This window comes from Ochotona curzoniae, unplaced genomic scaffold, assembly GCF_017591425.1.
Source record: "Ochotona curzoniae isolate NIBS_2020 unplaced genomic scaffold, NIBS_Ocur_1.0 contig_1014, whole genome shotgun sequence".
NCBI classification, from domain to species: domain Eukaryota; kingdom Metazoa; phylum Chordata; class Mammalia; order Lagomorpha; family Ochotonidae; genus Ochotona; species Ochotona curzoniae.
In genome coordinates, this window is record NW_024464920.1 from 680046 (window position 1) to 1240818 (window position 560773).

At 51.5% G+C, this 560773-nt stretch overlaps 16 protein-coding genes across 35 annotated transcripts in view; 9 read left to right on the top strand and 7 right to left on the bottom strand.

Moving 5' to 3' along the window:
- Nucleotides 1-19625: 19625 nt before the first annotated feature.
- LOC121155358 (tubulin alpha-1B chain) lies at nucleotides 19626-22814 on the bottom strand. Its single transcript, XM_040978663.1, has 4 exons — nucleotides 22706-22814; nucleotides 21356-21578; nucleotides 21092-21240; nucleotides 19626-20785 (listed from the first exon to the last, which is right to left on the bottom strand). The coding sequence occupies exons 1-4, from the start codon at nucleotides 22706-22708 to the stop codon at nucleotides 19805-19807; spliced, it is 1356 nt and encodes a 451-aa protein (XP_040834597.1). The 5' UTR covers nucleotides 22709-22814; the 3' UTR covers nucleotides 19626-19804.
- Nucleotides 22815-41945: 19131 nt separating this feature from the next.
- LOC121155336 (tubulin alpha-1A chain) lies at nucleotides 41946-46120 on the bottom strand. Of its 3 annotated transcripts, none has more exons than XM_040978645.1 (4): nucleotides 46104-46120; nucleotides 43704-43926; nucleotides 43440-43588; nucleotides 41946-43131 (listed from the first exon to the last, which is right to left on the bottom strand). In XM_040978645.1, the coding sequence occupies exons 2-4, from the start codon at nucleotides 43822-43824 to the stop codon at nucleotides 42151-42153; spliced, it is 1251 nt and encodes a 416-aa protein (XP_040834579.1). In that variant the 5' UTR covers nucleotides 43825-43926; nucleotides 46104-46120; the 3' UTR covers nucleotides 41946-42150. The 3 variants fall into 3 exon arrangements, with proteins under 3 accessions (XP_040834579.1, XP_040834573.1, XP_040834584.1); XM_040978639.1 differs by lacking the exon at nucleotides 46104-46120 and adding an exon at nucleotides 45520-45602; XM_040978650.1 differs by lacking the exon at nucleotides 46104-46120 and adding an exon at nucleotides 45206-45214.
- On the top strand, nucleotides 45647-66536 carry LOC121155376 (small nuclear ribonucleoprotein G-like). Of its 4 annotated transcripts, none has more exons than XR_005883648.1 (3): nucleotides 45647-45766; nucleotides 46778-46883; nucleotides 65992-66536. XR_005883648.1 is itself a non-coding variant. In XM_040978686.1 (3 exons), the coding sequence occupies exon 3, from the start codon at nucleotides 49851-49853 to the stop codon at nucleotides 50028-50030; it is 180 nt and encodes a 59-aa protein (XP_040834620.1). In that variant the 5' UTR covers nucleotides 45647-45766; nucleotides 46778-46883; nucleotides 49717-49850; the 3' UTR covers nucleotides 50031-50143. The 4 variants fall into 4 exon arrangements, 1 of the variants encoding a protein (XP_040834620.1); XR_005883645.1 differs by lacking the exon at nucleotides 65992-66536 and adding an exon at nucleotides 58379-58394; XR_005883652.1 differs by lacking the exon at nucleotides 65992-66536 and adding an exon at nucleotides 49483-49515.
- Nucleotides 66537-94654: 28118 nt separating this feature from the next.
- LOC121155366 (tubulin alpha-1C chain) lies at nucleotides 94655-101395 on the bottom strand. The gene is made up of 4 exons (XM_040978675.1): nucleotides 101301-101395; nucleotides 97697-97919; nucleotides 97433-97581; nucleotides 94655-95726 (listed from the first exon to the last, which is right to left on the bottom strand). Exons 1-4 carry the CDS (start codon nucleotides 101301-101303, stop codon nucleotides 94752-94754), a joined length of 1350 nt encoding a protein of 449 aa, XP_040834609.1. The 5' UTR covers nucleotides 101304-101395; the 3' UTR covers nucleotides 94655-94751.
- A 32907-nt stretch (nucleotides 101396-134302) lies between these two features.
- On the top strand, nucleotides 134303-141079 carry LOC121155396 (tubulin alpha-1C chain-like). Its single transcript, XM_040978697.1, has 4 exons — nucleotides 134303-134388; nucleotides 137827-138049; nucleotides 138165-138313; nucleotides 140012-141079. Exons 1-4 carry the CDS (start codon nucleotides 134386-134388, stop codon nucleotides 140984-140986), a joined length of 1350 nt encoding a protein of 449 aa, XP_040834631.1. The 5' UTR covers nucleotides 134303-134385; the 3' UTR covers nucleotides 140987-141079.
- Nucleotides 141080-156796: 15717 nt separating this feature from the next.
- On the top strand, nucleotides 156797-159491 carry PRPH (peripherin). Its single transcript, XM_040988549.1, has 9 exons — nucleotides 156797-157344; nucleotides 157613-157673; nucleotides 157840-157935; nucleotides 158165-158335; nucleotides 158424-158549; nucleotides 158654-158874; nucleotides 158949-158998; nucleotides 159131-159210; nucleotides 159423-159491. Exons 1-9 carry the CDS (start codon nucleotides 156800-156802, stop codon nucleotides 159489-159491), a joined length of 1419 nt encoding a protein of 472 aa, XP_040844483.1. The 5' UTR covers nucleotides 156797-156799.
- Nucleotides 159492-166523: 7032 nt separating this feature from the next.
- Nucleotides 166524-173013, top strand: LOC121154663 (trophinin associated protein). The gene is made up of 14 exons (XM_040977699.1): nucleotides 166524-166677; nucleotides 166782-166974; nucleotides 167451-167608; nucleotides 167695-167832; nucleotides 167958-168043; nucleotides 168497-168549; nucleotides 169392-169513; nucleotides 170322-170456; nucleotides 170550-170633; nucleotides 170783-170842; nucleotides 171057-171188; nucleotides 171288-172275; nucleotides 172512-172705; nucleotides 172851-173013. Exons 1-14 carry the CDS (start codon nucleotides 166534-166536, stop codon nucleotides 172896-172898), a joined length of 2535 nt encoding a protein of 844 aa, XP_040833633.1. The 5' UTR covers nucleotides 166524-166533; the 3' UTR covers nucleotides 172899-173013.
- A 950-nt stretch (nucleotides 173014-173963) lies between these two features.
- Nucleotides 173964-176757, bottom strand: C1QL4 (complement C1q like 4). Its single transcript, XM_040988565.1, has 2 exons — nucleotides 176144-176757; nucleotides 173964-174152 (listed from the first exon to the last, which is right to left on the bottom strand). Exons 1-2 carry the CDS (start codon nucleotides 176672-176674, stop codon nucleotides 173973-173975), a joined length of 711 nt encoding a protein of 236 aa, XP_040844499.1. The 5' UTR covers nucleotides 176675-176757; the 3' UTR covers nucleotides 173964-173972.
- Nucleotides 176758-187707: 10950 nt separating this feature from the next.
- On the top strand, nucleotides 187708-227520 carry DNAJC22 (DnaJ heat shock protein family (Hsp40) member C22). The gene is made up of 4 exons (XM_040977706.1): nucleotides 187708-188547; nucleotides 191187-191368; nucleotides 226580-226695; nucleotides 226787-227520. Exons 1-4 carry the CDS (start codon nucleotides 187708-187710, stop codon nucleotides 227518-227520), a joined length of 1872 nt encoding a protein of 623 aa, XP_040833640.1.
- Nucleotides 227146-367829, top strand: SPATS2 (spermatogenesis associated serine rich 2). The gene is made up of 13 exons (XM_040978705.1): nucleotides 227146-227232; nucleotides 274230-274491; nucleotides 306994-307073; nucleotides 321891-321999; nucleotides 323395-323444; nucleotides 325119-325356; nucleotides 328256-328435; nucleotides 335428-335563; nucleotides 354201-354259; nucleotides 359285-359394; nucleotides 363654-363756; nucleotides 365588-365793; nucleotides 366691-367829. The coding sequence occupies exons 2-13, from the start codon at nucleotides 274467-274469 to the stop codon at nucleotides 366985-366987; spliced, it is 1593 nt and encodes a 530-aa protein (XP_040834639.1). The 5' UTR covers nucleotides 227146-227232; nucleotides 274230-274466; the 3' UTR covers nucleotides 366988-367829.
- Nucleotides 367830-382051: 14222 nt separating this feature from the next.
- On the top strand, nucleotides 382052-395015 carry KCNH3 (potassium voltage-gated channel subfamily H member 3). Its single transcript, XM_040988575.1, has 15 exons — nucleotides 382052-382179; nucleotides 383162-383395; nucleotides 383702-383836; nucleotides 385220-385353; nucleotides 385722-385965; nucleotides 386236-386393; nucleotides 386496-386703; nucleotides 388856-389137; nucleotides 389284-389483; nucleotides 389691-389940; nucleotides 392136-392353; nucleotides 392892-393223; nucleotides 393471-393580; nucleotides 394067-394143; nucleotides 394234-395015. Exons 1-15 carry the CDS (start codon nucleotides 382104-382106, stop codon nucleotides 394801-394803), a joined length of 3228 nt encoding a protein of 1075 aa, XP_040844509.1. The 5' UTR covers nucleotides 382052-382103; the 3' UTR covers nucleotides 394804-395015.
- Nucleotides 395016-395133: 118 nt separating this feature from the next.
- On the bottom strand, nucleotides 395134-401764 carry MCRS1 (microspherule protein 1). 3 transcript variants are annotated; one of them, XM_040978717.1, is made up of 15 exons: nucleotides 401674-401764; nucleotides 400735-400854; nucleotides 400245-400383; nucleotides 399847-399985; nucleotides 399174-399332; nucleotides 398977-399086; nucleotides 398292-398400; nucleotides 397913-398051; nucleotides 396495-396570; nucleotides 396344-396372; nucleotides 396177-396269; nucleotides 396000-396082; nucleotides 395812-395899; nucleotides 395591-395718; nucleotides 395134-395498 (listed from the first exon to the last, which is right to left on the bottom strand). In XM_040978717.1, the coding sequence occupies exons 2-15, from the start codon at nucleotides 400742-400744 to the stop codon at nucleotides 395412-395414; spliced, it is 1389 nt and encodes a 462-aa protein (XP_040834651.1). In that variant the 5' UTR covers nucleotides 400745-400854; nucleotides 401674-401764; the 3' UTR covers nucleotides 395134-395411. The 3 variants fall into 3 exon arrangements, with proteins under 3 accessions (XP_040834651.1, XP_040834660.1, XP_040834670.1); XM_040978726.1 differs by lacking the exon at nucleotides 400735-400854; XM_040978736.1 differs by lacking the exons at nucleotides 400735-400854; nucleotides 401674-401764 and adding an exon at nucleotides 400524-400533.
- A 21859-nt stretch (nucleotides 401765-423623) lies between these two features.
- Nucleotides 423624-447847, bottom strand: FAM186B (family with sequence similarity 186 member B). The gene is made up of 9 exons (XM_040977708.1): nucleotides 447752-447847; nucleotides 445402-445612; nucleotides 442864-443046; nucleotides 439477-440753; nucleotides 439082-439434; nucleotides 437663-437831; nucleotides 426249-426424; nucleotides 425194-425379; nucleotides 423624-423777 (listed from the first exon to the last, which is right to left on the bottom strand). Exons 1-9 carry the CDS (start codon nucleotides 447845-447847, stop codon nucleotides 423624-423626), a joined length of 2805 nt encoding a protein of 934 aa, XP_040833642.1.
- Nucleotides 447848-462253: 14406 nt separating this feature from the next.
- On the top strand, nucleotides 462254-479089 carry PRPF40B (pre-mRNA processing factor 40 homolog B). Of its 9 annotated transcripts, XM_040978749.1 has the most exons (26): nucleotides 462254-462289; nucleotides 467852-467932; nucleotides 468604-468747; nucleotides 469037-469102; nucleotides 469770-469797; nucleotides 470035-470060; nucleotides 470163-470273; nucleotides 470542-470662; nucleotides 470762-470786; nucleotides 470937-471146; nucleotides 471293-471422; nucleotides 471507-471571; nucleotides 471927-472091; nucleotides 472172-472280; nucleotides 472562-472712; nucleotides 473250-473383; nucleotides 473853-473967; nucleotides 474115-474206; nucleotides 477132-477248; nucleotides 477431-477568; nucleotides 477673-477768; nucleotides 477909-477998; nucleotides 478189-478363; nucleotides 478590-478651; nucleotides 478768-478911; nucleotides 478997-479089. In XM_040978749.1, exons 1-26 carry the CDS (start codon nucleotides 462287-462289, stop codon nucleotides 479087-479089), a joined length of 2691 nt encoding a protein of 896 aa, XP_040834683.1. In that variant the 5' UTR covers nucleotides 462254-462286. The 9 variants fall into 9 exon arrangements, with proteins under 9 accessions (XP_040834683.1, XP_040834700.1, XP_040834709.1 ...); XM_040978766.1 differs by lacking the exon at nucleotides 462254-462289 and having other exon boundaries at nucleotides 467900-467932; nucleotides 477909-478002; nucleotides 478148-478363; XM_040978775.1 differs by lacking the exon at nucleotides 462254-462289 and having other exon boundaries at nucleotides 467900-467932; nucleotides 477912-478002; nucleotides 478148-478363.
- Nucleotides 479090-479800: 711 nt separating this feature from the next.
- FMNL3 (formin like 3) lies at nucleotides 479801-533595 on the bottom strand. 5 transcript variants are annotated; one of them, XM_040978835.1, is made up of 27 exons: nucleotides 533373-533595; nucleotides 499174-499257; nucleotides 497698-497778; nucleotides 497396-497472; nucleotides 493633-493716; nucleotides 491141-491353; nucleotides 490063-490171; nucleotides 489882-489958; nucleotides 489481-489574; nucleotides 488447-488521; nucleotides 487552-487662; nucleotides 487166-487315; nucleotides 486708-486809; nucleotides 485510-485789; nucleotides 485075-485143; nucleotides 484861-484985; nucleotides 484508-484710; nucleotides 483403-483637; nucleotides 483209-483277; nucleotides 483025-483105; nucleotides 482802-482931; nucleotides 482141-482301; nucleotides 481900-482001; nucleotides 481523-481615; nucleotides 481201-481324; nucleotides 480988-481102; nucleotides 480399-480474 (listed from the first exon to the last, which is right to left on the bottom strand). In XM_040978835.1, the coding sequence occupies exons 1-26, from the start codon at nucleotides 533496-533498 to the stop codon at nucleotides 481011-481013; spliced, it is 3147 nt and encodes a 1048-aa protein (XP_040834769.1). In that variant the 5' UTR covers nucleotides 533499-533595; the 3' UTR covers nucleotides 480399-480474; nucleotides 480988-481010. The 5 variants fall into 5 exon arrangements, with proteins under 5 accessions (XP_040834787.1, XP_040834807.1, XP_040834769.1 ...); XM_040978853.1 differs by lacking the exon at nucleotides 480988-481102 and having other exon boundaries at nucleotides 479801-480474; nucleotides 491201-491353; XM_040978844.1 differs by lacking the exon at nucleotides 480399-480474 and having other exon boundaries at nucleotides 480606-481102; nucleotides 491201-491353.
- A 26169-nt stretch (nucleotides 533596-559764) lies between these two features.
- The window catches only part of TMBIM6 (transmembrane BAX inhibitor motif containing 6), a 15185-nt gene continuing 14176 nt past the window's right edge, over nucleotides 559765-560773 (top strand). The window contains exon 1 of the mRNA XM_040978881.1: nucleotides 559765-559859. The gene's annotated coding sequence lies outside the window, so the exon portion shown is untranslated. The remainder of the gene's footprint in view (nucleotides 559860-560773) is intronic.

The following is a 560773-nucleotide window of genomic DNA, read 5'->3' on the forward strand; positions in this document are numbered from 1 at the left end:
TGGACGTGAGCTGGTGCCCACATGTGAACCTGAAGGGAGAGGGTTAGCCAATGGAGCCATTGTGCTAACCCCAGGACAAGTGATTTTTAGCCAAATGCTTTGTAATTTCTCCCAGTGAGTTTTACTAATGCCTTGGGAAAAAAAACAAAAACCAAACAAAAAAACCTCGTGTTTCTCGTATATACAAAGTTCTTGTGAATCCAGCCCCACACACAGCACACACACATTATTTATATTTATTATTATTATTTTATTTTTATTGGAAAGTCACATATACAGAGAAGAGAGATAGAGAGGGAGATCTGTTCATTCACTCCCCAAGCAGCCACAATGGCTGGAACTGTGTCAATCCAAATCCAGGAGCCCGGAGCCTCTTCAAGGTCTCCCATGCAGGTGCAAGGTCCCAAGGCCTTGCCAGGCCACAAGCAGAACCAGTGCCCCTATGGGATCCCGGCACGTGCAAGGCGAAGACGTTAGCTACTGGGCTACCGTGCCAGGCCAAGCAATTTCCTCTTAACAGCTCCACTGCTGTGCTTGGGGAGAACAGAGATCTTTGCTGTGACAATGAGGACAGGTAGTGAGTGACTGGGTCCTGGCTCTGCTGCCAGCATAAGGGGGGAGAGGAAGCCTCACACCTATTGGATGCCTTCCAGGAACAAAAGGCCAGGGCCTGTCCTGGAGGAGTTTACACCTTGTCAACAAGAAGAGGCTTTGGGCCCAGCACGATGGCATAGTGGTTAAGGTCCTCGCCTTAAACATGCCAGAATCCCATATGGGTGCCTGTTCTAACCCCAGCAGCCCCACTTCCCATCCAGCTCCCTGCTTGTGGCCTGGGAAAGCAATTGAAGATGGCCCAAAGCCTTGGGACCCTGTACCCGCGTGGGAGACCTAGAAGAGACTCTGGGTTCCTGCTTCAGATCGGCACAGTTTCGGCCATTGAAGCCGCTTGGGGAATGAATCGATGGAAGGAAGATCTTTCTCTCTGTCTCTCTCTTATCTGTATATCTGCCTTTCCAAAAAAAAAAAAAAGACTTTGAATTTTATTTAAAAAAATAATCTTTTTTTATAAATCTGTTTGAAAAATGCACCTAGCTCAACCTGCCTTGGGGTGCAGTGGGATAAGCTGCCATCTGGATGTCAGCAGCATCCCATACTAGAGGGCCAGTATCCTGTCCCAGCTGCCTCACGCCCAGGGCAGCGTTATGCTAATGCACCTAGGGGTCAGCAGAGAGTGGATGACTGCATGGAGTTCCTGGCTCCTGGTTTTGGCTGGCTGAGATGTAGTTAGTGTGGCTGTTTGGGGAGTAACTCAGTAGAGGCAGACCTGTCTCTCCCTCTGCTTGTTACTCTGTTTTTTTGGTTTTTGTAAAGATTTATTTATTTATTGGAAAGTCAGATATACAGAGAGGAAGGAGAGACAGAGAGAAAGATCTTCCGTCTGATGATTTACTCCCCAAGTGAGCGCAAAGGCCGATGCTATGCTGATCCAATGCCAGGATCCAGGAACTTCCTCCGGGTCTCCCACATGCGTGCAGGGTCCCAAAGCTTTGGACCCTCCTCGACTGCTTTACCAGGCCGCAGGCAGGGAGCTGGATGGGAAGTGGAATAGCTGGGATTAAAACCAGCGCCCATATGGAAACCGAGGGCGTTCAAGGCGAGGACTTTAGCTGCTAGGCCACGCTGCCGGGCCCTACTCTGCTTTCTAAATAAATGTTTTAAGAAGTAGGTAACAGACTGGGTACTATGGCTCAGTGACCGAATCCTCATCTTGCAAGCTCCAGGATCCCTTATACAGTACTGCTTCATGTGCCAGCTGCTCCACTTTCCTTTCAACTCCCTGCTTGTGGCCTGGGAAAGTAGTCGAGGAAGGCCCAAAGCCTTGGGATCCTGAGGCCATGTGGGAGATGCAGAAGAAGCTCCTGGCTTTGGATTGACTCAGCTCTGGCTGTCCTGGCCAGAGTGAACCAGTGGATCCCATGTTGGTGGCAGCGACCCAAGAACTCAACGCCCCATCTGGTCCCTCCAAGGGTGTACATTAGCAGGAAACTTGGTAAGGAAACAGTAAGTTGCACATCGGGGTACAGGTATAACTGCTCCCACAGAAGGTGCAAATTTACTTTAAGATTCATTTGTTTGTTTCAAAGATAAAGTGACAGTGTGAAAGAGACAGAAATCTTCTATCCCCTGATTCACTCTCCAGATGGCTAGCACAGTCTGTCTAGCCAGTCCAAAGCCAAGAATCAGGAGCTTGGTCCCGGCGCGGTGGCGCAAGTGGTTAAGGTCCTCGCCTTGCACGCCCGGGATCCCATATGGGCGCCGGTTCTAATCCCGGCAGCCCCGCTTCCCTTCCAGCTCCCTGCCTGTGACCTGGGAAAGCAGTCGAGGACAGCCCAAAGCTTTGGGACCCTGCACCCGTGTGGGAGACCCAGAAGAGGCTCCTGGCTTTGGATCGGCATAGTATCGGCCCGTTGCGCTCACTTGGGGAGTGAATCATTGGACGGAAGATCTTCCTCTCTGTCTCTCCTCTCTGTATATCCGCCTTTCCAATTAAAAAAATAATAAAAATAAAATTAAAAAAAAAAATCAGGAGCTTGTTCCAGGTCTCCAGCATGGGTACATTTAGGCTGTCTTTGCTGGATCCCAAGTAAAGCATCTGTGTCTTAAGCAGGTGCCCATATGGGATGCCAGCCTTGCAGGTGGTGGCTTTACCTGTTAAGTCACAACACCAACCCCACGTTTCTATATTTCAAAAGAAGCTGGGGCCAGAGCCTTGGGGTAGCTGTCTCAGCTGCTTCACCTCTTACCCAGTTCCATCCTAATGGCCTGGGAAAGCAGTGGAAGACGGCTAACCCAATTCCTTGGACACCTGCATCCTAGTGGAAGACCTGGAAGAAGCTCTTAGCTTCTGGCTTTGATCTGGCCTAGCTCCAGCTACTGTAGTCATCTGGGGAGTAAAGCAGAAGATGGAAGATTTCTGTTTCTTTCTGTAATTCTGCCTTTCAAATAAATAATTTTATTATGAAAGTTTGAAATTGCACCCAGTACAGTGGCCTAGCAGTTGAAGTCCTTGTCTTGAACACACTGGGATCCTATATGGGTGCTGGTTCTAATCCCAGCAGCCCCACTTCCCATTCAGCTCCCCTGCTTGTAGCCTGGGAAAGCAGTCCAGGATGGCTCAATGCCTTGGGACCTTGCGCTCAAATGGGAGACCCAGAAGAAGTTCCTGGCTCCTGGCTTCGGATTGGCTCAGCTTCAGGCATTGCAGCCACTTGGGGAGTGAACCATCAAATGCAGCATCTTCCTCTCTGTCTCTCCTCCTCTCTGTATATCTGATTTCCAATTCATTTAAGGGGATGTATAGTAACTGTGTGATGAAGGCTATCATATCCAGATGTGAGGATACAATGCAATATGCATCTCTACTTCCAGACAAAGATGGACTCCCAATGAAACTGTTTATCTTGACAGTAGGATGCTGAACTCTGCCATTGTCCATGTCCTCAATGATGGCCATATGACTTTGTATGAAGAACTATACTATAGTAATGATATAAGGGAACTTAGTGATGGGAGAGGGAATTAGGGAGAGAATAAGGGAAATCCCAGGGCCTATGGAACTGTATCATAAAATGGTAACAAAAAGAAGTAAAAAAACAATTAAAAAAAAGAAATGTATATATGTATTTGTGTGTATATATATATATATATATAAAGAAAATTTTGTATATTTGATCTACCCAGGAGTTTATTATTTTTTTTAAGATTAATTTATTTTTATTACAAAGTCAGCTATACAGAGAGGAGGAGAAACAAAGAGAAAGGTCTTTTGTCCGATGATTCACTCCCCAAGTGAGCACAATGGCTGATGCTATGCTGATCTGAAGCCAGGAGCCTTCTTCCACATCTCCCACGCCGGTGCAGGGTCCCAAAGTCTTAGGCCGTCCTCCACTGCTTTCCAAGACCACAGGCGGGGAGCTGGATGGGAAGTGGAGCTGCCGGGATTAGAACCAGCGCCCACATGGGATCCCAGCACGTTCAACGTGAGGACTTTAGCTGCTAGGCCATGCCGCTGGGCCCTATCCAGGAGTTTAGATACCAGTTATTAGTGAAGAGGGGGCCGCCTCGGCCTTGCAAATTTCAAGATCTTCAAGAGGCGGAAGGAAAGGATTTATCCAGACTGAGCCTCCAGGAAGTGTTAAAAATTAAAAAGTACCTCATATACAAAAGTTCATTCTCACCAATACTCTATTTAATGGGCTTTTTCTCCTTAGTAAATGAGGACTTTGTTTAAAAGAGAACACAAAGAGAGGGAAAGACTCCTTTCTCCTTAAACGCCCAGGATCCCATATGGTTGCCAGTTCTAATCCCAGCAGCCCCGCTTCCCATCCAGCTCCCTGCCTGTGGCCTGGGAAAGCAGGACGGCCCAAAGCCTTGGGACCCTGCACCTGTGTTGGAGACCTGGAGGAAGTTCCTGGCTCCTGGCTTTGGATTGGTGCAGCTCTGGCCAGCCCTTGCTGTCACTCAGGGATGATTTCCCTTTCTGTCTGTCCTCGTCTCTGTATATCTGACTTTGCAATAAAAAAATATTTAAAAATAAATAAGTAAATAAATAAATAAAGCACCACAGGCTTTTTTGCCTTTCCATGCCTTTTGGTGGGGGTTGACTTTTAGAGACCACTGGCTTGCAATTTGGAAACTGCTCCTTTGTCTAGGATGCCAGGGAAGCCTGATCAAAAGCCCGTTTCATCTGCTGTATTACAATGGAAGTTCTGGGTCCAGCGCAAAAGCCTAGTGGCTAAAGTCCTTGGCTAGCACAAGCCAGAACACAGATGTGTGCCGGTTCGAATCCCAGCTATTCCATTTCCCATCCTGCTCCTTGCTTGTCGCTTGGAAAAGCAGTGGAGTGGAGAAAGGCTTTGTAGGGACTTCCTGTTTCACAAGCTATGCTGCTGCATCTACAGGTAAATGAGGTAACTGGGACCCGGTGGTTTGGAGAGGGGAAATCAGAGGTCACATCTGGACTGTACCGGCCAGCTTGGCCGGTAGCGTGGACACGGCGAGGGTCAGGGAATCAGACACCGACAGGAGACCAGTAGTGGTGGAAGAGGTCTCTCCCAGCCTCCCTTTATTCAGCCATATATACCTTTCCCCCAAGCCTCTAGCAGAACAATTGGATGCTAATGAGTCCGACAGACAAGGTGCCACTAGCCTCCAAGCCCATTTCCTGCAGGAGCCAAGCTTAACAAATGCTAATCAACTCCTCAGCCCACAACAGATCCCCCTTCTTTGTTTTAAAGCAGACTTGTCTGCGCCTGTCTTAGGTTGTGGACTCTAGGTTACCAGCCTTACCCGTCATTGGGAATCTCCGTAGCATGACGGAGCCCCTGTCTTAGGTTGGTCAGTGCCCGGTCCATCTTACCCGTCACTGGCTGCCATCCAACGCGTTGTCTGCTGCAGCTGCACAAACCATACTTGGGGAGGTTGGTTACCCTGTTCCATGGCTAGGAGTGATTTACCTCAGTAGCAACAAGCAGGCAGCAATTCTTGGGCTTGGGAAAACAAAGCACTACACAGGTGAAACATACATAGAGGCATAATGGGAGACAAGAGGCCCTGACCATAGAAACATCTTAGTTCGGTAGCAATGCACAGACAACAATTCCCGGGCCTAGAGAAACATTTTGCACTACAGTGGTTACACACAAAGAGGCATATGATGGAATACAGGAGGTCAAACCAAATCTCACAGCATCTGCTGTTCTATGCCAACAAATCAACCCACAATTACAGCATAAGCGTGCCCACCCCTCATGTTCATAGTAAAGTCCTGTTGTTCCAGAACACTGGCAGTCAGATCTACGACCTCGATCACTGTCACCACGATAGCTGCTGGTGGCGGCTGCTGATGTACTGGCTACGATGGTCGCCGTTATGCCAAAGTCTCTTTTGAGCTTATCAGGCCAACAGAGGCCTCTCCGTCAGTCCCAACAGGCACAGGCAGGATTCAGGGCGGCTGCAGGATAACAGCAGAATCACAATTGGCATTGTAGCATGCTGTCAGGGTGCACTGGAACTCGGTGTCATTCACTTTAGAGGCCTTTTCTGTATGTAAGAGAGAAACATAGGGATAATACAGGCAGACACAAGTTCAAAATTCAAGGAGTTGAGGTACATCCACGTGAGCGAGTCCTCAAGTCCAGAGGAGTGATGGAACTGATAAATTCCATAGGAATAATTGCATTCCTAAAGAAGGGAAAACGGGGTGCATGCCAGTGCATGTCCATACCCCAACAAGCTGCCACATAGAAAAGGTGGGTATTTTCCCCGTGGTAATAACAGGGGAATAATAAGAAAAAGCACAGGCAGAAATTGAGCTATTATAAAGGTTGGGCCAGACCCCTAACAACTGGGGTCTCACACCAGAAGGTCTGAAGTCTGGTTAAAGGAGAAACTGGCAGGAAATCCATAAACAAAGAAAATTCCTGCTTTCCATGGCACTTTGCCTTGGGACAAAAGGCCACAAAGGTGCCAGACATAGGACATTCCAGGCCTAGGGCAGATGTGTATTACTTCTTCCTGCCCTCCTTTCAATGATAAAGAGATCAGCCTGAGGCCCTCCCACAATGGCCAGAGGTAGTGGCCAATACTTCAGGTGGGGAATTGATATGCTAATAGCATCCTTGTCCCTTGGAAGAGATGTGCTCTGGTGAATCTAAGACACGATGGGGAATTTTATTTTTGAGAAAATGACTTGGGTACCCAATCTAACTCCTCTCTCAATAAGACAAAGAAAAGATAAAGAGAGGGGTGCTTATCAAATACTAATATACTTATATAAAGGTCTAATATACTTGCTTGTCCCGTCGATCTTCGATCTTCCGATTCAAATGCCATCATCTTGGCTAGTACCCGAGCTTTCACAAGACTCAGCAGCAGGAGCTTGCCGGACAAGCCTCTCAGGAATCCACCTTGGAGCATTTTCGTTTTCTGGGAAAACACAAACTGAACCTCGCCCCCATATGAGGACGGGATCTGGGCCTTGCCACTGCCCAGTCAAGGGATCCTTCCACATCACATAACCCTTCTCTTTATGAGATGGATTCCAATGACGATCTGCAGCAGACCGTCCTTCAGCATCCAATGTTAGGAAATTTAAGATAAATAATACAAGGTTCAAATGATCTCGGGGAGTGCTATACTCCCCCTTTTTAGTTTTAAAAAGATAATCCTAAATAGTACGGTTGGCACTTTGCACAATACCTTGTCCTTGAGGATATTAAGCAAGGAAGGCTTAGATTTGAGCTACCAGGATGCTTACTCTAATGGGGACAGTATAGAGTGAAAACTGTCAAATAATAATCTTATTCAAAGTAAATGAGTTTGTAGCAAAGTTTTAAAATCATTTAGATACTTTTATAGTCCTATCAGAAAGCTCTGGGAGTGTCTGCAGAATTCAGAGCTCAAGGCAACCTGCTTTTGATATTGATATGTAAATTATGTGTCCTGGGTTTGCAGCTAAGGATCCAGATAGCTGATGAGACAGATGTGTAAATTTACCTGCTTTTTAAAATGTTTTCTACAGGAAGTTTAAGCTTAATTCACAAAAAGCTAGAACATTTTCTGACTAATAAGGAGACAGTAACACATTATTACAATTTTAAACAACTTATACAGAAGACAAACTTAAGACACACATGTGCGCGCGCACACACACACACACACAGACACTTTTGGAGACTTAAAAAAAAATTGTTCTCAATTAAACTTAGTAGTAGTAGTGTTCACTAGAAACCAGTAGCTGAAAAACCATGAAGTAAATAGCTTTGAACCACAACTTTGAGAGAAAAAAGTCACATTTAAGAAATTCTTTTATCATAATAAGAATGCGAATTTTAGTCTTTTCAGTAAAATAGCTATGCTAAGAATACATAGTGAATAACCAGATACAACTGCAGAGCTAAACCATTAAAAGTGTGTAAACTAAAATTTAAACCTTCACAATTCCATAGGTGTGTACATTATGACACTTAGCAATAGTCTTAATCCAATCAGCCTGATTAACTGTCTCCACAAAACGGGAGATAAATCCGTTGGCATTTCTGAGGCTTTATATGAGTACCAAGGGAAACCCTAGAATTGGAAACTTGAATTCTTGGATGCCTCTTTAAGGATGGCTAAAAATGTCTAAAAGAAGGTTTTTGTTGTTGTTAGTATAACGCATTATAGATTAGACTCCGTTATTGACATGAATCATCACTCAAATACCTTTAAAATAAATACAAAACCTTTACCAATTTAAAGCAGTGAGAAATTTGATAACCAGCCAAAAACACAAGACTTATTTAAAACTATAAAAATGCTTTGTATACAATACCACATTCATCTAACTTATACCTTGAAATAATTTAGTACTGCGTTAGAGTTTACTTCTAAAACAAATATTTGAGATAAAATTTCACATTTTTGAAAGTATCACAAATGAAACTTAAGAGATCTGCCTTGTATTACTTGTATTTCTTAGAATTCTAAAACCCTAAAAGTTGCCATGGGCCATGGATATGCAGATGAAGCTAGCTTGCCAAACATTTATCACAACAAAAGACCTACCAAAGTACAATTTGCAAGCCTACAGGACAAGTTCTGTAAAATCTTTTTTCTTGACTTTACCTTTTTTCCTGATCATATTATAAAAATATTTAACAGGTGGACAACCAGGCAACAGAAAACTTATGGTATTGGAGGTCTGGATGAATCAAAAAGCAGACAGCAAAAGCATTCAGCCAAACTTCCAATGGGCGGGGGATCCTTGGAAGACTCACTTCCATCCTCTACCCCTTCCTCGTCCTCAGAAGAGGACTCTGAATCTACTTCGCACAATTGCTCTAGACTTTGTCTGTTCTGCGGTTTCCTTTCGTTATTTGCCCTGGTTTGGAATTCCTTCTGTCTACTTATTCTGGTTCGATGTTCCTTCTGTCTTGTATTTCTGGCTTGCAGCTCCTTCTTTGTTACCCTGGTTTGGAGTTCCTTCTGTCTACTTACTCTGGTTTGCAGCTCCCTTCCCCTTCTTACAGATAATTTTTGAAGGAAGGGATGCACCACTGCTTGATGGGATGACAAAGCAATATTTGCCAAGTGCCAGAAGAAAAAGGTGGCTACAAGGAGAGCAAACCATGGGGATACGTCACAGATAGTTTCAACGAACTTCTGCGAGGCCTTAAGCTTACTGTCGGTGCCTTGTGAGTGGAGCAGATCTCAGACTCCCTTAATTACCTGCATTTTAGCGAATTATTGCTCCCTGATAAATTTACTTATGTCCCTGCGAAAATTTTTAAACCTGTCTCTACATTTCCGGGGTCCCTCAGATTGTCCCTCGTGCCCCTAAATGGGGAGAAGGTCTGGGGATTAAATCAATTATGCCCCTCCAAAGTTCCAGGGGTCCCTCAGATTGTCCCTCGTGCCCTAGCGCAGGGAGAGGGTCTGGGGATTAAACCAATAATGCCCCTCCAAAGTTCCAGGGGTCCCTCAGATTGTCCCTCGTGCCCTAGCGCAGGGAGAGGGTCTGGGGATTAAACCAATAATGCCCCTCCAAAATTCCAGGGGTCCCTCAGATTGTCCCTCGTGCCCTAGCGCAGGGAGAGGGTCTGGGGATTAAATCAATAATGCCCCTGCAAAATTCTTAAATTCTAAACTTACCTTCGCAGGTCCAGGGGTGCCTCAGATGTTCATGCCGTGCTGTGCTGTGCCGTGCCGTGCCCCACGTTAGGCGCCACCTGTACTGGCCAGCTTGGCCGGTAGCGTGGACACGGCGAGGGTCAGGGAATCAGACACCGACAGGAGACCAGTAGTGGTGGAAGAGGTCTCTCCCAGCCTCCCTTTATTCAGCCATATATACCTTTCCCCCAAGCCTCTAGCAGAACAATTGGATGCTAATGAGTCCGACAGACAAGGTGCCACTAGCCTCCAAGCCATTTCCTGCAGGAGCCAAGCTTAACAAATGCTAATCAACTCCTCAGCCCACAACACTGGACCAGACATGCACCCGCCCATGTGGGAGACCTGTGCTGGGCTAAGTAGAATTGCCTGCATGCATGAAAGCTAGGGGGCCTGCCTGCTGGGGCTAGGCCACAGAACCCACCAGTAAGTATGAGGGCAGGGGATGGGCCACACAAGGCTGGGCCATGACACCAGTCTGCATACAAGTGAGCCAGATCTAAGGGCAAATTCTGTAGGGGATATGTATGTTTACCCCATGGTTCTGTGGTACCCACTGGTTTGCATGAGCACTGTGGAGGGATGATGAGCCAAGCTAGGTGTGACCGCAGAACTCACGGACACAGGAATTGGGGTTGGGAGCAGGCTGGCTGGCCCAGGCTACAATACCGATGGGTACACCCAAGAATCAGGTCTGGGGCCGGTGTTACGGTTTGGTGAATAATGCCACCACCTTCACTATTGGCATCCCGTACGGATGCCAGTTCAAGTCCTAGCTGCTTTACTTCTGATCCAGCTTCCTGCTAATGTTCCTTAGGAAAGTAGCAGAAGATGACCTAAATGCTTGGGCTCCTGCATCCACATATGAGATCTGGAAGCATCTCCTGGCTTCAGTCCAGCTCTGGCTGTTGTGGCAGTTTGGGCAGTGCACCAAGAGATGAAGATCTGTCTGTCTCTCTTTTTGTGACTCTGCCTTTCAAATACATATTTAAAAGTTATTTTTATTTGCAAAACAGAGACAAAAATGGAGAGCAAGATTGTATTTGCTGGTTAAGTCTCCAAACGTTCACAATGGCTGGGAACATGGAGCTTTATTTGGCTCTCTGTGTCTAAGTCCTTTGACCATCACCTGCTGGCTCCCAAAGTCTACATTAACATGAAACAAGCTAGAACTTGAATCCTGACACTTCTGAATGGGATATGGACAACCCGCTAGGCAGCTTAACCACTCCACCAAACTGTTCTGCAGAGTTGGCATCTGAATTTGCATGTCTGAACGAACGAAGAGTTCCCTAGACAAAGGTACTATAGTCACTTATGACTAAAGAAATTACAGTCAAAGGGAAGAGTGTGTGTGACAGTCCCAGGCAGGGCCGGGGTTCAGAGCTTGGTTCGGTGGCAGTTGGATGCAGGGACATCCTATAGGCTGTCAACCGGTTCCTAGTTGGGAATGGCTAGGGTAGGACATTTGTGTTGGTTAATAAACCCCAGGTGTCAGGGCCCAGCGGCGTGGCCTAGCCGCTAAAGTCCTTGCCTTGAACACACCATGATCCCATATGGGCGCCGGTTCTAATCCCGGCAGCTCCACTTCCCATCCAGCTCAAAGCTTTGACGGCCTAAAGCTTTGGGACCCTGCACCCATGTGGGATACCCGGAAGAAGTTCCTGCATCCTGGCTTTGGATCGGCCGTTGTGCTCACTTGGGGAGTGAATCATCGGACAGAAGATCTTCCTCTCTGTCTCTCCTCTTCTCTGTATATCTGACTTTCCAATAAATAAATAAATCTTAAAAATAAATAAATAAATAAACCAGGTGGCAGAGAGGCAGAAGTTGGTTTGGGGTACATAATGACATCCGGTGATTATTGATTTTGTGTCAATATTGTTTCGATCCATGTGGCAGCATACTCGTCCTTACTACATGTCAATCCCAAATTCATGCTTTCTACCCATCTCCCCCAGGGAGGGGGCACGCCTTACAGGCAGAAGCTAAGGTCCAGAAACTCCTTGGTGTTGTGGGATAGTGGGCATTGGGGACAATTATGGTGTGGCAGGCTAATTAGCTGCTTGGTACACCTACCTACATTTCATATTCAAGCACCAGGTTAAGTCCCCAGCTTCTCCACTTTTGATCCTGTTTCCTGCTAATTCATCTTGGAGTCAGTAAATGATAGATCTCTCTTCCTCTCTGTTGCTCTGCCTCAGATAAATACATATTTTAAATAACAGACTTCTGGGATATGGGGCCTAGCAGTAATTGACAGACTAAAAAAAGAAAAAAAAAAGACAAGCATAGTGCTAGGGACGCCAGGTCAGTCACTTCCTGTTTGTTCATCCTTTGAGTGTCAGGTCCAAGGGCAGAGTTCACCAGTCTGAGCTCAGCGCTCTTGGACAGAGAACTCCTTGTCAGTGGTGCCATCTGCAGGGCATGAAGGAATTTGCCAGGATGTCGATGGGATTGAGAGGGGAAAATGGCATCTATGCGTGGAAGGCTTAGCCTCCTCCCTGGATGAGCTTCTTAAATTGAGCATCCCCCTAAACCAACAGCCTGGACCTTAGAGGGGCAGGAAAACCCTTGTTCCCTCTGCATTTAGGGCTCGCGTTGCTCCTCAGGCAAGGCATAGGACCGTGGTAACACTTCCCTCCTGTGTTGCCAACAGTGGAAGGAGGAAGTGGGCCCCTCCCATTTTCACAGTGACCTCAGCAAGGTGAAGAATGCTGAGCTAAGACATTTCCGCATTCCGGTGTTTAAAAAAAAAGAAAGAAAGAAAACAGTGGGTGCATGTGGATTGAGGGTGTGGCTACAGTTGAGGTTAATGATTATTATTATTGCTTCATCTTCCCTGTCATCACTAGGTAACCTCTCCTTGGGCATTTTCTTACTTCTGTGTCTTTTATACAGCTCCCAGGTCCTTGGTAAAGGCTCTGCGGTTAGAACTGAGCAACACTGACAAAGCCCTGGGGGTTGGGGGGAAGGGGAGGTGCCCTACCCTTTGAGTCCCTGGCTTGCACTCAGCTCTCAAAGCTCACAGGTCCTTCTAGATTACACCACCCTCCTTGCTAGCCCACTGAGAAGTGCACAGAGGAAACTGGTAGTGCAAAATGCAGAGTAGGCCCAGAAGGTTGGGGCAGGCGAGGGCTGGAGAGTGGCTGAACAATGACAGAACAATCAGCTAAATGTCTCTTCATTCCCTGGGTTCTCCCGTGAGACATCACTTCTCTGGAAGAGTGAGGGGGGCCTGTGTCTAGAGAAAGTTTGTTTAGATTTAAAAATATATATTTATTTACTTTTATTGCAAAGGCAGATTTGCAGAGAGAAGGACAGAGATAGATCTTTCATCCACTGGTTCACACTCCCCAAATGGCTGCAATGGCTGGAGCTGAGCTGATTCAAAGCCAGGAGCCTGGAGCCTCCTCCAGGTCTCCCACATGGTTGCAGGGTCCCATGGTTGCTTTGGGCCATCCTCTCCTGTTGTCCCAGGAAGTAGCAGGGAGCTGGATGGAAAGTGAAGCAGCTGGGCTCCAAACTGATGCCCATATGGAATCTCAGTGCTTGCAAAGTGTGGATTTAGCCATTAAGCCATTGTGTGGAGTCCAAGAGAGTGTTATAAAACGTTAGCATTTGGGCCCAGCACAATGGCGCAAGTGGTTAAGGTTCTCGCCTTGCACGCCCGGGATCCCATATGGGCGCCGGTTCTAATCCTGGCCCTGCTTCCCATCCAGCTCCTTGCCTGTGGCCCGGGAAAGCAGTCTAGGACGGCCCAAGGCTTTGGGACCCTGCACCCACGTGGGACACCCGGAAAAGGCTTCTGGCTTTGGATCGGCATAGCATCAGCCGTTGCACTCATTTGGGGAGTGAATCATTGGACGGAAGATCTTCCTCTCTGTCTATCTGCCTTTCCAATAAAAATTTAAAATAAATCTTAAAAAGGAAAACATTAGCATGCAAAGTTTACGTTGACTATAGTAGTAAAAAAGATGGCTTCAGCAGGAAACACTTATTTGCTCTAGGAGCATTCTACAGAACAAAGCATGGCCAGGCACTCAGATCTCATGTCTCCAGTGTTGCAAATCTGTTAGGCATTATTTTGATGTAAAAGGCATTGTTTCGAAATAGAGGGAATGAGGGAACTACCAAGTAAGTGCAGAAAGTGTGATCAATAACCAAAGCGGCTTTAAGGTGTATAGAAGATGTGGAGATGTCTGTTCTTCTTTAAAAAAGAAAAGAAAAATAATTGTGGTCTTGGGCAGGGTCATGAGCTTGGAAGTCACTCCTCCTCTTACTTATGTGGTCCCTTCTGCCCATCAGTCAAGCTCACCTACCATCACCTGGAAACCTGAGAGGGGACAGTATTGCATGGTTGTGTCACCATTCCCCTCAGAAGCCCCCATAAAGACCATGACAGGGAGGGGCTCACTGTCTTGGTCACGTGCTTCTGTAGCCCTGGGATCGCGACTCTTGGTTCCCCAGTACCAGCTTGCTCTCTGGCTTCCCGTAGGACCGGTAGTCCCCTGAGCATGGCCCCTGTGTGTCTGTATTCCTCACCCTCTGTTCACTGCATGGGCAAGTCAGAAATGCAAATGCTCAGATACTTTGAATTTCTGATTTGTGTAGTTTCAAGAGTTCCAGGGGAGGAGAGGCTTAGCAATATGGACAGAAAAGCCACGAAAGGTGAATGTTTACAGTTTTGTAAGTGTGTCCAGGCGGTTCATTGCACGTCTCTTAGGACAATTTCATTGCTGGGGAAGCTGGGACATAGGTCTTTGGCTTAATGGATGAGTTTCACAGTAATGGTCATTTGTTCCACTCAGGTTTCCATTCAGCTGGGATTGCCATGGTGACCACCTTTGCTAAATTCTAGTGAGCACTGCCATCACTGAGCTTGGTTAATAAAGGCTGCTTAATACATCCTAGACTTGACTGGCATGATTTCTCACACCCCATAATAGTGATTAATTGATTTTCAATTTTCTTTTTCTTTAGAAGCCAGAGATACAGAGGGAGAAGAGGGGACAAAATGTGATTCTTCATCTGTTGTTTTACTCTCCACACACCTGCCATGGCCAGAGCTGAGCCAGTCTGAAGCTGACAGCCAGCAGCTTCTTCTGGGTCTCTCATGTGAATGTAGGGGCCCAAGGACTTGGGCCGTCCTCCACTGCTTTCCCAGGCCACAAGCAGGGAGCTGGATGGGAAGTGGAGCAGCTGGGACTCCAACAGGCACCCTTAGGGAATTCTGGTGCTGCAGGTGGAGGCTCAGATGTCTTTACCAATGTGCCTGTCCCCTGCTATTTACTCGGAAGGTAAAGCTATATTGACTATGTCCCATCCCCCGGTTTTGTCTTCATATGCCCTCAAGTGCCAAGACATGGTTGGCTGAAGCTAGGATCCAGAAACTCGGTCCCCGTCTCCCACCAGGGTGGCAGGGAGGGACCTGAGCGCTTGGTGCCTCACCTGCTGTTTCACAGGGTATGCATTAGCAGGAAGATGGAGTCTGGAGTCCAATCAGGATTTGAACCCAGGCAGTCCAGTGTGGAATATGAGCTTTCTGCATTGCATAAAATGCCTGCTCCAAGATGTCTATTCTAAAGGATAGCTTAAAAGGCAACCAGACCTTCCGCCATCGCCTTTCTCTTCAGCTAGGCTGTTCAGCGAGTTGGTGGCAGCAGCCGAGCAGTCCCTCAGACACCAAAATGTGGATCTTCATGAAGACCCTCAGGGGCAAGCACAGCACTCTTAAGATAGAACCCAGCAGGGCCCAGTGACGTGGCCTAGCGGCTAAAGTCCTCGCCTTGAATGCCCCGGGATCCCATATGGGCGCCGGTTCTAATCCTGGCGGCCCTGTTTCCCATCCAGCTCCCTGCTAGTAGCCTGGGAAAGCAGTCAAGGATGGCCCAAAGCCTTGGGACCCTGCATCCATGTGGGAGACCCGAAGAGGTTCCTGGTTCCCAGCTTTGGATCAGCACAGCGCCAACCGTTACGGCTCACTTGGAGAGTGAATCATCGGACGGAAAATCTTCCTCTCTGTCTCTCCTCCTCATCTCTGTATGTCTGACTTTGTAACAAAAATGAATAAATCTTAAAAAAAAAAAAAAAGATAGAACCTAGCAGCACCATTGAGAATGTCAAGGCCAGAATCCAACACAAGGAGGCCATCTGCCTGAGCAGCAGCGTCTGATGTTTGCCAGCAGACAGCTGGAGGACAGTCATACTCTGTGTCAGGACTACAAAATCTAGAAATAGTCTACCCTGTAACTGGGGCTCCGCCTGTGAGGGGGCATCATGAGCCTTCCCTGTGCCAGCTCGCCCAGAAGTACAGCTGCAACAAGATGATCTGCCACAAGTGCTACACCTGTCCGTACCCACACACCACTAGCTACCACTAACCTGTGCCCCAAGAAGAAGGTCAGATAAAGGCCTGCCCCATCCCAGGGATGGCTGATCCACCTGCAAGCTCCAAGGCCTCAATAGAGTTTCCCTTGACCTGAGCAGTATACATATATAAAGTAACCAGGAAGTCACCACTATGCCTCAACTGGTTAACTCTCTACCTTCAGATGCTGACATCCCACATAGGTACCAGTTTGTGTCCCAGATGCTTTACCTCTGACCCAACTCCCTGCTTATGGCCTGGGAAAGCAGCAGAGGAAAGTCCAAGTCCTTGGGACCCTTCATCCACTTGGGATATCCGGAGGAGGCCTCTGGCTCCTGTCTTCTGGCCATAGTGGCCATTTGGGAAGTGAACTAGGGGATGGAAGATCTTTTTCTCTGTAAACCCACCTTTCCAATAAAAATAAATAAATCTTTAAGGCAACCAGAAATACTGAAAGTTGGGTCTCAACAGTGGAAAATGGAAAACCTCTAAAGGGCAGGTTTTTGGGACTCCTGCCATCACATTGGAATGCCCGGGGCTGAATCCTATCCCCGCTTCTGATCCAGCTTCCTGCTAACGCACCCATGTGACCTGGCTTCTCTGGTTGCATGATCCGTTAAAAGGCAAGATTGGAAGCCGCAACAAAGTTACTTCTGCAATATCTTATTCTTTATACATGTCAGTCAGTATTATTCAGGATAGTAGGAGACTGCACAATGACAAGACACAAGAGGAATTGGAAATTACATACAAAACTCACAGGGTCCATGTTTACAAGTAAAATGCTTTCCCTCCCCCATGCCTGAAACACTTCAATTAATTTGAAAGGCATAGTCATGGGGAGGGAAAAGAAAGAGACAGCGAGGTCGGTCTGCCATCCTGTGATTCACCGCACAAAGCTTTCAGGGCAAAGCCAGGAGTCAGGGGTTGGGACTTGAACCAGTACCCTGACAGCGGATGTGTGTCCCAACTGGTGATTTTTCTTCCTTTTATAAGATTCATTATTATTATTTTATTGGAAAGGCAGATTTACAGAGAGAAGGAGGTACAAAGAGATCTTCCATCTGCCGATTCATGCCCTAAGTGGCCAGAGCTGAACTGATTCGAAGTCAGGAGCCAGGAACTTCTTCCTGGTCTCCCATGTGAGGGCAGGCTTCCTAGGCTTTGCTTCATTCTCTACTGCTTTCCCAAGCCCCAAACATGGAGCAGTAGGGGAAGTGGAGTAGCTGGGATACGAACTGGTACCCATATGTGATTCCAGTGGATGCAAGGCAGGGATGTAGCTACCAGGCTACTGTGCCTGGTCCATGCTTTTTCTTTGAAAGAACCTTTATGGGGCCCGGCACGACAGCCTAACAGCTAAAGCCCTCGCCTTGAACTCGCCACTCTCCGGGATCCCATATGGGCACTGGTTCTAATCTGAGCAGCTACTCCACTTCCCATCCAGCTCCCTGCTTGTGGCCTGGGAAAGCAGTGGAGGACAGCCCAAAGCCTTTGGATTCTGCACCCATATGGGAGACTCAGAAGAAGCTCCTGGCTCTTGGCTTCAGATTCGCTTAGCTCCAGCCATTGCAGCAACTTGGGGAGTGAGCCATCAGATGGAAGATCTTCCTCTCTGTCTCTAATCCTCTGTATATCTACCTTTCCATAAAAAATAAACAAATCTTTTTTAAAAATCCTTTATGTGTTTATGTATTTGAAAGGTGAAGTGATGGTGGAGGGAGAGTATCTTTTGGTTTACTTCCTAAGTGGCCAACAGTATGGGCTTGGCTGGAGCCAGGAGCCAGGAAATGGCAACTCCGTCTGGGTTTCTCGCATAGGTGTGTGGGGCCTAAGCAACTGGGCTAGCATCCACTACTTTCCCATGCAATTAACAGGGAGCTGGGTCAGAAAAGGAGCAGCTGGGACTCAAATTGGGACTCTGACATGGGATGCTGGCACCGCAAGTAAAGAGGCTTTAATACAGGGCCCAGCACAGTAGACTAGTGGCTAAAGTCCACACCTTGCATGCCCTGGAATCTCATATGGGCGCTGGATTTTATCCCAGCTGCTCCACTTTCCATCCAGCTCCCTACTTGTGTTCTGGGAAAGCAGTAGAGGAGCATCCAAAGCCTGGGGACCCTACACCCTTGTGGCAGACCTTGAAGCAACTCCTGGCTCCTGTGTTCAAATCAGGTCAGCTCTAACCATTGCGGCCACTTGGGGAGTGAATCAGTGGATGGAAGATCTTCCTGTGTCTCCCCCTCTCTATATATCTGACCTTACAATAAAAATAAATATGCCTTTAAAAAAAGGCTGAACATATTGTGACAAAAGCCCAATGGCGGCTTAGCGTGCTGCATCCCCACAGCATGGAACAACTTGGAGGTGGCATGGATGAGCCTCAACGTTTTCACCAGAGCTTCCCGTTTGGTTTTCAGCAGTGAGGACTTGTGCATGATGAGAGCTCACTTTTACTTCTCAATGAAACAAGCGCAGTCGAGACATGTGAAAATCTGGCTGTTCAGTCCTGCCTGCCTCCTGAATCCTGAAAAAGCACCCTGACACATAGGCTGGCCTAGATGCACTCCTAGGCCACCTGGGAACCTTTCTGGAAAGCAAGCTGCTTGGCGTGGTTGCTGATTCCCAGGCGAATTTAACACCTTTCCATCTGTTTTTCAGTAAAGCGAGGATGTCGTATCATTCAAGGCAGTCTTCCTTGATCAGTTCAGCACTGAGAAACGAATCCCCTCTGCGCCATAAGCCACTCTGCCTTCTGCTTGCCCTGTCTCAGTGTCCTGGACCTATAGAGCCACGCACTGAAGCTTTTTCTAAAATGTCTGCCAAACCAGTTTTCTGTACTTCTGTAGGATATATGAGCTAAGAAATTGTGAAAATTGCATAGCCTCCTTTACTGTTATTTAATGCAAAACCTATTTCCTTTTTTAGAAATCTCCATTCAGTGCCAAAGACCATGTAGCTGGGGCGGAGTTCAGTGGAAGCCAACAGTCCACAACTCAATACTGGATGGCACGCAGCTACTACTCCATGCCTCCCAGGGTGACACCAGCAGGAAGCCAAGGGTAGCTCCAATCCTATCCAAGCTATTGGCATGCATGGCCTGGGCTGTGCTCTCGGGAACCATCCCCCTAACCCAAATTCTGGTTTTCTATAGATCCCCTAACAGTTCTTCAGATGTAGTTGAACACATTTGAAGCATGCGAACTGCTTCAAACTGTAGATGTACCAAGCCTTATTTATGTTGCCACTTCGATAGTGTAATCCCACCAGATAGGAGACCACCCAATGGCTTGGGCAATGGGTCTCAGCCTTTCAACTAACACTGCCAGTATACTAAAAGCCACTAGCATTGACCCAATTACTCTTTAAACATAACCAACCACTTCATTTGGAGTAGGCTATTGTTAGAAGCATTGTGGGTCTTTTGCCTTCCCAGCTTAATGCACACTTTCCCTGTGAAGTACAGATGGCAGAGGGGTACACAGGTGTCACATCATCCAATACACCCCAGGTATGTACAACTTAATCTTCACAAAGCACAGGAGACATTTTTAAAGCCTTTACTTTCAGACATGATGAGTATTACAGGTACACGTGTAAAAGACAGACATGATCACAGCTGAGTGAAGACAATGTCATCAGGAAAGTCTAATGGCTCTCAGCTCATGTTGAAGCTGAAGTTCAGTGAGTATGACAAGCTGTGGGGCTACAAGGAATAGAAAACTAGTATTCCTCTCCTTCCTCCTCACCCTCTCCTTCCACAGAATCCACACCCACCTCCTCATAATCCTTCTCCAGGGCAGCCATGTCCTCACGAGCCTCAGAAAACTCGCCCTCCTCCATGCCCTCACCCACGTACCAGTGAACAAAGGCACGCTTGGCATACATCAGGTCAAACTTGTGGTCCAGGCGAGCCCACGCCTCGGCAATGGCCGTGGTGTTGCTCAGCATACACACAGCTCGCTGGACCTTGGCCAGGTCTCCACCAGGCACCACAGTGGGAGGCTGGTAGTTAATGCCAACCTTAAAGCCAGTGGGGCACCAATCTACAAACTGAATGCTACGCTTGGTCTTGATGGTGGCAATGGCAGCATTAACATCTTTGGGGACCACGTCACCACGGTACAGCAGGCAGCAAGCCATGTACTTCCCGTGGCGAGGGTCACATTTCACCATCTGGTTGGCCGGCTCAAAGCACGCATTGGTGATCTCTGCTACAGAAAGCTGTTCATGGTAGGCTTTCTCAGCAGAGATGACAGGGGCGTAAGTGGCCAGAGGGAAGTGGATGCGGGGATAGGGCACCAGGTTGGTCTGGAACTCTGTCAGGTCAACATTCAGGGCTCCGTCAAACCGCAGCGAGGCTGTGATGGAGGACACGATCTGGCTGATCAGGCGGTTCAGGTTCGTGTAGGTGGGGCGCTCGATGTCAAGGTTTCTACGACAGATGTCATAGATGGCCTCGTTGTCCACCATGAAGGCACAGTCCGAGTGCTCCAGGGTGGTGTGGGTGGTGAGGATGGAGTTGTAGGGCTCCACCACAGCTGTGGAGACCTGGGGGGCCGGGTAGATGGAGAACTCCAGCTTGGACTTCTTGCCATAGTCGACAGAGAGGCGCTCCATCAGCAGGGAGGTGAACCCAGAGCCGGTCCCCCCACCAAAGCTGTGGAAAACCAGGAAGCCCTGCAGCCCCGTGCACTGGTCAGCCTGTTAGGAGACAGGAATGAAGCAAACATGAAGCTTTCGTTTGTTGTTTGTGATACCATCATAGTAAGCAGTTTCTTCCTACATCTCAAGGATTCAGATTTATCTTAAAAATGCCTTTTAGAAAGGGTATATCTTGGAATTACTCAACACTTCTTAATTTAAACATCCTCAATTTTCATAAGATGGTACCAGACAATTCACATTTTAACTGAATTTTTAAAGAATCTTAAAAGTCATCTAACTCTTTACTTCAGTTCAAATGTTTGTTAACCCATCAATGTGCTTTCTTATGGGGAGTAATCATACCAGCTTGCGGATGCGGTCCAGGACCAGGTCGATGATCTCCTTGCCGATGGTGTAGTGCCCGCGGGCATAGTTATTGGCGGCATCTTCCTTGCCCGTGATGAGCTGCTCGGGGTGGAAGAGCTGGCGGTAGGTGCCAGTGCGAACTTCATCTGCAGAGGGGAAGCAGATGGGCCACCTGTCACGGACCCCGCCCCTCCCTGCGGCACCAGGGGCTCCCCCAGCACACACCTCCTGGCCAACCCCCCACACCCACTGGCAGCTCACCAATGACCGTGGGCTCCAGGTCTACAAACACGGCCCTGGGCACGTGCTTGCCAGCGCCTGTCTCGCTGAAGAAGGTGTTGAAGGAGTCGTCTCCTCCCCCAATGGTCTTGTCACTTGGCATCTGGCCATCGGGCTGGATGCCGTGTTCCAGGCAGTAGAGCTCCCAGCAGGCATTGCCGATCTGCACACCAGCCTGGCCCACGTGGATGGAGATGCACTCACGCTGTGAGAGTGGAAAAACGGAGGAAAATTTGGAATTTGAAACAAATCCGTAGGTAGCTGTGTAAAAAGTGTTTTTTTTTTTAAACTTTGGGAGGTTTATTCTTGCCGGGCCGGAACGGGGTGGATATGGTGGAAGATGAGAGAGAAAATAATATAATCTTAAATTACCTCGTCTAAAAGCCCCTGAAGCATAACGGCTACCCGTCTCAGAATGAGTTTCCCTTCTCACCCACAATTGGGTGGCTTTACAGGAGCTCATGCTTGGGCAGGGGAGTCTTGGGGAGGGCGGCCAGGGCTCCGTGCACCTCATGTCCCCCCATGTGGGGAGTCCCAAGGTGAAGGGCTGACCGCAGGCCCAGGGCGTGGCGCTGCGGCAGAAGGGTGTGCGTGCCCGGGCAGCTCCCCGCGTCCCTCCCCTGCCCGGAGGCGCCGGGCTCAGCCCAGCATGCACGGGATTATCAGCGACCCACATCTGTGAAGATCCGATTTCTCCCCGTTTACCATCTCTAAGCGCCAACACCTGCCGCCACACAAAATGCTGACGCAGCCCGGCGGGGCAGAGGGCCTTCACAGGCTGCGGGGCTTAGCTGCGCTAAGACACAGCTGCACATCCGGGAGGAGGCCCCCCCACCCCATCCTCCATTTTCAGTCAGCTTAACTGCAAAGTCTCGGGGCCACGCCCTGCGGCCAGACCGCAGCGCCGCAGCGCGCATGCGCCGCAGTTTCCCGCCGAGCAGCGGCGGGAAGGTAACGGTCGCGCATGCGCGCCAAGCTCTCGCTGCCTTCCCGCCCCCGCCTTTCGCGCCCAAGAGGAAGTGATGGCCGGCGTGTGGGGGGGGAGTGCGCGTGTCCGGCAGGCCGAGGCACGCGGGTAGGGGGAGGGGACCCCGCCACAGGCCTCGTGCGCCCAGGCTCAGTGGTCCATGGCGGCTCCCCACCCGCCGCTCGCGCGCGCCCCAGGCCGCGGTACCCTCCCCTCGCAGGGGCTTCGCCATCCCGCACAAGCCCGGGTCTCGCCCGCGCCTCCCCCGACCCCCTCCGTGAGCACCCGCTGGCCGTCGGGCGCCCCTAATCCTCGCCTGCCCCAGGGCTCCGTCCCCCCGTGCAGAGCAGGGTCATCCCACTCACCATGGTGGCTACGGGATTAGCAGGCAAAGGCGAGGCGACGGGAACTGGCGGCGGGTCCCGGTTACCGTCCCCGACAAGCTAAGAGTCGAGGTAAGTAACGCAGTGAGGCGGAGTCGGGCTCCCGAGCCTCTTTAAGTAGTGGCCGGGGCGGGGCGGGCGGACTCCGCCCTCGGGCCCGCACGCCATTCGGTGGCGGCCCGGCCGCATCCGCAGAGGCGGGCTCCGAGCCGGGCGCCTGGACTTTCCGCGCGCGCCTGGCTGGGCGGAGCCCCGTGCGCCCGCGCGCGCCTCTGCGCCAACGGCTGCGGCACCGACTGCAGGGAGCGCGCGGGGCCGGGGGCGCCGGGCAGGGGTATCCGGGGTCTGGGGCGCCGGGCCGGGGGCGCCGGGGCCTGGGGCGCCGGGCAGGCGTCGGGGGGGCCTGAGCGCATGGCCGGGCAGAACCTTGTGCGCCTCTGCGGCACCGGCTGCAGGGAGCGCGCGGGGCTGGGGTCGGTGGGCCCTGGTGCGGCTGGCCGGGGTCGGCGGGGCCTGGGACGCCGGGCCGGGGACCTGAGCGCATGGCAGGGCAGAACCCCGTGCGCCCGCGTGCGCCTCTGCGGCACAGGCTGCAGGGAGCGCGCGGTGCTGTGGTCGGTGGGGCCTGGGGCCGCCGGGCCCAGCCGTGCTAGCCCCTCGTTTTTTCTCGTGGAGATCTGTTTCTCATTGAGTTGTGCGGTGTTCTCAGCTCCTCGATCCGGCTGTGCGCTCCGCGCTCGTGGGCGTGGAGGACGCGGGCCGTGGGAAGCCGCATACGGACGTGTTGGTTCGTTGGGAAGGCTTGGTGCTGAAGCTAAAGGCACCTACTGCCGGGCAACACGCAGGATCGATGCCGGGGGAAGCGGGACCCAAGCGTGGAACATGGAGGCCGAGTAGGCCCTGTTTTCTTTCTTTTCTTTTTGTAAGCCCTAAGCCAGTAACTTCACGGACAGCCCCTGGGGATTTTTGTTGTTGTTGTTTTTTAACGTGGGGGGAGATGGAAAAACACCTGTCGAATTCAGTAGCCGAACTGAAAAAGTGAAGAGAAACTTGGGGGATGCTGAGGGGACAGAACTGTTTGATCCTGTGGGGTTTCATCGGGAGGAATGGATTCCTTGTGGAAAAAAAAGGGTGCTTGGCTTCGTACCGAGATAACATCAGTTGGTTATAGTTTAGTGCCGGGAGGCCCTGGCTAGAGTGGACAGACCCGTTCCCCCACCCCCAGGCCAGGAAAATCTGTAAAGGACGGTGCTAATCCTTAAGAAGGTTAGGGCTAAAGCATGGCTTTAAAATCATCCTTTCCGAACCCCCGTGCTGCTGGCGAGTCATCCAAAATGTCCTCCCATTCATTACCCAGTTCAGGTTTGGTAATAAATATCAAGTTTGTATTGCCAGTATTCCTCTCTGTGTGTGTTTTTTAAGGATATATGCCTCTGAAAATTCTGGTTGGTTTTTTAATAATAATAATTAAAAAAAAGTTTTAGTTCTGCTAAAAGGTCTTAGACTCAAAACCCCAATTTACACACATTTTCCAAGCTTGGCTAGGTGCGGTAGTAATTTATTCGAGTGTTGTGGTCACTTCTTTCTTATTCTTGAAAGGGCGCTGAGAAATAGTACTTGCTCTCTGTAACTGGGGGAATGCATGCTAGGAAGGCTGACTGCAGAACTCCATTTTGCTGACTGCCCTGGAGGAAAGCCATTTTGGGGCGGGCACCTCCCTCCTCCTGCCTGGCTGAGGGACCGCAGCCTCAGACTGCAGAGGCTCTCGCGGGCCTGCAAGGACTCCCCTCCAAAGGCATAGCTGTGTCGGCCATGTTATCTGTGGATTCCCCTGCTGTGAATGAGGAAGTGTTTGGGGTTCCTTTTAGTTCCCTGGTGATATTTCAGAGTTTGTGGAGTAATGGAACTAGAAGACTCGTTTTTTTTTTTGTTTTTTTTTTTAATCATATTTTTGACAATCCTTACATAGAAGGCTTTGACCTATAATCTGGCTTGGCATTTCCATGCCAGAAAAGCTGAAACTTTGGTGTAGTTTGTTACTTCTTTAGTACCTGAAAAGGCAGGTTGACATTTTTTGATCATCCATGCTGAAACTTACATGGGTCTCACTATATCACATATGCATGCATTTTCTTTGTATTTAACAATTAGGTAATCGTTATTTGTTTCTGTAACATACAGGTTTTTCTTTTGTTGGACTCCTTCAAGGGATAACTATTTGAGTCTTTTCTGTGGTGGGAAACTTGCGATTTGAGCCACTCCCATCTTCACTGTCCCATGCCATTCTAAGCCGTCAGTGGCTGTTGCCATGGTTACATATTGTGATTTAGACACAAAAATTCACCAAGTATCTAGATGTTCATCTCCCAGCTCCACAAGAAAATAATAAAACAAACAAATAAGTAGAACACATTTTCTGTGGATCAACTGCTAGTGTACGTGTTCATTACTGGTATTTATTCCGGTGTCTAAGTTTGCTTGTGCCATTTTGCATTCTGCTTGACTGGGGTTGATGTCCGCTAGGACTGGATTCTGTTCTAACATTGTTAGTTCATGGTGCTTTGGCCTGAATGATCTTTTGATTTAATGATCTTTCTTGAGCCTCATTTGTGAGTGGAAGTCAATATTCAGTTACAATCATCGGTTTTTTTTTTTAAAGATTTATTTTTATTATTTTTTCATTGGAAAGGCAGATATACAGAGAGGAGAGACAGAGAGGAAGATCTTCCGTCCGATGATTCATTCCCCAAGTGAGCGCAACAGGCCGATACTATGCCTATCCGAAGCCAGGAGCCTCTTCTGGGTCTCTCACGCGGGTGCAGGTTCCCAAAGCCTTGGGCCGTCCTCCACTGCTTTCCCAGGCCACAGGCAGGGAGCTGGAAGGGAAGCGGGGCTGCCGGGACTAGAACCGGCGCCCATATGGGATCCCGGGTGTGCAAGGCGAGGACCTTTAACCACTTGCGCCACCGTGCTGGGCCCAATCATCGTTTTTTTTAAATAAAGATTTATTTATTTATTGGAAAGTCAGATATACAGAGAGGAGGAGAGACAGAGAGGAAGATCTTCCATCCGATGATTCACTCCCCAAGAGAACACAATGGCTGGTGCTATGCCGATCCAGAGCCAGGATCCAGCAACTTCTTCTGGGTCTCCCACATGGGTGCAGGGGCACAAAGCTTTGGATGGTCCTCAACTGCTTTCCCGGGCCACAAGCAGGGAGCTGGATGGGAAGTGGAGCTGCCAGGATTAGAACCGGTGCCCATATAGGATCCTGGTGGTTACAAGGCAGGACTTTAGCCAATAGGCTACTGTATAGGGCTCCAACATAAAGATTTATATATTTTTATATGAAAGGCAGATTTACAGAGAAAAGGAAGACAGAGAAGGATCTTCCATCTGCTGGCTCATTCACTAGATAACAACAATAGCTGAAGCTGAGTGGATTCAAACCCAGAAGCTTCTTTTGGGTCTTCCACATGGGTGCAAGGAGCCCAAGCACTCAGACTATACTTTGCTGCTTTACCTGGCCATAAGCACAAGGCTGGGTCAGAATTGGAGCAGCCAGGACCCAAACCAGCGCCCATATGGGATGCCTACATGTGGAGGTGGAGGATTAGTCTGTTGAGCCATGGAGCCAGTACCCTGGTGTGAGTTTGGTAGGCTGTAGGTCTGAGGTTGGGGTGACACCATGTGTTAGGTATTTTTTATAGGTTCCCTTGGTTGTGTCACAACATGCAGATGGCATCAGCAGGGGTACATGAGAGAGGGTAGAGCATATGGCAGGACAAGAAGCCAGAGACTGGAAAGTGGCCAGTCTTGCTGTTAAATAATGACCCATTCTCATGGGACCTAAGTCATTTTTGACACTAGTGTTAATCCCTTCTGGGGGCAGTGCCCACAGTGACCTCATTGCCTCATTTGACACCCCACTTCTTCCAGGTTCTTTAACTTCTTGATGTTGGCCACACAGAGATCCAAGTTTTAACTCGTGAACCAAGAGGGACACTTTTTTTTAAAAAAAAAGATTTATTTATTTATTGCAAAGTCAGATACACAGAGAGAAGGAGAGACAGATCTTCCGTCCGATGATTCACTCCCCAAGAGAGCGCAACGGCTGATGCTATGCCAGGATCCAGGAACTTCTTCCGGGTATCCCACATGGTGCAGGGTCCCAAAGCATTGGGCCATCCTCAACTGCTTTCCTAGGCCACAAACAGGGAGCTGGATGGGAAGTAGAGCTGCTGAGATTAGAACTGGCGCCCATATGGGATCCTGGCATGTTCGAGGTGAGGACTTTAGTTGCTAAGCCATGCCGCAGGACCCAAGAAGGACACTTTTAAACCAGAGCCACCAAATCTGTCCTCCTAAGAGCTGGAAAGGAAGGGCTGTCAGAGAACAGGCCATGTGGAGACTGGAGCAGATTTGGGAGTGATAGTTGTGCAAGCCCAGGCGTGCCGAGTACTGCCAACACCTACTGTCAGCTTGTAGAGACACACAGTCTTCAGAAAGAAAACCCGGTAGGATTTCTGTCTTGCAGTTCTATGAGTGAACAAATTTCTGTTGTTTTAAGCTACTAGGGATGGTCATTTGTTTTGACAGGACTTAAGAAACTAATATAATCATAATTTTCATTTTTTTATTGCTACCTTTAAAAAAAAGATTTCTTCCATTTATTTTGTTTGAAAGGTAAAGGTACAGAGAGAAGGACAGACAGTGACAGGTGTCACATTGGCTTTTCCACAGTACCAGAAGGGGAGCACCTGTGTCAAACCCAGTGCCATGTAGGATGACCCGGTAGCCTTATAGGTGCGACAGGTGCCTACTGCTGCATGGGGAGCACAGCTCCAGTCATTGGAGCTACCTGGGGAATGAGTCAGCTGATGGAGGATCTTTCTCTGTCTCTCCTCCTCGCTGTGAATCTGCCTTTGCAATAAACATATGTACATCCTTTAAAGGTGAGTTGGAAGCCTCCGATTTCTGAAAGCAGCCAGTGATCCTAAAGAGAAAACAAACAGAACCAGGCCTTCTGGCTCTGCATGCCTTGATTTTTTTTTAAAGATTTATTTATTTTTATTGGTGGTATACATGCAAAACTACAAAGACCACCAAAACTATGGAAACCATCATGAAATTCTTTTAAATTTCGTTTTATTTTTATTGCAAAGTTAGACATACAGAAATATATTTTTATTTATTTTTTTATTGCAAAGTCAGATATATAGAAAGGAAATTTTTCCATCCGTTGATTCACTCCCCAAGTGACCACAATTACTGGAGCTGTGCTGAGCTGAAGGTAGGAGCTAGGAACTTCTTCCAGGGCTCGCATGCCGGTGCAGGATCCAAAGGCCTTAGGCCATCCTTTACTGCTTTCCCGGGCCACAGGCAGGGAGCTGGGTAGGAAGTGGAGCAGCCAGGACACAAACCGGCACAGGCAAAGCAGGGATTTAACCACTGAGCCACAGTGCCCAGCCCTCCCACTCATGTGGAGATGGTTCTGCAATAAAACCTTGTGGTGCAATAGTCTAGTGGCTAAAGTCCCTCACCTTGAATGCGCCAGGATCTCATATGGACGCTGGTTATCCCGGCTGCTCCAATTCCCATCCAGCTCCCTGCCTATGTGGCCTGCAAAAGCAGTAGAGGATGGCCTAAGGTCTTGGGACCCTGCACCCGCGTGGCAAACCCAGAAGAAGCTCCTGGCTCCGAATTGGCATAGCTCAGCTGTGGCCGTTGCGGCCACTTGGGGAGTGAACCAGTGGACACAGGGTCTTTTTTTCTGTCTCTCCTTTCTATGAGTCTACCTTTCCAATAAATAATACCTAAGTAAATCTTTTTTTTTTTTTTTTTTTTTTTTTTACTCTGCATTGGTAAAGGCTTTCTAAGGAGCCATTCCGGACGGCAAGCAGCTTGGGAAATGGAGCTGGTGTTTTGGAATAGCAGATAAAGCTGCCACCTGCAATTGTGGTATCCTATGTATCCATTTCCGGTTCAGCTCCTTGGCACCCACGGGGACTGCATGAAGCGGCTGGCCCAGCCCTGGCCATTGCAGTCATTTGGGAAAGTGATCCAGCAGATAGAAGTTGTTGCTCCCTCTCTCTGCCTACCAAACCCGCACCCGGAGAGCCATTTTCAGTGCTGCAGATTAAACAGGTGAGAATCTTGGTTGTTATCTCAGGACGAACAATAAATACATAGTCTTTATATTATTATTATTTTTTAGGACTTATTTTTTATTTGAAAGGCAGATAGATTTTCCAGAGAGAAGGAGAGCCAGAGAAGCCTTCATTTGTTGGTTCATTTCCCAAATGGCTGCAGTGGCTGGGAGCTGAGCTGGTCTGAAGCCAGGACTCAGGAGCCTTTTCCTAGCTGCCCCTGTGGGTGCAGGAACCTAAGGACTTGGATGACCCTTCGCTGCTTTCTCAGACCATAAGCAGGAAGCTAAACTGAAAGGGAAGCAATTGGGACACAAATCAGCACCCAGATAAGATACTGTTGCTTGCAGGTAGAGGATTAATCCGCTACATCACTGTGCTGGGTCACCTTGTTTTTTCTTTTTTTTAATTTTATTTTTGATGTTGTTTATGTAGTTGCCAAGTATGCAGGCCTGGGTCTGGCACGGTGGCCTAGCAGCTAAAGTCCTCGCCTTGAATGTACCAGGATCCTATATGGACACCGGTTCTAATCTCCGCAGTGCTACTTCCCATCCAGCTCCCTGCTGTGACCTGGGAAAGCAGTCGAGGATGGCCCAAAACCTTGGGACCCTGTACCTGTGTGGGAGACCTGGAAGAAGTTCCTGGATCCTGGCTTCAGATCAGCACAGCACCGGCCATTGCAGTCTCTTGGGGAGTGAATCATTGGATGCAAGATCTTTCTCTTTGTCTCTCCTCCTCACTGTATATCTGACTTTGCAATGAAAATAAATAAATCTTAAAAAAAAATGCATGCCCATGAGGACCACGGATTAGGGTGGTGATGGTCAAGGTATGGGAGAAGGTGGGTGAGACAAATGTTTACAACTCCCCCCCCCCTTTTTTTTTCTAAATGAGCTGGTGTAGCCATTTTTTTTAAGATTTATTTATTTTTATTACAAAGTCAGCCTGATTCTGCCCAGCACACACTCAGCCTTCACATAAACCAGTGAGAGCTGCAGCCTAGTCAGAGTGACCACAATAACCCCCACCAGGCGCGCCCCTGCCCTGGTTCCCGTGCTGCCAGTATATAAAGCAGACTTGTCCAGTCTGTCTTACATCCCATTCAGCTCTTATACATGTCCATGGGCATTAAAGCCTAGTTCAACCCAACCAAGCCCACTATCCAGCCCAAACACTTGCTGGTGGGTGCCATTCATGCCCCTGTCCTGGTTTTTGTACTCTCCAATGGGAGTGATAACCCAAGAGGGAGGGGCCCACTATTTCCCTTCTGGGCTCCTCCCACTCCCAGATTATTGGTTTAGCCTGGTCTGCCACCAACCTGTGCCAAATGTATGCCAGTCGGTATCTTTCCATGGCCTAGTCTGGGCTGTTCCCTACTGTGCTTCTTGCACTTCTTGTGCTCCTGGTGGTTCTGGAGTCCAACTTGACAGATTCAGCCCCCAGTGCCAGCCTCGGGCAGTTGATGCTGTGGCAAAGGCCAACCAACCCTCACCCACTCTGATTATTGCTTGCACCAATAGGAACAGTCAGCCCAGCCTGGCTTTCCCCTGATCCAGCTCACATGAGGCCCACAGCTGTTGTAGCCCTGCCTGGTCTGGTCTGCCCCCATCCCAACTCACGCTCTCTAGTGGGAGTGGTGGTCCAGCAGGGACAGAGGATCTTCCTTTATCCTCTCTATCTCTTCTCCTCTCTGTATATCTGATTTTGCAGTAAAAATAAATAAATCTTAAGAAAAAAGAAAAGCAAAAAACAAGATTTGATCAGGAGAGTTGCCCAGTTTATTCTGCCACCCATGGTGCTAGACATCATCTCTAGGCCTCAATGATCTATCGTGTCCCACACGTGCATCTGGGCATGCTGTCCACTGCACAGGCTTCAGCAACTGAGGAAGGCTCACTTCCTTTTTTCCTTAAAATATTATTATTATTATTTTTTTTAAGATTTATTTTTATTATTTTTTATTGGAAAGGCAGATATACAGAGAGGAGAGACAGAGAGGAAGATCTTCCATCCGATGATTCACTCCCCAAGTGAGCGCAAAGGCCGATACTATGCCAGTCTGAAACCAGGAGCTACAAACTTCCTGGTCTCCCACACGGGTGCAGGGTACCAAGGCCTTGGGCCGTCCTTGACTGCTTTCTCAGGCCACAGGCAGGGAGCAGGAAGGAAAGCGGGGCTCCCGGGATTAGAACCGGTGCCCATATGGGATCCCGGGCGTGCAAGGCGAGGACCTTAACCACTTGCGCCACCGCGCCAGGCCCCAAAATATTATTTTTTTAATAATTATTTTATTTTTGTTGATGTCTACATAGTTGAGAAGGATGCACGCCCACATGGACCACCGATCAGGGTGAGAAGGGTTGGGGAATGGAAGAAAATGGATTAGACAATTGTTCCTGACCTTTTTTTGCTTCCTATATCTTGGGGAGGAAGGGAGGAAAGGGATGAGGGCTGCTGATAGCAGCCAAACCGCATTAGTACCTGGGGATGTGGGATGGTCACTTGATATCATCACAGAGTCCCCAGCCTGGAGCATGTTCTGAGGGTGCTGGTTTTTTTTTTTTTTTTAAGATTTATGTATTTTTATTACAAAGTCAGATATACAGAGAGGAGGAGAGACAGAGAGGAAGATCTTCTGTCCGATGATTCACTCTCCAAGTGAACACAACAGCCGGTGCTGTGTCGATCTGGAGCCAGAAACCAGGAACTTCTTTCGGGTATCCCACACAGGTGCAGGGTCCCAAAACTTTGGGCCATCCTCGACTGCTTTCCCAGGGCACAAGCAGGGAGCTGGATGGGAAGTGGAGTTGCTGGGATTAGAACCAGCACCCATATAGGATCCCGGCATGTTCAAGGCAAGGACTTTAGCCGCTAGGCCACGCTGCCGGGCACTAAAAATTATTTAATTATTTGAAAAGTAAAGCAATAAGGAGCCAAGCAGAGATCTTTCATCTGTTGGTTCACTCCCAAATGGCTGAAACAGCCAGGGATGGCCAGACCAAAGCCAGGAGCCTGGAACTCCACACTGAACTCCCACATGGGCGTCAGGGGCCCAAGTTCCTGGGCTGACCTTGGCGACCTACCCAGCAGCCAAGGGCTACTTGGAATGGAGCTGGGTTGGAGGCAGAGTGGGTGGATTTGAACAGGTGCTCTGAAATGGACTGCTGGTGTCAGACAGAGGCATACCCCTCCGGATGACAACACCAACCTCTGGATGCTTCCTTTTATATGAAATGAACAGAATAGGAAAATATGAAGAGGAAAAAATATTGTTATTAGTGGTTGCTTGAATTCAGAGTTTCTTTTTAGGGTGATGAAAATGCACTAAAATTAATTGTGGTGACGGTCGATAAGTGTACTGGAAACTATTGACGTGTATGCTTTAAATGGATAAATTGCATGACATGTGAATTATATTTTTCTTTAAAATACTTATTTGAAAGGCAAAGTAATAGAGACATACAAAAAGAGAACTCTTCCATCCACTGTTTAACTTCCCACATGGCCATGAGAGCCAGGGCTGTGTCAGGCCAGAGCCGGAGTTAGGAACAGCATTCTGGTCTCCCAAGTGGGTGTCCATTTTCTCCTGCTGTCTCAGGTGTATGAGCAGGAAGCCGAATCAAAAGCAGAGCAGCGAGGACTTGAACCAGTACCCTGATGTAAGATGCCAGTGCCATGGCATAGTAGGCTAAGCATCCACCTATGGTGCCAACATCCCAAATGGGTGCCATTTGGAATCGTAAAGCAGCAGGAGATGGCCCAAGCTCATGGGTTACTGCAACTATGTGGGAGTCCCGAATGAAGCTCTGGCTCTGCTTCGAACTCCAACTGTTGTGGATATTTGGAGAATAGTAGCTGATTCGTTAAGATGAAATTTTTTCCTAGTTCCATTTCAAAGTTGATATTTTGGGCAGCTATTTTAAGTCAGTGACTCACACTTTATCACTCTTTTTAAAGGCCAAGAGCCGGAAGTTTCCTCTGTGTCTACCAAGTGGTGAATTCCCAGGCCACAGGCAGAGACTTGGAAAGAAGGTAGGGTAGTCAGGACAGGAAACAGTGCCTAAATGGGATGCCGGCACTTGCAGGTGGAGGATTAACCAGTTAAGCCATTGTGCCAGGCCCAGGAATCAGGTACTATCTTTTTGTAGCTATTGGTGGACTGTTGGTTGAAAATAAAAGCTTTGGATACAGTATACGAAAAGGAAATGCTAGGGAGGTGAGAAGTAGAAGAAAATTTAATCTGAACCAGAAAATTCCAGAATATTCCCATAGTTCATGCAGTTATTAAACACCGTGAGGCCTGAATGACACAGTTCTTTGACAACAGCAAACTTTTTGTTATTTACAAAGAGAATGAGAGTTTCTCAAGCTCAAGCTTTTGGGGAAGATGTTTGCTCTTTGAAGGAAATCACTTGTTGACTCATTGCGACAAAGTGGTTAATAAAACAATGGTTTGGGAGGTTCTTAATTGTAGCTGCCAATTAAGACTTTGTAGCATCAGCTGCAAGGAAGCTTATAAAACTTATAAAACATGGTAGCATGCACATCAGTAGGAACTTGTGGGATTTCTTTCTTTCTTTCTTTTAGATTTATTTTATTTATATTGGAAAGGCAGATATACAGAGAGAAGGAGAGACAGAGACAAAGATCTTCAGTCCATTGGTTCACTCCTCAGTGGCTTCAACGGCCAGTGCTGAGCCAATCCACAGCCAGGAGCCAGGAGCCTCTTCTGGGTCTCCCATGTGTGTGCAGGGTCCCAAGGCTTTGGGCCATCCTCAACTTCTTTCCCAGGCCACAGGCAGGGAGCTGGGCGAGAAGTGGAACAGTCAGGGCACAAACTGATGCCGATATAGGATCCTGGTGTGTGCAAGGCAAGGACTTTAGCCTTTGGGCTACTGCACCGGGCCCACGAATGGGATTTCAAAATCATTTTTAAGATTATTGCTTTATTTGAAAGAGTTAGAGAGAAAGGGAGTGACAGAAAGATTTTCTAACAGCTGGTTTACTCCCCAGGGCTGGGTCAGGCCAAAGCCGGGAACCAGAGCAACTCTCGGTTCTCCTATGTGCATGGCAGGGTCCGAGCATTTGGGCCTCAGTCTCTTTTCTCAGGTCATTGTCTGGGAGCTACATTGAAAGCCAGCAAGCAGAACATGATCTGGCACTGAGGGGCATGCCGGCTTCTCAGGCAGTGGCTGCACCCTCTGTGCCACAACTTGGACCCCCCCCCCCAAATCCAGGATTTTTGATACCCAACCTATGTATTAAGTATAAAGAAAACTTTAAGTTCAAACCAGAATAATTCCTTATTTTTTAAAATGCCTTGCTTCTTTGAAAGGTAGAGTGCCAGTAGTCTTCCACCTGTTGGTTCATTCCGTGAGTAACCACAGGAACCACAGCTGCCGCTTGCAGAAGTTGAGAGCCAGGAGCCCCTTGCTCATCTCCTGCGAGGGTGCGAGGGGACTGTGTGTCTGGGACATCACAGGCTGCCTTCCCAGTGTGTTAGCAGGAAGCTGGATTGGAGACAGAGGGGACTCGGCCGTCTGATACGGGCTGATTGCCTGTGAGTGACGGTCCACTGTCCCTGAATACTGACTGCAAGAGGCTTACTTTCATGACTGTTTAATTCCCTAAATTGTATTACAAAGGTTGTACAATTAATCCAAATCTGAAAGTTAACAGGTATTAGAGGATGGTCAAGATAAACTCCAGAGTGAAATAGTTAGAGAAAAAAAAAATTTTTTTTTAAAGATTTATTTATTTTTATTGGAAACCGAGATTTACGGACAGAAAGATCTTCCATCATGTGGTTCACTCCCCAAAGGCTGGGCCTGAGCCAATCCAAAGCCAGGAGCCATGAGCTTTGTCCAGGTCTCCTCTATGGGTCCCTACGTGGGTGCAGGGTCCCAAGGCTTTGGGTCATCCTCGACTGCTTTCCCAGGCCACAAGCAGGGAGCTGGATGGGAAGCCGGTCTGCCACGACATGAACCAGCACCTAATATAGGATCCCAGCACCTGCAGGGTGAGGATTTAGCCACTAGGCTATCCAGCAGGGCCCCAAAATTCTTATTTCTTTACACCATCCATCAAGAAAAATGTTACAGAAAGAATCTGGAGTTTATCATAGAGAACATATAATTGCCAAATTTAGGGCCCAGCACGGTGGCGCAGTGGTTAAGGTCCTCTCCTTGCACTCCCAGGATCCTATATGGGTGCCAGTTCTAACCCCTGCAACCCCGCTTCCCTTCCAGCTCCCTGCTTGTGGCCTGGGAAAGCAGTCAAGGAAGGCCCAAAGCCCTGGGACCCTGCACCCGCGAGAGAGACCGGGAAGAGGCTCCTGGCTTCGGATCGGCAGAGTACTGGCCGTTGCGCTCACTTGGAGAGTGAATCATTGGATGGAAGATCTTCCTCTCTGTCTCTCCTCTCTGTATATCCGCCTTTCCAATAAGAAAATAATAAAAATAAATCTTAAATAATAATAATAATAATTTTGGTCTTGCTCTCAGATGCTACCTAACCTTGCTCAGAGTAGAGCAGGAGTGACCCTGCAAATAATCTCATTCTTCATCTTATGTTGTCATTCCTATTACATTACTACAACGTATGATCTTGGATTTAATAGCCAAATGCAGAAGCTCCACTCTTCTTACATGAAAGGAAAGACTGTGCTCTTCAACATATTGCTTACACACCTGGTAAAATAATGGCTGTGAGGAATTTCCTAAAGGACTTTGAGTGTTTCATGGCCCTAGGTTAGTGGCGGTGGTTACTCTGGAGAATGTGATGGAAACCATGTATTTTCTCTCCAAATGAGTGTCTCAGCCAGCTATTTCTGTCTAGTTACTCCTTAGTGTTCATTGTTCTGTGTGTTCCCTGGCTTCCTGATACAGTTACATCTCCCCGAGAGCCCAGCTAGGGAAGGGGTGGCCCAGCCCGTCTGGCTCAGTGTCTGGGGCCCGTGTGTCTGTCATCAGTCTAGTTCAGGCTCCTTCTCATGGTGGCTTGCTTGTAAAACAATCACATCAAAGCTGCCAGGCTTCTTGAGGGCTTGACCTTAATGCGGGGCAGCCTTACTTCTGCCGTGTTCTTGGTAAAAGTTGTCAAAAAGCCAGCTTTTTATTTGAAAGGCAGAGCTCCGGGAAGAGGGAAGGGGAAGGGGAGAGCGAGCTGGCTTTTCTCTTGTGGTTCACACCCAGATAACTGCAGAGGCTAGAACTAGAGCAAGCCCAAGGTCAGAGCCAGGAATTTCTCTTTTTTAAAAAAAATTTTTTTATATATTATTTTTCTTATTGATTCCATTGCATTATGTGACACTGTCTCTTAGGCTCGGGAATTTCCCCAACCCCTCCTCGTGCCCTTCCCCCATGGTAGATTCCTCCACCTTGTTGCAGTATTACAGTTCAAATTCAGTCTTGTTTCTTTCATTTCAAGCATAGAGTCCAGCATCTTATTGTCCAGATAAATTCAACAGTTTCTTGGGGAGACCATCTCTGGTCTGAAAGCAGAGCTGGCAGAATATCATCCTGATCAATTAAAAGCCTCAACATAACATCAGCATCAATTTGCAACATTATGGAATTAATTGACATGGTATTGAGTAACAAATATGTTAAAAAAAAAATACAGGTTCTTAACCACATCCTGTGACTACTTCATTGACATTTCAATTTTAATTTATACACAGAACCGGCTGCTATACACCTTAAAATGGCTATAGGATACTATTCAGCTATCTCATGTCTATTTTCATTTTAGCATTCAGCAGTTTATAGTGTTGAAGCATAATTTTGCTGAACTTGGCAGATTTGGGGATAGTCTAAACTGAGAGCCAGGAATTTCATCCAGGTCTCCCACATGTGTGCAGAGAGCCAAGCACCTGGGCCGTTTCCCACTGCTCTCCAAGGCAGATTAACAGGGAACCGGATAGAAAGTGAAGCAGCTCATAATGGTGTAGTTTAAACTACTACTCCATAATACCAGCCGCCACTCCAGATTTTTTTCTGTAAGATCTATTTATTTGATTGGGCCCAGTGTGGTAGCCTAGTGGCTAAAGTCCTCACTTCACATGCCATAGATCTCATACCGGCATCAGTTTGTGCCCTGGCTGTTCCACTTCCCTTCCTGTGGCCTGGGAAAGCAGTCAAGGACAGCCCAGAGCTTTGGAACCCTGCATCTGCATGGGAGACCTGGGAGAAGCTTATGGCTCCTAGCTTCAGATCAGCTCAGCACCGGCCGTTGCGCTCACTTGGGGAGTGAGGCAGCAGACGGAGGATGTCTCTCCTCATCTCTGTAAGTCTACCGTACTGCACCCTCCCCCACCACCGCAAGAAAAGAAAGTCTAAAAAAATAGTGTGTGGGACAGGCCACGTTGCAGCATCCACCAGCACACACAAAGACTGAGACTGGGTTGCAGGTAGACTGTGCCAGGTAGGAGTTTAGCACCCACTGGCACAAGTGAGAGCCAGAGTGAGTGTGGGTTATACTGCGCTAGGGCTGGGAGTGGACCTGGTGGGGAGCTTGGGGAACTCTTCTACAGGCTGTAACTCCTGCCCGTGAGCATGGGAGTTGGAGCTGGGTATGGTCCAGGCCAGGCACTTGCTAGCAGGTGTGTGGGCTGGCTTGCGGAGCAGACTGTGCCGGACCAGGCCAGGCTGTGTCACACATTGGAATGCCTGGGAGTCAGCATGGGCTAGAGGCATACCCGGCTAGACTACCACAGCCACTGTGTCGCATGAGCCGGGGATGCGGGCAGGCTGGGCAGGGCTAGGCTGCAGCACCCACTGGTGAGAGCTGGGACTGGGGGCAGGCTGTGCCAGGCCAGAGTACAGCATCTGATGGCAAAGGCAAGACAGGGCACAGGCCATGCCAAGCTGCGTCATAGCAACCAACAAATGTACAAGATCTTTCACTGGGAGCAAGACTAATTGGGGAACAAAGGGACTCCCCTGCTGTGCTTGGATTCCACTAGTGAGAGTGAGAGCTGGGCTAACTGTCTTGAACGTGGCTGTGGCATCCCTCAGCCTATATGTGGGTTGGGTCTAGGGATGTGGCAGATTGGGCTAGGCCACAGCACCTGCTGGTGCTCATGAGCGCCTGAGTGGGTGAGGAATGGGCTGGGCTAGGTTGTGGTACCTGCTGATCCACATGAGAGCTGGATATGATGGTGGGCCAGGAGGGCTGAGCCGTAGCACCCACCAGTGAGAGTGGAATGGGTGTAGGTCTGGCAAGGCTGCAGTACTTGCTGCCGAGTGCTGGGACTGGAGGAAGACCAAGTCAGGCCAGATCAACTACTCACCAGTATGTGTTTGATCCTTGACTAGGGGCTGGGCTGATAGGGAAGCTTGGGGAACTCCACTGTTAGTACTGCTGGTAAGTACAAGAGCTGAGGCTGGGGGCAACATGGTCAGGCCAGGCTACAGTACATATATGTGGGTCAGATCTGTGGGTAGGCTGGGTTGGGTCAGTCCATAGCACCTGCTGGCAGATGTGGGAGTCAAGACCAGGTGTAGTCCAGGCTGGGTTGGGCAGCAAAACCCGACAATTCACGTTAGGGCCAGCACTGGGGGCTGACCAGGTTTAGCTAGGCTGCAGCACCCCCAGCATGAGCTGGGACTGGGGGCAAACCAAATGGAGCCAGGCTTCAGCACCTACAGGCAAATACTGATGCAAGGTGGCCTATGACAGACTGGGCAACAGCACACACAGGCACACATAGACTCTTGCCTGGGGACTAGCCTGGTAGGGGGCTGTGTGGGCTCCCCTACAGGCACATTGTGTTGTTGTTGCTTTGATTTCATACCTGTTGTTGACTTTGTTCCATAGCTTCTCATTGAAGGGAATGTATAGTGATGGAGTAAGAGACTATCATATCAGGATGTGAAGCAATAATGCAGTATGCATCCCTACTTCCATGTCAAAGATGGACTCCTAATGAAACTGTCGGACATGTCTAGACAGTGGGATGCTGGACTGTCTGACATTGTCTGTACCAGCAATGTCAAGGTATATTTAAATAACAGAATGACTCCTTATGAAAGACCATATTGTTGTAATAATATGGTGAAAATCTGTTTTGGGGGTGGGGGAAATCCCAGACCCTATGGAATTATATAATAAAATTCAAAATTAAAAAAAAATATATATACAAAAAACACACAGATGAATGTGATTTATATGTATATATACACACATACATACAGACTATGAAATACTACTCAGCCATAAGAAACAATCAAATCATCTTGTGCAACTAAATGGTTTCAATTGGAAACAATCATGCTTAATAAAATAAGCCAGTTCCCACAAAATAGATATCATACCGTGCTCCAGATTTGTGATAATTAATACACAAAATGCAAAAAATTCAAGAGAGATTATCAATTGGGATTCACTACACTCATTGTCTATACTCTTGAAAAATAGGGCCTGGTGTGATAGTATAGTGGTTAAAGTCCTCACCTTGCATGTGCCAGTTCTAATCCCAGCGGCTCTACTTCCCATCCAGCAGTCGAGGACAGTCGAGGACAGCCCAAAGCCTTGGGACTCTGCACCCGTGTGGGAGATCCCGAAGAGCTCCTGGCTTCTGGCTTCAGATTGGCTCAGCTCTGGCCATTGCGTTCACTTGGGGAGTGAACCATCAGATGGAAGATCTTTCTCTCTGTCTCTCCTGCTCTCTGAATATCCGCCTTTCCAATAAAAAAATAAAATAATCTAAAAAAAAAAAGGATTTGACATAAACTGAACTTGTAGCAGGATTTTCAACAGAAATTAATACTACTGAGTTCATAAGGATTTATTAATAATGCCATACTTGGAGCTCCTTTCCCTCTGAATTACTCTAAATCACACCATTTAAAAAGATCTTCCTTTCTGTCTTTCCTCCTCTCTATATATCAGATTTTGCAATGAAAATAAATTAATCTTTATAAAAAGGATTTTATTTACGTATTTTTTAAGATGTATTTATATTTATTTTTATTTCAAAGTCCGACACATAGAGAGGAGGGGGAGATCTTCTGTCTGCTGCTTCACTCCCCAAGCAGCCGCAATGACTGGAGCTGAGCTGATCTAAAACCAGGAGCCAGGAGCTCTTCCGGGTCTTCCATGCAGGTGCAAGATCCCAAGGTTCTGGGCCATTCCCGACTTCTTTCCCAGGACACAGGCAGGGAACTGGATGGGAAGCAGGGCCACTGGGATTAGAACTGTCACCCATATGGAATCCCGGTACATTCAAGGTGAGGACTTTAGCTACTAGACTACCATGCCAGGTCCTACTTTTTATATTAAGCAACAACAACACCACCAACACCACATTTATTTTTATTTGAAAGGCAGAGTTACAGAATGAGAAGTTGAGATTCCATTTACTGATCTACTCCCCACATGGCTGTAAAGGGTAGAGGTTAGCCAATCTAAAGCTAGGAGACAGGAGCTTTTTTGGGGTCTCTCACATGGAAGCATGGGTCCACAGGCTTGGGCCACCCTCCATTGCATTTCCAAGCCATTAGCAGGAAACTGGATAGGAAGTGCAGTCTACTGGAACTCAAAGCTGCGCTGATGTGGGATGCCTGTGTCAAAAGCAGAAGCTTAGCTGGCTCTGCCACAGCAATAGCCTCCACTGTCTTTTGAAGTGGCATTCAAGGTCCTCCACCGGTTCCCAGGAGCCGGCTCTTATTCATGTGCACCTGGGCATGACCCTCTCCTTGCACAGGAGTCAGGATGCACTGTGTGCCCTGATGCTAGAACACACACCCTGGGGCTCTGGTCCCTGAAACTGCATCCCCTGTCATGTCTGAGACTAAGTTAACATGAAAGTCTGAGCTTCTTAGTGATGCCAAAGGCCATCATCAGTGGGCATTAGCAAGAAGCTGCTTTGAACGTGCAGCTAAGACATGACCATATGGGATGCCAGTATTTGAGGTGACTCTACCTGCTGGATCACAGGACCCACGCCTCCATTAAGGTTGTTTTGCTTTTTTATTTTTCAAGATTTATTTATTTTTATTGGATAGTCAAATATAGAGACAAGACAGAAAGATCTTCCGTCTGCTGAGTCACTCCCCAAGCAGCTGCAACAGCCGGAGCTGAGCCGATCCAGAGTCAGGAGCCAGGATCTTCTTCCTGTTCGTCTCCATCCCCGACAGGTGCAGGGTCCCAAGGCTTTGGGCTGTCCTGGACCGCTTTCCCAGGCCACAGGCAGGGAGCTGAATGGGAAGTGGAGCTGCTGGGATTAGAACTGGTGCCCATAAGGGATCCCGGTGTCTTCAGAGTGAGGACTTTAGCCACTTGGCTACCGTGCTGGCCCTCCGGGAAGTTTTTGTGCATTAGATTTATTGTGTTGGTTTCTATTTGAAACTGCTGAATCATATTGGGCTGACTTATTTATTTATGTATTTACTTAAAAGGTAGCATCAGAGAAACATAGATACAGAGTTCAGTCACCCACTCCCCAAATGACCACTGTCCATGGCTGGGTTAGGCCAGACTAAAGCCAAAGCCAGGAGCTCCGTCTTGGTCTCCTATAGGAGTGTAGGACACAAGTACTAGGGCCATTTTCTGCTTTATTCTCAGGCCTGAAGGCAGGCTGAGAAGTAAACCAACTGGGACTCAAACCAGTGCCAAATGCATGCTGGAATTGCAGATGGAAGAATGAACTACTACTCCACAGTATGGGCTTGGTAAATGAAAGATTGGATGGTTGGGAAGCAAGTGAGCGACAGAGATATGGAAAGAGAAAGCCACCCAGTGATGCACAAAGGCCAGGAACAAAGAACTTCATTCAGACCTCCCTCCCGGTGGCGGGGGTGGGGTGAGCACTTCCTTCCCAGGTGCATTAGCTGGGTGGGAGGTGAACCAGCATTCCACTCGGGAATGACAGATTGCAAGCTGCAGCTTAACCCAGCTGGACCTCACATTTTATACTTTTAAAAGATGTCTGTTTGACAATACTAGGATAACTTAATGCTATCTGATAATCTGTGTGTAAACCACAGGCAAGTTATTTTTTCTCAATGTACTGAACACATAAAACTTTTCAGACACTCAGATTAAAAGAAAAAAAACCAACAACACTGAACTCATTAAGACAGGGAATACTTTATTCAGAATCCATCAGAGAAATTCACTGCTCAGGTCTGTGGTGATTCATTCATGTTTTAAAGCAAAAGTCAGTAATTATATGAGCATACACTGCTACAGACAGATTAACTGATCAGACCCCTCATTTTCAATGTTTAAGACAGAAAAAGCTTCCCTGTAAAAGCAGCACCTTTGTGACATTTTTTAGTATTCCTCTCCTTCCTCCTCACCCTCTCCTTCCACAGAATCCACACCCACCTCCTCATAATCCTTCTCCAGGGCAGCCATGTCCTCACGAGCCTCTGAAAACTCTCCCTCCTCCATGCCCTCACCCACGTACCAGTGAACAAAGGCACGCTTGGCATACATCAGGTCAAACTTGTGGTCCAGGCGAGCCCACGCCTCGGCAATGGCCGTGGTGTTGCTCAGCATACACACGGCTCGCTGGACCTTGGCCAGGTCTCCACCAGGCACCACAGTGGGAGGCTGGTAGTTAATGCCAACCTTAAAGCCAGTGGGGCACCAATCCACAAACTGGATGGTACGCTTGGTCTTGATGGTGGCAATGGCAGCATTAACATCTTTGGGGACCACGTCACCACGGTACAGCAGGCAGCAAGCCATGTACTTCCCGTGGCGAGGGTCACATTTCACCATCTGGTTGGCCGGCTCAAAGCACGCATTGGTGATCTCTGCTACAGAAAGCTGTTCATGGTAGGCTTTCTCAGCAGAGATGACAGGGGCGTAAGTGGCCAGAGGGAAGTGGATGCGGGGATAGGGCACCAGGTTGGTCTGGAACTCTGTCAGGTCAACATTCAGGGCTCCGTCAAACCGCAGGGAGGCTGTGATGGAGGACACAATTTGACCTATCAACCTATTCAGGTTAGTGTAGGTGGGGCGCTCGATGTCAAGGTTTCTACGACAGATGTCATAGATGGCCTCGTTGTCCACCATGAAGGCACAGTCCGAGTGCTCCAGGGTGGTGTGGGTGGTGAGGATGGAGTTGTAGGGCTCCACCACAGCTGTGGAGACCTGGGGGGCCGGGTAGATGGAGAACTCCAGCTTGGACTTCTTGCCATAGTCGACAGAGAGGCGCTCCATCAGCAGGGAGGTGAACCCAGAGCCGGTCCCCCCACCAAAGCTGTGGAAAACCAGGAAGCCCTGCAGCCCCGTGCACTGGTCAGCCTGTTAGGAGACAGGAATGAAGAAAACACGAAGCTTTCGTTTGTTGTTTGTGATACCATCATAGTAAGCAGTTTCTTCCTACATCTCAAGGATTCAGATTTATTTTAAAAATGCTTTTTAGAAAGGGTATATCTTGGAATTACTCAACACTTCTTAATTTAAACATCCTCAATTTTCATAAGATGGTACCAGACAATTCACATTTTAACTGAATTTTTAAAGAATCTTAAAAGTCATCTAACTCTTTACTTCAGTTCAAATGTTTCTGTTAACCCCTCAATGTGCTTTCTTATGGGGAGTAATCATACCAGCTTGCGGATGCGGTCCAGGACCAGGTCGATGATCTCCTTGCCAATGGTGTAGTGCCCGCGGGCATAGTTATTGGCGGCATCTTCCTTGCCCGTGATGAGCTGCTCGGGGTGGAAGAGCTGGCGGTAGGTGCCAGTGCGAACTTCATCTGCAGAGGGGAAGCAGATGGGCCACCTGTCACGGACCCCGCCCCTCCCTGTGGCACCAGGGGCTCCCCCAGCACACACCTCCTGGCCAACCCCCCACACCCACTGGCAGCTCACCAATGACCGTGGGCTCCAGGTCTACAAACACGGCCCTGGGCACGTGCTTGCCAGCGCCTGTCTCGCTGAAGAAGGTGTTGAAGGAGTCGTCTCCTCCCCCAATGGTCTTGTCACTTGGCATCTGGCCATCGGGCTGGATGCCGTGTTCCAGGCAGTAGAGCTCCCAGCAGGCATTGCCGATCTGCACACCAGCCTGGCCCACGTGGATGGAGATGCACTCACGCTGTGGGAGGGAGAGAGAAAAAAATTATACAAAATTGCCTCATTAGGATTTTAAATTTTCTTCAAATTTCTAAAAAATATTTCCAATCGTAATACTGTGTTATTCAAATTTGTTTGAAGCCAGAATCTTAACATAGCAGAAATGATTAAGAAAAAGTATGCTACAAATACTGCGGATGGGTGTGGTCTGCGGAACAATGTCCTTTGCACGTGGTATCAGCCCATTGTTCACAGAACCATGCTTTCCTGGAAGGTTTCCCGTGCATTTAGAGCAAGCACAGCTTTTGTAAAAATGCAGTAAAACAAATCCAGTCGTTAATTGGGTATTTTACTGCTTTCCCCCACACATTCCCTTAATTGGAGAAGTGAGTTTCCTCTTAACTAGGGATCAGTCGGCCTCAAGGACTTTCGCACTGCAGCTGTGCTGGCGGCCACACCCTTCCGCAGTGTGTCTGCGGGGGTCCATCAATACCAGAAGCTATTAGGGCTCCCTGAATTGCTGCACTGCTGTGCCGGCGGTGCCAGGCGCTCGCCTCTTCTCTCTGCTACATTATTTAACAGAGCAAGCTCTATTTCCAGCGACTGCCTATATGATCTCATTGTGCTGTTTTGCCCGCACTTCCCCTGACTCTGCCTGGGACCCTGTTCTCAATTAAAAGGAATTAATGAAGGCGCACTAGAACAAAGACAGCTGGGTGCACAATGTCTTGCTGCTCTGTCGGCTGCAAATTCGTTAACTTTAAGCTTTTGCAGAATCGTCTGTAGAAAACAAAACCTGAAAAATTATTAGTATCTTCTAGAACAACCGTTGACAAGAAAGAAATGTCACTTGAGTAGCTACAAAGAATAAAAACCCAAAGAACGGGATAATGAAATGTGTTATTTAAGACAACAAAGCAGTGTTTTCATTCTGGTATTCTCTACCCACCGCAAAAAAAAATTCCTACTCCTCCTCATCCAATACAGAATTTCACTGGAGGGCTGCTCCCAGGGCGGGGTGGGGCGCGGAAGGGCGTTCCCGCCCCGCGGGGCGCCCAGGGCGCACAATGCGGGCTCCCCCTAGCAGGGCGCCGCGCTGCAGCCCTCGGGGCGTGGCGTCTCGGAACCAGGCTTTTAAAGGGCTCTGGAATCCTGACTTTACTCCTCAAGGGAAAAAAAAAGGCATTTCGTCTAGTTCCGCAATGACGAAAGGCTTTCATTAAACACTTCCCCAGATGGCGGAGACCAAGGGGGTGGGGAGGAGGCTCGAGGCCCGGCCGGCGTTCCTCCTCCCGAGAGGCGAGGCGCCCTCTGCGCCGCCAGCTGCAGGGTTAATACAGGGTCTCCCTCTGCCTCGCCACGGAACCCCACGGGCGACGCCCCCCATGGCCTCTCCCTGCTGCTGACCCTCCCACCCCGACCGAGGGGTCGCTCGCCAACAAAAACTCCCCGGAGCCGCCCCGTGCGTCCCCGGCGCGCCGCCCCGCGCCCTGGAGGCGGTTTCGGCCCGGCTTGTGGCCGCGCCCTTCGGCTGAGGCTGCGGGCCGACACAAAAGGAGAGGCGCCTGGACACAAAAGGAGAGGAGCCTCGGCTTCCCGAGGAGCCGCCGCTTACCATGGTTGCTGCTACACGCGGTGTGTCTGCGGGCGGAGGAGCGGAGGGAGGCAGCTGCTTCTTACAGCGCGACTCTAAGGCGGTCGATGTAAGAGAACCTGCGGTGCGGGCGGCGGCAGCTGCCTATATACAGCCCAGTCGCCATGGGGATGGGCCGGGGCCTGTTCCGGTTGGTCCAGACCCCTCCATCTGCCCCCGGGGAACCATGAAGCGAGGGCGCCGATTGGTGCAGGCGACATGGGATGAGGTTAATGGGTCCCGCCCCGCCCCCGCCCGCCCAGTATCCATAGACTTTATGCATCCTTCAAACAAAGAGAGCGAGCCGAAGCCGGCAGCCCCAGCATCCATTATGGGGTGGGGCTCGGGAGGGGCGGGCCGGGAAGAAAAAGGACCGGGTTAGATGCTTTGGGTTTTGCTTAATCCTCAACCGGTGCCCGGTTTGCGTCGCAGAATTTGGGTGGAGATGAGCTCTAAGTGAAAAATCGTCCCCTCACAGGCTTTCCCGCACATTACCCTAACACTGCATTCCGTTAGAACGCTATATGTCGAATTGTTCTAAAATTAGAGAACCTTGGTAGTGATGCTCAGAGGGGTTTGAGTAACCGGATCGCTCCCTCTTTTTATATGTAAATAATTTTAAAGGGGTTCAGTAATATAATCATTCATTTAAGAAGTCTTTTTTCGGCTTCAAGAAATTTATTTTCACATGCCCAAATAGCTTAAGATCAGCAACAGAAACAGATAATGGGAAGAATAGCCATCCGGCATAAAAAGAATACGAGTAGCGTAATCTCCTAGTCCGGATCCGCTAAGGACCGGTAGCAGTTTAGGCTTGGGATGGTCTTTTACCAGAAGTCCACGTCATGTGCTCTGTGAGCTGTAGAAAGGAACCATCTTTCCCACTACAGAATTGGGACAATACTGGGAGAAAGGGTTGAGTTCAGAAGCTGATACTGCTCGTGCGTGCAGTGTTGTTTCTGCAAGTATCCACCTTTCTGGAAAGTCACGAGAGGAAAAAACAACCACGGCGTTCAGCTGAGAAGGTGGCTGGGAGCTTCTGGAGGCAAAGACCCATTCTGTAATGTAGATTCCTCAGCTGCCTTTCAGTTGGATGTAGTTCCCCTGTGAATCCGGTAAATGTATTCTCTGTAGTGGGGCTTCTGACTGTGGGAACCGTGGCTGGTCCCACATTGCTGCTATTCAGTCAGAGATTCAGATGCCCCTGGGGACAAAACAAGGCTTTGCTTTTCCCCACTAGGAACTGGGATTGCTGCTGGAAAAGACTCCATCACCGCCAAGCATGGGCTGGGCAGAGCAGGTCTCTGGGCTGGGCACGTCCTGACATTGTGGATGAAATTTCAGAGGTAAAGAGATTTTGTTCGACTATCAAAAGCAGAAACTTGTATTTTAACTGCACATTTTTTCCTTGCAGTTTTCAGCAGCTGGCTTCCAGCATCCGCAGTGTGCCGCAGTACCCTGCAGAGCCCATCCATCGTGTTCCCTGAGGATGGGCAGGCAGAGCAGGGCGTGGGCTGCAGGGCGTGGGCTGCAGGGCCTGCAGTAACAATGGCGGACGGACACTCGCTTCTCTTAGGCAGATTTGCCGCAGCAATCTCTAGAAGAAATGAAATGCCACACACAAGCCACTGTGTCCACGCTTTGCATGTTTCACGGGGAACTGGCCAACATCACCTCAGCCCACAGCAGTGTATTTCAGTAAAGACAGGAGTACTGAGGATGATTTGAGCACTTGTTTCTGAACCCACAAGTACATTTAACAGATAAAAAGCGAGTGGCCCAGGGAGAAACGTGTCTTAGTGTCGGTGATAAAGAAAGTCAGACACTGCAGGACTGAACGCAGGAATAAGGAATTGTCCTGAATTACCTTCACAATGCAAAAGGTGAATTAAGCAAGTTTTTACTGTCCCAGTCGTCTAAATGTTTTTTGCATTTTGCAAAGAGAATTCAGTAAAGGAGAGAAGGACTGGTGGTATTGAATCGTTGTAGCTCTGTCTTAAAGCTATTCTGTTCTTTATCTACATGAAGGTTCTTCCTCTTCCCATTAGGCAAAAGTAACAGTAAGATCTGGGTCAGCAATAGCCTATCCGAGCAACGATAATCTGAGATATATAAATGGGAGATTGGAGGGGATGACCACTGTGTTCTTTTTGTTTCTTCATTATCTAATAGCATTCAAACTATGAAAACCAAAAACAAACAAAAAATACTTTCTTACTAATTCATTCCTGTTGTTACTGCCAATTTTTTCTTTAAGATTTATTTCTTTGGACCTGGCAAAGTAACCTAGTGGCAAAAGTCCTCGCCTTGCACACACCAGGATCCCGTATGGACTCCGGTTATTATCTTGGCAGCCCTGCTTCCATCCAGCTCCCTGCTTGTGGCCTGGGAAAGCAGTCAAGGACTGTCCGAAGCTTTGGGACCCTGCACCCACGTGGGAAACCCAGAGGAGGCTCCAGACTCCTGGCTTCGGACGGGCTTAGCTCCGGCCATCGCAGCCACTTGGGTACTGAGTCAATGGACAGATGATCTTCCTCTCTGTCTCTCCCCCTGTATGTATATCTGACTTTCCAATAAAAAAATAAATCTAAAACAAAAATGTATTTCTTTGAAAGGCAGAGTTACAAATAGAGAGCAAACTGTAATCCACTTGCTGGTCCCCAAATGGCCACAATGGGCAGAGCTCAGCCGGGAGCGAGGAACCAGGGACTTCATCTAGAGTTCCGTAAGGGGGCAGAGGCCGGAGTGCTTGGGTCTTTGCGGCTTCCCCAGGCCTGTCATTTCAATAGCAAGTAATCCAAATCGACAGGCGTCTCGATAGTCAGTAGAGCAGTGGGGCTCGACTCCCCACCCATACAGGATGCTGTATCACAGGCAACGGCCTAACCAGCTGAGCCACATACTGGCCTGCCAGTTTTCCTAACATCAGCATACATGTGTAAATATTTGGCTAACAGCCATTCTTGTAGAATAACAGCATAAAACGTTTCTCTTTTATACTGTTTGTGGAATTTTGATGATTCATTTACATGATTTCCCCTAAAATGTGAGTTGGGTCCTAGATGCTGCTAAAATGCCTGGCACCCTGTGGGTATTATAAACACATTTGTGGGATTCAATGAACAGCTCTCTCTCTCTGTGTTTTCCTTAACTATCACCATGGTTAGTAATCTGAAAGTATTTACAAAATATCTTACCATTTGTATTTCCATTCTGTGTGTGTATTTGAGCCCTGGACTGTCCTGGGTGGTGAGAAATCCAGTTTTCTCCAAAATCTTCCATGCCTGTTTGTTTAGGTTTGAGGTGTGTGTGTGTGTGGAGAGGACTTCGGTTGAGTCTAAACCCACTTCAATCCAAGTTCTGCTCTGACCACTCCTTGAAACTCAATCCCCTCCTATTCGTTGTTAAATCCCTTGGGCAGAATCCACCCCCCCACGGAGATTTGATTTGATTTATTTATTTATTTATTTATTTATTTATTTATTTATTTATGGGTTTGAGAGGCAAGGAGGCAGAGACCTTGGCTAATCCACTCCCCAGTGCCTGCAGCAGAGGGTGGGAGGAAGGCCTAGCCAGGAATTGGGCCTGGGTCTCCTCTCTCATGGGAGTGGCAGGGACCCAACACAGTGTGTGCTTTAGTGAGAGTGTGGGGACAGGAATGGAGCTGGGGTGGTACCTCTGCTGAGAGCTATGGGCTTCCCAGCCCGGTCTCCCAACTGGAGGCCAAATACTCAGCTCCTTCAACACTTCCAAATGCTTGCTGACCCATGATAAGATTGTAAAACATGACTATTAAGTCTTTGTTCTTCTTCTCCTTTATTTTTAAAGATTTATTTATATTGGGGGCCTGGTGCAATAGATTACTGGCTTAAGTCCTCCAGTTGCATGTGCCAGAATCCCATATGAGTGCTAGTTCATATACCAGCTGCTCCACTTCCCTTCCAGCTCCCTGCTTGCAGCCTGGGAGAGCAGTCAAGGATGGTCCAAAGCCTTGGGACTCTGCACCTGCATGGGAGACTTGGAGGAAACTCCTGGCTCCTGGCTTCAGATCAACTCAGTTCCAGCTGTTGCAGTCACTTGGGGAGTGAACCAATGGGTAGAACATCTTTCTGTCTCTCCTTCTCTCTGTAAATCTGACTTTCCAGTAAAAACAACAACAACAAAAATCCTTTAAAAAAGAAAAACGGAGATGGCGAGCCCCAGGCCTGCAGCGGGAGCGTGGGGAGGGTGCCGATTGTGTTTCCAGGAGTCTGTGAGCACCCCTGCTGCTGCCATGAGCAGAGCTCACCCTCCTGAGTTGGAAAAAAAAAATTATGGACAAGAAGCTGTCATTAAAATTAAATGGTGGCAGACATGTCCAGGAAATACTGCGAGAATTTGATTGCTTCATGAATCTGGTGGAAATGACAAATAGTGGACAGCAGAACAACATTGGAATGGCAGTAAAACGAGGAAATAGTATCATCATGTTAGAAGCCTTGGAACAAGTATAATGAGTGTTTGGCAGAGAAATCCTTATCTCCTCTCCAAAAGGACCTGCTTTACTGTGGTGAGATATCAAAGTTGGGACATGTGCATTTTCGTGGCTTTTGATGTGTGTGTGTGTCTGTGTTCATGGGGTCACTTGCTCTGAGGTTGCCTCCTCTTCTCGTGGGGACAAAGGCAGGCTGTGCTCACACACGCACACCTAGGAGCGGCACGCCCTGGCTCTGGCAGCAGATGGGGAAGAATTCCATTGAGTGTCTCAGGCTCAGTGGTTAAATCCTTGCCTTGCAAGTACCAGGATTTCATATGGATGCTGGTTTGTATCCTGGCTGCTCCACTTTCCCATCCAGTCTCTGACTGCCTCCCCAGGCCACAAAAGGGAGCTGGATGGAAAATGGAACTGCGGGGATATGGACTGGTGCTCACATGGAATCCTGGTGCTTTCAAGACGAGGACTTACGCCACCAGGTCAATGCACTTGGTCTGAGTTCCCAGTTTGCTTGGACATATGTTTGAAAAAAAAAAAAAAGGAGTCAAAACTACTCTCAGATCGCTAGCCTGGATGACTCAGGGCCTGCAATGGTGTTGTTGCTGTTTATAGAATAGGGAAATTGAAAAGAGAAGCAGGTCTGAGCAGGAAATGTGTTTGTTTCTGTAGGGAGGAAGGCATTAAAGTTTAGTTGAGGTGGGCCCAGCGATGTGGTCTAGCGGCTAAAGTCCTCGTCTTGAACATGCCAGGATCCCATATGGACGCCGGTTCTAATCCCGGCAGCTCCACTTCCCATCCAGCTCCCTGCTTGTGGCCTGGGAAAGCAGTCGAGGATGGCCCAAAGCCTTGGGACCCTGTACCCGCGTGCAAGACCCTGAAGAAGTTGCTGGATCCTGGCTTCAGATTGGCATAGCATCGGCCGTTGTGCTCACTTGGGGAGTGAACTATCGGATGGAAGATCTTCCTCTCTGTCTCTCCTCTCTGTATATCCGCCTTTCCAATAAAAATAAAATAAATCTTTAAAAAAAAGTGAAGTTAAGAAACTTCAAAGGGCAGTTTTGCTGAAAGCTTCTCCTGCAGCAGCAGCTGCTAAGGTTCCAGCAAAGGTGAGGATTCCATGCACGAAGACCAGAAGGCGGCAGCTCCTGCCAAGGCTCAGAAAGGGCCAGAAAACTCCAGCCAGAGAGCGTCTGCTCCAAGGGCATCCGGCAAGACAGCGTGAGAGGCTGTTAGGAAAGTAATAAAGGTTCGATCTGACATGTTGGGGGGGAAAAAAAGCCTGAAGCAAGCTTGTTGGATTTACTGCAGGGAAGTCAGTGTACAGCAAGTACAGGCAGTGAGCCCTGCTGTCCCAACTCTAACACAGGGTACTGAGGCCTGGGAGACAGCGGTCAGTGCAGGAGCTGCCAGACACCAAGACCAAGCTGGCCATGTGCCCCTCAAGGTGCTGGCACGTCCTGCTTCCGACTTTGCTCTGCTCAGCGTCCTGACTCATGTCCTCTGTGACCTGACCACGACCCCACGTCACACTGCCTGTTGGGTGCGTGTCTGCAAATGGCGGCACGAAAAGCGACTAGGTTTCCCTTAAGTTCTCCAACAAAATGGATCTCAGTGTCTGGATTTAACAAGGATGTGGTCTGGTGATGGCGACACGTTGAATTTATGCTGCTCATTGTAGGGCCCAGTTATGATCAATATGTTGGATAAATTAGCTCTCATATGGGTGACCTTGAAGTCACCTGGGTGAAATTCCAGTGCTAATTATCAGTGAAATTCCAGATTTCGGTCTGAATAGGACCATCTCTCTAAAATGCAGAATTGTATTTTAAAAGTCACATGCTTTCTCTCACGCGCTGATCAACACAATACAGTATTACTGAATATTAGGGATGTTTTTCTGGATAATTGTGATGAGAGTTTTCTGTGGTCACTCTGGTAATCGAGTTCCATCTGTTTGGAAAGGACTTTTAGTGTGTAGCAGAGATAAATATTGAATTTCTATTCCAGAAGTGAAACAAACAATAGCATAGGAGCTGTCTGAATTCTGTAATACTGAAAATGTCTCTGATGTTGAAACAGAATGATGTTTTCTTTTTTTTTTAATTTTTTATTATTTTTTTTACATTCTTAATAAGATTTTATTTTGACATTCTTTACATAGTTAATTAGGGTAAGAAGGTTCAAGGGCTACAGGAAAGTGGATAAGACTAGTATGTTTTCCATATTGTTACCTTCATGTTTAAAGGGGGGCATTAAGGGAGAAGGCCCACCCAGTTTCCCACCCTCCTCAGGTCCCGGATATAGGGTATGCTCTGAGGTTCTTGCTCAAGTGGTTTTGATATTACAACTTTTTTTTTAAAATTTTAAAGATTTATTTATTTATGGGAAAGTCAGATACACAGAGAGAAAGATCTTCTGTCTGATGATTCACTCTCCAAGTGAGCGCAATGGCCGGTGCTGTGCCAATCCAAAGCCAGGATCCAGGAACTTCTTCCGGGTATCCCACACGGGTGCAGGGTCCCAAGGCTTTGGGCCGTCCTTGACTGCTTTCCCAGGCCACAAGCAGGGAGCTGGATGGGAAGTGGAGCTGCGGAGATTAGAACATGCGCCCACATGCGATCCCAGAGCCTTCAAGGTGAGCATGCATTAGCAGGGAGCTGGATTAGAAACAGAGTAGCAGGTACTCAAACCAGTGCCTGTACTGGATGCTGGTGCTACATTCAGGTGGCAACTTATCTTGTTATGCCACAATACCATCCCAAAAATGCCATTTTTAACAAAACATTTATGACCTGAGATACACATTTCAAGTTGCAGTTTTTACTGGTGCATTAGGATGGTGGTTTATTGAAACCTTTCAGTGAAATCTGATACTTGGAAAAGGGGCCAAAACCTGTAGAAGCTGAAAAGCATCCGCACAAAAGGCGCACTGGAAGCAGAGAAGACAGAGATAACCTGTGTCCACGAAGCGCGGCGTATAAGTTGGTTGCATTTCACTGACCCAAATTACACACAGGCGCAGGAATGCACGGCGAGGGACACCTCCGCCCTCCCCTGCCCTCCCTCAGCGGGTGGAAATGAGGTGGCAGACCGGGAAGGTTGCCATGGCGCACTGGCCACAGGGGCTTAATAGTGATGGAGAGGAGCTCCAGGACCCCATCCCCCAACCACCGAATGCGGGCTTTTCTCCATCCTCTAATTCTTCGTCTTAATTAATTCCGTGCTGCACATAAAGCAGGGTGTGAGTGAGGTACTAGAGAACAAAGAAGGATTTCATGCATCCGAAAGTCTTTACAGTTGCATTTACACCCTACGTTATACACCGAGGGGCTAGAACTGATGTTATGTTAGCTAACCATATACAAAATCCAGATTTATTTATTTTTAAAAAAATTTATTTTTATTGCAAAGTCAGATACATATATATATATAGAGAGAGGAGGAGAGACAGAGAGAGGAAGATCTCCCGTCCATTGACTCAATTCCCAAGTGACCACAACAGCTGGAGCTGAGTCGATCCAAAGCCAGGAGCCAGGTCTCCCATGCAGGTGCAGGGTCCCAAGGCCTTGGGTCTTCCTGGACTGCTTTCCCAGGCCACAAGCAGGAGGCTGGATGGGAAGCAGGTGTGCTGGGATTAGAACCGGCGTCCATATGGGATCCCAGCTTGTTCAAGGCGAGGACTTTAGCCACTAGGTCACAGCATGAGGACCCCAAATTTATTTTTAGCATGTCTTAGACAAAATGCTGTCATCTTTGAGACATAGGCCATACCCTGGCTGCTTGCAAACATCTGACATTAATTTTTATACATGGAATTATTTTCTGTTACTCTCTCAATATTTTATATGCTCAATATTCTCAATCATTGCAAATTCTCAATTTCAGTTCATTGTGACCATCTTCTTAGGCAACTAAGCCAGATTCAAATAATAACTTCATCTAACAGTATGTCTCAGACATTCTTCCTGGTACTTGATATACGCTAATGCATTTAACTTCATCCCAACTCATACTAAATCCTGTCAAATTTATTTCAAACTTATCTTAATAAGTATTGGCAGAATGAACAATGACTGAGCTTCCAAATCTTTTTTTTTTTTAATAGTTTGCCTTTTTTTTAAGATTTATTTTTATTATTATCTTTTTTTATTGGAAAGGCGGATATACAGAGAGGAGGGACAGAGAGGAAGATCTTCTGTCCGATGATTCACCCCCCCAAGTGAGCGCAACGGCCGATGCTATGCCGATCCAAAGCCAGGAGCCTCTTCTGGGTCTCCCATGCAGGTGCAGGGTCCCAAGGCTTTGGGCCGTCCTCCACTGCTTTCCCAGGCCACAGGCAGGGAGCTGGATGGGAAGCGGGGCTGCCGGGATTAGAACTGGTGCCCATATGGGATCCTGGGGCGTGCAAGGTGAGGACCTCAACCACTGCACCACCGCGCCGGGCCCAGCTTCCAAATCTTGACCAATTTTACCTTTGGAAGGGCCTGGCTTTATCGGGGGAGGTGGCAGAATATTTAGGTCTTACTCTTCTCGGCGTCCTCCCTGAGGGTCATGCGAATAACTTTATGACTGAAATAAGAAATACCCACTCTAACACATTGGAATAATTCCTGAACGTGCTAAAGCAACCAGAACACTAGTTAAAATATGAATTCCCAGTTCTATAAGCCAGGCAGTCTAATTAAGAAGAATAACAAAAATAACAAAAATAACAAAAATCCCAGAATTATCAATTTAGCTTTGTGGGACCAACCAGTTTTAGTGTGTTTGCTGTGGTTCAGTTGTTTCTAAATTCTGCTAAGCCCTGGCTAAGGCTGGCTGAGAGGGACTGACTGCGTGGTATAACCCCGAGAGGCAACGCCTAGGAAGCCTGGAGGGTCTCCAGCTTCCCTGGCTCGCAGCGTGCAGAGGAGGGGGAGTTGGAGAAGGTGCAGTGTTTCTTCATCCCCCTTTAGATTTAGACATGGAGCGCACGTATGCAGAGGAGAAAGGGTTAGGAAAAGCTGCCATTTCTTTTCCTTTGGCTGAACAGCAATCTGCTCTTTCAATATACAGATTGTAAGAAATATAAAGATCTATCCATATAACATAGCTGCGTTCCCTCGGCAGTAAAATTGTCTTTGGATTTAGCATATTTTAATCAGTAAGCCCACTATCAATCTTTCTGAAGGATTTCATTATTTTTAGATATGGAAGAGCGACTTCAGGCTCACCTCCTCTGTTGCTAAGCAACGTACCATGCAGTTGCTAGGAAACAGACTGGCAAAGTGGGGGGTATTTCAGATTTCCATGATCCCCAGCTCATCACATGACTATACCCAGGAGAGTTTTACAAACCTTGGAGAAAAGAGAAAAAAAGAATTAATGGCATTGAAAAAGGATGGAAAGAGCGACAGGTTAGGGTATAAGAGAATAGAATAAGGAGAATAGCAAGATATTTGAGAAAACTCTAAGCTTGGCAGGAAAGGATTATTATGCAATTTCCTTGAATGAGTCATGGAAAAACCTTGAATTTCCAGTGCTGTATTTCATATTTTGCATATATTTTGTGAAAACAAATTTGGGAATAAACGTGGAGAAAATCTTTCTGAGAATATGCCTGAATATCTTCAGAAGTGTGTGCATCCACAGTAAGTCCCCCAGATCATAAGCAATCACACACAAGTGAAAAAAGTCACGCAGCGTTTAAAATTCCCAAGTCAGATATACAGCACAGCTTCCTCCCATCTCTCCCTGGAAATAGAAATAAATAAATAAGCAACAGCACTGAGCATCGAGATGGAGACTAGCACGTAAGTGCACTAGGACACACTTAGAAGCCAAATGGGCACTACGTGTTTGTATGAAATCTTCCCGATCTCCAGTGAAGGAACAGAGAAGCTCTTGTGTGGGAAATTAGAGACCCGCTGTAGGCTTCGCTGAGTGCCTGGGAAAGGTTGCCTCTTTGTGTCTCTGTGGTATTTACTGTTCCTAGCAACCAGGAAGCTCCCCGGCGATTGTTGCTACGTCCTCTGTGCCTCTGTTTGCCTGCAACCTTAGCCAGTGCCAGACACAGGAGATAAAAATCCTGGGGGTGCTTGGTGGAGGGAAGTCCAGCACCCGTTTATCCTCAGCCCTTTGATAGCAAACAGGCAGTGTAAGATGGAGGCTGTGCACCGAGTTCGTCCCCGGTTCCTTTTCACCAGCACCGGTTCTGTTCTCTCAGAGCGCTGCGGAAGGGGCTGGTTTAAGAAAGATTTATGGTCTGCAGTCACCAGCCCCAATGGAGAGAATCAGAAAGAATATGGGACAAGGAACGCAGGGCCTGGAAGCCACCCAAACCTCAGGAACTTGAGCCCTTGTCGGCTGCTCCGTAGTGTCCACCGAAGCCTGGGGCCAATGGCAGTACCAGATGCGACCAGTGTAGAAGACCCGATGAAGGAGCCTGAAAGAGCCGTGTCAGCGTTATTGCCTCAAACACTGACCTCAGCTCTCCAATGCAACCTCTCGGCTGGGAGGAACCCTGCAGATGCACGCAATCCTGCAGCATTGCTCATCTTCCACTTTGTTTCCACAGTGCCCCACCCAGAGCCACATGGTTACAGCTTTGAACTTGGAAACAATGGCAAGCTTGGCTCAGGTTTAGAAACAAGGTTTTGGTTTTGGTTTTTTAACATGTTTTGTTTGTATGAGAGAGGGGTGCACTCCCTAAATGAACTCCCCCCTGGGATGCAATCCAGCCCCCCCCCCAGGGGTGGCAGGAGGCTGGAATCAGGGGTCCACAGGCGCCTCTCCCACACTGGAATGCCAGCTTCTCTTCCTAGCTGGTATCCTGTCAGGCTCCCCACTCCCCAATTAATGTGTACAAAACATAAATATGCACTAGACTCCAGAAGAGGATCTGAAGTTCTGTTTTTTGTGCTTATTGTTGATTGCCAAATGAGACCTAAGCACTTTATTGTCTTATCTGCCTGTTGTCTAGGTCAATCTTAAAAGTCATTTTAGTGGCAAAGCTGGCATTGTGGACTAATGGGTTAAACCGCCGCTTGAGATGCCGGCATACTGGAGTGCTGCTTTGTATCCAGACTGCTCTGGTTCTGACTAGCTCCCTGTTTGTCGATGCACCTGGGAAAGCAATGCCATGACCTGGGGAGACCTAGAGGCAGGCTGGCCCAGCCTTAGCCACTGCAGGCGTTGGGGCAGTAAACAGATCTCTCTCTCCCTCCGTGTGTGTGTGTGTCCGTCCCTCTCTCTTTCTCACTTTGCTTTTGAATAAATGAATGAATAAATATTAAAAATAACAATGCGAAGTAGATAGATCCAATTGTACTCACTGTTTGATCAGCAGAGGAAACACAGAGTGAGAGGAGATGAATAAATACACCCCAAGTCCCTGGCTGCTGATCAGACAAAAAAATGGAAATCCTCCCTTGGCTCTCTTTGGCTTCCTTGTTGAGCCCTCCGGCCTCACTCTCTGTGTTTTGATTCATGGAGAGTGCTGCCCGAGTGCGAACCAATGCTGCAGTGCAGTGTTTTGTCAGGGTGGGGCCCAGGCTCCGCAGTCTGCTGCCACCGGGAGGCTAGCCGCCAGGTGTCTGCTCACCTGGGGGAGCCTTGCCTCACTGCCCTGATCCTGCAGCAGCTCCCTCTCCTGGGATCCCACCTGAGCTGTTCCCTGTGGAATTGACAGCCCCCGGAGTTGGGCGTCTCCCGGTTCCTCCTGCTCTGCAGTCACAGCCTGCTCAGGGAGCAGGGATTCCTCCCCCCATGCCCTACCCCAAAAGGCCTCCTGCAACCAGCTCTTCTCCTCTCCGCCTTTCCTTAACTCCCAAGAACCAGAAGTCGTTTTTTTTAGGAGCTGTATGGTTTGAATTCTAATTTAGGAGAGAAGGCTCTTCTCAAAGAATAGTCTGGAAGACCGCAGCCTTTTGCGTGATCCAGTCACACCTGGAAAATCTTGGTTGCAGAAAAGAAACCTTTGCTTCCCCTTTGCACAATCTCAAAAATTCATTGAACTGTATCCTCTGAGCACAACTAAATGTGGTGATGTTTTTCATTTGGAAGATTTCCTGGGGTGGGCATTGTGGCACAGTGAGCTCAGCTGCTCCCTGCGGTGAAGTATTCCAGGTTGGGCGCCTGTCCAAGTCCCAGCTGCTCTGCTTCTGATCCATGCCTGATAATATACCTGGGAAAGCATCAGAGACCGGCCCCATCGCTAGGGCCTTAGCACGTTTGTGGGAGTCCTGGATGGAGCTCCAGGCTTATGGCCAGGCCCAACCCAGGCTGAGGGTAGTCATTCAGAGAATAAACTAGTGGGAGACACCTCTTTGTCTTTGTCACTACCTCTCAAATGTATAAATAGATATTTTAAAAATTCTGTATTCTTAGACCCAGCGCAATAGCCTAGTGGCTAAAGCCCTCGCTTTGCATGTGCTGGGATTCCATATGGGTGCCAGTTCATATTCCGGCAGTCCCACTTCCCATCCAGCTCCCTACTTGTGCCTGGGAAAGAAGTTGAGGATGGCCCAAAGCCTTGGGACCCTGCACTCGTGTGGGAGACCCCAAAGAGCTACTGGTTCCTGGTTTCGGATCAGCCCAGCACCGGCTGTTGCAGTTTACTGGGAGTGAACCAGCAGAAGGAAGATCTTCCTCTCTGTCTCTCCTCTTCTCTGTATATCTCACTTTCCAATAAAAATAAATAAATATATAGTTTTAAGATTTATTTATTTATTGGAAAGTCAGATATACAGAGAGGAAGAGACAGAAAGGAAGGTCTTCCATCTGATGATTCACTCCCCGAGTACAACGGCTGATGCTATGCCGATCCGAAGCCAGAATCCTGGAACTTCTTCCGGGTATCCCACACGGGTACAGGGTCCCAAAGCTTTGGGCTGTCCTCGACACTTTCCCAGGCCACAAGCAGGGAGCTGGATGGGAAGTGGAGCTGCCGGGATTAGAACTGCCGCCCATATGGGATCCTGGAGCGTTCAAGGCGAGGACTTGAGCTGCTAAGCCACGCCAGGCCCAATAAATATTTTTTAAAAATTAAAAAAAATCTGTATTCTGAGGTTGGCATCATGACACAGCATGTTAACACTCTGCCTGTGAGACCAGCATCCCATTGGGTTTGAGTCCCAGCTGTTCTGCTTCCAGTCCAGTTCCCTGCTAATGACCACGGAAGGCAACAGTGAACGATCCAAGTCCTTGGGTCCCTGAAACCACGGGAGAAACTCAAAAGAAGCTCCTGGCTCCTGGCTTCGGACTGATGTAGCTCCAGCCATTTTGGCCCTGTGAGAAATGAACCAATGGAAGGAAGACTCCCTGTTTCTCCTTTCCCCTGTAACTCACCCTTTCAAATAAAATAAAACAAACAACCTGGATTCTGTTGCTAAGTGATTTGGGAAGATCTGTGATAATAACTAACATTTCTGAAATCATTGCTAGTATGCTAGACTCTGTTCTAGGCATTGTGGTGATATTAACTCATTCTCGCCAATAATCAGAGAAAGATACTGTAATTATTCTCCTTTTGCAGGAGATAAAGCTGAGATGCAAGAGGTTCACGTTGAAGCAAGTCACCAAGTAAGCACAATAGAACCTAAACCTTGCTGAATTATGATTTTTGTTTCTTTGTTTAGAAATGTAGTAATTTATTCAAAAAAGAAATGCATTCATTCTTCTGAAACCAAGAGATGCCAAGAAAGAGGGAGAGGATAAAAAAGAGATTTCACCTGATGTCTCATTTCTGAGTCAGCCGTAACAGCCAGGGCTGGGAGAGGTGGGAGCCGGGAACTTCTTCCAGGGCTCTGGGCTGGATACAGGGGCCCAAGCACTGCCTTATCCGCCACTGCCTGCTCAGGCACATTTGCAGGGAACTGCCTCAGATGTGGGGCAGCTGGGGACGTGGAGAAACGCTCACGCTGCATGCTGGCGTGGCAGACAACAGCTGCTCTTGCTGTACCACAGTGCCGGCCCTGAAAAGACCACAGTAGCAGGAAGGTTCTGTAATCTTTAAAAAAAAAAAAAAAAAAGATTTATTTTCTTTTATATTGCAAAGTCAGGTATACAGAGAGGAAAATCTTCCATATGATGATTCACTCCCCAAGTGAGCACAATGGTTGGTGCTGTCCGGATCTGAAGCCAGGAACCCAGAGCTTCTTCCAGGTCTCGCACACAGGTGCAGGGTCCCAAGGCTTTGGGCCATCTTCGATTGCTTTCCCAGGCCACAAGTAGGGAGCTGGGTGGGAAGTGGAGCTGCCGGGATTAGAACCAGAGCCCAACTGGGATCCCAGTGCGTTCAAGGAGAGGGCTTTAGCCGCCAGGCCACTGTGCCGAGCCCAAGAAGGTTCTATAATTAAAACCAAGTGTGTGATGCCACTTCCCATGCAGCACTGTTCTCAAGCACACAGTAGTAACCCGTGTTGGGGTGTGAGAAGCTGGATTCTTGTACACTACCATGGGTGTGCAAAGCCGAACAGGAGCTTTGGAAAAGTCCGATAGGTCCTGGAAACATTAGACACAGTCACCAGGGAGTCCAGCAGTCCCACTTCAAGGAAGAGAAGCTTATGATGACACAAATGTCTATCCCAGAGTCCGGCATGGTAGCCTAGTGGCTAAAGAACTTACTTTGCGTGCACCAGGATACCATATAGGTGCCAGTTCTAGTCCCAGCAGCTCCACTTCCCATCCAGCTCCCTGCTTGTGGCCTGGGAAAGCAGTTGAGGACAGCCCAAAGCCTTGGGATCCTGTACCTACGTAGCAGACCTGGAGGAAGTTCCTGGCTCCTGGCTTTGGATCGGCCCAGCACCGGCTGTTGCGGCCACCTGGGGAGTGATTCATTGGATAGAAGATCTTCTCTGTATCTCCTTCTCTCTATAAATCTGACTTTGTAGTAAAAATAAATATAATCTTACAAAAAAATCTATGCCAGCATTTCATAGCTTCGTTGTTCCTGATTGTCAAAAACTGAAAACAGTGGCCAGTGCAGTGGCACAGCTGGTTAAACTTCTGCCTACACGGCCAGGCAAGCAATATGGGTACTGGTTCCAGTCCTGGCTGCTCCGCTTCTGATCCAGCTGTCTACTCACATGCCTGGGAAAGCAGGGGAAATTGTCCAGGTGGTTATATCCTTGCACCCACATGGGAGGCCCATAAGAAGCTCCTGGCTTCAGAATGGCCCAGCCCTGGCCATCGTGGCTCCCTGGTACAAGATTGCCCTCTGCCATCCCTCCTTCTCTCTTTGTAACTGTGATTTTCAAGCAAGTAAGTATATAAATCTTTTTCAAAGGAGTTATGTATTTAAAAAGCAGAAGGCGCAAGAATGGGAATGTCTCAGCTGCTGGTTCACTCTTTCAGTGCCGCAGGGTTGGGCAGGGATGCCACCGAAGACCCCCAAGCGGACGGCTGGGACCGAGGAGTTTGGTTCATTTGCTGCCTCCCCCAGTGCCTTGGCGGGAAGCAGGGTTGGCAGTGTGGAGTAGCCTGGATGTTATGGGAGGGTATCTGAAGCAGTGGTTGCACACACTCGGGCACGACCTCTGCCCCACTAGCAGCTGTTGTTGTTAGATCATTGAGGGAAGGTTGACAGACTTTTCACAAGGTTATCACAGCTTACCTTCTCTGTGTGAGTGCCAGGACCCATCACCTGTGAGGTGATGGCTGGTGCCTCCCTGGGTACACCTGAACAGGAAGCTGGAGCAAGTGGAGTAGCCGGGATTTGAAGGAACCCAGGGCTTCAGGCATAGGAGGTGGGTGTCCTCCCCTCTGAGACCCTCTTTTCATAGCACTCAAAGCCAGTGCTGCCAACCCTGTGATGCCCTGCCCTTGTGCCCTTTCCTGAGGGGCTGCTGGAATGCTCAGGACAGATCTGCTATACCATCAGTCCTTCCCAGACTGCCCCACAGCACACAGCCTTCTTTGCAGGGTAGTGCGTGGGTCTGCTCTGCTCTGCTGGGAAAGCCCCCTGGTGAGTCGCTGGGCCTGCATCCCAGCTCAGCTTCCCCTCGGCATGGTCCTGCTTCCTGCTACAGTCCCCAGGTGCCAATTCCCAAGGCAGGCTTCGTAGTCATCTCATCTCAGAGTCTGCACACTCCGAGAACTCTCTCTCTCTCTCTTTTTTTTTGTCAGACCCAAGGCTGACATTTCGTTGTAGGTTCATTCTTGTATCCTGAGGCCCTAATGTGGGTACAGTGAGGATTAGGTCTTCCTTGTTTATGGGCAGTACTGATAACAGTGATAAAGGGGACACTGACTATCTCAGGTGATGAGCAAATGTTTCCTCTTAAAACAAACGACAACAATACAGACAAAAGCAATCTTTTTTGGCAGAGCACAGTTCGAGAGACCTGGAGGTCTGTCAACAGATTTCACTTGAAGACCTCGTCCTTCTCTGGCGTGGTTGAAGCTCATGGAGCGAGCTTTTGGTGACCTTCATCTCGGGCACCCTGGGGCTCTGCCCGGGAAGAAGACACGGACTGTCACTCTCTTGCTTTCCTTGGTAGCTTTGCCACAGACACAGCCTGCTTGTTTCTAGCTGGGTGTGCTGGCGGTGCTGCTCGGCTAGGGCTACTGTAACAGCATGCTGCCACTGGGGTGCCTGGCACAGGTACTAAGTGTCTCATGGTTCTGTGGGTTGGAAGCCCCGGATCGGGGTGCCAGCTGAGCTGGAGGTTCCCTCTAAGGGCGGTGAGGGAGAGCCATGCTCCATGCCTCTCCCTGGCTTGTGGAGAGCCATGTGGTCACAAGAGAGTTCTCGGGGCCCGGCGGCATGGCCTAGCAGCTAAAGTCCTTACCTTGAACACACCGGGATCCCATATGGGCTCTGTTCTAATCCCGGAAGCTGCACTTCCCATCCAGCTCCCTGCTTGTGGCCTGGGAAAGCAGTTGAGGACTGCCCAAAGCCTTGGGACCCTGCACCTGTGTGGGATACCCGGAAGAAGTTCCTGGCTCCTGGCTTCGGACCGGCATAGCATCAGCCGTGTTCACTTGGGGAATGAATCATTGGACGGAAGATCTTCCTCTCTATCTCTCCTCCTTTCTGCATATCTGACTTTCCAATAAATAAATAAATGTTTTTTAAAAAGTCAGCCTCTTATATGCCTGGGAGACACTCCAGTGGAAGCCTGATGGACTTGGGAACATTCAAGATGGATGCATTTTATGAACCTAGAGGGAAGAACAGAGTGGAGGTGAGGGAATTAGGGGGAGAGGGGAGCCCTCTGCCAACTGAACTGTCTCAAAAAGCAATTAAAAAAGAAAGGAAGGAAGGAAGGAAGGAAGGAAGGAAGGAAGGAAGAAAGAAAGAAAGATTGATTGATTGATTTGCTGGTGTGGCCAAATGGTGCATGAGCCTTGTATCTCTGGTCCCTCTGTGGTGCAGGTCCCTGGCAATGCATTCCTTCTCTGGTTGTCATGGTGGTCCCTGAGGGCGACAGGTGATGAGATTGGAGCAAGCCAGCTTCTGCAAAAGAAGTTGAAATAAGGAACAAGGCCACCTGATTTTTAGGACGTGAGCCAGGTGGGAGCCACCAGCCCAGCCCTGAAGTGTCATTTTGTCAGTCTTGCATACAGTGCATCAATGATTTGTGTGTGTGTGTGTGATTTTATTTTATTATAAAAATTTATTATTTATTTATTCTTATTGGAAAGTCAGATCTAGAGAGAGAAGGAGAGACAGAGAGAAAGAGCTTCCATGTGATGATTCACTCTCCAAGCAGCCGCAACGTCTGGTGCTGCACCAATCTAAAGCCAAGAGCCAGGAGCCTCCTCCAGGTCTCCCACACCGGTGCAGGGTCCCAAGGCTTTGGGCCATCCTCGACTGTTTTCCCAGGCCACAAGCAGGGAGCTGGATGGGAATTGGGGCCACCGGGATTAGAACCAGTGACACTATGGAATCGTGATGTCTGCAAGGCAAGGACTTTTAGCCACTAGGCTACCGTGCCAGGCACGTTTTTGTGATTTTATTCTTGGCTACTGTTGATTCATGGGCATTGGGTTTGTAACTGTGTTTTAACATTTTTAGGATGTGATTTATATCTCTGTGTTGCTTTAAAGCCTGTCATGATTTTTAAAAAAAGAAACAGATTTATTTTTATTCGAAAGGGAGATTTATGGAGAGAAATACAGAGTGACCTTGCATTTGCTGATTTATTACCCAAATGGCTGCTATGACCAGAACTGTGACAATCAGAAGCTGAGATCCAGGAGTTTCTTCTTGGTCTCCAACATGGGTGGAGTGGCTTGAGGATTAGAGCCATCTTCTACTGCTTTCCCAGGCCACAGGCAGGGAGCTAGATGGGAAGTAGAGCTGCTGGGATTAAAACCGGCGCCCATGTGGGATCCCGGTGTGTTCAGGGAAAGGATTTTAGCCACTAGGCCACGCCGCCGGGCCCTAACTCATGATTTTTTAAGAATATATAATGTGGGCCCGGCGCGGTGGTGCAGTGGTTAAGGTCCTCGCCTTGCACACCCAGGATCCCATATGGGCACCAGTTCTAATCCCGGCAGCTCCACTTCCCATCCAGCTCCCTGCCTGTGGCCCGGGAAAGCAGTCGAGGACCGTCCAAAGCCTTGGGACCCTGCACCCTATGGGAGACCTGGAAGAGGCTCCTGGCTTCGGACCGGCATAGCATCGGCCGTTGCACTCACTTGTGGAGTGAATCATCGGACGGAAGATCTTCCTCTCTGTCTCTCCTCTCTGTATATCCGCCTTTCCAATAAAAATAAAGAAATCTTAAAAAAAAAAAAGAAAGGAATATAAAATGCTTTCTTGGGCCTGGCGCAGTAGCCTAGCATCTGGGGTTCTTGGCTTGTGTGCACCAGTGTCCCATATGGGTGCCACTTCCCATCCAGCTCCTTGCCTGTGGCCTGGGAGAGCAATCGAGGACGGCCCAAAGCCTTGGGACCCTGTACCCACATGGGAGACCCAAAAGAGGCTCCTGGCTTTGGATTGCCTAGCTCTGGTCACAGCCACCTGGAAGTGAATCATCGAATGGAAGGTCTTCCCCTCTGTCTCTCCTTCTTTCTGTCTATCTGACTTTCAATAAAAATTAAATAAATCTTTTAAAATATTAATAAAAATAAAATGCTCCCCTGAATTACAGGTGCATGTGCCAGTTTCACACTGCTGGGCGGGGAGGGAAGGGCAAAAAGAGGATTCTGTGCCCTTTACAGGAACCACAGTCCAGGCATGAATCGTTCTTTGATGAATTGCATTTCTGCTCCTCCAGGGCTGCTTTTCTCAGCCACTGGAATGCGAGAGGGATGAATTCCTGCTTTAAGTTTTAGGGCCCCAGGAAACGTGTCACTCAGGCGCTCAGGGATGAATCAGCTGAGATGAATCACGAATGTGGTTCTGGGAAGGGATTTGCAGGTTTCTTTCATGCCGACCTTGACTGCAGTGGGGAGCCATGTGCCTGACCTCCTTCTCCAGCTGGAGGAAAGCAGGATTGGGGTTCACCTTGAAACAGTGGAACGAGGCCCGGTGTTTCAGGGGAGGCTCTGGACGAGAGGTGTTTAAGGAATCCAGCCTCTTTGGACCGCAGCTAAGGTTAGCTGTTTTCTTGTTCAGCTTAACATGAAGAGTGTGTTTTGCTCTTTGTGTAGTCACTGGCTTGGTGCCCAGTGTTGCCGCGGAGCCTGGCAGCCCTGGCCAGCTCACCTTTGGGGGCAGTGGTTCAAGTCCCTAAAGCTACAGTCCGGGCCCTTGTGTCATGTGCCGCCCTGGTGAGGGTGGGCCTTCCCTGCTGCTCCGAAAACGAGCCCCTCCTTCCGCAGCTAATACCTCCTGCGCACAAGTAATCCTTTAGGGCTGGGCAGCTTCAAAAAGCAATTAACACAAAAGGAGGAGGAAAGCCATGCTGTCTTTCAACCTGGCAACAAAAGGGGCCCTGCAACTCGCATTACGAGTCTGAATCTTGGGAGGAAGGGCTGCTGGAGGGGAGCCACTGCTCAGTGGACATTTTAAAACCATTTTTCCTAGCAGCCATGTGTCTCTTTTTCAGCTCAAGGCTGAGGACACAGCTGACCCTCTTCTCAGAAAACAGGTGGGGTCGAGCTGGATTTGGTGACTTACTGGAAGCACTGTGACCGTTGATGGCCAAGCTGGGCAGACGCCAGAAGGCGCACCCCGGAGTGCTGGGCAGCTGACTTGTCCTTGCACGCCTGCCAACTGTTCGCACAGAAATCATCTGAGAGGGCCGCACCTAGAGACCCTGTGAGACTTCAGTGTCTTTGTCAGTCTGTGCAGACTCATTTTGTCGCACACACCCGCCCACAGGGAACTGCCTTGAGGCAGCGCCACCACAGCCGGACAAATGGTGCCATCCTCCTCCTGGCCCCTTGAAACAGCACATTTACATTCGAGCTTTGGGCAGGTGCCTCACCCTCCCCTCCCTGTCCCCACCTCCCTGGGGAAATGCCCAGATCAAACCAATGCAACCAATTTATGCTGTGTCATCTCGCTGTGGGGGTGGAAGGACAGAAATCGGCGGAGAAGGGGTGAGTTTGAGGAAAGCTAGGAATCTACAAGCAGATTAATGCGCTTATCTTGACCGAATCATAGAATCACTTGGGAAAGCTTTTGATGATTCCCCTGTCCCTTATTGGTCTTTGTAGACCGGAAGAGGGGAGTGATGTGTCTGAAGAGGCAGCGCTGTATACAGGGTCGTTAATCCTCCCACCTGCCCAGCACCTCTGTTCTCTTCCCCCATCCCTTTGAGCAAGATAAGATGAAGAGAGCTGCAAAGCAGGTGGGGCTGACTCAGTGCCGCTTCCTTCTGGCCTCCACATCTCGTGTTTTGAAGTAACTCTGCTTTTGAAAAGAATGTCTCATCCGGAAAATGTGGTATTCCATGTAACAGAAGAGAAGTAGTCGCTGCTGTCTTTCACGGGGGTGCAGATCTCGGCCCCGCCCCCCAAGGTACCTGCTTGTGACACCTGTGTCCTCTATCACAGACTTTCCTGGGGTGCAGTCCAGGGACCCCACAGCTCAAAGCTGTGACCTTGTGGTTTGTAGGGGGGAGGGGCATGCACAATAACTGGTGTAACATAAAATCTAATAGCAATGTGTATGTGTAAGCTTGGTGCCGGCTCTTTAATTACCATCTCCCTACCTTTATCATTGTCTTCCCCTACTAGACATACTGTCGCCACAGGTACCAGCGGGCCGGGTAATTCATGTTTGCTGCTTTAAGGTCCATGCACTCACAAACAGAACCACGCCCACAGAATTCTGCTGCGTGGGTTGCTAGAGGATTACTAGCACCTGGTGCCCAGAACACTCAGGTCCCCTCAGTTTTGTCTCATCCTGTAGCGACTGCATGAGACAAGAGAACCATCTTGACTGCTTCCCCAAGCCCCGATGAGAACGTGGGGCAATAGAGCCGCTATTGACAGCTTGGGAAGTGAACTTACTCTAGTGATTGTGATCAGGGGGCATGTGACTGGCAGAACAATTATGTTGCCCCTTGGGACACCCACATTAAGCATCAGAAGGCCTGGTTTGAGTTTTGGCTACTCTGCTATATAGCCAGCTGCCTGCTACCACATGCTCTCCATGGCTCAAGTACTTGGATCTTACCACCCAAGTAGAAATACGAAGTTGGAGTTCTAGGCTCCTAGCCTGAGCCTGACCCAGCTGTGGCTGTTGTAGGGTGTTTGCGAGGGGTAAGTAGCTGAAAGGACAGCTCTGGCTCTCTCCCTGCATTTTTGTTTTGTTTTTTTAAGATTTTTATTTCATTATTATTGGAAAGGCAGAGGTACAGAGAGGAAGAGAGACAGAGAGAAAGTTCTTTCGTCTGATGGTTCACTCCCCAAGTGGCCACAGAGGGTGGAGCTGAGCCAGTCCAAAGCCAGGAGGCCAGATCCTCTTCCGGATCTCCCACGTGGGTGCAGGGTTCCAAGGCATTAGGCCATCCTCGACTGCTTTCCCAGGCCACAGGCAGGGAGCTGGATGGGAAGCAGATCTTCGGAACATGAGCCAGCATCCACATGGGATCTTGGCATGTGCAAGGCAAGGACTTTGGCCACTAAGCTGCTGCGCCGGGCCCAAATAAATAAAGAACTTTAAGGCTGCAGTGCATTGCTTGGGTGCACATGGGGAACTTGACAGATCATTGAGACCTGCGGAAGATCTAATGCCATGGAAGGCAGATCAAATTGGACAAATCTCTGTCCGGAGAACAAAGCTTTCCAAGCTTCGAGAGCAGGTATCTGGGTGAGTTCAGACTCTGGGGTGGATATGTCAGCCAGTGGCCCTTGGAAGGATTTCCTCCAAATCAACAGCATCTCAGAACCATCAAAATCACTTAAGCGGTACCCTCAGACTGGACAGAGGTTAGGTTGTCACATCCCACGTCTGAGTGCCGGGTTTGAATCCGGCTTCTCTGCTTCCTGCTAATGCGTAGCCTACTGGGCAGCAGAATGGCTCAAACTCGTGGGGCTCTGCCACCCCTGGCGGAGACCCCGAGTGGGTGCTGGGGTTCGAGCCTAGAGCTGGCCCAGGCCTGGCTGTCACCGGCATTCGTGGAGTGAAGCAGGGGATGGGAACTCTCCCCCCGCCTTTTAAATCAAGTGAAGTAAGGAAGAACACCAAGCGTTAGATCTTCAGTTCTGCTTCCAGATCTGGCAACCTGGAAGGTGAATCTCTTGAACACTGTGTTTTGCCCAGGGTCACGCCTGTGGTTTTGATCAGATCCCTCCCTCTGTGTGGTCGGGAATGATATCAAACGAGGGGATTTTGCGATGATGCCTGAATATAGCCATGGCTGGTGGCGATGTGCCCAGGCCGACTTAACTCTCTGTGAATCAGAGTAACAACTTAAAAACACTTTGCTTTCTATGGCTCTTCCCACTTCACGGAAGCTAAAAATAACAGCAAAGAAACAAGCCGTGTGAGTCAGTGGCATGCACGTGAACAGTGCCGTGTGTGTGTGTGTGTGTGTGTGTGTGTGTGTGTGTGTGTGTGTGTGTGTGTGTCTCGCACGCGGTGGAGGGAGGGAGAGGGGAAGAGAAGAATGGGAAGACGGAATGCTTGACGTTGTCCCGCCTCCTTCCCCATGAACAGCTGGTCGGATTCCTAACTCGTGAGACTGCCTGGGCTTTGTATAATAACAGAGCATGGCTTCTGCAGCGCCTCCAATAGGGTGGGAAGAGACACGAAACCTTCGCCAGGAGGGTCTTGAGTTCCCTGGATTTTACATCCGCAGAAAATGCAGGCATCTCGACCCTTCTTGAGCATTGCCAATCCGCTGTCCCTACGCCTTCTGTCTTCCTGTAGCTGCCCACTACTTTTTTTTTTTTTTCCTTAAGTGGGGCAGAGATATAAATTGCAAACTTAGTTTCCACTCAAAATAGAGGAAGCTCTCAGGAGCAAGTGGGTTAACACTCACTGTTACCAAATACACAGTTCCGAATTAACAGAAAGACTTATTACTCCTTTTACTTACGAAGTCCATTTTCCATGTGTACTTGAGGCTGTCTTGCATACCTCCTCATCATTAGGCAGCAAAAAGTTTTAGGGGCCTGCTTTGTGGTGCAGTGGGTTGAGCTGCCACTTGCACCGCCAGTGTATAGACACGGGTTCAATGTCCAGCTGATCTGTTTCCGATCCAGATTCCTGTCTCTGTGCCTGGAAAAGCAGCAGAAGCTGGCCCAAGTGCTTGGGCCCCTGTCACCACTGGGAGACCTCAGATGGAGTTCCAGACTGCTGGCTTAAGCCACTTTAGTCCCAACTCTTGTGGCCGTTGGGTCATGAACCCATGCACGGGAAAATCCCTCTATCTCTTTCTCATTTCACTCTACCTTTCAAATAAATAAAAGAATTCTTAAAAGCGTGGCCTGGGCCCGGCGCGGTGGCGCAAGTGGTTAAAGGTCCTCACCTTGCACGCCCGGGATCCCATATGGGCGCCGGTTCTAATTCCCTTCCAGCTCCCTGCCTGTGGCCCGGGAAAGCAGTTGAGGACAGCCCAAAGCTTTGGGAACCTGCACCCGCGTGGGAGACCCAGAAGAGGCTCCTGGCTTCGGATGGCATAGTATCGACCCGTTGCGCTCTCTTGGGGAGTGAATCATCAGACGGAAGATCTTCCTCTCTGTCTCTCCTCTCTGTATATCTGCCTTTCCAATGAAAAAATAATAAAAATAAATCTTTAAAAAAAAAAAAAGCGTGGCCTGAATCTGCCATGTGCTAGGCCTCAAAGCTTCCGTCAGCTCCCAAGGCTGTATTTAGTGAGTTAGTTTTGCAAAGCCCTTCTGTAACCTGACTCCAGCGTGCCTCTGTCAGCTGGCCCGCTTTGGTTTTGTTTGCTTGCTTCTTTGTTCAGTGGGTTTCCTTTTGTTTCCCTCTCCGTGAACTTTCCTCCCAGATGAGGTTGTTCACAGCTCTCTGAACGTGTTAATTGCCTGCCATGCCTCAGGTGACACCGACCCGGCACACAGCAGCGCTCACAGATGTTCGCTTCGGATAATGAACCATTATAATCCTCTTCTACTTCATGAGGCTCTTCTGTCGCTCAAGTCTCTTTCCACTCTCCCAATGTCAGGCAACCCGATGGAGTTCAGGGAGCAGCTGTTTTGGGGATCCCATTCCCGAGTCCTCAGTCCTCAGCCTGGGCTCTGGGTGCCCCTGCTGGGCTCCTGCCCCACCCATGCTCGCCGGACGCGTAAACCATTGCAGCTGCTTCTCTTCCTAGAGTAATTCGTTTCCCCACGAGCAAGATTGGGTTTTCTCAGGAAGCTTTTTTGTTTTATTTTGATTGATTCATGCATTCATTTATTTGATATGCAGATTTAGATAGGGAAATAGAAAGGTGGAGAGAAATGTTCCATTCACACTTCACTTCTCAGATGGCCACAACCACCATGACTGGGTCAGACTGAAGCCAAAAACCTTGGAGTTGCATCTGGTTTGCAGGCGGATTCAGGGCCCTGATTATTTATTAGTAGGGAGCTGATTTAGAAGTGGAACAGCCTGGCCCAGCGCCATGGCCTAGCGGCTCAAGTCCTCATCCTGAAGATGCCAGGATCCCATATGGACACTAGTTCTAATCCCGGTAGCCCCATTTCCCATTCAGCTCCCTGCTTGAGGCCTGAGAAAGCAGTCGAGGACGGCCCAAAGCCTTGGGACCCTGCACCCACATAGCAGACCTGGAGGAAGTTCCTGGCTTTGGATCGGAACAGCACCAACCATTGTGGTCACTTGGAGAGTGACTCATCGGACGGAAGATCTTTCTCTCTGTCCTCCTCTCTATATATATTTGACTTTACAATAATAGTAATAAAAAAAAAATCTTTAAAAAAAAAAAAGTGGAACTACCAGGACTTGAACAAGTGCTCATACATGGGGTGCTGATGGCACAGAAGTGGTTTAATCTACACTACAATGCTAGTTCCTTCTATAGTAGGTAATGCGTCATGGTGAGTTATAATCATGCCTGTGGACCACTAGAGAACATTTCTTGCGAATTATATATGTATGTATGTATGTATATATTTAAAGAAGCAGAGCCAGAGAGAGGTGGAGAGAATTTCCATCTGCCAGTTCAGACCCCCAATGCCTTACACAGCCACAGCTGAGCCTGGGAGCCAGAACCTCATTTCTGGCTTCCCCCCGTGGGTGGCTGCCTTGAGTCATCCTTGGGACCTGCATCACTAGGAAGCTGGGGTCAGCAGCAGAACTAGTGATCAAACCCTGAAACCGGGGCAGGTGAAGCTGCCCCACTGGGATGCTGGCATCCCGTATCCCAAGCGCTGGCTGCTCTGCCTCCAGTGCAGCATTCTCATCAATGCTTCCAGAAAAGCAATGGAAGATGGCTACCCCGACTCCCCTCCCAGCCCCCAACCAAGCATTCAGGGAGACAGCTGTAACTTGGGTGCTAAGGAGTGAGTGTCACTGCGCATTAACTGTCTCCTTTAAGATGTATTTGTTTTTAATGGAAGGTTAGATATACTGAGAGATGGGCCCAGCGCAATAGTGTAATGGTTAAGATCCTCGCCTTGAACACGCTGGGATCCCATATGGGCACTGGTTCTAATCCTGACAGCCCCACTTCCCATCCAGCTCCCTGCTTGTGGCCTGAGAAAGAAGTCGAGGACGGCCCAAGGCCTTGGGACCCTGCACCCCTGTGGGAGACCTAGAAGAGATTCCTGGCTTCTGGCTTTGGATCGGCGCAGCACCGGCTGATGTGGCCACTTGGGGAGTGAATCATCGGACAGAAGATCTTCCTCTCTGTCTCTCCTCCTCTCTGTGCATCTGCCTTTCCAATAAAATAAATAAATCTTTATTTAAAAAAAAAAAAAAGATATACAGAGAGAAGGGGAGACAGAATGGAAGATTCTCTGGTTCACTCTGCAAGAGCCAGGAGTTTTTCTGGGTCTCCCACATGGGTGCAGGGTCCCAAGGCTTTGGGCTGTCCTCGACTGCTTTCCCAGGCCACAAGCAAGGAGCTGGAAGAGAAGCAGAGCAGCTGGGATTAGAACTAGTGCGCATATGGGATCCCGGGTGTGCAAGGCGAGGACTTGAGCACAGGGCTGCTGCACCGGGCCATCACCTGCTGTTTATCATTGACTGAGTCTGCCTTCTCTGTCCAGGAGCCGTGTACTGTAGCCACACTGAAGCCATTTTGAATATAGAACTGTGGGCCAGTGGAAAACCCCCGGCTGGCTAGATGCTTGGGAAAGAAGTTATGAAACTAAACACACGCTTAGCTTCAATTGTTTGTAGCAACTGTTTCAGAATGTGATTTATGCTGTACCTGCCGACATCCTGTTATTGATTACCCATGCTATTGTTAATATGGTGGTTACTATGGTTGATATGGTGGCTGCTCAAGAACAATCGGTCTTGAGACCATGGCTTGCATTCCAGTTTCTCCTTTCCTCCCTGAGCCTTAGTTATTGAAGAATATAAAAACCCTCAATGAAAATCAATAAACTGACAGCTTGATCAGACATCCTGTCTTGCTGTCCATTCTTCGTGTCTCTTGTGCCCCAATCTCTCCGAGGTGGTTGCGACCCCCGTTGACTGTCCTGTTGGATGGGACACTTCTCCTGTCCTCCTCTCCTCGGGCCATGCTTCTCAGTCTCATGTCTCTGCCTATTTTCATTGTAATTTCTCTAATTCAGGATCTAATCAGCCTTTGCCAAAAGCATTAAGTTTACCTTCTGTATATGTAGAGTGTAACAAACCCTACATATTCATGGTCTGAATTAATAACTTTGCACAATTACTTTGATGTGGGGGTTGATAAAGGATTTTGGAACAAATCCAGACATCAACCATCGTTTCTAGTAATTCGAGTTCTTTCCCATCCACCACCCACTGGCTCCCCAAATGCCCACGACGGCCAGGTTAAACCCAGTCCTCCAACGGCTCCTTGAGCCACCCGCACTGCCTCTCGGGGTCTGTGGAGGCAGGAAGCTGGAACCATGAGCCGAAGGTGGGCAGGGCACCTAGGCACTCCAGTGTGGGATGCAGCCGGGCTAGCCAGGGCGTCCATAGCTGGGCCGAACAGCCACCCCACCCCTCCCCCACGCGTCTTTCCTCGTGCTACGCAACAGTGTGGTCTTGCCTAATAAGGCTAACACCGAGCTGTCAAATCATCCAGTACTGTTTGTTCCCAGTATTTCTCACATTTAGTCTGTTTGCATGTGGTTGGAGCTCCTTAGAAACTAAAACAGCACTGCTGCCCCACAGCAGCCTCCATTTATCCTTCTGGCTGACTGGCTCAGCTACCCTGCTATTTTTATTGGAAAGTCAGATATACAGAGAGGAAGATCTTCCATCTGTTGATTCACACCCAAGTGGCCGCAGCAGCCAGAGCTGAGCCGATCTGAAGCCAGGAGCCAGGAGCTTCTTCTGAGTCACCCACACAGGTGCAGGGTCCCAATGCATTGGGCCATCCTCAACTGCTTTCCCAGGTTATAAACAGGGAGCTGGATAAAAAGGGAAGTTGGGTCATTGGGACATGAACCAGTGCCTACATGGGATCTTGGCACATGCAAGGGCACCGGGCCCAGTGGTCTCCCTCCTTTGCCTTGAGTCTTGCTGCTCCCTCACCAGTCCCCAAACCACCTTTCACTGGTCCCCATGAGCTGCTAAGATAAGACCCACAGTTCTTCCCTTTCAAGCCATGCGCCCGTTAATCTCTCATCTCACCTCTGGTGCTTGCTGTCTTAGAGCTTAGAGTACGCAGGCTAGAAGCCTTCCTTTCCCACCCACGTGAGGCAGGTGCTGGCAGCCTTTCTGTCCAGAGCTCCGCTCAGCATCACTTCCTTGTGGAAGGTTTTCTGATTTCTTGAACCGAGCACTGGTGTTCCTACCTGCTCCTCCCATCACGGCTGCCCCGTTGCTCCAGGGCCCAGAGTCCCTCAGTGCATTGCTTCTGCGGTGCCTTGAGGCTGAGCCCTACTCACTTTAGTCTAGCCAACCCACAGTTTCTCAGCAAATAATGATCTTTTTTTTTTTTAAGATTTATTTTTGTTATTTTTGTATTGGAAAGGCAGATATACAGAGAGGAGAGACAGAGGGAGATCTTTCGTCCGATGAGTCACTCCCCAAGTGAGCGCAACGGGCCGAAGCTATGCGGATCTGAAGCCAGGACTCTCTTCCAGGTCTCCCACACGGGTGCAGGGTCCCAAAGCTTTGGGCTGTCCTCGACTGCTTTCCCGGGCCACAGGCAGGGAGCTGGAAGGGAAGCAGGGCTGCCAGGATAGAACCGGCGCCCATATGGGATCCCGGGTGTGCAAGGTAAGGACCTTAACCACTTGCGCCACTGCGCCGGGCCTCATATAATGATGTTTTAGTAAAATCTTAGGGGTAGGTGAACAAACCGCAAATAAATGGGTTTATAATTCAGTAAATACTAAATATTTTTCCCAGAACCTTCTCCTTGGTAAGATCCTTTTTTTTTTTTTTTAAGATTTATTTATTTATTGGAAAGTCAGATATACAGAGAGGAGGAGAGACAGAGTGGAAGATCTTCCATCCGATGACTCACTCCCCAAGTGACCACAATGGCCGGTGCTATGCTGATCCGAAGCCAGGATCCAGGAACCTCCTCTAGGTCTCCCACACAGGTGCAGGGTCCCAAGGCTTTGGGCCATCCTTGACTGCTTTCCCAGGTCACAAGCAGGGAGCTGGATGGGAAGTGGAGCTGCCAGGATTAGAACCGGCGCCCATTTGGGATGCCAGCGTTCTTAAGGCAAGGACTTTAGCCGCTAGGCCACGCCGCCGGGCCCATGGAACACATGATCTTTAAGATTAACTTCCCGTGTTGTCATTTTAGTATTTCATTCATTTTGTTAAAGATTTACTTTTTTTTTTTTTTTTTAATTGGGAAGGCAGGTTTACAAAGGGAAGGAGAGACAGAGAGATCTTGTACCCGCCAGTTCACTCCCCGAATGGCCTGAACAACCATGGCTGAGCTGATCTGAAGTCACAAGATTCTTCCAGGTCTCCCACATGAACTGGCACCTATGGGATGCTGGCACTTGTGAGGTAAGGATTTAGCCATTAACCATTTTGCTGGGTGCTTAATAGTTCATTGTTTTGGCCCAGTGCGGTAGTCTAGTGGCTAAAATCCTCATCTTGGCACACACCAGGATCCCATGTGGGCACCAGTTTGTATCTCAGCTGCTATACTTCCCTCCAGCTCCCTGCCTGCGGCCTGGGAAAGCAGTCGAGGACGGCCCAAACTTTGGGACCCTGCACCCCTGTGGGAGACCCAGAAGAGCTCCTGGCTCCGGGCTTTGGATTGGCTCTCTTAGGGAGTAAGCCATCAGTTGAAGATCATCCTCTCTGTCTCCTCCTCTTTACATATTTCACTTTCCAATAAAAAATATTTAAAATATAGTGAATTCTTTTAAAAACAAGATTTATGGGCCTGGCACAATAGCCCAGTGGCTAAATCCTCACCTTTCATGTACCAGGATCCCATATGGGTGCCGATTTATGTCCTGGCTGTTCTGCTTCCCATCCAGCTCCCTGCCTGTGGCCTGGGAAAGCAGTAGAGAATGGCCCAAAGCCTTGGGACCCTGCACCTACATGAGAGATTTGAAAGAAGCTCCTGACTCCTGGCTTTGGATCAGCTCAGCTCCACCCTCTGTGGCCTCTTGGGGAGTGAATCAGCAGGTGGAAGAGCTTTCTCTCTGTAGATCTACTTTTCCAATAAAAATAAATTTTGGGGAAAAAAAATACTAAAGCACTACCTATTTAATTCTCACTGTCAACATGTGCATTAAATCCTGCAGTATTGAAAGTCACAAGAGGGCCTGGCTTGTTAGCATAATGGTTAAGGTCCTTGCCTTGAATGTACCAGGATCCCATATGAGCGCCCGTTCTAATTCTGGCAGCTCCACTTTCCATCCAGCTCCCTGCCTGTGGCCTGGGAAAGCAGTCGAGGACGGCCCAAAGCCTTGGGACCCTGCACCCGTGTGGGAGACTCAGTTCCTGGCTTTGGAGTGGCTCAGCACTAGCCATTGCAGCCACTTAGGGAGTAAATCATCAGAGGGAGGTTCTTCCTATCTGTCTCTCCTCCTTTCTGTACATCTGCCCTTCCAATAAAATAAATAAATCTTAAAAGAAAGAAAGTAACAAGACTGCATGCATGCTACTGAGAATGCTGGAGGCCAAGGGTGAAGATGAGGGCGGCCTAGGCTGCTGGGGCCGAGCCTCAGTGTACTATGGCCCGGATTGAGGGGGCGCAGGTCCCAAGGGCATCGCGGTGAGGTCAGCCTCATCTCGCAGCTCTGCTCTTGGCAACAGCCAGACCTGCCAGAAGAACAATCTGTCAAATCTAATTAGAGTGGAGGGGAGTGAACAATGGGCCCCGAGAGCGAGCCTGCACTGACGGGGATGCAGTGGGGGAGGTCTGGGGGAGGAGTGAGCTTTGTGTGCTCCGAGTCACTGCCTGCCAGTGAATCCTGGCTGAACCCACTCCGCACACCTCCCCACCTGGAGTCCTTGCATTGCACCAGAACCCTGGGCTGCTGCGCTTGTGGGGCGCACGCACGTGGGGCCAGCGAGAGCTGAGGAGCACCCACCCCCGGCCGTGACTCAGAGGTGAGACTGTGAACCCCAGCAGCCACATCATGCGCGACTCGGAAGCGGTGCTGGGCGCCTGGAGCTCGGGTTTGTGAAAGTGTTCCTGGTTCTTTCTCTGTGTGTGTGTGTTGAATTATATTGAAGGCACTACTGTTCTCTTAATGTTTCTACAATCCTTTTGTATTTGCAAGGCTTGAAATTTAATTCTTAACGTCTTAGGGGAGCCTCTCATTTCATGAGGGCCACAGTACACATATTTTAAGATGCACAGAGCAATGTACTTGTGGTTTTTGGCTTATCCTTTAAATGGTCTGATTTGGGTATTTTTTTTTAAAAAGATTTATTTTTATTATTTTTGTATTGGAAAGGCGAATATACAGAGAGGAGAGACAGAGAGGAAGATCTTCCATCCGATGATTCACTCCCCAAGTGAGCCTCAACGGCCGATGCTGTGCCGGTCTGAAGCCAGGAGCCTCTTCCAGGTCTCCCACGCGGGTGCAGGGTCCCAAGGCTTTGGGCTGTCCTCGACTGCTTTCCCGGGCCACAGGCAGGGAGCTGGATGGGAAGCGGGGCTGCCGGGATAGAACCGGCGCCCATATGGGATCCCGGGCGTGCAAGGCGAGACCTTAACCACTTGCGCCACCACGCCGGGCCCCTGATTTGGGTATTTTAGTTCTTGCATCACAAGTGTATTTCCCAGGGAAAGGGTATTACTTTATAAAATGAATCAAGTAAGCATATATATATATATATATATATATATATAAAAGATTTGCTTATTTTTATTGGAAAGGCAGGTCCACAAAGAATAGGGACAGAGAGAAAGGTCCTCCATCTGCTAGTTTGCTCTCCAAGTGGCCACAATGGTCAGAGCTGAGCCAATTTGAAGCCATGAACCAGAAGCTTCCTCCAGGTCTCCCACGTGGGTGCAGGGTCCCGCTTTAGGCCGTCCTCCACTGCTTTCCCAGGCCACAAGGCAGGGAGCTGGGTGGGAAGTGGGGCTGCTGGAACATGAACTGGTATCCATATGGGATCCCCGTCCTGGCAAGTTGAGGATTTTAGCCATTCAACCATCGCACTGAACTGCAAGCATATTTCTTAAAGACAAAGAGTACAAGTTATTGAAGTTGAAAGACCATGCCCCTGCATGAGTCTTAGGCAACACAGGCCTGCCTGTTACTAGCAGGTATGAAAGACTGCCTGGCAGCTTGCTAAATTGCTGCTACAATGTGGGATATTCAGGACAGATGATTGTGTGGAGTGGAAGGGAGGAGACGGGAAGAAGGTGGCTGCCTCAGCCTGCATTTCCACCTGTCCTCCGGCGGGGGAGGAAGTGTCCTTGCCCTGCCCCCAATTCCTGAGAAATTACCCTAAGGTTACAGGGAAATGCAGTAACATCTTGAATTCAGGTCATCGGTCCCCAGTCTAGGGATCTTCTCAGGACCTTCTGTTAAAGCAGGAGGCATTCAAAATTGGAAGCTAGATTAACGGGCCTGCCCATCGAGGACTCCCTCTAACCTGCTGGCGGTGGGTTTTGCTCGGGTACTGGCGCTGCTTGCTTGTTGCACCTTGCTACCCTTCTGTTTTCTAAGGATGTCACTGTCCTTTTTCTGCCCTTCACTTGCATCCTTGTGTGTGAACAGGCAGTCCTGGAAAAAAGACAAAGAAAAAGTCTGCTGCCGACACGGTTCCCAGTTTACAGCATACTCTGCTGTTTTCCCCTGGATTTGTGTTTTAAGTATCTTCACAACATAAACGATGCCGTACTTTGTGTTCTCAATGTGTTGCTTCTAAGATTTACTTATTTACTTTTATTGGATAGACAGATTTAGAGAGAGGAGAGACAGAGATCGTCCATCTGCTGGTTTACTCCCCAAATAGCCACAATGGCTGGAGCTGAGCTGATCCGAAGCCAGGATCCCGGAGCTTCTTCCGGGTCTCCCACCTGGGTGCACAGTCCCAAGGCTTTAGGCCATCCCTACTGCTTTCCCACGCCACAGGCAGGAAGCTGGACGGGAAGTGGGTCAGCTGGGACATGAACTGGCACCCACATGGGATCCCGGCACATGCAGAGAAGTAACCAACTGAGTCATCATGCCAGCCCCTCAACATGATGTTATTTATTTATTTATTTTTAAAGATTTATTTTTATTAGAAAGGGCAGACCTAGAGAGAAGGAGAGACAGAGAGGATGATCTTCCATCCATTGATTCACTCCCCAAGTGACCGCAACAGCCATCTGAGACCAGGAGCTTCTTCCAGGTCTCCCCCATGGGTGCAGGTCCCAAGGCTTTGGGCCGTCCTGGACTGCTTTCCCAGGCCACAAGCAGGGAGCTGGATGGAAAGTGGGGCAGCCAAGATTAGAACCGGCGACCATATGGGATCCCAGTGTGTGCAAGGCAAGGATTTTAGCCACTAGGCTGTCATGCTGGGCACTATTTTTTTTTTTTTAACTGTGCCCTGGCTTTGGAAGTAGCTTGTTTGGCACAGCAAGCCTGCATTCAACCATCTTTGTTTCTGGGGCCGGATTCAGGCCCAGCATATGGCTGACTGGGGCACACTGGGCACATCTGAGGGAGGAGGGAGAGGCTGAAGTGCCTGCCCTAGCACCGTGCAGGGAGATTAGGGGAAGGGACAGCAGAGCTCTTGGCAGCCTGGTCAGCTCTGCTCCTCTGACGACGGTAGCATTACATGGATTCAGAATATGGAAAGCTAATAGTGACAAACCTCCCCAGCTTTTGGGGGGGGGGGGGCGTGTCCGTCATGGAGCCCACCAAGCGCCAGCATCCTGTGTCAGTTCTGAATGACGCTTGGGCACTTGGAGCCAGCTGTGGCCCGGTTGGCTGCCCGGGCACAGGGCTGTGCCACCAGCTGCCCCAGTCCTGACGAGGCTGCTGGCCTGACAATGAAGCAAATTGCATTTCCAGATCACAGCACGGCCATTTTTTGTGCCTTTAGTTCCTGTGTGTGTGTGTGTTAAAGCAAGTATTTCAAAAGCCCCACCGCAGGCCTGACCACCCTGCAGTGTGTGGGGGACACAAGGAAGATGTCTATATTTTGAATCAAGTGCCCTGCCCACAGGGCCAACAGCAGAGAGCCCAGCCTGGGGTCTGGAGGCAGTGCTAAACACCAGAGCAACAGGACAAGGCTACTGTCGCGCTCGCTACAGGCTGTCTCTCCCTACAGTGCCAGTTCGGCCGGGGCCCTGCCCACAGACCAGCAGTCCTTGATGCGTTGCTGGCTTCCTAGTGCAAGCTCACACTGCCTCCCCAGAGCCACCACAAAGAATAGGGGAGATCAATTTTTAATTTTAAAACACACATACACAGCATGAGGGCCAAGCTGGTGGAACAGGAGACAGCAGAACCCAGGGTGGGAAAGATCTGAGAATTTCCGGAAGCCAAACCAGGGGCATTTCCAAAATGTCTGCTCCCAGCCCCTTTGTGTGTGTGTGTGTGAGAGAGAGAGAGAGAGAGAGAGAGAGAGAGAGATCGCTCCGCTGGCCCAAATGAGATTCCAGCAGGCCATAAAAAGCCTCTTCAGCTGTCCAGCCAGAAGCCACGTGTGCACTGGGTTAGTTAAGACGCAATTTGGGCAGCAGGCTGGCTGACCACTGCGGACAGTGGCTGCCTAGTCCTGCTACAGGCGCCAGGCACCCTTTGTCTTAATTCCAGGCTTAAATCAGGGATAAGCAATTGTGGGTGGCTTTTTTTTCTTTTAAAGGCGCACAAGGTTAGATGATTCCTAGGAGATACAAAAGAGGCGACATTTCTCAGGATCCCACCCTTTTACTTTGATTAAAAAAAAGGGGGGGGGGCGTGATGATCATCGCCTGGAAACCCAGCATCAAAACTTGGAATTCTGAACCAGTCTGGGCCCGGCTCTCCGCGTCGGGGTCCAGGGCCCCTAACGGGCTGGCCGAAGCTTTGCAGGCGCTGCAATGCCGGGGACTCCCGCAAGTGCCACGGCAGCTGCGGAGGCGTGAGCCCATTTTTCAAAGAACAAAGGGTGAGCCGGCGGCGGACCTCCCCTCGGGGGCGGCAGTGCCTCCTCGGAGCCGGACGCCCAGCCGGCACGGGTCGGGGTCGGGGCCTGGCCGGGGTCACCCTCAGCAGCCCAGGGGCCGCCCTGTCCTCGCACCCTGAAGGACACGGCGCTGACGCTGGGCGGACCCCCTTCCACGGCCCCCCGCATCTCTCTCCCTTTCTCTCTCTTCCTGGCACTCGGGGGGCTCGGGGCGCCCGTCACGGACGGGGATGATGAGAGACACGAGGTCAGCATGACTGACCGGAAGGGCAGGGTGCAGGAGCTGCCGCGCGCGGAGGGACCAGGGCTCAGGCCTCGGCCAAGGGCGGGGCGCGGGGCTGGGAGGCGCCAACTCGGTGTCGCGCGGCGCGACGTCATGTCGCGCGACGGGCCTCGGGCGCCAGGCTGGCTCCGGGCGGCTCCCTGCTGCCCCGCCTCCTGCTGCTGCTCTCCTCCCTCCTCCTCCTGCTCTCCTTCCTCCTCCTCCTGCTCTCCTTCCTCCTGCTCTCCTTCCTGCTGCTGCTGCTCTCCCTCTTCCCAGCTGCAGACTCGGGGTGGAGGGTGGCGGGAGCGGGGAGAGGTTGCACCACAGTCGTCCCCCAGTGGACGGTTGTGACGCTAAGCCGACCATGGCAGAGGCCCTTGTCAAATGCGTGAGGAGGAAAAGGAAGTGGGAGAGGAGGAGGGACTGGAGGCCCCGCAGCCGCCCGGGATGGAGATGAGGAGGGCCTCGGCTCACCCAGAACGGGAGGGGGCGCGCCTCGGAAGTCATTAACCACCGACACGCACACACCCCACACACACGCCACCCAAGACCCCACACACACGCGCACACACACACACACCCGCCCGAGGCCCCCGACACGCGCACATACACACACACACACACACGCCCGAGGCTCACGACATGCACACACACACAACCGCACACACACACACACACCCGCCCGAGGCCCCCCGACACACACACACACACACACACACACACACACACCCGCCCGAGGCCCCCCGACACACACACACACACCCGCCCGAGGCCCCCGGCACGCACGCACACACACACACACACACACACACACACTCCCAGGTGCCTCTTCGGGGCTCCCAGGCGGATGCAGGGTTCCAAGGCCTTGGCCACAAGCAGGGAGCTGGACACAAACCGGCGCCTCTCTGGGACCCCGGCATGTGTTAGAGGGGTTGCGGGAGGAATTGGCAGTTGAGCCGGCGCCAGCCCCGAGGCTACTTACTTTAAAAAAGAAACAACACAGAAACAAAAACCCACTCCCAGGGTTTTTTCCGGGCTCTTCTGGGTTGGGGCACAGCTCGCGAAAATTCAGCTGCGGCGCCATCTGCTGGGCGCGGCGCGCCGGTGCAGCCGCTGCGGGCGGAAGGGCTGGGGGGCCCCCGCCGTGACAGGGACCACCTCCCAGGCGGCCTGGGGGCGCTGGCCAGATGGGAGGAGAACTGGCTTTTTTTGCAGGGGGTAACAAATGAAACGAGGGCCCCGTATGGTAGGCTTTGCATTCTCCAGGATCCCATATGGGCACCGGTTCTAATCCTGGCAGCTCCACTTCCCACCCTGCTCATGGCCTGGGAAAGCAGTTGAGGACGGCCCAAAGCCTTGGGACCCTGCACCCGCGTGGGAGACCCGGAAGAAGCTCCTGGCTCCTGGCTTTGGATCAGCACAGATCCAGCTGTGGCGCTCACTTGGGGAGTGAATCATTAGATGGAAGATCTTCCTCTCTGTCTCGTCTCTGTATATCTGCCTTTCCAGTAAAAATAAATAAAAATAGGGTTTTTTTAAAAAAAGATTTATTTTTATTATTTTTTTATTGGAAAGGCGGATATACAGAGAGGAGAGACAGAGAGGAAGATCTTCCGTCCGATGATTCACTCCCCAAGTGAGCACAACGGCCGATGCTATGCCGGTCCGATGCCAGGAGCCTCTTCCAGGTCTCCCACGCGGGTACAGGGTCCCAAGGCTTTGGGCCATCCTCAACTGCTTTCCCAGGCCACAAGCAGGGAGCTGGAAGGGAAGCGGGGCTGCCGGGATTATTACCGGCGCCCATATGGGATCCCGGGCATGCAAGGCGAGGACCTTAACCACTTGAGCCACCGCGCCGGGCCCTAAAAATAGTTTTTTAATAAACTACAAAAAGAAGAAATGAAATGAAATGCATACAATAGTGGGGGGTCAGTGCTGCCTCCCAGGTTTGAGTCTCAGATCTCAGGGCAGTGCCACCATTATCTTGCCAAATTCTCGAGTCAGATCTGACTGGAATGGTTTCCTGTCGAGGAGGCCTCCTGCTCTGCCCACCCGAGGGCCTACTTCTGTGGGGACAGGAAGCTGGGTGTGCACCTGCTCCAATCAGAGCCTGCTGTTTGAGAAATGAGGGTTAGCTTGCCCACTCAGGGCCAAGGCGGTGTCCCTGACAAACGCCAGTCGTGGTAGCGGTGGCACGTTGTCACTCTCAGAGTCACCGCATTTTGGGGTCGGGATTTTCCCAAAGGGGGCAGAGGACCCTCACCGGGCATGGCCTGGAGTACTGCATGGTCCTTGAGGCTGGGTAGGGAACTCTCACTCTTGGAGTTGGTCTGTTCTGGGGCCGGCCTTGTGCTTCCATTCCCAAGCCCTCCTGGGTGTGACCTGCAGAAGCAGGGCCCAGGGACCTCCCCAGGAGGACCAACCAGCCCTCAGGGCAGTCACAGCAACAGGAGACAGGCGACAACTCTGTAGCGATGGTGGGTTAGAGGATGCTGGAGAGCCACAAGAGGGGTGTTCTGTTGTCAGTGGACAAGGATACAGGGGACCATGTAGTGACCAGGAAGGGAGATAGTTGATGGCTGATGTTGCACCTGTGCTGTGCCACTTCCATTGTATTTGTAGAAGAGAATCTTCTTCCTTTTTTTTTTTTTTTAAAGATTTATTTAGTTCAAAAGATTTACAGGGCAGAGACAGAGAAAAATCTTCCACCTACTTACTGGCTCACTCCCCAAACGGCCCCAATAGCCACAGTTGAGCCGATCCGAAGCCAGGAGCCGAGAGCCTCTTCTGGGTCTCCCGTGCAGGTGCAGGGTCCCCAGGCTTTGGCCTATCCTCCACTGCCTTCCCAACTCATAAGCAGGGAGCTGAAAGGGAAGTAGAGCAGCCAGGACATGGACTGGTGCCCATGTGGGATATGGGGACCACAGTGTGGAAGATTGGCCTGTTGAGCTATGGCGTTAGCTCCAGAAAGGAGCCTTTTAGTAAAAGAAAGTAGCTCAAAGACGACTCTGACCATAGGGGGCAGAGGCAGCCCGGGCACCCTGAGCCCTGCCTGCTGCCCGGCACACAGCATGGGGCAGGATTTGAACTTGAATGTTCTCTTTAATCACTTACTTGTTTCAGGCTAGGGCTGTGCACACAGACCATGTGGCGTGTCCCTCACAGGGTCCCCAGAGTGCTCCCTGGCCCTGTTTCTGATGAACCCAGTCTAAGAGGGCAGAACACGTGTGATCGCAAGGCTCACATACTTGAGCTTGGCAATGAGCAAGGGAAAATTCTAGAGATATCCTCTGATTTGATTTTCCACATGTTCTATCCTTGAGCCATGAGAACAAATGCCCGTTCTTTGAAAACCATGAAGCAGATTGCATTTGGTTGATTTGTCTAAAGTGGTCCTCCTCATTGAATTCCTTGAGTCCATGGAGCAATTATCTTAGCCATGTCGATGCTTGCTTTCTTTTCTTTCTTTCTTTCTTTCTTTCTTTCTTTCTTTCTTTCTTTCTTTCTTTCTTTCTTTCTTTCTTTCTTTCTTTCTTTCTTCTTATTGGAAAGTCAGATATACAGAGAGGAGGAGAGACAGAGAGGAAGATCTTCCGTCCGATGATTCACTCCCCAAGTGAGCGCAATGGCCGATGCTATGCCAATCCAAAGCCAAGATCCAGGAACTTCTTCCAGGTCTCCCACGCAGATGCAGGGTCCCAAGGCTTTGGGCCATCCTCTACTGCTTTCCCATGCCACAAGCAGGGAGCTGGATGGGAAGGGAGCTGCCGGGATTAGAACTGCCGCCCATATGGTATCCTGGTGTGTTCAAGGCGAGGACTTTTTTTTGTTTTGTTTTGACAATCTTTACATAGCTAATTATGGTAAAAAGGTTCAAGGGCTACAGGAAAGTGGATAAGACTAGTATTTTTTCCATATTGTTTCCTTCATGTTTAAAGGGGGTATTAAGGGAGAAGGCCCACCCAATTTCCCACCCTCCCCAGGTCCCAGATGTAGGGCATGCTCTGAGGTTCTTGTTCAAGTGTTTTTTTTTTTTTTTTTTTTTAATTATTTTTTCATTGGAAAGGCGGATATACAGAGAGGAGAGACAGAGAGGAAGATCTTCCGTCCGATGATTCACTCCCCAAGTGAGCGCAACGGGCCGATACTATGCCGGTCCGAAGCCAGGAGCCTCTTCCGGGTCTCCCACGTGGGTGCAGGGTCCCAAAGCTTTGGGCCGTCCTCAACTGCTTTCCCAGGCCACAAGCAGGGAGCTGGAAGGGAAGCGGGGCTGCCGGGATTAGAACCGGCGCCCATATGGGATCCTGGGCGTGCAAGGCGAGGACCTTTAACCACTTGAGCCACCGCGCCGGGCCCTCAAGTGTTTTTGATATTTCAACAGTTATGAATCGCTGCCAATCTTGCCACTCCAAGCACAATGAGGTCTTCGAAAAATCCACTGATTGACATAGTCCATCATAGCTGAGATGGTTGGTTGACCTGTTCTGTCTTCTCTCTTTTCTTGGTTAGGGTTCTGAGTCCAGCATTTAGATTAGGAAGATCTCCAAAGAAACTTTGTCTGAGGTGTTCTCAAACCAGATTTTCATATGTGCTAACAAGCACAGGGCCTGGCACCATCCATCGCTCCAATCAGCCGGTGGTTGTAATGGCTGGGTTGGTTCTGTTTTCACTCCCGACTTCCACTGGAAGCAATGGGTGTTGCAGTCCAGCCTGGTTCTGCCCAGCACACACTTGGCATCACTTAAACCAGTGGGAACTGCAACCTAGTTGGAGCGACCCACAATAACCCCCACCAGACCCTCCTCCTACCCTGTTTTGCCAGTAAGTGTAGCAGTAATCCAGTCTGTCCCACACCCCATTCCAACCCAGCCTCTGTCTTAGTTTTATGTCCTCCCATGGAAGTGGTAACCCAAGAGGGAGGAGCCAACTATTTCCCTCCCAGGCCTCTCCCGCTCCCAGATTATGCACTCTCCAGATAGTACTGTGGTTTGACTTGACAGAACTAGCCCCCAGTGCCAGCTTCTTCCAGCTGATGCTGTGGCTAAGCCCAAACAACCCTCGCCCACTCTAATTTTGTTTGCACCAGTAGGAACAATCAGCCGAGCCTGGCTTTTCCCTGATCTAGTCCACATGAGACGTACAGGTGCTGTCTAGTCTGGTCTGTCCCCATCTCTGCCTATGCTCTCCTGCGGAAGTAGTTGTCCAGCAAGGGAACCACCCCTTATTCCACTGCCGGCTCTGCCCCCTCCCTTCCTTGTTCTCACGCTGGTTGGGCGCTGCGGTCCCTTCCGGTACAGGCAACCTCACCTTGGCATTCAGTATTGTGCACTAGTCTTTGTTGTGACTGAACCTGGCTCGGCCCACACTGGTGCTTGGATTTGCCAGTGGATGACGTGGACAGGTTCAGCCTGGTCTTGGCCCCACGTCTGCCAATTGTATGCCAGTGGGTAGCTTTCCATGGCCTCTTCTGGGCTGTTTCCTATCATGGTTCTTGCGCTTACCTGCCGGGTCTGTGTCCTGCCAGAGGATTTGCCCAGGCTCCTCCATCAGAACCTCTCTCAATGCCAGGTTTCACGCTTACCAGTGGGTCCATGAGCCAGCCCTACTCAGTTCACTTCCTGTCATAGCAGGAACTGTGGCTTTTCCTGACTGGCCTTCAGCCCAATCTGGTTCTTGCTGCTGGATGTTTCAGCCCAGCCATGGTTTGTCCATACCCACATACGGCTCACACATGGCTCAGTAGGGGGTTGAGACCTTAAAGCGAGGACTTTAGCCACTAGGCCACTGTGCCGGGCCCCTTCCTAAAACTTTTGGTGTCTCCCCTCTCTCCTTTCAAGAGGCACTGGCCTTCCTCCTAGCTCTGTACTGGCAGTCGCGTCCTCCTTTTCTTCTTTGCATGATCACTTGGTCACCATGCAAATAAAACTTCTCTGCAACCAGAGAAAATGAAGCCACAGCGAGAGGCTGGACAGGATCACAAAGTGTTGACTGCTGGCTCCTGGTGTGACGGGTTCAGACCCTGGGAGAACAGCCGGAAAGAGGGCCAGGACTGGGCCCGGCGCCATGGCCTAGCGGCTAAAGTCCTCACCCCCGAACACCTGGGATCTCATGTGGAGCCGGTTCTAATCCCAGCAGCCCCACTTCCCATCCAGCTCCCTGCCTGTGGCCTGGGAAAGCAGTTGAGGACGGCCCAAAGCCTTGGGACCCTGCACCCACGTGAGAGACCTGGAGGAGGTACCTGGCCCCTGGCTTCAGATCAGCGCAGCACTGGCCGTAGTGGTCACTTGGGGAGTGAATCAATGGACGGAAGATCTTCCTCTCTGTCCTTCCTCCTCTCTGTGTATCTGACTTTGTAATAAAAAATAAATAAATCTTTAAAGAAAAGAAGGCCAGAGTCCTGGACACCGCATGGGCGAGGTCCTTCCAGGGACACAGCCGTCGTGGTCAGCAGTGTCCAGTGGGGCTGACGGGGTGAACTGGGGCAGGCTCAGAGCTGGCCAGGCACTTGGTCTGGGACGTCAGGTACAGACCTGCCCGGAGTGGATTTGGAGAATGGTGACCGTCCTGAGTCCAGTGGGTTTCAGGAATGCAGGCAGAAACCCTGCAAGCAGCGATTCTAGAAAAGCTCTCACGGAATTTGCTGTGGAGATAAGGAGGGCAGTGGCCTGTGGCCTTAGGCAGATGTGAGAGAGATGGAAGCCACTTTTTTTTTAAAATGTAACTTCCTTTTCTTTTTTTTAATGATTTATCCATTTTTATTGTAAATGCAGATTCACAAAAAGAAGGATATATATAAAGATATACAGAGAGAAAGCAGGGAGGTGGATGGGAGGTGGAGCAGCTGGGATTCGAACCGGAGTCCATATGGGATCCCAGTGCATGCAGGATGAGGATTTAGCTGCTAAGCCGCCATGCTGGGACCCATGCTTGAGCCTTGGGCACCTGCTTCCGCTGTGTGAAATGAGACTAGTGATTTCAACCTTGGTATCATTGCATTTTTGGGAGGAAGACACAGAGAGAGTGATGGGAGTCCTTGGCTGCTCTTCTGAGCGCTGCTATTGTCCCTTGCCTGTGACCCAGGAAAGCAGCAAAGGACGCACGGCCCGAGTCCTCGGGTTCCTGCACCCGTGTGGGAGACCTGGAAGAAGCCTCCTGGCTCCTGGTGTCTGACAAGCCCAGCTCCAGCCATCGCAGGCATTTGGAAAATGAACCACAGGATGGAAGATTTTTGTATCTCTCCTTCTTTCTGTAAATCAGACTTTCCAATGAAAATAAGTAAATGCTTATATATGGGGGAATAAAAGAAAAAAGAAAGGGATAAAGGGCAGAAGTTCTGCCCAGGTCCCAGTTTAAGTAGGTGACGTCCAAGATGGCCACCAGTTGGCCTCCAGCCAAGCTCAGCCTCAGTGGAATCTCGCCCCTCAATGGGCCTCCCACCCACACCAGGACAGTCAGCAGAGAAGCCCCCAGGGGACACAGGGGAGGTGGCTCTGGGCTCCTCAGAGTGCCCCCTCCCACCTCTTAGCAGATCCCTGCCCCTGCTTCCCGCTGGCCCGGGGCTGGCCCAGCAGGCTAAGGAGGTGGTTTGTGTCCCAGATCGCGGCTGCCCCAGCGTTTGGCCACTGAAGGAGGCTGGTGCCCTGGTACTCCTTCTTAGCTACACGACACGGAAGGGACAGAGGACCTGATTAGGAGGTCAACAAAAGAAAGGGAAGTGACAGGCTGACCTGATAGCCTAATAGCTAAATCCCCACCTCTCGTCCATTGGAATCTTTTTTTCTTTTTTTAAAGATTTATTTATTTTTATTTGTGAAGCAGATATAGAGAGGAGGAGATAGATCTTCTGCCTGATGATTCACTCCCCAAGTGACTGCAAAGGCCGGTACTGCGACTATCCAAAGCTAGGAGCCAGGAGGTTCTTTCATATAAGATTTATGTTGAAAACAGTGATTCCATTTTTTTTTTCAAAGAGGTTTATTTGAATTAAAAAGTCAGATTTTATAGGAAAGAGTGTGGATGACAGATTGGACGCTCAGGCCCCGGAGTGGACAGGGTTGGTATTAATGATGGGATGGAGGCAGGATTAGACGATGCAAGAGGAAAATGAGGAAGGAGAGAGAGGCTGTTTCCATGAGCACAGGATCCAGGTTGTCCCAGGGCAAGCTAGATCCCCTGCCCTGCCCTTACTTAGGGTCTGGGCTATCTGCTCTCAGGCACTCTCTTTAAAAGAAAATTTTCTTGGAAATGCAGATTTTTTTCAAAAAATTTATTATTATTATTATTTTGGGAAAGGCGTCCAACACAGGCAGCATTGCATAAATATTCAGTGTATTTGTAAAATAAATAAATAACGCATAAAAAGTATTCGCTCCCCAAAAACAAAATCTCCAATAGCCCGCATAAACACAGCTAAAGTGAAAACCTTGTTTATGTTTCCACATTCTGCTTTACAAAAGTTACCTGCTGACTAACTAATCTAAGCCACCATCTACTCCACAAACAATGCTTGCTTAAGAATTCCAGTCGGGGCGGCCGTTGCAGCATGGCCGGTTAAGTCGCTTTGGGACACCTGCGTCCTTTTGTCCAGCGCCTGGGATCCTGTGCTTCCCATCCCGCTTCCAGTAAGTGCACACCCTGGGAAGCAGAAGGGGACGGCTCAAGTCCTTAGGCACCTGCCACCCCCGTGGGAAACCCGGATGGAGTTTCTGGCTCCTGGTTTAAGGCTGGCCCAGCCCTGGCTGTTGTGGGCATGCAGGAAATGAATCATAGAATGGAAGATCCCCACTTCCTCCCATTTGGTGCTCTGCCTTTCAGATGAATGCAGGATTGAATGAAAATACCAGGGATGAGCTGCAGGGAAGTGGCTAGAATTGCCGGACATCACATGAGAAGGGAATTCAAAAACAAAAATCTTCCATATGCTTGCTCATTCCCCAAATGCCCGTGATAGAGCTGGCCAGGCCACAGCCCAAAGCCAGGAAGTCTCCCTGGGTCTCCCGCAGGGGTGGCAGGGGCCACCGTACTTGCCAGCCATCATCTGCTGCCTCCTAGGCACATGGCAGAAACGCTGGGCTGGCAGCACGGAGCAGCTTGGACGCTGGCACTGTGACGTGGCATGCAGGAGTCCCATGCTGTGGCTCAGCCCATTGCACGGGCCGGACCAGCCCGTTCTTACGCAAACCCGAGGAAAGGCAACTTATTGGTGCATGACAGAATCCTTCTGAGGTCCAGACAGGAGGTGAGGGGACCCCACAAGACAGGGAGGGTTGAAGATTCCAGTATCAGAGAGCAGGGAGGCTGTGTGTGCCTCAGCAGCTAAGCCCCAGCCTGGGACAGCTGCTTCCCTGATCAGGGCAGGAGTGCCTCATTCTAGTCTCAGCTCGACTCTTGCTAATGCGCACCCTGGGAGTAGCAGCTCAAGTACCTGGGACCCTGCCACCCACTGAGGGGACCCACATGCGGCTCCTGGTCTCCTGGCTTCAGCTTGGCCCTTGTCCTGGTTATTGATGGCATCTAAGGAGAGAGCCAGCCTTTCAAATGAAAATAAGTGAAAGGATTGTGTTGACTCCTCAGTTGCCACTGTGTTAGAGCCACGATGGCTTCTGCTGTGACCAGAGTGACTGCTGGCAAGCAAAGCCCGCAACTGCATTCCACTAACCGTGAGAGCACCTGCTCTCCTTGGACTGGGATCTGGAATACCTGGATTCCAGCTCTAGCTTGCCAAAACTCGGCACATCTCTTATGCATTAAAATATGGCTCATTCTCTACGGTACCCTGAGAAACGTGCAATGGAATCACTCTTTGAATACTATGCGGGGCTCGGCGCCGTGGCCTAGCAGCTGAAGTCCTTACCTTGAAAGGGCCAGGATCCCATATGGGCACTGGTTCTAATCCCGGTAGCTCCACTTCCCATCCAGCTCCCTGCCTGTGGCCTGGGAAAGCAGTGGAGGACGGCCCAAAGCTTTGGGACCCTGCACCCACGTGGGATACCTGGAAGAATTTCCTAGATCCTGGCTTCGGATCGGAACAGCATCGGCTGTTGTGCTCACTTGGAGAGTAAATCATCGGACGGAAGATCTTCCTCTCTCTCTCCTCCTCTCTGTATATCTGATTTTGTAATAAAAATAAAATAAATCTTAAAAAAAAAAGAATACCTCTGTGGCTGCATGTGCTGGGCACTGTGCCAACTGGGCAGACCCCGTGGCATATGGGGCTATGGTGAGGGTGGGATAGACAGGCCTGGCTAAGTGTGAGGCTGGAGCTTTGAGGTGACTAAGAAGACCCCTGATGGGCTTAATTGTGGGGGAGGGTAGTTAGGACTGTGGGGGACAGCAGGGAGGCGGAGGGTGGGGAGGAGGCCCGTGGGGGACAGCGGGGAGGGGAGGGGTGAGGTGGCCCGTGGGGGGCAGCGGGAAGGGGAGGGTGGGGAGGAAGCCCGTGGGGGACAGCAGGGAGTGGGAGAGGACCATGGGGACAGCGGGGAGGGGGAGGGTAGAGGCGGCCCGTGGGGGGCAGCGGGGAGGGGAGGGTGGACTGACAGGAGTCTTGGATAACTGTGCTTCAGTTCCCAGACAGACTTGGGGCCACAGTCAGTTCACAGGTTGCTACATGGGGACCTGCATCCCATATTGGAGTGCCTGTTCCAGTCCTGGCTTCCGAGTCTCTGATTCAGCTCCTTGGGAATGGCTGTCCCGAGAGGCAGCAGGAGATGGCTGCAACCCACATGGGAGACCCGGATAGAATTCCTGGCTCCAGCCTGGCTCAGTTGTGGTCATTTCCGGACTAAACCATTGAATAGAACATCTCTTTTCTGTCACCCTGCTTTTTAAACAAATAAATAAATCTTTTGAAAAACTAATTCCTGGGGCCTAATGGTAGACTAATGGCCAAAGTCCTCACCTTGCATGCGCCAGGATCCCATATGGGCACCAATTCTAATCCCAGCAGCCCCACTTCCCATCCAGCTCCCTACTTGTGGCCTGGGAAAGCAGTCAAGGATGGCCTAAAGCCTTGGGACCCTGCACCCGTGTGGGAGATCCGGAAGAAGTTCCTGGTTCCTGGCTTCAGATCGGTGCAGCACCGACCGTTGTGGCCACTTGGGGAGTGAATCATCGGACAGAAGATCTTCCTGTCTCTCCTCCTCTCTGTATATCTGACTTTGTAATATAAATAAATCTTTAAAAAAATTACTGGAGTCGAGGCGGGTTATGGTAAGCCCCAATTTGTCCCCACGTTGAACAGAGCGTTTGTGACTGGTGTCTGAGGTGGAGGCAGTCTGTGCCTTGAGCCCTCCACCCCTGTGAAGTCTGTGCTAACTGTGGGTCATTTCGGGTCAGAATCAAGCCAAGTTCTACAATACCCAGCCATGTCTGCAGAGAATTGTACAACTGCTTGAATGAAGGCAAAGCCACCGGTCTGAGGTCGGAAAAACCATCTTCCTTTGTGCTGTGCTTGGGGTGGAACACAGCCAGCCGGCTCATGGCCTAACTGCAAGGGCTCAGCCTTCTGGAAGGTTCTACAGTGAACCTCACACACAGCAGGGAGCTGCTGAGACTCACAGGTGCCCCACTGGGCAAGCCCAAGGAGGAACATTAAGTTTTTTTCCCCAGAACCTGGCAGATTATCGTGTTGGGGAAATACTTGGGAGGAGGGGCTGGCTTCTGCTACTTCTTTCCTCTGTGGCTGTTCTGGTCTTGCCCGCTGCGTTCGGAACACGTGTGGGGGCAGTTCTGGCGGCAGTGTTGTAACTGGTATCGCGCATGTGCTATAGCAGATGCCCGCCAAACTTCTGCGTGCTCCTGTCCTCTGTGCATTCCACGCACGATGCAGGACTGGAGTTAACAGGCATCAGGAGCTCACGTTCCTCCGACTCAGGAGGGCAGGTGTGAGCCACTCCCATCCTCCCCAGCCCTGTCCTAACTCCAAAACCAACAGCCACTCCCCTTCTCTTCATCCTTCAGGCTTCTCCCCTGCAGACAGCTGATCCCGAGCAAGGGTCAGGGATCTAGCCTGCCTTGGACCAACTCTCATCCTTCGTCATTGATGCACCTCTTCCATCACCTTATCTCACCTTATCAATTCCCTGACCGGGACACTAGTCCTCTTTGCATCCGGGATTTGAAGCCTCCTGTTATCCAGCTACCACTCCCCACTTGTCTGGCTGCATACCCCAGGCCCACGAGCTGCAGCCAAAGCAGGGACAGCCACTCTGTCCTCATGGTTCTCCTGTAACTCCCTCAGACCCGGTTAGATTAAACCCTGCCTGCCCAGGCCTGTGCAATCTCCTGTAGCACTATGGCATAGCGATTTTCCTTCATGTCTCTGTTCCGCCTCTCCTGGAAGCTTTGAAAAGTTCCTCAATGCCCTTAACCCTCCCAAACCTTCCTAGTCTCTCTCCTCTCGTCAAGGCCTTCAATTCCTTATACATGGAGAATGCCAAGGCCCTCACTGCGATCTGTGTCTTCCTCACCAAATTGCAGGTAAAGCAGGTATCCAAGAATTCATGGGTTCCAGCGCAATGGCCTGGTGGCTAAATCCTCACCCTGCAAGCACCAGCTTCCCATCTGGTGGTGGCCAGCTAGTGCCCTGGATACTCCACTTCCCATTTAGCTTCTGCTTGTGCCCTGGCAAAGGACTCAAGGATGGGGTTAGCCGTGGGACCCTGCACCCTGTGGAAGAATCGCAAGAGGCCCCTGGCTTTGGGTCACTCAGCTCTGGCCTTTGTGGCCACCTGGGAAATAAGCCATACAAGATCATGTTGTCTCTCCATCACTCACTAAGTCTTCTTACCAATAAAAATAAATATTAAAACAAACTGAAGCCCAGGTCAAACCTATATATTCAAAATGGTTTCCTACCCATTTATAAAAGCTTTATCTCAAAGGCAGGGCAACAGCAATCATTAGCCCATTGCGCCAAGTCTCCAAATGGTCCCAGGAAAGCAGTAGAGCCAGGCTCAAGTCCCAACCCTGGAATTCCATGCACATCTCCCACGTGGGTGGCAGGGACCAAAGGACTTGGGCCACAACCTGCTGGGGGGCTTGCCATCTGCATCAGTAGGAAGCTAGATGACAAGTGGAGCCAGGAGTGCCCACAGGTGACTCTGCCTGCTGTGACACCACTGACTCACACCGACTTTAGTTCCAGCAGCCCTGGCCCTGCACCTGCTGACTCACTCACTGCCTGTCAGTATCCTACTTCCAGCACATCCACCCAGCCTGCTCCTGATTGCTACTCATCAACTCCACTTGGCATGCCGCATGGCACAGCTGCCAGCTGCATACACGCACACAGGCCTGCACAAGCCGATATCGTCAGTCACACACAGAAGCCAGCTTGACGTTGACTATGGAAACATCACTATTGCCTTTATTGGCACTTTGGGGCCACAGCAGCCAGCCACACAGGACAGTCTCGGCACAGTGAGCAGTGGCTAATACTCCTCCCCTTCCTCCTCTCCGTCAGCACTGTCGGCCCCCACCTCCTCATAGTCCTTCTCCAGGGCAGCCATGTCCTCACGAGCCTCAGAAAACTCGCCCTCCTCCATGCCCTCACCCACGTACCAGTGAACAAAGGCACGCTTGGCATACATCAGGTCAAACTTGTGGTCCAGGCGAGCCCACGCCTCGGCCACGGCTGTCGTGTTGCTCAGCATGCACACGGCTCGCTGGACCTTGGCCAGGTCTCCACCAGGCACCACAGTGGGAGGCTGGTAATTAATGCCAACCTTAAAGCCAGTGGGGCACCAATCCACAAACTGGATGGTACGCTTGGTCTTGATGGTGGCAATGGCAGCATTAACATCTTTGGGGACCACGTCACCACGGTACAGCAGGCAGCAAGCCATGTACTTCCCGTGGCGAGGGTCACATTTCACCATCTGGTTGGCCGGCTCAAAGCACGCATTGGTGATCTCTGCTACAGAAAGCTGTTCATGGTAGGCTTTCTCAGCAGAGATGACAGGGGCGTAAGTGGCCAGAGGGAAGTGGATGCGGGGATAGGGCACCAGGTTGGTCTGGAACTCTGTCAGGTCAACATTCAGGGCTCCGTCAAACCGCAGGGAGGCTGTGATGGAGGACACGATCTGGCTGATCAGGCGGTTCAGGTTCGTGTAGGTGGGGCGCTCGATGTCGAGGTTTCTACGACAGATGTCATAGATGGCCTCGTTGTCCACCATGAAGGCACAGTCCGAGTGCTCCAGGGTGGTGTGGGTGGTGAGGATGGAGTTGTAGGGCTCCACCACAGCTGTGGAGACCTGGGGGGCCGGGTAGATGGAGAACTCCAGCTTGGACTTCTTGCCATAGTCGACAGAGAGGCGCTCCATCAGCAGGGAGGTGAACCCAGAGCCGGTCCCCCCACCAAAGCTGTGGAAAACCAGGAAGCCCTGCAGCCCCGTGCACTGGTCAGCCTGCAAAAGACAGTTCACAAATTTGAGTGTGCACACCCCCTGCTGAGAGCCACCCCCAAAACACACAGATTGTAACTTCAAATTTGGCTGAACATTTCCCAAGAACAGCCATTAAAGAGCTTCCAGGTGGCCTGATGTGGACAAAGGTCAGCCAGCTCCCGGGAAGGGAGTGGGCAGAGGGCCTGCTCCAAAGCCTGTCTCAAAATGAACTCTTCCTTTCCTCAGCGGACCAATCACAGGCCTGCAACAGGCCTGAGAGCGGCCTCTGCTGCCCCTGCTGTGGCCACAGACCAAGGGCACCTGCTTCTCAGCCACCAGAGCCACTGGAGGACAGGCCTGGGAGTCTTGGCCTTTGCTTTCCTTCCGGTCTGGTGGACGGAGGTGCCAGGCCCTGGGCACTGGTGCACTCCCTTGCAGTGCGGCTCTGACCACACTCACTCTGCACCTCAGTGCGCTCAGGGAGAGCTGCAATCTCCCCCCTCGGGTGACTGAGAAAGTCAGGGAGGCCAGAGCAGAGCGCATCCGTCCCGGAAGCCGAAGGTGAGCAGCCTCCAGTCCCTGACAGCACAGGAGAGACTGCTATGCTGTGACAGCATCAAACCTCACAGGCCACTGTTCCTGGGTTGGTGCTCCCAGCCAGGGACACTCGCTCACAGCTGGCTGAGCCCTACCAACGTGCGGACAAGGTGTGGGGCACAGCCTAGCGTCACCCGCTTATGGAAGCACTGCCACCACCGAGGGTTTCCACGGGCATCGTAGTGAATGAACTTCGCCCCAGAGCCTCACTAGTTTTGTTAAGGCTGTCTGGCCCCCAGGCAGGTGCTGGCTTCCAAGTCGCTCTTGGCGCTGAAGCTTGATTCCCAAGCCTAGGAACCACCAGCCCACCTTGCCCAAAGTGGCAGAGAAACATCTGCGAGGAACATGAGGCTGGAACCTGGGTCCGTCCCGTGGTTTGTGGGAACTGACTGGCTGCAGTACGGCCTGGTGTAACAGCTGCCCTGGCCCGGCTGCACACCGGGCTTGGCTTGGCTGCTTCAAGCTGCTCGCATACCCCAAGGAGCATGGACTCATGGCAAAGATCTTGATGAGCATGCTCCTAACAGCGTGTTCACACAAACGAGGCTGCCCTCAAGAGTCGGCCACAAGCAGGCCACGCTGCCTGGAGCTCCAGGGGAGGAGCCAAGGCCAGCTTTGCAGAGGAGGTCACACCCTTGCTACTGTCCTGAGGAGGGGCCAGTCGCCACTCTCAGCTACTCAGTGCTAATCAAAGTTCAGGCCCTGGCTGGTTCTCATCGGGGCTGTGCCAGCTTCCTGGGCTCGGGACTTCCTGTTGCACACCAAGCACCAGCCCAGCTGCTTTACATGAGCTTGGTCAACAAGTGTAGGAGTCAGCCACCCACGCACAAGGCGCAACAAAGATGCCCCATAAAGGAGCGTCGCATGGCTGCGCTTGTCAGCATCCTGGCAAGGCTCGGGCATCTCGCCTTGACTCCAAGAACACTGAGCTCGCTGCACACGGGGGGGGGGGCCGAGTCGGCCCGAGGAGACACAGGCAAGCAGGCAGAGCAGCACTTCCTTCTGCCCATCCCCGAGGAAGGGGACCCAGCAGCCCGAGTCTCCTTCAGGGACAGGAATCAGAGGAGAGGTGGTTCCTCTGAGAGCCCCAGACAAGCACCCACCCGCCTCACTCAAGCAGCTGCACTCACCAGCTTGCGGATGCGGTCCAGGACCAGGTCGATGATCTCCTTGCCGATGGTGTAGTGCCCGCGGGCATAGTTATTGGCGGCATCTTCCTTGCCCGTGATGAGCTGCTCGGGGTGGAAGAGCTGGCGGTAGGTGCCAGTGCGAACTTCATCTGCAGAGGGGAAGCAGATGGGCCACCTGTCACGGACCCCGCCCCTCCCTGCGGCACCACGGGCTCCCCCAGCACACACCTCCTGGCCAACCCCCCACACCCACTGGCAGCTCACCAATGACCGTGGGCTCCAGGTCTACAAACACGGCCCTGGGCACGTGCTTGCCAGCGCCCGTCTCGCTGAAGAAGGTGTTGAAGGAGTCGTCTCCTCCCCCAATGGTCTTGTCACTTGGCATCTGGCCATCGGGCTGGATGCCGTGTTCCAGGCAGTAGAGCTCCCAGCAGGCATTGCCGATCTGCACACCAGCCTGGCCCACGTGGATGGAGATGCACTCACGCTGTGGCAGGGAGAGAGCAAGGAGAAAATGACACCCTGGGTGAGACACTGCTCAGTGACTCACGCCCAAGTCACTCAGCAACCTTCCAGGCTGATGACCACCTTGCTGCAGACTGCCCCGCCCAAGTCACTGTTTCACAAGCCTTCCTGCAGACCTCATAATGAGAAGCTGCTCTGGGAGACCAGCGCTCTGTTAATGAGCTGTCAGGCAGCCAGGCCCCTGCTTTGTAGTCACTGTAGGCCTTCAAGGTAGGATCTCCACAATCTTGGGAGACCACAAGCTCTTCTGCCATCAGGAGTTCCCTTAGTGCCTAAGGCAAAATCCCCCTCTGGCCAGAGGATTCTCTCCCATTCAATCCCCAGCCCTCTCCAAGACAGCAGCTTCTCCTGCCCCTTCAAAGGCAGCCTGAACCAGCACACACTGACTCAGGGAGAAAATGCCCCAACACAGCAGTTCGCACTGGCTGAAACACCCCATCAGAGGCAGCCTTGCACCCCGCGGGAGGACTCGGCTCTTCAGGGAGGAGAGTAACCATGATGCCCAGGGTGAGGGAGGGAGGGGAGACTGAGGTGTGAGCCAGGAACCCCTTACACAACAGGGGAGGGGGCACTGGGGGCAGCATAGAACCCTGTTTTCCTTTACTTGCTGCCGAGCAGTCTTGGGGAAGTTGCCTAATCACCCCCTGCTTAGTCACCACGGACAGGACTGTGACCACGGACAGGACAGCCACCACGGACAGGGGGCTCAACAGGGAAAGCGGAAGGCACCTTCTCACTGCATCATGGATCAGGTGGGCGACACGGGACCCCTGCTGAAGACCTCTGAACACCAGCACCAACAAAGGGCCCGTTACATTCCCAAGTAATGGGATTTGGAATTTGTAAAAGCTGCTCAATGAGAAACACGCTTAAAAAGGGACCCACAGTGCTGTGGGGTGGAACCCAGAAGGGAGCCCGTTCTGGGATACTGCACTGCTATCTAGAACTCTAGACAATTGTTGGGCCTAGCCCTGTAACCTGGTGACTTAAGTCCTTGTCCTTGTATCCTGGCTGCTGCACTTCCCATCCAGCTCCCTGCTTCTGGCCTGGGAAGGCAGTGGAGGACAGCCCAAAGTGTTCAGACCCTGCACACACATGGGAGACCTGGAAGAAGCTCCTGGCTTTAGACCTGATCAACTCTGCCGATGGCAGCCATTTGGGGAGTGAATCGGCGGATGGAAGATCTTCTTTCTGTCCCTTGCTGTGCAAATCTGACTTTCCAATAAAGAATGAATCTTAAAGAAAAAAAGAACTTGCTAAAGAAGTGCTAAGAATAAAATGCAGCAGTAAGCATGTTTCTGAAGCCTTAAGTGCCTGTTCATGACCTGAGATAAGGACACCTCCTTCCTGCAAACCTTTGCCTTAGGATCAGCTGCTGCCCACTTCCACCCCCCATAAAACAATCAAGGCCTCCCAGGCCCAAGGCAAGCACAGGATTCCCTGGGGCTGCTGACCCGGGCACAGTGCAGGAAGAGCTGGCATCTATGGTGACCTGGATTGGATCCTGGAACAATTCCACAGCTCCCCTGATCAGGCAGGCCCAAGTCCACAAAGGGCTTCCTCTCCTGCAACCCAGTCGAAACTCATCTGCCAGGATTGACTTGACTACCTCTCTGCCACATGCGAGAACTGGCAGCACCGGGTGCTGGGTAAGCCATTTCCATAACCAGTGCTGGCTGTGACAATGGGCAGCGCTGTAGCAAGGTGAGGTAAGCCTCTGACTGAGGTGGCTGGGTACAGCACACTGGCCCAGGGGCTCCGTCGGCCTTGCATCTGCTGGTTCACATCCCAGCTGCTGCACTTCCCACCCAGCTAGCTCCTCACCAGTGGCCTGCGAAAGTACGAGAGGATGGAATAGCCTTGGGACCCTGCACCCATCAAGCGGGAGACCTAGAAGCTTCCGCCTCTTGGCTGGCTCGGCTCCAGCTTGTGTGGCCACTTAGGGAGTGAACCAGCAGACACAAGATCTCTCCATCTCTCCTTTCTGTAAATCTGCCTTTGTAATTAAACAGAAATAAATGAAAACAGCAGAGAAAGGCTCAAGTCTTTGGACCCCTGCCCCCACGTGGGAGTCCCGGAGCAAGTTTTGGCTTTGGATGGCGTCAACTGCAAACACTGTGGCAACTCAGGGAGTGAACCAGCGCAAGGGAAATCTGCCTCCCTCCAGGTCTCTCTCTAGCTACATAGAGCTTTGGGAAAAATAAAGCTGAGGGAGGAACAGGGCAGAGAGGGAGAGCGCTTACTCCCACTGGCTGCTACACTCCCCGAATGACAACATCCTGGGCTGGGCTAGCCCCGTGTGGATTCCCCGTGTGAGTGGCAGAAGCTCAACCCCTTGAGACAACACCCGCGGCTTCCCAAGGCTGCCCAGGTAGGAAGCTGGCACTCTGGGAGGAGGCAGGACTGGAACCCAGGCCCTGAGACCGGATGTGGGCCTCTGATCAGGGACATTTTCATTTTATTTTTATTGCAAAGGCAGATATACAGAGAGGAAGAGACAGAGAGCAAGATCTTCCATCCTTTGATTCACTCCCCAAGTGGGCTAAAGATCAGACAGGAGCCAATGAGAATCAGGAGCCTGGAGCTTCTTCCAGGTCCCCGACGCGGGTGCAGGGCCCCAAGGCTTTGGGCCGTCCCATGCTTTCCCATGATGTGGGCCTCCGGACAGGGAGTCTTAACGCTGCCCAACACCCCCTGACTCCGGAATCGGTTGAGCCAGCAAAATGTCCTCTGCCAATTTGTTACTGTGATCTGACTCTCCTTCCGCGAAGATACCACTTGGCACATCCCGCCGGAACACTCGCTAAGACTTCCCACGGGTGCTCTCCCAGGCAATTGTTTCCACCATGCCCGAGAGACCCACAGCGATGCATACCTGGCCTACACGCCCATGCTGCTCACCCTTTTATGGACTTGTTCTTTGAAACCTGCCTCAAGTAGGAAGCTTCGGCTAGAAACACCCCCACGAAATGAACAGGAGAAATGCAGGCTCGAACACGTGACGGCTAATGACTCCCTTGGGCGAGCTCCGAGCGCACAACCCCGCCCAGCCCCGCCCGGGCAGGTGACTCAGCAGCCAGTCCCCGGGCGCGGGAGGGCCGGCGCACAGGTCAGCCAGGTAGGGGGCAAGGTGAAGCCACTGGCGACTTAGGGGCACGGGAACCTCGCTTTCTCCAAGGGCTCGGGGCCCGCAGTGAAGGCGCCCTGACCCTCCCGGGACCACCCCACCCTCCCCGGGGGTGCAGGCAGGATCCGGGCCGCGCGGGGGCCAACCCGCACCGCAGTCAGCCGCGGGAGCCGCTCCCCCCCGCGCGCGGCCCCAAGGCGTCGGAGCCCCACTCACCATGGCGGGAACGGAGCGGACGCGACGGGTCACAGGAAGAAAGCCGACAGAGACTCGAGAGCTCCCAGTGCCAGACCTCCAAAGAGTCCGCGGGGAGAACGCAATCCGCACCCCGCCCGCACCCAGCGGCCTTTATAGCGCGCTGCCCCCGCCCCCGGCCACGCGTCGCCAGGGCAGGTCGGGACCCCGCCCCGGGCCCGCGCACAGGCGGGGCGCGCAGCGGGGATTGGCGGCCAAGAAAGTTCAAACCAAACTTTGGGCAGGTCCCGGGTTCGCGCCCCGCCCCGCAGCGGGAAGGGAGGAGCCGGCGAGGCCGGGCCGGGCGGGCGTGGGAGTGCAGAGCGTCGGGCCGGCCTTGGGGCTGCGTGCGCCCCAGGTGGGCAACACGCCCCCCAGATGGGCTAGACTCGCTCCGGGTGCTGCGTCCCCTCCCAGGACCCCGAGGCGCGGCGTTGGTCCTCGCGGTGCGCCCTAAGCAGCCATGCCTTTGCTCCTGTCTTTCCTGGCCTGTTCTCTTGCTGCTTCTGGAAGCGCCCATCTCTGCCCGTGCTTGCCAAAGCTCGCCTTTGCTCCGGGTGCAGAGGGCCTAGCCTCCCACTGGCTCGGGGCTCCAGGCCCTGCTGGCCTGTATTTTTCAGGCTCCCTCGAGCCCGGTCGGCTCAAGGTCACCCAGGACGCCGGTCCCTGCAAGACACCAAGGGACTAGTTGGGCACTGCAGGCAGGTAACCCTGCTCAGCCTCGCCACCTGCTGAGTTGGGCACAAAGACACTGGTTCTGCAGACAGGAAAGGGTCGAAAGAAGCAGAGACTCCAGGCTCGCTGTGGCCTCAGACCCTGGAAGGTTCTCTGCTGCGAACTGCTGAGTGCCCCCCCTCCACAGCCTCACCTCCCTTCTGACCCCCTGTCCACCCTGTGGGTTTGGGCCTGAGGCTTTCTTGCCTCCAAGGGCTTACTTCTCAGAGCCATCTCCCTGGCTTATAATCAGCTGTGTTTGCCTTCTGGGCAGCTCCCTCCTGTTATCTTGGCTCTCCAGCCCTTTAGCCAAGTCTGTGAGATGAGATCCTAGGGAGACAGACCCAGAGAGGAAAAGGGCTTGTCCCTGGGAGGGGGAAGCTGAGGGCTTTGGCCTGGAGTGGGGGCGGGCATCAGGTTCCCACGGGGAGCAGGCAGCAGGGGAGCCTGCTCTAGGGTCCCTTCCTGAGCACTCTTGGGGGCAAGGGGTTCTGAATTTGGGATGCATAACAGTTTCCAAACTGCAGTCTTCCTTAGCATGAGTGGTCAACTATTGCCCTCATCCTGCGGGTGTCTTTTCCCTAGTAAGTTGAGTAAGGCTGGAGTTCATGTTCAGATCCAGAGATGGACACAGAATATAAAGTGCAGCTTAAAACACGCTTTGCTGGATGTGCTCTGGGGAGAGGCTCACTGGACCAGTACAGACAGCAGTCAGGGAGGTGTCAGCTGGGGAAGATGAGGTTTCATTTTCTTAAAAAAAAGATTTATTTATTTTTATTGGAAAGTCAGATATGCAAAGAGGAGGCGAGAGAGAGGAAGATCTTCCATCAGATGATTCACTCCCCAGGTGACCACAATGGGTGGCGCTGAGCCAATCTGATGGCAGGATCAGGAGGTTTTCCAGGTTTCTCAGGCACGTGCAGGTTCCCAAGGCTTAGGGCCCTACTTGACTGCTTTCCCACATTAGAATCAGGGAGCTAGTTGAGAAATGGTATGGCCAGCATTAGAACTGGTTTTGCCACCAGCAAGTGTGTGCTCTTTAATAGGGGGCTGTAAAGCTGTGGTTTGGGAAACCAAGGTATGTGCCTATCTGTTGGCTAGGTTTCTTTCGGCCTTGGGGAGTCCATTGGTCGCCGCTGGACTGAGATTCGGTCTGCATTCTGCAGGTGTGGCTGAAGGAGCCGAGTGTATCTGTGGACTAGAGACTAAACCAGCCAAGGACACCTGGTATGTTGGAGCAGCCAAGTCCTGATGAGGTTTCTCCTTGTTGTCTCCCCTGGGTGTAAATCTTGTTAGAAGTCCCCCACCCCAAGGAGGTCTCCTCCTCTTTGCTCAGGATGAATATATTGGCTTTCCTCAATAATTAACATAGGAAAACCAACCCTAGGGACTCTTAGTTGCTCCCTAGATAGTGATTAGCAAAAGCTTGCACGTCCTGCCCTTTGTAACAAGAGCTTTGTCATCCTGGCTTCTGGGAATATTAAAGTCTGGCTGTTCTTATTCAAAGTGGGTCATCCTGAAAGCCTGGATGATGGCTGCAGTGCAGTTTCCTAAAATCATTTCTCCGGTAAACATTTTACGTTTGTCTGTTGGACCCATTCTGACTATGGCCTTATCAGGCACCTTTCCCAGCCTCCTCCTGGGCTGCCCCGCACCCACCCTAGCTGGGCCTGACATTCCAACCCTTTTCTAGGAACAGGGTGTGACTTTGATCTCTTGAAGGGGAAGGGTGGCTGGCTGGCTGGGATGGGGGATGTGAGGAATGAATTGAACACCCTCCCTTGGACCCATCCCGGTTTCCTGCTTCTCCCTCCTCATCCCCCACCCCCAGCCCCCCAGCTCTAGAAATTCGTGCCTTCCGGGTTATCCACCAATCAGATGTACCCTGACGCTTCACCTGAGAATCCCAGTTCCCCAATCTCTGGCCCCTCCCTCCAGTCTACACCCACCTACCTGTGGCTAGGATAATCTCAGACCCTGGAGCCCGAGCACACACCGCCCACACAGCCCCTCCCTTCCCCCCCCCCCTCTCGTCCCTTCCCTTCTTACCTAGTTCTTCCCTGTCCCCTCCACCTTGTCCCCTCCCTGCCCTGGCAGCCCCCATCCTGCCACCATGGCAGGAGATGGTCCCTTCCAGTTTTCTCCCTGTCCACCTCTGCTTCCGTTCCTACCCTGCTGGAATGAAGGAGTTACTAAGCTCTTTGCTGTGTCTGGGATTTTGGTTTGCAGTAAACTAATTGTGAAAAAAGTCTTGGCTGTGGTAACAATGTAAGAACTTTGAGAACTTGAAGTTGTTAGATGATGGCCATCGGCGGCCCCCCGCTGGTGGAATAATATTGGCAAGTTGTTCAGAGTTGAGATGGAAGTTTTAATGGAAAACCCGCTCCTGGGCCCCCTTCGCGCAGAGGAAGGAAGAGGGAAGCGAAAAGGGCGTCTGAGATACGTGTGGAGGAGTTTTATACCCATCTAGACACGTGGGAAGGCAAAGGGGCTGTCTGTGCCCCAACTATGCAAGGAATGTCCATTCAGGTGTGCCATTGGTCACCTGGAATCCCCGCCAGGTAGGTGACATAACTGGCTCCTGTGGCCCCTCCTCTAATTCCAGGCTGGAGCCTAGGAGATGTGGGGCCGTGGCAGACCAGACCCTAGTCTCCAGTGCCCTGGGCAGCCATCAGAAGTGTGTTAAAAACCTAACGGGGGGGGGGGGGGCGGGGGTGCAGCCAGTGCAGTGGCCTTGCGGCTAAAGTCCTCGCCTTGAACGCTCTGGAATCCCATATGGGTGCCGGTTCTAGTCCTGGCAGCTCCACTTCCCACCCAGCTCCCTGCTTGTGGCCTGGGAAAGCAGTTGAGGACGGTCCAAAGTCTTGGGACCCTGCACCTGCGTGGGAGACCTGGAGGAAGTTTGTAGCTCCTGGCTTTGGATTGGCCCAGCACCAGCTGTTTTGAAGAACCTAGGCGTTTTCTGCCTTTTGTGATTCTGTCTTAATGGCTTGGCTGGGGGCTGTGTGAACTCCAGGCCTGATAGTCTACGTGACACCCCGCAGGACACCTGGCAGGTCACTTAGGCAGACCACTCCTCAGGAAGGAGGTGCCTGGTGTTTGATAAGATTCACAGCCCAATAGCTCATTGATTTATACTTTTTGAAAGTTGCTTGTTTCAAACCACCAATAGAAGCCCGCTAAATTATGACTGTATAATTAATAGCCTGAAATGTATAAGAACTGGGGGGCTTGGGCACTTGCTCTTTCTTCTGGCTTGTGCTTCTTTTTGTCCACCCTGCGGATTCTAGCAGCCTTGGCTGTGGCTGCCCCTCCCCCGCCCAGCCATGCTAGGCTGGGGGAAGTGGCTGGGATACCTAGGTTAAGCTGAATAAACCACCTTTATGCCTTAGCACCGACTTCAGACTTGATGATTATCTGGGGATTTCAAAAATCCGGCACAACAGTTTTGGTCACTTGGGGAGTGAATCATCGGATGGAAGATCTTCCTCTCTCTCTCTCCTCTCTGTATAGCCTCCTTTCCAATACAATCAAATAAATCTTTAAAATAATAATAATAAATTACATGCTGTGAATAATAATGGTTAAGGCCAGTTATGGGCTTATGTGGTCACTTCCTTTTCTTTTGTTGACCTCCAAATCAGGTCCTCTGTCCCTTCCGTGTCGTGTAGCCAAGAAGGAGTACCAGGGCACCAGCCTCCTTCAGTGGCCAAACGCTGGGGCAGCCGCGATCTGGGACACAAACCACCTCCTTAGCCTGCTGGGCCAGCCCCGGGCCAGCGGGAAGCAGGGGCAGGGATCTGCTAAGAGGTGGGAGGGGGCACTCTGAGGAGCCCAGAGCCACCTCCCCTGTGTCCCCTGGGGGCTTCTCTGCTGACTGTCCTGGTGTGGGTGGGAGGCCCATTGAGGGGCGAGATTCCACTGAGGCTGAGCTTGGCTGGAGGCAAACTGGTGGCCATCTTGGTTGTCACCTACTTAAACTGGGACCTGGGCAGAACTTCTGTCCTTTATCCCTTTCTTTTTTCTTTTTTTTTTTTTTTTTGCCCATATATAAACATTTATTCATTTTCTTTTTTTTAAAAAGGTTTATTTATTTTTTGTTACAAAGTCAGATATACAGAGAGGGAGGAGAATCAAGATGGCAGAATAGGGTAAGGACACGTTTAATCAGAGAAACATTTAATCAGGATGAAGCAGAGAACATATTCAAGGAAATAGGAAGGACAGAACAACAGCAGAGGGGTTCCTGGAGACTGACAGACACAGGAAAGCAGCGGGCACAGTGGTGTGGTGTTGCAGTGACTGATAGTCCAGCACGGCGATCTGAACTCCACCAGCAGCCGGAACTCCACCAGCAACCAGGTGGGAAGGGACTTTCACTGGGAGCTTGGAAGGTGAACCCACACAAAGTACTGTCCGTCCTGCTGGTCCCTTTGATTTGACCAGGAGCAGAGACAGAGCAGCAAATCTCAGACAGTGCGAGAACAGAGTGAATTTCATAGCCCAGTCAGCCCCCTAGAGCTGAATTGGACGCCATTTTGCGTAAGGAGAAAAGGACAAGGGAAAGGACTGACTATGCTCTGAGCGGGGAATGAGCTGATATCTGACTCAGTGAACTGCAATGACGTGGCATTCTATGGGTTCCATCAGGGGCAGATCTGAGTAACCCTCAGATCCGATGGCCAGCAGATCAAGAACTGTTGTGGTAGCATTGGGGCGCCATTTTGCACACTGTGGCAATAGCTTTGGGACTGCAGGGGACAACAGTGAACTGCGCATGTGCTGAGCTCGCGAGAGCTCACTGAGGTTCCGCAGGTAAATAATACCAACTGTGGCATCGTACCGGTCAAAACAGGTCCATGTGGCACCCAGACCTAGCGTCCAACAGGTTCCGACAAGATCTGCGCCACCAACAACCTAACTAGATAGGACACCTGGTGTCTCTCTAATCCTGGAACCCACTCCAACCGGAAGTGGGAGAATGGTTGTATAGACAATGGTGCAGCCTCAGCACGGTATCACAGGAGGTGGAGAGTGGTGAGCCAAGAGCTGGGGCTGTGGAGACCACAGTTGATATCTGACATAAGAACCCAGACCTGGAACTGGCTGGAGGTTGTGTCACAAGTGGCTGTAAGCAAAAAGTTGTGTGCCAACTGCAATAAGTAAAATCGCATTGTAGACCTGTCGGTGACACAGCTTAGAAACCTGCCCCAAGAAGAAGACTCTGCTAACCAGAAGTACGATGATCAAGAGCAAAAGAAGAGACAAAGGCACAATGAATATTACTGAGCACTCCCCTGCAAAGGAGCAAAACCCTATGCCAACCTCAGAGTTAACTGAGGAAGACATCGAGAAAATGGGGGACACAGAATCCATAAGACTCATGTTAAAGATTCTGGTAAAAAATGAGAAGCTCATGCAAGAGTTCAAAGCATTTAAGGAAGCAGTAAAGCAAATCAAGGTTGGGATATCAGAAATTAAGAACACAGTAGAGCAAATTAAAAGTACAGTGGAGAGTCTTCAAAATACAATGGAGCAAGCAGAAGAAAAAAATCTCAGAATTGGCAGATATCTCCTGTCACCAGGGGGAAGCAAACAAAAAGCTGGAAGCAGAGCTGGATCAGGCCAAAAAAAGTATTCAAGAATTGAAAGACACTATTAAGAGGCCAAATATAAGAATTAAAGGAGTCCCGGAAGGTGCAGAAAGAGAAGCTGAGTTTGCAAATGTATTTAATGAAATAATCAAGGAAAATTTCCCTAATCTGGAGAAAGAATTGGGAAGCAAGATCCAGGAAGGGCACAGAACTCCCAACAGGCTTGATCAAAAGCGATCTTCACCGAGACATATAATTATCAAACTCTCTTCAATTGAACATAAGGAAAAGATCCTTAAATGTGCACGTGAAAAACATCAATTGACATATGAAAGAATGCCAATTAAGCTCACAGAGATCTCTCACAGGAAACACTACAGGCAAGAAGAGAATGGAGTGACATATTCCAGATTCTAAAAGGAAAAAATTGTCCGCCTAGGATAACATACCCAGCAAAGCTTTCTTTTGTCTTCAAAAATGAAATAAAATTCTTCCAGAGTAAAGAAAAGCTAAAAGAATTTGCCTGTTTCAAACCTGCCCTACAAATGATACTTCAAGATGTTCTCTTGACAGAGAAGAAGAGTAGCACCTACCAAAACCAAAGGCAAACGGGAAGAACATCCCAGTCGAATGACAACAGAAGACTAAATCAATGAACCATCCATTCCTAAAATGACAGGACCAAAGTACCACCCATGTATATTTAACTCTGAATGTAAATGGATTAAGCTCAATCAAACATAGATTAGTAGACTGGATTAAAAACAAAACCCATCTGTTTATTGTCTGGAGGAGACACACTCCAACAAAGATCAGCAGAAACTATCACATGGGTTTTGTTGTTTTCTGTTGGTTTCATCTCTTCAAAACACTTTCTTTCTGATTAAATCATTCAATGACTCATAGATCATGCAGTGGCATCATTTTCTTCAAGAAGGTTCTTGATTTTCACTTCTTCAGCTTCACGTTAGACATTTAATAGCATGTTGTTTAACTTCTTGGTGTTGTTAATTTCTTTTTTCTCTTGGATGTTGATTTTGTTTTGTGGCTCTACATTTAAGGGAAGGTATAGTAGTTGTGTAATGGAAATTGTCATATCTACTAACATGTCATTTAACTTCATGGCATTGTAAATTTCTATTTTTCTTTCTATTGTTGATTCTGTATCATGACTTTTCATTTAAGGGAATGTACAGTAGTTATGTAATGGAGACTAACAACCAGATGTGAGGATGCAGTGTGGTCGGCATCTCTGTTTCCAGACAAAGATGGATTTACAGTGAAACTGTTTATATTATATTTTGACAATAGGATCTGGACTCAGTACCATTGTCCATGCCTGCAATGATGAACATATGACTGAGCATGAAGAACTATACTTTAGTAATGATATAGAGGAACTGGGGGGAGGAGGGGGAGAGAATTGGGTAGGGGATAAGGGAATATAGAAGTGTATCAAAAAATGATAGCAATAATAATAAAATGGAAAAAAAAAAAAGAACTTCAGTGTAATCACCATTTGTTCTTCTTGGGGTTTGGATGGACTGGAATACCATGTGATTGGCTATTTCTAGAGTGTTCTATTATCACCAAGCTTGCTTAATAAAGACTCCTTAATAAACCTTAAAAATAAATAAGTAAAAACAAAGTCAGACATACAGAGAGGAACAGAGATAGAGAGGAAGATCTTCTGTCTGATGATTCACTCCCCAAGTGAGCTCAATGGCCGGTGCTGTGCCGATCCAGAGCCAGGAGCCAGGAACTTCCTCCAGGTCTCCCACGCGGGTGCAGGGTCCCAAAGGATTTGGGCCGTCCTTGACTGCTTTCCCAGGCCACAAGCAGGGAGCTGGATGGGAAGTGAAGCTATTGGGATTAGAACTGGCACCCATATGGGATCCTGGTATGTTCAAGATGAGGCCTATCGCCGCTAGGCCACACCGCCTGCCCCCAACATTTATTTATTTTCATTTGAAAGTCACATTTACACAGAAGGAGAGACAGAAAAATCTTCCATCCACTGACTCACTCCCCAAGTTACTGCAATGGCCGGAGCTGAGTCCATCTGAAGCCAGGAGAATTTTCTAGGTCTCCCACATGGGTGCAGGGTCCCAAGAGCTTGGGCTGTCCTTGACTACGTGAAGAGATAACAACAGGGAGCTGGAAAGAAAGTGGAGCAACTAGGACATGAACCCACATCCAATTTGTGTTCTGGCACATGCAAGGCGAGGACTTTAGCCTCTAGGCTACCATGCTGGGCCCCCTCCTGTACTTCGTAAGATTTTTATTTTTTAAGGAATATTAAGATAACAACAGACAGATCTGCCAATCACTGGATCACTTTGAAATGCCTGCAATGCCTGGAGTTAGGAGGGCTGAAGCCAGGAGATTTTCAGGGTCACCCACAAGGGTTTAGGAGCCCAAGGACTTAAGCCTTAAGTAAGAAGCTAGATTAGAGCAGAGCAGGTGAAAATTCCTATAGGTTGAGCCCAAAGAGGATGCAGCCATTCAACATACCATTCAATAGGGCCGCTTCCCTGCCCTTCCATTCCCGTCCGTCTTCCTTCCCTTGGCTACCTTCTCGTCCCTTCACTTCCCATTCCTTCGCTTCCCATCACTTCCCTTTCGTTCACTTCCCTTCCCGTCTGTCGTCCCTTCTTGTTCGCCTTCGCTTCCGTTCTCCTCCCTCTTCCCTTCCTGTCCGCCTTCCCTTCCTGCGCGCCTTCCCTTCCTGTCGGCCTTCCCATCCCTTACCTTCCCTTCCTGTCCACCTTCCCTTCCCTTCCCTTCCCTTCCCTTCCCTTCCTGTCCGCCTTCCCTTCCCTTCCCTTCCATTCCCTTCCCTTCCTGTCCGGCTTCCCTTCCCTTCCTGTCCACCTTCCCTTCCCTTCCTGTCCGCCTTCCCTTCCCTTCCCTTCCTGTCCGCCTTCCCTTCCTTTCCCTTCCTGTCCGCCTTTCCTTCTGTTCCCTTCCTGTCCGCCTTCCCTTCCGTTCCCGTCCACCTTATCTTCCCTTCCCTTCCCTTCCTGTCCGGCTTCCCTTCCCTTCCTGTCCGCCTTTCCTTCCCTTCCCTTCCCTTCCCTTCCTGTCCGCCCTCCCTTCCCTTCCGTTCCTGTCCGGCTTCCCTTCCCTTCCTGTCCGCCTTTCCTTCCCTTCCCTTCCCTTACTTCCTGTCCACCATCCCTTCCCTTCCCTTCCTGTCTACCATCCCTTCCCTTCCCTTCCTGTCCGCCTTCCCTTCCCTTTCTGTCTGCCGTCCCTTCCTGTCCGCTTTTCCTTCCCTTCCCTTCCTGTCCGCCTTCCCTTCCCTGCCTGTCCACCTTCCCTTCCCTTCCCTTCCTGTCCTTCCCTTCCGTTCCCTTCCCTTCCCTTCCTGTCCGCCTTCCCTTCATTTCCCTTCCTGTCCGCCTTCCCTTCCCTTCCGCTCCTGTCCCCCTTCCCTTCCCTTCCCTTCCGTTCCTGTCCGCCTTCCCTTCCCTTCCTGTTCTCCTTCCCTTCCCTTCCTGTCCGCCTTCCCTTCCCTTCCATTCCGGTCCTCCTTCCCTTCCCTTCCTGTCCGCCTTCCCTTCCCTTCCCTTCCCTTCCTGTCCACCATCCCTTCCCTTCCTGTCCACCATCCCTTCCCTTCCCTTCCTGTCCTCCTTCCCTTCCCTTCCCTTCGTGTCCGCCTTCCCTTCCCTTCCTGTCCACCATCCCTTCCCTTCCTGTCCACCATCCCTTCCCTTCCTGTCCACCATCCCTTCCCTTCCCTTCCTGTCCTCCTTCCCTTCCCTTCCCTTCCTGTCTGCCATCCCTTCCCTTCCCTTCCTGTCCGCCATCCATTCCCTTCCGTTCCTGTCCGCCTTCCCTTCCCTTCCCTTCCCTTCCTGTCCAGCTTCCCTTCCCTTCCCTTCCTGTCCGCCATCCCTTCCCTTCCGTTCCTGTCCGCCATCCCTTCCCTTCCCTTCCAATACGCCTTCCCTTCCCTTCCCTTCCTGTCCGCCTTAACTTACTGTCCTCCTTCCCTTCCCTTCCCTTCCTGTTCTCCTTCCCTCAGGTTTCCTTCCTGCTCGCCTTCCCTTCCGTTCCTATCCACCTTCACTTCCCTTCCTGTCTGCCTTCCCTTCCTGTCCGCCTTTCCTTCCGTTCCTGTCCGCCTTCCCTTACCTTCCCTTCCTGTCCGCCTTCCCTTCCCTTCCCTTACTTCCTGTCCACCATCCCTTCCCTTCCCTTCCTGTCTACCATCCCTTCCCTTCCCTTCCTGTCCGCCTTCCCTTCCCTTCCCTTCCTGTCCGCCTTCCCTTCCCTTTCTGTCCGCCATCCCTTCCCTGCCCTTCCTGTCCGCCTTCCCTTCCCTTCCCTTCCTGTCCGGCTTCCCTTCCCTTCCCTTCCTGTCCGGCTTCCCTTCCCTTCCTGTCCGCCTTTCCTTCCCTTCCCTTCCCATCCCTTCCTGTCCGCCCTCCCTTCCCTTCCCTTCCTGTCCGGCTTCCCTTCCCTTCCTGTCCGCCTTTCCTTCCCTTACTTCCTGTCCACCATCCCTTCCCTTCCCTTCCTGTCTACCATCCCTTCCCTTCCCTTCCTGTCCGCCTTCCCTTCCCTTTCTGTCTGCCGTCCCTTCCTGTCCGCTTTTCCTTCCCTTCCCTTCCTGTCCACCTTCCCTTCCCTGCCTGTCCACCTTCCCTTCCCTTCCCTTCCTGTCCTTCCCTTCCGTTCCCTTCCCTTCCTGTCCGCCTTCCCTTCCTTCCCTTCCTGTCCGCCTTCCCTTCTTTTCCCTTCCTGTCCGCCTTCCCTTCCCTTCCGTTCCTGTCCCCCTTCCCTTCCCTTCCCTTCCCTTCCTGTCCGCCTTCCCTTCCGTTCCTGTCCGCCTTCCCTTCCGTTCCTGTCCACCTTCACTTCCCTTCTGTTCCGGTCCTCCTTCCCTTCCCTTCCTGTCCGCCTTCCCTTCCCTTCCCTTCCCTTCCTGTCCGCCTTCCCATCCTTTCCCTTCCTTTCCTGTCCACCATCCCTTCCCTTCCTGTCCTCCTTCCCTTCCCTTCCCTTCCTGTCCGCCTTCCCTTCCCTTCCCTTGCCTTCCTGTCCACCATCCCTTCCCTTCCCTTCCTGTCCGCCTTCCCTTCCCTACCCTTCCTGTCCGCCATCCCTTCCCTTCCCTTCCAATCCGCCTTCCCTTCCCTTCCCTTCCTGTCCGCCTTACCTCACGTTTCCTTCCTGCTCGCCTTCCCTTCCCTTCCTGTCCGCCTTCACTTCCCTTCCTGTCTGCCTTCCCTTCCTGTCCGCCTTTCCTTCCCTTCCTGTCCGGCTTCCCTTCCCTTCCCTTCCTGTCCGCCTTCCCTTCCCTTCCTGTCCACCTTCCCTTCCCTTCGCTTCCTGTCCGGCATCCCTTCCCTTCCCTTCCTGTCCGCCATCCCTTCCTTTCCCTTCCTGTCTGCCTTCCCTTCCCTTCCCTTCCTGTCCGCCTTTCCTTCCCTTCCGTTCCTGTCCTCCTTCCCTCACCTTTACTTCCTTTTTGCCTTCCCTTCCCTTCCTGTCCCCTTTCCCTTCCCTTCCTGTCTGCCTTCCCTTCCCTTCGCTTCCTGTCCGGCATCCCTTCCCTTCCCTTCCTGTCCGCCTTCCCTTCCCTTCCTGTCCGCCTTCCCTTCCCTTCCCTTCCGCCTTCCCTTCCCTTTCTGTACGACATCCCTTCCCTTCCCTTCCTGTCTGCCTTCCCTTCCCTTCCCTTCCCTTCCTGTTCTCCTTCCCTTCCTGTCCGCCTTACCTTACTGTCCGCCTTCCCTTCCCTTCCCTTCCTGTCCGCCTTCCCTTCCCTTCCCTTCCTGTCCGCCTTTCCTTCCCTTCCTGTCTGCCTTCCCTTTCTTGCTTCCTGTCCGCCTTCCCTTCCCTTCCCTTCCTGTCCGCCTTCCCTTCCCTTCCTGTCCGCCTTCCCTTCCCTTCCCTTCCTGTCCGCCTTCCCTTCCCTTCCTGTCCACCTTCCCTTCCCTTCCTGTCCTTCCCTTCCCTTCCTGTCCGCCTTCCCTTCCGTTTCTGTTCGCCTTCCCTTCCCTTCCTGTCCGCCTTCCCTTCCCTTCCCTTCCTGTCTGCCTTTCCTTCCCTTCCTTTCCGCCTTCCCTTCCCCTCCCTTGTTGTCCGCCTTCCCTTCCCTTTCTGTCCGCCATCCCTTCCCTTCCCTTCCTGTCCGCCATCCCTTCCCTTCCCTTCCAATCCGCCTTCCCTTCCCTTCCTGTCCGCCTTCCCTTCCCTTCCCTTCCTGTCCGCCATCCCTTCCCTTCCCTTCCCTTCCTGTCCGCCTTCCCTTCCCTTCCCTTCCTGTCCACCTTCCCTTCCCTTCCGTTCCCTTCCTGTCCGCCTTCCCTTCCCTTCCTGTCCGCCTTCCCTTCCCTTCCCTTCCTGTCCGCCTTTCCTTCCCTTCCTGTCCGCCTTCCCTTCCCCTCCCTTGCTGTCCGCCTTCCCTTCCCTTTCTGTCTGCCATCCCTTCCCTTACCTTACTGTCCGCCTTCCCTTCCCTTCCCTTCCTGTCCGCCTTCCCTTCCCTTCCCTTCCTGTCCGCCTTTCCTTCCTGTCTGCCTTCCCTTTCCTTGCTTCCTGTCCGCCTTCCCTTCCCTTCCTGTCCGCCTTCCCTTCCCTTCCCTTCCTGTCCGCCTTCCCTTCCCTTCCTGTCCGCCTTCCCTTCCCTTCCCTTCCTGTCCGCCTTCCCTTCCCTTCCGTTCCTGTCCGCCTTCCCTTCCCTTCCTGTCCACCTTCCCTTCCCTTCCGTTCCTGTCCGCCTTCCCTTCCCTTTCGTTCCTGTCCTCCTTCCCTCACCTTTCCTTCCTGTCTGCCTTCGCTTCCCTTCCTGTCCGTCTTCCCTTCCCTTCCCTTCCTGTCCGCCTTCCCTTCCCTTCCCTTCCTGTCCGCCTTCCCTTCCCTTCCGTTCCTGTCCTCCTTCCCTCACCTTCCTGTCCTTCCCTTCCCTTCCGTTCCCTTCCCTTCCTGTCCGCCTTCCCTTCCCTTCCCTGCCTGTCCACCTTCCCTTCCCTTCCTTTCCTTCCCTTCCCTTCCCTTCCCTTCCCTTTCTGTCCGCCTTCCCTTCCCTTCCTGTCCGGCTTCCCTTCCTGTCCGCCTTTCCTTCCCTTCCCTTCCCTTCCCTTCCTGTCCGCCCTCCCTTCCCTTCCCTTCCTGTCCGGCTTCCCTTCCCTTCCTGTCCGCCTTTCCTTCCCTTCCCTTCCCTTACTTCCTGTCCACCATCCCTTCCCTTCCCTTCCTGTCTACCATCCTTTCCCTTCCCTTCCTGTCCGCCTTCCCTTCCCTTTCTGTCTGCCGTCCCTTCCTGTCCGCTTTTCCTTCCCTTCCCTTCCTGTCCGCCTTCCCTTCCCTGCCTGTTCACCTTCCCTTCCCTTCCCTTCCTGTCCTTCCCTTCCGTTCCCTTCCCTTCCCTTCCTGTCCGCCTTCCCTTCTTTTCCCTTCTTGTCCGCCTTCCCTTCCCTTCCGCTCCTGTCCCCCTTCCCTTCCCTTCCCTTCCGTTCCTGTCCGCCTTCCCTTCCCTTCCTGTCCGCCTTCCCTTCCCTTCCTGTCCGCCTTCCCTTCCCTTCCATTCCGGTCCTCCTTCCCTTCCCTTCCTGTCCGCCATCCCTTCCCTTCCCTTCCCTTCCTGTCCACCATCCCTTCCCTTCCCTTCCTGTCCTCCTTCCCTTCCCTTCCCTTCCTGTTCTCCTTCCCTCAGTTTTCCTTCCTGCTCGCCTTCCCTTCCGTTCCTGTCCACCTTCACTTCCCTTCCTGTCTGCCTTCCTTTCCTGTCCGCCTTTCCTTCCGTTCCTGTCCGCCTTCCGTTACCTTCCCTTCCTGTCCGCCTTCCCTTCCCTTCCCTTACTTCCTGTCCACCATCCCTTCCCTTCCCTTCCTGTCTACCATCCCTTCCCTTCCCTTCCTGTCCGCCTTCCCTTCCCTTCCCTTCCTGTACTCCTTCCCGCACGTTTCCTTCCTGCTCGCCTTCCCTTCCCTTCCTGTCCGCCTTCCCTTCCCTTTCTGTCTGCCGTCCCTTCCTGTCCGCCTTTCCTTCCCTTCCTGTCGGCCTTCCCTTCCCTTCCTGTCTGCCTTCCCTTCCTGTCCGCCTTTCCTTCCCTTCCTGTCCGCCTTCCCTTCCCTTCCCTTCCAGTCCGCCTTCCCTTCCCTTTCTGTCCGCCATCCCTTCCCTGCCCTTCCTGTCCGCCTTCCCTTCCCTTCCCTTCCTGTCCGGCTTCCCTTCCCTTCCCTTCCTGTCCGGCTTCCCTTCCCTTCCTGTCCGCCTTTCCTTCCCTTCCCTTCCCATCCCTTCCTGTCCGCCCTCCCTTCCCTTCCCTTCCTGTCCGCCTTCCCTTCCCTTCCTGTCCGCCTTTCATTCCCTTACTTCCTGTCCACCATCCCTTCCCTTCCCTTCCTGTCTACCATCCCTTCCCTTCCCTTCCTGTCCGCCTTCCCTTCCCTTTCTGTCTGCCGTCCCTTCCTGTCCGCTTTTCCTTCCCTTCCCTTCCTGTCCACCTTCCCTTCCCTGCCTGTCCACCTTCCCTTCCCTTCCCTTCCTGTCCTTCCCTTCCGTTCCCTTCCCTTCCTGTCCGCCTTCCCTTCCTTCCCTTCCTGTCCGCCTTCCCTTCTTTTCCCTTCCTGTCCGCCTTCCCTTCCCTTCCGTTCCTGTCCCCCTTCCCTTCCCTTCCCTTCCATTCCTGTCCGCCTTCCCTTCCGTTCCTGTCCGCCTTCCCTTCCCTTCTGTTCCGGTCCTCCTTCCCTTCCCTTCCTGTCCGCCTTCCCTTCCCTTCCCTTCCCTTCCTGTCCGCCTTCCCATCTTTCCCTTCCTTTCCTGTCCACCATCCCTTCCCTTCCTGTCCTCCTTCCCTTCCCTTCCCTTCCTTTCCGCCTTCCCTTCCCTTCCCTTGCCTTCCTGTCCACCATCCCTTCCCTTCCCTTCCTGTCCGCCTTTCCTTCCCTTCCTGTCCGCCTTCCCTTCCCCTCCGTTCCGGTCCTCCTTCCCTTCCCTTCCCTTCCTGTCCACCATTCCTTCCCTTCCCTTCCTGTCCGCCATCCCTTCCCTTCCGTTCCTGTCTGTCTTCCCTTCCCTTCCCTTCCTGTCCGCCTTACCTCACGTTTCCTTCCTGCTCGCCTTCCCTTCCCTTCCTGTCCGCCTTCACTTCCCTTCCTCTCTGCCTTCCCTTCCTGTCCGCCTTTCCTTCCCTTCCCTTCCTGTCCGGCTTCCCTTCCCTTCCTGTCTGCCTTCCCTTCCTGTCCGCCCTCCCTTCCCTTCCCTTCCTGTCCGGCTTCCCTTCCCTTCCTGTCCGCCTTTCCTTCCCTTCCCTTCCCTTACTTCCTGTCCACCATCCCTTCCCTTCCCTTCCTGTCTACCATCCATTCCCTTCCGTTCCTGTCCGCCTTCCCTTCCCTTCCCTTCCCTTCCTGTCCAGCTTCCCTTCCCTTCCCTTCCTGTCCGCCATCCCTTCCCTTCCGTTCCTGTCCGCCTTCTCTTCCCTTCCCGTCCGCCTTCCCTTCCCTTCCCTTCCTGTCCGTCTTCCCTTCCCTTCCCTTCCCTTCCCTTCCGCCTTCCCTTCCTGTCCGCCTTACCTTACTGTCGCCTTCCCTTCCCTTCCCTTCCTGTCCGCCTTCCCTTCCCTTCCCTTCCTGTCTCCTTCCCTCACCTTTCCTTCCTGTCCCTTCCCTTCCCTTCCTGTCCGCCTTCCCTTCCCTTCCCTTCCCTTCCTGTCCGCCTTCCCTTCCCTGCCTGTCCACCTTCCCTTCCCTTCCCTTCCTGTCCTTCCCTTCCGTTCCCTTCCCTTCCCTTCCTGTCCACCTTCCGTTCCCTTCCCTTCCCTTCCTGTCCGCTTTCCCTTCTTTTCCCTTCCTGTCCGCCTTCCCTTCCCTTCCGTTCCTGTCTGCCTTCCCTTCCCTTCCCTTCCCTTCCCTTCCTGTCCTCCTTCCCTTCTCTTCCCTACCGGTCCAAAGCCAGGAGACTCTTCCGGGTATCCCAGGCGGGTGTAGGGTCCCAAAGCCTTGGGCCGTCCTCAACTGCTTTCCTGGGCCACAGGCAGAGTTCTGGAAGGGAAGCAGGGCTGCCAGGATAGAACCGGTGCCCATATGGGATCCCAGGCGTGCAAGGCAAGGACCTTAACCACTTGCGCCACCGCGCCGGGCCCAATCACCACAATGTTAAAGTCTTTTGGAATGGCGGAAGGCAGTGGCAATCCTGGCTGCTGTGATCCCATTATCTCCATGGTAGCATTCACTGCTCTGAGATCCTGTAAAAGTCTCCACTTCCCTGATTTCTTTTTAATCACGAAAATAGGTGTATTCCATGGTGACGTGGCAGGGACAATATGTCCAGCAGTTAGCTTTTCTTGAACTATTTGCTTAGCAGTGGCTATTTTTTCTGTAGAAAGGGGCCATTGCTCAATCCAAACAGGTTGAGAACTTTTCCATGTAATCTTCTGTTGAGTAACCTCAGCCACCATCACAATGGCCCCTAGGGAAAATGCCCTAGCTCCCCTTCTACCCTTCTTAGGTTCCATGGAGATTGGTTGAGTCATTCCTTGCAGCTTTCTCCCTATACCTTTTCCAGGAATGTAGCCGTACCTCTCCATCTGCTGCATAGCTAATTCCTGACCAGATACTAATAAAACTGCCTCCATCTGTTGCAAAATATCCCTCCCCCATAGATTAACTGGTAGGCCTGGTACTACACAGGGACATGGCCACCATTTCCTTCCGTATCCCTCCAGGCCAGTGGTCCGGAGCTCACTAGGGGACTTTGGGTCATTCCCAATCCTTGCAGGGTGGTCATGGTGGGTGTAACAGGCCAACCTGGGGGCCAATATTTCTGTGAAATAAGAGTGGTGTCGGCACCAGTGTCTAAGACCAGTAAATTTCTTTTTTTCTATACTCAACTCCAAAGTAGGGCGGCCTGCCATATCAGAAACCCAATAAACAGAGACATCACCAGTGGAACCAAACCCTGTTTTCTTTTGTCCAGCCCTACAAGCATTATCTGACTTCACCATGGGGAGCAGCACTAACCATGCTATTCGTGCCCCCTGGGGCAAAACTGCAACTCCCACGAACACTGGCTAAAACTTTAATTTCCCCTGTATAGTCTGCATCAATCACTCCTGGGGTAATGTGAACTCCTTCCAAGGCCTTGCTTCTTCGTCCAAGCAGCAGCCCTACAGTGTCAGGGGGTAGTGGCCCATAAATTCCTGTGGGAATAGCCTGTACCCCCATTTGGGGTGTCAATACGATGTAGGAGGTGGTATGGAGGTTCCATCCTCCGCTGCCTGGGCTCCCTCGGACAAGGTCATGAATGGCCTTTGTCCCTGAGGGACAAACTGAATCGCTGCCCTGTACATTGGTGCTTGTGGGGCCCGGGGCTGGCCCCTGCTCCCGTTTCCCGGCACAGATGGCTGCCTGGAGATGTCTGTCTTGGACCTGCATTCATTTGCCCAATGTTTCCCACGTTGGCATCGGGGGCACACTCCTGGGGTCTGCCTGTCCCTTTTAACAGGAGCCTGTGCACGACCCTGGAACGGGCAGTTCCGATGGATATGCTCTAGCCGGCCACATTTGAAACATCCCTGTTTCATGTGGGCCCCCGAGCCTATGGTGGTGCCACCATGCAATGCCTCTGCAATGACTGCACCCATTATCTGTCCTTCCCCGATGTCCTTACAAAGTTTAAGATACACGTTAAGGGGCTTATGCTTCCAAGGTCTAATTGCCTCCTGGCACCATTTGTTGGCATTTTCATGTGCTAGTTGCTTTATGAAAGGCATGGCTTGATCTGCATCACCGAATACCCTACCTGCAGTTACCAGTAGGCGATCTACCTGGTAAGGCTCATCCGGGCCTTGGACAATTTTGGAGAGATGCGCATGGAGCGAGCCCTTTGGTGATAAAGACTTCCAGGCCCTTGCTGCAGCAGCAGCGGTCTGAGCATAAACACCTGGGTCATAATTAAGCTGATTCTGTACATTAGCAAAATTCCTCTCTCCTGTCAACATATCATGATTTCTCTCGGGAAAGCCTGCCTGGGCATTTTGCCGTGCTGTGTCAAGGCAAAGCTCATAGAACTCGGATTTCCACATTAGAAGATCGCCCCCCATCCAGAGTGGCCCTACAGAGCTGTTTCCAATCGGCCGGGGTCAAATTGGTAGGTGCCAAGGCTTCCATCATGGAAACGGTGAAGGGGGCCGATGGGCCATACGTGGCAACAGCATCCCTCAGACTCTTTATGTCCTTAAAGGACAGTGCCAGGTGCTGCCTGATTCTCTGCCCCTGCTGATCTTCTACCTCAACTACCAGGAAGGCAAAGCGCCTAGCAATGACAGCTGCCTCGGGGTCTCCCTGCTCCTGTGCTTGCTGAACCTCACATTCCACAGCTGAAAGAGAAGTTGAAAGCAGGGGTCCAGTGCAAGCCCCAACAGTGCATCCACTCTGTTCCTGCCTCAACTGAAGGGACAGGCGCTGTAGCTGCTCCTGTAAATCTTTTACAACTGCGCCTAGATGTGATGTCGCCAATGGCTCAGGCGGCGCAGAGGGTTCTGTGCCTGTCCAAGAGAGATTTTTGCTTGGCACACACTCTACAGGTGGAGGATCCTCGACAAACTCACTTCCATCCTTTTCCTCTTCATCCTCCTCAGAAGAGGACCGTGAATTTTCTTTGTGCACTTTCTCCAGACTTTGTCTGGTTTGGGGTTCCTTCTCATTTTTTACCCTGAGTTTGCAGCTCTCTCCTCCTTCTAATGGATAATTTTTTACGGCAGGGTCGCACCACTGCTTGAGAGGATGGCAAAGTATTTTTTGCCAAGCGCCAGAGAAGGAAGGTGACTACAATGAGAGCAAACCATGGGAATACGTCGCAGACAGTTTCAAAGAAACTCTGCGAGGCCTTAAGCTTAGTGTCGGTGCCTTGTGAGTGGAGCAGATCTCTGATTCCTTTAATCACCTGCATTTTAGCAAGTTCTTGCCCCATGATAAATTTTACTTATGCCCCTGCAAAATTTTTTTAAACTTGCCTCTAGATTTCCGGGGTCCCTCAGATTGTCCCTCGTGCCTCAAGTTGGGGAGAGGGTCTGGGGATGAAATCAGTTATGCACCTGCAAAATTTTTAAATTCTAAACTTATCTTCGCAGGTCCAGGGGTCCCTCAGAAGTCCTTCATGCCGTGCCCCACGTTAGGCGCCATTTGTTACGGCCAGCAGACCCAGTAGCATGGGATACGGCGAGGGTCTGAGGGATTGAGGCACCGACTTGAGACTGGAGATGGTGGAAGTCTCTCTCCCAAGCCTCGCTGAGGTTTCCTTTTATTGCCTCCTCTCTTGACCTTTCACCTACTTCTTGTTTACACTTTACCCCACACCCTCATTAGCGCAGATTGGCTACAGCCGAGACCAGGTGCTTCTAGCCCCAAGCCCACCGCCTGTAGTGCTCGGCTTAAGGAGTGCTAGTCAACCCCTTAGCCCACAACACCTTGCTTCCGTTTTCCCTTGCATTTTTCCTTCCGTTTTCCCTTCTCTTCCATTTTCCTTTCCTTCCTTTCCTGAGCTCCATCCCAGTCTTGTAACCAGACGTGGTGAACAGAATGCAGGCTTCACAGCCGAACTTCCACACTGTGCCAAAGGATGGACCTGGCTAGCCTGTCTTCAGAGCACGCAACGTTTGGGTGAAGGCACTGTCCTCCTTAACAGTATTGTCATTTATTGTTGACAGTTTCTACTCCAGTCAATGCCTTCCTAAAGTTTTCAAAAATGAAATTGTTGGCCCTGGCGCGATAGCATAGTGGATAAAGTCCTCACCTTGCACACTCCGGGATCCCATATGGTCACTGGTTCTAATCCTGGTGGCCCCGCTTCCCATCCAGCTCCCTGCCTGTGGCCTGGGAAAGCAGTTGAGGATGGCCCAAAGCCTTGGGACCCTGCACCTGTATGGGAGACCGGAAGGAGCCCCTGGCTTCGGATTGGCTCAGTTCCAGCCATTGCAGTCACTTGCGGCATGTACCATTGGACAGAAGATCTTCCTCGCTGTCTCACCTCCTCTCTGTATATTTGACTTTTTAATAAAAATAAATAAATCTTGATAAAAAAATAATTTTTAGGGTTCTAGCATTGTGGCATAGTGAGTATAGCTGCCTCCTGTAGCGCTGCCAGCCCGTGTGGACTCCAGTTCGAATCCTGGCTGCTCCACTTTGTGGTCCAGCAGCAGAGGACAGTCCTTGGGCTCCTGAAAGTAGATGGAGACTTGAAAAAAGCTCCTGACTCCTGGTTTTAGATCATCCCAGTTCTGGCTATGGCAGGCAAGGCAATATTGCAGGGAGTGAACCAGCTGGTGGAAGGTCTCTCACTTTCTCTGCCTCTTTCTGTAATATGACTTTTAAAGAAAAGAAATAAAGCTATTAAGAATTCAGGTTTGTTGAGCCCAGCACAGGAGCTTTGTAGCTTTGCCTTACACACGCCTGGATCAAATCTGGGTGCTGGTTCACATCTTTGCTGTTCCACTTCTTTCCAGCTCCCTGCTGTGATCTGGGAAAACAGTTGAGCCTTGGGTCCCTGCGCCAATGTGGAGAACCAGAAGAAGTTCCTGGCTCCTGCTTCAGATTGGCTCAGCTCAGGCCATCGAAGCCAGTTGGGGAGTGAACCAGCGGATGGAAGATCTTTCTGTCTCTCCTCCTCCTACCTGAAAAATCTGACTTTGCAATAAAAAAAATAAGTTTTGTTTAAAAGATGTCTACTTAGGGGCAACATTATTGTGCAAAGCACTGCCTGCAATGCGTCTTGTTCCCGTGTCGGAGCGTAAGATCTAGCCCACTTGCTGTTTCTGATCCAGCTTCCTGCTAAGTTCCTGGGAGGCAGTGGAGAGGGGGCCCAAGTACTTGGTTTCTCACACCCACGTGGGAGACCCAAATGCAGGTCCAGGCTCTGGCATTGCTTGGACCAGCCCTGGATATTCCAGCCATTTGGGGGGAATAAGACAGCAGGTGGAAGATTTCTATTTCTCCCTTTTTCATTCTGCCTTTGAAATAGGAAAATCTTTAATTACAGTTGGGGCTAGCACTGAGGAGTAGCGGGTAAAGCATCCACCTGCGCCACAGGCAGGAAGCTGGTTTCGAAGTGGAACAGTTGAGACTCAAGCCAGCTCCTCTACAGGATGCCGGTATTACAGCTGTACTTGCCCCACCATTATTCTGATCCCTACCTTATTTTTTTATTTTTATTTTTTCTAAATATATTTATTTATTGGAAAGGCAGATGTGCAAAGAGAAGGAGATAGAGATAAATGATCTGTCTGCTGGTTCACTTCCCAAGTGGCCGTAACGTTTATTTATTTGAAAGGCGAAGTAGCAGAAAGGATGAAGACAAAGAAAAAGAGCTGTCTTCCACCTGCTGCTTCGCTCCCCAGATGCCAGCAACAGCACAAGCCGGCTCAGACTGAAGCCAGGAACCAGGAGCTCATCCAGGTCTCCCACAGAGGTGGCAGAAACCATAGTACCTGGACCGTCACCTGTGGCTGTGCAGGGAGCTCAGACATGGAGCAGCCAGGAAGCAAGCACAGCACGGACGTGGACGCGGGCACAGCCAGTGGCAGATGAGTCCTCTGCACCACAGTGGCTGCCCCTGAGCCTTCAACAAAGGTATTCCTACTTATTACCAAACTGTGGGAAACCAACCCCTGGGATGTGAACCAGTTTGTGCCCAAACACAAGAGGAAGAACTCAGTGTAAATGCCTAGGTGATGGTGGCCTCCTTTTGATTCTTTTCTTTTGTTTTTAAATATTTATTTCTTTTTCTTGGAGAGGCGGATTTATAAAGAAGGAGAGACAGAGATATTTCATCTGCTGGTTCACTCCCCAAAAAGTAGTTGAAGCTGAGCTGATCTGAAGCCAGAAGCTTCTGGGTCTCCCACATGGGTGAGGGTCCCAAGGCCTTGGGCCATCCTCCACTGTTTTCCCAGGCCACAAGCAGGGAGCTGAATGCGAAGCGGGGCTGCCAGGATTAGAACCTGCGACCATAAGGTATCCAGATGCAATCAAGGGTGGAACTTTAGCCGCTAGGCCACTGCACCGGGTGCCCCTCTTTATGCTTCTAAGGCTCTTCTTGGGTCTGTTACTCTGTAGCTCACAAGAAAAAGAATCCGCTGACAATCTTTTGTATTTGCTGTTGTGAGGCAGGGCTGCTTCTAATAAGATCGGGAGGGGGACTGCGTGCTATTTTCAAGGCCCTTACAGGGCAGCGGGGGCGCCGTGCAGTGAGGTGCAATAGCCCGCCTCCCAGTGGCCATTCTTGGATGCATCCTCAGGCAGTCCGCTCTTTCTCCCCTTTCTCCTTTGTAAATACAGTGTAGCAGCAGGCTGTTATTTTCTTCCCTGGGAGAAATAAGGCTTGGCCAATTTAGCTTCCACAGGCTGCTCATTTATCCTGTTGTAAGCAGCTAGTTCAGGGTCAGGAGCCTGGAAGACACTCCCCTACCACCTAAGTGTTCCCTCCTGCCCACCTGTGACGCTCCCCTAGGATCACCTGGAGCCTGAGAGGGGCGGTACTGCATTGTGTGTAACCTCTGTCCTCATAAGCCTCATAAGACTCTGAGCACAGGGATCCCCCGAGCACGGCCCCTGTGTGTCTGTCTGTATTCCTCAGCCACAGTTCCCTGCTTGGGCGGGACAGTAAAGATAGCAATGATAAGATGCCTTGTATTTCTAACATGTGTACTACCAGGTGTTCCAGCAGAGGTGAGGCCTGGCAGTCGTGGAATGTGGGCAGAGAACCAGGGCAAGGTGGATGTCTGCAGCTTTGGGAGTGTGTCCAGGTTATTCACTGTATGTCTCTTAGGATAACTTACATTGTTGGGGAAGCTGGGACATAGGTCTTCAGCTTAACGGATGGACTTCAGGGTGATGACCATTTGTTCCTCTTGGAGTTACGGTTGACTGGATTGCCATATGGACTTGTGATTTGCTACTTGTAGTGGGTCGTGTTATCACCAAGCTTGGTTCATCAAGACTCCTTAATACACCCTGGACTTGTGCGGCGTGATCTCGCTCCACCCCTCAAAGAGTCCCAGTTGTTTGCAACATTAGTCAAACTTTCTTACACATTCTCCCAAGTCCTCCTCCCTCCCACAGAAGGTGCCTTGGGCAACTCCTCCCTTGCAGGGACATCAAAGGGTGAGGATTGGCCTTCACCGGCACCTGGCTCCCATCTGCTTTCTGTTCCCTGAGAGCAGGGTGCTGCAGGTCAGTGAATCCCCGGGGTGGTGAGAAGGCTGCTGGCCCTGGCTTTCGGCCCTGGGGTCCCCGCAGGCCTTCTGCCGCAAGCTCCTCCTCGCCTCTGCTATAATCTGGATTCTTCTCTCTCTCTCTCCCGCCCAGCCCCGACCCATTTAGGACACAGGCAAAACTACCTTGCAGAAACTGGAAAACTCAACCACACCTTTCAGTCATCTTCATTATTACTCCAAGAAGCAGACTGTGTCAGGAGTCTGGACATCTTTTTCTTTTCCTTTCTTTTTTTTTTTTTTAAGATTTATTTATTTATTGGAAAGTCAGATATACAGAGAGGAGGAGAGATGGAGAGGAAGATCTTCCGTCCAATGATTTACTCCCCAAGTGACTGCAATGACCGGTGCTGTGCTGATCTGAAGCCAGGAACCAGGAACTTCTTCCAGGTCTCCCATGTGGATGCAGGGTCCCAAAGCTTTGGGCCTCCTCTGCTGCTTTCCCAGGCCACAAGCAGGGATCTGGATGGGAAGTGGAGCTGCCGGGATTAGAACCCGGGGCTCATATGGGATCCCCAGCATGTTCAAGGAGAGGACTTTAGCTGCTAGGCCATGGCGCAGGGCACCATCTTTTTCCTTTAGAATAAGGTTTATTCAATAATTCTATTCACACATGGACCTCAAGGGCACTCAGGCAGACCCTGGCAGAATGCCCTAAGGTTTCCTTCCCAATACCAGCACCTGGCACAGTAGCTTGGGTCTAAGCCTGTGGTGCCAGCGTCCCATATGGGTGCCAGTCTGGAGTCCTGGCTGCTCCATGTCCAGTGCAGTTCCCTGCTAATGACCGGGGAGTTCAGCAGAGACCAGTCCAAGTCCTTCAACCCTGCACCCACCAGGGGGATCCAAAAGGAGCCCCTGGCTCCTGTCTTCAGATCAGCCCAGCTCTGGCAGTTGCAGCCATTTGGGGAGTGAACCAGCAGATGGAAGATATTCCCGTCTTGTTTGAAATTCCCTTCTCTAATTATTTCAAATAAAAAAGATAATTTTTTAAGAGTTTTCCTGAGGACTATAACTTCTTGCCACCAGCCTAGTTGGATAGAAGATCTTTCAAAAAAAAAAAAAAAAAATTCTAGACTCTCCACAGTAGCCTAGCAGCTAAAGTCCTCGCCTTGAACCGGCGCCCATACAGGGTCCCAGGCCTTCAAGGCGAGGACTCTAGCCGCTAGGCTGCCACACTGGATCCTAACATTAATTAATTTAAAATTAATTTACATTGTTAAAAGGCAGAGTGTCTGGGATGTGTCCTTCATTTGCTGGTAAACTCCCACGACATGGCCAAGAATGGGTCAGGCCAGGAATTCATCTTGGTCTCCCCTGTGAGTGGCAGCAATGCACATACATAAAGTTCAAAGCAGGAGAGGAGGCCAGTTAAAACAGATGATTTTATGGGGCCTGGTGGCGTGGCCTAGCAGCTAAAGTCCTCGCCTTGAACACACCCGGGATCCCATATGGGAGCCTATTCTAATCCCCGCAGCTCCACTTCCCATCCAGCTCCCTGCTTGTGGCCTGGAAAAGCAGCCGAGGACAGCCTAACGCCTTGGACCCTGCTCCCGCGTGAGAGCCCCGGAAGAAGCTCCTGGCTTCTGGTTTCAGATCGGGACATCACTGGCTGTTGAGGTCACTTGGGGAGTGAATCATCGGACAGAAGATCTTCCTCTCTGTCTCTCCTCCTCTCTGTATATCTGACTTTCCAATAAATAAATAAATCTTCAAAATAAAAAAAGAGGAAGATTTTATTTTAGGGAGGACCACGTTGGGGGAGGGCCTGAGCCTGCCTGTGTTTTGAGCTGTGAAGCTGCCCGTTGGGGCAGGGGCAGCATGCCATATGGGCACTGCTAAGGTGGCTCCTTGGTGACCTGCCGTCTTAGCAGTTTGCAGAGTCCCAGGTGCTGAGCGTTCCACCAGCCTTTGGACTAGTTATCCAGTGTCATCAGGTTTGTGGTGGCGCGGGGGGGAGGGGTGGTCTTAGGTCTTAGTGACCTAATGGGTTCTGACAAACCTCTGCTTTTCAGGGACAATGGCAGGAAGCCTGAGCAAAAGCAGATCGGCCAGGACCCTGGCACTCTGATCGGGATGTGGGCGCCCCCCACTGGTGGCTTTATGGGCTGCATGCTAACACGCTGGGGCAGGGGAAGATCTTGGGAACCAGGAGCCCCAGAATAACCCCTCCCCTTTCCTCTGCATATTTCTGCACCTGCCCCTGCTGTCAGGACAATGACACCTTAATGTTATCAGTGCATAAATTATACACGGTCAAGAAGCTTAGAGGGCAGTGGTCTCCTGTTATTGAGATGAGCTCGGCTTTCAGCCTGTCAGAGCCTGTCTCTCCCTGCTGGAAAACACTGGGCTTCTCTCTGATCCGAGTCCCCTGGGATCCTTCTGTCCTGGTGGCCCCACTTCCCCCTTGCCCTCTGCTGTGCTGCAGGCTGCTGCTAGGTTTGCTGGAAACCCATGGGCTTGGCTGGACAGGATGCTGGTAGCCTAAAGTCAGCCACGGAGGGTGTCTTCACACCCTGGAAATTGGGCTGCTCTCCTCCTAACATCCAGCTGGTATTTCGACATTGAAAACCAGGGAAATTGAAAGATCCCACCCCAAATATTTGGCATACTTCTATTTGGTCACTGAAAGAAAATGCCAACTGCAGACTCTGAGTGCTCTGAAAGACTGGCCCTGGTTGGGACAGGGGGCGGCAGGTGCACGCTGACGTGTGCCTAACTCTTGCCTCCTTCCTGCCAGGGAAGGACTCATCTTGCTGTTGCAGGGTTTTTGACCCCGAATACCGCAGCAACCTCAATTCTTGTCTCACAGGAAAGAAGAATTTTCGCGCGGACACAGTTTAGTTTTAAAGCAAGATTTATTAGAAAAGCTGTGGAGACTCCCATCCTAGCGACGGGAGGGGGTTTTGAGATGGAAAGGACCCTTACCCCCTGCCATAGTGGCAGGAGGAAAAGAAGCCTAGTGCTCTGCCATAGTGGCAGGAAGAGAAAAACCCATATTAATGGTGGGGAATGCACCTCTTAAAGATTTCCCTCAAAGATGTTTCTCCATGAGCAAAGAAAATTCCTGGTTTCCATGGTACCTGGCCTTGGGACAAAAGGCCACAGAGGTGCCAGATTTGGGACATTCCAGGCCTTGGGCAGATGTATATCATTTCTTCCTGCTGGCTGGAGGTGATGGCCAATACTTCAGGTGGGGAATTGATATGCTAATAGCACCCTTGTCCCTTGGAAGAGACGTGCTCTGGTGAATCTGACATGGTGGGGGATTTTATATTTGAGAAAATGACTTGGGGACCCAGAATACCCCAACTGACTCCTGCCCAGTCTAACTCCTCTCTCATTGCCACAGCAAGAAGAGACTGGGATGTCTGACACCTGCCCAGGCACGTGGCCTCACAGTGGCTGCCACCCCTCAAAGGCTCTTATGCGTCACGGGACAGCCCTGGCTCGCCACCCTGCCACCCAGCAGCCCAGCTCTCTGTCCCTTAGCTTTGCTCCTTTTGAAGTCTCATACTTTGCATCAGGCGTCTAAGTGCCGGAATCCAGCTCCAGCGAGTTCGGAACTCGCGAAGGGTGCGTGGATGAGGCACAAAGAGGAAAGGAAGACGGACCACTAGGATTTCATGATCATAATGGACGATGCACAAAAGCTGTCCGCTTTATTTAAACAAAATCAGTCAAACTCTCTACATCATGGTCAAGTGGGTGTTTCTAAAGGTAACTGCCATTTGTTTCACCTTAGGCCAGGATGTTATTCATCCTGGCCCCGTGTTAGGAAAAAGTTCTCAATAGATGGTGCATATCAATCAGTAACACATTCCTACCACAATCCTCAATCTACAGCTTGGTCTTGAGTTAATCAAGGAAGGAAAGACTTCACAGAAGGAGGGACCTAAAGATCAAAGAAAGAGGGAAAGAATAGATTCCCACTTACACCTGGGGACAGAACACCCTTGATTAGCATATGGTCAATGGGGGAGGGAAACCCTAAGCATTGGTTCCCACTACGCCTGGGGACAGCAATAATAAAAGGCCCTTTGGCTAAAACAGTATCAGCAACATCAACTTCCAAGCTCACATCGGTAGTAAACATTAACTCCACAGAGGCAGACAATGCCTAAATAGATTATAGAATTCTCAGCGGGGTTGTCCGGGTCCATGCAAAGGGAGGCAGAGCTGCATTCAGGTGGGCCCTGCCAAACAGCGAGAAGTTCCTTGCGGCCCTGCCTGCAATGGAACAACACTCTTCACACCTTCCTGTCTTCCACACCCATCACACAGACCCCAGCCAGCATCTATGCTTATGCATGCCCCTAATACTTAATAGAGAAAAGCTTAGGGAGTCCTACCATGGCACAGCTGACTGAGCTGCCTCCTGCAGTGCTGTCATCCTACATGGGCACTGGTTGGAAAGTGGTGGTAGATGGCCCAAGGCATTGGGTCCCTGCACCAAGGTGGTGTTGCAGAGTGTGAGAGAGGTCACAACAGATAAGATGAGGGTGTGGCCAGGAATCTGGATTAACCAAGCTTGCTGATAACTGTGACAACAGCCCAGACAATAGAAAATGGCAACAGTAGGCTAGAGCGCCTGGAACACCCTTGGGACGCGTCCATCACCTGACCTTTGCCATAGCCTTGGCTTCTGGAATGTTCTGAAAGAGAAGTGAGAGCGCTTATCTCATTCCAGGATGAGATCTTTCCTTTTACAGCTCAGGCAGGAAGCAGAAAGCTGACTGGATATAGCGCTTTCTGGAAGCAGAACTGGCAGGATGTGGCTGCTTGGTCCCGCTGCTCCTGCTAGGTGGGATGCAGCTCTTACGAATTAAACAGTTCAGGGTGCAGGATGCTTCAAGTGATTGGGTACCGTGTCCTCCCCTGTAGGCAACTGAATGCTTCTCTTAGTTGATTGGCCGATTGTCCCTTAAACAGCCCTGAACATGGCTGGTTGGGGCTGCTCTGTTCTTCCACGTGTGGCTGCATGGGACAGTCCAGCAGTTAGTGCTGGTGGTGAATAAAAGACTCCCCAGAGCGCCTAACCACTTGCCTTCCATCCCTTCCTGGTGATAATTTGCTCAACTCACAACACAGAATCCCCTCCGAATGCTCAGTGGTGCTACAAGCAATACGGAAAGACCAGGTCTTTTTGCATCACAAAACACCTGAGCTCTGGAGGTCAGGGCCATATGTCACCTGCTGTTACCAGTTGTGTTGGCACCCAGGGCTGTGGGTCTGGCCCACAACATATCTTGTTTTTTGGGCCAGTACCCGTGATGGCCTGGAAGATCCTTCTATTTCTTTTCTCTCTCTCTCTCTCTCTCTTTTTTTTTTTTTAAGATTTATTTGTTTTATTACAAAGTGAGATATACAGAGAGGAGAAGAGACAGAGAGGAAGACCTTCTGTCCAATGATTCACTCCCCAAGTGACCTCAACGGCCAGTGATGTCCCGATCTAAAGCCAGAATCCAGGAGCTTCTTCCAGGTCTCCCTCGCGGGTACAGGGTCCAAGGCTTTGGGCCATCCTTGACTGCTTTCCCAGGCCACAAGCAGGGAGCTGGATGGGAAGTGGAGCTGCCGGGATTAGAACCAGCGAGAGCATTCAAGGCGAGGACTTTAGCCGCTAGGCCACGCTGCCAGGCCCAGATCCTTCTATTTCACAGCTTCCTGTCAGTATTTAGGTTGAGGATGCATCTGCGTTGTTTCTGGGTCATTGGAGTATGGTCGCAGCCAACAGATCATCAGCGGGGAGAGGCAGCTGACAGCCGCACTTCAGCCTGCTGGGCCCTGCACCCTCAGCCCACTGGGCCCTGAACCCTTAACCTGTTCAGCCCTGCAGCCTCAGCCCGCTGGACCCTGAACCCTCAACCCACTGGGCCCTGAACCCTTAGCCCGCTCGGCCCTGCAGCCTCAGCCCGCTCGGCCCTGCAGCCTCAGCCCACTGGGCCCTGCACCCTCAGCCCACTGGGCCCTGAACCCTCAGCCTACTCAGCCCTGCGCCCGCTGGCACAGGAGCACAGCTCCCTGAGTGCTATCTGCAGGCCTGGCTTCAGCCCTGGCTTCAGGCTAAGGTTACCTGCTCCCAGGCACCCGAAACCCAAGGGGCAGCCTGGGAAAGATGCCCTTCTCAGCCCTCCAATCCCCGCCCACAGTTCCTTTCTGGCCCTTTATCACTCAGCTTCTGAAGCAGCCATCATATTTTTATTATCAGTTTTTAGAAACTTTTTTTAAAAAAGATTTAGTTATTTTTATTGCAAAGTCAGATATACAGAGAGGAGGACAGAGAGGAAGATCTTCTATCCGATGATTCACTCCCTAAGTGACTGCAATGGCCAGAGCTGAGCTGATGTGAAGCTAGGAACCAGGAGCCTGTTCCAGGTCTCCCACACAGGTGCAGGGTCCCAAGGCCTTGTGCCACCCTCGACTGCTTTCCCGGATCCACAGGCAGGGAGCTGGATGGGAAGTGAAGCAGCCATGTCATAAATTGGTGCCCGTTTGGGTCCTGGCATGTGCAAGGCAAGGATTTAAGCACAGAGCCATCACTCCAGACCCAAGAAGCACTGTTTTTTTTTTTTAATTTTATTCTTTAAAGATTGATTTATTTTTATTGCAAAATCAGACATACAGAGAGGAGGACAGACAGAAAGATTTTCCATCCGTTGATTCACTCCCCAAGCAGCCACAATGGCCAGTGCTGCGCTGATCTGAAGTCAGGAGCCAAGAGCCTCTGCCGGGGTTCCAACGTGGGTGCAGGGTCCCAAAGTTTTGGGCTGTCCTTCACTGCTTTTCCAGGCCACAAGCGGGGAGCACATGCAGGTGCTGCAGCCTCGACTTTTCGACTTGTGCCCAGCCCCAGTACCGGTGAGCATCGGTGAGTTCCATGGTCACACCCAGCTCAGCCCATCACCAATCCAACTCCTGAGCTAACCAGTGGGAATTGTACTTCCACAGGGTTGGACCCACATAACCACCACACAACCCACTCCCAGACCTGGTTCTCTTGGTGTCATGGTCCAATCTAATGTTACCCATCCCCCGATTCAACACTCACTGTCAGGTACCGGGATGTAGCCCTGCCACACATGCTCAAAGCCATAGCTTGCGTGTGGTGGCCAGTGATGCCCTGCGCTAACAAGCCCATGCTAGGACTCCCATGTGGGTTGGTGCATCAGTCTGACCCATAAAGATCTCCAGGTCTCTTCCCTCCAAACCACCAGGTCTCATTCCCCCCACTCACCTGCAGTACAGTGGCCCTGTCGTTGCATGTCCCTCAGGATTCATTCCTCACCTACACATACCACGGCTTTATCCATGGATGTTCCTAAGCATGATTCAATACACCCAAGATCCCAGAATTTGCCACCGGTCGGCCAGCGCGCACAGCCTGGCACTGGTTGGCACACTGGCCAAGCCAGGGAAAAGGACCCTCCCCCTGCCTCGTGGATGGGGAGCTAGGTCACCAGCAGGAAGCCAGCCTGGCCGGGAATGGGTTCCATTACCCCCAGGCACACAGCTGGGGGATCCAGACACCAGCCCGCTGCTCCGACATACCTGGATTCCCAAGAATGCTGTTTCTATACTAATAAATCTAGCCTAGTGAGGAGAAGAGCCACATCCTCCGAAGACTCCTGGAGAAGCTCATATATAAATATATAATGCTGGAACTTTTTCCTGCATCTTGGTTGGCCCCAGCATTGGGACCTTTATAGGTTTCCTAACCATGTTCACGCCTTGCTTCCTCTGGCTCACATTTTCACATATCCAAGAGGTCTCCCCTTTGGCCATCAATCAAAGGCTGCTACACCCAAATACACAACCACCCATCTGCTCCCCTGACTCCCACAGCCCTCCCCCAGCCCAGCCAGCCAGGGTTGGAATGTCAGGCCCAGCCAGGGTAGGTGTGGGCAGTCCAGGAGGAGGCTTAGAAAGGTGCCTGATAAGGCCACACCTGCCCTCCCAGGGGGCAGTGGTGCACACACCAAGGTCAAAAGGAACCTAAGGCAACACAGAAGGTGCATTCCTTTGTCCCCCAAACCTCACCTTTACAGCCCTGGGAGACACCTCCCTGGCTGCTGTCTGTACTGATCCTGTGAGCCTCTCCCCAGAGCACATCCAGCAAAGCTTGTTTTAAGCTGAACTTTATATTCTGCGTCCATCTCTGGATCTGAACATGAACTCCAGCCTTACTCAACTTACTAGGGAAAAGACACCCGCAGGATGAGGGCAATAGTTGACCACTCATGCTAAGGAAGACTGCAGTTTGGAAACTGTTTTGCATCCCAAGTTCAGAACCCCTTGCCCCCAAGAGTGCTCAGGAAGGGACCCTAGAGCAGGCTCCCCTGCTGCCTGCTCCCCCTGGGAACCTGCTGCCCGCCCCCACTCCAGGCCAAAGCCCTCAGCTTCCCCCTCCCAGGGACAAGCCCTTTTCCTCTCTGGGTCTGTCTCCCTAGGATCTCATCTCACAGACTTGGCTAAAGAGCTGGAGAGCCAAGATAACAGGAGGGAGCTGCCCAGAAGGCAAACACAGCTGATTATAAGCCAGGCAGATGGCTCTGAGAAGTGAGCCCTTGGAGGCAAGGAAGCCTCAGGCCCAAACCCACAGGGCGGACAGGGGGTCAGGAGCGGGGTGAGGCTGGGGGGGGGGAGGGAGGGCACTCAGCAGTTCGCAGCAGAGAACCTTCCAGGGCCTGAGGCCACAGCGAGCCTGGAGTGTCTGCTTCTTTCGACCCTTTCCTGTCTGCAGAACCAGTGTCTTGGTGCCCAACACACCAGGGCACTGAAACGTCGGGGTGGCGAGGCTGAGCAGGGTTACCTGCCTGCAGTGCCCAACTAGTCCCTTCGTGTCTTGCAGGGACCGGCGTCCTGGGTGACCTTGAGCCGATTGGGCTCGAGGGAGCCTGAAAAATACAGGCCAGCAGGGCCTGGAGCCTCGAGCCAGTGGGAGGGTGGGCGCTCTGCACCCGGAGCAAAGGCGAGCTTTGGCAAGCGCGGGCAGAGATGGGCGCTTCCAGAAGCAGCAAGAGAACAGGCCAGGAAAGACAGGAGCAAAGGCATGGCTGCTTAGGGCGCACCGCGAGGACCCACGCCGCGCCTCGGGGCCCTGGGCGGGGGACGCAGCACCCGGGGCGAGTCTAGCCCATCTGGGGGGCGTGTTGCCCACCTGGGGCGCACGCAGCCCCAAGGCCGGCCCGACGCTCTGCCCTCCCACGCCGGCCCGGCCCGGCCCGGCCCCGCCGGCTCCTCCCTTCCCGCTGCGGGGCGGGGCGCGAACCCGGGCCTGCCCAAAGTTTGGTTTGAACTTTCTTGGCCGCCAATCCCCGCTGCGCGCCCCGCCTGTGCGCGGGCCCGGGGCGGGGTCCCGACCTGCCTTGGCGGCGCGTGGCCGGGGGCGGGGGCAGCGCGCTATAAAGTCCGCTGGTTGCGGGCGGGGTGCGGATTGCGTTCTCCCCGCGGACTCTTTGGAGGTCTGGCACTGGGAGCTCTCGAGTCTCTGTCGGCTTTCTTCCTGTGACCCGTCGCGTCCGCTCCGTTCCCGCCATGGTGAGTGGGGCTCCGACGCCTTGGGGCCGCGCGGGGGGGAGCGGTTCCCGCGGCTGACTGCGGTGCGGGTTGGCCCCCGCGCGGCCCGGGTCCTGCCTGCACCCCCGGGGAGGGTGGGGTGGTCCCGGGAGGGTCAGGGCGCCTTCACTGCGGGCCCCGAGCCCTTGGAGAAAGCGAGGTCCTCGTGCCCCTAAGTCGCCAGTGGCTTCACCTTGCCCCCTACCTGGCTGACCTGTGCGCCGGCCCTCCCGCGCCCGGGGACTGGCTGCTGAGTCACCTGCCCGGGCGGGGCTGGGCGGGGAGGAGCGCCCTGAGCTCGCCCAAGGGAGTCATTAGCCGTCACGTGTTCGAGCCTGCATTTCTCCTGTTCATTTCGTGGGGGTGTTTCTAGCCGAAACTTCCTACTTGAGGCAGGTTTCAAAGAACAAGTCCATAAAAGGGTGTTTAAAGGGTCAGAGTGAGCAGCATGGGCGTGTAGGCCAGGTATGCATCGCTGTGGGTCTCTCGGGCATGGTGGAAACAATTGCCTGGGAGAGCACCCGTGGGAAGTCTTAGCGAGTGTTCCGGTGGGATGTGTCAAGTGGTATCTTCGCGGAAGGAAAGTCAGATCACAGTAACAAATTGGCAGAGGACATTTTGCTGGCTCAACCGATTCCCGAGTCAGGGAGTGTTGGGCAGCGTTAAGACTCCCTGTCCGGAGGCCCACATCATGGGAAAGCATGGGACGGCCCAAAGCCTTGGGGCCCTGCACCCGCGTCGGGGACCTGGAAGAAGCTCCAGGCTCCTGATTCTCATTGGCTCCTGTCTGATCTTTAGCCCACTTGGGGAGTGAATCAAAGGATGGAAGATCTTGCTCTCTGTCTCTTCCTCCTCTCTGTATATCTGCCTTTGCAATAAAAATAAAATGAAAATGTCCCTGATCAGAGGCCCACATCCGGTCTCAGGGCCTGGGTTCCAGTCCTGCCTCCTCTCGGAGTGCCAGCTTCCTACCTGGGCAGCCTTGGGAAGCCGCGGGTGTTGTCTCAAGGGGTTGAGCTTCTGCCACTCACACGGGGAATCCACACGGGGCTAGCCCAGCCCAGGATGTTGTCATTCGGGGAGTGTAGCAGCCAGTGGGAGTGAGCGCTCTCCCTCTCTGCCCTGTTCCTCCCTCAGCTTTATTTTTCCCAAAGCTCTATGTAGCTAGAGAGAGACCTGGAGGGAGGCAGATTTCCCTTGCGCTGGTTCACTCCCTGAGTTGCCACAGTGTTTGCAGTTGACGCCATCCAAAGCCAAAACTTGCTCCGGGACTCCCACGTGGGGGCAGGGGTCCAAAGACTTGAGCCTTTCTCTGCTGTTTTCATTTATTTCTGTTTAATTACAAAGGCAGATTTACAGAAAGGAGAGATGGAGAGATCTTGTGTCTGCTGGTTCACTCCCTAAGTGGCCACACAAGCTGGAGCCGAGCCAGCCAAGAGGCGGAAGCTTCTAGGTCTCCCGCTTGATGGGTGCAGGGTCCCAAGGCTATCCCATCCTCTCGTGCTTTCGCAGGCCACTGGTGAGGAGCTAGCTGGGTGGGAAGTGCAGCAGCTGGGATGTGAACCAGCAGATGCAAGGCCGACGGAGTCCCTGTGCCAGTGTGCTGTACCCAGCCACCTCAGTCAGAGGCTTACCTCACCGTGCTACAGCGCTGGCCCATTGTCACAGCCAGCACTGGTTATGGAAATGGCTTACCCAGCACCCGGTGCTGCCAGTTCTCGCATGTGGCAGAGAGGTAGTCAAGTCAGTCCTGGCAGATGAGTTTCGACTGGGTTGCAGGAGAGGAAGCCCTTTGTGGACTTGGGCCTGCCTGATCAGGGGAGCTGTGGAATTGTTCCAGGATCCAATCCAGGTCACCATAGATGCCAGCTCTTCCTGCACTGTGCCCGGGTCAGCAGCCCCAGGGAATCCTGTGCTTGCCTTGGGCCTGGGAGGCCTTGATTGTTTTATGGGGGGTGGAAGTGGGCAGCAGCTGATCCTAAGGCAAAGGTTTGCAGGAAAGAGGTGTCCTTATCTCAGGTCATGAACAGGCACTTAAGGCTTCAGAAACATGCTTACTGCTGCATTTTATTCTTAGCACTTCTTTAGCAAGTTCTTTTTTTCTTTAAGATTCATTCTTTATTGGAAAGTCAGATTTACACAGTAAGGGACAGAAAGAAGATCTTCCATCCGCCGATTCACTCCCCAAATGGCTGCCATCGGCAGAGTTGATCACGTCTAAAGCCAGGAGCTTCTTCCAGGTCTCCCATGTGTGTGCAGGGTCTGAACACTTTGGGCTGTCCTCCACTGCCTTCCCAGGCCAGAAGCAGGGAGCTGGATGGGAAGTGCAGCAGCCAGGATACAAGGACAAGGACTTAAGTCACCAGGTTACAGGGCTAGGCCCAACAATTGTCTAGAGTTCTAGATAGCAGTGCAGTATCCCAGAACGGGCTCCCTTCTGGGTTCCACCTCACAGCACTGTGGGTCCCTTTTTAAGCGTGTTTCTCATTGAGCAGCTTTTACAAATTCCAAATCCCATTACTTGGGAATGTAACGGGCCCTTTGTTGGTGCTGGCGTTCAGAGGTCTTCAGCAGGGGTCCCGTGTCGCCCACCTGATCCATGATGCAGTGAGAGAAGGTGCCTTGCGCTTTCCCTGTTGAGCCCCCTGTTCGTGGTGACTGTTGTTCGTAGTGACTGTCCTGTCCGTGGTGACTGTCTTGTGCGTGTAAGCGGGGGGTGGGGGGGGGCGATTAGGCAACTTCCCCAAGACTGCTCGGCAGCAAGTAAAGGAAAACAGGGTTCTATGCTGCCCCCAGTGCCCCCTCCCCTGTTGTGTAAGGGGTTCCTGGCTCACACCTCAGTCTCCCCTCCCTCCCTCACCCTGGGCATCATGGTTACTCTCCTCCCTGAAGAGCCGAGTCCTCCCGCGGGGTGCAAGGCTGCCTCTCATGGGGTGTTTCAGCCAGGGCGAACTGCTGTGTTGGGGCATTTTCTCCCTGAGTCAGTGTGTGCTGGCTTAGGCTGCCTTTGAAGGGGCAGGAGAAGCTGCTGTCTTTGAGAGAACTGGAGGACAGAGGGCTGGGGATTGAATGGGAGAGAATCCTCTGGCCAGAGGGGGATTTTGCCTTAGGCACTAAGGGAACTCCTGATGGCAGAAGAGCTTGTGGTCTCCCAAGATTGTGGAGATCCTACCTTGAAGGCCTACAGTGACTACAAAGCAGGGGCCTGGCTGCCTGACAGCTCATTAACAGAGCGCTGGTCTCCCAGAGCAGCTTCTCATTATGAGGTCTGCAGGAAGGCTTGTGAAACAGTGACCTGGGCAGGGCAGTCTGCAGCAAGGTGGTCATCAGCCTGGAAGGTTGCTGAGTGACTTGGGCGTGAGTCACTGAGCAGTGTCTCACCCAGGGTGTCATTTTCTCCTTGCTCTCTCCCTGCCACAGCGTGAGTGCATCTCCATCCACGTGGGCCAGGCTGGTGTGCAGATCGGCAATGCGTGCTGGGAGCTCTACTGCCTGGAACACGGCATCCAGCCCGATGGCCAGATGCCAAGTGACAAGACCATTGGGGGAGGAGACGACTCCTTCAACACCTTCTTCAGCGAGACGGGCGCTGGCAAGCACGTGCCCAGGGCCGTGTTTGTAGACCTGGAGCCCACGGTCATTGGTAAGCTGCCAGTGGGTGTGGGGGGTTGGCCAGGAGGTGTGTGCTGGGGGAGCCCCTGGTGCCGCAGGGAGGGGCGGGGTCCGTGACAGGTGGCCCATCTGCTTCCCCTCTGCAGATGAAGTTCGCACTGGCACCTACCGCCAGCTCTTCCACCCCGAGCAGCTCATCACGGGCAAGGAAGATGCCGCCAATAACTATGCCCGCGGGCATTACACCATCGGCAAGGAGATCATCGACCTGGTCCTGGACCGCATCCGCAAGCTGGTGAGTGCAGCTGCTTGAGTGAGGCGGGTGGGTGCTTGTCTGGGGCTCTCAGAGGAACCACCTCTCCTCTGATTCCTGTCCTTGAAGGAGACTCGGGCTGCTGGGTCCCCTTCCTCGGGGATGGGCAGAAGGAAGTGCTGCTCTGCCTGCTTGCCTGTGTCTCCTCGGGCCGACTCGGCCCCCCCGTGTGCAGCGAGCTCAGTGTTCTTGGAGTCAAGGCGAGATGCCCGAGCCTTGCCAGGATGCTGACAAGCGCAGCCATGCGACGCTCCTTTATGGGGCATCTTTGTTGCGCCTTGTGCGTGGGTGGCTGACTCCTACACTTGTTGACCAAGCTCATGTAAAGCAGCTGGGCTGGTGCTTGGTGTGCAACAGGAAGTCCCGAGCCCAGGAAGCTGGCACAGCCCCGATGAGAACCAGCCAGGGCCTGAACTTTGATTAGCACTGAGTAGCTGAGAGTGGCGACTGGCCCCTCCTCAGGACAGTAGCAAGGGTGTGACCTCCTCTGCAAAGCTGGCCTTGGCTCCTCCCCTGGAGCTCCAGGCAGCGTGGCCTGCTTGTGGCAGCCTCTTGAGGGCAGCCTCGTTTGTGTGAACACGCTGTTAGGAGCATGCTCATCAAGATCTTTGCCATGAGTCCATGCTCCTTGGGGTATGCGAGCAGCTTGAAGCAGCCAAGCCAAGCCCGGTGTGCAGCCGGGCCGGGGCAGCTGTTACACCAGGCCCTACTGCAGCCAGTCAGTTCCCACAAACCACGGGACGGACCCAGGTTCCAGCCTCCTGTTCCTCACAGATGTTTCTCTGCCGCTTTGGGCAAGGTGGGCTGGTGGTTCCTAGGCTTGGGAATCAAGCTTCAGCGCCAAGAGCGACTTGGAAGCCAGCACCTGCCTGGGGGCCGGACAGCCTTAACAAAACTAGTGAGGCTCTGGGGCGAAGTTCATTCACTACGATGTCCGTGGAAACCCTCGGTGATGGCAGTGCTTCCATAAGCGGGTGACACCAGGCTCTGCCCCGCACCTTGTCCGCACGTTGGTAGGGCTCAGCCAGCTGTGAGCGAGTGTCCCCAGGTGTGAGCACTAACCCAGGAATAGTGGCCTGTGAGGTTTGATGCTCTCAGCATAGCAATCTCTCCTGTGCTGTCAGGGACTGGATGCTGCTCACCTTCGGCTTCTGGGACGGATGCGCCCTGCTCGGGCCTCCCTGACTTTCTCAGTCACCCGAGGGGGGAGATTGCAGCTCTCCCTGAGCGCACCGAGGTGCAGAGTGAGTGTGGTCAGAGCCGCACTGCAAGGGAGTGCACCAGTGCCCAGGGCCTGGCACCTCCGTCCACCAGACGGAAGGAAAGCAAAGGCCAAGGGCTCCCAGGCCTGTCCTCCAGTGGCTCTGGTGGCTGAGAAGCAGGTGCCCTTGGTCTGTGGCCACAGCAGGGGCAGCAGAGGCCTCTCTCGGGCCTGTTGCAGGCCTGTGATTGGTCTGCTGAGGAAAGGAAGAGTTCATTTTGAGACAGGCTTTGGAGCAGGCCCTCTGCCCACTCCCTTCCCGGGAGCTGGCTGACCTTTGTCCACATCAGGACACCTAGAAACTCTTTGATGGCTGTTCTTGGGAAATGTTCAGCCAAATTTGAAGTCACAATCTGTGTGTTGGGGGTGGCTCTCAGCAGGGGATGTGCACACTCAAATGTGTGAACTGTCTTTTGCAGGCTGACCAGTGCACGGGGCTGCAGGGCTTCCTGGTTTTCCACAGCTTTGGTGGGGGGACCGGCTCTGGGTTCACCTCCCTGCTGATGGAGCGCCTCTCTGTCGACTATGGCAAGAAGTCCAAGCTGGAGTTCTCCATCTACCCAGCCCCCCAGGTCTCCACAGCTGTGGTGGAGCCCTACAACTCCATCCTCACCACCCACACCACCCTGGAGCACTCGGACTGTGCCTTCATGGTGGACAACGAGGCCATCTATGACATCTGTCGTAGAAACCTCGACATTGAGCGCCCCACCTACACGAACCTGAACCGCCTGATCAGCCAGATCGTGTCCTCCATCACAGCCTCCCTGCGGTTTGACGGAGCCCTGAATGTTGACCTGACAGAGTTCCAGACCAACCTGGTGCCCTATCCCCGCATCCACTTCCCTCTGGCCACTTACGCCCCTGTCATCTCTGCTGAGAAAGCCTACCATGAACAGCTTTCTGTAGCAGAGATCACCAATGCGTGCTTTGAGCCGGCCAACCAGATGGTGAAATGTGACCCTCGCCACGGGAAGTACATGGCTTGCTGCCTGCTGTACCGTGGTGACGTGGTCCCCAAAGATGTTAATGCTGCCATTGCCACCATCAAGACCAAGCGTAGCATCCAGTTTGTGGATTGGTGTCCCACTGGCTTTAAGGTTGGCATTAATTACCAGCCTCCCACTGTGGTGCCTGGTGGAGACCTGGCCAAGGTCCAGCGAGCCGTGTGCATGCTGAGCAACACGACAGCCGTGGCCGAGGCGTGGGCTCGCCTGGACCACAAGTTTGACCTGATGTATGCCAAGCGTGCCTTTGTTCACTGGTACGTGGGTGAGGGCATGGAGGAGGGCGAGTTTTCTGAGGCTCGTGAGGACATGGCTGCCCTGGAGAAGGACTATGAGGAGGTGGGGGCCGACAGTGCTGACGGAGAGGAGGAAGGGGAGGAGTATTAGCCACTGCTCACTGTGCCGAGACTGTCCTGTGTGGCTGGCCGCTGTGGCCCCAAAGTGCCAATAAAGGCAATAGTGATGTTTCCATAGTCAACGTCAAGCTGGCTTCTGTGTGTGACTGACGACATCGGCTTGTGCAGGCCTGTGTGCGTGTATGCGGCTGGCAGCTGTGCCATGCGGCATGCCAAGTGGAGTTGATGAGTGGTGATCAGGAGCTGAGTTGGCAGGCTGGGTGGATGTGCTGGAAGTAGGATACTGACAGGCAGTGAGTGAGTCAGCAGGTGCAGGGCCAGGGCTGCTGAAAGTAAAGTGGGTGTGTCAGTGGTGTCACAGCAGGCAGAGTCTCCTGTGGGCACTCCTGGCTCCACTTGTCATCTAGCTTCCTACTGATGCAGATGGCAAGCCCCCCAGCAGGTGGTGGCCCAAGTCCTTTGGTCCCTGCCACCCACGTGGGAGATGAGCATGGAGTTCCAGGCTTGCTTTCCTGGGACCATTTGGAGACTTGGCGCAATGGGCTAATGATCGCTGTTGCCCTGCCTTTTATAAAAGGTGGTGTAGGCTACAGGTCCTAGCATTCAAAGATTGTAATCCTTAGGTTTCCGTTGGCTTTCACATTCTATTTCTTTTAAGCATGTATGTTACATCAAAGTGTCAGGAGAGACAGTTCTTCCATGCGCTTGTTGATTCTCTTTAAGTGACTGCAATGGCTGGGACTGAGCAACTGGGACCTTCTTTCAGGTCTCCCAGGGCAGGTGCAGGGTCCCAAGGCTGTTCCCTCAACTGCTTTCCTAGGCCTTAAGCAGGGAGCTGGAAGGAAAGTGGTTGGACCAGGACATGACACAGCTATATGGGATCCCAGCATGTGCAAGGTGAGGAAGTAAGCCACTGGGGCACCACATGGGGTCCCAGATACCTCATTTTGCATAACCTCCCCAGTGTTGCTGGTCGGCCCTGCTCATTAGCTAGGCGTCACCGTACAGTACTTAAGGGCTGCAGAGTTGTGCCTTTCACTGGAAATGTTGGAGCTGGGGAAGATGGAGAGTGAAACAGTGAGCTCTCAGGAGGCAGAGGGGAGGGGCGAATGCAAATGCTGCCTTAGGGCTGCACTCCATCCAGGTTGCCAAGGAGGAGGCTTTCAGCGGGGAGCTGGGGATGAGCTGTGCTCACTGCCCCAACCGTCTCCCACTGCTGCCCTGTGCCTGCACTGTCTTGGGATTGGTGTATGAGCCCAGCATTGCAGGAGTTTAAGTCCTGGGCAAGACCAGACCTGGGCTGGCTCTGTCTTCAATTGCAAATTCAGCTTTGGCTCAGATGGACCAAGTTCTTCCCACAGCCCCAGCATGGTGAGTAGGAGGCCTGGGGCGAAAGTGACCGTGGGAGATTTGGGTCTTCAATAGCACGGCTGAGAAGGGGCGTGTGAAAACAGCCCCACCCGGCCTCACGACCCCCACAGTCCTTCCAAGCAGTGTCCCTGTGGGAATGAGACCATCTAACCTGCGGTCATACCTTAAAGTGGCAAAAGATTTGCCCAGCCAATTCCTTATTGAGAGCCCCACCCCCCTATGGGAACATCTCCCCTGCAGGTTCCTGCCAGGACAAGACCCTGTTTGAAACTTGGGGTTCTCCACTCTCCTTTCAAGAGGTACCTCACCTCCTCGCTGCCCTGGGAGGTTCTTTTCCCCTCCTGCTTTTCACTTTCACCTGGTCACTTTGCAAATAAAAACTTCTCTGACTGCTTTTCATTTGTGTACTAAGCTGAGGGAGGAGCCCAGAGAACTTAACTAGCAACAGGGAGCTGGGAGCCCCAGGCCCCTCCTGCAACCTGGCAGCCATCTCCGTGGTCCTGCGGGCTGGCCAGCTCCAGGCAGCCACGGCGCTGCGGGGTGACTGCGGGTGAAGGGAGAGGCTAGGGAATTAGCCAAGTGCCAGCGGCTGGGGATGGGACTGGCCTTGGAGTGGTAACTTCCTGCTGCCCTGGTGGGAGGGGAGTGAATTGAATTTGGCCTGCAGCAAGGACAAAGAGACGCCAAGGTTGAGGTCAGCCTTTGTGGCTGACACTCATCTGCTGTGCCCTTGAGCCTGCTCCCCCGCGGCCCCAGGCTGGGCTTGCTGGAACCAGGGACCCAGAGGAGCCTTACCTGCGCTGAGCAGGTTGTTAGCATGGAAGAGCTGGCAGATGCCTGTGCAGACATTGGCCTGTGGGTCAGACAGGTGACTGCCCAGGGGAGGGACTGTGTGATGTAGGCTCCAGACTTCCTCCCTTGCAACATTCAGAAGTATTTAGACCAGCCCTCCCCGCCTCCCACACACCCTCCCTGTGGCTGCAGAGCTGGGTGGAAGTCTATTCCCATCCTGCCCTGGGGAATGGTGTCCCCTTGGGGCTCACACACACACACACACACACACCAGTGAGGGAGGGGCATCTATCCCTCACCTGCCAGAACCCCTGTGACCCTCAGGGTCTGGTGAGGTGAGTGTCCCTGCGGATCCCAGCCAGCCAGGGGTCTTCTGTGCTTGACAGCCCCGGCCAGGGTAGGGGGAGGCAGGGCAGCAGGGCGGAGGGCAAAGGGCGCTTGCATGCAGGGCAGGGCGGTCCTTCAGCTGCCTTCTCATTCCTGGGTCACCACTGGCCCGCACTCTGCCCAGGGCTGGCGCTGGTCTGCAGCACGAAAGGAGGACCCAGACGCAGTGGGTCTCGGGGGACTGGGCCATGTCTGCTGCTGTGCAGGCCCTAAGACCTTCCACCCCAGGCCTCTTGCTTTCACTGTTTCATTTTATTTTCTCCTAATAATTATTTACAAAACTTGATATACTTTTGTTGTGCCCAGATTTTGAGACTCTGAGAAATCACCAGGAGTCTGAAGTCGGTCCAAGTGCACAAAGATGGTTTATCCAAGCTCGGTGTGTCTGAGTGCTGGGGTCCCTGCAGTGGGTGTGGATGACACGAAGGTGTGAAGAGAATGGCTCCTCTGTCTGGCAGGGCCCGGAGGATTTCTCTCTGACCACTTTGACGCTGTTTCACTCCCTGGTTGCATGGATATTCAAGCACCCCATTAAGAAATCTGTAATCTATTAAGGCATTGTTGTTTGCCCCCAGTGAAATGGGTTTTTGCAACCAATGAGAACTTGAGAGTTAATGTCGCTGATAATGTCTTGGTGAGTGGGACAGTTTACACACAGGAGCACAATTAAGCCCATGCATTTCTGGACACCTTATTGCATGCTAACCATTGCCTCAGAATCTGGCCCAGACATGTAGCATGTCTTCTGGGAAAGGGCTTGATGAATATCCTAAATATATATTTTTTTAAGATTTATTTATTGGAAAGTCAGATACACAGAGAGGAGGAGAGACAGAGAGGAAGATCTTCCGTCCGAAGATTCACTCCCCAAGTGAGTGCAACGGCCGATGCTATGCCGATCCAAAGCCAGGAGACTCTCCTGGATCTCCCCCACATGGGTGCAGGGTCCCAAGGCTTTGGGCCGTCCTCCACTGCTTTCCCGGGCCACAGGCAGGGAGCTGGATGGGAAGTGGAGCTGCCGGGATTAGAACTGGCGCCCATCTGGGATCCCAGAGCGTTCAAGGCGAGGACTTTAGCTGCTAAGCCACGGTGCTGGGCCCGAATATCCTAAATATTAAGGCAAGTGATGGGAGTGAGAGCTGAAACTGCTATGGCAATAAATATAGTTACTGTTATCTCAAAGGTTAGCCTGGCTTTGCGATTTCTTTGGAGCATAGAAAATGTAACTGTTTTAGCCACTTTTATAATTTTTAACTAGAGGAATTAAGGATGCTTTTATTAAAGAAACATGCTTTTAATTATTGCTTTGTTGTTTATGGGATTGTAGAGCCTGTGGTTGTAGGGGGGTTTAACATTTGAAACTTTTATCTTGGATTTTTATGTTTTTTCCCTTGTAACCTATTTTTCCATTAAATAATGGGTAAATTATAGAAATAGAAATGTGGTAGGAATGTACTACTGATTAGCAGGTAATCGCATGTGCCTTGGCCTTGGCGTCCTGGCTGTCACTCCATGGCTGCTGTTGAAGAATGAATAATGGCTTGCTTTGAAGAATATGAATGCAGTATTTTGCAGAATTATCTTTAGGGGCACCTGCTTAGCCCTGAAGTGCAGACAGAGTGACTGAGTGTCTGTACATGCCCCCTTAGTCTTGAAGTGAAAATAGAACAATTAGTTGTTTGTGTAGAAGCCTGTGAGGTGTCTGAGAAATAAAAAAAAACAGCTTCTTGAGCCGCTGCAAGAGCGCACGGAGTGACCGTGTCTGTGTATTTTATCACCGACTCCAAGCACCCTCCCCGAGCTTGGCTGGAGCTGGACTCCAGCATCTGAGCTTGGGTTCTTGGCTGAGAGTAGGCAGCCAGCAGACTGACTGCCTGGCCACCTGGCTGGCACCAAAACCCCTTCCTGGAGTCCGGCCCCCAAACAGAACATTTATAGGGTTTTTATAGGGGCAGTTCACAATAGCTTGAAAAGGGACAATTCACAATAGCCTGCAAGGTGAGGGGAGGAATACCACACATCCCCTACCTATCTCGGCTGGATAACCCATACCTGGCTCTTCTCTGGTCCAGCAATTAAGGTAATCACCCTCTCAATTACCTGGAGCCACCTGTGAGGTAACCAGACTCGGGTGGGCCTTGATTCATGAGAAGCGGAGTCCATCAGTGCTAAAGGTCACATGGCCATTGGCCTGCAAACTCACAGTTTCTTAGTAGCAATGACCAAATGGCTGGGATTTTGATCCTAAGGTTCCTCGCCTTTATTGGAAAGACAGATCTGCAGAGAGAAGGAGAGGAAGATCTTCCATGCACTGGTTCACTTCCCAAGGGGCTGCAATGGCTGGAGCTGAGTTGATCCAATCTGAAGCCAGGAGCCAAGAGTTTCCTCTGGGTCTCCTACAGGGGTGCAGGGTCCTAAAGCTTTGTGCCGTCCTCGACTGTTTTCCCAGGCCACAAGCAGGGAGCTGGGTGGGAAGTGGAGCAGCCAGGACACCACAGGAACCCATATGAGATCCCGTGCTTGGAAGTGGAAGATTCAGCCATTGAACCATCACTCCAGACCCAGCTTCATTTTATTTGAAAAGCAGAGAGGGGGCCCAGCGCTGTGGCCTAGCGGCTAAAGTCCTGGCCTTGAACGCGCTGGGATCCCATATGGATGCCGGTTCTAATCCCAGCAGCTCCACTTCCCATCCAGCTCCCTGCTCGTGGCCTGGGAAAGCAGTGGAGGACGGCCCAAAGCCTTGGGACCCTGCACCCTCATGGGAGACCCGGAAGAGCTTCTGGCTCCTGGCTTCAGATTGGCTCAGCTTCGGGTGTTGCGGCTGCTTGGGGAGTGAATCATCAGACAGAAGATCTTCTTCTCTGTCTCTCCTCCTCTCTGTAATCTGACTTTGCAATAAAAACAAATAAATCTTTTCTTTTTTTTTTTTTTTTTTAATTCGAAAGGTGAATATACAGAGAGGAGAGACAGAGAGGAAGATCTTCCGTCTGATGATTCACTCCCCAGGCGGCCACAGCGGCTGGAGCTGAGCCAACCCAAAGCCAGGAACCTCTTCCTGGTCTCCCATGCGGGTGCAGGGTACCAAAGTTTTGGGCTGTCCTCCACTGCTTTCCCAGGCCACGAGCAGGGAGCTGGAAGGGAAGTGGAGCAGCTGGGATTAGAACCGGCGCCCACATGGGATCCCAGGCGTGCAAGGTGAGGACCTTAACCACTGCGCCATTGCGCCGGGCCCAATAAATCTTTTGAAAAGAAAAGAAAAGCAGAGAGGAATGAGAAATTTTCCATCCAGTGCTTCATACTCCAAATGCGACTGCAGTGCCCATCCAGCACACGTGAGAAACAGGAAGGGAGGGGACAGAGCCAGCGGGGGAATAAGGGGTGGTTCCCCTACTGGACAGCTACTCCCACTGGAGAGCATGAACTGGGATGGGGGCAGACCAGACTAAGCAGGGCTACAACACCTGTGTGCCTCATGTGGACTAGACCAGGGAAAAGCCAGGATGGGTGGATTGTTCCTATGGGTGCAACCTACAATTAGAATGGGAGAGGGCTGTTTGGCATAGCCGTAGCATCAGCTGGCAGAAACTGGCGCTGGGGCTAATCCTGTCAAGTTAAACTGCAGAACCACCTGGAAAGTGCACAATCCGGGAGTGAGAGACCTGGGAGGGAAATTGTGGGTTCCCCACTCTTGGGTTACCACTCCCACGGGACGGCACGAGAACTAGGACGGGGTTGGGGTAGCTAGACAGAGAGGCACTCAACCACACCCGGGAAGGCTTGACTGTTGAGCTGGTTAGATGGATCCAAGCTTCAATGCCATTTGCCATGTATGAGAGCCAGGGGGGATGTGGGACAGATTGGACTGGTCTGCCACACATATTGGCAAACCAGGGTAGGGGGTGGGCCTGGTGGGGGTTATTGTGGGCCTCTCTCATCAGGATGCAGCTCCCACTGGTTTCGGTGAAGACCGAGTATGTGCTGTGCAGAACCAGGCTGGACTGCAGCACCCATTGGTTCCAGTAGAAGGCGGGGCTGAAAACAGAACCAACCCAGCAATTGCAACTACCAGCTGACCGGGTGACGGACTGTGTTGGGCCCTGTGCTTGCTGGTGCATACAAGTATCTGGCCTGGGAACACCTCAGACGAAGTTTCTTTGGTGATCTCCCCAATTGAAATGCCAGACTCAGAACCCTAACCATGAAGGGACAGAAGATGGAACAAGTTAATCAACCACCTCAGCTATAGGTTGGCAACAAAATACCGGGCAAATAGAGACGCTATGATGGACAATGTCAATTAATGGATTTTTCAACAACCTCATCATGTTTGGAGAGGCAAGATTGGCAGCAATTTCAAAACTGGTGACCTATTGAAACCACTTCAACGAGCATCTCGGAGCATGCCCCACATGCGGGACTGGGGGGGGGGGTGGGAAACCGGGTGGGGCTTCTCCCTCAATATCCCCCTTTACCTCAGATACATGAAGGAAACAATATGGAAAGAATAGTCTGACCCACTTTCCTGTAGCCCTTGACCCTTTTTGCCCAAATTAACTATGTAAAGATTGACAAAATAAAAACAATTATTATTTAAAAAAAAAAAAAAAGAATCAGAGGAACCAGGCCACAGACCAAGCATTCCAATATGGGATTTGGCAACGTACTATTTTACACATCACATAACGATGGTCTGGCCGGGAACTTGAACTTGCAGCCTGGGGTTCACCTCCCAGCTCTGGCTCTCAACTCCAGCTTCGTGGCAGCGTAGACCCTGGGGACACCAAGGATGGGTCCCTGCCACGCTTGCGAGACGCGGGGTCGGAGTCCCACGCAGCCCAGGCGCTCCAGGCTCTTGTGGAGCGGAACCAGCGGACAGAAGGCACAGGCTCCACTTTTCAGCAGCTCCCCAGCTCTGCTCTGAGCAAAGGCTCTCGTTTGGCTCGGGGAGCTGAGACAGCAAGCCAGCGCCGAAACCCTGGCGAGGGGCTGTAACTCCACCATTTCCTCTTGATAATCTTTGGTGCACCTGTTTGGTACAAGTCACAAGTTACTATGCAGGCCATTCCAGGGGACATGGTTAGCTTTTTTTTTTTTTTTTTTTTTTTTAATGCAGCAGCCTCTTCTGCAGGCACTGATTCAGGCGTGTATCTGCAAGGCGCGGGTGGCAGCCCCGGTGTGGCAGCCCCAGGCAGCTCCCAGCTCACTGTGACCCACCAAGACCTGAGCTGGCTGCGGGGCCTCTCCACCGCCACTAGGGGGCGTCTGCGCCCAAGCCCGGCGTGGAAATGAAGCTGCTACAACTTGAGAGAGAGGAAGGTTTTCTGACTGTGAAGAACTTGTCCTAAAAAGAACAGAGACTGGCGTTGTGGCATTTAAAGTCTCCACCTGCAATACCAGTATCCACTCTGGGCGCACGTTCGTATCCTGGCTGCTCCATTTCTGATCCAGCTCCCTTCTGGCCGGGGAAAAGCAATGCTGATCCAAGTGTCAGGTGGGGTCCCTGCCAACCGCATGGGAGACCAGGAAGAAGCTCCCGGTTCCTGGCTTCAGATCAGCAGGTGCAGGGTCCCAAGGCTTTGGGCAGTCCTCTGCTGTTTTCCCAGATGCACCAGCGGTGAACTGCATCAGGCGTGGACTTGAACCTGCCCCCATATGGGATCTCAGTGCCTTAGATGACCGTCTAACCCACCAGTCTCTCTCACCGCCAGTAACACTGGCCTCAGCTGGCTGTCTCCTGGACAGAATGCCTCCTCTGGCATGTCTGAGGCTCCTGCCCCATACCTGGGTTTTGGATTTACCGACTGAGAGCTGTGAGTGGATAAATTGCCGTTGCTCCAAGCCATGAGGTTTCAGGTCATTTGTTCTGACGGCCCCCAGGAAACTCATATAACTGCCTTCTTTTAAAAAACGACATCGGCTCTGAAGTTTAGTCACGGCTGTCATATCAAGTGCCCCAATTCTGCAACTGTCATCCGATTGATGGTTTTTGATCAGACATCAGGGCAAGACATTTCCTGCTTCAAGCCCTCCAATGGCTTTCCATGGCATTCACATGTGTTTGTTGAAGAGACAGACTTCCCATCCATTGCTGCCTGCCGAGGCTGGAGCTGGGCCAGGCAGAAGCCAAGAGCCGGGAACGGTCCTCCTCGGCAGCCATCACTGCCGCCTTCCAGGGTCTGCATCGCAGGAAGTGGAGCTGAGTCAGACTCCGCTTCACGCCGCTGAGCATTCCACCCGGGCAACCCGCCCACCCCGTGAGTTACATCACAAATCAGGCTGTCTTTTGATTCAGCAAGCCTTGTGAGGTCTCCCTCCTTCGCACACCCCTGGCCTGCCCTCCCCTTCCTCCGGCAGCTTCCTGGTCCTGTCTCCAGTTGCTCACTGCACCCAGCCCAGCCCTACATCACAGTGACAATGAAGTCCAGCTCACGGGCTGCGGAGACCGTGCCCCTGGGGAAGGCTGGGAGATGTGACCGTGCCATGCGTGAGACGATGTCCGTTACATCTCCGCCCTGCAGCTGGAACGGGCTGACAGTGCCAGGTTCGTGTAGGAGGGAGCGAGCCGGGAGCTTCTTCTGGGTCTCCCACGGGTGCAGGGTCCCAAGGCTTTGGGCCGTCTTCGACTGCTTTCCCGGGCCACAGGCAGGGAGCTGGATGGGAAGTAGAGGCTGGGACATGAACTGGCACCCATGTGGGATCCCAGCGCTTGCAGCTGGAGGATTGATCAGTTGAGACATCGTGCCAGTCCTGAGAAATCTAGCTGCTGATTCACCCACCAAATGCCTTCCACCATCTGGCTGGACCAGAACAAAGCCAGGAGACAGAAGCTGAACTGGATCTGCCACACGGGAGGCAGGAAACCTGGTTCTTGAGCCATCAAGTGCTGGCATTAACTGGAATCTGGAGCTGAAATGGGGCTGAGACTCAAACCAAGCATCAGGCACATGAATATGGAGCGCCAATGTCCAAGGCGCCATAGTAACCACTGTGCCACATCAGCCCCTCTCCCTCCTTCCTTTCCCACTCTCCCTCGCTCCCTCTGTTTCTCTTTCTTTTAAAAGATTTATTTTTATTACAAAGTGAGATATACACAGAGGAGGAGAGACAGAGAAGAAGTTTCCATCCAATGATTCACTCTCCAAGTGACTGCAACGGCTGAAGCTGAGCCGAATGAAGCCAGGAGCTCTTCCTGGTACCCACACGGGTGCAGGTCCCAAGGCTTTGGGCCATCCTTGACTGCATTCCCAGGCCACAAGCAGGGAGCTGGATGGGAAGTGGAGCTGCTGGGATTAGAACCGACGCCCATATGGGATCCCAGCTGTTCAAGGCGAAGACTTTAGTCGCTAGGCTACCGTGCCGGGTCCCCCTCTTATTTCTCTTAATTTTTCCTTTCTTTACACACACACACATCTCATCTGGTTTCATGTCTCAAATGCCCACAGCAGCTGGCTGTATATGAGATCAAGCTTGAACTGGAGACTCCACTCAAGCTCCCCAAGTGGGACGCAGGAGCCTGGGGAACTTGAGGCCCTCTGGGGCTCCCCGCGAACAGGTAGCTGGAGTCTGGCGGAGGTGAACCCTGAGCTGGGACCCTGCACTGTGCCTTCCCACCAGCAGGCTAAGCTCTGCTGGGGTCTGCTGAGGGCGGCTCCACATCCCGCTGTGCAGGGTCCTGCGGAGCACGCCCACCCTCGTCGGAAGCTGAAGAGGAGCCCCTGGGAAAGGCCAGGCAGACCAGAACCGGTGCAGCCTGGCCGTGGGCAGTGGGCAGCACACAGCAGGTGTTGGCACTCCGCCCGCCCGCTTTCAGCTTCTGGGGAAATAGGAAACTCTTATAGCCCTGAGAACCGACTCAGTATTCTGCACTCCTGGTACAAGTGCAGTCGGGATACCTCCCGGATCAATCTCATTTGCAAACAGTGTGTCACAATAAGTAATTCCGACGCTCCCCCTAAGTTCCCTGGTTCTCACACCCTTGAGTCAGCACTACCCACGCTAGCATATTTGGGGACTGCAGACATGTTATTTGGCTGAGTGGCCACTAGGTGGCAGCATGCGATTCCTTTAGTTCCTGGTCCAACCCAGAGAGGTTTTTCTCGTGAGCCTCCTATTTCGTAGCCAGACCCGGAGGACACCACCAAGAGTGAATCTTGTTTGCTGCCTTGCAAGCAAGCCAGACTTAAGTGGATTGCTAGCTGTGTAACCTTGGCAAGTTACCTAACCCCTCCGTGGTGGGTGGGGACCCTGCAGTCAGGCAGGCTGGAATGGGTGGGAAGGCCTGGGAGGATGGAGAGAGTTGTCGGGGCCTTCCTAGTCAGCACAGGCTCCACCTGCAGCCCCTGTGCATCGTTGGAGAAGAGCCCGCATCTCGGAGCCACAGATGCTGGGGAAGGGAGGCCATAGGAACCATGGCAGGGGGCTAAGGCCCGCACGGGAGTCCCTAGGTAGCTAAGCGCAGGGTCAGCCAGTTCCGGGCTAGTGGGTACTTGCAGCAATCCACCTGCGGGGGTGGGTGTTGGGGTCCGTGCAGTGGATGTGGGGGGACGCAAAGGTGTGAAGAGTATTGTTCCATTGCAGGCAGGGCCGCAAGGAACTTCCCGCTGTATGGCCGGGCCCCGCGGATGTCTCTACAACCACCTGAATGCAGCTCCACCTCCTTTTGCATGGATACTGGACCACCCTGCGGAACTCTAATCCATTCAGGCATTGTTTGCTGCTGTGGAGTTGGCTTTTTGACTCAACGTGAGCTTGGAGGTTAATGTCAATAATAACATCTTGCAAAAGGGCCTTCTATTATTCCTACTGTCTTGGCTGTCCCCATTGACCTTATGCTAATTAAGGGACCTGTATTTAGGCTTTCATTCTTTCCTTGATCTTTACGTTTTCCTTTTCTTTGTGATACAAGATTAAGTTGTAGAATAAGAATTGTAGTAGGAACTTCTATTGTTTTTAGGTAAAACAAATGACAGAATTATCCTTAGAAACACCCACTTGACCATGATGTAAAAAGCCTGAGCCAGAGTTTGACTGTTTCTGTAGAAATAAAGCGGACAGCTTTTGTGCATTGTCCATTATGATCATGAAATCCTGGTGGTCCGTTTCTTTCCTCTTTGTGCCTCATCCACACACCCTTCTCGGGTTCCGAACTCAGCAGGAGCTGGACTCGGGCAGGTGGGGAGGGACCTGGGAAGTGGTCTTGAGGGGACACTGGTCTTTCTCCAGGGTGTGGAGTGAAAGCAGGAAGATCTCCCAACATTTAGTTAAAAACAAGGGGACCAGCATGAGCAGGAACTGGGGGTAGGCTGGGCAGGGCCAGGCTATAGCACTCGCCAACAAATGCTGAACTGAGGCGGGCCATGCCGGACTGGGCCACAGCATATACTGGCACACGTGGGACCTGAGGGGCAATGGATGAGCCCGGTAGGGGAGCTACCGGGGGGCTCCCTTGCAGGGCCACTGGTCTCACTGATAAGCATGGGATCGGAGGCAGATCAGTCTGGGCAGGGCTTCAGCACCTGTCGGTCTGCACGTGAACTGGGTTGTAGGGAGAGCCAAGCTAGCCTAACTTGCCCACTGGCGCATGCATGAGGCAGAACAAGTACAGACTGGTTGGGCTTTGCTGCAGCATCAGCTGGCAAGTGCTGGGACTGAGGGCAAATCCTGTCAAGCTAGACTGCAGAACTGCCTGGAGAGTGCAAGAGCCGGGACTGGGAGTGGGACCAGGAGGGAATGTGGGCACCTCTTGGATGAGCTGCAACTCCCACTGGTGAGCATGAAAATCAGGGCTGAGGGTGGGCCTGGCAAGACAGGTGGTGGCATCTGCTGGCAAGAATGGATAGTGGGGTTGGTCGGGTTAAGCTAGGCTTCAAGGCCCATTGATGTATACAAGAACTGAATGAGATGCAGGACAGGTGGGGCCAGTCTGTTGCGCATACTGGCACACACAGGAACCAGGTCCAGAAGAAGAAAAAAAAAACATGGAAGCAATGGTCTCACCCACTTTCTCCTAACCCTTGACCCTTCCCATCCTAATCAACTATGTGAACATCATCAAAAATAAAGAAAAGTAATTAGTGGGACTTGGTGCAATAGTTTAATGGCTTAAATCCCCTTGCAAGCACTAGAATCTCACAGGCACTGGTTCATGCCCTGGCTGCTCACTTCCCATCCAGCTCTCTGCTTGTGGCCTGGGAAAGCAATAGAAGATGGCCCAAAGCCTTGGGACCCTGTACCCACGTGAGAGACCTGGAGGAGGTTCCTGGCTCCTGGCTTCAGTTCAGCTCAGCTCCGGCCATGCGGCCACTTGGGGAGTGAACTAGAGGACAGAAGATCTTTCTGTTTCTCCTTTCTGTGAATCTCTTTCCCGATAAAAACAAATGAGAGTTATAAACAAATAAGAAAAGATGTATTTTGCTCTGCTGGTTCAATGGCTGCAATGGCTGAGGTTGGGCCAGGCTGAAGGCAAGAGCCTGAGCTCCATTCAGGTCTCCTGTACGAGTGATGGGTCCAAGCACACGGGCCATCTTCCAGTGCTTGCCAAGGAGCATTGCCAGGCAGCTGAATGGGAAACGGAGCAGCTGGGACAGCAACTGGTGCACCAACACGGACTGAAGATCAGAGAGGACAAGGACATTTTTCCAGGGTCACAGAGCAGGGGATCTGGCTCCTCTCCTCACTCCCTTGCATCCTCTGAGCTTGCTCACCTCCTCAGAAGCACTTCAGGAGGCACCTGCTCTCTGAACACACCCACCTCCCACCCCGTGGATTCTCCATTCTTTTGCACTCTGCTCTTCGGCCTTGCCTGTGAGTCCAGCTCCTGCCCTCCTCACTCTCCCCGTCTCTCCACATCCCGCCTCGCTGAGCCATCATCCTTGCACTAAGCCTTTGGATGCACACTTGTTCCTCTCCCAGGCCTGGGCAGGGCGAGTAGAGGAGGGGGTCAGTGACGGAGGGTGGAGCCTGAGCCAAGTACTAAGTGCTTCAGACTGCAGCCCAGCTCATCCTCCCAAAGCCATGAGGCACTGCTTTGATCCCCCGCACACCACTTGGGCACAAAGACAATGCGGCAAACAGAGGCGAGACCCATATCACACAGCTAATGAAACTGAGGGCTGTGTCCTCCATCCTGGCATTCAGAGGCAGGCCCAGGCCACTTCCCTGGCCAGCATGCTCGGGGAGGGGGTCCCTGGGTGGAGACAGCCCACAGGATCCCCTAACCTGCACTGTCCCCCAGATGGGTGGGCTCACGGCCTCTCTCAGGAGCTTCTCAGGGACCCTCTACATGGCCCTCTCGGAACACACAGCAGGACATGCAGCCCAGCTGGGAGTGTGGGGGGCTTAGGTGGGAGGTGTGTTGCTGGAGACCAGAGTTTCACCTCATTCCATGCCTCCCAGAGCCCTGCCCTGGAGGGTGAGCCTGGGGCTTGAGCACAGGGGCGGGGATAGGAACCCCATCTGGAGCTCCCTACATAGATGGGGTGATGTGAGCTGACCCTCCTGGGGAGGTGGGGCTCAGAGCACAGGTCTCTGAGAAAGCATCTAAGGTTTCCCCAGACACCCCAGTCCAGGTGGGACCACACCCCACATCAAGGGCTTGGGCAGCCAGGCCCTGGTTTGAGCATCCTGCCCATTGCTACCCTCCCCCTTCCCATTGCCCTGGCAACCAAACCACACCCATCAAAGGAGGACCAGGCCGCTGTGCAGGGAGACTAATGGGCGGAAGGAAGGAGGGGCCTGGCCTTGGCAGCTGCCTCCTTGGGGATGTGCGCAGGCAGGCAGGCGTTGGTCCTGGACCATCTCAGAGCACACACACACAGCAGTTTCCTCTTCCCTGCAGTGGACAGGAGCCTGCCAGCAGGGGAGCCACCCTCCTCACCCCAAACCCGCTCCCCCAGAGGCCCAACTGTGCCTGCCGGGGGTCCCAGAATCCAGGGCAGCAGCTGCTGTTGGAAGCTTCCCTTCCCCAAACCCCAACCCCAGGCCTAGGCACCTAGCTTCTGCAGAACGTCCAAGCAGCTTCTATCCACCCGGGCAGCAGGTGCGGGCACTCCGGAAACTGCTGATGTGCCCAGGCCAAACATCAGCCTGGTAGTGTCCCTGGGGGAGGAGGGCGAGGAGCGCCTGTGGCTGTATCCTCTGTGTGTGTGTGTGTGTGTGTGTGTGTGTGTGTGTGTGTGTGTGTGTGTGTGTTCGCGCGCCTGCGTGGTGTCAGCTCCTGCATCCCTCCCCCAGTCACTGGACCCTTTGCTCCTCTAATAGACCCTGGGATGGGCAGCATCCCTCTGCCCTCCCCCTACCAGCCCAGCCCAGTTTAGTACCTGCAGCTCCTGGAACTGGTCCCTACCAGCCTGCCAGTCTCTGGTCCTGGCTGCCCCTCAGCCCCCTCCCCTTGCACTTCGGGAATCCGCTCTAGTTCTGGGAAGGCCCGTGACTGCGCAGCAGCTGGAGGGGGGAGGGAGAAGCCAGCAAGCCCCTCAACTGGCCCTGCGCAGGCAGGCTTCCTCGGGCCGGCCCCACCCCACCCTAACCCTCCTGGGATGCCTCTTCCCACAATCCCACCCTCATGCTGGGGCCTGGTGCAGGTCCAGCTTTGAGGCCTGTGTCTTTAAGGCTGAAACCCCAGCAGGCAATTTCTGCGGGGCCAAGTGTATGTGTGGGGGAGGGGGCCAAAGCCGGCCAGTCCATTAGCTCCTGAGCGCTGGCTGCCAGCCTTCCCCCAGGGCCCAGGGGAGTTGGGGGGGGGGGGGAGCGCAAAGCCTTTGCCCCTCCGCTGTCCTGGGGTGACCGGAGGAGTGGGGGACGGCCCGCGGGAATAGAGCAGGGCTGTCTGCGGGCGCGCAGGTTCTGGGGCGCAGCTGGGTCACTGTACCTCACTTGGCCCGGCCCCACTCTTGTACTCCAAAAGCTGCCCTTTGGTCTCAGGCCCTGTGAATCCGATGTTCGAATGACTCCTAGCTTAGCTCAGGCCCTTCTGCCCTGCGCCCCAGCCTTGGACGCCAGCTGTCAGGCGCCGCCCCGCACCCCTGTTTGGTTCCAGGTTGGCGACAGGGGTCTCGGCGCTCCAAGCGCCCGCAGCGCGCAGGGAGGGTGCGGCGCTCTCCGCAGGGTGGGTGGGGCACCCCGCACCCCCTCCCCACGCCGCCCCACTCTCAGGCCAGGGGGAGGAGCTGCCCGTGCCACCACAGCCACCACGCCCCGGGCCGCACCGCTATAAAGGCGCCTCGCGGCCGCTCACGGCTTTTCCTGCAGCCCCCCGGCTTCTCCAAGCGCACCGCGACCCCCGTGCGCAGCTGCCATGAGCCACCACCCGTCGGGCCTGCGGGCCGGCCTCAGCTCCACCTCGTACCGCCGCACCTTCGGGCCACCGCCCTCCCTGTCCCCCGGGGCCTTCTCCTACAGCAGCTCCCGCTTCTCCGGCGGCCGCCTGCTGGGCTCGGCATCCGCGAGCTCCTCGTCGGTGCGCCTAGGCAGCTTCCGCGGGCCCCGGGCGGGCGCGGGCGCCCTACTGCGCCTGCCCTCGGAGCGCCTCGACTTCTCCATGGCTGAGGCCCTCAACCAGGAGTTCCTGGCCACGCGCAGCAACGAGAAGCAGGAGCTGCAGGAGCTCAACGATCGCTTCGCCAACTTCATCGAGAAGGTGCGCTTCCTGGAGCAGCAGAACGCCGCCCTGCGCGGGGAGCTGAGCCAGGCCCGCGGCCAGGAGCCGGCGCGCGCCGACCAGCTGTGCCAGCAGGAGCTGCGGGAGCTGCGGCGGGAGCTGGAGCTGCTGGGCCGCGAGCGCGACCGGGTGCAGGTGGAGCGCGACGCGCTGGCCGAGGACCTGGCGGCGCTCAAGCAGAGGTCAGGGGCCGTCGAGGCGGCTGCTCCCCGTGTCCCTCGCTTCTGTCCCTCCCCAATGGCCGCCCAAGGGTGTGGTCCCCTCCAGGCCGGGTATGTGCTCTGTGTTGGGGACCGGCTGTCTGCCTCCTCGGGGCCCTCTGCTCAGCTTATAGCTCTTTAGACGGAAATGGGGGGGGGGTCTAGTTGGAGGCCTGGAGCCCTCTCCTGACAGGATCGTGGGGGCCCCGTCGGGGATCAGAGCTCAGGCAGTGTCCCTTCTCCTCCACAGGTTAGAGGAAGAGACGCGAAAGCGGGAGGACGCCGAGCACAACCTAGTGCTCTTCCGCAAGGTATGAGCGCCGGGCTCCCAAGCCCGACGCTGGGTCAGGCTCAAGCGGGCGGCGCATGCAGGGTGGGGTGGGGCACCCAGCGCCTCCCGCGGCAGCCAGGCCCTTTGGGCCCTCATGAGCCCTTCCCTTCTCTTGTCTCCCCACCCCCTCATCCCCACCCGCGAAGGACGTGGACGACGCCACCCTGTCCCGCCTGGAGTTGGAGCGCAAGATTGAGTCTTTGATGGACGAGATAGAATTCCTCAAGAAGTTGCACGAGGAGGTGGGTCCGTGCGGTGCTGGGGCGCGTAGCCCGAGCCTACAGGTGGATGGGCTCACACCCCTGCGCCCTCTGGTGGCGCTGCGCCCCTTGGCACCCCCTTCTGTGGACCCCAGTGTGTGTGCTGAGGGTCCTTCTGGGCCGCCTTACCCCCTCTCCCCCTCCCACCCCGCACACCTCACCGCGTCTTCCTTCTGCACTGTGAGCGCATTCGGTCTGCCCTGGGCCGCAGGAGCTGCGGGACCTGCAGGTGAGCGTGGAGAGCCAGCAGGTGCAGCAGCAGGTGGAAATGGAGGCGACGGTGAAGCCGGAGCTGACGGCAGCGCTGAGGGACATCCGCGCACAATACGAGACCATCGCGGCCAAGAACCTGCAGGAGGCGGAGGAGTGGTACAAGTCCAAGGTGTGTGTGTGGGGAGGGGATGGCGGGGAAGAGGGGTGGTCCGCGTGCCAGCCCCCCGGAGCCGGTGTCACCGCTGCCCTCCCTGCAGTATGCGGACTTATCTGACGCCGCCAACCGGAACCACGAGGCTCTGCGCCAGGCCAAGCAGGAGATGAACGAATCCCGACGGCAGATCCAGAGTCTGACGTGCGAGGTGGACGGGCTGCGTGGCACGGTGAGTCCCGGGTAGTGCGCGCTCCAGGGGGACCCGCGGAAGAGGCGACCTGGTGCCACCCCGATCGAGACCCAGCCACCCGGGTTGTCCTTGGTTCTCTGCAGAACGAGGCGCTGCTCCGACAGCTCCGGGAGCTGGAGGAGCAGTTCGCCCTGGAGGCGGGCGGCTACCAGGCCGGCGCCGCGCGCCTGGAGGAGGAGCTGCGGCAGCTCAAGGAGGAGATGGCGCGGCACCTGCGCGAGTACCAGGAGCTCCTCAACGTCAAGATGGCCCTGGACATCGAGATCGCCACCTACCGGAAGCTGCTGGAGGGCGAGGAGAGCCGGTGGGCGCCGGGGCCACTTGGGGGCGGGCGGGAGGCTGGCCTGGGCGCTGACCCTACGCTGTGCCCATCCTTAGGATCTCCGTGCCCGTCCATTCCTTCGCTTCCTTGAACATTAAGACCACGGGTGAGTCCCGTGCACGTGACTAGCAGCCTCGTCCCTGTCCTGGGTGGTAGTGGAGCAGGGGGGTTTAGGAAGTCGGGGGGAGGGAACCAGCCCAAGCATGGCCCCTCTGCCCCTGGTGTCGCCTCTCCCCAGTGCCAGAAGCCGAGCCTGCCCAGGACAGCCTCAGCCGCAAGATGGTTCTGATCCGGACCATTGAAACGCGGGATGGGGAGGTGAGGAGGCTTCCCCAGCAGCGCCAGCTGCAGCCCACCCTGGTGGGGCGGAGAGGGGGGCGTTGGAAGGGATTGCCAGTGCATGATTCCCTGAGGAGAAGGAGGGGTGAACTGGAGCTTCAGCTGGTTTCGCCCCAAAGTGTGTAAGATGGAGAAGGGGTGGTGCTGAAGAGTCCAACACCCTCCCCTGCCTGCCCCTGCTTTGCCTGCAGCACGTTGTCACCGAGTCGCAGAAGGAGCAACACAGTGAGCTGGACAAGACTTCCAATCACACCTACTGAATCCCCACAGCCAGCAGCAACTCCTGTCCCCAGCCCCGGTCCCACTCGGGCCCACTCCCCACAGCAGCCCCTGCCCCCAGCCCCGGTCCCACTCCAGCCCACTCCCCACAGCAGCTCCTGCCCCCAGCCCCGGTCCCACTCCGGCCCACTCCCCACAGCAGCTCCTGCCCCCAGCCCCGGTCCCACTCCGGCCCACTCCCCACAGCAGCCCCTGCCCCCAGCCCTGGTCCCACTCCAGCCCACTCCCCACAGCAGCCCCTGCCCCCAGCCCCGGTCCCACTCGGGCCCACTCCCCACAGCAGCTCCTGCCCCCAGCCCCGGTCCCACTCCAGCCCACTCCCCACAGCAGCCCCTGCCCCCAGCCCCGGTCCCACTCCAGTCCACTCCCTAAGGCCAACTCTGAATGAGCCCCACCCCAGTCTCTTGTGCATGTGTCTCTGGGGAGCCATCAAACACCATTCCGCTTCCAGCAGCAGCCGGGCCTCTCCCATGTACCCCACGTACCTCACCCTTCCCTGTCCTACTAAAGAAGAGGCTGATGTGCCTGCCTCCCCAAAGCCTGCTCCAGCCAGGATCCTGGACAGCTGGGATGGGCCAGAATCTGGATTTCAATTCTGAGTTAAATAAAACTGCTGCGTGTCCAGGGTGTGTGTGTGTCTGTGGGGCTGGGCTGGGGCAGGCCAGCCTGCAGGGGGAGCCTCTGGCAGCAGTGTCACCCCTTGTCTCTAGCCACAGCCTCCTCTGGATGCTCTTCTCCCTCTGCCTGACTGCCCAGCCACCTGCTGTGTGTCCTCTCTACTCGCGACCCCCTTGACCCAAGCTGGCTCAGCTCCAGCTGTTGCAGCCATCAGGGGAGTAAACCAGCAGATGAAGGTCTTTGTCTAACCCTCTGTCTGTAACTGTTCCTTTCAAATAAATAAGTCTTTAGGGCCTAATACGATAGCCTAGTGGCTAAAGTCCTCGCCTTGAACACCCAGGATCCCTTATGGGTGTCAGTTCTAAACCCAGACACCTCATTTCTCATCCAGCTCCCTGCTTGTGGACTGGGAAAGCAGTTGAGGATGGCTCAAACCCTTAGGGGCCTGTGGGAGACGCAGAGAAAGCTCCTGGCTCCTAGCTTTGGGTTAGTTCAGCTCACCTTTGCTTGGAGAGTGAATCAACATGGAAAATCTTCTCTGTCTCTCCTCTCTGACTTTAGAATAAAAATAAATTGGGCCCGGCTGAGTGGCCTAGCAGCTAAAGTCCTCACCTTCAACACACTGGGATCCCATATGGGTGCTGCTTGGTTCTAATCCCAGCTGCTCCACTTCCCTTCCAGCTCCCTGCTTGTGTCCTGGGAAAGCCCTCGAGGACGGCCCAAAGCTTTGGGACCCTGCACCTGCGTGGGAGACCTGGAGGAGGTTCCTAGCTCCTGGCTCCGGATCGACGCTGCACTGGCTGTTGCACTCACTTGGGGAGTGAATCATCAGACGGAAGATCTCCCTCTCTGTCTCTCCTCCTCTCTGTATGTCTGACTTTGCAATAAACATAAAATAAATCTTAAAAACAAATAAATCTTTAAAAAAAAAAGTCATTAGTTGACCCAGCATAATGGCGTAGTGGCTAAAGTCCTTGCCTTGGGCATGGGATCCCATATGAATCGTGGTTCTAGTCCCAGCAGCTCCACTTCCCATCCAGCTCCCTTCTGGTGACCTGGGAAAACAGTTGCGGGCGGCCCAGGGCTTTGGGACCCTGCACCCACATGGGAGAACCAGAGGAGGCTCCTGGCTTCGGATTGGCTTGGCTCTGGCCGTTGTGGCCCTTGGGGAGTGAATCATCGGACGGAGGATCTTCCTCTCTGTCTTTCCTCCTCTCTGTATATCTGCCTTTTCAAAAAAAAAAATAAATATTTTTAAAAAGTCATTATCTTATATATTGAAAACTCTACAGCAGACTCTACCAAAAAAACTAATAAAGTCAGTAAAGTTATAAGATATATACCCAGCACACAGCAGTTAGTAGTGGGATAAGATGTTTAGGATGGCTGAATCCCATCGTGGAAGTTCTGACTACACTGCTTCTGATCCGGCTCCCTGCTAACGTGCCTGGGAAGGCAGTGTAAGATGGCAAGGGTGCTTGTGTCTGTTCTACCCATGGACAGCAGGGACAAGTTCCTAGCTCCTTGCTTCAGCCTGGCTCAGCCCTAGCTGGAGTGTTTTAGAAGTAAACTGTTTTGTTGTTCTTGTTGTTGTTGTTCAAGTAAGTAAATATCATTCATCTATCTATCTATCTATCTATCTATCTATCTATCTATCTATCTATTTATTTATTTACTTATTGGAAAGGCAGATATACAGAGAGGAGGGGAGACAGAGAGGAAGAGCTTCCGTCCGATGATTCACTCCCCAAGCAGCCACAACGTCTGGGGCCAAGTTGATCCAAAGCCAAAAGCCTGGAGCCTCTTCCAAGTCTCCCACGCAGATACAGGGTCCTAAAGCTTTGGGCCGTCCTCGACTGCTTTCCCAGGCCGCAAGCGGGGAGCTGGATGGAAAGTGAGGCCGCTGGGATATGAACTGGCCCCCCATCTGGGATTTTGGCATGGGTAAGGCAAGGACTTTAGCCGCTAGGTTACCATACTGTGTTCTTAAATATTTATTTATTTTAAAAGATTTATTTATTTTTATTACAAAAATATATACAGAGATACAGAGAGGATATATATGCAGATATACAGAGAGGAGGAGAGACAGAGAGGAAGATTTTCCATCCGATGGTTCACTCCCTAAGCGGCTGCATTGGCTGGAGCTGAGCCAATCTGAAGCCAGGAACCAGACCTGAAGCCAGCCAATCTGAAGCCAGCCTCTTCCGTGTCTCCCCCAAGGGTGCAGGGTCCCAAGGCTTTTGGCCATCCTTGGCTGCTTTCCCAGGGCACAAGCAGGGAGCTGGATGGGAAGTGGAGCCACTGGGATTAGAACCGGTGCCCATATGGGATCCCAGCACATTCAATGTGAGGACTTTAGCTGTATCGGGCCTAAATATTTATTTATTTTAAAGATTTATTTTTATTATTTTTTTTTATTGGAAAGGCAGATATACAGAGAGGAGAGAGAGAGGAAGATCTTCCATCCGATGATTCACCCCCCAAGTGAGCGCAATGGCCGATGCTATGCCGATCCGAAGCCAGGAGTCTCTTCCAGGTCTCCCATGCGGGTGCAGGTTCCCAAAGCTTTGGGCTGTCCTCAACTGCTTTCCCGGGCCACAGGCAGGGAGCTGGAAGGGAAGCGGGGCTGCCGGGATAGAACCGGCGCCCATATGGGATCCTGGGCGTGCAAGGTGAGGACCTTAACCACTGCGCCACAGTGCCGGGCCCTAAATATTTATCTTTAAACTAGCTATTTAAGAGACAGACTGAGAGATAAGGAGACACACACACATGCCAACCTTTCATTGGCTCACTTTTCCTATGATCTCAGTGGCAGTGGTGGTGGTGGTGAGGATTTGGCACATTGTCAATAGTGGAATGAGGTGATCAATTAAGACCATCTCTCTGGTTTTGTTTTAGATGTATTTTTTTTTTTTTGACAGTCAGCATTGGAGAGAGATTTTCAATCCATTAGTTTATTCTCCAGATGGCCAGAAAAGCCAGGAGTTTTCTGGATATCCCATGTGGGCAGCAGTGCCCAGGCACTTGGGCCGCTTTCTGCTGCTTTTCCCAGGCCACTAGCTAGGAGCGGAGATGGAAGCAGAGCAGCCGGAACACCAACCAGCACCCATATGGGATGTCAGCATCAAAGGATTGGCTTTACCTGGCATGCCGAACACCAGCCCCAAACTTTCTGATTTTATTTCCTATGTCCCATCTACCCATAAGGACTCATTACTCTCTCAACACACCAGGTCTGCCACGTTTCCTTGTCTTTGAAAGTACTTAATTAGTGATCAGGTAGGAACTTTTCACTTTCAACTTGAGATCCTATCCCGTTGTACTCCCCAAAGGCCTCCAACAGGTGAGCCAGGCTGACGTCCAGGGACAAGGACTCCCTCTGGGGCTCCCCTGTGGGGGACAGAGACACAGGTGCTCGGGCCATCCCCTGGCATCCCAGGGTGTGTGCTGCCAGGAAGCTAGGTCAGAGCTGTAGTCAAGCCAGGTACTTGGAGATGTGGGCACCTCAACAGATACCACATGGTGGCACCATTTTCTGTTTTACAGAGATTTATGCATTTAAAAAGCGAAATTACAGCGCGAGGAAGAGAGCTAGCTCTTTGGTCTGCTGCTTTATTATTCCTCAATGGCCACAGATGGGGGCCAGGCGTGGCAGCAGCGTCTTCAGCCCTGGCGTCACAGTGCTGCTCCCTGTTTTTCGAAGAGGAAGTTCAAATGGAACTGCTCTTCTCTTTCCTCATTCTTGTATTTATCCATCCACCCATCCATTCACAAAGTTTGATTACGTTTACAAGCACAACATCAGGCATTGCAAGTACGACAGCAGGCCAAAGGCAGAGGGTCACCTTCACCATGCCCTCGGAGGGTCAGCAGGGGAGACTTTACTAAGCCCTGGTGGAGGCCAGTGCTGTCATGGCAGGTAAAGCTGTTGCCTGTGATGCCAGCCGCCACGCAGGTGTCGGCTGGAATCTCAGCTGATCCACTTGGTTAGGCCCTCTCAGAAAGGATTGTCTTCTTGAACAAGTCTCAGTTGGTATTGTATGCATCAATATGCAACTGATTTTGTTGTTGTTGCTATTGTGAAGGACTTTTTGGTTTGAAAGTCAGAGTTACAGGGGCTGGTCCTGGAGTGTAGTAGGTTAAGCCTCTGCCTGTAGCACTGGCATCCCATAACGGCACTGTTTTTTAAGTTCTGGCTGCTCCACATCTGATGCAGCTCCCTGCTAATGGCCTGGGAAAAGCAGTGGGGGATGGCTTAAGTCTGTGGGCCCCTGCACCCTCATGGGAGACCTGGAAGAAGCCTGTCTTAGCCCTGGTTTTGGCCTGGCTCAGCTCTGGTTTTTGCAGCTATTGGGTACTATATCAGCTCTCCCTCATGAGCACTAACTACGTTTTTTAAAAAAAAGCTTTAAAAATTTGGGGCCCAACACGGTAGTCTAGTGGTCGAACTCCTCAGACCCCACATGGGCACCACACCAGTTCATGTCCTGGATGCTCCACTTCCCTTCCAGCTCCCTGCTTATGGATTGGCAGGCAGTGGAGGATGAGTCAAAGCCTTGGGACCCTGCACCCACTTGGGAGACCCGGAAGAAGCTCCTGGCTCCTGGCTTTGGATCAGCTCAGCTCTGGCCATTGCAGACACTTGGGGAGTGACCCAGCAGATGGAAGATGTTTCTGTCTCTCCTCCTCTCTGTAAATCTGACTTTCAAAAATAACAATAATAATAATTAATAAATCTAAAAAAAAGATTAAAGAATTTTTAAAGGCAGGTTTGCAGAGAGAAAAAGAAACAGAGAAAGATCTTTCCTCTGCTGGGTCACTCCCTAAAATGCCACAGCAGCCAAAGCTGAGCAGATTCAAAGCTAGAAGTTTCTTCTAGGTCTCCCATGAAGGTGCAGAGGCCCAAGCACTTGAGCTGTCCTCCACTGCTTTGCCAGGCCACAAGCAGGTAGATGGGTGGGAACTGGAACAGCCGGGACTCAAACCGCCACCTAAATGGGATGTTGGTGCCATAAGCAGAGGCTTAACCTACTATGCCACGGTACCAGCCCCTGTAAGTCAATCCCTAATAACATGTTAATATTGATGAATACATGCCTGCCTGGGACATGCTCTGGAAAAAAACAAAAAAAAATGAAACACAATTCAACTTGTTGAGAGGACAGAACCAAGGAAGCTGTGGGGAGAGAGGTTAACATCCATTGTTAGAACGTTACATTGTTATGACTATTATATAAACATATTATCCATGCTGTATCGGGATACTGATACACATTGTTATGGAACCTGAATTAGCCTCATTAACAGGCCAAATCGGAAGTAAAACAAGGACAATCTAGATAGAGGGACAGGACGGCGAGACACGTCGAGGAGCTCAAGTGTTTGGGTGCCGCCCGACACCCAGAGCCGGCTTCGGGTGGTCAGCCCGGCTCGGGTGGTCTGCCCAGCTCGGGTAGTCAGCCCGGCTCGGTGGTCAGCATGCCGGCCTCGGGTGGTCAGCCCGGCTCGGGTGGTCAGCCCGGCTCGGGTGGTCAGCATGCCGGCCTCGGGTGGTCAGCTCGGCTCGGTGGTCAGCCCGGCTCGGGTGGTCAGCATGCCGGCCTCGGGTGGTCAGCTCGGCTCGGTGGTGAGCATGCAGGCCTCGGGTGGTCTGCCCGGCTCGGGTGGTCTGCCCGGCTCAGGTGGTCAGCCCGGCTGAGGTGGTCAGCTCGGCTCGGGTGGTCTGCCCGGCTGAGGTGGTCAGCCCGGCTCGGGTGGTCGGTCACGTCGGCTGGGGCACCGCTAGCCGCCGCCGGAAGCATCCTTCCGGCCCACCGGCCTGCACTGCTCCGCCCGGTCCCCAGACCTCGCGAGAGCTACCACTAGTCCCGTAGCTTACCGGGCCACTAGTCCACCGGCCCCGCCTCCTTCTGGCCCCGCCCCCACCGCGCTCCGCCCTCGGATTGGCTGACGGAACAGGCTCTGGTTTTTTTTCCTGTCCAGGAAGCGGCTCCAAGGAGAGTCCTTCTTGTGGCCCCGCCCCCCCGGCCCGCGGATTGGTCGGCGGACGCCGATGTCACGAGCCTCCGACCGAGCCAATCAGGAGCTTGGCGTATTTTACAAACGGAGAAAGTGGCCGCCGCCGAAGCTGAGGAGAGTCCGTGCAAGCGGCGCGCCAGGCGGTCCTGGGAAGGTGCGGGCCCGGGCTCCCTGGGGGGAATGGGGGCTGTGGGGGTTCACAGCGGGGAGAGCGGTTCCAGGTGCTGGGACGACACGGTGGATCCAGCACGTCGGAGGTGGCACCCAGAAAAGCGGCCTTGCAGAGGCCCGGGGAGGCTTCCGGGCGCCCGGCTTTGCAGGCGTCCGGCCCGAGCCTGGTTGATCTTTGATCCCCTCCTTCCAGGCTCCACTGTAGCCATCATGACCACCCTCCACGCCTCCAAGGACCCCCTCCCCCGGGGTGTGTCTCCCACCCCTAGCAAGATTCCCGTGCGCTGTCAGAGGCGCCCACCTTTCCCCACAGTCAGAGCATGCGCCCCGGACCAGGAGAACCAAGATCCGAGGGTAAGAGGGGCCCCGGGGGTGAACTTAGTAGTTACAAGGAATCGGTCACTCCAGCAATGCATCCCAAGACGTTTTGTCCCCTTCTCTCCTGCCCCTTCCCTCAGGGAGTGATGCAGAAGCCACTGCTCGCCCTTCAGCGCCCTCTCGGCGAATCCCCAGGCCCCCGGTTGAAAGCCAAGCAGCAGACCAAGAGAGCACAGGGCTCGGAGGGCATCACTCCGGCCCGGACCACTCTGGAGGAGCTGAGGCCTGACACTGGGAGACAAAATGTGGGACCTGGTCTACCTCCCCAGACAGGTACCTGTTGGGGGAGGGTCTGGGAGCACAGCCTGGTCATCTGAATGATGGGAAGAGCTTGGTGGGTTTTGGGGCCTTGCAGTCCCCCTAGATTCCAGCTCACTGTTGGGAGGGACAGGGCCTGGTGCCTGATCCTGGGCAGCTCCGTGCTGTTCAACGCTGTCCCTCCTCCTTGCAGCACATCTCATCCCTTCTGAAGTTATTTCCAGTCACCCCCAACCCGTCTTCCTAATATGATACACAAGGTCTGCATTCCAGCTTGAACCTGTTATTTCCATAGTTTGAGGATAAGGGTTTTGTCTTAATTTGTTTGGGGGCTTGGAGGAACATTTTTCATGAAGTCCAGTGCTCATCGGGTGAGCTGTGTTGAGTTGAACGGGTCTCTTGTGCCCATTCCCACAGCCCCGGGGGACTGTCCAGCGTCTCCTCCTTCCCCATTCCTCCCCAGTCTCACCTTCCCTTCTCTTCCCTTGCAGAGGCTCCAGCAGCCGTAGAGTTTGTAGCTGATCCTGCAGCCCTGGCCACCATCCTGTCAGGTGAGGGGGTGAAGAATGATTTTCCGGGGCGCCACTCCAGTCTCGCTAGAAGAGTCCTGATTCAAGGGAGCAAAGGCAGCACCACCCAGAGGGCCCAGGTAATGAGACAGGTCGTGGGGTGGTCGGGTCTGATGGGCAGAGGAGGCTCCCGAGCCTGTGCTGACAGCCTCTCTTGGGGTTCCAGGGTGCTCGGGCCTCTGCATATCTGGCTCCCAGAACCCCCATCCACCCACTGGATCCCGTCAGGGCTTCCTGCTTCTCAAGGCTGGAGGGCCCGGGACCCCGAGGCCGAATGGTGTATCCCCAGAGGCTGGAGGCTGTGGTGAGCTCCTGCGCTCAGAAGCCCCTCCTGGGGACAGAAGAGGGCGCTGTGGGCAGAGTAGGAGCGGGCCTTAAATCCTGGGCCCACCTCTGACACTGCATTCCTCTCTGGCTCTTGTGCAGCAGGTTCAGCTGTCAGGACCCTCCTTGCCCTTCTCCACCACCCGTCCCAACTTCCAGGAATTAAGAAGATTGGCAGGTGGCAACAGCCGGTGAGAAGGAAAGATTGGGGCAGGATGTTTGGGGCAAGGATGGGTCCTGTGGAGCCAGGGCCTTCCTGTAGCTTTCAAACTCCCCACCACCCAAGGAGGGGATCCGGGGGACAACTGTGGCTGCCTTAGAGGCCAGGCCTGCGCGGCCAAGACTTGGTATGACGTGTCCTTGGGTTCTAGTGGGGAGAAGGGGGCAGGCATGTGAGGCACTGACTGGCTTAGTGGCCATTGTGGACGGTGACCACAAGTGGGATCTGGGTTGACTTCTTGATTCCTACTCACTGGCTGTACAAGCTGGCCTTGGGTTTCCTTCTCTGTGGAGTGAGGACAGTGTTTGTTGTGATGCCGGAATTCGTTGTGACCAGAGAACACAGTGATGTTTGTGAAGCACTTAGCACATGGCCAGGTCACACTTGCTACTCAGGGCCTCCTAGCTGTCCTTCTTGTCATCAGGAGTGCGGCGAGCCAGGCTTCTGAACTGCTTCTAGAGACCCCGGCCCAGCCTGGTGAGTTGTGTGGCAGTGGGGGAGAGATTAGAAGTGGGTGGGCTGCCTGCATTGGGAACCTGAGAGAATGCTCAGTAGGCTGTGTGCGGGTAATGGGGGCCACGGCAGGGGGCGGGTGGGGCCGCTGATGGACCAGCAGTCAGCCCACTTGCCCTTTGGGACAAAGGAGATGGTCTTGGCTTCTTCACTTTCTCTTCCACCTTCTGCAAGGAGTGCCTTCATGCAGCCCCCAAGAGCCACCACCATGTCCTCAGCCCGCTCAGGGTGTTCAGAGGATTTTCCCAAGTCAGTGCTGGCCCCTGCGTGGGCCCTTGTCCTATCCATGCAGGCTTACGCTCAGGGCAGGTGTTGGGTACCCACTTAGGGACTCATATGGGATGCTTACAGTGGAGTCCCTGGGTTCAAGTCCCGGTTCTATTTCTTTCTTTCCTTTCTTTTTTTTTCTTTTTTCTTTTTCTTTTTTAAGCCATCACCAATTGCCTTCCCAGATCATTAGCAGCAAGCTGGATCAGAAGCCTGGAGCAGCCAGGACTCAAGCCATTGCTCCAGTCTGGTCCAGCTTCCTGCCAAGGGCCATCCTGGGAGGCAGTAGATGATGGCTCAAGGGCCCGAGTCCCTGCCATGTGTGGGATCCCTGGACTGTGTCCCCAGCTCCAGCTACTATGGGCATTTGGGGGAGTGAATCAGAGGGAAGATCTTTCTTTGCCCATCTCTGTGCCTTTCAAATAAATAAAAATGTGAAAAACCAACTAGTTCACCCCCTTCAGAGGTTACCACATGCCATGCTAGGCTTTGGGGGATGTTCTAGGTTGTACAGTAAATTTCCCGTCTTTTCCTCCTATCTTCCTCTCTCCCTGAAGGAGAGCACGCCGTTGCCCCTCACTCCGATGGAGGAGGAGGGGCTCCCCTTGGCCTGGCCCAGCGAGTGCCCTTGAGGGAAATCCCAGCGATGCCACACAGCAGGGTGAGATGGGACCCTCCTGGGATGGTGGGTAGGGGAGACAAGACAGGCCTGCGGAGCCTGCCAAGCTGGGCCTTGGGGTGTTACTGGGGTAGGGTGTGCTGCACATGGACCCAAGCCCTCGCTGGAACAGGATTGGCCCCTCTTTCCCAGGGGTCTGGGGTAAGAGGTTACAGATGGGAGTGTGTTTGAATCACTGTGCTGAGGACGAGACAGCTGACACACCTGTCGGCCACACTCACTGATCCCTTCAGCTCACAGTGGCTTCCTACCGGTGCCAAACCTTCACCTCCCTGGGCCTTAGACATACAACAGCAAACAGGCTCATAGTCTAGAAGGGGGAAGCATAGTTTTCAAGATAGTGCTAAGTGCTCTGTAGAAAAAAAATGATACATAAGTTGCTGATGGGAAGTGGGGGGGGGGGGAGGTGAGTTACAGTTCACAATAAATCAGCGAAGCCCAGGAGTGCAGGGAGTGACCTGGACAGATGTTGGGAGGGTGATGGGAGTGGGGCTGGAAGAATATTTCACACCTAGAGAACTGTGGATGCCAGGGCCCTGGAGGGGAATATGCCGTGTGTGTGTGTGTGAGAGAGACAGACAGAGAATGAAGCAGAGTGAGAACTCTCAGGCGGTGAGGCTACCATGATGGAAGCAGGAGGGATGAGGACCTGTGAGGTGGTGTCCTTTGGGTGTGATGGGTGGAAAGCTATGGAGAGAAGGGAAGAACACAGGGGTGATGGGCTCCAGTCCACGGAAAGGGAGCCTCACACAGGCAGGGATCATTCCGTCTACGTTGTCTCCCCACATAGGATGGCCAAGGCTCTCACCTGATGCCCTCCCCTGCGACCCAGCCCATGCCCGGCCGTGTGGTACCTCCTTCTATCCCCCACCCGTCGCCTTTTGGGCGAGCTCAGCGTGTCCCCTCCCCTGGTGTCCCCGCAGCAGCGGTTTGTACCCGTAGCAATAGGGAGGGCTTGGGCAAGGGCAGGGTAGCTCGGCTGGCAATCGCTACTCAACCACTCTCATCCCTTCCGCAGGCATCCTATTCAGTATTGCGGCATTTCACCATGCGACCCAAGACCCGGTTCACACCCATCTCATCAAACCCCAGGGTTCAGCAGGTAGGATAGGGCCCAAGGGAGGCAGCTGCATAGGCCAAGACAAGGGAGAAGACAGGTGGGGAGGGGCATGGGTGGCTAAAGCAGAGGCAAGGAGAGAGTGGGTCCCAGGCACGGGTGTGGCCTTTGCTGACGTCTCACTCCCTTCCCAGGCCCGGTGGCTGCGGGGCCTCTCCCCTCAGTCCTGCCGTGAGGACCCGGCCCTACCCTGGGTAAGTGTGGGAGACACCCGTGTGTAGTCCTGGTGGCTGTAGGTCCAGCAGTTAGGAGCAGCTGTGCTTCCCTTCCTCTCGGCTGCCCCTTCCAGTCCAAGTCCAGGGCCTCTCATTTTGGGGCTTTGCCTCCCCTCCTCCTGACAGTTGGTCTCAGGCTGCTCTTCCCAGCCAAGCTTGGCTTCCTCACATACCCCTTCCACCTTCGATGCAGGGACAGATTGCAGTGCGATTGTTTGACCAGGAGACTCACGGTGAAGTGCAGGATGGTCCTGGGGAACCATCATCGGCCCCTCTTGGTCTCCACCCCAACACAGCCTCTAGCCTTCAGGAGCTGAAGCTGCAGGTGAGTCAGTGGGGCGTGTATGTGTGGGGAGAATGGGAAGAGGTTGTGGAGGGCTTGATGTCACATCAGGATACTCTCTCCCCCCATCCCACCCCATAGCGCATCAGCATCCTACAGCAGCTGCTACGGCAGGAGGTAGAGGGGCTGGCATGGGACAAGTGTGCCTCCCTCAGTGGTGCCCCATCTCTGGACATGGCTGAGCTTCAGCCCCTGCTGGCTGAGATGTCTAGAACTGTGAAAGCCGCAGAGCCTGATCCTGGGACTGCCTGCCTTCACGGACTGTCACAACCTGCTGGGCGGCTGGAGTCTTGCCTTCCAGACAAGGGTGGGGAGGCGCAGCCCTGCCTTACGGCTAAGTTGGCTCCCACAGAGTCCTGTGGCAATGAGGTGCCGGAGCCATCTCCCCAAGAACAGCATGGGGTGCCAGAGCCCTGCCCTGTAACAGAGCCTGAAGCCCAGCAGCCCTGCCCTGCAGCAGAGCCTGAAGTCCAGCAGCCCAGCTTCAGGTTGCAGGCCAGGCTCCTGGAGCCCTGCCCTGCAGCAGAGCCTGAAGTCCAGCAGCCCAGCTTCAGGTTGCAGGCCAGGCGCCTGGAGCCCTGCCCTGTAGCAGAGCCTGAAGCCCAGCAGCCCAGCTTCAGGTTGCAGGCCAGGCACCTGGAGCCCTGCCCTGTAGCAGAGCCTGAAGCCCAGCAGCCCAGCTTCAGGTTGCAGGCCAGGCACCTGGAGCCCTGCCCTGTAGCAGAGCCTGAAGCCCAGCAGCCCAGCTTCAGGTTGCAGGCCAGGCACCTACAGCCCTGCCCTGTAGCAGAGCCCGAAGTCCAGCAGCCCTGCCCTGCAGCAGAGTCTGAAGCCCAGCAGCCCAGCTTCAGGTTGCAGGCCAGGCACCTACAGCCCTGCCCTGGGGTGGAGCAGGAGGCCTCCAAGGTCTGCTCCTTGCAACACAGCAACCCAGGGTCAAGCACGCAGCCCTACTGCAATCTAGGTACCCCTGGGACCACCAGCCTGACATTCTCTTCCCAGCAGCCACTCTGTGCCAACCCCCTTATCTACTCGCTGCATTCTCCAAGGTCCCCCATTGGCCAGGCAGGTAAGAGAGGGGTGGGAAGGCCGTGAATCAAGGAGGTCCTGGTGTTACCCTGGGAGCTGGGCCCTGCCCTGGGCCAGGCAGGGCTGTGCCGGCTTCTCCCAGTCCTCTCCCGAAGCAGGGAGGAGCTGCCACCAGCCCGGGTCTTGGTGGCTATTGGGAGGAGAGTCCCTGGGGGACAGGGCTGGGGAGGGTACAGGCAGGACTTCAGAGTCCTCTCTACTCTCTGCGGCCCTCAGGCCCCAGCAGTCTGGCGCCAAGAGCCCTGGCCCTGAGGCAGCGCCTCAAAGCCTGTCTGTCAGCCATCCACGGCTTCCACGAGGCCCGTTTGGATGACGAGTGTGCCTTCTACACCAGCCGGGCCCCGCCCTCCGGCACCAGCCGGGTGTGCACCAATCCTGTGGCCACAGTCCTCGAGTGGCAGGATGCCCTGGTGAGCCACTGGCCCCATTCCAGCCTTCAGGGGGAAGTGGGGTGGGACAGGGAGCCAGCCTCAGCTGCCTGACAGCTAGGGAGGGCGGTGGATCTAGCTGCTGTCAATCTGTGCCAGACTGTAACCAGGTCTGCTCTCTCTACAGAGTTTCGTTCCAGTTGGTTCTGCTGCCCCCCAGGACTCTCCACCCTGAGTCACCCACTCCACCTACACTCACCTTGCATGCTCCTTCCCATTTAGCCCTTATTTATTGCCTGTCCGTCTTTGGGACTGGGACCCGTCTGTCCTTTAATAAAGTTTCTAAAGTCTCCAGATGTCTGGCTGGGGGGGGGGGGGGGCGGGGTTGGACTAGGCCAGTTCTGCTGTTGCTCCCCAACTGCCCACATGGTGGCAGTGCACCCCGGCCTGAGAGGCCAGCCTGGTCCCCCCCATCTGGACACTGCCATGAAGGGAGCTGTGTCCTTCCACGCCTGCCTGCCCCACCCTTCGGTTGAGCTGTTGTTTTTTGGTGACCATGTAGCACCTGCTCCTCTCCCAGGGACCAGCTGCCACTCCCTCATCCCCTGGGCACCAGGTTCACTCCCTTGTGAGAGAGCCACTCTGATGGGGTCTCCCTCGGCCTGCAGGTGGGAGGAGGCTGCAAATCTCCCTCTTGCCTCCCTCCTTCCTCCCCACTCCCCCAGGGGCAGGCCTTGCCATCAACGGTTTCCCCCTGCCCCCCACCATGCACCAACCCAAGCAGCCACGCACAGCCCCCCAACCCCACTTTATTGGATGAGGCAACAACAGCTGTAGCCCCAGGGCCTGGCCCAGACTAGGGGTGGGATGGGACTGTACAGAATGAGTTTTCAGTGCCAGTGAAGAAACGGACATTCCCGCAGCTCACAGGAAGGCCACCGTGGCTGGGGCCTGGAGATGCCGATGACGGAAGGAGGTAATGGGAGGGAAGTCGCGACAGAGGACCGGCACCTACCCCGTCCTAAGTCTCCTGTCGCCTCGGACGGGCTCCTTCTGTTTCTGTTCTTTTCCTTCTGCTTAGTGAGGCTGCTGTCGGTGTGGGTGGTCCGCCTGCGGGCAGTCGGCTCCTCCCCCAGCCCAGCCTCGTCCGGTCCCCAGGCTCACCCCTTCAGGCTGCCGTTCAAGGGCAGGAGGGCCTGCCCCACTGCCGGGCTCTCATAGGACGGGTGGCGCCGTGTGGCTGGCGCAGGTGGGAGTGGGGAGGGGGGGACTCGAGCGAGGGACGGGGAGGGGGGGCGGGGGCGCCGGGTCAGTCCGGGTAGATAATGAAGCCAGAGAAGGTGCTGTACTTGTTGGTGTTGCCGCCGTGCACCTTGCCACCGTCCAGCTTGATGAAGACCTCATCACCCACGTCCAGGTGCAAGATGACGCTGTTGCTGGCGTAGTCGTAGTTCTGGTCGGCGTCCTGCGCTATGGCGCTGGCCCGGACCTAGTGCGGAAGCAGAGCAGAAGCAACACGCCCTGTGCCGCACTGGGGGGACCACAGGTGGAGTGCCCCAGGGCGGCTGACTGGGGGTGCCAGCCACCGGTGGTCGGGACCAGGGGGGACTGGGAGAGGCTGGAACCTGCGTAGCACCCCAGGCTCTGCCATTCGCCAACTGGGTGACTCCAGCAAGTCTCACTTATGGCCTAGAACTCCATTTGAACTACACAGTGACAGCAAGAATGGAGCGTACCTCCTAAAATGATTAGGATGAAAGGAGTTAGGTGGGCGTGGTGTGTTCGCAACTGCGGTTTTCCTACAGAAGATATCATGTGGGCTTTGCTGTTAGTATTCTCCTTTTGAAAATAAAATCACCCCCTAGGATAATTGCTTAGGTTCGATGCCTACAGGGCACTCCTGTTAGTGCCAAGCTTGGGTTTCACTTCCCCCAGTGTGGGGCTGGGAGGGAGGGGCACTGTGGTGCTCTGGCCTCTGGGGTGCACATTTCCATCCTGGGGGTATGTGTTGGTGCTGGGGGTCATCTTCCACCCAAATAAGGAGCCCTCCTCTTCTCCATTCTGGTGGTGTGGGACCCCACAGGCCACCAGCCCCCTCTTCTGGTCCCACAGGGGCTGGTTATTAACTCATTAATTATTCATCATTATTCTAATCATTATTTACCGTCCCCAGGGCCGCAGTGCCCGTGCAGAGGAATACAGAGTGGGAGCTGTGCAGCCCCCGCCTCTCTGAAGCCTGCATAGGCAGCTACATGTAAGTCCTGCAGCCTCTCCCCTATGTCCTGCACAAGCAGAGCGCCCTTACCAGGTGCCACAGGCACACGTCACCATGTGACTCCTCTCCACCCTAGGCACCACACACACGTACATCTTGCACAGGCACACTTGATTACACATACACAGACTGCACCCCCATACACACATGCACACACACCCCGGGTCTCCAGGGCAGCCCTACCGTGAGAAGAACCCAAAGCTGGCCTACAGATGGGGGAGAGGGCAGGGGGACACCACGGCTGAACCAGGGCCTTGGGCAGAGAATAGAGGGGCAGGTCCAGCAGGCCCTTGCTAGCCTCCCCTCCATCATTCAGGACATGCAGAGGTCACCTCTCAATCCCCACCTGCAGAGGCCCAGGAGGCCCTGGCACCTCCTCTTCCTCCAAGCCTGTGCCAGCTGTCTCCCTCTGTGCACACCCTCCCCCACCCCCCAAGCAAAGTGCTTGCGGCTGTTTCTTCAGTCCTTGGTGACAGTGGCTCTGGCTTTGCCCACGGGGCTGGAGAGCAGGCACAGCCGCAGACCAAGGTTGCTAAGGCCAGGCTGCGGGTCTACCTGCCCCCTTGCATCTCTGCTGTCAGTTCTCTGCCTGGCTCCCAATTGCCAGGCCACTTCCCACCTCCCACCTCCGCCTCTGTCTCTGGGCAAGGGCTCTGGTAGGCTTGGTCACTGGCCCTGGGGCGAGGCATAGGTTTGCTGCCTGGGGAGTGAAGCTGCCTTTTCTTTTTTGCCTTTTCTTCCAGAATGAATGCTGAACACCTCCTGTTCCTGCCTCCCGCCCCCCTCCCCTCATGGCTGACCACTCTCCAGTGCCTGGGACGCGTATTCCATTCCAATCCGCAGCAGCCAAGACTCTGAGCAGCTCACCCAAGGCAGGAGAGGCGCCCAGAGGCCACTGGGCTGCTAGAAAACGCTGGGCAGCCAAGCAGGATTACAAGAGGAGAGCTTTGTATCCCAAGTTCTAATTTTCATACCATTTCTCACACATCTGGAGACCCCAGCAAATTCCCCTAGCCCCACAGCTGGCCTCCAATTGTTCTTTGGCCCAATGACACGATTTATATGTTGTTGTTTAAAGCAGCCTTTTCCAGGTTTGGCAAGGATGTTGCGGGAAGGAGTTCAGGATGAGGACTGATTGAGGGGGGAGAATCAGAAAGCTTGGGGCAGCGGCCCTGGGGCGGGGCGGGGACTGGGGGACACCTCACCTGTCCATTCTTCATCAGGTCGGCCCACATGCTGGTGCCGTCGCCCCCGCGCATGAGCACGTGGTAAGCGAAGAAGTAGACGCCCGGCATGGGGCAGGTGAATTTGCCGCTGGCGGCCTCATATGCATTGCCCACGTTGGTCACCACGTCGTCGAAGCGCAGCACCTCGTAGCCCTCATGAGGCCGCCGCAGGCCGGCGTAGAAGGCAATACGGGGCACGTAGCCGGCTGGAGGCGCCACGCCGCCGGGGCCCGGCCCCGGGGGTCCTGGAGGGCCAGGCCTGCCTGGCTCTCCCGGCGGTCCTCTAGGTCCTGGAGGCCCCGGAGGTCCTCGGAGGCCCGCCTTTCCGCGGCGACCCACCTCTCCCTTGGCTCCCGCCGGGAAGGGGGCCGCGGATGCGGGCGTGCCGTCGGGGCCACGGGGCCCGTGCGGGTCGCACACCATGCGGCAGCGACCCAGCATCTCGTAGTGCGCCGGCCCGCGGGAGCTGTGCACCAGCAACGGAATGGCCACTAGCAACAACAGCACCATGGCCACCCCGACGGCTGCGCCCGCCACCCGCTTGCGGCGGCTCAGCCGCGACGCGGCCAGGGCCAGCAAATCCTCCTCACTCTTGGGCGCAATGGCGGCGGAGGCCCGGGGCTCTCCGCAGGCCCTGGAGAAGGAGGCGGCGGGACTTCTGCCCGGGTCTGGCCACCCCCGACGGCTGCGCCTGGGCTCCCCCGCCCCCCGCGGGCTCTCTCCGCAGCTGCTGTGCCGTCCCCCCAAACCGTCCGTCCGTGCGGAAGGCTCCCCGGGTTCGGCCAAGGGCAGCTCCAAACGGCTTGGAGCCCGTGGCCCTAGGTTACCCTCCGGTGCAGTCTGAGCGGTCCCGGGCGCAGGAGCAGCTTCGCGGCTTCTTCTGGGACGGGCTGGCTCTCCGACAGGTCAGTCTAGGGAACCTGCTCTCCAGGCAGCTGCTGTCTCCCCGTTGGCAGAGCCAACCGGCGGGGCCACCCGGACAGATTGCTGCCAGCCGGCTTGGGGTGACGTTGGGGGTTATTCCTCCCCTGCGCTCCGGACGTCCCAGGCTTGGAGCTGCGGGTGGCGCGACCTTCTAGGAGGTGTTGCGCTCCGGCTCCCGGAGACCACCGTACGCCTTGCCACCCCAGCCACGGCTCCCGCCTGCCTCTTCAAGCCCCTGCCGGGGCCCTGGCCCGCGCGCGCTCCAGCTCCCGGCGACCCTAACCTTCCTCGCCTCCCTCCCGGGGCGGCGGTGCGGGTGGTGTGCGAGTCTCCGCGCGGCGGGAATCACTATAAGCGGCCGTCCGCGGAGCGACCCCTGGTGTCGGCAGCGGGCAGCGCGGGGGCGGGGCGCACCGCGGCCCCCAGCTCTGGCCAGGTCCGGGCGGGCTCTGCGGGGAGGCGCGCCCTGCCCACCCCGGCTTCACTCTCCCCGCTTCCACCCGGAGTTTGGCCTTCCCGGCGCCTAGAAGAAGGCGGTGGGCAATAAGGCAGGACCAGAAACGCAAGCACACAGAGAAAAAACAGGTGGATCCCTGGAGCGGAGAAGATGCGGGGTGGGAGCCTCAAAAAAAACAAACAAGAAAATGAGAAGGAAGAGAAGAGGTGTTGTCACCTCTCTCCCTCCCTGTAGCTAGCCCCCCATCACGTACTGGCAGCAAGGGCTGAGTCAAATGAGTGCACCCTGGCCTGGTCCATCCCGGGTTGGGGGCTGCAGAGCAAATGCAAGTGTAGGGGGGAGGAAGGCGGGAGGGGAGGAGGAGCGAGGGCGCAGCAGAGGTAGGCCAGTCCCTGGGAGCCAGCAGGAAACGGACAGGAGAACAGAGGGGCAGCGACAGAGGAAATCAGAGAGACGGAAAGCCGGCAAGAAGCGCAAGGACAGAGACAAAGCTACTCTAAGAGACTACCTGACGGCATTTCCCCCCACCGGGCGGCGGGGGGTGGGGGAGAGAGACGGGAGCCCTGACAGGCTGACGGATCGAGAGGGAGAAATGTAAATGGCGCTGCGGAGACACCCGGGTCCGTGTTCGGACTCCAATGTGACATATCAAGTGTGGGGCCGGCGCGGGGGCGGGGCCCTCCTGCAGGCAGGGTGGCCGCTGTGGGCCTGTGCCTTGTGACAGGGTGTGGGAGAGGGTGCAGGTGGCCGCAGGATCCTGGCCTGGAGGGTTGGCCCCCTGGGTGAGTGGGCTTGTGCCTTTGTTTCTATGTGTGTGAGGGCTGAGCCAAAGGGACAATGCCTGGATGGAGCACCCCCATCAATGCCATTTCTTCTGCCTCCGGATTTAAAAGTAGGGAGTCTCCTCTGGGCAGTGGGGTGGAGAAGGCCACTCTAGTTCCACTGGCCCTGCCCAGCCCAGCCATCCTTACCTGTGCCAGGCTTGTCTGCCCCCATCCTCTTGGCTCTTAGGGGAAACCCGGCAACACACATAAGGGGTGTTTTTACTGGAGAGGGGTGGGAAAGGAGGGAAGTTAGTTATGCAAATTTAAGTAATTAAAATGCAGATTAAGTGCTGGGCACCCTCTTGGAAAAGGCAACCTTGACTACTTTCAGAGTGACCCGGAGGGGCGCAAGCTTTGACAGGTGAGGGTCCAGAGCTAAAGTGATCCTGTGTCCTTCTGCAGGCCCAGCCCCTCCTTGGGGAATCACAGGGACCATAGGGCCAGAGGTCCAGCTCCCAGGATAGGTGGAAATGGGGCTGTCTGGAGATGGACAGCTGCAACACGTGTGTACAATACAGAGCACAGGGCACATCAGGGCATGATTCCTGGGTGATGTTCTCATCTCCCCTGCATCTGCCGCTCCAATCCCATCACCATCATACGGTGGTGCAGGCCAAAAGAGGTTGTGGGGCCCGGCCAGTCCCCAGGAGCCTGTAAGGATTGGCAGGCAGTGGGGGAGGGGGCTTCTGCAACCATAAATACAAATTTTATTCAAGGTCTTTGTCGCCATTTGTCTTCCTCGGGGGGCTAAGGGCCGTGTCGGCCCCTTGAATGTCTAATTCCAGATCTGCTCCCCCAGGCTGGATGATGGATGGATCAGAGAGGAGAGAGCGAGGCTGAGCTCACCCGAGCCTCCCTGCCCGATCCTCAGGGCCAGCCCAGGGCCAGCCGCCCCTTTCTTTTTCCCTGTCCCTCCCCAGAGGCCCTCTCTGGCCCAGCCACTCCCGGGACCCCCTTTCGGAGCCCTGCACCTCACCCGCTTCAGGTCAAATTCTGGCCTCCCTCTGGAGCATCCCTTTTCCTGCCAGCCCCAGCCAAGGCATTGAGCTGCAGTGGCCAGCGGGGCTGCACGCAGCAGCCTGTGTGTGTGGTGGGGGAAGTAGGCTTGGCTCACGGAGCTGAGGGGCCAGCCGCATGCATTTATTCATGTTCTGTTGCTCTTTCCCCACACTCCGGAATGAGGCTGCCAGCTCACCGGGTCCTTATTGCTTCCCTGCAGCTGTCACATTTGGCCGAAGAGGGATCTGGGGAGGACCAAGGCCAGCCTGTGCCCCTGGGACTGGAAGCCACAGGAAGGAGAGTGTGGGGACCCTTTGCCCAGAGCTGCTCTAGCAGCCAGTCCTGGGAGGCTCCTGGGAGGTGGGGACAAGGTTGGCATTGGGGAAGAAGTGATGGGGCAGGTGGGGACAGGGTTGGTGAGGGAGGCGAGAGGAAGATGGTCTCAGATGTGCCCAGTCTGGAGTCTGCACTAACCCTGATGCTAACTCCAAATGACACTCTGGACTCTTCTTCAATCCTAGGCCAGTTCTTAACCCCATTGCCTAACCCCACCTGGAACACACACCTGCCCAGGAACCCCAGGTCTCCCCAGAATTCCCCCCCTGGGGCTACAGTCAGGTGTGTGCCAGAGTTCTGAGAACCAGGCTTTGGATTAGCGTGCGATTAGCATATGATTTGCATGTGCTATGTGCCTTCCACTCTGCGCAAGTTTTCATGTTAAAATTTTATGAAGTCTAGCGGAAAGGTCCCGGCTCCTTGAAGGCTCTCTGTTCTCCTTCCTTCGCTCACCCCTCTTGTCACTGACCCAGACCTCTCCCCAAGGGAAGAAGAGGTGTGAGGAGGTGACAGCAGCAGTCCCGTGGGTGACAAGATTGTGGCAGTGTAGTCTGCCTCCACCGCTGGCACAAGAACCAGCGTCCTTGGGTGTGAGGGGAGAGGAGCCAGCTGGCTGGTGTTCCCCTGTAGACCTAAGGGAGCGTGATCCCCTCCCGTTTCCTCCTTCCCCCTCTTCAGTGGCTTCCCTGCCACACACACGGAGCACACTGGCTTGCAGTGCCCAGGTGGAGCTGTTCGTTCCAGACCCCTGGTGTGACAACAGGGGGTTTCTGTCCACAGGAGAGGCAGTAATACCAAAAGGAAAAATGTAACTGAGTGCATTCTAGCTCAGGCTTTTAAAAGTCATTATTCTTTATTTTTCATTAAAATCTGCTAGATGTTGTTTAGATAGGCAGATTCCAACTCCTGGTCTACTCACCAAATATCTACAGCAGCCAGGGCTAGGTCCAGACTGGAGCTGGGCGCTGGCCAGGCAATCCTGGTCTCTCACAAGGGTAGCAGAGACCCAGCTCCTTGAGTCATCCCTACCGACTGTCCTAAGGCTGTTCGCTGCTCTGCAGCCTATTCCCCCTACACCCTCAAAAGCCTCTCCCCCTCCCACTGCCAGGTAGACACATTGTCTCTATTTCCCAGATGAGGCAACTGCAGCTTGTCAGTGTCACCTTGTAAAGGACAGTGCTAGAGTTAGATGTGTGATCTGGCTTCCTTCTCACTACCCTGCAGGCAAGACTTCCGGCACCCGAGCCGATGCAAGAGTGAGAAAAGCAGGACGGAGAATGGGCAACAGGACCCGTACAGCCTTCACTCGCCGGTGATTTGCCATGTGTGAGACCAGCAAAGCAATCCCTCCCCCGAGGCAGCCCAGCCTGACATCGTCGGGTGCCCACCTCTTGGCTCATGTTTGGCCAGAATTAAGTGTGGACCGTTGCTGTACTGGAGGAAGAGGGCATGGAAACACAAGACAGCCACAGGGGCAAAAGGGGATGGAGGGAGGCTGAAGCTGGCTCCATGCTGGTCCCAGCACCTGCACATACCTGCCTGCCCCGTTTAAAAACTATCGAGGAGGAGCCGGAACTGTGGGGGCAGCCCACCAGCGTGTACCCGGGCCAGTAGCCCAGGCCCGGCAGTCCAGCGCAGCCTCGGGTTCTGCAGGGCGCGCAGGACCTATAACAGGTTCCCAGCAGCTCTGAGTATCCGGCAGGCCAAAATGCACTGAGGACTCACTGCAGAAGCCCCGGACTCGCGGCCCGGGGCGGTTTCTAGTCTTGGAGGTCTTCTTCACCCACCCCGGTCTTGGTGCCTGGCTCATCCCCACCGCTCATCCCCTTCAGCCTTAGGTTAATGAAACAAAGCGACTGGCTGCACAGACACCTGTCAGGCCCCTCATTTCTCCGCCGGGACGTGGGCTGCGGCGCTGGGGGAGACCGACAGGTGGGAGGAGGCGGCGCGAGAAGCCCTGGAAGAGGCAGGCGCCTGCCGCGCGCGCCAAGCCTTAAGGTCCTCGAGGCGTGGTAGGCCCTGGGATGCTCTTTGTGCCTGGAACCCCGAGCTCTATCTCCATGTCTGCGAAGCAAGCGACTGAACGAGCCCCCCTCCTTCTCCCCTCGCCCCCAACTCCGGGTCTGCTCCGGTTCCGGCTGCCGCGCGCCTGTGGCAGGTGCGGCTGCGGCGCGCGCTGCGCGCACCGCCTGAGTCGGCGGCAGCTGCTGGGCGCTTCCTCCCACCTCCTCGCATCGCTTTCCTCCGGCTCCCCCCTCCCAGCCGCACTCCCTCTCCGGCGGCCGCGGCCTTTATTAGGGATTCCGCGGCTGTCGGTCCCGCCATCCATCCTGTCCGCCGGCAATTAGGCGGCCAGACAAAGAGCAGCTTCGGATGGATGAGGGTCCCGGCGGATCGGAAATGTGAAGGGTCAGCGCTGCCGCCCGCGGCGCACCCCGCTCCCCCTTCCGCATAATCACCGGCCGCCCGTCACTCAGCTGGCCTCCCGGGGAGCTCAGGGGCCCGGCCCGGCAGAGGGCGGGGCTGTGACTGCAGCCTAGGCGCAGAGGGCCGCGACAGGTCGAGCCCGCAGCAGGTGCGCCTCCCGCGGGAGGGCTGAGCCGCGTGGCCCCAGGCACCTGCAGACGGAAGAGGACGTGGTGACGGCCCGGCCGTTCCCTTCAGGGGTCTGGGGGCTGGCGGCCCCGGGGGGGACTCGAGCATAGCCCGGAGCGCCCCCTTCTGACAGTGAGAAAGGCCTCTGGCTCATCAGTCAGTACAGGTGGAACTGCGCCCAGGGAGAGCTCCTCTCAGGAAAACTGAGGCTCTCCAGTCCCGGACGCCTCCTATCGGAAAAGAAGGACTCAGCGCGGCCCAGTGTGGAATCCAAATCCACTCCCACCCACTAAGAAAAGTCCCAAGGCAAAACCCAGGGGGAGTCAAAGGAGCGAATTCAAGCAGTGCGGGTCTTACTGCGCATTCCGTGGCGCTGGCTCCTGGCTGACAAATCAACATCTCAATCTGACAATTAGTGGTCGGGGTGGGGTGGGCAGAGGGGCTTTCGCAGCCCAGCCGCTTAGCCTTCCCAGCGGGAGGCAGAGAGGTGGGCGGTGCTGGCAGTGATGAACGACTCCGGGGAGGGGGGACCCGCGGCCCCGAGCGCGCATTCATTACTTGGCTGACAGGCGGGCGGGCAGACGTGCGGGCAGAAGGCCCGCAGCCGGAGGGAGAGGGTCCGGGAGGGGGGCACAGCACAGTCCCATTGCCCGGTGGGTGCTGGAGGTTCTAGGGCTGTGTTCCCCCCACCCCCCGAAGTCGTAGTAGGCCCCAGGGTTGATCTTTGAGAAGGCTCTCGCTTCGGGTTCAGTGATCTGAGGTCGGACGGGGTTGTAGGAGCCGGCGCTGGGGCGCGACCCCAGCAACAGTGCGCAAAGCGCGCTCCGAGGCGGTGACAGGGATGGATGGTCTGGTTGGAGTGCGCAGGGGGACAAGTGCCTGGATGTGTCAGGGCTGGGCCTGATTTTGTCAGCGGAGGTTTGAGCCTCGCCCGGCGGAGGATGGGCCCTCCTCGTCCGCCCCCCGCCGCTGGCTGTCAGTTCTGTCTCCAGTTTTGGAGGCAATGGTGGCGCGCCGATGACAGCTGAGGTGTGTGCCTGTGTGACACACGTTAACTGTAAGAGCGCTGCTTCTGGGGACCACCGCTCCCTTCCCAGCTGCAGTGACAACAGCGGGTGCTGTCCACAAAAGTCTGCAGAGCTGGCTGCTGAGTCCTGGGCACGCAATTCCCAGCAGGGCACCCGGTGCACACCTCCCCATGCATACACTCTCCATCCAACATATGCCCGCGCCCAGCTTGCTGAGCAAGCCATGGGGCAGACCCTGTCTCTTTCAAGTGCCCATCTTGGGGCCCCCACCTGCAGCCTCTGGGAACCTATCTTTGGATTTAAGAGACTCCCTGGGTGGATAAGGAACATTCTGAATATTCTTAGGAACCTCCTTTCCTCGCCTGCCTTTATCTCGCCCGTTTTGCCTCCATTCACCAAATCACGAAGAAGTGCAGCAGTCCCTTGCCCTCTGTGCAAGGTCCACACAGCAGGGCCATGAGTGACCCTTGCTTTCCAGCCACCTGCTTTTCTGTAGGGCACCCTCTCTTTGCCCTGCCCTTCCTTAAGTCTATCGTCTTCCCCTTGCAAGTCCAACCCCCTCTTTGTGTAGGCCTGTTGCTCTAGTAGGGATCTCTTGCCAATTCGGGGAGGATTTTGGCTGCTCTAGGGGCTCCTCCCTCTGGGAATACCCTCACAGGGCAGGGAGACCCCCTGGGTACTGTGGGGATGAGGGGAAGGGAGAGTGGTGGTGGGCAAGGCTTTCTCCCTGGGCTGCAATCCGGAGGTGACTGCGCAGGCGAGCACGGTCACAGAGTGTCAGGGTCAGGGGCAGGCTTGGGTCGCTTCTCATTCCGGGCACAGGCGGCTGGTCGATGCCCCGCTGTCCTCCCCTGGTCCGAACCCCCCCCCTCCCGGCCCCCGCTCCCTCCGCCCTCCTGGAAAAGGCAAATTTGACATTTTTAAATCCCGAGCCTTAGAGGGATCGATGCGGCCCGGGGGCCCCGCCCGGGGTCGATATTCCTGATTGGGAAGCGGCCGCTGAGCGGAGCCCGCGTGTAAATCACCGGGCTGGGGGAGGGGGCGCCGAGAGCCCAGGCCGGCCCCGGGTGCACCGAACCCGGCGGGGGTCGCGGCGAAATGAGAGCTACGCCCTGCCTTGAGGACGTCCTCCCCTCCTTCTCCAGAACCCTGCCAACTCCCTTGGACCGCTCCGGTCTCGCTTCAGCGGCCGCCACCCTCCGCTGCCCCTGGAGCCGCCGGGGAGGCCGGTGTCGGAGCCAGCCATGCGGCGGCTCCTCTCCGGCCGCTCCCGCGGGGCCCAGGCTTTGGCTGCGGCTGTCACGGAGCCGACAGGCCGCGAGGGCGGGGGCGGCGGGCGGGCTGCGCGGGGAGGGCTGGTGGGGTGGCTGGTGCGGCTCGCGCTCAGTGCGCGCGCAACAGATGTCTGCGGGCCTGAGGCCGGGCCTGGTGGCCAGGGATGCGGAGGGCACTGGCGGGGTCTGAGCTGGTGCTGAGCGAGACAGACCGACCCTAGCCTACCAGGGAGCCTTGAGTATAGAGAAGAGGGAGCCGGGTGGGCACGCAAGTTTGGGCTGCCCTTGGCCTTCAATCATCCTTGTCGCGATGTGCCGGGAGGGGGTGGAGGAAGACGGTCAGCCGGGGCTGGGCAGAGCCAGGGAGGGCCAGAGCGGGGTCAGCGACCAGGATTCCCGCATAGGTCGACCTCTGGATCCGCCGTGTCACTTGAATCAGTGTCCACCCGGGTGCAAGCGTCGCCTTGCCTCCGTCGCGACTTGGCGCAGCCTCTTTGCTCCAGCGCGCCAGGTGCTCCCACCTCCCAACCCCGCGCCAGTTTATAGAACAACAGTTTAGGGAAAAACAATCCTGGCCGAGTGACGGCCCCGTAATTGTGACAAAGTGAGTGCGCGCGGCTGCAGGGAGCACAGGGGCGGGCGCGCGGCGGGGCGAGGCGTGCACCAGCCACCCCCCCCCCCGCCCGCACCGCTGTTCCCGCGTTCTCACTCCGCTCACCCGCGTGCCTCTCCTCCCGGCCCCCACGCTTGCTCCTCCATCGCTCTTTCCTTTCCTCTCGGTAACAGCTCTCCTCCTCTCCCCACCCCCCCGGGGGAGGGGGCGCCCTTTCCTCGCTCGTGTCTCTCTCCTGTGCGTTCCACTGAGTCTCCATCTTTTCCTCGCGCTAACATCGCCCTCGGGCCCCTCGCTCCCTCTGCTCTACCTACACAGTTTCCTCCACAGGCTCTGTAAACGTGGAGCCCTGCCACCTCCTCCTCTTCGTGACCCCCCACTCAGCATTGCGGACGACGGCCTCTGGGCTCCCACTGCCTCCGCCCGCACCCGACTCCCGCTCCCAGAGCGAGTTTGTTTGTCCTGCGGCCGCCGGCGCCGTCGTCCGCGCTGTTTGCCTAGCTTAGCGCGCTGCGGCGCAGTGCGGGCCCAATTAAGTCTCATTCATTATTCAGCGCCCCGTCGGTCCCCGCCCCCAGCCGCAGGCTAGGGCGTCTCCTGGCCGCCGGCGGGACCCCAAGGGGCCTTGTAAAGGAGCGCATTTCCTACCCCTCTGACCCGCTGGGGTGGGGATGGCCAGACAGGGGCTCGGAGGGAAACAGAGCCCTTTTGCCTGCTGTAAGGGTCAGCGGCCGGGAGACCCGGGAGCTCCAAGTCCCTTCGTTACAGGCGGGGAACTGGAGGCCCAGCCTGCATGCGGCGAGACTTGGCCAAGGTCACCTAACAGAACCCAGGACCGGAACCGGGGGCAAAGGCCTGGAGGCCTCTGGCATCCTGGCCGCACGTTAGTGCCGAGTCCTCCAGCCCGGGCCCGGGCTCGCCTGGAGCGGCATTCCACCTTCCTTGCCTCGGCTGTCAAGTTTTCAGCCTCTCGCCCAGGGCACGGGGCGGAGCCGCCTCGGGGCTCCTCTGCCTTGGGGCTCCGATCTAGACAAAGAAGACCCTAGTAGGAGGCCTGGCTACTAGGCAGCCAGGCACACTTGCGGGAGGAGTCAGACGTGGAGCCGTCCAGCGTGGTCTCGGTGCAGTGTGCAGCCTACGCGGAGGGCGTAGACGCCCTTTCGTTTGTAGTACGAAGGGCGATGCAGGCCGTGGAAGCTGGCTTCCTTTTTGTTTGTTTTAGCGGACCACCGCCTCTTGACTCTCGCCTGGCAGCCCCTGCGTGGGAGACAGCCCCGGGCCGTGGCAGGGCCCGTAATCACGCCAAGGTGAGTCTGGGGACGCGCGCTGCCGCAAGCGGGAATGCCAGCTGGGGCGCCGCGGTGCTCTGGGGGCAGCGCTTGGCCCAGGGGTGGCGTGGGCGCGGCGAAGCCCAAGTCAGGGCAGCCAGAAGACGGAATTTGCTCGAGAGCGCAGGCCGGGATCTCCCTGGAGGAGGGCCTCGGGGAGGGGCCTGGCTTGCTGTGACCCGGCAGACACTGCAAAGACAAAGTCCATTCGGATGTAAGCGGGAGGGGAGTGACGGGGCCATTTTGGTTCCGTGGCGCGTCGGGGCTGCCCGCGGTGTGCCCAGGTATGGCTGCTCCACTCGGGCTGCGGTTACTGCCCGGCGGGCACTTAGGGGGCGTGAATCACAGCCGGGCTTTCTGTAAGCTAGGCTAGGCGTGGTGCAGCCTCGGAAGGAGGTGGTCGAATTTGCGTGGGTGTTAAGGTCCAGGTCAAAATGTAGTTTCCAGAACGTTTCAGTGCAAGGGCAAGGAGCTGAATCCTGGGCCAGGGGTGTCTGAGGCAGCCGTGATGGGAACTAAAGGGGCGCAGGAGGACTTGGGAAGCCTTCCCTGCCTGCCTCCCAGGCCCTCTGAGACTAAGAGAAGCTGTGAGCTTTTAGTTTGTGTTGTTTCCTTTACAGGGCCCGGTTTCTCAAATCAAAGCTTGGAAAGCATTCTTCATCCCTAAGTTTGGAGGCTGTGAAGGGCAGAGCTGGATTGGCACAGGCCCTTAGTCTCTATAGAAGCTTTCTAAACTGGAGTGGTTCAGACACTTCCATCCCCCGTCAACAGGCCTGCATTGTGTACCAGGCTTCCGTCTTCTGATGTAGACCTGGGAGGTGATGGCTCAGGTAGCCGGTTGGTTCCTGCCACCCAGGAGACCTGTGTGGTGTTCAGCCTGGCCCAGCTCCAGCCATCACGGGCATTTGGGGAGTGAACCAGCTATTTGTTCTCTTTGAATAAAACGTGCTGGAACAAGGGGTAAGGGTTAGCATTGCAGGGGCACAGAGGAGATGGTTCCTGAGCGTAATCATACTATTTTGTGTTTTATTTTTTTCTCTCTTAGGGGATAAGGCTAACCCTGGGCCCACGAGAGCCAGGAATCTGGCAGAGTGTCCCGATGTGATCTCTGCACTCCGAGCAATGACAGGTCCCAGCCGACTGGGCTGAGACCTCAGCCTGGACAATGGCCAAGGGACTCCTGGTGACCTATGCCCTCTGGGCTCTAGGGGGCCCTGCTGGGCTCCACCATCTGTACCTGGGAAGGGACAGCCACGCCCTCCTCTGGATGCTCACCCTGGGTGGCGCTGGGCTGGGCTGGCTCTGGGAGTTCTGGAAGCTCCCAAGTTTTGTAGCTCAGGCCAACAGAGCCCAGGGCCAGAGGCCGAACCCAGCAGTGGGGATACCCCCTCTGAGTCCCATTCGTTTTGTTGCCCAAATCCTAGTGGGTATCTATTTTGGCCTCGTGGCTCTGGTCTCTCTTTCTTCAATGGCCAACTTCTACATTGTGGCTCTGCCCCTGGCAGTGGGCCTAGGGGTCTTGCTGGTGGCTGCTGTCGGCAGCCAGACCTCAGATTTTAAGAACACGCTCGGGGCAGCATTTCTCACCTCTCCCATTTTCTACGGTCGCCCTGTGGCCATCCTGCCCATCAGCCTGGCTGCCAGCCTCGCAGCCCAGAAGCACCGGCGCTACAAATCTCCCGTAAGGTCTGAGACACTGAGCGTGCGGCTGTACCGCCTGGGCCTGGCCTACCTTGCTTTCACGGGCCCGTTGGCATACAGCACCCTTTGCAACACGGCTGCTACCCTCCGCTATGTGGCAGAAACCCTGGGCTACTTCCTGAGTTGGTTCAGCTTTTTCCCACTGCTCAGTCGTCTCGTGGAGGGTCTCCTCCTCCTGCCTTGCCGTGCCTGGTGGCTGCTGCTGGGGAACCCTGGCTTCAGCAGCAGCTCCTTCCAGGAGTGGGAGAAGCTCTATGAGTTTGTGGACAGTTTTCAGGATGAGAAGCGGAGGCTGGCATCCCAGGTAGGCTCCCCTTCTCTCACTCCTGCCTGGGGGGCTATGGAAGTTTAGCAAAGCCTTGTTAATTAACTGGCCAGGCCCTAGGGAGGGATCCCTAACTCCCTAGGGCTTTTGTGTGCTACTAGGCAAGGTAAGAGTGGGACAGGCCCATGTATACATTGCTGACTTTGTATTGAGATGTAGCATTAGAAAATGCTCTGGTTTGGGGTACACAACAGTCAGACCGAAGTATAGGACGCTTTACGTCCAGCACAGTTGGTACTCCCACCTGTGGAGGAGGCCTCTGTTGTGAATTCTGCCACCATAGATGAGTGGCCTTCATTCCTGACCTTTAGGTGAATGGAGTTATCGAGCATGTGTTCCGTGCTGGAGTCTCCATTGAGTCACACGCACTTGTGTTGCTTTACGTGATTGGACGATCATTTGTTTATTTGTGTCATTGCTAATGAGTGTCTGGGTCATTTCTTCTGTGATACTGGTTTCTACTGAAGAAAGCTACTGTAAACATGCTTATGCACATCGGTTTTTGTTGTGGGGAGATTCTCATCAGGGAGGTCAAGTTGTGAAGGGCACCTGCTGATGGCTGGCTTTGTGGTACAGAGGGTTAAGCCGCCACTTGTGACACCAGCAGCCCTTATTGGAGAGGTTGGTTGGAGTATTTTCAGCTCTACCTTCTGACCCAGCTCCTTACTCTTGTGCTTGGGAAAGCATGGGGTGAGGGCCTGAGCACCCCGGGGTTCCTGCCACTAGTACGGGATAGCAGATGGAGTTCCAGGCTGCTGGCTTCAATCTTACCCAGACCTGGCTGTGGGGAGTGAACCTGCAATGGCAAGTTTTCTCTATCATTCTGCTTTTCAAATAAATTACTTGAAAGGCAGAGTTACAGAGGCAGGAGGAGAAACACAGATCTATCCATCGGTGTATTCCCCAAGTGGCCACAACAACCAGAGCTGGGCCGGTCAAAAGCCAGGATCCAGGAGCTTCTTCTGGGACTCTCAGTGTGGGTCCAGGGGCCTTGGTACGTGGCTGTCTTCTGCTACTTTCCCAGGCCATTAGCAAGGAACTGGATTGGAAGTAGAGAGGCTAGAACTTATCTGGTGCCCATATGGAATGCCAGTGTTGCAGGTAGAGGCTTAACTTGCTACTCCTTGGCCCTAAATATTTTCCTTTATTGGAACATGTAGCTGTTGCTGTGAGGCACACAGCTCGTCCAGAGGCTGGCATTATTTTTTTAATTTTATTTTTAATATTGATTAAATAGTTGAGAGGGATGGGCGCACATGTTGGCCTCTAGTTAGGGTGGGGAGGATCGAGGTATGGAGGAAAGTGGGTGGGACAAATGTTGCAGTTATTTAATTATTTTCTTCTCCTGGGAAAGAGAGGGGACTGCTCCTTGCTATCACCCACACCTGAGCATAGGGGACAGTCACTTGATGACATCTCTTTTTTTTTTTGAAAATTTTTTTTTATTACATTGCATCATGAAACACAGTTTTACAGGCACTGGGATTCCCCCCTCCCCTCCCCAAAACCCGCTCCCCCCCCACTTGATGACATCTTGGGGGAAGAATGTTCCAACGGTGTTCCTTAAATGATTTTGTTAGTTCTGGGACATCAGCTTCATTGAAACAGGGTTGAAAAAATTTTTCTAAGGTTTGTTGGCTGACCAGGTCCACCTCAGGGTGCATCCATAGACCCAGATACTCCCTGTAAAATTTGGCCAGAGTGGTCCAATCTGTTCTGCTTTTCATCCTCTGATGAGGCACTCGGTGTCCTCCGCTGGCCTGGGTGAGCTTGCTGTCATGTTCCCCCTCTGCATCTGGACATGCTGTCCACTGCCCAGGCATCAGCATCTGAGGAGGCCCAGTCCTGATACTCGCTCTCCAAGGCTGGACCACATAGGCGGTGATTCTCCCTGTGGCTGGGATTTGAGTGCCAGCATCTAATTGGGAGATCCCCAAGAAGCCTTGCCTGGGGTGACCTCAGACAACTCTTGCGTGTGTCAGGTAGAGCAGTGTCCGGTTTTAGTTCATTGCCTGCACCAGAGGATGCACACTCCAGTGGATGCAGCTGCCAGGTCAGTTCTGATCGAGCTGCGTGTGTCATGCTTTGTGTGAACTGATGGGTGATGTGACCTAGCCAAGCCCATGCAGCACACCATAGGTCTGGTCTTCACACACACCAGCAGGTACTGCAGTCTAGTTGAGGTGGTCCACAGTAATCCCCAGCAGGCCTTCCCCAAGTCCTAGTTTTTGCCAGCATGTGCTGTGGCCTAGCTGGGTCCATCCTTCATCCCGTCTGGCTCTTGTGTACACCAATGGATGCTGAAGCTTAGTTCAGCCCAACCTGCATCCAAACTCGGCCTACATGTATGCTGACAGGTGCTGTTGCCTTGACTAGCCTGGGCCATCCCCAGCCCTGGCTGTCATGCTCACTAGCGGGATCTGCAGCCAAACAGGGACGTGTCCACAATTCCCCGACCAGGCCTGTTCCCAGCTCCGGATTGTGCCTGCCAGGGAGTACTGCAGTAAGCTGAGACCTTTTCTATGAGTCAGTAGAAATTAGTTCAGCCTGACTTAGCATCATAGCAGGGAGGGGGCCAGGTTCACAGCCTGTGAAATGATGAATTCTGTTTCCATCAGGTTTTGGACCTTTCAGAAGGGGCGACAAATGAAGAAATACAGCAGCGCTACCGGGAGCTGGTGAAAGTCTGGCACCCGGACCACAACCGGGAACAGTCAGAGGAGGCCGAGAGGCGATTCCTGGAAATCCAGGCTGCGTATGAAGTCCTGAGTCAGCCCAGGAGAGCCAGGGCAACCGGGAGGTGAGAGCCAGCCTTCCTCACCGTGCATGCTGACCAGCAGTGCTGGCGTCTTGCTTGCTGACCCAAAGCATCCCAACAGCGTTGAAGAAATAAGCTTGTAGGCGAGATGAGCAAACCTTAAAGGGGTGGAAGGGTTATGGTGAAAGCCTGTGTGTGTCCCCCCAATCTGAATTTTTTGTTGCTTTATTTCTGACCATTTTTCTTAAAGGCAGAGAACATAAGGTGTGTTATAAAAATAATAAAGCATCTTTTTGAAGGATACAAAAAGCCTCTGGTCCAACCTGTTGTACATCAATATGTCATGAAGAAATCTTATTTAGCATTTAAAAAATATGGAAAGCCTTAGGTTAGGGGGTGGCAGAACAAATGGGAAGTTTCTAGTGTGTAATAAAACTGCCTGTAACAGGAGAGCTTTGGCCTCTTCTGTAGATTAACAAAGGCTGAAACTTGGGTTAGAATTTTGAAATTCTGGGGCCAGTTGCTGTGCTGTGTGTATGTGGCAGGGGATGGGGCAGTGCCTTGGCTTAGGGGAGAACCGCATGGCGGACTGGAAGGTCCGAGACCTGAGGTCTGCTCTGATCACACACCCTACTCCCTTAGGAGGGAATGGCACAGGGACACAGCCTTGCTGTTTCCAGCCAAGAGCCGAGGGGAGTGTTACTGGGACATTGGAGAAGGGGCAGCTGACCTTGTTGAGGGAGCTTCATGGAGAACATGTGTCGTTTTGATGACTTGGGGGGGACCGTAAGGAACCAGCAGCTCAGGCACCCCAGGGGACCTTATTTAATTCTGGGTGACCAGTCAAGTGTCGAGAGCCAGGAAGTCTGTCTGCAGAGGAAGACTGGAGACAGGACTACGGTAGTAAAAATTTGAACCTTTGCTGCAGTTTTCCTGCTTGTGAGTGTGTGTGTGTGTGTGTGTGTGTGTGTGTGTGTGTGTTCTTGGTGAAAGGATGCAGAAAACTTTATTCCAAATTACTGCATGCTGGTATACTGATGATTTGGAGAGCAGTGAATGCTGCATCAGGCTTTGCTTTGATGCTCTGTCATCTGCCCAAAGACTGGATCCGCCCAAGAAGAAAACAGTTACTTTACTTCCCAGCTGGAATTTGCGCCAGCCAGTTCATACCTGCAGGATTGAAGGTTAAGGAAGAGAACCACCATTGGACAGATTTTAACACAAGCTATTATCTCTACTCTTGGTTAATTCAATCCTCAAAGAGAATAGTTTGCTGGGTGTTATGTGAACACAGGATCCATTCCTTCACAGGATATCATTTGCTGCCTGTGGGGTAGCTTCATTCTTCATGGGACCCTCCGTGTAAAGAGGGGCCTGTGGATGTCGTGTCTCACGGGTGGCTTGGATAACAATGTGCAGTTCTCATCCTCACACTGGTTTTTTGTTTTGTTTTACATTTTATTTTTGAAGTTTACATAGTTGATTAGGATGGACAGCATAGAGGTTTACTAGAAAGCGAGTGAGACCATTGTTTCCACACTTTCTTTTTCTTCTTCCTGTGTCTGGGGGAAGGAGGCAGATGAGGGAGAAGCAACACCCAGTCTCCCAACTGCCTCAGTAGCTGGGGATGGGAAATGGCCAACCAATGTCACCCCAGGGACCCCAGTGGGTTCTGCTCAAGCCGTTTCAAGAGCTCTGAAATGCTGTCCATCTTGCCACTCCAAGGATGAGGTAATCCTTCTAAGGCCCATTGGCTGACATAGTCTCATTCCCTCAGAAATATTTGTTGTCAATGCTTGGCTGGGGTAGGTGATCAATTTGTTCTGCCCTTCCTCCTTCTGCTATGGTAGCAGGTGTCCTCCACAGGCTCCAATAGACTGCCATATTCTCCATGTGCATCTGGGCATGCCATTCATTGCTCTGTTCTAAGTTGCTGAGGAGACCCAGTTCTGACACATGTGCTCCATGGTCAGACCACAGATCCCGCAATTCTCCCCATGGTTGGAGTTCTGAGTCCAGCGGTTCAGTGTGAGGGGATTGTCAAAGAAACCTCATCTGAAGTGATCCCACACCTGACTCTTGTGTGTGATTGCCAAAATGGGGTCTAGCTCAGTCTGTCACCCACATCAGCCAATGCACACACCGGGAGTTGTAATTACTGGGTCAGTTCTGTCTCCAGTCCTATCTCTTATGCAAACCAATGGATGTTGGGGTCAAGTCAAATCTACCCGCCCATATTCAACCCTCATGTACACTAACGGGCGCTGCAGCCTAGTTGGAGTGACCCCCAATAACCTACAGTAGGCCCACCCCCAGCCCTGGTTCCTATGCTTGCCAATATGCGCAGTAGACTGGTCCCATCTGTCTACATCTCATTCAGGTCTCACACATGTCAATGGGAGTTGAAGCCTAGTTCAACCCAACTAACCCCACTATCCAGTCCACACTCGTGCAGGGGGCATCTCACTGCCTGTCTAGCCATGGTTGTCTCCAGGCCTGGTTCTCATGCTCACCAGTGGGAGCTGCAGCCCATCGGAGTGGTGCCCACAGTTTACCTGCTGGCTCCACTCACAGTCCTGGATCTTAAACTCTCGAGGCGGTTTTGCAGTCTAGCTTGACAGGACTTGTCCCCAGTCCCAGCACTTGCCAAAGCCCAACCAGCCTGCATCTACTCTGGCTTATGTATGCACCAGTGGGTACAGCTGGTCAGCCCAGTCTGACTCTCCCCCTAACCCAGTTTATATGCAGATTAACAGGTGCTGAAGCCCTGCCTGGTCTGGTCTGCCTCTGATCCCAGTTCTCATGCTCACCAGTGGGATCAGTGTCCCTGCAGGGGAGCCCCTGGTACCCCCTCCCTGCCACTGGGCTCGCACTCCTGCCCCTGGGTCTCATGTGTGCTGGTGGGTACTGCTGTCCAGTCTGGCATGGCCTGCCTCACCTTGGCAATTTTTGGAGGGTGCTATAGTCTGACCCTGCCTGGACTACCCGCAGTTCTAGTTCATGCTGGTAGATGTTACAGCCTAGCTCAGCTAGCCCCAGTTCCAGCTCCAGAATGAACTGGCTTGATGCAGCCTGACCCGGCCTGTCCTGCACCCTATCCTGGGTCTCAGATCTGCCAGAGGGTGTTATTAATTGGCTCCGTTTGGCCCATCCCCAGACCTGAGCCACACATATGCCAGCTTGTACTGTAACCTGGTCTGGTTTGGGCTGCTGCCAGCCTTGGTTCTTGCACTCACCTGCAGGGATACGTCCTTACCATAAAGTTGCCCAAACTCTTCTATCAAGTCTCTTCCTAGTGACAAATCTTGCTCCCACGGGTCCTTGGGCCAGATTGACTTAGTGCACCTCCTGTCCTGGCAGGAACAGTGGCCTTACTCAACCAGCCCGCACCCATTCTGGTTCTTACTGTTGGGTACTATAGCCCAGTCACACCTGGACCACACCCTGACACAGCTCTCGCGTGGCTCATTGGGAGCCGAGACCTAGCCTAGCCTATTCTACACCTACCCTGGGTCTAATGAGCACCAGTGGGTGCTGCAGTCTGGGACCCCCACCCCACACACACACACTCAGTCTACATCCATGTTAAGGGACATTGTAGTCATGTCCAGCCCAGATCGCCACCCCCACTCTGGCTCTTGTGTTCACCAGTGGAAACTGATTCAGTGGGGCATCCCCTGAGCTCCCAAAGTAGACCTGTTTTCAGCCACAGCTTTTGCATTGCCAGTGGTTGCTCTGACCCAGCTTGGCATAACCCATCCCCCATCTTGGCCTTTGCCATTGGATGCTATAGCCTGACCTGAACTGACCCGCCCCAGTTCCAACTCTCACTGGTGGATGCTGCAGCTAGCCCTGCGCCATCTACTCCTATCCCTGGTTCATGCAAACCCGTAGATGTGGTAGACTAGCTAGCCATACCCGCCCTCAGCCTGACTTCTGCACTTGCCAATGAGCAAAGGTTGTCCTGGCCCTGCCTAGTTGTCCCCCTTCCAGAACCAACCTGCACAATGCAGAAAAGGTGGAGCTACTTCGCCCAGCCTGACCAACACCCAGGACTGAATTACATGCTCACGAGCGGGAGCTACAGCCCACCAGGAGAGTTCCACAATTTCCCCACCAGGTTCACTTCCAGACTCAGATCTCACATGTGCCAGTTGCTGCTAGACCCCCGCCTGGTATAGTTTGCCCCCTTTGACCTGGCGTTTGTATGAGTTGGTGGATGTAGTGGCCAAGCCCACCCCACACCCTCTTCTTGGATATGCCTGTGGGTGCTACAGCCTGGACCTCCCTGGTCTGTCCCCAACCCCAGCACCCAGTGGAAATTGCAGTTCCATACAGGGGTGAGCTCACAGATCCCCCACAGAATCTGCCCCCCAGTCCTGGTTCTTTCTTGTGTTGGTTGGTATCATGGCCCAGCCTAACATTACCTGTCCCCTGTTCCAACTCTTGCCCCTGCCAAGTAGGCTCCCAGTCCTAGGTTTAGTGTGGGCCTGTGAGGGGTGGTCCGCTGTAATCCATGCTAATTAGCCCAACTCGGATCTCCCATGTGGTTTGGGGCACCTGCCTGACTCACAAAAGTCCTGCAGCTTCCCCCCTGCAAACCGCTCTCAGACCCCTTGCTTCCCTGCAAGTACTGTGGCCTTGTGGGTGGGAGTCCCTCAACAATCCTTCCTCCCCCACATTCCCTTACCCCTTTCCCTGACCAATCCATAGTCACTGGGTTTTCCACCCTGGTCCACCAGCACCCCACACCAGCATGTGAATCCAGGACTCCACTCCGCGCCCCCTCCTGGGTCAAGCATGTGGGGAAATCCCCAATCTCACCCCACCTGCTTGGATGAGAGCCCCCAGGTCCCTGCAAGCCCCCGCTGGAGCCAGCCCATGCCTCCCTCCCTGCAAGCCCACACCCCCAGTGTCCTACAAGCCCAGGCGTGGCTGAAGCCTACGCCATGCACTATCAAATGTCAAGGTGATGGGTGAAGAATAATATCAAATGAATTTAATGTGCATTTCCTTGACTCCCAGGGGAGTTTAGCATTTCAAATGCTATTGGACATTTGCATTTTCTTTTCGGTATGTGTCTAACTTATGATTATTTTAAATATTTATATATATTTATTTCATTAAAAAGGCTGATATACAGAGGAAAGAAGATATAGAAAGAAAGATCTTCCATTGGCTATTTCGTTCCTGAAGCGGCTGCAACAACTGGAGCTGAGCCAATCTGAAGCCAGGAGTCTGAGGAAGTAGAGCAGCTGGGACACAAAGTAATAATAATAATAATAGAGAAATATTATTTTCCATCTGCTGGTTCACTCCCCATATCGGTGTGACAGCCAGTGTTTTAGGCTGAAGTTAGGAGCCTGTAATTCCACCTGGATCTCCCATGTAGGTTACTGGACCCCAAGTACTTATCTGCGACTTTTCTAAGAACCTTAGTAGCAGGAGGCTGGATAGGAAGTGGAATAGCCAGGATTCAAACTGGTATTTTGCTGTAGGATACTGGGATTGCAAGCAGCAGTTTAAGCCACTGTGCTACAGTGCCTGTCGCTATTATTACTTTTTCAAAAAGAGATTACTTATTTGAGTGAAGAGAAATGAGGGGGGGGCGGGTAGATCTTGCATCTGTTGACTCACTTTTGAATGAACCGTGGTTGGGCCAGGAGCCCCATCTGGGTCTCCCACATGGGTGGCAGGAACTTGAACATCCGAGTCAGCACCCACTGCCCCCGAGTCTATTGGAGGCAGTTCTCAGTCCAGGCACTTTGATGGGCGTGTAGGCACTGCAGCAGTGACAGCCTGCTGTGCCGCATTGCCTGTCCATTCTGTTCTCTGGCTGTGTGCGTTCTTGGTAGAATCTGCATGTAGATGAAATCATGGAAGACTCACCTTTCGGGGCCTGACTTATTTGTCTTCCAGCTCTGTGTGTTCACAAGCAGCAGGCTCTCCTTGAGGGCTCGCTAGCTGATGGTTTCTGTGTATAACTGAGTGTTTGTCCACTGTTCTGTCAACAGGCGCTTGGGGTGACTACAGCAAAAACAGATGATCTCTGAGATGCATGGGGTTGCTAAACCTTACAATAGCTTCATTTTTACTTTTGTTTCTTTCTTTGTTTTTGAGGAATATTCATCATGTTTTCCACAATGGCTTTATTCGTTTTGCATCCCCTGCCACTCTTTTGGCAAGCTGTGATCAACACCCTCACTCATGGCCTCAACAGTTCTGGCTGGGGGAGTAAAGCTGTAGATGGGATATCTTTGTCTCTCTACCTTTCAAATAAAATAGCTAATTTAAAAACATCTCTCTCTCTCTTTTTTAATTTATTATTTTTATTGGAAAAGCGGATATACAGAGAGGAGAGACAGAGAGGAAGATCTTCCGTCCGATGATTCACTCCCCAAGTGAGTGCAATGGCCGATGCTATGCCAGTCTGAAGCCAGGAGCCTCTTCCGGGTCTCCCACAAGGGTGCCGTCCTCAACTGCTTTCCCAGGCCACAAGCAGGGAGCTGGATGGGAAGTGGAGCTGCTGGGATTAGATCTGGCGCCCCTATGGGATCCTGGGTGTGCAAGGCAAGGACCTTAACCACTGTGCCACTGCGCCACCGCGCCGGGCCCTAAAAACATCTCTCTTTGTTTCCTGTAAACTACTGTATGAATGCCCACTCAGTGATCATGAGGAAGTAAACGGGAGTGATGGGTTCCTGGGGCGCACCCAGTGAGCCCTCCCCATTTCTTACGCGGAATGCCCATTTCCCAGAGGGTCTGGGAGGCCTGGGCCTGCTCCTGCTACTGCAGATTCTGCAAGGCAGCAGGCCATGATAGCTCAAGTTAGCCTGGAACCTGAGAAAACTGGTTTGAGTTCTGGGCTTCAGTTTTAGCCTGCTAGCCGGCTTCTCCCTTCATCTCCCACCCCAATTAAAGTTTTGGTTTTTAGTTTGTTTGTTTTTTTAAAGATTTATTTTTATTATTTTTTTACTGGAAAGGCGGATATACAGAGAGAGAAGAGACAGAGAGGAAGATCTTCCGTCCGATGATTCACTCCCCAAGTGAACGCAACGGGCCGATACTATATAATCGATTATATAGTATCCGAAGCCAGGAGCCTCTTCCGGGTCTCCGTCCTCAACTGCTTTCCCGGGCCACAGGCAGGGAGCTGGAAGGGAAGCGGGGCTGCCAGGATTAGAACCGGCGCCCATATGGGATCCTGGGCGTGCAAGGCGAGGACCTTTAACCACTTGCGCCACCGCGCCGGGCCCTGTTTGTTTGTTTTTAAGGAAAGACCAGTCTTAGGCCAGGTACAATGCGATTGGCTAATCCTCCCTTTTCAAGCACCAGGCTCCCATATGGGCGCTGGTTCGTGTCTTCTCTTCCCATCCAGCTCCCTGCTTGTGGCCTGGGAAAGCAGTCAAGGACGGTCCAAAGCCTTGGGACCCTGCACCTGTGTGGGAGACCCAGAACAAAGTCCTGGCTCCAGGCTTTTGACCAGCTCAGCTCTAACTGTTGTGGTCACTTAGGGAGACTGAACCAGTGAATGAAAGATTTGTCTCTCCTCTCTTTAGATCTACTTTTCCAATAAAAATAAATAAATGTTTTTTTAAAAAACACCAACCTAACCTCCTTCAGCTCCAGCTTCAGTGAAGTGACTTGGGTTCCACTACCTAGGGGCTACATTTTATTTATTTGCTGGTTTACTTAAAAAAAAATTTTTTAGACTTTTTTTTCTCTTTATTTTTCACAATCTTTACATAGTTAATTAGGGCAGAAACATTCAAGGAAAGTGGGTAAGACTATTATTTCCACTTTTTTTCTGTATCTGGGGTCAAGGGGGAAATAAAGCGAGAAGCCCCACCCAGCCTCCCACCATCCCATGGTCCCCGATGTGGGACATGCTCCGAGGGTCTTGCTCAAGTGTTTTTGATATTTCAACAGTTATGAATCGCTGCCAATCTTGCCACTCCAAGCACAATTTCATCGCTGCAGAATCCACTGATTGACATAGTCCACCTTAGAGTCTCTATTTGCCCAGTTTTTCACTGCCAACATGTGGCTGGGGTATTGATTTGTTCTGTCCTCTGTTGTGGTGCCAGGTGTCCTCTGCAGGTTCTGATGGACTGCCATATCCTCCATGTGCACCTGGATATGCCGTCCACTGCTCCGTCTGAGCCTCTTAGGAGGCTCAGCTCTGACACTCACACTCCTTGGCAGACAATGGAACCTGCACTCTTTTCTTTTTTCTTTCTTTCTTTTTTTTCTGTACCTTAGGAAGTTTATTCCAGCAGGGAGGGAATGGACTGGAGGCAGTGGAGATCAGCGGGAAAAGGGGAGATGGATGCAACTGGAGCCCCTTACGTTCAGGTAGACCTGCAAGGTGTGGGGAGTGGGATTGGGAGGGATTGAGGGCAGGCCCCATCTGGCAGTTCGCCCCATAAGCTGGTGGTTACAATTGCTTGGTCAGTTCTGTTTCCAGCCCTGTCTTCCACACGAACCGTTGGGTGTTGCAGTCCAACCCTATTCTGCCCAGTACACACTCGGCCCTCACATGAACCAGTGGGATCTGCAGCCTAGTCAGAGCAACCCACAATAACCCCCAGCAGTTCCGTCCCCTGCCCTGGGTCCTGTGCTTACCAGTTTGTACAGTCCAGTCTGTCCCACATCCCATTCAGCTCTCTTACATGTCAATGGACATTGAAGCCTAGTTTAACCCAACCAGCCCCACTATCCAGCCCCAACACATGCTGACAGATGCTGTTCTGTCTAGCCACTCCTGCCCCAGTCCTAGTTTTCATGCTTTCCAGTGGCAGTGGTAACCCAAGAGGAAGGTGGATTTATTTATTTTTTATTGGAAAGGCAGATATACAGAGAAGAGGAGAGACAGAGAGGAAAATCTTCTGTCCAATGGTTCACTTCCCCAAGTGGCTGTAATGGCTGGAGCTGAGCTGATCTGAAGCCACAAGCAGGAGCTTCCTCTGGGTCTCCCACAAGGGTGCAGGGTCCCAAGGCTTTGGGCTGTCCTCCACTGCTTTCCCAGGCCACAAGCAAGGAGCTGGATGGGAAGTGGGGCCACTGGGATTAGAACCAGTGTCCATATGGGATCCTGGCGTGTTCAAGACGAGGACTTTAACCACTATGCTAATACTCCAGGCCCTTGTTATTTATTTTCAACATTGCTCACATAGTTGAGAGGGATGGGTGCACATGTGGGCCTCCAATTAGAGTCGGAAAGGTGGAGGCATGGAGGAAGGTAGCTGGGACAAATGTTGCAGTTTTCTTTTTTCTTTTTTTTTTTTTTTCTCTTGTGTTCCCAAGAGGTGGAGAAGGGGACTGCTCCTTGCTGTCAAACTACATCAGCATCTGGGCACAGCGGACAGTCATTTGATGATCCTTTAGAGACCCCTGCATGGGAAAGAGTGTTCTGAGGGTGTCGCTTGAGTAGTTTTGATAATTCTGAGACATTGTCAGCTTCATTGCACCAGGATGAAGAAAATCTTTCCAAGGTCTATTGGCTGATCCAGCCCACCTTGATGCATTCCCAGGCCCAGGAACATGTTGCATAGCGTGGCCAGGAGAGTGGTCCAATCTGTTCTGCTTTCCATCCTCTGATGAGGCACTCGGTGTCCTCTGCTGGCCTAGGTGAGCTTGCTGTCATGTTCCCCCTCTGCATCTGGACATGCCGTCCACTGCCCAGGCATCAGCATCTGCGTCTGAGGAGGCCCAGTCCTGATACTCGCTCTCCAAGGCTGGACCACATAGGTGGTAATTCTCCCTGTGGCTGGGATTTGAGTGCCAGCATCTAATTGGGAGTTCCCCAAGAAGCCTTGCCTGGGGTGACCTCAGACGACTCTTGCATGTGTCAGGTAGTGCAGTGTCAGGTTTTAGTTCATTGCCTGCACCAGAGGATGCACACTCCAGTGGATGCAGCTGCCAGGTCAGTTCTGATCATGCTTCGTGTGAACTGATGGGTGATGTGACCCAGCCAAGCCCATGCAGCACACCATAGACCTACTAGTGGGTATCACGGCCTTGTTGGGATGACCCCCAGTAACCTCCACCAGGCCCACCCCCAGCCTCGGGATTTTTTTCCCCAGCCCTGTTTTTTGTGTGCTGGCATATGCTGCAGCCTAGTCTGGTCTGCTCCACATTCCATCTGGCTTTTGTGCACACCCATGCATGCTGCATGCTGCAGCTTGCTTGGCTCATTGCAATCTGCCCCCAAACCCAGCCATTCCATGAGCATGCTGATGGGTGCTGCTATCTTGCCCAGCCTGGTCTGCCTCAGCCCTGGCTGTCATGCTCAACAGCCTAGCAAGAATACCCAGAGTTTCCCTACCAGGCCTGTTTCCCTTTCCTAATCTTGTACCTGCAGCGGACATTATGATCTAGCCTGACACCATTTGTACCCAGTCCTGGCACTTGCCTAGCTTAGCTGGCCTGCACCCATTCTGGCTATCATGTATGCCAGTGGGTATGGCAGCCTAGCCCAGTCTGGCCCACCCCTCTCATACTCACCAGTGGAAGCAACAGCCCAGCAAGGGATTCACCAAATTTCCCATATCAGGCCTGCTCCCAGCCCCAGATCTTGTGCATGCCGGTGAGTGCTGTGGTCCATCTGAGATGGAGCACTCCCAGCCTAGGCATTCGCCAGCAGGTGCTACAGTTTGGCCCATCTCCAGTCTCTACTCTTACTGGTGGATGCAGCAGCCTAGCATATCCTGGCCACTCCCAGCCCTCATGTGAACTAGCACGTGCGTGCTGCAGTGTAACCCGGCTTGGCCTGTGCTCCATCTTGGCTCTTGATTGAAACAATGTGTGCTATGGACTGACCCAGCCCAGCCCTCCTTCATATCTGACTCACATATATGCTGACAGGCCTGGCCTGCTCCCAGCCCCAGCTCTTACGCTCACCAGCAGGAGCTGCAACCTAGCAGTAGGGGTTTCCCAAGTTCGGCTACCAGGCTCAGGAGCTTACATGTGCCAGCTGACGCCATAGCCCAGCCAGGCATGGCCAGTCCTTAGTCTTGGCACTCACAGGTGGGTACTGGAGCCTAGCCCCATTGGCATTCACTCATTCAGGCTCTTTTTGGTATGTGCTACCCCAGCCTGGCTCACCTCTAGACCTGGCTCTCATGTGAAACAGTGGATGCCACAGTGGCCTAACCCAGCCTGCCCCATACCATTCTGGCTCTTGGAAGCACCAGCAGGTATTAGAGCCCAGCCCAGTTTGGCCTGTTCCATAACCCAGCTCACACGCATGCTGACCGATACTATAGTCCTCACTTAGCCTGGTCTGCCCCCAGACCAGCTCTTGCACTCCTCAGTGCAAGACAGCCTTGCAGGGGAGTCCCCAGAGTTCTCCTACCGGGTCTGTTCCCAGCCCTGAACCTTGCGTGTCCTAGCAGCTACTTCAACCCAACCTGGCACGGCCCACACACAGTTTCAGTTCTTGCTGGTGGGTGTTGCAACCTGGCCTGGCCCGGCCTCCTCCCAGCCCTGGCTGTTATGTCAGGTAAGAATGTAGGTTCCTATCAGATGAATTTCATGGTTTAGCCTGGCTCAACTTGTCACCACCCTCAGATCTCTGCGTGCAAATTGGCAGGTGCTCCAGTCCCACGGAGGCAAGTCCACAAATCCCGTATAGAACCTGCCCCCAGATCCGGTTTCTCTTATGTTCTGGTTGGTGGTACCCACCTGACATGGCACACCCCTTGTTCCAATACTTGCAGAGTGCTCCCAGCCAGGCATGTCCTCCAACCCCAGCTTTTGCATGTGACATTGAGTAGTAACTAATGCTACTTAGCCAGCCCAGGCCTCCCTCATGGGTAGGTGCCTTGGCCTGATCTGGACATTTCCTCTGATTTTCCCCCCTAAATCACTCTGTCTCAGTCCCCTTGCCTACCTGTGAGTGCCATGGCCTTGTCCATGGAAGTCCTCAGAAGCCATTCCTCCTCGGTCAAATATGCCCTCAGTTCTCCCACTCCAGCATGTTCCTGGACCCCCTTCCCTGGGCAATCTGCAGTGCCCCCACCTGGGAGCTACAGTGCAGTGTTCCAGTCCGCCATTCCCCACCTTCCCCACATATCTTTGAAAAAAGAAAAATAGAATAGCATAGGCAACTATGCTGGCACACTGGTATAGTTCACAGAAATTTGGCATTAATCAGGCCCAGAATGTCTGGCAGCCTTGGCTGCTTGTCTCCCAGCAGTGTAACGCTTGCCTAAGCAGTTGCCTACGGCTGAGGAGGGGCTATAGTTTTGAGACAGGGTAGAGATCTTGGGGTCCATCTATAATAGCAGAGGCCCTCAAAACGAGAGAACCTGCAGTGTTATCTGAACAGAGGAGATACTGCCCATGATAGTAAGATGCTCGTCCGTAGGGAGGCTGTTCTCTGAAGTCTGGAGCGCCAGCCTCCCCAAGCAGGACAGTCCGTGCATACGCTTCCCAGCTGCTGCCACTCGGCTGCCTTGCCACTGACTCTGCAGCCACTGGCCACCTTGGTGGGGATTGCTGTGGGTGTGGGCTGTGGCATTAGGAAAAAGAGATGAGAGGTATTGTGACTAATGTGCTTGGATTTCCTCTTTCTTCTTGTCCTGGCTGAGGAGCAGGAGCTGACCTTGAGCCCCTCCTGGGGCTGGGCTATCCAGACACCCAGAGAAGGTGTCATCTGCAGACTGACTACCAGTGGGTGGCATGTTTTTGAGGAAGTGGCACAGAGGCACATGAATTTGGAACTTTAAAAAAAAAAAGATTTGTTTATTGATTTTGAAAGAGTTACAGAGAGAGAGACAGAGAGACAGAGAGAGAGACACACAGAGAAAGATATCTTCTACCCTCTGGTTTATTCCCTAGATGGACACAATGACCCAAACTGAGCCAGACCCACAGCCAGGAGCCAGGAGTTTCCTCTGAAACTCCCTCTAAGGTGACGGGTGCCTGGATACTTGAGCCACCCTCCACTAACTTCTCAGACTATTAGCAAGAAGCTGCGTTGGAAGTGGAGCAGCCAGGACATGAATCAGTGTCTGTGTGGGATTCTGGTGTCATGAGCTGTGTTTTTACCTTTTATACCACAATGCTGGTTGCAAATATTGAACTTGTGGAGAATTTAATGTCAACCAACTGAAAGCAGAAAGTTGGTAAAACAATTTAAGTCTAAGACATTAACAAACGAGCCTCTCTGATTTCCCACCTCTATTGCTTTGCTGGATAACAGTAGTCTCATTTAGGGCCCGGCGCGATGGTGCAGTAGTTAAGGTCCTCGCCTTGCACGCCCGGGATCCCATATGGGCGCCGGTTCTAGTCCCGGCAGCCCCGCTTCCCTTCCAGCTCCCTGCCTGTGGCCTGTAAAGCAGTCCAGGACGGCCCAAAGCTTTGGGACCCTGCACCCGCATGGGAGACCCAGAAGAGGCTCCTGGCTTCGGATCGGCATAGCATCGGCCCGTTGCGCTCACTTGGGGAGTGAATCATCGGACGAAAGATCTTCCTCTCTGTCTCTCCTCTCTGTATATCCGCCTTTCCAATAAAACAAAAAAATAATAAAAACAAATATTTTAAAAAAACCACAGTAGTCTCATTTCTCTCAGAATCGCGAATAAACAGGAGTCTTCTTGCCCCAGCACCCAATCAGGCAGAAGCCTGGGCATCACTTACGTCTCTGAGATGATGGCTTAGGCTTTTGCTTGAATTAGTAATCCCTATCTTTTAGACTTCCCTTATTGTTAAAAAATTATTTGTGTGCCAGAAGTTTTTCTAGATCTGTCCTTTCTTGTGATGAACAGAAACTTCAGCCCTCTGCTAGTGGGAAAGTACGCTCCGTTGCGAATCCTTTGCAGGCCTCCTTTGCCATTTCAGACACTGCCTTGGTAAGGAGGCTCCACGGCTTGGCAGCAGGAGGGACAGTCAAGGGAAGGCGTGGGAGTCCACTGTCTCTGGTGATCAGCAACCTGGTGATTTCAGCTGAGCTATTTCCCACCCTCCCTGGGGTCTCAGTTCCTTCCTGATTGGGGGGGGGGGGGGAAGTTAGACTCAAGATGACGTTTAAAATCAATGGGGAGGGCCCGGCGTGATAGCGTAGCCCTGAAAGTCCTCGCCTTGGAAGCGCCGGTGTCGCTGTCCCGCAGCGATGGACTTGGTGCACGGAGCCGATGATAACATGCGTGGGCTAAAATAAACAAACAAACAAACAAATAAAATCAATGGGAGGACCTTTGGCACAGGGGTCAAGATGCTGTGTTAGGGGGCCAATGTTGTGGCTCAGTGAGCTAAACTTCTCTTTTAACACCGGCAGCCCATACTGGAGCCCTGGGTCAAGTCCTGGATGCTCAGCTTCCTGTCCAGCTCCCTGCTAATGCGCATGGGAAGGCAGGGAAGATGGGTCAAGGGCTTGGGACCCTAAGGTGCAGATGTGGAGTTCCGGGCTCCTGGCTTCAGTATGGCCAAGCCGAGCCACCACTGCCCTCTGGGGAGTAAACCTCTACGTGTGTGGGGGTGGATACACAAGTGTGTGTTTTACTTGAAGTTTCAAATAAATAAGTAAATCTGAAAAAAAAAAGATGCAGCTTGTGATGTTCACGTTATTTTTTAGAGTTCCTGGATTCAAATTCTGGCTCCAACTTCTCTCCCAACTTGCTGCGAATGCATACCTTGGGAGCAGTCCTTGCCAGTTCTGGAGTGAGTCCTGGGCCTGTTGGCCTGATTCAGCCCTGGCTCTGGTGGACCTCTGGGGCCGTGAACCAGCGGATGGAAGACCTCTGTCTCTAGTTCTCTTTCTCTCTGCCCTTCAACTTAAATTTATTTATTTATTTTTTATTTTTTAATAGAATTTATTTATTTTGACATTCTTTACATAGTTAATTAGGGTAAGAAGGTTCAAGGGCTACAGGAAAGTGGATAAGACTAGTATGTTTTCCATATTGTTTCCTTCATGTTTAAAGGGGGGGGTATTAAAGGAGAAGGCCCACCCAATTTCCCACCCTCCCCAGGTCCCGGATGTGGGGCATGCTCTGAGGTTCTTGCTCAAGTGGTTTTGATATTTCAACAGTTATGAATCGCTGCCAATCTTGCCACTCCAAGCACTATGAGGTCTTTGAAAAATCCACTGATTGACATAGTCCATCATAGCTTAGATGGTTGGTTGCCCTGTTCTGTCTTCTCTCTTTTCTTCGTTAGGGTTCTGAGTCCAGCATTTAGATTAGGAAGATCTCCAAAGAAACTTCTTGTATGTGCTAACAAGTACAGGGCCTGGCACCGTCCATCGCTCCAATCAGCTGGTGGTTGCAATGGCTGGGTTGGTTCTGTTTTCACTCCCGACTTCCACTGGAACCAATGGGTGTTACAGTCCAGCCTGGTTCTGCCCAGCACATACTTGGCATCACTTAAACCAGTGGGAGCTGGTTAAAAAAAAATAATAATGAATAAATAAAGTTGCTTTCAGCACTGGATTCTGTGGCTCTTACACCTTCAGCTGGGGTTTGTGTTGGAAAGATTGTCATGTCGTTTGCTCTCTACCCTCTTGTTGGATGCTGCTTTGGGAAAACAAATTTAATTGCTAGAGGAACAATGTCACGATCCGCCCCCCCCTTGCCAAGAACAACTCAGTTGCATAGCATTCTTCATTTTTAGTCGTTATGTTGTCTTCTAGTCCTCATACACGAACATGTTTTATTCTGCACGGCTGAAATATATCAAGAACTCATTTTTTCATCTTCCCTGATGATAATGATGATTTTAAAAAGATAATTCAGGACACTTACGCAACAATAAGCACTCTTGAATATTATTGTAAGATTCTTTTATATATTTTTCGAAATATGATTCACATGCCATAAGGTTCACCCTTTTAAAACAGTTCAGCGGGCTTTTTTTTTTTTTTTGGATACATATTCACAAGGTTGTACAATTGTTTTCATTCTTTAATTCCACAATGTTTCCACAGCTCCAAAAAGAAACCCCAAAGCTATTAGCATTCACTCTCCCATCCCTCCTCCAGCAGCCCTGGCAGCCACTCATCTACTTTCTGTCTCTGTAGATTTGCCTGTTTGGAACATTTCCTATAAATGGAATCACACAGAATGTTGCCCTTTGTGTGTGTCTGGCTTCCTTCATTTAGCATAATTTCTTCAAACTTCATGCTATATTTCTTAATAATACATCATTTAATTTTAGTGCTGAACACAATTCTGTCTTTGAGATTTTATGTAACACACACACACATGTTGTTATAAAGAACACTGCATCTATATCTTCAAACCTCTAATTCATCTATTTTCTTGAAATATTTCCTTCGAGCAAATTCCCACGGGTGGGATTACTGGGTCAAAGGGTAGGAACATTTTTATAGCTCTTGTCAATATTGCTCTTAAATTGTGGTGCCCAGAACTAAATGCAATTCTCAGATGTGTTTGGACAGAACGGGGTACTGTGGGGCTATTAAGTTCTCAAGGTCTGCACATACATCACGTTGTAAATCAAGCAGCCTAGGAATTTATTAGCTGTTTGGGCTGCTTTGTGAGCGTGGCTCCCAAGTCAGCCTAGATCCCTACACCGTTTCTGGATGCTTGAGCCTTGTCTGGATCTGCTTGAGGGCCTGGGAGCCTTTTGAGGGCTCCCTGTCTTGAATTTGGTGTGTTGTAGTTTTCCTTTCTGGGACAGAGTGAGGGTGGGAAGTCTGCCTGTAGTCCTGGCTCGGAGCTGCAGGTGGCGCTCTAAGGCTGTCACAGGAAAGCACGCCCCTCCCTGGGGCTCTCCACGCGCTCTCAGTCGGGTACTGCCATCTCCCGGGCAGGCTCATTTCCTGAGTTCTGTTCCCCCCCCTTTGTGAAGAAGCCTGGGTTTGGGGTGTCACTGCAAGCCAGCTCCGATGCAAGCCTGATTTCCAGGTGTCGCTGGAGCTTCTTGGGGCGTCTCGGGCAGTTCCTGTTGTGTGGGACACACCTCTGGTGCTAGGGCTGTGTGAAGAAGCTGGCTTTATTTACTGTTTTGCTTCACGTTCACAGTTGGTCTTCTTTCTCTTCCAATTGCCACAAAGGATAGAAACTTGCTCAGCTATCTGTTTCGCTCATCGGTTGGCTGGTTCTGTTTGTTTCGTGTGAAGGGGAGTGTATAAATTCAGGGGGCTTCAAGCTGAAAGAGATAGCATTCCAACAATGCATTGGTCTCTTACTTCTTCCGAATCGTCTGTTTTTCTCCCTGTCTCTCATTCATGTTTTCTGTTATTTTTCTGACTATTTGCAAATTGTGTTTTTAAAATATTTTATTACATTAATCAATTATTTTATTATTTTTATATAAAGATTTATTATTTTTATTGGAAAGTCAGATATACAGATAGGAGGAGAGACAGAGAGGAAGATCCTCTGTCCGATGATTCACTCCCCAAGTGAGCGTAACGGCCGATGCTATGCCCATCCGAAGCCAGGATCCAGGAACTTCTTCCAGGTCTCCCACACCGGTGCAGGTTCCCAAAGCCTTGGGCCGTCCTCAACTGCTTTCCCAGGCCACAAGCAGGGAGCTAGATGGAAAGCAGGACCGCCAGGATTAGAATCGGTGCCCATATGGGATCCTGGGGTGAGCGTGTTCAAGGCAAGGACTTTAGCCACTAGGCCATGCTGCCTGGCCCCCTTATAAATATACATATATACATATATATGGATTAATCAATTATTTAAAGATTTATTTTTTTATTATTTTTTCATTGGAAAGGCGGATATACAGAGAGGAGAGACAGAGAGGAAGATCTTCCGTCCGATGATTCACTCCCCAAGTGAGCGCAACGGGCCGATACTATGCCGATCCGAAGCCAGGAGCCTCTTCCGGGTCTCCCACGCGGGTGCAGGGTCCCAAAGCTTTGGGCCGTCCTCGACTGCCTTCCCAGGCCACAGGCAGGGAGCTGGAAGGGATGCGGGGCTGCCGGGATTAGAACCGGCGCCCATATGGGATCCCGGGCGTGCAAGGCGAGGACCTTTAACCACTTGCGCCACCGCGCCGGGCCCCAATCAATTATTTTAAAACGATTTTATTGGAAGGCAGATTTGTAGAGAGCAGAGACAGAGAGGCAAGATCTTCCATCCACTGATTCATTCCCAGGGTGGCCACAACAGCTGCAGTGGAGCCAATCTCAAGTCAGGAACTTCCTCTAGGTCTCCCACAGGCCTAGGCTTCCAAGGTTTTGGGGTGTCCTCTACTGTTTTCCCAGGCCACCAGCAGAGAGGAGTTTGGGAAGCAGGGTATTGGAACATGAACTGGTGCCCATATTCAACCCCAGCACATGCAAGGAGAAGACTTTAGCTACTAGGCTACTGTACTGGGTCATTTTTTTTTTTGAAAATATTCATTTATTTATTTTATTTGGAAGGCCAATTTTACAGAAAGAGGTGGTAGGCAGAAGGTCTTCCATCCACTGGTTTACTCCCCAAATGACCACAACTGCTGGAGCTGAGCTGATATGAAGTCAGGAGCTAAGAGCTTCTTCTGGATGTCCCAAATGGGTGCAGGGTCCCACGGCTCTGGGACGTCCTGGACTGCTGTCCCAGGCCACAGGCAGGGAACTGGATGGGAAGTGGAGCAGCTGGACTCGAACTGACACCCATATGAGATGCATACATGCATACATAGTTGATATGAATCGGAAAGGTTGAGGTTTAGTAGAAAGCGATTGAGACCATTGTTTCCACACTTTCTTTTTCTTCTTCCTGTGTCTGGGGGAAGGAGGCAGATGAGGGAGAAGCAACACCCAGTCTCCCAACTGCCTCAGTAGCTGGGGATGGGAAATGGCCAACCAATGTCACCCCAGGGACCCCAGGGGGTTCTGCTCAAGCCGTTTCAAGAGCTCTGAAATGCTGTCCATCTTGCCACTCCAAGGATGAGGTAATCCTTCCAAGGCCCATTGGCTGACATAGTCTCATTCCCTCAGAAATATTTGTTGTCAATGCTTGGCTGGGGTAGGTGATCAATTTGTTCTGCCCTTCCTCCTTCTGCTATGGTAGCAGGTGTCCTCCACAGGCTCCAATAGACTGCCATATTCTCCATGTGCGTCTGGGCATGCCGTTCACTGCTCTGTTCTAAGTTGCTGAGGAGACCCAGTTCTGACACATGTGCTCCATGGTCAGACCACAGATCCCGCAATTCTCCCCATGGTTGGAGTTCTGAGTCCAGCGGTTCAGTGTGAGGGGATTGTCAAAGAAACCTCATCTGATGTGATCCCACACCTGACTCTTGTGTGTGATTGCCAATATGGGGTCTAGCTCAGTCTGTCACCCACATCAGCCAATGCACACACCGGTAGTTGTAATTACTGGGTCAGTTCTGTCTCCAGTCCTATCTCTTATGCAACCCTGCTCGCCTTTGACCCTCATGTACACTAATGGGCGCTGCAGCCTAGTTGGAGTGACCCCCAATAACCTACAGTAGGCCCACCCCCAGCCCTGGTTCCTATGCTTGCCAATATGCGCAGTAGACTGGTCCCATCTGTCTACATCTCATTCAGGTCTCACACATGTCAATGGGAGTTGAAGCCTAGTTCAACCCAACTAACCCCACTATCCAGTCCACACTCGTGCAGGGGGCATCTCACTGCCTGTCTAGCCATGCCTGCCCCAGCCCTGGTTCTCATGCTCACCAGTGGGAGCTGCAGCCCATCGGAGTGGTGCCCACAGTTTCCCTGCTGGCTCCACTCACAGTCCTGGATCTTAAACTCTCGAGGTGGTTTTGCAGTCTAGCTTGACAGGACTTGTCCCCAGTCCCAGCACTTGCCAAAGCCCAACCAGCCTGCATCTACTCTGGCTTATGTATTCACCAGTGGGTACAGCTGGTCAGCCCAGTCTGACTCTCCCCCTAACCCAGTTTATATGCAGATTAACAGGTGCTGAAGCCCTGCCTGGTCTGGTCTGCCTCTGATCCCAGTTCTCATGCTCACCAGTGGGATCAGTGTCCCTGCAGGGGAGCCCCTGGTACCCTCTCTCCCCCACTGGGCTCGCACTCCTGCCCCTGGGTCTCATGTGTGCTGGTGGGTACTGCTGTCCAGTCTAGCATGGCCTGCCTTACCTTGGCATTTGCTAGTGAGTGTTGTATCCTATCCTAGTCTGGTCTGCTCTCTGTTCCAGCTCACGCTGTCTAGCACTATAGTCTAGCCCAACCCATCCTGGCTGAGATTAGCCTGCTGAGCCCCTGTACCAGCTCCGCAGGCAGTATTTTAACTGCTACACTGAATGTACTTCTCTCGTGCAATCCCAACCACCTCAACTTCTCTCAATTTTTGCTTGTTTTTCTCCCCCTTGGTTGTGTAGGAGGGAGCATAATTTTTCTGCTTTTCTGTGTAATTGGGTTGGAAAGTAACTAACAGCTCAGATTAGGCAAGTGACGCCTGATTATTTTATATTGAGCGACAGGGAACTCACTGCCTCATAGCGGGTGACTGTTCTTGCACAGCTAATGGGGTTGATCACTTCAGACCTATCTTCCTCTAAGCTCTAATTCTTCTTGGTCAATGAGCTTCTAATGGCGATGTTTTTGCCGATGTCACTCTTTTTTTCCTGGAATTCTTTCTGCTCTTTGTTAATCCAGATCTTTACTCTTGTTATGGCAGCTTAAGCTTTATCCGTAAATGATGACTTCACTGATTAATTCCACCTCAGGTAAACTTTCCCTTGAATATCTTCCGTTTTTGTGTCCAGTTGGTATTTTCCCAGCATTTTCTTAGGCATTGAGATATAATTGCTCTCCACTTTATATTTTCAAGTTGTCCCTACTGAACTATACCAGGTCTCCATGACGGTAGAGATTATGTTCTAATGAAAACAATAGGAAATCGATTTAATTTTTTTAAAATAGAAATTCTTTCTTTTAAAGATTGATTTATTTTTATTACAAAGTTAGATATGCAGAGAGGAGGAGAGACAGAGAAGATCTGTCTCTGATGATTCACTCCCCAAGTGACCGCAATGGACGGTGCTGTGCCGATCCAAAGCCAGGAGCCAGGAACCTCCTCCAGGTCTCCCACATGGGTGCAGGGTCCCAAGGCTTTGGGCCGTCCTTGACTGCCTTCCCAGGCCACAGGCAGGGAGCTGGATGGAAAGTGGAGCTGCTGGGATTAGAACCGGTGCCCACATGGGATCCCGGAGCGTTCATGGCGAGGACTTCAGCTGCTACGTCACCGCGTCCGGCCCTGATTTAATTTTTAGAACACTTTTTTAGAACAATTTTAAAGTATACGATCTTGGGCAAATTAACAATATGGAACTTCAGATTTTTTAATTTGTTACATTGGAATAATGTGTGGAAATAATCAATGAGAATATGTTGAGAGAGAGCTTACAAACTGCAAAGCATGTTACACAAGTAGGGTAGTAGTTCTTTCAGAAGTAGCAAATGTAGAAATGATGAAGTGTGTTAAGTGACCTTGCAGTATAAGTTATTTCTTCCATTCAGAATAAATTCACTAAAGGCAAAATTAAGTTTTTGTTGAATATGCCAGGCACTCATACAGAACCAAATATTTCAGATCTGATTTTTGGTTGTGACAATTCTAGTAGTTTTCTTTACTTTTTTTTTTTTTTTGCCTCCTACCATGGTGATGTCATGTGTCATTTTTTAAATTATTATTATTTTTTAATAATCTTACATAGTTGATTACAAAGGGTCAAGGGCTACAGGGTGAAAGTGGGTAATACCATTGTTTCCACACTAATATTATCTTTTTTTTTTTTGTATCTGGGGTCAAGGGAAAAACAAAGGGAAAAGCCCCAGCCAGCCTCCCACCCAACCTAGATCCCCAATGGGAGGTGTGCTCTGAGGGTCCTGCTCAAGCAGTTATGATAGTTCAACAGTTCTTAACTGCTGCCAATCGCGATGAAATCTATTCAGAATCCACTGGCTGACATAGTCTCTTCATGGTTGGGGTTCTGAGATCAGCAGTTCAGTTGGAGGGATCTCCAAAGAAACTTCATCTGAGACGATCCCAGACCTGATTCTTGCATGAGTTTGCTAGTACAGGGTCCAACACCGTCTGTCCTGCCAATCAGCTTATGCACATGCTGGTCGTTGCAATTGCTGGGTCAGTTCTGTTTTCAGCCCTGTCTTCCTCCTGAACCAATGGGTGTTGTAGTCCACCTTGATCCTACCTACTTCATACTCGGCTCTCAGGCAAACTAGTGGGAGCTGCAGCCTAGTTGGGGGTAACGCCCCTGCTGACCTTGCCTCCTCCCCCGGGTTTTCACATGTGCTGTTTGGGCACTGCAACCACATCCGGTACAGCTCATCTCACCTTGGCATTTTTAATGTGCACTGGTATGTGTAGCAACTGAACCTGCCTGGACCCACACTGTTCTGGTGCTCGGATTCACCAGTGGGTGATGTGAACTGATTCAGCCTGGTCTGCCCCCGATCCATGCCATGTGTATGCCAGTGGATACCTTTCCATGGCCTTGTCTGGGCTGTTCCTCACTGTGCTTCTTGCACTTACCTGCAGGGACTGTGTCCTGCCAGAGGAGTTGCCCAGGCTCCTCCATCAGAACCTCTCCCAATGCCAGATTTTGTGCATACCAGTGGGTCCATGAGCCAGCCCTACTCAGTTCACCTGCTGTCCTAGCAGGGACAGTGGTTTTTCCTGACTGGTCTTCAACCCAAACTGGTTCTTGCTGTTGGATGTTTCAGCCCAGCCATGGCTCATCCATACCCACATACAGCTCACACATGGCTCAGAAGGTGTTGAGACCTTGCCTAGTCCATCAGACATCTATTTATCATGGTCCTCCTGAGCACAAGATGGTACTAGAGTCTGGCCTGGCCTGTCCATCCAGTCCCCGTCCACACATGTGCCAAGGGTATCCTGATCAGAACGCAGCCCCCATACCAGCCCATGCGCTCCTTGATGGGAAACTCAACCCAGCTAGGGTGTCCCCTTAGCTCCTCAACCGGGCCTGTTCCTAGCCTTAGATCACGTGCAGGCCAGTGCTTGCTCTGACTCAGATTGGTAGAGCCCCTCACCTGTCCTGGTCCCTACCTTTGATGCTGTAGCTTAGTATCCCTGGCTCACACAGATCAGTAGGTGCACGGGCCTACTTGGCATGACCTGTGCTCCAGCCTGATTTCTGTTGTTTCTTGTGGGCTAAGGTTTGCTTGGCCCTGCCCATCCTGTCCCCTTCCAGTGGCAGCCTGGCCCACCCCACATCCTGTTTTAGGATGCACATTCGGGTGCTGCTGCCTTGACCTGCCCTGACTATTATGGGTTCCTTTACCTGTGAGTGATGGCAGTGATCATACCTAGCTTAGTCCATTGCAACCCCAGCTTGCAAGCTAACCAGGGGGACTTGTATTTCCACAGGGTTGGGCCCATACAACCCCACAGAGTCTACCCCCAGACTAAATTCTTTCACGTGCTGGATAGTGTCTTGACCCTGCCAGATGTGACCACTCCACCACCCCACCACCCAGTTGGGTAATGGTACCTAACACTACCAAACAGGCCCCCATCCATAGCTTTGGTGTGGACTGCTGTGTGGCTGTCAGTGATGCTCTATGCTAACAGCCTATCTCTGGATTCCTAATTTGGCTGGTGAATCAGTCTAACCCAAATTATCTTATGGATACTTCCCTCCAAACCATCTGGTCTCAGTCCCCATGCATGCCTGAAACTTTCATGATCCTGTCACTGGGAATCACCCAAAATTCACCTCTCACCTACACTAAAACTGGCCTTATTCATGGGTGTCTCCCGACAGCAACTACATATCTTAAAAACCCCAGTGTTCGCTGCTGGCAGCCAGCAGGCAAACCCTGGCACCATTTGGTACACTGGCTGCCCAAGGCCAAGGACTCGTTCACTGCCATTCAGCATTGTCTTTGGCTTGAGTCCCCAGCATTGGGTCCGACCTGGCAGGGGCACCCCCCACAGCTGCCACACTGCAGGGAGCTGCATTTGCCCCCAACCCCAAGGCCCGAACCCCTCCCCTATTTACTTTTTTTTTTTAAGATTGATTTTTTTTTTGAAAGGTGGACTTACAGAGAGAAGGGGAGATAGACAGAGAGAGAGAGATCTACCATTCACTGGTTCATTCCCTAAATGGCTGCAGTGGCTGAAGCTGAGCTGACCTGAACCCAAGAGCCAGGAGTTTCTTTCGTATCTCCCACGTGGGTGCAGGATCTCAAGGCTTTGGGCCGTCTTCTGCTGCCATCCCAGCCACAAACAGGAAGCTGGATGGGAACTGGAGCAACCAGGACACAAATCAGTGCCCGTTTGGGATGCTGGCACTTGCAGTTGGAGGATTAGGCAATTGACCCAATGCATTGGCCCCAACAATGCCAGTGGTTTTTTTTTTTTACATATCAACCTTTGGTAGGCCAAGGCTTGTATCAGCTCTAAGATTTTGATAACATGTGAAAAATCTGTGTGTTTGTCGTGTCTTTGGACCTCAGTTGTTATCTGTGAAATGATTTAATTGAACCTCTTTAATAGGACTTAATAGCACGAATGTACAAAGAAACATTAATCCACAGAAAAGCATCTTGGTGACAAAAAGCTCCTGGGGGAAAGCTGTGTGCCTGTTCCCTCCTGCCCAACACACCTTCGTATACATGCTCTGGAAGGAAGGAAACAAGCTTAACTTGACTTAAACCAGTGTTTCTAAAAGCTTACTTGGATGCAGTTTGGTTTACCTAGATAACACTTATTTGGCATCCTGTGAAATGAGTTTTCTGATATACCCAGTTTGGACTCCAACATAAATCCTCTTGGGCATTTGGGGTGGCATGGGTAAAGGCGAAAGTACCTAGTAAGGTGTTTTCTGTTGTGTGTTTGCTGGCTGCAATTTGTAGCCTCAGCCAACAGTCTTAAAAATGATTAATTATAGTCATTGATTATCAAGCCTCTAAGACAATGAATTGTCTCTTTATTTATCATTGAATCAAGATTTTTAAATAGAATGCTGAATTTTAAAAGATTTTTTTTTTAAATTGGAAAGTCAGATATATAGAGAGGAAGATCTTCTACCCATTGATTCACTCCCCAACTGACCACAACAGCCAGAGCCGAGCTGAGCTGAAGCCAGGAGCCAGGAGCTTTTTCTGGGTCTCCCATGCAGCTGCAGGGTCTCAAGCCTTTGGGCTGTCCTCTACTGCTTTCCCAGGCCACAAGCAAGGAGCTGGGTGGGAAGTGGAGCTGCCGGGATTAGAACCTGCGTCCATATGGGATCCTGGTTGTTGCAAGGCGAGGACTTTTAGCTGCTAGGCTATGGCAACTTAGAAGAGTGCCAGGCAGAAGGAAAGGACTGGGATCTTCCATCGAATGGATGGATTCACTGCACTTTGACTTGAGCCAGTTCAAAGCTAGGAGCCAGGAAGTCGAGCAGGGTCTCCCGTGCACATGGCAGGGACCGAGACACTGGAACCATCATCTGCTGCTGCCCAGGGTCAGCCTTGGCAGAAGGTGGATCTCGTTAAAAAACCCAGGCAATGTGGGTGTGGACTCAAAACAGGCAAATGCCTACCCGCCCCTCCACCGATGAACAGCTTCCCAACACTGGGCTTGGGCTTGCTGGCTAATGTACCTGCCCTCTGAGTGGGCTCTCCACATGTTTAGATGTTTCTTCTATTAGAACAGGATTCTTTCAGAAGAGACATTATGTCTTTCCCAAATGACTCTAAGGTATTCTGCAATGGGGTCTTTACTGTCCATCCAGAGGAAGGGAGGAGCTCCCTGAGTGATTTTGGGGGAATGGAGTCGGATTTCAGGGTAGAGGACTCCAGGCTCAGGGGCTCAGGGTCCCATGTTCTGTTCTTGCTCTACCTGTGAAGCAAGGCTAATTGGGAAAGAATGAGTCACTCTTGCGTGCATGTGTGTGTTCCTGCCTCACTGAGAATGTTTCTGCTTGAAGCATTTATTACATTACTAAATTATTTAATAGCAGTTCTCATCCCTCGTAACTGGAAATTCTCCTTGGGGGTGAAAATCCTGTTTTATTCTCCACTGTAAGTGGCCCAATGCCTAGAACAATACCTATCACTGTTGCCAGCCATATCTGTATGTACTGGCTACATGCCGTACCCAAAATGGCGCCGGCCAGAGAGGCTAGATCTTGGTGCCTGGTGGAAAGTCACGTAGCTTTCACAGTACTGCGCACGCGCCTAGCGCATGCTCAGTGAGCTGCGGCGCGGCAGGCACGTAAACACTGGGACTGACGAATCCAGTCACCCAGGACCCTGCGTAATCATGACGCCGACCTATCATCGGCGGAGGCGGGGCCAGACAGCACATAAGAGTAGAAGCCTGCCGGGGTTCGGCGCTTCCTTCCTCATGTTAGTGTGCACAATAAATTTTACCGCAGGAGACTTCACACGCGTCTGCGTCTTATTGCTGGACGGTAAGACACGTGGGCGCGACAACTGGTGCCGAATACCCGGGACCTGGAGGGAGCCTCCCGTTCAAAACGGGACGGAGTCAGAACTGCGGCCATAAGACAGGTAAGGAGCTCTGAGAGGGAGAACTTTCGGGTGACTAGGAGCATAAATCGGAGGTATATGAGCCGCCGCTTCTGGTTATAGACATGGGCGCACAGGTCTCTCTGGTGAAATTTTTGCAGATGGTTTATGCCCCGCATAAGGGAGCGGTCAGAGAGAGTGACGAAGCCCTTCAGTCTGCCCAGGATAGTCTCTCAGAAACAGAGCGGGAGAGGAGAACCGGTTTGAAGCAAAAAATAAAGGTGAAACTTAAAGCAGTATCTTCCTCATCAAGTTCGGAGACTTCCGACGCTGAGGAAGGGTATAAGTGGGATAGGCGCTTAGAACGTAAACCTGCAGGAAATAGACAAGGATTAGAAAAGGAGAAGAAAGATAATGGCGGTGCTACTGCGCCGGCCACGCGTGGCCCATGGCCTCAGGACTCTGGAGCCATTTCATCAATGGTTCCTCCTCCTCCTGTGACGCCATCTGCCCCGCCCATGAGTTATGGTGCCGGCTCTTCCTTCATCGATGCAGCCGCGCGCCGGGAACTTCAAGATATGTTCCCAGTCTTAGAAGAAGAAAGGGAAAGAGTTCACAGACAGGTAGATGCAGCATTAGTGCGAGAATTGGCCATGTCTGTAAAGCAATACGGTCTTCACGCCAATTACACTTTGTCCCTGTTAGAACGTATGGGAGGAATGAATATGACTCCCTCTGATTGGCAATTTGTGGTGAAGGCTGTTCTCCCTAACATCGGATCATATCTAAATTGGAAGAGCCTATGGCAAGAGCTTTTGGCTGAGACCGCCCGGGCAAATCAACAGCGTGGCGGTGATGCTTTGACCTGGACTTATAATATGCTTTCCGGACAAGGTCAATACTCTGATGATCAAAATAGATATCCATGGCCAGTGTATACCCAGATCTCTGCTGCAGCTATAAAGGCTTGGAAGGCCCTTTCACTTAAAGGGCAAGAGAAACTGGGCATTACACAGGTTAAGCAGGAGCCAGATGAGCCCTTTGCTGATTTTGTGGCACGCGTAATGCAGGCCGTGGAAAGGACCTTTGGAGAGGGAGATCAGAACACTAAAATGGAAGAGCAGATAATTTGGGAGCAGTGTAATGCAGAATGTAGAGCCCTACTCAAGGATCGTAAGTCCAAGGGAATTTCAGATTGGCTAAAGGTTTGTAGGGATACAGGAGGCCCCTTAACAGCTCATGGGCTAGCAGCCGCCATTTTGAGGTCTAATCATAGGGAGAGAACATCACCTGTGTGCTTTCAGTGTGGTAAACCAGGACATATGAAAAGGGAATGCCGTGCAGGGCCTAGCAATAAGCCTCCTGGGATGTGCCCACGGTGCCGCAAAGGTAGACATTGGGCCAATGAGTGCAAGTCAGTGAAGGACATAGGAGGACGCCCTCTCTCGAGCCAGGAGTCAAAAAACGGGAGATGGGGACCGAAGGCCCAGGTCCCCTCGACCGATTGGGCACTCTTCCGTCAGGCACGAGGGAACCCTGCCAGGAGCGACACCCTGCAAGCCTGGACCTCTGTGCTGCCACCGGAGTCCTCTTAAAACCAGAGGACGGCATTACGCCGGTACCGGTCATCTTAACAGACACGGTACCACCCGGTGCGGTCGGGCTTGTGATAGGCCGAGCAGCCTTGAGCTCTCAAGGTTTTATTGTAACACCTGGAATTTTACATCCGGAAGCTAGCTCTTTTTCAGTGCTGTGCTCAGTTGCACGAGGTGTTTTTGCTGTTGCGCCAGGTGATCCTATAGCCCAACTCATATTTTTACCAGCTTTAATTAGTGCAGACAAGACTGTCCAGACCCAAGTAGAGGTTCCTTATATAAATTTAATGATGGATATGGTCGATAGACCCATGCTTGAGTTGCAAATAGAGAATAGACCGTTTATGGGGCTTTTAGACACAGGAGCTGATAAGAGCATCATAACCTCCAAGTATTGGCCGCGTGATTGGCCTTTGATTCAAACTTCTCACAGCCTACGCGGTCTGGGGTTTGAACAAGCTCCATCCCAAAGTGCCAGAGCCCTACAGTGGAAGGATAAGGAAGGCAATTGCGGGACAGTCACACCCTATGTCCTGAACCTACCGGTTTGCCTTTGGGGAAGAGATATTCTTAAACAGATGGGGATACGATTAGTCTCCAATGCCTCCGGTTATTCTGAAGTCTCTCAAAAGTTGATGGATAAAATGGGCTATATTCAAGGAAAGGGTTTAGGTAAACAGAGTCAAGGTATTGTTCAGCCAATTGAGCCCCGGGGAAATCCAGGCCGTAAAGGTCTGGGTTTTTAGTAGCGGCCATTGGCACGCAGCTGCCCATACCTTGGAAAACAGCAGAGCCGGTTTGGGTTCCCCAATGGCCGCTTTCTCTTGAAAAATGCCAAGCTGCTCAACAATTAGTTCAGGAACAGCTACATTTGGGACATCTGGAGCCCTCTGTTTCTCCCTGGAATACTCCTATCTTTGTTATCAGAAAGAAATCAGGAAAGTGGCGTCTCCTACATGATTTAAGAGCTGTAAATGCACAGATGCAGCGCTTTGGTCCCGTTCAACGTGGCCTTCCAGTTTGTCATCCCTCCCTAAGCAATGGCCGTTATTAGTGGTTGATTTGAAGGATTGCTTTTTTTCTATACCATTAGCATCGAAGGATAGGGAGAGGTTTGCTTTTACTATTCCCTCCATTAATCATGAAGAGCCAGATAAGCGATATCAATGGAAAAGTTTGCCCCAGGGGATGGCTAACAGTCCTACTATGTGTCAACTCTATGTTGCCCAAGTGTTACAACCATTGCGAGATCGTTTTCCAGCGGCCCGCGTCGTCCATTATATGGACGATATTTTAATTTGTGCTCAAGAGCAAGATCAGTTATTACAGATTTACGTTGATCTGAAGCGGGCTCTACAGGATTATGGCCTTATGATTTCATCCGAGAAGGTTCAAATGCAGCAGGTGAAAGCCTTCTTAGGGTCTTTAATTACAGAAACATATATTAAGCCTCAAAAGATAAGCCTCAAGACTTCTCATTTGCGAACTTTGAATGATTTTCAGAAATTAGTGGGGGATATTAATTGGTTGCGACCCTTCCTTAAGATCTCTTCTCAAGAGTTACGGCCTTTGTTTGCTCTGCTTGAAGGCGATTCTGATCTCGCTTCCAGGCGAACCCTCACCCATGAGGCACAGCAGGTCATAATAAAAGTCCAGGAAGCTATTGAAAAGGCTCAATTAGTACGCCTAGATCAAAATCAGCCTTTTGAGCTATGTGTATTGCCTACAGAAGTTTTCCCCACTGCTGTATTATGGCAACAGGGCCCGTTACTTTGGATTCATTCTCAGGTTTCTCAGATTAAGTCTATTCAATGGTATCCATCTGCGATCGCGTCAATAGTGTTTAAAGGATTAAAATTAGCCTTAATTCATTTTGGGCGTCATCCGGACCGCATAATAGTCCCTTATACTGTTCAGCAATTACAAGTGCTGAGTGGGTGTAGCAATGAGTGGTCCATCTTAATGTTTATCTATCAGGGAATTTTTGATAATCATTTTCCAAGGCATCCATTACTACAATTTTTACAGCGACATCCTGTGGTTTTTCCGATAAGAACCAGTGCCTGTCCTCTCCCTGGTGCTCTTACAATTTTTACTGATGGTTCCTCGACAGGAGCCGGAGCCTTAGTTGCCGGAGATACTGTGATAAAAAAGACCTTTGCGACGGTTTCTCCTCAGAGGGTAGAATGCCATATGGTGCTTTTTGCCTTACAAACCTTTCTAGAACCTTTGAATGTTGTTTCTGATTCTCAATATGTAGTTAATGCAGTGAATGGTTTGGAGGCCGCTGGCTCTATTTCAGGGTCCGGCCCGGTGGCGGATCTCTTTAAACAAATTCAACAGGCCATCTGGCATAGAAGCCACCCCTTTTATATAACCCATATCCGAGCTCATTCAGGTTTACCAGGGCCATTAGCTCGAGGGAATGCTCTTGCCGATGCCGCCACCAGAACCCAAATCATGATTATGATGGTGTCTCCACCATCCTCAGGGGAGAAAGCCCGCCAGTTTCATTCATAATTTCATGTTTCAGCCCAGACCCTCAGACTCCGATTTGGGATCACTAGAAAGGAAGCGCGCCAGATAGTTCTTGATTGCCCTGCCTGCTGCGAATTTAGACCTGCTTCACATGAGGGGGTCAATCCTAGGGGATTGAGACCCAATCAATTGTGGCAGATGGATGTGACGCACGTCCCATCCTTTGGGAGGAACCAATTTGTTCATGTATCTGTGGACTCCTTTTCTGGTGTGCTCTTTGCATCAGTTCTAACTGGGGAGAAGGCCATCCATGTAATCCAACATTGCTTAGAAGCATGGGCCGCATGGGGTAAACCTGAGTGTATTAAGACTGATAATGGCCCCGCCTATACTTCAGCCAAATTTCGTGATTTTTGCATAAAGATGGGCGTTAAATTAGTGACTGGCATCCCTTATAATCCACAAGGTCAGGGGATAATCGAACGTGCTCATCGCTCTATTAAGGAATTGTTGCAAAAGCAAAAAACCACCTGGGAATCACTTGGCCTCGCCAGTCAGAGCCCTCGGGCCACTCTAGCCCTGGCTCTCTTCACCATCAATTTTTTACAGCTGGATGAGAAAGGCCTCAGTGCTGCAGATCGTCATTCCCTCAAGACGGCGCAAGAGCAATCTTGGGTCAAGTGGAAGGATGTTCTGGAGTCCAAATGGAAGGGCCCAGACCCAGTTATTAGGCAGGCTCGAGGAGCCATTTGTGTGTTTCCACAGGACGCCCCAGTTCCAGTTTGGGTTCCAGCTCGATTGACTCGTTCCTGTCCATCACCGCCTTCTGACGTTTCTGCAACTGCTGGAACGCTTGCACGAGGATCTGACTTGGGGAAGATTCATGCAGACCCGCAATCAGAAACTCCTCCTACAATCCCACAGGACAATGGTGCCCCGCCCAGTGCAAACACGGCTGATGGTGCAACTAATGGTCTGTATGGCGCTTGTGAGGATCGTGATTGCTGAGCCACGATGAGGAGTTTTGAGTGTTCCACGACCCTTACCGGTCGCCCACTCAACCCGAGTGTTTCCTTGATTTTTTCTTCTTTGGATTTGCCTTTTCTCCCTTATGATGATATTAAGGAGAAAGTGAGTAAATTTTTTATTCCCCCTACAGGACACGCTTTGTTTTCAAACGTCTCCTGAGAATTTTAGTGTCAAGGTTTATGTGTTATTCCTTTTCAAAATGTTTCAACGGCTGCTAATCTTTCTTGCCAGCTTTCTTCTTATCTTTTAGGAAATTGGACGAGAGAATTTGATACTTTACAGTCGGAGTTGAGAATTGCCATTGTCCAGATTAATTTTACACGGGTGGATCCTGTTGTTGCTGAAACCCTGGCCACTTGGATTTGGAACATCACTTCCCATATTAAGGAATGGGTGGGAGTGGTTGTGCTGATTCTGCTCTTGTGTGCAGGCTGTGCCTTATGCCTTTTTTGCCTGTGTCGTCTGAGACACCGCGCTCAGCGAGATCGTGTGGCAATACATCAAGCCCTACTAGCCATGCAGTATGGTGACTCTCCCATGGTATGGTTGAGCATGCTTCAACAGGCTTAGTTAAGAGCATGGACATCATGGCTCCTGCACCTCAGGTCATTATGGCATTGCACTGAGTTCGAGCATGATGCATAATGCACCTGACTAGCCCTTGCACCTCGCAGGACTTATCCATTGCACGCGAGAGGGTAGTCAATCTTATAACTAACTTGTCGAGACATTGCTCTTTACAACCACCGCGGTTGTAGCCCATGACGGGTAAGATAGACCCAGACAATTATCGGTCTAAGACAGGGACTACGTCAAGCCACGCAGCCTCCCTATGACGGATCGTGCGCCTTGAGTCTACAACCTAAGACAGGCCCATACCAGCTTATTTTTCTATTGTATAAGAAAGAGGGAGATGTTGCCAGCCATATCTGTATGTACTGGCTACATGCCGTACCCAAAATGGCGCCGGCCAGAGAGGCTAGATCTTGGTGCCTGGTGGAAAGTCACGTAGCTTTCACAGTACTGCGCACGCGCCTAGCGCATGCTCAGTGAGCTGCGGCGCGGCAGGCACGTAAACACTGGGACTGACGAATCCAGTCACCCAGGACCCTGCGTAATCATGACGCCGACCTATCATCGGCGGAGGCGGGGCCAGACAGCACATAAGAGTAGAAGCCTGCCGGGGTTCGGCGCTTCCTTCCTCATGTTAGTGTGCACAATAAATTTTACCGCAGGAGACTTCACACGCGTCTGCGTCTTATTGCTGGACGGTAAGACACGTGGGCGCGACATATCACTCCATAGATACTCAGCTCAACTTAATGAAGAGACATTTCAATGGTATGGTCTAAGTCTTTGAGTCAATAGTGACACAAGGTCCGGTGCCTGAATTAGCTTGATGACCTAGTCCTCTGCTTATTTAGATGTTTAAATTATATTGCTGGAGGGCCTGGTGCGATGGCTCAGTGGCTAAATCCCCTTGTAGCAAGCACCGGGATTCCGTATTGGGTGCTGCTTCGTGTCCCAGCTGCTCTACTTCCTTTCTAGCTCCATGCTTGTGGTGTGGGAAAGCAGTCAAGGACGGTCCAGAGCCTGGGGATCCTGCACCCACGTGGGAGACCTGCAAGAAGCTCCTGGCTTCAGATTGGCTCAGCTCTGGCTGTTATGGCCACTTGGAGAGTGAACTAGTGGATGAAAAATCTCTGTTAATCTTTTAAACAACAGTAACAAAATACATTAAAAAAATATTCATTTAAAATTTTGAATTTTATGATACAATTCTGAAGAGTCTGAGATTCCGCCCCCTTTCTCACTCTTAGACTGATTTTCCCAATGTTAACAACAAAATCTTAAAGGCAAAACAAGAAAATTATATCACTGGAATAGATAAGATCAGGCATTGTGTTAACGGGGAAGGGAGTCTTATGGGCTCAGTTTTTTTTAAAAAAAACTTTTTTTTTTTTAAAGATTTATTTATTTTTATTGGAAAGGCAGATATACAGAGAGGAGGAGAGACAGAGGAAGATCTTCCATCCGATGATTCACTCCCCAAGTGAGCGCAACGGCCAATGCTATGCCGATCCGAAGCCAGGAAACCAGGAACCTCTTCCAGGTCTCCCACCCAGGTGCAGGGTCCCAAGGCTTTGGGCCGTCCTCAACTGCTTTCCCAGGCCATAGGCAGGGAGCTGGATGGGAAGTGGAGCTGCTGGGATTAGAACCGGTGCCCACATGGGATCCTGGCAGGTTCAAGGTGAGGACTTTAGCCTCTAGGACACTGTGCCGGGACCCAGTTTTATTTTTTTATTTAAGATTTATTTATTTGTATTGCAAAGTCAGATATATAGAAGAAGAAGAGACAGAGAGGAAGATCTTCTGTCCGATGATTCATTCCCCAAGCGGCCACAATGGCCGGACCCACGCTGATCCAAAGCCAGGAGCCCAGATCTTTTTCCAGGTCTCCCACATGGGTGCAGGGTCCCAAGGTTTTGGGCCGTCCTGGACTGCTTTCCCAGGCCACAAGCAGGGAGCTGGATGGAAGCAGGACAGTTGGGATTAGAACTGGCGCCCATATGGGATCCTGGTGCTTCCAGGAAGAGGACTTTAGCTGCTAGGCCACTGTGCTGCCCCCTCCCCCCCTTTTTTTGAAGATTTACTTATTTATTGAAAGGCAGCTACCAGTATCCTCAGAACATGCTCTACATCGGGGACCCTGGAATTGGGTAGCTGTCCCCCACTTCTGGGTATGGATGAGGCTAGGCTACTGGGAGCAGCCCTCTTTCCTTCTCTTTCCCCAGATACAGAAAGAAAAAACAAAACAAAACAAAACATTGCAGGCAGTCGTCTCATCCACTTCTCCCTTATTCCTTGACCTACCCTTATCAGTGGTCCACATGGACATGCCTCCTTCTCAATTACATAAACATCAAAAATAGGAAGTTATTATTTAAAAAGACGCCAGGTACAGGGATTTTCCATCTGCTGGTTTACCCCCAAAGAACAGAAGGTTCAGGCTGGAGCTAGAGGTCAGGTGCCTCCTCTGGGCCTCTCATGTGGGTGGCAGGGGCCCAGTTCCAGGGCCACTCTTGGACACCCCGCCTCCCCCAAGCAAAGCTTTAAGCCACAGGATCAGATGAGTTAACCTTTTTCTATACTATTCAATACATGCAGTGGCTGCAGCAGTAAGTGCGTGGAAACCCCACGTGTGCTTGCGGTGTGTAAGCCACACATTCTACCCTCAACTCTTGGCCTCAGGGGCTAAAAAACGTGGGGACGGATCCTGAGGAATCCCTGCTAGGCTGACTCACACCCCAGCTTCTAACTCCTCCTAAGGGGCCTTCCTATCCCTCACACCTGCAGAAAACACACAGGCACTGGAGAGGGCTCTGGCCGGGAAGATTCAAAGATTCCGCCATAGGCTCGTGGCCAGCGGGAAAATCAGAAACCCAACCCTGAACCGACTTGAGCAGGGACCCTTCAATTCGCTCTCGAGGTTACCCGGAGCCAGTCCCTAAACCCACGCCCCTGCGGCCTCCAAGGACTCCCCCGGTCCAGGTGCTGGCCGGCGGGACGCTCTCAAACGGCCTTTGGGGACAAAAGCCAGGTCGAGAAGGAGATGGAGGGGACGGTGCTGGCGAGTCCTCGGGGTGGGGTGGCCAGCGCTGCAGAGGCCGGCGAGAGAGCGCTCCGCGGCCTGGACTAGAGGACCCACCGCGCGCAGGCTCCCCTCCCGCCACCCGCCTTCGGCCAGCTCCGGGCAGTTTCGGCTGTTTCCGCCAGTTCCCGCTCGGGCCCTTCGCTCCCGGCGCGCGCGCTTTCCCCCGTCCCCTCCTCCATCCCCCGCGCCGGCCCGCATCTCCGGGCCCGGTCCGTTCGTCTCCCAGCGTTCCCCGATTCACCCACTCCCCCTTGTCCCTTCTGCCCCTTGGTCCCTTCCGACCTCCGACCACACCCGCAGCCTCGGCGCGTGAGGCGGCGGCCCCCGACACACCGGCCGGCTCCCAGGTGTCCGGCGCGCCGGCCTGCTCCGCGCGCCCGTTGGCGGCGGCCACGGCCTCGAGCACGCGCCCCGTGCGCCGGGTGGCCGCGCGCGCGCACTCGCGCGGGCTCCGGGGCGGGGCGGGCGGCTCGAGCCCCGGTGAGGGAGCCGGTGCGGATCCGCGGGGCGCTCGGGGGGCCCCCCAGCCGCGCCTGCGATTCGCCGCCGCCCGCCGCCCGGCCCGGCCCGGCGGCGACGCGGGGAAGGTGGCGGTGGAGGCGGGGCGCGCCGGGGAGGAGCGCGGCGGCCGCGGCGGAGCGGGCGGCGGAGGCTCGGCTCTCCTCTCCCTCAGACGCGGGAGCGTCCGGGACGCAGAGCCCGGAACTGGGAGGACGCGGCGGCGGCGGGGTCCGGCCGGGCTCTCGGTGAGGCTGCGAGGGGGCGCCGAGTGCAGGGAGGGCAAGGGGGAAGGGACAGTTGTGGGGGGTGGGGTGCGGAGAGGAGAGCGTGGGGAGGTCTCCCGGGGGTCCGTGGGGACGGACGACCTCCCCGGCTCCGAGTTGGGGGCGAGTTTCCAGAAGGATGGGGTCGCGGAACAATGGCGTGAGGGGGACTCTCGTGTGAGGGTGTGCGAGCGGGGTCCTGGGTTTGAAGAAGCGAGGAGCGAGAGCGAAAAGAATGAAAGAATGGATCGTGGGGGGGGGGCGGTGTGAAGTACAATGAACTGGCCGTGCCGTGGGGCCGCGTGTAAGGTCATCTGCGTGGGCGTCCGAGGTCCTTAGGGATGGGGGGACGTTAGTAGGGTTTGAGAACGCAGGACGGAGAAGGGTTTGCGTGGAGGAGGGAGATGGAAAGCAACAGAAGGAGAGCGAGAAAGCAGGGGCGGCTTGCGCTCGGATTAAAGCAGAATCGGGGCGTGCGAGCGAGCGAGCGAGCGCAGAGTTCAGTCCGCTCCCCTGATGGAGCCAGGACGGGCGGATTCTTAGAGAAAGTGCATCTGCCTGCCCTCGGGTTTTTTCCCTCTGCAGAGGAGCACAGGCCAGATTTCTCTCTCTCTCTCTCTTTCTTCTTCTCTCTTTTTTTTTTTTTTTTTTTGTTTTTAGAGTTTAAGAATTTAGCTTACCATTGATGAAGCCTTACCTGTAATATTTATTTCCTCTCTCTTTAGCAGGTTGTTGGACATAGTTTTCCTGGGGTTCCTGAAGTGGGAGAGGACGGGTCACCAAATATGTGTTGCTTTGATTCAGGGGTGTTTGAGGGAGAACCCGAAACTCGTTTCTTTTCGGTTGGACCGGAAGGCGGTGGATAGCCTTGACAAAAATCTGAGTTGTCTGTACTTTGTGAGAATTGCAGGTTGTCCCCGAGAAATGTGCTCGTGCCATCTGCTCCGAGTTTGTTCCTTGAGGCTGGCTTCAAATGACCAGGCTTGTCTTCCCTTGCAGTGTGAGTTAAGGTGATTGGAGAGCGTGGGTGGGAAAGTGTTTGTGGGGTTAGGAGTTTTGCCTTTCTTCAACACTTGGGTGTCCAGGCCAGATTTGGAACGGCACTAAATAGAAAACTGCTGATTTTGAAAATCTAGTTATGTATTCATAAATAGCCCATGTTAAGCTTTTCGTTTGTTAGGCATGGAGTTTCGCTGACTCATCTGAGTTTTCTGGGTACTCATCAGTTTGTGTTTCTCAGCTCAAGCTCAGATGGAAGTGTTAGGTTTTAGTTCAGAAAGGCCCCCAAGTTATTAATCCAACAGTGCAAAACTGAACCAAGCCGGCAGTGAGCGCAGAGTCCTGGTTGGGATCCTGTTGACTTCCTGTGGACTACTCCAGGTGCTAAGTTTGACAAGATCTGGTCACCATGTTCTCTTCTGTCACTTAAGAGATTCAATAATTTAGCAGGTTCACTGAGCTGGTGAATAAAGCTGAATTCAGACCCGGTTCTGTGGAATGTCTTCAGAGCTTTACCGTCGATTGTCTTGTTTCTTCCACCACTGTCTTGGTCGTTAGCAAAGCAGCATGAACTGGTTGATGGTCTGATAGGATATTAGTGATGGACAGGAAGGTTGGGGAGAGTTAGGGGCAGCTTATTGTTCCGTGATTTAACAAAGCTGGGGTCTTGACAGTGGAGCCAGGGGTGTCTTCTTGCTGAGGGTCTGTCCTGGGAGCACATGTAATTTTCAGCGAAAAGCTTTGCATAGGTGGCTCGCCTGCAGAAGTCAGAACTTTCAGTCGTGAAGCCAAAATCAATTCACCCTGGCCAACAATCGAAGACTGCTCAGGGCTCCCTTGCTGCTCCGTTGGTGCTACTGTTACCTTTAAATATGAACAGCTTCTAGAAAGCAGGAGTTGAACAGAACGGAAACAGCTGGGGCTGGAGGGAGGTGCCAGCAGTGATTGCCCAAAAATAACAGCATAGCCCCTGGGGCTGAGGGGCTCATAGATACTGGCGAATGACAAGAGAGGGTGACGTTTTCATTTTTTCTGCATCTACAGGACTCAGCTGGAGGTGCTTTGCGTAGTAAACTGGGTTATCCCTGTTTCTCAGCAGAGGCTTCAGTAATTTGCACGGAGTTGGTTAGTAACGGCCACGATGAAAGTTCAGTTTGTATATACTCTTCAATTGCCGCTTGCAGTTTTCCACTGTAGACCCACCATATTAAAACTGGGAACTGGACGTGGCTCTTTGACATCCACCTTGCTTGTCTAAGTCAAGCTGCCGATTTCAGGTTTGCTGTTTTCACCGGGGACTGGAAGGAAGAGCCTGTGACGTTAGCAGTTCTGTTGCGGCCAACTGATGTTGCATAATGGGTTGAATTGCTGCTTGGGATCCCGGCATCCAGTACTGGGGTGATTGGTGTGTGATTCCTATCCCTGCTATGCTCCTTCTAGTGGAGTTTGTGGCTTTGGCCTGGCCCAGCCCTGGCTACTGGCTTTGGGTGAATGAACCAGTTGGTGGAAGCGCTCTCTGTTACTCTGTCTCTCCTGTTTCTCTGTCTTTCTTTAAAATAAACAAATGTTTTTAAAAATCATATTAGGAGCGAGCGTTGTGGTGTGGTGCATCCAGCCACCGGTGACATCCCGTATAGATACCAGTTTGAGCTAGCTCTTCCAGTTCCCATCCAGCTCCTCCTGCTGTGCCTGGGAAAGCAGTGGAGGATGGCCAAGTGCTTGGACCCTGCGTCTACACGGGAGACCTGGGTGAAGCTCCTGGCCCCTGGCCCTGGCCTGGGCTGGCCCTGGATGTTCCAGGCATTTGGGGAGTGAACCAGCCGATGCAAGATCTGTGTCTCTTCCTCTGCAATTCTAACAAGTACTTTTTTTTTTTTTTATATAAATTTACTTCGATGTAAAAATTTTTAGAAATTCACAGTTTATTTTTATAATATGCATTTTCTTTGTATGGCTTTAAATTTTTTCAGCAAAATTTCGTTTAATTCTGTTTTTCATATCTATATTTAGCAGCAGCATACAAACGGCACATCCCCTTCTGAGCTTTTTGTTTGTTTCTTTTAATTTGTGTGCTAGAGAGAGCAGAGAGAGAGAGAGAGAGAGAGGTCACGTCGGCTCTTTTACCCCCCAGATGTCTTCGTGGATTTGGGAGCTGGTTTCCCACATGTGTGCCAAGGACTCAGTTTCTTACCTGCTACGCCCCAGCTTTACATTAACAGGAAGCCAGAAATTTTAGTGGACCTGGGATCTGAACCCAGGCATTTCATTGTGGTATATAGGTGTCGCAGTTGAGCGGGGGACCTTAACTCCGACCAGACTCTGACCTCTAGTCTGAGATCTTGGTGTTAAAGGTAAGGCATTTGCTTCAGACCAGAGATGGTGTGCCCAAGAAACTGTTGAACTTATCTGGACAATAAGATGCTGGACTCTATGCAAAGTATATGCTTGCAATGAAAGAATGAGGATTGGATTTGAACTGTTATACTGCAACTAGGTAGAGAAATCCACCATGGGGGGAGGGTATTGGGAGGGGTTGGGGGAATGCCAGAGCCTATGAAACTGTTATAAAATCAAATGTAATTTAAAAAATAAAAAGGTAAGGCATTTGGGCCTGGCACAGTGGCTTAGTGGTTAAAGTCCTCGTCTTGAATATGTCAGGATTTCATATGGGCACCGGTTCTAATCCCGGCAGCTCCACTTCCCATCCAGCTCCCTGCCTGTGGCCTGGGAAAGCAGTTGAGGACGGCCCAAAGCCTTGGGACCCTGCGCCCATGTGGGAGACTTGGAGGAAGAGACTCCTGGCTCCTGGCTTTGGATTGGCTCAGCTCCAACCGTTGCGGTCACTTGGGGAGTGAGTCATCAGACAGAAGATCTTCCTCTCTCTATCTCTCCTCCTCTCTGTATATCTTGACTTTCCAATAAAAATAAATAAATCTCTGAGAAAAAAGGTAAGTTATTTAAACTTGATGATGACAGCGAAGTGTGAGTGTTCCAAGCTCTATGTTTATTTATTTTTTAAAATTATTTTTATTTTGTCAGAGAGAAGGAGATCTTCTGTTTATTGGTTCATCACACACATACTGGCAACGTTCAGGGCTGGGTGAGGTGGAATTGAGTGTGGATCTTTTTTTTTTTTTTAAAGATTTATTTATTTTTATTGCAAAGTCAGATATACAGAGAGGAGGAGAGAGAGAGAGGAAGATCTTCCGTCCGATGATTCACTCCCTAAGTGACCGCAACACCGGCATGGCGCCAGTCTGAAGCCAGGAGCCAGGAACCTCCTCTGGGTCTCCCATGTAGGTGCAGGGTCCCAAGACTTTGGGCCGTCCTCAACTGCTTTCCCAGGCCATAGGCAGGGAGCTGGGTGGGAAGTGGAGCTGCTGGGATTAGAACCGGCGCCCACATGGGATCTTGGCGCATTCAAGGGGAGCACTTTAGCTGCTAGGCCACTTTGCTGGGCCGAGTGTGGAATTTAACTTGGCTCTCCCATGTGGGTGACGGCAACCCAGGTGCTCGAGCTGTTACTTGCTGCATGCAGTGGTGCATAGAGCTAGAATTGGGAGCAGAGCCAAAACTCAACCCAGGCATCCGAAAAAGGATATGGACATCCTGAGGAGTGCCTTACTGCTGTGCCAACTCCCTAGCCCTTCTCCTCACACTTTTAAAGATTTATTTGTTTTTATTCAAAGGGCAAATTTAGGACCTGGCACAGTAGCCTAGTGGCTAAAGTCCTCACTTTGCATGCATTAGTATCCTATACTGGCGCCGGTTCTAATCCCGGCAGCCCCACTTCCCATCCAGCTCCCTGCTTATGGCCTGGGAAAGCAGTTGAGGGCGGCCCAAAGCCTTGGGACCCTGTGCTTGTGTGGGAGACCCAGAAGAGGCTCCTGGCTCTTGGCTGCTTTCTTCAGATCAGCTTAGCTCTGGCCATTGTAGTCACTTGGGGAGTGAATGGGTGGTAGAAGATCTTCCTCTCTGTGTGTCCTTCTATCTAAATCTGACTTTGCAATAAAAATAAATAAAGCTTAAAAAAAGGGGGCAGATTTATAGAAAGAAGGAGTGGAAGAAGGAGAGAGAGACAGAGACATATCTTTCATCTGCTGGTTCACTTTCAAATGGCTGCACCGGCAGAGCTGGGCTGGGCCGAGCTGGGCTGGGCTGAGCTGGGCTGGGCTGGGCTGAGCTAAGCTGAGCCGAGCTGAGCAGAGTCGAGCTGGATTGAGCTGGGTTGAGCTGGGCTGAGCTGGGCTGGGCTGGGCTGGGCTGCACTGAGCTGGGCCGAGCTGGGCTGGGCTGGGCCGAGCTGGGCTGCACTGAGCTGGGCTGGGTTGGGCCGAGCTGAGCTGAGCTGAGCTGAGCTGAGCTGAGCTGGGCTGAGCTACAGCTGGGAGCTTCCTCCAGGTCTCCTATGTGAGTGCAGAAGCCCAGGAACTTGAGCCATCTTTAGCTTTCCTAATCCACTAGCGGGGAGCTGGAAGGGAAGTAGAACAGCTGGGATACGATCTGATGCCCATATTGATGTGGTGCTGCGATGGAGGATTAGTGTGCTACACCTCGGCACCAGCCCCAGTTTCTTGTGTATTATAAAATGTACATAACAAGATGTGTTTACTTTTATTATTGTAACCACTTTTATGTGCATGACTCAATGGCCCATAGCATTCCTTACATTCCTATTCCCTTCAGGCATTATTGCCATCCTCCTGAGAACCTTAGCCCTGTACTGCATATGCAGTAACTTCTTCTTCTCTCCCCGCTCACACCCTGACAACCACCTTTCTGCTTCCTGTCTTCTTTTTTTAGATTTATTTATTTTTACTGCAGAAGCATCTTCTGTTGCAGGACACTTGGAGTGGAAATGATTGAGAAAGAGTTTTCCCCAGTGTTCGTGTACCCAGTGTGGAAGGAGCTGTTTGACACACATCATCTTAGTCACCCATGCAGTGTGACTGACGGGCTTAAGAATATTGTGTGTGTCTGAAAACTTGGTCAGTAGTGTATTTTCAGGATTCTCTACCTTCTGTTGAAACTCAGCGTACTTTTTTTCATGTAAAAGTATTTCACAGGTAGTATGAGGTGCTGGTCACATCGAACTTCTGTATCCTTTCTTCATTGAGAGAAGCTTGCCTGCTATTTGCTTTAAATGCGAGCGTATCAAGCAGGTGCCAGCTGCCAGTCAGTTGAATTAATACTGAAACATCACTCAAGATTTGAGGTTGTAGACACCTTTTATAAAAAAAAGTAATTTTTTTATGTGTTTGAAAGGCAGAGACGCTGAAAGAGGTCTTCCATCTGCTGGTTCTTTCCGCAAATGGCCGTAGTGGCTGCGACTGGACCAGGTCGAAGTCAGGAGCTGCTTCCATGTGGGTGTGAGGGCCCAAGCACATGGGCCATCTTCTGCTTTCCTAGGCACATTCACATGGAGTGGATTGGAAGTGGAGCGGCTGGGACCCAAACTGGTGTCTGTGTGGGATTCCAGCCTTGCAGACACAGCTTCACCTGCTATCCCACAGTGCCAGCCTCCAATCCTTTATCTTTAGGTTGTTGAATGTTAAGGCTTGGTCCAAAGCCAGCACTTACTCTTCACGTACACAGCTCCCACGGTGGTTTGTAGACATCGCTGCTTGCATGGATCCACACAGGTTTTGGCAGCACTCTGCTAGGTCTGAGGATTTAGGCTTTTCCAGTTACCCTTCAGTTATCCTGCTGTGACCAATTCATGGTTAGGCACACGTCGGAGGGTGAGGGGGATTTCCAGGGCTCACATAGGGATTTGTACTGGTCCAAACCTTAAATAACTACCTTGAGGTGCTGATAATCGGGAGCAATGTAACATCAGTGAGATTGTGGGATGTGTGCTTACCAGCTGTGGGGTGTCTGTGTGCTTAGAGTGGGTGGGTTCAGGATATTGGGATTGAGAAGGAGGTTTGTGATGGCCGTCATGTGAAAGAGGTTCAAAATGTCAGGGAAGTGTACAGAATGAAAAAAAAAATATCCATGGCTTTCAAAATGTTTTACGTGCAGACTTTTTTTTTGAAAGATTTATTTATTTTATTGGAAAGGTATTGGATTTATGGAGAGAAGGCGAGATAGAAAGATCTTCCATCTGCTGGTTCACTCCCCAAACTGGAGCTGAGGCAATCCAAAGCCAGGAGCCTAGATCTGTGGGTCTCCCACCTGGGTGCAGGGTCCCAAGGCTTTGGCCGTCCTCCACTGCTTTCACAGGCCACAAGCACGGAGCTGGATGGGAAGTGAAGCAGCCAGGAAACAAACTGGCACCCATATGGGATCCCAGTGCTTGCAAGATGAGGATTTAGCTATTGAGCCATCATACTGGCTCTACAAGTAAACTTTTTATGTTTTACATACTTTAAAAAAAATATTTATTTTATTTGAAAAGCAGAGTTACTGAAAGCGAGGGAGAGCGCGAGTGATGTTTCCATTGTTGGTTCACTCCCCAAATGGCTGCAGCTGCCATGACCAAAGCCAGTAGCTTCTGGGTCTCCCACGGGGCATGAGGACCTAAGCACTGGGCCGTCCTCCCCTGCTTTCCCTGATGCGTTAGCTGTGACTTGAAACTGCTCCCATATGGCTACTGGCATTGAAGGCCTGGACTCCCGCTGCATCACGAGACTGGCCCAGGTTGGCCACAGTTTGAAATATCTCTGTAAGCTTGTGGCTGAGTGAGGAGAGGTGAGTGAGTGTGTCTTCTGTACCTGAAGGTGCTGCAATGCTACTTTTCATTGAGCTGGACAGGCCTGTAAGGACAGCTGGTAAAAGTGGCAGTCCTTCCTGTCTTGAGTACATATGGTCTGTGTGGTTGCCGTCTTAAGGCTGCCTTCATTAGTAGAGCAGTGCTTTCCCTTAAATGATGCACGTGGACTCTGGTTAGGGCTCGTCAGCGCGGTGTGCCCCCTGCTTGTTCCCTTGGCCTGCTCTTAGCTGATCAGAATGGGCCTGGTGTGTGGGCGGGGTGACTCTTCTGCTCCCTGGTTCGTTGTCGCACGACTTGATAGGACGTTGCCTTCGTGGCCTGCCTGCCCATTCTGTACCAGCGTCTCATCCAGGAAGGCTTCATCAGCTTTGGCAAAAACGGCAGGATTCGTCTGTGATGTGGCATGCAGGAAGTTGAAGGATTGTTCCTGAGTGCTTTGTGGACAGTCGCCACAGAACAGTGAGGCCAAGTTGTGATATTTTGTTCTAACTAGTCGGCACACAGTAGGTTTTTGGAAATTGTCATCTAAGTGGTTGATAGGGCTTTAAAAAGCACTTAGTTGCTTTCATCTCTGTCACTTCTGAAAAGTTGCATTTTATGTAGGAGCCTTTTTCTTTTTTCAGGTTTTATTTGAAAGGCAGAATGGTAGAGAGGGAGGGAGGAAGAGGTAGATACAGAGGGAGAGAGAGAGAGCGAGAGTGAGTGATTTTCCATGAATTGTTCACTTTGCGAATGGCCAGAGGCCAACCTGGTGGAGGCAAAGCTGAGGTGCGGATTGCATCTGGTCTCCCACTGGTGGATACAGGGCTGCTGTAGCTTGCCCCAGCTGCGCTAGCAGAGAGCTGGATTGGACGTTGCAAGTGGTGACTTAACTTGCTGTGCCACAATGCAAACCTAACAGGTAGGAACTTTAGAAGTTGCTATTTGTTTGTTTGTTATTTGTTATTATTTGTTTACTGTTACAGTGATCCTGGGATCCTATGAACTTGACTATGGGCTGTACAATACAACAAGGAACAATACAGCAGTGATTACTGAAAGTATGTTTGGTAAACCAGCCTGAATGAAGTAGGAGAAGTGCCTTATAAAGCAGGGCTCTTTGTACCTTCATCCTGATCACTTGTTGCCTGACATTCTAACACCTTCGCGAGATTAAATAGATTTACAGCCAGTTTTTATGTGAGTACATTTTTGCTTGGGTTAGTAGAGCTGAGAACACAAACTTCTTTCACACTCTACTGGCTAATCATTTCCAGTGTGTGATAGCCCAAGTGTATCATTAACTGGCTTGGTCACTGAGGTTTTGATGCCTGTGTGGTGTTACTTGTGATCAAGTAGGTACTGCTAGTCTAGTCAAGATGACTATGCGTAATATTGCCAGTATTTTCCTTTAATTTTTCATTAAAATAGGGAAGTTGTATAACGTGTTAGTTAACAGTACAGGCATTAGGTAAACATTAAGGCTTTGGATCTCTATTCTCCTCTCTACTCCTCTGGTTTTCATCATTTAATTTCTCTGTGCCAGTTTTCTTCTTTTTTTTAAAAAATTTCAGATTTATTATTTTTATTGGAAAGGCAGATATACAGAGAGGAAAGACAGAAAGGAAGATCTGTCTGATGATTCACTCCCTGAGGGGACGCAACGGCCGGAGCTGAACCGATCCAAAGCCAGGAGCCAGGAACCCATCCAGGTCTCCCACATGGGTACAGGGTTCCGAGGCTTTGGGCCGTCCTGGACTGCTTTCCCAGGCCACAAGCAAGGAGCTGGATGGGAAGTGAAGGAACTGCCAACACGAGCCAGCACCGTATAGGGTTTCAGTGCTCAGAGGTGGAAGAATAGCGCCAGTCCCTCTTTCATCTTTAATAAAGGTTATTTAGACCTATAGTCTCTTGCGTACATAGGAGTGAATTCAGGGTAATTTGTTTTTTAAAGTTTTATTTATGGTAAAGGCAGTTACGGTGATTGAGAAAGTGCACTATTTTCTTTACTCCCCAAATGGTCATAACAGCGGGGGCTGGGCCAAGCTGAAGGTCGTAGCCAGAAGCCTGTCAGATCTTTGACATGGATACAGGGTCACAATGACTCGCGTCTTGTTGTGCTGCTCTCCTGGGTGTGTAAACAGGGAGCCGGGTTGGAAGCAGAGCAGCTGGGACTCCATCTGGTGCCTCTATGGGATGCCGACCCTGTAGGTGGTGGCCCCAGGCTAAAACTTCTAGCCTGGTTCAGTCCTGTAGTAGGGAAGCAAATACTAAGTGAGAGTAAATATGTAATATTTGATAATGATAACTATTATTGTCAAATAACAACAAAAAATTCAGAATAGGAAAATGGAAAAGGAGACCTTGAAAATGTAACTGTGTGAGGGGGAGAGAAAGAGGCAGATAGAAACATAAGGAGAGGCCTGCTTGAGGGTGAATTCTGAGCAAAGATCTAAAAGTCATTCGACTCCTTTCTCTTACACCCTATGTTAACTGGGCCTCCAATTCCTGTTCATTTAATCTTCAAAATATATGTCAAAAACACCCATCAAGTAGGTGTTTTGATTTGGCAGTGGGAGTTGGTAAAACTTTTTCTCTGATTGTTTTCAAGTCCATCGAGAATTAGGAAGTGAAGTGGCCACCTGAGAGTGAAAATGGGAAGGAAGCGATGAGGTTTGTGGAGAGAGAAGATGGGAAATTGTTATCTGGGAGACTGGTTGCCCTAGAGAAATAATGTATGTTTTTACCAGTGGTGTTAAGGGCCCCCTGAGGTTTGTGGGGATGAAATTAGAGTGAGATCAACCAGTATGTTTTTTCTCTCTATCACTTCAGCTGCAGGATTGTGCGAGGGAGTGATCTAACCATGGACAGGTTTTGCCAAGGTGGTTGAAGAAGGGCAGGGGGAAGGAGCTATATGTGAGGGAGTGATTGCAAAATAGTGTGCAGTTTGAATCAGATAGGAGAGGTGGGAAGACAGGAAGTGGCTAATAGGAGGCGGCGAGGCAGGAGAGTCTTGGTGGGATCAAAGGCTGTTGAGTTAGGGTACGGAGACTGAGCGCATGTCATTGGCAGGCAGGAATTGGTCTTGTGTGGGTAGACAAGCTCATTGGAGGTGAGAAATTTAACAACCATGTGGGAATTCAGGGAAGCAGGGTGTTGGGAGGGTTAGCTGTGAAAGCACTGAGACCTAAGATGACTTAGAATTATAAGCTTGGTCAAAGTTCTGACTTTTTTTGAAGATTTATTTATGTATTTGAAAGAGAGCAAGACAATGAGAGACCAGGAGAGAGAAAGAGAAAGAGACACCTCCCATTGTTTGCCTCATCCCTGGGTGCTGCACTCACCAGGGCCGGGCCAGACTGAAGCCAGGAACTTCTGTGTGGGCAGCAGGGGCCCAAGTACTTGAGTCAACTTGCACTGCGATTCCTAGGTCCTTAGTAGGGAGCTGGATCAGAAGTGGAGCAGCAGGATATAAGACAGAGCCCAGATGGCATGCAGACGTTGCAAGTGGCAGCTTTACCTGCCCTGCCACGACTCTGGCCCAGTTGGAGCTCTTGTAGCATCTTCAAGGCAGAGTTGGTTTGTTTTAGAGAAGACGGAGGACGATTGATTTGGGAGTTCTGTGAGAAACAAGCACACTTGCCCCTTCCCAGGCACTGTGGTGTGAGGGGGAGGGAAGGTAACTCCTACTGCTTCAGAACCGGGAGGGGAATATAGTCTGTCTTATCCTATTCTGCCTGCCCGCCCTTCCTTCCTTCCTCCCTTCCTTCCTTCCTTCCATTTCTCCCTCTCTCCCCCCTCTCTCTCTCCTCCCCTCCCTCTCTCTCTTCCTCTTTCTCTCCCTCCACTTCCCTTCCTCCTTCCCTGCCTCCCTCCCTTCTTTTCTTCCTTTCTAAAAATTTATTTACTTTATTGGAAAGTCAGAATTACAGAGAGAGAGAAAGTATTTTCCATCCACTGGTTCACTTGCCAAGTAGGTGCAATGCCTGGAACTGAGCCAGTTTGAAGCTAACAGCCTGGAGCTTCTTCCAGGTCTCCCATGTGAGTGCAGGGTCCCAAGGCTTTGGCCATCCACCACTGCTTCCATGGCCACAAACAGGGAGCCAGAAGGGAAATAGAGTACCCGGGATATGAACTGGTGCCCATATAGGATCCTGGCGTGTTCAAGGTGAGGTTTATTTATTTATTTATTTATTTTTTTAGAGATTTATTTTATTTTTATTACAAAGTCAGATATACAGAGAGGAGGAGAGACAGAGGAAGATCTTCCGTCCGAAAAATCACTCCCCGAGTGAGTATGACGGCTGGTGCTGTGCCGATCCAAAGCCAGGAGCCAGGGGTCTCTTCCAGGTCTCCCACACGGGTGCAAAGTCCCAAGGCTTTGGCCCATCCTCAACTGCCTTCCCAGGCCACAAGCAGGGAGCTGGATGGGAAGTGGAGCTGCCGGGGTTAGAACTGGTGCCCATATGGGATCCCGGCATGTTCAAGGCGAGGACCTTAGCCTCTAGGCCAAGGCGCCTGGCCCAGAACCTACTATTTAATTAATTAATTAATTTTGTTATATCCTTGACAATCTTTACATAGTTAATTAGGGTAAAAAGGTTGAAGGGCTATAGGAAAGTGGGTCAGACTATTATTTCCATATTGTTTCAATCATGTATCTGAGGTAAAGGGGGATATTGAGGGAGAAGCCCCATACAGTTTCCCACCCACTCCAGGTTCCACATGTGGGGCATGCTATGAGATACTTGCTCAAGACGTTTTGATAGTTCACCAGTTAAGAATCACTGCGAGTCTTGCCACTCCGAGCACGATGAGGTCTTTGAAGAATCCACTGATTGACATAGTCCATCTTAGAGTCTCCATTTGCCCAGTATTTCGCTGCCTACATACAGCTGGCTGAGGTGGTTGATTGACTTGTTCGGTCTTCTGTCTTTTCTTGGTTAGGGTTCTGTGTCTGGCCTTTGGATTAGGGAAATCCCCAAAGAAACTTCGTCTGAGGTGTTCCCAGACCAGGTTCTTGTGTGTTTTATTTTTTTTTAAAGATTTATTTTTATTATTATTATTTTATTTTTATTGGAAAGGCGAATATACAGAGAGGAGAGACAGAGAGGAAGACCTTCCGTCCGATGATTCACTCCCCAAGTGAGTGCAACGGCCGATGCTATGCCGATCCGAAGCCAGGAGCCTCTTCCGGGTCTCCCACGTGGGTGCAGGGTCCCAAAGCTTTGGGCCGTCCTCGACTGCTTTCCCAGGCCACAAGCAGGGAGCTGGAAGGGAAGCGGGGCTGCCGGGATAGAACCGGCGCCCATATGGGATCCCGGGCGTGCAAGGTGAGGACCTTAACCACTGCGCCACCGTGCCGGGCCCTTGTGTGTTTTAGCAAACACAGGGCCCGGCACGGTCCATCTCCCCGGCGATCAGCTGGTAGTTGCAATTGCTGGGTTGGTTCTGTTTTCATTCCCAACTTCCACTGGAACCAATGGGTGTTGCAGTCCAGCTTGGTTCTGCCCAGCACATACTTGGCCCTCACATAAACCAGTGGGAGCTGCTGCCTAGTTGGAGCGACCCACAATAACCCCCACCAGGCCCGTCCCCTACTCTGGTTTGCCAGGATGTGTATCAGTAGTCCAGTCTGTCCCACATCCCATTCAGCTCTCGTATATGTCAATGGGTATTGAAGCTTAGTTCCATCTAACCAGCTCAACTATCGAGCTCTCACAGATGTTGTTGGGTGTCTCTCTGTCTAGCCAACCCAGCCCCTGTCCTAATTTTCTAGCCCTCCTGTGGGAGTGGTAACCCAAGAGGGAGGAGCCCACTATTTCCCTCCCAGGTCTCTCTCACTCCTGAATTATGCACTCTTCAGGTGGTTCTGTGGTTTGACTTGACAGAATTAGCCCCCAGTGCCAGCTTCTGCCAGCTGATGCTGCGGCTAAGCCCCAACAACCCTCACCCACTCTAATTTATGCTTGCAGCAGTAGGAATAATCAGCCGAGCCTGGCTTTTCCCTGATCTAGTCCATATGAGGCCCACAGGTGTTGTAGCCCTGCTTAGTCTGGTCTGCCCCAATCCCAGCTTGTGCTCTCCAGTGGGAGAAGCTGTCTGGCAAGGGAACCCCCCCTTATTCCCCTGCCGGCTCTGTCCCCCACCCTTCCTGGTTCTCACATGTGCTGGTTGCACGCTGCAGTCACATCCAGTACAGGCAACCTCACCTTGGCATTCCTTATTGTGCACTGGTTTTTGTTGCAACCGAACCTGGCTCAAAACACACTCTATTATGGTGCTTGGGTTTGCCAGTGGATGACGTGAACTGATTCAGCCTGGACTGCCCCCAATCCCTGCCATGTGTATTGCAGTGGGTAACTTTCCGTGGCCTTGTCTGGGCTGTTTCCTATCATGCTTCTTGCGCTTACCTGCAGGGACTGTGTCCTGCCAGAGAAGCTGCCCAGACTCCTCCATCAGAACCTCTCCCAATGCCAGATTTTGTGCATACCCTGGGGACCATGAGCCAGCCCTACTCAGTTCACCCTCCTGTCCTAGCAGGGACAGTGACTTTTCCCGACTGGCCTTCAACCCAAACTGGTTCTTGCTGTTGGATGTTTCAGCCCAGCCATGGCTCATCCATACCCACATACAGCTCACATATGGCTCAGAAGGGGCTGAGACCTAGCCTAGTCTGTCACACATCTATCTTGGTTCTCTAGGACACCAGGTGGTGTTGGAGTCTGGCCCAGCTTGGTGCATCCAGTCCCAGTCCACACTTGTGCCAAGGGAGACTACAACTGTATCCTGATCAGAACCCAGTCCCCATTCCAGCCCATGCGCTCTTGGTGGGAACCTCAACCCAGCTAGGGTGTCCCCTTAGCTCCCCAGCCGGGCCTGTTCCCAGCCATAGATCATGTGCATGGCAGTGGTTGCTCTGACTCAGCTTAGATCATCCCCTCACCTGTCCCGGCCTGAGCCTTAGATGCTGTAGCTTAGCGTTTCTGATTCTCACAGAACAGTAGGTGCAAGAGCCTAGCTTGGTATGACTTGTGCTCCATCCTGGTTTCTAGTTTTGCTTGTGGGCTAAGGTTTGCCCAGTACACCCTGTTCCATTACCAATTTACACATTAGCCAACTAATGTTGGAGCTCCTTTACCCAGCTTGTCAGACCCCCAGGTCTGGACTACATGTTCACCAGCAGGAGTTATGCCTCGCCAAGGGAGTTTCCCAAGTTCCTCCACTTGACCCACTCTGAGACCCAGCTCTCATACATGCCATTGGGTTTTAGGCCAGTGTCCGGGAAAGTCTAGCCTTCCATTTGGCTTTGTGTGAGCTTGTTAATGTTGCAGCCTGCCCACCCCACACCCTATTCAGGATGTACATTTGGGTGCTGCTGCCTTGGCCAGTCCAGACTGTTGGTTGTTCCTTTACCTGTGATTGATGGCAGGCTCCTTGGTCACACCTAGCTTAGTCCATCACCACCCCAACTCTGGAGATAACCAGTGGGGCTAGAATTCCCACAGGGTTTGGCCCACACATCCCCCACAGAATCTACCCCTGGATATGGTTCTCGAGTGCTAGTTAATGTCATGTCCCTGCCTAATGTGACCCGTCTCCTGATCCATCATCATGTGAGGTAATAGGATATGATCCTGCTGGACAGGCCCTGACCCTTAGCTTTTGCATGAACTGGTCTTGGTGGTCAGCATTGATTACAAGTTCTTCAAAGGAAGAGTTGCTGTCATCGGGAATCTTAGGATTGATTCACATCCTAGAAGCACAGTGGGTTCAACCTGGAGCTAAGCAGTGATTCAAAGAACCAAAACCCCAGAGCTCCCTGGCTGTAGTCGAGATCCAAGCAAGATGCCCCATGCTGAGGCCCACCATCAGCGGAGGCTGCTGGAAGTTTAAACCCCCAGGCCCAAGGTCTGTCCCTTCCCAATCCCATTCACCACCCATTGAGGGCAGTGGGTGACGGAGACTTCCCCCCTAGGTGTATTCACCTATAAGGGAGCAGCCCCCGAGCCCAGGCAGCCCCGGGGACAGCTTACCACGTGCACGTGAATGTGCACGTGGTGGCTGGCGTCTGGGATCTGAGCAAGATGTCCTGTTCTGAGCCCACCGGCAGCCGAGAGGCTGCTGGAATTTTTTAGAACCTACTATTTTTTAAGGCAGAATGTTGAAGGTGTTGAATGCCTCAGACACAATGGAAGGATTTTAGCATTTGGAGAAAAGTGAGTGACATGTGGAGAGAGAGCTGGCATTCCACACAGCTGCGTGGAGCCCCTTGCTCCTGGCTTTGGATCGATTCTACTCTGGCCGTTGCGACCACTTGGGGAGTGAACCAGTGGATGGAAGATCTTCCTCTGTTTCTCCTTCTCTCTAAATCTGCCTTTCCAATAAAAATAAATCTTAAAAAAAATATCTTCTGATTTATAGTATCTGGGCCTGGGCCAGTCAAAGCTAGAAACCAGGCACTCCCTCAGGTCTTGCACAGCGCTGGCAAGGACCCAGCTACCTAAGCCATCACCCCAGGTGTGCATTAGCAGGAGGCTGAAATCCAAGCAGAGATGGGTTTTGCCCTTAGGCCCTTCCATTTGGGATGCTGGTGTCCCAAGCAACGTCTAACCCTGTGCCAAATTCCCACGACTGAGGCTTTGCATGGACAGCATAAACAGCTCAGCAACAGGAGAAGTTGTGACCGGTGGAGGGTAAGTAGATGCAAGGGATGATGGGGTGACTGTTGAGAGGGGAGCAGAGACACTCCAAATCCCTGGGCGCCCTCCTAGGTGTCTGTCCATGCTGGACAGTGTCCCCTCCGGGTGGTGAAGGCTGCAGGCCTCCGGATAGCCGCACACATTGCGTTCATTTCAAAGCGAGAGTGACAGAGAGGTCAAAGGAGAGAGATCTTTGTTTCTCTAGTTCACTCCCCAGATGGCTGCAATAGGAGACAGGAACTTTATCCCTGTTCTGTTGGTAGCTTACACTGTTACAACACCCACCCCTAAAGTTAGAACAAGTAAATAGATATTTAGAATTATTTGAAACCCACAGTAACAGAATGGGAGACAGAGCTCTTTCTTGCTGGTTCATTCCCCAAGTGCTCACAATGGCCAGCCCTGGGCCAGGAGCCAGAAACTCCTTCTGTGTCTCATGGGGGTGACAGTGGCTCTGGTGTGTCATTAGGTCAGAGCAGAGCTGGATCAGAAGCAGAGCTACCGTGTGGGTTGGTGGGATGGCCAACAGCAGCTTAGCCTGTTGTGCCACAGCCCTAGCTCCTAATGAATATTGTTACTTTCTTTTGTGTTACGAGTTAATATTTGTGTCATGTACTTTTCCTTGAACCATTTTTACTTTTCAAGTGGCCTGGCTCATTTTGCTTTTTTTATTTAACATGTATTTACTTATTTTTTTGATCTGCAGAGTTAAAAAGTTGGGTGGTGGGAAGGAAGGGAAGGGAAAACAAAGATTTTCCCATTTGTTGGTTCTGTCCCCAAATAGCTGCAATAGCCACAGCTGGGCCGGTCTGAAGCCAGGAGCCAGGTCTCCCACATGAGCACAGGCCAGGCACTTATGCCCATGTTTGCTTTTACGTGCTGCTGCTGCTGGTTTTTTTTTTTTTTTTTAACATTTATTTATTTTTTATTGGAAAATCAGATATACAGAGAGGAGGAGAGACAGAGATCTTCATCCACTGATTCACTCCCCAAGTGTCCGCAACGGCCAGAGCTGAGCCAATCTGAAGCCAGGAGCCCGGAGCTCTTCCAGGTCTCCCGCACAGGTGCAGGGTCCCAAGGCTTTGGGCCTTCCTGGACTGCTTTCCCAGGCCACAAGCAGGGTGCTGGATGGGAAGTGGGGCTGCCGTGACATGCATGAACTGACTCATATGGGATCCTGGTGTGTGCAAAGTGAGAACTTTAGCTGCTAAGCTGTGCGGGGTCCAGTGTTTCTTCTTTGTATATTGTTGGATTTAAAAAATTAATCTGCAAGTCTGTCTTTGGATATGCATTTAATATGATTACTGGTACATATGAACTTAATCTGTCATTTTAGTTGATACCTTAAAAAAATAGTGATTTGGGGCCCAGCGCGGTGGCGCAGTGGTTAAGGTCCTCACCTTGCACGCCCCAGGATCCCATATGGGCGCCGGTTCTATCCTGGCAGCCCCACTTCCCTTCCAGCTCCCTGCCTGTGGCCTGGGAAAGCAGTCGATGACGGCCCAAGGCTTTGGGACCCTGCACCCACGTGGGAGACCTGGAAGAGGCTCCTGGCTTCGGATCGGCATAGCATTGGCCGTTGCACTCACTTTGGGGGTGAATCATCGGACGGAAGGTCTTCCTCTCTGTCTCTCCTCTCTGTATATCCGCCTTTCCAATAAAAATAAAATAATAAAAATAAATTAAAAAAATATTGATTTGAAAGGCACACTAGCTCTTCCACCTGCTGACTCAGTCCCCTAGTTGCCGCAGTGGAGCTGCTGTGTCCCCCTTGGGGTGCTTGGCCTGTGTTCCCTGCCTTCCCGGTGTGTGAGCAGCACAGAGGAGCAGCCAGGGTGAGAGTCAGTGCTGTGTGGAATGGCAGATTACACAGGGCAGTTTAGCCCATCGCACCAATGCTGTTCCCCAGTTTGTACTTTTTTTTTTAATGAAATTATGCTCTTTGTTTTTTGTTGTGTGTATGAAGTTCTTCTTTCTTCCACTGATATTTGAATAGTTTATTTCTTTTTTGTAGCTAGCTATTATTATGTTTTTTAAGAAGTTGTTCATTTGATGGGCCCGGTGGCATGGCCTAGCGGCTAAAGTCCTTACCTTGAACGCTCCGGGACCCCATATGGGCGCCAGTTCTAATTCCAGCAGCTCCACTTCCCATCCAGCCTGTGGCCCGGGAAAGCAGTCAAAGACGGCCCAAAGCTTTGGGACCCTGCACCCATGTGGCAGACCCGGAAGAGGTTCCTGGATCCTGGCTTCGGATCGGCATAGTATCGGCCGTTGCGCTCACTTGGGGAATGAATCATCGGACAGAGGATCTTCCTCTCTGTCTCTCCTCCTCTCTGTATATCTGACTTTCCAATAAATAAATAAATATTAAAAAAAAAAAGAAGTTATTCATTTGAGTGGTAAAGTGACAGAGGGGGACAGAGGTCTTCCACCCACTGGCTCGCTCTCCACATGGCCGCAGTTGTGGGCGCTGGGCCAGGAGCCAGGAGCTCCTTGTGTAGACTTACTGAAACTTGAGATCAATACAAAAACCTTGGAACAATGTAAATCACATTGCTTCTCTATTCCACAATATCCTTTTGATTCTGTTTTACTGCTGCCTTAAATCTTAGTTATTGTGAAACATTTCAAGTATGTAGGGTAAAAATAGAGAATAATATGGAAATGTCTGTGTACTTACCACAATGCTTTGTTTTGTTTTAATTATTCAACTTACTGTATGTCTTCTTTTATTGATATTTTTATGTAGAAATTTTTAGCATTTCGCAGAAGTGTGTGTATTGATGGGTCCTTGGCCCAGCCTAATTTGACCCATCTCCTGTGCTGCCAGGTACAGCAGCCAAGGCCCACACCCAATCTGGCTCTTACTGTTGGGTGCTAGAGCTTAGCCCTGTCTGGTCCAATCCCAGACCTAGTTCTCGTATGGTTCAGTGGATGCAGAGACTCAGCCCAGCCTGTTTCACACCTACCCTGACTCTTGCAAGTGCCAGCAGATGCTGGAGTGTAGCCCAGCTTGGCACCCACTGGACCCAATCAGTACCCATGTTGAGGGATACTGTAGCCATGTCCAGCCCAGTTCACTGCCCCCATTCTGGCTGTCAGGTTCACCAGTGGGAATTGCAACTCAGTGGGGGCATCCCCTTAGCTTCCCGGCCAGGCTTGCTTCAAACACAGATCTTCGTGCCAGTGGTTGTCTTGACCCAGCCCAGAATAACCCATTGCCTACCTGTCTTGGCTTTTGTCATCCAGTGCTGCAGTCTGGCCTGGCCCAGTCTGCCTTCCATCCCAACTCTTGCTGGTGGGTGCTGCAGTGTAGTTCTGCCCAGCCTGTTCCCATCCTTGGCTTTCATGCAAACTGGTAGGTGTGATCGTCTAGCCTAGCCCAGTATGGCTTGCACCCCCCGCACCCCTGGCTCCGGTTCCTTACCCCCACCTAGGCCAACCCACAGCTCTTCTGACAAGTAAAGAAAGCATCCCTGCCTAGCCTGGCCAATACCCAGCCCTGACTTACATGCTCCCCATTTGGCGTGACAGCTACCAGGTGAATTCCCCAGGCCCGCTCCCAGACCAGATCTCACATGTGCCAGCAGGTGCTAGACCCTTACTGTACAATCTGCCCTTCCCCTCCTCCCCCACCCCCAACGCCACTCTGCGCCTCAGTCTTTGTGTGTGCTGGTGGATGTTGCAGTCTGGCCCACTGCACACCAACTCTTGAGTGTGCCTTTGGATGCTACAGCCTGGACCAGCCTGGCCTGTTCCCAACCCCAGTACCCATGAGTGCTGGTGAGTTCCGTGCCTAGCTCAGCCCATTATTACTCCCTTGCCCTCAAGCAGACTGGTATGTTAGTCCCACACAGGTGAACCCATGATTTTTTTTTTAAAGATTTATTTTTATTATTTTTTTCATTGGAAAGGCAGATATACAGAGAGGAGAGACAGAGAGGAAGATCTTCCGTCCGATGATTCACTCCCCAAGTGAGCGCAACGGGCCGATACTATACCGATCCGAAGCCAGGAGCCTCTTCAGGGTCTCCCACGCGGGTGCAGGGTCCCAAAGCTTTGGGCCGTCCTCCACTGCTTTCCCAGGCCACAGGAAGGGAGCTGGAAGGGAAGCGGGGCTGCCGGGATTAGAACCGGCGCCCATATGGGATCCCGGGCGTGCAAAGCGAGGACCTTTTAACCACTTGCACCACCGTGCCGGGCCCAACCCATGATTTCTTACAGAATCTGCTCCCAGACCAGTTCTGTCATGAGCTGGCCAGTGCCATAGCCCAGCCTAACATGGTCCACATGCTCCCCTGACACTCACTGGTGGGTACTGTGGTTCAGCCATGGCTTTTGTGTCTGCCAGTAGGTGATGGTTGATGCGAGCTAGACCAGCTCAGGTCTTCCATGTGAGCGGGTGTATTGGTTTGGCCTCAAAAGGCCCTGTGGTTTCCTTTCTCCATACCACGCAGTCAGCCCCCTTATTTACCTGCAAGTGTAGTAGCCTGGTTGGTGCCAAGTCCCCCAGAAGTCACTCCTCCCCTGTCATGTTCTCCCTTAGCAGTTCTCCTTCCCATCCGCCCCCTGTTTCTCTGAGCATTCCACAGTCCCCGTGCCTGTGAGTGCTCAGATCCCCAAACCCAGTCCTCCAGCAGTGTGCCGTTTCAGCCGGGGGCCCATCTTCCTACCCAGGACCCATACATACTTGCACGGGGGTCCCCATCCCAGTCTGCTGGTGTGCTGGCATCTGCTCCTCAGGTATCTTAAAAAAATAAAAATAGGCAGCTATGCTGGCACACTGGTACAGTTAACACAGATTTGGCCTTAACCAGGCCCAGAGTGCCCACCAGCTGTTAGCTGCTTTTCTCGCAGCAGTGTAATACTTGCCTAGGTACAGTACAACCTAGGCAGTTGCCGACAGCCAGGGTAGGAACAGTGGTCTAAGTAGACTTCTACGATTTAGTCTTGTGTAACTGCAACTTTATACTTAATGAATGGCAACTCTTTGATTTTTTTTTTCCTCCCTGTGTCTGCTGGCAACCACCATTCTGTTTTTTGCTTATGGGTTTGACCATTTTTATATATATCTCATGTAAGTGGTATTATGCATTTTTTGTTCTGGGACTGACTTCTTTCACTTAGCATTTTGTATTCTAAAGATTTATTTATGTTTTACTTGAAAGAGTTCCAGAAACATAGACACACACACACACATCTATCTTTCATCTGCTGGTTCGCTCTCCAAGTGACCACAGGGGCCAGAGCTGGGTAGATCTGGAGCTGGGATCCAGGAGCTTCTGGGTCTCCCACGTGGGTGCAGAGACCCAGGGCCTTGGGTCATCTTTTGTTGCTTTTCTAGGCCATTAGCCGGGAGCTGGATTGGACGTGGATCAGCCAGGAATTGAACTGGCACCTATATGGGTTGCTGGCATCAAAGGCAGAAGGTAATCAGCTCCTCACTTAGTATGTTTTTGAAGTTTATCCATGTCATTATATGTGGCAATTTTTTCTTTGTCATTTTTTATTTATTTGAACAGTAACCTTAGCGGTTGCGAGGGGTAGAGGAGAGATTGATTTTCCGTTTTCTGCTTTACTGCCAGATGACCACATTGGCTGGGCCTAGTCCAGGAGCCGGGAACTTCCTCTGGGTCTCCTCCATGGGCCACAGGGACTCCAGTATGTAGGGCCATTCTAGCTGCGTTCCCAGGGGGCTAGACAGGAAATGGAGAGACTGTACCAAATGTGGGATGCCAGCATTGCAGATGACAGCTTAGCCTACTGTACTGCAATGCCAGCCCTAGAATATCTAATTTTTTTTAAAGGGCAAATAATCCAAATAATTGAAGGTACATACTGCCTTTTTTTTTTTTAACATGAAAGAATAATGTGTTTATTTCATCTAAAGACTTAAAAGTACTGTTTCAGAATTTTGGAATTTGTCATATAAAATGTTCTTGTGTTAAGAAAAAAAAAAAAAACAACAACAACATGTGGGCCCAGTGCGATAGCATAATGATTAAAGTCTTCACCTTGCAAGTGCCAGGGTCCCATATGGTCACCGGTTCTAATCCCGGTGGCCCTGCTTCCCATCCAGCTCCCTGCCTGTGGCCTGGGAAAGCAGTCAAGGACGGCCCAAAACCTTGGGATCCCGCACCCCCATGGGAGACCCGGAAGAGCTCCTGGCTCCTGGCTTTGGATTGTCTCCGCTCTAGCTGTTGCGATCACTTGGGGAATGAACCATCAGTTGGAAGATCTTCCTCTCTGTCTCTCCTCCTCTCTGTATATCTGCCTTTACAATAAAAATAAATAAATCTTAAAAAAAACATGCAAAAATAGCCCAAAATGTTATGATTTTATTTATAAGCCTTTTGTTGTACAGAAAGTAAAATGCTATTTGAGTACTGGTGTAATGGCTGACTCACCAGTCACAGCTACTCATGCTATAACAACTTTACACAAAACCTGACACCTAACAATATTTACAGTTCTGTTGGAGGTGAGTGCCCCAGCTTGGTGGTAGGTTCCCGAGGAGGGTGGAATGTCACAGGAACCATTCTCTGGACCTTTGGCAGTTTGTGTCACAGCTGCCACATCCATGAGTAGTCCAGCCAGTTCTGAACCATTTTTCGTCATCTGTTTCTCTAACCCTTCACCTTTTCTGCCTTTTTTCTTTTTAAAAAGATTTATTTACTTTTATTTGAAAGGTAGATTTACAGAGAGAAGGAGAAACAGAATCTCCTTCTGCTTGTTCACTCAAACTGTAACGGTGGGAGCTGAGCTGAGCCGATTCTAAGCCAGGAGCCAGGAACCTCCTCCAGGGCTCACATGTGGGTGCAGGATCCCCAGGCTTTGGGCCATTCTCTGCTGCTTTCCCAGGCCACAAGCAGGGAGCTGGATGGGAAGTGGAGCAGCTGGCGCTAGAACTGGCTCCCATGTGGGATGCGGGTCCCGGCAGGAGGAGAATTAGCCTGTTCAGCTACCGTGCTTGCCTCTTTGTTTCCTGCTTTCTTTCTCCTCTTCATCCTCATCCTCTTCAGTTTTAGTAACTTCTCCATCACGTCGAGATTCTTCTTCCTTTCCTCCTTCCCGTCTTTTTTCCTTCTTCATCTTTGTCATCCTCCCCACCATCCTTACCCTTTCTTTCTCTTTATCCACACCTTGCATTGCACTTCAGCATCCCAGTTTGGGGCTTTCCAGTCCCCTTGGTGGTAGCCATCTGGGAAGGTCAGCTGGGGCAGGAGCAGGAAGACACACTGTCTCGGCAGGCTTTTGGGTTAGCTGCCTCGTGATTAAACAGATCATCCAGCTCTTTCAAGGGCTCCAAGGAGCTGATGTCTCTCAGCTTATTTCTACTCAAGTTTAGGTGTGTACAGTTTGGAAGTGTTTCTGCTACGGTTGTCACTCAGCTCAAGCTTTTTCAATTTAGTTGACTTGGGAATATTTGAAACTGAAATCAAACCTATATTAAACTTGGGAAATCTAAATTCACAAATTTAATGGTTAAACCCTTAATTTTCCATCATTTGGTTTGTGGTCATGTAGGAAAGCTTCCTCCACAGCTGCTGGGTGCAGTTCCCCACTTCGAGCCTCCATATATCCCCCTCTTCCCTGCTGTTCAAACATTTTGTAGTGGGAGGGGCAGGGGTGTAGGCAACAAAGGCCATTGAAAGGAGTCTGCTGTCAGCCAGCAGGGTTTGGGGTATGCCCAGCCCAGCCGGCTGCTGGACACCCCTATGCCAGCCAGGCTGTTCATGGGAGCTGGCAAGGCAGAGATGGACCCCAGCACTAGCCTCTCTACCACCACCCCCGACCATGGCCTTGTGTTCCACGTTTTTTTTTAACCATTCATCTGTTGATGGGCATTTGTGGTTTCTGCATTGTGGCTATTAAAAGGATCTTGTGATCCTAATTTCAGTTGCTTTGAATGGAAACCCAGACGTGGGCTTGCTGAAGCCTGTTGTATAGCTATCTTTAGTTTTCAGAGCAACCTCTGCTGTTTCCCATAGTAGCTGGATTATTTTACATTTATGCCATCAGTGTTTTAAGAATTCCATTAGCTGACCCTGGCACAGTGGCCTAGTGACTACAGTCCTCACCTTGCATGCACCAGGATCTGGTTGGTGTTCTAGCTGCTCCATTTCCTGTCCAGCTCTCTGCTTGTGGCCTGGGAAAGCAGTCGAGGATGGCCCAAGGCCTTGGGACCCTGCACCCATGTGGGAGACCTGGAAGAAGCTCCTGGCTCTTTGCTTTGGATTGGCTCAGCTCCGGCCATTGTAGTCGCTTGGGAGTGAATCATTGGACAGAGGATCTTCCTATCTGTCTCTCCTCCTCTCTGTATATCTGACTTTCCAATAATTAATAAATTAATATTTAAAAAAAAGAAAGAATTCTATTAGTTGGGCCTGGAAGGATGACTCAATTTTTATTTTAAAGATTTATTTTATTTTTATTGGAAAGGCGGATATACAGAGAGGAGAGACAGAGAGGAAGATCTTCCGTCCGATGATTCACTCCCCAGGTGAGCGCAATGGTCGATGCTATGCCGATCCGAAGCCAGGAGCCTCTTCTGGGTCTCCCACGTGGGTGCAGGGTCCCAAAGCTTTGGGCCGTCCTCGACTGATTTCCCAGGCCACAAGCGGGGAGCTGGATGGGAAGAGGGGTCGCTGGGATTAGAACCGGTGCCTATATGGGATCCTGGGTGTGCAAGGCGAGGACCTTAACTACTGCACCACCGCACTGGGCCCGACTCAATTGTTAAATCCTTACCTTGCAAGCACTGAGATCCCATATGGGTCCCATTCCATGTCCCGGCTGCACCATTTCCCATCCAACTCCCTGCTTGTGGCCTGGGAAAGCAAAGCCTTGGAATCCTGTACCCATGTGGGAGACCTGGAGAAGGCTACTGGTGTCTAACTTCAAATCAGCTCAGCTGGGGCCATTGCAGTCACTTGAGGAGTAAAGCAGAGGATGGAAGATCTTAGTCTCTCCTTCTCTCTGTAAATCTAATCTGTCTTTGCAATAAAAATAAACCAATCTTAAAAAAAAAAAAGAAAGAAAGCAATTGCCTTTTGTAGCTCCACAGCCTCGCTGCATGTTGCATGTTCTCACGTTGCTGATCTCCTCTGGGACGCTTTGTTTCTCTCTGTGTTTGTTTTGTCTTTAATCTCTGAAGTTAAGTTCTAGATTTCTCAGGTTGTTGAAGATCCTTATGCACAGTTTCTCATTTGCTTTTGCAGTTTCATTCCTTAGTTCAGAAACTTACTTATAACAGAGTGCCAGTGCGTTGAATTTGGACTGCATGCCTGGGAGTCGGTGTCTTCTGGTTGGTGTTTTCTATCTGGAGGCCATGGTACAAAATTGTGCTTCTCTGGCTTTCTCCTTCCACTTCTTCTTGTATTCCTTTTTTTTTTCTTACAAAAAAGTTTTATTTTATTATTTTTAAAGATTTATTTTTTTATTTTTATTGGAAAGGCGGATATACAGAGAGGAGAGACAGAGAGGAAGATCTTCCGTCCGATGATTCACTTCCCAAGTGAGCGCAATGGCCGATGCTATGCCGAGCTGAAGCCAGGACTCTCTTCCGGGTCTCCCATGCGGGTGCAGGGTCCCAAAGCCTTGGGCCGTCCTCGACTGCTTTCCCGGGCCACAGGCAGGGAGCTGGATGGGAAGTGGAGCTGCTGGGATTAGAACCGGCGCCCATATGGGATCCTGGGTGTGCAAGGCGAGGACCTTAACTACTGCGCCATCGCGCCGGGCCCAGTTTTATTTATTGTAACTAGAGGGAGAGCAGGAGAGATGCAGAATCTACTGTCTGCTGATTGACTGCCCAGATGGCTGCAACGTCACAGCCGAGCCAGTCTGAATCCAGGAACCAGGGCCTTCTTCCAGGTCTGCCGTGTGGGTGCAGGGGCCCAAGGAACTGGATCACCCTCTGCTGCCTTCCAGTGGAGGTGGAACAGCAGGGATTTGAACTGGTGCCCATTTGGGATGCTGACTACACAGGTGAGGGCCAGCGTGCTATGTCCCAGTTAATGTACGTTTATACTCAGCTCCACTTGGTTCTGGACTGGGTGCGGGGTGTGGGGCTGTGACCTTAATTTCTTTGTTCTTCCTGACATGGAGCATCTTCTGGTTTAGATACTCTGGGGGTGCGTATCATCTGGTGTCAGCTCTGGGCTGCTGTAATAACCTTTTAAATGGGCTCCCAGATTTTCTGTGTTGGGCGTGTACCCCTCGTAGCACAGCATGGTGATCATCTTTTTGATTTACGTTTAGTGCCTGTGTTGCCAGTTTGAGCTGGCACCATCCTTCCTCTGTAGTTGTTTTGGTCTTTTATTTCCCACATGCCTGTGCTGGCACTCTCCTTAGCACTTACTGTTCTTTCTGCTTCCTGTTACAACTTACTCATCTGTGGAATTTTGCCTCCAGTGTCGCTTCCTGAGTTTTTGTTCTCACTTTGTTTCAAACTTCTCTGTTCCTGTGCGTTTTACAGTGTTTTGAAGTTTCATGTCATTGCAGTTTATCACTAATTGATTTGTGAACTGTTTGGGATGGATGGTGATTTTGTGAAAGTTTATATAAATAACTGCTATAGAGAAATATTTGGAGGCCAGTGTGGTGGCTGAACAGGCTAGTCCTTCACGTGAAAGTGGTGGCATCTCATGGTTGCTGGTTCATGCCCTAGCCGTTCCACCTCCAACCTAGCACCCTACTTGTGGCTTGGGAAAGCAGTAGAGGATGGCTTAGGTTCTTGGGACCCTGAATCCATGCGGGAGACCTGGAAGAAGCCGCTGGCCCCTGACTTCAGACCAGCTCAGCTCTCACATTGCAGTAATCTGATTCCTGGATCCTTGCTTCAGATGAGCTAGCTGAGGTCATTGTGACTGTTTGGGGAGCGAACTGGTAGCTAGAAGATATTTCTGCCTTTCATCCTTTCTATAAATCTTTCTTTTAAATATAAAGTAAATAAATATTAAAAAAGAAGTGTTTGTTGCTGGGTGGACATTTGACACAGCAGTTAGGATACCATTTACACACCTGTGTCTCATTGGAGTACCTGAGTTTGAGGCTTGGCTCCACTTCGGCTGCACTTTGATTCTAGTCTGTTGCTAACATGTACCCTGGGACATGATGGAGGATGGCTCCGATCCTTGCCACACGTGGGAAGTCTGGTTTGAATTCTGAGCTCCTGGCTTTGGCCTTTTCCAGTACCAGCTGTTGGAGCATTTGGGGAATGAACCAACCAGTAGATGGGAGATCTCTGTCTCTCTTTGTATCTCTGCTTTTCAAACAAAAAAATAAAAAAATGATTTTGTTGTGGTAGTGTTGTTGGATGTACATGTTTGGTCCATCAGGATGCTTGCATCCCATATTGGAGTGCCTGGGTTCAGCTCCTGGCACCCTCCTGCCGATGCAGACCCTGGAAAGCATGGGTGATGGCTCAGGGAACAGAGGTTGGAACTTCTGCCTCCCGAGTTTGACCCCTGCCTTCAAGGGCACTTAGGGAATCAAATAGTGGATGTGAGCTCTGTCTCTTAAATAATAAATTGATTAAAATTAAACAAAATTTAAAAAATTAGTGAATGCATGTATTGAACAGGTTTGCTCATTTGGCCCTAAACAATGAGAGCAAAGGACATCTCTGTTGTGCTTCCTAGGGTGTATGTCCAGGTGCCTGGCTCACGTCTAACACATTAGAGGCATTTCACAAATATGTGCTGGTTGCCTGGCCGGCTAATAATGAGGCTGGTAGTTTTCTTGATTTATTTTAAACAGCTTATTTATTTACACATACTTGAAAAGCTGAGAGAGAAAGGGAGAAGGAGATTATCTATTCACTGGCCTGTTTCCTACATGCCTGCAGCAGCTAGGGCTGAGCGAGGCCGTGCTGGGAGCCCCCCACTCCACCTGCGTCTCCCACATGGGCAGCAGGGCTCAGCACTTGACGTAGCGACTATTGCCTCCCGTGCGTGTTAGCAGGGAGCTGGGTCAGAAGTGGAGCAGCCGCGTCTGGAGCCAGCGTGCTGATACAGGCTGCGTGGTTTGCCGTAGTGCCTGCCCTGAGATGAGTAGTTTTAAATGAGGGTGGAGGCCAGATAAAGGTGAGCTCATAGAGAAATCTTACAGTGCTGAGGAGCTTGCTGAAATATTGGAGGTTTTAAGTTGGAGAGTGACATGCACACTTTGGTAATGATGTAGAGCTGGTGGGAATATTACAGAGCCATTGCTGTAATCCAAGGGGGAAAAAAGTCCTAGTATAAGATAGTTGGAATACAAAAGACAAATTCATGAGAATTTAGAAATAGATTAGAAGAGATTGGTTGGAGAAGGGGTAGGAGAGTACTAGTACAACACCTATAGGGTTTCCTGTTGGGAAAATTAAGGGTTGCCTCCATAGCAATAGGCTATAGGAAGCGGACCAGACTTGGCAACAGATGGGATATGTTAACTTTTTAAACATGGGAGAACTGGATGATTTTTTTTAAATGTCTTTTTTTTTTTTTTTTTGCAGGGGGTGTGGAGTTCAGGCTTAGATGAATACATTTTTGTTCGTTTTATGACAGTGTCATAGGCTCTGGGATTCCCCCAGCCCCTTCCCATGCTCTCCCCCCATGGTGGATTCCTCCACATTGTTGCAGTAGTACTGTTCAAATCTAGACATGATTCCTTCATTGTGGGCATGTACCATGCATAGAGTCCAGCATCTTAGTGTCCAGATAAATTCAACAGTTTCTTTGGGAGACCATACCTGGTCTGAAAGTAGAGCTGGCAGAATAGCATCCTCTCCAATGAAAAGCCACAACATAACATCAACAACAATTTACAACATCATGGAGTTAATTAACATGGTATTGAGTGACAAATATGTTAGAAAATGCAAGTTCTTAATCACATCCTATGACTACTTCATTGACATTTCAATTTTAGTTTATATACAACTGGCTGTTATACACCTTAAAATGGTTATAGGGTACTATTCAGCTGTCTTGTGTCTATTTTCATTTTTATATTTAGCAGCTTTTATAGTGTTCAAGTGTGATTTGTACTGAACTTGGCAAATTTTAGGATAGTCCAAACAGGCTTATAACTCTAACAAGGCTTATGTTAACACTTGAGGCGCAGAACAGTTTTAGAAGGGGTGTGCAGAGAAATCTTCAATACCTTAGTGAGGAGTAGCTAATCTTAGTATCCTGCCTGCAGTGCCATGGGGGCACTGGTTTGTGTTGCAGCTGTTCTACTTCCTGTCCAGCTGTCTGCTAATGGCCTGGGTAAAGCAGTGAAAGATGGTTTAAGTGCTTGGGTTCCTGCCACCCCTGGAGGAGATCTGGAGGAAGCACCAAAAAAAGTAGAGAGAGGAACAAAGAAATCTTAGATCTGCTGATTCACTCTTGAAATACCTACAGCTGGCTGGGCCAGGTCAAAGGCAGAAGTCAGGAAACTAGTTTGGAAGCAGAGCTAGACTTGAACCAGGTATTCTGAAAGGGGACATATATTTCTCAAGTGGCAACTTAACTTCTGCGCCGGAAGCCTGCCCCTTGGATTACTCTTGTGTCAGTAGTCATAGCTGCTTTTTTTCTCTGTTTTATATTTGCTGCTGCTTTTGTTCATTTAGAAAATACAAATATAACCTATTCAAAAGTGTATAAAGAGGTAGTGGTGGGAATACACCTGGATAGAATGTGGTGGTCTTGTTCTGAAGGATTACATAACCTAGTTGGAGACAGCAAACAATATACTGGAGAAGTCATAACTTTAAAGGACATTAACTCTGGGCCCGGCTGAATAGCATAGCAGTTAAAGTCCTCGCCTTTAACATGTCAAGATCCCATATGAGCCTCTTTGGCAGTGTTAGGTACCATTACCCAACTGGGTGGTGGGGTGGTGGAGTGGTTACATTTGGCAGGGTCAAGACACTATTCAGCACGTGAAAGAATTTAGTCTGGGGGTAGACTCTGTGGGGTTGTGTGGGCCCAACCCTGTGGAAATACAAGTCCCCCTGGTTAGCTTGCAAGCTGGGGTTGCAATGGACTAAGCTAGGTGTGATCATGGCACCTGCCATCACTCACAGGTAAAGGAACCCACAATAGTCAGGGCAGGTCAAGGCAGCAGCACGCGAATGTGCATCCTAAAACAGGATGTGGGGTGGGCCAGGCTGCCACTGGAAGGGGACAGGATGGGCAGGGCCAAGCAAACCTTAACTCACAAGAAACAACAGAAATCAGGCTGGAGCACAGGTCATGCCGAGTAAGCCCTTGCACCTACTGATCTGTGTGAGCCAGGGATACTAAGCTACAGCATCAAAGGTAGGGACCAGGACAGGTGAGGGGCTCTGCCAAGCTGAGTCAGAGCAACCACTGGCATGTGTGTGATCTATGGCTGGGAACAGGCCTGGTTGGGGAGCTAAGGGGACACCCTAGCTGGGTTGAGTTTCCCACCAAGGAGCGCATGGGCTGGAATGGGGGCTGCATTCTGATCAGGATATGGTTGTAATCTCACATAGCACAAGTGTGGACGGGGACTGGATACACCAGGCCAGGCCAGACTCCAACACCATCTTGTGCTCAGGAGGACCAGGGGATGGACTAGGCTAGGTCTCAGCCTTTGCCACACAGTATAAAATGGTGCTTGATGTGCCACTTGTGAAGTTCTGGATCTGCTGGCTGTTTTGGGTGGAACCTGTAGGATGCCACGTTGGTGCAATGCACTGAGTCAGAAATGAGTTCTCACCAAGCTTAGTGCATGAGCAGTCTTCCATAGCTTTTGCCTCCCCACACAAAATGGTACCCAATGTGGCTCTGGTGGGAAGGTCTGGGCTGTGAAATCCACCTGTTCACGCACTGCCTCTTTGGAGTCTACTGCTCTATCTTTGCTGATGGTTGAATCAAACAAATCCGCAGGATGGTCAGTTCTTTACCTAGGTTCTCCTGCTGAGCTCCTGATGAATTCCCTTTCCCACCTGGCTGCTGGTGGAGCTCTGTCTGCTGGAGTTCAGATGGCTGCTGACTGCCACTGGGGCATCTGGTCATTGCAATACTACACTGTTGTCTCTGCTGCGTTCCTGTGTCCATCAGTCTCCAGATGCCCCTGTGCTGTTGACTTGTCCTCTCCTGTTTTCTGGAATGTGCCTTCTCTGCCTCACCCTGGCTAATGATTCTCCATCTGTTCAAACATGTCCTTACTCCATTCGGCCATCTTGATTCTCTTAAGTTTCTTTTCAAGGAAGATTACTATATTTGATTTTTTTCCTCTTAGTATTTGCTAAAAAAAAAAACCCCTCTTTGTATTAGCTATTCTAGGAAAAGTGAAATAAGGTTAATTAAACTGATGCTAAATAATTTAGGATGTTTTAGTTATTTGGTGATTTGGCTGACAAAGGCTTCATTTTCCTCAGAGTGTTGGAGGTGCTCCTGCAATGGAGAAAGTAATTAGTCCTTCAGCTAAAGTTACCTTGACCTCAGGCCTTCCAGAGTATGCTCTGCCAGTTCTGCTGGGGCCAATTAGTTTTTGGCTCAGGTGTTCTAGTTTCTCTAAAGAAGTTGAACTGAGCTGTTTATAATCTGTGAAAATCAAATTTGTTTTTTCTTTGAACAGCTTTAGAGCATTACATTCTTTCTGAGTGATCTCAGGTATATTGACTTACATATCATCAAGCTCTAAGACACCTGAACTTAGAACCTTGACAAAAGGGGAACTATGACGCAGTATTGTGTGTTAATTATAATTATTTTAGTTCTGTAATCATCCATTCTTTAAAAAATTTTTTTTGCTTTTATTGATGGAATTACAGAGAAGAGAGACAGAGAGGTCTTCCATTTGCTGATTCACTCCCCAAATAAGCACAACAGCTGTAGCTGAGCCAATTTGAAGCCAGGAGCCAGGAGCCTTCTCTGTCTCTCTCACACAGCTACATGGTCCCATGTAGCTTTCTCTCTTCCTCTCCTCCACCCCCCAAGATCTAGTTATCTTTCAAAGGCTGATTTTACAGAGATACGTCTTCCATTTGCTCATTCACTCCCAAAATGGTTGCAACAACCAGAGCTGAAGCTGGGAGCCAGAGGCTTCTTCGAGGTTCCGGTGTAAGTTCAGGGTCCTAAGGACATGGATTGTTTCCACTGCTGTCTCAGTCCGTAAGTAGGGAGCTGGATCAGAAGTGGAGCAGTGGGACACAAATTGGTGTCCATAGGGGATGCTGGCACCATAGGGAGGATTAGCCTGCTGCGTCTGTGTACTGGTCCCACATATCCACGCTTTAACACTACAGGCAATTTTTGAAAAAGATTTATTTATTTTATTTTTATTGCAAAGTCAGGTATACAAAGAGGAGGGGAAACAGAGATGAAGATCTCCCCACTCATTTGCTCCCCAAATGACTGCAATGGTCAGAGCTGAGCCAGTCCAAAGCCAGGAGCCAGGAGCTCATCCGGGTCTCCCACACAGGTGCAGAGTCCCAAGGCTTTGGGCCGTCCTCAGCTGCTTTCCCAGGCCACAAGCAGGGAGCTGGATGGGAAGCAGGGCCACCAGGATTAAAACCAGTGCCCATACGGGATCCCGGCGTGTGCAAGGTGAGGACATTAGCCTCTAGGCTACCGTGCCAGGCTCAAGGTTTATTTATTTTTATTGGAAAGACAGATTTACAGAGAGAAGGAGATAGAGAGTTAAAGATCCTCCCTGCTGATTCAATCCCCAAGTGGCTGGACTGAGCGAGTGCAGGAAGCCTGGAACTCCACCTGAATCTCCCATGTGAATGACAGGGGCTCACGCAACGAAGTCCTCTTCCTCAGGAGCCAGATCCAATGGGGTGGCAGTTTACCATGCTGCACCCCAGTGCTGGCCCTCCTAAATAGCTCTCAAGTGTGCAGTAGGTGTAGGCTGACTGACCTCTCTGCTAAGATTTGTTTTTATGTTTTTAAAGGATTGAGAGAAAGAATTTGTCACAGACAGTATATATGGCTTCCGAATCTAAAATACCAATCAGGTAATATTTATCTGGTCCTTTGCATAAAATGTCAACTTTTGGTCTAAATAACTATTGAATCCTTTAGGCTGTGTTTTAGTGACACTGCTTTGGATTTGATCTTTGCCCAGAGGAAAACATGGTTTTCAGTTTTTCTGAGGCCTTTTTTTTTTTTTTTTTAAATTTATCTCTAAGATTATCAGAGAGCTGACTGGCTCACTCCCCAGATGCCTGAGGCAAGCCAAAGCCAGGAGCCAGGAGCCAGGAGCCAGGAGCTTCATCCTGGTCTCCCACAGGGGTGTTCGGGACCAAGCATGTCAGCTTCTTCTGCTGCTTTCCTGTGATTTGGTGGGGAGCTGTATCAGGAACAGGACAGCTGGATTGCTGATGTGGGTGCCAGCATCTTAAGCACTGTGCCACAATGAGGGTGGGCCTGCCTGCCAACCTGCCAGCCTTGATAAGATTTAGCTTGACCATTTCATATGTAGGTTTTCTTGTTTGTATGGTATGATTTTATTTAGTTTTTTTTTAAAAAAAGATTTATTTATTTTTTTATTGGAAAGTCAGATATACAGAGAGGAGGAAAGACAGAGAGGAAGATCTTCCATCCGATGATTTACTCCCCAAGTGAGCACAATGGCCGATGCTATGCCGATCCGAAGCCAGGATCCAGGAACTTCTTCCGGGTCTCCCACCCAGTTGCAATGTCCCCAAGCTTTGGGCCATCCTCAACTGCTTTCCCAGGCCACAAGCAGGGAGCTGGATGGGAAGTGGAGCTGCCGGGATTAGAACCGGTGCCCATATGGATCCCGGCAGGCATGTTCAAGGCGAGGACTTTAGCTGCTAGGCCACTGTGCTGGGCCCTATTTAGTTATTTTTTAACGCTTAATTTATTTGGGCCCGATATGATGGCTCAGTGGCTAAATCCTCACCTTGCAAGCACTGGGATCCCATATGGGCACCAGTTTGTATCTTGACTGCTTGACTTCTCTTCCAGCTCCCTGTTATGGCTGGGGAAAGCAATGGAAGATGGCTCAGAGCCTTGGGACCCTGCACCCATGTGGGAGACCAAAGGAAACTCCTGGTTTTGGGTTGACTCAGCTCTAGCCATTGTTGTCATTTTGGGAGTAAACTAGCAGATGGAGGCTTTTCTGTCTCTCCATAAATTTACCTGACTCTCCAATAAAAACAAATGAGTCCTTTTTTTTTTAAAAGGTTTATTTATTTGAAAGCAGAGTTACAGTGACTGGAGAGACAGAGAGCTCTTGCATTCACTGATTCACTGCGTAAACATCCACAGTGCCTGGGAATGGGCCAGACTGAAGCTGGGTTTCCTCTCGGCCTCCTGTGTGGGTAGCCGGTGTCTGGGGACTTGGGCATCTTCCCCTGTTTTCCCAGGTGTGTTAACAGGGAGCTAGATTAGAAGTGGAGCAGCCAGGACATGAACCAGTGCCTGTAAGGAATGCCAGTGCTGTGGCTAGAGGCTTTACCCAGTGCTTCACAATGCCAGCCCTGGCCATTTCTTAATTTGGTAAGTATTTGCCGTATGGGAAGACTGAGAATAAGAACGTTTGTCGGGACTTCTTTGATAAATTACCAAAAACACAGGCAGTCAAAGCCAAAATAAACAAATAGGACTACATTGAAATAAGAAGCGTTTGTGCAGCAAAAGAAATGATCAACAAAGTAAAGAAGCAGCTAACAGAATGGGTGGGAGAAAATCTTTGCACACTACACAGCTGATGGGTGGCCAATATCCAGAATTTACAAAGAGCTTCAGAAAGTCAACAACCGCAAAACAAAAAAAACCCTGTGAAGAAATAGGCAAAGTAAGTGAACATTTTTCAAAAAAACAAAATCAGATGATCCGTAGACATGAAAAAATGCTCAGGCTCCCTAGCTATCTATCAGGGCAATACAAATGAAAACCATATTGAGATCCACCTAACTCTAGTGCGATTGGCTTACACTCAGAACTCAACTACCAACACCTGCTGGTGTGGATGTGGGGAGAAAGGCACCCTCCACTGCTGGTGGGAGAGCAGGCCAGTACAGCCACTGTGGAAGTCGGTATGGAGAGTGTTCAGAGAACTGAAAATTGACCTGCCATCTGTCCTAGCTCTCCTGATTCTGGGAATATATATAAAGGAAGTGAAATCTGCAGTTGAGAAGGTGAACTGCAATACTGTTTTTACAGCAGCACAATCTACAATAGTGAAGACATGGAAACAACCCAGATGCCCTTTGAAAGAAGTATTACTCAGCCATTAGAAAGAATGGGATTCTCCCAGTCTATACGAAATTGTAACACATAATTCAAAAATTCAAAGTAAAAAATATATATATAAAAAAAGAAAGAATGAGATTCTACCATTTGTAACGAAATGGTTCCAGCTAGAGACCATTATGCTCAGTGAAATAAGCCAATCCAAAAGGACAAAAATCAGATATTCTCTCTGATGTAAAGAAACCTTCATGCAAAACACAAGATTGCTAGATATGCAGATAAATATGTATATACGTAAATTCATGTAGAGGAACTGTATAAGGGAGACTGACACACAGAAATGAAGTTAGAGTGCAGTATGCATCTCTACTCTTGAATAACAGATGAACTCCCAAAAAACTGTTAAGTACATCTTGACAATAGGATGCTGCACTTTCTACCAATGTCTATACCTACAATGTCATATATTCTTAAATAGCGGGATGATGGACTTGAAACTGTTGCTGAAGGATTATAGTATTGTAATAATATAGTGTTTGGGGGGAAGTGGGGAATAGAGAGGATGGATGGTCCCAGAGCCTGTGGAACTGTATCATGAAAAATAAAACAAAAAAAATTTGGACTTGGAGCAATGGCCTAGTGGCTAAATCCTTGTCTTGCAAGTGCTGAGATCCCATATGGGGACTGGTTGATGTTCCCATTCAGCTCCCTCCTTGTGGCCTGGGAAAGCAGTAGAGGACGGTGCAAAGCCTTGGGAGCCTACACCCTCTTCGGAGACCCAGAGGAAGTTCCTGACTCCTGGCTTCAGATCGGCTCAGTAGTGCTCGTTGCAGCCACTTGGGGAGTGAACTAGCGGAAGGAAGATGTTTCTCTCTGTCTCTCCTCGCTGTGAAAGTACCTTTCAAATAAAAATAAATAAATCTTAAAAAAAATGTTCTTTGATCCTACTAATTCCTGGCCTCTTTATTTACCCATAATTCTATTTTACAATTTTTTTTTTTTTTTGGTAAGAGTTAAAACGGAGGGACATAGAGTGAGAGGTCTTCATTCTTCCAGTTCTCTCCAGCTCCCTGCTCGTGGCCTGGGAAAGCAGTCGAGCACGAGGATGGCCCAGTGCCTTGGGACCCTGCACCCACGTGAGAGACCTGGAAAAAGCTCCTGGCTCCTGGCTTCGGATCAGCTTAGCTCTCGCTATTGCGGCTACTTGGGGGAGTGAACCATTGGATGGAAGATCTTCCTCTCAGTTTCTCCTCCTCTCTATATATTTTACTTTGCAATAAAAATAAATTAGATCTTAATAAGAGGAAAAGCAGCTCATAATACCATTTCAAAACATTGTGTGTGAGTTGTAGCTTTTTTTCAGGAAAGATCTATTTCATAAATGAGACTTCTTCCTTTAGTTCTGACAGTTCACTAGTGGGAAGAAACCTATGTTTTGTCTGTCCTTCCTTAAGTGTGTAGATGGAAAAAAAAATAAAGTATTTTTACTAGGGAAAAAAATGTGCAGATGGGTTGAGAGGAGTGTTTCTTGGGCTGATATGTGGGTTAAGCTGCCACTTGGAGCACTGGCATCCCATATTGTGGTAAAGCCCTGGCTGCTCTGCTTCCAGTCCAGCTCCCTGATAAAGGTCCTGGGGAGGCAGCAGATGTCCTGGAGCCCCTGCCGTCCTGGCTCTCAGCCATGACTTGACCCCCACCTGGTTATTGCAGTCATTGGGGGGGAGGTGAACCAGTAGATGGAAGGTCTTTTTGTCACTTTGCCTTTCAAATAAATAAGTAAATATGGGGGAGATTCTTTTTTTTTTAAAGATTTATTTTTATTATTTTTTTATTGGAAAGGCGGATATACAGAGAGGAGAGACAGAGAGGAAGATCTTCCGTCCGATGATTCACTCCCCAAGTGAGCGCAACGGGCCGAAACTTTGCCGATCTGAAGCTAGGAGCCTCTTCCGGGTTTCCCACGAGGGTGCAGGTTCCCAAAGCTTTGGGCTGTCCTCGACTGCTTTCCCGGGCCACAGGCAGGGAGCTGGAAGGGAAGCGGGGCTGCCGGGATTAGAACCGGCGCCCATATGGGATCCTGGGCGTGCAAGGCAAGGACCTTTAACCACTTGCGCCACCGTGCCGGGCCCGGGGGAGATTCTTGAAGTTAGTTTATAAATTGATACAGAACTGGCTTTTTTTTTTTTAAAGGAAAAAAAGAATTCCTACTATCAGACACAATTTATATTCATATGTGTGGCTATGAATCCTTTGCGTTGCCACCAATTACCTGCCCCTTTGAGAGTTTAAAAAAATAGCTCAAAGACCTTGAAGAATACAAATCCCATAGAATCGGATACGTAGGAAATGTGGGCGTTACTCAATGCTTACTGTCCATTGAAGATCCCTATGATCTTTCTGGTATACTGAAGTCGTTCACAGTTTTTCTCTGCATTGATTGATAAGGAAAATATAGGGGCAGGTGTGTGACATAGTAAGGAGACTTGCATCACATATTGGAATGCTTAATTCACGTTCTGGGTCCGCTTCTTATCCGGCTTCCTGCTGATGCACTTCCTGGGAAGCTGATGCGATGGCTTCCATCCTATGGAAGTTCTGGATAGAGTTCTGGGTTCTTGGCTTTAGTCGGCTGCAGCCCTGGCTGTTGTGTTTGAGTAGCGAAGCAGCAGGTGGGAGCTCTTTCTCTCCTCCCTTTCTGTCTGCCTCCCTCTCCCTGTTTCCCCATCTCCCTGCCTTTCAAATGAAAAATGAACATGAGTAAAATTTAAGCATAAGTGATTTTTACAAGAGGTGAAATTGTTGGGTATGTATTTTAATTTTTGGCGGTATTCCAGGATCTTTCAGTTTCAAGGCCTCTTTCTTTTTGTAGGTGAAATGTGTTTGGCAAAACTGAAGAAAATTGAATTGCTCTTTAAGTGATTATTTTCTGACATTTCAATCAACATTAGCTGTATTTTCAGATTAGTGTTGAATTTTGGACTTAAATTCTAGTTTCAAGAGATTGGATTGCATGTGTTTTATGTAATGTTTTGTACATGTTAATTGGTAAAAACAGTGTTAGTAATTTAAATGGAGGCAAAACTCTTTGACCATTTATTAGTTCTTATGGATATATTTTTAATTTGTTACAACTTTAATCGACTGAATATACCACTGATTTGTCTTTGATTAGTTTTTACCTTTCACCATTCCTTTTTTTCTTTTAAGATTTATTTGACTTTTATTGGAAAGTCAAAGATACAGAGAGAAGGAGAGCCAGTGGCAGATCATCTGTCCGGTGATTAACTCCCCAAGTGGCTGCAATGGCCAGAGCTGACCTGATCCAAAGGCAGGAGCCAGGAGCCTCTTCCGGGTCTCCCATGTGGATGCAGGATCCCAAGGCTTGTGGGCCACCCTACACTGCTTTCCCAGGACACAAGGTGGAAGCTGGATGGGAAGTGGGGCCTCTGGGATTAGAACATGTGCCCATATGGGATCCTGGCATATGCAAGCTGAAAACTAGCTGCTAGGCTACTGCACTAGGTCCTGTTTTTTGTGTTTTTTACCAGGTTTCTCTGTGTGTTGGGGAACCTGCAGCTTGGCCTTCCTGGGCACTCTGTTGAATACCTTATTTCTTTGATCCCACTGTTGTCCGCTATCAACAGGCTCAGGAATATGGTTTGCAGTGTTTCACCACCTGTTCTTGTAATAACCCCGTGCTTCCTGAAACTGAGCGCGCCTTGCTGCTCAGGCTCCCAGAGGCTCGGAGTGTTAGCATTCAGTTTATATCAGTTGAGCCAATGAAACGAGAAACTGAAGAACTACAGCTGAGAGCCCTCTAATATTTTTGATGGATGGGTTTAAGAAAACTTCATAAGAAACTGTCACATTCAACTTCAATCTAAATGAATGTTTGGGTACAACCTGTGTTTTATTGTTTTGTTTTGTTTTTTGTGCAACTTGTGACTAATATCAGATTCTGAAGAAGTTTTAAACCCTTTTAGAGGAAGCTTGACTCTGAAGGCATATTTATTAACAAAAGCATCTTGGGGCCAACACCATGGTGTGGCATGCTGATCCTCTGCCTACACTGTCTGCATCCCATATGGACATAGGTTTTTGTCCTTCCTGGCTGCCCCACTTCCCATCCAGCTCCCTGTCTGTGGCCTGCGGAGGCAGTCAAGGATGGCCCAAAGCCTTGGAACCCTGCACCCACGTGGCTTCAGATCAGCTCAGCTCTTGGCCATTGCAGCCATCTGGGGAGTGAACCAATGACTAGAAGACCTCTCTTTCTGTTTCTCTCTCTGTTTCTGTGTTGTTTCTTCTTTCTATAACCATCTTTCAAATTAAAAAAAAAAATTCTTTCTTTAAAAATGCATGTTTTCTGTCAAGGCAAAGTGGACAGTTGTTTTTCATGCTTTTGTTCCGGAGCCCCGTAGAGCGTGCTCAGCCAGCCATCTTCTGTGATTGCTGTTGTGCTGGCCTGGGGTAGCGGTGTGGCTTCGGGTTAAGGAGAAGCGCAGGGCCCAGAGCCTTTGGGGTCAACGCTCCTGCTTTGCTCAGTTTGTCTCTCCCTTCTCTCCTCTCCCCTCCCCTCCTTTTCTTTATAAAGTGTCCTTACAATATTTGTTATAGTTGATGTCTTTACTGATTCTATCTAGTAGACACTATCAATTTGCCAAAAATTATTAGAACAAATTTTCTTTGATTATGGAAGTTCTCTTATCATCCTTTACTGTCAGATCTTATATAATGCACTGTTGTTAAAGCAGGAAGTGAAAAATGATGCATACCCAGCAGCATTTTGTTTTAAAGCCACATTTACTCACCATTTTAAAAAAAGATTTATTTGTATTTATTGCAAAGTCAGATACACAGAGAGGAGGAAAGGCAGTGAGGAAGATCTTCCGTCCGATGATTCCCTCCTTAAGTGACTGCAACCGCCACCGCGCTGGGCCCTGCTCAACTATTTTTTTTTAATATATTCAGTTTGAGTCTGTGATTAGAGTTCTTTATTTTTTTGGCATCAGTTATATCAGAGACTGAGAGGGAACGAAAGAGTGAGAGAGATCTGCTTGTTCACTCTCTGAGTGCTCATGATGACTGATACCAGGTTGAGATCAGAAGCCTGGAACTCAGGCTGAGTCTCTGCCGTGGGTGGCAGGGACCCAGTCACTTGAGCTGTCACTCGGCATCCCAGGGAGTGTGTTAACAGGAACCTGGCAGCTGCAGCGGGGCAGGACTAGAACCCAGGCACTCCAGAAGGAGATGTGTGTCCCAAGCTGTATCTCATTTTTTATTTTGCTTTTTTTTCAGATTATTTATTAATTTTACTTGAAAGGCAGATTTTGCAGAGAGAGAGAGAAAGAGATGGAGAGACAGAGGTCTTTCACCCATTGATTCACTCCCCAAATGGCTGTAACAGCCAGAGCTGAACTGATCTGAAGCCAGGAGTTAGAAACCTCCTCTGGGTCTCCCACGTGGGAGGGTCCCAAGGCCTTGGGCAGTCTCCTGTCTTCCCAGACCACGTACTCTGATCTGACATTGGGCATCCCAAGGGTCATCTCAGCTGTGACACCCAGTACCCTCCCCACTTTCTTGTTCCAACTGTAGGTATAGTGCCATTTCAGCTCTCTCTCTATGTTGTGTTTTCATTTTCTTTCAGTTCATATTATTTTCTAATCTATTTCCTTTGTGATTTTTCTTTGGCCTCTGATTTACTTAGAAGTATTTGTTCAATTTCAGATATTTAGAGGATTCCCATACTTCTTTTTGTTCTTGACTTTTGCTTAATTCTGTTGTATTGAAGAGCTTGTTTTCTGTTATGTTAATCCTTTTGGATTTATTATGGTGTATCATATTTCTTGACATGTTTTCTGTAATATTGGCAAAATGTTAGGATTATCAGACAAACATTCTCTCTTACAGTTTCTGGTATCTGATATAGCACAAAAGCAGCCACCGAGAGTATACAGACCAGTTGGTCTGCCTGTGTGAGAATAAAATTTTATTCTTAAAACAGACAGTAAGACTTAAAATCCAGCAGCGGAGAAGCTCGGTGGGACTTGAAACAGTGCGATCTGGTTCCTCCAGGTGCAGGCATGTCTGTGGGCAGCCGGGCGGCTTAACCCTGGCAGTGGGGAAGCTTGGCAGGACTCGGAATGGCATGATCTGGGGACTTGGGGGTGTTGGCTTACATTCAGTCTGGGGGATGGCACTGGTTTGGGTGAGCAGGGACCTGAGAGTTCTTGTCCAGGTACGGAACTTCTGAGGGTGTGCATGGACAAGGGCACTGTGCTTGCGGAGGTAACCACTGAACCCACCGGTGAGAGTTGGACCAGGGAACGAGTAATGTGAGGCTGGTCCATGACACTCACCAGCATGTGGGTAAATCAGGTCTGGGGACAGAATCTGTGGGGAGTGTGAGGGCTCATTCACGTGGAACAGCAGTTTTTGGCACGCGCAAAATCTGTGGCTCTGAACAGGCCTGGGTGGGAGGCGCCAGACTGAGCTAGACTCCAGCACCCACTGGTACTCATGAGAGCCATCGTGGGTGTTGGAGCAGGCTGGACTAGGTCTCGGCTTCCACTAACCACATGAGAGCTGTGTAGGGGGGTGGACCAGGTGTGGATGGGTTGCAACACCCAGCAGTAAGAACCAGATCGGGTATGGGCTGGTTGGGCAAGGACAGAGTTTCTGCCAGAACAAGAAGTGGTCAGCCTGGGCCAAGGACCCACCAGCATGTGTATAAGATCTGCCACTGGGAGGTGACCTGATAGAGGGGCTTGAGGAACTCCTTTGTCAGGACACAGTCCCTGCAGGTGAACACAACAACCAAGGCAAGGAACAGCTGAAATCAGGCCAGGCTATAATACCTGCCAGCCTACATGTGGGTCAGGTCTGGGGATGGGCCAGGCTGGGCCAGTTCATAACATTCACTGGCAGATCTGAGAACCAGGACAGGGTACAGGACAGACTGGGTCGGGCCGCAACACCAGCCAGTTCACACTGCGGCTGGGACACGGGGCTGGCTGGGCCAGGTTGGACTAAGCCAGGCTGAAATACCCTGTGGTTGATGCTGAGGTGAGGCAAGCCATGTGGGTCTTGGGCAGTGGGTGCTAGGTCCATGAGCCACAGGAGCAGAGGGATCTGATGGGCCAGGTTGCCTGGCCTGGGTCCTTTGACTCGCCTGTGTGTTGGAGGCCAGGGACAGGGCATCTGGCGGGGCCTGGGTTACTTGACCCTGGTCCTTGGGTGTGCCTGTGCAGTGGGTGCTGGGTCCATGAGCCCTGGGAGTGGGATGTCTGGTGGGGCCAGGTTGCCTGGCCTGGGTTCTTAGTCCCACCTGCCCAGTGAGTGTGGGTCTGTGAGCCCTGGGGGTGGGAGGGGGTTGTCTGGCTGGGCTGGGTCACCTGGCTCGGGACCTTAGGCCTGCCAGCACAGTGTGTGCCAGGTCCAAGAGCCCCAGGGGTGGGGGGTCTGGCGGGACCCGGGTCACCTGCCCTGGGCCCTTGGGCCTGCCTGCAAGAACTGGTCCTCCTCAGTAGAAAATATGGAGTAGTGGATGGCTGGCCCAGATCCACATAGAGGATATGGCAACCCGTTGGGTCCTGCAGAGGACATCTGGTGCCATAGTAGAGGAGAGAGAACAGAACAAATTGGACAACCACCCCAACCAACCAATCACAGCAGATATCTGGACGAATGGAGACTCTTAAGGTTGACTAGGTCAGCCAATGGGCATTGAAAGTGTTCCCTCATTCTTGGATCGATGAGCTCGACAACTTTTCAAACTATTGATACCTCTTGGGCAGAATCCTTGGAGCTTGCCCCACGTTGGTACCCTGGGTGGATATTGGGTGGCCATTCTCATCCCCAGGTACTAGGGCTGTTGGGAGTCTTGTTGTGGCTTCTCTCCTTATCTCCCATCTCCACCCAGATACAGGAAGAAATAGAAAATTTGGATATAGTGATCACACCCACTTTTCCTAACTCAATCCTCCCCACCCTGATCTATGTAAACATCATCTAAAATAAAACTTTTTAAAAAAGCAGACAGTAGTTGGGCCTTAAGTTGCTAATTGAAATTCCCAAGGTCTCATGCCAGTGTAGACTCTACGAGTGATGGTTTATGTCACCCACATGGGATAACTGGGTTGAGTTCTTTGAATCCTGGCCCTGGCTGAGCCCCAGGCATTGCAGTTATTTGGGGAATGAACCAGCAAATGGGAGCTTGCTTGCTCTGCTTCTCATATTTTTTTTTCAAAACTTTATTTATTATTTAAAAGTGGATCATTTGGGATTCCAGCGTTGCAGGTAGCAGCTTAAGCCACAGTGCTACAATGCCAGCCCCAACTGCTTCTCAAAGGAAAAAAAAAGAAAAAGACTATGAGCTGAGTTTGACTCTTGGATCAAAATCTGATGCTTAGTCCAGTACATGATCTGTCTTGGGGAATGTTCCATGTGTGCTTGAAAAGAACGTGTAGTAATAGTTTTATATATATATAAAAATGCATACATATGTACTCTTTATTAGTGTGCTCGTGCTGGTTTCCTGTGGATTTTTGATCAGTTACTGAGGATGGGATATTAAAGACTTGCTGCTTCTGTTGAACTCTTCTTTCAATTCTGACAGTTTCTGCTTTCATATATTTTAGGTCTGTTAGGTGGATATACATTTATAATTACTGTATATTTTTAACATTTAAAAATATTTTCTTTTTTTCAAGATTTATTGATTGTTACTTAAAAGTCAGAATTAGAGGGAGAGACAGACAGAAATAGAGGTCTTCCATCGTCTGGTTCTCTCCCCGAGTGGCTACTGTGACCAGAGCTGGGTCAGTCTGAGGCTGGGAGCCAGGAGCTTCTGGTTGAACCATAAAGGTGTGTGAGCTCAGGGACTGGGACCTCCTCTGCTGCTTTCCCTGGCCTATCAGCGTGGAGCAAGACACAAAGCACAGCAAGTGAAGGATTAGTTTGCTATGCCACCAAGCCAGCCCCTGGGTATTTTAGATGCGGTAATCTTTCATCACAGTGACATATCTTTATGGTAGTATTTTTGCCCTAAACTCTTTTTTTGGGGGGCGGGGGGGAAAGGGTCTGATCGTAAGCTCTTACTGTTACCTCTTGGTATGTCTTTTTTTTTTTAACCCTTCTTCCAATCCCTTTGTGTTTGAATCTGTAATTGGGTCTTGTGCTATCTAATCTAACAGTTTTTAAAAAGATTTATATATTTATTTATTTATTTGATCTGTAGGTTTGCAGAGAGGAGAGGTGAAGGAGAGGAGCAGGGAGAAAGAAATTTCCATACTCTGGTTTACTCCCCAAGTGGCCGCAACAACCAGAGCTTAGCTGATCTGAAACCAGGAGCCAGAAGCTTCTTCGGGGTCTCCCATGTGGGTACAGGGTCCCAAGGCTTTGGGCCTTTGGGTCTGCTTTCTCAGACCTTAAGCAGGGAGTTGGATGGGAAGCAGGGCTGCTAGAGTTAGAACCAGTGGCCATATGGGATCCCGGTGCGTGCAAGGCGAGGACTTTAGCTAGTCCCCTTGGGATTTGGGCATCTTAACCAGTATCTTAATTTACTAGGCAAAACACCTGTACTTAAAAAAAAAAAACCCTTTTATTTTTAAATGTTGTTTACATAGATGAAAGGAACACATTTCAATTAGAGTGGTAAAGGTAGAGACATGGAGAAAGTTCTTGTTTTCCCCCATGTCTGCTGGCAGGGGAAGGGAAGGGCTGCTCCCTGCTGTTAGTTGTATCTGTATTCGTTTTTATTTATTTATTTTAGTACTGTATTTGAAAGGCAGATTTTCAGAGAGACAGTTCTTTCATGTGCTGGTTCACCCCCCAAATGGTCACAGTGGCCAGAGCTGAGCTGAGCTGAGGGCAGGAGCCAGAAGCTTCCTCTTAAGACCCCCCACGTGGATGCAAGGTGCCAAGGACTTGAACCAGCCTCTGCTCTCCCGGGTATAGACAGTGAACTGGATGGGAAGTGGAACAGCCGGGACATGAAGAAGAGCAACAGACAGAGGATTAATGTGCTGCACCACTGCACCAATGCCTACATCTGTATTTATTAGAAACACTTGAGTACTGTATTATATTGTCTTTGAGGTAATATAAATTCCTTCTTTTAGGAGGAAATTTGAAAATACGTATTTATCCACTTACTTACTTTTCTGGTGCTGTAATTTCGTTGTGTGGGTTCAGGTTACCATCTGGCCTTGTTCTCCTCCTTTGGTAGAATTCTCCCCCTAGCCTGGGGGTGAGGGGCCTGTGGTGGCAGCAGCCTCGGTCGCCAGTGCGGTGGACTCAGGACTGCCACGGTTCTCAAGGCTCGGTAGTTCTTGTGAAAGAGCATAAAGAATGTCAAGTTTGAAGGGGCCCTGCAAGGGTGAGGGTGGGGAAGTGCAGGCCTGACACAAGAACTCCTTACAGACTCCAAGGGGACGATTTACCTGAATCATCAGGAAATAAATATTAGTAAGGACACGTGGCCCTTGTGGGGTACCTGAGGTGAAAAGTGGTAGGATTCAGGTTTTTTCCTTTGTTTTGTAGATCTCAATCATCTCTTTGTTCCAAAATCATCAAATGTTCTGTTTGACCCCCTCTGCCTAAGGGGGTATTTCCAGTGTTTCCGTGGCCGTGGCAGGCTGTGGGCAGGCCATGGAAGGTGAGAGGTCCGCGCGTTCTTCCGCCTTCCCTAGGTTCCACAGCGGTGTGGAGGGGCTCTCACACTTCATGGAATTTGACTTTCCTGGGAATTTGCCTCCTCGTCTGTCATTGTATTTCCACACCGGAAAATTTTTCACTGAAGGCAACTTTGCTTTCTTTCCTGCACTGCATTTTATAGAAATATTTTGACTGCTGTCTAGACGTGAGAGTGTGAGATCCTTCTTTCCCCAACAATCTTAGTTATGTGTCTTTAAAGCATTTAGGAGTACAGGGGGGAGCGTTTGTGTCTTTACAAGTTAGAGAAGCTTTCTGAAACGAATCCTATTTTGATATTTTGAGTTTCCTTATTAAAATTTCTCTGGATTTCCCCCATTCTCACCGCTCCCCCAGGTTTATTTATAGCTGCATTTGAGCTGAGAAACCTGAGGAGTTTAACTCTAGAGGAAGGGAAAAGACCTTTGATTTGGACTGGAAGGTGTGGGGGTAAGGAGGACCTTATGGAATGATTCGATGGAGGAATTTCATTGTGGAGCAGAGGTGGGGATGAGGTGTTAGAGATGAAAAAAGTAAGACAAGACACCCTTTCCAAGCTAGAAAGGTGAGCGAAGATTAAAGGGAAAAAGCACTGCGTTCCGCAACAATTACCTTCTTTCCAGAGCACTGAAGCAACACTAATTTTACCCAAATGAAACCTGTGTCTCAGGTTTCATGCACACGGTTATTACTGTATAGTGAAAAATGTGTTTGTATTCTTGTCTCCAGAATCTCCCCGGAAGAAGAGACATGAGTCTCTGCAATGCTGTTTCCTGACAAGAAGTTGGTTCCAGAGAAGGAAAGGAGATTAGCAGCGAGTGAGCCGGATTTCCAGCAACCAGGATTTTGTATTTATTGCTTTCAACTGCAGACTTCTGTTGCACACTTTTAAACCAGAGGTGTCGGAACCCACACAAGCCAAAAGGATTTCTTTCTCCTGTGTTTTTTGAGATCAACGAAACTGCAATGTCTAGGAAACAAAGCCAGAAGGGTAAGATTGCTGTGGGCGTTAACTGTTAAAGCATAGCTGTGTACCGCTCATCCCCGTTTCCGGCCATATATCCAAAACTGTTCTTTTGATTATGGGTTTTGGATAGTTTTATAAATATTTGTGGGTTTAACAGTATGTCTGTGTATTACTCTTATGATTGTTAATCCATCTAATAATTGGTTTATATTCATGCAAACTTGCCTCGTTATAACATACTTGCCCGGAAGCTAAACGCTTCAGGATGATGTGCATTTGCGATTCATGGTAGGAAATCACGTGGTGCAGGATGTTCTGTGTTCTGTGAGCTGACGTTTCACTGGGGAGAGGAAACGGAGCAGGAGTAGATGCTCGCTGTGTTGGCTTCCTGCTGAAGGCTTCTTTCTGCGAGACTTAGCCCGAGCTCCTGGTCTGAGGGCAAACGGAAAGGGCAGAGACTGTACAACCCAGAGGAGCTGCAATGAGGGGAGGGATAACACAGAGCTGGAGAGACCTCCTCTTCAGCTTTTCTAGAAGAGCTGCAGAAATTTAAATTTAATAAATTTTCAAAAAAGATTTATTTATTTTTATTGGAAAGGCGGATATACACAGAGGAGGAGAGGCAGAGAGGAAGATTTTCCGTCTGATGGTTCACTACCAAAGTGAGTGTGACGGCAGATGCTGCACCAATCTGAAGACAGGAGCCAGAGGCTCTTCTGGGTCTCTCATGGGGGTGCACGGTCTCAAGGCTTTGGGCCGTCCTCGACTGCTTTCCCAGGCCACAGGCAGGGAGCTGGAAGGGAAGCGGGGCTGCCGGGATTAGTTTTTTTTTCTTCTTATATTTTTGACAATCTTTACATAGTTAATTAGGGTAAAAAGGTTCAAGGGCTATAGGAAAGTGGGTCAGACTATTATTTCCATATTGTTTCCTTCGTGTATCTGAAGTAAAGGGAGATATTGAGGGAGAACCCCCACCCAGTTTCCCACCTACCCCGAGTCCTGGATATGGGGCATGCTCTGAGATACTTGCTCAAGAGGTTTTGATGGTTTACCAGCTATGAATTGCTGCCAGTCTTGCAACTCCGAACACGATGAGGTCTTTGAAGAACCCCCTGATTGACATAGTCCATCTTAGAGTCTCCATTTGCCCAGTATTTCACTGCCTACATATAGCTGAGGTGGTTGATTGACTTGTTCGGTCTTCTGTCTTTTCTTGGTTAGGGTTTTGTGTCTGGCATTTGGATTGGGGAGATCCCCGAAGAAAACTTTGTCTGAGGTGATCCCAGAACAGATTCTTTTTTTTTTTTTTTAAAGATTTATTTTTATTATTTTGTTCCTTGGAAAGGCGGATATACAGAGAGGAGAGACAGAGAGGAAGATCTTTTGTCCGATGATTCACTCCCCAGGTGAGCGCAACGGGTCAATACCATGCCGATCCGAAGCCAGGAGCCTCTTCCGGGTCTCCCACGCGGGTGCAGGTTCCCAAAGCTTTGGGCTGTCCTCGACTGCTTTCCCAGGCCACAGGCAGGGAGCTGGAAGGGAAGCGGGGCTACCGGGATTAGAACCGGCGCCCATATGGGATTCCGGGCGTGCAAGGCGAGGACCTTTAACCACTTGCGCCACCGCGCCAGGCCCACCAGAACAGATTCTTGTGTGTTTTAGCAAACACAGGGCCTGGCACAGTCCATCTCCCCGGTGATCAGCTGGTGGTTGCAATTGCTGGGTTGGTTCTGTTTTCATTCCCAACTTCCACTGGAACCAATGGGTGTTGCAGTCCAGCTTGGTTCTGCCCAGCACATACTTGGCCCTCACATAAACCAGTGGGAGCTGCAGCTTAGTCAGAGCGCCCCACAATAATCCCCACCAGGCCTGCCCCTTACTCTGGTTTGCCAGGATGTGTATCAGTAGTCCAGTCTGTCCCACATCCCATTCAGCTCTCATATATGTCAATGGGTATTGAAGCTTAGTTCCATCTAACCAGCTCAACTATCCAGCACTCACGGATGTTGAGTGCCTCGCTGTCTAGCCACCCCAGCCTCTGTCCTAGTTTTCTAGCCCTCCCGTGAGGGGTGGTAACCCAAGAGGGAGGAGCCCACTATTTCCCTCCCAGGTCTCTCTCACTCCCAGATTATGCACTCTCCAGGTGGTTCTGTGGTTTGACTTGACAGAATTGGCCCCAGTGCCAGCTTCTGCCAGCTGATGCTGTGGCTAAGCCCAAACAACCCTCACCCACTCTAAATTTATGCTTGCACTAGTAGGAATAATCAGCCGAGCCTGGCTTTTCCCTGATCTAGTCCACATGAGGCCCACAGCTGTTGTAGCCTTGCTTAGTCTGGTCTTCCCCATCCCAGCTTGTGCTCTCCAGTGGGAGTAGCTGTCCAGCAAAGGGAACCACCCCCATATTCTCCCTGCCGACTCTGCCCCTCCCTTCCTGGTTCTCACGCATGCTGGTTGCTCGCTGCAACCACATCCAGTACAGGCAATCTCACCTTAGCATTCCTTATTGTGCACGGTTTTTGTCATGACCGAACCTGGCTCGACCCACACTCTGTTCCAGTGCTCGGGTTTGCCAGTGGATGATGTGAACTGGTTCAGCCTGGTCTGCCACCAACCTATGCCAAATGTATGTCGGTGGGTAACTTTTCCTGGCCTACTCTGGGCTGTTCCTCATCTTGCTTCTTGTGCTTACCTGCCAGGTCTGTGTCCTGTCAGAGGAGTTGCCCAGGCTCCTCCATCAGAACCGTTCTCAGTGCCAAATTTTATGTATACCAGTGGGTCCATGAGCCAGCCCTACTCAGTTCACCTCTTGTCCTAGCAGGAACAGTGGCTTTTCCCGACTGGCCTTCAGCTCAATCTGGTTCTTGCTGTTGGATGTTTCAGCCCAGCCATGGCTCATCCATACCCACATACAGCTCACACATGGCTCAGTAGGGGGCTGAGACCTAGCCAACCCACATCTACCCTGGTCCAGATGGTGTTGGAGTCTGGCCCAATTTGGTGCATCCAGTCCCAGTCCACACTTGTGCCAAGGGATACTACAACCGTTTCCTGATTAAAACACAGCCCCCATTCCAGCACGTGTCCCTTGGTGGGAACCTCAGCCCAGCTAAGGTGTCCCCTTAGCTCCCCAACTGTATCCTGATCAGAACACAGTCCCCATTCCAGCCCATGTGCTCTTGGCGGGAACCTCAACCCAGTTAGGGTGTCCACTTAGCTCCCCAGCCGGGCCTGTTCCCAGCCATAGATCACATACATGCCAGTAGTTGCTCTGACTCAGCTTAGATCATCCCCTCACCTGTCCCGGCCTGAGCCTTAGATGCTGTAGCTTAGCGTTCCTGATTCTCACAGAACAGTAGGTGCAAGGGCCTAGCTCGGCATGACTTGTGCTCCATCCTGGTTTCTAGTTTTGCTTGTGGGCTAAGGTTTGCTCAGTCCTGCCCAGTACATCCTGTTTACATTACCAATTTACACATCAGCCAACTAATGTTGGAGCTCACTTGCCCAGCTTGTCAGACCCCCAGGTCTGGACCACATGTTCACCAGTGGGAGCTATGACTCGCCAGGGGAATTTCCCAAGTTCCTCCGCTTGACCCACTCTGAGACCCAGTTCTCATACATGCCATTGGGTTTTAGGCCAGTGTCCAGTGCAGTCTAGTCTTCCATTTGGCCTTGTATTAGCTGGTGAATGTTGCAGCCCGGCCTACCCCACACCCTATTCAGGATGCACATTCGGGTGCTGCTGCCTTGACCAGTCCAGACTGTTGGGGGTTCCTTTACCTATGATTGATGGCAGGCTCCTTGGTCACACCTAGCTTAGTCCATCACCATCCCAACTCTGGAGATAACCAGTGGAACTAGAATTTCCACAGGGTTTGGCCCACACATCCCCCACAGAATCTACCCCCGGATATGGTTCTCGAGTGCTAGTTAATGTCATGTCCCTGCCTAATGTGACCCGTCTCCTGATCCATCATCATGTCAGGTAATAGGATATGATCCTGCTGGACAAGCCCCGAGCCTTAGCTTTTGCATGAACTGGTGTTTGGTGGTCAGCATTGTTCAGTGATTACAAGTTCTTCAAAGGAAGAGTTACTGTGATTGGTAATCTTAGGATTGATTCACATTCCAGAAACATAGTGGGTTCAACCTGGAGCTACCTTAGCAGCGATTCAAAGAACCAAAACCCCAGAGCTTGCGTCCGGGTGGCCATCAGCGGAGCTTGGCGCCAAATGGCGCTGGCCACCTGGGGCACAGCTCACGACGTGCATGTGGTGGCTGGAGTCGGGATCCGAGCCTGTCGCCCCATCCTGAGGCCCACCAGCAGCCAGGATTAGAACTGGCAACCATATGGGATCCCAGAGCATGGGAGGCGACGACTTTAACCACTATGCTATCTACTGGGCCCTAAATTTAACAAAATTTAACAACAGCGTATATGCAACTGGAATATATTAATTTTAAAATGGCCATGGTGTAAGAATTCTCCCTCTTTACCTCATTCAATTTCATTTTCAATTTAAATTAATGCACTGTAATTCAAAACAAAGCTCCATCAATCCAGGTCGCACATTTTAAATATGAAGGGAATGCTCTTGAACTTAATGTTGAATTGGTAATTCAAAAACCTCATTATAAGATAATCGTATACCAGAGCTGCTTGTGGTTTTGAAAGCTGTGGTTTCATTGGATAATAAATCCAATGAAAATCTGAGTTCTGAGAAATAACTTTTTTACCACAGAGTCTGAACTTAACTGTGGGATGAAATTTATAAACTGCAAAGCTTTTTATAGCCCAAATTTGTTTCTTCTTAGTCATCATAATTCAGTGTAGTTTTTCCCATTTATGCTTGAACTTTGAACATCTTTTCCTATTGAAAATGAGAAATCTTGAACACTTGGTAATTTATCAAAAAATTTAGTATATAACTTTTGCTAAAATTAACTGAAGCAAATTGCTTTCATTTTTATAAAACAAGGTGGTTTTTATTTCATCTTTTTATTTTGCTTGAGCTTTAAAAAAATCAGTTCTTTTTTTTGTATTCGTTCTAATTACTGTAATAAATTTAACTTTTAGATCACAGTGTAGGCATTAAGTGGTTATAAATTTTGGTTGAAGTTACCCTAGGCTTACACTTAGTTGGATCAAAGTAAACTTACGTGTTTTTAGGATTTTGCTGGAAAAAAATCTGTGCAGATAAACTATTTAGCTATCTGATGCTCCAACTAAAATATAAGATATTATGTTTTTACCTTATTATTTATAAATTTTAATCTTCTTGCTGTATGTCTTATGAGTCCAAATGGTTTATAATTCTTCTGACTTTATGGTTTAGTTGTAAGGTCCTGTGGTAGAGAGAGGTGCTGTGATGCTTTTTGGCCTCTCATGGCAGCTTATTTACAAACTGTAGTTTTATAATGAATTACATTTTTATTCCTCAAAAGAGGATGTTTCTATACATTTCTTTCACCAGTAATACCTATAAATTCCTTATTTAGTGAAATATTTAGTAGAGTCAAACTTGAATGGCTTAAATTAAATCAAATCAATTTCAATTAAAAATTTTTGAAGATTTATTTATTTTTATTACAAAGGCAGATATACAGGGAGGAGGAGAGATAGAGAGGAGGATCTTCCGTCCGATGATTCACTCCCCAAGTGACTGCAGTGGTGCTGAGCTGATCCGGAGCTAGGAGTCTGATGATTCCTCCAGGTCTCCCACGAGGGTACAGGATCCCAAGGCTTTGGGCCGTCCTCGACTGCTTTGCCAGGCCACAGTCAGGGAGCTGGATGGGAAGTGGAGCTGCTGGAATAGGAACTGGTGTCCAAATGGGATTCCGGCGTGTTCAAGGTGAGGACTTCAGCTGCTAGGCTATGCCACTGGGCCAATTTCAATTAAAATTATTGATTGCTGCAAGCATTTTAGTCAACACCTAGCAGGAGTCAGTTAACTCAGTGTCCTGACAGTAAAATGGAGAAATATGTGGAAATGGAGAGCATTTAGAATTTCTTTCTTAATGATTTGTCCAGTACTGCAACATCTGAAAGTCCTTTTCTTAAGTTTTATGAAAGTTTAATTTTAATGTCATAAAGTGCACCCACTTTAAGTGTGAAATTTGATTATTTTTTGTAAGTTTGTGCAGTTGTGCAAAATTACATCAATTTTCTTTGAAAAGGCTTTCCCTTACCACTTGATTGTTTTTATTGTGATCAATTCTCGGTCTCTACCCACCTTAGACAAACACCTGTCTTTTTAGTTGACTCAGTTTTACCTTTTCTAGAATTTCACACAAATTAGTGCTTTTTTAAAATGTCTAACTTTCACTCAGTGTAATGTTTCAGGTTTCTTCATTTTTAATGTGTCAGTAGTATATTCTTTTTTGTTCCTCGTTAGTATTTTTTTATTTCTGCCTTCACCAGTTATTGTTTTAGATTATCTCAAGTTTGGGTGTTTTTGTTTTGTTTTGTTTATTTATTTTTATAAATCAGATTTTTAAATAGATTATTTATTTGAAAGTCAGAGTTGCAGAGAGATCATCCACCCTCTGGATCATTCCCTAGCAGGCTACAAGGGCCAGTGTTGGGCAAGACCGAAGCCAAAGCTAGCGCCTCATCTGGTCTCCCACTCGGGTGGCAGGGCTATAGACACTTGGGCCGTTAGCAGGGAGCTGGACTGGGGCTTGAACCAGTGCTCATATGCCAGTGCATGAACCATGCTAGTCCCTAGGCTGTTTTGAATAATTAAAAATTATGTACATTTGCATACTAGTCTCTGGAAATATATTTACATTTCTCTTGGGGAAATACTTAGGAGTAGAATTATCTTCATTTTACCCCACTGACTTGCCAGTGAATTTGCTGACAAATCAGTTGAGGTGCAGGCATTTGGCCTAGCAGTTAAGCCACTGGCTGGGAAACCTATTCCCCATCAAAAGGCCTGGGTTCAAATGCTGGCTCTGCTGCTGATTCCAGCTTCCTGTTATTGTGTGTTAGGAAAAACCTCAGCAAACCCAAGCCCCAGATACAGCCAGTCATACTGGAGCTCTTTATTTCACAGAGAGGGATGGGAAGCAAAGAAGGGACATGCTTTTGTAACCTAGGGGTGGTTACTGGGAGCACTGCATCGCCAGGACTGGTAGATGCCGCAGTAGGCAGGGCCAGGGATGCTGGGCTGCGCGGGATAGGTGGAGAGAGCTGTTGGTACAAAATTGGGCGTGGAACTAAAGAGCCCAAAACTGAAACCAAAACATAAGGAACTGAGAGTGTGTGGGAAACTGAAACTGAAAAGTAATGGAGCTGAAGCCTAAAGGTAAGAGCTATTTAAAGGGTTGCTCTAAAATGGTGGGGGCCTCTTCAGTCTTCAGCCATTCCTTACAATAATGACTCAGCTAGTTGGGTCCCTGCAAATGCTCCGCCTTTTGACTAAGATGAAGTGTAGTTGGGTCCCTGCCACTCACAGACACCTGGATTGAGTTCCCGGCTTCTGGCCTCAGCCTGGCCCAGCCAAGGCAGTGACACAGTAGATGGGCACTCATCTATTGCTTTCAAATAAATAAGTAAGTAAATACATACAATTTAAAAATTCATAAATGTCAGTTCACTTTAGTAGTGTTCATTCTTTTACATTGATGTATGTATCTACCTTTATGGTGCTCTACTGAATTTTTCTTTTTCCTTCTTTTTCTTTTTATTTTTTTTAAAAGATTTATTTTTATTATTTTTTTATTGGAAAGGTGGATATACAGACAGGAGAGACAGATCTTCCGTCCGATGATTCACTCCCCAAGTGAGCGCAACGGCCGATGCTAAGCCGATCCGAAGCCAGGAGCCTCTTCCAGGTCTCCCACGCAGGTGCAGGGTCCCAAAGCTTTGGGCCGTCCTCGACTGCTTTCCTGGGCCACAGGCAGGGAGCTGGAAGGGAAGCAGGGCTGCCGGGATAGAACTGGCGCCCATATGGGATCCCGGGCATGCAAGGCGAGGACCTTAACCACTTGTGCCACCGCGCCGGGCCCTCTTTTTCCTTCTTAAGGAAAGAAATCTATTTATTTGAAAATTAGAGGAGAGGCACAGAGATGAGACCGACCTTCCCATTCACTGATGGATTCCTCAGATGGCCACCAGCTGGAGCCAGGAGCTAGAAGCTTCATACAGGACTCCCACTTGGATGGCAGGAACCAAACACTTGGACCGTTGTCACTGTTTAGGTTACTAGTAAGAAACAGGATCGGGGGTGGAGCAAGTAGAACAGGGATCAGTGGCCAGGTAGGATGTTGGCATTGTAGGGGCAGCCTTACCTGTTGCACTGCAGTGCTGGCTCCAGGGTTCGTTGTCTATTGTGCTGTAGCTGTGTAGTAAGTACAATCTGCCTTGTGCGTCTGTGTCTTCCACATTCTTGGAGTCAACCAACTGCAGAGTGAAAATATGCAAGGAAAACACCACAGCTGTACACAACTTGTACAGACTTTTGTTCTTGTCATTGTTCCGTAAACAATACAGTGGAATGCCTCTTTACCTGTTTACCTGCTTGCTGTGTTAGATATTACAAACAACCTAGAGCTTACTTAGAATGTGTGGGAGGGGCCGGAACTGTGGTATGGCATTTGAAACTGCTGCCTGTGATACCAGCATCCCACATGGGCACCAGTTTGAGTCCTAGCTGCCCCACTTCCAGTTTAGTTTCCTGATTATAGCTTGGGAAAACCCTGGCAGGTGGTCCAAGTGCTAGGATCCCTGCACCTACGTGGGAGACCTGGAAGAAGCTGTTGGCTCCTGGCTTTGGACTGGACCAGCTGTGGCAGTTGCAGCTACTTGATGAGCGAACCAGCAGCTAGATCTCCCTTCTCTCTTCCTGTAACTCTTTCAAATAGCATAAATAAATCTTAAAAAAGAAAGACAAAGAAGCATGGGGGAGGTTGTGGATAGGGTTTATGCAAATACTCTCTCATTTTATAGAGAAGGGTTGAGCCTCCTCAGTTTTGTATCGGTGGGAAGCGCGGGAACTGGTGGCCCTCAGATACAGGTGGGTAACTGTAGTCTGTGCTACAAAAGGTAGGGACTTTCATCTACCTTTTCCTTCAAAAACTACTTGGTCTGATCTGGTTCTGTATTCCCAAATAGTATTTACAATCAGACTGTCAGTGGATTGCACTGAATTTTTGGAGAATTGTTACTTTAACAATTGGATCTTTCAATTCGTTAGTATATTTAATTTATTTGGATTGCTTTCTCTTAGCAGTTTTATACTGCTTTTGTCAAATTTATTTCTAAGTAATTTGTTTCTTTTTTTTTTTTTAAAAATTCATTTATTGGGCCTGGCATGGTAGCCTAGCAGTTAAGTCCTGACCTTGCACATGCTGGGATCCCATATGGGTGCTTGTTCTAATCCCAGCAGCCACACTTCCCATCCAGCTCCCTGCTTGTGGCCTGGGAAAGCAGTCCAGGACAGCCCGAAGTCTTGGGATGTTGCACCCGTGTGGGAGACCCAGAAGAAACTCCCGGCTCCTGGCTTGGGATTGGCTTAGCCTTGGTTGTGGTCACCTGGGGAGTGAATCATTGGACAGAAGATCTTCCTCTCTGTATCTCCTCCTGTTTGTATATATGACTTTCCAACAACAACAAAAAAAATGAATCTTTGAAAAAAAAGATTGTTCATTTTACCTGAAAGCTAGAGTTACAGAGGAAGTGGAAGAGAGAGGGAGAGATTTTCCCCTGACTGGTTCATTCCCCAAATAGCTGCATGGTCACAGCTAGGCCTGTCTGAAGCTGGGAGCCAGGAGCTCTTTCTTGTTCTCACAGGGGCACAGGGGCACAGGGCCCATGAACTCTTTGGAAATGGAACAACTGAATTTTGAACCAGCACCTTAGGTGCTGGTGCTGTAGGGTGAGAAGTAGCTGACTATGCCACTATGCCAACCCTAATTTGTTGTTTTTGATGCTATTGTGAATGGAACATAGGTACATTTAAAAAAATTGTTTTATCTTTGGGCAAGGTGTGATGTCTCGGTGGCTAAATCCTTGCTTTCCACGAGCCAGGATCCCATATGGGTGCTAGTTCATGTCCTGGCTGTCCCACTTTCCATCTATCTCCCTGTCTGTGGCCTGGGAAAGCAGTGGAAATGGCTCAGAACCTTGGGACTCTGTGCCCGTGCAGGGGACCTGGAAGAGGCTTCTGGCTCCTGGCTTTGGATCAGCTCAGCCCTGGCTGTTGTGGCTACTTGGGGAGTGAACCAGCAAATGGGAGATCTTTCTCTTTATATCTATTTCTCTCTGTAATCTGTCTTTCCAATAAAAACAAGTAAATCATAATTTAAAATTTTTTATCTTTGATATTTATGTAGTTGAGAAGGATGCATACCCATGTGGACCACTGATCAGGATGGGAAGGGTAGAGAAATAGGGCAAATTAGGTGAGTCACTTGTTTCCAATTTTCTTTTTCTTCTTCCTGTATCTCGGGGAAGGAGGGAGAGAAGGGAAGACAGCCACACCCAGTAGCCTAACTGCATTAATAGAATGTAGAAACATTTCCAATTTCTTGTTAAGTGTACTTATTAAATCTATCAGTTTTTGGTGGGTAAGTTCATAAAATACAAGATTGGTTTTGTGAATAAGATAGGTCTTCCTTTTTCTACTTCGATTTACTGTAACTTCTACAGGGTTGTTTTGGTTTGTTTTTAATTGCATTGCCTTGAACCTCTGGTACATTTTTGCACAGAAGTATTGAGAGTAGGCCTGCTTGCCTTGTCCGCAGTGCTTGGGGAAGATCGTTCAGTCTTTTTCCACTAAGTAAGTGTGTTACAAGGTATAGGTTTTTCATAGATTGCTTTTATCATCTGAAAGAAATCATTTCTGTTCCTAGTGTGCTAAGTTTTTACTCAGAGATTCTAAAATGAGACAGACTTTTACCTCTCAGGGGATATTTGGCAGTGTCTGGGGACATTTTTGATGGTCATATATTGGGGAAAGAGTGCTATTTGTATTCAGTGAGTAAAGAACTTGAGGATGCAATGAATACCCTGCAGTACACAGCATAGCTGTCCATGGCAATGAGTTGCTCAGTCTAAAATGTCAGCACTTATCAAGGACTGGTCTGCTGATATGATCAGTTTTGTGCTTTGTTACCATAGAGTATTAACCTTAATTTATTTTTAGGTGTTGCACTAATCCTGCATACCCAGAGCTGGCCTTGGACAGACCAGCTGGGACGCCTGCATCCCGTGTCAGGGTGGTTTGGGGTTTTGGTGTAGATCCAGGCATGAACTTCTGATGAGCTTCCTGCTCATCTCCCTGGGAGGGAGCAGGTGATGGCTTGAGTGGTTGGGTCCCTGGATTGAGTTCCAGGATCCTGGCTTCACGTGGCCTAGCCCTGGCTGTTACAGGCATTCAGGGAGTGAGCTGGTGAACAGAGCTCTTTGCCTTCTTGTGGGTTTTTTTTTTTTTTTTTTGTCTTTGCCTTTCAAGTAAAATGAATGAAAAGGGCCAGTGCTGGGGTGCATCAGGTTAAGCTGCTGGCTGCAGTACTGGCATCTCACGTGGGTGCCAGTTTGAGTCTTGTCTGTTCCACTTCTGATCCAGCCTTCTACTACACTTGTGGGAGACCCAGAGAAAATTCCTGGTTCAGCCTGGTCTCACTGTGGCTGTGATGGCTATCTGGGAAGTGGACCAAAAGATAGGTCAGTCTCTGATTCTTCCAGATGGATAGATTAAAAACACTTTTCATTTTATTTAAAAAAATTATTTTTATTGAGAAGTCAGATTTACAGAAAGGAGAGACAGAAAGATCTTCCATCTGCTGATTCATTCCCCAAGTGGCAGCAACAACTGGAGCTGAGCTGATCTGAAGCTAGGAACCAGAAACTTCTTCCGGGTCTCCCATGCGGGTGCAGGGTCTTAATGCTTTGGACCGTCCTCAACTGCTTTCCCAGGCCACAAGCAGGGAGCTGGATAGGAAGCAGAGCAGCTGGGACACGAATTGGTGCCAATATGGGATTTCAGCACATGCAAGGTGAGGACTTTAGCCACTAGGCTACCACGCTGGCCGTGAAAGAACTCTTGAAAAATTAAGAGGAAGCAGTGTAGTCCGTCCTGCGCTGCATCCCATCCAGATCTAGTATATGCCGGTGGGTATTTGGCTTAGCTCAGCACTACTCACCACCACACCTAGCACACAATATGCTCGTGATTACTATTCCCTCATGCGTGCCAGCAGGAGCAGCACTGCAGCAGAGTTCCTCTACTAGGTGCATTCCAGCCCCAGGCTTGTGCTTGCAGGAAGTACTGCAGTCTAGCCTGAGCTGACCTGCACCTAGTCATGTCACTTGCCAGTAGATGCTGTGGCAGAGTCCAGCCAGCCTACACTTATTCTGACTCTTGCTTGTGCCAATAGATTTGGTGGATTAGCCTAGCTTAGCCCTCTACCAAACCCAACTCACATGCAGACATACAGGTTCTGTAGCCCTTCTTAGCCTGGTCCACCCCTAGTCCTAGCTCATACTCACCAGTGGGAGCAGTGTGGCCCATTAGGGCAATTCCCAGAACTTCCCTACCAGGTTTGCCCCCATCCTGGGTCTTGCACGAGCTGGGGGTCCTCAGCCCAGTCTGGCATTGTTTGCTTTTCCTGGCTTTTGCGGACGGGTCTTGCTGCCTGGTTCTGCCTGGCCTGTCCTCAGTCTCAGTTTATGCTGGTGGGTGCTGCAGCCTTGCTCTTGTACTCCCATTCTTGGGTCTCATGTGAACTGGCTTGTGAATTAGCCTAGGCTGCCATGGCCCACACCTCATCCTGGTTCCTTTGTATGCCAGATGGTGCTGAGGCTTGGTCCATCCCAGCCTGACCTGCACCCTGAGCCAACCCACACACATTGCTGAAGAGTGATGCAGCCTTGTCTGGCTTGGCCCACCCCTAGCAATTGAGCTCACCAGTGGGAGCTGCTGCCTAGGAGGGTAGTTCCCCAAGCTCCCCTACCAGGTCCACTTCCAGACCTGGGTCTCATGTATGCCAGTGGATGTTAAGCCCCTGTCCAGATTAGTCTGTCCTCAGTCTTTGCCTTTGCATGTGCTGGCAGGTGTTGCAGAATAGGCCAGCTCAGCCTGCTCCCAACCCCAGTTTCTGTGTTAGTTCATGATCATGCATAGCTCTGTCTGTCTCCAGCTCCAGCTTTCACGCAAATTACTGAATACTAAAGACCCACAGGGGTGAGCCCACATATCCTACAAAATCTATTCTCAGACATGGTGCTCTCATGTGCCTGTTGGTGTCATAGCCCAACCTTGTGTGGCCCACCAGGAGCCCTGACACTCACTGGTGGGTACTATGGCCTAGCCCTTCCTAGAAGATCACCCAGCCCTAGCTTTCATGTGCACTGGCAGGTAGCAGCAGATGATGCCAATTAACTTAGCCCAGGTCTCCCACATGGGCAGATGCATTGGTCTGACCCAGACATACCCTCTGGTTTCCCCTCTAAACCATCGGGTCCCAGATCCCTTGTTTACCTGTGAGTGCAGTGGCATGGTCCGTGGAAGCCCCCGGAAGTCATTCGACACCTATAAAGCACTCCCTTGACAGTCCCCCTATATCCCTCAACCCCCTTCCCTGGGCAAATCCACAGGCACCCTCTCTGGTGTGAGCCCCAGGGCCATCTTCCACCAGAACCCACTGCCCCCCCTCACATATATCTTTTTAAAAAAAACTGGTATAGTGAATAATATAAATTTAGCATTAACTAGGCCCAGCATGTCCACTAGCTATTGGCTGCTTTTCTTCCACAAGGTAAAATTTTGCCTAGATACAAGACAGCACCAATAGCTGGAGTTGTTACATATTTTCATAGAAGTAATTATGAGATAGGTTTTTAAAAGATGTATTTTTTCATTGGAAAGGCAGATATACAATGAGAAGGAGAGATAAAGATCCTTTGTCTGCTGGTTCACTCCCCAAGTGGCTGCAATAGCCAGAGCTGATCCGATCTGAAGCCAGGGGCCAGGAGCTTCTTCCAGGTCTCCCACACATGAGAATAGGGTCCCAAGGCTTTGGGCCATTCTCTACTGCTTTCCCAGGCCACAAGCAGAGAGCTGGATGGGAAGTGGAGCTGCCAGGATATGAACTAGTGCCCATAAGAGATCCCAGAGCATGCAAGGCAAGGATTGAGCCACTAGGCCATTGCCCTGGACCCTGTAATTTACTGTTTTTCTGGCGTCTTTGCCTGGCATATGATCTTTTCTAGAGAATGTGCCATGTCTGCTTATAAGAACATACATTGACCTATTGTTGGGTAGTGTTTCTGCCAAATCAAGTTGGGTGATCATGATGCTCGCATCAACTTTCTTTTTACTGATTTTCTCTCTGGTTGTTCTGTCACTTAGTAAGAGAAAAATATTGAAATATGTATTTTTAAAGGATTTATTTATTTTCATTGGAAAGGCAGATTTACAGGGAAAAGGAGGCAGAAAGATCTGCCATGTGCTGGTTCAACTCCCCAAATGGTTGCAGTAACCAGAGCTGAGCTTATCCAAAGCCGGGGCCTAGAGCTTATTCTAAGTCTCTCACGTGGTGCAGTGTCCCACGGCTTTGGACTGTCCTCCATTACATTCCAAGGCCAACTGCAAAGGGGTAGGTGGGAAGTGGAGCAGCTGGCACACATTCCAGTGCTCATATGGGATGTTATTAGCATTTAGCCATTATGGCCAGCGTAAGTATTGAAATCTTTAGCATAAGGGTTGAATTGGATAGTTTCCCCTTCAAATTAAACCGTCCGTCGCTATCACTGCTTTCCCTTGCACACTGATAATTACAATAATTCTCAGTGGACTATTAAATGAAAAGATTGAGTTCTCAATTTGGATGAAAAAGCAAGATCCAGTTACCTGGTGCCTACAATAGACAGATCTCTGGTCCAGCTCTGGCTGTTGTAGCCATTTGAAGAGTAAACCAGTGGATTTATTGTCTCTTCCTCTCTGTCTTTAGAATAAATAAATGTATGGTTAAAAAAATAAAGGGAGTAGAGCTGGGCTGGAACCAGGTGCTCCAGTAGGGAAGTGGACATCTTAACACAAGGCACTGAACTTTTGGGTGCACACCTGATTTTGGTGTGCTCATAACGCCTCTCTGAACTTGGTTGCTGTCTGCTCTCACTCGCCTTCACCTTGAAGGATCTGCTTTAGTCTTTCTCAAGGGAAAGCAGTGATAGCGACGGACGCTTTCAGCCCTTGTCTACTGACATGTCCCGATTTCACCTTCATTTTCAGAAGATAGTTTTGAAAAAAAATGTGTGGAAGTGATAGTCTTACCCACTTTCCTGTAGCTCTTGACCCTTTGTGCCCTAATTAACTATGTAAAGATTGTAAAAAATGCAATTTTAAAAAAAGGAAAAAAAAGATGGTTTTGCTGGATATAGAATTCTTCATTGGTCATTTTTTAAGTTTCTACATCTAGATTATCCCATTTCAGTGACTACATCATATTGATGGTCCTATGTTTGTAGTGAATCATTTTTCTCTTGTCTCAACAATTCCTTCTTTTGTGTAGCAATTTGACTGTACTACATCTTGGTATGAATCTCTTGGGAATTTCATTAAATATTGGCTATTATTTCTTTAAATAAAACTTACTTCCTCTTACTTTTTTCTCTCCTTCTTGATGTCCTGTTACATGGTGTTTATAAGCTTGGCATTTCTTTACAAGTGACTGAAGCATCTTCATTTTTCTTCAGTTTTTCCCCCAAGTTTCTTCCATTTTTTTTTTTAAAAAAAAGATTTATTTAATTTTTATTGCAAGTCAGATATACAGAGAGGAGAGACAGAGAGGAAGATCTTCCGTCCATTGATTCACTCCCCAAGTGATCACAGTGGCCGGTGCTGTGCCATCCGAGCCGGCAACCTCCTCCAGGTCTCCCACGCGGTTGCAGGGTCCCAAGGCTTTGGGTCATCCTCGACTGCTTTCCCAGGCCACAAGCAGGGAGTTGGATGGGAAGTGGAGCTGCCAGGATTAGAAACGGCGCACATATGGGATCCTGGTGAGTGCAAGGGGAGGTCTTTAACCACTACTCCATCACGCCAGGCCCCCAATTTTTTTAAAGCAAGGATTTTGAAGAGATTTTACTTACTTGAAAAGGCTACAAAGAAGGGTAGAGAACACAGAGGGGCTTAATCCAATGGCTCATTCCACAAATGGCCCCAATGACTGGAGGCGGGCCAGGTAAAAGCCAGCAGCTTTTTATGGGTCTTGCATGTGGTGTCAGGGGCTCTAGCTCTTGAGCAATCCTCTGTTGCTGTGCCAGCCAGTGCAGGGTCAGGTTTGGTTTGTCAGCTGCACCATCTAGTACATAAACCAGTAGATGCAGCTGCTTGGTCAGTTCTGCCCCAGCTCCATCTCTTAACATAAACCAACAGTGATGTAGGCCAGCCCAGCCAGTCCTTCTAGGCCTCATCTTCATGCACACCTGTGTGTACCGTGGCCTAGACAAAGCAATTCCCAGTAAATCCCACCAGGCCCATCCACATGCCTGCATGTGCAGTGGTGTAGCCCATCCCACCTGCATCCCATCTGGCTCTTGTGCAAACCCACAGATGTTGCCAGCCGCATCTGTATGTACTGGCCACATGCCGTACCCAAAATGGCGCCGGCCGGAAAAGCCACACCTTGGTTCCTGATGGAGAGTTACGTAGCTTTCGCGGTACTGCGCAGGCGCCTAGCTCATGTGCAGTGAGCTGAGGCGTGGCCGGCGCATGAACACTGGGACTGACGAATCCAGTCGCCCAGGACCCTGCGTAATCATGACGCCGACCTATCATCGGCGGAGGCGGGGCCAGTCAGCACATAAGAGCAGACAGCCTGCCAGGGTCGGAGCCTTTCCCTCCTCATCTTGGTGCGCGCAATAAAGATTACCGCAGAAGACTTCACTCGCGTCTGCCTCTTATCGCCGGACGATAAGAAACGTGGGCGCGACACACAGACGCTGTGGCTTAGCTCAATCTGACCTGCCCCCAGACCCAGTCCACATGTATGCTGATGGGTGCTGCAGCTTTGTCCAGCCTGTTCTACGCGCAGCCCTTAACCTTGTATTGACTAGCGGGAGGTGCAGCCTAGCAGTAGAGTGTGTACAGTTGCCCTGCCAGGCCTGCTCCCAGCCCTGGATCTTATACTTGCCAGGGGGCACTGTAATTGAGCCTGACATGACTTGTACTCAGTCCCAGCACTTGCCAGTGGGTGTTGTGGCCTAGCCCAGCCAGCCTGTACTTACTCTGGTTCTCCAGCTTAATCCAGCCTGGCCTGCCCAAGTCCCAGCTCTCATGCTCACCAGTGTAGGCAGTGGCTTAGCTGGGGAATTCCTGAAGTTTCCCTGCCAGCCCTGCTCCCAGTCCCAAGTTTTGCTGGTGGCTGCTGTGGCTCAGTTTGGCATGACCTGTCCCCAGTCTTGGCATTCCTTTGCTTATTTTTATTGGAAAGACAGATTAGATTTATAGAGAGGAAGAGAGACAGAGTGAAAGGTCTTCCATCCATCCATCCATCCACTGGTTCACTTCCCAAGTGACTGCAATGTCTAGAGCCTAGCCAATATAGATCCAGAAGCTTCCTCCAAGTCTCCCATGCCAGTGCAGGTTTCCAAGGCTTTGGGCCGTCCTCTGTTGCTTTCCCAGGCCATAAGCAAGGAGCTGGAAGGGAAGTGGAGCAGCCAGGACACAAACCGACCGCCTTATGGGATCCTGGCTTTTGCAAGGGGAAAATTAGCCAATTGAGTCATCTTGCCAGACCCAACAATAAAGCCTGTGAAAAATAATTTGGAAGTTTCTTTTTAAGATTTCAGAGTAAGGTGGATTTTTTTTATTACCTTATTTTCTAGTAACAATAACATTTTTACTCTTGGTGCCAGTGTTGTGGTCTAGAGGGTTAGGCTGCCACCTGAGGTGCCAGAATCTTATATAGTGTGAGATCTGCTGTTTCGTTTCCAAACCAGCTCCCCGCTAAGCAGTAGAAGGTAGCCCACGTGTTTGCGCCCCTACACACAGATAGCAGACCCAAAAGAAGTTCCAGGCTCCTGGTTTTAACCTGGCTTGTCCCCAGCCATGTGACCATTTGGGCAGTAAACCTACGGATGAAAGATTTTTCTCTCTGTTTCAAAGAAATAAAACAAATCTTTTAAAAAATTTGTTGAAGAATTTAAGCATATAAAAAGAGATGAGGATAGTGGATTTGCGTGTCTCTGTAATTCAGCTTCAGTAATTATATAAGTATATGGCTAACCCTTTTTGTCAGTGCTTTTACTCACTTTATTTTGAAATAAATTCATGACATTGTTTTAGGCAAAGACTTTCTGAATAGGACATAAAAATGGTAAACATAAAGAAAAATAATTAATGTTCGCATATTATTGTATTAAAATGAAGAACATATCTTCACCAAAAGGCACAAAGGCATGTCACAGAATGGAGAGAATAGGTTTCCATTGTGTTTAACTGATACAGAACTACTATAGATAGTAAAAAAAAAAAAGATATATTTCCCCTCCCAAAACTGAGAAATAAGCATGTCAGGAAAGAATTATCTAAACATTTATAAAGGTGTTCAGTCAATTAGAAATGAATGAAATGCAAATTGAAAGCATGAATTACTATACTCTAGTCTCAAAATGACTAAAATTTAAAAAGACACCAAAAGTGTATGATGAGCAATACAGACTTTCCAACACTGTTGGAATCTAAATTGGGACAGTTGCTTTGACAAGCTCACATTATGCACTAGAGCTGATGTGCGTACCGTCAACTAAGTCTATTTCTGTGTCCGTGTGTGTAGTCAATGGAAACAGACACACTCCCAGAGACTCAAGGATGCTTGTAAAATCATATGAATCTTAGAAACAAGTTATTGGGGCCCAGCATGGTAGCCAAGTGGCTAAATCCTAGCCTAACAACTGCTGGGATCCCATATGGGCACTGGTTCATGTCCCAGCTGTTCTCTTCCCATCCAGCTCCCTGCTTGTGGCCTGGGAAAGCCTTGGGACCCTGCACCTGTGTGGGAGATGCAGGGGAGGCTCCTGGCTCCCAGCTTCAGATTGACTCAGCCCAGCCCCAGATTTTTTTCTCTCCTCTCAGTAAATCTTACTTTCCAATAAAAATAAGTGTATCTTTAAAAAACACATGTTTTTGAGCAAAACAATACCAAAAATAAAATGCGTACAGAATAAAGCTATGCCATATTGTGTTAGGGATGTATGCTTAGGCAGTACTAACATAGAGAAAGAAATCCAGGAAGTGAAAGTCTGGTTCCCTTTGAGTGACCTTTGTGATAAAGTATCAAGCTCTCTCACTTTCTTAGTGTACACTGGACATGGATTGTAAAAAGTGTGAGGCCAGGAAGGGCTGAAACAAGTACGTTCCTTAAGTAGTGTCTTCTCAGGAGTAATAAACAAAGCTACTTTGTGATAACTGTAATGAGTATTTGGAGAAATATTTATAAGTAGATTATTTGTAAGTCAGTTTAAGAAAGAAGCTGGCAGATCTAGTTCTGATTTGTGTGAAGGTTCATGAATAGAGGGTGACAGATTTCTCTGTGGGAGTTTAATAAGGAAGCTGTTTTATTGAAGTCAGAAGCAAGTGCTTTGGATTGGTCTACTCGTTTCTGTTGTTTGAAGCACAGGTTGTGGGGTGGTGGAGAGAGCAAGCATTCACTACTTGGCAGTGCGGAAGAAACATGCCAAGTCTTTAATAACCACAATTAACTCAAGCCTAAACTCGAGACAGTTGAGAAAGCACTGCTTAGGGCCAGGCATGTGGCACCGTGGGTAACTTCTGCCTTGGACACCACACTCCGTGTCTGGGCCTGGCTCCAGGGCTGCCTGCACTCCCAGCTCCAGCTTCCTGCTAATGCACATCTGGAAAAGCAGCAGCTGATGGCTTCAGTCCCTGACACATGCGTAGGACTTAGTTTCTTCTAGAGTCACTAGAAAGGAGTGCAGTCTCCTGACACCTTGATTTTAGTTGAGGGAGAGTCATAAAACATTATGTAGAGCAAGGGCCAACAGTTTGGCACAGTGGACTAATTACTCCCTGTGATGCCCATAACCGATAATAGAATGTAGCTCCTTTACCAGCTGCTCTGCTTCCAATCCAGCATCCTGCTAAGACTCCTGGGAAGCAGCAAATTACAGCAGAACGGCGTGAACTGCTGCCACCCATGTCAGGGGCCTGAGTGGAGAACTGGCTCCAGGCCTCAGCATGACTCAACCCTGTCTTGGAGATCAGCCTCTCTCTGTCTCTCTCCCCTCACCCTTCAGCCTCCTCCTCCTCTTCTTGTCACTCTGCCTTTCTGATAAATCTTAATAAAGAACATAGAATAAGTTTGTTACAGGAATTTATATCATAAATATATCAATGTTAAATTCATTGAATTGGGCCCGGCGCGGTGGCGCAAGTGGTTAAGTCCTCGCCTTGCACGCCCGGGATTCCATATGGGCGCCGGTTCTAATCCCGGCAGCCCCGCTTCCCTTCCAGCTCCCTGCCTGTGGCCTGGGAAAGCAGCCGAGGACGGCCCAAAGCTTTGGGACCCTGCACCCGCGTGGGAGACCCGGAAGAGGCTCCTGGCTTCGGATCGGCATAGTATCGACCCGTTGCGGCTCACTTGGGGAGTGAATCATCGGACGGAAGATCTTCCTCTCTGTCTCTCCTCTCTGTATATCCACCTTTCCAATAAAAAAAATAATAAAAATAAATCTTTAAAAAAAAAATTCATTGAATTATAATCTCTTGTAGCTGCTTATTAATATTGAAGCCTATAAAACATTTAAATTTATAAAATGTATTTAGAATATAAAAATATCAACCAAATTATTTACTTTGAAAAATATCAGATTAATGCAGCTTAGACCACTTTAATCCAAGTGCCATAAATTAGTTATCTGTATATAAATATTCATCATACTTAACAAACTTTATAGTATCCAAATAACAAAAATGAATTAAAGAAATCTTTAAAAATTTTGACAGCATAGTTCTTTTTTTTTTTTTTTTTTAAGATTTATTTTTATTATTTTTTTCATTGGAAAGGCGGATATACAGAGAGGAGAGACAGAGAGGAAGGTCTTCCGTCCGATGATTCACTCCCCAAGTGTCCGCAACGGGCCGATACTATGCCGATCCGAAGCCAGGAGCCTCTTCCGGGTCTCCCACGCGGGTGCAGGTTCCCAAAGCTCTGGGCCGTCCTCGACTGCCTTCCCAGGCCACAGGCAGGGAGCTGGAAGGGAAGCGGGGCTGCCGGGATTAGAACCGGCGCCCATACGGGATCCCGGGCGTGCAAGGCGAGGACCTTTAACCACTTGCGCCACCGCGCCGGGCCCGACAGCATAGTTCTTAAATGCTTTAGTTTTTGACTGAGAGAATTGGATTTCTTTCCTGGCGTAGCTGGCAGGGTTCGTGAGCATCTGGAGACAGCGAGGAGTAGGAATGAACTGCCTTAAAGCACTGTGCATGCATTTCATACATTGGAGAATGAATTGCAGACTAACGAGATGTGGCATTGAGATAGAGGTGGTTGGGTGTCAAAATCAATACCATTGCCTCTTGGCTCTTCTTTCGAGGATGTTACTAAGAAAGTTGGTAAAAGGTGAACTGCCCTTCCGATCTAATTCTCAGTCTTGAAAGAATTGACAGAATTATTATTCGAACCAGCCAACTTTTTAAATTATGAGATCCTCAAGTGTTCTTGTAACAAAAAAAAATAAATAAATAAAAGCTTATTTGTTGCCCTTGTTTAAATCTTGGGAAAATCTGTTAGGAAGAGTGAGATAGGACTTAATTGCTTATCTGTCTCTTTAATCAAACCCTGACCTTTTCCCACCAAAAAAATTAGAACTCATTCTGTAAGTTGAAAACTTCCCTCTGTAAGTGCTTTGTCATATAAAGAGAAGCACAGCATCCTTCAGAATGTGGAAAAAATGTTAATCCACTGTTAAGAGCGAAGACAAATGAAAGCAGACATGACAGGAAGACAAATGGTGGCCGTCTTCTCTGTGAAGACACCTTTAAGAAACTGGTAGTGAGAGAAAGATGAATTTTTTTTTCTGAACATGTGAAAACTCTTGGAATGGCTAAAAAGGCTAGTCAGTGACGTGATGGGGCGTGTGTCAGAGCCCATTGCGATGACGCACCGAGTCTGGCTGCACATCGTTTACACCTTCCTTTTTCCATAAATATTTCTTACCCATACTATCATATTTCTTCCAAATTTAAGTAGTAACCTGGCAAAAGAGAAAAAAAGAGCCACCTAGGAAGTCAAAGTTGTTAGCACCTTTAGTATTGAAATTTCATGTACACTCCAGGCCTCAGCTAGTAGTTCCTGTGGCTCTTTTTTTTTTTAAGATATTTATTTATTTATAATTTCTTATTTCCCCTGCCCCCACCAAATCCCCCTATATTATTACTATAGCATAGCTCTTCATAAACAGTCACATGTTCATCATTGCAGGCATGGACAATGGCAGAGTCCAGCCTCCCATTGTCAAGATACAGCTAATAGTTTCATTAGTATTCCATCTTTGATCTGGAAGTAGAGATGTACACCGCACTACATCCTCACATTTGGACATGTTAGCCTCTTAAATGAAAAGCCACAGTACAAAATCAACAGCAGGAAAAAAAATAGAAATTTACAACACCATGAATTTCTCCAGAGGTTTTGATAGTTCAACAGTCCTGAATTGCTGGCGATCCCACCACTCCAATCATGATGAAATCTCCCGAATCCACTGGCTGCTTTAGTCTACCTTAGTGTCTCCGACTGCCAGATATTCACTGCCAATGATTGGCTGAGGTAGTTGATCATTTGTTCTGTCCTCCGTCCTCTGCCATGGTACCAGGTGTCCTCTGGAGGCTCCAGTGTACTGCCTTTTCCTCCATGTTCATTTGGATATGCTGTCCACTGCTCTGAGTCACTGAGGAGGCTCAGCTCTGACACATCCACTCCCACACTCAGCTCATGGGACCTGCAATTCTCTCCCTGGTTAGGGTTCTGAGTCCAGCAATTCACTTGGCAGGGAATCACCCAAGAAACCTCACCTGAGGCCATCCCAGACCTGATTCTTGTGTGTATTTGCCAATATAAGGTCCAGCACAGTCTGTCACCCAGATTAGCCTATGCACATTGGTAGCTGCAATTGCTGGGTCAGTTCTGTCTCTAGCCCGTGTTTTATGAAACCGGTGGGTGTTGGAGTGCGGCTCTTTTATTTTCCTTCTCCTTACATTTGTACAATGTAGTCCCGATCTTCACATTTGCCATTGATGCATATGAGGATAACAAATTCTACTGGTGATTTTATTGGTCAGTCCTGTGGGTTATTCTCCAAGGTGCCATGACCACTTTCTTTTATGACCATGAAAGTGCCACCACCAGCACAGCATGAACCAGGGTTTGAAGAGGGGGTGATACATTAGGAGAAAAGAAGCATGTGCAGTAATGTTTTTCGAAAATGGGCAGGCTTTCAAAAGGCTGCCCTTTGGAAGAGAGAGAACAGCTCAGTGCCTGTCTTAGCGCTTTTTGTTCATTTTGGGAACCACATTTCATATCAGCTTAGTTCACCTGACTAATCATTGTTCTAGACAGGTTCTCAGGAGGATCGTTGTGTGCCAGGAGAGGGGAGGAGAGCAGAACACGTGGCCAGTTACCTTAGGAGTATGTGCTGCGTGGGGCTCTGGCCCTGCGTTCTCAGAGACCTGGTACTGGTCTGGCTGTGTCCTCCAGCTGCTGGTGTCTTTGCCTAAGAGCCCATGGTATCTGAACTCATCACTAAGCACCTCTGTCTGACTGCTGCCCTGCGTACAGACCACACGAGCAGAGTCTGTGCTTAGTTTCTAACTGGTGGTCCAGTGTTGGTTGTGTTCAGTCTGAAGAACTTGAGGTTGCTTGTTTGCTCATGAGATGTCACTTTTGTAAAAGTGAGCACGTGTGTAGGCTCTGCTCTTGAGTTTACTTTTTCGTTCTTTAAAAAATTGAGGGGGCCTGCGTTGTGTTGCACCATAACGTTAAGCCCCTCCTCGTGGTAGCATCCCATATGGGCATCAGTCTGTGTCCTGGCTGCTCCACTTGTGATCCAGCACCTGCTCTAGCCCCCCATGTGGGAGACCCAGCTGGAGTTGCAGACTCTCAAGACGTGGCTCTTGCAGTCATCTGGGATGAACCAGCAGATGGAAGATCTCTCTCCTTTTCTGTCATTCTAGCTCTCTGACTCTGGCTTTCAAATAAAATAGATCTAGAGGGAAAAACAAATTTGGTACAGTTAGAGAAAATCTGGCTTCATAATCACACTTGCTAGTCTCTCTCTCTCTCTATATATATATGTATTTGTTTTAAGATTTGTTTACTTATTTGAAAGTCAGAGTAACAAAGGAGAAAGACAGAGCGTTCTGCCTTCTGGTTTGCTCTCCAGAGGGCCAAGGCTGCAGTAGGCCTGTGTGGAGCCTGAAACTTCATGCAGGTCTCCCATGTGGGTGGACCAGCTTCCGCTGCTCTCCCAGACACATTAGCAGGGCAGTCGGAACTCCAGCTGATAATCCAATATAGATGGCAGCATCACAAGCAGTAGCTCGTTATGCTGTGCCACGTGCCAGCCCCTTTACCTGTACTCAGTTGGATTTTACCTTTCTGGCCTTTGTCCACAGAGAAATGTGGTTAATCGACTAGTTTAGGTCCCCAGTGCTCAGTTTAGGTCTCCCTTCCAGGAGACAGGGACAGTGCCTGCTGCATTCTGGGGTCTACATTAGCAGGAAGATGAAATTGGAAGCGGAGCTACCAGAAGCTTTCACATGGGCTACTGGTGTTACAGGTGGCGTCCTAACTGCGAGGCCCATGCCCACCCCAGACTGATCTAGTACTGGGGCTAGTCAAGCCCCCTCACAGCAGGACGCCTAGAACAGCCCAAAACAGTAAGAAAAGTTAGAGTATTTACAGATGTTTCAGCTTTACTGTAAATAACGTACTTTTCCAAAGCACTCCTAAATATGTGTTATTGAAATAATTTGAAGCAATTTCTGAAGTGATTTCTTTTTTTTTAAGATTTATTTATTTTTTATTGGAAAGTCAGATACACAGACAGGGGAGAGACAGAGAGGAAGATCTTCCATCTGATGATTCACTCCTCAGTTGACCACAATGGCCGGTGCTGCACTAATTCGAAGCCAGGAACCAGGAATTTCTTTCTGGGTCTCCCATGCGGGTGCAGGGTCCCAGGGCTTTGGGCCATCCCTGACTGCTTTCCCAGGTTAAAGTCAGGGAGCTAAGATGGGAAGTGGAGCAGCTGGGATTAGAACCGGCACCCATATGGGATCCCGGTGCATTCAAGGCAAGGACTTTAGCTGCTAGGACACTGCGCCAGGCCCAGTGATTTCTTTTTTTAAAGTTTTTTTTGGGGGGGCCTGGCACGGTGCTAATTCTGGCTGCCCCACTTCCCATCCAGCTCCCTGCTTGTGACCTGGGAAAGCAGTTGAGGACGGCCCAAAGCCTTGGGACCCTGCACCCGCATGGGAGACCTGGAAGAAGAGGATCTGGGATCTGGGCTCCTGGCTTTGGATTGGCGCTGCACTGGCTGTCGCAGTCACTTGGGAAGTGAATAATCGGACGGAAGATCTTCCTCTCTGTCTTTCTCTCTGTATATCTGACTTTGCAATAAAATAAATAAATCTTTTTTTAAAGATTTATTTTAATTTTTGTTGGAAATTCAGATTTGCAGAGAGAAGGAGAGACAGAGAGGAAAGATCTTCCATCTGCCGGTTCACTCCCCAAATGCCCGTAACAGTCGGAGCTGAGCCAATGCAAAGCCAGGAGCCAGGAGGCTCTCCCGGGTTTCCCACGTGGGTATAGGCTCTCCCGGGTTTCCCACGTGGGTATAGGATCCCAAGGCTTTCGGCAGTCCTTGACGGCTTTCCCAGGCCACAAGCAGGGAGCTGGATGGGAAGTGGGTGACCGAGACAGGAACCGTTGGCCATATGGGATTTCGGCGCGTGCAAGGCGGGGACTTTATTCACTAAGCTACTGCGCCGGGCCCATAAAAAAACAAATTACTTAAAATAAATTGTTGCTGGGTGGCATTGTGACTTAGAGGTTAGTCTAGCATCCCACATTGTGATGCTCATTTGAAACCTGGATGTTGCAGCTCTGACGAGCTTCCAGCTAATGCACACGGGAAGGCAGTGGATGACCGGAGCACCTGGCCTCTGCCACCCACAGGAGACCTGCATGCAGTTCCTTGTTCCTGGCTTTGGCCTGGCCCAGCCCTGGCTGTTGGAGCCGTCTGGGGAGTAGACCAGTGAATGTACAACAGAAAGGGGAAATATGATTTTATTTTCCATCGTTGCAATTAGGCAAAGTCTAGGCTTTCTTTTCATGAAAAAAAAAAAAAAGGTTAAAATCACTAACTTTTGTTGATAGGAGAGCTGAGAAGTATGTACCAGTTCTGTAAAGTCATGTCTTTAGTTTGGAAAGACGCCATCAGCTGGTGAATAGACAACGATGGTGGATTATTGATTTGTTGACTTACAGCACACATGCCAGTTGGGCGTTGGTGTCCTGGGGTTTGACGGGTACATCTCTCCCTTGGCGGATTATCTGGATTTGGCTACCCAGTAGGCAGGGCAGATTGTGAAAGAGGGTTGTTCTTCTCCAGTCTTTCCCTGTGGGGTAGCTGTGTGGGCTGACTGTGACCTTAGCTCAAAGGCTGCTAGTGTCTGAGGGTGTTAAAGGGCATTCCAGGGCATACTCCAACACAGAGTGGCAGAGAGCAAAGCCCCCTCCGTGTGGCTCCCACCGGCTGCCTCCCTCCCCCACTCAGAAGACAGGGATACAGTAGTGCACATTTCTGTTTCATTCATACTGTTTTGTTTCCCGAATCCCTGTCTGCACCTTTGGAAATAATAGCCCCTTTATTAGTGGCTATTCAGATTTCCCAGTTTGACTGTGTATGGGTTTCCTGCCAGGATCCCAACTGCAATAGCTACAGTATGTGTTTTAAGTCAGTATCCTAGTCAGTATGCCGAATGAGCCCTAACAACAGTTAGGCTAATTTGGTTTTGGCTATCCTTTGTTTTTCTTACACATTGTGTTGATTGATATACTTTTATTATTTTTCCTTTTTTAAAATTTCCTTTATTTTATTTTATTTTTACATTTTATTACTATTATTATTATTATCATTTTATGATACAGTTCCATAGGCTCCTGGTACTTCCCTTTTCCCAGCCCCAATTTCTGCCCCCCCCCCAGTTCCTCTATATCATTACTAAAGTATAGTTCTTCATACACAGCCATACGTCTATCATTGCAGGCATGGACAATGGCAGAGAGTCCAGCATCCTATTGTCAAGATATAGTAAGCAGTTTCATTGTAAGTCTATCTTTGTCTGGAAGTAGAAATGCATACTGCATTGTATCCTCACATCTGGATGTTAGTCTCCATTTCACAGCTACTGTACACCCCCTTAAATGAAAAGTCATGATACAAAAATCAATAATAGAAAGAAAAATAGAAATTTACAATGCCATGAAGTTAAATAACATGTTACTAGATATGACAGTCTCCATTACACAGCTACTATACATCCCCTTCAATGAAGAGCCACAAAACAAAATCAACATCAGGACGAAAAAAGAAATTAACAACACCAAGAAGTTAAATAATATGCTACTAAATGACTAATGTGTAGCTGAAGAAATGAAAATCAAGAACCTTCTTGAAGAAAATGATGCTACTCTATGATCTATGAGTCATTGAATGATTTAATCAGAAGAAAGTATTTTGAAGAGATGAAACTAACCAAAACATCAAAACCCATGCAGTATAGTTTCCGCTGATCTTTGTTGGTGAAATGTGTCTACTAGACAATAAATAGATGAGTTTTGTTTTTTTATCCAGTCTACTAATCTGTGATGTTTGATTGAGCTTGAGCCATTTACATTCAGGGTTAATATGTATGGGTGGTACCTTGGTCCAGTCATTTTAGGAATAGGTTGTTCTTTGGTTTAGTCTTCTGTTGTCATTTTACAGGAATGTTCTTCCCATTTGCCTTTGGTTTTGTTTGGTGCTATTCCTCTTCTCTGTCAAAAGAACATCTTAAAGTATCATTTGTAGGGCAGGTTTGGAAGAAGCAAATTCTTTTCGCTTTTCTTTACTGTGGAAGAATTTTATTTCGTTTTCGAAGACAAAAGAAAGCTTTGCTGGATATGTTATCCTAGGCCGACAATTTTTTCCTTTTAGAATCTGGAATATGTCACTCCATTCTCTTCTTGCCTGTAGAGTTTCTTGTGAGAGGTCAGCTGTGAGTTTAATTGGCATTCCTTTATATGTCAGTTCATTTTTTTCACGTGCACATTTAAGGATCTTTTCCTTATGTTCGATTGAAGAAAGCTTGATTATGATGTGTCTTTGATCAAGCCTGTTGAGAGTTCTGTGCCTCTCCTGGATGTTGTTTCCCAATATTTTCCTGCTGGGATCCCAACTGAAATAGCTACAGTATATGTTTTAAGTCAGTATCCCAACTGAAATAGCTACAGTATATGTTTTAAGCTCATGCCAAATGAGCCCTAAAGACAGTTAGGCTAATTTGGTTTTGGCTATCCTTTGTTTTTCTTACACATTGTGTCGACTGATATGCTTTTAAACAGCAAAGAACTATTAGATATATAAGAGGTTAGCTAGAAGTACTAATAGTTCATTTTAACACAGGCTTCCCCAAATGCTTCTTTATCTCTTTCCGTTAAAGTAATTGATGTTTTTTGTGTCTTTTCACTGTTCCTTATACTGCTTTGGGAAATATTTGAGATACATCTTTTGGCTGAAGTATGGGGTTCTGAGAAGGTTCTGGGTAGGACCTTGGCTGTAGAGAATTGTTGCCTTTATGTGCTATACTTCTTTTTAATTAGGAAAGCCATATTATATAATAATCTGGAAGACTCAAGTTTAAATACTGAGTTTTCCAAAGTGAACCCTGAATTTTATTTAAGTAGCAGTCTGGAAATTGCCAGTATCAACAGACTTTAAATATGAATTAATTCAGGTTTTATTGGTAATTGGCAAGGATAGTAGTTTCTTTCAAAATGACATAAGCTCTGTTCATGTCCTCTTTTCCACTTTTAGTACCAAAATGTTGTCATCATCCAAACTTATAAATTATCGGTCTTCCATAGCAACGAGGGGCTATTTTGAAACACAGGATAAAGACTACGCTGTAAAAGAAGCTTTAATTAAAATACATCTATAATAATAACCAAGGAATTTGGAATGTGTACTAGAATGTTTTCTGTGCTTTTTTGTAGCTGTTTTAAAATTTCCCCTGCTTGCTTTGTTGAGCTCCTAATTCCCAAGCGACTCGCAAGTGCCGTGCAGGGCTCAGGAACGGTGGCAGGGCCTGGGAGGAAGGACCTTGGGCCGCAGCTCAGTGAGGTCAGCTCAGGCTCCGTCGTGAGGCCCCAGGAGACAGGGGTGCACGCCGGGATGGGAGAGCAGTCTGTCTCCTGGGGCTGGAGCAGAGTTACTGAGTGCCGAAGCTCAGGTAATTTATTGATCACTGACACTGGTAAAGAAACAGATTCGATCTCTAGGTAGCCTTTCCAGTACGGGGAAACCTGGCCCTTTTCTTATAATTGATCAGCGACCTGTTCTTGCTGATTTGTTTTTACATTGTTTCTTGGGAACAGTTACATTGGCTTAGTGTAAACTGGGGCGCACTGCTTCATCAAACATCACATGAATGTTCTACACATGAAATTCATAAATATCAAGATACAAGATATGGCACAGTCCGGATGTTGGATATTTAATGCCACCATCTCCACTTATATTATCAGTTTTTTTTTTTTAATTTTATTTTCAGATTTTTAGTGTTAAATCTTAAATCATGAGAAACTATTTAATATAACCTTTTCAATTAAGGTTTGTAATTCAGAAAGACACCAACAATTACAGGACAGTCTAATGTAATTGGCACATTTGATGTTCTCCACAAACTATAACAGTTTCTGTTAAAATCAAGTTTTATTTTATGATTTTAATTTGTAGTTATAAGTCATTTAAAACAATTTGCCAGTTGACAACCAAGTTGTTAATTGTTTAATGGGGAAAAACATCCAGACCTAGAGGCTGGTGTTGTGGTGCAGTGTAAGGCCACTGCCAGCCAATTCAAATCCCAGGTCCTCTACTTCCTCTCCCAACTCCCTTGCTAATGTTCCTGCGATGTAGTGTAAGGCCACCGCCAGCCAGTTCAAATTCTGGCTCCACCATTTCCTATCCAACTCCCCTGCTAATGTTCCTGGGAAAATAGATTGAGATAACCCAACTCCTTTATTGGGACACAGTCCCTGCAGGTGAGCACAAGAACCACAATAGGGAGCAACCCAAACCAGGCCAGAGAAAGATACCCACTAGCATACATTTGGCATAGGTCAAAAGCAGACCAGGCTGAACCAGTTCACATCACCCACTGGTAAATCCAAGCACCAGAACAGAGTGTGGGTCAGGCCACGTTTGGTCACAACACATACCAGTGCACAGTAAGGCTGGGATTGGGTGTGCTGGGCTGGGCTAGGTTGTAACCAGTGACAGTTGGAATTGGGGGTGGCCCAGGCTGGGCCAGACTACAACACCCACTGGCAAATGCCAAGGTGAGGTGGGCCGTACCAGACCGACCGCAGTACCCAAGCAGTACACATGAGAACCAGGGAGGGAGGGGGCAAAGCCGGTAGGGGGAATGTGGAGGGCTCCCCTGCTGGACAGCCACTGCCACTGGAGAGCGTGAGGGGGGATGGGCAGAGACCATGCGTGGGGATGGGCGCAGACCAGACCAGGAAGGGCTATAACACCTGTGGGCTTATTGTTCCTACTGGTCCAAGCATAAATCAGAGTGGGTGAGGGTTGGTTGGCCTTGCCACAGCATCAACTGGCAGAGGCTGGCACTGGGAGCTAATTCTGTCAAGTCAAACTGCAGAACCACCTGCAGAGTGCATAACCCGGGAGTGGGAGTGGCAGTGGCCCAGGAGGGAAATAGTGGGCACCTGCCTCTTGGGTTACCACTCCCACTGGAGAACATGAAAACCAGGACTGGGGCAGTGCTGGCTAGACAGAACAGCACCCGCCAGTAAGTGTGTGGGCTGGACAGTAGGGCAGGTTGGGTTGAACTAGGTAGGCTTCAATGCCATTGACATGTATGAGAGCTAAATGGGATGTGGGACAGACTGAACAAGTCTGTGGTCCATAGTGGCAAACATGGGAATCAGGGTAGTAGGCAGGCCTGGTAGGCTGCAGGTCCCACTGGTTTGCCTGAGGGCCGAGTATGAAGTGGGCTGGATCAGGCTGGACTGTAACACCCATTGGTTAGCATGGAAGACAGGGCTGGAAACAGGACTGACCCAGCAATTGCAACCACAGCATGTGCATAAGCTGAGTGGGGCGATGGACTGTGCTGGGCCCTGTACTGGCAAGCACACACAAGAATCAGGTCTGGGATCACTTCAGATGAAGTTTCTCTGGGGATCCCTCCAACTGAACTGCTGATCTCAGAACCCCAACCATGAAGAGACTGTGTCAGCCAGTGGATTGTGAAGAGATTTTGTTGTGTTTGGAATGGCGAGATTGGCAGCAATTCAGAACTGTTGAGCTATCAAAACTGCATGGACAGGATCCTTGGAGCATGCCCCACTTTGGGGACCTGGGATGGGTGGGAGGCTGGGTGGGGCTTCTCCCTTTGTTTCTCCCCTGATCCCAGATACAGAAAAAATAATAATAATATTAGTGTGGAAACAATGGCCTTACCCACTTTCGTGTAGCCCTTTACCCTTTGTGCCCTAAAGGACTATATAAAGATTAGCTAAAAAAATAATAACAACAATAATAAAATAGATCAGTAACCCTTTCCAGATTGTTTTTTGCTGCATCCCATGGTTTGATATTTTTGTTTATATTTTTTCCAAATACTTTCTTTTCCTTTGTTAAATTCAATACTGGATCTTGTATCACACGGTGGCATCATTTTGCCCAAAAGGTTTTGTGTTTTCTTTTCTTCACCCATGCATTGGTTATTCAGTGGCACATTTTTCAACTTCATGATGTTGTAAATTTTTTGTTTTAACTTCATTCCTGTTGTTGACTTTGTTTCGTGGCTTCTCATTTAAGGAAATCTAGTGATGGCTTAATAGAGACTATCATATTCAGATGTGAAGGTACAATGTAATATGCATCCCTAAGTCCCAATCAGATGGACTCCTAATGAAACTCTTGAACTTATCTGGAGAATGGGATGCTGGAGTGTGTGATATTGTAGCAGCAATGCTGGGACACGCTTTAGCAGACTGATGGACATGGATTGCTTATGAATTACTATACTATTGGAATAGTATGGAGAAAATCAGTGCGGGGTTGGGGGGAAATATGTGGAATCTCAATCCCCATGGAATTGTACCACTAAATTAAAAAAAAAAAAAGCCAGTATTGGGATTTCTGTCCTGAGGCTGGATTACATATTAGATTTGGATCATACTGAATGTATTTTTTCCTTCATATTCTTTCAGATTCATCTGGATTAATTTTTGATTTACAGTCCAACACCGTCTTGGCTCAGGGAGGAGCTTTTGAGAACATGAAAGAGAAGGTAAGACTAGTGGGTACTAATTATGAGTATCTTGGGAAAAGCTAGGTCCTAATATAGTCAGTGACTTTACAAAGTCATTGTAGAAGTACAATTTGAACAGACAGACATCACTGTCTACTAAATGACTACCATGAAACTTCTAAAGAATCAGACCCTGTTAAGTACAGACATGATTTTCCTTGCATATTTCCAAATATATTTATTCTACATCCCCCAATAAGCTATTTAATATTAAGTAATGTTAAATCAAGTATTACGTGACTGGCTGTATTTCTCTTTTGCCAATATTCTTCAAGGAACAGTTTGAGTAAGACCTTCCTTTGAACTTGAGGAACATTTTTTGAAAGTTATTTATTTATTTAGTTTGTGGGCACAGAGAGACTTGCCATTCTCTGTTTTACCATGCAAATTCCTACAGCCAGAAATATATCCAGGTCCCAGATGCAGGTGGGGGGCCGGTGTTGGGGACCCAACTTACTGAATCATCACTCCACCCTGCAGAGGGTGCCTTAGCAGGGAGCTAGGACTGGGAGTGGAGCCCTGCTCTACCCAGGGACCCTGCTATCAGTACCATCCTGCAGAGGGTGCCTTAGCAGGGAGCTAGGACTGGGAGTGGAGCCCTGCTCTACCCAGAGACTCTAATACGGGATGTGGACATCCCAAGTGACATCTTCAAAAAAGTTCATAGATTTATTTTCACTTTACCTAAAAGGCGGAGACACAGATGTGCACAGAGATTTTTCATTAGTCACTTCACTCCCTGAATGTCCGCAGTGGCAATGGGCTGGGTCAGGCCAAAAACCGGGAACTCTATCCAGTATGTCACGTGAGTAGCTGGGACCTAAGTATTGAGTCATCTGCTGCTTCCAGGACATTCATTATCAAGAAGCTGGACCCGAAGTGGAATACTTAGGGCTTGAACCATTCACTCAGATATGGAATGAGGGTATTCCAAGGTCAGACTCAACCGCTAAGCCAGATGTGTACATGCAAGCGCACACGCATACCTCAAGTAGGGTCTTTTTTTTTTTATAAAATTTTATTTTTTATTTTCATAACAAAGTTAGATATACAGAGAGGAGGAGAGACAGAGAGGAAGGAATCATTTCCGTCTAATGATTCACTCCCCAAGTGGCCGCAACGGCCGGTGCTGCGCCAATCCAAAGCTAGGAGCCAGGAACTTCCTCCAGGTCTCCCATACAGGTGCAGGATGCCAAGGCTTTGGCCGTCCTCAACTGCTTTCCCAGGCCACAGGCAGGGAGCTGGATGGGAAGCAGGGCAAGTGGGATTAGAACCGGTGCCCATGTAGGATCCTGTCGCATTCAAGGCGAGGATTTTAGCTGCTAGACCACGCACCGGTCCCCGAAGACTTCCTTTTTTTTTTTTAAATTAATTAATTAATTAATTTTTTATTTTGACATTCTTTACATAGTTAATTAGATTAAGAAGGTTCAAGGGCTACAGGAAAGTGGATAATACTAGTATGTTTTCCATATTGTTAGCTTCATGTTTCAAGGGGGGTATTTAAGGGAGAAGCCCACCCAATTTCCCACCCTCCCCAGGTCCCGGATGTAGGGCATGCTCTGAGGTTCTTGCTCAAGTGGTTTTGATATTGCCACAGTTATGAATCGCTGTCAATCTTGCCACTCCAAGCACTATGAGATCTTTGAAAAAATCCACTGATTGACATAGTCCATCAGAGCTTAGATGGTTGGTTGACCTGTTCTGTCTTCTCTCTTTTCTTTCGTTAGGGTTCTGAGTCCAGCATTTAGATTAGGAAGATCTCCAAAGAAATTTCTTGTATGTGCTAACAAGTACAGGGCCTGGCACTGTCCATCGCTCCAATCAGCTGGTGGTTGCAATTGCTAGGTTCTGTTTTCACTCCCGACTTCCACTGGAACCAATGGGTGTTGCAGTCCAGCCTGGTTCTGCCCAGCACATACTTGGCCCTCACATAAACCAGCGGGAGCTGCAGCCTAGGTTGGAGCGACCCACAATAACCCCCACCAGGCCCACCCCCTACCCTGGTTTGCCAGTAAGTGTAGCAGTAATCCAGTCTGTCCCACACCCCATTCCACCCCAGCTGCTATCTTAGTTTTATGTCCTCCTGTGGAAGTGGTAACCCAAGAGGGATAAGCCCACTATTTCCCTCCCAGGCCTCTCCCACTCCCAGATTCCAGTTGATGCTGCGTCTAAGCCCAAACAACCCTCGCCCACTTTAATTTTGTTTGCACCAGTAGAAATAATTCGCCCAGCCCGGCTTTTCCCTGATCTAGTCCCATGAGGCGCACAGGTGTGGTAGCTCTGCCTAGTCTGGTCTGCCCCCATCCCAACCCATGCTCTCCTGCGGAAGTAGCTGTCCTGCAAAGGAACCCTCCCTTATTCCCCTGCCGGCTCTGCCCACTTCCTTTCTTGTTCTCAGGCTGGTTGGGCGCTGCGGTCCCTTCGGGTACAGGCAACCTCACCTCGGCATTCCATAATGTGCACTAGTCTTTGTTGCGACCAAACCTGCGAAGACTTCCTTTTTAAGCCATGTGACTGACTAGACATGTGAAGACATTTCTATCTCGAAATCCAAAGTGAAAAACAACAAACATCATTAGAGTACACAGCTGAACACAAGAAGCCAAGGAAGTCCTTAAGAACAAGATACAAGCCTGAGCTCAGTAACAAGTGGGTTCTTACCATAGAAGGCCATGCAGTCCAAGGCTTTTCCTGGGCTAAGGGTGGACCTGAATGGGGCAGTTACTGAGAGCTGAGAGCTCCGTCTAGGTCTTCCATTGAGTAGCAGGGTCCCAACCATGTAAGCTGTCACTCGCTTGCTACCAGGGTGCACACTGCAGGAAGCTGGAGTCAGGAGCAGGGCCAGGCACTTCCGTATAGGACGTAGGCACCCCAAGCAGAATCTTGGCCAACATGCCTAATACCCACCTTCTTAGTGGCTTTAACACAGTGTTTTTACTATATTCAAGTATGTTTATAAAGGTAAGTTTAAAGGAAAAAGTGAATTACGAATCTTAAATTTTATTCACTGTTTTTATCATTAGTAGTAATGTTATAGTGTTGTTAGTAGTAATGCTGTTTTATATGTATCATAAAGAAAACTAGTAAATTATGGTTAAAATTTATGGTTGAAAGAACAGATATGACATTAAAATTAGATGAGTATATGAGGGGTGTGGCAGGCCAGCACAATGCCAGAAGACCAGGGGTGGGCCCACACTTTGTGTGCGGGCTATGATTACCCAGGGAAGGCGGTTTTGAGATGTTTGAGACTGGGTACTTCTGATGGGAGTACTTTACTTCTGGGAGATTCCAAGTACTAGCCTGCTACGCCTATGGTTGAGGGGTGACTTGATGGGGCTTCCACAGACCAGGCTACTGCACTTGCAGGTAAATGAGGGAGCTGAGGCCCAGTGGTTTGGAGGGGGGAAACTAGATGGCATATCTGGGTCAGACCAGTGCACCCATCCACATGGGAGACCTGGGCTGAGCTAGGTAGCATCAGCACCACCTCCCGGTGAACGCAAAAGCTAGGGCTGGAGGGCCTGCCTGCTAGGTTTATGTCACAGTATCCGATGGTGAGACAGGTGGTGGGCTGCAGCAGGTGATGGGCCTTGCGGGCCTGCCAGTTGATATCAACCGGCACTTGAGAGATCAGGTTTGGGGCAGATTCTGTAGGGGATTTGTGAGCTCATTCCTGTGGGTTGGCAGTACCCACTGGTTTGCATGAGAGCTTGGGGTAGAGATGGGCAGAGCTAGGAATGATCATGAAGCAAACCAACATTCATGGGAACTGGGGTTGGGAGCAGGCTGAGCTGACCCAGGCTGTAGCACCCACAGGTATACCCGAGAGTCGGTGCCAGGGTAGCAGGATACACAAAGGCTGAGACTGGGGGCAGACTGTGGTAGATAGGACCCTAGTACCCACTGGCCCAAGTGAGATCCAGGTCTGGGATCCAGCCTGGTGGGGGAACTTGTTGCACTCCCCTGCTAGGCTATAGCTTCCAGTGGTGAGCAAGAGCAGACTGGGGATAGGCCAGGCAAGGCAAGGCTGCATCACTCACCAGTATGTGTGTATGCTCTCTTGGGGACCAGGCCAGCTGGACTGGGCTGAGCCCAAGCCTTAGCACCTCTTGACACACTAGGCAGCCAGCACAACGTGTGGGCTGTGCTGGACTAGGCTACTGTACCCACTGACTCGTAAGAGAACCAGCGATAGGGGCAGGTTGGATACGACTAGGCTTCAGCATCCATTGGTAAGAATTGGGCCTGGGGAAGGCTGGGCTTGACTAGACTGCAGCATCCACCAGCACGTGCTGAGACCAGGGGTGGGCCATGCCAGGGTGGGGCAGCACAACCACCAGCATGCATGAGATCGCCAGCTGGGAACAAAGAGGACTGCCCTCCTGGACTGCACTTCCCACTGATGAGTGCAAGGGCCTGGTGTGGACTGGACTGAACATGGCTATATTATCCCTCAGCATGTGTGTGAGCTGGGTCCAGGGCATGCCAGGCTGGACTAAGCCCGAGCACTGGCTGACAATAGCAAGAGCCAGAGTAGGTGTGGAACAGGCTGAGCTAGGTTGTGGCATCAGCTGGTGCACATGAGGGTTGGGTCTAGTGATGGACCAGGTAAGGCTGGGCTGTGGCATCTATTGGTGAGAGCCAGAATGGTGCAGGCTGGCTGAGCAGAGCCACAGGACCCACCAGTGAATGCCAGTGGAGGCAGGTCATGTCAGACTGGATTGAACTTCCAGCAGCATGGAAAAGAACCAGGTTGGGGGCAAGGCTGGTAGGGGATCTCTAAGGACACCCCTGTTAGGCCACTGTTCCCACTGGTAAGCATGCGAGCTAGAACTGATTGGCTAGGAAGAGCTGCAGCACCCATTGGCCTATGTAAGAGCTGGGTTTGGTGGAAGGCTGGGCTAGACTAGGCCACCACAGCTGTTTGACACACACAAAGATCAGGATAAGTATGGGCCAGCTGGGTTTTCCCACAGCATCGACTGGCAAATGCTGGGACTGGGAGCATGTTAGGTCAGGCTAGACAGCAGTACCTCCTGGCAGCTACAAGACCCAGGGCTGGGAGTGGAGCTAGTAGGGAAACTGGGCATTCTTCTGTTAGGCTGCTGCTTCCACCAGTGAGCATGAGATCTAGGACTAGTGGCAGGCCAGGCTGGACAACACCAATCAGCATACGTGTGGGCCTGATCTGACGGTTTGGGCTGTCTAAGCCCATGGGAGCGCACACCCCCAGATTGGATGCGGGAGGGATTGGACTAGTCTCCTATACTTGTTGGCACACACAGGAACCGGGCTGGCCTGGTTGGGGCTGCGATTTGCACTTGAATGCATGAGGGCCGGGTTTGTGATAAGCTGGATTGCTAGCCTGCAGCACCTGTTGGTTTTAGTAGGAGATAGGGCAGAACTGACCATGCAGCTACATTCCCCCATGTGTTCATAGGCTGATGTGGGTGTTGGACTGAACCAGACCCTGCACTAGCTGGGAGCGTGTGAAAGATCTGCTAATGGGAGGTAACCTGATAGAGAAGCATGGGGGACTCCTTTGTCAGGACGCAGTCCCTGCAGGTGATGTCAAGAACTGAGTTTTGGAGCAGTCCAGCCCAGGCCAGATTATAGTACCCACTGGCATATGTGTGGGTCAGGTCTGGGGTGGATTGGGCTCGACTAGATCATAGCATCCACCAGTAGACATGAGAACCAGAACAGGATGTAGGCAGGCCAGGTTGGGCCACAACACCAGCTAGTTTCACGTTAAGACTGCTGGGGATGATGCGGGAGCTACACACACTGGACGAGGCTCGCTGTGCTCCCAGTAGCTGAGCACGGGCCAGCTGAGACGGTGCCCTCAGTTCTTGTCCTGGACGTGGAGCAAGTAGCTGAATCTGCAAACCCAGGGCTGCTGTGGCAGTGAGGAAACTGGATTGAGGGCAAAACTGAAGAATGAGCTTGCTGCTGTCGTCTTGTTTTTCATAAGGCTGGTTTGAAAAAATGAGAAGTTGAAAAAAAAGAGGCAGTTGAGAGGTTTGCTGAAAAACTGACTCGAATACTTCAAGAAAAATCACTGGTATCCAGGAAAGCCATCAAAGGAACAGACCTACAGATGCATTCGTGTAAATAAGTTTCAGAGGGGCCCGGCATGATAGCTAGCAGCTGAAGTCCTCACCTTGAACACGCAGGGATCCCATATGGGCGCCGATTCTAATGCTGGCAGCCCCACTTCCCATCCAGCTCCCTGCTTGTGGCCTGGGAAAGCAGTCGAAGACAGCCCAAAGCCTTGGGACCCTGCACCCGCCTGGGAGACCTGAAAGAGGCTCTGGCTCCTGGCTTCGGATTGGCTCAGCTCTGGCCATTGCAGCTGCTCGGGGAGTGAATCATTGGAATGAAGATCTTCCTCTCTGTCTCTCCTTCTCTCTGTATATCTGCCTTTCCAATAAAAAGAAATTAATCTTTAAAACAAATACATTTTAGAGAGTTGGTCCTGGTGTCCTGAAAGCCTGTGAGAATAGCTGTGTCTCACACAGGGACCAGGGCTTGTCGAAGGAGCTCACTCTATGGGTGGACTCACGTGAAAGACTAGCGGTGTGAGAGAACAACAGTGCACTCACTGTCAGGCTGAGCATGAGGGTGAGAGCTCCAGGAAAGTTACAGGGCGTCTTGATGCAGTTACCTCTGGCTATCATTCAGGATCATCTTCATCAGATAAAGAAACGAGTAAGGAAGTGGAAGTGAAACCTATCTCTGACTGCAGCTCCAAGCCCTGTGTACCAGACATCAGAACTGCTGTCACCACCCCTTACAATATGGCATGCTTTGCCCAGAGAAAAGCCCAGAATGTACCGAGGGAATGGTCATCAGAATCACTTTCCTCCTCCTGTTCCATTTGGTTACCCAAATCAGGGAAGGAAGAATAAACCGTACCACCCAATTCCAGTGACATGGGTGCCCTCTCCTGGAATGCATTGCGACCGGAATCACTGGATTAATCCTCACATGTTAGCATCTCACTAGCTTCTTTGATTCTGTTGGTGTAATGCTAAAACCTTGCTATACGTTACAAGTTCAAAATTCACATTCATAGTAGTGAAGTTAGGTGGGCAAAACCATCCAACTTATTTTTACAGAGAACTTATTGAGAATAATCTTTCTTAGAAATACATATATATATATGCACTTTAGATATATTGATATAATTTGAGAAACTTGATTAAAATTAGTTAAGTGCCTGAGTTTTTAATATTGGACTTGAGTAATTATATATTGTACATCAACTCTATTGGATATGAGAACATTGTAGGAGTGGACGGTTTGTTGTAGCACCTTTGAGCATTTACTTAGCAAAGAGTATAACTTATACACAAGGAAATTATTTTATGTCATTATTCAGAAGAACTGTGTGGAATCATGTAGCTGCAAATAAAATGTAGTTTGTGAAATGGAAAGGAAAAAAAAAAAAGACTGCTAGGGGCAGCCTGGGCTGGGCTAGGCTGCAGGATCCATCAGCATGAGCTGAATCTGGGGAAAGGCCAGGCTCGGCCAGGTTTCAGTACCTCCTGGCAAATGCTGAGGTGAAGCAGCGCATGCCAGATTAGGCCACAGTACACACCAGGACACGTAAGATCTGGGAGTGGGGAGAAGGGGGTAAGCCTGGTAAGAGGCAATGAGGACTTCCTAGTTGGATTACTACTCCTGTTGGTGAGCATGAGAGCTGGGACATGGATCAGACCAGGCTGGGGAAGGATACAGCCGCTGGTGGCCTGCATGTGAGCTGGGTTAGGAGGAGAGCCAGGCTGGGCTAAGTGACTATACCCATTGGGTCATGCATGACCCAGAGTAAGTGCAGGCTGGCTGTGCATTGCCATAGCATCATTGGAAAGTGCTAGGACTGGGGGCAAATTCTGTCAAGCTATACTCAGAACCACCTGAAAAGTGCAAGATCCGGGGCTGGAAGTGGACCTTGTACAGAAATTATGGGCATCCCTCTGATGGACTGTAGCTCCCATCTGTGAGTGTGAGAACCAGGGCTGGGGGCGGGCCTGGTTGGATAGGTGGTAATACCCACCAGCGTAAGTGTAGGCTGGCTAGTGGGTTGGTCGGGCTGAGCTGTGTACACACATTGGTGTGTACAAGAACTGAATGGATGCAGGATCAACTGGACCAGTATGGTGTACATAGTGTCATATGCACAAACCAGGGCTGGGGACACTCCTGGTGGGAGTTATTGAGTGTGCTCTGACTGGGCTGCAGTTCTCACTGATGTGCCTGAGGGCCAAGAGTGTGAGGGGCAGAGTTGGGCTAGCCAACAACATCCATTGGTTTATGTATGAGATGGGGCTGGAGACAGAACTGACCCTGCACCTGCAACCACCAGTGTGTATGTGTAGACTAACTGAGCCAGACCCCCGCACTGGCTGGCATGCATAGGAATCAAATCTAGGGTCACCACAGATGAGGTTTCTTTGGGAACCCCCTCCCCACCACGAACCGAACCACTGGACTCAGAACTCCAACCACAGGGAAATCTCAGGCTCTGTCATCTGACTGTAGAGTGCATGTGTCAGAACTGGGTCTCCTCGGTTACTGAAGACAGTATAATGGACAGCAAGCCCAGGTGCTCATGGGGGACATAACACATCTAGTACCAAGCAGGGCAGAACAAATTGGAAAACTTCCAGGCCAAGTGTTCACAGCAAGTATGTGTGAAAGGAGACTCTAAAGTGGACTATCTCAGCCGGTGGACCTTGGAAGGATTTCCTCAACTTTGGAGCAACAAAACCAACAGCATCTCAGAACTATTGAAACCACTTGGGCAATAGCCTTGGAACATGCTCCACTTCGTGTATCCTAGGATGACATTGAGTGGCTGTCCGCAACCCTGGATATTGATGAGGTTAGACTGCTGGGAGCAGCCTTCTCTCCTCTCCTTCGTTCCTCCATACACAGGAAGAAGAAACAGAATTGAAAACAATTGTCTCATCCACCCGCTTCCATTCCTTGACCCTACTCACTAGTCAGCATGTATATGATTCCTTTTCAAATATGAAAACATCATCCCCCCAACAAAAGGAATATAAAAACTATAAAAGCAATAATGGGAACAGTATGAAGCTCTTGTGAAGTGAATATTTTTAATCTTAGGAAAGATGTATTTAAGAAATAAATCTGATAAAATTAGCATGATTCAGACAGACATGCAGCGTTGGGGGTATGGTGGTGAGCATAGCTGCCTTCTAGACAGGAACTCAGTTTCTATGTTCTTCAGGCAACTTACTAGCAGTTTTCATTTATTTATTTGTTTTTCTTTATATATGTATATTTTTTATTTAGCTAATCTTTACATAGTTGATTAGGGCACAAAGGGTCAAGGGCTACACGAAAGTGGGTAATACCATTGTTTCCACATTAATATTATTAGTTTTTTCTGTATCTGGGATCAGGGGAGAAACAAAGGGAGAAGCCCCACCCAGCCTCCCACCCATCCCAGGTCCCCAAAGTGGGGCATGCTCCAAGGATCCTGCCCGTGCAGTTTTGATAGTTCAACAGTTCTGAATTGCTGCCAATCTCGCCATTCCAAACACAACAAAATCTCTTCAGAATCCACTGGCTGACATAGTTTCTTCATGGTTGGGGTTCTGAGATCAGCAGTTCAGTTGGAGGGATCCCCAGAGAAACTTCATCTGAAGTGATCCCAGACCTGATTCTTGTGTGTGCTTGCCAGTACAGGGCCCAGCACAGTCCATCGCCCCACTCAGCTTATGCACATGCTGTGGTTGCAATTGCTGGGTCAGTTCTGTTTCCAGACTGTCTTCCACATGAACCAATGTGTGTTAGTCCAGCCTGATCCAGCCCACTTCATACTCGGCCCTCAGGCAAACCAGTGGGACCTGCAGCCTAGTCAGGGTGATTCCTCATAACCCCTACCAGGCCTGCTCCCTACCCTGATTACCGTGCTTGCCTCTATGTACCACAGACTTGTTCAGTCTGTCCCGCATCCCATTTAGCTCTCATACATGTCAATGGCATTGAAGCCTACCTAGTTCAACCCAACCTGCCCTACTGTCCAGCCCACACATTTGCTGGCGGGTGCCGTTCTGTCTAGCCAGCACTGCCCCAGTCCTGGTTTTCATGTTCTCCAGTGGGAGTGGTAACCCAAGAGGCAGGTGCCCACTATTTCCCTCCTGGGCCACTGCCACTCCCACTCCCGGGTTATGCACTCTGCAGGTGGTTCTGCAGTTTGACTTGACAGAATTAGCTCCCAGTGCCAGCCTCTGCCAGTTGATGCTGTGGCAAGGCCAACCAACCCTCACCCACTCTGATTTATGCTTGGACCAGTAGGAACAATAAGCCCACAGGTGTTATAGCCCTTCCTGGTCTGGTCTGCGCCCATCCCCACTCATGCTCTCCGCCCATCCCCCCTCACGCTCTCCAGTGGCAGTGGCTGTCCAGCAGGGGAGCCCTCCACATTCCCCCTACTGGCTTTGCCCCCTCCCTCCCTGGTTCTCATGTGTGCTGCTTGGGTACTGCGGTCGGTCTGGTACAGCCCACCTCACCTTGGCATTTGCCAGTGGGTGTTGTAGCCTGCCAGGCCCGGGCCACCCCCAGTTCCAACTGACACTGGTTACAACCTAGCCCAGCCCAGCCCAGCCCAGCAGACACCCAATCCCAGCCTTACTGTGCACTGGTATGTGTTGTGACCAAACGTGGCCTGACCCACACTCTGTTCTGGTGCTTGGATTTACCAGTGGGTGATGTGAACTGGTTCAGCCTGGTCTGCTTTTGACCTATGCCAAATGTATGCTAGTGGGTATCTTTCTCTGGCCTGGTTTGGGTTGCTCCCTATTGTGGTTCTTGTGCTCACCTGCAGGGACTGTGTCCCAATAAAGGAGTTTCCCAAGCTCCTCCATCAGAACCTCTCCCATTGCTAGATCTTGCGCATACTCATGGGTCCATGAGCCAGCCCTACTCCTGTCCTAGGAGGAACAGTGGCCTTTCCTGACTGGCCTTCAACCCATTCTGGTTCTTACTGTTGGATATTTCAGTGCAGCCAAGGCTCGTCCATACCCAGACACAGCTCACGCATGATTCAGTAGGGGCAGAGATCCAGCTTAGTCCATCCTACATCTATTCTAGTTCTCATGAGTACCAGATAGTTCTTGAGTCTATCCTGGCCTGGTGTGTCCAGTCTCAGTCCACACTTGTGCCAAGGGAGACTGCAGCCATGTCTAGACCAGAATGCAGTCCCCACTTCAGCCCCTGCACTTACCAGTGGGGGCCCGAACCCAGCAAGCATGTACTCTCATAGCTCCCTAACTGGGCCTATTCCCAGCCATAGATTTTGTGCATGCCAGTGGTTGCTCTGACCCAGCTGACTTAGCCCCTCACCTGTCTCAGCCTTTGCCTTTGATGCTGTGGTCTAGTATCCCTGGCTCATGCAGACCAGTCGCTGTAAGAGCCTAGCTCAGCATGACCTGTGCTCCAGCCTGATTTCTGTTCTTCCTTGTGAGTTAAGGTTTGCTCATCCTTGCCCAGTTCGCCTCCTTCCAGTTGCAGCCTGGCCCACCTCACATCCTGTTTTAGGATGCACATTTGGGTGCTGCTGCCTTGACCTGCCCAGATTGTAGTGAGTTTCTTTACCCGTGACTGATGGCAGGTTCCATGGTCACACCTAACTCAGTCCGTCACCACCTCAACTCATGAGCTAACCAGTGGGATTTGTATATCCACAGGATTGGGCCCACACATTCCCCACAGAATATACCCCCAGACCTGGTTCTCTTGTGTGCTGGTTAGTGCCTTGACCCTACCAAGTGTGACCCGTCCCCTGTTCCACAACTCAGTCAGGTACTGGTACCTAGCCCTGCCAGACAGGCTCCCAGCCATAGGTTTTGTGTGAACTAATGTGTGGTGATGCTCTATGCTAACAGCCCATCTCAGGATTCCCATATGGGCTGGTGAATCAGTCTGGCCCAAATAGATCTTATGGACTCTCCCCCCTCCAAACCACCAGATCTCAGTCACCACATTTGCAAGCAAGTTCTGTGACCCCATCGTTGGGAGTCTCAAAGGATTCATCTCTCACCTACACTCACACTGGCCGTATCCCTGAATGTCCCTAGGTAGAAATTACATACTCTAAAAACCCTGGAGCTCACTGCAGGGTGGCCAGCAGGCAGAGCCTGGTCCCCAGTGGTGCATTGGCTGTCCAAAGCCTAGGACTTGCTCACTGTGTTGCGACTTTGTCCTTGGGCCGAGTCCCAAGCATTGAGTCTGACTTGGCTCGGGCACTCTTCGCGACCACCATGCTGCAAAGGGCTCCTTTTGCCTCAGCCTCCTAGCTGAACACTGCCAACACTCTTCCTTCTGCAACATGGTGGTGGCAGGGCGGAGTCACAGGCTTAATCCAGTTCCCACGATTCTCTCATGGTGTACTTACCCCAAGGAGGGAAATTTCTCCAGCCTGGGAACTCCTAGGTCTCGCTCACCATGTGGTAAAGGTGTTCTTGGGCCCAGTCTTCAAGCATTGGGTTCGACTTGGCTCGGGGCACCCTTCGCAGCCAGCACGCTGCTGAGGGCTCCTTTTGTTCCAACCCTCCCACCGCCCGAACCTGTTGTTTTTCTTGAAAGGCAGATTTGCATAGAGAAGGCACGACAGGACTTCTGTCAGCTAGTTCACTCTCAAAGTGGCTGCCGTGTCCTGAGCTGAGCTGATCCAATCCTAAGTCAGGCGCTTCTTCCAGGACTCCCACGCAGGTGCATGGTCCCAGGCTCTGGGCGAACCTCCACTGCTTTCCCAGGCCACAGACATGGAGTTGGACAGAAAGTGCAGCAGCCGGGACACAAACCTGCACCCATATGGGATCCCAGCAGTTGCCAGTCTAGGATTTAACCACTGAGGCGTCAGAACACATCTGCTTAATAGCAGTTTTAACAGGCACACTTTATCACTCACTGCTCACAGAGGCTCAATTTTTTTTTTATTGGTTACTTTGCTCTATGTATTATTTTAGTCACTGATAATTCAATAGCAAAAAACCACAGGAATGCTCATTACACCATTGGCCCTAGTAACCAGTCATTGGAAACATTACCAAGAATAAAACAAAGGAAAACGAGTAACAAGGTTACTCAATAAGGTCATGGAAAATATGTTGTATTATTTAAAAAATGCATGGGTTTTTAAAAATGTTACACCAAGAGATACTTAGTTTTGCTTTTTTTTCTTTAAAAAAAATCAATGATTGATTTGAAAGGCAGAATGACAGAGACAGACAGATCTTGCATCTGCTGCTGGTTCACTCCCCAAATGCCCACAATGCCCAGTGCTAGCTCAAGTCAAAGCCAGCAACCAGGAACTTCTGGGTCCCTAGGTAGACACAGGGACCCCAGTAAACTTACTTTTAATTATACTTTCTATGGATTTTTTGAAGTCCTTTCATGTTATACCATATTCTAACAACATTGAAAAATAGTCTAAGAAATTGGGCCCAGCACGGTGGCGCAGTGGTTAAGGTCCTCGCCTTGCACGCCCGGGATCCCATATGGGCGCCGATTCTAATCCCGGCAGCCCCGCTTCCCTTCCAGCTCCCTGCCTGTGGCCTGGGAAAGCAGTTGAGGATGGCTCAAAGCTTTGGGACCCTGCACCCGCATGGGAGACCTGGAAGAGGCTCCTGGCTTCAGATCGGCATAGCATTGGCCGTTGCGCTCACTAAGGGAGTGAATCATCGGAGGGAAGATCTTCCTCTCTGTCTCTCCTCTCTGTATATCCGCCTTTCCAATAAAAAAAAAAAAAGGCAAATTGACAATAAACATGTTACAGGAATTTACTTATAGAGTGAGCAACAATATATCCATGATAAATATACACATAGAAGTATAAAACCAGGGACAACTGGCTAATCCTGCCCCTTCAAGTGCCAGGATACCATATGGATGCCAATCCGTGTCCCATTTGCTCCATTATACATCCAGCTCCCTGCCTGTGGCCTGGGAAGGCAGCTGAGGACGGCCCAGAGCCTTGGGACCCTGTACCCATGTGGGAGACCTGAAGGAGGCTTCTGGCTCCTGAGTTTTGATTGGCTCAACTCTGGCGTGTTGTGGTCATTTGGGGAGTGAACCAGCGAATGGAAGATCTGTCCATCTCTCCTCTCTGTAAATCTAATCTGCCTTTTCAATAAAAATAAATAAATCTTTGAACAAAAGAAGGAAAATGGAATTTACTAGGTGTCATGCAGGCCTGCTTTGCATTTGCCTTGTTTTATTAAGCTAGATTTGTTGTAGTGGGTTGGGTTTTGATTTATATTTTACGTTTTATATTCCTGAAATAGTTTATAATAATTCAGATTATCCCTCATTATATGATGGAATTATATGAATGAAATTTGAAGGAAGCTATACAAGACTCTTAAGTTGTTGCTGATGGTTCATTTAACCTTTCACTTTGCCCTATAGTATGCTAAAAATGAGGAAATGTTAATGTGAATTAAAACCTGGTAACTTAAATTAAGTCACCCTTTCTTGATATAAAATCTACACCCTTTCTACATGCCTTTTTAGTATGTATCTTCATTTCTAGAAATAGTCTGTTTTCCTAAGTTTTGAAATGAAGTCTCATGTGCTCTTATCACTCATCTGTTACTCATCCCCAGGGAGGTTGTTGTGTGTACTTTTGCAGACATGAAAGAGGGATCCATACTGTTGAGAAGGAAATGTCATCTTCGTTATTCTGTGTACCAGGCCTCGGCCTCCTGGTGAGCTACTGATGTGAGAGCTAAATCACCCTGTCATCTTTTCCAGGTAAATGCAGTGCGTGCGGTTGTTCCAAATAAGAGCAACAATGAAATCATACTGGTTTTGCAGCACTTTGATAATTGTGTGGACAAAACAGTACAAGCATTCATGGAAGGTAATCCTCGTTTTTTTTTTTTTTAGAAAAAGTTTGCATTTGTTCAAATAGAAATTGCTTCAGACTTGCAGAATATTCCACAATTCAGTGTGTGACAGACAGCGTGTCAGATCCCAGCATAAAGTCACATATCATGATGTATTTTTAGTTAATTTATTGGTTTTTTTTAAACACAAAAAGATACAGAGGAAGAGTTTCCATTCAGTGGTTCACTTTCCAAGTACCTAGGAGCTAGGGCTCAGTCCAGCTCTCTGCAGTGTGTGGCAGAGCCCAGCCACTGAGGTCCTTACCTGCTGCCTTGTGGGGTGCACGTGGCCTCTCGGGTCCTCAGCTGCTGCCTTGCGGGGTGCACGTGGCCTCTCAGGTTCCCAGCTGCTGCCTTGCGGGGTGCACGTGGCCACTCGGGTCCCCAGCTGCTGCCTTGTGGGGTGTGCTCCGGAAGCCGGTGAATTTAACCTAGGCCCTCTGCTCCAGGATGTGAGTGAGCATGCCAAAGGGCATCTCAGCTGCTCTGTCACATGCCTGTCCCCATGACATTTTTTGAAATGTAAGATAGTTCTTTGAGCTTTATTATCTGAAATAAGACAAAAGTTGAGAAAGCTGCCTCATTTTACTTAAAATGTTCTCTAATGATGTTTAAGAAGAAATCATGTGGCTAGTGTTGCAAAAGGTTGGAGTTGGGTTGCATAAGAATTTAAGAGACCTAGTAATAAAGCAGACTTAGAGGCCTAGGAACTGGTGGCAAACTTAAGGACTCAGCATTTTCTTCCAAGCTCTAATGTCATTTAGCTTGGCTCTTCTAGGTGTTCAGATGTGGTGTGGATGTCACTGCCCATATCTAACAAAGACGAGTGACTGTGCAGTCAGGCCTTCAGAGATATGGATTAGGTAACTTGCTAGAAACTACGTGAAACTATCTGTACAGTGATGTCAGGTTAGGTCTCCCTGTTTCCATTTTCTTGAATTTACAAGCAGAGGATAAACACAGGATGAATGCTGTGAGATTTCTCTTTGTCCTCATCTGCTTTGATATTCGCATTTGAGTCCAGTATAGTGTGCAGTTTTCTCCAAATCACCACAGCCAAGGTGCTTTCCCACCTGGAGGGAGCTGTTGGCACACTCGGGCTGACACCAGGCTTCTTTGCATTCAGCCTGAGATGGCAAATAGAAGAATCTTCTTCAAAGAGGCCCTGCCACTTTGGTTTCTCCTTGGAAGAACTTTCTGTGGAAAGTGCATAGAGACCGGGGATCTGACGAGGCAGGAATTTGAAAGGAGATTCGTGGCATGATTATATCACCCCACTACTTTAGGGCTGATCCTCAACTTTGCTGTTGGGGGGCTTTTCAAATTCTCCCCACAATCCAACATGCAGGGACTCTGACTTTCTGTTCTAGGTAGTGCCACTGAAGTGCTGAAGGAATGGACAGTGACAGGCAAGAAAAAGGTGAGTGAATCAAATTTAAAAGCAGGATGTTTGTGCTTGTATTATTATAGAAACTTAAAACTACAGATATTTGAGGAAAATATTTGTATATACATCTTTAGTTCACGTGATTAGAAAGCATGCTCTTTTGACATGTGAACACAGCTGTGGCCCAACTACCACTTTGTCTGGCTTTGGTTTGCTAATCTCTGGAAGAAGAAAATAATACTAAAAAGTACAAGTACCTAATTTAATACCTAACATGTGCATTAGTTCTCATTGTCTCTCTTTACCTACTTAAAACTAGGGTGTTTTTCCCAGTTTATAGGAGCTGATCTCAAAATTCTTTCAAGCTCTGTCCCCTAAATCTGGCCCTATTAGGAGATGCTTGGAATATGGGTTCAAATCTATAAAGATGTTTCTGGGGTTGTTTGCTTCCTGATTTAGGTTAGTACTAGAGTCCTGAAATGCTTCTCTGATGACTCTAGGTCACTTCTTTAGTAGAAGTTGGCTGAGATCTAAACCAAACTGGGCTTGGCCCCACAGGGTGCCTAATCAACTACAGATTCTCCTGCAGCTCTTCCCTTCTAGCTGTGAATACCTTCTTCCCACTTCCTTCACCCAGCGTAAAGGAGTGTTCTGACAACACTGATTCCTGAATTTGTTGGCCAAGACTGCAGTGGATAATACCTGCGCATGTCTGTATCTACTTGTTTATTTAGTTAGCCGTAGAATTCTGTATTTGAGTTAGTCAGACCGAGGGTAGATTCTCAGAAGCAGAATTGTTGGTTGCAGGATATGTGCGTTTCTGACTTGGGGTTACTGGAACGCCATGGAGGTACCAACTAACATCCCTTCCAGGAGTGTGTGAACGTGCCCCCTTCTGGATGTCCTCATTCCTAAATGGCACCACACATTGCTTACCTTGGCTGTGTGTAACAGGTGAAAAGCAGTAGGCCAGTTTTGATTTACATGTCTCTCATGAGACTGCAGATGTACTTTTTGTCTACAGCTTATGCCACTTTTTTTCATTGGCTTGTTGTTAGAGCTCCAAGTTTATTTAGCTCTTTTTTCACATTTTACAATTTTTCTTTTGAAATTAATTAAAATAGGTTTTAACCACGAAAAAATATTTATATGATTTGATCCAAAATACATAGTGTTATATAATAAAATGTTATTTTAAGTAGTAGTTAAACACATACAAAAATATTTTTAATTTCTTTTTTTTAAAGATTTATTTATTTTTATTACAAAGCCAGGTATACAGAGAGGAGAGACAGAGAGGAAGATCTTCCGTCTGAAGATTCATTCCCTAAGTGAGCACAACGGCTGTTGCTGTGCCAATCTGAAGCCAGGAACCAGGAACCTCTTCCGGGTCTCCCATGTGGGTGCAGGGTCCCAAGGCTTTGGGCCGTCCTGGACTGCTTTTGCAGGCCACAAGCAGGGAGCTGGATGGGAAGCAGAGCAGCCAGGATTAGAACCGGCGCCCATATGGGATCCCGGCGCACTCAAGACAAGGAATTTAGCTGCTAGGTCATGGCACCGGGCCCAATAGTTTTGATTTCTAGAAGAATAAATGAAAAAACTATAACATAATATTAGTTGTTTTTGAGTAGTTAGACTTAATGTCTCTCTTGGTGTGGGTTTCTTTTATTTTTCTCTTTTGTTTTTTCAAATCTTCAATAACCTTAGAACAAAAAGAAGAAAAGTAAACCAAAACCTTCAGCAGAAGGCAGTAAGAGCATGCCAGATTCCAGCAAGTCTGCTTCCACCCGGGAGGAGCCGTCTGTGAACGGCTACCAGGTCAACGGGGCCATCCATGACACCGAGTCTGCAGACTCACTCAGCGAGGGTCTGGAGACGCTTTCACTAGATGCCAGAGAGCTGGAAGATCCCGAGTCGGCCATGTCAGACACACTGGATAGAGCAGGTGAGTTCATTACATTTGCATTCACTGGGGCTGGCATTGTGTTTTAGGAGGGAAAAGCCACTGCCTGTGATGCCAGCATCCCATGGGTGCCAGTTCATGTACCAGCTGCTCCACTTTAAATCGAGCTCCCTGCCATGGCCTGGGAAAAGCAACGGAAGTTGGCCCACGTGCTTAGGCCCAGCTACCTGCATGGCAGACATGGATGAAGCTTCTGTCTGTCCAGGTGGAGTCCTGACTGTTAATGCCATTTGGAGAATAAACCAGTGGGTGGAAAACTCCGCTCCCTGTGTCTGTCCATGGCTGTAGCTCTGATTTTTTTTTTAAGATTTATTAATTTTTATTGGAAAGTCAGATACACAGAAAGGAGGAGAGACAGAAAGGAAGATCTTCCATCCAATGGTTCATTCCCCAAGCAGCCACAACACCTGCAACCAAGCCAATCTGAAGCCAGGGGCCTCTTCCAGGTCTCCCACACGGGTGCAGGGTCACAAGACTTTGGGTCATCCTCATCTGCTTTCCCAGGCCACAAGCAGGGAGCTAGAAAGGAAAGTGGGGCTGCCAGGATTAGAACTAGAGCCCATATGGGATCCTGTTGCGTTCAAGGTGAGGACTTTAACCACTGTGCCTTCGGGCCGGGCCCTGTAACTCTGATTTTCAAATAAAATAAATCAATGTTTAAAAATAAAGCTGTACTCACTTGAATATACAGAGTCTTCCGGTTTGAAAAAGCAGTCAAATCTAGTTAGTTGTTTACTTTTTATTTCCTGCGTTCTCTTGCTCCCTCCTTTTTTTTTTTTTTTGTTTTAAGATTTATTTATTTTTATTGGAAAGTCAGATACACAGAGAGGAGGAGAGACAGAGAGGAAGATCTTCCATCCGATGATTCACTTGCCAAGTGAGCGCTACTGCCAGAGCTGAGCCAATCCGAAGCCAAGAGCCAGGAGCCTCTTCCAGGTCTCCCATGAGGGTGCAGGGTCCCAAGGCTTTGGGCCGTCCTCGACTGCTTTCCCAGGCCACAGGCAGGGAGCTGGATGGGAAGTGGAGCAGCCGGGATTAGAACTGGCGCCCATATGAGATCCCGGTGCATGCAAAGCAAGGACTCTAGCTACTAGGCTACTGCTCTGGGCCTAGCTCCTCCCCCCTTTCTTCTCTTCTTTCTCTCCCTTTCTTTTCACCCTGCTTTCCTTCCTCCTTCCCTCTCACCCACTCTTTTTCTGTTTTGTTTCTCTTTTTCTCTTAGGAAAAGAGAACTCCCATACACTAGTTCACTTCCCAAAGGCCCACAAAGTCTGTGGTCAGTTCAGACTGAAGCTGGGATCCAGGACATCGATGTGTGTCTCCCATATGGATGGCAGGAGCCTAGTTCCTTGGGGCATCAGCTCTGCCATCCAGCGTCTACACGAAAAGGAAGCTAGAGTCAGAGCCTGAGCCTGGGTGGGTGCTAGACAGTCAGATGTAGGATCTTACCCACTAAGCTGAACCCTGCTCACCTTTTCCTGCTCCTTCACGTTTTGGCTTGTTGTGGTGGGGGGGGGGGGTGTGGGTGTGGGCGTTTTTTGCTTAGTTGGTTTGGTTTTGAGTTTTATAGTTGTCGGAGGCCTTGAGATATAATTTGTTTTCTGTATCTCATATTTTAACTATTCTAAATCAGTCTTATGGAAACTCTCTAACATAATAAGCAGAGGAATGCTTTTGGAGACAGCAGAAGACTAAATGTATTTTTAAGTTACAGATTTCTTAAGGAAAAATGATGATGAGATGTAAATTTTTATTTGTTTAGACTCAGCCTAATGAGGACTGTCTAATAATACTTTTTTAATCCCAGCTTTCATAGGAACTAGATGGTTCGTGTTTTGCTTTCTGATTGAGAGGTGTAATGGTGTAAGGCAGTTAGTTGTAAGTTCACTGCTCTTGTACATTTCTTTGTGAACCAACCATTTTATTGATGACTGGGAAGATACTGGAAATGTCTCTGTAAACATTGCTGGGTTAATCTAATTCCACTTGCCTTGTTGTTCCCAGAATGAGAACAGGGTAAGAATTATGCTATATTTTTCTGATGTGCTTTTCTCAATTAATTCATACACACTAAAGAAAAATATTGTATCTACCCTGAGCTAAAATAAACCAGTCATGATGATTCCATTTATTCTCTGAGATAGCTTTTTTCTTACTTTTTTCTCTTTCTCTAGCTCTAAAAGGTTTTTTTTTTTTTAGTTGGAAAGACAGATTTGTAGAGAGAAGGAGATACAGAGAGGAAGATCTTCAGTCCACTGGTTCACTCCCAAGTGGCCACAAAGGCTGGAACTGAGACATTTCGAAGCCAGGAGTCTCTTCCAGATCTCCCAGGAGGCTACAGGGTCTCAAGGCATTGGGTCATCCTCTGCTGTTTCCCAGGCCACAAGCAGGGAGCTGGATGGGAAATAGAGCAGCCGCTCATGCATTGGCACCCATATGGGATCCCCACAGTTGCTAGGCCACCATGCCAGGTCCCCAAAACGTTTTAGAATTCTTTTCTTCCTAAGACAGCATGAAAGTCTTTTCTTCAGCGTGACGTAAAGGCATCCAATGGGAATTGGTGGTGGTAGCTCTTTTTGCTTTTTTTGTACTGAAGCTATGCAGGAGGTACAAATAATAAGAGAGCTCTGAGGCCTAGGGAGTGAGCTCCTTGTGTAAAGATGGGTCATGGGTCAGCCACCTACTCCTGCCAGAAACTTCTGACAGCTGACAGCCACACCCCCAATTCCAAGCTTCCTGCTATGCCATCAGCTCATGTTCACAGCTGTTGAAAGATAGTTTTACTTAAATCATTTGTACTTGCTTTCCTTGTGTACTTTAGGCTGTTGAATTGATTTGCTCCTACATTGTACTCTAAAGCACCATCCTCTTTCTTGGACAGGATCCATGCTGCAGAATGGTGTCTCTGATTTTGAGTGCAAGTCTTTGAATACACACTCCACTCAGGGTTCCCAGCAAGTCAGGAATGCTGCCAGAGGGCCCTCGAGATCTACCAGCGGACCTCAGTTTTCAAATCTGGGAGCGGAAGATGTTCCAGTCTCCTCCAACAATAAAAAGCTAGGTAAGTCAGAGACCCCTGTGAGAAAGAATAAAAAACTTCACTGTTAATCCTGATAAGATTTGAACAGAATCAGGTATCTTTTGAGTTTCCCACACAATGATTCCTCACCACACTGTGTACCCAGTTGGAGTAGATGTGAAGCTGCCTTGTTAGAGTGACAGGGACCCCTCTCTGTGAGTTAAAGTCAGACTCCCTTGCGAGGATGACTAACCTGCTAATACAGCCTGTCTCCCTTATTTGTTTAGCTGCAGTATTTGTGTGCCGTTTCCGTCATTTTAATTTCCTGGTTGATACAACAAGTAAAAAATCTTCCATCTCTGAGATGTATATAAAAGATTGATTTGGTTAAAAATCAGAGTTAGGGAGAGGAAGAGATAGAGGGAAAGAAAGAGCTTTTCCATCCTCTGGTTTACTACCGATATGACCACAACAGCCCAGGCTGGACCAGGTCAAAGCCAGAAACCAGGAACCTCTTCTTCCAGTTCTCCCGTTTAGATGCTGAAGCACAAACACTTGGATCCTTTCAGCTGCTTTTCCCAGACTGTTAGCATGGAGCTGGATTGGAAGTGGAGTAGCTAGGACATAAACTAGCTCCTGCTTGGGATACTGGCATTGCAGGTGGCTAACCCACTGCACTGCAGTGCCTGCCCTGACATGACTTTTAGAGAAATATCTTTACATGATTTTACTAATATGTAAGCAACTCTAACTTTTAACAAATCACTTTCTCTTCTCAATGCTTAACGTTGACTAGTGCTAACTCTTTGTTGTTTAAGATTAATTTATTTATTTGAAAGAGTGCTTCTCGGCCTCTCAGCTAAGATCAAGTGAAAGTCGGAGAAAGAGAGAACCTTCCATCTATTGGCTCACTTTCTAAAGCATACAACAGGCATGCCAAAAACAAGAGCCAGGAATTCCATCCAGGTCTCCCACATGATGACAGGAACCCGGACTTGGGCTGTCACCTGCTGCGTTCTGGACCCATAAGCAGGAAGTTGTATTAGAGGCAAAGTATCCAGGCCTTCAGCTGGCACTCCAGTATGGGACACTGCTGTCCCACACACCAGCCCTGTCTTAAACAAAACAAAACAAAATACACAGCCAGTAATCACATAGCAATAATAGCCCCTCTGTGTTATATATCTAAGCATGGTGGTCTGCCTCACTCCACTGAGCAATGAAACCAATCTAGAGAACACTTATAACCCATAGCTCTTTAGTGAATCATTCAGCCCACCTGAGCTAACTTGTAATTAGTGAAGTGCTCCTTTTCATCCAGGTATTAACCCTCAGGTTGTTACGAAATAGCCAGACTGACAATATCCAGGCAAGCACCTCCCCCCAAAAAGAAACGCATAATCATAAGGCTGGAGGGCTTGTAGGTTGCTTATGAAAAACATCAAATTGGGATGAGAAACAGTTTAAGAGTTGATAATGTGTGTCTGTTCACAGCTGTAGACTTAGAGCTGTGGTTCCAGCAGTCAGTTATAGATGACTTTAGCATCAGTGAACACAAAGACTTAAAGAATTCTCAGAAACTGGTTAAAATATGTTGGAAAATAAATGTTTTTCGTCTTCTGCAAAGCTCACTTCTCTGCATAACATACTTTAAGCTGCACTATTGAAAGAGAACATTTAACTCCTTAGGGAAAATTGTCCTATTAAAGTCTCCTGTTTAGGGAGGTTTAACAATTTGGAACCTATTCGAATGGTTTGTTGTTGTTTATGTGTTTTTTTTCCCCTCTGTGTTTCATTTCATTTCAATAATTTAAAAATTGCTATGTTCAAATTCATTATTTTTTTCTAGTTAGTGTTTCTGCTCTGCTATTAATTCCACCCAGTGTGGTTTTCATCTTAGATTCTGTTTTATTCCTCCCCAGAGCCTTTTTGGAGTTTTGTAAAATATCTCCTGAATCTTTTTTTAATAGGCTGCGGCTGCCCTCTGCCTTCTTGAACATATGATACTTCTTTAAACGTGGTTTTGATTTGTTTTATTTTCAGTGCTGTTTACATGGTTGAGGAGAGATGCATGTTCATGTGAGCCTCTGCTCAGGGTGGAGAGGGTCAGGAGTGGAGCAAGGTGTGTGGGACAAAATGTCGGGGAGGCAGGGAGGGCTCTGCTCCTGTTGTCAAACCACATCAGCACCCAGGGATGGGAGATGGTCATTTGATGACCACAGTGTGGGGAAGAGAGTTCCAGGGGTGTTACTTGAGTGGTTTTGATAGTTCCGAGAAGTTGTTGGTTTTATTGCTCCAGAGCTAAGAAAATCTTTCGAAGATCCATTGGTTGACAAAGTCCACCTTAGTGCATCCACAGACCCAGGAACGTGCTGCAAAACTTGGCCAGAATTGTCCGACCTGTTTACTTTCCATTCTCTGACGTGGCACTGGACATTCTGTGCTGGCTTACATGAGCTGATCCAACCATCAGCAACTGAAGAGGCCCAATCCTGGTACTGCATTCCAGGGTCAGATCACATATCCTGTGATTGTCCTTGTGGCTAGGGTCTGAGTTCTACAGTCTAATCAGGGAATCCTCCAAAAAACCTTAGCTGGGGTTACCTTATATTTGACTCTTATGTGCACCAGCCAGTACAGAGTCAGGTTCTGTCTTTCACCTGCACCAACCAATGCGGGTGGATGAGGCTGCTTGGTCAGTTCCACCCCAGTCCCATTTCTCATGTAAATTAATGGGTGCTGTGACCAGCCCACCACAGACCTGGTCCTCATGCATATCAGTGGATCCAGTGGTCTCGTTGGGGAAATCCTTCAATAATCCTCAGCAGGCCTTCCCCAAATCCCCGTTTTTGTGTGTGGCAGCCTCTGCAGTGGGCTAACCCGGCCCATCCCACATCCCTTCTGGCTCTCATGCACACCCGTGGGTGCTGCAGCTTAGCTCAGCCCAAACTACCCCAGACCCAACCTCTTGTGCTAACAGATGCTGCTACCTTGTCCAGCCTGACCTGCCCCCAGCCTCGTTTCTTGGGTTCATTAGTGATAGATACAGCCCAGCCAAGAAGTGCCCACAGTTCCCCTAACATGTTCCCAGGCCTGAATCTTGTACCTGCGAGGGGGCACTGGGGTCCAACCGGACTTGTCTCTCACCCAGTCCTGGTATTTGCCAGGTGGTGTTGCAGTCTAGCATGGCTGGCCTGTACCCATTATGGCTCTTGTGTGTACCAGCAGGTATAGCAGCCTAGTCTGTCCTGTCCTCAGACTGGCCTACCCCCAGTCCCAGCTCCCACACTCACCAGTGGAAGCAACAGGAATTTCCAGTGTTCTCATACCAGGCCACTGCAAGCCCTGGGTCTTAAGTGTGCCAACAGGTGCTATAGCTTGGCTCAGCCCAGCCTACACCCAGTCCCAGCTCTCACTTGTAGGTGTAGCAGCCTAGTTCACCCTGACCCTCACTCAGCCCTAATGTGAACTGGTGATTGTTGAGGTCCAAACTAGCCTAGCCTGTGCCCTGTCCTGACTCACTCGTGCCAGTGTACGCTGTAAACTTAGCGTGCCTTGCCTACCCCCAGACATGGCTCCCGTGTATGTCAGTGAGTACTGCAGTTCAGCCTGGTCTAGCCTGCTATCAGCCTAATATCTCACATTCACCAATGGAAGCTGCAGCCTAACAGGGGAGATCCCCAGACTCCCCTACCAGACCTACCTGCAGCAGCGGACCCTGTGTGTGCCAGCACATGGTGCTACCCTGACTGACATGGGCCCCAATCTTGACACTCACCAGTAGGACTGTAGCCTAGCCAGTTAGGGCTCTCACTCATTCCAACTCTCACCAAGGAGTGTTTTGCCTAGTCCAGCCTGGCCTACCTTCAGACCCAGCTCTCATGAGACCTGAAGGGTGCCAAGGCTAGCCGGCCTGTCCCATACCCATTCTGGCTCTCGGGATTGCCAGCAGGTGCTGGAACGGTGCTGGAACCTAGTCCAGTCTGGCCTGCTCCCAGATGCAGCACACACTCTATTCGACCCACTGGCCCAAGTTTTGCATTCAGTAGTGGGAGCTACAGTTCAGAGACCCCAGAGTTTCCCTATCAGGCCCGTCCCCAATCCTTTGTCTTGTGTATGCTAGTGGGTGATTCCCTGACCCACCTGCAGTCTCAGCTTTCGCTAATGGGTGTTGCAGTCTAGCCCATCTGGGTGTGGCCACACCCTGTCCTGGCTCTCCTGCATGGCCCACCTCCACATTTGCATGTGGGTACTGAGGTCTAACTCAGCCAGGCATGACCTCTAGCCCCAACTTTCTTGACTGCCAGCAGGCAATACTGTTTAGCCCAGCCCAGGTTTCCCATGTGGGCAGGTGCTTTGGTCTGACCCAAACATACCCTCTGGTTTCCCCCATCTAAAACCACTCTGTGTCAGCTCCCTTGCCTACCTGCAAGTGCAGTGGCCTGGTCAGTGGAAGACTCCAGAAGTCATTCCTCCCCTGTCAAACATGCCCTCAGCCACTCCCACTCCAACACGTCATCAGACCCCCATCCCTGGGCAACCTGTAGACCCCAACCTCTGGGCTGGGGTGGCATGTCCCAGCCAAGAGTTTCTTGCCATCCCTACTTATCTCAAAAAGAAAGAAAAAAAGAGCACAGAATAAGCAACTGTGCTGGCACACTGGTATAGTTAACACAGATTTGGCATTAACCACACCCAGATGCCCAGCAGCTGTTGGCTGCTCTTCTCCCAGCAGTGTAACACTTCCCTAGGTACAAGGCAGCCTAGGCAGTTGCAATTTTGATTTTTTAAACTTTTTTGATTCTGTCATCTGTGTCATTTCTACAGCGTTTTCTCTGGATTGAATTAATTCACATCTTATTTTTTTGTTTATTTGCTTGATTTTTAATTTTATCTGGTTATGAATTTTACTTTGGTGGTGGTTAAATATTTTTATTGATTATTAATTCAAGGCAGAAAGAGAAGAGACTACAGAAAGAGATCTTCCATTGACTGGTTCATTTCCCAGATGCCCACAATATCTCCAGGGCTGGCCGAGCCCAAGTTCAGGAACCTGAAACTCTACCTGGGTTCCCCTTGTACCTTTTCCACCGCCTGCTGCCTCCCAGGGTACACATTTCTAGAAAGCTGCAATCGTAGATGAAGCTGGGGCTTGAAACCAGGTTGTACAATCACAGGAACGTGAAACTGCAAGCAGAGCTGCGTGGGGCCGGCCCCATGGCGTATCAGGCTAAGCGTCAGTCTGCAGTTCTGGCATCCCATAGGGGCACCAACCCAGTTCAGATCCTGGCTGCTCCACTTCAGATCCAGTTCACCGTTAATATGCCTGTGAAAGCAGTGGGAGATGGCCCAATGCCTTGGGACCTTGTACCCACATGGGAGAGCTGGAAGAAGCTCCTGGTTCCTGGCTTCCAGCCAGTCCAGCTCTGGCTGTTATAGCCATTTGGGGAATGAACCAGTGGATAGAAGGTTGATGTCCACCTCCTTCCCTTTTTCTCTTTCCCCACTCTTCTCTCTCCTTTTTCCTCCCCCTCCTTTCCTCCCTTCCCCTCCTTTTCTCCCTCCCTCATTCCTTCTTTAAATTGATTTTGAAAAAGAAAGCAGAGCTGAAACTTGTAACTGGGCATTTTGATATGGGATATGGGCATTCCAAAGAGTTACGTCTTTATGTTTTCATAGCAGATTTATTTTTGATGATGTTTACATAGTTGAGAAGGATGTATGTCCATGTGGACCACCAGTTAGGGTGGGAACGGTCAAGGAATGGGGGAAAGTGGATGAGCCAGCTGCCATCAATCTCCTTTTTTCTTCCTGTATCTAAGGGAAGAGGAGTGAGAGGAGAGGGCTGCCCCTAGCAACCTAACCACACCAGTACCCAAGTAAGTAGGGTAGCCATTCAATGTCCCCCTCGGGTCCTGATGTCAAGCATGTTCCAAGGGTATTGCTCAAGTGGTTTTGATAGTTCTCATATACTGTTGATTTTATTGCTCCAAGGTGAGGAAATCCCTCCCAGATCCATTGGCTGACATAGTCCGCCTCGGTCTCCACTCGCCCAGATAACTGCTGTTGAAACTCAACCAGGAGAGCTGTCCAATTCGTTCTGCCCTGCATGGCACTAGACGTTCTCTGCAGGCCTCCGTGATCTCTCATGTCTGCCATGTGCATCTAACATGTCATCCACTGCACATGCTTCAGCAACCGAGGAGGCCCAGTTCTGACACATGCACAGGGAGTCATGTCTTAAGCTCTGCCAATGACCACCCCACTAAATATTTTTAAATTTCTTTAAGTACTTCCTTACTCTTGCACTCCATTTTGTGAGACAGTTTGACGCTTACTTAAAGGTTTTTTTCCAGTGGAGTTAGAGCAGACTACTAAAGCCATACTCCTTCTCCTGCCCCATGTGTGGGGGTTGTTCCTGGCCTTATGAGCTCACTGAATGGTGCTGTCTGCTGTCTGCAGTGGTCCTCACAGCCATGCACTGGGAATCCTGAGCGTCCTGTCTCCGCAGTGCCTCACGTTTGCATTGCTCTCCTCAGGACTCAGTCCACCTTGGCCTGCATGCTCCACTCTGGCCCCAGTATTCATGAGACTGCCAGGCCCACTTCGGGACTTTTTCTTTGCCTTGCTGCCTGGACATTCTTTTGAGGTAGTAAGTTGGGACTGTTACCTCATTTTGTTTTGTATTCTTAGAGGAAAGGTACTTCCTGATGTATGTTGTCCAAAAGCCAGTTTCATATAGTGTATGTTTGTGTGTTCATGTGTGTTGTGTGCATGTGTGGGTGTGTGTGTGTTTAAGAGGAAAGGATAAATCCAATTCTTTTCCTCCATCTCAACCAGGATGCTTTGTTTACAAAAAAATCTGTGAAGATGCAGGTTTTTTGGGTGGGGAGGGTGGTCATTTATAAAACAGTTTTACTCCACGTGATGTTCAGTTTAAGTGCTCAACTCCAACTTTCAAATTATGTGTGATCTTTTTAAAATTAATTCTTGGGGTTTTTTAAGATTAATTCTTGTTTTTCTTTCCCCCCAAGGTTCCAATATTGAAAAATCGGTGAAAGACCTCCAGCGTTGCACAGTGTCTCTTGCACGGTATCGAGTTGTAGTTAAAGAAGAGATGGATGCTTCCATTAAAAAAATGAAGCAAGCTTTTGCTGAGTTGCAAAGCTGGTAAGTTAAGTTGCAGTTGATATCAGTAACACAGAAATGACCAGTTATAAAGATGGCCAACCATTCATTGAGTTACTTAATTCCCAGTTTCTGACTCCTCCTCCTCATAGGGAGAGATCTAAAACTCCTGTGCTACATCTAGCTTTGTCTTTCTTTTCTTCTTCCTTCCTTTCTTTTCCTCAGTGTTGCTGCTTGTGTGTTAACTTGCTTTATTTATTTATTTTTTTTTGGAAAGCTGAGAAAGAGAGACAAAAACCTATGGAGATCTTACTGTGATTCATACCCTCTCTCACCCCACAACATCTGCAACAGTGAGGGGTGGGCAAGGCCACGTCCACGAGCCTGACAGTGAGGGGTGGGCAAGGCCATGTCCACGAGCCTGGAGCTCCCTCCACATCTCCTGCATGGATGGCCGGGACCTTAGGTACTTAAGCTGCTCCCAGGGTGCACATCAGCAGGACACTGGACTGGAAGTGAATGAGCGAGTACTCAAACCAGTTACTGTGAAACGTGGGATGCAGGCGTCCCAAGCAGCAGCCCAGTGCTCTGCCGAGTACCTGCCCCTTTGTGCTCCCTCTGCCTCTGTCCTTTTGTTGAGCACAACATGGGAATGAGTGTCTCAGAGAATACATGATGCTTTAAAAATGGGTATTATTCAGAAAGGGACAAGTAATTGTAGAGTAGGTAATATATTCCTACTTTATATTCTTATTTTAAGATCTGTTTAATCAGGGGCCCATAATGAATGACATGTTTTGTTTTATTTAAGGCATATGTATATATGTGTGTATTTGAAAGGAAGAGTGACAGAGAAGACAAGGAATGCCCACAACAGCCAGGACTGGGCTAAGTCACAGCCAAGAACTCCATGCAGATTATCCATGTGGGTAGCAGGCACCCAGTTACCTGGGCCGTCCATCAGCCGCTGCCTGCTAGGAACGTTAGCATGAAATGGGGCAGGAAACAGACAGGATCCCATCCCAGGCACTCCACTGTGAGAGGCAGCCATTCAAGCACTGATTTAACCTGCTGTGTCACTGTGTGGGCACATTGACTTTTTTTTTTAGACAAAATTATAAAGTAGGAAAGATCTATCCTTGCTTTGCTACATTCTTTCTACCTTCTTAAAGCTCTATCAACCATTGACTTGCCTTTAATTTTGTATTTGTCAAACTTTATACATTACTCATTCCTTAAATTATATTAATATGTAATATATGATAAAAATGATGTTTTTGTAGGTTGAAAATATTTAAGAGGTTTGAAATACTTTTTAAAGTTTTTCTACTGGATTTCTCCAAATTGTTTTAATTTATTTGAAAGAGGGAGAAGGCTGGCATTGTGGCATGGCAGGCTAAACCTCCACCTGTCATGCTGTATCCATATGGGCTCAACTTCCAACCCAGTTTCCTTCTGATGCACTTGGAAAAGAGGCAGAATATGGTCCAAAAGCTTGGGCTCCTGTATCCATGTGGGAGACTTAGAAGAAGTTCCAGACCCCTGGCTTTGGCCTGGCACAGCCCTGGCCCTTGCCACTGTTTGTCAAGAAAACTATCAGACAGAAGATTCTTTGTATCTCCTCCTGTCTTTGTAACTGTCTTTCAAATAAATAAATAATAGATTGTTAAAAACAGGGGCAGTGCAAAACAGGCTGGAAAGTTACCCACTGGCATACATTTGGCATGGATCAGGGGCAGACCAGGCTGAATCAGTTCACGTCATCCACCGGCAAATCCAAGCACCAAAACAGAGTAAATCAAGCTGGGTTTGGTTGCAACAAAACCTAGTGTACGATACGGAATGCTAAGCAACATGCATTGAATATAATAATCTCCATTACACAGTTACTATATACTCCCTTAAATGAAAAGCCACAGAACAAAATCAACAGGAAGAAAAAATAGGAACTTATAAATGCCAAGAAGTTAAATAACATGCTGCTGATTGACTAACATGTCACTGAAGAAATGAAAAAGAAAATCAAGAACCCTCTTGAAGAAAACAATGCTACTATGTGATCTAAAAGTCATTGGAGAATTTAATGAAAAAAAAAGTGTTTTGAAGAAATGAAGCTAAAAACAAAAATATCAAAATCCATGAGGTACAGCTTCCGCTGATCTTTGTTGGTGAAATGTGTCTCCCGTAGGCAACAAATAAATGGGTTTTGTTTTTTAAATCCACTCTACTAATCTTTGACATTTGATTGATGAGTTTAGCCATTTACATTTAGTGTTAATATAAAGAAGTGGTAATTTAGTCCTGTCATTTTAGCAGTGGTTTGTTCATTGTTTTAGTCTTCTGTAGTTATTTTGCTGGAATGTTCTTCACATTTGCCTTTGGTTTTGGTGGGTGCTATTCCTTTTCTCTGTCAAGAGAACACCTTGAAGTAGCATTTGTAGGGCAGGTTTGGAAGAAGCAAATTCTTTTAACTCTACTGTGGAAGAATTTTATTTCATTTTCAAAGGCAAAGGAAACCTTGCTGGATATGTTATTCTAGGCCAACAATTTTTTCCTTTTAGAATCTGGAATATGTCGCTTCATTCTCTTCTGGCCTGTAGAGTGTCCTGTGAGAGGAATCCTGTAAATTTAATAGGCATTCCTTTATATATGTCAGTTGGGTTTTTTTTCACATGCACATTTAAGAATCTTTTCCTTATGTTTGATTGAAGAAAGCTTGATTAGCATGTGTTGTGGTGAAGATTGCTTTTTTTTTTTTTTTTAAGATTTATCTTTTTGTTGCAAAGGCAGATATACAGAGAGGAGGAGAGTCAGAGAGGAAGATCTTCCATCCGATGATTCACTCCCCAAGTGAGCGCAACAGCCGGTGCTGCACCAATCCGAAGCCAGGAGCCAGGAACTTTCCTGGTCTCGCACGCGGGTGCAGGGTCCCAAGGCTTTGGGCTGTCCTCGACTGCTTTCCAGGGCCACAAGCAGGGAGCTGGATGGGAAGTGGAGCTGCTGGGTTATAACCGGCGCCCATTTGGAATCCTGGTGCATTCAAGGTGAGGACTTTAGCTGCTAGGCCACAGTACTGGGCCCGAAGATTGCTTTTGATCAAGCCTGTTGGGAGATCTGTGCTTCTCCTGCATATTATTTCCCAATTCTTTCTGCAGGTTAGGGAAATTTTCTGTTAGTATTTCATTGAATATGTTTTTAAACATAGCTTCTCTTTTTGCACCATCTGGAACTCCCATAACTCTTATATTTGGCCTTTTTAATAGTGTCTCTTAATTCTTGAATACATTTTTTAGCTTGACCCAACTCTGTTTCCAGCTTTTTGTTTGTTTCCTTTTGATGACAGGAAATAACTTCCAAATCTGAGATCCTTTCTTCTGCCTCTTTCATTCTATTATTGAGACTTTACACTGAATTTTTAATTTGTTCTATTGTGGCCTTCATTTCCAATAATTTGGCTTGATTCTGTTTCAGTGTTGTTATTTCCTGTGTGGCATGTTCCGTATATTCCTGCATGTGCTTCTTGTTATTAATAAGAAGCTTTAAAACAAGTGTTTTGAATTCTGTATCTCCCGTTTTTCTATTTCTTCTTCAGTTAACTCTGAGGTTGGCATAGGGTTTTGCTCCTTTGCAGGGAAGTCTTCGGTAATATTGTGTCTTTGTCTCTTCTTTGGCTCTTGGTCATTATACTTTTGGTTAGCAGAGTCTTCTCCTTGGGGGCAGGTGTCACCACAAGTCTGCAATTCAGTTTTACTTATTGTGGTTGGTGCCCAGTTCTTTGAATACAGTCATTTGTGCCACTCCCTCCAGCGAGTTCCAGATCTGGGCTCTTATGTTAGACTTCCACCATGGTCTCTGTAGCCCCAGCTCCTGGCTCAGCAGTCTGTCTCCTGTGATCCTGTACTGTTGCTGCACCATTATCTCTACAAGGTTTCTCCAATTTCCGATTCATGCAGTTCCCAGGATTAGGGAGACACCAGGCGTCCTAAATAGCTAGGTGGCTGGCCATGCTGATCTTGCTGGAACAGCTGGCCATTAGGTCTGAGGGCAACACAGACCTATTTTGAGTTGTGTTATTTTGTTGTGGGACCAATGCAATGGGTTGAACTCAATGAACTCTCCTCCAGCTCAGCACATGCGCAGATCACTGTTGTCCCTGAGTCTCATAGCCTTTGCCACACAGTATAAAATGGTGCTTGATGTGACACTACTGGAGTTCTTGATCTGCTGGCCTTCAGGCTGAGGGCTACTCAGACCTATCTTGGTTGGAACCTGTAGGATGCTGTTGTAGGGGTTTTGACCCAGAATATGGCAGCAACCTCAATTCTTGTCTCGCAGGAAAGAATTTTCATGCGGACACAGTTTAGTTTAAAGCAAGATTTATTAGAAAAGCTGAGAAAAGGAACTCTGGTCCTAATGACGGGACGGGACTTCGAGGGAAAAAGAACCCGTACCTCCTGCCATAGTGGCAGGAGGAAGAGAGAAAAGAGCCCTACACCTCTGCCATGGTGCCAGGAGGAAAAACAGAAAAGAAAGACCCGGACCTCCTGCCACAGTGGCAGGAGGAGGAAAGAGAGATACCCTAATTAATGGTGAGGATAGCATCTTTTAAAAGTTCACCTCTAAGAAGTTTCTCCATAAACAAAGGAGAATTCCTGGTTTCCATGGTGCCTGGCCCTGGGACGAAAGGCCCAGAAAGGTGTATCCAACCATCTTCCTTAGTCCCTTTTTAATGATAAAGAGGCCAGCTCGAAACTACCCCTTTGGCAGTGGGGAGAGAGAACACGGACTGAGGGACTCTTTGGGTGGGAAATTGGTATGTTAATGTCACCCTGGTCTCTTGGGGAAGCACGTTCTGGATATGTTAAAACATGCACTTGTCTCTTGGGAGAGGTCTGGTGAAGCTAAGCCATGGTGGGGAAAATACCCTTTTATATTTGATTTTAAAAATGAGGACTTGGGGACCCACCATACCCTAACTGCCCACTGCCCAGTCTAACTCCTCTCAATGCCACATTGTTGAAGTTCACTGTCAGCTCATTGCATGTGCAGTCCTGTGCCATAGCCTTTGCCTCCCTGCACAAAATGGTGTCTGATTCAGCTCTACTGGGGGTTTGAGCTGTGAAATCCACCCTGTTCCCACACTGCCTGTTTGGGGTCTATTCCTCTGTTTCTGCTCCTGGTCAAATCAAACAAATAGCAGGACAGACGGTTCCCTGGGTTCACCTTCCGAGCTCCTGATGAGCTCCCATTCTCACCTGTTACTGATGGAGTTCCAGCCCCTGGTGGAATTTACATCGCTGCTCACTGAATGCTGCTAGGATATCTGGTCACTCAACACCACAACGTCGTCTCTGCTGCCTTCTGTGTCCATCAGGCTCCAGGTGCCCCTCTGACATTGATCTGTCCTCTCCTGTTTCCCAGAGTGTGCCCTCTCTGCTTCACCCTAGCTAACAGTTCTCCACCTATTTAAACCTGACCTCAATTTTTTTTTAAGATTTATTTATTTATTGGAAAGTCAGATATGCAGAGAGGAAGATCTTCCATCCGATGATTCACTCCCCAAGTGAGTGCAACGGCCGATGCTATGCCGATCCGAAGCCAGGATCCAGGAACTTCTTCCGGGTATCCCACACAGGTGCAGGGTCCCAAGGCTTTGGGCTGTCCTTGACTGCTTTCCCAGGCCACAAGCAGGGAGCTGGATAGGAAGTGGAGCTGTGCTGGGTTAGAACCGAGCCCATATGGGATCCTGGTGCGTTCAAGGCAAGGACTTTAGCTGCTAGGCCACGCCGCCAGGCCCCTTGTTAGTTATTTTTTAAAAGATGAAATAATGCTTCCACAAAGCGAAACCATTCAGAGCCCGGCGTAATATTCTTCTGCTTAATCCTTGCCTTGTATGTGCTGGATCCCGTGTGGGCACCAGTTTATATGCCAATTGCTCCACTTCCCATCCAGCTCCCTGCTTGTGGCCTGGGAAAGCAGTCGAGGACAGCCCAAAGCCTTGGGTCCCTGTACCCACGTAGGAGACCTGGAGGAAGCTCCTGGCTCCTGGCTTCAGATGAGATAAGCTCTGGCTGTTGCAGCTACTTGGGAATTGAACTAGCGGGTGGAAGATCTAAGATTTTCCTCTCTGTAAATCTGACTTTCCAATAAAAATAAAATATATTTTTTTAAAAAGTTAAATCATTCAAAATCACTTTCAGGATAGATAATTCATTCAGTTGTCTCTGCGTGCCCAGTCCTGAGCTCTTGCTAGAGCTTCATGTCATGCTTTTTGTCCTATTAATGAACTTTTTTGCTACTACCAGATGACGCATTGTCTCAAAACTTCACATTTCCTATATGGGACATAATTAATGCTACTTTCTTAGGCCAGTATGTTCTTTCTCTTAAAAAAAAAAAGAAAAGAAAAAGATTTATCTATTTGAAAAGCAAAGTTAAGAAAAGAGAGGGAACGGCACAGTGGTCTTCCATCCATTGGTTCACTCCCCAATGGCCACAGTGGTTGGGACTTGAGCCAGGCCAAAGCCAGAAGCCGGGAACAACTTCTGGGTCTCCCACGTGGGTGCAGAGGTCCAAGCACTTGGGCTATCTTTCCCAGGCGCATAGCAGAGGGTTGGATTGGAAGTGGAAGAGCTAGGACTCAAACTGGCACCCATATGGGATGCCAGCAAAGCAAGTGGTGGCATTACCCAAAATGTTATTAACACCAGCTCCTGATACGTTCTCTTATACCTTTGCCTTTTCTAGACCAATCAGTTCTCCAAAACGCTTTCACAGTTAAGCTGCAGCATCAAATTTTTTTTTGAGATTTATTTTATTTCTTTTTGAAAGGCAGAGTTAAAGAGGTGACAGAGATCTTCCATCCACTGAGTCACTACCCAAGTGGCTGCAATGGCCAGAGCTGAGCTCATCTAAAGCCTGGAGCCAGGAGCTCTTCTGGGTATCCCACATGGGTGCAGGGTCCCAAGGCTTTGGGCCGTCTTCCACTGCTTTCCCAGGCCACAAGCAGGGCGCTGGATTGGAAGTGGAGCAGCCAGGACTGGAATCGGTGCTCATATGGGATGCTTGGACCAGAGGCAGAGGAGGATTAACATAGTATACCATGACGCTTGCCTCAAGATCTGCAAATTTTTTCTAGATAACTGATTCCTCCTGCTTCTGAACCTCAGGGAGCAAGTGCTCTGCCCTTTGGCTCACTTAGAACATAAGTAGGCAAGTCCAGGTCATCACAGCTTTGCTTTGATAGCCTGTGGTCTCTGAATGTTCAGCATACTGATTGCTTAGCCACCAGATGTGACTGTACTCAGAACAGACCTGATGTAGGAAACACGGTTGTGCGAGAGAGATTTCTGAGTTCCTGCTGACTTGGAGCCTGACCAGAAGAAACTCCCTTCAATAAATGACAAACAAAATGGTTTCCTACCTGGGAAGTGTGTATTTAGGATTGATTTGCAGGAGTAACAGCCAGGTCGATTTAACTTGAGGAAAAAGATTGCCTGCCTTTTCCTGCTGTGTGTGAAGCCCTTCTCTTTGGCTGACTGCATCTTCAAACTACCTTATTTCAGTGTTCTGAGTAGTTGTTACTTCAAGACATAATTGGCAGGTGAGCTAACTCCATTTGGCACCAAACCAGAGCTGGGAGCTAATGCCACTTAGGGAGCCATTTTGGGGTTGGCTATAGTATCAAAAACAAGCAGTGTTCTGACATGTTTGCAGCCTAAGATTGCCTTACGCCTCAGGACACTAGGGAAATTATACAGGTAATCCCTTTCACTTCGGTGCCAAGCAAAAGCTGAAACCTCTCTGTGACGAGGTAAAAATCAGAAATTTTCCAATATTTAAAAATCTGTTCTTAGTGGAACATTAGTAATAATATTTCTCTAACCAAGTTTACTTTTCTTTTTTAACTTGTGAAAAATTGTTTGCTTTCCACTGTTGGTGTTGTTGACTGAGGCTCAAGGCGGTGGGGGAGGCTGAGTGTGGGCTGGAATGTGGCCCTGGAACCTGTGAGCTGTCTGGGAACGTGTGCCACTGGAAATGCCCACAGGCTGTGCCTCTCAGCTGCCCTTCTGCTCTGATGCGTTTATGTGCAAGGCAGTACTCCACAGCCATCTTCCATCCTCTTGTTCACTTCCCAAATGTCTGCAGCAGCTGGGTCTCACACATGGGAGGCAAGGGCCCAAGGCATCCGCAGGGATCACTTCCTTTAAAAACAAAAACAAAGAATGTTCAATTTTATGAAAATCAGAAGATATTTATTAATAAAGTTAGGTTAGATAAAGGCCATCATAAAATTTAATATTACATACTCGTAAAGTCATGTATCTGGTTTTTGAAATTTTTAAAATTTTGAAAGGTTAGAAATTTTTTATCTGAATTCTCACTGACTTTAGAAAAGCAACTTCATTTTATTTGACCTCTTACTTTGTTACGTAAGATCAAGCTAGCAGCAGTTTTACCAAGTACTTCTAAGTCCTTACATGGAGCGATCGGGTAAAGATCATTCAGGTAGGGGCCAATACAATAGTGCAGTAGGCTAATCCTCCACCTACAGGCACCAGCATCCCATTTCGGCACTAATTTGTGTCCAGTTTGCTCCATTTTGGATCCAGCTCCCTACCTGTGGCCTGGGAAAACAATGGAAGATGGGGCCCGGCGCATTAGTGTAGTGGTTTAAGGTTCTCGCCTTGAACGCACCGGGATCCCATATGGGTGCCAGTTCTAGTCCCTGCAGCCCTGCTTCCCATCCAGCCCTCTGCCTGTGGCCTGGGAAAGCAGTGGAAGACAGCCCAAAGCCTTGGGACCCTGCACCCATGTGGAAGACCTGGAGGAGGCTCCTGGCTTTGGATTGGCTCACCTCCATCTGTTGCGGCTGCTTGGGGAGTGAACCTTCGGAAGGAAGATCTTCCTCTTCGTCTCTCCTCTCTGTATATCTGCCTTTCCAGTAAATAAATAAAGAAAGAAACTGTGGAAGATGACCCAAAGCCATGGGACCTTGTACCTGTGTAGGAGACCCAGAAGAAGCTTCTGGCTCCTGGCTTCAGATGATTCAGTTCTGATCATTGCAGACACTTTGGGGAGCAACTGGCCTATGGCAGATCTCTCTGTCCTTCTCTCGGTTAATATGCCTTTCAAATAAAAATAAATAAAGCTTTAAAAAAATTATTCTGGGAACCCAGGTACTTCCAGAAACACCTAGAAAGCGTAGAAATAAGTGCAGCACAGTGTTACCAAAGTGTTTGTAGCATTGCTGCTCAGCACGTCCTTCAGCTGTTTATGACGCTTCCTGTTTGATCTTAACTCAGCTCGTACTTGCCTCCGTGATTCTTCATGTCGGTTGAAAATAATAGCATATGAAGGCTACTTTTTACTTTACAGAATGTATTTATTATATTAACTTATTTTTTCTGATTTCTTGCCTCAAAGTGAATTTTTTTGATTTAACAATGTTTTTAAAGATTATTTATGTATTTGAAAAGCAGTTATGCTAGCTCACTATCCAAGTGGTCACAATGGCCAGGGCTGGTCCAGGCCAAAGCCAAAAGCCAGAAATTCCTTCTGGGTCTCAGCTGTCGGTGGAGGAGCCAAGGACCTGGGCCATGCTCTGCAGCTTTCCCAAGGAAATTAGCAGAAAGGTGGATTAGAAGCAGAATAGCCAGTACTTGTACTGGTGCTCCAATATGATATGCCAGCATTGGAAATGGAGACTTAACCTGCTATGCCAAAACAGACCACAGACCCAAGACATATATTTTTTTTTTAAAGATTTATTTTTATTATTTTTTATTGGAAAGGCGGATATACAGAGAGGAGAGACAGAGAGGAAGATCTTCCGTCCGATGATTCACTCCCCAAGTGAGCGCAACGGGCCGATACTATGCCGATCCGAAGCCAGGAGCCTCTTCTGGGTCTCCCACGCGGGTGCAGGGTCCCAAAGCCTTGGGCTGTCCTCGACTGCTTTCCCAGGCCACAGGCAGGGAGCTGGAAGGGAAGAGGGGCTGCCGGGATTAGAACCGGCGCCCATATGGGATCCCGGGCGTGCAAGGCGAGGACTTAACCACTTGCGCCACCGCGCCGGGCCCAAGACATATATTTTTTAAAATTTTTATTTTTATTGCAAAGTCAGATATACAGAGAGGAGGAAAGATGAGGAAGATCTTCCATCCGATGACTCACTGCCCAATTGACTGCAACAACCAGAGCTGCACCAATCCGAAGCCAGGAACCAGGAACCCCTTCCAGGTCTCCTATGCGGGTGCAGGGTCCCGAGGCTTTGAGCCGTCCTCGACTGCTTTCCCAGGCCACAGGCAGGGAGCTGGATGGGAAGCAGGGCAGCCGGGATTGGAACCAGCACCCATATGGGATCCTGACACGCGCAAGGCCACGAGGACTTTAGCCACTAGGCTACCTTGCCAGGCCTGACCCCAGATATTTTTTATTTGTCTTACAAAAAAAGAGGTGGGGGGCAGTGCCATGGTCTACCGGCTAAAGTCCTCATCTTGAATGCACCGGGATCCCATATAGGCGCTGTTTCTAATCCCGGCAGCTCCACTTCCCATCCAGCTCCCTGCCTGTGGCCTGGGAAAGCAGTGGAAGAAGGCCCAAAGCCTTGGGTCCCTGCACCTGCGTGGGAGACCCAGAAGAGCTCCTGGCTCCTGGCTTCAGATGAGCACAACAGCAGCCGTTGTGCTCACTTGGGGAGTGAATCATCGGACGGAAGAGCTTCCTCTCTGACTCTCCTCCTCTTTTTATTTATCTTTATATTTTTATTTGCAATAAAAATAAATGAATCTTTAAAAAAAAGAGGGGGGAGTTCAAGTTTGAGTTGCAAGAGCCAGTGTTTGAGATGACGTATTCTGCCTCAGTTGCCTGTGATGTTCATCCGTGCCTTCCGTGTGTTATTTGCCTCTCAGCTCACAGGCTGTGTATCAGGGAAATGGCACTGGGAAGGATGTGGGGACCAAGTGACAGTCATTATGGAGCAGGGTTAAGAAGAGAACTAGGTCAGCCTGAGAAAGTACTTTTTAAGCTCAGAAAAAATGAAACCGTAAGACATAACACTTCCTCAGCCATTAAAAAGAATGAAATTATTCAATTTGTAACCAAATGTTCCCAACCATAAGCAAAGGACCATTATGTTTAGTGAAAAAAGTCAGTCCTAAAAGCACAAATACCATATGTTCTCTCTGAGGTAACTTTAATGCAAATTATGACAAATCGTCCTTTCAAATACTGTTTTTGCTGCAATCCATGGGTTTTAATTTGGGTTTTTTCCTTTTTTTTTTTTTAAGATTTATTTATTTTTATTGGGAAGGCAGATACACAGAGAGGAGGAGAGACAGAGAGGAAAATCTTCCATCTGATAGTTCACTTCCCCAAGTGACTGCAACAACCAGAGCTGCACCAATCCAAAGCCAAGAGCCAGGAGCTTCTTCTGGGTCTCCCATGCAGGTGCAGGGTCCCAAGGCTTTGGGCCATCCTTGACTGGTTTCCCAGGCTACAAGCAGGGAGCTGGATGGGATGCGGGGCAGCCAGGATTAGAATCGGCGCCCACATGGGATCCCAGAGTGTTCAAGGTGAGGACTTTAACCACTATGCTAATGCGCCGAGCCCTGTTTTTATTTTCATTTCTTTAAAAAGAATAGTTTCTTTTCTCTCAAATTCTTCACTGAGTTGTGGATCACGCAGTAGCATCATTTTACTGAAGAAACTTTAGTATTTTCTTTTTCATTTCCTCGACATATTGGTTCATTCAGTAGCATGTTAACACGGTGGTGCTGTAAATCTTTTATCTTTGTTCCTGTTGTTGATTTTGTTTCATGGCTTCTCATTTAAGGAAATGTGTAATAACTGCATAATAGAGACTGTCATATCCAGTTGTGAAGCTGCAGTATAGTGGGCATTCCTATTTCCAAATCAATGATGGACTCCCAATGAGACTGTTGGATATTTCTTGAAAATTGGATGCTGGCCTGGCCATTGTCATGTGTCAGCAATGTCAGGACACTCTTGAATAACAGACTGATGGACTTATGACTGCTTATGAAGCACTATACTATTGTGATAATATAGGGAAATAAGTTGGGGGGGAGGGATTTAGGAAGGAGACAGGAGAAATCCCAGAACCTATAGCATTGTACCATAAAACTAAAAATAGAATAGAAGAGGAAAAAAAAGAAATAATACTTCATCCACACATTCAGGATTTCTTTGATTTTGTGATTTGGAAGCCCAAAGTCACTTTTCTTTGGTTATACTTTAGAGTACCTAAGGTATTCGGGTACTCTTCATTTCAAATCTTAGTAATGAGTGAGAAAGTGACTAAGGTTGAGATCACTGCAATTGTAGGGTCAATTCGAAAAAAATGTGGAGTAGGTCAATCATTGTCAAGCCTTGAAAGGAATTTATTGGCAAAGGAATGCATATAGAACACTGCAGTTAGAGGCTAAGAAGCAGAGGCATGGAAAAGAACGTGGGAGGCCTGGGCACAGCACGACCGGAGCCAGGGCATGGGGCACAGCACGGCCGGAGCCAGGGCGTGGGGCACAGCACGGCCGGAGCCAGGGCATGGGGCACAGCACGGCTGGAGCCAGCTCATGGGGCACAGCAGGGCTGGAGCCAGCTCATGGGGCACAGCACGGCCGGAGCCAGGGCATGGGGCATAGCACGGTTGGAGCCAGCTCATGGGGCACAGCACGGCCGGAGCCATGGCATGGGGCACAGCACGGCCGGAGCCAGGGCATGGGGCACAGCACGGCCGGAGCCAGGGCGTGGGGCACAGCACAGCCGGAGCCAGGGCGTGGGGCACAGCACGGCCGGAGCCAGGGCATGGGGCACAGCACGACTCCAGCCAGGGCATGGGGCACAGAATGGCCGGAGCCAGGGCGTGGGGCACAGCACGGCCGGAGCCAGGGCATGGGGCACAGCACGACTCCAGCCAGGGCATGGGTGCAGTGGGTCAGGCTCCGCTAGAATGCCCAAATCCCAAAGCAGAGTCCAGGTAGAGGCCTTGTTACTCCTCTTCTGACCTGACACCCTGCTAATGGGCCTGGCAAGCAACAGATGGTGACTTGAGTATTTGAGTTCTTGCAGCCAACATGGGAGACCTGGAAGGAGTTCCATGAACCTGACTGGATTGGACGAGCTCTGTCTGTTGGGCCTTTGGGGAGTGAAGAGGTGGATGAAAGATCTATCACTGTCTTTCTCTATTCCTCTCTGTCACTCTGCCTTTCAAATTAAAAAAAAAAAATACATGTTTGGAAGAAAACAGAATTCTTTGGGTGTCAGGAGCCCAAGCAACAAAGCAGTCATCCACTCTCCCCCAGGATGCCTTGGCAGGAGGTTCATTGGAAATCAGAGCAATGGGGACCCCAGCTGGCAGTCGCCTAGGAGACACGAATGTTGTACAGCAGCTAAACTCACTGACCACACACCTGGCCATTTTTCTCTCATGTTTTAGATAGATAGATAGATAGATAGATAGATAGATAGATAGAAGCTTTTTAAAACAAATGGAAACATGATGGGCATTTACCCAGGAAGTGAAGATGCCAGCGTCCCACATCAGGGAGTCTGGGTTCAGCTCCTGGCTCTGGCTCCTTACTTCAGCATCCTGCCAGTGCAGTGCCTCGGAGGCAGCAGTGGCTCAGGTCCCAGGCTTCCTGCGGCCCACGTGGGAGCCGGCGTGAGTTCCCTGGGAGGGAGAAGGTCCCAGCTCCCAGCCCCGGTGGCCCAGCCTCAGAGGTGCCTTCAGGCATTTGGGAAGTGAACCTTCCTCTCAAATTAAAAGCAACCTTAACTAGAAATAAGTCATCTAGTCCAAGCACCTTAACCCAAAAATAATTTTATTTTCCGTTGTTCTTTATATTCAGACATACCATTAATAATTGTAATTATATAGTGAGAAAGTAATTTTAATACCTTTTATTCATTTTAAATTATCTTTGATTCATTTCTTTGAAACTACAAATACTGTGTTAGTATATGTGCATATTTGTTGGAAAATTTCTAGGCAGTGACCTGGCAGTTAGTATGGAGCATTTTACCAAAGAGCTAGTTTGCTAGAACTGAAGAATCGAAAGGAATAGAATCTAGAAGTAGAAGAGTCATTGCCACTGTTCTGAGCTCTCGTTGCATGTTCTATGCACATTACCTCTAGCATAAGTAGCAATGCCGTTGTGCTCATTTTAACAAGTTATGTCCAGAGTCACTTCTGGTATCAAACAGTACTTTTCCCTTAACCCGTTCTCCTGTGTTTTGCGTTTTACCTAATGTTTCTCTTCGCTTTATTCTGCAGTCTTTACCTCCTTGTCTCTATCTCTCCCGTTTCTGGAGCTTCAGACAGCAGTGTCATGATTGCACAGAGGATTTGAAAAGGACAGTTGTAATGTTAAGTGATGGTCTGGTCAGCCATTCATGTTGTAACACTCTCACCATTTTTCTTTAGAAACTTGAACATATTTCATTTTGTTAAGGATTGCTACTTGTTCCATTTTTCTGATGCGAATTTTACAGTAGCGTGAGTCCATAGCATTGCTCCCTGGCGGTTAGTGAGCTACGGAGCTGCTTTGACCGCTGGGCGTGAACTGTGTCCGAAAGACCTGTGACTTACACTCTTACTTCATGAAACTGCTCGGTGTTGGTAAAATATGAAATCACATGTCCACCTAACAAAGAAGATCCATCAAAAGTTTTGTAGTGTTCAGATTTGATTTCAGAAGCGGGTTCTCTCAGTTCAGTGTGCCCCTGTCAGTCAGCTTGCAGTGGGGGCCTGGCTGCTGCTTGAGCCCTGGTAGGTGTGTAGGATGCTAGCAGGGTCAGTGCTGGGAGCCTGGAATGTCATACAATCAGAAGTATCATCTGCTGACAAAACCATCGGCCTTTTAAATGGGAAGAGGAAAATATTTTCAAAGGAAAAAAGGCATTTGCATTGCCTTTCCTCAAATTTCTGCCTTGATTGGTTAATGGAATTAAAACAAAAAGATTTTAGGTTTTAAGTGAATCAAATCAAGTACAGATGTTTCCTAAGACTATTATTGAGTGGCTTAGTTTTATCCATTGAAATATTGACTGTGGAATTGCCAGAGCTAGGCTTTCATTTATTATTTTTTTAATGCAACAAATATATATAAATAACTTACAATTTTTTTGCAAGAAATTACTGGAAGGCAAGTACTAGAATCAATAACTTCATGTTAAACATATTAATTAAAAGATTTGCTTCAAATGAGGGGCACAGTGTGTGTTGAGGGCGTTATGGTGAAGCTGCAGGAGCAGCTCTTCGATCAACTAGAGCGTGCAGAAGCTTTCAGTAAGCTGAGCAGGCGTAAGGACTGCAGAGTCCAGGTGCAGAGGGACGGAGGCGCTGACATTCAGCCACCAGCCTGTTTTCTTAAGAACATGGTCAGTCATGCGAACTTCTTTCACGATTGAATAAAATAGATGCAAAATCTCTGCACTGAACAAGGCCAGGCTTCATGTGACCCAGTGTCTTTCTGACCACAGTTCCAGCAGTATGTGGCAAATGTCATTAGCAGCTCCAGAATTAGTATAACAACTGCTTACTATTGCACACCTCCACTCAGAGAAGACTTGACAAAAGCTTGCTGTCCAGAGGTTTCGGGGTGAGTGAAGCTGACAGAGTCACCATTCTCTGAGAGGACCCCTCCCTTACAGTTATGACCTTAAAACTTTGCCTCGGAGGCTGGTAAAGTAGCCTAGCAAGCTTACCCTCCACCTGCAACTTGACAGTCCCATGTGGACACTGGTTTTAGCTCCAGTTCTGATCCAGCGCCCTGCTTATGGCCTGAGAAAACCAGTGGAGGAAGGCTCAAGCCCTTGGGCACTCACCTGGATACCCAGAGGCAGCTCCTGACTCCTGGCTTTGGATCGGCTCAGCTCCAGCTGCTGTGGATAGCTCACTCACTCACTGTCTCTCCTATCTGTAAATTTGTCTTTCAACTAAAAATACATCTGAAACAAAATAAAAGCCGTTGCCTCAAACCATAGGTGCTTTTGAACCTCTTAGCTGCAGTGTATACTGCAAGCATCAGATAGTTTAGGAAAAGATGGAAAACTTTAGCTGAAGTTTGTTATTAGAAAGATGTATTATAAAAATTACTGTTTTCAGTTGCTGGAAATGCTTCTGCTGTTATACCTGATCAACTTTTCCTTTTTTAACCTTACCACTTTGTCCATTTATTTTGTGATACACATTTTCCTTTTTATTGTAACCATTTTCAGGAACACAGGAAAGTTGAAAGGATAGCAAAGTGAGCAGTGTAATTGCTGCGTGTGTGTGTGTGTGTGCGCGCGCGCTCATGCTCGCTTGTACATGTGTTGGTGCACTCGTTTAGAAGCTGCAGACATACATCGCCCATAAATGCTTTGTTTAGCGTAAATAACCTAAAAATATGCCATTCTTCTATGGTCATTATATGCCACATAATGCCATGATATGAGATACCTTTATTATTATAACTTAATATCTATTTATTTTAGTATTTTAAAGTCTTAAATATTTTAAGGAAAAAAATTACAGGTGTTGGCTGAGCTTGTAGACGAAAAAGTGTGCACACAGCCACCGTTGAGCAGGTTCCCCCGGTGAGCCGAGCCACACGGGACCTTCTTGATGGGCTCAGGAAATGGCAGCCGGAACACACACACACACACACACACACACACACACAAGCCGCAGTGCTCGCCTACCTGCTCATCATCTTGGTGTGAAAATACAAGCAGCTTTTTGAATGGAGGAGGCACATCCTGATCCATGCACTGCCCTCTGAATTTGTGTGTGTGTATGTGATCATCAGTGAGTTAATCAAGAAGCAAAGCTTATTTACATGGTTCTTATGGGGGGTGGTATCATATTGCTACAAAAAATCGATTGTGTTGGTAGAAAACATTATTTCTATGCTAGGTATGTCATTCATTTTTTGTAATAGAGATTGTTAGCTTGAAAAGCTTACTTATGTGCTCAAGTGTTTCAATAAATATTTTACAAGCTTTGTCAGAGACAGAATTGGATACCTGCTGGGAGCAGTGTCTGCATCTTAACGTGCCTCTCAGGCAGCAGAGGGAAGGCCAAGCTGCAGGCCCGGCAGCTCCTGGCTCCGTTGTGCTTTTGCTTTGCCTTTTAGGCATTTCAAATGCTGCTAGTCTTTGGAGCAAAATCTTGCCAAGGTTTGGGAAATGGTTCTTTAGCAAACTGCTACTGTCCCACAGTACTTGTGTCTTCTCACCAGCCAGGTGCTTTTGGGTTATTTATGCCAAGCAAAATTGTTTGGTTATAATTCTGTTAACATCATGTGTAACAACTGTCAAGCCCACATTCGCTGGCACCTCCCTGTAAGGAGAAATTATTCTGCCTTGCACATTTTTGTATGTCTCAAACTAAAGCTTCATCTTAACTGTGTTGTTATAATGTCACTACACACTGTGCTGAATTGAATTTGTGTGTGTGTGATTGCTTCCTATTGCAACTGGAAACAAAAACAGAACTTGTACTTCCTAACACTGTAGTTACACCCCATCCAAAGGGAGAAATCACAGTGAACTCCAGGTTTGAAGAGGTGGAACAGTTCGTGTTCCTGCCGATGTTTAAAATTTTAAGTATGTGCATGTTTGTGTGTGTAGGTGTACCATATTTGTTATCGGCCACAACCAAAGTGATGTGGTGATAAAACTATTTACATCCAGAAATTTGGTACTATTGTAACTTTTTTTTTTTGCCTTAACTATTTTTAGAGATTTGTTTTATTTTGTATTTACTTATTACTTGGAAGAGCGAGAGAGAGATCCTCCATCTTCTAGTTTATTCCCCAAATGCCTGCTCCAGCCAGGTCTGGGCCAGACACATCCAGGGTGCAGGAACTCTGTCCTGGGCTCCCACCTGCACGTCAGTCATTTGCTGCTTCCAGGAGCGTCAGCAGAAAGCCGATGGGAAGCACGGGGCCTGGACGCTGATGGATGCTCACTTGGGGCGTATGGGGCTGCTGACTGTGCCTCAGCACCCGCCCTTCTGTCTCCCTGGACTTCCAAGTCCATGCTTTCTTTTGTGAGGTCATGGGAAACTTCCTGTGCCTAAAAATCATTTATATTTGCACTGGAAAAATCCTGTTCTTCCTGAATTCCTGTTAAGTGTGGACAGGATCCAGCAGTGCAGTGTCTTCTGAGTACCCTGCCTGCTGAGGACTGAGGTGCCAGAGGGCTGGGCACAGCTGGGCTGAGCTGTTGACAACACACAAACTGTAGTTATGGATAGATTTCCTGTATCTTAGCAGGGATGTTACCCAGCAACTCCTTTTTGGAAGAAGGGTTATCGAATTTTATAAATCTTAAATATAAAAGCAATCTGAGTGCATATGTGAGAATAAGTATTCTACACACAACTTTTGCTTTAGAATAATTTACTAAGAAATGTTTTGTATAGCTTGCTACTGCCATCTGCTGATCCTCAGCTCTTTGATTTTCTGCTGTAATATGAGTTTGTTTTATTAGAAATCTTTACAATGGTCTTTAGGGAATGGGAGTCATTAGCACGTTTATGTGGCCCGTCCGGTGCTTGTCTGTAGTCTCAGCGGACAAAATCACGCAATGTTCTCTACCGTTAATAATCTACTGCTTCTGCGTTTGAGTTTCTAATCAAACCTTCTTTCCCTTTGTCATCTTTCCCTAGTTTAATGGATCGGGAAGTGGCATTGCTTGCTGAAATGGACAAAGTGAAAGCTGAAGCAAGTAAGATGATTCATCCTTTGTTTTTTAATTCTCATTTGTTTGAGAGGGAAATCAAAATAAAGACAGAAACCAAGAGTTTGCCTCTGTGAACTCACTCCTCAGACGCTCGCAAGAAGCCAGGAGCCAGGACCTCTTGCTGTCTCCCCGTGGCCCCCGAGGACCTGGCCACCCAGGGCCTGTGACAGGAAGCTGTCAAGGAACCAAGTGCCACGTAGGATGGAAGCATCTTAACTGCTCAAAGCTTCCTCCTGTGCAATCTTTACGTTATTTCCTACATTAACTTTAGGTATCTCCTAGCACAAGTGCAATATAAATGCCACTTAAGGTTTTATATATTTAGAAAATATTGAACAGTTATACTGCACTGGCTTGTGAAACCTTTTAGGCATAATGAGTATATAAGCCAGGTTTGGTATGTTTGGGTTTTTTTTTGTTGTTGTTTTTTTGTTTTTTTGTTTGTTTTAACCGAAGATACATATTTTTTAATTGCTTCTTGGCCTTTTTGCTAAGATCAAATGCAGAAGATAAATTTTTTATTTTACTTGAAAGAATTACAGAGACGGAGATCTTCCATTCATTAGTTTGTTCCCCACATGACCACAACAGACGGAGCCAAGCCAATCCGAAGCCAGGAGCCTGGGGTTTCTTTTGGGTTTCTCATGTGGGTGCAGGGGCCCAAGAATTTGAGCCATCCTCTGCGTAAGCAGGGAGTTGGATTGGAAGTAGAGCCACCAGGACATAAGTCAGTGCCCGTCTGGGCTGCGGTGCCATAGGTTGACGATTAGTCTGTAATACCACCATACCGGCCACAAAAAGGCAGGTTTTTGTTTTTGTTTTTAAAGTTTGTTTGTTTGATTGTTGGAAAGGCAGATATACAGAGAGGAGGAGAGACAAAGAAGAAACTCTTCGTCTGATGATTCACTTCCCAAATGAGCACAATGGCTGGTGCTGTGCTGATCTGAAGCCAGGAGCCAGGAAACTCTTCCCGGTCTCCCACATGGGTGCAGAGTCCCAAGGCTTTGGGCCGTCCTCCACTGCTTTCCCAAGTCACAAGCAGGGAGCTGGATGGGAAGCAGAGCCACCAGGATTAGAACCTGCGCCCATATGGGATCCCAGCACATGCAAAGCAAGGACTTTAGCTACTAGGCTATCGCGCTGGGCCCTGTTTTTGTTTTTAATTTTTATTTTTGATGATGTTTACATAGTTGATCAGGGTGGGAAGGATGAGGGTCAGGGGAAAGTGGGTGAGACCATTATTTCTAAATTTTCTTTTTGTTGCATCAGGAGAAGCCACACCCAGTCTCCCAACCATCCCAGTATCCAGGGATGGAGAATGGCCACTCAGTATCAACCCAGAGTCCCGATATGGGGCATGTTCCAAGGGTTCTGCTTAAGTGGTTTCACTAGTTCTGAAATGCTGTCGATCTCGCCAATCCAAGGATGAGAAAATCCTTCCAGTGTCCACTGGTTGACATAATTGACCTAAGCATTTCCATTCGCTCAGACATTTGCTGTCATTGCATGGCTGGGGTAGTTGTCCAGTTTGGTCCTTCTCTCTCTGCTGTGGTAGCCGGTATCGTCTGTAGGCCCCAGTGGACTGCCGTCTGGGCGTGCCATCCACTGCTCCACCTTTCCCACTGAGGAGAGTGCCCCACCAGACCTTTCACCCACTGCACACAGGTGAGGCTCAAGATCCAGGCCAAGTGACCCGGACTCCACCGGACCCCTGTCCCTGGGGCTCACAGGCTCAGCACCCACCGCACAGGCGGGCCTCAGGACCCGGGTCCCACTGGACCCCCTGGCCCCGGGGCTCACAGACCCAGCACCCCACCACACACAGCATATCTTTAGAAGGAAAAAAAATAGAACAGGCTAGGCTACTATAACTTTCTATAACTCTTTCAAGTAAAATAAATAAATCTTAAAAAGAGGAAATCTTTTCTTCTTTGAAATAAATAAAGATTTTGAAAATTAAATTCCAAATGAATTTGAAGGTAAAACTCATTGTATCACATGATGTCTGCCACAATAATGTCAACCTTTTTCCCTCAAATGATTCAGCAGTTCCTTTGGGATTTTTTTTTTTTTTTTTTTTTTTTTTTTGCATTTGGAACACAGTTAGAGGAGGTTTCACCAGGGCGTGTGATCTGCCACGACCTATCTCAGAACTTTGCTTCACCCCGTGTGGACAGTCTCACTTAGGGTCAGAGGTCAGTGGCTAAGGGAAGTGTCAGGATTCAGGATACTGTGACTAGGTTCCTAGACAGCTTTAGAGGAATAGAGACTAACCTGGGTGATTTGTAGGGATTTGTATGGAAGGCCTTTTCATTTTTGTTCTTTTAAGAATTAGGATGAGATACTCGCCTTACATGAAAAAATGAAAATTCCAGCCACAGCTTTAAGAGTGAAGTGATTTTGGGCTTCTGAGTCGTGGATTTTTTCCTTCATACATAGTGCTAGATTTATAATTGGGAAAGTTGTTGCTTTGAATACACCCTCAGATTAGTAAGAATAGAAATGCTGGGCAAGAGCCTGGCACGTTAGCCTAGTGGCTAGTCCTTGCCTTGCATGGGCCAATATCCCATTTGGGTGCCGGTTCATATCCCAGCTGCTCCACTTCTCTTCCAGCTCCCTGCTTGTGGCCTGGGAAAGCAGTTGAGGACAGCCCAAGGACTTGAGACCCTGCACCCATATAGGAGACTCAGAAGAAACTCTGGGCTCCTGTATTCGGATCAGCTCAGCTTGGTCCAGTAGTGGCCACCTGGGAGTGAAATAGCAGATGGAAGATCTTCCTCTCTGTCTCTCCTTCTCTCTATAAATCTACCTTTCCAATAAAAAGAAAATAAAATTTTAAGAAAGAACATGTTGGACAAAGTCGGGGTGCTTACCCAGGATCACGTCATCTGTGGTCGAGGGCCAGAGGAGGCAGCTGTGAAGCACTGCCTGAATTGAGTCTTGTCTGTTGGAACTGAGATGTTAGGTGTGTGGCCGAGATCCTGGGAGATTCCCTTTACGTTGAGCAGTGTGCTCGGACAGTTTGAGCTGTGTGGATGCACAGTGTTTCTGTTTTATGATGAAGGTCCAGATAAAGCTGGTGAGCTGGCCGCCTTCTAAGAAGATACTTACTAGGAGAAAGATTTCAGATAGACTAATACAATGAACCCTTTTGGCTGATTTTAACCTGTTGTCAATTCATGGAAAGCATATTTTATCAAATTAAAATATACCCTTTTTCTTTTTAGACATTATAATTTTATTAAATAATTTACATGCTGAGTACTTGACACTTCAGAATTGTTTTACACACATTTATACATGATTTTCATATCAATCCTTTTAGTTAAACGTGCCTATTTTTTTTTGTTTCATAAATAAACTTGTTCTTTGGGAAAATGTTGACTTGTATCATCCAGTATCGTGAGATTTGGTCCTCAGAGTTACCTGTCACTGAGTCTTCATAGTGCTAGAACTGAAATAGAATGAAGTTTGAATGGCAGGTCGGTTTCCTCATGGGAGCCAGGCCAATAGATGTTGGTATTAAGGGACTTGTGTTAGGAACTTGTGTAGGTATGTCTCCAGCTTGAGTAAGTGTGGTCTGATTGATTCACCCGGCATGGGTCTGGGCAGCCCTGGGGTGGCTTATGGCAGTTGGGCAAAATATGTTTGCTAAAACGTGGACTTCTCTGAATACCTACTGAGGGAGCACTCTGCAAACTTCCTATTCTTTTCTAACACAAATTCTGCTGATTTCTTCATGCATTAAGGATTCTGAGGATGATCTATAGATAAATTTCACTACATACAGAGTCAAGAGGTGAGCAGTTTGGGGCTGGCCGGGCACCTCTGAGATAATGTTAGGGATCCAGGCTCTTCTATGCATGTGCCCAGTCATACCCGCAGTATACTCAGTCAGAAGATACCATCTGAGCAAGAAACAGCGAAATGTTACCTGCTAACAGCTGAGAGATTCCTGCCATCACTTTCCATAAACCCTAGTTCTGCCTAGATCTCGGTGGCCAAACTTTCTCACTTAGTCATGTCATCTGGAGCAAAGCCAGGAAATGTAGATTTTTACCTAAGCACATTGGGACCCAGCAATAGTGGACTCTGGTACGTGAAACGGGGAAGAAGGAAGAGTCAGTTGACCCCTTCAGCCACCTGACCTCCCACACCCTGCCAAGCTGGGAACATTCTCGCCTCTCTGGCAGTCCCTTCAAGTCTCATCTAGTTGGGGTATTTGGCAGAAGGGCCAGGTCCCCTCAGCAGTTTCAGAACTTCCGGCAGGAATGCTGGAGTCTCTGCCCTGGTGCTGGAGAATGTTCTGTAGCTGTTCGACAGTCCCTCGTCCCGCCCCTGGGACAGCTTTCCTTGCCCGTTACTCACTGTAGTCGAGGCTCTCCGCTCTAAGAGTTGCTTTCAGGTATCAGCCATGACCATAGCTGGGCTATGCATCAAGTCGATGCCAGAAGGGGTTTTAACAGTTTGTAGCATCTAAACACAGAGCACAATACTGGGTGGTTGTTAGATGGAATGGCGGTAATCCAGTTCTGAAGTAAGAAGAGCTAAGATCAAGAACAGACCATATCTACGTATATATTATACACTTCAGTTTGTGAGGAGGGCAAAAAGGAAAGATAAGCATGTCCTGTTCACATTGAAATCTTTTGAAATATAAGTAAAAAATGACCAAAGGTGGTTTTCCTTGTGAGAGAAACCACAAAACCGGAAGTTAGAGATGTACTTTTGCTTCTTGTTTTAGACACATCTGCTCTTGATGAAGTTTCTTTTTTTTTGCCATGTGTGCATATTTGTTTTAATTTATATTCTTGATTTTAAAAAATCCTTTTGACTGTGGAAAGGAGAAAGAAATACTGAGTGATGTGTGAGTTTCTGTGTCTTCGGAGATCCTTCGGAAGGTGGGACCTGGACCTTGGGTGGGAGGGTGGTGGCCGTCCAGATAGGTGACACGTGGCTTCTGGGACGGGTTCTTCTTCACCCTGTTTGACACCAGCTCTTCCTCTGCAGTGGAAATTGTGCTCAGTCGACAAAAGAAAGCAGAGCTCCTGAAGAAGATGACTGATGTGGCTGTTCGGATGTCAGAAGAGCAACTGGTTGAGCTCAGAGCTGATATCAAGGTAAAACTTCCTCTCCTTTCTGCCTTTCTTCTTGCTCTCGAGGGCCAGCGTAATAAATCTCCATAATTCATGGCCACATCAAATAGAGTGAACTCATGACCGCTTCCAGGCTCCCTTCCTCAGTAAGTGCTGCTGTTGTCTCAGTCCCTCTAAGCTGGAAACCTTAGACACTTTGTCCATTTCCCACATTAGATCTGTCGGTGGACCTTGACCACTGCACCTCTGTTTATCATTGCCATGAAGGATGCCATGCTTGGACTCATGTAACAGCCTGCCTCCCTCTCTCTCGCTCTCGCTCTCAGATTTATTTATTTTATTTGAAAGGCAAAGTTGCAGAGAGAGCAAGCGACATCTTCCATTTACTGATTCACTCTCCCAGTGCCCGCAAAGGCTGGGTCCGGGCCAAGCTAAGCGCCGGAGTGCAGAGCTTCGTCTGATCTAGCGCCTGGGTAGCAGGGGCTCGGGTGCCTGGGGCCGTCCTCCTCTGCTTTCCCAGAAGCATTAGCAGGGAGCTGGATCACAGCTGGAGCAGCGGGGAGTTGAGCTAGCGCCCAGCCTCCCTAGCCCTCAGTGTGGAGTACCTGTCTCAAGCTTAGTGTAGTCCTCAGCACTACGCATAGAACCCTGAATGGGCCGGTGCTGCTGCTGTGGCGTCACAGCAGGCCTGGCTCGTCCTCCCTGCTGCGGCCACCCCAGCCCTCCCGTTCTTTTAGAGAGTCACGGCCCATGCTTCATGTCTGTCCACTCCTCCTCCTCTGGTGCAGTGTCACTCCAGGTCCTTGTGTGTTGACGCCTCTGACCACTGCCTCACTTCCATGCTCTCCTATCATGGTCACCATTGCAGGTGCATTTGATCCATCTGTGTTACCCATGACATCCGGGTTCACAATGGCAGCAACTACCGTCTCCATCAGTGCCTACCACAAGAAGTCATGGTTGTTCTATTCTGATTTTATAGAGAAGAATAAAGCCATTTGAGCTGTTAACTATGGTACAGCCTGTTTACAAAGATTGCCTGAGTTCGACATTCATACACTTTACATAAAGAACAGTGTTTGTGAGTCCAGCTGTGTGAGTGCAAGACAGGTCGGCATGTTTTGGGTGATTGTGAACAAAGTTGTTCTAAATAACTCTATGAGCTACAAGCTGTGTGAACAAGGAGAGTTGGCCTTCTTTGCAGCTGAGCTCCTAAGCTGCCCTTGCTGAACACAGCAGCGGTATTGCCATGTGTGAGACGGACACTTGCTCTGGGGGCTGACAGTGTGGAAACTCATCAGCTGGCACCTTGCCAGGACCCAGTGCCTGACAAAAAACCATCACTTCTCCCCCTCAGACTGTCTGGGGGTAAAACAGTCAAACGATGCAGATGTTAAATTACCATTTCCTGTTTATTGCTGAATCTTATAGATACCCCTTCCCCACACTGAAGCCAGTCAGTCTCATTCATTCCATCTACGAGAAGCCGGAAACCCTTTGGAATGAGAAGAGAATTCTGGCTCTCAGTGGCCTCATCTGTTCCGCTGCCCACATGGCTGAAAAGCTGCTGGAAGGATTTGTGTAGGCTGACTAAGGATCTGTGTCTCCCCGTGTTTTCGGTGTTCTTCAGTGGAGACTGTACAGCTTAAATGCCTTACTTCCATCATCTCATTTCCATCATTCCTTTTATGCCTTTGGCTCAAGAACCGTAGAATGTGATTCAGAATTCATCTCCGAAGGCCATGGCAGGAGCCCGTGTGCTTTCCTGAGCATCAGGACTTGGAGGTGCACAGCTGGATTTTCTCTGCTTTCCCCCTCAGCACTTCTGGGTGCATCTGGTGGATTCTGGTGTGTTCGGGGTGGGAGCAGACCACCTCCTGTTCCGAGGCCTGCCTTAAGAAGCAGCTCTTCCAAATTCTAGAGGATTAACATTTCATTTCCACTTCCTTTTCATCTGAAATAAAATTATTCCAGGCTGTTTCAGGCTGTTAACTGAGGTAGTCCCCCCAACCTCTATTCCTGATGTTTCTATAGGGTATTCTGTAGGGTGTCCTATAGGGTATTCCCTCGTTTCTGTAGGGTAGTTTTTGACCCAAGATTAGGTCGATTGCGTCTCAGTTGCATCTGCTGTAAAGGTGAAACTAACTGCAGGATAATCTCCTCATTTACAAAGTTGCCGAGCTGTTCCTCTTTACAGGACTGAGGCAGAGTCAGCGGGAATTTCCCAAGGAAATCCTTCCTGTCACGTGCCACAATGTCTAGATGAGGTCCTTCTGCGAGCTTTTGGACGTTTCCATTGCCCCTGCTTCTGTGTAAGATGGAGCGGGGCGAGAGGGGCAAGGTGTCCAGCCTGCCAGCTTACACTGAGACACTGCCTCCTCCTGGGTTTGAGTCCTGACTCGCTCTTCCTGCTGTTGCAGACCATCAACAGTGAGGGCTCAGGCGCTGGGGTCTCCCTTCCATGTGGCCTCCTGGGGTGTGTTCTCGGCCCCCAGCTGCCCCTGCGCCAGGCCCGGCTGCTGTAGGCATTTGGAGAGTGGAATGGAGGGAGTGCTGCCTCTGTCTCCTTGCCTTCCAGATGAATGAGCAGTGTCAAGGACAGCCAGGAGTGGGAAGGTGACTGCAACTGTAAATCTTTCCCCTTTCCCTTCTTCAGCTGTAATGTGGCACTTCAGAAAAACTCTGGCTTGTCTTTGAACCCTGGGAAAATAAGGGAATTTGTTCAGTTACCCAGTGTTGGTAATATGATAGCAATTTAGTGAAGTTGGGATCAGTAGAAGGAAAACAGTTGAAAATCATTCCAGAGGCAGACAGTGCAGCTCAGCAGACCACATTGCTGCTTGTAATGCCAGAACCCCATGTTGGACTTTCGAATCAAGTCCTGGCTGCCCCACGTCCCATGCAGTTCCTGCTAATGTAGCTCGGAGAGCAGTGCACGATGGCCCAGCTGCAAACCGTATGCATGACGGCCTGGCTGCTGACTGTGAGCACCATGGTCCAGCTGCCGTCCGTGCGCACAGTGGCCCGGCTGCCATTCGTATGCACAGCGGCCCGGCTGCCATCCATGTGCACAGCAGCCCAGCTGCCATCCGTGTGCACAGCGGCCTGGCTGCCATCCGTGTGCACAGCAGCCCAGCTGCCATCCGTGTGCACAGCAGCCCAGCTGCCATCCGTGTGCACAGCGGCCTGGCTGCCATCCATGTGCACAGCAGCCCGGCTGCCATCCGTGTGCACAGCAGCCCAGCTGCCACCCATGTGCATGACAACCTAGGTGGAGTTCCAGTTCCTGGTTTCAGCCCAGCCCAGACCAGGTTGTTGTAGCTATCTGAGAAATGAACTAGCAAATCAAAACTCTCTCCCCTGTCTCTCATTCTCATTTGGCCTTTCAACTAAGTAAATTAATAATATATCTTTTTAAGATTTACTTATTTTTATTGAAAAGGCAGGTTTTTTTTTTTTTAGAAAGGAGAAACATGAAGATTTCCACTCACTGTTCACTTCCCAAGTGCCTCAGTGGCCAGAGCTGCACCAATCTGAAGCCAGGAGCTTCTTCTGGGTCTCCCGTGTAAGTGCAGGGTCCCAAGGCTTTGGGCCATCCTCCACTGCTTTCCCAGGCCACAAGCAGGGAGCTGGAAGAGAAGTGGAGCTGCTGGGACATGAATCGACACTCATATGGGATCTCAGTGCATGCAGGGCAAGGATTTAGCCACTAGGCCATTGCACTGGGCCCAGTAAAGAAGAAAAAAATCTGTGGCTGTTATTGTGGCACATCAGGTTTAGGCGCCCTCTGCGATACTGGTATTTCAGAGCAGAGAGTCCATCTGAGGCCCAACTGTCCTACGTCAAACCCAGCTCCTGCTGGTGCTCCTAGGGAAACCAGAGGAAGGCCCGAGTGCCTGGGCCCTGCTGTCCACATGGTACACCCAGACGCAGGTTGCTGACTTTGATCCAGCTCAGCCCTGGCCATTGCAGCTTTTTGGCTGTTAGAGAGATGAATCAGTGAATGGAAGATGTGTGTATGTGTGTGTGTTTGTGTATATGTGTGTGTGTGTTTCCTTTTCAGTCTGTGTCACTTCCTTTTAAATGAAATCTGCACAGTTCTGGGTTCCAGGGGTCATTGCATCTATTTAGGGAATGAGCCAGTGAACGGCTATGTCTCTCTCTCTAACTTTGCCTTTCAAATAAAATACATCTTTAAAAAGAAAGTGTGTTTCGTCTATGTCTAATAAGAGTCCCAGGTTTGCTGCCTCGTTGTCTGACAAGGCCTTTCTTCCCCTCCCCAGCACTTTGTTAGTGAACGCAAATACGACGAGGATCTGGGGCGAGTAGCTCGCTTCACCTGTGACGTGGAGAGCCTGAAGAAGAGCATTGATTCATTCGGACAAGGTGAGTGAGGTTCTGGGCAGTGGAGACCTGTGGACTGACGGGCCTCTCCCTGTGGTTCCTCAGCTTCTTTCCTGAAAAGTGGCTCCCGGGGGTTCTTGAGGGAGCCTCCAATGAGGAGCTTCCCACTGGTCTGCCAAAGTCACGGAGTCAGACCTGAGCCCTTGCCTCTACACTGACCTCCTGGAAGCTCAGTTTACTGTCTCCAAAATGGAGGGAGCAGTGTGTTTGGGCTCCCACGTGGGACACCTGCCTGCCACATTGGGGTGCTGGCCTCAGGGCCCTACTCTGCTTCCAGTCCAGCTTCCTGCTGCTGTGCACCCTGAAAGGCGGCAGTAAAGGCTCGGGTCATGGGCTCCCCGCCTTCCAAGGGGTACACCTAGATGGACTCCCGAGTTCCTGGCTCTGGCATTTGGGAAGTAAATGAAGCAGACGGGAGCTCTCTGCCTCTCCAAAGAGAAAAGCAGAGCCGCTGTTCTGGAGAAGCAGGTCAAGCCTCAGCCTGTCAGCTGGCATCCCCCACGGGCACTGGTTCAAGTCCCAGTTGGTCTACTTGCAGTTCCGCTCCCTGCTAACGGCCTGGGAAAGCAGCAGAGGATAGTCCAAGTGCCTAGACCCCAGCACTCACATGGGAGACCTGGAAGAAGCTTCTGGCTGCTGGCTTCAGACCAGCCCAGCACCATCCATTGTAGCCATTTGGGGAGTGAGCCAGCAGGTGGAAGATCTCCCCTTCTCTCTGTAATTCTGCCTTTCAAATAAGATAAATAAATCTTCTTTAAAAGAAAGAAAGAAAAGCATTGCCAGGTTGCAGTGCGGCTCCTACAAGGGGAGGGTTTCCAGTGACTGGGCAAGACCTGAGCTCATCTCCTGCAGTCTGCCTCTTGTTAGCAGCTGGGAACTCGTCAGCCCAGCTGAATGCCAAGAAGACCTGGGGAGTGTAGCTTTAAAACACTGAATTCTGAAAGTAATGCTTTCAGTTATGTTGATACTTTTAATTTGGAGATTATTTTTGCGAGAAATTTGGCAGGACACATGTTTGTTGTAAAGAGTAGTTATGCTCATATTTAAGCTTGATTATTTACACCTTGCATCATTCAGCTTTTTGAAAGGGATTTGAAATTTGATTTATTAACCGTTTTCTTCCTTTCTAAGCCTGTACTTTAGACTGTTCCTTGCATAGGAAACAGAACATATGGCTCCTGGTATTGTTCCCAGGCTTAGTCAGCTAGCGCCGTAACCAGGAGCTTAGGTACTGGTAGGATATGCCAGGAAAGTCATGAGTCAGTGAGGGGGAGAGCGGATGGGTCACTTCCACCTTACACTGTTTCCTGTTTTTCTTCTCTTAGAGAGTTACTGATTTATTTTGAAACCCAAAGTGACAGAGAGATAACTTCATCTGCTGTTTCACTCCCCAGATGGTTGCAGCAGCCACCACCAGGGCAGGCCAGAGCCAGGAACCAGGAGCTTCGCCTGGCTCCCCAGCTTGGGCACAGGGGCCCAAGCACTTTGGCCATCCTCTGCTGCTTTCCCAGGCCGGAAGCATGCAGCTGGATCACAAGTGGAGCGCCCATCTGCGATGCTGGTGCTGCAGGCGGAGGCTCGACCCGCTGCAGAAGGCCAGTCCCTCTCCTGTCTCTTCAGAGTCCCGTTACAAAGCAGGGGTTCAGAAGCAAGGGAGGAAGGCAGCAGCGCGGCTATTCCTCCAGGGCCCGTTCTGTAGGGTTTTTATGGCTTGTGTGGGAAGTTGCTGCTCACCATGAACTGGAGACACTGGGGAGGCCCGGCCCTCACACTGTTCTGCGTGTGACCACGTCTTGCTCTTGTTTCTGTCCAGTATCTCACCCCAAGAACAGCTATTCGACCAGACCCCGGTGCAGCTCACTGACACTCACATCCTTGAGTGACGCTTCTGTTGCTGCTGCTTCCACCTGTGCCTCTGATCCTGGCCTTACAGGTGCTCACAAGAAAAACCCTGTGCCAGAAGAGCCTCCCGCAGCCACAGCAAGCTCCAGCGGCCGCCCCTGCCCGCCCCATCGGGAGGTAACTTGGCTTCCACACTGAGCACGTTAGAGAAGAGGCCCCAGGTTGGCTTGAATGCCAGTATCTTGGTTTATTACCTGCTCTCCATTCCTACTTTGAATCTGCAACCCCCAGCCAGTTCCCAGGAAAGCATTTGGTACATGTATCCAAACCACCAGCCAGGTGAGACCTCCTGTTGCCAGGAAGTGCAGACTGCCCCGCCCCGTCGGCAGTGAGCCAGTGTCTGCTGGTAGTGCTGCCCTGCAGTTAGTCACAGTGGGAGTTGTGCACCGCTCTTCAAGGAGATGAGCACACAGTGGTGCAAAGTGGCAGCTCCTAAGAGCTTAGGGAAGGAGAAAGGTAATGTGGTGGGGTAGGGAGCCAGCTCTGGTAAGTGAAAAAGAAATCATTTCTTTCCCTGGTCTGAGGAAGAACCACCAGAGTAGCTACAGGTGGTGCTGCAGTGGTTCTTCAGAACTGGGGTGACGCTGGAATTAGGAGTACAGAAACCACGCCCTGTGACTGACGCTTTCTGGCCGGTCTGGGGGAGCTGGGAGGAGCATCGGATGGCACGGCCTAACCTGCGCACCACACGGACTGAAGCAGCACACACTGAGGTCCCTCCTACTCCCCACGTACTGATCATCTCCACAAGGGGCTTGGCATTGACCAAGTTCAGACATGAGGAAGTAGTCTGACAGTGCTGACCTGTCCTCCTCGCCATTCTCTGGCCCAGCTAAGAAGGGGAACTTAACCTCTGCGAAGAACCAGGAATGGCCGGGAGAGACGAGGGAATGGGGTTGGGCTGGGTTGGGCTGGCTGGCAGAGTTCTGCAGGTCTGAGAGGAGACGGCAGTTAGTCTAAACACTGGACTGGAACAAGTGCAGTGCACCTTGAACACTGTTCTTTCACTCACAGGTACTACCAGGGACTAGGCGAGGAGCACAAGGCTACAGACCAGCAGGCCCGAAGTCCAGCGAGCCAGCCAGCCAAGGGCGACATGACAGTGCAGGGCGCCACAGAAATAGCTCGTGGTATTCATCTGGCTCCAGGTTCCAGAATGTTCCTCCCCAGACACCAGGAAGCACTGGCGAGCAGGGCCTGGTTCACTCTGCAGGGAACAGCGTGGAGCCTGGCACGCCCAAGCCGCCATTCAAAAAGGGGCTTCCTCAGCGCAAACCCAGGACCTCTCAGCCCGAAGCCATGAACTCCTGAGGGAGCTGCAGCTGGCTCGCTCTCCTCTCCGTGCAGTTCAGCTAATAACTGGACTTTAGAAAATTTACAGTTAGATTTAATAACAAAAGAAGTTTATGCATATCTACTTTTTTTGTGCCATTCTAAGTATTTTTGGTTTCTTCTCTCCTTGTTTCTTCTTTGCCATTTTTGGAGGGGAAGCTGTTTTTCCTTTGACCTTTCCCAATGCTATGGATTGATTCCAGTTGATATTCCCACCAGGAATCCAGGGCAGCTGTTAACTAGATTTCCCAAGGTGAGCAGCATCCTTCCCGGTGTACCAGGTCTTCCAGGCATCCAGAGAGGCCTTACTCGCAGCCCCCCGAGTGAGCCCGCCCCAGGGTGCAGTCAGAGCTCATCCTGTTGCCTCGGCCACCTGAGCAGAGGCCGCAGGTGCCCAGCTGGCTTCCTGCAAACGGCACTCTGAGCAGGGGAGGCAGTGAGGGGGTGGGAGCCAGCACCGGGTTAGCCAGAAAAGGGAACCACGTGGTTGGTGAGCAGGAGACGTGTGAGAATCTGCCTCTGTGTCAGAATGTGCCTGAGGGCTGAGAGTCGGGGTGTCAGGCTCCTGCAGTTCCCTCAAGAAGCCCAAAGCCTTGTTTCCTGTACCTTAGACTGCATCCCAGTCTATGGGAAAGTAGCATTTCATTAAACTTTAAAAGAAGTATTTCTCTGTTTCAATGTTCAGAGACGTGTTTGTTTTCCCCATTTTCTGAATCCTGTTCTGATCCTGAACCAAATTTATAGCAATATGATTCATCTAAATCTGTCACCCATCAAAAAATTGCTGCAATCAGTCTTTATAGTTGAATAAATAAAAACAGCTACATAAATGTGCTTCATAGCAGCAAGTGGCTTCATTTCCTGATTGGGTTCCTTGAGCCACGTGGGCAGACGTCACTTGGACAGGCTGCTCTGGGTTGAACTGGGGTGTCTGACTCCCAGGTTGTCTGTCCATCCTGCTTAGCCTCAGGACCACGCTAAACTGTGATGGCCAGGATGAGCTCGTGCAGCTGTTCCTGGTGGGAAAGGAGCCGTCGCACAGGAGTGCTCCGCAGTTTAGGAACACCACAGCTGCCAGAGGTAACCAGAGGCTCAGTGGGTGCCTGCCCGACAGGTGTGCTGATCGTAACCGTGTAATTGAGCTCCTGCATTAAGCAGGTGGCTCGGGTGCCAGCCCCTCGCGACGCCCCCGCCTTCATGCCAGTTTGCTCCAGCATGAGCTTCTCTGAGTCTGAAGCGCCAACTGCAAGTGGCAGCCACACTGAGCCTAGCTGCCTCCAGGCTTCCACAGGCGTGCTGGCCGAAGCTGAGCTGCTTGGGTTCAAGCTGTTTGAGCAGAGGAGAGAGAGAGAGAACGCGTGTGCGTGTGCACATTTCAGTAAAGAAAACAGTGGACAAGGAGTATGGGGAAGCCATTTTCCAAGGTGCTGGTCACATTTGGGGGGTATTTGCCCAGCACCATCATCCAGCTGGAGTCAGGAAAATTCCCACATGTCCTGAGTAATTCTGATTGAGGAGGTGACCTTGAAGGGTTATGAATTCCGTCCCTCCATCCAGGCAAGACTGAATTCAACTTCCTAGACCGGAAGACACGTGTTTGTCAGAACTGCCTTATTGTTGAAATTAAGATCTTGTTATTGAAATATATATGAAAATGTTTCTTTTCTCTTTTTTTATTATATTTTGACAATCTTTACATAGTTAATTAGGGTAAAAAGGTTCAAGGGCTACAGGAAAGTGGGTAAGACTATTATTTCCATATTGTTTCCTTCATGTTTAAAGGGGGGTATTAAGGGAGAAGGCCCACCCAATTTCCCTCCCTCCCCAGGTCCCGGATGTAGGGTATACTCTGAGGTTCTTGCTCAAATGGTTTTGATATTTCAACAGTTATGAATCGCTGCCAATCTTGCCACTCCAAGCACGGTGTGGTCTTTGAAGAATCCACTGATTGACATAGTCCATCAGAGAGTCTCTGTTTGCCCCGTATGTCACTGCCAGCATATAGCTGATATGGTTGGTTGACCTGTTCTATCTTCTCTCTTTTCTTGGTTAGGGTCTGAGTCCAGCATTTAGATTAGGAAGATCTCCAAAAAAACTTTGTCTGAGGTGTTCTCAAACCAGATTCTTGTATGTGCTAGCAAACACATGGCCCGGCACAGTCCATCGCTCCAATCAGCTAGTGGTTGCAATTGCTGGGTTGGTTCTGTTTTCATTCCCAACTTCCACTGGAACCAGTGAGTGTTGCAGTCCAGCCTGCTTCTGCCCAGCACATACTCGGCCCTCACATAAACCAGTGGGAGCTGCAGCCTAGATGGAGCGACCCGCAGTAACCCCTACCAGGCCTGCCCCCTACCCTGGTTTGCCAGTTTGTGTATCAGTAGTCCAGTCTGTCCCACACCCCATTCCACCCCAGCAGCTGGGGCTCTAGGCACAAAATTGGTCCATCAGAATATCAGTGGTCAGGTGGCTACTTTGTCCCTCATGGTGACACAGATGACGACTCCCATGTTGGACACGGTCATGGTCTGTAGATTCAGCCTGCAGATGTTCTGAACCCGTGTCGGGTCCCCAGAAGGACTTACCCATCTCTCATACATTGGTTTGGCACAGGTGTCACTGACTGCAAAGTCACTGGTCACCATGGGGCAGCAGATGGAGGGCATGAAGATCTCCAAGCCCAACGCAGCCATGGCCAATCCACAGTGGAGTGTAGCCACCACACTCACCAAGCGTTCATTACACAAGGCTTGTTCTGCTGACCTTGCTTCAACTCGTACAATATGCTGGGAACATGGGGCTCTGCGCATCTGTCTGGGTGCGGGTGTGAGCTCCGCTGTTCACCTGTGGCAAAGATCTTATGGAAGTGTGTGGTCATCACTCAGGCCTGGATCCCACAGGGTCCATACAGTCCTTTTGTGGCCAGGAAGGCCCCTGCACCAACAATGTGGCAGACACGATTGCAGTGTACTAGCATGCCTCACCCCATTCCAGTTTGGTTTAAAGATAAATTTATTTGGGCCCAGCGCGGTGGCACAAGTGGTTAAAGGTCCTCGCCTTGCACGCCCGGGATCCCATATGGGCGCCGGTTCTATCCCGGCAGCCCTGCTTCCCTTCCAGCTCCCTGCTTGTGGCCCGGGAAAGCAGTCGAGGACGGCCCAAAGCTTTGGGACCCTGCACCCGCGTGGAAGACCCGGAAGAGGCTCCTGGCTTTGGATCGGCATAGCATCGGCAGTTGCGCTCATTTGGGGAGTGAATCATCGGAGGGAAGATCTTCCTCTCTCTCTCTCCTCTGTGTATATCCACCTTTCCAATAAAAACATAATAAAAATAAATCTTTTTAAAAAAAAAGATAAATTTATTTGAAAGATTAACAGGGAGAGACAGAAAAAGAGACCTTCCCCCTTGGCTGGTTCACTCCCCAAATGATGGCCACAGTGGCTGGGGGTGGATCACACTGGAGCCAGGAACTCCTTGTATGTGGGTGGAGGGGCCCAAGGAGTTGGGGCAACTTTCTCTGGGAGCAAAGTCAGAAATTTGGCAGCTGGAACTGGAACCAGTGGTCATATGGGATGCAGCTTACATCACAGCACCTCACCAGTCCCTCAAGATTATTTTATGTCCAGAAGCAAAGTTGGTTGTTTTGGTTTTTTGGTTTTTTTTTTTTTTTTTTTTAATTTTGACATTTGGGGGAGTGGGTCTGAATTACTAGTCATTTTCTTTTATTTTTTTAATTTATTTTTATTGGAAAGGCAGATCAGATTTACAAAGAGAAAGATCTTCCATCCACTGTTTCACTCCCCAAGTAGCCACAATGGCCGGAGCTGCACTGATCTGAAGCCAGGAGCCAGGAGCTTCTTGCAGATCTCTCATACATGGTTGCAGGGTCGCAAGGCTTTGGGCTGTTTTTTACTGCCTTCCCAGGCCACAAGCAAGGGGCTTGATGGGAAGAGGAGCAGCCGGGATATGAACTGGTGCCAGACAAAAGCTCAGCAATTGCAAGGTGAGGATTTAGCCATTAGCCATCTTGCCGGGCCTTTTAAAAAAAAAAAAAAATATCATAGGTGAACATGGGAAATGTAGAAAGAGTTGGGAGGGGAAAGAAAGGTGGAAGAGTCGCAAATGTTTCTGCTTCTGTTCTGTCTGCGGAAAGAGAGATGCCAGTCCTCATGTGATCCTGGGAAGGGGAGGGGTCTCCTGATACCACCCCAAGTCCCTGGGGAGAGGTCACTGACTGATAGGTGGGTGGAATTTACAAAGAGCAGAGGGAGTGTGGCTTCCGGCTCCCGACCCTAAGCTTCCTGGTTACCTGTCCTGTTTCATCCCTCCCTTAGAGACGGATGTCCTGTTCAATCTGAGGACTGTTGAAGGGTATAGACTCATCCCATCCTCTCTGGTTACTTGCTGCTGAATAGGGGCATTGGGCTTGCCTAGAGATGCTGCTGGCTTCTTGGCACAGGTATCAGGAAAGCAGGTGGGCTGATCATGTACCTGAGCAACAGAGGCCTAACAACACCCTTCCAGGTTCTGGTCCCCGAGGTCGGAGATGCTGCTTGCTGACATCTGCGTGGGAGACCCAGGGGAGGCTGGCTGCAGGTCGGCTCAACCATGGCTGTTGCAGCCATTCACGTAGTGGGCCAGTGAATGCAAGATCTTCCTCTGTCTCTCCTTTTCTCTGTAAATCTTCCTTTCCAATAAAAAAATAAATCTTAGAGCCTCAATGGCCCCCACACCATCCCAGCCCATGGTCCCCAGCAAGAGGGTGGTAGTGGTCACCTACAGGTTTAACATTAAAGAATAGGTAACCACGCCGGCACACTGGTATAGTTTACACAGGGCTACCGTGAACCAGGCCCAGAATTAGCAGCTATTGGCTGCTTTTCTCCCAGCCTTGTAACAGCATTTTAATTATAAAATTAGCATTTAATTTTTTTTTTCAACCAACAGATGTGCAAAAGGAGAAGTAAACAGGCTCCCATCGTCCCATTCTACTCTCAGGGACAATGACAGTTCGGCAGAGATCTTTCTAGACTCTCTTGGAAGGTTTGAAGCACGTATGCATGTGGACGTGTAGGTTTTACCTTTTATATAAAGGATCGAGCCTTAGTGAAGCCTCACACTAGGTATCCTGGTTTTCGCTTTCCTTCAGTGAGAAGTTTGCTGCAGCCCACAGCAGCTCTGGGCTTCACGAGGAGGGGTCCTTGGCCTGGGCAGCTGCGGGTGGTGCGAGAGGCCCTGCCCAGCCACAGTACCACCTCCCTCTTCTGATTCCCTCAGGGCAAGCAAATGTCTTACCCTGCCCAACCCTGAAGAAACTGAACTGGGAAATTAAGTTGCTTACTCTTTGCCACTTGAAAGATACAATTTAAGTTTGAATGTCTTCCTTATGTGTGTCAGATAGTTGCGAAGGCCCCTAATTTATGGCCATTTAAAAATTTTACCTTTGAGAATTAATACAGTAGGGCCTGGCACGATAGCCTGAGAGTTGGAGTCTTCATCTTGCATATGCCAGGATCCCGTATGGGCGCCGGTTCATATCCCGCAGCTCCACTTCCCATCCAGCTCCCTGCTTGTGGCCTGGGAAAGCAGTCGAGGACAGCCCAAAGCCTTGGGACCCTGCATCCATGTATGAGAGATCTGCAAAAGCTCCTGGCTTCAGATCAGTGCAGCTCTGGCTGTTTTGGCTACTTGGGGAGTGAGCCAGCGGACAGAGGATCTTTGTCTCTCCTCTTCTCTGTGAATCTGCCTTGCCAACAAAAATAAATCTTAAAAATAATAGTAACAGAGCAGCTGACATTGTGGTGCAGTGAGTTCAGCCGCTGTCTGCAGTGTCAGCATCCCATGGGGTGGTGCTTCAACTCCAAGCTACTCCTGATCCAGCTCCCTGCTGGGAAAGCAGCAACAGATGCCTCCGAGCACCCACGCGGGAGTTCCTGGCTCCTGGCTTCAGCCTGGCTCAGCCCTACCTGTTGCAGCCATTGGGGAGTGAACCAACAGATGAAGACCTCTAAGTGTGTGTCTCTCTCTCTTCCTCTCCAGCTCTGCTTTTTAAATAGACTTAAAAACAAATAAATAACACAAAATAGTTTTTTTAAAAAAAAAGCAGTTTTCCAAGCTGAAATATGGAATGCATTTTTTCTTTCTTTCTTTTTTTTTTTTTTTTTTTGAAAGTCAAATATAGAGAGAGGAGGAGAGACAGAGAGACAGAGAGGAAGATCCTCCATCCGATGGTTCACTCCCCAAGTGATCGCAACGGGTGAAGCTGAGTCAATCCGAAGCCAGGAGTCAGGAACTCCTCTTCCGGGTCTCCCACACGGGTGCAGCGTCCCAAGGCTTTGGGCCGTCCTCAACTGCTTTCCCAGGCCACAAGCAGGGAGCTGGATGGGAAGCAGGGCCGCTGGGACTAGAACTGGGGCCCATATGGGATCCCACGCATGCAAGGCGAGGACTGTAACCACTACGCTATCGTGCTGAGCCCATTTTTTTTCCTGTTTTAACACCAGAGCTCTATTACCCATGAACTTGCTTTTTAGAAGTATTTGTTGGTCATTTTTTAAAGAAAAAGCATGTATAGATGTTGGTTTCACATTGCTTGCATCCCAGCCTGGACATGTCCCCCTCCCAGAGGCAGCCGGTGGAGGAGGCGTTGGTGCTCCAGGCTCGCTGCACCTTAGCACAGCTCGCTCTTCTGGTGTGTGAGCTGTGCTCATGGCTTGACCAGCCCCTCAGGATGCTTCTAGGTTGCTTGTTATTGCAGGTGCTGCTGTAGCAAGCATCCCCAAATACCCACTTCCTTCCTGACTTGAGTGGCCACACAGAATGGACAAAGTATCTGTTACTGTTGAAGAAACTGCCCAGGCCTGCTCAGCATCGTGCAGGGGCCAAGCCAAAAGCTAAGGAGAGAAAAATCCCTCAAACACAATTCCTCACTTCAAGCGGCTAACACACACACGCAAATACTACAAGATGATAGCCTCGCATGCAAGTCACACTGGCTAGGAAGCAGTCGTGGAAAAGGTACCAAGTGCATACAGCATGTGTTGGGACCACCAGCCCATCCAAGGGACCACCAGCATGTCCAGAGGACCACCCTCTGTGCTGCCAGGCGGAACAACACCACGAAACGAGCCCGGCATCTGGTGGTTGCAGCACCTGGGCACTCCCTGCCCTTCAAGCATTAACTCACCTGCTGGCACTGGGCTGTGTTCTGAGGCCAGGAGAAATGGTTCCAGCTCTTCCTCAGCCAGGGGGCAGGCGAAAGCAGAGCTCATTCTTAACCCCTGGAGGTCTCGCCGGGGGCAAGCCAATGTAGCAAGCAACACTGGGCCCCAGTGATGGCCCGGTGGCTAAATCCTCACCTTGCAAGCGCCAGGATCCCATGTGGGTGCTGGTTCGTGTCCTGGCTACTCCACTTCCCATCCAGCTCCTTGCTTGGGGCCTGGGAAAGCAGTTGAGGACGGCCCAAAGCTTTGGGACCCTGCACCCACATGAAAGACCCGGAAGAGGCTCCTGGTTCCTGGCTTCAGATCAACTCAGCTCTCGCTGTTATGGCCACTTGGGAGTGAACCAGCAGATAGAAGATGTTTTCTCTGTCTCTCTCCTTCTCTCTAAAAATCTGCCTTTCAATAAAAATAAATTTTTTTAAAAGAAAAAACTGGACTTGTATTTTTTCAATGATTGTTTATATTTGATTTTGAAAATATAGTTGAGGGCCCGGCGCGGTGGCGCAAGTGGTTAAAGGTCCTCACCTCGCACGCCCGGGATCCCATATGGGCGCCGGTTCTAATCCCGGCAGCCCCGCTTCCCTTCCAGCTCCCTGCCTGTGGCCTGGGAAAGCAGTCGAGGACAGCCCAAAGCTTTGGGAACCTGCACCCGCGTGGGAGACCCGGAAGAGGCTCCTGGCTTCGGATCGGCATAGTATCGGCCCGTTGCGCTCACTTGGGGAGTGAATCATCGGACGGAAGATCTTCCTCTCTGTCTCTCCTCTCTGTATATCCGCCTTTCCAATGAAAAAATAATAAAAAATAAATCTTTAAAAAAAAAAAAGAAAGAAAAAAAAAAAGAAAAGAAAAAAAAAAGAAAATATAGTTGAAAGGGAGAAAGAGATCTTCCCTGTACTAGTTCACTCCCTAAACGGCCACAGCCGCCAGGGCTGGGCCATGGCAGTCAGGCGCCCGGACGCCAGGTGAGGGGTCCGAGTGGCAGGGGCCCAAGCTCCTGAGCCATCACCTACCGCCTCTCCTGAGGCATTAGTGGAGAGCTGGGTTGGAAGTGGAGCAGCCAGACCCAGAGCAGGACGTGGGCATCCCAGGCCATGGCTTAACTCCCTGTACCACAGCATCTCTCCCAGGCGTGGCAGCCTCTCTGCCCCTCTCCCTGTAACAGTGGCAGGTGCTGTGGAGCTGGACGCCTGGGCACCTCTGCACCCAGCGAACACGGACTTCCTGAACTCCTCTCTTCTTGAGGTGTCCCCTCAAAGGAAATGAGCAGACATTTTCCAAAAGAACAAATCCAAATGGCTGGTAGACATGAAAAAATGCTCACGCTCCCTAGCTATCAGGGAAATACAAATAAAAACTACATGGAGGTTCCACCTAACTCCAGGGAGACTGGCCTACATTCAGAACTCTACTACCAACACCTGCTGGCGTGAATGTGGGGAGAAAGGCACCCTCCTTCACTGCTGGTGGGAGAGCAGGCCAGTACAGCCACTGTGGAAGTCAGTATGAAGAGTGCTCAGAGAACTCAAAATTGACCTGCTGCATGTCCTAGCTCTCCTGATTCTGGGAATATATCTAAAGGAAATGCAACCTGCATATGAGAAAGTGACTGTAATCCTATATTTACAGCAGCACAATCTATAATAGCAAATACATGGAAACAACCCAGCGGTTTGTCTAAAGAGGAGTGGATAAAGAAACTGTGGCACATCTACTCTGTGGAATACTACACAGCCATTTAAAAGAACGCAATTCAATCATTTGCAACAGAATGGTACCAACTAGAGACCATTGTGCTCAGCGAAATAAGCCAATCAATCCCACATGGCCAAACGTCATATATTCTCTCTGCCATAAGGCAACTTCATGCAAAATGCAAGACCGGTTAAACACATGGGCAAGCATGTATTCACATGTACTCATCTAGAGGATCTGTGTAATAGAGATAAGTGTGCGATCAGTGGAGATACGTTGCAGTATGCATCTCTACTTCTGAATAAATGATGGACCCCGATGGAACTGTTACATATGATTGACAACAGAACGCTGAGCTACATATCGTCGTCTATACCTACAATGTCAGGATACACTTAAACAGCAGATTGATGGACTGGTGACTGTTGTTGAATGAAAGCAGCGTTACAATGTAGGGAAAAACTGGGAGAAAGGATGGGGAGGGTGAAAAGGGGAAATCCCTGAGCATCCTGAAAAATAAAAGAAAGTGTCGCCTAAGGCCACCCACACAGACCTTATTAACTGAAGGAAAACAAACAGTGATGCTGAGCTGGGCATCGTGCTGCTTGCAACACGGGCATCCCGTATTGGAGTGCCAGTTCAAGCCCCAAGGTGCTGTGCTTGTTGTTAATGTGCCAGGGACGGCCAGGGAGTGATGGCCCAAATGCCTGAGTCCCCAGGTACATGGCAGATCCAGCTGGGGTTCTGGTCTGCTGGCTTTGGCCTGGCCCAGTCTTGGCTGCCGCAAGCATTTGGGGAGTGTGCCAACAGAAGGAAGATCTCTCTCTCCCTGGCGAAATAACTAGATTGCTTTTTTTAAAAAGTGTTTATTTTGGGCCCGGCGCGGTGGCGCAAGTGGTTACAGGTCCTCACCTTGCACGCCCGGGATCCCATATGGGTGCCGGTTCTAATCCTGGCAGCCCTGCTTCCCTTCCAGCTCCCTGCCTGTGGCCTGGGAAAGCAGTCGAGGACGGCCCAAAGCTTTGGGAACCTGCACCCACGTGGGAGACCCAGAAGAGGCTCCTGGCTTCGGATCGGCATAGTATCGGCCCGTTGCGCTCACTTGGGGAGTGAATCATCGGACGGAAGATCTTCCTCCCTGTCTCTCCTCTCTGTATATCCGCCTTTCCAATAAAAAAATAATAAAAATAAATCTTAAAAAAAAAAAAAGAATTCATTTGTTTAAAAAAAAAAAGTGTTTATTTTTACTTGAAAGAATTACCAAGAGAGAAAGGGAGAGACAGAGAGAGCTAGGCCAAACTGAAGCCAGGAGCCAGGAGCTTCTTCTGGGTCTCCCATATGGGTGCAGGGACCCAAGGCCTTGGGTCCTCCTCCACTGCTTCCATAGGTCATTTAGCAGGAAGCTGGATCAGGGAGTGAAGTAGCTAGCTAGCATTCAGACTAGTGCCCATATGAGATGCCAGTCCCATAGGTAAGAAATGGCCTGCAACATCACTGTTCCAGCCCCAAGAATGTCTTTGTTTGAAGACAATCCTATTTTGTAACTTTTCTCTGGGTGCCCTCCAGCATGGGAGCTAGGTGACCCTCTGGTGTGTCTGCTTTAACCTGTCCAAAAAAAAAAAAAAAAAAAAAAAAGGTCATTTGGTCATTTCAGAGCTATGGCAGGCAGGACAGGTGCACATGGAACTGACCCCAGAGAACGGACACACCCTCTCCCTCGGCAAGCAGGTGGGAGCATTGCTGGGCCCAGCACTTCCACAGGGTACGGGAACCGTTAGCTTCACACAGGTAAGGAGCCAACTGTTCCCAACGAGGAAATCCTGGAGAGATTCTTCTGGGTGAGGAGCTCCCCCACCCGTCACCCTCGCCGATCTGCCCGCCCCTTTCCTGCCGTCACAACAGCAGGCACGAGCCTACCCACTCGATTCCTCGATTCCTCGGGGAACAGGCAGGTCTGCCGCTCCCGTCTCTGCCGTGTAACCCAGTTAGGCGTTCTCTGGAACCTGATTTCAGACAAGCCATTTCCCAGCACCGCCGTCACACACAGGCTGGGAGAAGGAGCAGGTCGGGCACCCATCCTTGGCAGCAGGGTGACGCCGCACCGGCACCTGACCCTGGATGCCGTGTGGGACAGCCGGGCCTGTGGTGCCGTGACTGGCTGTGGTCGCAGGGCACCGGCTGTGGCCACTCTCGGACCACCGTGCCGTTCCCTCGCGAGGGCTGTTCCCTGGGGACAGGATGCCTCCTCGCCCACGTTCGGTGGCATGGCACAGGGACGGACTCCTGTCGTCTGCTCAGGTTTCCCTTCAGACCTTGGTCCTTTGCTGGCCACGGGTCATGTGACAATACGGTTGTAACTGTGCCTGCCAAGCTTCCCTTGCTTGAAAGCTGACTTGCAGGAAGAGCCTAGAAGGAGGCAGCCCAGGGTGGCCAGCTACTTGGAGGCCTCAGGAATCCCAAACCACGTGCTGGGCTTGTGGGGTTGGCCACCCTCCAATGGGGCGTCGCCCTGAGCTCATCCCCGGGGCTAGGGGTGGTCTGAGCAGCCTGCAGGATGCGTTCCACAAACAGGAAGGCTCTGCCACATCAGTAAGGTCCTCCAGCCACCCACCGCTCCTCCCACACCCTGCCAGGGCAGTGTTCGAGCCGGGGTGTGAGCCCAGACTCGTCTAACCCAAAGGCTCAAGATTTTCTACCACATGGCACAACCACTCAGGCAGAGCCGGCGGCCAGGGGAGGGGTGTGGCACAGGAGCAAACTTGGGCAAAGCCAGCAGCCTGAATGGACACAGGTTCGTGTCCTAACTGCTCCACTTCTGATCCAACTCTCTCCGGGAAAGCAGCAGAGGCCTAAGAAGCCTAAGGCTGCCAGCTTCCACCTGGACCAACACTACCATCGCAGTTATCTGGAAATGAACCCGTGTGTGTCTCTCTCTCCTGTGTATGTGTATTCCTCTCTGTGTAACTGCACTGTTCAAAATAAATAAATGAATCTTTTTAAAAATCATTGGGCCTGGTGCAATAGCCCAGTGGCTAAAGTCCTCACCTTGCATGTGCCAGGATCCCATGTGGGTGCTGGTTCGTGTCCTGGCTGTTCCACTTTCCATCCAGCTCCATGCTACAGCCTAGGAAAGTAGTCAAGGACGCCCCAAAGCCTTGGGACCCTGCATCTGCGTGGGAGACCTGGAGGAAGCTCCTGGCTCCTGGCTTTGGATTGGCTCAGCTGTGGCCATTGTGGCCACTTGGGGAGTGAACCAGAGGATGGGAGAGCTTTCTCTTTTCCTCTCCTTTTCTATATGGGTTTGACTTTCCAATAAAAATAAATGAATCTCTTTTTTTTTTTATTTTAGCAAAATTAATAATAAGCAGAGCGTGGGCGCTCTGAAAGCCAGGCTGAGCACAGGCCTGGGGACCTCCAGGCAGGAAGGGAGGAGGGCGAAGGGAGGAGGGAGGGAGGGCGGCGCCCTGTTCCTCGACAGCCACCTGTTCCCTCCCCCTGCACAGAGCGGCTGGCTCTGCCTTTGTGGGGGTGTGTGTGTGGCGGGGGGAGCTGTCTCCATCTTTTGTGTCTTGTGAGCACGTCTTCCTTGCCCTGCTCTCCCTCCGCGTTCCTTTTTGTAGCTAATACTCCCACGGGCCTCCCACGGCAGCTCCCAAATGCAGCCTCCCGAGCACTTTCTTGTTGACAAAGGCTGGGAGCCGTCTACACAGGGCTCCCCCTCCAGCTCCCCTCCCTCGCTGGGGGGAGGGGGAGAGGAAGCAGACTGCACCGTGAGAGGACCCAGCCCCCACCTGGCCGCCCGCCAGTCCGCAGACCCCCGGGCCAGCCTCAGTTCTGCCTTCCATCCTCTCACCTGCCCTGGCCTTGTGCGTCATGGTGCTGGGTGCGGACAGGCGCGGGCTCATCGCCAGGAGCTGAGGGTCAGGCAGAGGCGCTGAGCCTGCACACCCACCCCATGCACAGGCAGTCTTTGAGGGGCATGGGAGAGGGGGGAGGCTTGAAGACCTTAAAGGCGAGAACGAGGGAAATGGGCAGTAAACGCGAGTGCATTCTCTTCCCGGAGTGTCCGCTCAGCGCCTCCAGGAGCCCAGGCAGGTGAGCTGGAGTTTGCACACGCAGCGCTTGGCTCTCTGGGGTGACCCTGGGACCACCGAGGCCCCACACACTGTCCGGAGGGCTCGGGGGCAATGGCTGGACTCCGGGACAGCAACCGTCAGGGCCGCAGCGCTGGCTCTGTCACCTACCAGACTCCTGACCTACAGAGTCTCCCACCCCGCTGTTTTGTCTTCTACAGCCTCCTTGCTGGCAACATGGGGTGTAAGGCAGCGCCGTGGTTTTTGGAGGGTCACCACCACACATCCGCATGATACGAGTGCCAGACGTCCACTCACTGAGCCTAAGGACAGCCTTAGTCCCATCTTACAGATGGGAAAACTGAGTCCCGGAAACGTTAGCAACCTCTCTAAGTGGTAAGGAAAAATGAATCACCGAGACAGCAGATAGCGGAGCGGTATTCAATCCCAGATCCCGAGGCAGCAGGCCCTCTGAACCTGCCACATCTGCTCTCAGAGGGAGCTAATTCCCAAGTGGGCTCTGCTTAGCCGGGGACTCGGGAACACCCCGGGGGAGCACTCCGCGGCCAGGACCAGGCCAGACGTGGGAGGGTGGCCGGACGCAGCAGCCACTGACTGCCTGGGCGCGCACCCTGCCAGCCAGAGGCTGCGGGGGAGAGGGTCCTGCCCCGCCTCTTGCCCAGGCCCGCCTCTCCGAAGTGAGGTGGGCGGAGCGGGGGACGCGTGCGTGTCTCCTCCAGGAGTGGGGTGCTGGGCTCCCCGCTTCCTTGGATCGGGAACAAACTGCAGCTTTGGCCCCGGCGCTGCTGGGCGCGGGCGGCAGCCGCGGTCGCCGGCGGCCGTGGGAGGAGGAGGAGCGGTGCGGGCAGGCGCGGCGCGCACGGCGAGGTCCAGGGGTCCGTGCGGAGAGACGGCGCCCCGCAGCTGTACTGGGCCCGCGCGCCTGCAGCGTCCCGGCCAGCGCCCGCCCTGGGCGCGGAGCTGGGTCCTTGGCCGTCCGCACAGGCGCGCGCCAGGCCAGCAAGTTTCCTTCTAGGAGCCTGACCTTGATCGCCGCCCTTGTGCGCAACCAAAGGGGCGGCGCAAGGCGACAGGTGTTGCATGAGAAAGGACGTGAGCCGCCTGGTCGCCTCAAGCCTCCTCTGGGCCCGTGCCTTTGAGGCCAGCCCCAGAGGCCTGGAACGCAGCTTCTAGTCGTGGCCGAATCCATTTTCCGGAGGGGCAAGTTGAGGCTCAGACAGGCTCTGGCTCCAACAAACAGAACACCATCCCAGCCACCCCCGTCTGCGGTGAAACTGCAGACTCTCTGGGCCCCCCCCCCACCTGCGCCTTCCCGAGCGCCCTGTTCCCGTCTAAGGGTGACAGCAGCCCCCGCCCGACCCTCTCCCCGCCCCTGGGGGGGCGCGCCGGGAGACGCTACCAGGAGGCTGAGAACCACCCCCCGCCCCCCACCCGAGCTTGCAGAGACGCCTCGCCCCTGCTCGCAGCTGAGTCAGCCAGAGCCGACCCGGCGCTCGCCCGTCATCCTCCGAGGGGTGGGCGGGCGGTGCGCGGCGGCCCCTGGGGCGGGGTAGCAAGGCGGCAGCCTCCAGCCCCCACCGGGGTGCCCTGGGGTGGGGGACGGGTGGCGGGGGTACCCCTCGGCAGGCGGCCTGTCCCTTTAAGGAGGCGGCCCTGCCTGGGTGTGCCCCGTCTCCATGGTTACCCCGGTGCGGGCGGCGGCGGGCGCGGGAGGGAAGGAGGCTGCCGCTGTTCCCCGACAGACGGAGGACGCTGCGGGGACCCGGCGCCGAGCGCAGCCCGAGCGGGAGCCGACCCGCAACGCAGACGCCAACTGCGGCGGGGAGCGGGGCGGGGGTGCCCGGAGCGCCGCGGCCGCGGAGCCTGGAGCCCCGGCTTTGGGGGGGCCATGCCCGGGGCCCCGACGGCGCGGACGACCCCCAGCGCACCCGCCGCTGGCGGGGCCTTCAAGTCCGCGCCGGGCTCTGTGCTTCGACGGCTGCGCTAGGGGTTGCGGGGCCCGGCGGGGGGCGGCCGAGCTGGGCGCCCTCCCCCGGCGCTGAGTCCCCGCGCCCCGGAGGGATGGGGCAGGCGGCCGTGGCAGCCTAAGATGCCGGCCATGCGGGGGCTCCTGGCGCCGCAGAACACCTTCTTGGACACCATCGCCACGCGCTTCGACGGCACGCGTGAGTGTGACCCCCTGATCCCCCGCTGGCAGACGAGCTGGGCCCCTCCAGCTTGTCACTGGGGTCCGGGACGCTGCGTTCTCCCGGGGCGAGGTGGTGGGGCTCGCCAAGTCTGACCTAGCAGGCTCCCACGTGGCTGCCCTTCGACCGGCGAGTGGGGTGCAGCCGGGAGCAGTGCTGGGGGCAGCCGGCGAGTCTGCAAGGGAGGTGGAGCGTGTAGGTGCCCGCGCCCCTCTTTGCTGCTTCCCACCTGCGCTGGGAGCTGCTTGGGGACACCCAGCAGCCCCGGGGAAGTTCTGGCTCCTGTGTTGGGGGTGGGGGTCAGCTCTGAGCTGGAGGACAAGTGGTGGTGCCCCTTCCCCTCCTCCCCCACGCACCGCCTCCCTGGGGAGGGGTGATGCCCAACTCTTGGAACAGACAGGCCCTGCACTGACTGGGTTCTGCAAAGAGGCCGGGAGCATGCGAGCCCCACTCCAACCTCCTCCATCTGCTTTGTCAGTGTGCTTGGCTCAGCAGCCTGCTGATTAAGCGCCCCCCCCCCCTCCTTAGCCACCAGTCCTTACACCCCCATTCCTTATCACATTTACTCCTTCCTGAGCAGGTCCAGCGCCCCCAGGGCTGCGGGACCACTTGCTTCTCCTGCAGGGTGGGCATCCCTGGGAGGCACCCACAGCCTGCCTACCTGAGCACCTGGCTGAGTGGCCAAGCCTGGCAGGGGTGCAGGCGGGATGGAGGAGGGCCTGGCACCAGTCATGCCATGCCCCTCTGGGCATCCACATGCCCACCCAGGAGGGCTCAGGAGCCATCCAAAACCATGTTGAGTTCTCACGTTGCACAGGATGCCAGGTGCAGGACCACCCCGTGTCCCAGGCTCACACCCCTCCCCCCCATTCACCTTCCTGGCCGGGGCTGGGTCACAGGCATCGGGGAGAGGAGGGCCAGTGGCCGGGCACCCCTCTGACAGGCGGGCGCTCTCCTGCAGACAGTAACTTTGTGCTGGGCAATGCCCAGGTGGCGGGGCTGTTCCCCGTGGTCTACTGCTCCGATGGCTTCTGCGACCTCACGGGCTTCTCCAGGGCCGAGGTCATGCAGCGGGGCTGCGCCTGCTCCTTCCTCTACGGGCCGGACACCAGCGAGCTGGTCCGCCAGCAGATCCGCAAGGCCCTGGACGAACACAAAGAGTTCAAGGCCGAGCTGATCCTCTACCGGAAGAGTGGTGAGGGCCACTGGGCTGGCTACCCTCCCTCCATCTTCCCATCCCCTGGGCACCAGTTCCCTGTCTCACCCCGTTTGCTCCTCCAGCCTGCATCCTGCCCCCACCTTTGGCCCAGGGCCCCTCACTCCTGCTCTTCCCCCAGTCTCAGATGCACAACAGGGCAGACGTCCTGGGGTCCCGTCTGCCCCCCCCCCGGCCCTCCCACCCCATCTATCAAGCCTCAGCCTCAGGGGACATGAATTGCTCCAGGTCCCGCTTGTGACGACACCTGGGGTGGGGGGCAGCTGAGTCTGTCTTTGTGTCCAGGGCTCCCATTCTGGTGTCTCCTGGATGTGATACCCATAAAGAATGAGAAAGGGGAGGTGGCCCTCTTCCTGGTCTCCCACAAAGACATCAGCGACACCAAGACCCGAGGGGGCCCTGACAACTGGAAGGAAACAGGTGGGTATCCACAGGCTGTCATGCTAGGCTGCTAGCCTGTGTTAATCCCCCTGTGCACCTGCTAACTGATGCTGGGGGAGAGGTGTGTGCTGGCCCCAGCTCTGAAGGCCCAGTGCAGACATCTTTAGCTAGACCAGGTGAGACCCAGAGGGTTGAGTTTGCTAAGACCCTGGAAGCAGGCCCACTCAACACCTGCTGGTTGAGCTCAGCCCCGCCTGGCTCCCGGCCAGCTGGCACACCGCCAGACCAGCCCTGGTCTGAGTCCCTGCAAGTCCTTCCAGGCCTGGGGCAGCATGAGGTGCGTCACAGAGATGTTAAGTCTGGGGACTCTCCTCCTCCATGCCCCCACCCCAGCCCTGCGTTTACCTCTTCATGACGTCAAGCTTCAGCATCACACCCCACTCCTACTGCAGCCAGACCTCGGGCCCTTCAGAGCCCCACTCCTGCCCAGAGGACCCCCTGTGCACTCTGCCCTCTTGCCTTCCCCTGGAGACGATACCTGTGGCCTCATTGAGCCATTAACCCCCTGGAAGCAGGTCCTGGGAGTGTGTCCTTAAGCAAATGGCCCCAGAAAGCGAGGAATGCCTAAAATCCCAGCTCTCCCCAGAATAAGCAAGTGATGAGTGATCCAGACCCGCCCTCGGGCTTACAATCAGTGTCAGGTGCTCCTTCATCTTTGTTTAAACAAATATTTATTTATTTACTTACTTAAGAGTTCTGCCCCTGCCCCATGACAACTCAACTACCTAATCCTCCCCTTGCGAGCACGAGGATCCCTTATGGGCACCAGTTCATGTCTCAGCTGCTCTGCTTCCCATCCAGCTCCCTGCTTGTGGCCTGGGAAAGCAGTGGAGGACAGCCCAAAGCCTTGGGACCCTGCACCCATGTGGGAGACCTAAAAGAAGCTCCTGGCTCCTGGCTTCAGATTGGCTCAGCCCTGGCTGTTGTGGCCACTTGGGGAGTGAACCAGCAGATTGAAGATCTTTGTCTGTCTCTCCCTCTCTTTGTAAATCTGCCTTTCCAATAAAAGTAAATCTTAATTTAAAAAAAAAAAAGAGTCAAAAAAATTTCACAAGGAGATAGAGAAAGATAGGGTGAGGAAAAGAGAGATCTTCCGTCCACTGATTCACTCCCCAAATGGCCACAATGGCCAGAGCTGAGCCCATCCAAAGCCAGGAACCAGAAGCTTCTTCCAGGCGCCCCAGGTAGGTGCAGGGGTCCAAGGCCTTGGGCTGTCCTCCTTTACTTTTCCAGGCACATTAGCGAAGAGCTGGGTGGGATACGGAGCAGCCGGGATTCCAAGTGGCACACATATGCAGTGCTGCAGGTCGTGGACTACCGCGCTGTGCCACAGCACCAGTCCCAACCCTTCATGTTTTGCAGGTGGTGGCCGCCGCCGCTATGGCCGGGCAGGATCTAAAGGCTTTAATGCTAACCGGCGGAGAAGCCGGGCCGTGCTCTACCACCTGTCTGGGCACCTGCAGAAGCAACCCAAGGGCAAGCATAAGCTCAACAAGGTAGATGGAGCAGGCATGTGGGTGTGTTCGGGTGTGGGAGCAGGCAGAGCAGGGGAGTGGGGGCGCTACACCCAGAATGCCGAGGGAGTCCCGCGCTCAGGGCGCATGTTGGGGCTGGGACAACAGGAGGCGATTTCCTGCATCTGACCCAGACAGGCAAGCCTTGGCTCTGGTGTCAAGTGCGTCGTATTCCATCCTGGCTCTGCCCCTCACCAGCTGGTGCCCTCAGGGGTGGAGGGGGGTGTGGTCTCTGCTGCTGTCTTCCGATCTGGCCAGAGGCTGCTGGGATGAAGCTAAGGGCGATGACTGCCCATGTGTGTGGAGGTGCGCGCTGAGCGAAAGCCCACCTCAGCCTGTGCCTTCCCCAGGGGGTGTTTGGTGAGAAACCAAACCTGCCCGAGTACAAAGTGGCCGCCATCAGGAAGTCGCCCTTCATCCTGCTGCACTGCGGGGCTCTGAGGGCCACGTGGGATGGCTTCATCCTGCTGGCCACGCTCTACGTGGCGGTCACTGTGCCCTACAGCGTGTGCGTGAGCACGGCGCGGGAGCCCAGCGCCGCCCGCGGCCCACCCAGCGTCTGCGACCTGGCGGTGGAGGTGCTCTTCATCCTGGGTATGTGTGCCTGCGCGCGCGCCGTCCTCCCGCCCTGTGCCGCGCGCCCGCCCTGTGCCGCGCGCCCTCTGTCCCCCTGCAAGCTTGGAAGTCAGACTCAAGCTCCGGCTGACCCCGAGCCCCCGCATCTCCCTCCTCAAGACGGGTGTGAGGCCTAACTCAGACGATGTGCACCGAGGGCATGGGGCAGCGCCAAGTTCAGGGCAGCTGCCCACCAAGAGTGTCCTCCCTCCCGCCCCCACTGACTCCCTCGGGGGCTCCTCCTCGCAGACATCGTGCTGAATTTCCGCACCACGTTCGTGTCCAAGTCAGGCCAGGTCGTGTTCGCCCCCAAGTCCATCTGCCTCCATTACGTCACCACCTGGTTCCTGCTGGACGTCATCGCGGCGCTGCCCTTCGACCTGCTCCACGCCTTCAAGGTCAACGTGGTCCGTGCAGCTGGGCTGGATGGGTGGGGCCCGGGGCGGGCCGGCGGGGTGCAGCCGGCCCAGCCTCGGCGTGACCTCCGTGCTGCCTCGGCTTGTTCTCAGTACGTCGGGGCGCACCTGCTGAAGACCGTGCGGCTGCTGCGGCTGCTGCGGCTGCTCCCGCGGCTGGACCGCTACTCGCAGTACAGCGCTGTGGTGCTGACGCTGCTCATGGCCGTGTTCGCCCTGCTCGCCCACTGGGTCGCCTGCGTCTGGTTCTACATCGGCCAGCAGGAGATTGAGAACAGTGAAGCGGAGTTGCCCGAGATCGGTACCGGGGTCCTGGGGAACAGGGGCGGGGGCTGTGCTGTGCCCCAGCGAGTGTATGCAAGTGGCTGCCCCCGCTAAGTGGACGGCCTCCTGTCCAGCCTGCCCACTGCCTGTGGCGCCCACTCCCTCGAGCGTCGCTCACCCTCCTTATCCCCGGCCGGACGCCTTAGCTGGAGCTCATACTTCCCATTGCTGCCCCACCCAGGTCCCCGCCACCCACCTGTCACCTCACCCTCCCAGGACCTTCCCGCAGCCATGCCCGTGTGCTCGACCTTCCCCTTCCATGGCCACAGCCTCTCCCACCTGCCCTTAGATGCTTCAGTCCTGATGGGGAGGTGGACGGGTGTGTGTCCCCACCTCTGCCCGCAGATGGCAGTCACACTGTGATGGCGAGTCCTTCCCTCCCCTCTGCTGGCCTGGCCTCTGCTGGGTCTTCACTTCTGTCCTCAGCTCCTGTCCTTTCTCTCGGGTCCCCACCACCTCACCCTGCCTGCACCCCTACTTCTTAGTGCTCCTTGGTGAGGTTGCAAGGGTTCCAACCCTGCCTGGAAACCCCACTCTGGGCACTCCCTTGGGGTGACAAGGCTGCCGTGTGTGGCCTGTCGCTTGGCAGGAGACCTGTGTGTGTGTGTGCCGTGTGTGTCCCTGACTGCTGCAGCTCACGTGGGGGCAGGCACCCCTCACAGGCCCCACCGTGGTGGGAACAGAAGTGCTGCCTCGACCTCCACCTCTGTCCCCTGCCATGGGGGCTGCTCCCGGCCGGGCTACAGGCTCCTCTGCAGTTGGCATGGAAGAGTTGGCGGGGCTCTGCTAGCTCTTTAACAGACACACACATGCGGGTGTCCTGCCACCTTGCCCCGTGGGTTCAGGGTGGCCTCGCTGTGCTTGGGCTAGCATTCAAGTGCTTTTCATTCTCCCCCCCCCACCACCACCACTCTCCCTCCCCCACTAGGTTGGTGCCAAGATCTGGACCTGCCAGCCCCCCCCACACACACACTCCCTCCCTGCAGGCATCTCAAACAGGAGGGCGGACTCTGTCCATCCCCAGCCCCTCTCTTCAGAAAGAGCCCCCTCTCCTTCTCCTTGGATCCGAATTCTACCTGTCCATGGAGTCCAGTCATACATGTTCCCTCCTCCAGGAAGTCTTCCAGCTCACAGCACTGTGACCTGGGGCCCCTTGGGTGGCAGCTGCCCTGGCACCCAGCTGGGCAGGTGAATGGGCAGATGACAGGAGGGCTGTGGGCATGGCATGGACAGCAGTGAGGTGCTGGGAAAATGCAGGGTAGGTCTGTGTGCCCAGCAGGAGGGCGAGGGAGGCAGGCAGAGCCGTACTCACATGGGTGCCCACGCTCACCACCTCCTCAGGGCCCTCAGCTCTGCCAGGACCCTGCTACACCCCACAACTCCTACAAGGTTCCAGCTAGGCTCAGAATGACTTCCAGCAACCATGAGCTCATGAAGGAACCTCCAGCTCAGTCCTGCCTCCCGCCCAGGCCAAGCGGAGGATGTGCGATTGCTGGAGGCACTGGGGCTCGTGCAGCCTCTCCACCTGGTGGCCCAACCTTGCCTGCACAGGTGCACGCACCTGCCAGCCTGTGCCCACTCTGTCCTCAACCTGAGTTCTAGTGTCTGTCAGTGTGCCCACCCTCCCAAGTGGCGCGCAAGCACCACCACATGCACCTGCCTGCGCCCCACGTGTGCACAGGCCCCCCAGGAGGGCCATGTTGTGGCTCCAGCCAAGGTGCTCACCCATGGGTCCTTATCTCCCCAAGAAGCAGGGCAGCTGAGCTGCCTCAAAGCAGGGGACACATGTCCGCGTGGCTCGGGGTGGCTTGTAGGGCGGGGCGAAGCTGTAAAAGGGGGAGTTGGTGGCAGGCTTCTGGACATGGGCTGGTGGAAGAGGGGAGGAGAGGGCCTCTGCTTCAGCCTTGGGGACCCAGCCTTTGTCACCCACCACTAGCTGGCTACCAATATGGCTGGCTGCAGTCTCAGGTTCCCAGGAGTCCACGCTCCTTCTGTCTGGGGTCTCTGGGCTAGGTAGCAGGTGCTGGGCTGACCAAGGAAGGGCAGGGGCAGGCAGCTCTGGGTTGGGGGGAGCGTGCGTGGCTTGTCCCGCACCTCTGCCTGCTCAGGCTGCCTTCTGCTCTTTCCAGGCTGGCTGCAGGAGCTGGCCCGCCGCCTGGAGACGCCCTACTATCTGGTGGGCCGGTCGCCCGCAGACAGGAACGGCTCTGGGCCAAATGACAATTGCACTAGCAGCCCAGGCGAGGCCAACGGGACTGGGCTGGAGCTCCTGGGTGGCCCTTCACTGCGCAGCGCCTACATCACCTCGCTCTACTTCGCACTCAGCAGCCTCACCAGCGTGGGCTTCGGCAACGTGTCCGCCAACACGGACACGGAGAAGATCTTTTCCATCTGCACCATGCTTATTGGCGGTGAGACGCGGCAGGGCCCCAGCTCGTCCAGCGTCGGAGGGGAGATGGGGGAAGCCGCGGGCAGCGAGGTCGGTGCTGGGGCGGGCCTGGCAGGTGCAGGCGGGGCGCGGCCAGCAGGTGTGACCGGCTCGTGCCGCCCCCTCCAGCCCTGATGCACGCAGTGGTGTTTGGCAACGTGACGGCCATCATCCAGCGCATGTACGCCCGCCGCTTCCTCTACCACAGCCGCACCCGTGACCTGCGAGACTACATCCGCACGCACCGCATCCCCAAGCCCCTCAAACAGCGCATGCTCGAGTGCTTCCAGGCCACCTGGGCAGCGAACAACGGCATCGACACGGCCGAGGTGCGCGGGCCTTTCAGACGGCTTGGGGCCTTCCTGCCCAGTCCCGGGTTTGCCTGGAGATGGAGGCTGGAACACGAGCTCCTACTGGGCCCGTCAGAGGCCTGGAGGGAAAAGCTGGGCTGTCCCAAGGCTGGAAGGCGGCGGGGTGGCTGGAGCGTGCCCCCAGCCCTCTCCACAGGCTCTGCTCACCCCCTTCCCCCGCCGCAGCTGCTTCAGAGCCTCCCGGACGAGCTGCGCGCAGACATCGCCATGCACCTGCACAAGGAGGTCCTGCAGCTGCCGCTGTTCGAGGCCGCCAGCCGCGGCTGCCTGCGGGCCCTGTCGCTGGCCCTGCGGCCCGCCTTCTGTACACCGGGCGAGTACCTCATCCACCAGGGTGACGCCCTCCAGGCCCTCTACTTCGTGTGCTCCGGCTCCATGGAGGTGCTCAAGGGCGGCACGGTGCTTGCCATCCTAGGTTCGTGAGGGTGAGAAAGAGGGCACAGGGACCCGTGAGTGCCCCTGGGAGAGACATCTGGGCCCTCATCTGCAGAGTCCCCAAGGGGCTGCTCAGTGAGCGCAAGATGGCTAGTCTTGCTGTGTCCCAGCGATGGACAGAGTGAGGGGATGGGAAGGGCAGAAAGTTGGACCGCACACATGCAAATGCCAGGGCCCGCTTCAGGCAGGGCTGAACAGAAGCTGAATTTGTGGCTTGAGAGGTGAGATGCTGTATTCCTGATCCCGGGCTGAGCTTGAGGGAACAGCACCCACAGTGCATGCACTTCATGAGTTGGTACAAGGAAGGGGCGGAGGTGATGGGAGGAGGAGAGGGGTGCTCCTGTGGGGCGGACCCAGGCATGGCACTGTACACCTGCCACTTCTGGTTCAGCCCTGCCAGCTGGCCAGGGGGGCAGAGGAGGAGACAGAGGCTGAGGTCAGAGAGCTTTAAGAACAGCGGGCCCTGGCCACCTGGGTGGGGTGGGGGATGCGTCTGCTGGTCCCTCATCATGTGCTTCGGGAAGGGGTCTCAGGACGCTGTTCCGGAACTTCAGGAGAATATAGTCAAGCGCTGGGGGCTCGGGTTGCCTCTGTAAGGTGCCATGGGCTGTGACAGGTGATAAGGAATGCTGGGATTTGGAGGGACAGCGCGGAGTTACACTGAGGCAGAGCAGCGCTTGTGGATTCAACATGGAAACGCCTGCAGCCCGCAGGCACTGAGGCTTGAAGCCGACCTGGCAGCCCTCCAATGCAGAGGCACATGGTGGCATTGCAGTGGCCATCCCCGGGCAGCTGCTATGTGTCCAGTCTTGCTCTGTGCAGGAGGAAGCAGCAGATGCCATGGGGTCCTTGGCGGCTGAGTCCAGCCTTTCGGCCTCCACTTGGTTCCCACCAGGTCCCGGCAAACACGGATGTTTCACCAAGCTGCCTGGTGATCCCGGAGAGGGCGTGGAGAACTGAAAGGATCAGAAAGGTGGAGAGGGAATTTTGCTCCCTTCACAGTGGCTAGCTGGGAGCAGAACTCAGGGTAGTTTTTGGAGCAGAGGTCTTTAGCCTGGGGCAAGGAGGCCATGTGGCCTGAGGTGCATCCAGGCACTCCTGAGGGTGAGGGGAGTACTTCACCCTGCTCCCAGAAGAGCCATGTTCAGTGTTAGTGATTCAGGCCAAGCCACAGAGTGGTGGTAGCCTGAACCCGGGTCCTTGTCACCACAGCATCCCAGCAGCAGGAGTTAGGTTCCGCTTAATGCATGCTATTGCTGCACATACAGGTTCTGGGTTGCAGTGCGTCCCCATGGCCTGGTTCCACCCAAGGCTGGCCCAGTGACCCCTGTGCCCATCCAGTGAGGGGCTGTGCCCAGACCCTGGGACCATCCTCCTCGGTGCTGCTCTTGGCTTTGGGGTCACCTCCTGGAAGGAGACAAGGACCTCACACACCTATTTGAGCTGGCCTGAGGGACAGCCAGTGCCTCTGCCAGTCCTTCCTAAAGGAGCCCTCGATGGCCTGGGCTGGGAAGACAAGATGTACGGATGTGTGGGAACCTCTTCAGAGATCCAAGTTCAAGTCCACTGCCGCTTGGAGGCGCCCCGGGCTCGGGGTGTGCTGCCCGGCACAGCACAGGATATCGTCATCCTGTTAAAGGTGCTGCGTAGGATCTAGCTGGGAACTCTGGCTCGGAAGGAAAGGGAATGTAAAGGATTTCCTTTTCTTTCCTCCGGGATTTTCCATCTCTGCCGGGCACTTAAACTGCGTGAACACCTAGGGTGCCTAGACGGAGGTGCCCAGGTCACGGCCTCCACATCTGTCCCACTCCGTCTGGTATCTCAGAGGCAGTGCAGCCAGCACAGGAACACCGTCTGAGGGAGCAAAGAAGAGCCCGCGGACTCCACTAAGCACATCATCTCTGGAGCTGGGAGGCAGCAGGGCTTGGGGCCTGGAGCTGCTGGACATTGTCACCATTACCCCCTTTCCCGGGCAATGAGCCACTAGTTCCAGGACCAGCTGCACCTCGATGGCCTATGGGGATTTTAGAGGCCAACTGGGGAGCTTCCCCGCCCCCCGCCAGGTGGGGTAGGGGAGGCAGGCAGCAGGGGTAAGGGCCTCGTCCAGCCTGGGGCCTCTGTCCTTGGTCCTGGGGCCAGAGGTCGGGGCTGATGGTCTCTGCTTCTTCTCCCCAGGGAAAGGCGATCTGATTGGCTGTGAGCTGCCGAGACGTGAGCAGGTGGTTAAGGCCAATGCCGATGTGAAGGGGCTCACGTACTGTGTCCTTCAGTGTCTGCAGCTGGCAGGGTTGCATGAGAGCCTCGCGCTGTACCCCGAGTTTGCTCCACGCTTCAGCCGCGGCCTCCGAGGGGAGCTCAGCTACAACCTGGGTGCTGGAGGAGGCTCTGCAGAGGTGAGGGTGCTGGGTACATGTGCACAGGGGCAGGCTTTGTGAGGTGCTGCTTGTGAGGCATGGTTTTGGTCTCCAACCCTGCCCCTCCCGGCGTGCATACATTCATCAGCTACCCAGCCCTCCCTCGTCCATCCAAAACAGCCAAGTCCTAGGTCAAGGAAACCAAGTCCACTGGCACTGATGGGGGGTCATGGCACATGGGGGGGGCAGCAGTCTCCCACCCCAAGCTGTTCCTGGCTTCCCACACTTCTTTGTGGCACAGCTGCACTGTTAGACGAATTCTAAGCCAGCTACCCATGCTGCAGCTAAATAAAGGGAGGCCAGTCCATGTGGCTGAAATCCTGAAGGGAACAACATGCCTCTAGGGCTGTTTCCTACCCTGCACCCCCACCCGATCCCCCACTCTACAAGTGTCATCTCTGGCTTTCCATTTCAGCAGGGCTGCTCGTCCCTTCTCAAGGAAGAGGGAGGCTTGGGAGGGCAGGCAAGTGGGGCCTCCCACACTGATGGCCTCCAGCCACCCCATGCTTGTCCTCAGGTGGACACCAGTTCCCTGAGTGGTGACAACACCCTCATGTCCACGCTGGAGGAGAAGGAGACAGATGGGGAGCAGGGCCCCACAGTCTCCCCGGCACCTGCCGAGGAGCCCTGCAGTCCCCTGCTGTCCCCTGGCTGCACCTCTGCGTCCTCAGCTGCCAAGCTGCTGTCCCCGTGTCAAACGGCGCCACGGCCTCGCCTGGGTGGCAGAGGGCGGCCAGGCAGGGCAGGGGCTTCCAAGGAGGAGGCCGGACCCTCTGCTCACCCGCGGACCCTGGAGGGGCTGCGGCTGCCCCCTGTGCCATGGATCGTGCCTCCAGAGCTCAGCCCCAGGTGAGCTGCCAGCCAGGCCCCATTCCACCCATCTCAACTTCCAGCCTGCATGGGGCAAGCCTGACTTCTCCGGGAAGCCTTCCTTAACTCCGTCCTGCAGCTGTGTGGGCTCCCCCCTGCTCAGGCTGCACACCCTCAGTGGAGGGATGGCGTGTTAGCATCCTCTCGGGGCCCCTCTGGGCTGCAGGAGCTGCTGGCTGTGAACATGGTGCGGTGTCTGTCCCTGACTGCCCTCTTGGGTCTGCAGGGTTGTGGATGGCATTGAGGATGGTTGTGGCTCCTCGGACCAGCCTAAGTTTTCTTTCCGTGTGGGCAAGCCTGGTCCAGAATGCAGCAGCAGCCCTTCCCCAGTGCCAGGTACCTGGGCCAGGGATGGGCGGGTTGGCAGACAACCCCTCGCCCTGGCACACCTCGGCACCTCTTATCTTAGGCAAGGTGTGTTCAGCGTTAGAGCGGTGCCTGTGTGTGTCTGGGGACCGGGTTGGGGTCCCTGCTCTGTCAGCTCCCCCACACGTGCACTTAGCTTCTGTCTTGTGCTTGTTCAATGAGATTGTGTAAACTAAAGCCCTCACCATAGGGCTATTCTCCAGAGGTAGAAGCCTGGGGAGCCAGGGGCTGGAACTGGCCCCAGGGCAGGGCCTGGGCAGCAGACAGGTCAGGAGCTTTGAGTATTTGCAGTAGGGTGCAGACCGCGGGCAGCAGTATTAGGGTCTCCAGGGAGCCAGACATATGAGTAAAGCACGGCGCCTCAGGCCGGGCCACAAGCTGTTACTGAGTCAGGTCCAGTCTGGCAGAGGCCTGGGCCACACTCACTGGCTGGTAACCCTCTCCTTCCATCCACAGACAATGGCCTGCTTACTGTCCCCCTTGGGCCCAGCGAGACGAGGAATACAGACACCCTTGACAAGCTCCAGCAGGCGGTGGGTGAAGGGCAAGGCGGGGAGGGCGCAGGCACGGGCAAGGCAGCTGACCCTCTTGCCCTTCCTTCCTGGTGATGCCCCTCCCTGCAGGTGATGGAGCTGTCTGAGCAGGTGCTGCAGATGCGGGAGGGGCTCCAGTCCCTCCGGCAGGCCGTGCAGCTTGTGCTGGCTCCTCCGGGGGAAGCCCAGTGCCCGGCCAGCCCCTCAGAGCTCCTGCGGCCCCTGCGGGTGGACACCGAGCCTGGCTCCCATGGCCTGCAGCCCCCAGCTGGCTCTGTCTCCAGCGGAACCTGGCCCCATCCACGAGGACCCTCTCCTCTCCTGGCACCCTGGCCCTGGGGCCCCCCAGCATCTCAGAGCTCCCCCTGGCCTCGAGCCTCTGCCCTCTGGGCCTCTGCCTCTGACTTGGAGCCCCCTGCCTCAGAAGAACTCTGCTCTGAGTCCAGCACCCCAGCCTCACCGCCTCCTCCCGAGGAAGGAGCCAGGACTGGTGCCCCCGAGTGTGTGAGTCAGGCCGAGACCACCAGCACTGGAGAGCCCCCTCCGGGGCCAGGGGGCCTGGCCTTGCCCTGGGACCCCCACAACCTAGAGATGGTGCTCATCGGCTGCCATGGCTCTGGCTCGGTGCAGTGGACCCAGGAAGAAGGCACCGGGGTCTGAGCGCCACCTCCGGCCTGTGCGCTGTGCCCGTGGCTGCAGGTATAGCAAGGTGGCCAGGGCTCTGCCTGCCAGGCCTGCTTTCTGCCACGCCCCAGCCTCAGGATGCTGTGCTGCCCGCTGGCTCAGGGTAGGGAGCTGGACAGTACTATGCTGCAGCACCTAGGCCAGGCTGGGGATCTTTAGGGACCCCCTCCTGGGATCCCCCAGGTCAGGTGGGGGCAGGGGCTTGAAGACAGGGAGGGGTTCTGCCATCCTTGCATGTGCCCCTGCCTCTACCTGTCCCCACATTTTTTTTATATTAAAAAAATAATAATAAAGGAAACGACTTTGGGATTTGGTGCTTTTTTATTTACAAAAGAGAAAACAATACAACAAAGTCTGAAGCTAACAGCTGGAGACCTGGAGTGGGATGGTAAGCGGTGGGGCGGAGGGGAGAGCACGGTGGGGGCTCCAGCCCAGGAGCCAGGTCCTCCAGCTCCCCGGGGCTGCGAGCAGCGGGCTGGCAGCTGGTCTGCTGTCTCCCCAGGCTCAGGTTCCCCAAAGCCCAAACTCCATGTCCCGAGGGGGGCTGGGGCAGCACGGGGCAGAGGGTCCCCCGCTATCACCAGTCACTGTGGTGTGATCTTTGCAGCCTCGGCCCGGATGAGGGCGATGAGATCCTGGTTGATGAGGAAGACGAACCGCAGGCTGGCGATCTGCAGAGGGGAGGGCAGAGGTGGCATGGGGCTCAGGCGCCCTGTCCGGCTCCCCACGCCCCCGGCTCTGCCTGCCTGCCTCCCCTCCTCACCTCCACCACGGAGTTGTTGCTGAGGCGCCACTTGGAGCCGCACAGCACGGGCCGCCCGTCGATGTAGATGGGTCGCCGGCCCTCGTTGGCGATGAAGAAGTCACCGTTGTTCTTCAGCTTGATGACACCTACACAGCAGAGGGACAAGGGGGGATGGGACGGGGGAGGTGGTGGCCATGGGGAGCTAGGAGGGAGGCATTCACACCGCTCCTTGCTGCTACCTTGCTTCCGTGAGATCTTCCAGGCGGGACCCTCAAGTGACAGGTCCACGTCGATCTGGTTATCCTTGGTCGCCCGGCCCAGGGTAATCTGGGGAGGATGGCGGGTGAGGGCTGAGTCCGTGGGAGGGGCAGCACCCACAGGTCAGGGCAGAGGATGCCGCCCAGGCAGGGCTCCGTGGTGGCCTCACCTCTCGAGAACGCATCAGGTAGCGCACCATGCGGCCCCGCAGCACTGCCAGTGTCTGGTTGTCAAAGTCCGGAGAGCTCATGCCTGGGGTAAAGCAGAGTCAGAAGGGGAAGGTGCCGGGCGCAGGCCATGGGACCCAGGAAGCAGGGCATGGGGCAGAGCCACCGGCGGCGCTCACCTGTGATGCTGTCCACCAGCACCTGCCACTTGTGCAGCTCCTGCTCCAGCTGCCGGATCTCTCGCTTCTGGCGCCGATCAGCCACCGTCAGCTCTGGGGGGCAGGGGGGGGCGGTCAGGAGGGAGCAGCCCAGGGTCACAGCAGCCTGTCCCATCAAGCACACTCACCGTGTTCCAAGACCTCATCGCGCATGTCCCTGCAGGGGAGAAGAACGGCTCAGGCTCAGTGGGGTGGCCACAGCCCCTCCTGGGTGGACAAGGGCGTGGCACGGGGCCACAGGAGATGGGCAGTCCGCAGAATGGGGCCCTGGCCACTCACTTGAGTTTACTGTCGTCAATCAGGTCTTCGGCGTCAGAGAAGTTCAGCACTTGGTCCCCCTTGGGCAGTGGCTGCACTGAACAAATGACAGAGGAAGGTGAGCACCCGGTTATTCCATGCAGCTGAGCACACATTCCGACCGGAGCCGGGAGAGGGAAGAATGGAGACCGGATTATGCAGGATTGGGCTATGTGGAGAAGGCACTACTCCTGACTCCATTTTACAAAGAAATGGGTACAAGAGGAAGGCTAAACTGTTTGACCCTCACTTGAGCCAGGGCCAGGTCTGCCAGTGGGAGCTCCTCCCTGTGCCATGCCACACATTGCCAGGCACCTCCTGCTGAGGCGGGGTGGGGGAACCCAGAGAGTGCCACACAGGCAGGGAGCCGTCCCGCCTCAAGACAGCTTCCCGAAGGGCCGTGAAATCAGTTTCATTATTTTAACAGTGAGACATCTGACATGCTCCCTGACAGCCTCAGTGTTTTTTCCTTTCTGATGAAAACACACAAGGGACCATGCCCCACATCCCAGGAGCAGTGTGTTCTGGGTGGTGTTCGTAGCCGCAAGGCCTGTTCTGTTGCAACTGTGCAGCCCTGGGCTGTAGGAGCCTCCTGTGCCGGGAGGCAGGTGACGGGACAGTTGGCTCTGAAGCCCCTTCCTCGCCTGGGCTGCCTGAAGTCCCTGGTGATGGCTAACGGGGAACCACCTGTTCTCTGAATAGCAAACGAGAAAACACAACCCCCCCCCACACTGAGTCCTAAGGAACACAAGGAACACATCCTTACGGCAAGGACATCCTGCCAGAGACAGTTCCCTCCCTTCTGGCAGCTCAGGAGCCTGGTCGTAAGGGGAAGAGCGCCACCGCCAAGCTTCCTTCCCAAGTGGTGTGGAGAGCCACACCACCACCCCAGCAGCTCAAGTGTGCTGCACAGGGCACTTGGAAGCCAGCTCCCCGGTGTCACTTGGGAGACCTGCCCACGTCAGTCAGCAGGGAGGGAAGGCAGCAGGCCCACGGCTGCAGGACACAGACAGATGCACTGGGTGTGGGGCCTCATGGGATTTCTTAGTCTCAGGGTTGTGCGCGGCACAGCCTGGCAGAGGTGAGGTGGGAGAGGGAAGCAGGGAGAGCGCCATGGGGGCATGAGGACCTGGAGACAGGACTGATGAGCCAGGGTGGGAAGGAGAGGGAAGGGTCAGTAGTGTGGACAACAGCTGGAACATCACCCATGGAAAATATGCATGTGCTATTCACGGCAAGGTGAGAGACGCCCAGGAGAAACAAGCGGGTGATGACTCCAGGGCTTGGCTCTGCGCCCAAGACTGCAGGCTTCTTGGGCTGCCTGCTGTGCCGCCTCGCACCGCATGGTGAGGGAGGCATGACCTGGAGCCCCCTGCCCTGGCCCGCCCCTGGAGGGCTACCTGTCTGGTCCTCGAGCAGGTAGTACTGCTTCATGAGCTGCCAGTGTGCCTGCAGGGCCTTGGCCGTCCGCGTCAGGTAGAAGGCGTCCGGGTGTCTGTGCAGCAGGTCCTGGAAGGTCTCCAAGGTGGGCTGGCTGCTCTGTGGGGTCAGAGACAAGCTCCAGGTACCAGACACTCTCCCTCTGCCTTCCCAGCCCTGTCCCCCAGCGGAGCTCCCCAGGAGCCTGCTGTGGGTCCTCCTGAAGACCCAACTACAAGGGCCCCCAAGAAACACACGGCATGTCGGCGTGGGCAGGGGTGGGGATGGCATGTCTGTGGTCCCCATCTTGTCCTTTAGCATGTGGCCCAGCTCTCACCCTACCCTGCCCCTCAGCCTTACCGAGCCCACTTTACTCAGCAGCTGCTCCTCTGCCTTGCTGAACAGGGCCTTGCTCTGGATGGCCGCGATTGCCTCCGGGTGCAGCTGCCTCATGGCCTGGCAGGCCAGCCTGAGCACAGGAGGAGAGGTGGTAAGGGGAGGCAGCCCCACCTCCTTCCCCCACACCTGAGGACCTGGGTAATGCACAGCCTAGGGCCAGGCGTCAGAGGAAGCCCAAAGCCCAGCACAGCCCCTGGAGAAACCATAGCTCTGGCTGCAGCGTAGTAAAGATGGTGGCAGGGGCATGAGGCAGCCACCTGAGCTCCGCAGATGGCCTCCTAAGTGGCTGAGAAGGGCAATGTGTGCAGCATGTGCCTGGCTTGGCCTGGACGCAGGCTACAAGCGACAGCAGGGAGCAGCCCAGGTGCTCCTCACCGCCAACGCCTTCCCCTGAGGGGCGAGCCATCGGAGTCGGCACAGAGCGCCTGGGAGATGAACTGCCAGAGCCACACAGCACCCAGCGGTGGAACTGCAGCTCCTGGCACTGACGTGGGAGCTTGCGGGTACCTGGTGGCACTGCTCCAGGAGAACAAGGGCAGGGACTGGGTGAAGCCGGCCACTCAAGCCTTGGTCCTATGCTCTCCTCTCCTGGGGCCAACTCTGGGGTCCTCAGAACGTGCCCCCTGCTGAAGCCAACCATACTCACTTGGAGATGACGGGATCGTAGAGCAGGGCGTACCAGCGCTCCTGGACCTCACGCAGAGTGAAGCGGCAGCTGAACTTCACGCCCAAGTGGACAGACGTCAGGTCATTGGTCTGCAAGGCCCCAGAGGAGTTCATTCCAGGACGGCCCTGGGCCCTTTTCCTAGCCACCCACAGGGCCTCACTGGGGCGGGGGCCCACCTGCAACACAGCATTGATGAGCAGGAGGTCGTCAGCTGGCTTCCAACGGCCCAGGTCTTTGGTCACCTGGAGTGGCTGCTTGCTCTTCTTCACGCGCTTGGTGAGTCCCGGGGCCGGGGCGGGGCTGGGTGGTATGGGCGTGCTGGGGGTCTTGGACACCTAGGCCAAGGTGAGGAGCAGAGTGAGCCCAGAGCTGGCCCCAGGACCCCGTCCATGCGACAGCAGCTCTGTCCCCAGGCCCTGCTAGGGAGCTCAGGCAGCAAGCTCAGTTCCCTGTCACCCAGGCCTATCCCTGCCAGCTAACTGCTGCACAATCTTTGACCATATGGGGTCTGCACTGAGCTGGGGGCACCCCAGCCACAGCGTGGAGGGTGGGTGGGTGGCGAGGGGCCGGAGCGATGCCACCTGGGGGTTATTTTTACACCCTGCCAATGCTGGGAACAGGCTGTCTGCTCCCAGAATAGATGCATGCTCCAGGCCTCCCACACGGAATGTGATACAGGATGCACTGGCAGGTGGGGGAGTTGCAGCAGAAAGCAGGAGGAGGAGGAGCCGGAGGAGCCGGCTGGGAGCCGGGCAGGAGCTCACACTGGAGCAGCCAGGTGCCTCGATGGGACTCCTGGGGACACGAACCCCGGCACTGCTCCCGCCCCTGTGCCTCTCAGCCCCTCACCTTCTTCTTCTCACTCGAGGAGGGCTCGCTCCCGGAGCAGCGCCCCGGCTCCACCCCGCCGGTCCCCTTGGCCCGCGTGGAGGACTTGGCCAGGCTGCTCTCCACCAGCTCATCATCAAACTTCTTCCTCTTGATGAACCTGCAGCAGGACCCGTCTGGTGAACACTCCCAGCCCCTCGCTGACGCCAGGCACACACACAAGGCGCTAACTGCTCCCGCCCACCAGCCAGGACCACAGAGCCGAGCCACGCTGCGGTGGCCCTCTGAGATGACGCGAGGCTGAAGGCTGCGAGTGACTTGGCAGGAACAGGTAGAGCAGCAGGCTATGCTTGGGGCTGCCAACCCAATGTCATGGCTCTTCCCCCTGGCCATCACCTGGCCCGCCAAACCCTCACTACCTGGAGGAGCTTCTGCGCTTCGGGATGGTGCCCAGAGCCTGTGAGGAGGACCGCTTCTGCCCTGCCAGTGACTCCTCGTCCTCCGAGCGGCTGGCAGCGCCGGATGCCATGAGGGATGAGTCTAGAAGCCCCTGAGAATCTGCAAGGAGAGAAGTGGCTAGCTCAGGCCGTGCAGAGCTGAGCAGAGCCATGCCCCCTTTGGGGACCTCGCCTCAGCTGGCCCTCCCCGGCCCCCTTGGCCCTTGGGGTTTTAAGGCCAGAGCTCCCATTCGGCTCAGCCTGGCCCCGACCTTCCGCCCCAGGTCATTCTCCAGGTGTCGTGTGCAACACATGGCCTTCAAGTCAGAGTGGTAAGGCAGAGCCACTTGGCCACGATTCTGTCAAGTTCATGAGTGCTGCTGCCCAGGGGTAGGTGGCAAGGCCCAGTCAGGACTCAAAGACACATGTGCTGGGTGCCTGAGCATCCAGACACTGGTCTGCCCCTTACTACCTTTGTCCATCGTCTCACAGTCCCAAAGCCACAGGTTCCACACCACAGGGCCAGGAGGAAGGGTCCCACAGGCTCATCCACGGATTCAGAGCAGGTGGGCGGGGAGGCTGAGAGGCGAGTCTGCAAAGGAGAAAGGGAGCTGAGCTACCTGAGGCCCAGTCCCACCTCCTGGTCCTGGCTCAGGTACCCCGCAGCCCCACGAGTGCAACGGGGTACCAAGTCAGCAATATTCTCAGCAACGAGGAGCCTTAGACACAGCTGCCGGCACCTCGGATAACAACCGGAGAACTACGGATTCCAGAAAAAGGAACTCCCCGGACCAAGGCCAGGGACGGGGGCATGAGCCACACACACACACACACACCCCCCTACAGGAAAAGGCAGCAGGAGTGAACCCTAACTAGCCCATCTCAGTGGCTTTTATTGACAAGTTACTGATACTTTATGCAGGCTAAAACAAACACACATACACACAAAACAAAAAGCCCAGGTTGGGTACTTCACACTTATCCCCCAACAGGGGTCTCCGCTCTTAGGGGCCACCCCAGGCGACACGAACCCCTGAGATGAGGGGACAGGGCTCGGGCCAGGTCTGCCTCAGGGGCTCAGGAGTGGGGAGCGGGAAGTGGGTTCTAGAACTGCTGGATCCAGGAGGAGCACCGAGGGGCCGGGCGAGCTCACAGCCTGCCGGCGGGACGCGAACCCGCACACTACCAGACGCCACCCGCCCTCACACGCCCCCAGTGCGCACGCGCGACAGCTCCCGGCGCACCCCCCCATCGCTCCGGCCAGCGCATGCGCAGACGCCGGAGCGCGCCCGGGGCGGAGCCCCAAGCCCGGTGCTTTTGTGTGGGGTGCCGGTCGTCACCGCGGCGCTCCGGGAAGCCCCGCTTCTCCCCTACGTTCGCCCTGAACGCCCCGGGGCCAGCCGCGTCTCACCATTCCTACGCTGCCGGCTCCAACAACTCGGCGGCGACGGCAGCTGCCGCAGGGCCAAAGGCGGCTTCCGTGAGGCGCATCTACTTCCGGGCCGGGACCGGAGGGCTGGGCGATGCCTTCCGGTTCGTCCTGTGGGCGTGAAGGAAGGGGGCGTGGCCATGGCTGCCACGACAGTCCGAAGGGAGAGTTCGCTCCGAGGCGCGTCGGGGATGGTGGGCGCTCCAGGGCCCGGCGGCCGGCGGGAGAGGAGGGGGCTCGAGCGCTGGCCAGGTGCAGGAACCTTAGAGGGCGTCCCGGGACCGAACACGCACTCCCCCTGATTGCATGCACCTGAGGGGCGAGTCAGAGCATGCAACAGCTCAGTGTCCTTGCTGTTCAAATAAGATGGAACCCCTACTGTACTTATTTCCTGTGAGCGATGGCCGGTTTTCTGATGTGGCGCGCTGTGATTTATGGAGGGCAGTGTTTGAGTCCTTGGGGAGAGCAGTCTGGGAAACGGCAAAATGACCCAGTGAGAGGGTCACAGTGAGAGGTGACAGTGTGGGCGTATTGCCGTGTGGCTGGAAGCAGACGGAATACAGGGAAAAGAGAGAGCGGGAGGATGCAAGCAGCGAGGTTATGTCAGCCCTGTAATTCACAGTATACACTGTGGTTTGTATTTTTTAAATGAGAATACGAAACAATTGTCTTTTTTTAAAAAAAGATATTTTATTTTTATTGCAAAGTCAGATATACACAGAGGAGAGACAGAGAGAAAAATCTTCCATCTGATGATTCACTCTCCAAGTGAGCGCAACGGCTGGCGCTGTGCCGATCCAAAGCCAGGAACCAGGTCTCCCACACGGGTGCAGGGTCCCAAAGCTTTGGGCTGTCCTCGACTGCTTTCCCAGGCCACAAGCAAGGAACTGGATAGGAAGCAGAGCTGCTGGGATTAGAACCAGCACCCATGTGGGATCCTGGCGCCGCTAGGCCACGCCGCAGGGCCCAAGGTTTGTATTTTTTAAGGATGTATTTGAGACTGGTACCTTGGCATAGCAGGCTGATCTACCTGCATTGCTGCCATCCTATATGGAGACCATTTAAGTCCTGGATGTTCCACTTCTGGTCCAGCTCCCTGCTCATGTGCATGGAAAATCAGTAGAGGATGACCCAGCTTCTTGGAACCCTTCACCCACCTGGGGGATCCAGGGCTCTCTCTTAGGATCAGCTCAGCTCTGGCCACTGTATCCATTTGGAGAGTGAACCAACAGATAGAAGATCTTTCTCCTCTGTAAATCTGCCTTTCAAATAAAAATAAGAAAGTATATGTATTTGTGGGTTGATGCCTTGGTATAGCAGACTAAGCCTCCTTTTGTGACACTGGCATTCCATGTGGGTGCCGGTTGGAATCCTGGCTACTCCCGTTCCAATCCAGCTCCCTGCTAATGGCCTGGGAAAGCAGCAGAGAATGGCTCAAGTCCTTGGGTCTCTGTGTCCACACAGGATACTCAGATGAAGCTCCTGGCTTCTGGGCCAGCCCAGCTCTAGCTCTTGCTGCTATTTGGGGAGTGAATCAGCAGACGGAAGAACTTTTTCTCCCTAATGGCACAATTACAAAAAAGTAGAGACAAAGAGAGTTTTCTTTTGCTGGTTCACTCCCCAAATGGCTGTGCCGAGCCAAAGCCCAGAGTCAGGGGATTCATCTGTGTCTCTCACATGAGCAGATATGGGCCCGACCAATCAGGTCATCCTCTGTTGCTTTCCCAAGCGAGTAGCCAGAGAGCTGAAATGAAAGGGGAACAGCCAGGACTTGAACCAGTATCCATATGGGATGCTGGCCCATTGACCTTTGTTCTTAGTACATAGTCTTTATTTTTTAATTACATTTGATTTTTTTTAAAGATTTATTTTTATTATTTTTTTAATTGGAAAGGCGGATATACAGAGAGGAGAGACAGAGAGGAAGATCTTCCGTCCGATGATTCACTCCCCAAGTGAGAGCAACAGCCGATACTATGCCGATCCGAAGCCAGGAGCCTCTTCCGGGTCTCCCATGTGGGTGCAGGGTCCCAAAGCTTTGGGCTGTCCTCGACTGCCTTCCTGGGCCACAGGCAGGGAGCTGGAAGGGAAGCAGGGCTGCTGGGATTAGAACCGGCGCCCATATGGGATCCTGGGCGTGCAAGGCGAGGACCTTTAACCACTTGCGCCACCGCGCCGGGCCCTAATTACATTTGATTTTATGATACAGTTTCATAGGCTCTGGGATTCCCCCAACTCCTTCCTGTACCCTCCCCCCATGGTGGATTCCTCCACCTTATTGCAGTATTACAGATCAAATCCAGTCATAATTCTTTCATTGCAAGCATATACCAGACATAGTGTCCAGCATCTTATTGTCCAGATAAATCCAACAGTTTCTTGGGGAGACCATCTGTGGTCTGAAGGTAGAGCTGGCAGAATATCACCCTGACTCATTAAAAAGCCACAACATAATATCAACCACGGTTTACAACCTTATGGAGTTAATTGACATGATATTGAGTGACCAGTATGATTAGAAAATGCAAGTTCTTAACCACATCCTGTGACTACTTCATTGACATTTCAATTTTAGTTTATACACAACTGGCTGATATACACCTTAAAATGGCTATAGGATACTAATCAGCTGTCTTGTGTCTATTTTCATTTTTGTATTTAGTAGTTTGTAGTGTAGAAGCATAATTTTCACTGAACTTGATGGATTGTGGGATAGTCCATGCTGGCTTATAACTAACGAGGCATTTGTCAACAGTTGAGGCACAGAACAGTTTTAGGAGGGGTGTGCAGAGAAATCTTCAATACCTTAGTGAGGAGTAACTTGTCTTTGTGTCCTAGCTAGTAAGGTATGTGTGAGTCCACGCTGACTGTTTCCTGTCTGGTGCTGAGCTTTCTCTATCTGTCTAATCTTTTTTTTGTGGGGGAGGGACTCGGGAGCGACCCTGATGGTCATTGCAGGAGAGGGTGGGGATCCAAAGTTGGAACTAGGTAAGGACCAGAGAAATCTCCTCTCCCGATTCCCGAAGGAAGTTTACTGTTCTTCTGTTTCTGCGGGCTGCTCAGGGCTCCTGGCTGCTGTTCCGATGACATTGACTCCTGCAAGGAAGGATTTGGACTTCTTCCATTCCAGGTGGGAGATCCAAGTGGGAGCAGATGACCTCAGAGTTCTCGGCCTCCGAAGGCAATCCAGTTCCCCATGGTCTCCTTGGCAGCTGGGGCGTAGTCCTTGGTGCCCGTCTTAGTACATAGTCTTACAGGATTACAATCAAGGGCATCCTATGAAATGATTCACTCTTTATTTTATTAGAGCGTCAAAGAGGTAGAAGAGGAGAGGTGTTGATATTTTCTGTTCACTGGTTTACTCTCCAAATACCCGCAACAGCCAGAGCTGGGCCAGTCCAAGGCCAGGCACCTGAGATGCCATCCAGGTCCTTGTGACAGAAGGTGGGGACGCTAGGAGGCCACCATCTCCTACCTCCCAGTGTTCATGTTTGCAGCCAGCTGGAGCAGAAGCAGAGTAGCCAGGGCTTGAACCAGGTACTCTGATACGGGTTGCTAGTGTCCCAGTCATATCAAAAACCCACCCTGGTTTAATTCTTAAAAATTTTAAGTTTATTTAAAAGATGAGGAGATTCCAGCTCTACATAAGGTATATTCTGGGGTGGAGTGGGTGGCGAAGGGAAGGCTGGGAGAGAGCAGAATATTCTGTGTCTGTGGAAAAAGAGAGTCCTCCTCTGCATTGCCTGTCCTCAAGTGATCTTGGGAAGGGGAGGGGTCTCCTGATACCACCCCAAGTCCAAAGGAAGAGGAAGTAGGTCCCTGGGGAAAGGTCACTGACTGATAGGTGGATGGAATTTACAAAGAGCAGAGGGAGTGTGGCTTCCGGCTCCCGACCCTAAGCTTCCTGGTTACCTGTCCTGTTTCATCCCTCCCTTAGAGACGGATGTCCTGTTCAATCTGAGGACTGTTGAAGGGTGCAGGCTCATCCCATCTTCTGTGGTTACTTGCTGCTGAATAGGGGCGTTGGGCTTGCCTATCCTGGGTTTGGAAAATTTCATCTAATGGATGGTTCTCACAAGCTGGGAGACTTCCTTTCAGTGCTCATGGCTGCGTCGTCATCAGTTCTCTGAGATGCTGTTGGCTTCTTTGCACAGGAGTCAGCTAAGTAAGTGGTCTCATCCGGCAACAAGTGAGCCAAGGATAGATCACACCCATGAGTTCTGGTGCCTGAGCTCGAAGTCCTGACATGTCTGGGGCCAACATGAAGTGAAAGAACATGTTGCTTGCCAACACCAAAAGCCTCCCTGACAAGGCAGGTGCAGCAACCTGGCCCCTGGATGCTTGCAGCTCCGGCCCTGTAGGTCCCTCTGTCTGGCCCACCCCCAGTTGTGGCTTTTGCACCTGCCAGCAGGAGCAGTGTCTGGCCCATGGCTTAATTCTTAAAATGATGCTCCTGTGGTTGCCTATGCAGGACAGACTGTAAAGGGCGACAGAAAGCAGAGGTTGTTGCTGCCATCATAGTGAGTTAAACTGGGGTGGTTTAGCTGTGATGTAGGGGCAGGGGAGCTGAACAGGAAATGGTGACTGCCATGTGTCTTGCTGGTAGAACCACGAAGCTTAGCTAAGCAATTACATGTCCAGGATAAGACAGACTCCTGGTCTAAGGAGCAGTGGAGGGTAGATAGCCCTTCAGGAAATATGCAGCGTCTGACCCTGTCTTACTTTCTGCCATTTCCTTCCTAACTCCCGACTTGCATGCTCCTGGGTATTCCTATTGAAGTGGAAATGTGCTTGTTTCCTGTCTTTGTTCAGAGTCCTACATCTTCCTCAGGCTAAAACCGTGGTCTGGCCCCTTCTCTCTTTGAGCTCATCTTTTTTTTTTCATTCATTTTTTTCATTATATTTTTTACAATCTTTACATAGTTAATTAGGGTAAAAAGGTTCAAGGACTATAGGAAAGTGGGTCAGACTATTATTTCCATATTGTTTCTTTCATGTATCTGAGGTAAAGGGGGATATTAAAGGAGAAGCCCCATCCAGTTTCCCACCCACCCCAGCTTCCACATGTGGGCATGCTCCGAGGGTGGTTTTGATAGTTCACCAGTTATGAATCGCTGCCAGTTTTGCCACTCCAAGCATGATGAGGACATTGCAGAAACCACTGATTGACATAGTCCATCATAGGATCTCCATTTGCCCAGTATTTTGCTGCCTACATATAGCTGAGGTGGTTGATTGACTTGTTCTGTCCTCTGTCTTTTCTTGGTTAGGGTTCTGAGTCCGGCCTTTGGATTGGGGAAATCCCCGAAGAAACTTTATCTGAGGTGCTCTCAGACCAGATTCTTGTATGTACTAGCAAGTACAGGGCCAGGCACAGTCCAACGCCCCAATCAGCTGGTGGTTGCAATTGCTGGGTTGGTTCTGTTTTCAGCCCCGACTACCAATGAATGTTGCAATGGGTGTTGCAGTCCAGCCTGGTTCTGCCCAGCACATACTCGGCCCTCACATAAACCAGTGGGAGCTGCAGCCTAGTCAGAGCAACCCACAGTAACCCCCACCAGGCCTGTATGTGTAGCTGATGAGTCCAGTCTGACCCACGTCCACTTTGGCTCTCATACATGCCAGTGGGTATTGAAGCTTAGTTCCATCTAACCAGCTCAACTATCGAGCCCTCTTGGCTGTTGTTGGGTGCCTCTCTGTCTAGCCAACCCAGCCCCTGTCCTAGTGTTCATGTTCTCCTGTGGGAGTGGTAACCCAAGAGGGAGGAGCCCACTATTTCCCTCCCAGGTCTCTCCCACTCCTGAATTATGCACTCTCCAGGTGGTTCTGTGGTTTGACTTGACAGAATTAGCCCCCAGTGCCAGCTTCTGCCAGGTGATTCTGCGGCTAAGCCCCAACAACCCTCACCCACTCTAATTTATGCTTGCACCAGTCGGAACAATCAGCCCAGTCTGGCTTTTCCCTGATCTAGTCCACATGAGGCACACAGGTGTTGTAGCCCTGCTTAGTCTGGTCTGCCCCCATCCCAGCTCATGCTCTCCAGTGGGAGAAGCTGTCCAGCAAGGGAACTCCCCCTTATTCCCCGTCCGGCTCTGCCCCCTCCCTTCCTGGTTCTCACATGTGCTCATTGGTTGCTGTGGTCACATCCAGTACAGGCAACTTCATCTTGGCATTCCGTATTGTGCACTGGTTTTTGTCATGACCGAACCTGGCTCGACCCACGCTCTGTTCCAGTGCTTGGGTTTGCCAGTGGATGACGTGAACTGGTTTAGCCTGGTCTGCCCCTGATCCATGCCAAATGTATGCCAGTGGGAAACTTTCCATGGCCTGGTCTGGGCTGTTTCCTCATCTTGCTTCTTGTGCTTACCTGCCAGGTCTGTGTCCTGCCAGAGGAGTTGTCCAGGCTCCTCTATCAGAACCTCTCCCAATGCCAGGTTTTGCGCATACCCTGGGGACCATGAGCCAGCCCTACTCAGTTCACCTCCTGTTCTAGCAGGAACAGTGGCTTTTCCCAACTGGCCTTCAACCCAAACTGGTTCTTGCTGTTGGATGTTTCAACCCAGCCCTGACTTGTTTCAACCCATACAGCTCACACATGGCTCAGTAGGGGTTGAGACCTAGCCTAGTCCATCCCATATCTACCTTGGTCCTCCAGGACACCAGATGGTGTTGGAGTCTGGCCCAATTTGGTGCATCCAGTCCCAGTCCACATTTGTGCCAAGGGAGACTACAACCATTTCCTGATTAAAACACAGCCCCCATTCCAGCACATGCACCCCTTGGTGGAAACCTCAGCCCAGCTAGGGTATCCCTTTACCTCCCCAACCGGGCCTGTTCCCAGCCATAGATCATGTGCATGGCATTGGTTTTTCTGACTCAGCTTGGCTCAGTCCCTCACCTGTCCCGACCTCTGCCTTAGATGCTGTAGCTTAGAGTTCCTGGCTCATGCAGACCAGTAGGTGCAAGAGTCTAATTTGGCATGACCTGTGCTCCATCCTGGTTTCTAGTTTTGCTTGTGGGCTAAGGTTTGCTCAGTCCTGCCCAGTACACCCTGTTCCATTACCAATTGACACATTAGCCACCTGTTGGAGCTACTTTGCCCAGCTTGTCCGACCTCCAGGTCTGGACCACGTGTTCACCAGCAGGAGCTATGACTCACCAGGGGAGTTTCCCAAGTTTCTCCACTTGATCCACTCCCAGACCCAGTTCTTATACATGCCATTGGGTTTTAGGCAGGTTCTGGCGTCGTCTGGCCTTCCATTTGGCCTTGTGTGAGCTGGTGAATGTTGCAGCTCAGCCCACCCCACACCCTATTCAGGATGCACATTCAGGTGCTGCCTTGACCAGTCCGGACTGTTGTCGGTTCCTTTACCTGTGATTGATGGCAGGCTCCTTGGTCACACCTAGCTTAGTCCATCACCACCCCAACCTTGGAGATAACCAGTGGGGCTAGAATTTCCACAGGGTTTGGCCCACACATCCCCCACAGAATCTACCCCTGGATATGGTTCTCGAGTGCTAGTTAATGTCATGGCCCTGCCTAATGTGACCCGTCTGCTGATCCATCATCATGTCAGATAATAGGATATGATCCTGCTGGACAGGCCCCAAGCTTTAGCTTTTGCATGAACTGGTGTTTGGTGGTCAGCATTGTTTAGTGATTACAAGTTCTTCAAAGGAAGAGTTACTGACATTGGGAATCTTTAGGATTGATTCATGTCCCAGAAGCACAGTGGGTTTACCTGGAGCAATTCAAAGAACCAAAACCCCAGAGCTCGTGGTTATGCAGCCATCAGGTGGAGTCTGGCACCAAATGGCACTGGCCACCTTGGGACAGTTCTCCACGTGCACGCTGTGTCTGTAGTCTGTTATCTGAGCATAAAGACACCCTGTCCTGAGACCCACCAGCAGCCAGCAGGCTGCTGGGAGTTTAACCCCCCAGGCTCAAGGTCGTGCCCCTCCCGAATCCCATCCACTGCCCAGTGAGGGCCAAAGGTGGGCCCCAGACTATGGCCCGCCCTGCATGAGAAACCTCCCTGCTGGGTGGTATACTCACCCCGAAGGGAACACCCAGCAGCCCCCGGAGCCCAGACGGGCCTGGGGACAGCTCACCACAAATATGTGTTGGCTGGAGTCAGGGATCCAGGCATGAGACGCCCTGTCCTGAGACCCACCCACAGCCAGCAGGCTGCAGGAAATTTAACCCCCCAGTCCCAAGGTCGTGCCCCTCCCCAATCCCATCCACTGCTCAGTGAGGGCCGCAGGTGGGTCCCGGGCCTGCCCAGTCAGAGACTTCCCTCCTCAGTCAGTGTACTCACCCCGAAGGGAGCAGCCCCCGAAGCTCAGGTGGGCCCAGGACGGCTCACCACGTGCACGCTGTGGCTGTAGTCTGCGATCCCAGCATAAAGACACCCTGGCCTGAGACCCACCTGAGCTCATCTTTTCTTTCAATTTCCCCTTGAAACATTCTCAGCTCTTTGCTTTTGCCACAGTATAAAGCCAGTACAAAGATCCTGCAGTATTGGCTTAGCCTGCAGTATTCTTTTTTCTTTTCTTTTTAAAAATAGATTTTATTTATTTGAAGGGCAAATAGCATAGGGAGAAACAAAGATCTTCCACCCACTCTTTCATTCCCAGTGACTTGAGAAATCCAGGAACTTGGAATTCACTTCCGCCATCATCTACTGCCTTCCCAGGCGTATTGGCAGGGAGCTACACCAGGCCCCTGGGACTCAAACCAGCACTCGGGCATGGGACACTGGTGTTGCAGACAGTGGTGGAATGTGCTACACCACAATGCTGGCAGCAGCCCTTATTATTTTCTACTGTATGATGTCATTTACTTGTTTTCTGTGTGTTGTATGGCCCGCAGCAGTAGAATGTGAGTTCTGTGAAAGTAGGTGTTGTATCTGTCTTGTTCCCTGAAAAGATGTCAAATGACCTTACTGCCAAGGAGAAGGCTGGGTGGACATTATGCTTCAGTGGGTTACAGATCCACCCACTCTCCTTGGAGTGTCGGTTTGAGTCCCGGCTGTCGCTCTTCCCATCCAGCTTCCTGCTAATGCATCCTTGTATGTGCCAAAAGATCGCTCAAGTCCTTGTGTCGCTTCTACCCATGTGGGAGACTCAGATGGAGTTCTATGCTTCCTACTTCAGCTTGGCCTACCTCTGGCTGTTGCAGGTTTTTGGGTAACATTAGCCAGCAATATAAGATTCTCTTTTCCCTTCTGTCCGTTACTCTGCCTTTAAAATAGACAAAAACCAAGAATAAGTCAGCATTAAAAAAAAGAAGTTTATGGGGCCCGGGTCAGTAGCCTAGCAGTTTAAGTCCTCACCTGGCATGCGCTGGGATCCCATATGGGCACCGGTTCTAATCCCGGCAGCTCCACTTCCCATCCAGCTCCCTGCTTGTGGCCTGGGAAAGCAGTGGAGGACAGCCCAAAGCCTTGGGAGACCTGGAAGAAGTTCCTGGCTTTGGATTGGTGCAGCTTTGGCCTTTGTGGCCGCTTGGGGAGTGAATCAACAGACAAAAGATCTTCCTCTCTATATATCTGACTTTCCAATAAAAGTAAAATAAATCCTTAAAACAAGATAACTTTTTGTTCTTAGGGTTTGGGTCTTATGATTATCTGCTAGGTGGTCTGTGGAAAATAGTTCCTTACCACTGCCATCCACACATGCGGAGGAGGCTGCCCTCTGTGCCCTGCAGCGACCAGTCAGAGGACCCAGGATCTTTGTACCACTGTATCACTCCTGTATGCAAGATTCCTAGAGGGTCAACTGAATGGAGCTCTCAACCCAGACTTAACTTTGGATTCAAGATGCAGTGGAAGTCAGCAGGTGTCTTCCTGGATAGCCCCACACTGCTTTATCTCTAAGGGAACAAGAAGCACCTGAAGAAAGAGTCTCATACACAGCCTGAAAGCCTGTCACCAGCAAGACTGCAGAAAACAAAACCAAAAAAGGTAAGACAGACAGAGAGAAAGAGATCTTTCATCCACTGGTTCACTCTCCAATAGCCACAATGGCTAGAGCCAAGCTAATCCCAAGCCAGGAGCTTCTTTTGGGTCTTCCACTTGGTGGCAGGGTCCCAAAGACTTGCTCTATCCTCCACTGCCTTCCCAGGCCATAAGCAGGAGGCATGGATCAGAAGTGGAGCATCTGGAACTCAAACCAGTGCCCATATGGGATGCTGGCATTGTGGGCAGAAGGTTGTCCTGCTATACCACAGTGCCAGCCCCACAACACGATTCAAGTCTGAGGTCACCCCAGATGAGGTTTCTTGTGAGATTCCCCAAAGAGGCCATGGGATTCAGACTCCAGTCACAGGGAAAAATCACAGGACGTGTGGTCCAACCTTGGAGTAGTTGTGCTGATGCCTTGGCAGTGGTCAACATGTCCTAATCATTTGGGGGACATGATGACCAGTTCATCTAGGCCAGCAGAGACCATCAAGTGCCTCATCAGAGGGTAGAAAGCAGAACAGGTTGGACAATGCTCGTAGCCAAGCTTTGTATCATTTCTTAGGTTTGTGGATGCACCAAGGTAGACCTTGTCAACCAACAGACCTTGGAAAGATTGTCTCAACCCTGGAGTAATGAGGCAAACAACTTTTCAGAATTATCAGAGCCACTGAAGTAACACCTTTGGAACACTGCTCCCCACATCGGGGTCCCTAGGAGGTCATCAAAGGACCACCCCCCTTCCCAGGTGCGGAGGTGCTCTGACAGCAAGGAGCAGCCCCCTCTCCTTCCTTCCCTGTGGACACAGGAGGAAAAAAGCCTGTCCCGTCCACCTTCCGTGGTACTTCACCCTCTTTCCCCCTAATCAGAAGCCCTCTCAACCTTGTAAACAATATTTAAAATAAAATAATAATAATAAAAAAACCAGAATGGTCCCTGTGACTGCTTTTATGTAACACTTCATCGGAAGTCCTGACCTACATAATTACAGAAGTGAGATGTAAAGATCCAGAAGACATAAAAACCAAAGAGCATCAACTGAAAGGCAAATGATGTATTTCAGCAAAATTGGGACAAATGAATGTTTTTTTTTTCTGGATGGCCAATTAGAAAGTACAAGGGAATCAACGAGTAGTAATCTTAACAATAAATGTGCTGGTCCAGGTGCCCAAAATGAAAATCTTATCAAAGGACCCAGCAGGAGGCTTGAATGAATGGAAAGACATTTACTCCTTTTTTGAGTAGAAACACTCAATATTGTGAAAATGTCATCTCTCCAGGAGTTCACCTATAAATTTAACACAATCTAATAAGAATACAGACTACGTAATGTGAATGTAAATTTCATTATGGAAGGTTTGGGTTTTTTTTTGCATCTAGAATAGCTATGAGCATTTTGAAAGTGAAGGCTAATGAAAGGGAACTAGCTTCTAAAAGACATTAAAACATTGAGAGTACAATAATTAAATTAGCAAAATCCAGGGGCTCAAGGAGAGCAAATTACACCAGAAATAGAACTGTAGCATTAAAAAAAAAATCACAGTACGTGATAAAGATTGTTTTGTCAGTAGGGAAAAGAATGGATTATACAGAAAGTGGCACTGATTCAACTGTGTAGTCAGCTGGAAAAAAATAATGTGGTATCTCTCCTCTGGTTCTTACACTAGAATAAATCCATACAAGTCAATTATATTTAAATAAATGTGAAGTCATAAGCCATACATTTATAATGTTACATGAGAAAAAGTTTTTTTTTTTTCAGAACAGCACAACATTTTTTGAAGCATAAAAAGACAAATTCTGTCAACATAAAAATCTATAATTCCTGCAGAGCGAAAAACCATAAACAGAGACAAATGGCAAACTGGGAGAAATGCTTGCAGTACATGGCACAGAGACAGTAATTTGCCTAATATATACAAAATCTCTACAAATCAATATGAAAAAAAACACAAAAATCCAATAAGAAAATGGAATAGTTAACAGAAAAGCAAAGACAAATGGCACTTTGAAATATGAAAAAAGACTCAACCCTACTCACAAGAAAATTAAAACCACATTTAGAATGAAAAAAAAAAATATCCCAATATTTGGTATGGAGTTAAGCTGTGCTGTGGTGCTGTTAGAAGTATAAATTGTCAACACTTGTACACATGCAAAATAAAATATGCACACAGTTATCCCCCATAGTATTGTTTGTAGTGGTAAACATTCAGAAACAGCCCAACATTTATCACTTAGTAAATCATGATACATCTGTGTAATGCAGTATCACCCGAAACAAAGCTCCGTCACAAAAATTCTTTAGAAGATCATGATTGAAGTTTAGCCTAAGAAAAATGTAGAACCATTCATTTTAAAAAAGATTTATTTTTATTGGAAAGTATGATACATAGAGAGGAGGAGAGACAGAAAGGAAGATCTTCCGTTCAATGACTCACTCCCCAAGTGACTGCAGTGGCCAGAGCTGCACCAATCCAAAGCCAGGAGCCAGGAGCTTCTTCCGAGTCTCCCACGCGGGTGCAGGGTCCCAAGGCTTTGGGCCATCCTCGACTGCTTTCCCAGGCCACAAGCAGGAGCTGGATGGGAAGTGGAGCTACCAGGATTAGAATCGGTGCCCATATGGGATCCCAGTGCATGCAAGGTGAGGACTTAAGCTGCTACGCCACCGCGCTGGGACTGTGCTTCACATAAAGCAGGCATGAGATATACATTGTAGGTGTCTCTGGCCTGGCCTGGAATGTACCAGAGACAGGGAGCCGGTTGGTTGTCTAGATTAGGCCACGGAGATGTGGAGTGCAGAGTGCTTGTTGCGTGAGACCAGGTGCTAGGGATGCCCTGGTTTCCAGCTCTGCCAGTGCCGAGACAGCTGATGTTGGAAGGCCCAAGGGAAGTGGGGGAGGCCAGGCACAGGAGCCCAGAATGGTGGATGTGTGCAGGATCTGATGGAGAGCTGTGTCAGGAAGTGTATCATTCACAGTGAGGAGAGGCGCAGGGTTACTGTCCTGGGTCTCTCACTTGACTTACAGTGCATGAGGACATAATACACTGGGGGAGAGAGAGGGAGAGAGAGAGTGGGAGTGACCCAGGAGGGAAATAGTGGGCAACTCCATCTTGGGTTACCACTCTCACTGGAAAGCATAAAACCCTGGACAGGGGCAGGGGTAGCTAGACAGAACGGCACCCACCAGCATGTGTGTGGGCTGGATAGTGAGGATGGTTGGGTTGAACTAGGCTTCAATGCCCATTGACATGTATTTTGAGAGCTAAACGGGCTGTGGGACAGACTGAACAAGCCTGCGGTACATACGGGCAAGCATGGGAATGAGGGTAGTGGGCAGGCCTGGTGTGGGTTATGGGGAGTTGCCCCAACTAGGCTGCAGCTCCCACTGGTTTGCCTGAGGGCCGAGTATGAAGTGGGTTTGATTGTGCTGGACTGTAACACCCATTGGTTAGCATGGAAGACAGGGCTGGAAACAGAACTGACCCAGCAATTGCAACCACACCATGTGCATAAGCTGATTGGAACGATGGACTGTGCTGGGCCCTGTACTGGCAAGCACACACAAGAATCAGGTCTGGGATCACCTCAGATGAAGTTTCTTTGGAGATCCCTCTAGCTGAACTGCTGATCTCAGAACCCCAACCAAGAAGAGACTATGTCAGCCAGTGGATTCTGAAGAGATTTCATCGTTGTGCTTAGAACAGTGAGACTGGCAGGAGTTCAGAACAGTTGAACTATCAAAACTGCATGGGCAGGGCCCTCAGAGCATGCCCACATCGGGGACCTGGGATGGGTGGGAGGCTGGGGCTTCTTCCTTTGTTTCTCCCCTGACCCCAGAAAAAGGGGAAAAAACGAATAATATTAATGTAGAAACAATGGTCTTATCCACTTTCGTGTAGCCCTTGACCCTTTGTGTCCTAATCGACTATGTAAAGATTATCAAAATTAAAATCTATTCTAAAAATTAATACAAATAGAAAGTCAGTAAAAAACAAAAATGGGTGTGAAAGAATAAATGCATACATACCTGGTTCTTCGAAACGTTTGCATCTAAACCTCAATACTATTCCTCTGTGCTCGCCTTGTCTCCAATTCTAAATCCTCGGCATCATCGCAGCTTCCTCCCTAGAGCCCAGATGTGGCCCTCCTGCCCCTCCCTGGAATCCGCTTTTCAGAAGTCATCAGTGGGGCTCTACTGCCTGCAGAGAAAACCCTGTGATTGCCCTTCAAACCGTGCAAGTCCAATCCTGGCTGTCGGTCCCCTGTGACACTCATGGCCCCACAGCCCCACCTCCCTGCTCCTGCTCCGTGGACACACTGCCCTGGAGTTGCCCAGCTTGCCTGCCCCTGCACTCTGGGTGGTCGCACACATCCTTCCACGTTGATTGATATTCCTCTCAGGCCTAAAGGACTTCCTAGGCCTTGTCCCCAAGGAGCAGCTCCCTCTCCTGTGTACCCTCAGTGCCCTGGACCATGTTTTTCATACGTGCCACCTCCCCACTATTTGCTCCTCTGTCTCCATGCTGGAGTGTGACAGGAGATTGCGTGTGGATGTCGTCATTTGGCTCGCGCACTCAGTAAACAATTGCTGCGTGGGCGGGTGGAGGGATGGGTGGATCATGAGTGCTGGGAGCACAGAAACTGAGTTGGACTCATTTTTTTGTAACCACTCCAGTGCTTTGCATATACCGTATTTAGTAGAACCCTGTCAGCAGAAAGTTCCCTGGAATTTTGCTTTATTTACTTTTGGGCTCCCAGTGTCCAGGACAACACATGGTGCCACAGCAGGTGCTCAACATATATCCGAGCCATCATTGAATAAAGAGTTCAGTGAGTAAGTTCTCACTTCTGACTCCAGCACCCCGTATGAGTGCCGGGTCAAGTCCCGCTGCTCCACTTCCCATTCAGCAGCGGCAGATGGCCTAGACGCTGGGGCTGCTGTCACCCACATGGGAGAACAACTTGGAATTCCAGGCTGCTGGTTCAGCCTTAGCCATTAAGTCATTTCTGGGAGTGAACTGGCAGATGGTGAATTTCTGTCTCTCCCTTTATAATAATGTTTTCAAATGAAATGAATCTTAAAATAAAACAAAACACAACTCACTGGAGATGGCATGATGGTATAGTAGGTTAAGTCCCCACTTGTACTGTCAGCATCCCATATGGGTGCTGCCTTATGTTTTGGCTGCTTCTCTTCCCATTCAGCTTCCTGATTATGGCCTGGGAAAGCAGTGGAAGATGGTTCGAGTGCCTGGAACCCTGTACCCATGTGGGATATTGGGAGAACCTCCTGGCTCCTGGTTTCAGACTGGCTCAGCTCCAGCCACTGTTTTCTTTTAGGGAGAGAGCCACTAGATGGAAAATTGCTCTCTCCTTTTTTCTCTACAAAATCTGCCTTTCAATTAAAAATAAATAAAATATTTAACTTACTAAATTTAAAAAACCTCATGTGATCTGCTCTTAGGGGGCTCTGGAGAGGACTCCAGCTTTGTATTGTGCCAGCTCTCTGACCGGCTGCTTTAGCAGGCCAGCGGCGAGCTGTGTCATGTAAGATTCCTGTGCCGAGGGCCTGTCAGTGTGGCTGACAGATGGGATTAGGGCTGTCACGCTGCCTGAGCGTTTCATGCGAGATGTGGCTCTCCAAGTAGAAACGGCGCCCTAGGAAGCCTCCGAGGCAGGACCCAGGTGGCTCCAGGACAGGGAGAGGGGGGTAGTCTCTTTCCCAGGGGAAATGGGGGTCTCGGCTTCTGCAATGGCACGGCGCTCCGGGGCACTGCTAGTCTCATGGGGTGGAGGCCAGGCTCACCTGGATCCCAGGCAAAGGTGACGTGTGCAGACATGGACACGGGGCGGAGAGCCCTGGAGGGAGGCCGGTGTTGGGCAGGGAGCACGGAGGCCTCTGCAGGGACAGGGCTGGCGTCGGGGTTCCTTCCCGAAGAACTCCTGTCTCCGCTGGCAATCATAACACCTTGCCCCTGCTCTTGCTGCCCCTCTCAGCCTTCAGGGGTGTGTGTGTGTGTGTGTGTGTGTGTGTGTGTGTGTGTGTGTGAGCCTTCGGGGTGTGTGTATATTCTAGCCTTCAGGGGTATACATGTATGTCGTAGCCTTCGTGTGTGTGTGTGTGTGTGTGTGTGTGTGTGTGTGTGTGTGTGTGTGTGTGAGTCTTCAGGGGTGTGTGTATGGGTGTGTGTTCCAGCCTTCAGGGGTGTGTGTATTTGTGCATGTGTGTGTGTGCTGTCTTCCTCTTGCAGACCATGCTCCCAAAGTGAAGGTCAGACCACGTCACCTCCCTGCTCTGCATCTCACGTGGCTCCCACTGCTTCCAGCACAGTGGCCTGTGTGGCTTCATGTGTGCCACTGTCCCCCAGTCACCTCTCCAGCACCCATCCTCCTCCCACACTCGCTGCAGGCTAACCCTCTCCCTGGGTGCTCTGCCTGTGGCTCCCTCCCTGTGGCTCCCTCCCTCCCTTCCTTCAGGTCTACTCAAACGCAGGATTCTATTTTTTCCTTCTTATGATTTATGTATGTATTTGAAAGGCAAAGTGTCAGACAGAGGGGAAGACAGAGACATTCTGCATCCGTTAGTTCCCAGTAACTGGGCTGGTCCAGACCGCAGGCAGGAGCCGGGAATCGATCCACATTTTCCCATGTGGGTGCAGGGGCCTGGGCATTGGATCACAATCCTGAGCTTTCCCAGGTGCATTGGCAGGAAGCTGGATCGGAAGCAGAGAAACCAAGATGCCAACTGGCATTCCGATTGTGCCATAGCACTGCCCTCTTGATGACCTATTTACTTGAGAGCTAGAGACACCCAGAGTTGGAGAAACTAGCAAGACACAGAGAGAGCCTATCCACTGGTTCGCTTTTCCAGGAGCCCCCAGAGCTGGACTGAAGCTGCAGGTAGGAGCCAGGAGCCACACACTCTATCCATGTCTCCTGATGGGGGTTGGGGGTAGTTTGGTGTGTGTGTGCAGGAGCCCTCTATGCGAGGCATCACCATGGCTCCCTTCTCCCAAGGTCTACAGCAGCAGGAGGCTGGAGGCAAGCATTAAATCCAGGCATATGGGGGGAGGGAGAGGGTACCTGGCATGATAGCCTAGCAGCTTAAGTCCTCACCATGCACATGCTGTGCTAGGATCCCATATGAGCACCAGTTCTAATCCCGGCGGTCCCACTTTCCCATCCAGCTCCCTGCTTGTGGCCTGAGGAAGCAGTGGAGGACAGCCCAAAGCCTTGGGACCCTGCACCTGCGTGGGAGACTCGGAAGAAGCTCCTGGCTCCTGGCTTTGGATTGGTGCAGCTCTGGCCACTGCAGTCACTTGGGGAGTGAGTCATTGAACAGAAGATCTTCCTTTCTGTCTCTCCTCCTCTCTATATATCTGACTTTCCAATAAAAATAAATCTTTAAAAAAAAAAAAAGCCCCAGACACACAGAGATGGTGTATGTAAGGTGACAAATGGCCAGGCCAAACACCCGTCCTTCTCCATTTTTGCTTTTTGTCTATTGCCCTTCTGTCCGTGACCATCCTTCCTATCTCCTACAAGCCTTACCAAAGGCCATCTCGTGGCTAGTTGGGCTCTGACCCACACTTGTCTGCCGGTTAGAGGGAATGCTACAGGGATGCGAAGGAGCGTACAGGACGAGGCGTGTGGTGGTGGGAGGGGCCTGGAGCTTCCCTGCCTCCCAGCAGCACTGCTGTGGCAGCGGGGCACCAAACCCAGGGACTCCGGGCTGGGACAAGGGCGTCTTCCCTGGAAGCCCGAACACGTGCCCACTCCTGCGTAGGCTTTCTTATGACCCACCTGGAAGAAGAGAAATTCTGGTTATCGTGGCCTGCCCGGGAAAAGCAGTTACAAGTCAAAAGTATGGCACATCCCTGATATTTGAACACAGCTGAATCAGTAAGCACCATGGAAGATGCTGCTGCGTCGCCAGCAGGGACGAGAAGGTCATTGTTAGGTGACAATGTACCCTCAGAGGCTGCGAAGGACACGGGTGGGACCAGCAGCACGGAGCCTCCCTCCCAGTCCTGGGTTCAGGAGCCGGCAGCAGCCAGCCAGCTCCCGTGGGGTTCATCCGGCTTCTCTCCCACCATGGCCATGAACACCCTTAAGCAGGCACTTTGCTGCCTCCTTGTGGCAGAAGGAGCTCTGTGCCACAGACAGGGAGAGGGAACCTTTTGGGATTGGAACCTAAAGGACCCTAAATGACCGACCCCTTCTCAGACTACCATTGGTGGACAGGACTGTGGGCTGCCATTGTTCCAGGATACGCACAATCCGTGGGCTTGCCTCCAGGCATATTCAGATCAGGGTGAACCTGCAACGGCCAGTGATGGACCAGGTGAAAGCTAGGAGCCAGGAGCTTGTTCCAGGTCTCCCATGTGACTGCAGGATCCCAAGGACTTGGGCCATCCTCCACCGCTTTCTCAGACCATTAGCAGGATGTTAGATGGGGCACAGAGCAGCTAGGACTCAAAACCAATGTCCATACGGGCGCCAGCGCCACAGGTAGTGGCTGTATCGGATATGCCACCCGGCCAGCTCCGGGAGGTTTCATTTCTAGCATCTCAGTGCTTCCATTTCTTGTTTTGCAGTGTCCCACCCTCGCTCGGCATCCCCTCTGTTCCTGCATGCTGAGTCTCCTTCAAAGCAGGGTTTGTGGCTTCTACGCAGTGCCCCGGTGAGAGGGGCGGTTCTCAGCTAGACGTGTCTCCTCTTGCGCAGCAGTGACTCTCATCTCTTTGTTCCAAGTCAGCCTCCGTCAGCAAGCGCTACACAGGAGACTGGGCGTGGCCTTCCTTTCCAGGCTGGCTCCTGGCCTCTTCTGTTCCATGCCTCTCTGCAGTCACTGCTTTATTTATTTATTTATTTATTTATTTTATTTTTTTAAAAAGATTTATTTTTATTATTTTTTTTATTGGAAAGGTGGATATACAGAGAGGAGAGAGAGAGAGGAAGATCTTCCGTCCGATGATTCACTCCCCAAGTGAGCGCAACGGCCGATGCTATGCCGATCCGAAGCCAGGAGCCTCTTCCTGGTCTCCCACGCGGGTGCAGGGTCCCAAAGCTTTGGGCTGTCCTCGACTGCTTTCCCGGGCCACAGGCAGGGAGCTGGAAGGGAAGCGGGGCTGCCGGGATTAGAACCAGCGCCCATATGGGATCCCGGGCGTGCAAGGCGAGGACCTTTAACCACTTGCGCCACCGCGCCGGGCCCTATTTATTTATTTTTAAGATGTATTTATTTGTATTGGATAGTTAGATATTCAGAAGCAAGGAGACCGGAGCCTCTTCCAGGTCTTCCACGCAGGTGCAGGGTCTCAAGGCTTTGGGCCATCCTTGACTGCCTTCCCAGGCCACAAGCAGGGAGCTGGATGGGAAGCGGGGCCACCGGGAGGCTGGGCTGATTGTTCCTACTGGTGCAAACATAAATCAGAGTGGGTGAGGGTTGGTTGGCCTTTGCCGCAGTATCAGCTGGCAGAGGCTGGCACTGGGGGCTAATTCTGTCAGGTTAAACTGCAGAACCACCTGGAGAGTGCATAATCAGGAAGTAGGAGTGACCCAAGAGGGAAATAGTGGGCAACTCCATCTTGGGTTACCACTCTCACTGGAAAGCATAAAACCCTGGACAGGGGCAGGGGTAGCTAGACAGAACGGCACCCACCAGCATGTGTGTGGACTGGATAGTAGTAGGGCTGGTTGGGTTGAACTAGGCTTCAATGCCCATTGACATGTATTTTGAGAGCTAAACGGGCTGTGGGACAGACTGGACAAGCCTGCAGTACATACTGGCAAGCATGGGAATGAGGGTAGTGGGCAGGCCTGGTGTGGGTTATGGGGAGTTGCCCCAACTAGGCTGCAGCTCCCACTGGTTTGCCTGAGGGCCGAGTATGAAGTGGGTTTGATTGTGCTGGACTGTAACACCCATTGGTTAGCATGGAAGACAGGGCTGGAAACAGGACTGACCCAGCAATTGCAATGACCATCATGTGCATAAGCTGATTGGGGCAATGGACTGTGCCGGGCCCTGTACTGGCAAGCACACACAAGAATCAGGTCTGGGATCACCTCAGATGAAGTTTCTTTGGGGATCCCTCCAGCTGAACTGCTGATCTCAGAACCCCAACCATGAAGAGACCATGTCAGCCAGTGGATTCTGAAGAGATTTCATCGTTGTTCTTGGAACAGTGAGATTGGCAGGAGTTCAGAACAGTTGAACTATCAAAACTGCTTGAGCAGGACCCTCGGGGCATGCCCACATCGGGGACCTGGGATGGGTGGGAGGCTGGGTGGGGCTTCTCCCTTTGTTTCCCCTTACCCCAGATACAGGAAAAAAAGATAATAATATTAATGTAGAAACAATGGTCTTACCCACTTTCGTGTAGCCCTTGACCCTTTGTGCCCTAACCAACTATGTAAAGATTACCAAAATAAAAGAATTAAGTGACAACAAACAAACAAACAAATGAACAACAACAACAAAACTGGCGTCCATATAGGATCCCAGTGCGTGCAAGGCAAGGACTTTAGCCACTAGGCTATGGCACCGGGTCTCTTACAGTCACTGTTAAGGTCAAAGTAAGCTTCCCTCTGGTTCCTCCCACTTGAGCATTAGTTTCTCAGCTTGGGAGCGGTCCCTGCAGCTGTGGACCCCACAAGCACAGAACAGACTTTGAGACATGCCCTCTCAGAGTGTTTAGGGGGTAGAGGTGGTATCTTGTTTGACCAGACATGTCAAGTTTACCTGAAAACAAAAACTGAGGCTCGTGGCTGGTGGAGTGGTATACCAGGCTAACCCTGAAGCACCAACATCCCATAGAGCGCCAGTTCGTGTCCTGGTTGCTCCACTTCCCTTCCAGCTCCCTGCCTGTGGCCTGGGAAAGCAGCAGAGGACGGCCCAAAGCCTTGGGACCCTGTACCTGCATGAGAGACCCAAAAGAAGCTCCTGGCTTCCAGCTTCAGATCAGCTCAGCTCTGGCAAGTTTAGCCATTTAGGGAGTGAGCCAGCAGATGGAGGGTCTTTCTGTCTTTCCTTCTCTCTCTAAAAACCTCCCTTTCAAATAAAACTAAATAATTATTTTAAAATGAAAGACAATTTAAGATTATTTTTTAAACTTTGTCTTGGAAAGTCAGATTTGATGGAACACAACGGCCAGAGCTAAGCTGATTTGAAGCTGGGAGCCAGGAGCTTCGTCCATGTTTCCCACACAGATATAGGGTTCCAAGGCTCTGCTTGTTTTCCCAGACCACAAGCAGGGAGCTGGTTGGAAGTGGAGCAGCCGGGACACAAACTGGCTCCCTTAGGAGATCCTGGTGGTTGCAAGGCAAGGATTTAGCCACTAGGCTAGCATGCTTGGCCCAAAAAATAAAATGTAAAAACTGCGCCTGTACTAAACATTTACAGATTTTTTTTGGTTAATATGTATTCCAGGCAAAATAGCATGGAGCTGGGTGGGAAGTGGAGCAGCTGGGACTCGAAGCACAACCCATATGGGGTGCTAGCACCACAGGCAGAGGCTGGGAAAGATTTTCTCAACCCTAGAGCAAGGAAACTGACAACACTGCGAGCCTATGGAAGCCCCTCTAGGAACACCTTTGGACCCTCTTGCCCACATCTGGGTCTCTAAGGCGTCATCACAGAACTGTCCCTCATCCCGGGGTGCTGATGTGGTGTGACGGCAAGGATGGCCCTCTGCCCTCCTCCCCTGGGGACACAGGAGGAAAAACTGAGACGTGTGTCCCATCCACCTTGCTCCACGCTGACCTTCCCCACTCTCATCAGAAGCCTACATGGGCATGCATCCCTCTCTACTATGTATTCAGAAGTAAAAGAAAATAAAGTTTTTAACAGCAATGAACCTTATTTTATTTCAAATGTGCAGTTTGGGAGGAGGGCAGTTCTCGGGGGCTGCTGAGCAGCACAGTGGCCGGGCACCTGTTGCTGCAACAAGCCCGAGGCCCGCTGGCTAAGGTGGGGGCTGCGAACTGGCGCTGTCTTCATCCTCATTGCCCTTCTCTGTGCCAGCGAGGGCCTCTCTCGACTTTTTGCCAGCAGACTTGGCTGATTCATCTGTTGGCTCCTGGCGCTGCTTCTTCTGGGCAGCGGAGGCACTGAAAGAATCCACACAGTGGTGGGTTGGAGGTGTTGGGGGCACTGGGGCAAGGCCCTGCACGTGGGAGTGGCTGCCCAGCTTCCCCAGCAGCTTCCCATGCCAGGGCTCTGCTCAGACTAGACCTGGGTGTGGGGACTGAACCACCTGACACACCACTTTGGCTAAATCCCAGGGCCTCCCCACGCCTTCTCCTATGACTACCCCTGGCTTCACTGTACACACCCCTTTGCCATTTCTGCCCCTCTTCCACCCCATACTCATCTCCTTGGCCACCATGAAGTTCTGGCCACCTGACCCTGACATGGGGACCCAGGCTGCATGCTGGACTCTGTCCACAGGCAGGACTAACTCAGTGAACTTGTGCAGTGCATAGGAGCCAGCAGAGGCACGTTACAGCCACCTCTGCTCCTTAGCAAGAGCTGTCCTTGTGGGAAACGCTATTCTTATAAGTGCCTTCGCCCAGAGTAGAGACCCCGAAGAGGCGCAACTGTGGGTGAAACACATGTGCCTGAGACAGGGTGAGCGGAGAATGCTGCCCGCCCACTGTGCTGGAGAAGGAGCGGAAGGCAGAGGCTGGCTGCCTGCTAGCCATTCTGTCCGCCAGAGCCAAATCAACATGCCAGCCACAGTGGCAGCCCTTTCCCTCCACAGGGTGGGTCCTCATGGTCCCGCCCAGCTGACACCTGCAGGCCCATTTCAGAGCAGGGGGCCCACCGGGGACTGGCCACCTCCAAGGCTGCTGTGCTGCTCCAGGGCTGCTGTGCTCAAGAAATGAAATGATCAATCATTCATCACGCACTCCAGGCTCCTTCTCGGCCGCCCCATCCCTGGTTCTGCAGGAGCTGTGCCCTCTGTTCCCGTGCAGCCCTGGGCAGAGCTAAGGATGAGGCCCTGCGGCAGTCTTGCTACCTGACCGCATGCAAGGCCCTTCGGGAGGGCTGCAGAGGCCCCGGCAAGACACAGGGCCCGGCGGCATGGCCTAGCCGCTAAAGTCCTCGCCTTGAACACCCCAGGATCCCATATGGGCGCCAGCAGCTCCACTTCCCATCCAGCTCTGTGCTTGTGGCCTGGGAAAGCAGTCAAGGACGGCCCAAAGCTTTGGGACCCCACACCCGTGTGGGATACCCGGAAGAAGTTCTTGGATCATGGCTTCGGATCGGCATAGCATCAGCCGTTGCGCTCACTTGGGGAGTGAATCATCGGGCAGAAGATCTTCCTCTCTGTCTTTCCTCCTCTCTGCATATCTGACTTTCCAATAAATAAATAAATCTTTAAAACAACAACAACAAAAAAGAGTGGAAGATGCAGGCCGGCCTCATGTGTCCAATGTGGGCCAATATCCCGGGACACCGTTAGCATCCGGGGCAGGAGTGCATGGGCTGCCACGCAGAGGCGGGTCTCTTGGAATCCAGAGTAAGCTTACCGGGCCTGGAGGGATGTCAGGCTCCTGTGCAAGCAGGAATGCACCCGCATGGCCAGCATGCGGGGGATGTCTGGGCCGCCCCTCTGCGGATCCCAGGGCAGGCTCACCGGCGTCTTCTTTTCTATGGGGTGGCTGGAAGAGGCCACATCCATCTTCCACACGGCTTCCATCTGTTTCCCTGGTTGGCTGGGGTTGAGGCGGGGCCGGGGTGTTGGGGGAAGGATGGGGCATGGCGAAGAGAGTTAGACACAGAGACACAGCACAGCAACCAGCTCTCTGGCTTCGTTTTTTTTGCCCTGCTATAGCAACAGTCAGTTACTGCCCTCCCGACCATGCCTCCCGCCCCGGCCCACATCACAGTCTTACTTCCTTGTGGGCGCATGAGGCTGAGGAACCGCAGGGAGAGGCTCCCAGCACGGCCCCCTGTGTCTCCGAGGGCTGGAGCCCTGTACCATACCTTGCCACAGTGGGAGCACGGCTCCCAGACGCTTATGGCAATGTCTCTTTCATTATTATTCATTTGAGAGGCAGAGAGCGAGAAAGCTAGCTGCCATCTGCTCGTTCGCTCTCCAAATGCTTTCACTGGCCACAGGCAGATCAAGGTCAAAGCCAGGGGGCAGGAACCCGATCAGGGTCTGCTTTAGCCGGAAACTGGCACAATCAGGAGTTGGATCTGGGAGCAGGACCCGGTGGCTCCAGGGTGGGATGCAGCTGTCTTTACCTCCAGCCCACACACCTGCTTCCTCAGGGTTGTCTTTGACCCTAGGGGTCACATTAAGAAGAACCAGGCGCGTCTGTATAGACAGACCAGTGACACATGCTAGGTCGATGTTGAGGGTGGATAGGATCGTGTGGGTTTTGGCCGTGGACCCTGGATTGCGGAGCTTGAAACACACTGAGTCAAGTTAGCCCCTGAGAACCACATCCACTGTGGTCACTGGAGGAAAGATGGCTGGGGGAAGACAGGCACCTCATACCCAGCAGGAGGGAAGCATCTTGGCCCGTCTGTGCCCCCGCCCTGCGGGCCACCCTCTGCCCTTTTTCTCAGCACTTACCAGGCCATGTGCAGGGGCACACATTCCCGCTGCCTGGAGGCAAAGGGCTGCCTGCGGGCAGTGCTGGCTGAGCAGGTGCGCTGCTGCCTGGGGCAGGCTGAGGGAGGCCTGTGCTTCCTTGGCTTTCTGGAGGTGGCCTCAGGGATGCTCAGGTGGATGTTCCACTCTAGCTGGAGCTACAGAAGCCAGCAGGAATCAGGGAGTTAGGTCAGCACTGCAGGAGCAGCGGGTGGAGAGGGGACGGCCAGGCAATGCCTCCAGTTAGAAACCTCAGGAACTCAGAGCACCCGCACGCTCTTAGAGAAGCCCTGAGCTCTCTCAGCTGTGGGGCTAACTGCTGTTTTCTCCTTTGTCACGGACAGCCTGGACAGCAGGGAGAGAAGCCAGGGTAGCCAGAGCTGCAGCACTTGGCAGAGTTCGTGACCAGGGGCTAGGTTATGCGCGCTGAGAAGGGAAGCTCTTTGAATTAGCCTGGTCCTGGGCGGTCAATGCTGGTCATGTGGCTCCTTTCCTTCCTAACCCCTAAGCCAGTTCAGCCAGTCAGGAGGTCAACAGATGGCGGAAGGTGAAAAGGAGAAAGAAAATGTGCTGAGTCAGCACACTGCCTCTTGCCCAGAGTCGGAGTGAAGCGCACCCCCCCCCCCACCCCGCCGCCGGCATGCTGGGCTGTTGCAAAGTGTGGTGGGCTTCCCCACTTCCTCCAAGTCCCCCTATTATCCTAGCCCCATCCCTGTGACCCACAATGGCACAGGCTGTTTCTCTGGCCCTGGTCACCGCAGGAAAAGTGAGGAGTATGGAAACCGGCCTCCCTCCCACCTCCAGCAGCCCCAGACCCAGATGCGGCTGCTGCAGCCCCACGCATGATGTAGGCAAGTCTGGTGGGGAAAGATGTGCCTTGCAGGGGTGGTACAAGGGGCAATCCCGACACGTAAAGGCAGGGGTGGGCATGGCAAGCCAGGAACTACACTGCTAATGTTGCCAATGGGCAGGGGCGTCTACTGGCTGGGTTTTCTTCTTGTTTGTAGAGATTCCCGTTTTCTTCTTGCTTGTAGAGAGGCTGGGAAGTGGGCGAACCAGCCATTAAAAAAAAAAAAAAAAAAAAAAAACCAGAAGAAGCCAGAGAAGCTAAATCTAACATTTGAAAGGGAAGAGATAGAGGAGTCTTTGATCCCATTACTCCAAAATGTTAGCTGTTATCTCCTTGCCTTATGGGTTTTGATTTTTTTTTTTTAATTTCAGTACTATTTTGGATCCACTGTAAATGTCAGAAGTTTCAAGGGTCCCCATTTGACAGTAAGTTTACTTTTATTTTCTTGGTAATTCAGTCTAGAGCCAGCTCTTGGTATCCCAAGGATACTGATTCACGGACCCCACCCATCTCTACACCAAACTGAAATCTCTTTTATAAAAGAACACAATAGTTACAAATAATCTGGGCATATCGTACTGTATACTTTTTTGGGGGAGTAAAGATTTATGTGAAAGAGGTAACAGAGAGAGATAGGGAGAAAGGGAGATAGCTTTCATCTGCTGGTTCATTGCCCAGGACACAACGGCCAGTGGCCAGGCTGAAGCCAGGAACTGCAGATCTGACCTGGTCTTGAGATGATTGATAATACCGACTCAGCGTGAGTGCTGCTGAAAGCCCAGATGCAGAGCCCACGGACATAGACAAGGATTGGTTTGCATATCGATCTGTACTCTCCTGCCCTTCAACCGGCAGCTGTTCAGCTACACCGAGAGAAAACAAGTTTGGAGGCCAGAGTATTTTGGAGTCCACACAGAGGCTTTCTGGGTGTGAGAAAACAGGAGGAAAATGGGCATTTCCATGTATTCTAAATTGGACTTCCACGGGGATCTGGGTTCTGCTATAATCAAGTGGGTGGGTTTGGAGTCAGACGCGCTACCATTGCACCACGAGGTTGGCCAAGTGGGTGGGTTTGGAAGACTGAGGTTTTCTTGACTGCCAGTTTCTGGGGGCAAAAATGTGAACTCTTGGGCCCGGCGCAGTGGCGCAAGTGGTTAAGGTCCTCGCCTAGCACGCCTGGGATCCCATATGGGCGCCGGTTCTAATCCCGGCAGCCCCGCTTCCCTTCCAGCTCCCTGCTTGTGGCCTGGGAAAACAGTCGAGGACGGCCCAAAGCTTTGGGACCCTGCACCCGCATGGGAGACCCGGAAGAGGCTCCTGGCTTCGGATCGGCATAGTATTGGCCCGTTGCGCTCACTTGGGGAGTGAATCATCGGACGGAAGATCTTCCTCTCTGTCTCTCCTCTCTGTATATCCGCCTTTCCAAGAAACAAATAATAAAAATAAATCTTTAAAAAAAAAATGTGAACTCTCAATGAGGCTAGGGGAAAGACGAGATGAGGTTCCACACATACTGAGAGAAACAGAGAGGGAAAACGCGTGTGTAGATCAATTCTAGATCAGTTTATCTAGATCAGCCTAGATAAACGTCTCCTCATCCAGGGGCTGTGGTTCCTTGGTAGGACAAGAACGCAAGCACTTCAACAGGCTTACGGAAAATGAAAGTAAGAGAGAAGTTTACGGGGCAGCATTGTGGCATAACAGAAAAAGTCTGTTTGTGACACCAGCATTCCATGTGGCGACACGTCACTGGCAATCCAACATCCAGCATGGGCTCATACACTGGAAAAACACAGGAAGATGCTTTAAGGGCTCAGGCCTTTGCACCTGCGTGTGAGACTTCAGCCAAGTCCAGAACCTGGTGATTGGGGCCATCTGGGGAGTGAACTAGTGCATGCAAGGTTTCTTTCTCTCCCTCTCGGTAACTGCCTTGAAACACAGAGAGAAAAACTTTCCTGGATTGGTTCATTTTCCAAATGTCTGCAACTATTGGAGACAGGCCAGCCTGGAGTCAGGAACTTCTTCCAGGTCTCCCAAATGGATACAGGAGCTTGAGGAGTTGGGCCATCCTCCACTGCTTTCCTAGACCGTTAGCAGAGAATGAGATGAGATATGGAAGAACAGGGGCTTGGAGCAGTGCCCACATGAGATCCTGGGGCCACAGGCATATGTAACATTGACCCCCACATGGAATTTTTTTTTTTTAAAAAAGATAAGCTTAACTTGGCAGAAAAAGAAGATAAGCTTAATTTTGTATGAGAAAAAAGATGAGCTTAATTTGGCATGAAAAAAATGTATATTATAAAAAATTTAACATGGCTTTCTAAGTTTTCTTACAACAAAGTAAACATCTTTTATGAACATTTAAACATCATCTATGAACATTTAAAAAATATTTATTTTATTTATTTGAAAGTGTTATGAGGTGGGGAGGAGACAGGGGTGATCTTCCAGTTCAGTTCCCAAATTGTCCCTGTTGTCAGGGCTGAAGCCAGGAGCCGGGCGCTTCTTCCAGGTCAACTATGTGGGCGCAGAGGCTCATGTGCTGCTGCATTCCCAGGCATACTGGTAGGGAGATAGATTGGAAGTGGGGAAGCTGGGGTTCGAACCAGTACCCAGGAGCCAGGAACTCCCTGCAGGTCTCCCACACCAGTGGTATGGGACCAAGTACTTGGGCCACCTACTGCATGTTTCCCAAGTACCTTAGCAGGAACCTGGATTGGAAATGCAGCATCTAGGACTCAAACTGGTTTTCTGATAAGAGTTGCCAGTGATGCAAACAGCAACTTAACAAGCACCATTTCCACAGACCTTTCAAAGTACTTTCGCATATGCCAAAAAGTGTTCACTGAATAAGCATAAACTAAAACTCCTATCTATGGAAACTTTTGGGACTCTCATTGTAAAAAAAAAAAAAAAAAAAAGTACCTGAATAGCACTGGATTTTTTTTTTAAGCTATAAAGCTATAATAGAGTAACAGGGACTAGTGTACCTTTTCTGCTTTAAACAACTTGTTGACCAAACAAAACCAATGAAACAGTGATTGTCAGATTGTCATTCAGACAACAGGGAATGAGAGAGAAGAGGCAGACGGTGTCTAGACAGCAAGGCAGAGGACCCTAACGGAATCTGGCAGCTTAGCTCAGCGGAGGAGAATGTTCAATCGTTCAGGAAGGCCACAGCGGCCAGGATTCAGAGTGAGAGAGGAGCAAGCTGCACGGGACGGAGCCCAGAGAGCTGCAGAGGGACTGCCAAGCCCACAGCATGGGCGGGAGGGTGTGGAAAGGCTGAGGCTGTCCCACGGGGCAGGAACGGGGCAGTCCTCAGAGCGCCCATCCCCTGCGGAAGAGTGTGTTCACATCTGTTACAGTACTGTCAGGAGAGACACCCACTTGAACCCAGCAAGCATCCTTCAAAACCGGAAGCCAGATAACCTTCGGGAAAACGGAGACTGCCTTGCTGGCCCGTGAAGGATGTGAAGGTCTCCACACAGGAGGACAAGGGACCAGAATCCGCCTGGTTCTGCACAAGGGCAGAATGAGTTATGGAAATGGCAAATGTCTGGGAATCCAGGAGAGTTTAGATTGTGTGAAGTCGAAGTGATGATGCATTCAGGAATTCTCACCTGATAAGACAACAGTAGGAGCAAGGCCAGGAGGGAGATGCTTATGGACACTGTTGGAGGCTTTCAGGCATGAAATGATAGAATCCATTTTTAATACATGAAAGAATAGAATACTATTTGAAGGTATAACGTATAAAATGCTGTATTATAAGCCCCAGATAAACAATTAAAAAGAATAAAGATGCGCACCCAACACACCCAGCATGGAGATACAATAGAATTGAGAAATTAAATTTCTCCAAAAAAGACAGGGAAGTGGAAAAGGGGACTAAAGACAAGATGGAACAAATAGAAACAAGGAGTGAACTGTTGATTTAAATTCAACCATGCTGATAATGTTGTTCAATGCACATGGTCTAAAAACCTCCAAGTGAAAGACAGGGACCAACAGATTGCCTTAAAAAGTTAAGATCCAACTATAACATACCAATTAAAAACATGAATTATATCCAAAACCAGAATCAGGCTAAAAGTAAAAGAAGACAGGAGTGACTATATCAACACAGATTTAAGAACAAGGAACACACTTAGGAATAAAGAAGGCCATCTCATCTAAGGAAAAATGGCCACACTGCAAGAATACTTAACAATCTGAAATATGTATGCACCTGATTGCATAGCCTCAAAGTGCCATAAACTTGATAAGGTTTATAAACCTGGTGCAAAAATTATATGGACCTGGACCAGGAACCCCAAACATTGCAAAACTGAAGTTGGAAGCCTTAAATGATCTGATTTGAAAACTCAAGTTATTTAGACAGTGTAGTACTGGAAAAAAAGGGTAGACATACAAACCAAGGAAGAGAAACTGAACCTGTAGGAAGAAAGCCATGCATATGGTCAAGTGATTCTGTCATATCTACTGAAGCAGGGGTGCTATGGTGATGTCATAGACTGCCTCCTTCCCCTTCTCCTCTTCCTTCTCCTCTTCCACTCATTCTTCTTTCCTTTTTTCAAATATTGATTTCTATTGTAAAGATAGAATTACAAAGAGAAGGAGAAATACAGAGAGAGAAATCTTGCATATGCTGATTCACTCCCCAAGTGGCTGCAATGACCACAGCTGAGTTGATCCGAAGCCAGGAGCCAGGAACCTCCTCCAGGTCTCCTATGGGGGTGCAGGATCCGAAGGAACTTAGGCCATCCTCTGCTGCTTTTTCCAGACCGTAAACAAAGAACTGAATCAGAAGTGGAGCAGCCAGGACACAAACCAGCACCCACACAGGGTGCCTACACTGCAGGGCAGAGGATTAGCCTGTTAAGACAGGATGCCAGCCCTGCTACTCTAAATTCTGACCCAGCTTCTTGCTTATGAGCCTGGGAGGCAGCTGACCAAGTCAAATAAGTAAATCTTTTTTTTTTTTAAAAAAAGGTAACTCAAAATGCACCCCAGATCTGAATGTAAAACCACTTAACTATTAAAAGAGAGCATATGAGAAATGTTTGTGGCCTTGGGCTAAGCAAATACGTTTAAAAAAGATACAAAACATATGAATCATAGAAGGAAAAAATGATAAACTGGATTTCATTAAAATTAAAATCCTTTTCTCTTCAAAAGACATCATTAAGTAAATGAAAAGGCATGCTGCAGGCTGAAAGATACTATCCACAAAATGCTTACTGGACAAAGGACTTGCCTCCAGAATATACAAAGAAGTCTTACACATCAATGCAGTGGACATTTCTATCTCTTTTTTAAAAAAGATTTATTTATTTTTATTGCAAAGTCAGATATACAGAGAGAAAGAGAGACAGAGAGGAAGATCTTCTGTTTGATGATTCACTCCCCAAGTGAGCGCAATAGCCAGAGTTGAGCTGATCCGAAGCCAGAAGCCAGGAACCTCCTCCGGATTTCTCAGGCAGGTGCAGGGTCCCAAAGCTTTGGGCCTCCTCGACTGCTTTCCCAGGCCACAAGCAGGGAGCTGGATGGGAAGTGGAGCTGCCAGGATTAGAACTGATGCCCATCTGGGATCCTGGCGCATTCAAGGCGAGGACTTTAGCTACCAGGCCACGCCGCCGAGCCCACAATGGACATTTCACCAAAGAAGAAAAATGAATGGCAAATAAGTACGTGAAAAGATGCTAACATTATTAACCATTATAAAAGTCTACCTTATAACCTCAACAACATACATCATCCAGAATGGCTAAAATTCATAGGAATACACATATTAAGTGTTGCCAAGGAGACTGGGGCAACAGGAATTCTCATCCATTGCTTGTGAAAACCATCACTTTGAAAGACAGTGGATTGTATCTATATACTTAACCCAAGACTCCACCACTCCCAAGTCCACACAGACCTCTTGCCATTGTTCTAGCAGCTTTAATTGCAATAGCCAAAGACTGGAAACAATTCATGTATCAACCCAATGGACCATTACTCGGAATACAAAGAAATGAATGAACGTAGGGCCACATAGCAGGAAGCAGTGTGAAAAGCCCTGTGCTGGAGTGGCCGTTTGACACAGAAGGTGATGGCTCGAGCAGCTGTCCCCTGCCACCCATGCCTGGAGCCTGGATTGCATTCCAGGCACCCAGCTTCTTTCAAATATATGAAAGTCAGCATTAAAAAAAAAATGGCAATTACAGAATGCAGAATAGGGTTCGCAGGATCAAGAGGACTTCATGGGGTATTGAAATGTTCCAAGTTGTTGATGACAGTGGTTATAAACTACATGCACGTGCCAAAGCCCTGCAGAGTGTTCCCTCAGTTAATATTGGTGAATTTTATTTTAGAAAATCAGATTTTTAACAAAGAAAGAAAGCATGAATGCCTTAAGGCCAAAGAGACAGCAGTTACACCTATCGGATAATGGGAGCAAAGGATACCAGGAAGTTGGCTTAGTCGACCCGACAAAGCCCAGAAACAACACAGGTGTCTATGCAGAGCTGCCCAGAGAGCCCAGAGAGGACTGGCATTGGGCTCCCTGGAAAGGCAAGCACAGACCAGAGAGAGGGGCAATGAAGGAAAGTTTGCGTAGGGACTGTCCGGATCCCAGACTCTCCTGTCCTGTTCAGCCAGCCAGGGTTTGCTCTGACTCTGGCCAAGCAGTAACACTGCATCATCCAGAAAGGGAGAATAGACGCTCTGGACCCTGGGGGGAATGCTGGCGGGGAGCTGTCCAGCAGAAGGGACTCGGGGAAGCCACAGTGCTAAGTGAAAGCTCACAACTGAATGTGGAACACTTCTCAGAAATGACTTTCCCCTTTCTGGATCCCAGCTGAGTAAACACATTCTCACTGGGAAACTGACAACTCCGAAAGCAAAGCCTCAAAAGTAAAGACACTGGAGCATCCCCTACCCCCTGCCCCAGTCAGTCTTGCCCAGGGTGGTGGTTGGCCTCCAAAATGACCTTGTGAGGCTCCGATCTCCTGCTGATCACACCCTTGGGCAGGTGCCTTCCTGACTAAGTGAGGGCTGCTGCAGGCAGAACCCAGTCAGTGCATGTGCAGCTTGTATGTCCGTTTGGTTCATACAAACGGTTGTGGAGTGCAGACTTGACCCATCCACCGTGTCTGGATCCACCGTGTTGGATCCGGCCATTAGGGTGGAGTCCTCGTGCCTGAATTGTGGTGGCTCTGTAAGAGATTACTCAGAGACGACCATTATGCTCGTGTCCCAGCACACACTCCCTGTCTTGCTGTGTCATGCTCCGGGCTACCCTGGGACTCTGTCAGCAAGGATGCGCTCACCAGAGGCTGCTCCCGGCCTGTAGCCCTTCAATTTGTGTGCTAGGTGAACCCTTCTTTAAGCTGATTGCCTCGGGCATTTTGTTTTAGTTCTGAGCAACTGCCACTTCCCGGCAAGGGTGATGGTATGTGACATCCAGGGAGTGTGGCAGCTGCCGCTGGGGTCCCACAGATCTCTTGCTCCTGGCCAAGCCAGCTGTGGGCAGGTTGCAATGAGTACCCGCCAGGAGCAATGTGGGACAGAACTGCGGCTCCAGTGCCGGCCATGTGAATGAGCTGCCCAAATGGGGAGTGCTCTGTCTCCCCAAGTCCAGAGCTTGGCCTGCCTTCTGACTGTAGCTTCCTAAAGGCCAGGCCCAGACAGTCAAGACACCCCTAATTCCTGAGTCACAGATGCTGTGAGGTGTAACAATCACTGCTAAGTTAAGCCAGTAGGGTTTGGGGGTAGTGTGTTATTCTTCATGAGACTTTCAATCAACCCAGATTACCCTAACAGGAACCCCTACTTGACAAGTGCTCCCACTCTCACCCCACCACAGACCGTGGGTCCTGTTAGGCTCACCTCAGATACAAGCAGAGAATAGAGACAACCAGATTCGCAAACACTCTGGAAGATGTGAAAGACAGAGACGGGAGTTGCAGGACCCGGAGACTGAGCAAGGAAACGAAAACTTCCCCAAGCTATTTTTAAGATTCTCAAAGTGGCAAGAGAAAATATCATATCCAAGAAATAAGGGACAAGATACTAAAAATAAAAAAAAAATGTCAGAGAACAAGAAAGAGTTTCTGGAAATTAAAAATAGAGCCAATGCGAAAAGCGCTTAAAGGACAGGAAACTAAAGTTGATGAACTCTTCCAGAATGAGATGGCTGGTCCTCGGTGGTTGCAATGCGAAATCAGACTAAATGTGCTGCTTTGTCTTGAACGTGGGGCACATCTTCGCAATTGCCTGACCCTGTAGCCTGGTGACTTGGGTCTCCTAGGAGACATGTCGCTCTTCCCAGGGCTGACACGTCCATAAAGCAGCTGCTCTATATATCCGTGGGGCTTCTGCACCTTAAGCCTCAACTGAATGCAGGTTAAAAAAAAAAAAATCCTGCACCTGTATGGAACATAGATTATTTTTTTTCTTGTCACGATTCCCTGAACAGTACAATGGAACAGCTATTTACATAACATTTACATTGTTGCGAGGCAATTGGAAGCTCAGAGGAGGAGGTGCATAAATTACATGCAAATCCCAGGCCATTTTATGCAGGGGACATGAGTGTGCCTGTGTGTTGGCATCCACCAATACTAAACCCCAGGGAACACGAACAGCAATATAATGCTTGTTAACATCATTAGCAACTTTATCAGGGAAGACATTAAAACACTGGGGGTGTGTTGAGCTCTTGGCAGTGAATGTGAGTTTGCTAAAATTCTAAATTCCCTCTCAAGAATTGAAACTCTGTCATTGGTAACAGATAATACTATTAGGTTTTTTGTTTTTTTTGTTTTTTTTTTTTTTTGCTTCTACTCTTATTTATTTATTTTTTTTAAATTTTGAGAAACAGAGGCAGAGAGAGAGATTGGATCCTCTGGTCCACACCCCTGATATGATCTAGGACGAGGCCCAGAGCAGGAATCAATTCCAGTCTCCCAGGTGGGCGATGGTCTGAGTAGCTGGGTTCCTATCACCCATGTGGGAGACCTTGACTCTTACCAGCTTCTGGCTCTCTGGCCCTGGCCAGTCCTAGCTGTTACAGGCATTTGGGGAACAAATGTGCGTGTGTGTGTGTGTGTGTGTGTGTGTGTGTGTGTGTGTGTGTGTGTGTTTAATTTTTTACAAGTACTGGGGCCAGCACTGCATGCTAATCCTCTTTCTGCAGTGCCAGCATCCTAAATGGGCACTGGTATATGTCCCAACTGTTCCATTTCCAATCCTTCTCCCTGCTTGTGACCTGGGAAGACAGCAGAGGATGGCCCAAGTCCTTGGGGCCAGTGGGAGACCCCGGAATAGCTCCTGGTTTTGAATCAGCCCAGCACCAGCTGTTGCAGCCATCAGGAAATGAATCAACGGATCAGATCTTTCTCTCTGCCTCTCCTTCTCTCTCTGTAAGCTCTGTCTTTTGAACAAAAAGGAAATTTTTAAAAATTGCTATTTTGATTAATACAAAGAAAATCAATTTCATAAACATGATTTTAAAAATATTTTAAAATAAGTAAACATATAACATTTCATCTGGCTCATCATCAGAAAACCCATGATGGAGGCTCATCTGTTTTACAAACACGGGGAATGCTTTAAATAAAACTCCTGTTATACGAAATATCAGAGATTTCATAACAGAGTAATTATAGCCCTGACTGCTTAATGGGGCGGTTCAATAATGTTACCTAAACTCGTCTTTCTTAGGCCACTGACCTCCAGAACCCTTCTTCATGTGGGTGTGATGCTATCTGCCTGTTCAACAGAGTACCTTGTGCCCCCTCACCCCCGTTCCTGGCTGCTCCCCCTCTGTGAATTCAGCACCTACTGGTACCTCTTAAAAGTGCAACCACAGTGTTTGCTTGTGACTGGCTAATGTCCTCAAGGCTCAAATACGGCATGATTTCTTCACACTGGCATCCTGTGTGGGCAGGTACTGGTTCAAATCTCAGCTGCTCTAGGGTTGAGCCAGCTCCTTGATAATGGCCTGGGAATATCAACGGACGATGGTTCAAGTGCTTGGGTTCCATGTTGGAAACCTAGACGTAGCTCTTGGCTTCAGCCTAGCTCAGCTCTGGCCACCTGGGGAGTGAACCAGGGGAAATTCCAATGGATGAATCTACCACGCCTCTTTATTCATTTACCTGTTGGCGGTCACTGTTGGATATTGAGGGTGATGGTGCTACAAAGATGGAGGCTAGCAAAGCACAGGCGTCCCCAGGCAGAGGGGACGATGACAGCTGTGCCCCATGCCTGGGGAACCAATAGCGCAGGGTAGGGAAGTGTAGGGAAAGGGTAGGAGAAGTGCTGGAAGAATCCCAGCAGGGACTCAGGGCTCGGGACAAAGCCTCCCCAAGCCCTGCAACATCTCTTCTCATGAGACTCTAGAGGATCCTCTCCAGTGTTGCCTGTTTACAGATTAGAACCCCCTCCTTTCCACTCCGCCCACCCATCCCTGGTCGCAGCCCAAAGCCCCACGGATTGCTCTCCTTCGTCGTCTCCCCGCACCCTCCCGAGGGCAGGAGCCGTGGCCCACCTTGGGGAATATGGCCGCCATGCTGCTCAGGCACTCCTGGCGCTGCTCTTCCAGGCGCCTCTGCCTGTCACCCCAGGCCTGCAGCCTCAGGCCCTGCAGGCGGTCCAGACGCTCCAGCAGGCCACAGAAGTCCCCTGCCTGGTCTCGCATGACCCGCATGACCTTCAGGCTGGGAAGAGAAAGGCAGTGACTCAGGGGGCAGAGAGGCAGGCAGAGAGACTATAACTGCTGCGAACAAGGAAGGCAATGGGGCCCTGCGCGGTGGCGCAAGTGGTTAAAGGTCCTCGCCTTGCACGCCCGGGATCCCATATGGGCGCCGGTTCTAATCCCGGCAGCCCCGTTTCCCTTCCAACTCCCTGCCTGTGGCCTGGGAAAGCAGTCGAGGATGGCCCCTGGCTTCGGATCGGCATAGTATTGGCCCGTTGCGCTCACTTGGGGAGTGAATCATCGGACGGAAGATCTTCCTCTCTGTCTCTCCTCTCTGTATATCCGCCTTTCCAATGAAAAAATAATAAAAATAAATCTTTAAAAAAAGAAAGGCAATGGAGGTGGATGAGAGCTGGGGACAGCCAGCAAGACACAAATGGGAGGCGTGTCAGGGGAGGCCCAGCAGGACAAGGGAGCAGCAGCAGCCGAGGTGGCCAAGGCAGGAGAAACTGCAGCAGAAGGGGCAGAAGAAGGTCCGAAAAGATAGCGAGCTTCAACAGCACAGGGTTCTTATACAGTCCAGGCCAATTCCATGTAATGATACAGATATGATTGGTCGGTTTAACTGTTAACTTTCAAAAAGAGCAAGTTGGCAGGCTTCTATTGGTGGGTTTGAAGCAAGCAACTTTCAGAAGGTACAAATTGATGGGCTATAGGGCAGTGAATCTAACTCCTTCCCCAGGAGTGCTCTGCCTACGTGACCTGCCAGGTGTCCTGCCGGGTGTCACGTAGGCTGCTGGGCCTGGAGTTCACGCAGCCCCCAGCATAGCAAGTAAAGCAGAAATCACAAAAGCACCACCTGGAAACACCACCATCCTGTATCCCAGCTGCTCCACTTCCGATTCAGCTCCCAGCTAAGGGCGGATGGCCCAAGTGACTGGGCCTTGGCACCCACCTAGATGGCGCCCCTCGCTCCTGTGGCCTTCTGGGGCAGTGAACCAGTGGATGGAAGATTCCGGTCTCACTCTCCCTCTGCCTTTCAAGTTAATAAGTCTTAATTAAAAACAAACACAGTGAAGCAAAAATGAGGGCAGCCTAGTAGGGTGGGAGGAAGAGAGGAAGAAGTGGGAAGTGGACTTCGTGGAAAAGTCTAACGCTGTCAGCACTCAATCCCCCACCCCTGCCAGGCCTGTCCAGGGTCCCGGGGCCAGAGGTCCTCTTCCAGAGCCTCCCTCAACCCCGGGGGCAGGGGGTGTGGGGAGGAGCACCTACCGGAGGCCCTGGAGGCGCCTATGGAGGATGTACTTGTGGCACAAGCACTGTAGCCGGAGCACTCCCAGCTCCAGGGTGGTGGTGATGAGCTCCGACGCCTTGCTGCGCAGGTGGTGCGGCAGCCCCGCCTCCGACGCCTCACTCAGGAGCTGCAGGTTCTTCCGCTGGGCCTCCAAGTCCATGTGGAATACCTTCTCCCTGGCACTGCCTAGAGATCTCTGCCAAGAGGACCGGGGGGCCCTCCGGATGGGCGTCCCAGTGATGGGGAAGGAGGCGGATTTCTTGGGCTTTGTGGGAGGAGCCCGGCAAGCCCATGGTTTCCCCGCAAAATCTACTGTACTCACAGCCCTGAGCTGGGTGTTAGGGGACCTGGGCAGGTGTGGCCGCCTGTCTACGGCACTCACGGCCCTGAGCTGGGTGTTAGGGGACCTGGGCAGGTGTGGCCGCCTGTCCACGCTAGCTGACTGGGCCCGGCTTGGGGGAGGTGCTGACGGTGGCTCCGCCTTCTCCTTGTTCCTCTTTCCACTCGGGGCTGTGAAGATCTTCCCAACTGCTTGCTGCACCTGCTGCCCCGGCTCCTTCCGTGGGCTCCCTGGCTGCTTTCCCTGTGGGACAGACCTCTGCGGCTGCCCATCGGTGGCCACTTTGGTTTCCCGCTGCCGCAGCATCTCCACTTGCTCCTGGACCGCCCATTCCGGCTGCTGCAGCCCTGTCTCCTCCTCCCACGTGGGCTCATTCTCCAAGCGCTGCACTTGGCTCTCGGGGCGAGCCTGGCTGGAGCTCCGGGAGGACGGCTGCTGTCCTGCAAGGGAGTGAACGAGGAGTTCCTCCTTCTCCTGGAAGTGGCCCTTTTGGTCTCCATCTCCATGGTCTGGGCTTTCCAACCCTGGGCTTTCCCATGTCTTGGAAAACTTGAGTTCTGACGAGGGGATCAGCGGAGGCTCCAGGCTCCCTCTGCCCTCTCCGTTGAACAGATCTGCGACCCTCGACTGCATGGCCATGGTGGGCAGTGGTGGACGCATTGAGGGCATGGCACTGCTGTCCCAGGCCACAGTCACTGGGCTTGGGGAAATGGGAGAAAGCAACCACCCCTGCTTCTGTGGTGCCTGATGGGTTTGCTGTGCGACTGTTAGCTGCTTTGGGAAGATTTCTTTCTCTAAGGGGCTTGTGAAGTCTGCGAGGACCTCGACTTCGGCTTGACCTCCTGCCATCTGCAGCTGCTTTAACTGCAACTCCAAAGCGTGCTTCATGAGGAGGAGGTCATGGTACTTCCCCCCCAGGACTTCGTGCTGCCTCAGCAGCGCGTCCCTCTTGCTCTCAAGGGCTTGGATGGACTTCTGGAAATGCTGTCTTTGGCTGTTGAGCTCTGAGGTCATCTCTGTCTTCAGGGACTGATACTTGGTCTCCAGGCTCCTGTTTTCTTTCTGCTGAAGCACCAAGGCCTGATGGAGGTTCTCTACTGTGGTGGACATGTAACCGATGGCCTTGACCTCTCCCTTGTTGAACATGGTGGAGTCCAGGAGCTCCTGTAGCATGGACTTCACCTCGGAGACCTTGGCGAAGGTGGCGTGCCTGTCCTGGAGCATCTGCTCTGGGCTTAGTGGCTCTGAGTGAGCTATGGGTTTTTGAGGACCTTTTCCCCACCAGCCCTGCCAAAAGCTGTGTCGGGATACTAAAGAGAAAGAGAGAGAGAAGGCACGTGGCCCAAGAATTCTAATTTCTCTAGATCCAGCTTAGCCCAAATTCCCAACCAATCTCTTAAGAATGTGGTTAGAAAACAGATCTGGGACTGGCTGGACATCTGGGGAAAGGTTGTCAGGGGTCTGTTGGGCCCCAAGCCTGCCCAGGGCTCCCCCTTGGTCAGCCAGGTCCACTGTGCCTCCAGAGCCCAGAAAGGGGCCCAGGATCACAGACAGCTCCACTCCACTGCCCGCCCCACTGACTTGCTGTATTCTCTAGGGGCAGTTACTTATTCACCTCCCAGCCTCGGTCCCCTGAAGCCCACCTGTTACCTCTGAACTGTGCTCACAGAGAATCAATCACACAGTCCTGCTACCGTCCACAAGGGTCTGCTTCTAAATCACTGAGACCTTATCCTGTTTAGGGCATCACCAACTCCTGAGACCCTGTGCTGCCAGGAAACGCCCTGAGCACACGTGGTGCTCAGCCACGGGCGTCAGCGCTTCGAGGGCTGGGCCATGGCTGCAGTAGCATGGGCCTGTGGTGCAACCACACATAGGGCCAGGGGAGCAGTGGTCTTAGCGCAACTGTTCGTTTGCCTATTCAACAGACATCGGTAGCCCAAATAGCTAGTAGCGGATTCTGGATGAGGGGCCAGAGGACACAGGGCAGACAGGTGATAGCAACGTCACCGCAGCATCAAGCTGGTATTCTCAGAGCAGCTGTGTGGCCTGGTGCTCCAGAGCTGACTATGGAGTCAGCAGCTTGGGCTTGGGCAGATGCGCTATCTTCTTAGTGTCTCGGACCCTTCGCCTCACAAATGGGGGTAATCGCGCCAATCTGTCCGGCAGGACTTGCACGGTGCCTGCTTTGAGCCGAGCACACCACTAGGTACCTTGTCCGGTACCCAGTCACAGCTCCCTGAAAGCAACCAATGCATCGTAGCCTTGTTCCTTCAGGAATCAAAAATCTAGCAAGGAAATAAGGCAAGTATACAAATTGGGACAAGTGTTGTGGGACTGTTAGATATAACACCAACATCACCCATGGGCACTGGTTCCTGTTCCCGTTGTCCCACTTGCCTTCCAGCTCCCTGCTAATGTGCCCAAATGCTTAGGTCCCTGCACCCATGTGGGAGACCCAAACGGAGTTCCAAGCTTCTGGCTTCAGGCGGCGCTCACGCTGGCAGTTTTGGCCATTTGGGGAGTGAATTGGAACTTGAAAGATCTCTGTTATTGCCCCTCTCTGTAATTCTGTTTTAAATAAATAATCTTTTTTTTAAAAGTTTACAACTAATATTTAAATACACAGCATAGAGTAGAGACCAAGAGAGAATGTCTACTCTTGCATTTGTGCCCGTCTTCCCTTCCCTCCATCTAACCACCTTTGGTGGTTGTGTAGGTAGGTGGTCGCCCCCCTCATCCTGAAGGTAGCTGGTCACCCCCATCCTGTAGGTAGGTGATCACCCCATCCTATAGATAGGTGGCCACTCCTCCACACTGTAAGTAGTTGGCCGTCCCTTCATCCCATACAGGAGAATACTAAGACTCTGAGGTGCAATAAATGGTCTGTGTCAAAATGTTAGAAAAAGGCAGAGATGAGATTCAAGGTCAGGTCTGTGTGACCCACAGCCAAAGCTCTGGTGTGAGATTAAGAAGCCAGGAGCCCTAAGCGTGAGGCCTGTTCACCTTCCTTTGTCAGCCTTGCTTTCTCAGAGCTTCGGCATCCATGCAGACTGCCAGCCCCATCGGTGGTACTGGAGGAAGCTCTGAGATCTGGCCTTGCTGCCCGAGCACTCCAGGGACAGCCATTCCCAGAAATGGGGCCCCACTGAGCTTCCTGGCTCAATGAGAGAAGGATATTTCCACACTATGTTTTGTTCCCCGGAATCCATACAAAGCCAGCACTGTAGGCGGCACCTGTGGGAACACTTCTGAGCATCTCCCAGGGACGGTCCCTCAGCACTGCCCACCCAGCCCCTCCAAGAGAGATGGTGCTGTGTAGGGAAGATGCCCTGGAGACCCAGCAGCCTGAGACTCCTTCCTCGGGGAAGGCAGCACCCTGCCCCACCTCGCTCCCCTCCCAGGCCCCCTGGGACCTACTTTGTGTTTTTTTCCGTTGCTCTTCAACGAGGGTGGAGCAGAGTGAGATGAGGGTCTCAATGCTGCCCTTGGTGGCGACAAGGGAAAGAGGCAACACTTCCTCCATCACTTGAATCCATTGGTTCTGGACTCGCTCTTCTTCCTCACTCTCCCCGTGTCTGATTTCGTAGGTCAGACTTTCACCTGCAGAAGGAGTGGGCTAAGACAGTCCATCGCTGAGGGAGTCCCCAGCACCCGGGTTACAGCGGCTTTGACGTCACATTGCTTCCACTCCTCAATGGCTGTCTGAGGCTGGATGCATCAGTTACTCCCGGAAAAGGCTTGGGCCAGGGATAAAGGAGAACGGCTATATAAAGTGATCAATGCAAGGTGTACCATGTAGAAATGTGTAAGAGACACTGATGCGGTGACAGAGTGGACTAATCTTCTACCCGCAGAATCAGCACCCCTATGGGTGCCAGCTCTTGTCCTGACTGCTCCACTTGTGATCCAGCTCTCTGCTAATACCCCTGGAAAAGTGCCAGATTGTGGCTGAGGGGGAAACCGGGAAGAAGTTCCGGGCTCCCAGCTTTGGATTAGTTCAGTTTCAGCTGTTGTGACCATGTGGGGAGTGAATCAGCCTATGGCAAACCTCTCTGTCTCTCCTCCTCCCTCTGGAAAAAAATACCTAGCTTTCAAATAAAAGCAAATAAATCTTTTTTTAAATGCACAAGAGACCCTAAGTATTGCTGCCTTCTAAGGCAGGGAAGTGCCTGGCTTACTGGTGTGACGTGTGCTGCTGTGCTTCAGCAGATGGGCAATGAGATGGCTCTCTCTGGGCAGCTGAGGGCTCAGCGGACTGAGAGCTCCTGGGAGTGGCAGTGTGAGGCAGCACACAAGCCCACCCTGTCCTCTGACCCGCCCATCTGACCGGGGGAGCACCCGGCTGCAGGGCTCTGTGCCCTGGGCCACACCCCAGGGACTGGCGTCCATGTGTATGCTGCAAGGACCAGGCCGTGCTGTGACATCAGTCTGGGTTCCTCTGCAGAACAGGAGAGAGCTTCAAGAAGCTGGTGGAAAATTATATGAAGAGATAATGTTCATTTTGGTGCAAACACTTCTGAAACACACATAGAAGAGCCGTCAAAAAGTGAACAGAGCATGTGTTCTATGAAAAAACTGCACATACATCGCAAAATTGCTTTGTACCAAAATAGACTTGTCTTTCAAAAATTATTTTTAAAGATTTCATTCTTATTTTTTTTTATTAGAAAAGCAGAAGAGACAGAGAGGAAGATCTCCCAGCCACTGGTTCACACCCCAAGTAGCTGCAGTGGCCAGAGTTGAAGTAATCTGAAGCCAGGAGCCAGGAGCTTCTTCTGGGTCTCCCACATGGGTGCAGGGTCCAAGGACTTGGACCATTTCTCTACTGCTTTCCCAGGCCACAGGCCAGGAGCTAGAAAGGAAGTGGAGCATCTGGGACACGAACTGGTGTCCGTATGGGCTCCCGGCACTTGCAAGATGAGGACCTCAGCCACTGAGTCATCAAGCTGCCCCCCCCAAAAAAGAATTTGATTCCTCCCTCCTTTTCTCCCTCCCTCCTTTCCTCCCTCCCTCCTTTCCCCCCAACCGCTTTATCTGAAAGGCAGAGACAGAGAAAGATGCAGAGACAGACAGCACAAGAGCTTTGGCTGCTGGTTCACTCCCCACTTGGCCACAGATGCCAGAGCGGGGCAGACTGAGGTCAGCGGTATGAGGCTCAGTCCCCTCCCCTCACACGGAGAGCGGGCAATCTCATACTTGAGCCGTCATTACTGCCTCTCCAGGAATGATGCACATTAGCAGGAAACTGGAGCAGAAGCGAAGCCAGGATTCAAACCAGGCACTCTGACCCAGGCAGCATTTAACTACTGCACTCAATACTTGTCCCCAATTTTTGTATTCCTAGCAGCCCCCTGTGATGCCAACATCCTTATTAAATGTCAGGTTGAGTCCTGGCTGCCCCACTTCCGATTTAGCTTCTTGTTAATGTACCTGGGAAAGCATGGAAGATGGCCCAAGTTCTTGGGTCCCTGCCACCCACGTGAGAAATCCAGGAGGAGTTTCAGGGACCTGGATTTGGCCTGGCCAGGGCTCAGACGCTGCCACCACTTGGGATGTGAGCCAGCAGGTAGATCTCTCTCTTCTCCCCTCTCAACGTCTTCCAAATAAATTTTTTTAAAAAATCTTTGTTAAAAAACTCCAACATTTACTCCACCTTTTCAAATATACTCTCATAGCTATTGTAAGTTTGAATTCATTTCTGTTGTGACTTTTACAAAATGAGATGTTACAGCAGACTGGAAATGCAGGTATCATGGCATCCCCTGCTAAGATCGTGATGTTTGATGTTTGAGCGATGACGGGTTTGCCCCTCTGGGGAGTAGAAGTGATGCGTGGCGACACGACGCTCCACTGGGAAAGGCCAGTGTCCGCCCTCCCGTCCCCCACTGTCCCCATGGCCTCCCAGCAAAGGCTGACCAAGGCAGAGGAAGGGAGCGCGCCCAGCTGCCCACTCACCCCAGTCGCTCAGCCAGCGGAGGATCTCGTACAGATGCTTCTCCTTGGCTTTAGCACCTCTGGAGAAGGAGGCGATCTTCTCCAGCAAGATGAATCTCTGCCTGCTTGTCTGGTCTGCCTTTTCTTTCAAACTGTATCCTAACTCCTCCTGGAAGCGGCTGATGACAGAATTGACATTGCCCAAGATGTCTGAGAGCTGGGTAGAAATGCCCTGTGTGAGAAGCAACAAATTGCAGTTCTTACCAAGGCGGGTCCTGGAGCCAGGTACCGGTGGTGGCACTGTCAGTTAGGGCATGTCCCTGAACCCCACTAGGTCTTGATTTTCTTGCAGGGATTGTTAAAATGTTAGAATCAAAGGGGCCGGCACAGTAGCCTGTTGGCTAAAGTCCTCACTTTGAACACACCTGCATTCCATGTGGATGCCGGTTCTAATCCTGGTGGCCCCACTTCCCATCCAGCTCCCTGCTTGTGGCCTGGGAAAGCAGTCAAGGATGGCCCAAATCCTTGGGACCCTGCACCCCCATGGGAGACCCGAAAGAGGCTCTGGGTTCCTGGCTTGGGATTGGCTCATCTCCAGCCGTTGCATCCACTTGAGGAGTGAGTCAATGGAAGATCTTCCTCTCTGTCTCTCCTCCCCTCTGTATATCTGACTTTCCAATAAAAATAAAATAATAAATCTTAAAAAAGATCTACCTTTAAAAAAATTTTTTTTTATTGGAAAGGCGGATATACAGAGAGAAGAGACAGAGAGGAAGATCCTCTGTTCGATGATTCACTCCCCAAGTGAGCGCAATGGCCGATGCTATGCCCATCCGAAGCCAGGAGACTCTTCCGGGTCTCCCACATGGGTGCAGGGCCCCAAAGCCCTGGGCCGTCCTTGACTGCTTTCCCGGGCCACAGGCAGGGAGCTGGAAGGGAAGCGGGGCTGCCGGGATAGAACCGGCGCCCACATGGGATCCTGGGCGTTCAAGGTGAGGACCTTAACCACTTGCGCCACTGCGCCAGGCCCAAAAAAAGATCTACTTTTAAAAGCCTTTAAAAATGTTACAGGGTTGTCGTAAGAATTAAATGAATAAGGAGGGCCCAGCGGCGTGGCCTAGTGGCTAAAGTCCTCGCCTTGAATGCGCTGGGATCCCATATGGGCGCCAGTTCTAATCCCAGCAGCTCCACTTCCCATCCAGCTCCCTGCTTGTGGCCTGGGAAAGCAGTAGAGGATGGCCCAAAGCCTTGGGACCCTGCACCCATGTGGGATACCCAGAAGAAGTTCCTGGCTCCTGGCTTTGGATCGACACAGTACCGGCCGTCGCAGTCACTTGGGGAGTGAATCATCGGATGGAGGATCTTCCTCTCTGTCTTTCCTCCTCTCTGTATATCTGACTTTGAAATAAAAATAAATAACCTCCCCCCCGCCAAAAAAAAAGAAGAATAAGGAAGCTGGGTTTGTGATACAGTGTATTAAGCCACTGAGTGTGGTGCCAGAATCTACCATGGGTGCCACTTTGAATTCTGGCTGCGCCATGTCTGATACAGCTCCATGGTAACGCACCTTGGAAAGCAGTGGAAAGTGGCCTGAGTGTTCGTGGTCTCCTGTACCCAATGGGACCCCCAACTGAGACTCCAGACTCCTGGCTCCTGGTTGGCCATCCCTGACTCTTGTGGCCATCTGGGCAGTAAAACAACAGATGGAAGATTCTCTCTCTCTTCTCACCCTGCCCTCAATTCAACCATTCAAATAAATAAAAATGAAGAAAGAACAGGGTCTGGCACATGACACACACAATGATAGCAGAGCCTCTAATTATTATCAGCAGACATAACAAAGGTGTCATCATGGTTATCATTCTGTGGATTAAGGCCAGGAAAGGATACTGAACACATCTCAGCAGACATTTCTTCAGCGTCTCTGACCTTGCTGGGAGCCTGGGAACGCCTCTTCAAAGGATGTAGAGGAGTCAAGCAGAACAGGGATCCCCAAGAAACCAGCAGGGCCCAGGGGGCATCCAGTTCAGGGTGAACTGAGCCTTTGGCCACTTCTTCAACCCCATGAGCACCCTGGATAGACCCTGAGTTGAGAGCTCCAATCCGTCTTCCTGCTATTCTGAGACCCCTGCCCCCACCATGCTCAGGGCTCCCCTGGGGCATCCTGCCTCTGGGGGCTTCTACTCTCTTCTGCCCAGAGCTCTGTCCCAGGGTGGTGGTGGCTTCCAGTTCACCCTGTATAAGCTGAGTGTAGGAGCTGGGCATTTTCTACTGCTCAGCCTGCCATTGCAGGTGGCCGAGGATCCCCGGACTTCTGAGGGCCCCCATCACAGACCCCAGTGGAGGAGTGACTCCCTGTCTCTGTGGCTACCTCCTGGGCCCGGATTAGCTGGGCAGTCTCAATCCTAGAGATGACAGCTTTCACCGACGCGGGGGTCACCAGCTGGGAGGGGTCGTCTGTCTCCATCCTGGGCCCCTGGGTCAGTCACGAGGAGTCCTGAGTTTCTGCCACACAGGATGAATGCATAAGGTCCGTGGAGAGTGGCCCAGGGGAGCTCTGGGCACCCCCTGTCCAGCCGCAGCTCCTCTGCTAACTGTCGGCGCCTGCGTTCTAACTGACCCTCCTTCCCAAGTGACATCATCAGCTTGATGAGAGAATTAGATGAGACCTTCTCCCATCTGTCTGCCTGGATCTCTGGCTTCGTATTCTTTACCCGATTTATATATACAGAAATACTTGACCTGTTGCTTTTCATAAAAATCACAAAACGTCATGCCCCTAGTTAAACAGTACTAACTTAACAAGAAGCCATTCAGTCATTTTCCCATAAAGAACTTTTAAAATCTTTTCAAATTAAAGACAGTCAATAACTAAACGTGTGTATGGAGGCAAGCATCGCTGTGGACACCACATCTTAAGCACCTGACAGCTAAAGTGCATTGGTCACAACACTCATCTGGTGGGGAGGCCTGCACTGCTGGCTTCAACTCGGCCCAGCTCTGGCCACTGCAGCCATTGGACAAGTGAATCAGCAGTTAGAAAAGCTCTCTCTCTCTCTCTCTAACTCTCCTTTTAAAATGTAATAATAATAATAAAAAGAATGAATCAGTGGTCGGAAGATCTATCTATCCATCTATATCTTTCATTATCTTCTTTCTTTCACTTTTCATTTCAAATAAATCTACAAAAAATAATAAAATAGGGGTTGGCACTGTGGTGCAGAAAGCTAAGTAGCTGCCTGCCAACACAGACATCTTATATTATTTTTGTTTCAAGTCCCATGTGCTCTACTTCTGATCCAGCTCCCTGCTAATGTGCCTAGAAATGCAACATATGACCCAAATATATGGGCTCCTGCACCTATATGGCAGACCTGGTGAGAGTTCCTGGGTTCTAGATTCCAGCAGGCATTTGGGGGAATGAAACATGGGTGGAAGGTCTCTCTCTGTCTCTCTCAAATTTTGACTTCAAATAAATCAATTGATTAAAAATTTTATAAAAATACATGAATATATGTTTACACTTTCCCTGGGGGAAGTCTTAGGCAATTCATTGACAGTGGTAACTACAGCAAGAGAATCTTTCTTTTATTTATTTATTTTTTAAAGATTTACTTATGTTTATTGGAAAGGCAGATATGCAGAGAGAAGGAGAGAAAGAGAAGAAGATCCTCCGTCCGATGATTCACTCCCCAAGTGACCAGAATGGCCAGTGCTGCTCCAATCTGAAGCCAGGAGCCAGGAATCTCCTTCAGGTCTCCCACGCGGGTGCAGGGTCCCAAGGCTTTGGGCCGTCCTCGACTGCTTTCCCAGGCCACAGGCAGGGAGCTGGGTGGGAGGCTGGCTGGGAGATGGGTGGGAGGCAGGGCCACAAGGATTATGGCCTATAATCTGGGCCATAAAATCAGTACCAACAAATTTAAGGTTAAAAACCACATAAAATGTGTTCTCTGATCAAAATGAAATCAAACTATAAACGAGTAATCAAGAGATCTGATATTTTCCGAATGTATGTAAATGAAACAGCATACTTTCATTTAACCTATAAGTAAAAAAAAAAAAAATCACCAGGAGTATATGAAATTTTTGGAACTGGGTAAAAATGAAGACACGACATATCAACATTGGTGAGATGCTGCTGAAGCAGGGCTGAGAGGAAGGTGCCAGAGCAGCCAAAATAAGCAGAAAGCAGGAAGTTATAAGGATAAAAATAACAACCCAAAAAACAGAAAGCAAACAAAAATTTAAAAAAAAAAATCAATGAGACCAAACCTGTTTTGTAGTAAAAGGTTAATAAAGCTGATGAAATGCTACCCAGAAAAGGTCACAGAAAATGGAATTAAAGGTTAATTTGGCTTTCTATATAATTTGAGACTCAGAGAAGGTAGCTCTCTCTCACCCCTCTGACACCTGCAGCTCTATGAAGCCCCACCGCAGCCTCCTAGGAGCTGGCAGCGGGAGGTAGGTGTCAAACCCACAGACTCTGACATGGGATGCAGCCACCTGAAGTGACAGCTTAGTCACTGGACCAAATAAGTGTCCCCCCAACAAGACATTTGGAAACTCGTACACATAAGGGATCATCAGAAAGTTGGGCCTTACGAAAGAACTAGGTATGCTTTTCGAAAGCCTGTCTCTTTGCAACAAGATAAACTGATGCTTTAATCCCATTTTTGGGTATGTCTTCATATGAATCACAAAAGGAGAAAACTAAACAGTATCACTACCAGGAAGAGAGAGGTCATCACTACAGATTCTACAGAGGGAAAAACAGAAGGGAGGGCCTGGCGTGATAGCGTAATGGTTAAGGTCCTCGCCTTGAACACTCCAGGATCCCATATGGGCGCCGGTTCTAATCCCGGCAGCTCCATTTCCCATCCAGCTCCCTGCCTGTGGCCTGGGAAAGCAGTTGAGGATGGCTCAAAGACTCGAAGAAGCTCCTGGCTCCTGGCTTTGGATTGGCACAGCACCGGCTGTTGCAGCCACTTGGGGAGTGAATCATCGGACGGAAGATCTTCCTCTCTGTCTCTCCTCTCTGTAGATCCATTCTTAGAATGGTATCTGTGAACTACACTGAATCTGTTCTCTTTGTATTTAATACAGCATTAACATGAAAAAGTAAAAAAATTTTTAAAATATGTAAATGACTCAAAAAATAAGGAAAAGGAAGGAAGGATGGACAAACAAATGAACAAACTTTAAACAACTCAGCAATAAAAAGATCTGGCTTTCAAAGTGGGTAAGATTTCCCCAGCTGTAGGCAACTGCCTAGGTTGCCTTGTACCTAGGGAACTGTTGCACTGTTAGGAGAAAAGCAGTCAATAGCATTCTGGGCCTGGATAATGTCAAATATGTGTTAACTATACCGGAGTGCCAGCACCACTGCTTATTCTTTCTTTTTTTCTTTTCCTAAAGGTAAGTGGGGAAGGTGGGGAACACTGGGCAGGGACATGCCACCCTGGCCCCAGGTAGAGGAAGTTGCTACAGATTGCCCTAGGAAGGGAGTCTGGAGACGTATTGGAGTAGGAGCAGCTGAGGGCGTGTTTTACAGGGAATAAATGACTTTTGGCATCTTCCACGGACCAGGGCTCTGTACTCACAAGTAGTTGAGTGAGCTGAGATGGATTGGGGGAACTGGAGGGCATGTCTGGGTCAGGACAAAGCACTTGCCCACATGGGACACGTGGGATGGGCTAGATAGCATTGTCTGCCACCCACTGGTGCACACAAAACTGGGGTGGGGGGCATGCCTGGCTGGCCTAGGCTGCAGTGTCTGCCCACTAGTGTCAGGACAGGGGGGTGAGCCATGTTAGGCTGGGCCAGAGCACCCACCAGAACATGAGAGAACTGCATCTGGGAACAGATTCTGTGCATTTTGGACTTGCCTCTGTGGGACTGTAGCACTATTGATTTATGAGCAGAGCTGAGAGTGGTGACAGGCCTGGCCAGGCTGGACCATGGAACACATCTGACAGGAAACCACCTGACACCTGCAGAAGATTGGGCAGGGTCAGGCTTCAGCATGAAATGACACCTGCAAGGACCTGAACTGAGGACAGACCATGCCAAGCATGGCTGCTGTACCTGCCAGCACGTGTGGGATTGGTACTGGGAGCATGCCTGGTAGGGAAGCTTGGAGAACTCCCCTACTAGGCCATAGATCCCACTGAGGACCATAAGAGCTGAGGCTGGGGTGGGGCAGAGAAGTCTGCAGTACTATCAACATGTGTGTAGGTTGGGTCACAGCACCTTCTGGCACACAGGGGAGCCAAGACTGCAAGTGAGCCATGCCAGCTGTGTTGAAGCACCCACCAGCATGTGCAAAATCCTCGAGTTGAGAATGGGCCTGGTAGGAGAACTCTGAGGACCTCCCCTCTAGGCTGCAGCTCCTACTAGTGAATGTGAGAACTGGGTCTGGGTGTAGGCCAGACTGGGATAGACTTCAGCACCCCCTGGCATTTGAGAGAGCCAGAACGGGTGTGGGACAGGCCAGGCTTGGCCACAGCACCTGCCAGGTCATATGACAGCCCAGTCTGGGGGTGTACTGGATGGGCTAGGCTGAAGCACCCATTGGTAAGAGCTGGAATGGATGCAGACCAATCATGCTAGACCATAATGCCCGTGGTAAGTACTAGTACAGGGGGCTGGCCACATTAGTCTGGGCAGCAACACACGCTGGCACATGAAAGATGTGTTGCTGGGGACGGGCGGGCCTGGTAGGGGAACTTGGGGAGCCCTCTTCTAGGCCATAGCTCTCACTAGTGAGTACAAGATCCAGGGCTGAGACCAGGCTAGACCAGGCTGGGATACGCCACCCATTGGTGCAAGTGTGACTTGCATCTGGGAGTGGACTGTGCTGAGCCAGGTTGTAGCATCTGCTGGCGAATGCCAAGACTGGGAGTGGACGTCTCAGACAAGGCTGCTGTTGGCACAATTAAGACCTGAGGCTGGGTGTGGGCCTGTTAGGGGAACTTTAGGGACACTTCTTTCTGGGCTGCTGCTTCCACTGGTGAGCATGAGAGCTAGGACTGGGGACAGGTTAGTCTGTGGCAGCGTGGAGTGGAAGGGGCAGGCTGACTAGATTGATGCACCCTCTGGCACACACGAGAGCCAGAATAGATGTGAGCAAACTGGGCTAGTCCACAGTGCTTGCAGGGAAGTACCAGGACTCGGTGAGAGTCACGCCACGTTGTACTGCAGTACTGTTTGGCAGGCATAAGATCCAGGGCTGGGAACATACATGGCAGGTGAACTGTGGGCACTACCCTGCCAGGCTGTACTTATTGCTGGTGAAAGTAAGATCCAGGGCTGATAGCGGGGAAGGTTGGACATATGTCCTCTTGGCATATGTGAGGGTCAGGTCTGGGGGCAGGTTGGACTGAGCTGAGCTGCAGCATATATGGGTGTGCATGAGAGCTGGATGGGATATAGGCTGGCAAGCACAAAAACTGGAGTTGGAGGCAGGCCTGGTAGAAGTTATTGGTGGTTGCCTTGACCAGGCCATGGAACCCACTCGTGTGTTTGAGGACCCGGTCTATTGTGGACTGGCTGGTTGGGCTACAGCATCTATTGGTTTGCATGAGATATGGGGCTTGGGTAGAACTCACCAAGTTGTATCCGTCAGTAAGTGCAGTGGCTGGTGCAGGTAACAGATTGCCCTGGGCCTGCACTGGCTGGCACACACAAGAGTCAAGTCTGAGCCCACGCCAGATGAGGGCTCTTTGGGGATTCCCCAGTGGCACCATTGGACTCAGACCCTGGCCACAGGGAAAATCACAGGATGTGTGCTCTGACCTTGGAGTGCACGCACCAGGACTGGACCACTTCAGTTGCTAATGCCTGTGTGGTGGACAGCATGCTCAGATGTACACGAGGTACATGACAGCCAGCTCATGTAGGCCAGCAGAGAAAATCAACTGCCTAATCAGAGACTGGAAAACAGAGCAGGTTGGACAGTTCTTCTGGCCAAGCCTTGCAGCATGTCCCTGGGTCTATGGAGGCACTAAGGTGGGTTTTGTCAAGCTTTGAAAAGATGTTCTCAACCCTGGAGCAATGCAACCAACAACTTCTCCAACCTATCAAAACCACTCAAATAATACCCTTGGAACCCTCTTCCCCACATAGGGTTCTTTAAGGTCTTTTGATGACTCAAAAGACCATTCCCCAAGCCTGGGTGCTGATATTATTTGATAGCAAGGCACGGCCCTCACCCCTCCTCCCTGGGGACAAACCATTTGTCCCTCCCACCTTTGTTCACTCCTGACCCTCCCCACCCTAATCAGAGGTCCACATGGCCAGGCATTCCTCTCAACTAGGCACACAATATTAAAATGAAATTTTAAAAAACTTAAGTGGGTAAGGTTTGAGTGGACATACACAAATAGTAAATACACACATGAAATGTCGCATAACAGCAGCACTGCTCTAGGGAATACACGTTAGAATATCAAGAACTTCAGCAAGAGGTAAACTCTTACAAAAATGAGTCGGACAGTAAAAAGCGTAACACCATCGAGGACTGGAGAAGATGCCAGGGACCTGGAACCCTCAGGATTTGCTGGTGGAAGGGTTGAGTGGTCCTGCCACTTTGGAAGTGGTGACTCAACAGGCTAATTTTTTTTTTAAGATTTATTTATTTTTTATTACAAAGGCAGATGTACAGAGAGGAGAGACAGAGAGGAAGATCTTCCACCCAATGATTCACTCCCCAAGTGAGCGCAATGGCCGGTGCAGCGCCGATCCAGAGCCGGGAACCAGGAACCTCCTCCAGGTCTCCCACATGGGTGCAGGGTCCCAAAGCATTAAGCCGTCCTCGACTGCTTTCCCAGGCCCCAAGCAGGGAGCTGGATGGGAAGTGGAGCTGCTGGGATTGGAACCAACATCCATAAGGAACGCGGGTGCATTCAAGGCGAGAACTTGCACTGGGCCCATAAAAATGTTTTTTAACTGCAACTAAATATTTATAATTAAATAGCACAACCAACAAGTCCATGTGTCTACAATTCTAAGTGAGCCTGTTTATTTTTTTATTTATTTCTAATGTTATGGTACAATTCCATAATGTCTGGGATTTCCCTACTGCATCCCAAAATTCCCACCTCAACTGATTTTCCCATATTATTACAATAGTATAGTTCTTCATAAGCAGTCATAAGTTCATCAGTTTGTGATTTAAGAATGTCCTGACATTGCTTTTATAGACGATGGCAGACGGTCCAACATCCTATTGTCAAGATATATCCAGCAGTTTCATGGAGTCCATCTTTGATTTGGAAGTAGGGATGCACACTGCATTGTATCCTCACATCTGGATATGGTGGTATCTATTACTCTATCACTATACATCCCCTCAAATGAGAAGCCATGAAACAAAGTCAACAACAGGAAGGAAGTTAAAATAAAAAATGTACAGCACCATGTAATTAAACAACATGATACTGAATAGCTAACGTATTGATGACAAAATGAAAAATAAAACACAAAAACTCCTTGGGTATAATGATGCTACTGCATGCTTTTGACAAGATCAGTCAGTGAAGAATTTGACAAGAGAACAGAAACAATTTGGAAGAAATGAAGATAAAAACAAAAATATCAAAATCCATGGGTTGCAACAAAAACAGTATGGAAAGGGTTACTGATCTTACAATTTGCATGAAGGCTGCCTTAAATCGGAAAGAACATACGGTATTTGTCATTTTGAGGTTGACTTATTTCACTGAGCATAATGGTCTTTGGTTGAGTCATCTAGTTGCAAATGGTATAATTTCATTCTCTTTAACGGCTGAGTAGAATTCCATGGAGTAGTTGTAGCACAATTTCTGTAACCACTGCTCTTTGGATGCGCAGCTGGGTTGTTTCCATGTCTTTGCTATTATAGATTGAGCTGCTGTAAATATAGGATTACAGATTACCATCTCATATGCAGTTTTCATTTCCTCTGGATATATTCCTAGGAGCAGGATCGCTGGGTCATATGGCAGGTTTATTTGCAATTCTCTAATCTCTCTCCTTCCTGATTTCCACAGTGGTTGTACTAGCCTGCACTCCCACCAGCAGTGAAGGAGGGTGCCTTTCTCCCCACATCCACACCAGCAGGTGTTATTAGTAGAGTTCTGAATGTAGGCCAGTCTCAGTGAGTTAGGTGGTACCTCAATGTGGTTTTCATTTGTATCTCCCTGATGGCTAGGGAACCTGAGCATCTTTTCATTTGTCTGTGAGCCATTTGAATCTGTTCTTTTGAAAAATGTCTGTTCATTTCCTTTGCCCATTTTTTCATAAGTTTTTCTTTTCTTTTTTTTTTTTTAACTGTTCCTGGGTTTCTGGAACTCTCTGTAAATCCTGATTATGTCTATAAATCCTGATTATTATTATCCCTATCATTTGTGTGGTGTGCAAAGATTTTCTCCCATTCCATTGGTTGCTTCTTCATTTTGTTAATTGTTTCCTTTGTTGTACAGAAGCTTTTTAGTTTGATGTAGTCCCATTTGTTTATTTTGGCTTTGACTGTCTGTGCTTTTGGCGTCTTTTCTAAGAAGACTTTCCCTTTTCCTATATCTTGGAGTGTGCTTCCTATGTTTTCCTTTAATAGTTTGATGTTTTCTGGGTGTAGATTTAGGTCCCTGACCCATTTAGAGCTGATTTTGTTTTATAATGTGACAGGTGTGGGTGCTGCTTCTTACCTTGCAGGCTGCTATCCAATTGTCGCAACAGCATTTATTGAATAGACCAGGTTTTTTTCTCTTGATTTTTTTCAGTTTTCTTGTCAAACATTAGTTGGCTATACATATGTAGGCTCCCTTATGGTGTTTCTATTCTGTTCCATTGCTCTTTGTTTCTGCACCAGTACCAGACTGTTTTGATGACCACTGCTCTGTAGTATGTCTTGAGGTCTGGAATTGTGATTCCTCCAGCTTGATTTTTATTTTTCAGGATAGCTTTGGCTATTCATGATCTGTCGTGTTTCCAGATGAATTTCTGTATCTTTTCTAGTTCTGCGAAGAATGTTGTTGGTATTTTGATTGGGATTGCATTGAATTTGTATATTATTTTTGGTAATATGGATATTTTGATGACGTTGATCCTGCCAATCCAAGAACATGGTAAGTGTCTCCATTTCTCAATGTCCTCTTTCTTTTTTATAGAAATGTTCTATAGCTTTTATCACAGAAGTCTTCCACATATTTAGTTAGTTTAATTCCTAGGTATTTAAGATTGCTCTCCACTATGCTAAAGGGCACTATACTTACAATTTTTTCTCAGCCATGGAATTATTTGTGTACATTACTTTTGTATCCTACTGCTCTGCCAAAGTCTCTTATGAGTTCCAATAGTCTCTTGACTGAATCTTTTGGCTCTTCTATGTAGAGAATCATGACATCTGCAAATAGAGATAATTTCAGTTCCTCATTTCCAATTTGACTTCCTTTAATTCCTTCTTCTTGCCTAATAGCTCGGGCAAGGACCTCCAATACTATATTGAAGAGTAGTGGTGACAGTGGACATCCCTGTCTAGTTCCAGATTTTCATGGGAAGGTTTCCAACCTTTCCCCCATTTAGTAAGATGCTGGCATTGGGTTTTTCGTAAATTTTATTGTTTTGTAGAACGTTTCTTCTGTGCCTGACTTGCTTAAGGTTTTCAGCAGGACATGGTGTTGGATTTTATCAAATGCCTCCTCTGCATCTATTGAGAGGATCATATGGTTTCTATTTTTCAATTTTTTGATGTGTAACACATTTATTGTTTTGTGAATGTTGAACCATCCCTGCATGCCAGGGATGAATAAGTGGGCCTGTTTGTAACAGCCCAGATGTTTGACCTTGGACCACAATAGTGAGCCCAAACCAATCTCTTTTCATTATAATTTTCCCAGCCTGTGGTATTGTGCTGCCAGCAACAGAAAATAAATTCAACAGTCCATGGGTGCATGGAAAACCAAACTGCTGCAAATCTCTGTGGTGGAACACGTTACCTCTCCTTCAAAAGGGATGAGCCACTGACCTGTGCATAGGATTTACTACAAGGAGAAAGCCAGACACAGTCTCCTACACATTGTATGATTCCACTTATGTGAAATTCTAGAGAGGCCAAATGACAACGGGAGGATGCAGGTCAGCAGAGATCAGAGGCACAAGTGCAGGGAGGAGACTGCAAAAGATCCCTGAAAAGCACATGACTATGGTGAAGCAAGTTGCATGACTGCAAGATGCAAAAATTGTAAATGGGGCCCGGCGGTGTGGCCTAGCGGCTAAAGTCCTAGCCCTGAACTCTCCGGGATCCCACATGGGTGCCAGTTCTAATCCTGGCAGCTCCAATTCCCATCCAGCTTCTTGCTTGTGGCCTGGGAAAGCCCAAAGCCTTCGGACCCTGCACCTGTGTGGTAGAGCTGGAGGAGGTTCCTGGCTCCTGGCTTCAGTCAGCGCAGCACCAGCCATTGCAGTCACTTAGGAAGTGAATCATCAAACAGAAGATCTTCCTCTCTGTCTCTCCTCCTCTCTGTGTATCTGCCTTTCCAATAAAAATAAATAATTTTTGTTAAAAAAACAACCTCTTATTAACTTGCACTTACAGTAGAAGTGTCACTTACTATATCACAGTGTTATAAAATCCTCCGATTGATACAAGCCTAGTTTGCAGAACCCAGAAACCTGCTAAGTAGGCCATTTGAGTCTATATATTTTTAAATGACGTTTGTAAAAGAGATACAATATATTTAAGGTTTCTGGTTAAAAATGGTAGATTGAACACATGCAGCTAAATTTGTCCTCCTAAAAACTATAGCAGAGAGCTTTTTAAGACATAAACCCACAAAAAAAAAATGGGAAATGGATAGGGAAGGAGACAAAAGCAGAATATTTTAGGAAGATGGAAATCAGATGGATGAGTGGTGATTTAGACTAGCGGGGCAGCTGTACGGCAAACAGACCTGGATGTGCCAGACCCAAGGTGGGCAGCCTCTTCAGGAGTCAGCGCAGGAGAGAATACCTGAAGGTGTGCCATCAACCATCCCGGCCAGGTTCAGGACCCACAAGCCTACTCATGCATGTAGGCGGACATGGCACAAGGGTTTCCTGCAAGCGTTTTGTTCATTATAAGAACCCCAGGAAATGGATCTAATGTGGATGACAAAAACCAAAACAGCCGCAAAAGGACATCTGGAGGATGAGAATGCAGAGAGAAGAAACAGCAGAACAAGACGATCAGCAACAGGTTCTAAGAGAAGACGGGGCGGGGAAGGGGATGTGGTCCTTGGCCACACGCTCCCACATGCTCTATTGGAGGTCCTAGGTTCAAATCCCAGCTCTGGGAGTAAGTCAGGGGGTAGAAACTTCTTTCTCTCATTATTAAAAAATAAAATGTATATAAAAAGCTATTACAACCTTTACAATAATGCTATAAAAGTATTTAGAGAATAAAGTGAGAGCCATAACAATCTTAAAATAGCGAAAAATTTAGTAGACAAATGGGAAGATAAAGTCGAAGAGAAAATATTCCAAAAAACAAGACAAAAATGGAAAGTGGGAGAGAAAAAAATAAGACATGAGACTATTCCAGCAGGTTCATCATCAAGCAAATTACAGGACCTGAAAGAGAAAGAACAGAGATGATGGACAAGAAAAAGCATCCTCATCTGCAAGTGCCGGAACCTGTGCATCTTGCGTAATGGTTTCTTGCAGAAACACCCCAGGCACAGGAGGGATAGGAACTGCTGCAGTGGTCCCAGGGAATCTGGTGTGGTCTCAGGGTTTAACTCAGTCCTCGGCTCCGGCTCCACCTCGGTTTCAGACCCGGGCTGGAGTACAGGATTGTCTCCCTGAAGGGCAGGCCCTTGGGAACCCAGCCCTACGGAGGGACACAGCGTGTCTTCCACAGGCATCGCTGTCGGTTCAGACTTCTTGCCAGCACAAGAAAAGCTGCAGGGTATGCCCCACACCTCAAGAGCAAACCCATGCCCAGCCCGGCAATTAGTCCGTGGAAAGCTTTAAGACAATTTACCTCTCTCTTTCTGAGGAAGCCTCTGGAAGATCATCTCCTCCCAAAAGAAGGAGCAGGTCAGGAAAGGAAAAGACCCAGAAAATGGTGGTTGAAAGCTCCAACAAGTGACTGAGGTAGACAATGTCTGGAATGAGAAAGGAGATGCTTGGAGGCCACTGGGAAGGGGATGCTCTGTGGACAAAAGGCGCCACACAGACATCTCCAGGAAGACAACACGGATGGGATCTGCTATATCCAGACCGGTCCAAGAAAAATAAAAATTTCCACAAGAAAGGAAGTGTCTCGGTTTTCTACCACATTCAATCTGATTAGCATAAGCAGTCTGATCAAAAAAACAAAAATGATACAGGGCAGGTACAGCAGCGCAACAGCCTAGTTATCTGCCTGCAACTACTGGTATCCCTATGGGCACCAGTTCACATCCCGGCTGCTCTGATTCCCATTCAGCTCCCTGCTTGTGGCCTGGGAAAGCAGTGGGGAATGGACCAAGTACCTGGGCTCTACCACACGTGAGGGAGACCCAGATGAAGGTCCTGGCTCCTGGGTTCGCATCAGCTCAGCTCTGGCTGTTGTGGCCATCTGGGGAGTGAACAAACAGATGGAAGATCTTTGTGCCTCCTTTTCTCTATAAATCTACCTTTCATATAAAAATAAATAAAACTTGAAAAACCAAAATTATTGTAGCATTGAATATGGAAGATGGGATTAGAAGTGCTGTCTAAGTGGGAAAAGACTTAAATCTTTTAGTCTAGTCATTTTATTTGTGGTGACTGGGGAAGGACTACAAATGAAGACTCGCAGACTAAATACCTTAGCATGATAAATCAAGCTCACGGACTGTTATATAACACATGGTCTAACCACTTAACTTAGAATACACCTTTATAACGACCTGGAAGGCCAGGTTCGAATTCTGAGGCCATTAGAATTTTTGGAAATCTCTAAACGGTATCTGCTAGCCCCTGGCTTATGGCTGACCCCTCTTCCTTTTGCCCTGGACTCTGTCGCACTGAGAGCACCCCACACAGGGGGCTCTGGTCACCCCATGTTTTGCCAAGCCTCTCTGCCATCCCTCAGGCCCAGGGCCACCCACCCCATCACAGCAGGACTTGCCTGGGTTGGAGCAATGCCAAGCAGGAAACTGGTATAGGGTCAGGATGCCAGCTGGGCAGGGCCCAGGTATTCAGAATACAGATAATAAAAGGGTTTTGCCTAGGTACTCAGCTCTGGATTCCTGGCCCTGTGGGAAGGACTCTGCTGCACTTTGGCCAGAGATGTGAAGTAACAGCAAGAAGAGCTGATAACGGGTTACCTTTGAGGGGCAATCTTCCTAGGGCCAGGGCTCCACTAAACAGAATTACATCAATGTATCCAAATACTGAAAAATGCTTCATCGTGAAAGAAAAACAGTTCAGACAGTGATCAAGGACAGTTTACCGCAAACTCTGAGTCACTCTTGCCCCCGCCTGAAAATTTCCGTGGTCAAGTGTGAAAACCGCAATTCACACATGCCCTCCTTTGAGGCCCTCCAAGTATGGCTGTGATTAAAACCACAGGGATGGTTCTCTCCACAGCGAGGGGGCCCCCCACAAAGTGCTGCCCACTTCTGTTTCCTCTGGCATCTGGTTCCCCCACTCTGCCCTGTCGGGCTTGAAGCACCTTGCAACCAGGGGGCCATGGCCTGCAGAACCCAGCACTAGTCCCAGCAGGGGGCAGGGGAGCAGACAAGCAAGACACCAGGAAACAAGTACCCACGTTTCCCTGGCCCAGTCCCCTCAGGGACAAGCCGGAGGAGCTGACCGCCCTGCGGGTACCAGCGGCTCCACTGCCGCGCCGGCTCCCCGCCAAGGCGCCCAGCGAAGGCTGCACAAGATGGCCAAACCTCTCCCTTGGCCTCTGGCACCCATGGGGAAGACCGGATGAAGCTCCCTGCCCAGGCCCCCAGCCCACGACGGTCATCTGGGGAGGGAACCATCAGATGGAAGAGCTCCTTCTAACTCTGATCTTTAAATACATCTTCAAGAAACAGCATTGGGTTGACCTGCTAGTCTGCGCACTATTTACTTCTGAGTCTTAACTTTTATGAAAGATTGGGCAGTGAGAGCTCACTTGCGGGGGCGTCCCGTCCCCAGAGCAGCTTCGGAGTCACGCGTGAGCCTTCCCCGGGCAGGATTTCGGGGCATTGTCTGTTTTTGCTTTGTATTTTATTTCCAGCTACTGCAGATTCAATGCCAGGTGCAAAGCAGGTGCTCAATAAGTAGTTCCGGAGTTCATGAATAGTGGTCAAGACCGTCACACCACAAACTGGAAAGCGTTCGCTCCGGTCCGGAGCCGGGCCTCAGTGGCCTGCTTGAGGCAGGAGAGCGGCGGCCGTCCGTCTGTCCCTCCGTGAGCACCCGACACCCCGGGTCCGTTCCTCCGTCACTGCCTGGCACCCCGGGGCAGCCCGTCAGTCAGCGCCAGGCACCCCGCGGCCGTCTGTCCGTCTCTCCGTCAGCGCCGGCCCCCCCGAGTCCGTCCGTCAGTCAGGGCCCGACACCCCGGGTCCGTCCGTCAGTCAGGGCCCGACACCCCGGGTCCGTCCGTCCGTCCGTCCCTCCGTCAACGCCCGACACCCCGGGGCAGTCCGTCTGTCCGTGAGCGCCCAGCGGCGGGCTCCCACCCCGGGTCCGTCCGTCCGTCAGCGCCAGGCACCCCGCGGCCGTCCGTCTCTCCGTCCGTGCCCTGCAGCGGGCTCCGCCATTCCGGGCCCAGTCGCCAGCGCCGCTCCTCCACGGCCGAGCCACCGGAGCCCCGGCGACGAAGGGGTGCGACCCCCGCCAGCCACGCCCCCCGGCCGAGGCGCAGCCAATCGCAGCGGCTCTTACTGGCGGGTGGGCCGAGCCGGCCCAGCTGCTCGGAGGCTCTGGCATGGTAACGTCCCCGCGCGGGGGTGGCGGGGCCCGGGGTGGTCCCACAGCGCCCCCTGCGGCCCGGGCCGGGCCGGGGTCGGGGGCGGGCAGGCCGCTGGGGGGCCCGGGGAGCGGCGGCCGAGGGAGAGGAGCCGGGCCGGGGCCATGGGGGCGGGGATTGGGGGGCTGAGGGGCGGGGGAGGCCATGATGGAGTCTGGCGGCTGCGGGGACGAGAGTTGCGGGACTGGGTGAGGCGGAGGAAGGGACGTCGTGAAGGGTGTGTGTGTGTGTGTGTGAAGGAAGGTCGGGAAAGAGGAGGCGGCGGCAGGTGGTCCTCGAGACCAGGTTCCCATCCTGAGAGGCCGGGGCGTGCCGCTTGACGCACCCCCGGACTCAGCCCGAGGGGAGTCGGGGCGCCCCATCCTGGGGCCGCCTGGACGCCCCGTCCTGGGGCCGCCTGGACACCCCGTCCCGCCTTTGCAGGCATTGGCCAGACCCCGTGTGCCAAGGCTGCCAGCTCCTTGCAGGGCTGGGCGGGCCCATCGGCAAGCTCGTTGGACAGCTCCGTGTGACCTTGGGCCAGTCACCACTTTCTTTGGGCCTTCCATTCCTCTTTAAAACAGGGAAAGAAAACTGGAAGGAAAAAAAAAAGGTGGGGTGCGGTGGGGGAATGATATCCCAGTTGTTTCCACCTGCAAGATTAGGTGGTTCTAGAGAAGGTGTTTCCTAGAAAGGGCCAGTATATCTGGGGAGAGCATGGTCTTGGAAACAGGTGCCGCTTGGGGAGCACTGAAGAAGCATGGCAGGGTCATCAGCTGGTCTCCCACACTGCTCACTGGTACCTCCTCCGGAGAGATGGGGCTCCCAGCCTCCATCTTCCAGCTGTCATCGCTTCAGGGAGCAGGAGGGAGGCAGGCCTGCCCGAGGGTTGGGGAACAAGGTGATAAGAGATGTGTGTGTGTGTGTGGGGGGGTGCCTCTTCCTTGCTGGGGGCAGCCTGGTGGAGGATGGGAAGGCGCAGATTCCTTGGATCCCAAACCTGCCCATGTCATGGACTCTCTTGGGACCGAGGTCAGGTTCCCTTGAACCTCTGTTTTTCTCAAGTGGAGGTGATCGCCTGTAAGTTGCGTGTGAGGATTACATGAGACATGTTGGGCGTGAAATCTGGCTCTTAAAAAGCACGCACGAAATAGTGACTAGCTAAAGTAATTCCCCTTCCCTTCCTCCCAGCCCTCCATCTGTTCTTTTCTCCGTCTTTCTTCTGAATTCTCAGCTCAGGAATGTGAAGGTGTTACTTGTAGATTCCTGGTCACTGACTCAGGTGGACATGTGTTCCTTACGCCTCCCCAGCCCTCTGGGGACAGGCCCCCATTCCTGTAGCCCCTCTCTCACTTTGCTTGCTTGGGGTTCTCACCCATGAGTATCCTGAGACCCAAAGTTGTCCTGGTCCCCAAGCTGGTGGGTTTCTAGAGAGAAAGGGCACAACAGGGTAGGGGCAGCTCATGGACTCCCCTGCCCTTGCCCCCTGTGCAGCAGGAGCTGTCCAAAGAACAGTGGTGCCTAAATGCTGCCCCCAGATCTCCATCCGCCTTGAAGATGATGGTGTACTGTCAGCTGCTTAGTATGTAGGCATCTTCATGCCAGCATTTGATTCCAGTTCCCTTTTCCCCAGCAACACACACTACTGCCACACCCCCTCTCTGTCACAGCCTGTACCCAGCATTGAGGCCAACATACGGGGCCCATTGCACACCCAGCACACAGAACCCCACCAAGGTTAGGAGGGAGACCGCCTTTGATCACAGTGCTTTTGTGCAGAGCCTGACTAGACACCGGAGAGTGGTTTAGGGGGAAGGGATCATCCCAATGTAGGGGATCCCCCCTCCCCCCAGGGGGCAGGACAGGCAGTCTGGTGTGAAACACCCAGATACATGACTCAGTCTGCCAGGTAGCACAGCCTTCATCTTCAGGCACACAGACAGGTGGAAGTGTGTGTGTGTGTAGGAGGTTGTCATAAAAGGTAGCCTGGGGGAGGAAATATTGGATCATCTTGTATGAATTGGGAGGCAAGTAGAATAAAAGAAGCATGTGAAGGTAATCTGACAGTTCCTGTGCGGAGCAGGGGGAGTCCGGGCACCGAGTCAGGACAAGCCAGGCCAGGTGGGATGGGCTATTTGCTCCCTGAGAGCCTGGAGGCAGCTCTAGGCAGCCACCCTGCTGGGTCCTTCTGGGGGAACTGCTGAGCTGGCAAGGAATGTGTTGGGGTGAAAGCAAACCCACTTCCCCGGGGCAGGAACTGTGTGCGTCCAAGGGAGGAGGGCTGGGGCAGATTGGGTCCAGCCCCGGCCTCTGTCCATGACCAGCTGTGGAACCTGGGACGAGGGTGCCTCTTTGTCCTCCTCTCTTATTTAAAAAGACAAGGCTGTCTTGCGCAGGTGCCAGGTCGCTTTAGCTCTGACGTTCTGTGTTCCTTGAATAACCATTGAGCCACGTCAGTGTCCCTCAGCCTGCCCCGCTCCCATTTTGTGCCGAGTGTGAAGACCATTGCAAACATTTTTTTTTTTTTTTGCCCCTGCTGGGTGCCTGAAGGGGTTCGTGAGGACCAGTGAGATGGGGATAGGATGTTGGGGTGATAGTGACTAAGTCCTTGACCATTACAGAGCAGTAGCAGAGATGTGTTCTATTAACCCCGAGACTGACATTTTTCCATTACTGAGGTCAGGGGGCAAGGTTCTGCATTTGATGGGCTGTCATAACTTAATGGGCAGCATCTTTCTTTCTTCGTTGTGTAAGATGGAAGAGCCATCAGAGTAGCTATAGAGTTGTCGTGGACGCTGGCCAAAGAGGAAGGCTCAGGTGTGACCACATATCCAAACTCGAGGAGGCCGTGGGGACAGGCTTCGCTGGGGACCCGAGGGTTGGCAGATGCAAAGCACATGTGGGCAAGAGGAATGGGGTTGGCAGTCGACGCAGCTGTCCCGGGCGGAAGTGGAGGCTGAGGCTGGGGAGGTTGGTGTGTTCCCTGAGGGGCTGAGGCACCCGAGGGGACACTTTAAAGAGCTCGCCAAAGCTGCCGTGTGGGGGAGACAGTTGGCAGGCTGCAGCAGAAGGTCATGCGAGAAGGTGGTGGTGAAGTGATGAGGACTCAGCCAAGTGTTGGGAGGAGGAGAGAGGCGTGCTGTAACTCAGGCTCCCTCGCTTCCTCCTTCCCCCTCCCTCTCTCCCTCCATCTCTCTCTCATCAACACACACAACTGAAGGGGTGAGGGTAGGAGTGCCAGTTCCCCAAAATGGGCCACCCTAGGGCAGGTGGGAGGGGACCCAGAGATGGTTACCTGGGGGTTAGGGAGGCTCCCTATGCAGCAGGAGGCGAGAATGTGTGACATTGTATATTGGATTTCCTCCCATATTGATTTGCTTCTGACTTTGCCCGCTGAGGAAGAACTGTGGGGGCAGGAGCAGGTCTGAATGCATGGCCGAGGCAGTTGAATGCTGAGGAGGGGTGAGTCAGGTTGGAATGGGTGCGTTCCTGCCCTAACCCTTTTAGGAAGTGGTGAGGGACGGGGAAGGCTGAAGGCTGGGGTTAGGAAGTGGTCTGAAACGCCGAGCCCTGGTCACACAGGGGCCACTGGGGAGCTGCGCAACTTGAGCCCAGCGATGAGGCTTCAGCCAGCTCCCACCTTCCTTTCTCTTCTGCTCCCCCCATTTCCAGGCCTTGGCGTGTTGGGGCCTGTCAGCCTCGATGCAGTAACAGCTGTTTGGATAGGTAACAATGCTGGTGGGTCTTAGGCGTTACAGAGAGCAATGGTGTCCTCACCCATCTCTTGCGTACCATCTTCTGGCTGGCTGTGCCTGGCCCTCGCCCCACACTAAGTGCACCTTAGGGAGGGCTCTACAGGGAGACATTGAGCCTGCTGATTCTTATTTGTGACTGCCTAGTGCTCTGCCTGCAGTGGGTGTGTAATTTCATAGCTCTTCACTGTCGATTGTTGTGGCTTGGTTGGTCCTCCAAGGGCTAGTGTGTGGGTGCTCTGCCCCTCTGTGGCAGGGCTGAGGTGCCCCTGAGAAGAGGCGGCCTCCAGCAGCTTGGTAGTCCTTGGGCACCTGTTCTGGGGAGGGTCTCCGTTCGTGCATGTGACCCGGAGTTAGTTCTGCTTTGAGTGCTGTTAAAAGGAGCAAACGAGGCCTCTGCCCTTCAAGGTCCAGAATACGTTCTACTTCATCTGCTTTGGGATGCAATGAAGCTGGCACCATGCCCTTGAGTTTCCAGTACTGTGAGCCATAGAATCAACCTCCTTTTAGCACACATTTATTTATTTATTTACTTAGAAAGAGGGAAAAATAGATCTTCCATCCCCCAGGTCAATTTCCCACGTGGCCACATGGCCAAAGATAGGAGTCAGGAGCCTTTTCTCAGTCTCCCACATGGGTGCAGGGTCCTAAACATCTGGGCCATCCTCTGCTGCTTTTCCAGGACTTTAGCAGCTAGCTGGATTGGAAGTAGAACAGCTGGGACTTGAACCGGTGCTCATATGCAAAGCTAATGTTGCAGGCAGTGGCCTTACATGCTACACCACAATGACGGCTCCTAAATAAACCTCTTTGTAAAAGTATCCAGCCCTCAGGTAATTCATTAGAGTATTCAAAAGCTGCCTAATACTCATGTATTTAAGGTGATCCCAACCTGCTGTTTTTATGTAGAAAGTAAAATGAAAACCTTGTATATATGTCATATATATGTCATTTTGGCCATGCAAGGCTATGTGCATAAGATGCATTTTATTTTTATCGGTGGCAGATGCTTCAGAAAGTATTTGTTCTTCCCTTTGTGTTTTCATTCGGACAGTGTTCACCAGTTGCCTATTTTGCGTTAGGCTACATTGCAGGTCCCAGGAGTCCAGCTCGGGACGAGCCAGATGTGATCCCTGCACCCACGGACTCTGACCACCCTGTGTGGGGACATGCGTGTGCAGTAATGGAAAAGTTGTGTGCACTGGATGCCTAGCAGGAGCCCCTAAAGTACAGGCAGGAAGGCTTCTTAGAGTGAGTGAGCCCCAGGCAGGGACCAAAGGACAGGCTGTGGCCAGCCACTTGGTGTGTGACAACAAGACTAGGCTGCTCCAAAGCCTGCGCGTACATGGGGGAGGGGAGTGGGAGATGTCACAGAGAAGGGTGACGAAGAGGAGGCCAGGCCTTAGAGGGCCAGGGTCTTCTGTGTTTGGAGACGTTTTGGAGTGAGTCCGTGAGGGAGTTAGCTGAACTAGGAGCTTGGAGCAAGAGTCAGCCGACCAGGCAGGAGATGGGGCTCACAGCCCTGGGGGAGCTGACCTGTGCCCCTGAGAGAGCCGCTTCCATCTTCTCAGCACCCTGGCACTATGCAAGTCCCACAACAAAGACACCGCTGGCCCTGAGCTGGCACAGAGGGCAAGCTGCCCGGGGCCTGGCACTGTGGACGGTGGCAAGTTAGCCTTGCAGGCCCTGCCCTTGGACCTGAGTCCCGCTCATCCGCACTCCTCCGCTTCCCTCCCACAAAGCCCATCTCGGTGCCCGTCCTGGGTCCTATGACTTTTCTCTCCCTCAACAGTCGGTTCCCGATTCTGGTCCCCGGCCCCCAGCAGCGCCTGCCCCCTTCCCACCGGGGCCCCCCATGATGCCACCACCCTTCGTAAGTCTTCTGTGTTCCCCTGGGCTTGGCTTTTCCAGCCTGCACCCCCCGCCCCCGCACTCCCAGCCCCTGAGCCCCTGACCATCACGGCCTTGTCAACACGGTGTTGGTGTGATGACCGCTCTGCTGCCCTTGGAATTGGCTTGGGCACTGGGGTGACAAGAGCTGCTAAAGTTCTCAGTCCCATGGAGTTGATGGTTCCCCTTTGTCTCTTTTCCCTTGGGGCACCTGGGGCTGGAGACAGGAGGAGTGGAAGGGTGCGGACAGGGTGGGCTGTCTCTTTCCACCACTCCTTGCCTGTGTTCTTTAAGTCTACACAGAATCCAGGCTGGAGGAGCCGTGGTGGTCCTGAGGTGGAGGTGGAGGTGTGGGGGGCTGGGGGTACATGGCCACCTGCCTCCCACTCCTCATCGGAGGGCCCCTGGGTGTGGCTGAGCAGGCAGGGCTGCTGCAGGGGTGCTATGCCATGGCCTTGACCTTTGCCCTTTCCTCTTTGGGAACAAGTGTGCTTACCTCCAACCCCAGAGGTCCGCAGTGAGGAGGGAGGCCCTCCTGCCGAGGCCTCAGTATCCCCTCCAGGCCAACGGAGAGGTGGGGTGGGGTGGAGTAGGGGACTGGCTGCTTCCTGGCAGTGTTTCTCTGTAATGAGTTCTCGCTTTCCTCACTTCCAGATACCCCCTCCAGGGCTCCCCCCACCCTTCCCGCCAATGGGGCTGCCCCCCATGAGCCAGAGGCCGCCAGCGATCCCCCCTATGCCACCTGGCATCCTGCCCCCCATGCTTCCACCAATGGGGGCACCACCATCACTCACACAGGTAATCGTTCCCCTCCCTGGACCTTCAACAGACTCCATCTGTGGTACAGGGGGTGGAGAGAAGAGTGGGTACATGGCCATGGAAGCCAGTCGGAGAGGGGGGCACTATGCCAGGCCTGTGTGGATCTGTCAGCTGAAGGACTGGGCCACCTCATGGGCAAGTGAGAGCCCACACCTGGGGGTTGCTGAAAGTGCACCCAGCCCAGTGCTAGCTCAGCCCTCTACCTCTGACCAGGCCCCCTGCTCGCCTCCACCATGGTGGCCAGCTTCTGTCTTGTTTGCATCCACAGATACCAGGAATGGTACCTCCGATGATGCCAGGAATGCTGATGCCAGCAGTGCCCGTCACCGCAGTGGTGAGCACTGGGGGCTGGCAGGAAGCAGGCTTGGCCCTGCGCTCCTACGGGTGTGACTTGGAATTCAGGGGCTCCATTCTTTCCCTCTTCTATCGTATCCTCCCTGGTTCCCGGCAGCACCCCACACTGGAACCCTCCTCGCCATCCGTACTCCACTCCTAGGCCTGCTCATCCCGAAGGCACATCCCTGCTCTCTTGGTAGTGCCCATGCTGAGCGCAGCTCCCCTGTGGCGCACACGCATGCCCAGTCCTCCTCACTCTCAGAACCTGCACTGTGCACGCAGCACCCAGCCCCTGCTCACCCTCTTGGTGCCTCTGGAAGAGGTGGCAAGCACGGGGGTGGCAGCACCTCTCTGTACTGTTGCTTGGTGACTAGAGTCTGAGGAAGGGGTAGCATTTGGCATCCGCTGTGACAAGATGGGCATCAGGAGTTGACTCAACTGCATACTTTTTTGGCTTGAGAAAAACGAAGAGAAATGAACTGTGTGGATCCCTCTGGGAGCCCAGAGCTGGGGCCCTGGCATGGTGGGGGGCCTGTGAGGGAGCAGAGGCCCCTGGGAGTAGGGCACATGGATCCTGGCCTGGCCTGCTTCTCCACCCCCACGGCCTGGGTCCTGGGGGCCACTGGGTTTGGCCCCAACCCTTCCCCCTCCTCTTTCTTCGGCAGACGGCTCCGGGTGCGGACACCGCCAGCTGTGAGTCTTCTGGGGGTCTGCTCCCCCCCAGGCTCGGAGGTTGGGGGGCACAGGGGAGAGGGGACCGTGGACTGGAGGCCACCTGGAACCTGCCTGACGGGATGCCAGGGAGCCCGGGACGTTGCTGGGACCAGGGGGATCTTTACTGACTGGGGTCGGCAGAAGGGGAGGCATAGTTTGGGGTAAGATGAGGCCTGGGTCGGGGGGCTTAGCAGCTTCCTTTGGCTTCTTTTCTAGCTGCTGTGCCTGGGACAGGCCCCTTGGTGAGTGCTCCAAGCTCAGGCATCTCTGGGGAGGCGGGCTGGGCTGAGGGGGAGCAGTGTCAGGAAGGGCCTTTGATCACCATTCTGTGCCGGTCCCCGCAGAGGGCCCTGTGGAGTGAGCATGTGACCCCCGACGGGCGCACCTACTACTACAACGCTGACGACAAGCAGTCCGTGTGGGAGAAGCCCAGCGTGCTCAAGTCAAAGGCAGAGGTCCTGAGCCCTTTCAGCTGCCTGGCCCTCCCGTGGCCTTAACCTCCCCTCAGGCTACAAGCACAGTCGTTAGGATGCACCCCCCCCCCAGGTCCCCGAGGTCCCTAAACAGCACGCAGCCTCCCTCCCTAGCAGCTCAGCAAGCCCACCTTCCCGAATTGAAGCATAGCCAGGCCTGTTGCATCTACTCCTCGGGTCCCTTATTTCCCAGCCCATTGCTGGAGAGCAGAGGCAGCCTGCTGAACTGGCCTGCCATGTCCTCTTTCAGCTGCTGCTGTCTCAGTGTCCCTGGAAAGAGTACAAGTCGGACACAGGCAAGCCTTACTACTACAACAACCAGAGTAAGGAGTCCCGCTGGACCCGGCCCAAGGACCTGGACGAACTGGAAGGTGAGCGCCCTGCAAGTCGCTTGGTTTGGCCTTGGTGGAGGGGCAGGGACCCTCCCCCTGCTGTCCTGTGACTGACGGTGTCGTCTTTGCCCCTTGCAGCTTTAGTCAAGCAGGAGGCTGCAGGGTGAGTGACTTGTCCCTGTGTCTACCTCTCATTCTGCCTGGGCCACCTGGGGGGGGGGCAGCAGTGGACGCTGTGGGCATCAGGCTTGTGGGTGGAAGGGGCTCTCTCCCCTCTGTGTCCTATCAACACTGCCCTTTGGCTCACCTGCAGGAAGCAGCCACTGCCACTGCCACCGCAGACACTGCAGCCACAGCCTCCCCAGCCGCAGCCCGACCCCCCGCCCATACCTCCTGGTCCTGTGCCCGTGTCCTCAGGCCTCCCAGAGCCCGAGCCAGGTGGGAGTGAAGACTGTGATGGGTCGGAGGCCGCCCAGCCCCTGGAGCAGGGCTTCCTGAAGCAGCCTGAGGGGGGCCCCAGCAGGTAAGGGCTGCCCCTGCCAGCATTCCCGAGGCCAGCTGGCTTTCGTCCTCTGTGGAAGGGCAGCCCTGGGAGTCACAGGAGGGCAGCGTGCTGCTGAGAGTACAGCGCACCAGTGGCCCTGTGCCTGAATTCCTTCTGCCCTGCAGCGCTGCGAGCCAGCTGCAGTCCCCGCAGCAGGAGGAGGAAGAGGCCAAGCCAGAGCCAGAGAGGTCCAGCCTCAGTTGGAGCAACCGGGAGAAGGCAAAGCAGGCATTCAAGGAGCTGCTGAGGGATAAGGTGCGGGGTGGTGAGGCTCCCTGGGGAGGGCCTGCGGTGACCAGAGGCAGGCAAGTCCTGTGACCTCTGCTGGCTCCATCGCAGGCCGTCCCCTCCAACGCATCATGGGAGCAGGCCATGAAGATGGTGGTCACTGACCCCCGTTACAGGTAGGCCTGGTAGGACACTGGGCCAGGGAGCCCCTGAGAAAGCCCAGCTTGGCGCAGACCCAGGGCGTCATTGGGAGCCTGGGAGATGAGGGTCTGGTGCCGAAGGAAGAAATACTGGAGGGTGGTGCTGGTGGCGGGGGCATTCAGCAGTGGTGTCTGTAGCAAACTGAATGGGGAGAGAGGAGCTTGGGTAGGGCCCCAGTCTGGTGGTACCTGCAGGACCCCAAAGCCCCACTTGCATCAGGCTATGCTTAGTCCTCTTCCCTTCAGCCCCCTACAACCTGCTGTGCGTGTGGCCTGCATCCCGGACTGCCTCCTGCAGCCCCAACCACGCTCCCATCCCTCCCCTCCCTAGTGCCTTGCCCAAGCTGAGCGAGAAGAAGCAGGCGTTCAATGCCTACAAGGCGCAGCGGGAGAAGGAGGAGAAGGAGGAGGCCCGGCTGAGGGCCAAGGAAGCCAAGCAGACCCTGCAGCACTTCCTGGAGCAGCACGAGCGCATGACATCCACCACCCGCTACCGGTCAGCAGCTGCGTGGCCCGGATTGCGAGAGCCAGGGCTTGTGCTCCCTGCTGACTCCTCACAGCCCGTGTGCTCCCCAGGCGGGCGGAACAGACTTTTGGGGAGCTAGAGGTCTGGGCTGTGGTGCCTGAGAGAGATCGAAAAGAGGTATACGATGACGTCATCTTCTTCCTGGCCAAGAAGGAGAAGGTAATAGTCCCAGCTGGCTCCTTCCACCCCGGGCTCAATCCTGGGTTCGGTGTGGGCTGGCCGGTCCTCTCTCTGCCTCCCCAGGGTCCCCACTCCTGCCCTGGAGGCCTGTGCGCCCCATTGCTGCTCTGGTCTGTTGCCTGGGCCTGGGGGAGGAGGGAGGGAAGGCAGTGTCCTGGGTTGTCAGTGCCATAGCCCATGCCCCTTCCTCTGCCATGGCCCGCTTGGGGAGTCGGGGAGCCCTGGCCAGCGTGCCTCACCCTGCTCCCGTGGCTCCTCAGGAACAGGCCAAGCAGCTCCGCCGCCGCAACATCCAGGCCCTGAAGAGCATCCTGGACAGCATGAGCAGTGTCAGCTTCCAGACCAGCTGGTCGCAGGCCCAGCAGTACCTCATGGACAACCCTAGCTTTGCCCAGGACCAGCAGCTGCAGAGTGAGCCCCCTCGCCACCCCACTGCCCACCTGTCTGTGCCATCTGCCTGCCACCGCCTGCCTTCCTTCAGTCCCTATAGCTCTCTGGACTCCAGGACTGTCCCGGCTCCACAGCTAACATGGACATCGTATGTGTGTGGAGATAGGAGCCTGGGATGGGAATCGGAAATCTTGGGATGGTGGTGATCTTGACCTGAACAGCGCATACAGCTGTGGTCTCAAACCACCCCAGAACCGTGGGTTCGTGTGTGTCACAGTAAGCTGAGGCCACTGACCCAGAGCTTCACCCTCTGAGCTTGCACCTCAGACTGACTCCCGATTCCAGATGTGTCCCCCAGGGTCCCACATGGCTTCCTGTCACAGTTGCTGGTAGATGCATTCACAAGTGCTGTCTGTGACATGACATTGTCCTTAGGCAGTTTGCCATCTCCTTCCCCACCTGCCTCTTTTCAGACCTCTGGTAGCAGCAGCTGCTCCCGCGGAGTCCTCTCCGCATGTGGAGTGCTGGAGCCTGCTCACCGACCTCCCCTGTCCTTAGATATGGACAAGGAAGATGCACTGATCTGCTTTGAGGAGCACATCCGTGCTTTGGAGAGAGAGGAGGAGGAGGAGCAGGAGCGGGCCCGGCTTCGGGAGCGGCGTCAGCAACGCAAGAACCGGGAGGCCTTCCAGGTATCTTCGCTGCCTTCTGGATCCAAGTTCAGCCCTCCCTGAGACCACAGCTCTCCCCTTGGCCTGCCTCCTCTCAGCCATGCTGCCTGTTCTGTCCGCACCTGACCCTGGCCACGCTCCCAGGCCTGCCTGCAGCCCTGCTCCCTGCTGTGGCCCTGGGACCAGACATGTCACCACCTGGAGCTGCCGGTAGAGGGCACTGCTGGGCAGCTAGACCTGTCATTTCCTTTGTGTAGGGAGCCAGATGGGCTGAGCTTGCTCCCAGTGGGAGTCCTCAGCTGTGGGTCAGGAGACCAGCCCAGTCATGGGACCAGGGTGCTGCAGGCAGGTGGCTGGCTCCATGGCTCTCTGCCTCCCTTGCCAGCATCGTCCCTCCTTGCTTCCCACTAATCCCTCCCTCCCTTGGAGGTCTTTGGCTCTGCTTTCCTTCCTGTGTCACTCTTGCCATTACTGGCTTCTCCCTGCTCAGACCTTCCTAGACGAGCTGCATGAGAAAGGGCAGCTGCACTCCATGTCCACCTGGATGGAGCTGTACCCAGCAGTCAGCACTGACGTCCGCTTTGCCAACATGCTGGGCCAGCCGGGTAAGGCAGCCAGGCTCCCCAGCAGCAGACTGCTCTCCTGCCCTGCCGGCCTCTCCGCACCCCAGCCTGGTTCTGTCCTCGATCCCACCCCCAGCCAGACCTTGGGAAGCTGCCACCCGCCAGGCCCCCCTCCCTCCCTCCCTGCAGGCTCCACCCCTCTGGACTTGTTCAAGTTCTATGTGGAGGAGTTGAAGGCACGATTCCACGATGAGAAGAAGATCATTAAGGACATCCTTAAGGTGAGGGATGGGCACAGGCCGGCCACATGCCTGCTGGCACCCACCATGACCGCTTCCCTTGCCTGGCACCAGTGAGAGAGGGTGCATCATCTGTCTTCTGCTGGCCCTGTCAGCTGGCTTTCCCAGGTGGCCCTGGCACATTTCCTCTGAGCAGCCCTGACTCCCAAGGGAGAGACGTGAGGGAGCAGGCAGGGTGCTGTAGGAGAGGCAGGGAGGGACATTTATGGAAGATGTGCTGGTGCCTGCTGAGAGACAGCGGGCAGCGCTCAGGAGCAGGCTGCGGGCAGTAATGGGCAATCCTCAACACGAGGGATTCAGCATACCCCTCAGGACCCAGGAGACCAACTTGGCTGAGCTGAGGAGCGCTGGGGACGGAGTGTCAAGTGCCCCGTTCCCCGAAGCCGTGTGTGCCATCTCCCGTGTTCATGCTGGTGTTGCACAAGCAGGCCACACTGTCTCCTGTGAGTGCTGGTGCAGTGTCCTCAGATCACAGGAGAGTCCGCCCTCTGAGAGGCCCCGAAGTTGGCAAGTCTGGGTGTTCATCTTGCCGAGGGGAAAGCAGCACCTCCCCATGGTGTGGCGAGGACTTGCGTCTCTAGGGGAGAAGGCGGCAGAGGGCAGTTCTCACAGCCTCCCCATGGTGCAAGTGACAGTGGCAAGTAACGAGAGACATTGTGACTCACTCTGCCAACTCAGGCCCTGCCCTGTCCCTTGGTGCAGTTCTCAGGAAGGCCTAGGTGCCAGAGACCCACCTGGCACTGCTAGCGGCAGCTAGGAGAGCTGGAACAGTGGCACTGCCAAGATCCTCCTGGAGATGGGCAAGGTGGTAGGGGAGATCTTATGCTTGAGACAGACAGAGCCCCCATCTGTGGGTCTGCTCCCAGGTGCCTCCAGTAGCCACGCCTGCGCTGGCCCGAAGCCAAGAGCCTGGAACTCAACTCAGGCCCATGTGCATGGCAGGAAACCAGTTCCTTGAACTGACACCACTGCCTCCTGGCTCCGTATTGGCAGGAAGGTAGAGTCGGGAGCTGCAGCTAGGACTTGAACCCAGGTCTTCCACAGCAGGACACAGTCAGCTTAAGCAACGTCTTCATTCCCAGGCAGAGGGCCTGTCCCTTCCCCTCCTGCCAACCAAGACAGCTTGCATCTCTCATGTACGCTGGCCTTCTGCCTTGGTTTACTGGAAAAGTATGGTAAATGGGTAAATGTGTGACCCCAGGGGACAGTCGCTGGGAAGTGTGACATTGAGAGAAAGGAACAAGGCAATGGCTGGGTCTGTGATGAAACCACGGACCAGCACTGGGGAGCTACGGTTGAGCCAGAGGAAACCAGAATATTATGGGGAGAGTTATTCTCAAAACCAATAATCACCTTTTTAAAAAATTGATTTATTTCAAAGGCAGATAAAGAAATCTTCCATCTGCTGGTTCACTCCCTGAATGCTTAAAATAGCAAGGGTTGAACCAGGCTGAAGCTAAGCGCTTCTTCCTGGTCTCCCACTTGTGCAGCAGGGGCTCAAGTACTTGGGCCATTGTCCACTGCCTTCTCAAATGCATCAGCAGGGAGCTGGGTCGGAAACACAGGAGCTGGGGCTCAAATCTGCCCTCCCAAATGTGGGGCGCTGGTGTTGCAGCCCAATGCCAGCCCTAGTGACACTGGGTAATCACACTGAGAACTTGTAGTCTTGGGGTGGCTGTGTTTCCCTTGTCAGGATGGAGCCACATGGTGGTTGGTGCTGCAAGATGTTGTCCACACTAGGAACATTCCCCCATGTTCCCCTGTTTGGGCTCCTGCCTTGTCTTGCAGCCATGCAGCCAGACTGACTGACAACCCTCTGGCCCTACAGGGTGATGCAGTCAGGTGGAGGACAGAAGATGGGGGGCCTGGGACCTCAGAAGAAAGGCACTGTCGAGTGTCTAGGGTGTGCAGAGTGCCCAGTCAAGAGGGGGGTCCTGCAGGGAGGTGAGGAGCAAGGTTGCAGGGGTACAGCAGGCAGGAGTTCCACCGCAGCAATGCCTGCAGGCAGGGTAGAGACAGCAGCCCTGAGGACCCAAGCAGGTGCCAAGCAGCAGCCCTGTGGTATGGCTGTGAGGGCAAAAGGAGCCTGGGGAGGATTGGTGACAGTGCCCAAGGGAGTGGGGTGGGGGCAGCACCCGTCCTAAAGTGCGGTGACTCCTGGCTCGGAGCCCGCCACAGTCCATGATGGCTCTACAGGCAGTTCAGCATGTAGACTCCTAGCTGGCCTTTGTGCTGCCTTTCTAGAGGTTCCGCAGTCCAGGAGGGAGCCAATTGGGAAGATGAGTGCCTGGCACAGGGGTCCTGTCTGGGTGTGGGGGAGAGGCACAAGGGAGCTGTCTGGAGAGGTGGCTTCAGTGCCCTGCCCGACAGGGTTGGGGTGAGAGCGCTAGGGAGAAGTGAGGCCCTACCATGTGGCAAGATGCACTGTGGCCTGGTTTGCTCCCTCGATCTCAGCCGTTCCTGAGTATTGCTCGGAGAAAGCAGCTGCACGCCAAAGACCTCACTAGTCCCTGGGCACGAGTGGCGTGGGTGGGTACAGGACTTGCACACATGGGCTTTGGGCCAGGGTTGGAGTTCTTGCTCAGCATGTGTCAGCTGCAAGCACCCTAGTCTCTGTCCACCTGAGACACCCCTGGGACCTGTTGTTAAGCTCCGAACAGGGAGGAGGATGTGAGTGTACAGTGTCCAATAGGGTGGGGGCTGAGGCTGCACAGGATCACCAGGAAGGCTGGGTGGGGGCCGCAGCAGACACCTTGCCACCCTGTGGCTTGGCAACACCCCAACACAAGGCTGGGCCTGGGGCCGAAGGGCCAGGGTCTCTATGAGCATCCTGTTCCTAAACCCTGCACCTGCCAGCTCTGGGCCATGGCCGTAGCACCCCCGCTTCATGCGCTGCTGTGCCCACAGGACCGGGGCTTCTGTGTGGAAGTGAACACGGCCTTTGAGGACTTCGCCCACGTCATAAGCTTTGACAAGAGGGCTGCCGCGCTGGACGCAGGCAACATCAAGCTGACCTTCAACAGTGTGAGGGGCTGGGTGTGCGGAGCTTGCCCCTTAATCGCACCCAGAGTCCTGGAGTGTCCCTTCTCGCTTGCCACCCCTCACTCTGTCCCCAGTACAGCCCAGCCCTGACCTCCACCCCCTAGAAAATGGGTACAAGCCCCAGCCTCCAGGGTGACACCGTTTTGTGTTCTTTGTGCCTGCAGCTGCTGGAGAAAGCAGAAGCGCGGGAGAGGGAGCGGGAGAAGGAGGAGGCACGCCGTGTGCGGCGCAGGGAGGCGGCCTTCCGGAGTATGCTAAGGCAGGCTGTGCCCGCGCTGGAGCTGGGCACTGCCTGGGAAGAGGTCAGCACAGCCCCAGCTCCATCTCCCTTCCTTCCTGTGCTGGTGGCCGTGTCCTGATAGGCCAGGTGGGGCTGGGCTGATCAGCAGTGCTCTCCCCAATCAAGGTCCGGGAACGCTTTGTGTGTGACTCGGCCTTCGAGCAGATCACGCTGGAGTCAGAGCGGATCCGGCTCTTCCGGGAGTTCCTGCAGGTGCTGGAGGTGAGGCAAGCTTCTCTCCTTGGACCTGGCCCTAGGTCAGCTTGACAAAGCTCAGTGGCCGCACCCCTCTGGCAGAAGACAAGCCAGGGAAGTGGCAGGACCTGGCCAAGGTCCCCCTCATGCCCTGCCTCTGCTTCCAGCAGAATGAGTGCCAGCATCTGCATACCCGGGGCCGGAAGCACGGCAGGAAGGGCAAGAAACACCACCACAAGCGGTCCCACTCGCCCTCGGTGAGTGCCAGGCTGAAAGGCTGTGGACCAGGGCAGGCTCACCTGGGAAAACTGCATGGTCTCCATCACCATCCTGGAAGGGAGGCCTCAGGAACCCTTTGGCCCTGGGTCCTCCTCTCTGCCCTTCATCCTAGATTGGGGTTCCCAAGGCCAGGAGACTGCCACGCTGACTCTCGTGTTGCTGTGCCAGGGCTCCGAGTCCGAAGAGGAGCTGTCTTTGTCGTCTCTCCGGGCACCCAAGCGGAGGAGGCAAAACCCCTCAGAGTCTGGCTCTGAGCCATCGTCTTCCCTGGATTCGGCTGAGAGTGGGGGTGCTGCCCCTGGAGGATGGGGCTCCCCGTCCTCTCACCTCCTCCTTGGGTCAGGTAGGCAGCCTGCGACTCGAGGACCTTGGCGAGCTCTGGAAAGACTCTGGGAGAGGGTCCTGGGAGGGCTGCACCTGCAGGAGCAGGGGAAGCTTCCTGTCCCTACCCGGGTGAGAAAGTGCGAAAAGGAAGGGAAACTGGGCTGCCTCATGTCTATGGAGAGTGAGCGGGGAGCCAGGAGGAGCCCTTGTTCCTGGAGGAGCTCAGCGGGATTTTCTCACTCCAGATCATGGCCTTCGGAAAGCCAAGAAACCAAAAAAGAAAACCAAGAAGAGAAGACGCAAGTCGGTGAGTGGAGAAGGCACTTATACCTCAGGCCTGCTGTTCCATGAAACCAGCTCCAGCCACCTCCCAAGCTGCCCTTCCAGAGAGTGATGGCAGCGGGGGGCCCTGGACTCTTCCAGAACAGTCCCGAGAGTGGGACAGAGCCTGAGGAAAAAGCTGGCAAGGAGAATGATGGGAAAGAGGAGGAGCAGGACAAGGGCAGGGAGCTCCGGCAGGTGGAGTTCCCTTACCGCTCCCTGGGCTTCGGCATCAAGAAGGAGAAGGTGAGCGGTGGGGCCCGGCCCCAGGGCTGCATGCAGGCCTCCCCTTAGCGCGGGCCCCAGATGAGCTGTGCATTTGCCCCAGCAGTCAGGCTGGGACACGTCAGAGAGCGAGCTGAGTGAGGGCGAGCTGGAGAGGCGGCGGCGGGCACTCCTGCAGCAGCTGGACGACCACCAGTGACGGAATGGGCCATGCTGCCTCGGCTCAGTGGGCTCCTGGCTCCAACCACCTTTGCATCTGCCTCAGACCCTGCCTCGGTCTGGTCTGTGTCCACTTTGCCCGACCTCCTAGCCCACCCTTGCACCTGTCGGCACCTCTCGGGGTTGCCCCTGGCGTCTGGGGTCCTTCCCCCAAGCTAGTGCAGTCCTTGTCCTCAGCCCCAGACCAGAGGTGGGTGGTGCCGGTAGATAAAGTGTGAGTGAAGGGTCTCTAGGGCAGAGTGCCCGCAGGGCTGGTGGACATGGCCTGGGCAGCAGAGGGCAGGGTCCTCACCCTCTAGCAACAGTGCCTGCTCCTGCCTGCCCTGGCCCTGGGCCTCTACACCTCTTCCTCCAGCCCGAGGACCCGATGTATGTGTGTTTCGTTTTGTTTTTGTTTTTTAAATAATAGTATTTATAACACAACCAGTGAGTGGCTTGTCTTTGTGCGCCAGCGGCCGAGGGCTGGATGGTGGTGTGTGTGGCCAGCAGAGGGCACTGGTGGCTCACAGCTGGCCAACTTCTTTGTGTGGCCGCAACCTCCAGCTGCCGCCCACAGGGCCTCTCCTCCCTTCAGGCTTCTGAGCTCATCTTCCCCATGCGGGTGCAGCTCCACCCGCCACTGGCTGGGGTCTGGCTGGAAGACCACCCTTAATCCCGGTCACTCACCAGGCCTTGAAAGAAGACACAGGAGTGGTGCTTCAAGCCTTTGTTCAGAGAGGGAGGGTCTGCGGTTTATGTACAAAAGGAAAGGGCAGTGGTACATATACAAAGGGGTGGGCCTTGCGTTCCCTCCAAGGCGCTCACAGGAACTAGCAGGGAGCTGAGACCACCCTGCCCCCAGCTGAGTGGGGAGGGAGCTGTTGGCACATCCTTTCTCTAGCAAGGACAGCCTGGCCTCTGCCCCACTCCACCAGGGGCCTGGTCCTAGCAAGGCATGATCTGCGATGAGCAGGTCGAGTTCAGGGCCGACCGTGGGACTAAGAGAGGACAGACAGCAATGCATATGGTCACTTGCCCTCTTAAGTCTCTGGGCTTGGTGCAAGAGGACCACGCTGTCCCTGTACAGGCCAAAGCCCTGTGCCAACCTTGGGGACCCCTTCCAACAGAGTCGAGACTCTCAGAGGCAAGGCGCAGTACTGGAGGCAGCAGGGAAGTGCCAGGCTCCATGGACCCTCCCAGTGTCCACACGGCAAGGTCAGATCAACCTCGGGAGCCGAGGTGGCTGCACGGCAGCATGGTATCCGCGGGGCCCCGGTTCCCCATGGACTGTGAGGTCTCAGCGGGGGCCTGGAGCCCGAGGAGGGCCGCCAGGCGGGGCAGCACTCCTGGCTTGGTGGCGGACGATGACGGGCTGGCAGTGGAGGCCTGTGAATAGATGGACGGGGAGGTGGAGCTGGGGATAGCATGTCCAGGAGGGCCGGGTCTTCAGGCAGGGCTGGGGAGGGGTTCGCTGTGAGGGCAAAGAGGCCCGACGGGTGGCTCGCTCACTGCTAGGGCTCTGCAGGGTAGCTGGGGCCACTGGGCGGTGGACAGAGACCCAGGATGTGCAGAGATTAGAGGCACCCGAGTGCCACTGCACCTGCTGGAGCTCTTACACAGAGAGTCCCAGAGGCTGGGGAAGGCCTTCGCCCTCAGTGGTTAGAACCAAGCACCAGCCCTGGCCTGGCCTGGCCACTCCCGACCCCTTGTCCTCATGTCTTAGTAGAAAGTCAGGGCAACGTTAGTGGGAGATTCCATTTCCCTGAGGGCGCATGCAGGGGAAGCCACGCTTCTCAGAGCTTGGGACATGAGAGAAGTGTGTGACCCCAAGTCATGCAGGGGCTCCAGCAGAAGGCCTGGGAGGTAGGCATGCAGAGGGGCAGCTGTGGTGCCCAGTACCTGTCAGGACCCAGCCCTGGAGGCTAACAGTTTGACTCATCATGGTGGGCTGCCTCGCAGAAGAAGCGTGAGCCCCGCTTGGCAGTACGAGCCGTGAAAGGGACACTCTTCAGCACTGTGGCCCAGGAGAGAGACGCAGTGGTCAGCCCCCTGGGGTGGCAGGAGAAGAGGCCCACGGGAGTTCGCTGGGCCCCGGGAGGGAAAGGTCCCCACCTGTGATGATGTCCTCAATGGTACCGTCCTTGCCCTCATAGACAGGCCGGTGCTCCTTGGCCTGGCGCCGCCTCAACTCTGCAATCAGCTCCTGCTGCTGCCACTTGTTCCGCTGCGATGGGGTCTGCATCAGGCATCAGGATGGGGGAGGAAGTTACGGCAGACAGCGAGGGAGCCTGAGGATGCTCTGCTCGTACACAGCTGGCAGCCACTCCCAAAGCCCCTCTCCTTGCCCTGCTGGGCTCTGGCTCTGAGGCCCCGGGCTTCTCCCCAGCCCCCTGGGCTTGGCCCCCCGCCAAGGTCCTGACTTAGTCCCACCCACCTTGGCATCCAGCTTCTTGGCTTCCTGAGCCAGCTGCTTCTCCCGCATCACCTCCTCCTGTTTCTTGCGGGCTTCATTCTCTTGTTCCGCTTCCTACGAGGGAAGTGAGGGTGAGGCTCCCACAGGCTGTGAGGGGAGGGGCTGACACTGAGATGGAGAGTGGGTGGCAGGGGGACCAGCTAACCCCAGGTGGCCACCCTCTGGAGGGGCACTTCCTGCTGCAGACAATGACAGGAAGGGCCTGGGCCCCCACCCTGCCCACCAGCTCACAGCTGAGAGGCCTGTCACCAGCCTCATGGCCCTTCCCCAGCTGCTGAGGAGGAGTCAGAAGAGGCCACACCCCGCTTCCCCACACCCCACTTCCCTCTGCAGCTCACCTTGTAAGAACGGATGAACCGGACAAACACAGGGAAGAAGACCGAAGGAGGCGTGGTCTTGGGACTCTCGCCAAAGTAGCGCACAACTGCATTGTAGGCCTCCTGGGGGAGGGTGGGCAGAGAGGTCAGCCCAGTGGGAAGGAGAGGTCCCTCCCGGAGCGGAGGGCAGGGGCCGGGGCCTGGCTCCCAAGGAGCAGGCTGTCCCTGACAGAGCCACTCCCACCCCCTCCTCCCCGCTCACCTCGGCTGTCTTGGCGTCGCGCTGCAGCTTGTCCAGTTTGGCCTCATTGGTGCTGAGGAAGCTCCGGAGGACACTGTTGTCATGGATGCCACATTCCCGCCGAATCAGCTCCATGCCCCGGCCCAGCTCCTTGACATCCAGCAGCACATTCTCCAGGGACACTGTGGTCACCAGGGGCCTGGCTGAAGCCTGCCCAGAAGCTGGTGTGCCCACCTCCTGGCCCAGGGCTTCAGCAAACCCTGGCCCTTCCCCAGTACGGTATACACACAACTGAACCCCCTTGGGGACCAGGGAAAGCAGGCCGTGAGCCCAGGGCTCTCAAGCACACACGGAGAGCCCAGAGTGCAGCTCTGTAAAGCACAGCTGCCTCGGCTCACCCCGCTTGGCACTCCAGTCCCTGCACTGCAGTGCCCCATGGAGTCTTGGGGCTGGCCCAAGGGAGCTGGGCAAAGAGTTGGGCCCCCTTCCTGGTCCTGCCCATTGCACCTACTGGGAAGGCTGTGCCAGGCCTGGAGCCTGCAGGGAGGCTCTTTCTGGAGTGGCCCAAGTTGTCAAACTCCCAAGTTGTCAAAAAGAAGATAACAAAAGCCAGAAACTAAGGGACCCAGCATGCCTTCTCCTCGCTTTCTGGGATTGTCCCAGGCCGGCTGGCTCCCCTCACCTGCTGCAGCTTTCTCCACAAAGTGCAGCTCGTGCCAGAAGTTAGCTAGCTCGGGGTACTTCTCCTTCACCGTCAAGGCAATGAAATGCAGCAGCGTCATCTTCCGGTCTGTGGACTTGGTGTCCAGCAGCTGGTCAGGAGAGGAACATAGTGAGCGCTCAGCGCATCAGCTGTGTAGCTGCTGCCATGGGCTTCCTGGCCCTAACAGCTGCCACCATCTTACCAGATCCAGGCTCTGCAGCTTGAAGCCATACACAGCTCCCCGCTTGCTGCTGTTCATGTAGTTCCCCAGAGCAAGAATGATCTGTCCAAAGGGGCATGGGCAGCAAGTAAGGTTGGGCACGGAGGGCTCCTCCCCTGCCAGGACCTGAGAATCCCCAGCCACCCCACCCACTGTCCTTCCCCACCTCCAACATCTGCTTCAGCTTCTGCGAGGACTTGACCGAGGCAGAGGCCGCGATGATGGCATTGAGTTGCTGGAAGGCAACATGGACACTTCAGTGACGCCACACTGGGATGGAGGCAGGGGAGGGTATCGGAAGGACTGGCAGGCAGAGGGAGGAGGGGCAGCAGCAGAGATGGCAACTTGCGGGAGCCGTACCGGTGTGAGCATCTGCAGGTTGTCCTGGAAGTTGCCCAGGAATGCCATGCCAGCCATCCGCTGTGTCAGCCGCTCCACTTTGCTGAAGAGCAGCATGAAGCGGTCCTCAGCCGCCAGCTCCTCCAGGGGCTGCCGCTCACGCTCATACTGCCGCAGCAGCTTCACTTCGGCCTCAGTGGGCAGGAAGCGCATAAGGCACTCTACGAAGTCCACAGGCAGTGTCTGCAGGTCAAACCTGTGGGGCAGGCAGGACCCCTCAGGGCTCGCCCCGGTCCCCTCCATCCCCCTCAGCCTGTGGTCCTCCAGCTCCAGCAAGGACTCGGGGCTGGGGAACATGCATGCCACACAGCCAGAGACAGACCCACTGCCTCCAGCCTGGGGAACACTCCACACTCCTGGGTTTTTCTGTTTGTTCCGATCGTCTGTCTAGCTAGCTGGCTGAAAAGCGGAGTGACAGAGAGATGGAAACAGATCATTTCTGTCTGCTGGTTTACTTCCCGAATGTCTGCAGTAGCCGGGCCAAAGCCATGAGTTCCATCCAGAACTCCCACACATGTGGCAGGAACCCAAGTACTTGAGCCATCATTCACCAGCTCCCAGACAGATCAGCAGGAAGCTGGGTAGGGGGAGCCGAGTGGCTAGGATCTGACCAGGCAGTCCAGGAGAAGATGTTGGCGTCCCAAATGGTGGCTCAGCTTATGGCACCATGACATTGGCCCTGGTGCCCTTCAGCGTCTTCCCTCTGTCCCCACTTTTCACATGGCGCAGGACGCACAGAGCCTACAAGACTCAGCCCACTCCTTTAAGCTGCCTCTGCTGAAGCCAGCCTCCACCTCAGTACCCAGCGCGCCTGGCCTGGACTAACTAATGTACTTCTGCCTTTCCCGATCAGCAGGCTCAGCGTCATGCTGCTGCCCTGGTGGGCTGCTCTGGGCTGGCTGAGTCCCAGCCCCTCATGCAGTGCCTGCTACACACCAGAGGCAGGGCGTTCCAGCCAGGCTGGGGGATGGCTGAGAGGCGGCACAGGGTTCTGTCAGCAGCCTGGGACCCAGGAGACCGCCAGGCTGCTGATGGAGGTCCGGGGCCAGGTTGGGGGGAGCCTCACGTGTGGATGGCCCTGCAGATCTCCTCAGCTGAGCGGCCTGCCTTGCGAAGGGTGATGGCCAGGTTCTTGGCACGGTTGGCTTCCAGCAGGGTCACCTTGCTGGCAGCTTTCTGTGCCGCCTTGCTCTTGGAGCAGATGAGGTCCAGGGCAGGGCCCTGGGCTTTCGTCTTGAACAATTCTTCAAACTTGTCAAGGTCCAGGTCCTGGCGAGAAGGGGCATGCTGGGACCTCATCCACATCACATGGTCCAGCTTGGTCCAGGCAGCTGGCTCCAGCCCTGCCCCTACCCAAAGCCAGCAAATCTACCTGTGACAGCCACCTGGGCCCCAGCCCCTCAAGCCGCCACTGGTTACCTCTAGGATCTTCTCATCGTCCAGCTCGCTGAAGACGGTGCCGCTGATCTGGTTGGGCTTCAGTGCCGTCCAGTTGAACACAGGCAGCCGGAACTTGGTCTTGATGGGTTTCTTAATGCGAATGGCTGGCCAGGGAGGAGGACCAGTGAGGTGCAGGTGGAGCACACGCTCCCCTGACCTCAGCAGTCCTGCCCAAGGCCCTGTGGATACTCACCTGACAGACCTACTGTCAACACCACAGAGGGAGCAGCGCCAGGAAGGGGTGGGGCTGGCGGACACTTGTCTGGGGAAGAAAGAACAACTCCGTGACCTGGGCGTCAAGGGACACACAGCCTCCCTCCCCTCTGCCCATCCCACCTGCCCGAAAAGGACTTAGGGAGGAGACCACAGCCAGCAGTGTGAGTTCTCATGGAAGTTCTCCCCAGCTCTGCTCTGGTTTTCTCCTGTCGGTCTAAGTCCCCTCCTCGGCCATTTGCAAGGAGTGACAGCCAGCATCTTCGTGGTCCTCACGGCCCTGGGGCACCCTGTTTAGCAACCTCAACTGCCCTCATCCCTTTTTCAGCCTCATCCTCTGGCCAGCTTCTCCACTGACTGATGGGGGTTGTGGTCTCCATGAGATGAAACGGGTTGGAGTGGTTGCCCTGGTTACCTGGTAAAGGGGGAGGTGGAGGAGGCAGGGGAGGAGCTGGTGGTGGAGGCAGGGGCAGGGCATCCTCTGAGGGTGGGGCTGGAGCCAGTGGGTCCAGGTCGGAGGCCGGGGTGCCTTCATTCATCTCTGTAGGCCCTATCCTGGCCAGGGCTTCACTGCCCACGCCCTCCAGGCCCCCAGCGCCAGGCTCCAGGTGGCATCGGCGCTGGAAGGCTTCCTCCTTCTCTTTAATGAGCCTCCTCAGGGTGTGCACCTGGTGGCTTGTGTTCTCGTACGTCTCCTGCCAGACAGGGAAGAGCACGCTGGAGGCACAGCGGTCAGGCCTGCAAAAGTCCCACTGTAGTTTCCATGATGCATGAATATTTTAAAGTTTACTATCTATGAGTTAAGTCCTTTCAATTGATTGTTTCTAGCCCCTGCCTACCTATATTCTTGCTGTTTACTTGTTGAACTCTACTGAGTGGTTCATTAGGCCTGTGCTAACATATGACCTACATTAAAAATGTTCTTTCAAAAATAGAAAAACTGACAGCAATTCCGGCCCAAGGAACTCCCAACTAGGGTGCCTGGGAGGAGGAGGAATCCCAGGAGGGCCAGGAGAGGCTGGGACATGGAATGAAGTGGGGAGCAGGAGACTGGTCAGTCCCCCACCTGTTCTCCCCATGGGATCCTCCAGGCCCAGCGAGGAGGCTGTCGCTGTGACACTGCGCACTTGGCCACACCCTGGACAAGACCCTGCTGAGCTGTCTGACAGCACAGCACTGAGCAGATGGGGCAGATCCATGTGGAGCACAGCACAGAGAGCATCTCCGACTTAGGAGGAGGAGTCAGAACCAAGCATCAGGTTCAAAGAGCAGGGCAGACACTGAAATATGGGGATGGCTCTGTATTAGGACTCCAGGGCACCTCAAGAGAGTAGAAGTGCCTGCGGGTGCAAGCTGGTAGGAACCTGTGCTGGAACTCTAGAGGTGCCCACTTGGGTTGCCCTTCCGCTCCCATCCTCTTGTGTGTCTGCCCCACTGTGGTGTCAGCTTTCCACCCCAAATGAAAACTGGGATACACACATCAGCCCACCCTCATCTGAGTGTGCTGTATGAGCACGCCAAGATTAGGATCCTGGAGAACCGCACATGACTCAGGCAAGCAAAGCAAAACCCCCCGGCGCCAGAGCCAGGGGCCATCAGCAGCCTCGCGGCACCTTGATGCTCTCGAGCTCCTTCTCCCGCTGCAGCAGCTGCTTCTCCAGCTCCGCCACCCGCATCATGTTCTCATTCTCCAGGTCCAGGAGCTTCTCTGTGAGCTGCAAGACAGCAGGCGCAGGTTCAGGGCTGGTTCTGAGCACCCAGGCACTCAGCACCCTGAGAAGGCCCTCCAGGCACTTGGTCAGAGGCTTCCCTGCATCACTGCCATGTGCCCAGGGTCTGACATCCTTGTGAAACAGCCACAGGCTCAAGGCATGCCAACTTTCTCAAACCTGAAGCCACCTCATGCCTGGTTTGGGAGCTCAGTGCAAGTTCCAGGGGTGCAAGTTAGAGCAAGCTTCAAAGAGCTCCCTGGGGGCTCCATCTGGAGTCAACTGATTCAGTCCAAGGCTTTTACAGTGCTTGGATGGCCCAACCTCTACAGCACCCATGTGAGCTAGGGAGGGTCACCTACATGGGAGACATGTTCCTCCAGCTCTTCCACCTTCTCCAGGGCCACATTCTTGGTCTCGGCATCCTCCAGCAATCCACCTACATCAAACACGTTGTCCAGGTACGCCTGAATCTGCACCTGCAGCTTCTCGCTCTCTGTGTGCCTCGACTTCTGGGGGCAGAGCGGGGTGAGATTGTTGGGAGCAGGCAGGGGACCCAGAAAGCCTCTGGGGAAACTCAGTCCTCATCACCCTCCTGAGGGCGCTCCTGCCTCTGGTCCTGCCAGATCCTTGCACCCCAAGGAGGTGCTGGACTAGGGAGCCCAGCAGGAGGGCCCACAGCCCAGGCTGCAGTCACAGGCACGCTCCAAGGACCACCCAGGACCCCAGTGGGACCTGGCCAGCTCACCTGCAAGAACTCCTCCAGCCCCAGCTTGGTAAACTCGTACTGCAGGTGGACCCGGAAGTTCATGTCCTCTACAGAGTGCACGACGATATTGATGAACTGCATGCAGGCCACCTGGGGGGGCACAGGCAGAGACACAGGATGGGGTGGTGTGAGGACACCACCATCACAACTGGATTAACACGACGGGAAAACAGGAGGAGCTGAGATCGGTACAAAAACAAGCCAATCACAGGGAAAACATGCACGCAAAGATATGGCTCTCCGACTGAGTTCCCCTGGCTCGTCAGCAGGTTTTTGGGGGACAACCTGGCCTAGCTGGCGAGCCTGTCCTGAAGGGCAGAAGAGTTAGAGGAAGGGGCTGGGACAAAAACCAAATCCAGCACAGATTGGAAAAAAGCGCCGGAGCCCTAAGGCACACCCAGGGCACCGGCCTGAGCTTTAAGCGCTCTCTGGTGCACAAGCAGACAAGCAGCATTTGCTGAATGGGCAGAATCATTTCTGGCTCTACCCAAACTACTAAAACACCTCATGGTGCTGTAACACAGCAGGTAAAGCTGCTGCCTCAGCATCCCATAGAGGTGCCAATGCATGTGCTGGTTGCTCCACTTCCAATCTAGCTCTCTGCTAATCCGCCTGAGAAAGTAGCAAAACATGGCCCAAGTGTTTGGGCTCCTGCACCCACATGGGAGACCTGGATGCAGCTCCCGTCTCCTGGTTTTGACCTAGGCCAATCCTAGCCATTTTAGCCAACTGGGGAATGAACCTGCAGATAAAGATCCTCCCTTCTTTGTAATTGATTTTCCTATAAGTAAACAGACAAACAAACAACAATGACAAAACCACACTGTGGGCCTGGCTCCACTCCCTCCTAGCCTGACCTAGGCCAGTTCCTCACCATGAAGTCAATATTGCTGTCCTCATTCCGGAAATACTCCATCAGCTTCTCGAAACGGTGCATCTCCTTGCACACCTGGACAGGCAAATGTTCTCAGTGAAAGAAACTGTTCCACATGGAACCCAAGCCCCAGGACCTGGCTGCCTGGAGCATTGTGGCAAAGGGACTGATTCGGATCCAGCTGAACCACAGCTGTATCAAGGAAATGGGCCATCCTGGGACTCTGAATTTGGACCTGGCTGAGGGGGCTGAGGAAAGCCTGGTCCTTTGGCGGGGGGGGGGGGGGGGGGGGCGGGAGGGTGGTGGTGCTGCCGAGATCCCAGGGAATGAGGAAGGAGACAGGAGACAGGCAGCAAGGCTGCAGAGGAGGCTGGAGGCCGAGTCCTGGTGAGGAGGCAGGGGAGGGGCTGGCGTGCAGGGAAGTCCTCGGCTGAGCGGTCCAGAGGCTCCTCTGAACCTCTGGGCTGCAGGAGGAAGAGCTGTTTCCTGGCTTGAACAATGGATGCTAGGGAAGAGGTCCAGAGAGGAGGAAGGGGTGGGACAGCAGCTGTGGCTGGATGTCGAGAAACTCCATGTCCCAGAAGATAGGGTGTCCGAGTTGGGCAGGAGGCTGGGGACTCCCAAGGCCCTCCCAGCACAGCGGGCCACCCAGGAGACTGCCTTGCACAGCCCCAGCAGCCTGGGGGTGCTCGAGGTGGCTCAGAACCACATGGAAAGCTGCAAGAAGTGCAGGCCCCAGGCCTTCTGCAGGTCTGCACTCCTCATGGCTCCTAGGTGGCTCTGCTGCATGGTCAGGGCAGGACAACTCACCCAGCCTACCTTGTCCTAAGATCTAGTAAGACTGAGGTGCTGGTTTTGGCTTACTGCATCCCCTCCAGAAAAAGGTGGAAGCCTGGGAGGCAGGTGAGTAGACCAGGCAGGCTGCTCAAACACTGGGATGTTACAGCCTCAGGGTGCACAGGAACTGCTTTGCCTGCCTGCCTGCCTGCCTTGCAATACACTTACACTGCCATACCCAAAGGCAGGGGACTGACCTCTTTGAAATTGTCGAAGGCAGCAAGGATGATTTCGTGACCTCCCCGCACCAGGCACACGGCTGCCAGGAGCTCCAAGACAAGGGCTTTGGTCCTAAGGGGAGACAGAAGAGTTACCCCTGGTTGGCTCCCCGTTGAGACACCACACGCTCATAGCCACGGCTGAGTTAGTCCTTCCACAGGGCTTTGTGGTGATGGGAGAGGGTGGGTTTCAGAAAGGAGGCAGGGGTGGCAGGGGTGGCAGGGTCTGCTTCCTCTCTTAGCTGCGTAGAGCTTGAGGAAGCCAGGGACACGTCACCAAGGCTGTCCCCCCCAGGCTGTCCCCCCAGGCTGCAGGACCCTAAGGCACGAGCAGTGCCCAGTCCTCCAGGATGCTGGCAGAATGAGATGGAAGCGCTCACCGTGGGTTCTTGTTGTTGAGGCTGAGGGCAATCTCGTTGACCGCATGGGGGTGGGACATGACCAGATTGAATCCATACTGCAAGGGAAAGCAGCGGGTCTGAAAGGGAGTCCTGTACGTCTCCTGGTGGGAGGCCCCTGCAGAGGCGGCAGAGCCCCCGTGCCCAGCGCTGCCCCCCGAACCTGATAGTTCATGATGGCTCTGAGGCAGAGGATGCAGACATGGACATCATCCTTCTGGCTCACCAGGCGCGAGTTCTTCAGGGCCCTGCGCCCAGGAAGGGTGCTGTAGCTGGAGGGAGAGAGGTGGCTGTCAGGGGGCAGCTGAGGAGCTCTCGGCATCACCCAGACAACAAGCTGCCCCGTGGCAGCCACAGTGAATAGGGAGGAACCCAGGGAGACCCTACAGGAGGCAGCTGGTCAGCCTGTCTGCTCCTCCTTGCAATGGGTCCCTGTGGGCAGCCATACACAGGCCCCAAGCCACACTAACCCAGGGGCTGTGGAGCCCTCCATATCCTCATGGATGCTCAGCCATGATGACCCTCTGCCCACCTCCAGCTACTGTGTCTTCTGTATGGTTTGTGGGGTAGAAGCACCCAACAGTGCTCACCCCATTTTTTGTCCCCAAAAGGCAGAGCAGGTCCCCAAAGGTGCAGGAGAGTCAGGGACAATGGCTCTGCAAGCCCCATCATGCAGCCTCCTGATGCCCCATGAAAAACCAGGAAAGCACAGGTCAAATCTGCCTCCACAGGCAGATGGACAGCGGTGCTGGAGGACCAAAACCCAAGGGGAGGCAGGCCCTCCAGGAAGAAGGGGCTTGGAGAAGGCATCCAGTCTGCCTGCCTCCAGATATACAGCCCTGGAGAGAAAATGCCTGGAGGAAGGAATGAAGGGCAGGGCGGGCAGGCGGGCTGGGGGCTGGCCTCTGGGCAGCTGATGTACAAGAGAAGAGCCAGAGGGAAGCAGATGGCAGGGAAGTAGCCAGTCAGCCCCGGAAGACCAAGCTCCTGTGGGAGACACATCCGCCTGAGAGGCCCCGAAGGAAGGGCACAGTGACAGTGAGGCCCCCCAAGAGGGGATGAAGAGGGGAGAGCTGGAGCCCCAGGCGGGGTGGGCACAGCCGACGGCCGTGTACTTACCCCAAACAGACTGCTGGGCAGAGTCAAGGAGACAGAGAGACAGACCAGAGACAGACCAGCAGGCAGAGGGCAAAAGAGCTGAGCCTGGAAGCAAGGGTGGAAGGAGGCGCCTGAGCACTCACGCTGTGGCCGAGCCCGGCACGGGCGAGGGCGGGAGGCGGCGGGCAGAGCAGCGCACATACCGGAGCACAGACTGGCGCGCAGAGCGAGCGAGGCTGTTGGTGAAGGGGGCCGACAGGGCGCTGGGCGGCTGCAGGTCCTCGATGGACCTGCTCCAGGACCGGAGCTTGTCAAATGCGCCGTCGTCAGCACTCTCCAGACCCTCAAAGTCAAACCTGGAGCACGAAAGGACACACGTGCGCACACACGGACAGAGAGGCAGGACACGTGAGCCAAGGCCCCCAGCGAGGCTGCCTCCACCTTTTGGGACTTTTGGCAACAAGAAGCAAGGGTAGCGAGAGCAAAAGGTAGAACTGGGCACAGACCCAGCACTGGGTAGGCGAGCCACCCCCACAGGACAGGGCAGAGGGCACACAGCACCACCAGGGTGGGAGACCAGCCCCTTTGTTCTCTGTCAGCCAGGCGACTCCAGCAAGAGGGGCCTCCCCTTGGGTTCCCAGGGGTACAGGGAGCTCAGGAGTGGTGGCTCCCACAGAGAATCTGCCCTGGAGAGTGTGCAGTGGGCAAGAAGCCAACTGTAGATCCTTGGAGCTGGCAAAGGGCAGCAGGGCCCTGAGGGAACCTGCCTGTGGCTGGCTCTAGAGCCGACAGGCCTGCACGGGAGGAAATGGGAAGCCCAGAGTGGGAAGACTGGGTCTGTGGGAGGCAACCACCACCCCGCCCAGGACTGGGCATTAATGGACTCGATGGCGATGGCTACTTGAGGCTCCTGGGTCTGTGGCAGAAACCACAGGCTGAGATTATACTGATTTCTCTGCGTGTCACTTCCTGCTTCCGGGACCCATGCCTCTCACCCACTTCAGCCTGCGAATACGGCCAAGGCAAGCCCACAGAAAGCCCCGCTCTGCTTCCCCTTGTGGGTCTCCAGGGACTGAGGTGGCACTTCCTACCGGCTCTCCCTCCTCCCACAGACAGCTCCCTGCTCAGATGCACACGGGGAGGGGGGAGCACATCTCCAAGGCCTTAAGGTTCCCAGGGGAGCAGAGCAGGCTATAGGGTCCTGATGACCAGGAACTGTCATCACAGGGACCCCCTTGGCACGAGAGCTGCCCGTAGGGCTCTGGTGGCTTCCTCATCACTGGAATACACCCTGGCTTACTGATGGGCAGCTGGCAGATTAATGCCAACACCTGAACTCTGCTTGGCCCCACCCTTCTCTCATACTTCCTTACGACACTTTCTCTTCCACTCGACCCAGACTCTCTCTAAGCCAAAAACACTGCAATGGACACCACAGCACTGAGGTTCCGGTGAACTCTGGGTCTAGAGCAGCTGGAATCTGTGTGCTTTTCAACGAAGATAGGCTTATTTGGGAAAAAAGATCTACATCTTTTTACTAAAAAAGCCTTGAACTTAGAAAAAAAAAACTTACTTCAGCAAATGTTTTTCATTTCTTTCTATAAAAAGAGTGGTTGTTTTTAAAGGAATGGGAGGACCGCGAGGTGTGGTGTGCAAGGATACAGGGGTGTAGCTGTCCCAAAGGCACTCGTTCAAACCCCTAAGGAGGTGAGACCAAAGACCTGCTATTCAAAAGCTGACCAGGAGACAAGGATGAAAAGCCCAAGGCTGGGCTGGGGCCAAGGTCCAGAGTAGAGGGATTTCCCAGGATGTAGGGAAAACTGGTGAAGGTCATGGGCAAAAGGGGAAGCTAGGTCTCTCATGGGCTGAATTCTGAAGGGCCTGGGTCCAAGTGCGCTCACCACCAGGCCTGTCACCACCGTAACTTCCTCCCAGACACTCAGGTGGAGAAGGCCACGGACAGCCATCTGAATGGCAATACAGCCAGCCAGAAAGTAGCCACTATCACCACAGTGCAGCCCTCTGATGTTCCTCCTGCACCAGCACAGCCTGTTCCCTACACACAGACCTGCTGAGTTCCCGATGCCAACCAGCCCAGAAGTGGACACAAGCTTGCTGGAGCCATGTAGATGGCAAACAACAGAGCCAAGACCCAAACCCAACTCTGCACGACCCCCTTGCCCGCACATACCAGTTCACACTGTACTGCACCCTCCATCCCGTACTCTCACCACAGCCAATCTGAAAAGGACTGTGGAATGCTCCCCTTTTCTGCCCAGGTCAAAGGTCACGCTTACTGTTGGGTTCTTCAGCAATGCCCTGGAGGAACCTACTCCCATCAGAGTATGGGCAGGTATCAGCTGTTCCCTTGGGCAGCTTGGGTGCAGGCACACGGATCTTCTGGGTCCTGAGTCCCAGCTGCCCCTTAGTGTCTCCCTCCTCCTAAGTGTCAGAACGCACCACCGGCTCCAACCACCTGGCCTCCTCGCTGACCCACCCCTCCACTTCCACCCAGTATCTGAGCCACTTCTTCCTGGGCTGGGATTCCCATGTGTGTCTTCACTGTCGGAATCCCAGCCGGACAGTATACTCCCCAACAGCCCCGAAGCTTAGCCTTGAGGGGGAGGGTACTCACATGACAGAACACTGGGCAAAGGACAGGTAATCCACCAGCACATCCAAGCCTTTGTTGTCATCATTCAGAAACTCCCGAACCCACCTGCAGACAAAGCATGAGGGTCTCTGCTAAGGTTCCAGAACCTAGAACCAAGCTGGAAAGACTCTCAAAATGAAAACCCATGATGTGGATGCGTGGTGCCACAACCCACATCTGCAAGTGAGGGTAGAGTCCCGACTTCTCCACTTCTAATCCAGCTTCCTGCTAATGCACACCCTGGGGGGCCGCAGATGAGGGCTCAGTCCCCATCACCCTCTGGGAAGTCCTGGACTGAATTCTGAGCACCTGGCTTCAGTTTGGCCCAGCCCCAGCTATGTGATCATTTGGGAAGTGACTCAAATAAAATGAAAATACATGTTTTCTTTAAAATGACACATCTGTGGTCAGATCACTGGTCTGGACATCCCTGGGGCAGGAGAGCCAGGGATGTGGAAAGGAAAGGCTTTTCCAGTCCCACCAGCTTCATCACAGAAGAGCTTCCAACTGCTGGGGGCAACGACAGGGCCCCGGCTCAACCACTTCCTATGTGCCTTAAATAACAGGAGTTGGGTATGTTGTGCTTGCTCACATTTGCTAAAAAACCTGGAGAGGTGCTCAGAGCTCTGATCACAGACTGAGTCCAGGGTTGTGCCTGACAGGGTGCCATAAAGGCCATCTCGGCCAAGGAGAGGTGTCTGGGACAAGGGTACATCAGGCAGGCAAGGAGCTCTACACAGTCCAGTGGGCAGAAAGGGTATGTGGGTGTGCCATGTGCAGTCAGCACCAAGTGTCCTGCAGAACATGGAAAGGCTGGGGACCATCAGGAACTCGGCGGCCACTCAGCCAGGAAGGCTGGCAAGTGGACGGGTCTGAGGACATCTTCACTCTGCCATTAGTCCTTGGAGGCTGAGCTGACCCTGGAATCAAAGTCTGGCGGGTGTGGGAGGGATGGCAGGTTCATCCCAAGGCCCTCAGGAAGAGAACTCCCCAATCTGTCGAGTGCTCCACCCTTGCAAGACAACTGGGAGTCTGTGGCATAACCAAGAGGTATCCCTCTCGGGCCACTTGTCCCCAGGGCTGGAGCACCAGCACCGTGTTGGCCGACCGCACCCAGAGCTACGGAGGAGGCTGAGAGCAGGGCACCAAGCCGGCTGAGATTTGGCAACAGGCTCTGGTTGACGCCGACACCGGAGCTGCCTCAAGTTAGCTTCCTCTCTAGGGCCCGACAGGCCTCCCGTTTCCTGTCTGTCTGCTCTCCAGCTCCCCGCCCCCTTCTCATTTCCTGTCTGAGTCTACACTGCTATTTTCGGGATCTTGACACTTTGCACAGAGGTGAAAGGGCAGTCAGGCAAGGCAGAAAAACCAGCACAGCCCAGGGGAGAGGAGGAGTTGCACAGGCTCTGGAATCCCACTTTCCATCCCGCTGACTCTGGAGCCGGGGGGCGACTGAGCTGGCAACAGAGTGGTATCCTTCACTTCCTTGCTTGCCCTGGACTCAGTCCACGCCGAAGCCACCACACGCCAGCCTGCTGGACTCCTGCTGGCCCAGGAAAGATCCTGGCCCTCCCACACTGCCACCCGGAGAAGCCTCCACTCAGATGGCAGGGGTTCCTAAAATGTCAGGCATGAAGCTCTGCCCTGGGAACCAAGGATGGGGTCCAGACCTCTAACTCATGTGCCAACTAGCAAGATCCCCGAGGCCTGGGAAACATGCTGTGCCAGGCCTCAGCTCCTGGCCAGCAGCCAGAGGGGCAGGCACCAGGTAGGCTGGCAGCTGAGGGGTCACACACAGCTCTGTGGCCCTCTCCTAAGAGCAGACCCTTTTTTTTTCTGTGACTTCTATATTGACATTTCAATTATTAGTTTATATACTACTGGGTTCTATACACCTTAAAATGGCTATAGATTACTATTCAGCTGTCTCATGCCTATTTTAATTTTAGTATTTAGCAGTTTATAGTGTTGAAGCATGATTTTGCTGAACCTGGCTGTTTTTCGGGTAGTCTAACTGTATAACTCTAACAAGACATATGTCAACAGTTTAGGTGAACAGTTTTAGGAGGGGTGTGCAGAGAAATCTTCAATACCCTAGTGAGGAGTAACTAATCTTTGTGTCCCACCCAGTGAGTTATAAGTGCATCCCGCTAACCGTTTCCTGTCTATTTCTAAGCTTTCCTTGTTGTTCTCTGTTCTAGCTTTTTTTGTTTATTTGTTTGTTTGTTAGTTTTGAGGGGTTTCCAGAGCGATCCTGATGGTCATTGCCAGTGAAGGTGGGGACCCAAAGTCGGAACCAGGCAAGGACCAGAAAAAGCTCCTCTCCCTAGTCCCGAAGGAAGTTTACTGTTCTTCTGTTTCTGCGGACCGCTCAGTGCTCCTGGTTATCGATCCGATGACCTTGGATCCTGCAAGGCAGGATTTGGGCTTCTTCCATCCCATGTGGTAGATCCAGATGGGGGTGGGTGACCTCAGGGTTCTTGGCCTCTGAAGGCACTCCAATTCCCTGGCAGCTGGGATGTAGTCCTCGGTGCTCGTACTGATAGTCCTTGGTGAGGATCTGGGAGTCTTCAGGATCACTCCTGATTCCCCCCATATGTCTTTGTAGTTTTGCTATTGGCAGACCCCTTTCTCACTCCAACCACAGTGGGACTCACAAGAGAAGCTAGAAGGGAGGCAGGGCGCGTGGAGTGACGCACAGAAGCAGGCAGCACTTGGAGCTGCCGTCTAGGTCACTCATGCCTGTGCACACCCAGGACCTGCTGGCTTTCCCTTCCACAAAGGAGTCACCCAATAAAGGTGGAGGCCTGGCCACATCTGTCCCAGCGGCGTGACCTATGGCATCTGGCTTACAGATGACATCTGGGAACCACTCTCTGGCCCCCAGAGCACAGCTGGTGAGGCCAGGAACCAAACCTTTCCTGTCCTCTCCTGTGCAATGCACTTCCCTTGCCATTGCTCCTGTGGCTGGCCACTTACATGTGTCCCCCTCTGGGGGACAAGGTCAGACAAGGCCTGTGGTGGGCAAGCGGGAGAAGCTGATGATGTCAGCTAGTTCTTTCCACCCTACTCTCAGGTACCTGGGCAGGCATCTGCCCAGCCAGGCCATCTCTACCCAGGCCCAGTGCTCACATCTGTGCCAGGCAAGGTTTGTGCCTTCACGGTCCTTTCTGCCAGGTTGGGCTCTACTGGTTCCCTTGCTGGTACAGCTTCACAGAACAGAGGCCACTGCTCTGTCTCACTGCGCTCGGGCACTCACCATCTCTGCCTCTTCTGCAATTTCCGGTTCCTCACTCAGAGACTGCAGAACAGACCCAGGCAGCCCCAAGGGGAGCTGGCCACTGAGTCAGTAGTATCAGTAGGTAAAGACAGAAGACGGTCAACCCCACTGCCTGAAGTCTTCTCTCTTGCCTTCTATCACCCATGAATATTGTTTCCTCTCAAATGGGCAAACAGTTGAGACAACAAGAAATCCAATCAGAGCCTGAGCAGGAACCGGGTCGCTGTCACCCACCCCTACCCCATCCCAGCCTCCTCTGAGCCTCGCCTGGCCCAGCACCAGACCACAGGCAGACTCCCGGCTCGGCTGCTGGGGAATGTCTTCCACTCCAAGCCACAGGCTGAGGACCCCAGGAGAGGCCCCAGGCTTGCCAGAGGCATCAGCAGCTGGCAGAGCCAAGGGAAGAAAAGCTGTAAGTGGAACAGCCTGAAGTTCTGTGGTCCTGCGAGCCCAGCCAGATCCACTCACCCGATGTGGTTGGTACGGAGCGAGATCTCCAGCTCCCTCAGCACTTTGGTCGACTCCTGCACTCTCCTCCTGAACTTCTGTAAACGGGGAGGTCCACTGTCATTGATGGGCGCCCAATCCAACTTCCCATTGCAAATCCAAGGGGTCAGGGGGACGACAGGAGGACACGAGAGGGTGGGAAGAGTCTCCCTTCCATCCTGGCCACCCCAGGCCCTGCTCTCAGAGCCCAGAAACACACCCTCCTTTCTCTGCAGCTGCCGCCCAGCCCCCAGGCAAAGGGGCCTCGCTGGCCCATACTTCACCTTCCGGGTGACATTGGGGTCCAGGAAGCTCTGGAGTTTCTGGATGTACGTGTGGGGAGGATTCTTAACCTGGAACCGTTCCTGGGAGAGGGCAGGGGGAGACAACAAGCTTAAGTGACACACAGGCACCTAAGTCTGAGGAGGGCACAGCGGAGCAGGGGTCCGTTCTCAGAACTGTGAGTGTGGCACAGCACCCCAAACAAGTGACCTCGCATAACCTCAAACTCCCACTGCACTGCAGCTGGGACTGTGGGATTCCTATTAACACGGTGTTCAGCGTGAGGGGACTCCGCCTCCTGATGCTGTCCCCGCCCTTAGCACAGCCTGCCCCTGGGGGTCCCTTCCTGACTTCTACTGGGGGATCTCCAACTTTTTGGCCCTCTCTTCCTCCAGTTAGTGCTCCTAGTTTGAGATGTTTTCCTATGTCAAAGGGACTACAGTCATGAACAGTAGCCAAGATAAATATATGACTGGGAAAACGTCATTTTGTGCCTGGCCAATGGACGAAAGGGGTTAGGAAGGCCCAGGGAAGGGCACCTGGCCTCCTGGAAGTCAGCCACCTCAGCTCCAGATGCTGCCACACAAGCTGTCCTGACTTCATGGTGTGGACACAGCACAGGCCGGTAAACACCTGAGCCCATGCCCCAACCCTGAGCATGCCCCAACCCGGAGCAAGCCAAATACTCAGGCTTCTCTCAGTAAAGTCATCCCTTGCTCCCTCTACCCAGGGCGCAGGGCTGGCCTCTCTTCCTTGGCCCCGCCTGCCCTCCTCTGATGAAAACTTCAGCATTCTGGTCATCCACAGGCCAACACAACCGAGACACCTGAAGGAGCTCAGTGGGCACTGGAGGTCTGGAGGACAACATAAGGATCTGAAAGTGAGGGCTGTGGACTACACTGCCCACATTCTGGGCTAGGCACTTCCACACTGATGAGAGACCTGGAAGGAAGAGCCAACACTCCTGGCCCTGCAGACAGGCTCATGACTTGTCTTCTTCAAATGCATGCAAGGGAAAAAGCCAGATCAGTAGTGTTAGAAGATTCTGGTTCAGAGCAAAGCCATGATTTCAGTTCTCTTCCGGTTGTATGCAGCATCTATCAATTCACGCCCCTGACTGTTCCCAGGTCTGCCAACAGGAGCCCAAGGGACAGAGGCTTTTCACTTTGCCAGCTCTGGGAAAAGTGACAGGAGTAGTCCCCTGGGGTACCCTGCTGGGCACAGCCCAAACCCTGGACAAGACAGAAAGCAGGCTCTGCTGGGAAAGCCCCCAAATGCTCCATGGCCAGCCCTGCACCCCAGACCAATACAAACCACCTTTGCACTACCACCACTGGAACAAATCCAGTGAGACGGAGGGGGATGCGACCACCAAAGAGTCTCCCTGCGACAGAAGTGAGCACGCACTGAGGCACCCAGGGCTGCCCTCAGTGCCACTGACCCTGCTGCTTTGTCCACCCACCTCCCTGCTCCCATACCTGGTCACAGATGAGATCCCACTTCTTCTCGTTGTCGTACTGCCGCAGAAGCCGCGCCTTGTCAGGGGGCAGGTTCATGGAGCTCTGCAGGAGAGAAGCCAAGTCAATGGGGCTGAAACCCCCCTACCTGGGGAGTGCCACCACGGGCTTCAGGCCCCACCCTGACACTGTCACAGACAAGAGCTCAGTCCTCCTGTTGTCCCATTCTATGGATTTGAGTTTGATTGAGCAATGCCTTCTAAATCAGAGGTGGTGGAATCAAGTTAGTGAGCCAAGATTAACGTCATCTTAAATGGAAACTAGCAGATTAAAACAGGCCAGATAGCAGAATTCACTTCAAGGAAGTGTATGTAACAGGCCACAAAGCTATTCCACGTAACTCTGTGCATACATATATGAAAGTACTTCAAAAAGCTATAGAAAATGAAACGAAAATATTTTGGTACAGAAAACTTGGAAATCCCTGTGGTGTTTTCATAATAAGCTTTTTCGTGTGTGTGTTGTTTTTTTTTTTTTTTTAATTTACTTAAAAGGCAGAGGGACTGAGAAAAAATAAATCTTCTATCTGCTGGTTCACTCACCAAATGGCTGCAATGGCAATGGTCAAATGGCAAGGGTCAACGGCCAGGTCAAACACAGGAACCAGGAACTCCTTCCTGGTCTCCCAAGAGGCTGGCCCAGCCTCTGCGGCTTTCCAGGGTGCATCAGCAGAGCCAGATCAGAAGCTGGGTATCCAGGTCTCGAGCTAGCATGCTGACACGGGCTGGCAGCAGGTACACAGCTTGTATGCAGGTGGCACCTTCAGCTGCTGCATCAGTGCTGGACTCCATAACAATGCATTTTCCACAAACTTTTGGAAGAGCCTATGTATGTATGGACTCGTAAAATGTTGCACGTGCACACACACATGCCCTCATCTTGTAATTCCGTTTTCCATGGACTTGTTGAGGTCTGTTGTGGAAGCCACATGGCTCAGCGGATGGGCCTGTAAGGATGCAGTTCTTGGGATGGTCGCCCTCCCTGCCGCGAGACAAGGTACTGCCCAAGTCACCTGCTGTATCTTAATAAGCCCACCGCCTCACAGCAGGCGATGCGTGACTGAGAAGAACATTAGCATAAAGATACTGTTCTCATTTTCTAAAGAAACATTTATAAAATCTGAGGACTTTATGAAATACCTTCCCACTAAATGAAGACATAGCAAAGTGTCTGGGCCTTTGGTAACACACTCTAGTGTTGGATACTACCAGGTCAGATTTTGTTCTGTCTACTAACCATATGCCAAGTACACAAAACAGTGTGAGTGTGAATACACCCCAAGGCATTAGAGGTGGCCCGGCCCCACACATGCCACACCCACTCCTCTCCATTGGATCCACCTGTCAGGGTGGTCCACCACCTGTCAGGGTGGTCTGTTTGCTGTACGCATCTCCTCTCCCTGCCCACCACCCCCACCTGCTGCCAACTGCTGTGTCACGCATACATGCTTGACTGACACCCAACTGACTGCTCCCCCAGCACGCTGTCAGTCACCTGGAGGGCCTTCATCTCATGCTCTCCTCTACCTACTGCTCCAAGACCAGCTCTAGTGCCCAAACACGCCACCATGCCGTGGCATCATCATCCCCAGAGACACAAATCACATAGGTCCAGGCCCTATATTATTCCACAAGACTCCTGGGAGGGACTTGCTTTCTAAAGATCCAAGAGAAAAACCTTTCAACATCATTTACTTCTGTCACGTTTTCTCATTTAGGACATACGTGACATGTATCAAGCCAGCTGAAGGGCGGTTTCTTCTTACAGCTTTCGAGTCCTGACAAGCACCTACTGTACAGTGAGCAGCTGGTAAACCTTTGGCGAAGAGTTCCTAGACCCAAGTGTTGGGCCCATCTACCTGGCTACAATCAGGGTTACAATGCCGGTGAGGTGCGTCAAGAATGAGTGAGACCACATGGCAATCAAACTTCTCTCATGGGTGAATCCAACTCAAATTTCAGAGGGTAGAAGGGAGGGTGTCCTTCCTGCCTGTCACCAACAGCAGGATGAGCACACATGAGGCTGGATCGCTCACTCTGGAACTACTCTGCAAAGCACCAGCCCAGCATGTCTGTGTGCCCTGGGAGTAGGAGGCCTTAACCAAATAGGCCCAACAGCCCAACACAGGCCCAGAGCAGGGCTGCAACCTAACTGGAGCCAGGCCCCTGCTGCTGCTGAGTTCAAGCCAGAAGGGGGTGAAACATCCCCAGGCTCTGTCCGAGTTCTGAGCACATCCCTGTCACTTGATCTTTGTTCCCAAGCCTGTGTTGTTAAAATAGCTTTCTTGTATCTGCTCTGGAAGACAGCGGCAGATGGGGGAGGCGGCAGCCTGTTGCCATCAGGAGGACGTGAGCACCAGCCTGCCCTGACTTCCTCTCACATCCACCCACTGCCAGCAGCTGCTGTGGCTGCACACCACCAGCCAGGTGAGCTGCTGGGAAGCAGCTGGTCTCCTTTGGGCTGCAAAGCCACCTCCCGTGGGAGCCTGGCACTAAAGCCCTATGACACAGAGATCACCAGCAAGCAGGGAGAGGCTACTCTGGAGCTGTAGTGACACCGAGGACAGGCACAGTGGCCACAGCCTTCCCCATGCTCCAGGGCTGCAGGGGAATGCCCCAGCCTCTGGCTTCTCACTAGGAGGGGAGCCACCCTCAAGGGGGTGGGCCCACAGCTTGGCTCCAGCCTGCAGCCCACAATATGCACTGTGTCCAAAGGGCTCCAATATATGGAGGAGGCTGCCCTGCCCTTCAGAAGTTTTGGGAACAGCCAGGGAGCACAGTTGACATAGTTCTGGTCTCAGGGAAGGTCTGTCTCCCTGACATTTCCTTTAGTGGCCGTGCAAGACCATGGCTCGGGAGGCAGATCTGAACTAGGTCCTTGCAACCTCCCTGTTGAAAACTTTGACCACGAGGGAGCTGCTGACCAGGAGCGGACAGGGCGCCAACTGGGGAGCAGGAGAGAGCCAGCCACTGTCCAGGAGTGGACAGGGTGCCAGCTGGGGAGCAGGAGGGAGCCAGCCATTGACCAGGAGTGGACAGGGCACCAACTGGGGAGCAGGAGGGAGCCAGCCACTGACCAGGAGTGGACAGGACACCAACTGGGGAGTAGGAGGGAGCCAGCCACTGACCAGGAGTAGACAGAGTGCCAACTGGGGAGCAGAGGGAGCCAGCCACTGGCCAGGAGTGGACAGGGCACCAACTGGGGAGCAGGAGGGAGCCGTTGACCAGGACAGGGTGCTGACTGGGGAACAGGAGGGAGCCGCTGACCAGGACAGGGTGCCGACTGGGGAGCAGGAGGGAGCCGCTGACCAGGACGGGGCGCCGACTGGGGAACAGGGGGTTTTCTAGTCACTGGCCTTGGCAAACTCATCCCTCAGCTCAAGATAATCTCCCTGCTTCACAGGGTTTTATGAGGATTAAATGAGAAATGGTTTATGTCTGGGACACTGTGGGTGATCCTCATAGCTCCCTCCAGAGCAGGCACTGGGCACGGTGGTTAAGCACAGTTTGGGCCACTCATATCCGAATGCTGGGTTCAAGTCTTGGTTCTGCTGTCAAGTTCCTGGTAACGTGCACTCTGGGAGGCAGCAGGCGACAATGTAAGAACTTGGGTCCCTGCCATTCATGAGGCAGACCCCGATCATATTTCCCACGCCAGGTTTTGACCTGGTGCAGTCCTGGCTGCTGTGGGCACTTGGAGAGCAAAACAGCAGATAGAAGATTTATACCCATGTCTGTTTCTCTTTCTGCCTTTCAAATGCATAAAATACACACAAACTTTCAAGAACACGTGTGATGCTCTGACACGCAAGACCTACCTCTTGTTTTACTGTGTTGTCTGTCTCCACCCCTGCTTCAGCAACTGTTTCTCAATATTCTGACAGCAAAATAACCCTCACCCCTTCTTGGATCCCGCTCTAGTTTCCCCTTAGACTAGGAGGCAGTCTAAACACCACTGTCCCTGGAGGAGAGGGGTAGGTAAGAAGGCAGGCAGGCAGACAAACCACCTCCTAAAATGGTGGAGATGGGAGTAGAAGAGGAAGACAAACTCAAACTTAAAGCAGCTCTGGCACTGATCCTTATTCAAGTGCAGGGACCTGGCAAGAACTCAGATACCAAAACTCCATCCCAGGCAGCAGCAAGGCTGCTCTGCAGCCAGGCCGACTGCCTCACTTGGTACACACCAGGTGAGCAAGGAGGGCCCAGGCCCTCCAGTTTCCCCACTCCTGCCCAGCCCACTAGCCCCAGGGAGGCCAGGAGCAGGGAGGCAGCAGCTCCCTTCCCTTCCTGCACCCCAGCCCATGAGCCCCTCCTCACTTCCTTTCTCTACAGGGGAAGGGAAATGCAGCAGAGTCTGGAGCTTCCTTCAGAGCTGCAGGTCCTGCTCTGGGACTCACCCCTACTCTGCCAGGCCTCTTGGGCCGGGCCTGGGGAAAACCCAACAAGCCGAAACAGGAACCACCAAAAACTCCAACTACTGCTTGGTCCCAGTGGCTCAAGATACAGCTCAGGGGCAGAGATCTCCCTGAGAGATGGGGATGTCTGAAGTGTCCTGGAGACCGTCCTGGGGAGACATGGAGGCTGTAGGAAGGCAGTGGGCATCTCCAGCAAACGCCCCCCACCACCCACCCCAGAACGACCTCCCACCAAAGTCCCTGTGGTGGGATACTCGGGGCTCACAGCCCGTACCCACTGCATGGCCCATGAGCAGGTCTGGAAACTCCACCTACATCTGCCAGGTGAAGGGCAGAATGCCCGGTCCTGGGCACCCATGTATGTGTCTCAACACTACTGAGATCGGGGCTGTGGCCACCCCAAATCTTCCTTGGCACCCTCAGGTTAACCAGTCTGGCCAGAGCTGGGCAGCCAGGGGTGCTGAGAGCAGCTTGGCAGAATGCCCCTCTGCACCCTTTGCTGCCACTAGGGTTTCCCTACAGATCAGTACTTCCTGCCCCAAAGCCAGAAGCAAGGCAGACAAGACACGCACAGAGGTCCATCAGCAGAGTGCCTAGCCTGCCCTCCATGGGTCTCCACTAATGGGCAACAGGCGCAGCTGTGGCCAGCTGGGAACTACTCCCAAAAGCTGAGAACCCAAGGAGGCGGGTGGTACCAGCCTTAGCCGTTTGGCCCCTGGGCAGCCACAGCCAGCCCTGCTGCAGTAGCAGCTCCCAGACAATGAGAGTTATTTTCAGCCAGCACTTTAACACAAGCCAGCTGGCCAATGTGCAGGGCGGGAGTCCTCCACCCAGCCCGCCCAGACGGCCAGCCGGCCCTGCCCACCGCCTGCGCCACTGCCACCTCCGCGTCACTGTTTGTTGATCTCGTTGTTTCAGCACGGCCCCTCCTCACCTCTCCCAGACACACACACTGCAACTCCATCACAAGGAAACAACAACAACAACAAAATCAGGGTTTAATCAAAAGTCCAAGAGCCAAAATTAAAGTAGGTCCAGACATGGGAAGCATAACAGCAGCCCCTCTAAACGCCCCCACTTTTCCCCCACCCGGGGACCAGCTGCATTAACGGAAGTGTCTGGTGGCCAGGCTGTGGCGCAGCCCCCGTGGACCCAGGCGCAGGCTGGCTTCACCGCCAGCCGAGTCATGAAGCCTCAGCTCATGCTCCCTTAGCCACTTCCTCCCATCCTGCTCCCCAGAGCCCAAGCTTGGACAAGGTCACCTGGGACAGGCAGCCTGGAATGAGCCTGGGTCAGTTCTGAAAGGTTCTGGCCGAGAAACTGCATCCGGTGCAGAATGGAAGTCACAGGAACTATCAGAGGTTTGGGCTGAAGGGGCCACGGCCCCTTCCTCTGGGCTGCGCAAGTGGATGCCTCCACCAGCGCTGTGTCCAGCGGATCATTTGAGAACAAGGGTGAGGCAGCAGCCATATGCCTGGCCTCCAGGCCTCCCACCTTGGCCTGCCACACATGAGGGCCTCACAGGGCTGCCCCCGACGCTCCCCACCTCCCTGCATATTCATGCTGTGCACCTGAGCACATGGCTGTGACACAACGCCAGCCACACATGTGCCCTGCTCTAGGTCAGAGTTTCCCATGGGAAAGATGTTGGGCTAGCTCACAACAAAATAGGCAAAGTGGGTGCACCTTGACTTAATGTCTGCGGTGGCTTAGGTTCTGTTTCTGCCTGATGGATGCACTGGCTCTGGGGGCTCGCTGCCAGCGGAAAGCCAGCCCTCGCAGGCTCAGCACCATGTCTGGAGAACGTGCTTCTATGGTCGCCGATGACTCTATAACCAGAAATGACGAGCGGTGCAGTCTTGGGCCAAGGCTCTGAGCAGCCAGGAGGAAAAAGAAATGGATTCAGCAGATGTCTCAGGCTTCGTGCTGCAATTCACACCAAGGAGGACGGCTGAGGAGGCCCCAGGAGGCCTGCGGAAGAGGCTCTGTCCGCACACAGCTACACCAGTGACGCATGGGGAGGCAGGGGCTTCTGCCTCATCCTGCAGCCTGAGGGGGCAAATGGAACTGGCTCCATCCCCGTGATGGTAGAGACCTTAGCTCCACTGGCTGTACACAATGGGCTCACACCTGCCCACAGGTGAGCTATGCAGGAGAGTGGGTCCCAGCCCCAGCTCAATGCCATCAAGCAACACATAGCTTGGTATAACTTCTGCTGGCACTCCCCGGAGCCCCCAGGCCTTGGCTAGGAAGCCACTGCCCCAGCAACAGGATCTGTCTGCTGGCTCCTCAGCCCCTCCTGTGGTTAGCCAGACCCACACACTCCCCAGTTACGCAGAATGGAAACTATTCTTCTGGGGGCAGCTGGTTTCCCAAGCCAAGGAGTCCGGGGTAGAGCCTTACATGCTGGCTGCAGCCACCCAAAAGCCTCCCCAACCCCTGCCTGGGGAGCCCCAAAGGGCCGTGCCGCCTCCGAAGGCCCCATCCCTCTCTTCCCACAGAACAGGCCCTCTCAAGGAAGCGTGCAGCTGGCACCCCGGCTTCCGGTACTGCGCTGCCTCCCCACCCTGCTGGCCAGCGTGACCTCCGACACCCAGGCACATGGATAAACCAAGTTCCTGCTCAGTTCAGATGTCTTCTCAGACTCTGTTCTATCACACAAGGACGCCTCGGCTTGCTGCCCTTATCACGCGGCAGTGATGCATGGCTTCCGGGTCCTCTCCCACTGCTGTCATTTCCAGAGTTGTCTCCCCAGCTTCTGGGTCCCTATCCATCACATCTCACTCAAAACCCTACCACTTGTGGGATGAGCATTATGCTACAGGTGGTTGAATCGCCATTCGTGATGCCAGCATCCCACATTGGAGTGCCAGTCTGAGTCCCAGTGACTCTGCTTCCAATCCAGCTTCCTGCTAACATGCCTGAGGAGGCAGCAGATGAGGACCAACGGGGGACTCCTGCCCCCCACGTGACAGGCCAGCACCGAGTTCCCAGCTCAGTGGGATGTTGTAGGTATCTGATGAGCAAACAAGCAATGGAAGCACATACACTCTTGCTCTCTCTGCCTTTCAAATACAGTCTTTAAAACCTACTCACTCTGACTACCCAACCTCCACATCCATCCTTCTGAGTTTCAGGTGCAACTGTATTAAACAACAGACAGATTCATGTCCCTGCTACCAACCTCTACTGTGCAGCTCTTGACAGTCCAGAATTAACATTTTTAATGATTTTATTTATTTATTTTTAAAGATTTGTTTATGTTTATTTGAGAAGGCAGACTAGATTTACAGAGGGACAGAAGGGGAAACAGAGAAAGATCTTCCAGACACTGGTTCACTCCCCAAATGGCTCCAGTGGTCAGAGCTGAGCCAATCTGAAGCCAGGCCCAAGGAGCTTCTTCCAGGTCTCCCACGTGGGTGCGGCATCCCAAGGCTTTGGGCTGTCCTCTACTACTTTCCCAGGCACATTTGCAGGGAGCTGGATGGGAAGTGGAGTAGCCAGGACATGAACTTAGATCTATATGGGATCCTGTAGAGGATTAACTAGTTGAGCCATCGCATTAGGCCCCCAAATTAATACATTTCGCAGCTTCTCTTGCCTTCAAGTGTGGCTATGTGACCAGGCAGGATAGACAAATGATGTGTACAACTTTTGGTAATTGTCAGAGGGAGGGCTTATATCCTCCTGGCTTCCCCGTGTTCCCTAGCTGGCTGGAATGCAGGGGCAAGCACTGGAAGGAACCTCAGCAGTTGCTTTATGCCACCAGGAGACCTTACACATGAAGTCCATATGAAACAAGAAACACCTGATCAACGACAGCACAGTGCGTAATGTTCCACACAGGGTCTTTCCAGTGTGTGGTTCCTTCATTCACAATTAGAACAGGACCTCCTGTTACTTCACAAACAATTGACCCTGCTCTCCGTCTCTCACTTCCAAGGTTACCTGGTTACCTGGGGAGGGGAAAGGATTCTCTAACTTCTTGTCACTGTCCTTGCTACTTTAGGGGTCTCAACTATCAGGGCTGTCAAACCTTCATCTCTCTTCATTTGTCACTTTTCCTTCATCAAACTCCCGCTTCTCAATCTATGTCACCTCCCTGCCCATCTCCCTTAACCGGATTCACTTTTGCATGAGTTGCTAGACCACAGCTTGCTCACCATCGCACAGGTGCTCAGTAAGGACCAGGTGACTGAATTCCTCAACTTCTCCCTTCCCCGCACCCCCTCTGTCCCTAAGCTTCCTACTTCACCACACCCCAGAGATCTCCTTCCCAGCTGCCAGTCACATCCATTCTCCAGATACAGATGAAACCCCACTGTCTCCAGCCATACTCAAGGGCCACCCTAAACAATCCCTCCTCTACTTTGACTAATTTTTTCACATAACTTACTTTGTTCTTGACCTCCTCTCAGACAGGCAGGAAATATCTTTATCAGGGATGGCAGTGATGGACACTGTGGTCCAAGCACTGCCTGGGGCGTGGGGGTGGCCTCCTTCCCCCTTACCCCCCACTCAGGAAGGTGTACCTAGTCACAGATCGCACAGACAGCGCCTCACTCCCCACTCAGGAGCTGTGTAACCTGGCAGAGCTACTGCAGTTCTGAGCCCGTGTCCTCACCTGAGAGATGGCAGCAGAAGCAGCACCAAACTAAGCACTGCTACGAGGACTGAATACAAATGCTTATCTGAAAATCAGAACATGCGCAGAAAATATTCCACGTGATGCTGCCTAGGTTTTTTTGTTTGGGGTATTTTATTTGACATTTAGCTGGGAACTAATACACTAAGTATTACGCTGGAATTTGGAGATAGGCCACAGTCACCATCTTCAAGATGTTTCTACCCTGAGGCAAGGTGGGCAGGCGAACCAGGGGTGAGTGCAGACAGCACGGAGAGGAAAGCAGCACAGCTCACACTGTCAAGTTCTTGAGAGAACAGCCATGGAAGGCTTTCCGGAAGGAATGGGGTGGGAGTCATTCCTTTATTGCTATTTATCTTAGGGAGAGATACAGAGAAAGAGAGAGACTGGCTCACTCTGCAGATGTCCACACAATGAGGGACAGGACAAAGCCAGGAGCTGCGAATGTGATCCAGGGTAGCAGGGACCCAAGTGGGAGGATGCACCCACCTGGGTGGCAGGGAGCCAAGTATGTGAGCCATTTCCTGTTGTCTCCTCTATGCGCATTAGCAGGAAATAGGAGTTAGAAGTGGAGTTTGGACTCAAACCCTGGCACTGATAGTGGACATGGGTACCCCAAGTGGCATCTTTCCCACTGTGCCAAATGCCCACCCAAGGAAGTGACCCTAAAGATCAAGACGGAGGGAATGAGGCACACACCGCAGAGACGAAGGTACTGATGCTGTGGGAGCAGAGCCAGTGTCTGCAAGTCCACAGAACGCCATGAAAGTCCCAGTGTGAGGCAGACCTGTTGTCATGGAATGAAAGTGTGGGTGAGGAAGCCATACAGGCAGGAAACAGATGACAAGAGGTCCTGTGAGCTAAGATAAGCAAGTGCACAAAAGTAGGAGAATAATGATAAGGATACTATTAAACTGAAAATAGAACTAATGACAAAAGCTAGGATTTACTGACCGACTACGATAAGCATTCTACATGACTACCTCATTTAATTCCCACAACAATCCTATAAAGCACAGACTATTATTACCCCTATTTTATAGGTCAGGAAACAAGCGCTTTGAAAGGCTGTGGAACTTGCCGGTGGTCACAGGATAATTATGTGGTGGAGCTGGGATTCGAACCCAGGCTGACTCCACAGCCTAAGCTATCAACTCCGCCCAGTGATCCTCAGAGACAACCAACTGTTCCAGCTCTTCTCCAAGACTTAGACCCTCCTTCCTCACGAGACCTCCCTCAGACCGCCCAGGTCCCCACTCACTTCTGCAGGGTGGCTGCCCCGGCTCCCCTCACCAGTTACATCTGAGTACAGATGTTGTCTACATACCACATGCTGTGCCAACCTGGGGACCTGCTGCAACTTGTGACAACTCTCGTGTATTTATAAAGAAGCTTATAAACACCTACTCTGGGCCAGGCACTGTGCTAGAACCTTTAATTACAGAATTCCAGAGAAGCTGCTTCTCTCCTATTGCTATTTTCCATACTTTCTGCTATTCCCAAAACTAGGCAGGAAGCTCCACAAGGGTGTGGACTGGGACTTGGACACACATACTCCCGGACGGGGATGCCTAGAACCCAGAAACACACAGAGGGTGTGGACTGCCCAGTGAAGGTGCGGCCTGTGGGGGCCTGCCCTGGCTTTCCAGGAGTCTCACTATAAATCCAGGAGCTTAATAAAACATAATGAATCCCTTCCTCCTTCCAGAAACACGTGGGAGGAGCACAATTCCTGCTCTACAGAAGCAGCCTGTCAGGGTACCACATCAGCTGCAAGACCTATCGGCTGGGGTTAGGCACCACAAGTCCACTGCTTGCCCTGCTTTCCCAATTGCCCTGGTGTAGAGGTGTGGCCTCGGTGCCTCAACCCCCTGGAGGATGCATGAATGAATCTTGCAGGAATCCTGGGGCTCCTGACCCCATTTCTGAGTCATCCCACATCTTTACACTTTATTGGCTGTCCAGCTGGGGAAAAGCACCTGCTCAGAGTCAGCCTCCTGGGAGTTTATGCCTGCAACCCAGAGACCCCAGATCTTCTGGGCTTCCTCTGCATGCCTTGGGGGCTGGGCCTGGAGAGGAAACGTCACCCTGCATCTCCTGACGCCAGGCACTTCCTTTTGGTGTCTGGCTGACTGCTCTCCACAGCCAACAGAGGTGAATGCTAGGCCCGGGTAACTGCAGAGAGGGACCAGAGCCCAAGACCAGCTCGCTCACGGTCACACCGAAAGGAGAATCCAGACTCAAAGCAGACATGCAGCCTCTCCCATCCTTCTACCTTCTGCTAGTTCCTCTGAGCGGGTGCTTGGCTTGGTGGCTGAGACACCACTTGGGGTGCCTGCATTTTGCATCAAGTTCCTGGGACTGGAAGTCCATCTCTGCTCCCACCCAGCTCCAGGTTCCTGCAAAGGCCAACTGGACGGCAGTGGGACTGCATCCAGTGGTGGGGTCTCTGCCATGGGAGGGGAAGACTGGGTGACCAGCTCCTGGCTTTGGCCTGGCGCAGCCCTGCTACTGCAGGCATTTGAGGAGTAAACCAGAAAGTGAGGACCTCTGCCTTTCTCTCACTTTGGAGAAAAAAAAAATTAGAAAATAAAAATCTCCATTGTTAACTTGGGCAGGTCCAACTGGTCTCCTCTGAGTGGCTTTGGCTGATCATTAGACATTGCTTCCTTATCCAGCAGGACCAGACGAGGCGGCTAAGAGGGGTTTGTGTAGGACATAAGGGCCAAGGTCTCTCAGGGTTGAGACTGCAGAGAGCACACACCAAGCGGTGACAAATCTCTTACATCAGAGCAGCGTGTTAAACCTCCCACAGTGCTGCAGGTGGCCTGGAGTTAAATCCTGGGTCTGTTTCTATTCCCAGAACATATGGATTATGGGTGGATGGATGATGGAATGAAAGGATGAATGAAAGAAAATAATCCGCTCAGTGCCAAGCAGGGGAGGACACAACTCCAAGACTCCAGGCAGTGCCTGCGTATGGGTCCAAAACACAATTTCACAGCAGCAAACAGACCACACATGCGTGAGTGCAAGGACACGGCAGCTGGACAGTGAGAGTCAGACCTGATGAGGAGACAGTTCTACGATCTGCAGCAACCCAATAACTGTCCAGTTCATGGCAGCTGCACACAAGCCCTCTGCAAGTGGAGAGGGAGAAGCCAGAGGCCACTGGGGGCTGGGACTGCGATGGGATGAAACAGGATCAAGTCACTGACGGCGGCTCTACTCTTGGAGCAGCTGGGTGGGCTGGGGTAAGTTCCGTAGCCTCTCCCGGCCCCAGCTTTATTATCTGTGGAGATGTGAGGAGATTTTGCCAAGCATTCCCACCTTATCTCAAACCCCTCACTTGCCCGATTGTCTCCTGACTTCTTTAGGCTAAACCCATGGTCTGATTTCTGCTGTCAAGCTGTGGTTTAGACACCCCTCAAGCGAGTGACTGGCACTTCTCAACAACTCTGCCTCTCTCGGGGTTGTCCCTCCCTGTTGCTGAAGGGCTGTGCCGCTGTGAGAAAAGGAGAGAGGCTTCAACATGGACCTGACCGCAGACAACTGTGACTTTCAGGTGTGTGTTTCCAACCCCGTCTGCTCCGCCGGGCTTCAGTTAGCAGCAGACAGCTGGGACTTCCACATGCAACCGCGCATGCCCCACACTGGCTTCACCACTTTCTTTTCCTGGTATTTCTTCTCCTGTCTTCCCTCATCTGACAGCATCTCCAGCTAACTAAGCTAGAGAGTGAATCCCCGCCCCCTTCTCCCTGATGCCCACCTCTCCAATGTCACATGTTAGCTAACTGGTCACCATGTCTACAAAATGTAAACTTAACCATTGCGTGGCCCCATCCCTGGCAGGCTCCCATCACAACCACATGCTAGCACGGCCTTCACGTGCCACCATTTCTACATCTGAGTCCCTCCGGTGGCTGCCACATTGACCTACCCACAGTTCAACAACCTGACCATGCAACTCTCCTTAGAAAAGCATTCTTTTTCTCATGGCATTCAGAGCCCTCCCAGCCATGCTGGCTTCTTTCCCCAGTGCTCTGCTCACGCCTCCCAGTCAGGCAGCTCCCGATCCATCCCGCTGGCCCTGCCGGCCCCTCTACCTGGACTGCTCGTTCCCTCTTGTTGTGTCTGGCTCTTTCCTACAGGCGGGACTCGCCAAGCCCTGCCTCTCCTCCACGTGCCCCAGTGCTTCCAGCCACACTGCACTTACCCAGCTGCATAGTATAATTAGGTGTTTAATATGTGTGTGTCCCCTCCCTCCGGGACAGAACTCCTGGGGACAGATACCATCTTAGTCATCATTACTTCTCTGGCACTTAACTCAGTTCTGAGCACTCCATGAATGCTTCCTGAGCGGAGGAGCACCAGGCTGCACCTGGAAGACGAGGGATCTCTGCTGCCTTGCGGCAGAGGAAGGCAAGCCCTCCGCCCATCTGCCTCCCAGGCAGTGGGAAGTAGCTGGTTGGCTTTTACCTGGTTTTGACACCACGTCGACATCTCCCAGTATGGAGGCAACAAGGACTGGGCAGTTTCCTTGGAAGGAACCAACGAGGAGGCCAAACACTACGTGGCACTGCCTGGCTGGCTACCCTTCAAGTCCCAAAGTTATGCCCACAAGTTTAACAAGCATGTTCCGGGAAAATGACAGAAATACGCTGGAAGCTCAAGAGGACCTGTTGCCTCATAAATGCACGAGAGATTTTTAATTCCTTAGTCACCCACCCAGTCAGCGGTAATTAAACAGGCCCAGAGGGAGCGATTAATGGCTTCTATTGGACCATCAATCTGGAGCTCAAGTCAGATGCATCAGAAAATAATCTGCCAACGTGAGCACTTCAGCAGGGACCAGGACTCACCGAGAGCTCTGCCTGCCAAGGGCCAGAGGATAATGAGTGCCTGTGTGATGCTGATTCTGCTGAGCAGCAAGCAAAAGCAAAATAACCACGACCACAAACGAGAGGGCTGGCCAAAGCGAGGGGCCCAAGTGCAGTCTGCATAGAGACAGTTCCAAGATGCTCTTCCCTAGTTGGGTATCTCTGGCCCCTCCATTCTGGAACATTCCAAGACTGTCACTAAGGGAACGCAGGGATATGACCTCAGTTCTGAGCCTAGATGGCAATGGCTCTGCTACCTTGGAGTTCAACACAATTGCAGTGACACAGGTCTGGACTGGCAGGATCCTGATGGCTCTTAAAATCGGGTGTTAGCACACTTGGCTCTGGTGCAGCCTTGCCAACGAGCAGGTCGATGGGAACCAAAGGTGAACATGGCCCTTGAGGGTCCCACGTGCCTGTGGAGAGCTTAGGACTAGAGCAACACCACCAACTGAGAAAGCAAGGTGACTAACATACACCATGAAGCTGGATGTCCTCCCGACTGGGGAGTACAGAGAACCAATCTACTCACCAACAATCCATGCCTCCCAAATATTCCCATTAGGCTCCTCAACACCAGAGCTGATTCAAGAGGTTGCTCGGCACAACGTCAGTATTCTCACTTGAAATGTGTCGAATGACCATATGACAGACACAAGCCTACATCTTTTATACGTGTTAGTTGATTCTCACACAGTCCCCAGAAGGAAAACCCATTGTTCTGGTTATCATAGACACAGAAATTTAGATTGCATGAATCTTCTGGTCTTGACCTGGCTCAGCCCTGGCCACTGTGGCCATTTGGGGAGTGAACCAGCAGATGGAAGATCTCACTGTCTCTCTTTCTCTTTGTAACTTTGCCTTTCCAATAAAAATAAATAAATCTTTAATAAATAAAATCTTTATTTATTTTTATTGAAAAGGCAGATATACAGAAGAGGAGAGACAGAGGAAGATCGTCCGTCCGATGGTTCACTCCCCAAGCAGCCGCAATGGCTGAAGCTGAGCCAATCTGAAGTTAGGAGCCAGGAGCTTCTTCCTGGTCTCCCACACAGGTGCAGGGTCCCAATGCTTTGGGCCATCCTCAATTGCTTTCCCAGGCTGCAAGCAGGGAACTGAATGAGAAGCAGGGCTGCCGGAATTAGAACCAGCTCCTATATGGGATCCCAGTGCATTCAAGGTGAGAACTTTAGCTGCTATGCTTTCACATCAGGCCCACAAATAAATCTTTCGAAAATTTAAGAAAAGTAATGAAATTGAGGCATTGGAGCCAGTATTGTGGCATAATGGGTTAAGCCACCTGCTACAATACCATCCCTTATGAGTACTGGTTCAAGTCCTGCCTTCTCCACTTCTGGTCCAGCTCTACGCCAATGTGCCCAGGAAAACAGAAGATGATGGCCCAAGTATTTTGGTTCTGGCCAACTATATGGGAGACCCAGACGGGAATCCTTGGCCCAGCCCCAGCCACTGTGGCTATTTGGGGAGGGAGCCAACAAATAAAGGATCTGTCTCTCTATATAAAACTTAGACTTTCAAATACAAAAACACATCTTTACAAGTTTAAAAAATAAATTGGGGTCCAAGGAAGTCAACAAACTAGGCCAAGATCACAGAGCTAATGAATGGCAGTCAGGATTCAAGTGCAAATCCACTAAAGCTCCAAAACTTGTGCAGGAGACCTAGCAGAAGGGCAGAAGGAACCCCTGCCTCTGCTTGGGGGCTGACTTCACACTCTCCTTTAGCTCACAGGCTTGAGGGGCCCTGAAAAGACAGTATGGTTCTAGCCCATCAGCAGCTGCCTCGCCCTGCAAACAGTCCTGATGGTGGAAGTGGGAAGCAGCAAGCGCAGGCTTTCCTGAGGCCCACCGGGTGCTAGGAACCAGCAGGCCCCGAGGACTCCTGCCAGAGAGGCTGTGCCACCCTCTCCTGCTGGGCGACTTGGTCAGACACAGGGATAATGAGAAGCCACCTCCTTCTCACTCTTGAACATTCTAGGATATGCTGTGCCTTTCTTGATTGTTCTCTCCAACAACAACGCAAAGCTAGTCTCCAACAGAAATGTCTTAAAATACAGAGTAGGGGCTGCAGTCATGACACAAGGGCATTAATCCACTGCTGACAATGCTGGCATCCCATATAGGAGTGACAGCTTGAGTCCTGGCTGCTGTGCTTCCAACCCAGCTGCCTGCTAATGCATAGAGCACACAGGCAGATAATAGTCCAAGTACCAGCCACCTAGGCAGGACACCCAGATACAGGCCCAGAGCTGATGACTGAGGCCACTCAGGCAGTGACCCAAAGCATGGAAGATCTTTCTCTCTCTCCCTCTCTCAATTTTTCTCATTACTCTGCCTCTCAAATAAGAAAAACAAATCTTTAAAAAATGCTCAATGGTTATTGAATAAATACATGAAGCATCATACAAACTTTTTAAAACTCTACTTCCATGCCAGTAGGCTACATAAGAAATAAGACTAGATAATGCCTACTTTCCTGAAAGCCTTAGCAAACCTGTTACTGGGGGCTAATATCTCTGCCAAACACCTCCCTACATCTCCTGTGTCTCACCCCCTGGTCCACGGACGCTCACTGCACTAGAGCAGGGACGAAAGAGAAAACACAGCCAAGTTAGGAGGAGGCACATCTCACTCCAGCTAAGTACAGCCCAGGATCTCTGCAAATTAAAAGCTCCCTGTGCACAGAATCCACTCTGCTTTAGTTATAGGTCGCACTTTTTATTTTTGTAACCAGCCAGCCCACCAAATTACAGGTTGAGGCCTCTGGCAGGCGTGCCGAACACCAGGACCAGCTGAGCAGAGGCAGTGCCCTTTTGGGCCCAGGGTGGGTACAGCAGAGAGGTGAGCATTTCAAGCCCGACAGGACGCAGGGCAGCGTCACCCTGCTGAGTGCAGTCTAGTGAGGAGTCTTCTCAGCAGGCCAATGCCATTACCAGAAGGGACACGGTCTAGGCTGTGCACACAGCCGCCACAGGAACCATGGCAGGTCAAGCACCACCAGGCAAAAAACTTCCCCACAGTCCCCCGACAGCCTCCTCAACCACACTGGCCTCTGCTCAGTTCTCTGAATGTGACGAACTTCCTACCCGAAGCTTTTTTCCCCAGTTCTTTACCTATGGCCACAAAGATGGGCAGGTAGGAGGGGAGCCCTGTGGGTCTCTACGGGAGCAGAGATCGCTCGCTGAGCGTCCAACACAGCAGACCAGGCCAGAGCAGAGGACCAAGGACTGCTGGGGCAGTGCAGAGAGAAGAGGCGAGAGGGCAGCAGACTCCCAGCGGGCTGCCTGGCTGACTGATGACCTGGGAGAGGACGCCACACTTCCCAGGGCAATGTGCAAGAAAGTTTCAGCAGGCACATGTAGCTCCCAAACACTGCATAATGTTACTAGGCAATGACATGTATTTATTAAATAACTATCATAAATAAAGTATTATTAATACAAACTATTGGAGCTGGCATGATGGCTTGACATGCTAATCTTCTACCTTATATGAGTGCCAGTTCATATCCTAGGAGCTCCACTTCTGATCCAGCCTCCTGCTTGTGGCCTGGGAAAGCAGTAGAGGCTGGCCCAAGTACTTGGGATCCTGCACCCGTGTGGGAGACCCTGGGGAAGCTCCTGGTTCCTGGTTTCCAATCAGCTCAGCTCTGGCTACTGTAGCCATGTGGGCAGTGAATCAGCAGATGAAAGTTTTTCTGTCTTTTCTTCCCTATATCTGCCTTTTCAATAAAAATTGACAAATCTTTACAAATAACAACAATACAAACTATTTCGTGTAAACAACATTTTACCCTAAACAAAGGTGGCAAGACAGATTTGGTAAAGGAAAGAAGTTAGCTCAGAATTTGGGAACAAGATGGGTGGACACTATGGCATAGCGGGTTGGGGACAACTACATCCTGGTTTGAGTCCTAGGTGCCCTTCTTCTAACCCAGTTTCCTGTTACTTACTGCACCCTGCAAGGCAGCAACAATGGTCCAAATGTTTGGTTCCCTGTAACCCACATGGGAGATGTGGGTGGAGTTCCTGGTCTTGGGCTTCAGCCTGATCCAGCTCCAGCTCTTACAGGCATCTGGGAACTGAACCACCAGATGTAAGATCTCTCTGTACCACTCTGCCTTTCAAGTAGATGTAAATAAACTTAAATAAATAAAAGAACTTGCAGATTAGAAACAGTAGGGCACAAAAACTAGGACAGGGGCTGGGGTGGCTAGTCAGAGAGGCACCCAACAACATCCATGAGGGCTGGATAGTTGAGCTGGTTAGATGGAACTAGGCTTCAATACCCATTGACATGTACGAGAGCCGAAGGGGATGTGGGACAGACTAGACTAGTCTCCTACACATACTGGCAAACCAGGAGAGGGGGAGGACCTGGTGGGAGTTATTGTGGGTCGCTCTGACTAGGCTGCAACTCCCACTGGTTTATGTGAGAAACAGGCTGGACTGCAGCACCCATTGGTTCCAGTGGTAGTCAGGGCTGGAAACAGAACCAACCCAGCAATTACAACCACCAGCTAACTGGGGCAATGGACTGTGCCTGGCCCTGTAGTTGCTAGTACATACAAGAATCTGGTCTGGAATCACCTCAGATAAAGCTTCTTTGGGGATCTCCCCAATCGAACTGCCGGACTCAGAACCCTAACCAAGAAAAGACAGAAAACAGAACAAGTCAATCAAGCACCTCAGCAGTGAAAAACTGGGCAAATAGAGACTCTATGATGGACTATGTCAATCAGTGAATTCTTCAACAACCTCATCATGCTTAGAGTGGCGAGACTGGCAGCGATTCATAACTATTGAACTATCAAAACCACTTGAGCAAGAATCTCGGAGCATGCCCCACATGTTGGACCTGGGGTGGGGGGAGACTGGGTGGGCTTCTCCCTCAATATCCCCCTTTACCTCAGATACATGAAGGAAACAATATGGAAATAATAGTCTTACCCACTTTTCCTGTAGCCCTTGAACCTTTTTACCCTAATTAACTATGTAAAGACTGTCAAAAAATATAATTTAAAAAAAATGGAAAAAGTCTAAAAAAAAGAACTTGCAGAATAGAAACAGAAGCGTCTATGTCTGGTGTCTTCCACAACTCAAGCCAACAGTGGAACTGTGTTCTACCCAATTCCCCTAACTCAGACTACTGTGCTTCTCTAGCCCAGCAGAGCTGAACAGCTGGTTTTCTCCTCTGCTTGACAAGCCAAGTCCTGAATGGCCAGAGACCACTCACTGAGTAGCCCCAATGCCCACAAGCAGCCTGGGCCGGAGTGCCCCACAGCCTAAGAGGCAGGAAAGCATCACACACAGGTCTCCATGAGCAGATGTCCATCCTGACCCGAGTCCACCTCTGCAGCCAAGCTCCTCCTCTCCGGCAGAACCCTGGAGGCTGCCCTCTGCCCGAGGCCCCTCCCTGGCAGCCCTGGCCTGGAACAATCTCTCCTCTCACACCTGACTTTTGAAAGCACTGCCTGTTTAGCACCGCAACACAGCGCTGCTCCTTCCTTCCTTCTGAATCCTCCTTGGCAGCCATCACCTCCTGACTGCATTTGCTCACTGTGGAAATGTGGGGATTGGACAAGACAAACACTACCCCAGGGCTATGGTAAAACATCCTTGGTGTATTTTATCCATGCAGACAGCCCGGGACGTATATCTGTTTGAAGTCTGTAGTTTAGACTAGTGTTCCCAGGATGCATTTTGTCTTTCCAGCACAGACCATGAGCCACATCCTTCTATTTCATTGGTGTATTCCAAAGAACTCAGGGCAGTGGTGTGAGTGAGGAAAGCAGGCACCTGTGCCATGTTCCCTCCAAGAAGTCAAGAAAAGAAGGAGCACAAAACTAACTTTTAACGTGGTCCGCAACCTTCCCAACCCCAATGACTTGGAACAAACTATTATTTGCCCTCCAAGGACATATTTTAACTTGTAACTAAACATTTATTTGTTCAGTATCTTTTTCCTCTAAACTCCACAACGGCAGAAGCATTACCTGCTTCTTTTCTGTTTTTTCACTGCATACCCAGTGACATCATGGCATGAACTAAGTCAAAAAGCAAACAAAACAAGCAAACAAAACCACCAACCTGCAAAACAGCACATACCCTGGTGGGACAGCTGGGATGCAAAGCTGAGCCCGGCTGTCTCCCAAGCCCAGATCTTCCTCCCACACCTGTGAGGAAACCCTGCCCTGGAGAACTGCCTCTGCACTGTGCCGCACCCTCTAACCCTCCCCAAAGCAGTGCAGGCAGCAAAGGCTGACCAAGGGCAGCAGCACAGTGTGGACGCAGGCATCCGCCCTGACTCCAAGGCCAGGGGCGCAGTGTGGACGTGGGCATCCAGCCTGACTCCAAGGCCAGGGGCGCAGTGTGAACACGGGCGTCCGTCCTGACTCCAAGGCCAGGGGCGCAGTGTGAACACAGGCGTCCGTCCTGACTCCAAGGCCAGGGGCGCAGTGTGAACACGGGCGTCCGTCCTGACTCCAAGGCCAGGAGCACAGTGTGGACACGGGCGTCCATCCTGACTCCAGGGGCAGCGGCGCAGTATGGACGCGGGCCTCCATCCGGACTCCAGGGCTAGGAGCACAGTGTGGACACGGGCGTCCAGCCTGACTCCAAGGCCAGGGGTGCAGTGTGGACACGGGCATCCGTCCTGACTCCAGGGGCAGCGGCGCAGTATGGACGCGGGCCTCCATCTGGACTCCAGGGCTAGGAGCACAGTGTGGACACGGGCGTCCAGCCTGACTCCAAGGCCAGGGGTGCAGTGTGAACACGGGCGTCCATCCTGACTCCAAGGCCAGGAGCACAGTGTGGACATGGGCATCCATCCTGACTCCAAGGCCAGGGGTGCAGTGTGGACGTGGGCATCCGTCCTGACTCCAGGGGCAGCGGCGCAGTATGGACGCGGGCCTCCATCCTGACTCCAAGGCCAGGGCGCAGTGTGGACGCGGGCATCCAGCCTAACTCGACAGTCTAGCCCTGCAACCCTAGAACTACTGAAACCCTCTGGACTTCAGTTTCCTCATCTAGAAACTGCAAATAGTAGTCACTCCAAAGCCGTGTTTCGGCCAAGTAAGAACATGCATCAAAGGCTTTGAAGGGGGTTTTCCACACCAACAGCACCTAGAAACGGCTAGGGACTGAGGTATCACTGGACCGCACTCCTAGGAGACGCATTCTAGAGAAAGCGAGTCCCAGAGCGGAAACGGTAAAGCCCAAAGCTCAGTTTACTCTCCTTGCAGGCTGCACCTGTGCAGCTCTGCCACAGCTAGAGGCACAGCTTCACTGGTCTGGAAAAGAAAGATGCTAAGAATATGCCACTGTGTGTCCGCAGGGGATCAGGATCCTGCCCACATTTAAGAATCTAACCTGCAGCCTCAGGGCACAGGAGTATCTCTTCAGATTGCTTCTACTGAAAACCAGTGCAAGCTCAGCACAGAGCCAAGAATAGGCAATGGACAGCGGCTGACCTTGAATAGAGCAAGGCAACGCCGGCGACTGACCTCAAGTGTCCTTTCTCTCTCCGGCTCTGCCTTTGTCTCCAGAGAAGAGAGTGGAACTTTCTTGTTATATGTTAACAAGTGAGGTTACATGCATATATGTACGGTAGTTACAGAATCACTTAGAATGCCCAAATCCCATACAGAAGTGACAGAAATAAGTCCCATCTTGCAGCTGAGTCCCGCTTCCTATCAAGTCCCAGAAGGCAGCAGGTCCTCGGGGCCCTGTCACCTGCTTTGGAGACCCAGCTCGAGTCCTGGTCTCCTGGCATCAGCCCCGCCCAGGCCCAGCTGTTGCAGGCATTTGAGTAAACCAGGGGACAGAAGGTGTCTATTTCCCTCTCAAAATTTTGTTCCCAATGGGCAATCTGATTCACTAAAAGCAGAGTCCTCTTACTCCATTTTTAGTCCTCCTTTCTCATTCATGCTTTCAAGGTCTATTCATTTTTTTTGGAAAGGCAGATCATATTTTCAGACAGAAGGAGGGAGAAAGATCTTTCAACTGCTGGTTCATTCCACAAGCCAGGAGCTTCTTCCAGGTCTCCCATGCAGCACTCGGTCCCAAAGCTCTGGGACACTAACCGGCACCCACGTGGAATCCTGGTGCTTGCAAAGTGAGTATTTACCCATTGAGCTGTCACACAGGCCCTCTTCTTTCTCTGAAAGGGGGAATTAGTACATAGTGAAAAATTCCCATCAACCCAAAAGCTTGCAAAAAAAAAAAAAAAAGAAAAAGACAGGGCCCACCATGGTGGCCTAGTGGCTAAAGTCCTTGCTTTGAACACGCCGGGATCCCATATGGACACCAGTTCTAATCCTGGAGGCCCTGCTTCCCATCCTGCTCCCTGCTTGCAGCCTGGGAAAGCAGTGGAGGACGGCCCAAAGCATTGGGACCCTGTACCTGTGTGGGAGACCTGGAAGATGCTCCTGGCTTCTGGCTTTGGATTGGCACAGCACTAGCCCAAAGCTCACTAGAGGTCACTTGGGGAGTGAATCATTGGACAGAAAATCTTCTCTCTCTTCCTCTCTGTATTTCTGACTTTGCAATAAAAGTAAATAAATGTTAAAAAAAAAAAAAAACAAAAAACAGTCACCACCATCCTACACATTGTACACCGCCCCATGAGTTACCAGCATGGTGTTGATTCTTTCAGGCCTTTTTCCTGCACTTTTATATAATATATATATTTATACACATTATCTTTTCTTTTGGCGCCTTTTCACATGATTGCACTGAAGCCACAGCCGTCTGCTGAGTGCCCACCCTGTGCTAGGAATTTGGCTCAAGGTGATAAGCAAACGTAACGTTCACACCCTTCAGGAGTCAAGAGTCTGGCAACACAGATAATTAATAAACATCAAACAGGGAATTTCAAAATGGAAAATAACACAAGAGGCGGCGGCAAGGTGAGGACAAGCCAGGGAGACCTCACTGAGTGAGGGGTGGTGGCTTTTAAAACAGAGACCTGAAGAATCAACTAGAACGAGCCATCTGAAGACCCAGGCAGAAGAAAATCAGCAGTGTGTGCCAAGGCCAGAGACACAACAGCACCGGTCATGACTGCAAGCAGGGGACCACGGGGCTCGGCACAGAGGAGGGCGAGGGAGGGCGAGGAGGCCACTAGAGCCAGCCACGCCAGCGGAAAGGGCCACGGCAGGCGTGTGTGGCCGATTCCTTCTCTTCGTATTGATACAAAGGGGAATGACACTTTTTGGTTTGTATTTTAAGCGTGGCTGCCTTGAGGAGAACTGGTGTGGGTGGTTGACTGTGATATGAGAACTGGCAGAGGCTGGACCAAAGCAGTAGCAGTGCAAGGAAAAGGAATGGGGCAACAGGACTTGAGGTCTATTGTTTTAGAGATAGAGTCTATTGGACCCACAGAATGCACGTGGAGAAAAGCGAAGACAAAAAAAAAGTGAGGGCTAACTCCTAGGCTCTGTCCCGAGTACCCAGGTGGGTAAGAGATGCAGGCAGGAAGTGGACCATCCCCTTAAGCACTGAGCATCCCTCACACACACTCTGTAGAACCAGACACGAATGCCTAAAACATCCACCCTAAACCACCTTACCACTAAAGCTACCACGGTACGCTGTCCATCTTCACAATTTTGCTCAGATGGTCAGCATATAAATGTTTATTTTTCTTGATTTCTAATGAGGTTAAAATTTTTTTTTTAATTTTCTAACACATAAGTACATTTGGCTTGTAAAAAAAATAATAAATGTTATGGGGTGGTCGCTGTGGCACAGTGCGTTAAGCTGTTGCTTGGGACACCTTATCCCCTATGACAGCATCAGCCCTGTGTTTCCACGCCATTCGGGTGGGAGACCCATACGGCCGTCCTGGCTCCTGGCGTCAGCCTGGCCCAGCTCTGGCTGTTGTGGTCACTTGGGGAGTAAACCAAGGAATGGAAGATCTCTATGTCCTTGCCTTTTAAATATGAAGACACAAATATGCTAACATTATGAAGCTAAGTCCTTCAGATTGTCCTGCTCCTCACAGCCACCTGCTGCATCCTGATGACTGATGTGAGGAGCTTTCCCTGTCCCCTGACTGAATCTCTCCCATGAGTCTGAAGTATATATACTTGTAAATATTGTTACATATATATTAATATATTCATTTTTATTGGAAAGGTAGATTTGCAGAGAGGAGGAGAAACAGAAAGATCTTCCATCTGCTGGTTCACTCCCCAACTGGCTGCAACATCTGGAGCTGAGCCATTTCAACCTAGAAGCCAGGAGCTTTCTCCAGGTCTCCCACGTGGCTATGGAGTCCCAAGGGTCTTTGGGCCATCCTTAACTGCTTTCCCAGGCCACAAGCAGGGAGCTGGAGGGCAAGTGGAGCAGCTGGGACATAACCAGCATCCATAAGGGATGTTGGTGCTTGCATGGTGGAGGATTAGCCAGTTGAGTCATTACACCAGCCCCCATACTGCTACATACATGTATGCTGTTTGTCCAGCATTCCTTTGCTGCATAAACACATTTAGCAAAAACATTTTCCTTACAGTCTCTCTAAATGACATTTATGCTGAAACCTTTTCAGGTTGGTTAATCATTCTGAGCCTTGGTTGCACTTCCTATAAACCCAAATGGTTCCATAACTGCCTTGGGAGGGAAGAATCTCCCATTCTCATTTCCTAACCTCTACAAGTCAAATCCAGGAATATGCTGAGGATCAGAAACTGGGCCATTCCTAGAAAAGAAACAGCAGATTCTAGCTAGAAAAAAAATAAGCTAGTGTGCCTTTAAATAATTTTTTTTCCTTAATGTAAAGCATTCTAAATATATGAGTTTATCTTCAAACAATGTTTTACAAAATAACGTATTTCAAAAAGGTACAGGTCATTTTTTTTTTTTTTGCAAGCTAGAAAGCAAGGAGATACACACAAGAAATAAACTACTGGGGACTTAGCGGGTTCCAGTCCGATCTCAAGCATCTCATCTCCTGGATACTCCCAAAGGGCCGTGGGCTGCAGGGAGACTTCCTGCTTTAGGCAGGTAATGCCTCCAAATCCAGCCTACAACCTAACCCTCACCACAAGCAGACAAGGGTACCCCACCATCCATAGCTGGATGCCAAGGAGGAAGAGGAACTGGGGTCCCAGGTCAACAGGGGACGCCACGGCCAGGAGCCCTCAGTCAAGGCCGAATCACAGAGCCCAGGGTGCGAAGCATCTTCAGCCAAGTCTCAACAAGCTCTTTGCTGGAAGCACCAGCAGAGCACCAGTGCACCTCAGCTTACAACATGAGGAGTACTGCTGCGCCTCAGCCAGCTGTCCTTCCCACCCCTTCAGGCTTGGTGCCCGGGCTGCCCTTGCAGACCCAAGAAGCGGCTCTCAGCCCCCTGAAATACTGCGTGAGTGAACACACGCAGGGGTGCGAGAACAAACAGGGCAGAGGGCTTCATCCAGTTTCTCAAGGGACCCGGGCCCCAAAAGTCGCAGAAGTATCACCAAACGATGGCCCACATTCACAAATGACAAGTGCTTATGTGGCAGAAGCGATTCTGAGGGGAAGAGGGTAGTGCGGGAACCCAAACTGTTCTCTGAGAAATTTTAGGGTGGAGGCCCTGGAGGTACAACCCTGGTACTGAACGTGCAGGTCACAGCAATAGGCCCGCCTCCTTCCTGAGGAGTAAGGAAAAGGGACAGGCGGTCAGCAATGAGACGCGGCAGGCAATGCGCCTTGCGTCAGAGTGCTCTCGGCTGCTCTTCTCCCATCCGTCCCCCTGCTCACACACCTGGAAAAGCAGCTGCTTGGGACCCTGCCAGGCACACAGGAGAAGCAGACGGAGTGCCTGGCTCCTGGCTTTGGCCTAACCCAGGCCTGGCTACTGCAGCCATTAAGGTAGTAAACCAGTAGACACAGGATCTCTCTTTCAATCTTTTCCTATTTATTTATGAACGGCAGAGTTACAGAAAGGAAGAAAAAGAGCAATTTTCCATCCAGTGATTCACTCCCCAGAAGGTCAGGCAGAAGCCAGAAACAACTTCTAGGTCTCCCAAGTGGGTACAAAGGCCAAGGTCCTTGGCCCGTCCTCCACTGCATTCCCAGGCATACGAGCAGGGAGCTGGAGCACAAGTGGAGCAGCCAGGAACTGAACCAGTGCCCAAAGGGGATGTCAATGTCAAAGGTGGCAATTTAGTGCCAATTACTGGGGATCTCTTTGGTTGTTTCTCATTCTCTCTTTCTCGATACTCTGCCTTTCAAATAAGTAAACAGAAATCTTTTTAAAATAAAAATACATGAGGATGGCATGGTGGCATAGAAGACTAATCCTCTGCACGCGGTGCCAGTGTTCAATTAGGGTGCCACCTCAAGCTCTGGCTGCTCCACTTCACATCCAGCTCCCTACTTGTGACCTGGGAAAGCAGCAGAGGACAGACCAAAGCCTTGGGCCCCTGCACCTGCGTGGGAGACCTGGAGAAGCTCCTGGGTGTCAGCATAGGACAATTTCAGCTCCAGCCATTTGGGAACTAAAGCAGCAGAAAGAAGATCTCTCTTTCGCTCTAATTCTTTCTAATAATAATAATAACAACAACAACAATAACATAGAGAAATTCAAAGAAATGGGAGAAAGAAGAAATTACCATAGTTGGATTGACTCTAGATGCTTCATGCCCCATGAGATGCACGACAACAAAAGTAAAGAGTCAGGTGACTGTTTTGCACGGTGCTGTCCACACAGGGCAAGACCCAAGGACTGCACAGGGGCTCAGCTCCAAGCACGGGACTCGGGCACTGCACAGGGGCTCAGCTCCAAGCACGGGACTCGGGCACTGCACAAGGGCTCAGCTCCAAGCACGGGACTCGGGCACTGCACAGGGGCTCAGCTCCAAGCACGGGACTCGGGCACTGCACAGGGGCTCAGCTCCAAGCACGGGACTCGGGCACTACACAGGGGCTCAGCTCCAAGCACGGGACTCGGGCACTGCACAGGGGCTCAGCTCCAAGCACGGGACTCGGGCACTGCACAGGGGTTCCATTAATAACGGAGCCCCCCACCAATACGGAAAATCACACAGGCTTATAGGAACGTGGGGTAGCTCAGTGACGTTGTTTACATAATCTACAACTGAAAAAGCACTCAAAGACAAAATGTCTTTACTATGTGGCCTCCTTTAAGTTCTCTCACCCATTTCATAAAGTGACTGAAAACAAATTACAGTATTTGCCTAAAGTCATCCAGCTTACAAAGAAAAAGAAAGAAAGAAAGAGAGAGAAAGAAAGAAAGGAAGGAAGGAAGAAAGAAAGAAAGAAAAAAGGCTTTAAACTGGACTAAACCTCAATTCTCCTGATTCCAAAATCAATATCTGTATTTCAAACCAAGTCTGAGCCAGCAAATCTCACACCATCTACTTCCTTGCAAAATAGATATATTTTTAAAGTTTCCCGAGAAACAGCAGAAGAACCCGATGCCCTGGCTCGTGCAAGGAATCGGGTTAAAAACAGTGCAGAAATGGCTCTGAGCTGCAGGCTGTTCTTAAAACAGAATAATCAGCACCTAAAACTCCCAGAGCACCAGGCCCACACCCACCTCCTACTCTGACATGGGCTGAGCAATGGGAAGAGGCTATGATATTCTCCACTCTGGACCTGAGTGGAGATGGGACGGTGCCAGGCAAAGCGAGTTTCTATTTTCCCATCCCAACCTGGGCCCAGAGGCACGCCTGCCAGGCCCAGCTCCTGGGAGGGTGAAGCAGAGGGGCAAGGAGGTAGAGAAAGGCAGAGCCGTGAGAACAAGAACTCAACCATTACCGGTACGCTTCAGTGAGGCTAGCGTAGAGGAGACACCATTCTCCCTAAGGCCCCTACCCAAGTCCTCCCCTACCCAACACGGAAACTCCCAACTCAGCCTTTGGAAAGTGGAAGGGGTACGAGAAAGAGAAGAATTAGGAGAGAGGTAAAGAGGGCCTAGTGTGATGGTTCAAAGGTTAAAATCCTTACCTTGCAGCTGCTGGGATCTCATATGGGTACCAGTTCTTGTCCCAGCTGCTCCACTTCCCTTCCAGCTTATGGCATGGGAAAGCAGCAGAGGATGGCCCAAAGCATGGGAAACCCAGAAGAAGCTCCTGACTCCTGACTTTGGATCAGCTCAGCTCTAACCATCGTAGCCATGTGGGGCGTGACCCAGTGGATGGAAAATCTTTCTATCTCTCCTTCTCTCTGTAAATCTGATCTGCCTTTCCACTAAAAATAAAGATTTTAAAAAGAATAAGAAGGAAAGAGGAAAAGAGAAAAACTCCAGAGGAGAGAAAGAGGCAAATAGGCATTTTCAGGGCAAAGGTTGGCCTGGCACCTCATGCCTTTCATAAGGGATTCAACCTCCCACGTGGCGTAGAAGAAAGACACAAAGATGTAGCTTTGCCAACAGAGGCAGAAGAAAAGGCGGCAGTGGGAACTCAGGACCTGGGTCAACTCCGTTCTGCAATCCTCTATCCTTATTCCCCATGACAACTTCCAACCTCCCCTCTGCTGCTGATCAAGCCGGAGTCCTAGAGAAGCCCTCCAGGAGCGACAGGCCACGTGGCAACAGCACCCACGCTCCTCATCTTCCAAGACTAAGGTCCTTTCCCTTCCCTCAAGTCCTTTCCCCGCGGGGACGGCTGCCCGACCCTGGCCTGCCACACTCAGCTCTGACTTGGGGGAGACCAACAGCCGTCCCCTGGGCTCACTAGAATCCCTTCTGGGGCAGACATTTTGGGACTGGCCACAGAGCCAGGGCCTGGGCCCTGCCCAGCCTTCCCCAGGGAAGGCTCTGCAGCCTCATTTCCTCTCCACCTTGGCTGCTATCTTCATTTTCATTGAAGATCAGTCATTCCCTTCAAGCCCAGTTCCTGTTCTCACCATCTGCAGCAGGGGCTGCCTCAGACAGAGCCGGGAAGCACTGGGGTAGCTGCCGCCTGGACAGTCCCAGCTGCAGAACACAGCCCCAGCGCCTACAGAGTTGAAGGCTTTTTCATCAAAGAAGAAAAAACAGGGGCAGGAAGTAGTTCCAAGAACTGACAGTGGATACACTGTTGCTCACTCCATCATTAGTCCAACCTTACAAAACAGTTGCACAAGCCCACTCCTACGTGAAAAACCGCTCTGGAATGAACAGGTGTGGGAAATTCACACACTTATTACATAGACATACGTGCTCAACAGAAAGCACGGGACGCAAACAAAAGCAAAGCCCAAACACTCTGATGAAATGTTCAGAGAAGTGGAAAGTAGAACAAGTTCCCAGTTCTCATTAATCAAACCAATAAGCACGGTAAACAGTCAAAGCACACAGAAACAGTTGGCTTATAGGGAAAGGGAGACCCCACACACCAGAGGGAAAGATAACTGACTGTTTAGCAAGGTCCATGTCTCAAGGGCCTTGGAGGTCTCTGAGGCACCCTCTAACGCCACTTGTAGCAATGTGGCCCAAGGCAATAACCAGAGACACAAATATTTATACTGGATGTCCATCACAGTGTTTTTCATAATAGCAAAAAGACAGACACAAATATTTATGCATTGGATGTCCATCATAGAGTTATTTATAATAATGGTGGCAGTGGGGAAGACAGAAAACGCAAGATAAGGCAGTAACAAAACGCTCTATTACGGAGTAGTATGCAGCCATGGATCATGATACAAAAAAATTCAAACTAACAAGAGAACGCTTATAATGGGCGATAAAAACTTAGTTTACGAAACAACACATACAATGTGATCCTAATTATTAATAATATATATGTACTTCAAAATGCTAATAACAGATGGTGAGTTTACAGGTAACCTTAATTTTCTTCTTTACATCTTTCGGTGATTTCAAATCAGCTTAAAAATATGTACTATTGACAACATCAGGAGGGAAAAAAAGCCACTTTCTGTATCTTCCTCCTTCCAGTTGAGGACACACAGAGGCGTCACGCCTTTTGAAAAATATACTTGGAGAGGCTGGCAAAGGAGCTCCACAGGCTAATACTTCACCTTAGCACCAGGATCCCATATGGGCGCAGGTTCCAATCCCGGCTGCTCCACTTCCCATCCAGCTCCCTGCTTGTGGCCTGGGAAAGCAGCAGAGGAGGGCCCAAAGCCTTGGGACCCTGCACCCACGTGGGAGACCTGGAAAAGGCTATGGATTCAGATCTGCTCAATTCCAGCTGTTGCAGTCATTAGAGGAGTGAATCAACAGAAGGAAGATCTTTGTCTCGCCTGATCTCTCTGTAAATCTGCCTTTGCAATAAAAAAAAAAAAAAAATTTTTAGAAAAGTTCACAGTCCAAACAGAATGTTACTTAAAACAAAAAAATGCTATCCCAGATCCTATGGAATTGTACCATAAAATTCAAAATGTAAAAAAAAAAAAACAAAAAGATGCTGCTTGGGAACCACATTTCTCACACCCAAGTTGAGTTCCCACCCCTCTGCCCCAGCCTGCTGCCACCGCACACGCAGCTCAAGCTTGGTCCCTGCCGCCCCTGCAGGAGACTCAGATGGAGCCTGGCTCCAGGGAGTGGTTTCAGCCAGGCCCAGCCCTGCGGGTCATGCAAGCACCTGCGGAGTGAACCAGCAGGTGGAACGTCTCTCTCCTGGTCTTTCTGCCTTTCAAATAAAATGAACATCAATACTCTTCAAACTAGATTTAAAAAAAAAAAAGTTTATGTCCCAAATACCACAACATTGTACAAAACTATGCAAAGTAAAAAAACAGAAAGGCTTTAGAACACATCGGCTGCGTTTGTTAAAGGAACTAGAGGACACAAGTAAGTGTGTTTTTCTTCAATCATCTCTGAGTTGTCCTGCGCTTTCTTTAAGAGAATGGAAAAAACCTCAGTGGGACTCGGGGCAATCAAAGCATTCCTACAGGACAGACATCACTCTGTCTGTCTCACCCACTCCACTCACACCTTCTCCAGACAAGCCCAGCTCACAACCAGACCGTCAAGGCAAAGTGGGCCCTCGTGGTGGCCAAGGGTCTTCCAGCTGGCATCTCTGACCAACAGGGAGGGTCCTCAGACCAGCTGCTGCCAAGGGCTCCATTCCACACCCCCCCCCACTCCCCACCCTCCCACGAAGCCTTCCTCCAGCCTGAACTAATTCGCCACAATCCCGAAGGCTGGCGAAAAAATGTCCACCAGCACACAGAACCCGATATTCAACCCAAGTTTTTCCCAGCCTCTTTCTGTGTCAAAGGAGGCCCCTCAGAGCCTCTCAGAGCACCAGCTCCCAGGCCAGCTTAGCTCCCACATCAATGCTCCACTTGAGTCAGCAGTCATCGCCAGGGAGACGCGAGAGGAGGAGCCCCAGCAGGGACAGCCCTTGTCACACAACCCCACCCGAAGCCCCAAGAGCCTCCTCAAGGATGCCCAGAGCTTTTTCTGGCACAACTCTAGACTCAGTCTCAGATGCGGACTAAGTCAACAAAGGAAAAGATCAAGCTGCAAACACACCAAGAGCGGAGAGCTGTACTTCAAGCCCTGTGCATCCCCTCTCCATCAAAGGAGAAGCTCAACACCCACAGGGGCTGTGCGGTACCTGCCCTCGGGAGGCCTCCAGCGGGACCCGGACACACACTGGGGCTTTTATCACGCCAAAGATGGACTCCTGTACAGGCAGAGTAACAGGGAACGCCAACAAAGGCCACAGCTCCAAACTTGTCAATACTCGACAGAATGGGAGCTGCTCAGACGGCGGTTCAGGGAGGATCCCCCGATGCAGCACATGGGCAGAAGCGGGTCTCAGCACGAGGGGACCATTAGGGACATGCCTGTGACCCATTTACAGCACTCCCGCAGGGAAGCATGTCCTGAATAAACCAGCTTTGGCCTCAGACCTCAAGCTCTCCAGGCCTGAATGACAGCGAGCTGGGAGTCTGTGGTCTTGAGTCAGTGCTGATACAACTTCCCCAGCCAGGGTGCTTTGGGGTGGGGGCGGAGGTGGGAGTTTCCACTGAAACACTGGGGATGGGAAAGCCCCCTTCTGACAACAGTGGCCATATGATACACCCACGCTGGGCATACAGAATGGCACAAGTGGCTTCATCACACTTCTGAATTTAACCCTCTTTCTGAGAACACAAGTGATCTCAGATTGGAGTCACGGCGGGGAGGCAGGCTCCGAAGCCACCAGTCACTGAGCATACTGAAAATCGGCTAAGAATTTGGATTTCTTCAAACCTCCACAACAACTGCAGGATGCTATTACCCCCCCCCCCCCATTCAGCAGAGGAAACCAACTCAGACACTTAAGGCCAAACACCTTTCTAACCTGGAGTTTTATTCAAAAGGCCAAGACCCTGGGACTCGCCTCAACCAGCCCCTCCAGCAGTTTTCCCATAAACGACAAATCCTGACAAGCCAGGAAAGGGAACGGTGAGAAGGAACAGTCCCCTTTGTCCACTGTCACCCCATCACAAAAAAGAAGCTGGTTTCTATCAAGCACCTGTGGGGCACCAAGGACCCCCTAAGTTCTCACAATGCCGCCAGGCCGGAAAGTATCTCACCATTCTACAGGTGAGAAACGGGCCAGAGAAGGTCAGCCACGGCCTTGCTGACTTGACTGCACTTGCTTCTCCTGCTCAGGACACCTGTCAGTGGGAATTCTCAGGGGACGGTGGAAGGGCACCTTTGGGGTCCCCCCAGGAAAGCGGAACTCACTCCCCTGTAAAGTACAACTCAACTGGAAAGCTCCCTCCTGTATCAAGTTGGTCAATCAGCTCCTGCCTGCTCGGTCCCAACCCTCCAGCAGTGGCAGCAGCTCACAAAGGCAAGACCAAAACAAAAGCCACGAGGAAACATCCAAACTTTACACATGGAAAGGAAGACTTGCAGGCGGGTGGTCCAGCCCCTGGGTGCACTGGTTGCAACCAGGACACCACGTGTGTTTTGCGAATGTTTAAGCCATCAATTTGCTAACTAAACAAACTGGTGAGCCAAGCTGCAAGAATGACACGATGGACTCTGGTGCTGAGACCATGTGGCCTGGCAAGTCCCTATGTTACCCAGCCCACCTTAGAGCACTCCCTACCCCAGGATTTGCACCCACGGATGGGGTGGGCTGAGCTGGGGCACCGGGGGTCACACCCTGACTGCAGCATGGGTCCCTCCCACCCTTTCCCTCAACAGTTGAGCTCTTGTTCTCCGGGGCACTGAGCCCTAGCCCCGAGCCTAGTCACAGCACATTAGCAATCACTGACTCACGCCTTGGCCCGGAGGAACCAGGGAAGTACAGGGGCCACAGGATGTATGGCCCTGCTCCCAGGGCTGCCAAGCAGAGAGGTGCTGAAGACAGGCTCCCCCATGGACAACCAGGGAGCCTTCCTGAGCCAGCCCTGGTGCCAATGGGCACCATCCGAGAGGCTGGGATCTCTAGACAGCTCTGCAGCTGCCAAGAAATCTAATCTCCCTCTTCCAAGACAGACGAAATCCAAGAAGGCTGCTAAGTCCACCACCCATCCCTAGGCATCACCGGCAAAGGCGAAGCCGGCCCTCCAGCCCACACTGACGACAATGCCAGAATTTCTGCCACCTCTCTGGAGGAACAGACAACTATTTCCCCAAGTTTCTCAAAGTTTAGCAAATATTCCCTTTCTTTCTCCAAAACTTCATTTTTCAACTCAGTCGCAGCAGCCGAGAAGGCCTGTACTGACAATAGCTGCTGGCTTCCATCAACACCCCGAGTATCCGCATGGAAAGACAAGCTCCCCAAACCCCCATCCCCAGTTCAGACCAAAAAAGAAAGAAACAAACAAACACAGACAAGAGAACGCAAACCAGAGTTCAACACGAAAGAGTGCGAGAGAAAAGCAGGCGGGATGGTGTGTGTATTGTTTCCATTGGAAAAACAGCTTGCTGGGATGGCTTCTGCACACATGTCGGGCCTTTCAGGCAAGCCCACTCTAACAGGACGGCTGCAGGCCGCTCTCCAAGAGCCCCGTCCGGGCTCCCCACACATCTGGCCCGCGCTGCTGTGGGACCCACACCCCGGGAAGCCTTCGTGATGACACGAGCCACGCGGTCTCCCCAGGCGGAGGGGAACGGACGCAGGAGCGGAGGGAGAAGCCCGGGGTCCCCCGGCGGCCATTCCCAGGTCCGCGACGGGGCGGCCCGCAGGTCCCCGGGAAGGTAAATGGGGAGGCCGCGGTGTGGGCGGGACGCGAACCCAGTGGCCGGGGCGGCGCGAGGAGGGGACGGGGCCCCCGGGGTTCGACTCTCACCAACACCAGGGCGAATCGCTCCTCCAGCTCACAAGGCTCGGGCATCGGCATCTTGCCGGGCGGCAGCAGCAGCGACACGGGGGGCGGCTCGCCCGGGCCCCCCTCGGCGCTCTCCAGATTGCCCATCGCCGCCGCGGGGCCCCCCGGGGGCTTCGGCTTCTAGAACGCCGCGTCGGGCGCCGTCGGGACGCCGGGGTCCCCCCCTCAGAGGCGCAGCGGACGGCAGCCGCCGAGCGACAGGCACGGCGCGACCGGCTCTGCTCGGCGCTGCCCCTCCCCGCCCCCCGCGCGCTCGCCCTTCCTCCCCGCACCCTCCCCAGCTCGCTTCCTCCCACCCACTCCGGCCGGGACTCGGGCTTCCCCGCCAGCGCCGGCTGCAGCCCGCGCGCCCCGCGGATGCAGGTCCCGCCTCCCGCCCCCGGGCCTCGCGGGCGGCCCGGCCCCGATGGACGGCCGCGCCTGCCAATCGCAGTGCCTCCCGCCCTCGGCGGCCGAGCGCCTGGCGCCGAGCGCACCCTGGCGGCCACCGCCGGCACCGGCCCTTCCCGAGAGCGCGCACAGCTGAGAGGAGCGCAGAGGGCTGGGACGCTCAAGCAGGGGCGCGGGGCGAAGGGCGCGGGGCGAGGGGCGAGGGGCGCGGGGCGAAGGGCGAGGGGCGCGGGGCGCGGGGCGAGGGGCGCGGGGGCGAGGGGCGAGGGGCGCGGGGCGAAGGGCGCGGGGCGAGGGGCGCGGGGGCGAAGGGCGAGGGGCGAAGGGCGCGGGGCGAGGGGCGAGGGCCTCAGCTGAGAAGGGAGGAGAGGAGGAGAGTGTGCTCACCTGGCAAGCAGGCACGAGGGACCACCGAAGCATCATTACTGGGGTGGCAGACACCTGCCGTTTCCACCTGTCTATCCTGCATCCCTTCTCCTCGCGTGAAGCTCTCCAGGTGGACCCGCACTTCACTGCCTCGCAGAGCTCCCCCTGCCCCAGGCCTTTCCAGTTGTAGGGCTTAGTAGACCCAAGCTCAGACAAGAAAAGAGGTGCTCCAGGAGAGACAACACCAAGCTATCCAGACGGAAAGCTAAGGACATGCTGAAAACTGGGATCTAACCATACCTGAACTTAACACCTGGGTTTTTCATGCATCTATTCAACAAATATTTATTAAAAAGCTCAATATTTGCCAGACACTGTTCTGGGTATTGAAGACAAATCTGAGAACAAAAAGAACTTATGGTGTCAACAAACTAGTTAGTTAAAGCTCATAAGTGGTCATGACCAGGCTTGATTGAAATGAGACTGCAGGAGGTATTTGGCCTAGCAGTTCAGTCCTAGGCTAGGACACTCACAGTCCATCTTAGAGTGTTTGGGTTTGATTCCCAACTCTAGCTTCCTGCTGAGGCAGAAGGTGATGGCTCGGGTAACTGGCTTTGTGTCACACGTGTCACAGACCTGAGCTGAGTTCCCAGCTTCGGCCCCAGTCATAATCATTATTTGGAGAGCGAACCAGTGGGTAGGAACAGTATCTTCTCTGTTCAAACTTTTTTTTTAGATTTTATTTATCTTTATTGCAAACTCAGATATACAGAGAGGAAGATCTGCCATCCGATGACTCACTCCCCAAGTGACTACAAAGGCTGGTGCTGCGCCAATCCGAAGCCAGGAGCTTCTTCCGGGTCTCCCACACGGGCGCAGGGTCCCAAGGCTTTGGGCCGTCCTCGGCTGCTTTCCCAGGCCACAAGCAGGGTGCTGGATGGGAAGCGGGGCTGTCAGGATTAGAACCGGCGCCCATATGGGATCCCGGCACATTCAAGGCGAGGACTTTAGCCACTAGGCCACTGCGCCAGGCCCTATTCAGACTCTTAAATGATAAAGTTTTTAAACAAACACTTTAATTAAGTAAAATAAAACTGAAAGAGGAGAGAGGCCGAAGAGCGGTTCAGATTTTACAAAGAGGGCAGGTTATACGTACACCCCACATTGGAATGCCTGGGTCAGATCCCTGCTCCACTCGGGTCCAGCTTCCTGCTACTGCAAACCCCAGGAGGCAGCAAGGGATGCTCAAGTTAGTTGAGGCCCTTCACCTACTCTGGAGATCCAGATTGAGTTGAGGGTCAGGCTTGGTCCCAGCACCCCCACCCACCACCCCCCAAGCTCTTGTGAGCACTGGGGAAGAAAAGCAATGGAAGGAACATCGATCTCTTTCTCCCTCTCTTATTCTAACCTTTAAAATAAATCAACGTAAACTTTTCTAAAAATAGAATGTTCAAAGAAGTTCTCGGTGATAAGATAGCATTTGGGTAAATGCCTGGCAGAAGTGAGAAAATCTGGGGAAATAATGGCCTAGAGAGGGGGATGGTGGGTACCTACTGTATCTGATTTGTCAGTTCAAGGAACAGCAAAAAGGCTGCTGTGGCTGGAGTGCAATGAGCAAGGGAAGGACATTGAAAGGGGAAGTTGGAAAAGTAACCAAAGTGACATTGTGTAGGGCACTGGAAACTGTTGTAAGACTTTTTTCTCAGGATTGGATTGATGTATCCATTGGGCAACTAAGTGGAGGTTTCTACTAGGCAAGCCGACATGCGGGAATGTGGAGCAGCGGGCCTGGGAAGCATCAGCACCTGAATGCTATTGAAGTGAAGAGATTCCCTCTTTAAAAAGTCTGTATTCTGTTTAGAACCAGAGAGTGAACTCGTTGGCTTTACAAACCACGGAAACGCTCTGCCCTGAAAACCAGCCTGTTAGAATCGGCTGGACAATTCAATCAACTCCCCATCTTTCTCCTCCTGCTACGTCACATACACACACTTTTGAGAACCTGCTAGGTTGTGAACACCTGGAAGTAGAACACCTGTGCATCACTGGCTCCTTGCCATGGTGGACTCTTCCGAGAGCATATACTTCTAGTCGACAAACTGAGGATTCAAGACAGGAAGTAGGACCCGGTGCGGTAGCCTGATGGCTAATGAGCTCACCTTGCATATGCCAAGATCTCATATAGGCTCCATTTCATATGCCGACTGCTCTCCTTCCCATCTAGCTCCTTACTCATGGCCTGGGAAAGCAGTAAAGGATGTCCCAAGGCCTTGAGACCCTGCACCCACGTGGGAGACCTGAAAGATGCTCCAGGCTCCTGGCTTCAGATTGGCTTAGCTCTGGCCATTGTGGCCACTTGGGGGAATAAATCAGTGGATGGAAGATCTTTCTGTATCTCCTTCTCTATGTAAATCTGACTTTCCAATTTAAAAAAAAATCATAAAAAAGAGAGGAAGTAATTCACCATTTCTCATGGCTGCTTAATGAACGTGCAAATTGACAGGGTAGGACGGAGCAGCGTATCAGCCCTGTGTGGTCCTTTTGCCTTTGCTTGCCCCAGGCTGAACCCTCAGATTTACATAGATTAGGGCCTCTGAGCGTGCTTGATTAGGGCTTTCCTTGATAGTACCCTGCACACTCACCTTCAACACTTTCTTATTTTCTAAGTGATAAAACTGTCTTAATCTGATAGCGAGGATCAATATCAGCTGCAAGCCTTGATGCCACGCCCATCGGACCGCTCCTTCCTCACCTGGCTCTAATATTGCAAAATCAGTGCTTTGCTTCAGCTGGGAAGAACCACGCGTCTCAAGGGTAAGTAGTAAGGAAGAGCCTGTGATGAACAGGTGTCCGTCACCTGTTCACAACCAGCTAGGCTCTCGGACCCATGTTTACAAAACACCACAGCAAGTGTTGTAATAGAGGGGTGTACAAAGTGCCAGAGAGAGAGCCGAGGACAGGACTGGAAGTGCGGGGGTGCTTTGAGGGATGCGTGGCACTGGATCAGGGCTGAGGGGTGAAAACAGCATGCCAAACAGAAAAGCAGGGACAGTATAACGAGAAGGTGATAGCAGAATGAGCAACCCGATGGCAAACAGAGAACTAGGAATGAGTGCAGGCTGTTGGAGCCAGGGTAAGGAACTCCGTGGGGCTGAAATGTCAGGTGTGTGAGCGAGTGGGAAGACAATGAGAAACTGGCAAGGCCGGTAGAATCCAGGCCAGCCAAGGAGTGTGCCCTTTGGCCTGTAGACGATGCTCTGCGCTATAGAGTTTTCTAGAATGCCCCGGAACTTGAGGACTACAGAAATGGTAAGAGCCAGAAAGGGATGAGAACCGGGGATAAACATGTGGAATAAACAGAAGTACAGCTGGGGAGAGAGACCCTTCAGGTGGAATCTTAGGAACTGAGAAGATAAGGATAGGGACCGATTTTTCTAACGTTTTCTAATCTTCACATCCATGATCTGATTTGATCTTTACATCACCATAGGAGGGAGCTATTATCCTATTTCACAGAGGAAGGGGAGGGGGGGGAAGCTAAATTAAGTAATACAAAGATCATCTAGCCAGCCAGTATGTGGTAAGCCTGGCACTGAACCCAGGCTTTGGTTATGAAACTCCTGATTCTGTTGTGACAAATGAAAGCGTGAAGAAGGCTGAAGAGCGATGGCTGGCTTAAGGCAGGCGTGGCTGCCATGGTCTCCGGGAGAAGCCCCAGCAGCTCTCAGGTCAGCACACCCACCTTCTTCTGAAAGCGTTTGTAAACTCTTCCTCACCAACAAGGGAGTGCCTGCTGATCCCCAACCACCATCCCTTAACAACATTTCTTTCCATCTCTGTCCTGGGAAGGGGTAGGAGGGAATGTTGACGCAAATACTTCAAATTTTTGTCTGAGTGATTTGTCCTGAGGCAAATAGAATGTTCCTCTCATTTCTCTTCACTGGCTAATTCCAACTCATCCTTGAAAACCGGGTTTAAAGGTCACCTCCTGCATGATTGCTCTACCGAGTCGGATTAAGGACATCCCTGTGAACACGTAGTATCCTGGCATATCTTTCATCATGCCGTGAAATAGTAGGTTGTGTCAGCTCCTCCAGGAGAAGTAGATATTTCCGGTACCTACCTGTACAGGGCCCACTTCACGGCTAGTAATTGCTCATGGAATCAGTAAATGACTTCCTACTTTGTCACTTCCTTCTCAAGTGATAGGAGATCCTTGATTCTTTTATTTATTTATTTATTTATATTGGAAAGGGAGATTTACAGAGAGAAGAGAGAGAGAAAGCTCTTCCATCTGCTGGTTCATTTCCCAAATGCCCACAACAGCCAGAGCTGAGCTGTTCTAAAGCCAGGAGCTTCTTCCAGGTCTCTCACGCGGGCGCAGGGTCCCAAGCCCTTGTGCTGTCCTCTGCTGTTTTCCTAGGCCATAAGCAGGGATCTGGATCAGAAGTGGAGCAGCCAGGACACAAATCAGCACCCGTGTGAGATGCCAGTACTTGCAAGGTGAGGATTTAGTCATTGCGTCATCGCACTGGGCATGAGATATTTGATTGATTGATTTTTTTGTGAGATATTTGATTCTTTATCATTTCTCACAAATGCATCCTGACAACCTACATCATTCAGAATTCAGTTCAGGGAACCCAAACACCTCCAATTATTTTAAGGACACTAGGAAATATTGTTTAACTGCTTACAAAATCCTTCCCAGGGCCCAGCACAATAGCCTAATGGCTAAAAATCTCGCCTTGCATGCACTGGGATCCAATATGGACACTGGTTCATGTCCTGGCTGTTTCGGTTCCCACCCAGCTTTCTGCTTGTGGCCTGGAAAAGCAGACAAGGACAGCCCGAAGTCTTGGGATCCTGCATCTGCGTGGGAGACTGGGAAGAGGCTCCTGGCTCCTGGCTTTGAATCAGCTCAGCGTCGGCCATTGTGACTACTTGGGGAGTGAATCACAGATGGATATTTCTCTATATATCCTCTTCTCTCTGTAAATTGCCTTTCCAATAAAAATAAATCTTCAAAAAAGAATAAGTGGGTGAAAGGGAAGCATTGTAGTGTAGCGAGTTCCACGGCACTGCTACCTCAGACACACTCATGGAGCTAGCACCTGCCGTGGGGGGCCTTCTGTGTGTGCACACCCCTGCCCTGTGCACACCCTGGGGGGCTCTTTAGTCCCATCAGGCTTCTTTCCTGTTTTTTTATTTATTTTTTTTTTTAATTTTTATTGGAAAGGTGGATATACAGAGAGGAGAGATAGAGAGGAAGATCTTCTGTCTGATGATTCACTCCCCAAGTGAGCACACGGCCAATGCTATGCCGATCCAGAGCCAGGAGCCAGGAACCTCTTCCGGGTCTCCCACACGGATACAGGGTCCCAAGGCTTTGGGCCGTCCTCAACTGCCTCCCCGGGCCACATGCAGGGAGCTGGATGGGAAGTGGGGCTGCTGGGATTAGAACCGGCGCCCATATGAGATCCTGGGCGTGCAAGGCAAGGACCTTAACCACTACACCATCGCGCCGGGCCCAGGCTTCTTTTCTGAACCTTCTGGCTCTTTTGTGTGACCTGGATTAGGTAAAGCATTTTAGCCATAATTCCAAAAGTCCAATCAAAAAAAGAACAGGTTAATTCATGGAACTTTATGACAATTAAAAGCCAATTTAAAAAAAAAAAGGAAAGAGATAGGTTTCCTTTTGTTGGATCTCGTTCCGAGTGCCCACAACAGCCAGGGCTAGCCCAGGCCATGCAGTCTGGGTCTCCCACATGAATGGATGGAAGTAACCAAGCACCCAGATCGTCTTCCACTGCCTTGTCAGATAGGCTGACAGAAAGCTGGACTGGAAGCACAGCATCTGGGGCTGTAATAGCCCCCTGTGCATTTGTACTGGATGCTGGTGTTGCGAGCCGTGATTTAATCCTCTTTGTCAAAAAACTGCTCCTTAAAGCGAATGTTCGTTGAAAGCTGTTAAGGGAACTAAAAATAAGCCACAAGCTAGGAGACTATATTGCAAAGCACTTAGTTGATGAAGAAACTGTATCCAGAATATATAAATCACTCTCGAAATTCAGTCATAAAAAAACCAATAACACCACTTAAACATGATCCGTCCCTAATTAAGATTTCTAGATGGTGGGTGGCTATCATAGCCTGATGGGTTATGCCGCTGTTTGGGGCAACTCTGTTCTGCGTTAGAGTGTCTGGCTCAAGTCACAACTACTCCACTTTTTAAATCCAGATTCTTACTAGTACACCCGGGAGGCAGCAGCAGTGTGCCAAGAGCTTGGGTTCCTCCCACTCATGAGGAAGACCAGTATGGAGTTCTGGTCGCCTGGCTTTGGTTTGGTCCAAACCTGGCTGTTGGAGACAATCGGGGCAAGCACTGGTGGATGTTCTCTCTCTCTCTCTCTCTCTCTCTCTCTCTCTCTCTCTCTCTCTCTCTTTCTTTCTCCTCCCCCTTCTCTCAGTCATTCTGCTTTTAACTAGATCAGCACATAAATCTTTTTATTTTATTTTTAATATTGTTTACATAGTTGAGAGGACTACATGCCCATGTGAGCCTCCTATTAGGGCAGGGAGAATCAGGTATACAGGAAGATCGGATGGGCAAATGTTTCACGGTTTTGTTTTTTTTTTCCTCCTGTGTCCACAAGAGGGGAAAGGAGAGGAAGTCGCTTGTTGCTATCAAACTACATCAGCATCCGGGGATGGTGACGGTAATTTGAGGACACCTTAGAGACCCTCAGTGTGGGGAAGAGGGTCCTGATGGTGTCACTTGAGTAGCTTTGATAGTTCTGAGACATCAGCTTCGTTGCACCCGGTGTGGCCTGCCTGTGGTCTCTGCTCTTGCTGGTGACTGTCGCAGCTTAGCCCGGCTTGGTGCAACCACAGTGTGTCCTGGCTCTCGTGCATGCCAGGAGGTGCTATGACCTGGCCTGGCCCAGTCTTGCTCCAGACCCTGCCCACACAAATGCAGGCTTATCTGACATGACCCACTCCCAGCCCCAACTCTTGTCTTCCCCAGTGAGAGCTGCGACCTACCAGGGGAGTTTCCCAAATTCCCCTACCAGGCCCACTCCCAGCCCTGGTTCTCACAGATGCCAGGGGGCCATGGCTCTGCTTGGCATGGTCTGCCCTCAGTCCCAGTCTTTGCATGTGCCAGCAGATGCTGCAGCCTAGCCCCACCTAGCATCCTGCCAGTGCTGGCTCCCAGTCAGATGTCAGGTGCATTCCATGGTCCAGCCTGGCTCAGCCTATCACCATCCCCAGCACTTGTGAAAACTGATGGGTGCTCCAGTCCCACAGAGGAGAGCCCACAGGTTTCCTACAGAATCTTCCCCTAGATCCAATTCTCTGGCATTCTATTGGGTGCGGTGGCCTAGCCTGACATGGCCCACCCCCTGTTTCAATACTCAGTCCTCACGGGCAACCTAGCCCAGTCAGGCATTTCCCCCAGCTCCAGCTTTCACGTGTGCCAGCAGGCATGGGGTGATGCAACTTAGCCCTGCCTGGGTGAGTGCCTTGGCCTGACTCAGATATGTCCTCCAGTTTCTCCCCGTCTAAACCACTGCGTCTTAGCTCTCTTACCTACCTGTGAGTGCAGTGGCCCATTCCGTGGGAGCCCCCAGAAGTCATTCTTCCCCTGTCAAACCTTCCTTCAGCCATTCCTACTCCAACACGTTCCTTGACCCCCTTCCCCGAGCAATCTGCAGCTCTCCCACCTGGGGCCAGGGTGGCATGCTCCAGCCTGGCATTCCTGCCTTCTCCATGTGTCATTTTAAAAAAAATAGAATAAGCAGGTATACTGACACACTGGTATAGTTAACACAGCGTTGGCATTAACCAGACCTAGACGCCCACCAGCTGTTGGCTGCTTTTCTCCCAGCAGTGTAACACTTGCCTAGGTATAAGGCAACTTAGGTAGTTGCCTACAGCTGGGGAGTGAATACGTGTTAAACATATATATACACACACAGATAACAAATAAGCACAGGAAAGAATACTCAATATCGTTACTTATTAGAGAAATGCGTACTAAAACCACAATGCAACATCACTATACACCTAAAATTTTGAAATCCGCTTATAGTAAGTGTTGGTGATAATACCTGTGGGATTCTTTGATGAGAAAGCACCGTAAAGACAGGGACATTGCCTGGTTGCATCCCCTGTTTTTTCATCTTCAATTGAGACTCCGGGGGCAGTGAAAGGAACAACTCTAAGTTTAGCCCCGCATGAAGGGGGGAAGGTGCTGTCATGGATAGATCCCGAGCAATCTGCAAGGAGACACAGAGACAGGGCCCCCTGCGGCTGGTGCAGAGCCAGGCAGAGCTGCCTAAGTGCCAAGGCAACCAAAGAAAGAAATCGCTTCAGAAGAGAGAACAAAAGAAATCGTTTCCAGGAGAAGAATAAGAAAAGTCAGCCAGGAACTGTGACTTCAGAGAGAGCCTGGCTGATCTTCCCTCCCCAGGCATCTGTTCACTCTGCTGGGCCTTCACACTTGCCACTCTAATCCAAGCCTTCATTACCAATCCCAACAGCTTCATGTGTTCTGCTGTCACTCCTCTTCCCTTTCAGTCCATCTGATGCAAATTAGGTGGAATGATTATTTTAAAACACCTGTGGGAAAGAAAGATGAGCATTTGGCCCAAGGGGTGAGCTGACAGAGTGCCTGGGTTTGAGTCCCAACCTCACTTGGATTGCAGCTTCTTGCTGCTGCAGGCCCTGGAAGACAGCGGTGACGGCGCGGGTGCATGGGTCTTTGGACAGCAGTGACGGCGCGGGTGCGTGGGTCCTCGGACGGCAGTGACGGCGCGGGTGCGTGGGTCGTTGGACAGCGGTGACGGCGCGGGTGCGTGGGTCGTTGGACAGCGGTGACGGCGCGGGTGCGTGGGTCTTTGGACAGCGGTGACGGCGCGGGTGCGTGGGTCGTTGGACAGCGGTGACGGCGCGGGTGCGTGGGTCTTTGGACAGCGGTGACGGCGCGGGTGCGTGGGTCTTTGGACAGCGGTGACGGCGCAGGTGCGTGGGTCGTTGGACAGCGGTGACGGCGCGGGTGCGTGGGTCGTTGGACAGCGGTGACGGCGCGGGTGCGTAGGTCGTTGGACAGCAGTGACGGCGCGGGTGCGTGGGTCGTTGGACAGCGGTGACGGCGCGGGTGCGTGGGTCGTTGGACAGCGGTGACGGCGCGGGTGCATAGGTCCCTGCCGTCTGCTGCTTGGTTGATTCCTGACCCCAGCTGTGGCCTCCATTGCAGGTAATTGGGGAATGAACCAGAACATGGGAAATCTCTCTCAAAGTGAATTGTTTGGTTTTTTGGGCCACAGGCAGGGAGCTGGATGGGAAGTGGAGCTGCAGAGATTAGAACCGGCGCCCATATAAGATCCTGGCATGTTCAAGGCGAGGACTTTAGCTGCTAGGCCACGCCGCCGGGCCCCTGACTCTTTTTTTTTTTTTTAACTTCCTTTATATACATAAAGTGAACAAATTCCATGTATTTCACACTACAGATACAGGCACAAAGTGATACTTCCCAACTTGTCCTGTCTCCTGCCTGCGTTTGACAAAATGCAAAACCCATTCAAAGCAGAAAAGAGCCTATCAACAAATGATGCTGTAGCATTTGTACATCCACAAACAAAGGGGTGAACCTCAAGCTCATTCTCATACTTCATGCAACAAGAAACACAAAATAAGTCATGGAATTCAATGTAAAACGTTGACCTTTTAGAAAATGATAAGAGAAAATCTTTTGTATCTATAGCTAGGATAACAGTTTGTCAACATGCCGTTAAAAGCGTGATCTAGGGCCCGGCGGCGCTGTGGGCTCCCAGATCCAGACCCTTGCACCCACCTGTGTGAAAGCAGGGACTAAAGCGCTGGTGCACCAAGGTTGTCTGGGTCAGGCCACTGCACCTACTTTGAAAGAGGGGAGCTTTCCTAATGACTTATGGCATCACCAAGCAACTCATCCTTTCATTTCACGTTGACACCAAACAGACACATCAGGATCTCCCATTTCAGGAAGTGTCAACTGGCCTTGGCATGCACGTTGCATGATGAGTCCACCAACATTGCTGACTCCTGGACCAAGAAGCCAACAACATCTCAGAGTGATGATGAGGATGCTGGGATGTAGCCACTGGCACTGAGCGGAAGTTCTCCAGCTCATGAGAAGAATCCGTTAGATGAGATAGTTTCACACCTGAACCAGGCTAGCCTTATTCCCCTAATGAGCAGGAAGTTTCTATGGAAGATGTGATGAATCTGGGCCCAGTGGCGTGGCCTAGCGGCTGGAGTCTTGCCTTGAACGTGTAGGGATCCCATGTAGGCACCAGTTCTAATCCCAGCAGCTCCACTTCCCATCCAGCTCCCTGCTTGTGGCCTGGGAAAGCAGTCAAGGACGGCCCAAAGCCTTGGGACTCTGCACCTAAGTGGGAGACCCGGAAGAAGTTCTTGGATCCTGGCTCTGGATCGGCATCGCATCAGCTGTTGCGCTCACTTGGGGAGTGAATCATCAGACAGAGGATCTTCCTCTCTGTCTCTCCTCCTCTGTATGTCTGACTTTGTAATAAAAATAAATAAATCTTCAAAGAAAAAAAAAGATGGGATGAATCTGCAACCTTCAGCAACCCTTAAACCAATGGTAGGAAATTTCTGAATGGTGAAAGAAATGGGACAGGTGGGTAGCTAGCTCAGAGTCACTAGCCGTAAGTCACATTCCCCTGCTCTTTGTAAATCCCACTTGCCTATCTATCAATCAAATGACTCCTCCACCAGGGTGTGTGTCACTTCATAGGACACCTGGACAGTATTATGAAACTACCATCCTTCCCAGGGTTACACAAAGCTGAGCCATGGCAACGCTCAAGGGCAACGCTGAATGGTGCTCTCCCTCTTCCAGTGGACACAGAAACATTTCCTGCTCTTCTTCCATCTAACTCTTCTCAATGCATTCCACTCCCAAACATGTTCCCCATGTATCCCCATGATCTCTTCACCTTTTAAATACACTTAATTTTTTAAAGATTCATTTCTTTTTATTGGAAAGACAGATATAAAGAGAGGAGGAGAAACAGAGAGGAAGAGCTTCAGTCCACTGATCCACTCTCCAAAGTGGCTACGGCAGCCAGAGCTGAGCCAGTTGGAAGCCAAGAACCAGGAGGAGCTTCTTCTGGGTCTCCCATGCAGGTGCAGAGTTCCAAGGCTCTGGGGCATCCTCAACTGCTTTCCCAGGTCAAAATCATAGAGCTGGATGGAAGTGGGGCAGCGCCCATATGGGATCTCAATATGTATAAGGCGAGGACTTTGACCACTAAGCTACCATGCCGGGTCCATAAACTTAATTTTTTAAGAAAAGAATTCCTATTTATTTGCTGAAACGCAGCGAGCTCCTGTCTGCTAGTTCATTCACTAAATGCCTGCCAGAACCAGAGCTGGGCCAGGCCAGAGCTGGGAGCCAGGGGCTCAATCCTGGCCTCTCCTCCCAGATCCCCGGGCGCACATCAGCAGGAAAGCAGGTGAGAATCCGTGGGCCTTGGACTTGAGCCAGGCACTCCGACATGAAACGCAAAGATCACAAGCAGCGTTTGAACGCTGTACCTAATACCAACCCCATTCATGTTAAAGCAGGAATTAGGCTATATCCTTAAAATTGATTTTTTAAAAATTTTTCTTTGAGAGTCAGAGTGGGAGAGAGACAGAGAGAGAGCTCTAACACACTGATTCCTCCCCTAAACGCCCACAATAGCTGAGTGGGCTGGGACCAAAGCCAAGAGCCAGGAGCCAGGAATTGAATTCAGGTCTCCCGTGTGAGCAGCATGAGCCCCGTCACTTAGTGGGCTGTCACCATGGTGGGCGATCTAGCAAGACACTAGATTCAGGAACTGGATCTTGGAGTCGGATATTCCAGTGTGGGACATGGTGGGACTTCACGGCTGGGCCAAGTTCCCTCTTCTAACTGTACATTTTGAAATACACTTTATCAAAGCGTTGGGAAAGGCCAGGTATCATTTGGACACCGACAGGTTGGAATTCTCATCAGCTGAGGCAGGGAAGGCTGCAGGATGAGAAAGGTCTCACTTAGAAACATTGTGATTTAAAATGCATAGGTATGTTGGACAGCTAAAATAGTACGAAACACATCTGTAACTCTATCCAAGTAGAAAAATCGAAGAATGGAGGGATGAACGCTTCCTCCAAATGGGGAAAAATGTATTTCTGGAAGTTAAAACTGTTTGAGGCAGGTTTGGATTTTTTGGCCATTCTGTGTGTTTTCCTTACAATTAGCAAACAAGTTTTCTAGCCATTTCTCACACAAGTTAAATACTAGAACAGATTTCTAAGCAGTGTCCTACTGGGATAACCTCCTTGCAGTCCTGTCTCCCTCTTCAGTGGTAGAATTACAAGACGCATTTAGGATGATGTTTTTAAAAATGGCCTTCACAGCTTTGACACCAGTTTCATTGCAAGGTCAGGCTGTTTTTGAGTTTATCCCTGCAAGACTCCAGTTAGAAGCTTGGTGAGAGGTTTAGTGGAGGGTCACCAAGGGGCAGTGCCCTCAGGAGAAATGGACGCTGTGCTCATGAGATCCTGGCTGGTTCTCGCGAGAGGACTGTTCTAGAAATGAGTGTGACTCCTTGCTCTCTCCCAGGCCGCCCGCCTCACTGTGTTGTCTGCCCCCTTGCACGCGCTTCTGCTGTGGTGCCATCTGTCGGAGGTGCTCACCACAGCTGAGCCGATGCCAGTGCCATGCCCTTGAGCTGTGAGCTACATAAAAACCTTGTTTTTTATGAAGTGCCCAGTAACTGCAAACAGATTCGTGCAAAGTGAGCCCATGTCCTTCTCCCTTGCATTTTGAAACCTTTCTGATTGCTTCAATTAACAGGCCAGGGAGTAAGGGTTATTGTGTGACTTCCCAGGTTATGTCATGAAAAGCCATGCAAAGGGCCAGCGCAATGGAGCTTCAGGCTAATCGTCTACCCTGCAGCACTGGCATCCCATATGGGCGCCGGTTCGTGTCCTGGCTGCTCCATTTCTGATCCAGCTCTCTACTTAAGGCCTGGGAAAGCAGCACAGAATGACTCAAATTCTTGGGCCCCTGCACCCACGTGGGAAATGTGGAAGAAGCTCCTGGCTCCTGGCTTCAAGTCAGGATCAGATCACTTCATTTCTAGCTGTTGCAGCCACTTACAGGAGTGAAATAGTGAGTAGAAGACCTTCTTTGAGTACCTTCTTTTCCCTCTGTAAAAATCTGCCTTTCAAATCAAGGGGAAAAGAGTTCTTTTTCTAGCAAATAAAAATAATGAACAAAAATTCTTAAAAGGAATACATTCATTTTGGTGCAAAAATTTTTTAATCCATGCATGGTTTTTCTCATAATATACATTTTTCTACTTACTTTTTGAAGACTCCTTGCAGTTAAAAAAAAAAAAAAAAGTGCAACTTTAGGGCCTGGCACTATAGCCTAGTGGCTAAAGTCTTCACCTTGCATGCACCAGGATCCCATATGGATGCCAGTTCTAATCCCAGAGGCCCTGCTTCCCACCTAGCTCCCTGCCTGTGGCCTGGAAAGCAGTTGAGGACGGCTCAAAGCCTTGGGACCCTGCACCCGCGTGGGAGATCTGGAAGAGGTTCCTGGTTTCTGGCTTCGGATTGGCTCAGCTTCAGCCATTGCGCCTGCTTGAGGAATGACTCATCGAACGGAAGATCTTCCTCTCTGTCTCTCCTTTCTGTGCATTTGCCTTTCCAATATAAATAAATGAATCTTTAAAAAAGAAAAAGTGCAAATTTAAGCAATAATACCTTGCTTCACAACAGATAGACAAAATCAGAAAGCCTGACAACTTCAATATTAGCAAGGAAACAGAAAACCAGGAAATTGTGCTACTGATATAATGGAAAATTAGTATGACACACCCCCTAACTTCACGTTACGTAGTTTGATGATAAATGCGCTTACCTTACCGATCTTATCTAAGGCTATTCATTCACTGTGGCGTTTTCTGCAATAATGAAAAAATGGAAGCATGGTCTATTTCTATTCTGTGTTCAGTCTGTTTTCCGTTGCTGTCGGAGTCCCAAGGGGAGATATTTTACAACACAAAGAAGGGCTTATCTTAAAGCTCCAGAGGTTGAGAAGTCCAACAGCAAGGTCCTGGTGACTACTGAGCGTCTGATGTATCAACTCATGGTGGAAACAGAAGGGCGAGCAGGTGCACGTGAAAGAGACAAAGCAAAAGACAGGGGTGAGCATGTGGCACGCTGGTTTTCATGCCTCTTTTGATGTCCAGATTCTGTTTTGGAGAGCCTAACTTCAAGTCGGCCCCATTCCCAAACCCTGGCTTACTGCTCACATGTTCCCTGGAAGGCAGCAGGGGGTGGCTCAGGTAACTGGGTCCCTGTCACCCAAGGAGAGACCCAGGCTGAGTTCCCAGCTTCAGCCTGGTACAGCCCCAACTTTGGTGGACATTTGGAAGAGTGAATTAGCAAACAGAAGCTCCGTTCCTCTCCTCTCCTCTCCGCTCCTCTCCTCTCCCTCTCTCCACCCTCTCTCTATATATCTCTTTTTAAAAAGATTTGTTTATTTTTATTGGAAAGGCATATGTACAAGAGAGAAAGATCTTCCATCCACTGGCTCACTTCCCAAGTGGCTGCAATGGCCAAAGCTGAACCAATCTGAAGCCAGGAGCATCTGCCAGATCTCCAACACAGGTGCAGGGTCATCTTCAACTGCTTTCCTAGGCCACAGGAAGGGAGCTGGATGAGAAATGGAGCAGCTGGGATACGAACCAGCATCCATATGGAATCCCAGCACATGGAAGGCGAGAACTGTAGCCACTAGGCTGCTGCGCTGGGTCCTCTCTCTCTCTTTTAAATAACCAAATTATATTAATTGAAAAATTAAACAAGTTACTGTCTTGCTTGATAACAGCCTGCTCTTGTGATAACTAATCCAGTTCCTAAGAGGGAGAATTAATTCATGTGAGAAAAACCTTAATCTGTTATGAGGTCTCTTCCCTTGTAGCCCAGGCAACTCCTGTGAGGCCCCACCTCCCATCTGTCGACAGGAATTCTGGCAAAGGTAAACCATATTCAACCATAGCATCACACTCTGTCACCAAGGGCTGTGCCACCAAACAGGAGACAAACCCGGAATCTGTGGGACAGTCCACATTCTTAGCTGGGGTTTGTGGGTGTCTGTCCAAGGCTCAACCCCATGCCACTTAAATCTGATGCTGAAGTCTAACGGAAGCGCTGATGCCGGCAGTTTGTGAATAATGGGGTTATTGGGCTCAGAGTTGGAGGCTGGCAAGTCCTGGAGCGTGACTTACATCTGCATCACAACATGGCACAGGGCATCACACGATAGGAGTTCAAGAGCAAGTGTGGGGTCCAATGCAGTGGCCTAGCAGCTAAAGTCCTCGCCATGAATGCACCAGGATCCCACATGGGCCCCGGTTCTAATCCTGGCATCTCCACTTCCCATCCAGCTCCCTGCCTGTGGCCTGGGAAAGCAGCAGAGGAGGGTCCAAAGCCTTGGGACCCTGCACCCATGTGGGATACCCGGAAGAAGTTCCTGGTTCCTGGCACCGGCCATTGCGCTCACTTGGGGAGTGAATCATTGGACGGAAGATCTTCCTCTCTGTCTCTCCTCCTCTCTGTATATCTGACTTTGTAATAAAAAAATAAATAAATAAAAAGAGCAAGTGTGTACCAGCTGTAGGCAGCAGCCTTTTCCCAGACAAGTGTTAAACATTGCTGGTGGGCGTTCTGGGTCTGGTTAGTGCCAACTCTGTACTGTCCTTCTCTTTTTGAAGCTGTGGCAGGAGGTGGGGACTGGGAATGCCTGCCATCCACCCTACTGCCTTTGCCACCACCACAGGTGCCCCGGAGAAGGCCTTGCGTTACCAGGGGCTGGGGGACTGGGGATGGGTGGGAATGGGGCTACGGAAGGCTTGCTTGACATGCGCACAGTGATTCCCGGGGGATTCCACAGACCGAGCCACCGCAGCCACAGGTCGTTGAGGGAGCTGAGATGGCAATGAGCAGAAGGAGGACTGAAGGGGACCTACCTGGCTCAGACCAAAGAACACATCCTCATCCACTGCACCACAGCACTGGTTCTCACTTTTTTGTTTTGTTTTTGTTTTTAATTGGAAAGGCGGATATACAGAGAGGAGAGACAGAGAGGAAGATCTTCCATCCGATGATTCACTCCCCAAGTGAGCACAACGGCCGATGCTATGCCAATCTGAAGCCAGGAGCCTCTTCCGGGTTTCCCACGCAGGTGCCGGGTCCCAAGGCTTTGGGCCATCCTCTACTTTCCCAGGCCACAAGCAGGGAGCTGGATGGGAAGTGGAGCTTTACGGGATTAGAACTGGCGCCCATATGGGATCCCGGGCGTGCAAGGCGAGGACCTTAACCACTTGCGCCACCGTGCCGGGCCCTCTCACTTTTTATGTTAAAGGAATAGAGAAAGAAATCTTCCCATCACTCTCTTGGGTTTCTCAGTGTGGGTCTCCTTCTCTGAGCCATGCTTCCTGCTTCCCAGGACATACGGCAGCAGGGAGCAGCATCGGCAGCTCGGCTCCAGGACGCAAGCCAGGCGCTCTGATGTGGAAGTGCGTGCTTCAAACAGGACACTTCACCGCCGTGGTAAACACTTGTACCTCTGCTTCGTATAGAGCTGCTGCCCCGCCATGGAAACACCGCCACATCAACCCTAACCACCTCCCACACACCCACCTCCAAATACCAGTAACATGGAAGTTTGGGAATTCAGAGGTTTTTTTAAATGATTTTTTTAAAGATTTATTTATTTTTGGGCTTGGCAGTGTGGCCTAGCGGCTAAAGTCCTCACCTTGAATGCGCCCAGGATCCCATACGGGTGCCGGTTCTAATCCAGGCAGCTCCACTTCCCATCCAGCTCCCTGCCTGTGGCCTGGGAAAGCAGTCGAGGACGGCCCAAAGCCTTGGGACCCTGCACCCGTGTGGGAGACCCGGAAGAGGTTCCTGGTTCTCGGCTTCAGATCAGTGCAGTACCGGCCATTGCGCTCACTTGGGGAGTGAATCATCCGACGGAAGATCTTAAAAAAAATAAAAAAAAGACTTATTTATTTTTTATTGCAAAGTCAGATATACAGAGAGGAGGAGAGACAGAGAGGAAGATCTTCTTCTGTCCAGCGCCATGCTGATCCGAAGCCAGGAACCAGGAACTTCCTTCCAGGTCTCCCACATGGATGCAGGGTCCCAAGGCTTTTGGCCGTCTTCCACTGCTTTCCCAGGCCACAAGCATGGAGCTGGATGGGAAGTGGGACCACTGGGACTCGAACCAGCACCCATATCTGATCCCAGCTTATATAAGACGAGGACTTTAGCCTCTAGGCTACTGCGCCGGGCTCCCTTTTCTACCTTTTAAATAAAAATTTTGAAAAAAGAAGAGAAGAACTGTCAGTTGTGATTGAGGCTTGGTCCAAGGGTGCTGGGATGACTCAGGAGTGAGTTCACACTTCCTTGGGTATCCTGAGATAAGAGACACTGTGAAGGAAAGGAACGGGTTCGGGGCTCGCACAGAGCCTGGGCCGACCACTGACTTGATGGCACCGATGGCCCTGGGTGCTCTGAAGTACTGCAGAGAGATGAGGAGCTTCTAGAAGACCCCTCGCCATGGCCTGAGGCCTCTGAGGCGTGGTGCTCAGCCCAGGATCTGGGTGCAAACAAGACGTTACAAAGAAAAAAATCGCTTCTCCGTATGCCACTAGGATGGCATACCGCTGTGGCAAGCCAGCCCTCTTCCAAGAAGAAGCCCATGGAGAGGGCCACCCAGCACCGAATCCTCTGTGTGAAAGAGCTTTCGGGGTGTCTCCTAGCGCCCCTCCAGCTTGTGGGGACTGCAGTCCCTGTGTGCATGTGGCTGACAGTGACCCCGTGAGAGCCAGAAAGGCGCAGCCAACGCTGCTCGCAAAGGCTTAGAGTTCCCCAATGATCAGGGGTTTCCAACTACAGAGTTGGGGAATGATGTGTTACAAAGTAATAACTCAATCATCCTTAAGGCTGAAACCCAGCAAAATCCCACGTCCCACCTACCAAGAACTCGACCACTTGGGATTTCTCTACAAGATACATCCCACCACTTGCCGTCTGCAGTGAGCCCGCTGACAGCTCTACTTCTGCCCTGAACTCTGGACGCTGGTTTTCTAGAAGTACCCAAAGCTCCTGTCATAATCAAGTCCAGTTCTCTCACGCCTCTGTTCAAATTCCTGCAGAGCTGCCCAGATCCTCAAAATGAGTCAAAGTCGCCCTAAATCCACCCCCCTGTGCCCCCGCCGCCCCGTGTATCCGTTTGCTCAAGGTAGCAAAACATGGCACCCTAAGCCAACTGCAAAGTAGAGGTTTACCTTGGCTCAAGCTCCAGTCCAAGTTTGAGGGCCCACACCTGGCAATGGCGTTCCTGCTGCCAGAGTCCCAGATGGCACAGGACATCACATGGCAAGGACCAGGATGCACACACGTCCAGGTCTCTCTGCCTACATAGCCCCTGGTGTTCAATCACGGGCCTTCACCCCAGTGAGCTCCACCGCCAGATGAATCTCCAACCTCTTAATACCTCACAGCGTGGGTTACATTTCAACCTGAGTTTGCAGAGGGAACAGAGCCGACTGTATCCCTACCATTTTGTTCCAGCCCCCAACATGCCAGGCACACTGCCAGCTGCACCAGGCAGGCACTGGCCAGGGCTTTGCCCAAGCTGTTCCTCTGTCGAAATGCGTTCCCCTGAGGTCCTATACTGCTTAACCTCTCTTTGCTTTTTCCTCCATTTTTTATTATATTTTTGACAATCTTTACATAGTTAATTAGGGTAAAAAGGATCAAGGGCTACAGGAAAGTGGGTAAGACTATTATTTCCATATTGTTTCCTTCATGTATCTGAGGGGGATATTAAGGGAGAAGCCCCACCCAGTCTCCCACCCACCCTAGGTCCAACATGTGGGGCATACTTGCTCAAGTGGTTGTGATAGTTCACCAGTTATGCATCGCTGCCAATCTCGCCACTCCAAGCACGAGGAGGTTGTTGAAGAATCCACTGATTGACATAGTCCATCATAGTCTCCGTTTGCCCAGTGTTTTCACTGCCAACATATAGCTGAGGTGCTTGATTGACTTGTTCTGTCTTCTGTCTTTTCTTGGTTAGGGTTCTGAGTCTGGCATTTCAATTGGAGAGATCCGCAAAGAAAATTTGGCTGAGGTGTGCCCAGTCCAAATTCTTGTGTGTACTGGCAAGTACAGGGCCCAGCACAGTCCATTGCCCCAATCAGCTGGTGGTTGCAATTGCTGGTTTGGTTCTGTTTTCAGCCCTGACTTCCACTGGAACCAATGGGTGTTGAAGTCCAGCCTGGTTCTGCCCAGCACATACTTGGCCCTCACATAAACCAGTGGGAGTTGCAGCCTAGACAGAGAAACCCACAATAACCCCCACCGGGCCCTCCCCCTACCCTGGTTTGCCAGTATGTGTAGCTGATGAGTCCAGTCTGACGCACGTCCCCTTCGGCTCTCGTACATGCCAGTGGGTATTGAAGCTTAGTTCCATCTAACCAGCTCAACTATCCAGCCCTTATGGATGTTGTTGAGTGTCTCTCTGTCTAGCCACCCCAGTCCCTGTCCTAGTGTTCATGTTCTCCTGTGGGAGTGGTAACCCAAGAGGAAAGAGCCCACTATTTCCCTCCCAGGCCTCTCCCACTCCCGGATTATGCACTCTCCAGGTGGTTCTGTGGGTTGACTTGACAGAATTAGACCACAGTGCCAGCTTCTGCCAGCTGATGCTGAGGCTAAGCCCAAACAGCTCTCACCCACTCTAATTTTGTTTGCACCAGTAGGAATAATCAGCCCAACCTGGCTTTTCCCTGATCTAGTCCACTTGAGGCCCACAGGCGTTGTAGCCCTGCTTAGTCTGGTCTGCCCCCATCCCAGCTCATGCTCTCCAGTGGGAGTAGCTGTCCAGCAAGGGAACCCTCCCCTTATTCCCCCTGCCGGCTCTGCCCCCTCCCTTCCTGGTTCTCACACATGCTGGTTGGGCGCTGTGGTCACATCCGGTACAGGCAACTTCATCTTGGCATTCCTTATTGTGCACTGGTTTTTGTCATGACCGAACCTGGCTCGACCCACACTCTGTTCTGGTGCTCAGGTTTGCCAGTGGATGACGTGAACTGGTTCAGCCTGGTCTGCCCCTGATCCGTGCCAAATGTATGCCAGTGGGAAGCTTTCCATGGCCTGGTCTGGGCTGTTTCCTCATCTTGCTTCTTGTGCTTACCTGCCAGGTCTGTGTCCTGCCAGAGGAGTTGTCCAGGCTCTTCCATCAGAACCTCTCCCAATGCCAGATTTTGCACATACCAGTGGGTCCATGAGCCAGCCTTACTCAGTTCACCTCCTGTTCTAGCAGAAACAGTGGCTTTTCCCAACTGGCCTTCAACCCAATCTGGTTCTTGCTGTTGGATGTTCCAGCCCAGCCACAGCTCATCCGTACTCACATACAGCTCACTCATGGCTCAGTAGGGGCTGAGACCTAGCCTAGTCTGTCCCACAGCTACCCTGGTCCTCCAGAACACCAGATGGTGTTGGAGTCTGGCCCGGCTTGGTGCATCCAATCCCAATCCATACTTGTGCCAAGGGAGACTACAACCGTATCCTGATCAGAACGCAGCCCTCAGTCCAGCCCACGTGCCCGTTGGTGGGAACTTCAACCCAGTTAGGGTGTCTGCTTAGCTCCCCAACCGGGCCTGTTGCCAGCCATAGATCATGTGCATGGCAGTGGTTGCTCTGACTCAGCTTGGCTCAGCCCCTCACCTGTCCTGACCTCTGCCTTAGATACTATGGATTAGCGTCCCTGTCTCACACAGAACAGTAGGTACAAGAGCCTAATTTGGGGCCCGGCGTGGTGGCGCAAGTGGTTAAGGTCCTCACCTAGCACGCCTGGGATCCCATATGGGCGCCGGTTCTAATCCCGGCAGCCCCGCTTCCAGCTCCCTGCCTGTGGCCTGGGAAAGCAGTCAAGGACGGCCCAAGGCTTTGGGACCCTGCACCCGTGTGGGAGACCCGGAAGAGGCTCCTGGCTTCGGATCAGCATAGTATCGGCCGTTGCGCTCACTTGGGGAGTGAATCATCGGATGGAAGATCTTCCTCTCTGTCTCTCCTCCTCTCTGTATATCTGCCTTTCCAATAAAAACATAATAAAAATAAATCTTTAAAAAAAAAAAAAAAAGAAAAAGAGCCTAATTTGGCATGGCCAGTGCTCCATCCTGGTTTCTAATTTTGCTTGTGGGCTAAGGTTTGCTCAGTCCTGCCCAGTCCACCCCATTCCATTACCAATTCACACATTAGCCAGCTGTTGGAGCTACTTTGCCTAGCTTGTCCGACCTCCAGGTCTGGACCACATGTTCACCAGTGGGAGCTATGGCTTGCCAGGGGAGTTTCCCAAGTTCCTCCACTTGATCCACTCCCAGACCCAGTTCTCATACATGCCGTTGGGTTTTAGGCCAGTGTCCAGCAAAGTCTAGCCTTCCACTTGGCCTTGTGTGAGTTGGTGAATGTTGCAGCTCAGCCCACCCCACATCCTATTCAGGATGCACATTCAGGTGCTGCTGCCTTGACCAGTCCAGACTATTGTTGATTCCTTTACATGTGATTGATGGCAGGCTCCTTGGTCACACCTAGCTTAGTCCATCACCACCCCAACTCTGGAGATAACCAGTGGGGCTAGAATTTCCACAGGGTTTGGCCCACACATCCCCCACAGAATTTGCCCCCGGTTATGGTTCTTGAGTGCTAGTTAATGTCATGTCCCTGCCTAATGTGACCCGTCTCCTGATCCATCATCATGTCAGGTAATAGGATATGATCCTACTAGACAATCCCTGAGCCTTAGCTTTTGAATGAACTGGTGTTCGGTACTTAGCATTGTTCAGTGATTGTTCAGTTCTTGAAAGGAAAACTTACTCTGTCATTGGGAATCTTTAGGATTGATTCACAGCCTAATGCACAGTGGGTTCAATCTGGAGCTGCCTTAGCAACGATTCAAAGATTCAAAACCCCAGAGCTTCCAGCCAGGTGACCATCAGGTGGAATCTGGTGCCAAATGGTGCACTGGCCACCTGGGCACAGCTCACCACGTGCACGCGGTGGCTGGAGTCAGGGATCTGAGCATGGAGACACCCCGGCCTGGCACCCCCCCCCAGCAAACTGGAAGGCTGCAGGAAGTTTAAACTCCCAGGCCCAAGGTCGCGCCCCTCCCCAATCCCATCCACTGTTCAATGAAGGCGGTGGGCCCCACGCCCACCCAGCCCCCAAGGCTTCCCACCTCGGTATATTCACCCTGAAGGGAGCAGTCCCTGGAGCCCAGGCATGGCCCGGGACAGCTCACCACGTGGAACACACAGTGGCTGGAATCATTCACTTTTCACTTCTATTGCTTCCATATTTTCTCAGAACTTACGATCCCAATCACTGTACTGCTTTGTACTTTAACATGCTAAATAACTCATTTATTTTTTAATGCTTGCTCTTCAATTTTTCTCCCCTGGTCAGTATGTTGCATCTCTGTGGTCAATGACCTCTGCGTTTAGTTCTCCGCTGTGTCCACAAGTACCTAAAACATATACATCAAGGCCAGTATGGTGGTGTGGCCAGCTAATTCTCCATTTGCAGTGCTTACATCCCATCTGGGTGCCAGTTCATGTCCCAGCTGCTCCACTTCCCATCCAGCTCCATGCTTACATCCTGGGAAAGCCCTCAAGATGGCCCAAACCCTTAGGGCTCTGCACCCACATGGAGGACCTGGAACAAGATCCTGACTCCTGGCTGTGGATAAGCTCAGCTCCAACCATGGTGGCCATTTGGAAAGTGAAGCAGCTGATAGAAAATTCTCTCTCTCAGTGTCTCTCTAAATCTTTTTAAAATAAGAATAAGTACATCTTTTTAAAAGAAGTGTATATTGGGGCCTGGCATGATAGCATAATGGTTAAAGTCCTCGCCTTGAACACACTGGGATCCCATACGGGCGCCACTTCTAATCCTGGCAGCCCCGCTTCCCATCCAGCTCCTTGCCTGTGGCCTGGGAATGCAGTCGAGGATGGCCCGAAACCTTGGGACCCTGCACCCATGTGAGAGACTCGGAGGAGGTTCCTGGCTTCGGATTGGCTCAGCTGTAGATGTTGCAGCTGCTTGGGGAATGAGCCATCGGACGGAAGATCTTCCTCTCTGTCTCTCCTCTCTGTGTATCCATCCGCCTTTCCAATAATAAATAAATAAATCTTTTTTTTTTTAAGTGTGTATTGTAGGTGTCCAGTGAATGAATAACTGTCAGGTGGCAGTGTGCAGGCTGATTGCTTAGCAACCTCTTGTTCCAGGCAGAGAGCACAGAATGAGCCTAACAGAAGGCTCAGAAGCAGAACTGCAACCGGAAGGGTCACACTGATGCTGAGCTGCAAATTCACACGGCAACCCGCGAGATGAGTAACCCGAACCAGAAAGGGTATCTAGCACTCAGCACCCAGGAAAGTGGCAGAAGTTAGTGTGTGTGGCGGGGGGAGAAACCCCAATTAAGACAGATCATGCATTTTCTTTCATTTCGTGAAATGAAACTAAAAGCAAATATTAGGAAATGATGTTTAAAGAAAGAAACATAAAGGGGCCTGAGCAATGGCTCAACTGGCCAATCCTCTGTCTGCTAGCATCCCACACGAGCGCTGGTTCATGTCCTGGCTGCTCCACTTCCCATCCACCTCCCTCCGTGTGGTCTAGGAAAGCAGTAGAAGACAGCCCAAAGTATAGGAACCCTGTGCCCATGTGGGAGACCCCAAAGAAACTCCCGGCTCCTGGCTTAGCTCCGGCCATTGCATCCATTCGGGGAGTGAACCAGCCAATGGAAAATCTCTCTGTCTTTCCTTCTCACTATAAATCTACCTTTTAATAAATCTGGGCCCGTCATGTACAGCTAAAGTTCTTGCCTTGAGCATGCCAGGATGCCATATGGGCACAGGTTCTAATCCCGGCAGCTCCACTTCCCATCCAGCTCCCTGCTTGTGGCCTGGGAAAGCAATCGAGGACAGCTCAAAGTCTTGGGACTCTGCACCGCGTGGGAGACCTGGAAGGAGGTTCCTGGCTTCTGGCTTCGGTTCAGCACAGCACCGGCTGTTGTGAGTCATCGGACAGGAGATCTTCCTCTCTGTCTCTTCTCCTCCCTGCATATTTGACTTTCCAATAAAAATAAAATACATCTTTTTTTAAAAAAAAAAGAAATTTTTTTAACAAGAAACATAAAACCAATAAATATTAGATGGCATTATAGAGAATAAATTTAACTGGGTCAATACCGTGCTATATCAAGTTAAGCCTCCAGCTGCAGTGCCAACCTCCCAAATGTGTGCTGGTTCAAGTCCCGGCTGCACCACTTTTGATCCAGCTCTCTGCTATGTTCCTGGGAAAGCAGCAGAAGATGGCCCAAGTGCTTGGCCCCTTGTGCCCAGGTTGGAAACCCAAAAGAAGTTCCTAGCTCCTGGCTTTGGCCCTGCCCAGCCCTGCCATTACCTGGGGAGTGAACCAGCAAGAATCAAGTGCCTAATCTACATTTATTCCATTTTTTTTTAAACCAAAAAATTTTCTGTCCGTGGGCCAGTTTCCTCAACTGGAAAGTAGGGCACAGAGCTGGCCTTCGTCAGACAAGTGTGGGACTCTTAAAAATTATGCAATAAAGTCAATATTTATTTAGAGCAAGTAAAATTATGTAATAAAGACAAAATTATGTAATCGGGTCAATATTTATTTAGAATGAGATAGGAAATCATTAGAGGTTTTAAAATGCTGGCAAAACCTCCGACATCACAACATAACATTATTAACTGCCTCACAACCACCGCGAGTTGCCCTCCTCCCCTTTCAAATGTTGCATCCCATGTCTCCTCCGCGGGATCTTTTAATTCCAGCTTCAGAGTAGAACGACAAATTAGTAAACAAGAAAACAGAGTTTTAAAACGGGATCGTTTAGAAACTTTGCATCAGCTTTCCACCTCTCCACTCGCACGAGGTGTTTTCCTGCTGGGATCAGGCCCTGGAGGGAATGGCCACCAAACGGGCAGCCAAGATAGCCGGGTCGGGTCCTCGCAGCCTTCCTCATCCACCTCACCCAGCGCCCACCGCGCACGGTGGAAGGCGACTTGCAAGAACCCGCCTTCCCCAGGCAGGCGGATGGGCAGGTGGTCCCGGCAGTGTGTTCTCGAACCGCGCGAGCTCCCCGGATTTATCAGCAGGGCCCGGGACTGGCCGGTCCGGGCGGCGGAGGCCCCTGACTCGGCAGCCGCGCAGGCGGAGCCCGCCCTTCCTCGCTCCGTCCACTAGGGGCGGTGGCGGCCCGAGAGCCGCCCTCACTACGGAGGAAGAAGGCGGAGACCTTTCCCAACCGCGGCGGACGGTGGCCCGAGTCTTGATGGACAAGCGAGGTAGCTAATGACTGTGAGGTAAACCGTCGCTGTTTATGCACGCACAGCCAATGGCAAGGCAAAGGCTAGCCAGTGGCCAATGAGGAGCGACCTTGAGAGAGGGGCGGATGCCGTATAAAATAGCCTGGCGCCGACGCCGGGAGTGTCAGAGCACATCCGGTGTTGGGAGAGCTGCCAGGCTCTTGAGAGGAGGGCTACGAAGGTAACGTCCGGGCCCGGCTGGGGTCGGGCCGGCCGGGAGTGAGCGGTGGGAAGGAGACCGTCCTGGCTGAGCCGAAAGCGGAGTCTCCCGGGCTGGCGGAGGGGACGGGGCCTCGTCCGCCGTGCGCGGCGGGGCGGGTAGGGGCGCTCGCGCCGCGCAGGCGCCGGCCCGGATGGGGGGTGGGGTTCCGCGGCCGGCGGGGCTCGCGCGGGGCGGCGGGGCGGCGGGGCGGCGGGGCTCCTCGGCCCGTGCTGCCCGGCGTGTCCGGCCGGCCGTGATGTCACGCTCCTCTGTGACATGGGAGGAGGCTCCGGGGTGGCCGGGCAGCCGGCGGCCGCACCTGCTTCCCAGGGCCCCCGGGGCAGCAGCCCCGCTCCGGTCCGACCGGTTGGCTGTGGACGGGTGAGGCGGCGTCGCCGGGACCTGCTGGCCGCAGCCGCCCTGGGATTCTTTGGTTTTTGTTGCTGAGCTGTGAGCACGGCTCTGCATCGCCTGCCCCGGGAGCAAACCGCTCTCAGGTGGAGAAGGTCCAGCGGCGGGTCACCTGTGAATGAGTAACCCGCCGGACGTGCCCACTGGGGCTAAAGGTGAATGGCGGATGGGCTTGGCTCCTTGTCGCTTGCCCGAGACCGACGTGAAGTTAATTCGGGAATGATTATCCGTATTTTACTACCGCATTTTTTTTCTTCTTACGGATCTTTGCGCGCGCCCTTCGTTTCTGCCATTTTTTAGAACACTTCTCGGTGTGTGTGTGTGTCTAGTGTTTTGTTTGTCGTGACTTCGGCAGTATGCGAAGACTCAGCTTCTCTGCTGTTTTCTTGCAGTAATACTAGAACGGCCGAGTCCTTGAGAAATTCAGCCTGTTTCCTTCCTGCGTTATTCATCTTGCTGTGCGGACACGGCTTTGAGCTTTT

What these genes read in the sequence shown, in the direction of transcription:
- LOC121155336 (XM_040978639.1), bottom strand. An exon ending in CCTGGAGCCCACGGTCATTG is followed by an intron (nt 43,589 to 43,703) that starts GTGAGCTGCCAG and finishes TCCCCTCTGCAG; the next exon opens with ATGAAGTTCGCACTGGCACC. An exon ending in TGGACCGCATCCGCAAGCTG is followed by an intron (nt 43,132 to 43,439) that starts GTATGATTACTC and finishes GTCTCCTAACAG; the next exon opens with GCTGACCAGTGCACGGGGCT.
- C1QL4 (XM_040988565.1), bottom strand. Translation starts at nt 176,674, where the DNA reads ATGGTGCTGTTGTTGCTAGTGGCCATTCCGTTGCTGGTGCACAGCTCC. An exon ending in ACCTGATGAAGAATGGACAG is followed by an intron (nt 174,153 to 176,143) that starts GTGAGGTGTCCC and finishes CTTCCGCACTAG; the next exon opens with GTCCGGGCCAGCGCCATAGC.
- LOC121155366 (XM_040978675.1), bottom strand. An exon ending in CCTGGAGCCCACGGTCATTG is followed by an intron (nt 97,582 to 97,696) that starts GTGAGCTGCCAG and finishes TCCCCTCTGCAG; the next exon opens with ATGAAGTTCGCACTGGCACC. An exon ending in TGGACCGCATCCGCAAGCTG is followed by an intron (nt 95,727 to 97,432) that starts GTGAGTGCAGCT and finishes TGTCTTTTGCAG; the next exon opens with GCTGACCAGTGCACGGGGCT.
- SPATS2 (XM_040978705.1), top strand. Translation starts at nt 274,467, where the DNA reads ATGTCTAGGAAACAAAGCCAGAAGG. An exon ending in AGTACAAGCATTCATGGAAG is followed by an intron (nt 322,000 to 323,394) that starts GTAATCCTCGTT and finishes TTTCTGTTCTAG; the next exon opens with GTAGTGCCACTGAAGTGCTG. An exon ending in AGACACACTGGATAGAGCAG is followed by an intron (nt 325,357 to 328,255) that starts GTGAGTTCATTA and finishes TTTCTTGGACAG; the next exon opens with GATCCATGCTGCAGAATGGT.
- PRPF40B (XM_040978749.1), top strand. An exon ending in GGGTGCGGACACCGCCAGCT is followed by an intron (nt 469,798 to 470,034) that starts GTGAGTCTTCTG and finishes CTTCTTTTCTAG; the next exon opens with CTGCTGTGCCTGGGACAGGC. An exon ending in GTCACTGACCCCCGTTACAG is followed by an intron (nt 471,572 to 471,926) that starts GTAGGCCTGGTA and finishes TCCCCTCCCTAG; the next exon opens with TGCCTTGCCCAAGCTGAGCG.
- MCRS1 (XM_040978717.1), bottom strand. An exon ending in TACGATCCCGTCATCTCCAA is followed by an intron (nt 398,401 to 398,976) that starts GTGAGTATGGTT and finishes TCCTGTGCTCAG; the next exon opens with GCTGGCCTGCCAGGCCATGA. An exon ending in ACCTGATGCGTTCTCGAGAG is followed by an intron (nt 395,900 to 395,999) that starts GTGAGGCCACCA and finishes CATCCTCCCCAG; the next exon opens with ATTACCCTGGGCCGGGCGAC.
- DNAJC22 (XM_040977706.1), top strand. Translation starts at nt 187,708, where the DNA reads ATGGCCAAGGGACTCCTGGTGACCTATGCCCTCTGGGCTCTAGGGGGC. An exon ending in AGCGGAGGCTGGCATCCCAG is followed by an intron (nt 188,548 to 191,186) that starts GTAGGCTCCCCT and finishes TGTTTCCATCAG; the next exon opens with GTTTTGGACCTTTCAGAAGG. An exon ending in AGAGCCAGGGCAACCGGGAG is followed by an intron (nt 191,369 to 226,579) that starts GTGAGAGCCAGC and finishes GCCTTCGGCCAG; the next exon opens with CTCCGGGCAGTTTCGGCTGT.
- FAM186B (XM_040977708.1), bottom strand. Translation starts at nt 447,847, where the DNA reads ATGGAGACAGACGACCCCTCCCAGCTGGTGACCCCCGCGTCGGTGAAA. An exon ending in AGCTAATCCGGGCCCAGGAG is followed by an intron (nt 445,613 to 447,751) that starts GTAGCCACAGAG and finishes CTTCTCACACAG; the next exon opens with GGCATTTCTACCCAGCTCTC. An exon ending in GCAACGGAAAAAAACACAAA is followed by an intron (nt 440,754 to 442,863) that starts GTAGGTCCCAGG and finishes CTTTCTCTTTAG; the next exon opens with TATCCCGACACAGCTTTTGG.
- LOC121155358 (XM_040978663.1), bottom strand. An exon ending in CCTGGAGCCCACGGTCATTG is followed by an intron (nt 21,241 to 21,355) that starts GTGAGCTGCCAG and finishes TCCCCTCTGCAG; the next exon opens with ATGAAGTTCGCACTGGCACC. An exon ending in TGGACCGCATCCGCAAGCTG is followed by an intron (nt 20,786 to 21,091) that starts GTATGATTACTC and finishes GTCTCCTAACAG; the next exon opens with GCTGACCAGTGCACGGGGCT.
- LOC121155376 (XM_040978686.1), top strand. Translation starts at nt 49,851, where the DNA reads ATGGACAAGAAGCTGTCATTAAAATTAAATGGTGGCAGACATGTCCAG.
- FMNL3 (XM_040978835.1), bottom strand. Translation starts at nt 533,498, where the DNA reads ATGGGCAATCTGGAGAGCGCCGAGGGGGGCCCGGGCGAGCCGCCCCCC. An exon ending in TGGAGGAACATGTCTCCCAT is followed by an intron (nt 486,810 to 487,165) that starts GTAGGTGACCCT and finishes GCTGTCTTGCAG; the next exon opens with CTCACAGAGAAGCTCCTGGA. An exon ending in GTTGACAGTAGGTCTGTCAG is followed by an intron (nt 484,986 to 485,074) that starts GTGAGTATCCAC and finishes CTCCCTGGCCAG; the next exon opens with CCATTCGCATTAAGAAACCC.
- PRPH (XM_040988549.1), top strand. Translation starts at nt 156,800, where the DNA reads ATGAGCCACCACCCGTCGGGCCTGCGGGCCGGCCTCAGCTCCACCTCG. An exon ending in CTGGAGGGCGAGGAGAGCCG is followed by an intron (nt 158,875 to 158,948) that starts GTGGGCGCCGGG and finishes GCCCATCCTTAG; the next exon opens with GATCTCCGTGCCCGTCCATT. An exon ending in CTTGAACATTAAGACCACGG is followed by an intron (nt 158,999 to 159,130) that starts GTGAGTCCCGTG and finishes GCCTCTCCCCAG; the next exon opens with TGCCAGAAGCCGAGCCTGCC.
- LOC121154663 (XM_040977699.1), top strand. Translation starts at nt 166,534, where the DNA reads ATGACCACCCTCCACGCCTCCAAGGACCCCCTCCCCCGGGGTGTGTCT. An exon ending in TTCAGGAGCTGAAGCTGCAG is followed by an intron (nt 171,189 to 171,287) that starts GTGAGTCAGTGG and finishes CCCACCCCATAG; the next exon opens with CGCATCAGCATCCTACAGCA. An exon ending in GTCCCCCATTGGCCAGGCAG is followed by an intron (nt 172,276 to 172,511) that starts GTAAGAGAGGGG and finishes TGCGGCCCTCAG; the next exon opens with GCCCCAGCAGTCTGGCGCCA.
- LOC121155396 (XM_040978697.1), top strand. An exon ending in CCTGGAGCCCACGGTCATTG is followed by an intron (nt 138,050 to 138,164) that starts GTAAGCTGCCAG and finishes TCCCCTCTGCAG; the next exon opens with ATGAAGTTCGCACTGGCACC. An exon ending in TGGACCGCATCCGCAAGCTG is followed by an intron (nt 138,314 to 140,011) that starts GTGAGTGCAGCT and finishes TGTCTTTTGCAG; the next exon opens with GCTGACCAGTGCACGGGGCT.
- KCNH3 (XM_040988575.1), top strand. Translation starts at nt 382,104, where the DNA reads ATGCCGGCCATGCGGGGGCTCCTGGCGCCGCAGAACACCTTCTTGGAC. An exon ending in CACGCGCTTCGACGGCACGC is followed by an intron (nt 382,180 to 383,161) that starts GTGAGTGTGACC and finishes GCTCTCCTGCAG; the next exon opens with ACAGTAACTTTGTGCTGGGC. An exon ending in CAGCCCTTCCCCAGTGCCAG is followed by an intron (nt 393,581 to 394,066) that starts GTACCTGGGCCA and finishes TTCCATCCACAG; the next exon opens with ACAATGGCCTGCTTACTGTC.